The sequence below is a fragment of the Rhineura floridana genome, chromosome 1, assembly GCF_030035675.1.
Source record: "Rhineura floridana isolate rRhiFlo1 chromosome 1, rRhiFlo1.hap2, whole genome shotgun sequence".
Taxonomy (NCBI): domain Eukaryota; kingdom Metazoa; phylum Chordata; class Lepidosauria; order Squamata; family Rhineuridae; genus Rhineura; species Rhineura floridana.
This window is the reverse complement of record NC_084480.1, coordinates 53,783,531-54,360,246: the sequence shown is the minus strand read 5'-3', so window position 1 is coordinate 54,360,246 and position 576,716 is coordinate 53,783,531. Positions and strand designations below refer to the sequence as shown.

Genomic DNA, 576,716 nt, shown 5'->3' with positions numbered 1-576,716 from the left:
TTGCAAAGGCATTCAAGATAGTAGCCGTGTATTTGTACAGGACATGCAGGGGCAGAACAAATTAATATTAGGTGGAACAAACCATCTGTGAGCTGAGTCATGAGCTGTTCCACAAACCATGGTGAAAACTGTGGCTCAGTGGTATGTCTCAACCCATCCCATGTGCTCTTTAGCTCTGAGTCCTTGCTTGGTCCCTCAGCTCTTACTCCTGCCTACAGCTCAGCACTGTTTCCATTGGAAAGGGATTCTCTCAAACACAAATCATCAAGTTGTTTTGGGAGCTCAACCCATTTTTATTTTCATGGACATGCATGTGGAGAAAGTTAACCAAATCTTCAGTATTTTCTTCATTAGGACACATTGTGTCACAAGAAAAACCTGCACATTTATTACAAAAAGAGTATTCTACCACCAGAAAGAGGCAAATATAATGCACCTGATCTATATAATACTTATTGAACAGATACTTGTTTTAACTAAACAATTATGATTTTCTTTTCTTTTCCTTTTTGTATTCACAACAGGCACTGAGCAGGGAGGTTGGAACAGATGGACTACAAGGACTCCTCCAATTATATGAATCTATGGTCTTCCCTTTGTTGAGTCCGGTCCCAAAGCATCACATTTCTACCCCATATTGGAATGTGATCATGCCAGTTTCAAGCTAACCCAGAAGCTTTTAAGGAGTCAAGAGTTGTTTTGATTCAGTTTCAGCAGTTCAATCTGTCCAGTCTTTAAGTAAAGGAGGCTCAATTTATAATATTATTAAAGCTAAAAATAATCCTGTAAGATTTGAGTCCCTGCTGGAACCTTATGCCTGAACCTATGAACCACTGGGTCAGTGAAACGCTCATTGGATTAGGCCATAAATTACTTTAAATCAAAATACTTCAGTTTCAACTTAATTGGATTGTGAATTGGGGTTGTAATGTGCCTAATAACAACAAAAAATGTTATCTGAGAAATTTCAACTTATAGACAAAATTAAAAGTTACCCCAAATGGCCCTGGGCAACCCTGCAAAAATCTATAGTTTGATTAACTAAGGCAGCAGAACAACTTCTAAATAAATAGCATACACACATGGATACAAATTGCATCTGTGAATGTTTAGGTTAAAAGTCTGATGTGAAAGAGGCTCTATACTGATTGGAAAATACACAATCCAGTACTGAAGCTCACCTGTTCCTCAAAATTTAAGGCAGAATCAAATTTGTTTACAGAGGTTTTTTTAGAAATTCAGACTTCACTACAGGTGGGTTGTCTCAAAATGCCAGTCTAGAAACTGCATCATATCCAGGCCACACCTTAAAATAAAATAGTGTCGCTATAGAAACCATAATAGCTGGTATAGCACAGTCGGGAGGAGAGCCTGGCTGGGAGTCCAGAGCAGAGCTTGGAAAAGTTACTTTTTTGGACTACAACTCCCATCAGCCCCAGCCCCAGCCAGCGCATGTAGTTCAAAAAAGTAACTTTTCCAAGCTCTGGTCCAGAGACTGTGAATCAAATCCCCGTTTGTGTCTCCTGGTTGTCAAGGGCCAGCTAAAGATCACCCCCACAGTGAGTGGCTCAGGGGTTATGTGCCCTGCCACCTGTGCAGCCGTGGGCAAGCTGCATAGTCCCAAGGAGCCCAGTTGCCCCCCAGCTGGCAGTTGCAGACAAGGAAGGGGCTGGCGTGTGCAGCTGTGGCAAGCTGAGCAGGCCCTAGCCAGCTGGGGAGGACTGGCTTCAGAGGCAGGCAATGGTAAACCCCCTCTGGATAACGCTTACCATGAAATCCCTATTCATAGGGTCGCCATAAGTCGGGATCAACTTGAAGGCAGTCCATTTCCATTTTCACAGAAACCATAAGTAAAACATACATTTGAGTTTTGTGAAGGACAAGAGGCATGGAATGAAGCTGAAATTAGAAATGCTCAAGGACTTTGTATAGTCTAAATTTGTAACTAAAAAAATGATTCATATTTCCTGGACCAATACATCTGTTGGAGTGTAGTTAGCCTTCAGTCTTTTCACTTTACCAAATTTTGTGATATATTTCTCTGTCCAAAAAAAGTTCCTGAATGAATATTTAAAAATATGCATATTTTCAGATATAATGTGTGTGAAAATGTGTACTTTGTAAAAGGAAAACTGCATTCAAAGTACTGCAGAAATGGGATAGGACAGAATTATGAATGAACATATGTGAAACTGACATGAACTTGAAATAGCCAAATTCATCTGTCCCTAGTTGAAGTAAGGGCTGGAAAGGAATATTTTGACCCAATTTATCTCTGTTTCTGTATGAATTAAATGAAACATTTTCACATATATTGAAATCCCAGTGATACTCGCATTTCAAGTAACAGCTTTTCATTAAAATGTGCATTAAATACATTTCAACTTTGTCTTTCATGTTTTATAGTGGGGCTTAATTTTTGTCTCCCAACCCAGCTTCCAGAGATGGAAGACTGACCCTGGTGGCTGAAATTACATAGGATAGATTTTTTGTAATCTAACAGAATCCCAAATGAGAGACTGGCTCATTATAGAGCAGGGTATGACACATGTCTCAAAAGTGACAGGTCCCTATGCAAAAAGCATACAAGCTACTGTTCTAAAACAAAATGCAGATGAGTAAATCTAGAAAGAAGAGGACCCAATATAAAAAGCAAAGGTAGTTATACTTGTGCTTGGAATAGCTGATGTTTTGTAAAACAGAAGCTACAGAGATTCTGAATTTAGAGAAGATGCTGTGAAAAAAAATTCAGTCCCTGCATGTCTATTATGCCTCTCCTTGCCCACGTTTTTATTTCTAAACTAAAAAGCCTCAAATGTTGTATTTTTTCCTTCATAATAGAATTACTCCAGTTCCTTTCTCGTTTTCATCTTTTTTGGCTCTATTTCAAATTCTACAATATCCTTTTTGAGGTACAGCAACCAGAACTGTACAAACCATGTATAAAGGCATTAGGATGTTGCCACTTCTGTGCTTTGCATGCAGAAGGTCCTAGGTTCAAGCCCTGGCTTTTCCAGTTAAAAGGATCAGGTAGCAGGTCCTGGAAAAGACCTCTGCTGAAGTTCTTGGAGAGATCCGCTATCAGTTAGAGGAAAATAATACTGGTCTAGATGGACAAATCTTGTTACCTGGTATAAGGCAGCTTCCTGTGTTCTACCTGGCTGCCAACACAGGTTTCTAAGCACAAAGTCAAAATCATTTTGTTTGTCTGGCCTTTTAATTGCTTGTAGTCTAATTGCTTTACTGATGCTTTAGCTGTTAATAATAGCAACAACAATAACAACAGTTAACATGTCTATAACCCTTTCACATGCATTATATTGCTGCAATCCATACAACACCATTTTAGATCAAGTCAGCATTGTTATCCCCCATATTGCAGTTGGCAGGGGGGAGGGATGGAGGCTGAGAAAACGCAGCTTGCCTACGGTGACCTCCTGGTAGAAATGAGATCTGAACCAAGGACTTCCTGTTTTGCAGCTCAGTTTCTTATCCACTATGGCGCATCGGATCTTTTACTTACTAGCGAGTGTGCTTTCTTGTATTCATTATTATTTTATTGTTATTTATTATTTGCTTTTATTATGCTATTGTAATGCCCCACCTTAGAGACTGAAAGGTGGGCTACAGGGATGGGGAGAAAGGTTGTGATCAGATTGGTTGGCCTTTCCCCTTGTGCATCTGACCTTTGCATGTCTGCATGATAGCCTATATGGGCATAGATCCCAGTAAGTATAGGTTCCAGTTGCAAGATGCTACATGGAAAAATATAAACTGTGATTGGATGACACAATAAGCCATGCTTTGTAGCGATGGAAATGAGCCTAGCATCCCCTCAGGCTGGCATGTTCCCCTTTCCCTCTGCAGCAGACATGAGGAAGAGTTTGGAAATTTTTGCTTCCAATTTCCGTTAACCACAATTTACCATTATGTCAGGATTCTTAACTACAATTAAACTTTACTATGCTTTGTTGAAACAAGCCAACTTCACAAATCATGCTTTGACGCTGTAGTTTGTTTCAAGCAAACTATAGTTAAGAATAACCGGTTTGTTGCATTAAGCTGTGGTTAACCTAAACAGAAACAGAAGCTTCTAATACCTCACCACTGCACTGCAGGGAGAAGCAGCACACAAACCAAGAACAATGCTAGGCTCATTCCCATAACAATAAAGCAATGATGGTGAACCTAGGGCAGATGGAATCCAACAACAGGTTCCTCACCTATGCAATAGAATGTGGTTCATTACGTCATTCAAATGGACCCATGGTGTACAGATTGCCTGATAGGAGTCAATTACACCAGGAAGTGGAAAGTCTATGCCTGAAGCTGGGTGTGTGTGTTTGGAGGGACTCTGTGTGCTGCTACAGCCGTTGCCATTTACCCACAACTCTGCCATACTTTTTTGTCTTCTGCTCCAAGTATGTGAAGGGGAGGGGCTTCCTGAAGCTGTGTGTGTGTGTGTGTTTTGAAGGACTCTGTGTGCTGCTGCAGCTGTTGCCATTTCCCCACAACTCTGCCATACTTTTTTGTCTTCTGCTGCAGGTATATGAAGGGGAGGGGCTGTCTGAGGCGGTGCCTTGGGGTGCGCCTCGCCGTCACGCAATGTGCAACTCTAAGCGTGCACTTAGTGCTGCACTTGGAGTTGTCTTGGAGAAAGAAGACAATGAAAGACATGTTCATTGCCCCCACACCCAAGAAGACTCGTGACACAAGCTGGAATAATGTTATATTTATTAAATATAACATTCTACATCAAATGCAGATAAGCCAATTCATCAGATTAAATTGCTTCGGGCAGGTGAGGCCTCCTACCTATGTGGGAATACTCCCACGCCTTCTAAAGGCAAATACTCTCTTCAGACCTTAACTCCATAGTCAAGGACATGGGGGAAAACCCCCCTCCTTGCTGCTGAAGTCATCTGTGGTCCCAACCTCCGCACCATGGCCCCGCCGTACAGGCGTTCACCCTGATGCATAAGCAGGTCCCACAAGGACACTCCTCAGTTCACCACCAGGCATTAAGCTTTGATGGTTCCCTGGGGAGTGCCCCTTACCTGTATACCTTAACCGCCTCCACATAACCCAATATACCTCACCTGCCCGAATTCCATGCCACAAGAGGGGATCAGCTCAATCTTGGTCCCCTCAACCCATAGAGGGAAACAAACTCCCTAAACCCAACCTCAAATCCTCTAGGAACAAATCACATCCCAACTCTGACAGGTGGACACCATCGTCCCTAAACAATTGAGGAGAATAAAACCTTATCCTGTCATGAGTTATGCACGCCCCCCCAAGGGATAAAACCAAATCCCTGACCTTCCTACTCACCCATTTGCGCGACCTATCAATCTTATTTGGGTGCAGAGCACCCCTCCATACTCGTCTCATGAGCATCTCTGACCACACCAAAATTAAAGTAGGATAAGAGCGCCTAAGCCACGTGAGATCATGAGTGACCTTGAGCAGCAAGTCCATACCAGGGCACTGCACAAGGTCATTCTTCCCCAAATGAATTAACAAAATATGCGGCTGAGCCGCTGACGCCATGGTTCGGCACACCAGTGGCAACAAAGCGTCCCATAACATGCCCCTCCGCGCCTCCCAGCTAACTATTGCTGATGCAGAAAGCTGCAGTTGTGTCCCGGCAAACGACGAAGAGGCCCTCCGATGTGCCCAGAACAAGATGGAATGGCCGCACAGAACGATCCGCACAGGGACTGGAAGACTTAAAACACCTAAAGAAAAACAAAATAAATACAACATTAATACCGGATATAAGACTGAAAAGCGGAGGAACGCCACCTGCCGATCGCCTGGATGTCACCAACGCTCATGCCCACGAGGGCAGCGGCCATGGCCGCTCCAATCCGAAATGAATGCAGCCCATAGACTCCAGCATTGTGACCAGTGGCCAACAAGGCCCGCCGAACAACGGCCCAAAATTGGAACTGAGTCAGGGCAGAGCCATCCGCATGTATAAAGAGATAATGCAGGCCCGCTGGCCTTAGAAGCACGAATTGATGCATTGCATACACAGGGCATAATTCCAAAACTTGGCAGCTGCGTAAACACACAAGACTGCCACGGCCCTTCTGATCAGTCTTAGAGACTCGCAGGGAAAACCTAACCATATCAGCACCTAACATGCAATCGCCAGAGCATAAGGCCCTATAAGACACATCACGCTTAGAGAGGACTAACACTTCACTAGGGCGAAAAGCACCATAGAACATCGTCAGACTTACTGCGGCGAAAAGGTGCGCCTCATACAGGGATGAGCATAAAGAACGAAACAATGCCAGGATCTGGAGGAGGACATCAGGCGTGATTGGCCTCCTCCGGTCAGCGGGCCTGGGAGCGGAACGTGACCAACCCTCAAGGACCTTTCTGACCCTAAAATCTACACAATGATCCGGCAGTCCCCGTGCCTTAGAGATAAAGGCCAGCGCAGAGAGGTGCCCAGCGATGGTGGAAACAGAAGAGCCTTGCCCTTTCAAATGCAACATATACTGTAACAATTGATCCACAGGAATAGGCCACGCCATAGGTAAATCAGCACTGATTCTGAAGGCCTGGAACTTTGCAAAAGAACACTGATACGCTTTCTGAGTACTGGGAGCAAGAGCAGACGCAATAGCGGCTCCAACTTCTAAGCGCCAAGGTTCCATAAGAAAGGCAGGACTGGGACAGGGTCCAAAGCCGCTCCAGGTGCAAGCTCCCGAAAACGCGCCATCTGTAATCGGGAAAGAGCATCAGCAACGCTGTTTTGTAAACCTGGAACATGCCGAGCAACAAAAAGAATATTAAATCGCAAACATTGCAGTACAAAGATGCGCACTAGATGCATGACACGAGGAGATTTGGAAGTCTGGGCATTGATAACACACACAGTGGACAAATTATCGCACCAAAAATGCATTGTTCGGTTTTTGAATGCCTTTGGCCAAACATGAACTGCCACAACTATTGGGAAAAATTCCAATAAAGTCATATCTCCAGTGGTCCCAGAGGCCTGCCGTGTATTAGGCCATCTATCAGCGCACCATTGAGACCGGAACATTACACCGAAGCCTATTCCCCCAACAGCATCGGAATGTACCTGTAATTCGGCCTCCAAAAGCAATTCTTCGCGCCAGAAAGAAAGACCATTAAAGTCCTCCAAAAATGTAAGCCACATACTTAAATCTGCTCTCATACCAGCAGAAACGCGAATGAAATAGGAACGAGAGCACACACCTTTCATGGCATCGCAAAGACGCCTGAGAAATGCCCGCCCTGGGGAAATGACTTTAGAGGCAAAGACCAGGTGTCCCACAAGTTCCTGCAATTGAGCTAATGTAATCTTTTTAAAGGCAAGTACATCCCGGAGACGTTGCCGCAAAGCAAGCAACTTGTCCTGTGGCAAACAGGATGACTGGGCAATCGTATCTAATTTGATACCCAAAAAGGTAAGTGAAGTAGCAGGGCCCTCAGACTTTTCGGGAGCTAAGGGAACACCTAATTCAGTGGTTAGGGCCTCGAAGGATTGCATCAAATATAGGCAATGTGAAGATCCAGCCGGCCCTATGAACAAAAAATCATCGAGATAATGAACTGAGAGGGAAGAAGAAGTCCTCCATCGCAGCGCCCACTCTAAAAATGTGCTAAATGCTTCAAAAGCAGCACAAGACACGGAACAACCCATGGGCATGGCCCTATCAATATAAAATTGGCCTTGAAATTTGAAACCCAATAAATCAATGTCATCGGGATGCACAGGTAAGAGACGAAACGCAGATTTTATATTGCATTTCGCTAATAAAGCACCCCTACCAGCCCTACGGACTACTCTCACCGCCTCATCAAAGGATGTATACCTAACTGATGCATGACGTGGAGAAATGCCGTCATTAACAGAAGCACCTTTGGGGAATGACAAATTGTGTATAAGGCGATATTCGCCCGGCTGTTTCTTAGGAACAATACCCAAAGGCGAAATTCTCAAATTCTCCAAAAGAGGAGAAATGAATGGGCCTGAAATACGATCGGCACTGATCTCCTTGTGGAGTTTGGCCAACACTACCGATGCCATAGGCGTGAGAGAGGGCTGATTCTTTGACGAAGTAGCAACCCTGGGGCCCTGAAAGGGTATACGAAAACCTTCAGTAAAACCTGCCAACAGGAAACTAGCAGCAGACCTATTAGGGTAACCTGCCAACCAGCGAGCCAAGGGAATTAATTTAACAGGGCTACTGGCCTTGCGACGTACCGCCGCTATTGCCAGACCCGCGTTTAGGCTGCTGGTGTTCCCCTGTACCCTGGCGAGCCTGCCTGGCACGCTGACAGGAAGAACTAGGGTGGTTGCCACCACACAGTCCGCAAGCGTGTCGAAACCTACATGGACGCCTGAGGCAACGGCCACTGCTATTAAACGTCCAACAGACCTGCTGGGATTGAACCCACTGTCCGCCCTGACCAGAGCCAGCGGCGGAAGTCTGTGCTCGCGCTAACAGGTGTCCACTATCAGCCCTATCACCAAACGTAGACCTGGCGGCCGTCATGGAGCAAAGCCACAAACCGGGATGCTCCACGTCCCAACGAAGAGTGGGATCCAATGCCGCCCTTTGCCTAAAATTTTCATCGTACCACAGCCAAGCGGTGCCAGAAAATTCTCGAAAGGCCCGATGAATGATATCCTGATATTTTATCATAGAGAGGGCCCTCGATGGGTAAGCCTGCATCATAACTCCCATATAAATCGTGTAAGCATTCAGCCAGTTAGGCCATACACGATTGACTCTCTTTTTTGTGGCTACCTCACGTTCCTTGCCATTCTGACCCTCCTTCGTTTTAACCTCATTCTTGCGAAAGAGGAGAGTAAATAAAACAATGTACTCTCCCCGCCATATTCTTTCCTTTGTTGTGACCAATAAATGGTCACCCAAAGGAATAGAGGTGTCACCCTGAGGATACACACCCTGAGGGAGAGGCAAAGGGGAAGAAGGAAGGCCCACGGCAGCCGCTGATGGCTGCCAAGGAGTCACAGCAGCGGCAGGCCAAGGAAGCTGTGGTTGCTGCGGAACTAACACCCCCCCCATGAACACAACAGGTTGGGAGCCACTCTGCGGCAGAGGACCAACCAAAGAAGAATCTAGACTAACACCTGCAGGAATATTATGTGTAACAGAAGTCTGTGTTGCGAGTGGCTCACCTGCATAAGCAGCCGGAGAAGCAACAAGTGGAGAAGTCCCCAAAGCAGAGGCCTCAGACGACCCCGGCAAGACGCTGGTCGGAGAAGACTGAATCTGTCCCGGAAACGACCCAACAGCAGGACATGAAGGCACAGAAGAAAAGGACGTAACCGGAACCACAGACGAAGTTAGAGGAGAAGGGAGAACCGCAGACTCCTGTACAGGTGCTGCAGCCTCAAGAACGCCAATCCTAGAAACCAAAGAAACAATAATACCTGACTTAGAGCTCCTCTCAGCAATGCGGGCTGACTTCTTACCTGTAGGAGCGGTACTGGGCCCTGCCCTTGCATCGCAAGGCTGCAAACACTCCCCCTCCAGAGCATCCACCCATGCCACCAAAGCACGAATGGTGCCCATATCCTCCTCTTCGTCAGACGACTGGTGATGCTGAGCTGAAGGGCACTTGGAAGCCTGCTTTACTACACGAACGCCTTTTTTCTGTTGAAACTTCCTAGGTGGCATGTCTCTTACCAATACGAAGAATACAACAGCAGAAACAACAAATAACAATTAATAAGTAAAACCACTAAAAAACAGCCAGCAACTCAAAAACTGTATGAGATTATTATTATTATTATTATTAAAAAGGGGGGGTCAGAATAGATATGAAAGTTAATTAAAAGGGAATATTATATCAACTAATAAAATATTTTTAACTATTGAAATTTTTTTTATTATTTTTAATATATATATTTTAATATATATATTATTATTATTTATAATAATACTTTACATAAATAATACACGAATAAAGTAAAAACAGAACATATGAACCAAGCTAGAAAACTACCACAACAGACTATGTTATTAAATTTAAAACACGAAAAGAATGAAAATAGTAACCTACAGGGAATTCAAATGCAGCACAACTTGATGGGAACAAACCAAAATTAAGGTGGGGGGGTGAACGCTCGCAAGCCAACTGCTTAATGGGAATTCGAGCCAAATTAAATAAAGGGATAGAAGCACAGAACAGGAGCAAACGGCAAGGACAACAAACAAACAAAAAACACAAGAAAAGTAGCAAAAAGCTGCGAGCCGGCTAAAAAGCCGCTGGGCACGTGGGCGGATGCCCGAAGCCCAGCTGATTGGCGGGAATGCGAGCCAAATTAAATAATGGGATAGAAGCACAAGACGGGAACAGGCAGCAAGGACAACAAACGAAAAAAACCAATAAAAGGAGCAGAAAGCCGCTAGCCGACTAAAAAGCCGCTGGGCGAGTGGGCGTACGCCCGAAGCCCAGCTGATCGGCGGAAATTAGAGCCGAAGTAAATAATTAAATAGAAACACAGGACGAGAGGAGGCAGCAGGGACTAACAAACCAGCCAATAAGGAATATAAACGACCACCAAGAGACGCAGACGGAGCCCTTGCAAGCACGACGCGCTAAAGGTGACGCGAGGCAAAAAAGGCAAACGCTGAGGGAAGGAGCAGCTTTAAATACACCGCTCAATCCCAAACCTGATTGGCCCCCTTGATCCCACATGGCACTTAAGAAGCTTCGAGAACATTCCCGAGCCTTCTCCTATATTTCGGGTGGAGGCAAAAGCGCCCCTTTAAAGGAACGACATAATGATACTGTTTACAGAAGATGGTGCTCAGGTGGGGAGAAGCACAATGGGAAATTAGAGAACACTTGACCTGATGACATCCTTATGACGAAGACAAAAGAGGTGATGCCAAGAATAAGATATTGCATATATGCTTTTAGTGTAACATTCATGGAAATTTTTAGATATATTTTTACAATTGTTATATTCTCTCTTTTTGTTTTGTATATGATTCATTTTGTTCTCACGTTATGTATATTGTTTAGAGATTTATTGTTTGGTTATGTTTACTTAAAATGAGAACTGTTTTTTATTATGTAAAATTTATATTGATTTTTTATGTTGTAAACCACCCAAAGAGCTTCGGCTATGGGGCGGTATACAAATATAGTAAATAAATATGCCTGTAGGCCACAATGTAGCTAATTTGTGAGGTCAGGTAGCAGGGCTAATTTGCATAATCACAATCCCCTTTCATACATAAACTCTTAATGTTTGCACAGGACTGTTGTCATTGTTCAGTCAGGGAAATACATTTAACCTAAATCCCAAGAAACAACAGGAAGATAGCTTGTATTCATACTTTTCAAAAAAAATGGGCCTGACAATTTACAGGAAATAAATATTAATTGAGGGTTGGATATATTTGTTTGGAATTAACCCCTCTCAAATATGACAGATGATGCTTAGCCTTGCAAAGCAGTTTTGCAAAGTTGTTAATCCTTAGTGAAGCAGTCTTCAGTAAATAATTGGTATTTAATTAACATGCAGTAATTCTCTTAAATCTGTGCTAATGGCATGCTAGACAGTCTAGCCTGCCATTCAGCAATACCAAAAATAAGGTGTTCTTAAAAACAATACAAACCCCAAACTCTCTTTTGCAACGTTGTGTTGCTATAACAAAGGCATGTCGATACCTTCCAGAGGCAACATTAATTTGATCCTTATTTACTTGAAAATTTCAAAATCCACAGTAACATAATGCCTTTCTTTGGTTGGTACTAATGAAGATATTGCCCTACTGTGGATCTGTTTTTTCCTTACGGGCCAACACAGGTATGTCTTTGCTTTTATGGATAAGGAGATTGTCATACAGTGTGCTTGGCATTAGCCATCTCTTCCCTTTTCATGCTAGCATATATAATTAAAAGAAGAATGGGAAACACAACTTTTTACTTTTTCTTCTTCCCAAGAGATGCTGACAATTTATCTGAAAATCCCAAAAGTAAGGACTACACTCAACACAGAATTCCAAACATGTCACATTTATGGTGTAGTGGTTAGAGTGTTGGACTACAACCTGGGAGACCAGGGTTTGAATCCCCACACAGCCATGAAGCTCACTGGGTGACCTTGGGCCAGTCACTCCCTCTCAGCCTCAGAGGAAGGCAATGGTAAACCCCCTCTGAATACCACTTACCATGAAAACCCTATTTATAGGGTCACCATAAGTCTGATTCGACTTGAAGGCAGTTCATTTCATTTCATGCCATTGCCAGCAAATGATATTACAAGAGGATCCTATGATATACACCTAGCAGACACTTTTCTCAGTTCCTCTCACCCTAACCTGTAGCGACCTGGCTCCATTCCTCAACTCCTTGCACAGCCATTCATCGATGAGCTTCTACAGATCTAACCACAAAGGAAGCAATGCAGTAACAAGCATGTTTTAAGTATAGGTAAGACTTGTGAATGCATGATGAGAGCTTTAGGAACTGGAGAGATGATTTTATTTATTTATTTATTTGTTTCATTTATAGACCGCCCATAGCGAGTGGCTCTCTGGGCGGTGTACAAAAAGGTTAAAATACAAAATATCAACAATAAAATCAGACAACAAACAATAAACACAAGCAGCAACTAAAGAAAAAAATAAAAAATAAAAAATTTAAATTATAACATAAACGCTTAAAATGCCTGGGAGCATAGCCAGGTCTTAACCTGGCGCCGAAAAGATAGAAGCGTAGGCGCCAGGCGTACTTCTTCGGGGAGGCTGTTCCACAGTTCGGGGGCCACTACAGAAAAGGCCCTAGATCGAGTAACTGTCCTCCGGGCTTCTCGATGGGTTGGTACCCGGAGGAGGGCCTTAGATGCTGAGCGAAGTGACCGGGTAGGTTCATAGCGGGAGAGGCGTTCCACAAGATATTGCGGTCCCACGCCGTGTAAGGCTTTATAGGTCAAAACCAGCACCTTGAATCTGGCTCGGAAACAAATAGGTAGCCAGTGCAAACGGGCCAGAACAGGTGTTATATGTGCTGACCGGCTGGTCCTCGTCAGCAGTCTGGCTGCTGCGTTTTGCACTAGCTGAAGCTTCCGAACTGTCTTCAAGGGCAGTCCTACGTAGAGCGCATTACAGTAATCCAGCCTAGAAGTTACCAGAGCATGAACAACTGAGGCGAGGTCATCCCTGTCCAGATAGGGGCATAGCTGGGCTACCAACCGAAGGTGGTAGAATGCATTCCTTGCCACCAAGGCCACTTGCGCCTCAAGAGACAAGGAAGGATTGAAAAGAACTCCCAGACTACGAACCTGTTCCTTCAAGGGGAGTGTGACCCCATCTAGAACAGGGTGAACATCCACCATCTGGGCAGGGGAGGCACTCACCAACAGTGTCTCAGTCTTGTCTGGATTGAGTCTCAGTTTATTAGCTCTCATCCAGTCCATTATCACGGTCAGGCAATGATTCAGCACATCCACAGACTCATCTGTAGAAGATGAAAAGGAGAAATAGAGCTGCATGTCATCAGCGTACTGGTGGCAACACACTCCAAAACTCCTGATGACAGCACCCAGAGGCTGCATGTAGATGTTAAAAAGCATGGGAGACAAAATCGACCCCTGAGGGACTCCACAATGGAGAGTCCAAGGTGTCGAGCAATGTTCCCCAAGTATTACCTTCTGGCGACGATCCGCCAAGTAGGAGCGGAACCACTGCCAAGCAGGGCCTCCAACTCCCAACTCCGCGAGTCTCCCCAGAAGGATACCATGGTCGATGGTATCAAACGCCGCTGAGAGATCAAGGAGAATCAACAGAGTCACACTCCCTCTGTCCCTCTCCCGACAGAGGTCATCGTACAGGGCGACCAAGGCTGTTTCAGTGCCAAAACCAGGCCTAAAACCGGATTGAAACGGATCCAGATAATCGGTCTCATCCAAGCGCACCTGGAGCTGATTGGCAACCACCTGCTCCAGAACCTTGCCCAAAAAGGGGATATTTGCCACTGGTCTATAATTGTTCAAGTTATCTGGGTCTAAGGAAGGTTTCTTCAAAAGAGGTCTCACTACTGCCTCCTTGAGGCTACTAGGGACTACTCCCTCACTCAAGGAGGCATTTATCACTTCCTTGGCCCAGCCGGTGGTACCAGTCCTGCTAGCCTTGACCAGCCAAGATGGACAAGGATCTAGAGCAGGCGTGGTCGCCCACACCATTCCAAGCACCTTGTCCACTTCCTCAAGCTGCACCAACTGAAACTCATCCAATAATGAAAGACAAGACCGTGTTGTGGACACTTCAATGGATTCATCTGTCGTAACATCAGAGTCTAGGTCCCTACGGAAGCATGCGATTTTATTTTGGAAGTGCCCTGCAATGTCGTTACAGCGAGCTTCAGATGTTTCAATGTTATCTTGAGGACCAGAATGTAAGAGTCCTCGTACAACCCTAAAAAGCTCTGCTGGGCGGCAGAGAGATGTCTTGATAGAGGCAGCGAAGTAGGACTCCTTCGCCGCCCTTACCGCTTTTATGTACGACTTAGTAGAGGCACTTACCAAAGCATAATTGCATCTGTCTGGAGTTCGTCTCCATCTGCACTCCAGCCTCCTTCTCTCTTGCTTCATCACTCTCAGCTCCGGGGTATACCACGGAGCTGTATGAGCTCTGCATCGAAGAGGGCGCGCGGGAGCGATCGTGTCGATAGCCCGGGCCATCTCTGTATTCCACAGTTCGACCAAGGCCTCGACAGGAGCGCCAGTACTATCAGCTGGAAAAACTCCCAGAACCCTCTGAAAACCCATAGGATCCATAAGCCTCCGGGAGCGGACCAACTTAATAGGTCCCCCACCCTTGCAGAGGGAAAGAGTCGTCGTAAGTCTAAAACTGAGCAGGCGGTGATCTGTCCATGACAATGGAGTAGATGAAAAATACCCCACCTCCAGATCACCATCTCCATGACCAGTGGCGAAGATCAAATCAAGAGTGTGACCCGACACATGCGTTGGGCCAGTAACAAATTGAGACAGCCCCATGGTTGTCATGGAGGCCATGAAGTCCTGAGCCGCTCCAGATAAGACAGTCTCGGCATGAACGTTGATATCCCCCAACACCACAAGTTTGGGGGACCTCAACAACACCTCCGAGACTATCTCTGTCAGCTCAGCTAGGGAAGCTGTTGGGCAGCAAGGTGGGCGGTACACCAACAAGATTCCCAGTCTGTCTCCTTGGCCCAGTACAAGGTAGAGGCACTCTAGACCAGTCGTCATCTGGACAGGATGCCTGGTGAGAGAGAAAATACTCCTATAGACCACAGCGACCCCGCCTCCCTGGCCCTCAGATCTGCCATAGTGCTGCACCGTATACCCAGGTGGGCAAAGCTGAGAGAGGGCAACTCCTCCCTGCTCACCCACCCAGGTCTCGGTTATACACGCCAGGTCGGCACCCTCATCCACAATTAAATCATGGACAAGGGAGGTTTTATTATATACCGACCTGGCATTCAAAAGCAGCACCTGGAGATCTAAGGGCTGGCTGATAGAACAACCAGCAGTTCTGTGGTCTTGAGGAGAACCGGAACAAGGCACAGACACAACTTGTCTGGGGCGAGTTCCCCTTACCTGGCATGTTCTCCTCCTAACGCCATACCTCCCATTACCCGTCACTACGCTAATTGGGCCCCCCGGAAGCCCCCCCGTTAAATACAAAGCATGCTCTCCAAGGCACATTTTAAAAATATTTAAATACAAACAAACACATTCACACAACAACGCATAAAAATACACATAAATATACACAAACACGTCCACACAATCTCATTCATACACAAAACAGACAAAACAAACAGACAATTAAAATGCACCCAAACAGCAACAATAGCAGCCGACGTTAAAATCCTCCTCCGCATCAAGCTTCATCCATAAGTAATGTCATCAAATAAAGTTGTAAAATATCTGCCCGCGACCCAGTAAACAGCAAGTAAGCAAGCCAGAGGACAAGACACGCCCCAAGCAGCGAACCTGAATGGAGTGGCGGCAAGCAGGCAGAAAGCCACGATGAAACAGCGACAGAGCAGCAGGCAGAAGCAGCGGAACCCAGCAGCATCGATCCAGCGACAGAGCAACAGGCAGAAGCAGCGGAACCTAGCAGCATCAATCCAGGACTCACAGGCGTGTCGCAGCCGGCGACCGACGACAAAGCCGAACACCGACCAACAGGCAGTCCAGAAGACCCGGAGAGCAGCGGCAGCAACAACAAAAGCCAAGGCAGCAGCAGTTGTAAATCCGAAACGGCCAGAGCCACGCCGGAGACCAAACAACGGGCCCAGAAACAAACGGCCCAAAAGCACTCGAGAAGCACCCGGAGGGCAGCGACTCCTTGAGAACCTCAGCAGCCAGGGCAGCAACGCCGCGGCAACAGCGGCCCCCGACACACTCCAGCTGTAGCACGCCAAAGATGGAACTCCACAACGGGTCAGAGCAACCCAAGAGCCGCGGCTCCACCCCGAACCAAAGGCCAAAACAGCAAAACTGGGTCCAGGCAAAGATGTAAAGTCCAGCCACAGTCCAAGATCGTACCAACGCCGGCATAAGCATAAGCATAAGCAAAGACATCGATGATAAGGTAAGATGATAAATACCAGGCGGTAGAAAGGGAAGATTCATTGCATCCTGCCTCTGTCTTTTCTGAAAATTCAATTATCACTCCTATAAAACACTTTTTGTCAGTTAGTATTAGTGATGTTGTTGCATGTGTCTAACTCTAATAATATAAATATATAATGAGATTATTTATCCCACCTTTGTGTGGAGCCAAAACTCCCCTAACACCCCAGCCATTCTGCTTTCTGGGTGGGGTGGAGCTGCAGCACTTGCTTCTAGGAAAGTGTTGCCGGGAGGGTTGAGACAGTAGGGAGGTCTTGCTTGTTCACCTCAGATCTGTCAACTCTTGTGTGTTCTGCACTCATTGAAGCTTCTGAACCATTTCGAAAGGCAACTCCACATAAAGTGCATTGCAAAAATTAAATCTTGAGGTTACCATAGTATAGATTACTGTAGGCAAGTCCAGATAGGGTCATAACTGGGCCACCAGCCTAAGATGTGGAAGGCACTCCATACCACCAAGGCCATCTGTGCCTCATGTGACAGCAGGCACCTTGCCAAAGGCTGCTTAAAGTTAATTGAAACAAATGGACTCAGCTCTGTGTTGAATGTGGCCTTGGACTTTGAGGTGGATTTTTTCTCTCACTCATGCTTGCTCAATTCATGCTGGCCTCCAGCTAGGACATGAACCATCACATGGATCTCACTGTGTGATTACTGGTACTGTCAGTCACCATGCACTGACAGAAAAATTGTCCTTTTACTCCATCCTCAAATGTGATTTTATGCAATATGCTACTGTAGCATCTTTTCCCCATTTTCTCTACATACTCTAAATTTTGAGAGCAAAAAACTAGAAACAAACTCCCACGCTCACATACACACACTACTGTTTCTGCATTGTTTTCTCATGGGATTGACAAAGTACTTTTCTGGTCTCCTGTACAGTTCTTGTATTTCTCTGTTTAAAGCATCTCATGAAGTATTCACAACTATGAGTTTATCTTGGAACAATCGCTCCTGCTATCAAACAGCAAACTCTGAAGCTCACATTACCGTTTATTTAGTAATTATCTTTAAACACTGTAATATCTGTCTCTACTGTCAAAAAAATTACCTGCAGTGTCTCTTGGAATGGCTGCCGCTATCAAGTAGTATACAATTACTTGCACTACTTTTCTTAAAGTACTTTAAACACTTCAATTTAAAAAAAATCTTGCTCTTTTTATTTGACATTATTGCTTTCTGTCACCACCTTTTCTTGGGAAAGAAAAGTGATTTTATATCTTTAGATTTACATGCTGCATATTATCCAGCCCTACACTGTATGTGACTACAATTCTTACTTGGCACCTGCATTATGGTATTTGGGGCGTCAAATTTATTTATTTTATTTATTTATTTATTACATTTATATACCACCCCATAGCCAAAGCTCTCTGGGCAGTTTACAGCACTTAAAAACATTAAAAACAAATATACAAATTTCAAAACACAAAAACAATTTAAAAACACAATTTAAAATAAGACCTCTTCAGTCTTAAATTTAAAACAAAATGACAAACACACATCAATAAACCCTCAACAGAAAAAAAAACCCAACTTCTGACACCATGAGATGACTGGTTCTCAAAGGTTCTATGAAGCAAAGTGAAGGATGCTCAAACTTCCCATACAGAAAACAGGTTTATCCATTAGCTCAAAAACAAGCAAGTACAAACACAGGCATTTACAGAAAGAATAGTAAACCAACTGCACTTGGCTGATTAAATACTTTTCACCTGTGCTGGCAGGCAGTTCATAGATCTTAAAGGGACAATATACCACAAAGTGAGTGGAATCCAAGTTGATGAATTTTGATGCTTTGTTGTCTTATATACTGCATTATTTAAGTTAGTTTTTTTAATTTTTATTTATTTATTCTTGCATGTTTATTCCAAAGAGCTCAAGGTGATATACCTGGTTATTCCCCTTCCTGTTTTATCCTCACAACAACCCTGTGAGGTAGACTAGGCTGAGTGACTGTGACTGGCCCAAGGTCACTCACTGAGCATCATGGCTGAGTGGGAATTTGCACCCTGGTTCCCCAGGTCGTAGTTCAACACTCTAATGTTTCTGGTGAAAAGTGGTATAGAAATACTTTAAATAAATATTTTAAAATACTTTTTCAATCTGTTGTGCAGATTTTATTCTCTGCTGCTGGTTTTATTCTGTTTTATGTTCATGCTACTTTTTTTGTATTTTATGGTTTTAATTTTTACTTGCAAACTGCATTGGGAACTTTTGTATTGGGTGGTATATAAATAGTGAAACTAACTAACTAAATAAATAAAAATGCCTTCACATGCTTCATGGACACCGCTAGGGGAATAGCCATGTGGATTAAATGTCCAGAGAATGAGATACACCTTAGAGAAAGAAATAAATACAGGAAATGCAGATACAAGAAAATGCAGCTGAAGAAGGGTGGCTTATTGAACTGCACACCTCTGTGAGGAACCAGACCCCTTAGCAAGACTATATTAGAGATGTGAAGGAAATAACTACCTGTTCCCATGGGAGAAAAGTAATGTAACATTTGCTGCAGCTAGCATCAAAGATCCAGGCTGCAAAATCACTTGGAAACAGATTCAGAATCTGAACTCCAGTGAATTCTGGTTCAAATTAACATACACTTCTGAGCCTTTTAAGAAGGGAACAAGAAGAAACTGTGTTATAGTCCCCTTAACAAGGATTCTCTATGGAAGACTAAATAAAGCATAGGCAGTTCAAGAAAACTGCTCTGTACTGGGACATTATGAATTAATGGCAAAAAACCCACCCCTATTCTTTAACTAATAAAATGCTTAAAAAATAGAATATTCTGGAAATGAGAGGTCATTTCCAGTGAAGCATTCACAAATGTCAAAATGGAAAAGGCAGCTATCTCTTCTCTCCTCCTCAAAGTAGCATTTTAAATACTGTCAGTCTAGATAGTAGGATAAAGATTACATAGATTACTATGGACTCTCAGTCGACTATGGAGGCTCAAATAGCGGCGGTAAGCCGGTCCGCACTTTATCACCTGTCCCTTATTTGAAAAATCTGTCCATTTCTCCCTAAGCATCTACTACCGACTGTAGTAAGTGCCCTGGTTCTCTCCCGTTTGGACTATTGCAATGCCTTGTATGTAGGTTTACCTTTGAGAACTATGCATAAACTTCAACTTGTTCAGAATGCGGTGGCACATCTTATCAAGGGCTGCCATTGGAGAGATCACATCACTCCAATCCTCCGGGAACTTCATTGGCTCCCGATTGTGTCAAGGGTGAAATTCAAAATATTGGTTATAACTTACAAGTCCTTTTCCAATGCTGGTCCATCTTATTTAAAGAATAGACTTTCTCTTCTTGGAGAAGGTGGTCGCACCAGATCCTCAGCTGTTAGATCTCTTGTTGTTCCTTCAATTAGAGTGGCCAAATTAGCCGGCACTAGGTCTAAAGCCTTTTCTATCGCGGCTCCCTTACTATGGAATACCTTGCCAGTTGCCATTCGCCTAGCACCATCACTTTTGTGTTTTAGGAAGCAGCTGAACACCTGGCTTTTTGATTAGGTAGGAGGAGCAATTTGTCATGCTGTGTAGTTGAAGGTGTGGTTCTGGCCTTTTGTTTTCCTGATTTTTATTGGATTTAATTGACTGTTCTGTATTTTGTGTTTTGACATTTATTATGTATTATACTTTTATTGTACGTTGCCTAGAGTGACAGGATTCTACCTGCCAGATAGGCGTCTAATAAATTTTAGATAATAATAATAATAATAACAGAGGCAACAACAACAAAGAGGCAATAGAAGACCTTTTTTTTTTTAAAGTGCCATTACTCTGGATGTTTCCAATTCATGCTTCACTTTGAGTTATTCCAGTAGTACAAAACCTGTGTGTGGCAGGACCACAATAAACCCCAAGAAGTATTTGCATTACTTCAGAAAATATGTCATTCAAGTGGATTTAACCCAAAAGACTTTTAGTGTTTTCACAATCCCATGCAGAACACAATTATAATGTTTTTAACAGGGTGAAAGTGTGAGCTTTACTGCATAGAGGGCATGCCAAGCCACCTGACAAGATGGGATATGTGTACTGGAGAACATCTCCAACAGTAGGGTTACTCATTTGCAAGGCTGACACTCTTGCATAATTTGGGCAAAATCCAGCCTGGCTCTCTCATATTGCTATGAGTAATCTTTAAGTGCACTGCAGTGATAGGTAAAAACCTGGGAAACCAAGATTAGTCAGAGTCTAACATCAATTTATAAGACATCTGGGGAACTGCTCTTGAGACTTTCCACTCTGATGGTTTTTCGTTGCAGTTTTACTTTATTGACTACATAATGGTTTCTGCTTATCTCTTAGTGCTGATGTGATGATAGATTATTCCTCAATTGACCTTCAAAAGTATCATTTAAAGCACCTTATCTGCTGCAGTGTATTCCATCTCACATGTAGCACTCACAAACACCCTGTGTCTGCAGTACAGCCCACGGAAATGAAAAGAGCCTAAATACTTGTTAACTGGGGTCTAGATATCTGCAGGATGACTTAACAGTAGAGGCCAGATGCAGAGGTCTTGAGCTTCAAAGCTGAAGGTATATGTTCAATGAAGGAAAGATCAAAGGTGGGAAACCTCAGGTCTGGGGGCCAATTGTGGCCCTTTGGGCCTTTCTTTCTGGCTCTCAGGATTCTCCCCAGGCCACATCCCTCACTGGTCCTGTTTCATGTTCTTCTTGAGAGTGTTTCCTGGCTGCAATGTATCCGTGGACTATGATAAAACATCTTGCTTGCCTGGATGAAGAGAGGATGGAATGTGCATGGATGGAATGTAGCCTACTGTACAATGGCATGTCACATCATTGCTCCACTCACTTTTGTATCTATCTCTACCCACTGCTGGCAAAAAGAGGTTGCCCACTAGAGCATGCAGTCCTCAGGCTTAAAAAGATTCCTTGCCATTGTTTTAATCAAACAGCTGTGCAAATTGCCCCTGGCTTAAAAGTGTTTATATGCTTTTCAGTCAAGCCTTAGACATTACATTGCCAGTTTATGGGGGGAAGGGGGGGAGGTATACACAGGAGCTATGTGTAAGCTTTGGCTCAGTCTGATGGGGAGGTTTCCTTGAATTTGCTCAGTAACCGGGGATTGCACAACTCCTTTGCTTCCAAGACTGGGGAACTTTCCTGAGCTGCTCCCTCTAGGCTGGCTGAGAAGATACACATTTCCTTGGAGTCCTATTCCTTCTAGTTTGGAAGAGCACAAGTAACTTGCATGAAGTTACTTGGTGGAGAGATGGTTGACGAGGATCTGGGAGGCATGCACAGATTGGCTGAAAGGGTGGGAAGGGGAGTGATAAACAGAGGTTAGTTGAAGAGCTGAAAAGAGAGTCAAGAGTGCTGAACCACTGCAAGAAAGATGGGATGCTGGTTCAGGGTTACAGAGCATGGTTGGAGCACTGTTGCAGAAAGAATCAAGAGAAAGAATCAGCTGGACCCAGAAGTTGAACTGAAGGATGTAGTTGGCTTGGTTAGGAAACAGTCTAGGCTACATTTAGTTGGATGCATTTTTCTCTGTACTTCTCTTTTCTTTTTATGGGTAATCATTTGAACTATTTCTAAAATAAGGGTGTTTTCTTGAAGAGCCTTTCAAAAATGTTAATTTATTGCTTTCCAAAAGTGTTCAGTAAAGACTGGGTTTGTTTGGTTTTAAACTTGTCTAAGACTTTATTATTCACTCCACACTTAATTGCTTTACCTCTCTTATCCAGTAGAGAGAGTTGCCTGAGCCAGGTAAAGTTCAAAGTTTAGAGGGTTATTTAGTGGAGGCAGCTGTGGGGGATAGATTCATCTTTTGGCAATTGTGAAGTTAATAAGGAGGAGGGGCTGGTGTGACTCATTTGCTTGCCTCCCTTCTCATGGTGCTGGCTATATCCTGTGCCATCACCACATCTGTGCAATGTATGAAAATCCAGTCAAATAGATAATCAAGTTTCTAGCTCTCTGCTGTCAACATTTCAGGCTATAGGTTGGTCTTAAAAATATTAGAAATAATGGAAATCTTAGAAATCTGCACAAATAATGAGTAAGTCTGAATCTATGTGTTCAGAGCCTCCCTCAATGAGGCTCCCTCAATAAATTGCCTCAAAGATGCTACTTTGTTGTAGGAAACAAATGCAAACAATATGCTTACGTATGACTTCCCTTGTTAGGCTCATTTGTCTTTGTGTTGTTTCATAAACTAATTTTGCTGGAAGGGAGCCAATGAATCATATTCAACTTCCTTTCCTAAGATATTCTTTGCAAAGGCCCTCATTTATCCTCAACAAGTGTCTGCCAAATCTTTTCTTTGTTTTGAGTACTTGCTATTTCAGGGCTATGCTGTTTTACAATTGCTCCATCATCCACATGACATAAATCACAACCTAAGGAAACCCATGCGAGATGCTAAACCCAATCTGCTATTGGATAAGATTATGACAGCTTTACCTAATCACTTGGATAAATCAGAAGGTTGTTATAGCCTGACACCTGAAAAAAAAGTCTCTGGGTATATAAATCCAGCTCAACCAATTCAAAATTCCTTGTTTTAGAGGACATACTTGGGAATTATTTTATATTTGAAATGTTGTGTTGGTGTTTTGGCTTGTTTGCCACTTTGAGTTTTCCAGAAAGTAGATGGGGTATATGTTTTCTAAATACAAATAAAAAATATTGAAGGTGACATTTATTAATTTTAAAATCCAAGTAAGTCCATAACATTTTTATGTTCATATACAAAATGATGGAAGCTATTTCCTCTCTGTTATCTGATGGACATATTGGCCATGTTTCCACATAATGCAAAGCCAAACCATGACTTAGTATAAACATGCAAATGTGCTGGCTCCCAAGGAGGAGATTGCAGCTGCTTTGCATCTCTCTAGTCCTTTTAAGTAAGCGTTGTATGGCAGCTAAGCAAAGGATTGCCTTACCCTGTTGTCCAAATGCAGAATCATGGTTAAACTCTCTTTTCCTTAACCACAATCTGTAGACAAGGTTTGTCCTCAGCTGCAGATCATGGTTAAAGAGGAAAAAGCTTAATGACAATCCCATGTTCAGATGGCAAACTAAGCTGCATTGCATTGACCTCAAAAGACCAAAGAGGAGGAAGCCGGGTGTGAGCTCCTCTCCAGGACCTAACATGTTTGCATAGCCCTGGTAAGCCATAGGTTGCCTTACCATGATGTGCGAACCAGACCATCATTACGAGAGGCATATTGCTTTCTATTTCTGGTGTGTTTTAAATGAATTTATTTGTATCCAGCCCTTCTGCCAAGGAACCCAGAACAGTGTTTGTACCTTCACAGACATAAGGAAATGTTCAAGGCTAACCCCTATACTTTATAGCTGCAGTAAGATTTAGAATTTGGGTTTGCTATGTCTAACACCACCATCAAGTTTGCTCTCAAGACCTACAATTTAAAATAGGGTTTGGAAACTTCTGACCTGTGGGCTTAATTCAGCCCACCAGGCCTCCTCATTTGGCCTGTGAGGCAGTTTCAGCAAGCCACAGTCACTCCACATCAGGAGTGGGTTAAGGAAAGACAGGGCTTGGTCTAAAGGGGCTTTGTAGGCACTACCAATTGGCTGATTATCAAGCGTTTGGGAACTGCTGCGTAAAGGGTTTGGAAAGTACTTCGCTCAGTGCTTCCCAAGACCAAGCACGGGGCTTGAAAAACCAGTACTTTTCACGGGGCACAGTACTTTTCAAGCACCTGATAGCTGCTGATGGTCAGGCATTTGGGAGCACTTAGCAAGCTCTGTGCTTGCACTTCTGAAGTGCCTTGCACTTGGAAAGTACTGCACAAGAGACTTTGCAAGTTCTTTTGTTATGATGTCAGATGATTGCCAGGTGGGTGATCCCACCATCTGTCAAAGTTGGTCTGTGGTGGGTGGGGGAAACAAAGATTTGGCCCACCGAGCTAAAATGGTTCCCCACTTCTGCTTTAAACAGCTGGTTGAAACATTTGATTGATGAGTATAACTAGCATAACCTTTTTACAGATTTCAAGAACTGCTAGGAAGAATTAGCAGAGAAGTTTATTAGCCCTTAAACTGAAATAATGACTTTACACTTTGCTTCTCTGATTAATGTACTAGAAATATGCACCTGCTTATACTTCTTCCAGTTGCACCAGTTGCCAGGATACTGCCCAGAAAGAGGCTACAGTTTTATTTAAGAAGCAAACTATTAATATGCTTTCTTCCAAATTATAAACACACAATGAGAATGCATGCTGGCTGCTACTGAACATATCTGGCTTTCTGATACTTCTTTATTACACTACGGATCCAGATTTATATCCGTTCATACCTAAGATGCAAGTAAGCCACCAACAATTCCTGATATCATTCATTGTTCCCATTTTACAGATGGAAAGGAAAGCTGAAAGAGCCAGCTGGTCAAATCAATCCAGAGTGTCTGTTCCCCTTTTAACCTTTGAAACCAGCTCTCTCCTGTCTAACATTCTGTCTACCAAGCTACCCTGACTCTCTGCTATTACTCCAAGGATTATACTGTTCTCCAAATAATTTCCAAGCAGGGTGTCTAACCAAGCAGACTTCACTGAGCATCTTGGTGAACATCTAATCATTTCCTTAAATCATGATACTTTGGTGACACAAGCACAGCACCATAACAACTTGACACAGAGCATCACTGATGAAGGGACAGAATGTATTTAGTATCAGAGTGTTCTTTAAAGGAGGCCTTTACACAACTTTTCCTTTCTCTACAGTGCAGAAGGGTCTTTGTTGTTATAAATGGAAATAGGGTCCTGCAGACAAAGCACTGAATTTTGACTGGGATTCTAATATCTGAGGAGGTCTATTTGTATCAGGAGCTGTCACAGTTAGCATGGGAAGCTGTGCCCAGCTGTGCAATGTAGTGAGCCATAGCACTGCAAGGTGGAGTGTTTGCCTGGGCAGTAAAATACTCCCAGACTCTGGTCTGACCTACTCACCAAAGGTGGCCATTGGACATGAAGGTCTGTAAAAGACTTTCCCTTTCAGCTTTGCCTGAGCAACCAGGTATTCCTCGCTCTGGTGTTCTGCTGTGTTTTCCTTTAATTCTGACTTGTAGCTTACTGGGAAGCTGCCTTATACTGAGTCAGATCCTTGGTTCATCTACTCAGAATTGTCTACAATGACTGGCAGCAGCTCTCCAGGTTTCAGGCAACCTGCCAGCCCTGCCTGGAGATGCTGGGGACTTAATATGAGATTGTGCATGGAAAGCAGATGCTCTACCTCTGAGTAATGGTCCTTACCCTTCTTTAAACAGCATCCATGCTAATTTCTTCCTTTTCTAAATTATAACAATTTTGTTATAAAATGCTACTAAAGTTGTTTCACATAACAGTGTCCTTCTTAGCACATTGTTAAGTATGTAGATCGATGGATATAGAGATAAGGGCAGCCATAATGATTTCAAACCAACAGGTACAATTCTCATTTCTCCATCTTCATTGTCTCTTCTACTAATGGAGCATAGCTCCTTAGATACATTGGACCCATGAGAGTTTTGTTCCATGCTCCCACTTCCTGGGAAAACAGTGGTGTGCTTTTTCTTTAATTCTGGCTTGCTCCTTGGCTCTAAATTCTGCTTTCATCCCATAACTTTGACCTCTGACTTGTCCCTCAGTTCTGACTCTAGTCTGACTCCTGCCTGTTCCTTGGCTCCAACCCTGCCTTGTTGCCAGATTAGGGTTATCCTTGTCTCCTGATTTGATCCTAGTTCAGTTACTGGATCATCCCAAACAGTTGGCTATAGTTCAGCCCTAACAATCTGATGTTACTTTTACATAACATCAGCATTACGTACCTTGTAATGCTTGTATAGGAGATGATTAAGACTAATAATAATAATAACAACAAGAAGTTGTTATTGTTAATGAATATGTGCCATAGAGCATGGTTCTCATACAGGGTTGCATGTTTTTAAAAATGCACATTTTGGGTGACACAGCTATAAAAGAAGAAAGAATTTGAGGGTCAAACAGGTGTGATAGTGGGAGTAGTGATGGAAAAACCTGTTTGTTTCAGTTTCTCTTTAATTCAGTCTTAAGTTTAGTTCACTCTGTTTTTGTCTGCCATTTTTTCTTTTAAAAACCTACATGAAAATTTATATGCTAATTTTATTATTATCATCATTATCATTATTATTATTACATTTCTATCCCAACCTTCCTCCCAGAAGAAGCCCAGGGCAACAAACAAAAACACTAAAAGCACTCTGAAACATGTTAAAAACAAAACATATTTAAAAACATATTAAAACAAAACTTCTTAAAAACATCTTTAAAAAAATATTTTAAAACGTCTTTAAAAGCAAGTCAACAAAGATGCAGACTGGGTTAAGGTTTCTACTTTGTTTATGTATGCACATTCCTCATATATATTTTTGTACACAATTTTACCTAAAATCCACATTGTTGCAAGCCATTTCTCCTAATTCAATGAATTTTTCATTACCAATATACACCTTTTTTGTGCACACTTCCCCCTAATATAAGCATCTTCCTACACATTTTTTGATTGGCAAGTCACCTTGCAAAATTCAGAGAAGTGCGCTGTTTTCAGTTTACATATTGGTTCAAGAAGTGCAAATTAGGTTCTCCCCCATCCTTAGAGGGGCAACCATTCAAATATTCACCCCATTCACATACAAAAAAGGAGGGCTTATGTTAACTGTTGAAGGGCACTAGTCTAGTGGCAAATTCAGAAGTTCAGAGTCCCTTCATGATGGCTATACCTCAACCTGTCACAGCCACACACCCTTTCCCACATTCCCTCATCTGCCTTGCTCTCTGTGTTGTATCGCGAGTCCCCACTCCACTACAACAGATGTCCCTAGGAGCCAATCAGTATGAAAGGGGAGGCTGTGTGTTGGCTACTGAGAAGAATCACTCTGATTGACTCCAATCAGCATGAAAGGACAAGGACTCTTCCCAGGGCTAACACAAGCTCCCTTTCCATGCTGATTGGCTCACACATACCTGGCTGTGACCCTGCTCCCAAAAACCTAACAGGTCTATAATCCCCCTCCCTCCACAGTCCGGGACAACTACATGCCTGTTAAAGAGGCACTGAACTCCTCTCCTTCACATCTTTCTCCCCATCAGTCAGTTGAACCAGACACTTTTTTTTCTCTGAATGGGATAAAAAACGGAGAATAGTGGCTAGACCAAAAGACTGGGGATAAGTAAGGTACAAGGAGATTCAATGCCTCTATCCTACACGCTTTTTTATTGTTATATTGCATGCCCCTGCTTTATATGTCAACAAGGTGGACATGTGGAAAGAAAAATGTGCATCCACCACTGTCATGCTGAGCTTGGTCCTAAAAATCTGGATTGAGTGAAAATGCTGACAGACTATTAGCTGTATGGAACTAATATGAATGTGTAAGTGCTCACTTTCCACAGGTTATCAAAATTCATTTCTTTTCACAGTTGCTGACATTTAGAGTATGTACATATAACAATTGATTTCTTTAGACTTGTACAATTTTAAATTAGAGAAATGTAAATTGATTCTTCCCTGGATTGTCGGTCTATCAATTTAAATTCAATGTATGGTGCTGAATTCCATAAAAGGAAGAGATACTTCAGTGCTAAATTAAAATATATGTTTGCCTTTCACAGATATTACCACAAAAATGTAACATCATTTTGTTTCTGGTCACTATACTGTTTAGGTTTTGACTGCATGCACACGCAACCATGCAAACACAGACGCACACATACCTGACCTTTCCACAATGCAAGTTGTCATTCTGCTCCCTCCATTTTATCTGAGCAGTGTCTTACCAGATTTTCTGTGTCATGGAAGGCTTGAAGCTTAACACAGGGCTTGCCAACCAAAGCAGGACTACAAGCTTATTTAAAAGCTTATAACCATAGGGCTACAGGTGTCACCAACATGGTGCCCGCTGGTGCCAGTGTTACCACCAGTATCTCCTATGGGGCCCACAAAAGGTCTCAGTAAATATCGGCCTGGGCTCCTACTGGGAGGAAGGGTGAGATATAAATCTAATCAAATATCAAATTAAATAAATAAATAGATAGATATCCCCTCAAAAATCCACAAATGCATGAGACATTGTTTGCTCTTGTTCCTGTTTACAATGGCTCATCTTCTCCTATATGCCCTCACAGCAGCCATTTTGTGACTGGTGCCCATGGCACAGAACTTATTTCTGAGTAAACATATATAGGATTGCATGCTAAGGAACATGTATGGTCTACTTTACAATTTTACCATTGAGAGGATATTAGTTCCGTTTTACAGCTAAGAAAACTGAGGTAAATCAATGACTGAGTAGCTGAAGATCACTCTGTAAATCCGTGCCACAGAATTCTTAAGCAGATGCAAGTAACTAATTAAAAAATGGGTCTGAGCTTAAGTAAAATGGGTTTCCCTTACCACTGAGCAACTGCAATCTCCTCTGTCCTCACATACATTGAAGTAAGAACAAGTTACCTTCCAACTATCTGTCACATCCATAGATTCTTTCACAGTTCTCTTCTAGATATAGGCAGACTCTCTGCATCTCTCACCCACCCCACACACCACCCCTAATTTAGTTAGTCCGCAGTTCACCTGGCCTCAATCAAATACTCTATTTTCAGTATCAGCACTGAGTTCTAGAATGTATCAAAGTACTTTCATAAATGCATGTACAGAGGAATGCCTTTGCTTAAACACTGATCAGATCTCTCCTATGCCCCCCCCCCCCACATATGCTGGAGGTTTAATATATGCTTAGCACATCCTTTCCCTCCACGAAAATTCCATTCCTGGCTTCCTCTCTCCTATCCTTCCCTGCATCAGCAGCTTAAACAGTATATATAAAAAGTATATTATTTGTGTCTAAAACAATGCAAAAAAATTCCTTTTCCATTTTTTTGAAATGTTCATTTTTCACTGATGTAGGTTGGAAAGCAAATAAGAAAGTGGGTGGAAGGATAAATTAAGGCCTTTCATTGCCCAAACCATTTCTGCCCTGAACACTCTTGGTGTGGTCCCAGTTTGCTTTTCCATAGTCTCACTGGGCTAGGAGAAGCAAAAGGAACTCAGCTACTAGTAAAATCAGCTAATTTTTAGCATCAAGAGTTTTAGGAGAAACTTTGGACTTAGAAGGAAACACTATTGGCAATATATTTTGTGCCAGTTTCTTTGATTGCCTTGGGAAATTATATAATTTTGTGGATGACAATTACAGTTTGGCACTTTATCATATTGTAAGAGCTATAACGAATGCAGAATTGTTTTGTTTGATGTGCAGCTCCTTTATGATGATTAACTACATCCTCTGCTTCAGGTAAAAGAATCATGTATTTTAAAAAACAAAGCTCCTTTTTTAAAAAATCTGGAGGACAGATGGTGTGACTAGCTACTGAAAATCATATCTGTCAAAGCTGAATCCAGATCCAGCAGGTTGGAAGTAAGGAATGTGAAGATGGACAAAGAGACAGCAGATCAAACAAGCATGCAGGGACCTCACTGTCACCCTAAATAGGCAACCAAACTAAACAGCTGTAAACTGAGTGTGTTGGACATAGGAATGTGCTAGAATTCTGCCCAATTTGGAGATGACACTGAATTTTCTATTAATTTGCTTATTCTCTGTCATTGTGGAACAGATTTTTATGTAGCGATCTTCTCCAGCAATTTTCAAAAACTGTTGTTTTTTTTAAAAAAACCATCTGTCCCTAAAATATCAAGAACAATAATTTTTTCAATATTTCCTTTTACAATATCAATATTAATAACAATATTTTCTGCAAGGGGGAAACATGAACTGGTAAAAGCAGCGGCTGGTAGGCAAAGAATAAACTCAAATTGATACCAGCTTGTTAGGCTGACAGAATGCTTTCGAAGAGGCACGAGCCAATAGATCCCATCCCTAGTTGGAAACTGTGTTGGAAAAACAATAAAACAAAAATAAACCACCACCTTCTACCATGTAGACTGGTGAAGATGGGGCAGAACGATCCACCAGCCCTTTACATTTCCTTTCTGGCTGAGGAGAAAGGTGCTTTCCTTGCTTTGTGGCTAACACAGAAACCATGTAGACTGTCAGATGACATCAGTCCTCTAAATTTTCTGCACAAAATCGCTTGTTGTCTGTGGTTACTAAGGAAGTTGTTAAATAAATTAATTCAAGGCTAAATTACGTTCCGGAACACTTTGGAATCTTTTACCAAATCACACAAATTAGTTCATTCCAGCATGCAGTGTAGTCAGAGAACAACGTGTAAACCTTTCAAACTGTTCACATATTGTATGTCTCTGCAGTATGGAGAGGACTTTCCCACCTTACTTTTAACTGAAAAGATTACATCCAGAATTGTTCTCATTTTACAAGATTTATGCAATTTTTAACAAAACTTATATACCAATATATACTAAGAATTGTTTAAAAATTAAAGTATCAATAAAACAATTTAAAACAATTAATTAAAACATTTAAAATTTTTAAAACAACTAAATAGCAACTAACTAAAAAAGATTAAAACATGTTTTGCATGCAAAGGTCCAAAACTCAATCTCTGGTAGAGACTATTACGTGGAATCCTGGAGAGTCAATGCTAGTCCATGTCATCAGTACTGAGCTGGATGGTATCAAATGCCCTGACTCGGTACAAAAAAGAAAAGAGACCCAAGGGCTACAGTGACTCCAAAATTTATTTATGCATTTTATTTACAACATTTATATACCACTTTATTGTAAAAAAACTCAAAACAGTTTATAGAAAGAATTAAAACAATAAAAATATTGGCAAAAACAGTTAAAGACAGGTATTTAAAACATTCAAAATAATAAAACCAACAATGAGTTAAAAACAGATAAAAACACAGAATCATAGAATCATAGAGTTGGAAGGGGCCTTGTAGGCCATCGAGTCCAACCCCCTGCTCACAGCAGGAAATCCACAGCTAGAGCATCTCCCGCAGATAGCTGTCCAGCCTCTGCTTGAAGACATCCAGCGAAGGGGATCCCACCACCTCCCTAGGCAGTCAGTTCCATTGCCGAACTGCCCTTACTGTCAAGAAGTTCCTTCTAATGTCCAATCTGAATCTACGCTCCTGCAACTTAAAACCATTAAACCTAGTGCTACCCTCTGGGGCAGCAGTGAACAAATCTGTACCCTCCTCTATGTGACAGCCCTTCAGGTACTTAAAGAGTGCAATCATGTCACCCCTCAGCCTTCTCTTCACCAGACTGAACATGCCAAGTTCCTTCAAACTTTCCTCATAAGACTTGTTCTCCATACCGGCTATCATCCTCGTCGCCCTCTTCTGAACCCGCTCCAACTTATCTATATCTTTCTTAAAATGAGGTGCCCAGAACTGAACGCAGTATTCCAGATGAGGCCTGACTAATGCAGAATATAGTGGGACTATTACTTCCCTCGACCTGGAAACTATAGCTCTGTTTATGCAGCCCAAAACCGCGTTTGCCTTTTTTGCCGCAGCATCACACTGCTGGGTCATGTTCAACTTCCGATCCACTACAATTCCAAGGTCCTTCTCACACGCACTACTGCTAAGCCGGGTATTTCCCATCCTGTACCCATGCATTTTGTTTTTGTGGCCTAAATGCAGAATCTTGCATTTGTCTTTATTGAATTTCATTTTATTAATTTCAGCCCAATTTTCTAGTCTATCCAGGTCCCTTTGGATTTTATTCCTGTCTTCCATTGTGTTAGCTATCCCTCCCAGTTTCGTATCATCCGCAAACTTCATAAGGCTTCCCTCCACCCCATCATCTAAGTCATTGATAAAAATGTTGAAGAGTATCGGCCCCAGGACAGAACACTGTGGCACTCCACTCGAAACCTCCTTCCAGTCCGAAGCAGAGCCACCGACGACCACTCTTTGAGTACGGTTTTCCAAGCAGTTGTGAATCCACCTGACAGTATTTCCATCTAGTCCGCATTTGACCAGTTTGCTAATCAAAAGGTCGTGGGGGACTTTGTCAAACGCTTGCTGAAATCTAGATAGATGACATCTACAGCATTTCCACCATCTACTAAGCTAGTGACCCGATCAAAAAAAGAGATGAGATTAGTTTGACAGGATTTTTGCTTGACAAACCCATGCTTGACAAACCCATAATAGCTTCTACATGCCTGGGTAGGTTTGCCTAAACAAAAATGTTTTTAGCAGGTGCCACAATGAGTACAATGAAGGTGCCTGCCTAATGTCAATAGGCAGGGAGTTCCAAAGCATAGGTAATGCCACACTAAAGGATCGATTTCTTACAAGAGCAGAACAGGTACTACGTGGAACCCGTAACATGAAAAGCACATCTTGAACTTGGCCTGGTAGCAAATCGACAACCAATGCAAATTTCAGAGCAGAGGTATTATGTGCTGATAGGGTCTCACTCATGTCAGCAATTGTGCCATAGCATTCTGCACTAACTGCAGCCCCTGGGTCAGGTTGGGCTGTATGGGAATTTCTGTGACCTTGGCTGACTGGCTGCTAGGGTTTTTTTAGTTTGGGTTTTCGGTTAGGAACCCTGACTGGTTGTGGGATGCTGAGTTTTCTGTCTTACTCATAGCAATCTTGTTGTGGTTGGTATGGTATTGCATTTAGGAAATCATCACTGTCTTTTGGTTTTCTGTTTCTATTTACATTTCATATACCTCTGACATTACTCCCTTACATCCATAGAAGCAACAACAGCTCAATCCCCTTAAACCAACTGATGATGAACCTTGTTGGTTTCATGACAGTTTGTTTCTTGCCCAATAGTGGTAAAAGAGAATTCACATATTGGGCAGTGTGGCTTCAATTGCTATTGTTCCCAATCTACTGCCTGTGAAGGTAGACCAAACCATGTGTGTTTTCTCTCTATCAATTATTAGTCGCTGGAATTGGGTTGGCTGTAAAAGTGAGTTTATAGCAGCAGCCCACAGACTAGGCAGGAAAGAGTAGAGAATTTTCTTAACTCTTACTCATTTCTCAAACCTCTCTCTGCAGTGAAGGGTCAAGTTTGTAAAGAAGTTTGGAGCAGCCATGTTAAAAGTCAGGCAAGCCATTCCAGTCAGGGGGTTGTCAACCCTAATTTGGTATGGATATCGTTGCAAAGGATCCCTAGTCAACCTTACCAACAGCACAATCTTAGCCATATCTACCCAGAAGTAAGTCCTGTTGAGTTCTTTGGGGCGTAGTCCTTTAGTAACTGTGTTTAGAATTGCAGCCTTCAGGGGCATCCATCTTTACTCCTGAGTGCTCCCATTTAACATCTCCACAACATTAGCTCCCTTCTTCCTACAATGGCTTTCTGGTGACTGGCCTGGCCTGAGGACACTTAAACCCTTCTTGCCAGAAGCAAGTAGGCTATATTAAGTGTTCCTTATCCAAGTTCTCTAAGCAGGTGAGAAGGAATGGTCCTGTCACTTCATCTGGACCTGGAAACACCCACATTTAGCTAAGATTTCTATCTTAATGTCCGATCAGATAATTTTTTTTATGAATGGTATGCTCCAAGTAACTGTGGGTGATACTTAATGTATCATGTTTAATTACATCACTAGGGCCCGCCCCTGAAATATCAGAGTTTGGTATGCTTCTGACCTGGCATCCCCATGCACATGGGAAGCCCACAAGCAGGATCTGAGCGCAAGAGCCCTCTCCCTTCCTGCAGTTTCCAACAAAGGATATTCAGAAGCATGCTGCCTCTGAATTCAGAACCAAACTGCCTCTTAAGGAAAGAATGCAACAGTGCTAACATTTGAATTCAACCTGTCCGATTAGGATGAAGTAAAGGGAATGTGTTACTGCTGGTGAAGAGCTATAGAGGCATAAAACAGGGCCAGACTGACTTTGTTTGAAAGTCCATTTTGCAGAAGCTTTTAAACCAGGTGGCTTTCAAATGCAAGCAGAAATGTGTAAGGATGATGGGTCTATTAATGGCTGTTAACCATTGTGATAGCCAAAAATGAAACCTCCACATTATGAGACAATATACTGTCTTATTACCAGAACCCAGGGACCAAAAAAAATTGCTTTCCTCTTTATGAGGTCCCTGGAGGCCTCTAGCTAGCCACAATTAGGGACAGATTGCTTGGGTAAAAGGGCTTTTTGTCTGGTTCAGTAAGGCATTCCTCATATTCTTATGAAGTATGGCAAGGCAAATGACACTAATCTGTGGTTATCTGACCTCCTTTACAGTAAAATTTCCCCATTAACTTTAATTGGAGTCTATTTTAATAATGCTATTACAATAAAACCCCTGATTAAAACAAACACAAAGAGGTGTGTATGAAAAACCACAGAACAAGACTTGAAGCCAGCTGCATGGGTCCTGAGATGTGGGAACCCCCTTATGTTGGTACCCCCTTTACTTTAATTATTATACATAAAATTATACATTGTATAAGACACATTATACAATGTATAAGACAACAATGAGATCAGAACAAGTTAATAAGGATCCAAAGACATAGGATGCCACTCTGTGGACTCCTCTGGCAGCTCTCCTAAGTGATAGCTCTTTGAAGCAGAGATATAGTGAGCAGCCAAAGGGTTAAGGACACTACTCCTTTTCCTCCTGTTATTTTGCTCTGGGACTACCATGCATTTCTCTTTTATTATTTGCCATGGAGCCATTGAAAGCCTACATAAAAATATCTTTGTAAGCGAAAGTAGAACATGGTACTAGATATCCTTTGGGTCAAAGTGTTTAATTTGTTTATTAATTAGCATTCAGGCCACTGAGGTTTACATACATTGTACAGAAAGCTAAGCAAAAGAGTCTACTAAGATCTAATATCTGCTTTATGTTCAAAATCCCCCCCCCCTTTTAGAAGATCAGTACTGATGCTCCATTACATGCATTTGAACATGACGGGGTAGCCAACATGGTGCCCTCCAGATGTTTTGAGCTTCAACTTCCATCATTCCTGATGAGGGCCAGCTCCACGCATGTGGGGCCCTTGGGCATCAGCTTGCCCTGGACCCCCAGTGGGTGGGTGTGCGCGTGTGTGTGTACACGTGTGTGCGTGCCCCCCTCCACGGCCCCCCTACCTGTCTAGTCTTTCCCATTGCCCTTAATGAAGATGGCAGCCGCGGTTTCCCTAAGGGGAATGAAGCTTCCACCGCCATCTTTGCTGATGGTACACGTGCGTGCTATGCGCGCACATCTCTGCCATCAACTAAGATGGCGGCAGCAGCTTCAGTACCTTAGAGAAGCTGCGGCCACCATCTTCATTAAGGGCAATGCTAAAAAGCCGGCTGACAGGTAATTGGGGGGCGTGGATCATGGAAGGGGAGCGGAGGGCCCCTCAGGGTCTCCTGTAGCTCTGGGGCCCTCGAGCCAGTGCCCAACCTGGCCGCCCTTTAGAACCGGCCCTGTTCCTGATCACTGTCCATGTTGGCTGGGGTGGATGGGAGTCAAAGTCCAACAACATCTGGAGGGCACCACCTTGGTTACCGCTGGTGATTTATATAATATTTAGTTAGTGGGGAAATGTATGTCTTTTATTTTATGTACGGCACCTAGTTTCTAACTAAAAATCACTGTATAGGAAGAAATGTCCCATTTTAAGACAGCTGAGTGTGTTTTAATTTCTTATGTTTGCAACTCAATATTGATTTACAAACTGCAATTGAAAAGAAATTATATTCTTGGAGAGAACCATCTCCTCTGGGATGTCAAATTGCTTTGACAATAAATCATGTAAGAGGCTCACTCTATTGAAACAAATTTTATAAAGCCTCAGTGATTAAACCTGATTCCTTCTTATTTTGCTCTGGGACTACCACACATTTCTCTTTCATTCTTTGCCATGGAGCCATTGAAAGCCTACATAAAAATATCTTTGTAAGTGAAAGTAGAACATGGTACTAAATTTCCTTTGGGTCAAAGAGTCTAATTTGTTCTATTAATTAGCATTCAGGCTACTGAGGTTTACATACATCTTACAGAAAGCTCAGCAGAAGAGTCTACTAGGATCTAATATCTACTTTGTTAAACACAACAAAAGTGCCACTGGACTTCTTGAAACTACATCCTTTCATACACCCCAGAGCCCCAGTTTCACCTCCATTTGAATTTACTGACTCTTAATGAGGGTCTAGCAACAGGCACTGCTTGAGAATGCCATTTGGTGGTTAATTAACTTGGCAATCTCAAGTGCCAACAGGTGAACCCTAGAAGAAGGTTTGAGGGACATCTACTCATATGAAAAGATGGAGAATTAAAAACACATTGATGTTTAAAAATAAAAATAAAAATAAAAATGCTGCCTTGCAAACAGTTCTCTCCCCTCTCACCCAATTCCCAATCCACCTTTGCTTTATGCTCCTGTTACTGGCTGGGCTGGCGACAGCAACATTGCTCTGGAGGCAATGAGAGGGAATAAGGGAAGTATCTCCCTTCTCTTGATCCATTGGGTGCTGGTGAGTGCTGTGTAAGTCTCAGTGACCTTTGCAAAATGAAGTTATCCCAGGGTAGGGTAGATAGGCTGGGAATTCTTCCCTGGTTTGGATTTTTATGTGAGCTGGAAAATAATTCAAGGGACTCATAATGCTGGCCCTCCAAAGCATTACAGCTCTCCAAAGCTCATGTCCAGTTTAATGAGCTTTGCCAGTATGTCTAAACAAGGGTAAGCAAACAAAGCTGGAATGAAGAGAAACAAAAGGACTATGTGTATATATGTAACCATATGCTCCAGCGGTCTCTGTTTACCAAAGACACACTCTATTTTCTGTTGTCTGTAAATCACAACCTGTGTTTTTGACTTCTGGGAATATTAAACTTTAGTTAGTGTGAGTTGCTAGGTTTTCATTTTTTTGATACCTCCCCAGAATCTCAAGAAGTTAAACCTCTGAGCAAGGAATGAATGTCTATAGTACCCACCCATGCCATTTTGCACACTGCAAATGCAGAGGTATATTTTGAAGTGCTTTAAAACATACTGTATCTTTAACCAAAAGGACAAAAATACCTACCTGGCTTTTAAAGCAGTGGCGGAAATACTGTTGTAGACTAACTAAATAGAGCAACAGCATCCGAAGTATAGCCTTTATCAATGTGCAACAAGGATGGGAGATTCAGGCAGTAATTCTTGGGGTGTGACAAGCACATACAGAAGGGCCCTTTCTATTCACAGACCAGACTGAGATCTAGCAGAGAATCCCACCAGGAGGAGGAGGCAATTATCACCAATTCTACCTTCATAAGAAGAGCCCTGCTGCATCAGGCCAAAGGCCCATCTAATCTAGCACCTTGTTCTCACAGGGGCTAACCAGGTATCGGTAGGAAGCCCACAAGCAGCACTCTCCCCACTTGTAATTCCCAGCAACTGGTATTCAGATGCATACTGCCTCTGCCAAGGGAAGTAGAACATAGCCACATTCCTTTCTGGACAACCATCCCACCACATGCCAGTGGTGGACCGGGACAGAGGCAAAGCAACAAATGTAAATGTTATCTTTATAAAGTAGGCTAGTTTCTACACACACTCAAACACTCTTCTCTATTAACCAGTAGATAAGGAGACCCTTCAAAACTTCCTTGTCAGTTCACCAGCATCGTAACTACAATATCCATTTTGGAGAGAAGAAAGTCTCCACTCTTTTTCTGGCGCTCATCATCCTATACTGTGAATTGCAGATTTCAAAAACTAGTAAGCAGGACTTTGTCATTTTGAATCTTCAGTCTCAAAAGAGTGAACAGACAAACAGGCAGCTTTCTATAGACCAGCCTTTCCCAACCAGTGTGCCTCCAGATGTTGTTGGACCACAGTTCCCATCTTTCCTGGCCATTGGCAATGCTGGCTGAGGCTGATGGGAGTTGTGGTCCAACAGCATCTGGAGGCACACTGGTTGGGAAAGGCTGCTATAGACTGTCAGCTTGTGGTTTCTGCATTCTTAATGATGACACATTTTCAGTGCTCACTTCCCTTTTGATCTGTGAGTCCCTGAAATGCTGAAGTGCAGAGTTGCATATCTGAATGGTTGCTTCAAAATATGCAAAATATTCAATAAGAAAATGCTCTTATTCTTTTTTTTTCAATAATTTTTATTCAAATTTTCATAAAACATACAAGACGAAATCATAAAACATTCAAAGACAAAAAACAAAATCAAAAATAGTTAAACAAAAATAAAAAAAATAAAAATAAAAATAAAAATAAAAAATAAAAAATAAAAAATAAAGAGTAAAATATTGACTTCCCATTTGTCAAAGATCAGATCAGTTATAAGTCTATAATATATAACAATCCTGTCTCTTAAGTCATATTATAAAATCACTTTCCTCCAATAGTTATCTTACTTAATCATCAAATCTCATAAACATTACTTTATTCTTTCCACAAAAAGTCAAAGAGAGGTTTCAATTCTTTAAGAAATATATCTATCAATTTTTTTTCCAGATAAGCATATCGATTAATCCATCTCATTACTAATTATGATAATCTTATTGTCATAACCATAGTAAAAATAAACATTTCAATTAATCCATCACATCAGAATCTGTTAGGTTCAGTAATTTCAATAGCCATTATTCTATTATCCCTATTAGTTCCATTTTCCATCTTCCATCTTCAGTAGTCTTGTTAAGTCCAGTAATTTCGGTATCCAATCTTCCATTATCAGTATTCCATAATAATCTTGCTGTCAAAGCCATAGTCATATAGTAAGAGTCTGATGGGAATTACCTCTATCCCAAATATTTTCTTGCCATCCATTCTGAATAGGTTGCTGAAATACTGCTGTAAAATCATATCTCTGTTCTTTTTTTCAAAATACACTGGGTCATCTCTTGAAAGTTTTTCCATTGTCACATGGCTGCAGTTAATTCCATAGATTTTCTCTATATTGGGCTCCATCACATCATTCCAGTCCAGAAGATTATCCATGCCATTGATAACTTTATCTCTAGAATCTTCATTAATTTCTTCAGAGATAACATTGAGTTCCAAACAATAGATTTTATTTCTAAAGTCCATAGACTCCAAATCTTTTTCCTGTTCCACGTTTGTTCCAATCTCCGGGGTCTCCTCTCTCACAGGGACACCTGTTCCAGTCTCCAGGGTCTCCTCTCTCACAGGGACCCCTGTTCCAGTCTCCAGGGTCTCCTCTCTCACAAGGACCCCTATGTCTTTAATCTCCTGTGTCTCCAAACAATAGATTTTATTTCTAAAGTCCATAGACTCCAAATCTTTTTCCTGTTCCACGTTTGTTCCAATCTCCGGGGTCTCCTCTCTCACAGGGACCCCTTCCAGGGTCACCTCTCTCACAGGGACCCCTATATCTTTAATCTCCTGCGTCATTTTACTCAATTCAATTTTCAGCTCCTTACAACCCTGTCGCAGGTTTTGTTTCGTTATCTCAATCTCATCCATTATTTTCTGAAACATAGTTATTTCCAGATTCTCAGCCACTTTCTTAATTGCCATTTTAAAAGAAAAATATAGGAAAACCACTTCTTATTTCAGCAACAATTGGGTTAATACTCCAAACTTGGTGACATCACAGTATAAACAGAGCAGACAGCCTTATCTCTCCATAGTTAAGTAAACAAAATGCAGTTCCCAGGATCGAAACAATTAATGGCAGTCGTCAGGAAACAGATTTGTCAAAAAAAAATAGACCAAAAAGAGAGTAGTCTCAGACAATATAATATTCTTCAAAATAAAAATCTGGAATAGAAATCCCTCTTCTGTGTATATCTTTAGAATGCAAATCCAGGACAGCTTTTTGCAACAAAAACAGAGATAAGCTATTAATTAGTGCGTAGCAGAGAGAAGTTATGGCTCCCCAGTGAGATGTCAAAAACCGATCAATCTGGCAAATCTCTTTTAAACAGCAACAATTTAAGTCAAATAAAAGAAAAATATAGAAAGAAGGGTGCTTGCCTGTTAGTACGTTCTCTCTTAAAAGATAAGGTGAACGTTCGCTTTATCAGATAGAGCTTGCTGTTGAAAATCCGTCCCACCTTCGTCGGCTGGACCTCGTCCCATAAATTAATGAGATCTGGTCGTCCCAACAAAAATAGGCTTTGAGGTTAATCTCTTCGTTTCTCCCTACCCGGGAGAAGTTTAATCAGTCAAAAAAAAAGAAAAAACTGACTGATATATCTGAATAAGCTTCTTTTGAGGCAGGAGCCCGTCTCAAAAGCAGGCACAGGCTAAGTCACCCTTCCCGGAAGTCCTAAGAAAATGCTCTTATTCTTGAGAGGGATTAGCTATCCCCATATTTGCTTGGGAATTTTTATTTTATTTTCTTGCATTTCATCAAATTCAAATTCTCTTTCGATGTGGGTTATCTCAAGGAAGGTCAGCCTCAGAAATTCAGCTGTTTACACCTGGTTAAAGAGCCTTAATCACAGATGAGAATTCTGCCTGATAGATCTGAAATTGACCCCCTGTTCCTGCAGATTATTGGAACTGTAATGAATACCCAGTTTACCTAATTCAGTATGTTACACACAGAACCAAGCCAGTCCCAGTCTTCTTGATTTATCAGCACTGATGAATGGATTCTCTTCTTTCTCACACACAGTCACACACACTTGTTAGAATGAAGAGAGCTTAACTAATGGTGAATCAAGAGTGGCCCAGTGTTTATGCAGACACAAAGATGCACCACTAGCTCAATGTAAGGATGCTTACAAAATTCTCTGCCTCCAAATTTCACACTGGATAAACATAGAGTTGCCTGGGTTTCCTCATGGGGCAGCACATATAGCTTTGTTTTCTGCCATTCTTTAAGTTTAGTTTTCGAGACTTTGTAAAATCCTCCTGCAAGCACAGTTTGCAGCATTCCTGCCGTTGGTTCATTTGCATTCAAACAGTAAAATGAATGTATTTTCTCCGTTTGGGTTTTGTAGAGGAGAAAATTTTCTTGAATTAGCCTGTTAGAACAGCAGCAGTTGCTCTTCTTGGGTTTAATAAAGAATAACAGCCTTTGTTGTCCAGGGTATCGATTTGTAAAGAGACAAAGCACTTCTTGCTGTAGAGACAAGAAATAGTATCTTTGCCGCAACGTAGAAACATCGCAGCAAGACTCCTATGCAGATGTTCGTGTTTATTATTGTGTGATATTTATCGTTCTCTGCACTAGAGTAGTGGATAAATGGATGATCTGTTAAGACGCTAGAATGTTACGGAGACAATGGACAAAGGGAGCATCAGGGAGTAAGACCAACAAGAGAGGTCCTAAACAGAAACAAAATGCCTTAGGGCACAACCCAACACTTATGTCTGCCCAGCTGGGGGGATTTGGATGCAGTGGGGCCCCCAAGCTAAGCTGGCAGGCTCCTGGTGCTGCCTGGCTAGAAACCCCCCATTGCACCTGAGCTGCGCTGCCACCAGGACCCATCCGGCGCCGCCAGGGGTCTGCCAGGGATGGCCAATCTGGCAGATAGAGAGCTGGTGGAAGCCAGCAATAGCCCATAAAATGGAACATTCTGGGGGCGTGGAGAGAGAAGAGTCGCTAGGGGGCCTTACGCAAGCCCTCCCGTAGGTCCCGATCCAGCCAAAATCTCCTCCAGGCAAAAGGCCGGCAGAGTAAAAAAAAATGTAATGGGGATCTACAGGGAGTCCATACTACCCAGGCGGCTGGTTCATGGCAGCTGGCTTCTTCCTTCCCACTCGTGCGTGCAGCTCCTGATGGAGTTGGCATTCAGCCGGGGCGGTGGCTCCCAAGCGGGAAGTGGATGCTGCGGAGCTTTCCGCTGGCTGCTCCACTTCTCTCTCCTCACCCCCCTCCTGCTTCCTACAGTTTGGATTGCTGTTAGTTAATTTTCAGAAATTAGGCATGTGAGGACTAACATAGAGAAAACTCTTAGAACTGCTGACGAAAACCTTTTGGAAATACTGGGCATGATCCAGATAAAGCTAAACACGTGTAAATTCTTTTAACTACAACATCTACTTGCATGTGAATTCTCTCTTTCATTCACTTAATCCCGCTGCCCCATGAAAGGCAATTTTTTATGGAAGGAGGGAATGGTGGTACTGTCTCTGAGCTAGCTCGCTGGCTGCAGCTCAGGATATCTTTCAAATTCTGGGCACTTTAAATCCTCCCAAACTTTGGAAGCAAGCAAGATATGTAGTCTTTGAGCTTGTTTTCCTGAGACAACTGAGCAAAACCTCAAGCAGAGTTACTGTACCCACTATAGACAAAACCCATTTTAAAAATACTGGGGTCATCAAATGCCAAAAAAAGAAAAGAAAGAATCTGTAATGTGCAAAAACATTCTCACAGCATGTTGCTTTAATGCAGCCGAATCTTTGTGCTCAAGGAAGATAATCAAAGGCTTCTGTTTAGATGAATGCAGAGACTTTTGCGTCTTGGAAAGGATACTTGATAGCAAGATTTTTTTAAAAAAAATACTTGGCACGAACCTTCAAAAGCTAAACACTTGATGGGACAATGCTGCTTAACTTTGGCCAGTTTGCGATCAGTCTAACCGTATTCTTAATAATAGAATAGAACCTTCTAGTGCTTCTTCTCAAAAGCTTAATTGCTAAAATAGCAGCCATATTCAACCTTCCACATCTATATCACCTCATTAGTGTAATGTATTCAATCAGGGATATTCTTTTCCCAGCTATTTTTTTCCCTTTCCCCCACACTCATTGCAGATTTGAGGGATTTTTTTTTTTTTGCATTTAACACTTGCAGCTGTTTTCCTTACTAATCAAAAATCTCTACTCTGCTCTATCTACAGGCTCGCATTCTAAACAAAAATCTGTTTAAGAAAGATTTCTCACAGGAAGTTGATTAAGGAGAGGATTGCTGGGAAGGCAACCAGAGAAATACAAGGACATATCAGTAGGATAAAATTATACTGCTGAGAACGTCCTCATTAACTATATCGAATGTTCTAAAAGGTACAGATGCAGAGGTACAAGTTGGCAAGCTATCTATGCCCGCGAGGGTTCTTTTATGATTTGTGGAGTGAGAAAGCACCATGCTCAATGTAAGAGCACATGAGAGAGCAATTCATATATTTAGGCCTAATCAATCAGGCATCACAATATTATCATAATATATACTAAAAACAAACTCAGATGCTAAGTGATGCTGGTTAAGTAACCAAAAGTTATTAGCATGTTTGGGGGAACCCCAAGGTTTGCAGAGGTACAGTAGAAAAAACTTAAGGGGGAAGTCTAAGGAGGCAACCCCAAAAAAGAGCCCAATGGGAACCAAGCATGCTCAGTAGCCCCTGAACGCTTCGGGGAGGTGTTTTATAGGAACCAGAGCAGGAGGAGGTTTAGCCCTTTTCTTCCACACACAGTACCGACAAAAATTTTCCCCAACCCTGTTCAAGTGAACTTTTTTTCCCTCTAGGCTGGGAACAGTGCAAGGGGAGAAAAGTATTAAACCTCCCCAACCCACATGCTGTGGTCTGATGAAAATCAGCTTCCTTATTCACCCGTTTTTAACATACAAGTTTCGTAATGACATATTTAGAAGCAGCTTGTGTAAACGAGCATGGGAGAAACAACTATGAAAATTGACAAGGTAAAGCAAAGTGCAGTGTCTCATTAACATCAGCATAGATTCTGCAGAAAAATTCATTTCTCCCTGTATTGTTTTCCCTACATTGCCCCTCTCTCAAAACATATAAAAGCGCTCTCTGAGTGCTTAATAATTTATGGAGTTAGCAAAAATAGCAAAAGAGCAGCTACTTATAACACGCAACACCTGGGAAGTTGAATGGTATGCACAATATGACATAACTTAGGGAAATATGATATTTAAATTTGGTATGAGAAGAGCTATGCTGGATCAAAGGAAAGTGCCATCTAGTTCAGCATTTTGTTCCCATGATGGCCAACCAGATACCTCTGGGAAGTCCACAAGCAGAAATGAGCACAAATAGCATTCTCCCACTCATGCTCCCAGCAACTGGCATTCCAAGGCGTCCTGCCTCTGATACTGGAGATAATACGCAGTCATCATGTTTAGGAGTCACTGCTAGCTTGATACTCAATGACTTTGTCTCTATTTTACCACCTTTCAGCCAGCAGGGTCAGTTCATCTTATGGGAGCAAATTCCACAGCTTAACTATGCACTGCATAAAGAAATGACTCCTTTGGTCTGTCCCGAATGTTCCAACATTCAGCTTCACTGAATGGCCACAAGCTCTAAAATAATAAGAGTCTTCCTTTCTGTTTTCTCCACATTGTTCATAATTTTATATACCTCTGAGTTGAATAAAAGGTGATCAAGAAGTGTTTCTGAGATATGCCTAAGAATGTAGGAAACCTACAAACAGGATTCCATTTTCAATTGTTTCCTTAAGCAGATTTATTTTTTAAAATCCATCTGTCTGCTTAAATTTCCTCTGGTTCCATTTCCTCTGTCTCTCCCCCCCCCCAGTATTGTCAACGGGTCACTTCCAATAAGCAGCCCAGAAAGTTTTGCACATCTGTATTTTAATTGGGTTTGCACTACTGCGTAATGGGCTTTGTTGACCTAAGGGTATATATATAAAACTTGTCATGCATCTTTATTTTCCTTGAAAAATTATGTTTTGATGCAATAAGATTATATTGCAATATAATTTGGTACAAAAAATCACAAAAAAAGGTATAGACGGCACTGAATGTATTTATTATGTCATCACATATTGCCTCAGGAATATGTTATATTTAGATGAGTGGGAACTTGTACAACAGCAACAACTGTCAGTTTATAATTTATATGTCCATGACATTTAAATGCAAGTTCTATTTTTCCCCCAGAGACAATTCTACAAAACTGACTTGCCCACATGATCATGCTTCCTGTTGTTAATTCAGTATCTGATGTTAACTTGCAAATTAATTACCAATTTGCTTATTTTATTGGGAGGATGTTTTGTTCTAATTTTACAGCATTGTTGTTGCAAAGTAGTTAACTTTGTCAAGATATTTATTGGAAACATCATGTTGAAGAATTTATTGTGGGCCTAATAAAACATACTTCAGACTAACACTTGGCAAGCAGGTTCTTAATCCATTAGCAAATTTTCTTTTGACATTTTATTGCTATTGCTTTGGTCATTACTTAAACAGCTTCAATAATATGTTTAGGGATGCATTTATTTCTCCCAAAGACAAAAATAGATGTAAATTAATCCGAGAATGTCAAAACCACTTGTAGAAAATGTATCCTTCTCCCAAGGGCAGCAGAAGTTTTATGTTTATATAGGAAAGCTGGATATAATCTCAGTACAAAACTACCCTTTTCTGTAGCAGTTCCCATGTTTTTTGAAACCAATGGAATCCCAAAAAGACTGTTAGTGTAGCAGAGCTCAATGGAAAAATTGAAAGTGGCTAGAATCGCTTATTTATTTATAATAATCTTTTTTAATTACTTCCCATAAAAATGGAGCAGAATTCACAAGTCAGCATTGGAAAGTTTCTCCTTGAGATTATTTATCTCTGGACTTCCGGGAAGGGTGACTTAGCCTGTGCCTGCTTTTGAGACGGGCTCCTGCCTCAAAAGAAGCTTATTCAGATATATCAGTCAGTTTTTTCTTTTTTTTTGACTGATTAAACTTCTCCCGGGTAGGGAGAAACGAAGAGATTAACCTCAAAGCCTATTTTTGTTGGGACGACCAGATCTCATTAATTTATGGGACGAGGTCCAGCCGACGAAGGTGGGACGGATTTTCAACAGCAAGCTCTATCTGTTAAAGCGAACGTTCATCTTATCTTCTAAGAGAGAACGCATTAACAGGCAAGCACCCTTCTTTCTATATTTTTCTTTTACTTGACTTAAATTGTTGCTGTTTAAAAGAGATTTGCCAGATTGATCGGTTTTTGACATCTCACTGGGGAGCCGTAACTTCTCTCTGCTACGCACTAATTAATAGCTTATCTCTGTTTTTGTTGCAAAAAGCTGTCCTGGATTTGCATTCTAAAGATACACACAGAAGAGGGATTTCTATTCCAGATTTTTATTTTGAAAAATATTATACTGTTTTGAGACTACTCTCTTTTTGGTCTATTTTATTTTGACGAATCTGTTTCTTGACGATTGCCATTAATTGTTTCGATCCTGGGAACTGCATTTTGTTTACTTAACTATTGGAGAGATAAGGCTGTCTGCTCTGTTTATACTGTGATGTCACCAAGTTTGGAGTATTAACCCAATTGTTGCTGAAATAAGAAGTGGTTTTCCTATATTTTTCTTTTAAAATGGCAATTAAGAGACTTCCGGGAAGGGTGACTTAGCCTGTGCCTGCTTTTGAGACGGGCTCCTGCCTCAAAAGAAGCTTATTCAGATATATCAGTCAGTTTTTTCTTTTTTTTTTGACTGATTAAACTTCTCCCGGGTAGGGAGAAACGAAGAGATTAACCTCAAAGCCTATTTTTGTTGGGACGACCAGATCTCATTAATTTATGGGACGAGGTCCAGCCGACGAAGGTGGGACGGATTTTCAACAGCAAGCTCTATCTGTTAAAGCGAACGTTCATCTTATCTTCTAAGAGAGAACGCACTAACAGGCAAGCACCCTTCTTTCTATATTTTTCTTTTACTTGACTTAAATTGTTGCTGTTTAAAAGAGATTTGCCAGATTGATCGGTTTTTGACATCTCACTGGGGAGCCGTAACTTCTCTCTGCTACGCACTAATTAATAGCTTATCTCTGTTTTTGTTGCAAAAAGCTGTCCTGGATTTGCATTCTAAAGATACACACAGAAGAGGGATTTCTATTCCAGATTTTTATTTTGAAAAATATTATACTGTTTTGAGACTACTCTCTTTTTGGTCTATTTTATTTTGACGAATCTGTTTCTTGACGATTGCCATTAATTGCTTCGATCCTGGGAACTGCATTTTGTTTACTTAACTATTGGAGAGATAAGGCTGTCTGCTCTGTTTATACTGTGATGTCACCAAGTTTGGAGTATTAACCCAATTGTTGCTGAAATAAGAAGTGGTTTTCCTATATTTTTCTTTTAAAATGGCAATTAAGAAAGTGGCTGAGAATCTGGAAATAACTATGTTTCAGAGAATAATGAATGAGATTGAGATAACGAAAATTGAATTGAGTAAAATGAAGCAGGAGATTAAAGATATAAGGGTCCCTGTGAGAGAGGTGACCCTGGAAGGGGTCCCTGTGAGAGAGGAGACCCCGGAGATTGGAATAGGGGTCCCTGTGAGAGAGGAGACCCTGGAGACTGGAATAGGGGTCCCTGTGAGAGAGGAGATCCCGGAGATTGGAACAAACGTGGAACAGGAACAAGATTTGGAGTCTATGGACTTTAGAAATAAAATCTATTGTTTGGAACTCAATGTTATCTCTGAAGAAATTAATGAAGATTCTAGAGATAAAGTTATCAATGACATGGATTATCTTCTGGACTGGAATGATGTGATGGAGCCCAATATAGAGAAAATCTATGGAATTAACTGCAGCCATGTGACAATGGAAAAACTTTTAAGAGATGACCCAGTGTATTTTGAAAAAAAGAACAGAGATATGATTTTACAGCAGTATTTCAGCAACTTATTCAGAATGGATGGCAAGAAAATATTTGGGATAGAGGTAATTTCCATCAGACTCTTATTATATGACTATGGCTTTGACAGCAAGATTATTATGGAATACTGATAATGGAAGATTGGATATTGAAATTACTGGACTTAACAAGACTACTGAAGATGGAAGATGGAAAATGGAACTAATAGAGATAATAGAACAATGGCTACTGAAATTACTGAACCTAACAGATTCTGATGTGATGGATTAATTGAAATGTTTATTTTGACTATGGTTATGACAATAAGATTATCATAATTAGTAATGAGATGGATTAATCGATATGCTTATCTGGAAAAAAAAATTGATAGATATATTTCTTAAAGAATTGAAACCTCTCTTTGACTTTTTGTGGAAAGAATAAAGTAATGTTTATGAGATTTGATGATTAAGTAAGATAACTACTGGAGGAAAGTGATTTTATAATATGACTTAAGAGACAGGATTGCTATATATTATAGACTTATAACTGATTTGATCTTTGACAAATGGGAAGTCAATATTTTACTCTTTATTTATTTTTATTTTTTTCTTCTTTTCTTTTTTTTCTTTTTGTTTAACTATTTTTGATTTTGTTTTTTGTCTTTGAATGTTTTATGATTTTGTCTTGTATGTTTTATGAAAATCTGAATAAAAATTATTGAAAAAAATAAAAATAAAATGGCAATTAAGAAAGTGGCTGAGAATCTGGAAATAACTATGTTTCAGAAAATAATGGATGAGATTGAGATAACGAAAATTGAATTGCGTAAAATGAAGCAGGAGATTAAAGATATAAGGGTCCCTGTGAGAGAGGTGACCCTGGAAGGGGTCCCTGTGAGAGAGGAGACCCCGGAGATTGGAACAGGGGTCCCTGTGAGAGAGGAGACCCTGGAGACTGGAATAGGGGTCCCTGTGAGAGAGGAGATCCCGGAGATTGGAACAAATGTGGAACAGGAACAAGATTTGGAGTCTATGGACTTTAGAAATAAAATCTATTGTTTGGAACTCAATGTTATCTCTGAAGAAATTAATGAAGATTCTAGAGATAAAGTTATTAATGGCATGGATTATCTTCTGGACTGGAATGATGTGATGGAGCCCAATATAGAGAAAATCTATGGAATTAACTGCAGCCATGTGACAATGGAAAAACTTTTAAGAGATGACCCAGTGTATTTTGAAAAAAAGAACAGAGATATGATTTTACAGCAGTATTTCAGCAACCTATTCAGAATGGATGGCAAGAAAATATTTGGGATAGAGGTAATTCCCATCAGACTCTTACTATATGACTATGGCTTTGACAGCAAGATTATTATGGAATACTGATAATGGAAGATTGGATATTGAAATTACTGGACTTAACAAGACTACTGAAGATGGAAGATGGAAAATGGAACTAATAGAGATAATAGAACAATGGCTACTGAAATTACTGAACCTAACAGATTCTGATGTGATGGATTAATTGAAATGTTTATTTTGACTATGGTTATGACAATAAGATTATCATAATTAGTAATGAGATGGATTAATCGATATGCTTATCTGGAAAAAAAAAATTGATAGATATATTTCTTAAAGAATTGAAATCTCTCTTTGACTTTTTGTGGAAAGAACAAAGTAATGTTTATGAGATTTGATGATTAAGTAAGATAACTACTGGAGGAAAGTGATTTTATAATATGACTTAAGAGACAGGATTGCTATATATTATAGACTTATAACTGATTTGATCTTTGGCAAATGGGAAGTCAATATTTTACTCTTTATTTTTTATTTTTGTTTTTTTTTTTTCTTTTTTTCTTTTTGTTTAACTATTTTTGATTTTGTTTTTTGTCTTTGAATGTTTTATGATTTTGTCTTGTATGTTTTATGAAAATTTGAATAAAAATTATTGAAAAAAAAAAAAAAAGAGATTATTTATCTCTAACAGTGAAATCCTGTACCTGTGGAAATGCCTCTACTCAGGAGTAAGTTCAGTAGGCTTTACTTCTAGGTAAGTGGACAGACTACTGCAATCCAAGTCGTATATAATTGTTTTTAAAATATGTTTTAAATTGTATATTTGTTTTAATGTTTTTGGTTGCTGTAAACCGCCCAGAGAGCTTTGGCTATGGGGCAGTATACAAGTGCAATAAATGAATGAATGAATGAATGCTGGGCTGAGGGGAGGTGGATACCACAGATCCCTGGCTGAGTTGGCTTGGTCCCAGTTCAGCCAGGTTACACCAGCAGAAGCCCCCACTCCAAGGACAGCTATAGTGTAGCCATGGCACAGCCAGCCAAACCGGTCTCAGCCAGGGACCCACCAGAGAAGCCCAGCCTGATGTAGAGAAGCTGGTGGAAGCTAGCACAAGGCCCTCAAAAGGGGCATTCCAGGGCATGTCAGGGGAGGGGCCAAAGGAGGGACTTGCGCTACATCCCACATCCCATTCATTTCCCTCCTGCAGCCCTCTGTCTAGGCAGCTGGTATGCTGGGGAAAGGGGTAGCGGAAGGAAACATATATTTTGTTTCCTTCCACTGCACCCTGCTGATGCAGGCAGCATCCTTCCCTCCCAGAGGCCCCTAAATGGCAGCTGGATGTGGTGGCCCCTTCTGTCAGCAATGTCTCTGCTGGCTCCACTCCCACTGGCCTCCAACAAGATGGATTGGTCTGCCCACCTATAAACCTAATGGTATTTTCCTAATATAGGGAACACAAGCTAGTGTTGTTAGTCATTATTATATCCCATTGAAATCAGTGGGACTAAAATGAAAAAAGTTAAATGTTGATCACAAGCATACTTACTTGGAAGTAATTTTAATTTAAATCAGCAGGGTTTATATCTGAGCAAATATGATTGAGACTAGGCTGCAAGTCCAATTAATTTCAATAGGGCTTAATCACAATGAAGTTTCACTAAATGTTCCCCAAACGTTTTTGTGGTGGATTTTTTAGTTTATATGCATTGAACGTAAGCTAATATCTCAAGCAGCATGTCTGCAGATAAAACCAAAATAACAAATTTAATATCCCATCTTCTTGTAAATGCAATATTCGAGTCAGAACATATGATTAAAAGCTTGCTGACCTTCACTGTCCCCTCCCTATATATAATATATATAATATATATATATGGTAAATAATTCAGAGCATTAATACTTAATCACAAGTTGACTTGGCAAGGATTTTTTTTTTTTTTTGCAATCTCCAAGGAGGTCAGTGAAGAAAAGTGGCTCATAAGTTAATGTCCATCTGATCTTCCAAAATTGTTTAACACAGCAACATAGGATGAAAAAGAGCTCAGTTTGACAGTGCATATAATTTATATTGCAGATCAAGATTTTGCATTATACACCAGGCTTCACTGGAGCATGAACAATGTATCCAAGGTTATTCATTTATCCTTGTCAAGGTATGGTGGAAGTTGCCACCCTGCATCCTTCAGCACAGGATCTTATCCAAAGGTTTCATTTTGGTTTTCCAGTCTATCAACCTATCACTCTTCTGATTTTATTAAACTTGTAGCAGAACAATATGAAAAAGAGTCTTTCAGTGTAATCCTAAACAGCTATATATCTTTAAATATCCAATGGATTTCAGAAACATTCCCTAGTATGAATGTGTAGAATTAGAGCCTTACAAAACAATCCTAAATATGTCAACCCAAAAGTAAGCCTAACTGAGTGCATGGGACATATTCCCAAGTAAGTGAAACTATGATTGCAGCTCTAGTGTGGTTTCATTTGAGCAAATATTGATGTTGGCTATAATTTGCCATGATAATGGTCCCACATCAATCAAATAACTGAATGAGACAGGTACTCTTCATTCTGTAATACAATAGCCCTCTTCAGGTGTTATACTCACAGTCAAGGTGAAGAATACATGAGCAGGGCTGTGGTGAGTATATCCTCTTCCTGGTGTACTGTGCAAATGTGCAAAGGGAGGGAGCCTTCGTGCATATAGGCTTCCACATGTTCTTGAGCCATGAATGACTGCAGTTCCAGATAGTCCAGTGCTGAAAACATGTCTCACATTTTTTCCCTGATTAATGTCCATCAGTTAATGAGAACATAAATTGCACTCAAAAATTATCAAAGAGGAGTTAAAAAGTTTGGTGAAATTCTCAGGAGTGAAGTACAGGGCTTTTGTTACACTTCTCTTACTTCTGATGTAGTTGAGGGATGTTTGCAAGTCTCCTTTCTTTCACTCTGTTTATCATCTCGGCAGTATTCTGCAGTTTTCCTAGGTGCCCCTGTGACAATTAAAGCCCAGAGGAAGACATCAAGATGTATCTCCTTCCATGGGGCTTTTTCAGATCAGAAGGTGCGGGAGGCTGCAGAGCACTGCAGATATGAGTACAGTGCAGAAAAAAGCATACATCACTGTTGGCTACCTTGCAACCTTAAGGTAATCTCAAAATCCCACATCCACCAAAATTCTGATGAATGAGGCAGAAAAATTGAATCTTCTTTTGCAGGAGAAGAACACTTCAAAGAAATTTGAGGTCAGATTTCAGCACAGCACTGGTTCCAGATCACATGAAGCCTGTAAATGTGAAGCCTCCCTCCTTAAGATTTCTAAGCAGTATGCATGGATGCCAGGGGCAGGGGCTACTTGGCACAGCCACACCACCTACTTACATGCTCTCCTTAATTGTAAGTCTTATATGTGTAAGGCAGATTGGCTGTTCTGAATACATTTGTTTCTTGACACAGCAGTAATTAGCAGGCAGCCTCTCAGGTCTTGATTTATTACAGCTGAGTAACTGCAGAAAGCAGGGCCAGTTCTATGGGTTTTGTTATGCAAGATTTCAGAATAAAACGCACAGCCAGATTAGCAAAATGTCATTTTTTACTTGCAGCCTCTGTGCGAGTTGCAGCAATTTTACAAAAGCAAATCAAATCAGAACAAATCAAATTTCTTATTAGGATCATACATTTTGCTAAATGACCAAATTTAAACTACAAGGGTCTCTGGTCAGTTTCTGTGAAGAAGAGTTGATCCAGGGTGGAGGGATCTCAGTGAAATAAAAGTTGGGTGGAGTAAAACATTTTTCAGGTATTCTCTTCAGCTTCTCAGAATCATCCTTTGGCTACTCTTCCTTGGTTCTTCTTGAATAGCATTACACTTTTTAGACAACTAGTACCTCAAAGCAATTTCATATCCCTTTTCTGCAACTTGGGGAAATCACCACCATCCTTTAGCAGTGCAAACCCATCAAGCTAAACAGCCCCATATACTTGTCTTTTATTATTTCCTTTTAAAAAATGTAGTTCACCTACCAACACCAGATTTTTAAAAGAGCAATTACCCAGAACTGAAAGGTTTAGAGGCAGTTTTCAAGCCCCCAATGGTCACAACTATCCATATTCATATTTCACTAAAGTATGTATGCATGTTTTTGTTTGTTTATCTTTCCATTGCTGTACTGCATTTTGTACGTAAAGATCTCAGGGCGGTTCACAACTCTTCATAACAATAAAAAAAATCAGTATCATCATTAAAACATGAACATAGTGTTGCACACCTCCCCCAATCTCCGAGCTGTGAGATTTCTGGGGGTTCCTGCTCTCCTCCAGGGTTTGGTTTTCATTGGGGAAGAAGGTCAGTGGAGACTGCGGTGTCTTTATGAAATATGGTTTATTTATTTACACACATTCCAACCTGAGCTCAAGGATGGAGGGGTTCAATGCATCAGCAGTCCAATATCCAGCTTTTCCATCTGGGTTGCAAGAGGCACCCCAAATGCCATGGTGCAGAGAGCCAGTCTCTCTGCCTGCCTTCAGTCTCCAAGCATTTTCTAGACACACCCAAACTACAAGCCTCTGCTGGGCTCCAGGAAGGGGGGGATGCTCTCCAGAAGAGTTTCAATGACAAAAGGGTCTTCCTGGCCCATTCACCATTGCTGGGCAACTGATAGGCCCATTATCTTACATGGACACTCTATTTGTTTAACAAAGGAAATTCACCTGGCCAGCAGAGCCAGCCCCAAGGCATAGGATTCCAAATCAGAGGCTGGGAAGGGGATCCACAGGAATCATCCATCTCAACCCCCATGCTCATAACAATAATTTAAAACTCTGAAATGTAAGTTCCTAGTTACGTAACAAAAATCTGAGTGAATAAGTCTTGCTGATGAAAATTCCATACTGAGAAGTATGTTAATATGTATAAATGCACATATATGCCTTGAAAAACCTTTCATCGCTAACTGGCAGGGTTTCCTCTTTGTTTTACCTTGTATTGAACTTGTGAGTTGTATCGTGTCACCCCCGCCATACCACAGCTTTCAGCAGGCTAGGATACATTTTTATTTCTCACACACAGTAAAAATAAGCAATGTCTCTGCTTATTACTGTCCCAGCACTAGAAAAGCCTCCTGTGTATCTTTGTGCCCTTAGACGACCACAGCTATGGGCCGACTTCCTGCAGCTGTTACTGTTATTCTCTCACTCTAGGGTAACTTTGTGCCACTGTTAGATACTGTTAACAACCCTTTCTTCTGTATTAATATAAGTGTCCTCAAGACACTGAGGCCAATAAACAGGCGTGTGTTTAACACCAAACAGGTTTATTAAACAAAAATAATAAATATAAACAAGATCACTTTTAACTTTGGTTCTCAAGTGTGTGGTTACTGTTATATGTTCTTAAAAGTTGCACTTAATGGAATTCTCATTAAATAATATAATTAATTAAGACCTGCCTCTCTACACACTACTAAACCTCCATTCCAGCCCCCACTACCCAAGACCCAATTCCTATCTAGCTCATAACCTCAGCCCTATCTGTCTCAAGAACCAAATCCTTTCCTTTCCAGAACTATTCCATATCACTTCCAAGTCTGTACCTTATCAGTCAACTATCATTTTGTCAAATATAAACCACTATTCCCTGTTCTCTTAACCAATCACACAGTGGTATTCACCATTCAACTTTGTACCTGAAGAGGGCTCTAAGGCCTGAGCCTTGAACCTCAATTCCTGGGTCAACTCTACTAACTCTGAGTGCCTCTGTCTTGTCTGGATTAAACTTGTTTGTTTGCCTACAACCAGCCCAGTCTAGTGCCATCTTCAAACATGGTTTAGGACAAGGATGGGGAGATGTTGTTGAACTTCAGCTCCTATCATCTTCAGCCAGCATGGCTAATAGTTGACAATGATGGCAACTGTAGTCCAAAAGCATCTGGAAGGCTACAAATTTTCCATCCTTGTCCTAAATTAATGGGTGGAAGTGACACTGGGCTGGTTGACCCAGGAATTGGAATTCATTCAGTGCTGGAAAACCTGGATTTCCCCTCTCTCAACCATGTATCTCTTTGTCTCCCTGTTTCCTTGTTGGCTTTTTAAGCTCTTTTCATCATTAGTTGTCTAACAATGTGGATTTGTCTCATATTTTAGTTTAATGGGCAATGTTGATCATAATCCCGGCCCCAGTTTTTCATGATCTTGGTTTGTATGTAAATTTGGTATGTTTTGTATTTTCCCTTTCCCTTTCATGTGATTTGTTGAATCATCACCATTCAGTTGCTTGCAAATAAGGTGTATGTTATTCTGTTTATTTCTTCTTGTTTTGTTTTCTTTGCACTGACTGAAACTCAGATCTCTGCTACTGACATTGTTACTTCTGCTGTATTTTTATTCAGCTCTCTGTTATTTTCCTACTTCCTCCATCTATCTGGCAGTGGGGGAGGAGAGGGTTTTTTCTTTCATCACAATATTATTTTTCTCCTATTAATATTTTACCTCCCTGTTCATCTTCATCTATTTTTGAATCCCATGCTATTTGACCATTTTCTCCTGCAAATATTTCTTTAGCTGCTATTTACCACCCTCATGGCTCTTTGTCCACTTTTGAAGTATGGCTTGCATCTTGCTTGGCATTTTATTTTCCTGCCTTTCTAGTTGGTGATTTTTACTCCTGTGATGAACAAATACATGATTCCAATGTCCTTCAGGGCTGTTAGGTTTCCCCCCCTTAATTCCTTTGACCTTTCTGTTTCCTTCTAATGCTACTTATAATGCTGGTCTTACACGTGATTTAGATGTACATCCTCAAGTTTGTAAACTGAGCACACATCTCCCTGCTTTCATCTAATATTTCTGCCTTCATGTTGTCTTTTCCCTCTTGATTGTCTACTCATTTTTTCCAAGCTTGAGTTATCTAAAACTAAATGTCTTATTTTCTCCTCCTCTGTCTTAGTTTTGTTGTTTGTTACCACTATTTCCATGGCCTCCTGCTGCCATCAATATTTATTTTTCTTTCTTTTCATCTCATATTTCTTCCATTGCTAAAGTCTGTTATTCTCAGATTCTTAATATTTCTAAGAAATGTTACCTTTGTGCTATTGCCCGTTTCTTAGTTTGTTCTTTGATTTTACCTGGAATGGTGGTTGTAATTAATTGCTTGTTAGTATGCCCTTAAACCTCTCATTTCTGCCTTAAGATATAGGTTTCCTTTAACCTATAAAGGATGACGGCTAGACCACAAGTGGTGAAAGACGTACTATGAGGCTGATCGGGCATGAGTAAAACATAACTGTGCCTGCTGTGTGGCAGTGAGAGTGGCAAAGAAGGCCCACTTCCCTGCCACCATCGCATCAAGTTCAGTGGAGCTTTTCCATATTGTTAGGGGTCTGTTTTAGACCCTTTGGAGGCCCAAAGGGAGTGCCTGTTTACAAGGCACTTTGAGGATAAAGTTGCTCACCTCCATAGCAATCTTGATGCCCCATCCACATCTACTGTAGTCCCAGTGAGGTGTCCAGTGCAACGTCTGCTGCAACTTTTTGGGAACGGTTTCAGTTGATGCGGCCTGATGATGTAGACAAGGTGCTTGCGTTGATGCGGCCAGCAACGTGTCCTCTTGACCCTTGCCCTTCTTGGCTTATTAAAACTTGCTGAGGGGGTCTGACTGAGTGGATCCAGGGTGTGGTCAAAGCATCATTGCGGGAGTAGTTACAGCCACCCTGAAAGAGATGTTGATCTGACCGCTCCTGAAGAACCCCACCCTGGACCCATTGGTTTGCGACAACTACTGCCCTGCCACAAATACCCCCTTCTTAGGGAAGGTGATTGAGAGGGTTGTGGTGCAGCAATTGCAAGTACTCATGGGTGAAACATATTAGGTTGACCCATTCCAGTCTAATTGCCTTTAATTGCCCTGATGGATGACTTTTTGGGGGAGAAGGACAGGGGGAGTATGACCCTGTTATTCTTACTTGATCTCTTGGTGACTTTTGATACAATTGACCATGGTATCCTTCTGGGCTGACTTGGTGAGATGGGTATTGGAGGCAATGTTTTACAGTGGTTCCGATCTTATCTCCAGGGTTGTTTGCAGAGAATAGCATTGGGCGATTATATTTTGACTCCCTGGCAGTTTATTTATTTATTTATATCCCACTCTTCCTCCCAGCAGCAATAGTGCTGTAGGGTGCCCCATGCTGTTTAACATCTATATGAAGCCCTTGGGAGTGGTCATCACGAGATTTGGGGCAAGGTGTCAGCAGTACGCTGATGATACCCAGCTCTATTTCTCCATAACATCTGAATAAGGAGAGGTCATGCAAGCCCTGGATTGGTGCCTGGAATCCGTGGTGGGCTGACTGAGGGCCAATAAACTGACACTTAATCCTAGCAAGATGGAGACATTGTGGGTTGGTGGTTCCCGAGTTCAGATACTTGGTCAGTTGCCTGCTTTGAATGGGTTGTACTCCCTCTGAAGGAGCAGGTCCATAGTATGGAGGTGCTCCTGGATCCATCTTCATCACTGAAGGCACAACTGACTTCCATGGCTAGGAGTACCTTTCACCAGCTTTTGATGGTAAGACAGCTGCAGCCGTTTCTGGATCAGGATAACCTGACCACTGTTGTCCATGCACTGGTAGATTGGATAACTCTAATGTGCTCTATCTGGGGCTGCCCTTGAAGTTGGTCTGGAAGCTGCAGCTGGTATAAAATGCAGCAGTGAGACTGCTCACTGGAGCACGTTATTGCCAGCATGTCACTCCACTACGGAAAGAATTGCACTGGCTACCAATTAGCTACGAGGCTAAGTTCAAGGTTTTGGTTGCAGCTTGGGACCAGGTTACCTGAAAGACCATCTTATCCCTTATATACCCAGTCAACCACTGAGCTCTGCAGATGAGGGCCTCCTGCAGATAATATCTTATTTATTTATTTATTACATTTATATACCGCCCCATAGCCGAAGCTCTCTGGGTGGTTTACAGCACTTAAAAACATTAAAAACAAATATACAAATTTTAAAATGCAAAAAAATAATAATAATTTAAAAACATATTTTAAAAAAAATTAAAAACACATGCTAAAATGCCTGGGAGAAAAGGAAAGTCTTGACCTGGTGCCAAAAACATAACAGTGTTGGTGCAGGCGCACTTCGTCAGAGAGATCATTCCATAATTTGGGGGCCACCACTTATCAGGAGGTCAGTTCCATACAACATAGGAAACAGACCTTTAGTGTAGCGGCACCTACCCTTTGGAATTCACTCCCCTTAAATCAGGGCCGGCTCCAGGAATGCGGGGGCCCTTGGGCACCTACACGCATGCGCACATCCACCCCGCACATCCCCCGCATGGCCCCCCTACCTGTCTAGTCTTTACCATTGCCCTTAATGAAGATGGCAGCCGTGGTTTCCCTAAGGGGAATGAAGCCTCCACTGCCATCTTTGTTGATGGCACATGTGTATGCTATGTGTGCACATCTCTGCCATCAACTAAGATGGCGGCAGCGGCTTCAGTACCTTAGGGAAGCTGAGGCCGCCATCTTCATTAAGGGCAATGCTAAAAAGCTGGCTGACAGGTAAGTGGGGGGCATGGGGGGCGCAGATCATGGAAGGGGAGCGGAGGGCCCCTCAGAGGCTCCTGTAGCTCCGGGGCCCTCAGGCCAGTGCCCAACCTGACCACCCTTTAGAACCGGCCCTGCCTTAAATATTAGACAGGAACCATCTGTTATCTTTTTGGCACTTATTGAAGGCCTTCTCTTTCAAAAAGCCTTTTAAGTAGAGACCTTATCACAGTCTTCATCTGTGCTAGAATTGCTTTTTAATATATTTTAAAACTTTTTTAATGTTTTAAAGCTTTCTAAACATTTTTTAAAAATGGACTATGACCTGGGAGACCAGGGTTCAAATCCACATACAGCCATGAAGCTCACTGTGTGACATTGGGCCAGTCACTACCTCTCAGCCTCAGAGGAAGGCAATGGTAAACCCCCTCTGAATACCACTTACCATGAAAACCCTATTCATAGGGTCGCCATTTATTTATTTAATTAAACTTATAGACCGCCCCATAGCCGAAGCTCTCTGGGCGGTTCACAAGACAAGAAATAGCAAAGTACAAGACATGTATCAATATAAAACATATAAAAAGTTTAAAATTATTAAAAATTAAAACAATGTCAGCGTATACTAAACATAATTAATTAAAAAGCCTGGGTGAAAAGAAAAGTTTTGACCTGGCGCCGAAAAGATATTAACGATGGCGCCAGGCGTATTTCCTCCAGGAGATCGTTCCACAGTTCAGGGGCCACCACAGAAAAGGCCCTTTTCCGCATTGCCATCCTCCGAGCTTCCCTATGAGTAGGAACTCGGAGGAGGGTCTTTGATGATGAACATAGTGTATGGGCAGGTTCATAATGGGGGAGGCGTTCCAACAGGTATTGTGGTCCTATGCCGTGTAAGGCTTTATAGGTCAAAACCAGCACTTTGAACAGGGCCCGGAAACAAATAGGCAGCCAGTGCAAGCAGGCCAGAGTCCACCAGGGCTTCGACAGGAGCGCCAGCCTTATCAGCCGAAATACTCCCCAGAGCCCTTTGAAAGTCCTCAGGAATCATTAGTCTCTGGGGGCGGACCATCTTAATGGGTCCCCCACCCTTGCAGAGGGACAAGGCCACTGTAAGTCTAAACCTCAGCAAGCGGTGACCTGACCCTGACAAAGGGATTGATGTAAAATTGCCCACATCCAGATCACCATCCCCCTGTCCCGTGGCAAAAATTAGATCTAGAGTGTGTCCTGCTATATGTGTTGGGCCAACAGCATACTGAGACAGCCCCATGGTTGTCATGGAAGCCATGAAGTCCTGAGCCGCCCCAGACAAGGTGGCCTCGGCATGAATGTTGACATCCCCCAACACCAAGAGTCTAGGGGATCTCAGCAGTACCTCCGAGACCACCTCCGTCAGCTCAGTTAGGGAGTCCGTTGGGCAGCTGGGTGGGCGGTACACCAACAGAAGTCCCAATCTGTCACGTTGACCCAACATAAGATGCAAGCACTCCAAACCAGTAACCACATGGACAGGGTGCTTGGTGAGGGAGATGGAACTCCTATAGAGCACAGCGACCCCACCTCCCCGACCCTCAGATCTACCCTGATGCCGAACCAGATACCCTGGTGGGCACAGCTGGGAGAGGCCAACTCCTCCCTGCTCACCCACCCAGGTCTCTGTAATGCACATCAGGTCGGCTCCCTCATCCACAATTAAATCGTGGATGAGGGAGATCTTATTCTGAACTGACCTGGCATTTAAGAGCAGCATCTGTAGATCTGAGAGCTGACTGATAGGGCAACCACAAAACCCTTGGGTGCGAGGAAGACCGGAACAAGGCACAGTCGTTAGCTGCCTGGGCCGAGTTCCCCTAACGTGGCCCGACTTCCTCGCAATGCCATATCTCTCTCTGCCCGTCACCACGTCTATTGGGGCCCCCTCAGATCTCCCCACACAGCCCTGTAACCTCTCACCCAGGCACATAATATAAAACCTTAGACGTACACGCAATTCACATACACACACACTCTCATCACACACCCACACCAACACACTTCCACAGAACAAAATTGTAGACATGTGCTGACAGAGCCCTGTTAATATCTCTTCTCCCAAAGATAAGAGTTGGGGTGATGGTAACAACCAAAGAACGATAGTAGCAGTAACTAGCAACAGTCACAACTCTTCCCCGTCGGATAATAATGATGTCCCTTCCCAGCAAGCAGGTGGAGAAGATTAGTCGCGGCTGGCGGGCAGCCAGGGCTCAGTCCTGCAAAGCACCACACCAGCCAGACTATTGCAGCCCGTCCAGGGAAGATGGTAAACAGTCCAGAGAAAAAAACAGCAGCACAATCTTCGTCCTAGGGGCTCCTCACAGCATGCCTCAAACAGACCAAGGGAAGCGGAACAACCAGCGTGTAAGCGCGAACAACAGCCGCAAGAGATGTAGGAGGCAGTGACGCACACACAGCCACCCTCCTCCCATTACCCGTAGCACCGAGAAAGATGACAAGAGACGACAGAGACGACAACGGGAGCCAGGCGGCAACCCCAGCGGCACACCCAGCAGGCGTCAGAGTCCGAGAAGAAAGACAGTGGCAGCCGCGAAGAGAGCAAGAGGAGCAGAGGCGCAACACAGCCCAACGACTCAGCACAGACCCGTCCACTTGCCCGCTCCATCTGGTCCAGACTGGTCCCAGAGGTATGCCCTCGTCCTCACCCTCTCCCACAACTGGAGTATCAATGCCGTAACTTGTATCCTGCACCGTCATTCGGGAATAGATGAAAAAAGCCAGATATTCCCACTAGTTGTTTAATAGAGAGGAAGATAGAACAAACACTCCTCTCCTCTCGGTGGCCAAGATCTATGAAATTTGCTGCCACTAGTTCTCTTGAACTTGAAGGCAGTCCATTTCCATTTTGTTTTAATATGTTTTAATGGTTGTTGTGTTTTAATATATTTTGAAGTTTGTTTTCATGATGTTTTGAAGTGTTTTTAGTACAGACCTTGCCCCATACTCTGACCTTCATCTTCTGCAGTTTAAAAGTTTAAAAAATGCCTGGCTGATTTTTAATTAAATTAAGAAATTTTGCATTGAACTCAATGATAGTGTCAGGCATGCTCAGTAAGAACCAACTGTCAGTATTCTAAAAACCAGACTCACAGCTGCTAGGCTTGCCTAATCAGGGAGCCACACCCACACCAGACTTTGATTTCACTTGAGACAGTCATGGCTTCCCCCAAAGAATCCTGGGAAGTGTAGTTTGTGAAGGGTGCTGAGAGGAGACTCTTATTCCACTGACAGAGCTCCAGTGGACAGACTGGTTTAACAGTCAGCCACTCTGATTGAAGGTATGTGAGGGGAACAGGGTGTCTCCTAGCAACTCTCAGCACCCTTTACTAGCTACACTTCCCAGGATTCTTCGAGAGAGGCCATGACTTTCCAAAGTGAAACAAAGGCCTGGTGACGATGTGGCCAGGGACAGCTTTGGTTTATATTTGGGTGGGAGCTTACATGTGCCTACTGTAGAATAAAAAGGTGGGGAAAACGCTGAAAAGCAGTGATACTGTTCACAATGTTTTCCTTTTGGAAGGGAAAGGGGCTTCCCCCCTGCCCAGTGCCCACCCTCCCAATCTCCTCCCCTCCCCCTCCTCCTACCCTCCCTGCCCCTCCCCCAGGTCAGTGTTGGACTACGACCTGGGAGACCAGTTTTCGAATCCCCACACAGCCATGAAGCTCACTGGGTGACCTTGGACCAGTCACTGCCTCTCAGACTCAGAGGAAGGCAATGGTAAAACCAGCCCTGAATACCGTTTACCATGAAAACCCTATTCATAGGGTCACCATAAGTGAGGATCGACTTGAAGACTGTCCATTTCCATTTTCAAACATGACTGCACAGAAATAAATCCCATTGAACTCAAAAAGTATTCAATTGATCAAACCCACCCTTCCTTCTCCTCCCTCCTATCCCCTCCCTCTTGCCCCTTCCCTCTCCCTTCCTTTGCCCCTCCATCCCCTTCCAATCCCCCCCTTCTCCTTCTCCCCCTCACTTTCCTCCTCCCCATGGTCAGTTTTACCTATCTTAACCATGATTGCACTGGAGTAAATACCACTGAACTCTATAAGCATGCAAATGACCAAACCTGCCCTCCCCTCCCCCTTCCTTTGCCCCCCTCCAATCCGCTTCTTCCCCCTCCTCCTCCCCGATGGTCAGTTTTACCTATCCTAAGATGACTGCACGGGAGTAAATCCCACTGAACTCAATAAACATGTAAATGATCAAACCTGTCCTCCTCTCCTCCCCTCCCCTCCTCCCCTCTGCCCTCCCTCCCCTCCCTCCTCCTTCTCCTCCCCTCCCCATCCCCTGTGGTCAGTTATACCTATCCTAAGCATGATTGCAGGGTAGTAAATCCCACTGAACTCAATCAGCATGCAAATGACCAATCCATTCTCTGCAAACTTGCACAGGATCCCATTTCTTATCTCCTGGATTAAAAAGCAGAGAAATTCACTAATAGGCAAAAAAACTCATAGTTTAAGAATGTACCTATAGCCCACAGATATTTCTATCAAACTTTAAAAAGCAGGGAAATTGGGCAGCTATAGTGAATGCACCAGGGGAGCAAGGAACCTGACTTCCTCTCTGAGATATTGTACTGCCCTACAGATTTGTTAAAATGCAAACACCATTTGGGTTGGTCTTTCACAGTCCAATCCACTTGCTGTGTAGCTTGGAAGAATTTGGTAACATGTGCCTCTGAGCATATGGTGAGTGGTGGCAACACCTGTAATCAGCCCAAATAATAGAAAGAAGATATGTCCTGTGCTGATCTTGTTTTAGCAGGGAGGAAGCAACATTATTAAGACAGTTGATATAGTTCAGATGGTCCCTTTAAATATGTGATTTACTTTGCAATTTTAGTGAAGTTTCTTATAGGAAATCATTTTCTTTTGTTTCTATTTCTGTGAATATGTGAAGTACAGCAACACTTTGCAAAATTTACACTAAAAAAACTCCAAAAATAATTGTGTAATAATTGCATTGACTATTCTTCAGAAGAGTCTCCAGTGGACATCGGGAGTGTCTCAATTTGCACAAGATAAAACAGTGAGGGGTGAAATATATTCTAGCAAAATTCTAGGTGTGCTCTATGTTTTTAATTGACCATGCCCACCTTGCCTTAAATGAAGTGGTTTAAACATAGCAGGCTGAAAATATGCATCCTCTTTCTTCCAACGGCTAGAGTCATTGCTGAAGTAGTAACATTCTGCGAGGCTGAGGGGACTGCTGGAAAGAGGAATCCTTGCCATTCTTATCTAAGAGGTTCACAAATTCATTTAATCAGCATGTGTCTATGCTCCAGCCCCTTTTGAGAAATGAAAGTGGTGTTTGCAATACTACCCCAAAGCATTCACCAGAACCAGCTTTACCACCTTACTTTTGAGGACTGAAATATGTATATGCTGCAGCCAATTCCCGTGGCGTTGCGGGATGGGTTGGGCCGTTGCTGCCTGCCCGGGGCGTGGACGCTTCTGTTGCTGCCGCTGGGCTGTCCTGGAATGCGAGACTGTAGTGCTGCTGCTGTCTCTTCTGAGGTGTATGCCACCGTTGCTGCTGTCATTGTCATCTGGCTGGGGGTCATTGCTGTCCATCGTTCTTGGGCCCCTATTACATCAGCTACTACGGACTGCCGGTTGCTGAAGCACCTCGGATGCTGCTGTGTTGTCTGAATGTATGAGTGGGTTGTATGAGTGAGTGTGTGATTTTGTGTATATGCCATGAGTTTTATTATTTATTTTATTTTTATTATGTGCCTGGGCGAGAGGACAGTGTTGTGGGAGGGAGGACCAAAAGGGGCCCCTATTAGTGTAGTGACGGGTAATGGGAGGTATGGCGCTGTGAGTAGGACATGCCAGTTAAGGGGAACTCGCCCCAGACAACTGGTGGCTGTGACATGTTCCGGTCCTCCCCACACCCACAGGATTGCTGGTAGTTCTATCAGCCAACCCTCGGATCTCCAGTTGCTGCTTTTCAATGCCAGATCGGTAAATAATAAAACCTCCCTCATCCATGACCTAATTGTGGATGAGGCGGCCGATCTGGCATGTATTACCGAGACCTGGGTGAGCGATCTGGGAGGTATTAATCTCTCCCAGTTGTGCCCACCTGGGTATTCGGTTCAGCATCTGGGTAGATCCGAGGGTCGGGGAGGGGGAACCACTGTGGTCTATAGAAGTTCCATCCCTCTTGTTAGGCACCCTATCCAGGTGGCTAATGGTCTAGAGTGTCTGCACATAACGTTGGGTCAGCGAGACAGACTGGGAATACTGTTGGTGTACCGTCCACCCTGCTGCCCAACAGCCTCCCTAACTGAGCTGACAGAGGTGGTCTCGGATCTATTGTTGCGTTCCCCCAAACTTTTGGTATTGGGGGATCTCAACATTCATGCTGAGGCTGCTTTATCTGGAGCAGCTCAGGACTTCATGACCTCCATGACAGCCATGGGGCTGTCTCAATTTGCTACTGGCCCTACGCATGTGTTCGGGCACACTCTGGACTTGATTTTCGCCACTGGATTAGGGGATGGTGATCTGAGAGTGAGGAATTTTACATCTATTCCTTTGTCATGGTCAGATCACCGCCTATTAAGGTTTAGACTCACATTGTCTTCTTCCCTCTGCAAGGGTGGAGGACCAATTAAGATGGTCCGTCCCCAGAGACTAATGAATCCTGAGGGTTTTCTGATGGCTCTAGGGAATTTTCCAGCTGATAGAATTGACGGTCCTGTCGAAACCCTGGCCACGCTGTGGAATACGGAAATGGCCCGGGCAGTTGACACGATCGCCCCGGTGCGCCCTCTCCGTTGCAGAGCTCAATTGGCTCCCTGGTTTACCCCGGAGCTAAGAGTGATGAAGCAAGAAAGGAGACGGCTTGAGTGCAAATGGAGGCGAACTCCCGACGGCTGTAATCATGCACTTGTGAGGGTCTCTACCAAACTCTATGTGAAGGCAGTGAGAGCAGCAAAGAAGCAATACTTTGCTGTCTCTATTCTGTCATCCCTTAACCGCCCAGCGGAACTTTATAAAGTTGTCCGGGGACTTTTACACCCTGGTCCCCAGGACGCAATAATACCATCAATTGCCCGCTGTAATGAGTTTGCGCGACACTTTCGTGATAAGATCATGAACATCCGCCGGGACCTTGACTCCATTATTGTAGCGGTTGATCCTAATGAGGTGTCCAGAGCACAGTCTTGTCCTGTTTTACTGGATGAGTTTCAGTTGGTACAGCTCGAGGATGTGGACAAGGTGCTTGGACAGGTGCGGGCGACCACTTCTGCTCTGGATCCTTGCCCCTCATGGCTAATAAAAGCTAGCAGGAATGGAACAGCCGGCTGGGCCAAGGAGGTGATTAATGCCTCTTTACGAGAGGGAGTGGTCCCACCCTGCCTGAAACAGGCGGTGGTGAGACCGCTCCTAAAAAAACCCTCCTTGGACCCTGATAATTTGGACAACTATAGGCCAGTAGCAAATGTTCCATTCCTGGGCAAGGTCCTAGAGCGTGTGGTCGCTCGCCAACTCCAGGCTCTCTTGGATGAAACTGATTATCTGGACCCATTTCAATCGGGCTTTCGGCCGGGATTTGGTACAGAAACGGCATTGGTCGCCCTGTATGATGACCTCTGTCGGGAGAAAGACAGAGGGAGTGTAACTCTGTTGGTTCTCCTTGATCTCTCAGCGGCGTTTGATACCATCGACCATGGTATCCTTCTGGAGCGACTTACGAATTTAGGAGTGGGAGGCACTGCTTGGCGGTGGCTCTGCTCCTATCTCGGGAATCGTCTCCAGAAGGTGATGCTGGGAGAATATTACTCGAGTCCCTGGGTACTCCAATATGGGGTCCCGCAGGGTTCAGTTCTGTCCCCCATGCTTTTTAATATCTATATGAAGCCGCTGGGTGAGGTCATAAGGAGTTTTGGAGTGCGTTTCCAGCAATATGCTGATGATACGCAGCTCTACTACTCCTTTTCATCTTCGTCAGGTGAGGCTGTTGATGTACTAGACCGCTGCCTGGCCGCGATAATGGGCTGGATGAGAGCTAATAAACTGAAACTCAATCCTAACAAGACTGAGATGCTGTTGGTGGGAGGGCCCTCTGCCCAGATGGTTGACGTTCGACCTGCCCTAGATGGGGTTACACTCCCCCTAAAGGAGCAGGTACGTAGCTTGGGGGTCTTATTAGATCCGCTCCTGTCACTTGAGGCTCAGGTAGCCTCGGTGGCACGGAATGCATTCTACCAGCTTCGGCTGGTAGCCCAACTACGACCCTATCTGAACAGGGAGAATCTCGCCTCAGTTATCCATGCTATGGTAACCTCTAGATTGGACTACTGTAATGCACTCTACGTGGGGCTACCTGTGAAGACGGTTCGGAAACTTCAGCTAGTGCAAAATGCTTTGGCCAGAGTTCTCACTGGGACAAAGAAATTTGACCATATAACACCTGTCCTGGCCCAGCTGCACTGGCTACCGATATGTTTCCGGGCCAAATTCAAAGTGTTGGTTCTTACCTATAAAGCCCTAAACGGCATCGGACCGCAATACCTGGTGGAACGCCTCTCTCGCTATGTACCTACCCGTTCACTACGCTCCACGTCGAAGGCCCTTCTCCGGGTCCCAACTCATAAAGAGGCCCGGAGATCAACAACTAGATCTAGGGCCTTCTCGGTGGTGGCCCCCGAACTATGGAATTCCCTCCCAGACGAGATACGCCTGGCGCCTTCTTTGTTGTCTTTTCGGCGCCAGGTAAAAACCTACCTTTTCGCCCAGGCATTTTAAACATTTTAAATTTAATATTTTAAACCTAATATGGATCTTAATTTATAAACTCAATGGCAATTCTATTTCAGATTTTTATCATGTTTAATGTTTTTATAATTGTACTATATTTTTCACACTTGCTCATATTTTAATTGTGATTTTATTTGTTGTACACCGCCCTGAGAGCTTTCTGCTATAGGGCGGTCTAGAAATGTAATTAAATAAATAAATAATAAAAATAAACATATTATAATCCGTCTGATTTTACATCAAACTGCATTTTCAAATTCAACTGTTAATGCACCCAAAATAGAAATAGAACATAACCCTCCAATTTGAAACACAAAAGGCTGTCTTCCCCATCACATGACATTGACCAATAAAAAGGCTTTGAAATTAATAAAAATAAATTTGACACAGATTTCTAGTATGAATCATGAGGGAAATAAATTTTTCTAGATTAGATTATCTGTAGAAACAATAGTAACACAGGAAAGAAGCAAAGTAAGAAGTACACCAACAAACATACAAAAATATAATTCTCCATCTTTGGAGATGGCAGGTGTTGCCACCAGTCACCATATCTCAGAGGCATGTTACCAAATTCTTGCAAGCTACACAGCAAGTGGATTGGACTGTGAAAGACTAACCCAAATTGTGTTTGCATTTTGACAAATTTGTAGGGCAGTCCAATATCTCAGAGAGGAGGTCAGGTCTCCTGTTCCCCTGGTGCATTCACTATAGCTGACTGTGATGTTCCTGTATTAATGTATATATGGTAAGTGCTGTTTGTATAGAAGATACATGGTAAGTGGAATGAAAGAGGAGGGGGGAGTAAATGAGCAGTAGAATGCTGGATGATTGGCTGAGTGTTTGGATGGCTGAGAGTATAAATGGAAGGATGACAGTTGAATCTGGGTGGATGTTGGTGGGTTGTTGGGTGGACGTGAGTGGGTTGTTTTGGTGGAGTTGGGAGGTGGGTGTGAGTTGGTGTATGTCAGGAGAGTGTGGAGAAAGAGGGAGGTGGAGTTCGGATTAGTAATAAGTCAAATATCACAGTAATAGATGAAACCATAAGCTTGTAGATCATTATCAAAGTTATCTTGTTATTAATGTTATTTAATAAATACTATTTTGGTTTACCGAAGGCCTGATCCTTGGCTGGGGTTTCACAGACCAGAAGGGAGGGTAAGGTAATAACCAAGGCTGAAGGGAAACAGTAACAAATGGTGGCAGCGGTGAAGAGGAGAAGATAACATTATAAGTATCCAGAGCAACCCCGAGTTATGAGTTATCTGCATTGATACAAGGGGGTTGGGAACAGCATAGGCACGCAGTCATGAATGTAACCGGATAGAGAGACTCAGGCAAGGTCTCTGGGAACATTGGTTGTAGAACGTGACTGGTGGTGCTGCCTAGCAGGGGGATCTATTGAGATCTGTGCTAGAGCGGAGAGAGAAACCATAAAAAAGGACAGTCCGGACTGGTGGAGTCCCTGGTGGTGCCTAGTGAAAGGCAGTAGCCACGAGCAGGTAGGAACCTGACAGGGAGAGCCAGGGAAGGGCATCATACTGACCAATTTCCCTGCTTTTTAAAGTTTGATAGAAATATAGGTACATTCTTAAACCGCAAGGTCTTTTGCCTATTAGTGAATAAAGTTTAAAAACACTATAACACCATCTCTTTCTTTCTTTTTTTGCAATTTGGTTATTTTTGGTTTTTGACAGATGTTATTGTCTAAATGTACCAGGAATCGTAGGTGGACCATTGTTTTCATCTTTGAACCAGGGACAAAAAAAGTAAGCTGCTTTCATTCTGTGGTTCAACAGTAGTTTAGAATGCCATACGTTGAAAGTGGAGATGTGAATTGTAATAATTCCTTGATGGACTTTTTGTTATTTTCTCTTTGTGGCTCATTTTGTTTGGTTTGTCAAGCAAACATTAACACATACAGTATCTGCAGTAAATTTCAGCTACCCATTTCAAAAACACATTTAGAGATATCTTTTCAAGGAATGCAGAAGATCCATGTTCAGCTTTCCCGAATCCTTTTTAGATTTAGAAACAGCCATAGGAGGGGGAAACTAGATCAGGACTATAGAAATGAGCATGCACTTTCCCCCCAACACACACACTGTTTCCCCTAAATTAAATCCCTCTCCTGAAACCTACTAATCATTTCTTATTCTGTGTGAGCTACATGTGAAGGTGCATTTGATTTTCTATACAACCAGGGATATTACACATTTTCTGTATGCTCACCCCACTATGTTCAATCCACACTAGTGGGCTTTAAATAGTGCTGTAGGTGGGGAAGGGGCAATTTTTCTGTAGAGGGCAGCATATCTCTCAACAAAATATGCCACAAGAAAAATCTCAATTTTTCAGGTGAACGAATAACTGCTAGTTGACAGTTCTGCTGCCAGTGGTAGAAAGCTCAACTGTGCAGCAAAATGGTCCCAATAGTGGGCTCTTTTTTTGCTACCTTCAAGTTACCAAACTGGTAATGACAGTATCACCAGTTGTTAGGTTCTGACACATCGTGTTTTCTGTTGTTATTGCTGAAATTACTGCATAAAATTATGACTTACATATCAAGAAGTTCAACACCATTTAACACTTTTTTAACAATCCAGGAGCATGAGTAAATTAATAACTCAATTATTTGACTAGCCTCTGACATACAGTGTCTGAGATATATAGTAATTACACTTTGCTGCAAGCTTTAAGAGATTTTTCCCCTCATTGAAGACTATCTAATCCCCTTGATAATCATCGTTCTCCTGCATAACATAGTTGGACCGGGATGCCCTTGCTGCAGATTCATTTCTTTGCATCTGAAACGTATATAACTATTGGAAATGCTCATTCTTTTGGGGTGGAAGGCAAAAGAAGTCTGTATAAATTCAGCTGTGCCAGCATAAAGAAACAGGCTGGTGAAGGTTATATTAAAAAAAATCACTTGTATCATTTATTTTATTTATGGGGAAAAGCCACTTAAAATATTTATTTTATTTATTTATATAATTTATATCCCCACCCTCATCACACATGATCTTGGGGTGGGTCACAACGCTGTGAATCACAACAAACAATAAAAACAATATATATATAAGACAGTTTTGAAAGCAACAAACAGAACAGAACTTCACTGAAGCTTGCTCTGCATCCCTATAAGGATTCCGTTAATCACCTATACACACACACACACACATGCTTTAAAATACAACCTATCTCCATCTATTCACTCAGTACACAGCCAAATATATCCTGGGCATGTAACAGCCTGTTTAGAAGTCCTGGTAGAATAGGAGAGTCTTCTGCTAGAGCTGAAAAATAACCAAAGTTGACACTAGCTGATGCTGAGGGGAGGGTGTTTCATAACTGTGGTTCTACCGCTAAAAAGGCCTTATGCTTGTTTCATCTCCTAGAGCTCATTTGTATATTACAGGGCTATCCAGAGTCCATAGTACCAAAAAGGGCAAACAGGAGTGACTGTGTCTATGGTCCATTCTACAGTGAGACTACAGCCTCAACACGGTACTAACCTCTAGTTATTTGGAGTAAAAATTAGGTGTTATGTTGTTCTATGTACAACACAGTTGGACCCAGTATATTCCTTCCATGACTGGAAGGACTCCCCCCATTCACTGTACAGAAGGATGAGATCCAGTAGATGAGCTTTCATTGAAGGAAGCAGGGAGACAATTTTTGCCTGCAGCCCCACAAGCCCCGTCCCACACTGATCTGGAGCATCCTCCAATCCTTTGGGGCATCTTTTCAGGGGCCTGCCAGAAGAAGACAGGATCAGTGGCTGACACACACAGACACCTCCAGCAGATGAGTCCCATGAGTAGGGATGTCAGAGAATTCTGATGGAAACAGAAATTGCTGGTGCTTGCATATTCATCTATGTCTGGAACAGAAATCAATCCAATCAGTGCAATTGGCCTTCACTGTTGTTGTTTTTTTCAGTCTGAAAATGATACATAATTGATAATGTTTATTCCCCCATTTTCATTGTGGTTCCTTTGCACTGAAATGAATGTTTAAATGTTCAATGACAATTTTTCTACCTTAGGCCAATTAATGCCCTTTGTTAAGTAAAAAAAAAAGGCAGTGGACTTCATTTAGACTTCTTTCTAACAAATTAAAACAAAGCAGGGAAGTCAATTGAAAGATTTAGGGTTAATGCGAAGTTAAGACTGAATTGAGCACTGAGCACTGGAGAATTCAGACATGAGATGCTTGCAGTATGATGTTAACATGGCCCACTTGTAAATCAATAGCATTTCCTATTCATTTTTTCTTTCTTAACAGCTTATACTCTTCATTCAAACATTATGACTGTTAAATAATCTATACCATTAAAAATGGATGCAGCACAGATAGTTAACACCAGTCCTATTGGAACTGTCTCAATATAGAGTCCTTATAATGAACTCATAGATCATGCCAAGGAGATTGCCACATTTATAGATAAAGCCCAATTCTCTTCAGTGGGACCCTGAAGTTATGCTGCATTCTGCCTGCTTTACTATCAGAAACTTAATTTGCATAATAATTTACATTCATAAGAACAGCAGGAAAATGCATTCAATATGTTACTTGGAATTTACTTATTTATTACACATCTTGTATAGTTCAAGTCATCTAGCTTTATTCCATATGTCTTTGGTTGCAAAAAATATCTCAAGTCATCCTTTTATGGTGGGAAACTACTGTGGATTTATTTTCAGAATTGGCACTTAGGAAATAAAGGGGTGCAATTCCCACCCCCTGCCTGATTCTGCACAATGACTGTTGTTATAAACAATTAAAATGGCTTTTGTATCTGATTTGCACACAAAAAGCATAAAGAGAAAGCCCTTGGCCTTTTTTAAAAAAAGTGTGTTTGCATGACCGCACACTTGCCTACAGCAGTTTTCTCAGCACAGGACAGTTACTTTGAGGTATAACAAAACAATGAGCAATAAACATTCTAAAAACACAAATTCTTTTGGAAGGTAATTAACTTTCATAGTATCCAAGAATGAACTGACCCACTTCTATGAAAATTTCCTCCAAGAATAGTCACAAAATTGGTTCTTCAGTGATTCTCACCATGCATTCCAGATGTCAGCAGAGAAACAAAATGAAGACTGAATAAAATGATTTGATTTTTATTCAGCGTTTTGAAGAAAATAATTAATTACAGGGAGAGCATGCTTGCTTGCTAAGCTGTAGCACAGAAGATGATGGACTAAGGAGCCCTCAAGCCAAGGAACAATTAAAAAAAAAAACAGTATAAGCTTAGGTAGCAAAACAAAACGCGATCAATGAATTATAGCCAATACAAAATTTGGGAAATATTTATATTTTTGGTCTGTAGACCAAAAATGGGGAGCCTCAGGCTCAAGGGCCAAATGTGGCCCTCTAAGGTTCTCTATCTGGCCCTTGGGGCTGTCAGTAAGCCACACCCTTTCTCTCTGGCCCTGCTCTGTGACCCCCTCCAGTGTTTTTGCCTGCTGGATGGTGTCGTCAAACTATGATAATGCCCCTTGCTTGCCTGGATCAAGAGATGTGCAGATTATTTGTGTGCAGAAGCCTCTGATTTTTCCATGTTTTTAAAGCTTTTTAAAAAAGATGTTTTTAAAGATGTTTTGTTTTAATATGTTTTTAAAGATGTTTTATTATATTTTAACATCTGTTTTTAATATGTTTTAGGGTGTTTTTAGTATTTTTGTTTGCCCCCATGGGCTTCTACTGGGAGGAAGGGTGGGATATAAATTAAATAAGTAAGTAAATAATCTCTTTCCACTAGAGATTGCATAGCTCAAAGGCAATCATGCAACACATCTTTTAATGATATCTGCTAGTGAGTAAGCAGACACATTTTCACTCCAGATCTGTTGACTCAACTGGCAAATCCAGGATATGTTGCAGTAATCCAGATGGGAGGTCACTAGAGCATGAACTACTGAGACCAGGCTATCCTAGTCAAGGAACGGTTGTAGCTGGCAAACTAGCCTGAACTAGTCAGGATAAGTGCTCCTGACACAGAAGCCACTAGAACAGGTCATTCATCTAATTCTAAGCCATGGGAGCTGCTCACGCACAACACTCCCACCTTATCAAGATTCAGCCTCCCATCCAGCCTGTTTACTCTTGGAAGCAGTAAGAGTGCTGCCCTAGAACAACTAACAGTGGTCTAAATCAGAGATGGAGGTCTGTGACTCCCATCATTCCTGATCACTGGCCATGCTGACTGGGGCTGGTGGGAGCGAGATTCCAAGAACATCTGGAAGGTACAGATCCCCCAATTCTGCTCTCAATCCTTCTGGAGCTGGCAGATCTCTTAGGACAAACATTCAAACCAAACATGTGACCATCCAAATTGGTAATATTGTGAACAAACTAGAATGGTCTCATGAGACTAGTCCAGTTTGTTACTTATTTTGGTACACTTCAACCATTTTTATTTAACACCCTTAGGCCTGATTTTGAAGATTTTCCTAATCAACCTGATGGAGAAAAGCATCATGCACAAGACTACTCTAAAGCAGAAATTCTTCTTTTTGTGTGTGTCTGCACTGGCCAAAGAAACATTCTCCAAAGTTATGTCTCATTTGATATTAATGTGAATAAAGATCTGACATTTCTTTATCTAAACACATTAAGTCTTTGAAGCCCAAATAATTCTCTCTTGATATGAGCGCCAGGTATTTGGAAACACATGAGATTCAAAAATAAATTATTCAAAGTCAGGATAGCAAAGAACAGATAAAGCTTCATGCAGATAAGGGGAAAGTATGAAAATTTCCCCAAAATTTATCAATAGGCTCTAGGCATTAATTAATTACTATTAAAGCTTCTGTAATCTTTTAATGTATTTTACTGAGTTGCCATAATGATGGTGCTCTTTTGGTGAAAAGTATTTTGACTCTTCTTCTACCCAGCCATTGTAGAAAGGGAAGTTTAAAAGGGTATTAAAGGATCATAGAAAAGTGAGTACCCTTTCAAGGTGATTGATCTTTTCCAGATGTTTACCTTTGATTACATTGTCTTCATAAGAATTAAGAAACAGTAGATACCTCTGTGTGGAAGAAAAATAGTCCTACTCTTCCAATAGTAAAATAAAAGTTTTTTTTAAAAGCCTCCTTCAATTCACTTTAAGACCTTTTTCTTAATGTATAGAAAGTCACAAGGAAGCCTATGGGAAGAAAATATATGGATAATGAAACTAAATGGAGTGAAACCTATTTCTGTACTAAAGGTCTGGAAACAGCACGTTCCAATGCTTTAAATGGTCCACAAGAGCATTCAGAGCTTAACGTTCCAAGAGCATGAGAAGACTTAGGCAACAGCATTATTCATAAACCAATGGGCCTGTTAATAAAAGTTCTATTAAATATTACACTGACTCATCCTGCTGTTTAGGGTGTTCTGGATCCTGAGCAACCAAGCAGCACTAAGATCAGAATGGAAGCAGTGGAACAGCCAAATGTCAGTGGCTGTTAAAAGTGGGGATCATCTTTCTTTTATGTTCATATGCCCAAGATCATTTCAGTTCCAATGAATTTTTCCAGGGCTAATTTTTATCATGCCCACAGAGCAACAATTCCATTTATGTTGAAATTTGCTTGAGTTATGAGTATTGCTCTCATTCCAAAAACCCCTAGCTCTTTTGATTCAAACACATAACTTTTTGTGTTGGAAAATAAAATTTTATCAAACTGAAAAAGAGGTGATGGATTTAGTTCAGATAGACATTTGCAAGCAAATGTGCTTTCTCTTGAATCAGAGATCTGTAACAGCATGATGACTGGTAGTTACATTAAGAGCATTTTTGCACCTCAAATGTGTATCAGCTTTACACCAGTGCAACTGTCATGGCTTCCCCAAAATAATTCTGGGAATTATAGTTTGCGAGGATGCAAGGAATAGTCTGATCCCTTTCCTGCTCTCATGGAAACGTGGACAATGAAATAAGAATGAAATCATAGCTTGGAAAAGTTACTTTTTTGAACTACAACTCCCGTCAGCCCAATCCAGTGGCCATGCTGGCTGGGGCTGATGGGAGTTGTAGTTTTAAAAAGTAACTTTTCCAAGCTTTGCATGAAACAATGCTCTATTGCTTAGTCCTTATTGTGGAATACAACTATTCTTACTGGGTTGTATTCAGGAAAAGTGAACATGTATAGTCCCTTAATATTTCAAAGTACTCTGATCAGCGTAGCACTCACCAAAAAAGTTACTGCAGCCACCACCACACCTCCAGGCCCCAGGCATGTGGCAGGGCTCAGCTCTCCAAGCAGTTTGTCCACACCCTTAGGTTGCACAAGCTGAAATGTATTCATCACATCATGATTAGCCAGTAATCTAGCCCCATCCATCTCAGACTCTGTCATAATTATGGCATCCAAGTTAGCATGGATGTAAGTGTCCTTGTCTGCAAAATGTATAGTAAACTCATCACAACAGATCTTCAAGGGTTAATTTTGTATTGCTGACCCCACCCCAAGGAGAGCTTTCACTACCTGGAACAGCTTTCCTATATGACATTGAGCAAACACAATGGTGGTAGACAAATAAGATTTCTTCACCACCATCACCTCCAAAGAGTAAGATCACAAATGGGCCCCCACCTGTGTTTAGCTATTTTCTTCCATTTCCACTTGAATCATAAACTGTTATTTTATTCTTTTCTGAACCCGAAGTGGCTGACACAGCTTGTCAGGGAACCCCAGGTCCCTCAGCCTCACTTCATGTATACACAGGCTTCCTTAACTCTTCATTGCCACCAATTCACACAGAATTATTTTAACACCCTCACAGTAGCATGTATAGAAAGTGTTAGGCATGGAATGGACAACAACAGTGAGAGACAAGATGTATTGGCATATTATCCAGAAGATGGGGTCTGTATTTTGGGGAGGTTTAGGCTGGTGCACTACACCTGCTCCTTTCATGCCCAGGAATCCTTTTTAGGCCGTGTGGTGCTATATAAATGGATTACACATATGGATTAAATAACATATACAGTGTTCCCTATAGCATACCTAGTTTGGTGTATTCATGGGCTTGAATCCATGCCTATTAAAAGCTGAAAACCAGTTGCCGGAAGCCTCAGGAGGGGAGAGTGTTCTTGCACTCGGGTCCTGCTTGCTGGCTTCCCCCAGGCACCTGGTTGGCCACTATGAGAAAAGGATGCTGGACAAGATGGGCCACTGGCCTGATCCAGCAGGCTCTTCTTATGTTCTTAATTATATGAGGCTTATGCTATTAACTAGAGCTGGTAAATAAAATGCCTCCCTTAAGGAGCTAAATTAGCTTTCTTGCATCTCTTCAGTGTTACACTGTGAGCTTCATGCTAAGCACTCAGTGTAAGAAACTGCACAGGTGTCTTATCAGCCATGTTGTGGCTACTACAAGATTATGAATGGTGGAAAAAGAATAAGTAAACAACTAGGGAGTATCTCCCTTTGATGTAGAACAGCCATCCCTTAGCCATATAAGGCACAAGACTAGGGATGAGTAATAAAGACCAATACTATAAAGGCTCAAGGAGAGTCTGAGACACCTCAGGAGGGTGTCCACACTGACCCACAGAGGCCAGCACCACTGTTATGGATGTCGTATCAGCAACAAAGGGCTGTAACTATGCTGATTCTGTTATTTTTTGTAGAATATCCTCTGACTAGTACATCTCAGGCAGTGTGTGGGAAGATTGACTGGCTGACTCTTTCTCAAGAGATAAGCTGATTATATTCCCATCCCATGACCGCTGCAACTGCTGTTTAGGATTGGGAGAATCACTAGTCAGCTACAGATCTTAGCTACTATCCCTGCTGCCAAGTGCTGTTTAAGCTCTGTGAAAAACATAAACATTGCCCCCACACCAAGGAAGACTCGTGACACAAGACTGGAATAATGTTATATTTATTAAATATAACATACTAGATCAAATGGAATACAGCCAATTATCAAATTAAAATACTTCGGGCAGGTGAGGCTAAGCCTAACTATGAGGGATTATACCCTCACCTTCTAAAGGCAACGACTCTCCTCAGTCTGTAACTCCAGAGTCAAGGACATGGGTGCATTCCTCCCTCCTTGCTCTTAGAGCCAGTTATGTGGTTCCAACCTCCACACCATGGCCCCGCCGTACAAGCGTTCACCATGATGCGCAAGCCAGTTCCACAAGGACACTACCCAGATCCCCACCGGACATGAAGCCCTGATGGTTCCCTAGGCAGTGCCCCTTTTCGAGAATGCTTTAAACACCTCAGTTTAACCCCTGAATACCTCACCTGCCCGAATTCTATGCCACAAGAGTGGATCAGCTAAAGCTTGGTCCACTCAACCCAAAGAATCTAACAAACCCCTTAATCCCAGCATCAAATCCTCTAAAAACAAATCACACCCTTGTTCTGAAAGATGAACCCCATCATCCTGAAACAATTGTGGGACATGGAACCTAATCCTATCATGAGGAATGTATGCCCCTCCAAGAGATAAGACCAAAGCCCTGACTTTCCTGTTCACCCATTTCCTGGATCTGTCGATCCTATTAGGATGAAAAGCACCCCTCCACACCCTCCTAACTAACATATCAGACCAAACCAATAGGAGATTGGGAAATGAACGAATAAGCCACGTGAGATCTCGAGTGACCTTGATAAGCAGGTCCATCCCTGGACGCTGCACCAAGTCATTTTCCCCCAAATGAATCAACAATACATGAGGCCGATCCGCCGAAGACATAATCCGGCAAACTGATGGCAACAGCACATCCCATAACATGCCCCTCCGGGCTTCCCATTGAACCGTAGCTACGGCCGAAAGCTGCAGCTGTGTTCCAGGTATCGACGAAGAGGCACGCCGGTGCGCCCAAAACAAGATAGAGTGGCCACACAGTACGATCCTCACGGGGACTGAGAGGCTCAACAAACCTAATGGAAACAAAAAACACAGTGCATTACAATTAAAACCTGACATAAGACTTGAATGCATCGGAACGCCACCTGCCAATCGCCTGGATATCGCTAACGCTGAAGCCCCCGAGGGCCGCGGCCGTAGCCGCACCAATCTGAAATGAATGTAGCCCATAGACTCCAGCATCGCGACCACTGGCCAACAAGGCCCGCCGAACAACGGCCCAAAATTGAAATTGAGTCAGGGCTGTACCATCCGCATGTATGAACAGATAACGCTGGCCCGCTGGCCGAATAGACAAGAATTGCCGCATTGCAGACACAGGGCATAATTCAGGGACCTGGCAAGTGCGCAAAGACACAATACTGCCACGGCCCTTTTGATCCATCTTAGAGACTCGTAGGGAAAACCTCACAATATCAGCACCTAGCGTGCAATCGCAAAAGCATAAGGCCCTATAGGCAACATCGCGCTTAGAGGGGACCAATACTTCACTAGGGCGAAAAGCACCATAGAACATCGTCAGAGTTACTGCAGCGAAAAGGTGCGACTCATACTGAGATGAGCATAAACAACGAAACATTGCCAGGATCTGAAGAAGGACATCGGGCGTGATTAGCCTCCTCCGGTCAGCGGGCCTGGGAGCGGAACGTGACCAACCCTCAAGGACCTTTCTGACCCTAAAATTTACAGAATGATCCGGCAGTCCCCGCGCCTTAGAGATAAAGGCCAGCACTGAAAGGTGCCCAGCGATAGTGGAAACAGAATTGTTGTGCCCTTTTAAATATATCATAAACTGCAATAAGTGCGAAACAGGAATAGGCCACGCCATAGGCAATGCAGAAATGGTGCAAAAATGCTGGAACTTCGCAAAAGAACGCTCATACGCTTTTTGAGTACTGGGAGCAAGGGCGGCTGCAATAGCGGCCCCGACTTCTAATTGCCAAGGTTCCACAGGAACCGTGGGACTGGGACTGGATCCAGTTCCGCTCCAGGTGCAAGCTCCCGAAAGCGCGCCATCTGTAAGCGGGAAAGAGCATCAGCAACGCAATTCTGTAAACCTGGAACATGCCTGGCTACGAATAAAATATTGAAACGCAAGCATTGCAAGACAAAGGCTCGCACCAAGCACATAACGCGAGGCGACTTGGAAATCTGAGCATTGATAACGCTAACTGTGGACAAATTGTCACACCAGAAACGCACTGTATGATTTTGAAATACTAGCGGCCAGATATAAACCGCTACAAGTATTGGAAAAAATTCCAAAAATGTCAAATCAGAAGTGATCCGGGATACCTGCCACGTGGCAGGCCATCTTGCAACGCACCACTGGGATCTAAAAATTACCCCGAAGCCGAGGCCTCCCGCAGCATCTGAATGCACCTGTAATTCAGCTTCCAATAATAATTCCTCCCGCCAGAAAGAGAGGCCGTTAAATTCCATCAAAAACTGAAGCCACATATTTAAATCAGCTCTCATCCCAGCAGTAATTCTGACAAAGTGGCAGTGAGATCGAACACCCTTCATGGCGTCACAAAGACGCCTAAGGAATGCACGACCAGGTGAAATAACTTTTGATGCAAATACTAAATGACCCACAATTTCCTGCAACTGAGCCAATGTAATCTTTTTTAATCCTAGAACCACGCCAAGCCGTTGCCGAAGGGCAATCAACTTTTCTTGTGGCAAACTCGAAGACTGAGCCACAGTATCCAACTGGATCCCTAAAAAAGTTAAAGAAGTAGTAGGACCCTCAGACTTTTCTGGAGCTAAAGGAACCCCGAATTCTTTCGTTAAAGCTGCAAAGGATTGCATCAGATGGAGGCAATGTGAAGACCCAGCTGGCCCAATAAACAAAAAATCGTCCAGATAATGAGCAGAGAAGGATGAAGAGGCTTTCCTCCTCAATGCCCATTCAAGAAATGTGCTGAATGCTTCAAAAGCAGCACATGACATGGAACAACCCATTGGCATAGCCCTATCTACATAAAACTGACCCCGAAATTTAAAACCAAGCAAATCCACATCCTCGGGGTGAACAGGTAGGAGGCGAAAAGTGGATTTTATGTCGCACTTAGCCATTAAAGCGCCCCTACCGGCTTTGCAAACTACTCTCACTGCCTCATCAAAAGACGTATATCTAACTGATGTGTAGGATTGAGAAATCCCATCAATAACAGAGGCGCCTTTTGGGAATGACAAATTATGGATTAAACGATATTCCCAAGGCTGCTTCTTGGGAATAATACCTATAGGAGATATCCTCAAATTTTTTAAGGGTGGAAAAGAGAAAGGGCCAGATATCCGGTCAGCAATTATTTCCTTATTAATTTTTGCTAACACCACCGAAGCCATGTTGCTAAGAGAGGGCTGATTTGATGAGGAAGTAGCTATCCTGGGACCCTCAAATGGAATACGGAAGCCTTCCTTGAAACCATGAAGCAAAAAACTAGCAGCTTGCCTATTGGGGTAAAACTTCAACCACCCTTCCAAAGGAATTAACTTGATCGGGCTACTGGCCTTGCGACGTACTGCCGCTGTTGCCAGACCCTCGTTTGGGCTGTTGCTGTTCCCCTGTACCCTGTCGAGCTGTACGCGCTCGATGGCACGATGAGCTGGGGTGGTTGCCCCCACATGAACCACAGACGTGTCTGAACTTACATGGCCGTCGGAGGCAACGGCCTGTACTGTTAAATGTCCAGCAGACATGCTGGGATTGAACCCACCACCCGCCTTGGCCTGAGCCGAAGGCAGAAGTTTGCGCAAGCGCTAATATATGTCCACTATCAGCTCTGTCTCCTAAAGTGGGCCTGGCAGGAGTCATAGAGCGGAGCCACAGGCCCGTGTACTCAATATCCCAATGAAGGGTGGGGTCCAACGCTGATCTCTGCCTAAAATTTTCATCGTAATACAACCAAGCGGTTCCAGAAAACTCACGGAAGGCCCGATGTACAATGTCCTGATATTTAATCATGGACAAAGCTCTAGATGGGTAAGCCTGAGTCATAACGCCCATATAGATAGTATAGGCGCTCAACCAATTAGGCCACACGCGATCGACCTTCCTTTTCACGGCCGCCTCACGCTCCTTAAGTTCCTGACCTTCCTTGGGCTTCATCTCATTTTCACGAAACAAAAGAGTGAACAGGTCAATATATTCCCCACGCCAAATTTTTTCTTTTGTAGCTAACAGTAAATGGTCACCCAGGGGAAGGGAGTTATCACCATGTGGATAAACTCCCTGTGGGAGAGGCAAATACGCAGGAGATTGCGCAGAAGAAGCCACAGGCGGCTGCCAAGGAGTCATGGCAGCCGTCGGCCAAGGTAATTGGGGTTGCTGCAGAACCAACACACCACCCATAAACACTAACGGGTGAGTAGTATTACTAGAGAACTGAGAAGCCGCCAATGGAGTGTCACGAGGAGGAGCAATAGAATCCTGAACCTGTGTGTGAAGAGCATGTGACTGTGCAATTTGTTCACCTGCATAAGCAGCCGGAGAGGCAACCACTGGGGGTGCGACACACCCCGAAGCTCCCACAGGCAGAGCCGTGGCCGCCGGTGGCGAAAACGGCAGTGGCGCTTGAAGAGGCCCAACAGCAGGTATGACTGGAACCGCAGGAGAAGAGATGGTATCTGGAACCGCAGGCAAAGCAGCTGGCGACCCAGCTGCTAAGGGCTCTTCAATGGGTACTGCAGCTTCAAGAACACCAATCCTGGAAACCAAATCAGCAAGAATACGATTTTTAGGCACTTTAGAAGCCAACCGTGCAGATTTCTTACTTGCTGGAGCGGTACTTGTACCCGCATCAGCGTCCAGTGGCTGCCTGCGTTCCTTTTCCAGCGCCTCAACTCTAGCTACCAACGCACGGATGGTCCCCAAATCCTCCTCATCATCAGAACACATGTCCTGCTGAATTGGTGGGCGCTTTGTAGTCTGCTTCACAACACGCACCCCTTTTTTCTGCTGAGCTTTCTTGGGTGGCATATTTGTAAAGACCAAATAACAACAATTATACAAACCAAATGCAAGTGTGACCTAATTATGAATTTACCAACTCTTTTTTTTTAACAGTGCACATACAGTGCAATATAACTACAATCCACCAATTAACTTAACCTATTATTATTATTACACGTATTAATTATTATTTATTTATTTTTATTTTCAGGTAAGTATTATAAGCTGGAATTAAGGGGGGTGGAGGATTTAAGGGGAAAGGAAGTGGGGTGTGTTTGATAAAGGGTATTTATTAAACTCAATGAAATGAACAAACAACAACTTTCAAATGAGTTTTAACTAACAATATACTTTAAGAATAAATTACCTAAGCTATAATTATGAATTTATGCAATATTATGCTATAAATATAATTAAGTAACTGCACAAGAAATCCAGAGGATCAACACACCACTTTAAATGCCCAGAAAATGAAAAAGGAGGGGGATTAAAGGAAAAATAAGGGAAGGGAAAATAAAAGGGTGGTGGAAGCTATGAATTAAAGGGTATTAATATACCAAAACTGCCTTCAAATTATAACTGAATATAATACAATAGCAAATAAATAAATATATATATATAAGCAATTGAAATATATATTTATCTAAGAACCAAAGATCACTGAAACTAACTAACAAAGCACCCAAACACAAGCAACTTTAACAATTTAAAAACAAACCGGAAGAGAAGGGGGGGGCAGAACAAACGGAATCAAAATTTATATATATAACCAAGGGAATATAACAACCAGGAACGTCACCACCCACAAACACCGTAAGTAAAAAACAAGCTGGGCTTTTCACAAGCAACAAACGCTGTAAAGCTCAGGCAATACAAGGTAAAACGGCCGGCGAGCCGGCGAGAAGCCGGCGGGCGCGTGGGCGGAGGCCCGCAGCCCAGCTGATCGTCGGGGATCAAAACAACAACAGAGAATGATAAAGAGCAATGAGAAAGGGAGGAAAGAGCAAAGAAAGGCAAACGAGGCACCCAGCAAGGAAACAATCGCCAACGGAACGCTGAAAGAGCCCCTGCAAGCACGAACCAGCAGTAAGTGCCGCAAGGCAAAAAGGCAAGCGCATGGGGAAAGGAGCAGCTTTGTATCCGCTGCTCCAATCCCCTCCAGATTGGATGTGTGATCTCACGTGGCGGCACGCCTTAACTTCGAGAACCTTCCTGTGTCTTCCCTAATTGGGGTGCAGGCAAATCACGCCCCTTTACAGGAACGCCATTGTCACAATAACCAAAACAGCAGGTGTGGTTCCTTAGCATTTAAGAGTATAAAAAGTCCTGCAAAACCATCCAATGATGGGACTCAACATGTATCCAAGATCCTGTGATAAGAACATAAGAAGAGCCTGCTGGATCAGGCCAGTGGCCCATCTAGTCCAGCATCCTGTTCTCACAGTGGCCAACCAGGTGCCTGGGGGAAGCCCGCAAGCAGGACCCGAGTGCAAGAACACTCTCTCCTCCTGAGGCTTCCGGCAACTGGTTTTCAGAAGCATGCTGCCTCTGACTAGGGTGGCAGAGCACAGCCATCATGGCTAGTAGCCATTGATAGCCCTGTCCTCCATGATTTTGTCTAATCTTCTTTTAAAGCCATCCAAGCTGGTGGCCATTACTGCATCTTGTGGGAGCAAATTCCATAGTTTAACTATGCGCTGAGTAAAGAAGTACTTCCTTTTGTCTGTCCTGAATCTTCCAACATTCAGCTTCTTTGAATGTCCACGAGTTCTAGTATTATGAGAGAGGGAGAAGAACTTTTCTCTATCCATTTTCTCAATGCCATGCATAATTTTATACACTTCTATCATGTCTCCTCTGACCCGCCTTTTCTCTAAACTAAAAAGCCCCAAATGCTGCAACCTTTCCTCGTAAGGGAGTCGCTCCATCCCCTTGATCATTCTGGTTGCCCTCTTCTGAACCTTTTCCAACTCTAGAATATCCTTTTTGAGATGAGGCGACCAGAAATGTACACAGTATTCCAAATGCGGCCGCACCATAGATTTATACAACGGCATTATGATATCGGCTGTTTTATTTTCAATACCTTTCCTAATTATCGCTAGCATGGAATTTGCCTTTTTCACAGCTGCCGCACACTGGGTCGACATTTTCATCATGCTGTCCACTACAACCCCGAGGTTTCTCTCCTGGTCGGTCACCGCCAGTTCAGACCCCATGAGCGTATATGTGAAATTCAGATTTTTTGCTCCAATATGCATAATTTTACACTTTATATTGAACTGCATTTGCCATTTTTCCACCCATTCACTCAGTTTGGAGAGGTCTTTTTGGAGCTCTTCGCAATCCCTTTTTGTTTTAACAACCCTGAACAATTTAGTGTCGTCAGCAAACTTGGCCACTTCACTGCTCACTCCTAATTCTAGGTCATTAATGAACAAGTTGAAAAGTACAGGTCCCAATACCGATCCTTGAGGGACTCCACTTTCTACAGCCCTCCATTGGGAGAACTGTCCGTTTATTCCTACTCTCTGCTTTCTGCTTCTTAACCAATTCCTTATCCACAAGAGGACCTCTCCTCTTATTCCATGACTGCTAAGCTTCCTCAGAAGCCTTTGGTGAGGTACCTTGTCAAACGCTTTTTGAAAGTCTAAGTACACTATGTCCACTGGATCACCTCTATCTATATGCTTGTTGACACTCTCAAAGAATTCTAATAGGTTACTGAGACAGGACTTTCCCTTGCAGAAGCCATGCTGGCTCTGCTTCAGCAAGGCTTGTTCTTCTATGTGCTTAGTTAATCTAGCTTTAATCATACTTTCTACCAGTTTTCCAGGGACAGAAGTTAAGCTAACTGGCCTGTAATTTCCGGGATCCCCTCTGGATCCCTTTTTGAAGATTGGCGTTACATTTGCCACTTTCCAGTCCTCAGGCACGGAGGAGGACCCAAGGGACAAGTTACATATTTTAGTTAGCAGATCAGCAATTTCACATTTGAGTTCTTTGAGAACTCTCGGGTGGATGCCATCCGGGCCCGGTGATTTGTCAGTTTTTGATGTTGCGCTGTGTACCAGATCTCTGAAAGGGGTCCATTTGCTATCATTCTGAAGGGTTCCCTGACATTAGCAGGAACGTGAGATTTATAGCTTTGCTTTCTGTTTTTATATACTTTGCTTAGTAGTTAATAAACCTGTGACTTTTCACCCCATCTGTGTTATTATTGTCACCAGATCTGCAAAAAACGTTGCCCTATGGCATTACAAATTGGCAATACACACACAAATCTTAACCTATGTTTTTAGTTTTATTAAAGGGATACTATTTACAAAAGGGAATTCTGATACTTATCTTGGGACTTTAAAGGTGCTTGCTGATGGCAGGGCTGGCTCCACATTTCTGGGGCCCCTTGGGCTCCTTGTTTTCTTCCTCACACCGCACTCCTCCCTATTGTCCCCACACCCCTTTCAAATAAAACAAATCTTGACCAATATGGCAACCCCCTATTGTCAAAGGATAACAATACATTTTGAAGTTTTGAAATAATGAGTGCTATTTCCTTATCATTGAATTGATACACTACTCCCACACATCTAAAATTAACCCTTGGGTCTCTCTACTCTAATCTCTAATTTCACACTTCCTTTTTTGGAGATAAAAGCATAACAATTTTGTACAGGCAATGTACATAAATAAATATTTTGATATTATAGCAACATCTATAAGACCATGAAAAGAGCTCTGCTGGATGAGGCCTAAAGTCCATCTAGTCCAGCATCCTGTTCTCACAGCGGCCAACCAGATTACCAAATGGGAAGTCTGCAAGTAGGATCTGAATGCAACAGCACTCTCCCCAGTTGCAATTCCCAGTTGCAACTGGCATGCAGAGGCATATTGAAGACAGAACATAGTAATCATGGTTAGTAGCCATTGAGAGCTTTATTTTTTTAATGAAAAAAAATGCACAATGCAAGATAAATAATAATAATAATATGCAGTGCAAGCCTTACAATGTAGATATTATTGTAAAGTACATACATACAAATGTCTGCTTAACATAAACACTATGAATATTGTAAATATAGTGTATATTGAACTTGTAATTTTGCTGCTGATCTTTCCCCAATTCCCAGGGGATAATATAAATAAATGAAAAGGTTATGTCTCAGAATAAGGTTACTGAGATTTCAAGATTCTTTCTTTTTCAACCTCCAGTGCAGCTTTTTTTTTGCAGAAAGTAAATTGCTTGTCTTACCTACAGCCAGTCATGAACTATTAGGTAATTAAGAAAACAGGAAAAGCCTTCCTGCCTGCCTTCCAAGCTCCACATCCCTCTGTTAGGCTGCAATGCTAACTACATTTATCCAGGAGTAAGCCCCAGTGAATTCAACAGGACTTATTTCTGAGTAGACATGGTAAGGATTGCACTGTTAGGGTCTTCCGACACCTCTTCACCCCAGTATTTGCCTTGCTTCACTTGCTGCTGCCAGCCAGTTCCACCCCTCCACCCATGCCTGCTTTCATTCCTGGCCAGAGCTCTGCAAAGGGGTTCCAGATCAGGTCCTGTGCTGCACACCCCAGCTAGCTATTGCCCCTCTCCCTCCCCACATGCTGGCCAGGGACGAGAGCCTCAAAGAAGCCCTTAACAAAAGGGCTTGCTTCTAGATCAGGTTCTGCCTGCGCACGCCAGCCAGCTGATGCCTCCTTGCCTCACTCCTCCTCCCATGCTCTGCCATAAAAGGATTTCTGGGCTGAATGGGACCTGGCTAAAACACACAGCGGAGGAGTTAGCTATGCAGTCAGTTCTCAGAGATTGTCTGCTCCTAGGAAACAGCGGGCACACTGAGCCAACTGTGGCTGTTATCACTACAAGGGCTTCCCGAAGTATAAAGCCTGGTAAGGAGAAGGAGGTGAAAAAAGCGGGTAAGAGAAAAATCAACTCATTTGAAATGTGGTGTTGGAGAAGAGCTTTGCGGATACCATGAACTCCGAAAAAGACAAATAATTGGGTGTTAGAACCAATAATTGGGTGTTAGAACAAATTAAACCAGAACTATCACTAGAAGCTAAAATGATGAAACTGATGTTATCACACTTTGGACACATAATTAGAAGACATAATTCATTAGAAATAATGCTGGGAAAAACAGAAGGGAATAGAAAAAGAGGAAGGCCAAACAAGAGATGGATTGATTGAGCCACAGACCTCAACTTACAAGATCTGAACTGGGTGGTTCATGACAGATGCTCTTGGAGGTCACTGATTCATAGGGTCGCCTGAATCTATTGCATAAGTCAGCATTCATTAGCTACTAGACTGACGAACTTATAGACTTGGATCCAAAACACTGAAAGTGGAATTCAAAAACAGAAAAAAAGTTCTTCTAAACCCAAACTCTTAGCTATTATTGGAGTCATCATGACCTAGCAATTCTTCAAAGTCTTTTAGCTTGCACAGAAAGGCCTGCTCTTTTTAATTTGGTTATACCCAGTCCTCCTGTCCTTATTCTTTACATACAGCAAACTTGAACAAGCAAAACCGGGTAAGTGCAGACAATTTTAAATCACTATCCTAATTGCGAGTGAAGGGGCAAAATAAGCCAAGGACGCATCAGCTTGAGTTGAACAAGGGCCACTTTATTAAACTATACAAAAACACCTTTTAAAGTGACCTGCAGAGGGAAACCTAGCTGCGGAACTATCTATAAGCAAGCATCTTGCCATACAGCTCATGGGCGACCAGCCCCTGCTGGGGACAAGGGCAAGCCCCATCTGCTTGCCCCTTCCGCCAGCCACACGCAGTAGGTGAGTAGGGGGGCCTTCTCACGTCACCACCCCCCGGGGCCACACAACCCTCGGGTGGATGAGATAAGTTGGCCCCAAAAGCAGCCTATATCCTGTCCTCAAGCCGCAAAGCTCTGACAGACAGGCCTCTGGAACCACCAATCACCTCCAAAGGTGCCTAAAGGGGCCACCGAGCGGTCCTTACCTATTTCCCTTTCCGCACCTTCCCACCACAAAAAGGGGACAAATCTCTATTTAGTCCCCTTTTACCCACTGCTGAGAAGCACCTCTCGCAGACACCTCTGCAGGTCTGCCAAAAAGACATTACCTGCGTCAGACAGGTGAACGCCATCGGCCCTGTACAGTTCACCCATCCAATGCTGAATGCAGGGTGTGAAATAGCCAACCCCCCCGCCCCAGAATAGCCAACCGAATTTGCCGGTTGGCCTTCTTTCTCGCTTGGTCCATCCCTATCGGGCTCCCAGACACCACGCCAAACCCTTCGCGGGAGTATGTCTGACCAAAGCAGATGCACCCAAGGCCGACGTTGCCTTATTAACTGCATTCCATGCATGTCTGCCAAACTGAGGGCCATGCCCTTTCGTTGCAACTGAGGGCCATGCCCTTAAGTAACCAAGGCCATTGTTGCCTCGCCAACTGCATGTCCACACATGCCTGCGAAACTGAGGCCCATGCCCTTCCATTGCCTCGCCAACTGCATGTCCGCACATGCCTGCCAAACTGAGGGCCATGCCCTTCCATTGCCTCGCCAACTGCATGTCTGCACATGCCTGCCAAACTGAGGACCATGCCCTTCCATTGCCTTGCCAACTGCATGTCTGCACATGCCTGCCAAACTGAGGCCCATGCCCTTCCGTTGCCTTGCCAACTGCATGTCTGCACATGCCTGCCAAACTGAGGCCCATGCCCTTCCGTTGCCTTGCCAACTGCATGTCCGCACATGCCTGCCAAACTGAGGACCATGCCCTTAGGTAACCACGGCCATCGTTGCATCCCGAACTGCATGTCCGCACATGCCCGCCACCTGAGGGCCTTGCCTCAAATACTGAGGTCATTCCCAACTCGGAGAATGACCACCACATGCGGAGATGTCCGCACTGAACCAAGCTGGAACAAAGTGGGGAGGAGCCCATCCCAAAGTATTCCTTGCCAGCCAAGCCACCACACTGCAGCCCATTGACTGAGGCCTAACTGTAAGCCCAGGATAGGGTGCGCAGCTGCTCCATCCCTGTCCAGCAACATTGCCAGTCCATCAATGTTATACAGGTACAACTCCCTTTCATGGAGACATCTGATTGCTGGAGGGCCCATCCAGACAAATCTCCCTTGGATCTGGCCACCACCTCACCTATCCTAAAAGCTCCAAAAACCAGCGTAAGGGCTGCCGCCTGGAATAGTCTGGCTTCATAGCTTGAGGAGCATACTGTTTTTCACTGGCCCACCATACTCAATAAAATGTCCCGTGAGAAAGGGCAACGGGGATCGAGGGTGGCAGGGTGTTCTCTAGCCCACCCAGCTAACATACGGTGGACTCTAAAGTCCCTGGAATAAGTGGGAAAATCATCAGCCTTTATCTCGAAGTGCTTGGACTGAGAGGCCCAGTCTCCAGCCGTTCACTAGGCAATCCCAGCAGGTGACTCACCAAATAGGCCACTCTGGCGCATAGCCCTTGCCGGCCCAGAAGTCCTGGGAAAAACCCCTCCTGCATTCTGAAAGCTGTTGAGCATGCTGGGGTGACAGACCGGCTTATGGCCATCTTTGACTCTGCTCCCCAATCTCCCAATGTGTGGTTGCGCAGCACAGCTGAACCGCTCCACCTGAGTCCATGACAGCACCTCAATAAAACAGTGTCAATATTGTACCTTACCATGCCCCAAAAGAAAACATTAAAATCTGGGCACTAGAGAACAAAGGAACAGACAAGGGCCATAACCCTACCGTTCCGAGATAGAAGCCTGCTCCACGAGCTAGAGGGAGCCCCAGCTGACGAAGCGTCAAGGCCCCAGCTGACGAAGCGTCAAGGCCCCAGCTGACGAAGCGTCAAGGCCCCAGCTGACGAAGCGTCAAGGCCCCAGCTGACGAAGCGTCAAGGCCCCAGCTGACGAAGCGTCAAGGCCCCAGCTGACGAAGCGTCAAGGCCCCAGCTGACGAAGCGTCAAGGCCCCAGCTGACGAAGCGTCAAGGCCCCAGCTGACGAAGCGTCAAGGCCCCAGCTGACAAAGCGTCAAGGCCCCAGCTGACAAAGCGTCAAGGCCCCAGCTGACAAAGCGTCAAGGCCCCAGCTGACGAAGCGTCAAGGCCCCAGCTGACGAAGCGTCAAGGCCCCAGCTGACGAAGCGTCAAGGCCCCAGCTGACGAAGCGTCAAGGCCCCAGCTGACGAAGCGTCAAGGCCCCAGCTGACGAAGCGTCAAGGCCCCAGCTGACGAAGCGTCAAGGCCCCAGCTGACGAAGCGTCAAGGCCCCAGCTGACGAAGCGTCAAGGCCCCAGCTGACAAAGCGTCAAGGCCCCAGCTGACAAAGCGTCAAGGCCCCAGCTGACAAAGCGTCAAGGCCCCAGCTGACAAAGCGTCAAGGCCCCAGCTGACGAAGCGTCAAGGCCCCAGCTGACGAAGCGTCAAGGCCCCAGCTGACGAAGCGTCAAGGCCCCAGCTGACAAAGCGTCAAGGCCCCAGCTGACAAAGCGTCAAGGCGAGTTAAGCAGCAGAGCAAAAAGAGGGTAAGTAGCTCCCATTTATTCCATTATTTAATTGAAGGAAAACAGCTCAGAGCAATAAGTAATAAGGGCAGCCCAAGGTCACCCTGAGCTAGGAGCCAAATCCTGAAAGAACCTATATCTTAGGAGACAGATCCTATGAGAAGGAAGCCTATAGAAAGCTAGTTTTCAACACCACCCTAGCAGGAAAGCTTCAGGGTACACTGTAAACAAGGCTAAATTCCAGTCGGAGAGAAGGGGAAAAAGGAAACTCCACTGATACATACAGGGAGAGAGTCAGCTCAGTCCTTGCTAAAAAGGGCAGCTTTAGCCTTCCTGAAACATAACCACAAGCTCTGTTTCCCTAGGTTAAAGAAAGGTCAGGCTGTTCTAGGTGGGAAAACAACAAACAAAAAAGACTTGCCTGGAAGTCGCAGCCCCTTGCTTAGATTAAAAGCAGCCAAAAGCTTAAACAACTCCGCCCCTCGCTCAGGAAGGAAGCCTGCCTTCCTGCCTTCAAAGGAAGGAAGCCTGAGATAATCCTAAAGAGTTAAGCCCCAGCTGATAGTTGAGCCATCAGACTCAAGTAACACATCATTGGTTGGCAGCAGTAGCTGGGAGGAACCAGCCACACATATAAAGTCAGAGCACCCTAGCGAGGGAGCCTGCTCCACGAGCTAGAGGGAGCCCCAGCTGACAAAGCGTCAAGGCCCCAGCTGACAAAGCGTCAAGGCCCCAGCTGACAAAGCGTCAAGGCCCCAGCTGACAAAGCGTCAAGGCCCCAGCTGACAAAGCGTCAAGGCGAGTTAAGCAGCAGAGCGAGTTTGGCAGCAGGGCGTGGAGGTCAGGGCCCCCCACTCTGCCCGTCCGTTCCGTAACCTCAACTAAACCGCAGTCTCCAACCCATTGACATAATAAACCTTAAACAAAACTATGCAGGTAAGAAGCCAGCAAGGGTGTGGGGGCTTTCCAGTGTTTTGCACCGCCTGCAGCATGTACGACTATCTGCCTGTTGGACAGAAGTCGTGGGTATGCTCTCAGTGCAATGAGCTCCTGGCTCTCCAGAACGACTTCATTTCCTTAAGGCCAAGGTGGCAGACCTGGAAAACCTGAGAGAGGCAGAGAGGTGTGTGGAGGAGGCCTTCAGGGATGTTATAGCTGTGTCCCACTCCAACAATGATAGCTCTCCTGCTATCATGGAGAACGATGGTCTTGGGGAAGGAGAGCATCCAGCTGAGGAAGAGGGAAATGATCCCTTAGAAGGGACCCATTCCTTGGGGGATGAGCAGCTATCCTCTCGTGCCGAGGATATATCTCCAGGGGGGTGGAGGGATCCTTGTAGTGGGTGATTCGATCATTAGGAACATAGACAGTGGGGTGTGTGATGGGCGTGTAGACCGCAAGGTGTTTTGCCTGCCTGGTGCGAAGGTTGCGGATATCGCCCGTCGTTTAGATAGTTTGGTAGACAGTGCTGGGGAGGAGTCAGTGGTCGTGGTGCACGTTGGCACCAACGACATGGGGAAATGCAGCCGTGAGGTCCTGGAAGCAAAATTTAGGTTACTAGGTAGGATGCTGAAAGCCAGGACCTCCAAGGTGGCTTTCTCTGAAATGCTACCTGTTCCACGCGCAGGACCAGCCAGACAGGCCCAGCTTTGCAGTCTCAATGCGTGGATGAGACGATGGTGTCGGGTGGAAGGGTTTGGATTTGTTAGGCACTGGGGAACATTTTGAGACAAGCCGGGCCTGTACAAAAGGGATGGGCTCCACTTGAACCAGAATGGAACCAGACTGCTGGCACTTAAAATTAAAAAGGTAGCAGAGCAGCTTTTAAACTGACTGAGGGGGGAAACCTGACAGGAGCTGAGGAAGGTCCGGTTCGGAATAAACCTCCCCCCTGGGATAAAAACCAAAGAAATGATGAAATTTTAAAAGGGGTAGGCCTAGAAGTAGGCATTGTGAGAGCAGGGGCACAGGATATAAATTCAGAAGAGCAAAATTACCACAGGCCAAACCACAAGTGCCAAAGACACTTGAAGAGAGACACTGCTTACAAGTGCCTGTATGCTAATGCTAGGAGCCTCCGAACCAAGATGGGAGAACTGGAGTGCTTGGTCTTAGAGGAGAGCATTGATATAGTGAGCATAACGGAGACCTGGTGGAATGGAGAAAACCAGTGGGATACGGTTATCCCTGGATATAAACTATATCGGAAGGACAGGGAAGGACGTATTGGTGGTGGAGTCGCTCTATATGTGAAAGAAGGCATTGAATCCAGCAAGCTCGAAACCCCAAAAGAGGCAGACTCCTCCACAGAATCGTTGTGGGTGGTGATACCATGCCCCAGGAGGGACTTAATACTGGGAACAATCTATCGTCCCCCTGATCAAAATGCTCAGGGAGACCTTGAGATGTCATATGAAATTGAGGAAGCATCCAAACTAGGAAATGTGGTAGTAATGGGTGACTTCAATTACCCGGACATAGACTGGCCGCATATGTGTTCCAGTCATGACAAAGAAGCAAAGTTTCTAGATATTCTAAATGACTATTCCCTAGACCAGTTGGTCATGGAACCGACCAGAGGGACAGCAACCCTGGACTAAATCCTCAGTGGGGACAGGGACCTGGTGCGAGATGTAAGTGTTGTTGAACCGATTGGGAGCAGTGACCACAGTGGTATTAAATTAAACATACATGTAAATGGCCAATTGCCAAGAAAATCCAACACGGTCACATTTGACTTCAAAAGAGGAAACTTCACAAAAATGAGGGGATTGGTAAAAAGAAAGCTGAAAAACAAAGTCCAGAGGGTCACATCACTCGAAGATGCTTGGAAGTTGTTTAAAAACACTATATTAGAAGCTCAACTGGAGTGCATACCACAGATCAGAAAAGGTATCGCCAGGGCCAAGAAGATGCCAGCATGGTTAACGAGCAAAGTCAAGGAAGCTCTTAGAGGCAAAAAGTCTTCCTTCAGAAAATGGAAGTTTTGTCCGAACGAAGAAAATAAAAAAGAACACAAACTCTGGCAAAAGAAATGCAAGAAGACAATAAGGGATGCTAAAAAAGAATTTGAGGAGCACATTGCTAAGAACATAAAAACCAACAACAAAAAATTCTATAAATACATTCAAAGCAGGAGACCATCTAGGGAGGCGATTGGACCCTTGGATGATAAGGGAATCAAAGGAGTACTAAAGAATGATAAGGAGATTGCAGAGAAGCTAAATGAATTCTTTGCATCTGTCTTCACAGTGGAAGATATAGGGCAGATCCCTGAACCTGAACTAACATTTGCAGGAAGGGATTCTGAGGAACTGAGACAAATAGTGGTAACGAGAGAGGAAGTTCTAGGCTTAATGAACAATATAAAAACGGACAAATCACCGGGCCCGGATGGCATCCACCCAAGAGTTCTCAAAGAACTCAAATGTGAAATTGCTGATCTGCTAACTAAAATATGTAACTTGTCCCTCGGGTCCTCCTCCGTGCCTGAGGACTGGAAAGTGGCAAATGTAACGCCAATCTTCAAAAAGGGATCCAGAGGGGATCCCGGAAATTACAGGCCAGTTAGCTTAACTTCTGTCCCTGGAAAACTGGTAGAAAGTATGATTAAAGCTAGATTAACTAAGCACATAGAAGAACAAGCCTTGCTGAAGCAGAGCCACCATGGCTTCTGCAAGGGAAAGTCCTGTCTCAGTAACCTATTAGAATTCTTTGAGAGTGTCAACAAGCATATAGATAGAGATGATCCAGTGGACATAGTGTACTTAGACTTTCAAAAAGCGTTTGACAAGGTACCTCACCAAAGACTTCTGAGGAAGCTTAGCAGTCATGGAATAAGAGGAGAGGTCCTCTTGTGGATAAGGAATTGGTTAAGAAGCAGAAAGCAGAGAGTAGGAATAAACGGACAGTTCTCCCAATGGAGGGCTGTAGAAAGTGGAGTCCCTCAAGGATCGGTATTGGGACCTGTACTTTTCAACTTGTTCATTAATGACCTAGAATTAGGAGTGAGCAGTGAAGTGGCCATGTTTGCTGACGACACTAAATTGTTCAGGGTTGTTAAAACAAAGAAGGATTGCGAAGAGCTCCAAAAAGACCTCTCCAAACTGAGTGAATGGGCGGAAAAATGGCAAATGCAATTCAATATAAATAAGTGTAAAATTATGCATATTGGAGCAAAAAATCTGAATTTCACATATACGTTCATGGGGTCTGAACTGGCGGTGACCGACCAGGAGAGAGACCTCGGGGTTGTAGTGGACAGCATGATGAAAATGTCGACCCAGTGTGCGGCAGCTGTGAAAAAGGCAAATTCCATGCTAGCGATAATTAGGAAAGGTATTGAAAATAAAACAGCCGATATCATAATGCCGTTGTATAAATCTATGGTGCGGCCGCATTTGGAATACTGTGTACAGTTCTGGTCGCCTCATCTCAAAAAGGATATTCTAGAGTTGGAAAAGGTTCAGAAGAGGGCAACCAGAATGATCAAGGGGATGGAGCGACTCCCTTACGAGGAAAGGTTGCAGCATTTGGGGCTTTTTAGTTTAGAGAAAAGGCGGGTCAGAGGAGACATGATAGAAGTGTATAAAATTATGCATGGCATTGAGAAAATGGATAGAGAAAAGTTCTTCTCCCTCTCTCATAATACTAGAACTCGTGGACATTCAAAGAAGCTGAATGTTGGAAGATTCAGGACAGACAAAAGGAAGTACTTCTTTACTCAGCGCATAGTTAAACTATGGAATTTGCTCCCACAAGATGCAGTAATGGCCACCAGCTTGGATGGCTTTAAAAGAAGATTAGACAAATTCATGGAGGACAGGGCTATCAATCGCTACTAGCCGTGATGGCTGTGCTCTGCCACCCTAGTCAGAGGCAGCATGCTTCTGAAAACCAGTTGCCGGAAGCCTCAGGAGGGGAGAGTGTTCTTGCACTCGGGTCCTTCTTGCGGGCTTCCCCCAGGCACCTGGTTGGCCACTGTGAGAACAGGATGCTGGACTAGATGGGTCACTGGCCTGATCCAGCAGGCTCTTCTTATGTTCTTAAGGAAGTCACAGACCTGTCCCATGACCATGTTATCCCACTAAAATGGATGGGAGAATTCCCAAGCCTCACTGCCTATAAGTCCAAGCCTGCAGCCAGCACAAAAACCCCGATGCATCCACGGACTTCCAGTTCTACCTCCCAGCCCTACCTAGAGATGCTATGGACCTTCAGCCTGCAGTTCAGATGCTGTAGCCCTGAGCTATGTCACGTAATTCTACAGCAAGTTAGTTAGTTCTTCCCCAGGAGTGTGGGAAAACTAGACCAAATGATTTGGGCCAGAATATAAAATGTAACCTGCGGTTTGGCTCTAATTTCTTGATCAATATTTGATCACAACAAGCATTAAATTATTATACAGCCACAACCCTGAACCTGTAGTAAGGCTGTGAAAGCCCTGCTACGACCTCATAAACCACCGGAAAAGACCTCTAATACCTGGAGGGCAGACAAGAAACACTTTCTTGGCCTAACTGGCATGAAGCTATTACTGACTGACCACATGAGTATGATTGGTGGTGAATTAGGTGGTATGCCCAGGAACGTTAACACCGGGCAGGATGGTCCATTGACACAGCCATTAAGATGAACCAGTTACATAGCCATTCCATAATCTGTGACATCAGGTTTTAACATGCACCCAAATTTTTTACCCTCTTGTCCCGACAGCCCCTTTAAGGAAGGAGCTGAAGTGCTCCGTGCGAGAATAGAGTAGCCCATATGTAATGCTCTACCTCATAGAATTGACTGAAAAGGCAAAAACCCAGCAGCTATAAATCCCCTTGTATCCCCACAGTAGATGAAAAAACAGATTAGATGTCACACTTTCCCATAGGCAGTGCATTAACTAACTGATAGGAAGCCATTACTGATTGCCATTGCGTCTATGCCCAAGACAAATTTAAGAGTGCAGGCCCTTAAGGCAAGCCTTGGGACTACAATATGGGATCCAGAAACTGAAAGAAAACCCCATAACAAAACAAACCTCCCCAGGAACTGGGCAGTCTGCAAGCAAGGTCCCAGTACCTTGAGCTTAACAGGGAAGGGACGCTTTCCTTGAGCAGCTACTGCTGGGTGCTTCTCCTCACCGCTGTGAGGGCCACTGGCCTCATATTTCCCTGTTTCACATAAATAAAGGAAATCATTTATGAGTAAGCACACTTTCCCAGCCACCATTTTAGTGCAGCCAACCCAGTTCCCCAAAGCACAGATACTGGGGATATGGCGCTGCCACCCATATTTGGCCCACTGCAGCGGCCTCCCCCTTGTAGGCTTCCAAACACCTATCATAATAGATGTCCAAAATGCAAAATTAACATCCTATATTCCTTTCTAGTAAATATCATAAATCCAAGAGCAGCAGATGCCGAGGATGTGTTGCTGTCACCAATATGTGGCTGCACTATAGCAGGTTTTCCAACACATATCAAAATAGATGAGCCAATGCAACAGTTGCACACTATATGTAATTCCAGGTAATGATATCAGAAGTCCTAACTAAAATGTAATTTCAGGTAATGATGTTTCGTTGTTGGTGCCACAATCCTCAGTAAAGGGGGGGAAGAGTCTGCCTGGACCTTAAAAGGCAGCCCCATGTCAATAAGAGTCTAAGATCCTGTAATATGAGGGATCTCTATTAGGCAAATCGGGCTTTCCTCTTTATTCCTATTCCCCAATCAATATGATTACCATCTGCTAAACTTTCCATTCCTAACTAAATTCAGGTAAATGCCTCTTCTGTCTCAGAGTGAACAAATAGCCTGAAATTAACACTTGGAATGCAAAAGAATTGCTCACTTAAGATACAGCGATTTAGACATTTTCTAGCAAACTGTTATCTCTGCCCTTATTATTATATATTTTAAAATGACATGATAGATGATTAGATAAAAGAAAATCAACTCACTTCCGAACCATTATACATCAATAATATCATTAACCAAAGCAAATCGATTAAACTGCCAGTCCCCTTTATAGTAATAAACAGAACTTCATCTAACTACAGCTGGAAAAACATATTCTTTTTGTAAGCCTCAACCGGGGTTCTCGATTAACCTAGATTTGATGCTGCAAAGTTAGGAGGAAACATCATTAACTGTAGTTACCAGTGGCTTGATCTGCAGGAATTAGCAAACTACCTTTTTTTATACCTTGAAGGCAAATTGTGTCACCTGCTCATTGCTGGAAATTACACCACAGTTAAAGACATGTTGAAAAGTTTTATTTATTTATTTGGACAATTTCTATACTGCTTATATTCAAACAAAACTCTCAGTGGTTTACAACTAAACAGTAAATAGAAACAAAAAATTCTACATTCTATGAAACACAATTGACAGCGAAAAAGAACACCCTCTTTAGTATAAAAATAACATTTCACATAAACATCAACTATAAAAATACAAGAAAAATGCATAATAACCATAGTAAACAATTGAACAAAATAACTTCTAGATATCAGGAAATAAAATTACTAATAAAAATCAAGTTAAAAAAATATAAATTCAACCTTTTAAAATGACATGATAGATGATTAGATAAAAGAAAATCAACTCACTTCCGAACCATTATACATCAATAATATCATTAACCAAAGCAAATCGATTAAACTGCCAGCCCCCTTTATAGTAATAAACAGAACTTCATCTAACTACAGCTGGAAAAACATATTCCATTCATTCTAGCCCACCTTTACAAGATCAACAGAGCCACATTCATCAAACACACCAACATTCTAAACCAATGAACTCAAACTTAGGGGTAGATGCATACTTACTGTTCTGTCGGTTCTAGTGCATCTCCATCTCTCTTTTCTGAAAATGGGGTCATATGACACTAGTCAAACCCTGCCCCTTTTTACTATAAACATGGTGGGATCAGCTGGAGTGTGTTTTGGTTTAAATTCACCTTCAAACTGATTTTGCAGCTGATCAGCAGATCAACCCATTGCCCCTCCAGGTGTGGTCAATGGAAACATTGCAGGCAACTAGTGTGCTCCTCACAGCCTTACTATTCTAGCACACCTCAAACCACACTTTCCATATCTGCAAGCACTCACATAATTCAATCTCACATTTTCAATCAACAATCCACTCACATGTCCACACCATGAGAACCAGCCAGATATATGTATGTATATGTATGTATATGTATGTATATATATATATATATATACACACACACACACACCAAGCACGCAAGCAAGCAAAACAACACACACATACCCCAGAAAATCCATATGAAGCACTTCCCCTCATCTCTCACTGGGGTGGCAGCATCTATCTGAAGAGGCTCTCACCTTAGAAACCAATATAGGCAATGACACTTCCTCTTTCACCTGAGGAACCAAAAACTATCTGAGTATCAAGCTTTCACTCCCAGTTAAAGACACGGGAGCTCATCCTCTTTCTCTCTCTGTGTGAACTGTAACCCCAATTTAAACCCTGAAAATACACTTCAAGATAGTTGTCTAGCAGCATTTCATCTAGAGAGCACTTCAAAACATGTATATCAGTTTATTCCCCTTGCCTATCAATATTCTCCATCAGCAGCAGACCATCTGTTGAAATGTTGCACAATAAATTACAGGCGGGCCCCGCTTATACGGCAGGTTCTGTTCCGGACTGCCGCCGTAAAGCAGAAATTGCCGTAAAGCGGAGCCCATTGACAATAATAGGGCACATCGTGAGAAAATGACATCAAAATGGTGCGCGACAGAAAAAACTGCCATAAAAGCGGAACAAGCACCTTAATGCGGGGACTTTCCCTAATTGAAAGCTGCCGCATTAGCGAATCGCTGTAAAGCAAAGTGCTGTAAAGTGGGCCCCTACTGTATATTTATTGCAGTTTGTACTGGGAATATTGCTTCCTTTTGGAGCTGGGAAAAGTGATGGGGATTTTCCCAACCACACCGAGGTGGGATTGTTAATTTCTTCACTAATGCTAAAAGCCAGACAGCTAGTCATAGATTTGAAAGGTAGTCATTCAGTAGGGGCGGCATAACTGAATACATTGCTAAAGTGATCAAGTGTTACAGGGGGTTTAGAAGGGAGGTGATTAAGGTTCCTCCTGGTAAAGGAAGGTAACAAAGGGGAAAACAATATGAAAGTCAGTGAGGTTTTGAGGGGGGGAATTAAGAGTGGGACCAACTGTAAAATCCAACTGTACTTTCCCTGCAGGACCTATTAGGGCCAGAAAGGACAGAAAACATAAATGAGTTTGATTAAAGAGTCTGCAACATAAAGGATACATTGTCTAGGAATGCCTGTTCTGTCTAGGGAAAGCACTTTAGAAAGAACTGAGCATCCTAGCCTGAGTCAATTAGTAACACAATTGATTTTTGCAACTCTGACAGAAAGAAAGGGTCTTACTTACTGGAATAGGCCAATAGATTTTCTAAAATGAGAAAACATCTTTGGGTAGGGAGACAAACCAAAACCAGCCCAGGGAGAAGATAGAGTCACCAAAGGCTGCCATAAAGCTTTATTTGCTTAATTTTTGCAAGTGAGGTAGATTCTGCAAAACCTTTGCACAATGCAAGACTTTTGCAAGTGAAGTAGGGAAAGACCATAGCTTGGTGGCAGAACATCTGCTTTTCATGCTGAAGATTCCAGATTAGAGTTGCCAGGCTCAAGGCCTGAGACTGATCCTGTATCTTTAGGAGAAGAGAAAGTCAGCCACGTGCAGGTGTTCTTGCAACACAGTAATGGGAAAAACCACAAGGTGGAATTCTCCCTTCCCCCTGCACAACTTTTAAAGATACAGAAGACCTCTTGGAGGCTGGGCCTGGCAACCAAGAGGTCTTCTGTATCTTTAAAAGTTGTGCAGGGGGAAGGGAGAATTCCACCTTGTGGTTTTTCCCATTACTGTGTTGCAAGAACACCTGCACGTGGCTGACTTTCTCTTCTCCTAAAGATACAGGATCAGTCTCAGGCCTTGAGCCTGGCAACGCTATCCCAGATCCAACCCCTGGCATCTAAAAGTATGGCTGGGAGAGACTCCTGCCTGAAACCCTGCCAAGCCACTGCCGGTCACTATAGACAGCACTGATAGACCAAGGGTGTGACTCAGTATTAGGTAGCTTCCTATGTTCCTATTGACAGCTACTGGTGCTCATTTTAGATTTTGGAAGACCCTTGGGCAATGTGCTTTCAGTGTTCCCACTTCCTTGCAATTGCCTGCTCACTTGTCTCTCCCTCTGGGCCTGATCTGCACTGCCTTGCGGAAGAAGAGAATAAAGAATGTAGAGATTAGTGCTCCATCTCCTTGCTCTCATTGAGCAGTTGCTCAGTGAGGACAAGTGAACAGTTAGCCCTAAGAACCCTGCTGGATGAGGCCAAAGGCCATTTAGTCTACCATCCTGTTCTCACAGTGGTCAACCAGATGCTCATGGGAGCCCACAAGCACAACCTGAGTGCAACAGTGCTCTGCCCAGATGCAATTCCCAGCAACTGGTATTCAGAGACATACTGTCTTTGACAGTGGAGGCAGAGCATAGCTGTGGTGGCTAGTAGCCATTGCTAGCCTTATCCCTCCATAAATGTGTCTAATCCCTTTTTAAATCCATCCAAGTTGGAAGCTACCACTACATCTTGTGGAAACATATTCCACAGTGCAACTATACAGGGTGTGTAGTAGTACTTTGCCACCACACCCACAAAGAAGACTCAGAGACATAATACTGGTGTAATGTTATATTTATTCAAATATAACGAACCTCCTTTGGAGGAACTGCAGTCAAATTGACTGAACTGAGCAATTAAACCAAATCAAACCAAACCAAATTCAAACCGCTAGGGCAGGTGAGGGCTTAACTCCATCTGGTAAGGCAGAATCCCTCCAGTCCCCTGGGCATGTCAGCAGCCATTGGCTGTGGCTCCCCAGTCAATGATGATGTAGCAAATCCATCCCTCCTTGCTGGCTGAGCCTTGGGTGAGCACCCCACCTCTGCATTGTGGCCCCATCGTCCTGACATTCACCCCGATGCGCAAGTCAGGTGATGAGGGCATTCCCCAGGTCCCCCCATGCAGCAAGCAGTGAGGGTTCCCTAAAAGATGTCCTTTGCCCAATAATGCCTTAGTATACCTGTTGTTTACCCCCCGTCTTCCTCACCTGCCTGAACTCCATGCCACAAGAGGCAGTCAACTGCAGCTTGATCACCTCTCACCCCACATAAACAGTTCAGACAGACCCAACTGCAGGTCCTCCAAAAAGAGGGAAGAGATGTATCAGCCTGGGAATAAACTCCCGTTGGCAATGGCAAGGAAGAGGAAGCTGGAAGAGCAGAAGCAAGACCTGGCTGCCAAGGAGCCGCTACTACAGATGGCTAGGGGAGTTGAAGTTGATGGAGAACTACCATCTGCTGCTGGCACAATTCCTGTTGTACTGAGGCCGATTGCATAACATGTGAAGTGTGCATCTCACCTGGGAATGAGGCTGGAGAAACCACCACTGCAGACACAACAGGCTCCACCGAAGCAGGGAGTATGGGCAAGTTGGCAGGCAAAAGTGAAGCACCCGTCTGAACCACCAGCAGAACTAGACTCTGTTGGAAGGTCAGAGAAGAAACCAGAACAGTTGGCGGAGTCACCTGCTCAGCTGGTACACTAACATCTGAATGCGCCTGTGGCTTGGTAACCACTCCTTTCTGCAAAGCAGCTACCCTGACAACCAAAGCACAAAGAGTATTAGCCTTAGATGCCAACCTAGCAGATATTTTAATACGTTTGTGGACACTAGGACCTGCTGCAGGGTCAATATTTCACAAACAACCAGGGGCTCTTTTCCCCATAATTCCTCCTGCAATTATTAACTCTTCACTGTCCTACTACTGTTGCACAAGCGTGAACACAACATGAAATAAAAACTATTAAAATAACCTTTCTAGCCATAATAGTGAAATACAAAAAGCACGAATGAAACCACTCCATGTCTGGTGGGGTAGGATAGGTTAAAAACTTTACACAATTCCGAAGTGCTTATGTTTGAAATATGGGTGCTCTTATTTGAAGTATACTGTAGGAATACTTTACAAGACTCTACTATTCACTGATATTCCATATGTAGGTTGGCAAAACCAGTTCTGATATATACTATGTGCTAAATTTATAAAACTGCAAGATAGAAGACTTTCTAGGAATGATAAAGCCACAAGGGATCTCAGAACTGACTATGATCCTTGCACTTCAGCAGCAACATTGATTTTCTGAAGGGAATTTTGCAACAAGAAGAAAGAAATAGGTATGTTGGAAAAATGGCTTAGAGCACAGGTTTCTTTGATTTTTTTATGGCCTTCTTCGAACAGCAATGAATAATACAGCTTAAAAATATTGTACTGAATTCTGCAACAGAGGGCACTGCTACCACTAAAACCATTTCAATGTCAACCATGAACATAAAAGTTCTTTACATAAATATTGAGTCTCTGGGGAGGGACCTTCTAAAACATTCAATAAGATGTTCATTATTACGGTTTTAATACAAGATTTTAGAGGATATTATCAGAACTTGGAAGATTATTTTTAAAAAGTAATAAATTACAATTACTGTTACATGACCGCCAAAAGTAATAAATTACCATTACAGTTAAAATTGCTCTAAAGGTAACTGATTACTTTACTATTACTCAAAAGAAATCACTACAATTACACTTAAGTTACTTTTTTGAAAAGTGGAGTGCCTACAAGGTGCTGGCCTTGGCTGCTGCACATCTAAGTAGCCTAAAACAACATCAAAAACAAACACACACACACAGAGGGTAGCAGAATATTTTTTTTTATCCATAAGATTAACAGAATGGCATAACAGAATCTTACATGCACTCCACACCCCACACTAGCAATGGTGATACCCCAACACACACATACTTTTTCACTCGAAAACAAATTTTACACTTGAAATGCTGCTTTACAATACATTTCTGTTATGTCTCATCTTTGCTCAAAGAGCATGTCAGACGAGGAATGTCTTTTTACAGTCTTTACGTTGCCACCAGTACTGAACAGGCATTCTATTGCGGCTCTTGAAGGCACGCCTGTGTTGTGCTGCAAAAAACACCGCAGTACCCGTTTCAACTAAAACACATTTATATCAATATGGCAATTCCCTATCATCAAAGAAAAATACAAACTTTAGTACTTTACTAGTTGCCTTTGTAAAAAAAGTTTTGGTCAACAGTATAATTTAGAGGCAACTTAATCCTGTACATACTTATCTGGGAGTAAGTCTCATTGAACTCATTGGGTAGACATTATGCACGACTGAACTGTCAGAAGTAGAATTTTTAAGAGACATAATGTAGGTAAACAGAAAATGCACATATCAATAGTAATCCACCAGAGTTAACATTATTCCTTCTCCTGCAATTAAAAATGTAGTCTTGCACAGCATACAATGAAACTATGGTATTTGCTATCACAAGAGCAGTGATGGGCACAAACTTGGATGGCTTTAAAAGAGGATTAGACAAATTCATGGAGGATAAAGCTATCAGCAGCACCCAGCAATGATGGCTATGTTCTACTTCCACTGTCAGAGACAGTATGCTTCTGTTCTTCTTTCGTTCTTGTATGTATTGCAACAAACACCAAAAGTTACTTGTGGGGCCTTACAGAGATAGCCAACATGGTGCCCTCCAGATGTTGTAGGACAACATTGTCCATCATCCCTGATCATTGGTTATGCTGTCTGAGACTGATGGGAGCTGTAGTCCAACAACATCTGAAGGGCACTATGTTGAAGACCTAGTTAGATTAATCCCACCTACCCATCTGTTTCAAACACATCCAGAAAAGTGTGTCTCTTAAATTCTGTGTCTGACAGTGCATTCCTTTCAGAGGTAAAAATTAATCTGCAATCCTATATACTTATCCATTTTACACAATGAGGCTTAATTTGGAGTAGACATATGTAGGACTGGACTCCACCAGAATACATTTTAGCATTTCAGGGGCTATACTTTATTAATTCTGTACCAACTACAACTACCAACTGCTGCTTGTACATATGTTGTCTCAGCCTAAGCTACCTCACAGGGCTGTTGCACAGTTAAATGGGGGAAGGGAATGGCAATGGTCATGGCATTCAGAAATCAAAAGTAAATCTGGGGAGGGGGGCACACACAAGTAATAAGATGTCTGACAGATAGAATGTTAGCAGGTGAAGCTTTCCCCATAATTGCATTTCCATAGTAGAAAAGGCTTACTCCATTTAATTTTTACCTGCCCCACAGCTCCCCGCTCCGCAAGGTACTTACTGGCTGCGGGGCGAGATTTGTGGCCTGGGGTGAAGCCCTAGCCGCCATTTAGAGGAAGGGCAGGCGCGCCAGGACTGGTATGACGTCATCAAGGCGCGCTGCGGGCGACGAGCAGCCGAGCCTATTTAAGCTCACGCTGGCCCCTCACCCTCCTCTTCTTCTTCGGCACCCTCCCTACCCTCCCTCTGCTGCAGTGTGATTAATTTGGTCGCTTCGGGGCCGACTAGGAATTTTTGGCTTGCCTGCGCTTTAGCCGGCGGGTTTCTTTTGCCTACTCCATACTGTGGTTAGCAGTGAGGGTGCTCAGGGTTAGCACGGGTGCATTTCTGGTTATTAGGTTAATTTGGCTGTTTGATCTTAATATCTTAATTGGTCACTTTATGGCAAGGAAGTGCGGGAAAGTGTAAAGGTGAAGGGCAGCTAGGTGACACCTTTAGGCATCTTTGGAGGTGATTGGCGGTTCCGGAGGCCTGCAGCTCCGGGTTATACGGCCTGAGGGCAGGATACGGGTCACCTTTGGGGCCAACATGTCTCATCCACTCGGAGTTTCAGGGCACCGGGGGCAGGCGGTGACGCAGGTTGGCCTTCCTACACACCCTATGGGTGTGGTCAGGGCAAGGGGTTGGCAGATTGGCAGCCCCTTGCCTGGCAGGGGTTGAATCGCCCCAATAGCTGCAAGCAGGCTTTGCCTGACTCACCAGGAGAATCCCACACTTATGTTCCCTTCTGTAGGTTCTTTATGCAATGTGAATTTGGTTAATAAAGTGGCCCGTTATTTAACCCAAATATATATTGTGTCTGTGTCTTATTTCACCCCTGGGCCACAAGTGTTAAATGCACAAGAGCCTGATCTCCTGCAATGCCAACCCTAAACCATGCAGACTCTTTAATCAAACTCATTTATGTTTTCTGTCCTTTCTGGCCCTAATAGGTCCTGCAGGGAAGGTACAGTTGGATTTTACAGTTGGTCCCACTCTTAATTTCCCCCCTCAAAGCCTCACTGACTTTCATATTGTTTTCCCCTTTGTTACCTTCCTTTACCAGGAGGAACCTTAATCACCTCCCTTCTAAACCCCCTGTAACACTTGATCACTTTAGCAATGTATTCAGTTATGCCGCCCCTACTGAATGACTACCTTCAAATCTATGACTAGCTGTCTGGCTTTTAGCATGAGTGAAGAAATTAACAATCCCACCTCGGTATGGTTGGGAAAATCCCCATCACTTTTCCCAGCTCCAAAAGGAAGCAATATTCCCAGTACAAACTGCAATAAATATACAGTAGGGGCCTGCTTTACAGCACTTTGCTTTACAGCGATTCGCTAATGCAGCGGCTTTCAATTAGGGAAAGTCCCCGCATTAAGGTGCTTGTTCCGCTTTTACGGCAGTTTTTTCTCTCACGCACCATTTTGATGTCATTTTCGCGTGATGCGCCCTATTATCGTCAATGGGTTCCGCTTTACGGCAATTTCTGCTTTACGGCGGCAGTCCGGAACAGAACCTGCCGTATAAGCGGGGCCCGCCTGTAATTTATTGTGCAACATTTCAACAGATGGTCTGCTGCTGATGGAGAATATTGATAGGCAAGGGGAATAAACTGATATACATGTTTTGAAGTGCTCTCTGGATGAAATGCTAGACAACTATCTTGAAGTGTATTTTCAGGGTTTAAATTGGGGTTACAGTTCACACAGAGAGAGAAAGAGGATGAGCTCCCGTGTCTTTAACTGGGAGTGAAAGCTTGATACTCAGATAGTTTTTGGTTCCTCAGGTGAAAGAGGAAGTGTCATTGCCTATATTGGTTTCTAAGGTGAGAGCCTCTTCAGATAGATGCTGCCACCCCAGTGAGAGATGAGGGGAAGTGCTTCATATGGATTTTCTGGGGTATGTGTGTGTTGTTTTGCTTGCTTGCATGCTTGGTGTGTGTGTGTGTATATATATATATATATATATATATATATATACATACATATACATACATATACATACATGTATCTGGCTGGTTCTCATGGTGTGGACATGTGAGTGGATTGTTGATTGAAAATGTGAGATTGAATTATGTGAGTGCTTGCAGATATGGAAAGTGTGGTTTGAGGTGTGCTAGAATAGTAAGGCTGTGAGGAGCACACTAGTTGCCTGCAATGTTTCCATTGACCACACCTGGAGGGGCAATGGGTTGATCTGCTGATCAGCTGCAAAATCAGTTTGAAGGTGAATTTAAACCAAAACACACTCCAGCTGATCCCACCATGTTTATAGTAAAAAGGGGCAGGGTTTGACTAGTGTCATATGACCCCATTTTCAGAAAAGAGAGATGGAGATGCACTAGAACCGACAGAACAGTAAGTATGCATCTACCCCTAAGTTTGAGTTCATTGGTTTAGAATGTTGGTGTGTTTGATGAATGTGGCTCTGTTGATCTTGTAAAGGTGGGCTAGAATGAATGGAATATGTTTTTCCAGCTGTAGTTAGATGAAGTTCTGTTTATTACTATAAAGGGGGCTGGCAGTTTAATCGATTTGCTTTGGTTAATGATATTATTGATGTATAATGGTTCGGAACAGAGTTGATTTTCTTTTATCTAATCATCTATCATGTCATTTTAAAAGGTTGAATTTATATTTTTTTAACTTGATTTTTATTAGTAATTTTATTTCCTGATATCTAGAAGTTATTTTGTTCAATTGTTTACTATGGTTATTATGCATTTTTCTTGTATTTTTGTAGTTGATGTTTATGTGAAATGTTATTTTTATACTAAAGAGGGTGTTCTTTTTCGCTGTCAATTGTGTTTCATAGAATGTAGATTTTTTGTTTCTATTTACTGTTTAGTTGTAAACCACTGAGAGTTTTGTTTGAATATAAGCAGTATAGAAATTGTCCAAATAAATAAATAAAACTTTTTAACATGCCTTTAACTGTGGTGTAATTTCCAGCAATGAGCAGGTGACACAATTTGCCTTCAAGGTATAAAAAAAGGTAGCTTGCTAATTCCTGCAGATCAAGCCACTGGTAACTACAGTTAATGATGTTCCCTCCTAACTTTGCAGCATCAAATCTAGGTTAATCGAGAACCCTGGTTGAGGCTTACAAAAAGAAACTGGAGCCAGAGGATGGGAGCAGAGTGCAGTCCTAAGACTCCCAATCTTCTGTTGTGTGATTTGCTTTTAAAATAGCTGCTTGTTTGTTTTTAGCTGGCATTGGTTTTGCTTTTTAGTTTTTTCTTGCATTTTGTTTTGTTTTTAGGTTATTAGGTATCTTATTCTGTAGTGAGTTAATTTTGTGTAAGCCTATTTGTGTAGTAAGGTGGCGTATTGGTAGTGATGGCAATAGTTCTGTTAAAGACACGGTTATAGCGGGCAATAGAAATGTTAGTAACCCCCCAAGTTGTGCCTGAAATCAAATTGACTAGTCATGTTTAAATGTGAAGCAGGTCTCAAATCTTCACTCACATGGAGTGGGTTAGGGTGGCATTGCTCACCTGACTTCCCAATGTGGAGATTACTGCCGGTAACAGAGAGGGAGAGGTAAGATGGCAAGGAGGATAACACACTGCAGGTGCACCTTCACTGCACTTGTCTCTCTGCTGGTTGGGTTGACCTCCAGGTTGGGAAGCCAGATGAGCAATGCCACAGCACACCACTCTGCTATGCCAGCTGCTACTGAATCAAACTGTAGACTTTGGACAAACCAATATCTCTTAGTCTAATGTGTCTTACAGGATTGCCATGAGGCTAAAATAAGAGTCATCACCCATAGACACAGTTGAAAATTATAGATACCTTTGTGGGCCACACACACACATATCACATCTGAACGCACTCTACAACCTATTATATTGGCTACAATAATATGTCTTCCAACCCTAATTTCAGTGGGCCGAGAGGGCCCTGCAGGAACCAGAGAAGGTCTTTGTGTGCACATATGTTTCTTTGGATGCCACATGGGTGAGCCCTGACCAGAAAGGTTGTTCAAAGATACTTGAAGTAAAGATGGAAAAGATGCAAGTGTGACACACAAAGAAATAAAAAGCAATTCAGCTGTGCAGCTTTTCCTGTCATTGCATCTTCATACTGGGGGAAGCTCTGCTTGTTAAACTGATGATGAAATTTTTATCCCATATTTATTCCCTCCAATTAGCTTAGGGGAGTATAATTATGTGTGTGTTATTTTATTCTCACAATAATTCTGTGAGGTAGATTTTGCCTAAGAGACAGTGACTGCCCCAGGTTTGAGTAACCAAAACTTTGCGGCCAAGTAGATTTTGAACCTGGTTCTCATTGGTCTAAGTTCAACACTCTAACAAGTCTGCACACTAGCTCCTGAAAGCACAGAGTCTTTGTAAGGAAGGAAGGGGACATTCCTACTTATAGCACATTGATGCTTTTTGTGATAGCCTTATCAGTAGATGCAGCAGTTGAGACCAAAAAAAGTACTTGTAAAATACTTGTGAAAAGAGGTGTCAGTGTGTTGCCTAACACCCATTCTCTTCTGCAATAACCTGCCTAAAACAGGAATGAGAATGATGATAGAAACAGTGACCTATCATTTAGTTTTACACCTCTACCTGATAACTTCAATTATCACATGAACAGGAGTGGTTGAACTCTGCCTCAGTCTTTGTAGAATCTAATTCTTAAATAGATTTGAGACTGAAAAGAAACTCTCACTTCTGCTATTTCACACTAAAGATTAAATAGAATCTAGGAAATGTTTAGAAACTTAAAACAGTATTTAAAAGCTTGTTTCTGTGAACTGTGAGGCACAAGCTAAATACATGTTTGTGACAGAGTGGCCCACATATTGGAAGCGTTCAACATACATCCCAATTCCAAAGAAAGGGGATCCCAGGGAATGCAGTAATTATCCCAGGGAATGCAGTAATTATCCCAGGGAATGCAGTAATTATCAAACTATTGCCTTAATATCCCATGCAAGTAAAGTAATGCTCAAAAACAAAGGCTCTTACCATAAATGGAGCGAGAAATGCCAGATGTTCAAGCTGGATTTAGAAAGGGAAGAGGCACCAGAGATCATATTGCAAACATATGTTGGATAATGGAAAGGACCAAGGAATTTCAGAAGAAAATCACCCTGTGCTTTATAGATTACAGCAAAGCCTTTGACTGTGTTGATCATGAAAAACTATAGAATGCTTATTTATTTATTATACTTGTATACCTCCCCATAGCCGAAGCTCACTGGGTGGTTTACAGCTTAAAAAGAAATGGGGGTGCCACAGCATCTGATTATCCTGATGCGCAACCTATACTGTGGACAAGAGGCTACTGTAAGGACAGAATATGGAGAAACCTAATCAGAAAAGGGTGTGAGACAGTGGTGTATTTTATCACCCTACCTGTTTAATCTATATGCAGAACATATCATACGGAAAGTGGGACTGGACCAAGATGAGGGAGGTGTGAAAATTGGAGGGAGAAATATCATTAATTTAAGATATGCAGACGATACTACTAACAGAAACCAGTAATGATATGAAACTGATGAAAGTTAAAGAGGAAAGCACAAAAGCAGGACTACAGCTGAACATCAAAAATACTAAAGTAATGATAACAGAAGATTTATGTAACTTTAAAGTTGACAATGAGGACCTTGAACTTGTCAAGGATTATCAATACCTTGTCACAGTCATTAACCAAAATGGAGACAATAGTCAAGAAATCAGAAGAAGACTAGGACTGGGGAAGGCAGCTGTGAGAGAACGAGAAAAGGTCCTCAAATGCGAAGATGTATCACTGAACACTAAAGTCAGGATCATTCAGACCATGGTATTTCCGATCTCTATGTATGGATGTGAAAGTTGGACAGTGAAAAAAGCAGATAAGAGAAAAATCAACTCGTTTGAAACGTGGTGTTGGAGGAGAGGTTTGTGCATACCATGGACTGCGAAAAAGACAAATAAGTGGGTGTTAGAACAAATTAAACTGGAACTATCACTAGAGGCTAAAATGATGAAACTGAGGTTATCGTACTTTGGACACATCATGAGAAGACATGATTCATTAGAAAAGATAATGATGCTGGGAAAAACAGAAGGAAGTAGAAAAAGAGGAAGGCCAAACAAGAGATGGATTAATTCCATAAAGGAAGCTACAGACCTGAACTTACAAGATCTCAACAGGGTGGTTCATGTCAGATGGTCATCTCGGAGGTCACTGATTCATAGGGTCGCCATAAGTCGTGGTCGACTTGAAGGCACATTACAACCACTAAAAAAGTTAATTGGTACGTATTTGGAATGATTGGCATTAATTACGTCTGAGTTTCACCCAAGATTAAGCAGGGCATACCAATAAAACCATTATACTGCACTACCACACACCATTACATATTTTCTCTGACTAGATCTTTACATTAAAAACTAAAACTAAATCATTTTATGCAACAGCAAGTTAGGGCAAATCTATCAGGAAGTGCTTTTGTGCAGACTGCATTGAAATTAAAACAACATTGGGTTGTGTACAATGGTGGGGGGAATATCTTAGCAGATAACATTTAATTTACACGTCAGGGCAACCATTTTGTGCAAATCATTTAAGCCCCTTGCCACCCACCTCAAAAAAAGGTCTTCCTGAGGTTCCCTCCAGAAGAATGGAATACAGTGTGGAAGGCTATAGTACATAGGGCAGACAAACAGAAATCAAATTTCCCACTTTGCGTGAGCAGATGTACTTTCTGTTAAAGCAAAGTCACCACTAAATCCAACTAGGGTTGCCAGGTCAGAAGCATCCCAAACCCTGAGATTTCAAGGGCAGCCCCTAGTGATGTCAAAATGAGGGCCCTAGTGATGTCATTAAGCATGATACATTAAGCATCAACCACGGTAGCTTGCAGCATACCCCTCAAATAAAAAAAATTCTGTAATTGGAAATGAAGATAGAAATTTTAGCTAAATGAGGATGTTTCCAGGTCCAGCTGAAGTGACAGGATCATTCCTTCTCACCTGCTTAGACAGCCTGGGTAAGGAACATTTAATTTAGCCTACTTGCTTCTGGCAAGAAGGGTTTAAGTGCCCTCAGGCCAGGCCAATCACTAGAAGACCGTTGTAGGAAGAAATCTTAATGTTGTTGAGATGGTAGCTGGGAGCACTCAGGAGTGAAGTTGGATGCCCCTGAAATTCTAAACGCACATACTAAGGGACTAAGCCCCATAGAACTCAACAGGATTTACTTCTGAGTAGATATGGTCAGGACTGTGATGTTGGTAAGGCTTGACTAGGGATCCTCTGCAATGATATCCATATCAAAGCAGGGTTGGCCACCTCCTGCCTGGAATGCTTTTTAACATGGCTGCTCCAAACTTTTTTACTGACTTGACCCTTCATGGCAGAGAGAGGTCTGAGTAAAGAAAATTATCTTCTCTTTCCTGCCTACTCTGTAGGCTGCTATAAACTCACTTTGACAGGCAACCAAATTCCAATGAGTAATAATTGACAAAGAGAAAACACACATGGTTTGGTCTACTTTCACAGGCAGTAGATTTGGAACAACAGCAATTGAAGCCACACTTCCCAATATGTGAATTATCTTTTACCACTAATGGGCAAGAAACAAACCATTGTGCAAATAATAAGGTTCATCATCAGTGGGTTTAAGGGGGTTGATCTGACCACATGGAACCATTGCTGTTGCTTCTATGGATGTAAGGGACTAATGTCAGGGGTATATGGAATGCAAATAGAAAAACAAAAGACAGTGATGATTTTCTGAATGCAATACCATACAAACTACAACAATTCCTATGGTTTGGTTCCTAACCAAAACTAAAAAAACTCCTGTCAGCCAGTCAGCCAACGTCACAGAAATCCTCAAGCAGCACAACCTGACACGAGGGCTACAGTTAGTGCAGAGTGCTATGGCATGATTGCTGACATGGGTGAGACCCTAGCAGCACATAATACCTCTACTCTGAAATCTGCACTGGTTGTTGATTTGCTACCAGGCCAAGTTCAAGGTGTGCTTTCCATGTTACGGGTGCGACATAGTACTTGTTCTGCTCTTGTAAGAAATCGATCCTTACATGTGGCAGTAGCTATGCTTTGGAACTCCCTGCCTATTGACTTTAGCATGTGTCTTCATTGTACTCATTGTGGCACCTGCTAAAAACATTTTGTTTAGGCAAGCCTACCCAGGCATGTATAAGCTATTATGTTTTTAATCTATTTTTAACTCATCTTTTTGAATGTTTTTAAATACCTGTCTTTATTTTTGCCAATAATGTTATTGTTTTAATTCCTTCTGTAAACTCCTTCTTGATGTTTTACAATAAAGAGGTATATAAATGTTGTAAATAAAATACATAAATAAACTTTGGATTCACTGTGGCCCTTGGGTTTCTTTCCTCTTTTAGGAACAAATGGATCTGCCTTACACCAAGTCAGGCCATTTGATACCATCTGGCTCAGTACTGATGACATGGACTAGCATTGGCTCTCCAAGATTCCAGGCAGTAGTATTTTCTAGAAATTGAATTTTGGACCTTTGCATGCAAAGCATATGCCCTGCCACTGAGCTACAGCCCTGTTTTAAAAAGTTTTTTTCTTTTCTTTTCTTTTAAAAGCTGCCCTGGGCTCCTACTGGAAGAAAGGGCAGGGTATAAATCTAATAAACAAATCAATAAAAATTGTTCTTTTCTATTTATTAATGAATGCACAGCATACTATGGCAGATCCACACCATGCATTTAAAGCACATTCAACATAGATTTGAAGCACATGAATCCCACCACAGAATCCTGGGAACTGAAGTTTATTAAGGGTGGTGGGAGCTATAACTGAGGGGGAAACTACACTTCCCAGGATTCTTGGGAGGAAGTCATGTGCTTTAAATGTGAGTTGGATATGCTTTAAATGTATTATGTGGATCTACATTACTTCATAAGCTTTGCCTCCATATAAATCATTTTAATTAAATTTTAAATGGAAATAAGCTACAAAGTTTACTGGCTGACTATGGGCTACTCACCATTTCTCAGCCTAATCTGCTCCTCAGGTGAAAACGGGAGGGGGCATGACCATCGCAAGGAAGAAGGGCACACTTAAAATGTAGAGGACATAATCATTTGTAAATAATTTACAACCATAGTGTGAAATCAGATATATATCAAGACATATTATGAATAAATATTTATATAAGCATGAATGTCAAATATGTTTATTATTTACACCAGCTGTAAAGATATTTATAGTGCAATCCAATGCATGTTTACTCAGAAGCAAGTCCCAATGTATTCAATGGGGCTTACTCAGACAGGGGAGCATGCACAGGACTACAATTCAGTGATAAGGAACTTCACTCACCCAATCCAAAATTCAGAATATGCCACTTAAAGCTGTTTTGCAACTGTTTTATACTTGTTTTATAGTTATTGGATTTTAAATGGCTTTATTTATTCTTGTGAACTGCCTTGGTTTCCAAACCTACCTCACAGGGTTGTTGGAAATATTCCATCTGACACAAACACTGGAGATGTAAAAATACATACACTTCAGATAATAGTTTATTGTCAAAACCAGTTGGCCTTTGCAGATTTTTTTTTTTAAGTATTAGTCTCCTGCCAAATAAAAGCAGTGATACCTAAGTAAGCCCTGCCTAACCACCAGGACCAGAGGGGGAGAGAAAGATTTACAACACAATCCTTTTCTATATTCACTCAAAAGTCCCATTGATTTACAGCACAATCCTAACCATGTCTACTCAAAAGTAAGTCCTACTGCATGCAGTGGGGTTAACTCCCAGGTATGTGGAATTAGCATTTCAGCTTTGCTCTCTGAGAAGCTTCCTATTGGGAAGGTTTTCAAAACAGGTTACGAATAAGGCAGATAAACTTCCCTCTTCAACAGTCCAGTAAAATTTAAACTTGTTTGACTCCTTAATTAGAAAAGTATAACACTGCAGCATGTACACTTTTTAAAACTTCTGTTCAAAAATTTTTTGAAAGATAAAATGTGTAATATGCCATTTTTTCAAGTAATTAAAAAACCCTGTATGTACACTTTTATGCCTACCAGGATCCTGCTGTGATCTTCTGATATAGTGCAATCCTATGCATGTTTACTCAGAAGCATGTCCAATCCTGTACAGAAAAGTATGCTGCTGAAAGCTATACATTTACTGAATTCCTGATGTGAGACAAGCAGGAAAAGGAAACTGTGGGTTTAGCTATTGCCTAGGGGTCACAAATATTGTCAATCATAACCTTGACTTCACTTATTGGCTAAAAACCTAAAAGAGCAAGGATTAGAGCAGCCGGTACTAACAGAAGTTGCAGGGCAGCTGACATTTTTTTATTTATATCTTTTGAACCAGCCTACCGAGAAACTTAATTTTAAAATAAATGAAAGTTAAGAGTCCAGAGATTAAAGTGAGTCACCCTGAGACCCAGAGAGGACCCCCAAAAACTGGAGTCTCTGGGCAAAAGCTGGAGACATGGCAACCCTAAATTGAACCCCATTGAAATTAATGGTGGACCATGGCCTTGAGTTAAGCTCCACAATCAAACCATGCATTTCCATGAAAATCAGTTGAATTAACCATTAAATAAATGTGTTTAGATCTGAACATACCTTCCATTTTTTTTTACCATAATCATTTTATTTGTTTTGCAATATGCCAGTACAAGCATGGATCATTCAAAGCTGAGACACAAATGTAGCTCTTAAATTCCTAGCCAGGTCAAATATGGAAACACGCAATGAGATATATATTTCTTTGTCTGATAACAAAAAACACACAAACTTACTTGGTGAAACAAATTTTTTCCTATGACTAAATTTAGACAGATATTTCTCACAAGAAATAACTTCCAGATAAGCTCTGACACTTTTAAGTACATGCCTACGGTACCAGTTTGGTCACATCCACCTTACATTTTAAGAATTCTTATACCATTTTAAACGACTTGGCTTTCCTCAAAGAATCCTGGGAACTATAGTTTGTTAACTGGGAACTGTAGCTCTGTGAGGGGCCTCCTAACAACAATGAGTATCCTTAACAGACTACAGTTCCCAGGATTCTTCGGAGGAAGCCATGATTGTTAAAGTAGCATAAGACTGCTTAAAATTTTAATCATGGATTCTCCCAAGAAACTGAGATTCTATTAAAGTGGATGAGATTTCTAAGATATTCAAGAAAAGGCAGATCAGGAAAGATTAAGCCCTCCTTTCCACAAGAAGAGTTACACTCTAACTTCTATTTTACAACTTCCAACTCTCTTCCGTTATTGCTTACCAATAAATTTTAGTGAGTGGTAGGATGAGAGGATGGAGCATTCTGGACAGCTGCAAGAGAAACAGAAACTTATGGCACCTTAAAGACTAATCATTTTAATAGCGACATAAGCTTTCATGGACTACAGTCCACTTCATCTGGTGTGTGAAGTATTGTCATGAGTTACAGGGATATTAATTAATTAATTGGATTTCTTAGTCGCCCATCTGGCTGGCCATCCAGCCACTCTGGGCGATGTACAAAATGAACAAAATAACACAAAATGACACACCAATACAATAACATTAAAATCTAAAAGCAATAATGGTAAATTCTAGCCCACCCCAAAGGCCTGCCTGAAGAGCCAGGTCTTCACGGCCCAGCGGAAACTCATTGTAGAGGGTGCCTGGCGGAGATCATTTGGAAGGGAGTTCCATAGGGTAGGGGCCACAATTGAAAAAGCCCTCTCTCTGGTTCTCACCAGTCTAGCTGTTTTGACTGGTAGGATAGAGAGAAGGTCTTTTGAGGCCGATCTTGTTAGGCGGCATAGCTGATGATGCTGGAGGCGCTCCTTCAGATAGACTGGGCCAAAACCGTGTAGGGATTTAAAGGTCAAAACCAACACCTTGAATTGGGCCCGGCAAGCAACTGGTAGCCAGTGGAACTCTTTGAGCACTGGAGTTATGTGATCTCGCTGGCGGCTGCCTTTAATCAGGCTTCCGGACCATTTTCAAGGGTAACCCCATGTAGAGCGCATTACAGTAGTCAAGGCGCGAGGCATATACAGATGCTTATGAGGTGGGGCTATTGTTACAGTATGTAACTGCAGTTTTCTTTCTATTCCCCATCCCCATGTTTACATTGTATTTACATTATTTTAACTTTTTGGTGGCAAGTTTAGAATTCACTGTAAGATCTCTTTAAACATAAGCTATTCTGTTTTCCTGTACCCACTATACACAACCAATATACTTCAAAGAAATCATTAAAAGCAGCTGCAATAAAATAAAATAAAATAAAATAAAATGACTAACTCATAAGATAAAATATGGATTTTAAAAGCATTAGCACGTATAGATCATAAAGCAATCTAACGATCAGTAGTACCTACTCAGAAGTAAGTACTATTGAATTCAATGAAGATTACTCCCAGCTAAGTGGGGTTAGGATTGCAGCCTCAATTCTCTTTCCAGTTTCATTTTTTTTAGACCAAGATTCTGATGGTATACTAAATATTTGCTTTCATTATAAAACTTTGGAGGGCTATGGATTGTAAATGATATCCTAAATAATACCATGAATATCCAAGTAATTATCTGAAATCAATTACCAAAAGAAGAAAGACCTTGACCCTTACTGTTGAAATATTCAGAACAAACAATAAAACCTATGTATGGCCCAGTCCTAAAACCTTCTGTGCCAGCTCATAGGTATTTAAGATGAGGTGTCATCAGTCATAGCAACACATCACAGAAAATGACAATGTGTTGTCATCACAGACTAATGCAGATATTTTATAGACTTTGCAGGAATAGCATAATCTTACATCCAAGTACATTAGTTTAACTACTCTATAGATTGGAATGTATGCATTGTGATTCATAAAGATCCTATGGAAAGAAACTGGACTAGTATTTTTAGTATAAACGGAGGGATTATTTAGAAATGAAATGAAAATTAATAATAACATGTATTTAAAAACAATAGCAGCAGAGGTGACTCTTCAATGAATGAAAAAGAGAGATAGCTGAAAATAAAGTGCTCAAGCAGCAACACTGCATAGTAGCCAACGAAAAATAACAATACTGAAAATGAGCTGCAAATTGAGCACCAAAGCACTTAGAGTTCAGCTAGAATACTAATGACACCATATTGATTTCAGCAAGCCCTAATTATCAGCATTAAAGCATTGTGGAATTCACTGTCTGGATAATAATGCCAAGATGGCAAATGATTTTATTATTGTTTTGCTTATTTTAGGTTTTTTGTTTTTTAACAACAATACTGGTTCAGTACATAAATATACTTCTGACAAGTGATCAAAAGGTTCGTCTTTTGAGCTGCTGAGAGCTCCACCCCCCCACTTCTCCTTTGTCTTTGTGCATCCTGCCAGAGTGAAATGTTTACTGTGTCATTTTACAACCAATAAATCGTGGATGGTTTTCCAATTCCCTAATACATCATGCAAGAAGATAAAAGAAAGCATAATTCATGGAATGTCATAATTCAGATCACAGTTTTCAGCATACTCTCACAAACGCACAATACTATCAGAAGCTTTTTTTTCTTTTAAGCCATAGCAAAATAGCAATAGAGTATAATAAACAAGTGTTTAGGTAGCAATCCTAGTATATTTATGGTGTGTACATCTTGGCTGTTTTTCTGGATTACGTTCCTGACTGTAGCAGAAACAAAACTGATGGTGTGTATTCTTTCCTGTAGGATAAAATGAGGACAAGACATTTACAAAAGCATGAGATTAAATTCACTAATAGGCAAAAACCTTACAGTAAAAATGTACCTATAGCCCACAGATATTTCTCTCAAACTTTAGAAAGCACGGAAATTGGGCAACTATAGTGAATGCACCAGGGGAGCAGGAGACCTGACCACCTCTCTGAGATATTGTACTGCCCTACAAATTTGTCAAAATGCAAACACAATTTGGGTTGGTTTTTCACAGTCCAATCCACTTCCTGTGTAGCTTGGAAGAATTTGGTAACGTGCCTCTGAGCATATGGTGAGTGGTGGCAACACCTGCCATCTCCAAAGATGGAGAATTATATTTTTGTATGTTTGTTGGTGTACTTCTTACTTTGCTTCTTTCCTGTGTTACTAAAGTTTCTACAGAGAATCTAATCTAGAAAATTTTATTTCCCTCATGATTCATCCTAGAAATCTGTGTCAAATTTATTTTTATTAATTTCAAAGCCTTTTTATTGGTCAATGTCATATGATGGTGAAGACAGCGTTTTGTGTTTCAAATTGGAGGTTATGTTCTATTTCTATTTTGGGTGCATTAACAGTTGAATCTGAAACTGCAGTTTAATGTAAAATCAGACTGATTACAATATGTTGCTACTTCAGCAATGACTCCAGCTGTTGGAAAAAAGAGGATGCATGTTTTCAGCCTGCTATGTTTAAACCACTTCATTTAAGGCAAGGTGGGCATGGTCAATTAAAAACATAGAGCACACCTAGAATTTTGCTAGAATATATTTCACCTCCCACTGTTTTATTTGTGCAAATTGAGACACTCCCGATGTCAACTGGAGACTCTTCTGAGGAATAGTCAGTGCCATTATTCCACAATTATTTTTGGAGTTGTTTTAGTGTAAATTTTGCAAAGTGTTGCTGTACTTCACATATTCACAGAAATGGAAACAAAAGAATAGAAATTTCACTAAAATTGCAAAGTAAATCAGACATATTTAAAGTGACCATTGAACTATATCAGCTGTTTTAATAATGTTGATTCCTCCCTGCTAAAACAAAATCAGCACAGCACATGTCTTCTTTCTATTATTTGGGCTGATTGCAGGTGTTGCCACCACTCACCATATGCTCAGAGGCACATGTTACCAAATACTTCCAAGCTACACAGGAAGTGGATTGGACTATGAAAGACCAAGGTTTTTGCTTATTAGTGAATTTCTCTGCTTTTTAATCTGGTAGGTAAGAAATGGGATCCTGTGCAAGTTTGCTGGGAATGGACTGATCATTTGCATGCTTATTGAATTCAGTGGGATTTACTCCCCTGCAATCATGCTTAGGATAGGTCAAACTGACCACAGGAGATGGGAGGGGAGGAGGAGGAGGAGGAGGAGGAGGAGGAGGAGGAGGGAGGGGAGGAAGGGCAGAGGGGAGAAGGGATGGGAGCAGGCAGGAGGGGGGAGGAGCAAGACAGGTTTGCACATTTGCATATTTATTGAGTTCAGTGGGATTTACTCCCATGCAATCATGCTTAGGATAGGTAAAACTGACTGGGGGGGGAAGAGGAAGGGCTGTAGTGGGCCGGGGAGGAGAAAGAAGGAAGTGGGAAGGGGAGGAGAGGGAAAGGAGGGGAAAGGCAGGTCTGTTCATTTCATGCTTATTGAGTTCAGTGGGATTTACTCCTATGCAATCATGATTAGCATAGGTAAAACTGACCATGGGGCAGGGGGAGGGGGAAGTGGAAGGAGTGGATTGGAGGGGGCAAATGAAGGGGGAGGGGAGGGCAGGTTTGATCATTTACATGCTGATAGAATTCAGTGGTATTTACTCCTGTGAAATCATGCTTAAGATAGGTAAAACTGACCATGGGGAGGGGGAGGGGAAGGGAAGGAGGGAATTGGAAGAGGATGGGGATGAGGGGAGGGATGGGATGGGAGAAGGGATGGGCAAAGCAAGGGGCAAGAGGGAGGGGATAGGAGGGAGGAGAAGGGATGATGGGTTTGATCATTTGCATACTTTTTGAGTTCAATGGGATTTATTTCTGTGCAATCATTTGATTTAGTATTTATTTAAAATATTTCTATCCCGCCTTTCTACCCTATAATAGGACACTCAGGGCAGCTTACAAAAATAAAATCAGACATGTACATAATAAAATTGTAAGCAGAAAAATCACAAAAACATTAAAATAAAAAATACATAAAATATAATTAAAATAGATAAAATACAATATCAGCACTAGAGCCTGCGCAGGCACCTGCTTAAGTAGGGAAGGTATTTGCTTGTAAACGACAGCTCCTCCAAAGTTCCACCTTCTCAAGGTCCCTTTTCTTGCACCATCTCACATGGGGTGAGGGGGGTGAGGCTCCAACAGCCCATCTGACAGTGGGGCTGCGCTAGGTGATGGCTTGGCTTCAGGGAGCCGGAAACTTGTTGGCGGGGAAGCGTTTGAAGTGCCAGGTGGGGATTCCTGCAGGAGTGTGGTTGGCATGTGCGAGGGGTCACAGGCAGAGCGGGGACTGCCTCGATGGGGGGTTGGCAGATCAAGTCTTTGGGCTGAGTGCGCTCCCCCTTCCTTCAATGCTCCCAGGGACCTCGTCCTCATCTGACTCCTCTCCCTGAGCTAACTCCTCTTGCACCTGGGTCGCAACATCATCATCCCCTCTATGCACCACACACCCTGGGCTTGGGCTTGCCCAGGTAAGCATCATGGAACTCCCTCACCAAGTCCAGCACATGAACGTCATTGGCAGATTCCCACAAACGCTCCGTCTGTTCCTATCCTTTCCAGTGAATCAAATATTGAAGCCACCCTCAGTGCTTCCGTGAGTCCAAAAACTGCTCCACTTCATATTCCTCTTGCCCATTCACCATCATGGGGGGCGGAGGCACCTCTGACATTCTGTGGGGATCTGGAGGTTGTTCCAGAGTAAGCAGGGAGCAATGAAACACTCGGTGTATCTTGAAGGAAGGAGGCAGCCTCAGACAAAAAGCCACTGGATTGATCTGAGCCTCCACCTCAAAGGGCCCACCTTTCAATCTTCTAACTTATGGCAGTGCCCTCATGTAGCAGGTAACATGTGGACAGCCACACCCTGTCTCCCACATGGATTACGGGCCCCTCCTGTCAGTGCTGATCTGTAGCTCTCTTATAGTCTGCCTTATCCGTCTCTAACTGTTCCTTTAACAGCTGCTGCATTCACTGGAGCTCTTACACAAAGTCCTCGGCTGCCAGAACGGAGGGCCTGCCGTGTGGGACGGCGAACGCTCATGGGTGGTAACATGCAGGTTGGCAAAGAATGGAGTCTGTTGCATGGTAACATGCACTGCGTTGTTGTAAGTGAACTCCGCTAAGGGCAAAAAGGACACCCAGTTGTCCTGCTGGTAGTTGACATAACAGCGGAGATATTGCTCCAATGTGGCATTCACTCTCTCAGTCTGACCATCCGTCTGTGGGTGATGAGATGACGACAGTCTCAGTTTGCTCTACAGCAGTTACCACAAGGCACGCCAAAACCAAGCCATAAACTGTGTTCCTCGGTCCGAAACTAAACTGTCTGGGAGGCCGTGCAACCTGTACACATGCTGCACATAGAGTTGAGACATGTCTTGTGCATTTGGGAGTCCCATACACGGAATGAAATGAGCCATTTTAGTAAAAGCATCCACCAACAACAACACTGTTTTCTTCCCCTGCAAGGAGGGAAGGTCAGTGATGACCCTGGGGGGGTAGGGAGTGGCTCTAAGAGTCCTGCTGGCCGTCGCATGACGTGTTTAGCTCTGGCACAGGTGAGGCAGGACTGGACATAGTGCTCCACCTCCCCCTTCATCCGGGACCACCAAAACTCCCTGGTGACTGATTGCAAAGTTTTGAAGACTCCAAAGTGCCCAGAAGTGGGGGAGTCATGACACTGATGCAGGACCTTGGCTCTCACATTGCCGGGGGGCACATACATAGAGTCATGATGATACAGCACCCCCCTTCAGCATGTAGCCCTCTGCACTCCCAGTAGGCTGCTCCTCTAACTCTGAGCACTTTTGCTGGACGTATGGATCTTGTTCTTGCACCAACCGCAGATCCTCCACTGAGGAGTCCTGGCACACCTATGCCACCATCTTCTCAAGGGATATGATCAGTTGCGGAGGTCTCAGAGTCAAATACTCCAGGTATTCCTGTTTGCGGGACAGGGTGTCTGCCCATTTATTCTGCACCTGAGAAATGTAATGGATCTTGAAGTGGAAGCGAGTGAAGAACTGCACCCAGCACAACTGTCTCTGGTTCAGCTTAGAGGCAGCATGGAGGCTCTTCAGGTTCCGGTGGTCAGTGCGCACCTCAGTCTCATGTTGTGCTCCTTCCAAAAGGTGTTGCCAAGTTTCAAACGCATCCCGGATGGCCAGCAACTCCTTTTCCCACACTGTGTAGTTTCGCTCTGAAATTGTCAATTTCTGCAAAAAGTAAGTGCATGGTCTCAGACCACCATCCCTGCGCTGGTTGTAAAAGCACTGCGCCGATGGCCACATCCATCTCCACCACAAAGGGGTGTGCTGGGTTCACGTGTTGCAGTATGGGGTCTGAGGTGAACCGCACCTTCAGCTCCTCGAAGGCTCCTTGTGTGGCATCAGTCCAGTGAAAGGGACCCAACCCTTTCAGGCAGTCTATGAGGGGCGCAGTCTTGTAAGAGTAGTTAGCAATGAACTAATGGTAGTAGTTGGTGAACCCTAGGAACCACTGAAGGTCTTTCTTTGTTTTGGACGGCTGCCAGGTGGGGACGCAGTGAACCTTTCCTAGGTCCATCTCCACCCCGGTGGGGGAAATGTGCTACCCCAAAGCCGGACTTCTCCAGCTTGGCATAAAGATGATGTTCCTTGAGACATTGTAGCACCTTCCGCACATGTTCTTTGTGTTCTGCTGAGGAGTCCAAAAAGATGAGGATATCATCCAGATACACAATCATGAACTGGTTCAAATAGTCCCTAAATATGTCATTCATGAAGCTCTGGAAGACGCCTGCCGACTAGGATAGTCCAAAAGGCATGACCAACTGTTCATAACATGTCTTGAACACATCTTCCACTCATTCCCCTCCTTGATTCATACCCGATTGTAAATTCCCCTCAAATCCAGCTTGGTATAAATCTTGGCTCCAGCATCTCCAGCAGGGGGTAGCTGTTGGGAATGGTGATCTTATTCAACTCTCGGTAGTTGTTACACAGGCATAGCTCTCCATTCTTCTTCTTAACAAACAGCAAAGGGGCCCTAGCCGGAGACTGGGAGGGTTTAATGAAGCCCCTCTTTAGGTTAGTTTCCAGGAATTCCCTTAGCATCACCAGCTCAGGTTCCGACAAGGAGCAAATCCACCCTGCAGGGAGGCATAGCCCCGGTATCAGATTTATGGTGCAGTCATATGGTCGGTGGGGAGGGGGCAACTGATCAGCTTCCTTTTTGTCAAACACATCCCGGTACTCCTAATACTTGTCCAGCAGGATGACTCCCTCCTGCAGTATGACTCCAGCCACAACATCGGGGGAAGGCTTCTCCCACAGTTGGCAGTGCTGATGGCAATATCCCTAGGTAAACACCATCACCGCTTCATCCCAGAAAATGGTGGGGTTGTGCTGAACCAATCGGGGCATTCCCAACACCACTGGGAAGTGAGGCAGGGAAGCCACATAGAATGACAGTCTGTCCACATGTCCCGGGATTTCCATTTCTAGCATCTCCGTTGCCCTGGTAACAGTTCCTGACTTTATTTATTTATTTATTACATTTATATACCGCCCCATAGCCGAAGCTCTCTGGGCGGTTTACAGCAATTAAAAACAATAAAAACAAATATACAAATTTTAAAACAAAAAAACGATTTAAAAACACAATTTAAAAAAAATTAAGGACTGCCCATCAATGGTCTCAATGGACAAGGGCTGCTCAAGCATTTGGGTGGGCACGCCATGCTCCTCAGTGAAATTCCAGTTCATAAACTTGACAAAGCCGCACTGTCAATCATGGCACTAACCTGAAGACTTCACCCCGAAGGAAGAGTCAGGGGAACCAGCAGGTGAAGGGTGGGCTGCAATGGGAGAGGTTGCTGGCGAGGCCATGGTGTCTGCGTTGCTCCCAACTCTTTGGCCTCTATGAGAGCTGGGATTTGAAATGTTCCTGCACTGGAGTTCTTTCTCACTTGGAGGGGCATCCTTGGGCCAGGTGCCCCCCTTTCCTGCAGTACAGACATAACCCCTCAGTCCTGTGCTTCTCCTTCTCCTCCGACAGACATGGTCTAGCTCCTCCAATTTCCATGGGCTCCACCCTGACGAAGTCGAGGTTCCCATGCTAGGTGGGAAATGGACATGGGGAAGAGGTGTGGGAGCCTGAGAACGTGGAAATTCCATCCTGCGTCCCAAGCGTCGACCTACAATCCGACAGTCTATCTGCAAACGTAACTGAATCAGTCCCACCAGGCTGCTGGGCAGGGAGGTGTGCGCCAATTCATCCAGCACCTCTAGGCTAAGCCCATTCCGGTAGAAGTACATCAAAGTCTGGTCATTGTACTTCATCTCCTGGGCTAAGACACAAAACATGTTAGTATAGGTCGCCACGGAGCCCTTCCCCTGCTTCAAGGTCCCTAGCTGGTGGGCGACTGTCTCTTTACACTGAAGATTATGAAACATCTCAGTCATGGCTGTGACGAAGGTGGTATATTGACCCAGGACAGGGTAATTTCTTACGAGATATGGGGTAGCCCACTTGGCTGCTTCTCCTTCGGAAACTCGGCTTGACGTCCATGTATGTATAGTTCACACTGGGCGATGAACTTGGCAAACTGGTCACTCTGGCCACCATAGCGAGGAGGTAGTCCCACTGTCGCCTTGACTCAGATGGGTGGCGTGGTTGCCGGTGCTGCACCTCCTTGGGCAATCAGGGCTTGAAGGATTTGATTCTCAAGTTGGAGATTCTGGGTTACTGCCTGGAGATTCTGGTCTTCAGCAAAGAAGGCTTGGATGGTTCCTTGAAGTCCCCCTTTGGTGGCAACGCTAGCCTCCATGGTGTCGGTCATGGGAGCATCGGTGAAGGGAGGTGATGGCTAATTGAAGCTGTCCTGTCCAGAGCCTGAGACATGAGATGGAGGCAAGGCTTGGTTCAATCCATGTTTTATTAGGGTGATGGTTACATCCAAAGCAGTGTGCCTCATAAACCTGTCTACTCTAGCTCACTACTTTCCCTAACCAAGCTACCTAAACAGTCTCTGCAGCGTGTGGGGAGAGTTCAATCAGCACTAGAGCCTGGGCAGGCACCTGTTTAAATAGGGAAGGTCTTTGCCTGTAAACGACGGCTCCTCCAAAGTTACACCCTCTCAAGGTCCTTTTTCTTGTGCCATCTCATGTGGGGTGAGGGGGGCGAGCCTCCAACGGCCCATCTGACAGTGGGGCTTTGCTAGGTGATGGCTCGGCTTCAGGGAGTGGGAAGCTTGTTGGCGGGGAAGCGTTTGAAGTGCCAGGTGGGGATTCCTGCAGAAGTATGGTTGGCATGTCCGAGGGGTCGCTTCCCAACAGCTCAGGTGGGGGGCTCGCAGGCAGAGCAGGAACTGCCTCGATGGGGTGTTGGCCAATGGAGTCTGCGGGCTGACTGAACTCCCCCTTCCTTCAATGCTCCCAGGGACCTCGTCCTCATCTGACTCCTCTCCCTGAGCTAACTCCTCTTGTGCCAGGAGCGCAACAGACTGGCCCAAGGTCATCCAGTGAGCTTCATGCCTATGTGGGGATTCAAACCCTGGTCTTCCAGGTCATAATCCAACACTGACCCGGGGGAGGAGCAGGGAGGGGAGGAGGGGAGGAGATTGTGTGGGTGGGCACTGGGCTGAGGGGAAGCCCCTTTCCTTTCCAAAAGGAAAACATTGTGAACAGTATCATTCTTTTTCAGGGTTTCCCCCACCTTTTTATTCTACAGCAGGCACATGTAGTCTCCCACCCAAATTTAAACCAAAGCTGTCCCTGGCCCCCATCAACACCAGGCCTTTATTTCACTTTGGATAGTCATGGCTTCTCTCAAAGAATCCTGGGCAGTATAGTTAATGAAGGGTGCTGAGAGTTGCTAGGAGATGCCCTCTTTCCCTCATAGACTTTCAATCAGAGTGGCTGACTGTTAAACCAGTCTGGCCACTGGAGCTCTGTCAGTTGAATAGGACTCTCCTCTCAGCACCCTTCAAAAGCTACACTTCCCAAGATTCTTTGGGAGAAGCCATGACTGTCTAAAGTGAAATCAAAGTCTGGTGTGGGTGTGGCCCCCTGATTAGGCAAGCCCAGCAGCTCTGAGTCTGGTTTTTGGAACACTGACAGTTGGTCCTTACTGAGCATGCAGTTCAATGCAAAATTTCTTAAATTAATTAAAAATCAGCCAGGCATTTTTTAAACTTTTAAACGCAGAAGATGAAGGTCAGAGTATGGGGCAAGGTAAGTAATAGGATTACAGGTACTCTGTGAACATGGCTGATTTTTATTGTATTTCAACAGATTGTGAGAACTCTGGCAGAAAAAAGTCCAAAAGGGCTCTGAGGTTTTTTTCTCTCTTTTTACACTTTGAACTGTCTATTCTCTCTGACTGTTTTGTGTATCACCATGAAAATTTAGAAGACTGTTAAGCAAGCGTTTCTGAGTTCAGGACCATAAGTTTTGTAAGGTTTTGTTTTGAAATGAGCTTATGGGAAGCATCAGAATGGCATGGGGGTATTTTCAATTTAACATTGCGGAATGTGAAAAATCTACGTTGGCTATAGTATACAGCCACTCTTGTGGCTGTATAATTATGCAGATATTGATGTAAAATTAGACTATTTCCAGTGTTTTGATTTTGCTTTCTCTGCCACTTGAATAAGCTTATTTCACAATTTTTATTTCTTATAGAAACATGCGTTTTAATTATAATTCTGGGTAGACAGAATTGATTCATCACTGGGCTCTATCTAATCAGCGTAATTTGTCACTGGAATCAACACTTGGTGTTGGCTGGTGCTCTTGATTATAGCTTTTCTTTCAGGTTTGGTCATAGAGAAATCAGATGGAGACATTTTGGTGACATTTTGCTCCCTATGATTGGAGCAGAAAATCCGCACACATCATCCAGATGCTTGCATGAGGCAGAATATCCCATAAGGGCCTGATAGTTAAAAATACAGTAATAATATATTAATTAACTTAATAAGTAGTCTGGCCTTTAACTCCCAAAATCAGTTGCCAGAGACAGCTGCCTCACTCTGCCTACCCCACCAAGATCATCATTCCCTCTGCTGTCCATGAGTTCGAGGAACTATGTCTGCAGTGGCTGGCCTTTTCTATTCATGTAAGCTTCCCACATGATTTAGACCCTTGGAAAATGAGGGTTCTATGTTGTGGGGGGAGCTGTGATGAGGAGAAAAGCCTCCTTGCTGCATATGTTATCCCTGAACTCAAAGAGAGTGATGGGTGTATGAGCAGAGCTAGTGGACTCATACTTACTCTTCCCCCGCCCCTCTTGTATTGATTTAACTCCGAAGTAGAATGCCTGAATAAGCTAAAAAGAAACTAACATTCTTGCAATGATCCTCATGATCTGGACATTTTCAATCTATTGAGGGTGCAGGAAAGGGTTGTAATGCTTCAGGAATCTAGGAAAACGTTTAAGGCAGACTATAACTTTATTAAAACAACTTTAGTATTAACAATTACTTAAGTGGGAGATCTACAGAATCTTTTGTGCCTATCTGATCAAGAGTGAACAAGCAAGTAAACATTAGATTGGAGCTGCTGCAGAAAAGCTAACCACCCTCACTATCAAGGTGGGCTAAGTGGGCAGGCTCAGAGGCTTCATGGGCACCAGGTGAAGTCCTCAAGAGCACCGCTGCACCCACAGGCACCACCCTGTGACCCTAGTATTATGGGGAAAAGCTCCACCTATTGACATTCTGTCTGACATCTTATTACTTGCATGTGGCCCCTAACTTATTTTTGTGTCCTCTACCCAACCACAAAATTGCATATGACACAAATGTATGCAAATATTATGCAAATATGTGCCCTCTTTTAAAATGTTCTCCTCAGGGACTGAGGATCCTGTTTGTATAAGTAAAGGAGCAACTCCCAACTTGACATGAACAGTGTGAAATAAAGTATTTACAGGGCCTGCAATTCTCTCTCACACTGCCTCTCTAACAGTCTCTCTGCTAGTCTTCCTGACTCACTTCCTGTTCCTCCTTCCAGCTCCATCCCTTGCTACTGCTGCCTTTAGTTTAAGCTTCACACATATTGCTACAGGGACCACATCAGAAATCTCCCATGTGTTGGAGGGCCAATACTCATTCTAATTTTAATTATAATAAAATTAGTTGTAAGCATTTTTTTCCCATAAATATTGCAAATACCCAACTACAGTTAATGGACATGTGTTGTTGCCTAACTAAGGTGCTTTTCTTACATTCCCATGTAGGCATCAAAAATGGGAGGTTTATCTATCGAGCTACTGGTGAGCTGCAATACATGGATGGTGGCTGGTAAATTAAGCGTATTTAAAATATGACCTCATTGTTAAGCTCATTTCATAACCAAAATTCAAGGATTTGAAAAAGACTTCATTACTTACTGTATTTAAAAATGTTCCCTTGAACATCTACACCAGCTACACTAAAAAAAATCTCAACCATTTTCTTTCCTTCTGAATTTTGGTTTCACCATCCAGAGCAGAAACAATTTCAAGTGACGTGGTTGGTGTTTCTAACACAAGTTTAGCAATTATCAGTTTGGCAAAGCATGGGCAGGTGAAATGAACATGGGGAATGGAACAGCTTCATGGGCAAGAGCAATTAACCCAGCTCTTGATATTTATTTAAGTTATTATGACTTGATTTATGATTTCATATTTACCTCAGTTCCTTGCTTAGGGAAAAATATGGAAGTAGATACCATAATATGGGGGGATTAAAAGAGAGTTGAAATTAAGGGTAGCAAGTTGGGATGCTTCTCTAATTTGCAGGGAATCCCAGCTGTTGAAAGAAAGAAAAATGTTTGAAATAAAGTCACACTTTGGTTTGAAAGCCTTTGTGGTCTGTTTATGTCTGCTCACAGCTTAGGGAAGTGCTTTGAAAATGTGAGCAGTCACTTTATAAATTAAAAAAATATTTAATAGCATTCAAATGCAATTGAGGGGGGAAGAAGAAAAGAAAAAAATTGGACAGCAAACAAAGTTTTAGGCAATGAGGAACTATAGGAGTGGGAAGTAATGAAGCTGAGAAATAATAGACTGATTTTTGTTTTGAGCATTGACTTTTGCAGTCAACTTTTTCAGGAACCACCCAATTTCCACTACCTGTTGACTAAAAAGTAATTCTCATTTGTGGGGTAGAAGGAAATATTCAATCATCCCAAAGAAATGTGGCAAACTGGGATGTCCTCTTTTTTTAAAAAAGAAATGCAGACACAGCTTGTCTATTCTGAGACATACTATTATTTTTGTTAATTGCTTTTCTTTTCTTCTTGTCACCTTGTCTTTCCTGTCCATTGTGCCTTGTCTTTCAGGCTGTGAGTTCTCTAAGGCCATGATTTGTATCAGTCTATGGTGTTGTAGAGTATATAGCTCAGCAACAGCCTGGATAATTCACTAGGACAATGCATATGTTAATTCAGCAGAACTTAAAATATGCAATGGTCTTCCCCTTCCACTGACAGAAGTGGACCAGTGCCATAATACTTTGCAGCCTTTAATTATTTTTGGTTTAAGAACACTTCTCATGAAATAAAATAGCACATTCTCTTTTTTAAAGGAAAGAACAATTTGACAAAATAACATTATTGTAAAACCTGAGTCAGAAGAAGGAAAGACTCTGTAAAGAAGGCACACTTCTGGTACAAAGCAAGGCTAACTATGTTCTGTGATAAAAGTAAGAATCTGCTGCCAAATAGGTATTATTATTAATAATAAATAAAGTAAATTATTCATTATTTGGCACTAGACAGTATGGAAAATAACCAAAATAAATTATTTTTAAAAGCAGGGGTTAGATTGTTTTTCTGTCAGGGGCCACATTCCCTTGGGGGTCATTTGATGAGGTCACATGCTGGTGATGGGCAGAGCTAGAGCCAGTGTTCTGGATTAAGTAAACCAGAATAAAGACCACCCTGCTTCAATTATCACCATATCTACCTCCAATTAGAATTCCCAATCCTATGAGATATATTCAGAAGCAAGGCCACTGGATTTGATGAGGTGGTTCTCAAATAAGTATACAGAGGATTTATTTATTTGTTTGTTTGTTTGTTTGTTTTAGTACAGCAAACCAATACAGCTACAGTTCCAGAAAGCAAAAGAAAGTAATTCCTTTCTGACTTTAGTGTGTTACGCGCATGCGCGCGCGCGCACACACACACACACACGGAGGGTGTGCTGAAATTCTGCCCAATTCAGACTTGATACCAAATTTCCCATTAATTTGCTTATTCGCTTTGAGGATTGGATTTTTTTGCATTGATTTTCACTGCTGTTTTTGGAAACTGATTTTTTTTAAAAGATCAATGTCTAAAATATTAATATTGATATTTTTTATCAATATTTCCTTCAATTTATTGATATTTCCTTAATTTATTAACATTTATTTATTGGTTTTTTTAAAATATTTCTATCCCGCCTTCTACCCTAAAATAGGGCACTCAGGGCGGCTCACAATAAAATCATACACAGTAAAAAACACACACAAAAAACCCTATTAAAGTAGAAGAAATCTAGGGGAGTAATATTAAAATGGGAATAAAGAGGTAAAATAAACAGAGGGGAAATAAAATCATTTTCAGGCTCAGACTTCAGTCCCTCCCAAAGGCTCTCCAGAACAAGATGTTTTTGAATGAATGAATGAATCTTTATTTTTACCATGCCCTTTTTCCAAAGCTGGAACTCAGGGCGGCTTACAGATAAAAACTACATATGGTTAAAAGCATACAAAAATATACAATTAAAATACAATTAAACTATTCACAGCATTAAAACCATTAAAACTGTTTTCAAAAGTCTTTGGAACACCATCAGGGAGAGAGCAGAGTGAGCTTCTTGGGATAGAGTATTCCATAGCTTGGGGACCATGACTGAAATGGCTCTCTCCATTGGGAATCTTTTTTCCAAAGCCAAACAACCACAAAAAGTGGTTTCATTCCAGATATGCAGAGAAGACCAAAGGCAGCTGATCTTAAATAACAGACAGGCATAAGCAGTCCCTTAGGTACGTTGGTCCAAGGTCATTTAGGGGTTTAAAGGTGAAAATCAGAATTTTGAATTGGGCCTAGAAACAAATTGGGAGCCAGTGGTATCAATTAAGCATAGGGGTGACATGATCCCCACTCCATGATCCAGTTAATATTCTGGCTGCTGCATTTTGAACCAACTGCAGTTTCTAAACTATTTTCAAAGGGAGACCCACATAGAGTGCATTACAGTAATAAACCTCAATGTCACCAGTGCATGTGTCACTGTGGCCAAGTCAACTGCTTCTACGTAGTCTCTGTCCCATGACCAGGCCTGAAGCCTGATTGGAAAGAGTCTAGATAATCCAATTCATCCAAGAAAACATGGTGCTGAGCAGCCACTATCTTCTCAATCACCTTGTCCAATGAGACTGGGCAGAAGTTGTTAAGATCTGCAGGGTCTAATGAAAGTTTCTTTAACAAAGGTCTTATCATGGCCTCCTTCAAAAATGTTGGCATAGAAACTTCCTTTGAGGTATTATTTAAATATGTCAACCAGCCAGCCACTTCCACCAGGATGGGCAAGAGTCAATGGAGCAAGTAGTGGTGCTCATTTCTCCCAGAGTCCTATTTTCAGGCTTTACAAGCTGAAACATTTCCATAGAAAAATGACCAGAGGAAGCCTCAGGGACATCTGGCATAAAGTGCCTCGCAAACATGTCACAGCTAGTGATTGAGGACTCAGGATCCAGTGTTGGGCCCTAGCCCAAAAGACCCCAGACCACCCAAAAAAGCATAGCCAGACAACATTGAGCAGATGCAATGGTGGCAGAGAAGAGAGCTTTCTTCGCTGCCCTCACCGCCACATGATGGAAAATGAGCTCTAGCCTGTGTTCAGTCAGAAGCAGATTGAGTTTTCCTCCATCGTTGCTCTAGCCATTGTCCCTGCTGTTTCATCAGGCTCAAGGTTTGAGTAAACCAGCGTGCATTATGAGCCCTCCCTGGTGGGACAGGGTGCTTCGAAGTGATAGTGTTCACTGTCCAGGTGACCTCCGTATTCAAAATATCAGTATTTCCTTTAAAAATATCAAAATTAATTTCAGTTTTTTTTCTAAATGAAAAAAAGGATTTGTAAAAACAGTGGCTTGCAGAAAAACAACAAGGTTGAAATGATACCAGCCTGTGAGGTCGATGGAATGCTTTCAACTGGCACCAGCCAACTGATCCCATCCCTAACACCCAAACAGAGTGAGAACAGAAACCTATGAATTTGTTCTCAAACAGCTGGTGAGGGAAAAATCTTTTTTCCCAAGCCAAACAGCCACAAAAAGTTAATAATAAAAATAACAATAACAATAACACCACATCAATTTATTTTTGTAAAATAAAATACTGCCCCTTCGAAGTGTTCTGAAAATTGTTCTACAGAAAAAGCATTGGGAAGAGCCACTTTTAAAAGCCACAGAAACACATGAAGGAAAAACTGTGATGCTATGAAAGAATGGGACAGTTTCAGGAGATATGGGAAGCCACATAAAAAGATGTCGGGCCACATGTGGCTCCTCAGTTTAAGGTTGGCCACCTGTGCTTTGGCTAGGTCATGAGCCTGCAGCATGCAGTACACTGAAAATCTCTAACTTCCTATTTTGCTTTCACTTTAAACTTAAAAAAATTACTCCTGACATATTTTTAAAAGGGTGATGGCACATTTACTCAGTGCAAATGCTCCTTCTGAAAGTTCACTAGCCCTGATCATTTATTCTCAAAGTTTTGTGGATTTCCATTTGTACTGGCAGACTTCATATATAAGCTAGACAAACACTGAATAGAATTTAAGGTTCTATTATGGCCCAGTTGAGTGACAACCTAGATTTCATCTCATGAAACTTAACAACAATTTTGCTAAACAGTTCAACTGACAGTATTCAACACAAAAGATTTGCTGTCTTAATATTATGTAAACATATATGTTAGTATGTTTAATATTAATATGTTTACATATAATTAAATCTGATAAAAGATCATAGTATCATAAAATCACAAAGTTTGAAGAGATCTTTGAGATCGCTGGAACTGCTGGATGCTGGGGTTGGGGGAGATGCCGGTTTTTGATCTTGTAAATGGACAATCCCCCACACTGGTTTTATGCCAGGGTGGGAAGACTTGCATTAGGAACTCCTATCTCTAGTTACACCTCGGACCATACAGGCGAGAAGCCTATTATTGAAACTGAGTTGCCTCTACTTTGTTGTTTAGTTATCATGTATTGTTACAGTTTTTATTGTTTGCTTTCTGATATTCTGTTGTTTTATATGTTTTGTTATGTACATCGCTCAGAGTGGCTGGTAAATCCAGCCAGATGGGCGATTAATAAATCGAATAAAATAAATAAATAAATAAATCTCTAATTCCTGTTCAATGTAGGATCTGCAACGTGAGATTCACTAGCATCCCTGACAGATGATAATCTGTCCTCTGCTTAAATATCTGAAGTCAAATAGTACAAGCATCTAGTAGTGGCTCAACTTTACTTGTATATTCTGTTTACCCAATATAGTAATGCTTAATGTTCTTTGTCATATTAGATTTTAGAACATAAGTAGTTTTCATTCTCATTATTATGAGATGTTTATATTTGTGCACCAAACTAGCAGCATTAGTGTGATATTTTAACCCATTCGATCTAAACAATCTCATGTAACCTCTCCAAATCCCACAAAATATGTGTGCAAGTATTTATTTATTTTATTTATTTATTTATTAAATTTATTAGTCACCCATCTGACTGGCTGTCCAGCCACTCTGGGCGATGTACAAAATAAAAACATACAAATACATTAAAACATTAAAAATCTCAACAATAATAATAAAATAATAAAACCTAAACCTAAAAGTAAGAGTCTGACAGAGAGTTTATGTAGTCTTAAGACTACAAGCCCCATGATGCATTGAACCCAAGAGTAAACAATACATGTGAAAATGTCAGGAGCCTTTAACTGAAGTGAAAAATGAACAATGACTGGAAAACAGTGGTGATATAAACAGACAAAATAAGCTACTTACTGGGTAAACAGGCCTGTTTGGAGGAACAATTGTCTGTTAATTGTTAATGTTTCCAGTTATATAACAGTAAATGGCCAATACAGTCACATGTTAAAAGGGTTACATTTTGTTTTGCTGTCTTTTAAATGTAGTAGTCATTACAAATTTCATGAAATCTGAAAGGGTTTTGTCAACATGAAAACAGGAGTAAGCATGTAATAAAAGTTACAAAATATTCATACAGTAGTTTTGAAAAACATATTGAAGGATGAAAAATGCATCGTTGAAGGTCCTTTGACTTCCATAATAGTCCTCTTATTTTCAAATCACAAGGTCCTTTAGCTCAGTTAGTAGTAAAATCTCTGAAATACAGATGGCACAGCTCCATTAAATACTTTATTGTAATTTAGTGGGTCCTCCCCTGGGTTCTGAGCTGAGTGTGAATGAGCTGTTAAAAACTAGCGGTGCAATATAACTTCAGGAAAATAAGATTTTTTTAAAAAAAATTACAAAGCGAAGATCCATAATATGAGTGCTTTTGCTGTTTGCTTGTAAATGAAATCCTTACAAGACTCTTTTCAATATCAAACATATAGAGTGACAACAAAGTAGCCATGTAAAAGCTCCTGGATCTGGGAAATTACAAGTTCACAATCTAGCTGGCAAAAACTAAATTTCCTAGCAAGCTGTAGAAGTTCTCAGTCTGAACCAATAACTAAAAATGTCAAACTCTTTTATTTCATTTTTGGGAATCTTGTGTGGCTACATATCTTCCATGATCTTTCTCCTTATGGGAGTGATTTTGTGAGTGCCTCCAGAATAAATATTAGGAAGCATCTCTTCCCCTGCTGTACTCCCACTCTTCAAATTGCAGATTCAGACACTGTATTATGCAAAACAAAAATCATTTATTAAAAGAATTATGGACGTACACATAACTTGTAATTTCACCCTTGCTAATGCGGCACATTTGAAGTACACATATTCTCAACCTTTGTCACATTTGCCATGACCGCCACACAACATTTCATTGATTTCAGTATAGACACATCAAATTAGAAGCAGACAGATCCCATGATGTTTTCCTCCTGGATTTACAGAAAAGTAGATAGCACAGAAAAACAAAGGGTTGTATCAAATAAAGTTTTTCATTTGTGCAAGGATTTCTGTTTGTACAATGGAATTTCCCCTTCCCCTCCTCTCCCCATGTACCCCCCTAAATCTGTTCCAGAGGATTCAAGCAATCCCTATAATGGATTTGGCAGGTGAACAGGGGCAGGAGATGGAGGGAAAGTTCTGTATCACAAATGGAAGTCCTTGTACAAATGGAACGATATCATTAGATACAACCCAGAATGCCAGAAATGTATGAAGCATACTGAGAGTCCTGATCCAACATGGGGCATGTTGTTGACTGTAGTTCCACTTGGGGAGACGTGTACTCACCCTGAATCATTCCAATTTGCCTTATTATTCATACCTAACACAGAATGGTTGTATACTCCTATTTCATACCATATATTTATTTATTTATTTATTCTTTCACACATATAATATGTGGGGCAGAGATCTGGGCCCAAATGCAGCTCCTTACATTGCATTGTCCCCATGGTGGTGGTTGTCCCTCGTATTTGTTACAGGATATATTGGGGGAGGGCCGTTCCCATCATGCATGTGAGGTGTATCTACTAGTTTTGAAGCAGTCTTAAGTTGTCGCACTGCAGACATTTTCCTTCCAATAGCCTCATAACACATCTTACACGCGTAAGTCATAGAAAACCAAGCAACTCTTGGAATGACTGATGAAGGATTCCCACATATGTTGGGTGAATATCAGGTATCTAATACAGAAATAAAATACAAAAAACAAAGGCAAACAAATAGGAATATAATAACTTGGAATCTGAGAACAATCTTGCCTGGGATTACACTGTGTAGGTGTAATTTAGTGTAACAACATAGGATGAATCAATATATTCAGAGGCATAAGTCACCAGCAGAAACACCCTTCACAACTCAAACATTGTAAATAAAGATTTCATATCACCTGACCTCACCTCCCAGATACAATGTTTTTCAACTGAAATAGTTCACACAGTGAGACGCTGGGTAATAAATCTTTGTCTGATAAGATATAAAGTGATGCACATGTATGTACGAATCAGTGTTTCATAAGAAAGTTAGAAACGTAATCACTTCATTCGAGAAGCTTGATACAATTCTGATGTTGGAGTTTATGATAGCATCTGTGCTCTGAACAATAATTGAGATTGCTTCCAGTGTGTGTAGCTTCAAATTCTGATTGAAACTGTTGTGCCAACCCAATAATCTTGCAGTTGATAAACTCCTGTTTGCTAGAAAACATATTGGTCACAATTATTACTTTCAGTTTTGTAGGCTTCAGGAAACCTGGAGCACAGAGGATGTTGCTCTACCATCAGGGAAGCAAAGGGATGAGAAGTGAAGAATAAAAATGCCAATATTGCCAAAGCAACCTAAATAAATGACATACTAAGAAGCAGAGGTGATAAATATTTAATTTACTGCTTATAGACAATAGCAGGTGGGACAGACTCAGACAGAGAGAGGGGGAGAGATCTGTGTTCTATATACTGTGTATTTACTTGCCCATTAGTTGTCAAGCACAGTTTTTTAATCCTTGTGCAAGAATCATTTCTATAAATGTCCCATAAATCTAAAGTCAATTTTCATCTAGACAGAGAATTATTTTAGATGGGCTAAGTCATTACAAAACATAGGTATGAGAACATATGATTTGGTAATTTAAAAAAATGCAATTATTGACTCATTTGTAATTCACTTTCATGGGTATGGACTTCATTTGAGACAAAGGCAGAAAGCAGGATCATACTGTCATAAAGACATTGACATTACTGTCTCCTTTGCTATACAGTGCTGTATAGAGAAATAGTCCTCAGTATGACAGATGCAGCAGGGAAGAAAAATGTCTTATTTCAGCACCAGTGCTATACTGTTGTACTTGATCTGTTATTAACCTTTTATTTTTCCCCCTCTCATGATTCAGAATAATAATTCTACCAAAATAAACCCCACAAGCACATTTTTCAAGGGAATAGCAACCATGATGTACAAGATCCAATGAGCAACTTGCCCTTCCTACCAGTGAGATTTCTTACTTTAGTTTCTTATTGATCATGAACAATAGTTCTTGAAGTTATTTGTATCCTGCCCCATGTTTCTGAAGAAGGTGAGGTCGGATGAATGCAAGCATCTCATTTTCTTCCTTTACATACAAGTGAAAATGGAAGACTTCAGAAACAGTTTTTTCAGGAAATGGAAATAGTGGTGCCCTTTTCATGAAGCTGAAATTGGGGTTCAATACATTCAGGAAAATGAATGAAATGTGTTTTCATTGAGCCAAGTTGTAAGGAGCATTCATAGGGCTATTCATTGGGCTAATAATTGCTTCTCCACATTACTATAACATGAAAAGAGTTGTGGGTATCAGCAGTGTGACTCAGTTGTGTGAATTGGTCCTGGTTTTTTTACTTCATTCTGTTTGCCCTTTATTGTTCACCTTCACTGTTTCCTTTGGAAATAGCTCAGGTAGAGTTGTTGCTTTTATGGGCCTTAATTAAAAAAAGCAACTACTGGGATGGTGGCCCTGTGAGCTGCCACTATCTCTGTCTCAAGCTTTGAGCTCATCTGATTTCACAAGGTAAACAGTCTCAGATCTGTGCAGTGCTTGGATGGGAGACTGTGATAAAGCTAATCTTTAAATTAAAACTGGTCTATACGATAAACCAACTATCAAAGATACTTACTCCAAAGGTGACATCAAGAGTCACCAAGGTGACTCAGAGCTTGTGTGCCTGTTTCCTTGGAAATTTTAAATTAAAGAGGAAAGAAGCTTTGGTGACAGCGACAAACTGTTTACAAATGTTTGGTTAATGGAAATATATAGGTCCCAAGTGAAGCTAAGATCTTTTTGTATTGTAACAATTTTGTGATCTAACGTTTTATTGCTGAAGCAAGCAAGAAGAGATGGTGTTGAATGAGAAGACCCATTTATAAATGCTCCATGAGATTTTCAGTTCCTCAAATATAATGCAAACAGGTACCAAAGACAAGGCACTGGGGGAGAAATTGAGGACCTAGAGCGCAACAAATGAATTGATAGCCCCAACATCACACTACAGATTAGTAGCATAAGAATAAGCATCATCAGGTTCCCAGTCCAGTGTGATACCTCTAGTGTTTGCGTGTTTTACATATTTAAAAAAGTCTTTTAGAATGTTCCTTGAAAATTACAAGTTTTTAATGCAGCCTAATTGGTGTATATCACTGTTGAAGCAAGCTGCATTCAAAGCAGGGGCAGGGTTGGGAACAGGGAAAAAGCATTAGGCTTCCTAATTCCTTTTCCCCAGAAATGTGTACTATAAGGAAACAGCTAACAAAGATAATGAATCCTGCCCAATACATTTGTTATAGGCAGAGTTACTTCTGGAAGCACCACTGGCAAATCAAAGGTTGACAGCATCCACTACAATCAATTACATGGCAATGTGAGGATTAAATACTGTATTATGCCTCAACAGAGAATCTCAACATAAGTAGAGGGTGTGCACACCAGCCAGCCCCCAATGTCACAATGTGCAGTGGCCACTCCACCTCCAATTTTCCCATGTTAAGCAGGAAATCCTGAAGCGGGATTCTAAGTGCAAGTCTATAATTTGACACTGAGCAGAAATACTCTGTATTACCTATCAGTTCCACCCTGCTAGACCCAAGGAACTACTGAATTCGGAAAACATGAGAACAGCCATGTTAAGCTAAAATGGATCACAGCAATGGAAAAGTCCAGCTATGTAGAAGTTGCTTGTTTTGTTTGTTCTTTTTTTGCTGAAGTGAAATAACAGCCAGCATATGACCTTGCCACCTGGGTCAATGATAATGATAAATAAAACACTGTAGTTGATAAAAAGCCAAGGGGAACATTAACAGGTATCACAGCAGGTGCTGGAACCATAACTTGATTGGGTTGTACTGTAGAAGATGATGGTGTGAAATATGCCCATGTAGGTTGTGTGCGGGTGACAACAAATAGCAGGAATGCTTAGAATTATAGAATGGTAGAGTTGGAAGGGGCCTATAAGGCCATCAAGTCCAACCCCCTGCTCAATCCAGGAATCCAAATCAAAGCATTCCCGACAGATGGCTGTCCAGCTGCTTCTTGAAGGCCTCCAGTGTCGGCGAGCCCACTACCTCTCCAGGTGATTGGTTCCATTGTCGTATGGCTCTAACAGTTATGAAGTTTTTCCTGATGTCCAGTCGAAATCTGGCTTCCTGCAACTTGAGCCCATTATTCCGTGTCCTGCACTCTGGGATGATCAAGAAGAGATCCCGGCCCTCTCCTGTGTGACAACATTTCATGTACTTGTTTGTTGAAACATTCTTGTTGCATTCTCTCCTAAAATGATCTTTGGCATGTATAAAACATAGAAAAGTCCTCATGTCCAGCTCCAAAATAATGCACTGTAACTTTTAGTTTGTATCTCTGATGACAAGTTTTTTGAGAGTAGGGGAAGTTGCTCTTCTGCTACCTGCAGCTGTAGATTTTATTGCTTGCTGTTGTTTTATTACTTACCTGCTCATATTTTTGTCATACATATCTTACTAAAAGTACCACTTTTCAATTCTAGATGCGGATACTTGTTTTCTACATAGGCTGAAGGGTACTTGCTTTATGTTTCTGGTAATGAAAAACACTTCTGGGGCTAAGCCTTGGTGAACTTGAACTCAAATGAAGACTAGCTATGACTGCTAGTCTTATAAAGCTGCCTTATAAAGAGTCAGACCATCTGTCTATCTAGGCTAGTATTGTCAAAACTGATTGGCAGCAGCTTTCAAGAGTTTCAGATGGGACATTCCCAGCCCTGTCTAGAGATTCCAGGGACTGAACTTGCAGTCTGTTGCATGCAGATTATATTATCTTCTACTGAACTACAGCCCTTCCCTGACTTTTGGTATATATAATTAATTATTTTGGTATATCACTGAATTATGAAAAGGCATTCAAGGCAATTGTTGGTAACAGTAATGTCAAGCAATTTATTTTTTACAGTATTAGATAGATTGTTACTGCCCCAGTCAGAGTTAGCATTTGCCAGTTTAGCAAATGGCTGCTACCTCTTATGAGTTCCTATTTCACAGCAAAGGATGTAGCACACGTGTGTCTGTGTAATTGTGTGTTTGTGCACATAGAAAGCAGTGAATGTCTCATTGTTAAGACTGCAGAAAATACATTGCTGAAGAGTTAATTCTGTGTGAGTTCCTTTTTGTGTATATCTTAGGAATTTCACATTTTGAAATTCAAGACAGTGGTGAGTTTCTGTACTATCCAAAGCAAAACAAGACACCTGGCAATCTAAGTAATGGTTTATCTAGTTCCATCAAGCCCTACCTATCTTTCATCTTTATGGTGAAAAAACATGAAGAGATTTTATAGGTGCATGATTAAGTGAACAATAAACATTGTGTATGTATGAATGGGTTTGTCCTAAATGCTAATGAAGAATGGACTGATGGACAGATAGATAGATGACAGTGCATGTGTGAGAAACTGCTTGCCTACAGGCTTTGTGTCGCAAATTACTTGGGAACAGACGGACTAATGTTAGCATTTTGGAAGAAGCAAAGACTATCAGTGTTGAAACAATGATCCTTCAACATCAACTTCGCTGGACTGGCCATGTTGTTCAAATGCCTGATCACCGTCTTCCAAAGCAGCTACTTTACTCCCATCTTAAGGATGGAAAACGGAATATCGGTGGACAGCAAAAGAGGTTTAAATATGTTCTTAAAGCAAATCTAAAAAAACGTAACATGAACATTGAGAACTGGGAAGTCTTGGGCCATGGATGTCCTAAATGGAGGTCGGCTATTATCAAACCTGCTGTGGACTTCGAAGAAGCAAGAATACAGGGAGAACAGGACAAATGAGCTAAGCGGAAGGCACGTCAAACAAATCCTCATCACGACCATCTTCCATCTGGAAACCTATGTCCTCACTGTGGGAGGCTGTGTGGATCCAGAATTGGCCTCCATAGTCACTTACGGACCCACTGTTAAAGACCTTATCTTGGAAGACAATCTTACTCGGCCACGAGTGATTGCCAGTGAATGAACAACTGATTCCCATCATTATTCACTTCTGACCCCATATTTCATCATAGTGGAAATGAGATTTACAAATGATACTGTTCTAGCATTCCTGGCCAAACTCTATTACAAGTGACTGCAGTGCATCCACCCTAGCTCTTACATTTATATTCTGAAGTAGTGTTCTTATCTGAAGTCCTTATGTGGGTGTGCACCAGTAGTCCAAGAAGCCCACCAGAGAGGTAGTGGCATTTTAGTGATGAATGGAGTAAATGCTACATAGAGAGAGTGTGTAAAGTGATCTGGGATTCTGGAGAGGAAATGCACTGTATAAATGTAAGTTATTACTTGGGTGGTTTCATCTCTTTTGAGCAGATAAAAAGGACATGGCCCATATTATAAATCTCTCCTCCAACCGGCTAATGGGATAAAATTAAATAAAAAATAAAATGTCAGAGACAAAATATATTCCAGTGGTGAGATAGAAGTACAAAATGGTTTTTGAGTAAAGTAGTCAAAGCTTCTCTGAAGAAGATTTAAACTTTCATAGCATGCAGAGATAGGCTTGATAAGCTAGAAGCAATCATGAACTGTCAAATAAGTAAGTAGATGACTCCAAATAGTCCTTCTCCATCTCTGATTTTGTCTTGATGTCTTTCTACATCAGTTCTGTAATGGCTTCAGCTTGTACATAATTAAACATGTTATGTTAGTACCCATACTACTATTTAAAATGTGCACTGAAATGTAAACAGAAGAAAAATATTAACAACTAAATGTACTTTTTCTTATCAATCTTACATTCTAATGCACCATTCTGTGCTCACACAGCAGAATTATTGAACGTCGCTTCATTGTATGAGGTGATCTGATTCAGATTTAAGAAAAACATTCACAGAGTCAAGCAAACTGCTTCATTATACTTTACCTTTAAATGATCTGTTCATTTATTCTTGAATTGTGGATTCCTTCCAATAGTGCAATTTTAAAAGAAAATTCCCTCACTGCCAATACACTTTTATAGTCCTGGAACATTTTCGGTTTTCTGCAGTTCCTGGAAATCCTCTGCCTAAATCTTGACTCCAGCAACCACATGCATCTCGTATTTAGGTCATAATTAGGGATGGGTCAAACCAATAATACAAATTCTGCTGATGCTGTTATTACAAGTATGCATGGCTTAGGTCTCTGGTTATCACAGAAAACACAGAAACTGATACCATGCCTTCCTTTTTCTGAATTATGCATGTGTTAAGAAGTAACAATATTCATGACCAAAACCAAGATTAATGTTCATGCCCTATCTGCACAAAACATTAAATATGTATGTACACAGTAAAGAATGTAAGATGACAACATCTTGTTGAAAGATTTGTTGTTGTTGTAATTGCTGTTGTTTTAGACAAAACCAGTCAAGCTAAGATTTAGAGGAATTTGGACTGAAATTGCCAGGCAAAGTTTGAGGATTTTGCCCATAGTTTGTTATACTGCTCAAGTCCTCATAAACTGAATTTAGAAATAACTCCACTGAAATCAACAGATAGCAGTGTTATTTGTTTTTATCCATATAGGTAAGAAAATGTCAAAAACATCTGATTAATCACAGGGTCACAAATAGTACTAGGGTGAGTGCTTCTATTCAGGGCTCCAGCCATGCCCTTTTCCAGGATACTTCATCCCAATCTCCACTTTTAATGTTTGTTTTCCCCATTGGTGAGTCACCACTCTGCTCACCAAGAACATGCTGAATCTTTACCCCCCCCTCCCAATTTTCTCTACTTCTGAAAAGGGTTCCCACAAGTTTACTGATAACTCTTCCTTGTTTGTGGATGGTGCCATTTTGACTACATAAGGAGAACTGGCACATACACAAAGGATGGCATTTTCACATAGATACTTGAAAGGATTTTGCACCCAGTAAATTCAGATTAATACAAATTGAATGGGCCTTTTAAATGTTGTGCTAGCTACAGGGATGTGGGCAGTGGCAGACTGACTGGGTTTCAACTGTGGAATCAGTTCCCTACTGGAAGAGAATGATTCTGTGAGAAAGACCCATTGAAAGGCACCCACCTACCCATGTGGTTGGGCCATTTAAGTGTTATTACAGCTGTTCGAGAGGTCAAAAGCGGCTCCCTTGCAGTAATTCTTAGATAATTAAGATTTAGAAACTAAGGCTTCTACCGTAATTCATAATAAATGGTGTGAAGATTGTGGTTTAATCCAAACCACTTGTGATCCTGCCCATTTTGGGGATTATGATGAAAGTAAAAATGTGCATATTTAAAATAATATTTCATTTCTTAAATTTTGGAGATGAATCCCACCACTGAAAACAAATCTGAAGGCTAAGTTACATGGCTCAAACTAAATCCTGCTTCTTAAGAAAATATCCTCTTCAACATCACATGGAAGGTGCTTTTAAAAATGGCACTAACTCCTGTTAATATACTTCAGCTATTTTGTGCTGACTTGCAAGGGGGTAAAAAGGTGATTAGACCATGCCCAGTCTTTATTGAGCTTTTTCCCCCTGATTTGTTTATGGGTCAGTTATATGATAATGTGCATTAACCCTGCATTCATCCTGATTTGCTTACAAGGTGTTTATATGTTTTCCCAGTAATCATTTGTTCATCCCACACTTTTCAGTGTATTTTCCCATCACTTTCAAAACCACAAAAAGTATGTTGTTTTTTTATAGTAGATTTGTTGTCCTAAGGTGACAGAGCCCTTTAATCCACTTTAATTGCACAATCCTAAAGTATTCACTTGAACTCCACAAAATACAGTCTGGAGGGATCCTTGTTAGCCTTTACTATACAGTACAAACTTCTGACTATCATTTTGCTCTTTAGGTACTGAAAGACCTTCCCTTCTAATTTACAAACATAAAGTTCAAGTCAAGAGCATGGGGTCATATGCATTCTTTTCCAAATGGATCTGACCTTCACTTGCAACATACTAACATGGCTATTTGTGGCTAGTAGCAACATACTTTTTAATGTTAAAAGATCCACCCTGTTACTCCACATGTAAAAATGGCATTCACAAAGTGAATTTTAAAAAGGAACCATCTTCTGCCAGGCTTATGAGTGATGTTTATCTTTCTAGTTTGTGTCTTCCCTTTATATGAAGTCTTCCGAAGGGCTCCTGGTGAAAAAAGATGAACCAATCATGTGTCTGTATTAGGAGTAAAATTAAATTTTGCACAAATTTGAAGTGCAGCAAAGTCCCAAAATGCAAAGAACTTTGTTCAATTGTGAAAAGAGGGATAGTGCCCTGATTTAGTTAAAAGCATGAGCTTCAATCCCAGTCAACTTTTTAGCTCAGCTATTAACTGGTTAGATAGCCTGGGGCTACTACCTCTCTCAACATCAACTCCCACTTACAAAATATAAATATCACTGCTGCTGCTACAACTACTTCTAATAGATCTTACTTTTATTTATTTTTTACTTTGAAGCCTACTTCAAACTTAATCTTAAATTCTGATTAATGTCAGGGCAATAATATGCAACAATGCAGAACTTTTATGACTTGGTGTTCACCCACCCCCCTGCCCGAAGACGTCCAAATACAAGAGCATACACAGATGTAAAGTTGGGGGGGGGTCCCAATTCAAGTGTGGAGTGTGCTTGAGAATATTCTCTCTTCCTCAATCCCTCGCGCGCTCATCGACTCTGCTTCGCTCCCCGACCCAGAACGTTAGTCCTCCACGTCCACGTCTATATATTTGCCTGTTACTTCAAGTCATCCGGCTCCCTCCCCCGCCTCGTCGCTCACTGAGACAAAAGATGGGCCAATCAGAGGGCAGGGTGTGTACGTGGTCTTTTCCGCCAGAAGCAGCCGCTTGACTGAAGGGAGGAGAGGGGGGGAAGGACTCAGAATAGAGGAGGAGAGTGTGGTTCTCGCCTCAGACAGACGCACGCCGCCTCTGTTTGTATACAGTGCGCTTTCCAGCCGGCAGAGCGCTCTCGTTCTCGCTCTCTCTTCATTGTTCTCTTCCCTGCAGCAGCAGCGGCAGCAGCAGCCAGCCAAGAGACTGCCACCGACCCGCGATAGACGGAGGGGAAAGAGTCTCTCATCTCTCCCCCCCCCTCACACACACACCTGCCTAGCACATCCCCGGAGCAGGCGCGTCTCTTGCGAGCTATGATTGACTCGTGGCAGCAGCGTTCAGACCGTGAGCTGAGCTCGGGTTTCCTAGGATATCCTTATCATTAGGCGAGACGCAGAAGTCAAGGAGGAGGAAAAAGAGGAGAGCCTCCTTTCCTTCTCGATCTGTAGGAAAGGGACATTTTATTTTTTTGTGAGAAATTGTTATCTGCTGAGTGGCCAGGTAGAGAGATCACTTCTCTTCCTCCTCCCTTTCCCCACACCAAACTCCTCGAGTCTCATCTCTCCACCCTCTTGGGATCGTTCCTCGGGAGATCAAAGGATCATGAGCCGCTGGGTGGCCGCCTGGTTTCTGCTGTGTTTGAGCCACGGACCCCCGTCGTTCGCCAAAGGTGAGGGGACTTGGAGGGCTGATGATCGCGCGATGCAGATCAAAGGGAACAGGATGCTAGACGGCGAGTGAGGGAAAGAGGGGGGCGCCGTAAGGGTCAAGGGAAGATCGGCAGAAAGGTGGATTTCCCAACCTTATGTTTAAAGTCATGGCAAAGTCGGCAAAAAAGTGAATTAATGCGGGCAATCTTGGGGACGGGGGAGAGTGTACGGAGGCCAGAGAGATGTGCTTTGCTGGACATTGTGAATAATCCAGAACTGCCCGAACGTGTTTTCTTGTATGTATTTATTTTCTTTAATTAAATTATATGTCATCCATCCTCAGACATGTTCTGTTTAGCAATGGACGCTTCATAAATGCGGTATGGGGTTCAGTATAATCCTAATAAGTGCACTGGCAAAACTGAATAATAATATGCCCATCACCAACGAGAGAGGGGTGGGAAAAAACCCAACCAAGCAACCCTGTTATCGTTTCCTCACTCGCTCCCCATTTTTTTTACAATGTATTTGTCGGACAGTGACAGAGTGCTGAAGACCCACTAAAACCTTGAACAGTTTGCAAAGGCATTCGCTTCTGCTAACCTTTCCTTCCTCCTGTCTCTAAATAGGACATCCTCCATCTGAAAAGATGCAGTGATGGAGGTTGGTGGCGGCGGGGGGGGGGGAGAGGAAACTTCATAGCGTTCTGTATTTATCGGGTGCACTGAGGGAGGAATATGATATAGAAAGATTAGACAGATGCATGTATTAATTGTGTCTTTAACGGTGGATGGCTGGATGGCGAGACAGATAAAATACCTCAGAGATGCACAGGTTAGATCATTTAAATATATTGAGTTTTTACTCAGATAGAGAGGAAGGACACAGATCAGATCATTTATATATGTATTCATTCTCCGCCTTTGAAAAGATGCCTTCAGGTGTTTGCAAAAAGTTGAGAGTCTTCCCGAGATAAGAGGACCATGAAAGAACGAGGCTTCGTCAGGCTGGGTTTAGGGCGGCGCGCGGGGGGGGGGGCGGCAAGAAACTGGAGAGAAAAGCCCAGCTGGGCTCTAGAGGTTGCCGTTTTCAAGTTTGGTCCAGCCTTGAAATAACTGGCAGTGGGGGGGGGTGGAGTTGTTGGGAAAGCTGCGATTCGCCACCCCCGCCTCCCTTCGGTGCTGTTGTATGACGTTCAAGGGACTGGAAGAGAGGGTAAAAATGCCTCATCACTGCTCGGTTTCCCGGATAGATCTGTGTGTTGACTGACGAAAGATTTTTATCCTCCCTTCCCCTCCTCTCCCGATTTTCCCAAAGGAGCTTCTCATCTTTTATCCTCATCACAGCGATTTGCTCCTGTGAGTTTTCTTGTAGGAGTACCAGGGCTGAGAAGAGAAAGCGAGAAACACCTGGCTTCCGAGCGCCGCTTGGCTCGGAGGATCGATGTCTCTATATATACTTTGAGAGAGAGAGAGAGAGAGAGAGAGATTACAAGCTCCTTCCTCTCTTGTTTTTTTTTTTTAACAGCTTCGTCCTCCAAAATAAAGTGCTTCCCCGCCCAGACCGCCTCCTCCCCTCAGCGGTACTCAGTATGTGTGTGGAGATACATACATACACGCGTGCATGCATGCATGCATACATTCATATAATATCTGAGAGAAGGGTATATTAAAGCAAACAAGGGGCAGGTGTTTCGAAATGAGAGGAACCTAGATGTAAGCAGCATCATGTTGACGGGGCTCAAGTAAGCCCCGCTTTAGTCTAGGAGTCCCCGAGGAGAGGAGAGGCGTTCGCGGAGATTCTCTCCGTCTCCCTGTTTCCTTATTGATAATCATCCCTTCACTTTGATCCTACTCGTCGTGTGCCAAGGGCTAGGCGCGAGTGCGGGGATGACTGAGGTGTCGGTGTGTGCGGAGAGACGGGGGGGACTCTGCCTGCCGCCGCGGCGAAAAATTGCGCGCAGCGTCGCCAGAGCTGAGCTAAGGCGCTCATAAAAGCTCCTGCCCGCCGGCTAAGGGTGATGCAGCCGCTGCAGCCACCGCCCGCTGGCTGTGTCCTATCGTGAGAGAGCTCCCTGCTGCGGCTATTCACCCACATTTCCCTCCCCTGCTACGGCTGCTTCATAAATCACAACCCCAATTTTTACCAATACATACTGAAATCCCAGAAGATTTTTTGGGGGGAGGACTCAGAGATCACACCCTGAATTGCTGACAGTCATTCAAAGGCAATTAGCAGCATTCATTTGTGTGTATCCCAAAAGTGGGGAAACATGAATTTTTGATGCACCCACACATTCTCCTGGGATTACCAGCACTCACATGTGAATCTGCAGTCTGTCTGTACAGCTGGAGTTTCAACAACTTTTGGACATTATTAAACACGCTATGATTGTGTGTAGTTTATGTCTCCCTTAAACAAAGCTAAGAGATTTTAAAAATCTGGAAATAAACTCATTTGAGGGGTGAATGAGTTAATCTCAAAAAGGCAACTGGGTTTTTGGAAATGCTTGCCACAGAATGAATTCTCATTAAGCATTTATCAGTTGGGGAAGAGGGGCTTGTGATGCATATGATACCTACAAAGATTATAAATTGTATTCAATGCTAGTCCTACTTTGAGTAAACCCATTGAAGTTAATGGACTAACATAGGTTTATTCATTTTATTGGTTCTGCTCTGAGTAGGAGTTAGTTGAATACAACCCTATGCATGGCAAGGAAGTTAACACTTGACAGGTGATACCAGAGCACTCTCCAAAATAATTGCAAGTAGGAGTTTCTGGAGTTACAGAAATAGCTGGGTATTACCAAACTGATACCTGTTTGTGGTGGAAATATGTATTGCCCCACAGGTTATTCCTCATCCATGTGTACTTATAAGTGCCCACATTTAATAAATGCAATTATGTCCTATCCTGCAAATACTTTTGACACAATACACCAGAAGGGTTTTTCTATTTTATCTCTTTAGAAAAATTATTAACAGTATAATTAAAAAAGACCTCTAAGCAGTGTGCATAACATATTATTATTATTGTTGTTGTTGTTGTCTTTATTTATACCCTCCCATCCTCCAAAACTGGAACTCGCGGCAAAGATTAAAAGCAAGTATAACAACTAAATTATTTAGAAATCAGCATATGTTTAGAAATTAAAAGCCGTGCTCAACCCTGCCAGCTACTCGGGATGAGACTTATTTAGCATGGGCAGTTGGAGATGTGGTAATCCGGGAGCTGCCATCATTTATTTTATTCTATTCTTATTTATTTATTTAAAATATTTCTATCCCACCCTTTTATCCTACAATAGTGCACTCACGGTGGTTCACAATACACAATAAAATCACAAAAACATTTAAACAGATAAAAATACACAAAAAACAATTAGGAAATATAGGGGAGTGATATTAAAAGGGACTAAAGAGGTAAAAAAACTAAAAAGGGGGTAATAAAAGCATGAGTACATATGTGTCCACAGAGGTCTTCCCCAGTGCCCATAGGTTCCCCTTCTCACTCCCCTTGTCTGCTGAAATTAGGCTTGAAAGAAACAATTTATTGTACCCAACAGAGTAGGTTTTGGTGTGTGTGTGATGTCCACAGCAGTTTTTCTGGTTTGCATATGTGCCCATGGACCCAAAAACTTGGCAGCCACTGGGTTAATTGGTCCCAAATTGTTCCTAATTCTTCAGGGACAAAGAAATGGCAGCCTTACATAGCAAGAAGCACCACTTTTTTCACCTCCCCCTTCCTGCATATCATCCTGACACTTCTTTTGTAATCAAAAGCTTTTTAGTGTAATTATTCCCATGATTTGAACAATGATGTGTGGACTCGACTTACTCTTAACCTTTGCATTAATGAAATTTCAAATAACATTATTTTATTTAATTAAAATAGGTTCGGTTAGAATTAATTATCTTTATTGGAAATCTTGTTATCTAAGTCTTCTTTGGTGTAACAGCATACAGTACATGTTTCCCAAACCTGCATCTGCCTAATATTTCTTTTATATTTGCACAGAATTTTTCTTAAGTTATCTTTTCTTTGAAAATTAAACCAATGTATCAGTTCAATTAGAAATTTTATGTGCTCTCGCATGATTCTTGGATATTCTTCAGAACAGATATTTCCACACACAGATGCAGCTAGCATGTGATACCATTTGCAGTCTATTTTTATACTTGGAGTTTGAACTTTTAGGAAAATGAACTATGGTACGAGAAGTAATAAAGTAAGGGTGCAGTCCAACTCATATTTCCACCAGGCTGGGGGGAGTTGGATGCAGAGGACCCCTGGCTGAGCTAGCAGACTCCCGGCACCACTGGGCTCTGCCAGCAGAAGTCTCCACTGTGGCTGAGCCACGGCGTCACCAGGACCCTGCCGCTGCCACCACCGGGGATCCACCAGGAACAGCCAGCCTGGCAGATGGATTGCTGGTGGAAGCTGATGATAGCCACCAAAATGGGGCATTCTAGGGGCATGGCAGGTGAGCAGCTGCGGGGGGGGGACTTAAGCATCATCCCTTCCTCCTTGAAACACACCCCTGGGTCCCTATTCCAACGAGAATTCCGCTGGCTAATAAGTCAGTCAGTAAATATATTCCCATGGTGGCCTACGGGGACCACTTACTCCCCAGTAGGCCTGTTCATCAGAGCTAGCTCTTCCTGTCAGGCTCCCACAGGGGGCTCCCAATGGAGCCTCTGTTAAGCTGGGCCAGTGGCTCCTGAGTGACAAATGGATGCTGCACAGCTTCCTGCCTGCTCCTCCTCCACCAGCCCACCTCCTGTCCGCTACCCATCAGTTGGATTGTGCTCTAACAAAGCAAAATCTATAGCAGCTTCCTGCTATGTTCAGTGATGCTAGGTTAAGTATACATAGAATTTCAGCCTTAGCTTTAAATGTTGTTTTTAAAGTCACTTTGAGGCAGATTTCCATAGTTAGTGATAATGAACCAACGGTATTTGGGGCTGTATTGGTAGTGCATTGATTACATTTATGCCACCCAAGAAAAGATATCATTTTCATGTTAAGGATTCAGGTAGCATAGTTTGGAATACCAGTACTTGATGCATTGGGCAGCACAGTTCAAGATCTACTGCCAGCCAGGGTTAACAGCAGTACAAAGCAATGTAAGTTGTTGAATTGGTCAAGAACAGCTCTTTATAACTTTAGTGTGCCCAGTAATTCTGTCTGGCACTAATATTCTGAGACTCCATTAGCAAACCATCTGATAACCCAAATCAATAAAAATATACAGTATATTGTAAAATTAAAATAGCACTGTCCTTAGTGAAATTTGGGGAATAAGAAATATTCAAAAGGATTACTCTTTGTTGATAATGGGATTTGGTTGACTTATTGCACCCCTATCATCACCATCAACAGATATTATGCAGACACACATATTGGAAAAAGTCAAAGCCTTGTAGTAGAATATGGTTTAAAGTGTATTATTTACTATTACCCCAGAGTACATGCAAAAGTGACACCAAAAGCCAACTAGTTGGTGATGCCAACTATGCACAGTAGTCCCTAATTTCCAAGCCCTAAATGATGTACTTGGATGAAATACCCAAATTTAAAACCATACTCAATGGACAGGTAATATAGCACTGTAGTATGGGGATTTTTAAAATAACATTATTTACAATATATTTTAATATTTAAAAAAATGACAAGCCAAGTACAGAGGCTTGTGCCAGTAGAATAATTTGAAGGTGTGGTGCTCAATATCTATTGGTACTGTATAAACCAGTTATTGTCAACAATATCTACCAAACCATTTTTGGGTTGACTGAGTTCAAACAATTTTGACATCATCAACCAAACCAAACATAACTTTGGATTTTCAGATATTGAGAAGAAACATTTTTAAATTGTCTTTTCCCCCCACAATGCCACACATCAAGTGTTTGAAAGCTATAAAGTCTGCTGCTACAGTTGAAATAAGTGGAATAGTGTAGATGTACTATAAAATATGAGAAATAATATATCATGATTGTTTAGTTCTTTGAAAAATTGCCAACTGAAAGTGTTAAAGGATCTTTGATATTTCTATTTCTGAGAGCCACTCCCTTGGGAAGGCAATCCTCCATTTCTGCACAAAGCACTAATTATGCACTGTGGAATAATTGTTCCTTATTGCTCTTCAAAATAGTACCTTTATGCTGCATTTAAATTTTTTGGAGTTCTCTCCTCAGGTAGCACATAGGAAGTGCCCTACTAATAACAATACTAATCACAATCCTGCTAATAGTAAATAATTCCAGTTCTGTAATCCAAGGCTCTTAGAAATGTGTGTTTATAGGGGTTCTTTTAAAAAAAAGATATAAATTGATAATTATTATAACTGGTTCAAATGAGCCTATGGGATAGTGCACTGATATTAAACTGATGGTCAGAATTAGTGGTCACAGAATAGACATCACCGCCATTACTTTATTTTTTATTTCGCTTTTAAGAAACCTAGATAGATTATACAGCAGAAACATGGATAAAGAAAGGTGAGAGGAAAAGTAGACAGATACAAAGAGTAAAAACAAAAAGTAGATCTTGTATTGCAGGTTGAGATTAGATATGGGTCCTGTGGCTAAAAAGAATGTGGGCTTTTTAAGGAACAATGCTGGACTTCAAATTTCTCTCTTATTTAGGAACTTCATGGGTGATACTGGCATTTTTTTCCTTAGTTTCTTTTATGTAAGATACACATATTCGTGACTAGTTTCAGATCACAGCTAGTTCTTGAAGTCCAAGATGACGTTAGATTTGTGTTTTTCAAACAGCAGCCTGATTGTCACAAACTACTTTCAACACACTAAGTCTGATCCTATGCATGCTTACTCAGAAATAAGCCCTATTGAATTTAGTGGAATTGATATCATAGTAAGGTTGCAATCCAATACATGTCTATTTAGAAGTAAGCTCCATTGGGTTCAATGGGACTTACTCCCGGATAAGTGTGTATTGGACTGCAGCCTAAGTGTGTTTAGAACTGAAGTTTTAGAAACTTTCAAGTTGGGAGGAGGGGAAGGCTAAAGATTGTGTACATGAAAATCCTTGAATGTTCTTAAAATAACTCTGGAACCTATCCCTACTTTTTCTGGGCTTTTATAAGGTAAATGGACAAGCGTAGCAAAATACATAGAAGAACAATAATACATAAATGGCTAATTATGTATTGTAATCTACATGTAGAAACAGAATTTAAAGATGTTCCCTTTAGAAGCCTTGTGGCAAATAATGTATTAATCAGTCTGTTAAAACACATTGGAATTTGTTTTTAAATCCAGTTCTGAAAATGTTACTGAACTTTACATAGGGTTGGATGCAGATGTTCCCTTCCACGCAGATGGAAATTCTCCTTCTATCAATGGAAGGCTTTGATCCAGATGAGGAATGCCATCATCAGAGTGGGGGGAGGCAAATTTTTATGATACCCCACTCCCCTATCAACCACGAGTACCATTTTTCACACTGTTCCATAGGGTCCTTTAATCCTCTGCAGGAACAGAGGGTAATTGGCAATTACTGCTGCCCTTCCTCCAGTGGAGTGAGTGCAGTCTGGATCCAACCCATAGTATTTCACTAAGCTGAATCTCTGCTGTTGGTGTAAAATGAATAACATTATTTGCAGATAAGTAAAAAAACAGTTTTGTATTTTGTAAGATTCCTATCCTTATCAGCAATTTATCTATAATGACGAAAGAGTGCACTCATATTCCTTGCCATTTGCACAAGAATATATGCATTGGCCTATAGTTGAACAGGAAAGTTACAGTGCAATCATATGCAAGTTTATGCAGAAGTGAATCCCACTGTATTCAGGTCCCATTGTGTACTCAATGAAATTGTGCATCAGAGCCATTAAATGAAATATTAGATGATGATGTTGAATCTGAGTATTACACAGAAAACAACTTTTAGCTTTCTGAAGACAAGTTTGATGCTTGGCTGTATTAGTTAATTTGGTGGTTTCAAAACTGTGTAGGTTGAAGAGCAGAATGGTTCATGTCTCAGTTTGTATATGATTGTTCAGAAATAGGAGAAAACAAAATGTTAAAGAATCAAAACACTGAGCTTTTAAAACCAATATAATGGATCCATCATGTCATAGTTTAAAGGTGATTGACTAGAATGATAAGAAATATTTATTACAGTGTAAAATATTTATCTGTCACATTTTGTTTCATAAAGATGAAGGTTAATAGAGTTATTTTATTATGGGGCTTTTTATTCTGTTAAAAGGAACTACAGGAAGTAGATCAACAAACATTATACTCAAATTTATCAGCCAACAATTTGTGGACTTTTTCTGTTCAAGTTAAGTATAAGTACGTTAGACTTTTCTATATGCATTAAGTCCCAGATTCAGTCCCCAGCATCATCAGGTAAATGATCTCAAGTAGAATACAATCAAGTATTGGATTTGAAATGGAACCTATAGGTTTCAGCACCTTGGACAGCTCCTTGAAAGTTTGGACTAAAACCTGGAGCAGATTCCACTGCCCCACTGATATGGTGTCACCAGCCACCACTGGGTTTGGGAACTTTCATGGGGAGAAATTCATAAATTAAACAAATAAACAAATAATAGAGGCCAGGTCTGGCAAGGACCCCTGCTTGACATCTTGGGGAGATGCTGCCAGTTACTTTACATATTAATGGGGTAGATGGACCAATGGTCTGACTCAGTATAATACAGCCTCTAGTGTTCTTTGTCAGCTAGATGTAAGCTATGGAAGTGTGGAAGAATGAATATGACTATTACTGCACTTCTCACTGCAATCAAGCTATACTGACATCTCACTAATATTGGTAGGTTAAAGGTGTTAATTAACAGGAAGGGAAATTGTCTTAAGCTTGGTGACATCTTTTCCCTTGTTTCCAGAAAACATCCATAGGAATCCAACCTACACCTAAATACAGACTACTAAACTTTGGACAGCTTGCTAAACTAAAAAAAAGTTTACTCAAAAATGTAATTTACTGGAAATATTTCCCTGGCTATACCCACTTTTGTAATATTGCTGCAATGCATCCAGTTCTGTCCTGGATTTAGATCAAAAGTCCACTTAGCCCAACTAGGTTCCTATTCCCACAGTGGATAGCCAGAAGCCTCCAGGAATGTCTTCAAAAAGGACATGAAAGCAACAGCCCTTCCCCAACTCCATGATTCTATGACTTTAGTCCTCCATCAACTTATATTTAATGGCATCAATCCTCTGAACATTGAGGTTCAGTTTAATTATAATGGTTAATAGCTGCTGAATGTTGAATGAATTTGTCGAATCCCCCTTAAAAGCCATGTAAACCAGTAGCCATCACACCACCTCTTATGGTGTATCTTGTGGACATATACAAGTATATACAAGTTGAATATACATTTATAGAGAATATAATCTTCTCACCACTTATATGGAAGAAAATACACAAGTTGGCTTCAGTTCATCTAGTATAGGAGGAATATACTGTTTCCCCCTTTATACATGGATTTTAATAACATCACATCTGGCTTACATTGTCCCTTAGCATCTATACTTCGGTTCATGCATCCTTGCACCAAATGTAGAACATCATGTGTGATGGTCCTGTGTACACATATGTTCTAAATGTCTTTTACATGTGCCTCATATGTGCACTAGGAAGACCAAAATCCCCCCCCCCGATTTAATTAATTAAAATTAAGGAGCTCCTCTTTCTTGGGTGCTTGTACAGTACAGCAATAGATCTCAACCAGTAATAAATTATTATACTCTATAAAACAAAATTTGCATCTCAGTGGGAAGCATACAGCTATTTTAGAATTAAAAAAGAACATTCCTTGTACTAATTCATTTAAAAGTTTTGTGAAAATGGAAATTGTATGTCCATAAAGATCATTCTTCCACCCCAGTTTATCTGGGCACATTTTGCTTTTTCCTTAGATCAGTGGTAGAGTATGTGTTTTGTATGCAGGCATTCCAGATTCAATTTGTGACATCTCCAGTTAGAATAGTCTTAGGTAATACAACTGGAAAATATCTTCGCCTGAGACTTTGGAGATCTGCTATCAGTTAGAGTAGTATTGATCTATATGGACCAGTGCATATACTCATTATTTATTTGTTTATTCTGCCCCACATTCACAAATCTCTGGGCAGGTAACAATAACGTTCTATAGAACCAAACAAATTCATAAAACACAGTCATACAATAAAAGTACAATAGAATAACAACCTGTCAGGTTTTAACCTGGCATCTAAAAGACAGCTGTACAAGTCTCAACTGGATTTCAAGGGGGTGGAGTTACCAAGCTTGGCTGCCACAACAGAAAAGGCTATCCCTGTATCCTAGACAAATGTGCAGTTGGGACACTAAGCAGCCTTCCCTTTCCCTGACTGATATTAACTCCCAGCTAGGAACATACAGAGAAAGACACTCCCTCAGTGTATTTAGTGAATAAGACTGGCGCTCCTGTTGAAGCCCTGACTGAACTGTGGAATGCGGAGATGACCCGGGCTGTTGACACGATTGCTCCTGTGCATCCTCTCCTGTGTAGAGCTCATACAGCTCCATGGTACACTCCAGAGCTGAGAGCGATGAAGCAAGATAGGAGGCGGCTTGAGCGGAGGTGGAGGCGAACTCCCGACGGATGCAATTATGCACTGGTAAGTGCCTCTACTAAGTTGTACTTAGGAGCGGTGAGGGTGGCGAAAAAACAATATTTTGCTGCCACTATTAAGTCATCTCTTTGCCGACCAGCAGAGCTTTTAAGAGTTGTCCGAGGGCTACTTCATTCTGGCCCTAAGGACTTGATAGTGTCATCAGTAGCCCGCTGTAATGAGTTTGCTGGGCACTTCCAGAATAAGATCTTATGCATCCGCCGGGACTTAGACTCCCAGTTTACAGCAGTTGATCCGAATGAGGTGTCCGGAGCACAGTCTTGTCATGTTTTATTGGATGAGTTTCAGTTGGTTCAGCTCGAGGACGTGGACAAGGTGCTTGGACAGGTGCGTGCAACCACTTCTGCTTTAGATCCTTGCCCCTCTTGGCTTATAAAAACTAGCAGGGTTGGAACAGCCGGCTGGGCTAGGGAAGTGATAAATGCCTCTTTACGAGAGGGAGTGGTCCCTGGCCGTCTGAAGGAGGCGGTAGTGAGACCACTTCTGAAAAAATCCACCTTGGACCCTGAAAACCTTAATAGCTATAGACCAGTCGCGAATGTTCCATTCCTGGGCAAGATCTTGGAGCGAGTGGTTGCTGGCCAGCTCCAGGCGCTATTGGATGAAACCGATTATCTAGATCCATTTCAATCGGGTTTTAGGCCTGGTTTCGGCACCGAGACAGCCTTGGTCGCCCTGTATGATGACCTATGTCGGGAGAGGGACAGAGGGAGTGTTACTCTGTTGATTCTCCTTGATCTCTCAGCGGCTTTTGATACCATCGACCATGGTATCCTCCTGGAGAGGCTCGCGGAGTTGGGAGTTGGAGGTACAGCTTGGCAGTGGTTCCGCTCCTACTTGGCGGGTCGTCTCGAGAAGGTAGTGCTGGGGGAACATTACTCGACACCGTGGGCTCTCCGTGTGGAGTCCCGCAGGGGTCGATTTTGTCTCCCATGCATTTTAACATCTACATGAAGCCGCTGGGTGCAGTCATCAGGAGTTTTGGAGTGCGTAGCCATCAGTACACTGATGACACGCAGCTCTACTTCTCCTTTTCATCTTCCTCAGGTGAGGCTGTCAATGTGCTGAACCGTTGCCTGGCTGCGATAATGGACTGGATGAGAGCTAACAAACTGAGGCTCAATCCAGACAAGACTGAGATGCTGTTGGTGGGAGGTTTCTCTGATCAGATGGTGGATGTCCACCCTGTTCTGGATGGGGTTACACTCCCCCTGAAGGAGCGGGTTCGTAGTTTGGGAGTATTTTTAGATCCTTCCCTGTCACTCGAGGCTCAAGTAGCCTCGGTGGCACGGAATGCGTTCTACCAACTCCGGTTGGTGGCCCAGCTACGTCCCTATCTGGACAGGGAGGACCTCACCTCAGTTGTCCATGCTCTGGTAACCTCTCGATTGGATTACTGCAATGCGCTCTACATAGGGCTGCCTTTAAAGACGGTTCGGAAGCTGCAGCTTGTGCAGAATGCGGCGGCCAGACTGATAACGAGGACCAGGCGGTCTGAACATATAACACCTGTTCTGGCCCGCCTGCACTGGCTACCAATATGTTTCCGGGCCAGATTTAAAGTGCTGGTTTTAACCTATAAAGCCTTATACGGCGCAGGACCACAATACCTGCTGGAACGCCTCTCTCGATATGAACCTGCCCGTACACTACGTTCCACATCGAAGGCCCTCCGAGTTCCGACTCACAGGGAAGCTCGGAGGATGATAACAAGAACTAGGGCCTTCTCAGTGGTGGCCCCCGAACTGTGGAATAGTCTTCCCGATGAGGTGTGCTTGGCGCCGACGTTGCTATCTTTTCGGCGCCAAGTTAAAACCTTCCTCAGGCATTTTAGTCTATTTTAGTGTTTTAAATATGTTTAACTGATTTTAGATTTGTGGATGCCTACATACATGTTCCTTGCACTGAATTATTGGATTTTACTGTGTATATTTATATTCCTCTGTTGTACACCGCCCAGAGAGCTATGCTAGTCGGGCGGTATAGAAATTCAACAAATAAATAAATAAATAAAAATTTAGGTTTCAAGCCATTCAGGGATATATGCATTATAAAAACTTGACCTTAGCCCCAAAACATATTGGCAGCCTGTGCGGATTTTTAAGAACCAGAATAACATGGCTCCAGCTGGACGTCTCACACAGTATACAGACTGCTGGATTTTGTACTACCTGCATTTTCCAAGTTTAATTTTCAGCCATAGTCCCATGTACATACAGCATGTTTCAGTAATCCAAATGGAAACTTATTACTGTGACCAAGCTATCCCTGTTCAGGAACAGCTGTGGCAGGTGCATCAGATGTAGCTGTAGCATTCCATATTACTGAGGATACCTGTTTGTCCAGTGACAGATTAATATCCAGGAGTACCCCCAGATTATACACCAGCTCATTCAATAGGAGTGCACACGTAATTCCTCTAATTTCTGGACCCAATGTATTTTACTAACTAAATACACATATGATAAGAGACAGAGACAGGAGTGATGTCCAGTGTTAGTCAAACTCCAAGTAGACTCATGAGAATCAATAGATCTGAGAAATTTAAGTCCATTGTTTTCAGCGATTCTCCTGTGACTTAGATGGCTGTCGCCATTGTATGTGTTTCCCCATGTTGTCACATTATTCTCTTTGATAATTACTGCTATTATTCAATCTCATTAAACATCTGTCTGTTTAATCTATGTTCCCTGTTTGGTCTGTTGGTTATTACTTCTGCAAATCATACTAATTCTGTTTCTTTACCAGGTACTTGTTATAGTTATATTTTGATGGATCTGGCAAAAGTTCTGAGAGCAGCTGATGTCTTGTTATTTCCCTATTAATTTTCCTAGTAAGTCAAATTTAAATCAAATAAGTTTATTGCTTAGTCCCATGACCATTGGAGAATCCTAGTAAGTTTCCCTTTTTCTTTTATAGACCTAAGAAAAGAAATGGAATCAAATAATAAGCATGTATTTAAAATTTCAAATGCCTGTGGGGGAAATTCTACAACTAAAGTAGCTCATAAAGCTAAAGTTAGCTATACTGCAGAAGAAAATCCTCTATTGGGAGGCAGGAGAAGTGAGATGACCTAGCATTTTTTTTCCAATTTAACTTGGGGTGATTCTTTGTAGGTGACAGCTTTTAGCTGTTATTTCTTTAGCTATCTCTTTTATGAGCCGTGTTCTGACCCAGATGTCATTATACAGAATGATGTTCTAGTTATCTTTGTTCCTTCGGGCTAAATGGACAACTGCTTTTCATAATGCCTTTGTGTTTTGCAGGTGTATTCTCATCTAGCCTATTTTAACCTTTCAGTTTTATCCACCAGGCTGCTGTCTAACATGACTGGTTTTTCCCAGGGAATGTATGAATTCTCTGTGTTCAAATTTAGTTTTTTTATATTATACTATCAAGTAAATATTTTATAAATGGATCAAAGTTCATATGCAATATGAGTGTTAAGTAAGATATATAATTGTGGTTCCCATAAAGAAGTATTATCAATCCAGTTTTCCTGTTATATTTTATTACTGACAGAATAAGAGACTTTTCAGTAGTGCAATCAATAAAAAGTCAATAAAATTTGATAACTCCTGAATTAGCAAAACTTTTCTCCAGCAAATTCTTCCCCCCAACTAAATGTAGCTGATTTTAAATAGTGAAGAAAATGTAACTTTATCGGAGAAATAAAACAAACATCTTTGAACATATTTGAACATCTGAAAGGGACTAGATTCATGGCCGCTTTCATTAGTAATCATTTGAACTAACATGAAATGTCACTGAGCCTGAAATCTTAAATCGGAGCAAGTTTAAAAATGTGAAGATTAACATTTGATGTAGGCTTTGATAGCAAAAATGGTATTTTTATTATAGTTTAGTCAAAATGATAATTTAATTGTATATTCAGCATTTCCAGTTTTAGAGAATGAACGAATGGAGGTGGTCAAATAATTAACAGGAGACCTGTGCTGATCATGGTTTCTCTCTGAGTAAGTTAGGCTGATCTGAAGGTGATGGTTTTCCCACCTTATAGAATGACACTGGGATATACCCTTATCCTATGGAGTATGGATCCGCCAAAACTACAGGTTTTGATATGGACATAGAAATGATATGAAATGTAAAGAATGCAAATTGTAAAGAAAATTCAAGACAGGAAGCTTAAGTGAACCTCACTTCAGGATTCTCAATTGCTAAAATGACAAAGAAAGTATTCTGCATTTGGCCCATGTGCTTGTTTATCCTTCTGCCTGTTGTAGTTTTTAGCTATTCTTATACCAATTCAGCATGCATAATAATAATAATAATAATAATAAAATTTAATTTATGTGTCGCCTATCTGGCCGATGGCCACTCTAGGCGACGTACATGCAAACAGTTAAAACACCATACAGTAATATACAATAATACAATATATGAACAGTACAGCGATACAGGAGCTATAACAATACTAGTGCAGGGTAGGAGGCGTTTCAGTTATAAAAGTTAACCCTCCCCGGAAATCCCAAAGGCCTGTTGAAAGAGCCAGGTCTTTAAGGCTTTACGGAATACATTTAGGGAAGGGGCGTGCCTTAGATCTTGTGGGAGGGAGTTCCAAAGGGTGGGGGCCGCCACTGAGAAAGCCCTCTCTCTAGTTCCCGCCAATCTAGCTGTTTTTGTCGGCGGGATTGAGAGAAGGCCCTGTGTGGCTGATCTTGTCGGGCGGCATGATTGGTGGCGTTGAAGGCGCTCCGTTAGATAAACTGGGCCGAGACCGTATAGGGATTTAAAGGTTAATACCAACACCTTGAACAGCACATCTCTTTTTCTTTGGCTGCACAAAAGGAAAAAAGAATCTGAATAGCTCTTGCCTCCTGGATTCATCATCTAATTTAGGAATGAGGAAAGTGACTTGTGGGCAGGCTATATGGCAGGGTGATAGTTCAGTATTATGTCTTAGGGGAGTCATATCCCATCTGACCTTTCAGACACAGTTTATGATGATAAAGAAAAACTACTACCAAGAAGAAAAGATGCATGTTAACGTAAGCACCCACTTTATTATGATCCATTGTCAACATGGCCAGTTATAGAGAACAGTTCAGAAAAGTGGACAATTTTTTAAAAAAACTTGACGAACCAGAACCTCGAGACCCACTTAATTGAAAAACCTTGCAGGAACTCAAAGTCCAGGTTCACAACATTGTTGCACTCATTTTCACTTTACTGTTTATTTGACCTCTAGTGCTTAACCCATACTAGAAAACAAAGAAGAAAATATATGTACATTTTATTCCCTCTGTGCTTTGTGAAATACTCATTCATCCTTGTTGAACTGGCAATAGGAGACAGAAAATTTTAAAAGCTATTTTCATAATACTGACCGTCAGGCACAGTTCACTATTACTGATATGTCTTGGTACACTGGCAGATCCATAGCCCAGCAACACTTACATGGAGATGCCATTTGTATGAACTGTGTGAACTGGTGACTACATGCAGGTTGTTCATTTACTATAATGTGCATTGTACAAGCAGCTTGAAAAGGACTGCTGTGAATGCACAAATCATGGCAGCCACATATTCATGTTCTTTATAGATGCACCACTTCACACAATCCCCCCCCGACTTGCCTGCCACCCCCCCATGCATTCCCAAAGCATTCCTGTGTTGGGGGGGAGATGCCAGCAAATGTGAACGAGGAGGCATTGTCCCTGACTTCCAGTTTATCCAGAGTTTTTTGCTTTATCACTATGGTGCAGAAATAGTGAACTCCCACCTAGCAAAGGGTTCATTCACACCCATTTACTCATCCAGAGGAAATTCCTAGTGTTGAGAAATATGCAAAGTGAAAGCAGGACAACAATATCCAGATATATCATACTTTCTTTACCAGCTTAATTAAAAAAAGTTATATAGGGTTTTTGGTGATTCAAAATACTCTTTTTAAAATACAGCAAATATTATTCATTGTAGAGTGAGAGTCATATGTAATACCATGCTTATGGATAAACTCTTTGTCCCCATCTATATCTTTATGAACAAGAATGGAAATAAATTGTAAAAATATGTGTCTAAAAAAAGAAAAACACATTTTTGTTATTGTGCATTCAATGTCTTATGCAGGCTTTATATCAACCATTTATAGCAGTTCCCTGTGGCAAATAGGGGAGGGCATAGCATACACCAAGGAGCATCTTTAAAGATTTTACAGTAATCAGAGCAAATGGACTGGAGATAGAAAGGAGGTGTGGCAGACAAAAATGTCTCCAAGAAAGGAAAGAATTACATTAAATCACAGCTAATTCATAATATGTATGTAAAATAATTGATCTACTGTCATTGGTTACCTAGGAAGTCTAACCAAATGTAAATAATGTCTTAAACATCTTCTTAAGTAGGGCTGTTGTCAAGGTTGCAGTCAAGGTTACTGTTCTATGCTGTTTATTTGACCTCCAGTCTTTCTGGAATCAATGGCAGTGCTTTTCCCCTACATTTGTTTTATGGAGGAAACAGAAGTACTCTTTATGTTTTGGCTTTGAACAACTTACATTAAAGCAGTCTCCACCCCCACAAATGAAGCAAAAGCTTTCAAAATAGTATTGAAAATTATTAGCATGGTAGTACCTAATGGAGACTTATTAGGATCAGCTGCGACCAGAATACAGTTAGAGTGGGAAGCTTTTGCAAAAAGTGTCCCACTGTGACATTTTTAAAAAAATTATTTTGTGTCATCACAGTTTGTAATATAGATTAAGCTATTGCTTATTCCATCTTGGTTCATTATTTTATACACTTTTAATGACTCACTGACTTTAATCTGACTCTTGCAATTAAGGGACTGCAATTCTTTCTCCAAATACAAAAGTATATTAAAAAGGATTGGTTGCTTTTAGAAGTTGACAGTATAAGGTTAAACTTTTTGGCTGAAAGGTGCCCCCTAAATTTTAGCTACATACCTCTGCCCTGAAATCAGCACTGGTTGTCAATTTGCTATCAGGCCAAGTTTAAGGTGTGCTTTCCATGTTATGGGTGCCACATAGTACTTGTTCTGCCCTTGTAAAAAATTGATCCTTTAGTGCAGCAGCACCTACACTTTGGAACTACCTACCTATTGACATTTGGCAGGCACCTTCATTGTAGTCTTTTGAGCACCTGCTAAAACATTTTTATTAAGGCAAGCCTATCCAGGCATGTAGAAGCTATTATGCTTTTTATCTGTTTTTAACTCATTGTTGGTTTTATTACTTTGAATGTTTTTGCCAATAATTTTATTCTTTCAATTTCTTCTGTAAACCGCTTTGAGGGTTGTTTTTTTTTTACAATAAAGTACTATAGAAATGTTGGAAGTAAAATACTGTTTTGGAGTCACTGTGGCTCTTGGGTCTCTTTCCTCGTTTAGGAACAAAGGGATCTGCCTTATACTGAGTCAGGTCATTTGGTACTGTACTATCTAGCTCAGTACTGATGACATGGACTAGCATTGGCTCTCCAGGCTTCCAGGCAACAGTCTTTTCCAGAGATTTAATTTTGGACCTTTGCATGTGTTGAATAAAAACTCTTCATAATGAATTTAGGAGAAACTGTCGATTGGACCTATATTTATTGCAATAGAAAGAAAATACTTGTGGCCATCAGGAGAGAGAGCCCAGTGCCAGTTACCAGAACACGAAAAGGCCTGAGGCATAGTTACACACAGTTTTATAGGCATGGCATACAAGCATCACAACTGCTATATTTGGAACCAAAGTTTTACATGAGGTAGGGTCTTCATTAGGGTATGAGTCATGTCACAAATATGTTTTCCAGCATAACCTGATGCTGCTTCTTCTTACTTGAAAACTTTCCACTATTGCAAATCTTTCTCTAACCATTTCTGCTTTCTGGGTACACAGTGATTGCTTAATCAGGATGTTCTATCCTTCACCTTCTATGTTCTAATCTGGTGTAACAGCAAGCATTTCAAGCTTCGTAATAACTGCAGACTCTAATTTAAACTTTATTGATCATAAGAGAAAAATCCTACTTCCACACATGCAAAGCATGTGTCCTACCACTGAACTACAGCCCTTCCCCTGTTTTAAAAAAGTATGTTTTAAAATTGTTCTTTTCAATTTACTAATGAATGCACATCACACCTGCATGGTGTGCAGATCCACACCATTCATTTAAAACACATTCAACACACATTTGAAGCACATGAATCACATTATAGGATCATGGGAACTGTCAGCTAAGGTAGCCTGTTTTTGTGCTGCTGCTATTAATTTCAGGAAGTCCCTACATGTTTCTCAACTTTTATAAGATCTATGTATTTATAGAGTGTACATACTCTAAGCTGTAGGAGAAACTATATCTTATACAAATTTTAGGGATACAGTGCACTACTCTCTGTTGATTGCCTAACAGCTTAAGTGTCTGTTTTTTAGATTGATAACAAATTTTAATATTTGTTGGTTTTATCCTTTTTTTTTAATTTGAACTTTTTAGGATCTTTGGATCTTAAGTCGTTTTTTAACAATAATTGATGTTTGTACAGATGTAACATTGTATTTCTGGTCTATGACCATAATAAAGTTGTTGTTGTTCATGGGAACTGTCATTTGCTGAGGGTGGCCGGAACTATAACTATGAGTAGGAAATGGCACTTCTCAGGATTCTTTAGGGGAAGTCATGCACTTTAAATGCAAGTTGGATATACTTTAATTGTACTGTGTGCATCTACTTAATAAAGTTTGCCTGCATGTAAAAAGTTGTGATTAATTTTTTAAAATAGAAATGAACTTTAAGGTTCACTTAGTGACCACGGGCTACTCACCATCTCTCAGCCTAATCTGTCCCTCAGGATGAAAACAACAGAGGGGAACCATGACCACCTCAAGGAAGAAGGACACGCTTAAAATGTAGAGGAAATAATGTAGAGGAAATAATAACTTACAACCATAGTGTGAAACCAGATACATACTGAGACATAGTATGAAGAAATATTTATGTAAGCATGACTGTTAAAGATGTTTATTATTTACACAACCGATAAATATATTTATAGTGCAATCCTATGCATGTTTACTCAGAAGTAAGTCCCAATGTACTCAATGGGGCTTACTCAGACTTGGAAGCATGCACAGGACTGTAGCATCAAGTGATAAGGAACTTCACTCACCCAACCCAAAATTCAGAATTATGCCACTTTAAGCTGTTTTGCAACTATTTTATACTTGTTTTGTGGTTATTCAGTTTTAAATGGATTTATTTCTTGTTGTGAGCTGCCTTAGTTTCCAACCTAACCTCAAAGGGTTGTTGGAAATATCCCATATACACACACACTGGAGATGTAAAAATACATACATCCCATATAATAGTTTATTATCAAAACCAGTTTGTCACTGTAAAACATGTTTTTTAAAGTAAGTATTAGTTGCGAGTGAAGGGGTGAAATAAGACAAGGAAACATCAGCTTGGGTTGAACAAGGGCCACTTTATTAAACTATACAAAAACACCTTTTAAAGTGACCTGCAGAGGGAAACCTAGGTGCTGAACTATCTATAAGCAAGCATCTTGCCATACAGCTCACGGGCGACCAGCCCCTGCTTGGGACAAGGGCAAGCCCCATCTGCTTACCCCTTCCACCAGCCACACGCAGTAGGTGAGTAGGGGGGCCTTCTCAGGTCACCACCACCCGGGGCCGCACAACCCTCGGGTGGATGAGTTAAGTTGGCCCCAAAAGCAGCCCATATCCTGCCCTCAAGCCGCAAAGCTCTGACAGACAGGCCTCTGGAACCGCCAATCACCTCCAAAGGTGCCTAAGGGGGCCACCGAGCAGTCCTTACCTATTTCCCTTTCCGCACCTTCCCACCACAAAAAGGGGACAAATCTCTATTTAGTCCCCTTTTACCCACTGCTGAGAAGCACCTCTCGCAGACACCTCTGCAGGTCTGCCAAAAAGACATTACCTGCGTCAGACAGGTGAACGCCATCGGCCCTGTACAGTTCACCCATCCAATGCTGAATGCAGGGTGTGAAATAGCCAACCCCCCCGCCCCAGAATAGCCAACCGAATTTGCCGGTTGACCTTCTTTCGCACTTGGTCCATCCCTATCGGGCTCCAGACACCATGCCAAACCCTTCGCAGGAGTATGTCTAACCAAAGCAGACGTACCCAAGGCTGACGTTGCCTTATTAACTGCATGCCATGCATGTCTGCCAAACTGCAACTGAGGGCCATGCCCTTAAGTAACCGAGGCCATCATTGCCTCCTGAACTGCATGTCCACACATGCCTGCCAAACTGAGGGCCATGCCCTTCCGTTGCCTCCTGAACTGCATGTCTGCACATGCCTGCCAAACTGAGGGCCATGCCCTTAAGTAACCGAGGCCATCGTTGCCTCCTGAACTGCATGTCCACACATGCCTGCCAAACTGAGGCCCATGCCCTTCCGTTGCCTCCTGAACTGCATGTCCGCACATGCCTGCCAAACTGAGGGCCATGCCCTTCCGTTGCCTCGCCAACTGCATGTCCGCACATGCCTGCCAAACTGAGGACCATGCCCTTCCATTGCCTCGCCAACTGCATGTCCGCACATGCCTGCCAAACTGAGGCCCATGCCCTTCCGTTGCCTCGCCAACTGCATGTCCGCACATGCCTGCCAAACTGAGGACCATGCCCTTAGGTAACCGAGGCCATCGTTGTGTCCCGAACTACATGTCTGCACATGCCCGCCACCTGAGGGCCTTGCCTCAAATGCTGAGGTCATTCCCAACTCGGGGAATGACCACCACATGCGGAGTTGTCCGCACTGAACCAAGCTGGAACAAAGTGGGGAGGAGCCCGTCCCAAAGTATTCCTTGCCAGCCAAGCCACCACACTGCAGCCCATTGACTGAGGCCTAACTGTAAGCCCAGGATAGGGTGCGCAGCTGTTCCATCCCTGTCCAGCAACATTGCCAGTCCATCAATGTTATACAGGTACAACTCCCTTCCATGGAGACATCTGACTGCTGGAGGGCCCATCGAGACAAATCTCCCTTGGATCCAGCCACCAGCTCACCTATCCTAAAAGCTCCAAAAACCAGCATAAGGGCTGCCGCCTGGAATAGTCTGGCTTCATAGCTTGAGGAGCATACTGTTTTTCACTGGCCCACCATACTCAAGAAAATGTCCCGTGAGAAAGGGCAACGGGGATCGAGGGTGGCTGGGTGTTCTCTAGCCCACCCAGCTAACATACGGCGGACTCTAAAGTCCCTGGACTAAGTGGGAAAATCATCAGCCTTTACCTCGAAGTGCTTGGACTGAGAGGCCCAGTCTCCAGCCATTCACTAGGCAATCCCAGCAGGTGACTCACCAAATAGGCCCCTCTGGCGCATAGCCCTTGCCGGCCCAGAAGTCCTGGGGAAACCCCCTCCTGCATTCTGAAAGCTGTTGAGCATGCTGGGGTGACAGACCGGCTTATGGCCATCTTTGACTCTGCTCCCCAATCTCCCAATGTGTGGTTGCACAGCACAGCTGAACCGCTCCACCTGAGTCCATGACAGCACCTCAATAAAACAGTGTCAATATTGTACCTTACCATGCCCCAAAAGAAAACATTAAAATCTGGGCACTAGAGAACAAAGGAACAGACAAGGGCCATAACCCTACCGTTCCGAAATAGAAGGAAGTCACAGACCTGTGCCATGAACATGTTATCCCACTAAAATGGACGGGAGAGTTCCCAAGCCTCACTGCCAGAAGTCCAAGCCTGCAGCCAGCACAAAAACCCCGATGCATCCACGAACTTCCAGTTCTATCTCCCAGCCCTACCTACAGATGCTATGGACCTTCAGCCTGCAGTTCTGATGCTCTAGTCCTGAGCTATGTCACGTAATTCTACAGCAAGTTAGTTAGTTCTTCCCCAGGAGTGTGGGAAAACTAGACCAAATGATTTGGGCCAGAATATAAAATGTACCTGCAGTTTGGCTCTAATTTCTTGATCAATATTTGATCACAACAAGAATTAAATTATTATACAGCCACAAACCTGAACCTGTAGTAAGGCTGTGGAAGCCCTGCTACGACCTCATAAACCACCGGAAAAGACCTCTAATACCTGGAGGGCAGACAAGAAACACTTTCTTGGCCTAACTGGCATGAAGCCCTTACTGACTGACCACATGAGTATGATTGGTGGTGAATTAGGTGGTATGCCCAGGAAGGTTAACACCGGGCAGGATGATCCATTGACACAGCCATTAAGAAGAACCAGTTACATAGCCATTCCATAATCTGTGACATCAGATGTGCATCCAAATTTTTTACCCTCTCGTCCCGACAGCCCCTTCAAGGAAGGAGCTGAAGCGCTCCGTGCGAGAATAGAGCAGCCTATATGTAATACTCTACCTCATAGAATTGACTGAAAAGGCAAAAACCCAGCAGCTATAAATCCCCTTGTATCCCCACAGTAGATGAAAAAACAAATTAGATGTCACACTTTCCCATAGGCAGTGCATTAACTAACTGGTAGGAAGCCATTACTGATTGCCATTGCGTCTATGCCCAAGACAAATTTAAGAGTGCAGGCCCTTAAGGCAAGCCTTGAGACTACAATATGGGGTCCAGAAACTGAAAGAAAACCCCATAACAAAACAAACCTCCCCAGGAACTGGGCAGTCTGCAAGCAAGGTCCCAGTACCTTGAGCTTAACAGGGAAGGGACACTTTCCTTGAGCAGCTACTGCTGGGTGTTTCTCCTCACCGCTGTGAGGGCCACTGGCCTCATATTTCCCTGTTTCACATAAAGAAAGAAATCATTTATGAGTAAGCACACTTTCCCAGCCACCATTTTAGTGCAGCTAACCCAGTTCCCCAAAGCACAGATACTGGAGATATGGCGCTGCCACCCATATTTGGCCCACTGCAGCGGCCTCCCCCTTGTAGGCTTCCAAACACCTATCATAATAGATGTCCAAAATGCAAAATTAACATCCTATATTCCTTTCTAGTAAATATCATAAATCCAAGAGCAGCAGATGCCGAGGATGTGTTGCTGTCACCAATATGTGGCTGCACTATAGCAGGTTTTCCAACACATATCAAAATAGATGAGCCAATGCAACAGTTGCACACTATATGTAATTCCAGGTAATGATATCAGAAGTCCTAACTAAAATGTAATTTCAGGTAATGATGTTTCGTTGTTGGTGCCACAATCCTCAGTAAAGGGGGGAAGAGTCTGCCTGGACCTTAAAAGGCAGCCCCATGTCAATAAGAGTCTAAGATCCTGTAATATGAGGGATCTCTATTAGGCAAATCGGGCTTTCCTCTTTATTCCTATTCCCCAATCAATATGATTACCATCTGCTAAACTTTCCATTTCTAACTAAATTCAGGTAAATGCCTTTTTTGTCTCAGAGTGAACAAATAGCCTGAAATTAACACTTGGAATGCAAAAGGACTGCTCACTTAAGATACAGCGATTTAGACATTTTCCAGCAAACTGTTATCTCCGCCCTTATTATCATATAACTATGAAAGGCCGAAAGGCTAAAAAGTCTCACTAGGCCCCACCAATATACTAGTATGTAGTATAATAATCATATAATTAAGTACTTCAAACCTCATACATGCCGGGGCCTAGCAAGAAGTTGTACCTATGCCTGGGCCTAGCAAGAAGTCATAAGCCTCACGAAAGGGCTCTGCCATCACATCATGCATCCACTCTGTAATACTATAATAAAGAACCAACCTGTGTATATCATCAGGGGGGGCTAAGCTGGATAACCTGCGGGGGTGGGCAATCCTCCCCCTGTGTCTTGGCCAAGCAAGAAGTCATAAGCCTCACAAAAGGGCTCTGCTATCACATCATGCATCCACCCTGTAATAATATAATAAAGAACCAACCTGTGTATATCATCAGGGGGGGCTAAGCTGAACCTGTTGGGTGGAGAGTGCTCAGAGGGAACTTAAACTAGAAGGATTAGATACAATTTCTTTTGTTCATCCCTTTTATTCTGATTTATTCTTAATTTCCCTTTATGTACATGAGTCTGTCTTTAACCAGTGTATTAGCATGACTATATTTAATTTTGTTTGTATATCCAGTATAGTCTCATTTATTTTTAAACTTCCTGTGTCTTTCTTTTAACCAGCAGCAGCACTAACGTCACGCTGCTCAATAAAAAGCCTCCATCAACCCATCCACAACTACTAGGTGGGGGGGGTATTGGACGTGCCGCTGCTAGGCCCCACTACGAGGCCCACTGGTCAGGCCCCTTTATGAGGCCTGCCCCAGTCGCAGCCACGCCGCAATGCTACCACCCACAGCTGTTGGGGCTCCCAAAACCCCCTCTGAGGGTAACCAATTAGGCCTAATAGGCCCAACCTACGCCGACTGTCCTGCAGCTTTCTCTGCTATGTCCCTCATCGTCCTCTCATCGCTCGTTGAAAGAGGAAGTAGGAGGGGGTGGCCTGGCCTTAAATAGGCCCATGGCCCCTCCCCTCCCTGCCGCACGTCATGCACACATAACGCTGCGACACACGACGTTGCCCTTAACGAAGATGGCTGCGGCAGCATCGCTCCCTCCTCACAACTATGCCTCTCTTATCCATGCTGCGCAGGTAAGTGGGGCTTCATTTTCCTGCCAAATAAAAGCAGTGGCATGTAGGTAAGCCCTGCCTAATTGCTTAAAAAAAGGATTAGAGGGGGAGAGAATGATTTACAATACAATCCTTTTCTATGTTCACTCAAAAGTACCACTGATTGCACAATCCTAACCATGTATACTAAAAAGTAAGTCCTGCTGAATTCAATGGGGTTTACGCCAAGGTGTGTGGGATTAGCATTGCAGTTTTACTCCCAGAAAAGTGAGTATAGGATTAAAGCTTCATATTGGGAAGGTTTTAAAAAAGGCTTTGGAATTAGTCATGATGTGTAATGGGTTCTGTTATCTTGTTCTATCTTGAATGCTGTTTTTACCAGACAAACTAATTACTAACAACATAGCATGAAAGCTTTTGAACCACATGGCTTGTTTGGTCATAGAAGAATAAAAATAAAAAGTATTTTGAAGAAGAACATATGAATAGGAACAACACAGAATGGCTAAAAGAATGCAAGGAGTCTTCTGAACAGTCACTCAAATACATTATTACTCTACTTGAAAAGCTTTATGAACTCAGGCAGGAATGATTATGCCTAACGCTTTTTTCCAAAAATGAACATTTTGGAAACTGCCTTTCCTAATAGCCACAGAAGTGCATTATGGTATACCAGAATTCTGCAGTGATTATAATGTATTTAGAGTATAGTGTAGCTCTTCCCCACCACAAAAAGATAACCATAGTTATATTTTGTGAGAATCCTCCCAACTTCACTTAAGGGTTTTTTTTTAAAATGCTTCAGAATTTCCTGAATTTTAACAGCAATGCATTTTATAAATCAGTAGACTAATTGGGGGAGTTAGGAGGTGCAGCTGGTGGATTTCCTCCTTTTCCCCCATAATTTGAGCATTACAGCAAGTGGAACTATAATAATGAAAATGATTATATCTTTCTCTGATTTTCATTCTGGGACCAATACAAGGACCAAAACTTATTTCAGATTTTCAGCCCTTCCATTGTAATTAGAAATAATAAGCTAAATACTGGGGTGGGTGGGGTTGTCACTCATGGCTAAAGATTTTTTTCTGATTATCTTTATACCTTGTTTCCTGTTCTATTTGTAATAGCTATTTTAACCAAGGATTGGCAAAGGTCTGTGTGACGTGCAAAGCCCTCTAAATAAGAAACATTAAAGAGAGAAGTTTCACCCATGAAAATGCTGGCTGTAGGAAATTTTCTGGTGACTCTGATTTTAAAAAAAAATTGTGAGATTTTCTAAAATGGGATTCCTATGCATTTCTTTTTTCTCTCTCATAAAATTTGACTATGGATTAAATAGCTATAAGTGGGTAGGCAAATATCTCCAGAAATTTGTTTTCGTAAAATAAACAATGTGCGTTGTTGGTCAGTCTTAGGTTACAATATATGATCTAGCAATCCAGGGATTTATTAAGAAACATACTTTTACAATATTAATTAGAATGAGATGTGGCAATTTGATAAAGTATCTTTTTGTTCTATATATCACACACACATGGATGGAAAGGTTTCATTTTATTTCTATAAATGGGGCTGCTTAAAAAACCCTAACATTCTTGTGCATATGACAGCAAGACTGCAAACCACATTTTAAAAAGGTTTTTGGTTTTGTAACTGATCTCAGCAAGAAAACTCCTGCTGAGAACATGAGATTTACAGATATGGAATTCAGTGATCAAACAAAGAGTTTAATAGCTCTAGTGAGATGAGTGTTAAGGGAGAAAATTAAAACAAAAGAGTCACTCATTTGGTTGTGCTAAGAAGGCAGACATTTTCTAATAATTAATTAACTAATTTAATGCCTTCCCCTTTCTTTGTTAAACTAATAACGTGGGTACTTGTACAGTAAAGCACTCTAAAACATTAATGTGGAAAATAATTATACTTGGTAGAATAAAACTGCAATTCAGTGGACAACATGTGACCATTTTATGATCAAATGAGCACGTGCATAAAATGAATGTACACAGATTCATTACAACAAAAGTTTGTGAGAGTGGAAATTGTACTTTATATAGCACATCATTTATTTGTGCCTCTTGCATTCTAGTTTATCTTAACATGTTTTGCAAGACCCATAGCTCAACGTCGAGACACATGATTAGCCTATAAATGTTACCAAGTTCAGTTTCTGTCATCTCTGGTTAAAGGGATCTGAGGATATAGAAAGAAGCCTTTGTCTCTTCATGTTGAAGTACTTCTGCTTATTAGAGTGCTGGGCTAAAAGGGAGGATGGCAACATTCACACACACATATATTAGGGTGGCCACTTATTCATTGACGAAAAAGAAGAAATAAATCACCAAAACAAGAGAACACTAATATGCAGAAAATTTGTTTATGCTGATTTATATGTATAGATACACTTATAGAAGTAATTATAATTTAGATAGGAATACACTATATTTCACCATAGTGGGGGATACTGTAACCTGTGCTCCTGTTAACCTACTGTCCAGGTGCTAAATGCTGATGGGCAATTTCAAGAGCTCCTGTTTTTCCTCCTTATGGGTCTTTATGTTTTTTAACTGGACTTGGATTGTTCAGCCCTTCAAATCGATTATTCTCTGTAAAGCAGGACAAATTGCCAACACACACACACACACACCTTTAATGAAATTGGAATAATGGCATCATACGATATGAGTTTTAAATGAGGACCTCAAAAGTTATTAGGGCCTCTACAAAACCCTCCAAGTGTCCTGATCTGCCTAGGATAGCTCCAATTTTCAGAGGACTACTTTATTACATACCCTACTGTTGGTCTTTGTTTTAAAGATTATCTATCTATTTATGTATCTGGATAAAACTGGAGTTCTAGAAATAGGTCTATGAAACCTGTATCTACAACTGTGTGTTGAACAATTTAAGTGCCTTTTCTGTATAGTTTATTAAAATATCTGTGTGAAATTGTGCAAGGTGTTTGCCAAATATATAGAGCAGTAACCTTTCTGTATTGTAAACTACTTGTGTTTCAGTGTTTTTTTTTTTACAATAATTTTTATTCAAATTTTCATAAAACATACAAAACAAAATCATAAAACATTCAAAGACAAAAAACAAAACAAAACAAAAATGATTAAACAAAAAAATAAAATGTTGACTTCCCATTTGTCGCAGATCAGTTATAGGTCTACAATATATAACAATCCTGTCTCTTAAATTATATTATAAAATCACTTTCCTCCAGTAGTTATCTTAATTAATCATCAAATCTCATAAACATTACTTTATTCTTTCCACAAAAAGTCAAAGAGAGGTTTCAATTCTTTAAGAAATATATCTATCAATTTTTCTCCAAATAAACATGTCGATTAATCCATCTCGTTAATAATAATAATAATCTTATTGTCATAACCATAGTCCAAATAAACATATCGATTAATCCATCTCATCAAAATCTGTTAGGTCCAATAATTTCAATAGGCATTATTCCATTATCCATATTAATTCCATCTTCCATCTTCAATAGTCCTGTTAAGTCCAGTAATTTCAGTGTCCAATCTTTATCAGTATTCCATAATAATCTTGCTGTCATAGCCATAGTCATATAATAAGAGTCTGATGGGAATTTCCTCTATCCCAGATATTTTCTTGCCATCGATTCTGAATAAGTTGCTGAAATATTGTTGTAAAGTCATATCTCTGTTCTTCTTTTTTACAAAATGCACTGGCTCATCTCTTGAGAGTTTTTCCATTGTCACATGGCTGCAGTTAATTCCATAGATTTTCTCTATATCAAGCTCCATCACGTCATTCCAGTCCGGAAAATTATCCAAGCCATTGATAACTTTATCTCTAATATCTTCATTAATTTCTTCAGAGATAACGTTAAATTCCAAACAGTAGATTTTATTTCTAATATCCATAAACTCCAGATCTTTTTCCAATTCCACATTTGTTCCAATCTCCAGGGCTTGTATCTTCCCTTTATTTTTTCTTTTCTCATCTCTGATCTCATTCTCCTCTCTCACAGGATCCCCTATTTCTTTAAACTCCTGCGTCATTTTGCTCAGTTCAATTTTCAGCTCCTTACTGCCCTGTCGCAGGGTTTGTTTCGTTATCTCAATCTCATCCATTATTTTCTGAAACATACGTACTTCCAGATTCTCAGCCACTTTCTTGATTGCCATTTTTAAAACCACGAAAACAAAACAAAACAAAAATAAAGAAGAACCACTTCTTATTTCAGCAACAATTGGGTTAATATTCCAGGCTTGATGACATCACAGTATAAACAGAGCAGCCTGCCTTATCTCTCTATGTTCAAGAATACAAAACAAATTTAGTTCCCAGCATCAAAACAGTTAGTGGCGTCGTGAAGAAGCAGATTCGTCAAAATAAAATAGACCAAAAAGAGAATAGTCCCAGACAATATAATGTTCCAAAGTTCATATTTTTTATTTTTTTCTCCTCGGAATAGAAATCCCTCTTCTGTTTATATCTTTAGAATGCACTTCCAGGACAGCTTTTTGCAATAGAAACAGAGATAAGCTGTTAATTTCGTGAATAACAGAGAAGAGTTATAGCTCACCCAGAAGTTCTTTAAAGCTGATTCATTTGACAAATCTCTTTTTGCTGCAACAATTTAAACCAAGTAAAAAAAATAATAGAAAGAAGGGTGCTTGCCTGTTAGTCCGTTTTCTCTTTGAAGAAAAGATAAACGTGTCGCATTAATCAGATAGAGCTTGTTCGGAAGTCCGTCCGGCATTGCTGGCTGGACCTTTTCTCATAAATTAATGAAATCCAGTCCTCCCAACAAAAACAGGCTTTTGAGGTTGATCTCTACGTTTCTCCCTGCCCGGGAGAAATTTCATCCGTCAAAACAAAATGTTCTGACTGATTTATATCTGAATAAGCTTCTTCTGAGGCGGGAGCCCGTCTCAAAAGCAGGCACAAGCGAAGTCACCCTTCCCGGAAGTCGTGTTTCAGTGTTGAGTATAGTAAAATGTTTGTATTTGTGAGATTTATTAGCTGAGGATTGCCCCCTCACACATAAAAGAAATGTAAATGTACTGCCTTCAAGTCGATTCCGACTTATGGCAACCCTATGAATAGGGTTTTCATGAGACTGAAAGGCAGTGACTGGCCCAAGGTCACCCAGTGTGCTTCAGGGCTATTTGGGGATTCAAACTCTGGTCTCCCAGGTTGTAGTCCAACACCTTAACCACTACACCACACATAAAGTTCATTTATTTTATTACTGATTTGCAAATATATGGTGAATAAAATAGATAATGACTTAACGATGAATAAAATAGACAATAAATGAATGGTGAATAAAATAAAAATGAGGCTGTTAAGAAGGTGTGGGAGGTAATAAGTGATTGCATCTAATGAAGAGGCTCTTACCTGTAGATGTTTCACTGTCATTACTGGCTTATGTCTTAATACCTGTTGCTGGACTACAACTCCCATTATTCCTGACCACTGGCCATGTTGACCCAAGCTGATGAGGTAGTCCAATAAGAACTTACAAGATCTGAACAGGGTGGTTCATGACAAATCTATTGGAAGTCACTGATTCATAGGGTCGCCATAAGTCGTAATTGACATGAAGGCACGTAAAAAAAACCCCACATTGGCTACCCCCTGCGCTAGAATACAGAGTCTGCTATTCTGTTGTGCCAAAATTCTCTATGAAAATAGTTAATGGGTAAATATTTATTTTATTTTGTCTCTTCTGTATGTGTACACCTTCTGACCTACTGCATCCCAAGTCCTGAGCCAATATTGTCCACCTTTCACACCCGGGGTCTCACTTAGGTACTTATGCACAGTAGTATTCTTAGTTTCATCTGTGAAATGTTGGAGGGTGATCATGCTATCACTGAAAGTATATTCCTTTCTTCTTTGCAGTACACCATTGAAAGAGAGCATGTGAAGGAGATGAAATAATTTAAATGAGCTTTGGCTTCAGTCTATTTTTTTTAATCTTTTTGGTCTCCTGCTATATTTATATTCAGCTCCTGAGCTTACCTCTACAGTCCTCTGGTTGCCAGGTTATTACAGGTTAATGTGCAGGAAATATATTCTCCCACTGTGGGGGTGAAAGATGACAACGTGTGTGTGTGTGTGTGTGTGAATACTGTGTTTGCATTTGGCACACAAAGTGGCTTCCACCACCCTTTCTGGCTACTGTGCTGCTTTTGCAGTATTTTAACTTCTTTGCATCTCAGAGGAAAATGTTTGCTTGGGTGAGTGTCCCTTGGTGGCAGGGCAGGGTCTGGCCTCTACTTCCCTCCCCACCTCCCTTACCAGCAGAGAGACCACCATTGCTATCTTATGGATAAAAAAGAATTATTCTGCTACCTCTGTATGTGTGTGTTTATTTTTAATGTTGTTTTAGGCTACTTAAATGTACAGCAGCCAAAGCCAGCAACTTGTAGGTGTTTTTTTTTAAAAAAGTAACTGAAATGTAATTGTAGTGATTACTTTTCAGAAAAAGTAAAGTAATCAGTTACTTTCAGAGCAATTGCAATTGTAATGGTAATTACTACTTTTTTTGGGCCATATAATTGTAACTGTAATTTATTACATCTTAAAAGTAATCTTCCAAGCTCTGCTCTCCCTCCATCTCCCCATCTCCCCTCCACCTTCCGCCCTACCCCTACCCTTCCTACCCTCCTCCACCCCTTCCTACTCCTCTCCCTCCCTGCCCCTCCCCCAGGTCAGTTTCACCTTTCCTAAGCATGATTGTACAGAAGTAAATCCCATTGAACTCAAAAAGCATGGAAATGATCAAATCTGCCCACCTCCCTCCTATCCCCTCCCTTTCCCCCCTTCCCTCCCCCTTCCTTCACCCCTCCATCCCCTCCCAATCCCTTCCCCCTCCTTCCCTTTCCTTTCCTGTCCCCTCCCTCTCCTCCTCCTACATGGTCAATTTTACTATTTTAAGCATGATTTATGTGAGTAAATCCCATTGAACTCAATAAGCATACAAATGATCAAACCTGCCCTCCTCATCCCCACCCCTCCCACCTGCGCTTATCCCCCTCCTCCCCTCTGCCCTTCCTTTTCCTCCCCTACTCCTGCCCTTCCTCTTCCTACCCTCTCCATCTCCCTGTGGTCAGTTTCACCTATCCTAAGCATGATTGCAGGGGACTAAATCCCATTGAACTCAATAAGTGTGCAAATGATCATTCCATTCTCAGCAAACTTGCACAGGATCCCATTTCTTACCTCCTGGATTAGAAAGCAGAGAAATTCACTGATAGGCAAAAAAAAACCCTTGCAGATTACGAACATATCTATAGCCCACAGATATTTCTATCAAACTTTTAAAAGCAGGGAAATTGGGCAGCTATAGTGAATGCACAAATTTGTCAAAATGCAAACACAATTTGGTATTGCCACCACTCACCATATGCTCAGAGGCACATGTTACCAAATTCTTCCAAGCTACACAGGAAGTGAATTGGACTGTGAAAGACCAACCCAAATTGTGTTTGCATTTTGACAAATTTGTAGGGCAGTCCAATATCTCAGAGAGGAGTTCAGGTCTCCTGCTCCCCTGGTGCATTCACTATAGCTGCCCAATTTCCTTGCTTTTTAAAGTTTGATAGAAATATCTGTGGGCTATAGGTACATTCTTAAACCGCAAGGGTTTTTTTTGCCTATTAGTGAATATATATAATGTTTCATAGAAGATTGATATGAACATGAGTTGCATTCTGTTCCATATACATATATTCTTACTGACTTCAGTATGTTAACTATTGTTTTTACAAAAAAACACATAAGGAGGTTACTGTAAAGATTCCATTTTGGAGGAGTCAATTGTGTTCTTTACATGTTCCCTTTGATTCCAGTTCAGTGCAAGTCAGAATAATAGAGCAGAAGTGAGAATACATTTGCTGTTACAATCCAATGCCAGGACAAAATGTCCAAGTGGGCCCCCTCCAGCTTCTGACTCCACTGCCATTTATTTTCTCTCTCCCTCTGGTCACAGTCCATGCTATCATCAAGAGAGAGAGTGCAAGGCAAATGAAAGAAACTGCTCTATTGCCTCACTCTGACCATTGCTTGCATGCTCAGACAGGTTTGGTGCATAGGCAGTAAGAGCAAGGAGGAGGAACAGCAGGGCCAGGAGGCTCCAGGGCTTGGCAGTGGGCTTGCAGGGGCAAGGCTGGGCTTTGTTGGTGCTCAACAATCCATGATGCCAGCCCTATTACAATCTATAGAGGAAGGGCCATAGCTCAGCAGGAAAGGGGCGTAGTTCAGTGCCTTGCAAGCAGAAGGTCCCATCGCTTCCTGGTAGGGCTGGGAAATACTTGGAATCATGAAATGCTGCTGCTAGTAAATGTAGAGAATATTAAGCTAGATAGACCAATGGTCTGACTGATTCTAGAGTGGATTCTAAAAGTGCAAGAACTATATATGCTAATATATGTCAACACAAATAAAAATCTCATGAAGGATTCTATAAAATATTAACATTCAGACTTGGGAGAACATCTAAGGCATAGTTGTTCCAAGGGAGCTTATAATGGGACTCCTCAGTGAAAAGATTAGTAGTGACAAATAAGCTTCCCTAAAAAAAATAATGACTGTTCTTCACTTGCAGTGTGTAGCCATCAGGGAATGCTGTGTGCTTATCAGGGTTCACTTATAGAACAATCCTAACCATGTCTACTTAGAGTAAGTCCTACTGGATTCAGCAGCACTAACCCCGAGGTAGGGGGGGTTAGGCTTGCAGCCTTAATTGAGACATTTATGCAGGTCAACAATGAGTTTCAATAGGCCTGGCTTAAATTCTTGAGTGTGGATCTTATACCATGCCCCAGAATCCTGTAAAAGGCATGGTAATTCTGTAACAGACATGCAGTTATTTTTTGGAAGATGTGGGAAGGTTCCCTCAAGTTATTAAGTCGGACTATTGCTGTAAGGCAGGGGTAGGGAACCTGTGCCCTTTGGATGTTGTCGGACTTCAATTTCCATTAGCCCCAGTCAGCATGGCTAATATTTAGGGATGATGGGAATTGTAGTGCATCAACATCTGAAGGGCTGAAGGTTTCCTAGCCCTGCTCTAAGTCTAAAGGAAGAGAGCTCTGCCAAACAAAACAAAACAAAAACACTACAACAGATAGTGACGAAACAGAAGAGCAAACACACTTTGACAATCTAAAGTTTCAAGAACATGAAACTGGAGCACTGCTTAAAAGTTATTTTTATTTTATTTTTATCAGGTACTAACGTGTCAAGGCACCACAGTAAATGATCCTGAGAAGTCTTATTGCACCTTTGGTGTTTGATATAGTAAAGTGAGAAGATTTCATCACACCCAGGAAAATGTGCTTTGTGTTCTTTCTTTTTTTAATGTGGCACACGTTTACTTTTTCTCTAAGAAATTCTACTAAAATGGTATGTAAACCAGTTGCCAAGATAGGCATCTCTTCATGTACAGTATATGCCTTCTGTATGTTTAAACTAATATAAAGGAAGCGCTAGATGTCTTTGATGCAGAAACTGTAGAATGCCATCAATTTATTTAATATATTCTTGTTCAGGAGACCGCTATTTGATGACAAACAGTTTATTAGTTTGAGAACCAAGACATTGGCTTTTGTCTTCACTTTAGATGAATTGCCTTATATCATGAAATGGCAGCATTTTTATCTCTGCTTCTCACATCTTCTGGGTGTATTAGCTGATTACAGAGTAATCAATATTTTGTTGTATGAGATACTATAAGAGAAGTGATTGATAGAATAAGTGCAACCCAATATACTGCTCTCACATAACATTAATAATGTTAATTGTCCAATCCTTAGCATATCACACAACCTGCCACTTCGTGTCTCAACAGTCCTGAACCTCTTTGTTCCAATAATTAGTATCTTCGGGCAGTTCTGATATCTCTTTCTTGTGTATATCCAGCAAGGAAAAAACACATGTGCATGCAAATACTCTTATGTGAACAAATTCCAATATGGCAGTATAGTATAGTTCAGTAAATACAGCCCACCTGTAGAACAGCAGGTGTGATCTTGCACATCTGGGTCTTTTTCTGCATATTCACACAGTGAGAAGCCTGCGCAATTGTCAGGTGTGTGCAATTTTTAGTACGTGATGTTATACAAACAAGTTGCATTTATTTCGTTAAAGGAAGTAAAGATTTTGAATGTGCAAACAGGTCTCAGTAGCTGAAAATATCCACAAATCTGAAATTATCCACACTTAGTAGCAACACTGAAGAGCATACATCTTTTAGTTAATTTAGGAAGGGTTTGACCTTGCCAACCGTAGCCGTACTTAATAGTATCCTCCTCTCGCTGATATGCAGGAGAGTCTGCCGCTTTATAAGTTCAGTTTTCATTGCAGTTAATATCAAGATCAGTGTATGTTTTCTTCATGAAAGATAATCTAATTGCTTCTAGAGTCCTTCCAATATTGGCTCAAGACATCTTGCTGCCTGAAACATAGCCCAAATGGCACCCTTCCCACACCTGCTAAGCTCAGTACTAAAAAGTCATGCTGCATCCTCACCATTCAGCAGCACTGTAGCGAGCCTTCTTTGTTATGTGGAGCAGCCACATGTCTAGGTGGGACATTATTTGGGGAAGGGAGGTGCATAGCACCAGCCAATCCCCTCCCTACTCACTGGTGGGGAGTGTGTGAGGGCCAGGCCAGAGGAAGAGAAAGGCAGTGACCTTCCCCCTTATTTCTCCTCCATGGAGAGTGTATTAACTTACATAATGGGCTATGTAAAGGTTAAGTTAACAGAAAATTAATATGAACATCAGGAATTAAATGATTGGCATATTTGTTGTTTCATAAGAAAAAAGACAGAGTGAACAAGGTGATACCAAAAGGCATAAAATGAGTCTTTTTAGTTTTTGCTATAAGTAAAAGGTCAAAAACTAGTGTGGAGCTTGTTTTCTCAAAAATCCAGTTTGAATCTTGTATCACAACAGCACTAATATAAAAAAGGAAAGGAAAAGGTGTTTTTTTTAGAAACAGAGTAAGAGCACATTATAATGCAACCATAGTCAAGATTTTGGGAGAGCGGTGCTGAGAACAATATGCATAGCTTTCTTGTTGAAGTCAGTATCGATACTGTCCTTAACTTTGTAAAATATTTGCTGCATAAATATTTATAAAACTTATAAAAATGTTTGATAAACATGCAAGAAAATTTCTGAATGGTAGGTTCGCAATGCACCTTTTCAGAGAGAAAACAAATTCTTTAGGGTGTGTTTGTTAACTCTTCCTTCCTTCCTCATTCTAGTCTTTCCTGATGTTTAGACTTTCCTTCCTGTTGGACAATCAAGGGAAAACTTTTTAATTGGTTGCTCAGAGGCCCATGTTACCAAATTCTTCCAAGCTACTCAGCAAGTGGATTGGACTGTGAAAGACCTACCCAAATTGTGTTTGCATTTTGACAAATTTGTAGGGCAGTACAATATCTCAGAGAGGAGGTCAGGTCTCCTGCTCCTCTGGTGCATTCACTATAGTTGCCCAATTTCCCTGCTTTTTAAAGTTTGATAGAAATATCTGTGGGCTATAGGTACATTCTTAAACTGCAAGATTTTTTACTAATTAGTGAATCTCAGCTCATTTACCTGCATTTGACAAATAAGACCTCCTTAACAATTCGCCACAGAGAATATTGTTAACAGGGAAGAGGAAGGATGAAATAAATGGAATATTAGAATTTTCTATTCCGCTCCAGGAGAGGAAAATGAAGCTGTGTTGATATTTGTAATAAAGTAAGGAGATACCCCAGTCGGAATGAATCAAGTTTAAGTCCTATTTTTTTCAAATATAAAAATTAAGCATGTGCTGAATTTTCTCACGTAGAACTCAATGTGTTCAACTTTGTCTGCCTTGTCATCTGCAAGAACATCTACTTTATGACCCTAATGAGTGCTTTGACTGACTGCATGTATTGTAGAGAATCTCCCTGAGATGTAGGCTCTCTAAAGCTGCAATCCAATACAGACTTACCTGGGAGTAAGTCCCATTGAACACAATGGAGCTTACTTCTGAATATACATGTATTGGATTGCACTGTAAATGTCAAATATACCCTGTGAATATTCTGCATTGAGCCATGTGCATAGCACAGCCCTTGCTGACCTCCTCATGCTCCCCAGAGGAGTGTGCCAGTGAGAGAAGAGGAGCAGCACACATACTATACCCAGGGGATAGAATGTCCTAATGCAGTGTGTCTAGGCCTCAGATAAGCTCCTATGGCAGGAAAGCTAATTAATCAGAGGCATCTTTTTGCTCTGTGAGTTTGTATCATTTTGCTTGCTAATTGAAATTGCTGTGGTTACTACCCCCACCCCCTCAATTTAAACAATGAATTAAGTAATATTTCAAGGGTGGGAGACAGAAAATGATATCGTGATTCATTGGCGATCACTCATGGCTGAGTAAGATTGTCTTCAAAGATAAGGTCTAGTGGAGCCGTAAGTGACTGTGGAGGCCAATTCTGGATCCACACCTGGGAATAAATGTGTTAAATTGTCGTTTGCCAGATATCTGGAAACAGTGAATCACAGAGCACACTTTCATAAAGGGATCACCAGATTGTTTCAAGTTTATGAAAATCAGACATGCTTGTCAGGTTATTGAACAGCAAAGCTGTTTTCAGATAAGGTTCCCATATTTCATGAATGAAATTCCCAGCCCATCCTTCTGTGCTGCCAGCATGTAACAGTTAATTCTGCATTTGAAATCTGTGCTACAGGTTCATTTGTTGTGAGATCACTATTTGCTATATTTATTTTTACTATTCAAGCATAGATTTCTCATCATTTGCCTATTTGCAGATGCCTGAATTTAGCTTTGTCAATTTGCATTTTAATTAAGCCCTTGCTAAATGTAAGATACTTTTGAAACATAGGACTGATGGGACCATTTGTAAGAGTATATCTAAATTTTTATGTGTTATTTTTTGTGGATGGACCCTTCCATGTGATAATTAACACATACAATCAATACACAGCTGTTGTCCTTTTTCTTCATGGGATCCAGATATTTTTCTTCAAGCTTGGGCTTCCGTTGTAGGAACCAGATCACATTTCTGCAGCAGTTTAACAATACTTTGATGCTAGTAAAATGTAATTCCTTGTTCTGTGAAAATATTCACTGTTTTTGTGAGTGCTGCTCAGAATGTGGTTGTGTGTGACAGGCCCCTCCTGCATAGTGGTTTACTGTGGCATCACTACTGATAATAAGTGTGATTTTCTGGTCCAAAGCTGGATCGATCTCAGAGAGAAAGTGGCATGGCAAGAGGTGAGGCAAGGCAGTCGGTGGGTTGGTGATTCGCACGTTCGGATAATTTGTCAGTTGCCTGCTTTGGATGGGGACGTACTCTCTCTGAAAGAGCAGGTTTGTAGTGTGGGGGTGCTCCTGGATCCATCTTTGTTGCTGGAGGCCCAGGTGACCTCAGTGGCTAGGAGTACCTTTTACCAGCTTTGGCTGGTAAGACAGCTGCAGCCATTTTTGGACCGGGATAGCCTGACCACTGTTGTCCATGCACTGGTAACCTCCAGGCTGGACTACTGTAATGCGCACTTTGTGGGGCTGCCCTTGAGCTTGGTCTGGAAATTGCAGATGGTGCAAAATGCGGCATCAAGAGTACTCACTGGGGCAGGGTATTGCCAACATTTCACCCTGCTGCTGAAAGAATTGCATTGGCTGCCCATTTGCAACCATACCAAGTTCAAGGTTCTAGTTTGGTGTACAAAGTCCTATACAGCTCGGGACCAGGATACCTGAAAGACCGTCTTACCCCTTATATACCCAGTTGATCATTGCGCTCTGCAGGTGAGGGCCTCCTGCAGAAACCATCTTATCAGGAGGTCCATTCTGCACAACATAGGAAATGGACCTTTAGTATGGCAGCACCTACCCTGTGGAATTCCCTCCCCTTAAATATTAGGCAGGTGCCATCTCTGTAATTTTTTTGGCACCTATTGAAGACTTTCCTCTTTCAACAAGCCTTGTAAGTTGAAACCTATTCCAGTCTGCATCTGTGTTGGAATTGCATTTTAATATGTTCTTAAACTTTCTTTTTAAAAATGTTTTTAATCTTAGAAGATGTTGTTTTGATAGCATTTAAGTAACAATTTTGAAGATGTTTTCTTTTAATGTGTTTTAAAGTTTGTTTTTATGATGTTTTAATGTTTTTAGTGCTTTTGTTTGCTGCCCTGGGCTCCTGCTAGGAAGAAGGGCAGGATATAAATCAAATAATAACAACAACAATAACAATAATAATAGTGAGAAGTGATGTAGCAAGAGCAATTAGGAGCTACAATGCAAGGTCTGAGTGAGTTATATCAATGAGATTAAACGGGAAACCTATCAACATAACCATCATCCAAGTCTATGCTCCAACAGCAAATGCAGAAGAAGAGGAATTGGAGAGATTTTACACAGAAGTACAGGAAGAAATTGATCACACACCAAAACAAGATGTGCTGATGATCATGGGGGACTGGAATGCAAAAGTAGGGAACAGAGAAGAACTAGGAATTGTGGGGAAATGGGGCTTAGGAGACAGAAATGAAGGAGGAGAAAGGTTGGTGTTGACCTTTAAAACCCTATACGGTTTCGGCCCAGTCTATCTGAAGGAATGCCTCCAGCATCACCAATTATACCGCCTGACAAGATCAGCCACACAGGACCTCCTCTTGGTCACACCAGCCAAAACAGCTAGGCTGGTGCGGACCAGAGAGAGGGCATTCTCGGTTGTGGCCCCCACCCTCTGGAACTCTCTCCCTTTTGATCTTCGACATGCCTCCTCCCTGATGGGTTTTCGCCGAGCCTTAAAGACCTGGCTATTCAGGCAGGCCTACGGGATCCTTGGGATGGAGTAGTTTATGATGTATTAACTGATGTTTTAGATTAATTGATGATTGTGTTTTGTTTGTATAGTGTATTTTAATCTGTTGTTGTAAGTCGCCTAGCGTGTCCGTTAATTTGGACAGATAGGCGACTAACAAAATTTTATTATTTATTTATTTATTTATTTATTATTATTATTATTATTATAAGACTATTGAATTCTGTGAAGCCAGTAATTTGATTCTTGCGAACACATTTTTTGAGCAACCAAAAAGACGACTGTACACGTGGACATCACCAAATGGTCAATATAGGAATCAAATTGATTATATAATTGGTAACAGAAGATGGAGAAATTCCATACTTTCTGCAAAAACAAGACCAGGAGCAGACTGTGGTACAGATCATGAACTGGTTGTATCAAAAATCAGAGTAAAGCTAAAGAAACAAAGCAATCATATTGCCAAAATACAATTTAAATAACATCCCAGAAGCATATAAACATCAAATAAGGAGCAGGTTTGAGGCTTTAAACTTAGTTGACAGAGAACCAGAACTATGGACTGGAGTCAGAGACATTATCAGGGAACAATGCAAAAAGACAATACCTCTAGTTAAAAAGAGAGAAAGACCTCAATGGATTACTGAAGAAACTCTTCAAATGGTTAAAGAGAGAAGGAAAGCAAAAGCAAAAGGAGATAGAAACACAGTTAGAACCCTAAATGGAACAATACAGTGACTAGTACGTAGGGACAAAGAGAACTATTACAATAGTTACTGTATAGAAATAGAAGAGGACAACAAAAAGGGAAGAACAAAAGCCCTGTTCCAAAAGATTTAAAAAATGAAAGGGAAATTTAAACCCTGACTAGGGATGTTGAATAATCAACAGGGGAACACACTGATTGACCGAGATGAAATAAAAGGAAGATGGAAGCAATACACTGAAGAACTCTATAAAAGAGATGCAAGGATGACAGATTCATTCACGGAGGAACCGTATGATGAAGAACCAGAAATTGTAGAATGCGAGGTGAAAGCTGCTCTTAAAATACTGGGAAGAAACAAATCACCAGGAATAGATGGCATAGCAATAGAGTTGCTACAAGCTACTGAGACTGAATATGTCCAAATTTTGACAAAAATCTGTCAAGAAATATGGAAAACTAAACAATGGCCCGCAGACTGGAAGTGTTCCATATACATCCCAATTCCAAAAAAAGGGGATCCCAGGGAATGCAGTAATTATCGGTTGCCATAATATCCCATGCAAGTAAAGTAATGCTCAAGATTCTACAACAAAGGTTCTTACCATATATGGAGCAAGAAATGCCAGACGTCTAAGCTGGATTTAGAAAGGGAAGGGGCACCAGAGATCATATCGCAAACATACGTTGGATAATGGAATGGACCAAGGATTTTCAGAAGAAAATCACCCTCAGCTTTATAGATTACAGCAAAGCCTTTGACTCTGAAGATCATGAAAAAGTATGGAATGCTTTAAAAGAAATGGGGGTGCCACAGCATCTGATTGTCCTGATGCACAATCTATACTCTGGAGAAGAGGCTACTGTAAGGACAGAATATGGAGAAGCCGATTGGTTCCCAATCGGAAAGGGTGCGAGACAGGGGTGTATTTTATCACCCTATTTATTTAATCTATACGCAGAACATATCATACGGAAAGCAGGATTGGACCAAGATGAAGGTGTGAAAATTGGAGGGAGAAATATCAATAATTTAAGATATGCAGACGATACCATACTACTAGCAGAAACGAGTAATGATTTGAAATGAATGCTGATGAAAGTCAAAGAGGAAAGCACAAAAGCAGAACTACAGCTGAATGTCAAAAAGACTAAAGTAATGACGGCAGAAGATTTATGTAACTTTAAAGTTGACAATGAGGACGTTGAACTTGTCAAGGATTATCAATACCTTGGCACAGTCATTAACCAAAATGGAGACTATAGTCAAGAAATCAGAAGAAAGCTAGGACTGGGGAGGGCAGCTGTGAGAGAACTAAAAAAGGTCCTCAGATGCAAAGATGTATCACTGAAAACTAAAGTCAGGATCATTCAGACCATGGTGTTTCCGATCTCTATGTATGGATGTGAAAGTTGGACAGTGATAAAAGCGGATAAGAGAAAAATCAACTCATTTGAAATGTGGTGTTGGAGAAGAGCTTTGCAGATACCATGGACTGCGAAAAAGACAAATAATTGGGTGTTAGAACAAATTAAACCAGAACTATCACTAGAAGCTAAAATGATGAAACTGAGGTTATCATACTTTGGACACATAATGAGAAGACATGATTCATTAGAAAAGATAATAATGCTGGGGAAAACAGAAGGGAATAGAAAAAGAGGAAGGCCAAACAAGAGATGGATTGATTCCATAAAGGAAGCCACAGACCTGAACTTACAAGATTTGAACAGGGTGGTTCATGTCAGATGCTCTTGGAGGTTGCTGATTCATTGGATCACCATAAGTCGTAGTCAACTTGGAGGCACATAATGACGACGACGACGATGACAACAACAACAGCAACAATAAAAGGCAGAACAAAGTTGGGGTCAAGGCAAGGCTGGGTCAGAAGTTACAGGACCACGGATAACTCCAGGTGAGCAACTTGTTCCAACAAGGGTTGTGAGCAGAGTAAGCCCTTTTAAACCTTTGTCACTAGACTACTTCCTACAAGCCTCACCTCCTCATGGAGCCAATCCTCTGACCTGAAGATGGGCACTTAAAGGACCAACCCTCTGGCATGAATATGGGCACTCCTTTTCCATTCCATAGTCTCCCTCCTGGTGGATTCTGTGTGCTGCTGGACTGGTGTATGGTGGGAGGCATCTGGGGGGAGGCTTAAGGGAAGGCACATGTGAGAGTCTGGGCTCTGGCCCTGGTGGTCTGGGAAATTGCTCTGGGGGCTTCTGTGTGTCAGGCTTGGTCACAGTTGTCCCTTGATTTCCAGCAGCCAGCTCAGAGCCCTGAACTTGATTTGGCTCTTTAGGTGGTGTCTCTGCAGCCTCCTAGTCTGTGTCTGGATTGCTGCTGGATTCAGGGTCATGACAACAAGTGAAACAGCTTTCTTCCTCATCACACCCATGCCACTTTGCAAGCTTTAGTTTCATATAGTACATAGATATGAATTGTACATTATTACTGGCTGTGCCCCACAAAGTGCTCTAGTGCTGAAGCACTGCAGCATATAACTAGCTGGTACTAATTTCCTACAGGGTTGGAACATACAACTAGTGCTACTTTGGGGAGAAGGGAATGAAAGTTTCAAAAATCAGCAAGGCTATTTCAGTCCTTTGCAATTCCCTACATTTCAGGATCTTTATTTGATTCAAGTTGTGTGCTTCCTTTGTAAGATAAGCTAGTGTGGTTGAAGCATGCACCCGATACCATTCACACAACATACCCTCAATGTAAATAGTAACATGGGTGCAGCCATGTAGCCAGCCTTCCTTGTTAGGTGGAGCAACCACATTTCTAGGTGGGGCATTTTTTTTTGAGGGAGGATGCACATAGCACTAGCCAATCCCCCCACATATACTCATGGTGGAGAGGATATGAAGGCCAGGCCAGGAGCAGGGAAAAGCAGTGACCTTCCCCCTCACTCCCCCTCCATGTAGAGAGACTTGCATGAATGAAGTTTAGTCTGTTGAATTGTCTCATCCTTTTTTTGAGAGATGCCCCGGAATACCAGACTCAAAAGCTTGACTTTGCCAATAGTTACAGTCCTCATTCACCTGTGTTCTGTCCCTCTATTCTGATTCTTCGTGAACTGAACTACTTTGGTAATGACAATGAGCTCCTGAGCTTGGCTTTCATACTGAATTAGGTATCTCAATCTTAGATTCCACCCAAAAAACAAATTTGTCCATATCACAAAGTTAGGGAAGGACAGAGAAAAAATAATTATGTTAGAGTGTGTTTGTTAACTCCTTCTTGGACCCCTTCTTCTAGTTATCATTCCTGACCATTAGATTTTCCTTCCAGTTGGACAAACAAAGGAAAATGTTTTAACTGGTTGCTATATAAAGAATTAACAAAGCAATTGGAAACTAATTGTGGAAAGCAATTGGATGTATTTTTTTTACTGTTTGCTGGGTTGAATGTTCTGTCCCCAAACCCTGAAAAGGTCTCATGCTGAGCTGCAACATTGGGAAACCCAGAAGTTAGGCCCGAGTTATAACTTACGTGTACAGCCAGCCAGTTAACTGTAGTGTGCATAGCGGTGTTTCTATTCCTTTAGGGCTGTTTTCATCATTTGCCATCAAGTACTCAAGAAAAAGAAATAAAAATATCCCCCATGATTGTGGGTATAGTGAGTGCTTTAAAAGAATAAAGGGTAATTTAGGGTAGATATTTTTTCAGATCACTTTAAGTTATCTCTTTATTTCCACCCTTTAGCAATAAGCACCCAATCCTGCTCTGCTCATTATAATAACTGCAAAATAAACAAACTGTTATGTCTTACAGCAGGCAAACATGCTTTATTGATGTCTGGATAGAGAACTGAACCCCAAAACTGAAAAGCAGAGCAAAGGCAAGTCCAAGGGGTGGACTGGAGTCTAACTCTAGCCCATAATACAAAGTTCTATTATTTAACTCTTGAAAGGTCATGTGATTATACAGGCTGCTTTTTTTCAGTATCACTTGTTAGGGGGATTGTGATCATGAAAAATCCACCGTCAGTCAGGGAAGCTCTTGAGTGAACAGACTTCTGAGGTTTCTTCCACATGAGGATTTTGTTGTGCACTTGTCTTGCTTTATTCACTGATTTTTTTTCAGAAGAGCCTATTCTTAAATCACTCCTGTTCTTAAAACCAGCTGTCATTCTTTAAATGGAGGCTGTCATTGTTTGTCATGTGACAAATTAAAAAGACAATTTAAAAAAAAAATCCTAGGGGTGCGAAGCATAGCTCAAGGGGGGCAGTGCACCCATTTGCACCACCCTGGCTACAAGGCTGCATGAGCATCTTGTCCACCCCCATCTAGGGAGATGGGAAACCTGTGGCCTTTTAGGGGTTGTTGGACCACAACTCCCATCATTCCTGATCATTAGCCATGCTGGCTGGAGCTGATGAGAACTGGAGTCCAACAAAGTCTGGAGCACCACAGGTTTCCCATCTCTGATGTAAAGCCAGGATATTGGACTACTGATGATAAATCATTGCTGGTGCATTTATATTACTCAGAATAAAATTTCTGGAAATTCTTTGTATCTATTGAGGTTTGAGTGGACCTTTAATTCTACCTGTGCACTCCCTTTTATATTTAGGTAGTGCTTGAGCATGCATCCAGCAATACACCCCCCACACACACTGCAAACAGAAGCAAAGCCATCTTTCTCACCATCATCCATCCCCAACCTTCCAGCCCAAGAAACCCACGTACCATATTATACGTGGTCCAGTTAACACACCACTGGTGCTGGATTACAGCTAGTGCATCTACACTGCTAAGAAATAAAATATTTTTTATCATCTGGAAATGCTCTGTGTTTATTGAGGGTTGAGATGTTAAAGAACGAGGAAAAATAGTAAATAATGTTTCTCAAGGAGTGTTCTATTTTCACAAGACAATACTGCAAATGAATAAAACAAACATTCCATGAATATCTTTTTCCACATCCAAAGACTTGGAGTTTTCTTCTTTTAATGAATGTATATCCATGGATGGATTACAGAAGGCAAACTGCTTACTTTTGGAGTGAAAATAATACACTTTGTTTTCAATATTATGTTGTGATTTAGTTACATTAGAAAATAATTTCTTTTGTATTCAGAGATTAAAAGCCCAACGTTATGCATACATGCTCGGAAGTACGTAGAACAGAATTCTCTCTCAAGCAAGTGTGTGCAGTTATTACAAGCAAATAATATATCTAGCCACCTTATATATTTTTATTTGATTTATATCCTGCCCTTCCTCCCAGCAGGAGCCCAGGGCAGCGAGTATGTTTAGAAAGGTGGGATCATAAAAATACAGTATAGCGAAAGATAAAATCTAGATAATTGGGTTTATACCTTGTCTTTGGGCTAGACATTTTACAATTTGTGTGTGACTGGCCAAAGGTGTCCCAATGGATTTCTAGTCCAAATCTAATGGTGTCCTCTATACTCTACCAGTTCTATATTGAAAGCTAGTAGTCAAATGAGCATGAAACTGGAAATTTAGTGGAAAAAACTATGGGTAGAATCTAGAGTTCTGTGAGTGTCTTCCTCTTGCACTGGGACTTTTCCATGGACCTCTCCCCACTAAGACTTCTACACCACATTCTAGTCCTTTTTTGAGCCTTTTTTTTTTGTACTTACAAGAGCCTTGGGGGAGAGCAAAGCAAACTTCAGTAAGATAAGGAGACAAGAAATCCCACTGCACAAGCAGACTGAGTTGTGCAGTTGTAGTTTCAAACCTATAAAAATGTACATACAAGTGATTTGCACAGGATTTCCACATCATGATGATACACTTATCAGCATATTAAAATACGCTGCTAGTTTTTTTCTCTTGAAGCAGCATTCAACTTGTTTATTTATTTATTTATTTAATTAAGCTTATATACCGCCCGACTAGCAACAGCTCTCTGGGTGGTGAACATTAAAAGTACAATAAAAATAACACAATACAGTATATCACAATACAAAACTGTACAAAAAACTGTACAGTCTAAAATCAAAATATAATAATTTAGAATTAACAGGAATTAAAATGCCTCAGAGAAGAGAAAGGTTTTAACCTGGCACCGAAAAGATGATAGTGTCGGCGCCAGGCGCACCTCCTCAGAGAGACCATTCCATAGTTCGGGGGCCCAGCACCCACAACTGTTATGTTTGTGAGTTAGAGGAGGTTGCACCTCCTTCAGAGGACACCCCATATCGTTTGGCTACATAGCAGCTGTACATTGTGTTCTGCCAGCACCATCCCACTTTTGAGAGTTACTCGTTTCCTTTTTTGCTGCTTGTGAGCTCAAATCATTTTCTGTGCTTTTCATTAGGTTTTTTCCCCCTACCAGGTAGATGTTACTATACTTAGTCAAATAAATATGAAGTTCCCTTTAGAATAATTTATATAGTAGTATGACAACTGCCAACAATTATCCCTTGCTAATAAAGAATTATTGATTAGTTATTGATAAAGGCCTTGTTATATGTCAAATGGAGTGGCAGAGTTGCCACTATCTCCTTTACTGATCTTACAAAGTCTTCATTTTTTGCCCACCTGGTTTGGGCAGATTACATAATTATTAAGTGCCAGCCTTCGCTTAATGGGTAGGATCACCAGCATGGTATGTGACCACATGATCTTCTGTAACCACTTGCAAAAAAGAGGCTGACAATACCAATGACTGCGAGAAAGTGATCATGGAGGCAACAAGTCTCACAGCACTTCATTTAAAGTGAAAATGGAGCCAAAGAAAACTTAATATTTATTGGTGGTGGTTTTGTTGTGTGTATGTACAGTATGTGCTTGTAGTGTTTTTGTTTGCTGCCCTGGACTCCTTCTGGGAGGAAGGGTGGGATATAAATAAATTAAATAATTAATAAACGGAGCCACTGAAAGTTGCTTACCAGTCAATATTTTACTGGTCCAACTAGTGTTCTGTTACATGAGCAGTGATGGAGTCTAAAAATCTATAAGCTCCAGATTCTATTAGGTCAAACCTCAACCATGACATATCAGATTCCTTCAGGGTCTTCTATACCAGAGGGATCATAATTTTTTGAACTCAGGAATTATTATCAACCCTAACAGTGCGCATTGTAATAAAGTAAGCTATGGGTGATATCCAATGTTATTATAATACTTAGAACAGACACAGAATAATGGGCTCAAGTTACAGAAAGCCAGGTTTCGACTGAACAGCAGGAAAAATGTCCTAAATGTTAGAAATGGACCTTTAGTGTGGCGGTACCTACCCTGTGGATTTCCTTCCCCTTAAATATTAGACAGGGGCCATCTCTGTTATCTTTTCAGTGCCTATTGAAGACTTTCCTCTTTCAACTAGCCTTTAAAGTAGAGATCTTATCCCGGTATGCATTTGTGTTGGGATTGCTTTTTATTATGTTCTTAAAACTTCTTTTAAAAATGTTTTTAATCTGAGATGTTTTGAGAGCTTTTTTAAGTAATGTTTTTGGTTTTAATGTTTGGTTTTAATGTTTTAATGTGTTTTAAAGTTTGTTTTTATGGTGTTTTAATGTTTTTGGTGCTTTTGTTTGCTACCCAGAGCTCCTGCTGGGAGGAAGGGTGGGATATAAATCAAATAATAATAATAATAATAATAATAATGATGATGATAGAGCAGTATGACAATGGAACCAATTACCTAGGAGGTGGTGGCATAGCCCCTCCTTAGGGTTGGAGGATAGCACTCCCGTTCAGTGATCAGCAGCAGCTTCAGCTTCTGACCCTGCTGCGTATCACAGAGAGGGAGCTCCCAGGCACACACACACCAATACAGTCAGTGCAGGCTTCAATAAGCCTGCATACACGCCCCACCTACTTCTCCCATCTCTGTGAATAATGTGCACGCTGCACACACGTTGCTGTCATCAACCAAGGGATGGTAGGCATGTGCGCACAGCACACATGTCATTCACAGGGATGGGAGAGGTACGTGGGATGCGTGGGTGGGCTTAGCCCTGCACCACCTGTATGGGGAGGTTGGGCTACGGCACCACAGGCCTGGGCCAGCCTGATGACCAAGGGTCTAGTCATGCCTGGCGCCAGCCCTGGGTGGTGGGCTCTGCAACACTGGAGACATCCAAGAGGCAGCTGGACAGCCACCTGTTGGGTATGCTTTAAGTTGGATTGAGCAGGTGGTTGGACTCAACAGCCTTATAGGCCCCTTCCAACTCTATTATTCTATGATTCTAGACCCACTGAAATCAATGAACAACTTTCAATTAGTCATATCGCCCTATGTCTTTAATTCAAGCACATATTTTGCCACTTCACTTTTTATATGAACAATCCACAGGAAGAAATGATTGAGTGTAATAACAATGAGTATACACTTTAAAGTATCAGTGCTAAAAACATCTTTTTTGTTTTTCTATGCAGAGCACCACTGCATGTGCCTCTGATCCACAGAACAAATAAGATAGCAACACTTTTGGTAATTTAAAAAATTGCTCTTACTGGCACTTCCTACATGCTTATAACTGCTGAAAGTGATGAAAAACACGTTTATGTAATTAGCAGGATAGTATTAAAGGATTTTAAGGATTCTTGAGATTAGGGAATTTATCTCTAGGCCTTTGGAATGTCTAAGTGCAATCAAGTTTAATTAGTAATTTGATGCCTCTTCAAGAATTTCACAATTGTTTTAAGCGCTGGCATCTCCTATCTCCCTTGATTTGCTTCCTGTAATAAGTAAGTTATTTACTATGTGTTTTTCATATTCTCAGTGAGACAAGTAGAGGTTTTGATGGTATTGTATAAGATATTTTACATATTTATTTCTGGCTGCAAACAAGAGCTGGGTCTCTGGTCTGCATTTTTCCATGGCTTTTCTTCAGCAAGAAGAGTCTGGGCACCATCCATGGTGTATTGGTTTCACGCAAGCTCTTTTTCAGATGAATGAATCAATGGGGTTTGCCTTCAATTTACTATTCACATGTTTCAGTATTTACAGTCAAGCAATATATTAACACAGACATCAATATACACTGTTTTTCTTCCTGTTTAGGCATTCTGGTATAGCTTATGTTTATAAAATCCCTTTAGAATATGTATAATGGATGCAAGTCCCTCTTTGATATGTAGCTTCTCATTGAACATTCATTTGGATGAAATATACTAACGTACTTGGTTATGTCTGATCAGGATCCTCACTAGTCCTATGTAGTTTATGTACCTTTTCTAGCCCAGTTAAAATTTGATAGCCGCAAGATGTATGAATAAATTACAATATTAATTAGTTCTATATGGCTGTGTCAGGTGGAATAGGGGCTCAGCTGCAGTGATTACAAGGGTGTGTTCAAATGTACAGTATTATTATTATTATTAATTACATTTATACCCCATATTTCTTTCATCATAGAAACCCAAGGTGGCATGCATGTGGTTCACAGGTGGTCTCCCATCCAGGCACTGACCAGACCCAGACCTGCTTAGCCTCAGCAAGGTAGTGGCCTCATGTGCCTTCAGACCATGCCTGGGACCAACAGTTCCTATAGTTACTATAAACAGTCAAGTTACTATAAAAGCATGCTTTATTGCATATAGATGTAGAAATTCCCTTTCAGGGTTGACATTAGGGCAAAACTATTCTACCAGTTAGCAGCTGAAGCCAGATGTGCACAGTGCTGATTGGTTTCTGCTTATGCTGTCACACACATCCCTTTACCTCATCTCTGGAGCAGTTTGTATAGTGACACTGCCAACATTCATAATTATCTGGCACAGAATAAAAAAAATGTCCAGCTGGTGATGTTTGGATATGTTATGAATAATCATTTCCTTAAGAGGTTCATATGCAGTTCAGAACATAAAACAAGATTCTGCACATGTGCAGCATAACTTTTAGTTTAACTCTGAGGTTTTTGTGTCCAAGTCACAGCTCACACAGAGATGAGCAAATGCTCCAGAAAGGTGTTTTTAAAAGACTCCATGGGACAGTGGGCAAGCCCAAGGCAACTCCTAAGCTTTGGGGAAGAAAAGCTGTGCAATCTCTTATCTATCTGAACAAACACAGGGATGTCCTTTGACTCAAATGGCCTTTTTATACAGAAGCTCTTTATATAGCTTACAGATACATTCATGAACATCAGTGGGTGTTCGATCTGGATGAGAGTCAACAGTTATATAAAGCGTTTGCTGAAAAGAATTGAGAGCTGACTCAACTAGAGGAGATATCAAACAAATGGCTACTTGATTAAGTGGTCTTGTCATGTAGTTTCATAGTAATCTACAAGAGCATGGGCTAACTTTAAAGAATATCTGTGCATTCTCCATCAAAGCATCTGGCTTTGTAATCCAAATAGTTTCATAACAATCACTGAGTTTCATTGAGAATAAGCTGGCTTTGGGTACCCAGTCTGTGCAAAATCTTCTTTAACATTCTAAATTGAGAAAAACTTCTGTGGGAAACAATACACAATGCATAACAAAGCTGATTGCTCCCACACCCAAGGAGTACTCAAGACACAGAAATACATTATATTAAAATATAACACATTTTTGGAGAACCTGCATTCCAATTCCACCGAGTTAAGCCAAAATCCAACTGTCCAGGCAGGTGAACTTAACTCTAACTCTGGGGGAACACCCGTCTCAACTCCTGGGCATGTTAGCAGCCATAGGCTGTGGCTCCCCAACCAAGGATGAAAAGGAATTACCCCCTCCTTGTTAAGCAAGCCTAGGGTGTGCATCCCACCCATGCACCTGCCCCCACCATTCTGGTGTTCACCCAAAATGCACAAGCAAGGCTACCAAGGGCACTCCCCAGTTCACCCTGAGGCATAAAGCCCCAGGAGATTCCTGGAGGGTGCCCCTGTCCCCGAAATGCCTCAGTATACCTAATTTAAGCCCCAACCTGTTCACCTGCCTGGACTCCACACCAACATGTGAGCAACACCACCACTCCTATAGCCAAATGAATTAAGCCCCACAGTATGGAGTAGGCAAAACAAGAGGGATGCCAAACACAAATCCCCCCCAATTCCTACTAAGCCCCATTGGTGAGTGGACAAGCCCATACTGGGTGGGTGGGTGAAGCGAAAACGTGCAAAGGAAGAATTGAGCTTGCAGTCGGTTTTTAAGCGCAGATCCTGCCCAACCCTGATTGGCCATTGATGGCCATGTGTTCTACTTCCCTCCCCTGGACCAAACCACCTCTCATCTTCCTAACAAAGGGGGGGAAGGAGGAAGGAAATCTGCTCCCGCTAAAAGCGGGCATGGCGGTGTTATGAACTGAGCAAACCTGTGCACAAAATCAAGGCAATTACAATTACAACATCAGTTTCCAAATTACTCATCTGCATCATCATCATTAATATCAACAAAAGACAGTCTAACTTTGCAGGTGTTTACATAGACAAGGAGCTGTTAAACATGTTATTAGCTTGTTGGTGAAATAATTTCCAGATAGAGACTTGACCAGTTTTTTGGGCCATTCTGGAATCCTTACTGTCACTGCAATAAAATGTTAGAAGTATAACTGGAGAGTTCTCTTTCTCACTCACCGTGCTGGACATTTACAATTGGCCTTCTTAAAAACTGTGTATATGGCTCAGAATCACCCTTTAAATAGGAGCAGTCTGAACAAAATGCACTAGCACATGATTTTTCTGATTTATCCCAGCAATCTAGCAATAGCAATAAACACATGCATTAAGCTCCTCTTACAGTGAGATATTCTAAGAAATGACAGTGTGGTTGCCTGGCTCCCATTTTTAGTATCCTTATGAGACTGACAGCAACTCCACATTACCTAGCCACTTGCTTGCTTATCTGTCACATTTATATTCTACCCTTCCTCCTCAGGGCAACAAAACTTACATTTCACCATTTGCTGAGACAAATCTAAACTAATGTAATGGAGCATTTTATGAAAAGATTGCAATTAAACAGTGCAATTCTACACATCTACTGAGAATCAAAACAAACAATAAAAGACAACAAAAAGCCTTGCACAAGAGACAGCATAGACAGTTTACAGTCAGAATTAAAATGCAGTAGTGACAACAATCCACAGTAGGGTTGCAAGGTGTCCAGTTTTTGCCCAGAGATTCTGGATTTTGGGAGTTTTCTCTGGGTCTCCAGGTGAGTCACCTTTCCAGACTCTGTGCTTTCATTAAAAAAAATAATTAAATTTCTAGGTGGTCTGGTTCCCATGATATACACCAAAATGTCAGCTCCTCCTCTGCAACTTCAGTTAAACGAGCTCGTAGCTGGCTGCTCTAATCTCTCCCTCTCAGGTTTGTAGCCAATAAGCAAAGTCAGGGTTGTGATTGACAAGGCAGTAACTAGAGCCTTTTGCAAGACAGTATCTAGAGCCCTTTGTTTTTTCCTGCTTTTCTGAAAATCTCATCAATTGAGTAATTATAGCTTTTAGTCTTTTTCTCTCTTGTGTGCAGGAGTCAAACAAGTTTAAAATTTCCTGGGCTGTCGAAAACCTTCCCAATTTGAAGCTTAATCCAGTACTTGCTTTTCTGGGAGTAAAGCTGCAGTGCTAATCCCACATACCTGGAGTAAACCCCATAGAATTCAATAGGATTTACTTTTAAGTAGACATGGTTAGGATTGTGTTGTAAATTGACAGGACTTTGGAGAGAACATAGCAAAGAATTGTGTTTGTGTTGTAAATCTTTCTCTCCCTCTCCAATCCTATTTTTTAAAGCAATTAGGCAGGGCTTACATAAGTATCGCTGCTTTTACTATGTAGGAAACTAATACTGATTTTATTTTTTTAAATGTTCTGCAATGACCAACTGGCTTTGACAATATGGGGTGTATGCATTTTTATATCTCCGTTGTGTCTGTGCATACAACAATCCTGTGAGGCAGGGTTACAGACTGGAAACCAAGGCAGCTCACAATAAGGAATAAATCTCTTTAAAATAAAATAAGCATAAAAAACAAGTATAAACAGTTGCAAAACAGCTTAAAGTGGCATGATTCTGAATTTTGGATTGGGAGAATGAAGTTTCTTATCACTTAAGGCTGCAGTTCTCTGCACGCTTTCCTGTTTGAGTAAGCCCCACTGAATACATTGGGACTTGCTTCTGAGTAAACAAGCATAGGACTACACTATAAATATATTTACAAGTTGTGTAAACAATAGACGTATTTGGTAGTCATGCTTATACAAATATTTCTTCATACAATCTCCTGATATGTATCTGATTTCACACTATGGTTGTACAGTATTACTTCATCTGCATTTTCAGTGTGCCTTTCTTCCTTGGGGTGTTCATGATTCCACTCTGTTGTTTTCATCCTGAGGGGCAGATTAGGCTGAGAGATGGTAAGTAGCCCATGTAAACTTTATAGCTCATATCCATTTAAAAAAAATAATTAAAGCAATTTACATGCAGGCAAAGCTTATTAAATAGATCTACACAATATGTTTAAAGCACATGACTTCCCCTAAAGAATCCTGGGAAGTGTAGTTATAACCCTCACAGTTATAGTTCCCACCACCCTTAACAAACTACAGTTCCCATGATTCTGTGGTGTGATTCATGTACTTCAAATATGTGTTGAATGTGCTTTAAATGAATGGTGTGGATCTGCACTAGATATGATGTGCATTCATTAGTGATTGAAAATAACAATTCTAAAGAATATTTTTTAAAACAGGCGAACAGTTGTAGCTCAGTGGTAGGGCACATGCTTTGCATGCAAAGGTCCAAAATGCAATTTCTGGAAAAGACTATTGCCTGGAATTCTGGAGAGCCAATGCTAGTCCATGTGATCAGTACTCAGCTAGATGGCACCAAATGTCCTGAGTAGGTATAAGGTAGATTTCTTTGTTCCTAAAAATGGAAACAGACCCAAGGGCCACAGTGACTCTACAATTTATTTATATATATTTAATTACAACATTTATATACCACTTTATTGTAGAAAAAATCTCAAAGCAGTTTACAGAAAGAATTAAAACAATAACATTATTGGCAAAAATAGTTAACGACTGGTATTTAATAATATTCAAAATAATAAAACCAGCAACAAGTTAAAGATAGATTTAAAAATAGCTTCTACATGCCTAGGGAGGCTTGCCTAAACAAAAAATGTTTTAGCAGGTGCCAAAAAGAGTACAATGAAGGCACCTGCTAATGTCAATAGGCAGGGAGTTCCAAAGTGTAGGTGCTGCTACACTAAAGGATTAATTTCTTACAAGAGCAGAACAAGTACTATGTGGAACCCGTAATATGGAACACACACTTTGAACTTTGCCTGGCAGCAAATCAGCAACCATTGCAGATTTCAGAGCAGAGGTATTATGTGCTGACAGGGTCTCACTCATGTCAGCAATCATGCCACAGCATTCTGCACTAACTGCAGCCCCCGGATCAGGTTGTGCTGCACGGGGATTTCTGTGACCTTGGCTGACTGTCTGCCAGGATTTTTTAAGTTTTAGTTTTTGGTTAGGAATCCTGACTGGTTATGGGATGCTGAGTTGTCTGCCTTACTCATAGGAATCTTGTTGTGTTTGGTATGGTATTTCATTTAGGAAATCATCACTTTATATGTTTTTCGTTTGTATTTCATTTACCTTTATCCTCACTCTCTTTCATCCATAGAAGCAACAACAGTGGTTCCATGTGGTCAGCTCAATCCCCTTAAACCCACTGATGAAGCACCTTGTTGGTTGCATGACAGTTTGTTTCTTCATACCCAGAATTCATATACTGGGTAGTGTGGCTGCCATTGTTGTTATTCCCAAGCTGCTGCCTATGAAGGTAGACCAAACCATTTGTGTTTTCTCTCTGTCAGTTATTATTCACTGGAATTGGGTTGGCTGTCAAAGTGAGTTTATAGCAGCCCACAGGGGAGACAGAAAAGGGTAGAGAAATTTGGAGCAGCCATGTTAAAATGTAGGGGTAGGGCATTCCAGGCAGGGGATTGCCAACACTACTTGGATATGGATATCTTTGCAGAGGATCTCTAGTCAAGATTTACCAACAACACAATCCAAACCGTAACTACTGAGAAGTAAGTCCTATTAAGTTCTATGGGACTTAGTCCCTTAGTACATTTGTTTAGAACTGCAGCCTTTGGGGGCATCCATCTTTACTCCTGAGTGCTCCCATCTAACATCTCCACAACACTAGGCTCCTTTCTTCCTACTGTGGCCTTCTGGTGACTGAGCTGGCCAGAGGGCACTTAAACCCTTTTTGCCAGAAGCAAGTAGGCTTGATTAAATGTTTCCTGTCCAGGCTCCATCTTTTAACAAAAATTTCTATGTTAATTTTCAATCAGATAAATGTTTTTGTTTGAATTGTATGTGTCATGCAACTGTGATTGATACTTAATGTAATGACATCGCTCAGGGACACCCCTATGACATCATTAGGGCCCACCGCCAAAATCTCAGGGTTTGGGATGCTTTTGACTTTACAACCCTAATCCACAGTTAGCTTAAAATCATTATTAAAAAGTCTGGATGAATAAAAAGATTTTCAACTACACCGCACACTATAGAGAAAGTCAGACAAGCCTCTCTAGGGAGAATGTGTAATAACCAGGTAGCCGCTATAATCATGGGGGACTGGAATACAAAAGCAGGGAACAGAGAAGAACTAGAAATTGTGGGGAAATTGTGCTTAGGAGACAGAAATGAAGGAGGAGAAATACTTATTGAATTCTGTGATGCCAATCATTTGTTTCTTGCGAACACATTTTTTGAGCAACCAAAGAGACAACTATACACATGGACATCACCAAATGGTCAATATAGGAATCAAATTGATTATATAATTAGTAACAGAAGAGAGAAGTTCCATACTTTCTGCAAAAATAAGACCAGGAGCAGACTGCGGTACAGATCATGAACTGGTTGTATCGAAAATCAGAATAAAGCTAAAGAAGAACAATAAAGCAATTATAATGCCAAAATACAATTTAAATAACATCGCAGAAGAATATAAAGATCAAATAAGGAAGATATTTGAGGCTTTAAACTTAGTTGACAGAGAATCAGAAGAACTATGGAGTGAAGGCAAGAGACATTATCAGGGGACAATGCAAAAAGACAATACCTCTAGTTAAAAAGAGAGAAAGAACTCAATGGTTGATTGAAGAAACTCTTAAAATGATTAAAGACAGAAGGAAAACAAAAGCAAAGGGTGATAGAAACATGGTCAAAACCCTAAATGCAACAATACAGCGACTAGTATGTAGGGACAAAGAGAACTATTGCAATAGTTACTGTATAGAAGTAGAAGAGGACAACAAAAAGGGAAGAACAAGAGCCCTATTCCAAAAGATTAGAGAAATGAAAGGGAAATTTAAACCCTGACTAGTGATGTTGAATAATCAACAGGGGAACACACTGATTGACCGAGAAGAAATAAAAGGAAGATGGAAGCAATACACTGAAGAACTCTGTAAAAGAGATGATAGGATGACAGATTCATTCACGGAGGAACCATATGATGAAGAACCAGACATTTTAGAATGTGAGGTAAAAGCTGCTCTTAAAATACTGGGAAGAAACAAATCACCAGAAACAGATGGCATACCAATAGAGTTGCTACAAGCTACTGAGACTGAATCTGTCCAAATTTTGACAAAAATTTGTCAACAAATATGGAAGACTAAACAATGGCCCACAGACTAGAAGCATTCAATATATATCCCAATTCCCAAGAAAGGGGATCCCAGAGAATGCAGTTATTATCAAACTATTGCCTCAATATCCCATGCAAGTAATGTAATGCTCAAGATTCTACAACAAAGGCTCTTACTATATTTGGAGCAAGAAATGGCAGACGTTCAAGCTGGATTTAGAAAGGGAAGAGGCACCAGAGATCATATGGCAAACATACATTGGATAATAGAACGGACCAAGGAATTTCAGAAGAAAATCACCCTCAGCTTTATAGATTACAGCAAAGCCTTTGACTCTGAAGATCATGACAAACTATGGAATGCTTTGAAAGAAATGGGGTTGCCACAGCATCTGATTGTCCTGATATGCAACCTATACTCTGCACAAGAGGCTACTGTAAGGACAGAATATGGAGAAACCGATTAGTTCCCAATCGGAAAGGGTGTGAGACAGGGTTGTATTTTATCACCCTATTTATTTAATCTATACGAAGAACATATCATACGGAAAGCGGGATTGGACCAAGATGAAGGAGGTGTGAAAATTGGAGGGAGAAATATCAATAGTTTAAGATATGCAGATGATACCATACTACTAGCAGAAACCAGTAATGATTTGAAATGAATGCTGATGAAAGTTAAAGAGGAAAGCACAAAAGCAGAACTACAGCTGAATGTCAAAAAGACTAAATGACAACAGATGATTTATGTAACTTTAAAGTTGACAATGAGGACATTGAACTTGTTAAGGATTATCAATACCTTGGCACAGTCATTAACCAAAATGGAGACCATAGTCAATAAATCAGAAGAAGGCTAGGACTGGGTAGGGCAGCTGTGAGAGAACTAGAAAAGGTCCTCAATTGCAAAGATGTATCACTGAACCCAAAGTCAGGATCATTCAGACCATGGTATTCCCGATCTCTATGTATGGATGTGAAAGTTGGACAGTGAAAAAAGCGGATAAGAGAAGAATCAACTCATTTGAAATGTGGTGTTGGAGGAGAGCTTTGCAGATACCATGGACTGTGAAAAAGACAAATAATTGGGTGTTAGAACAAATTAATCCAGAACTATCACTAGAAGCTAAAATGATGAAACTGAGGTTATCTTACTTTGGACACATAATGAGAAGACATGATTCACTAGAAAAGATAATAATGCTGGGAAAAACAGAAGGGAGTAGAAAAAGAGGAAGGACAAACAAGAGATGGACTGATTCAATAAAGGAAGCCACAGACCTGAACTTATATGATCTGAACAGGGTTTTTCATGACAGATGCTCTTGGAGGTCGCTGATTCATAGGGTCACCATAAGTCGTAGTCGACATGGAGACACATAACAACAGGGTTTAGAAATCATGTGCTAGAATCTTTGGCGAATACTGACCAGAAGAGCCAGCAAGTGGTATATGCTTCTGAAGTCAACATAAATTCAAATAATTTGCAGTGATTGCACTGCTGTAATTGAGGTGTGGCTAGGAGAGTATAAATGAATTCTGTTTGAAATATTTTTATGTCTATTCCTTTCTCTGTTGGCTGCTTCCTCATTGTTAAGTTTATTTACATGCTTTCTAGAAGGGAATACATATTATGATTTCGGAGTATGTATGTTCAAGCATTTTCTTAATATTCAGATTGTATTCTAGTAAATTTCTACAGTTTCTAATAATTTATTCTGCAATGTGTTGAATAAAAATCTAACTTTAGCTAAAATCTAGGCAACCCATCTGAAATCATGCAGAGTTATAAACCTATATATGTTTATAAGCCATATAAGCTTATGCTGCCTGATCTTCTATATGTTTAGTTAGAAGTAAGCCCCTTTGAGTTTAATTGGGCTTGTCCAAAGTAAGAGCACATTAACACTTCAACTTTAATGAAGGAAAGGAATGTATCCCAGATTTTGTCTACAAAGGAATTTCATAGGTAAAACTCTGTTAGCTGTTCAACCAAATAGTGAAGGCACAACAAAGAAGTTATGATTTCAAACTTTTCAAAGAGTATTTTTTCTGTTAGGTTATGTGAGCCAGCATTGAAATAACATACACTGCAGTGCCATGAGTAATGAATGCAAAATCCCCGGGTCTTGAGCAAAAATCTCCTAAAAATCAGCCTAAACTGCTTCACAGTAGCAATGTGTGAACTCGTCCCCCCATCTCATTATTCATTTGTACTTTTTGAATGTCCAGCTCTAGTGCAGTAATCTTATACATGTTCAGCTTATCTTGTTCCAAATTTAGACATCTAATTTCTAAATTTAGACATTCTGCATTGTGGGGTCTAGCTGTAGGGAAGCAAACAAGATGCCAGAGAGGAAATATATCTCTGCAGTCTACCCCACCCAACGCTTATTGGTGTTTGGGAAGCTGGGTTGAGAAGAAGTTGTGGGCCAGCTCCAAAGGCATTATAGGTTGTATTTGGTTTAGGGGTCAGTGTTTCCAAATACCCACTGTAGACAATGAACATTGGTTTCTTTTGATTGAGAAAAAGGGGTTTAAAACCAAAGGTGGATAAATATTTAGTTTCAATTCATGAATTTGATCAGTGCCATTTCTCATAAGATTGTCAGTTGCTAGATCAGACTTTTGTGATGAGCAAAGGTAATGCTGTGATTTACCTTCCTGTCCCTCCCCAGCATGCTTAACATGCTACTAGTGCAAAACTCTTTAGTGCCCCATCATATTATAAGGACTTGTTAGCAGTCTGGAAACAGCTTATTTTAAAATCCAATGAATATGTGAATAATGGTATTCTTAGCCCTTCAGGCAATATTTAGAAACTGGAGGATTTATTATAAAAGCTTCAGCATAGGTTGCCTCTTGGACACAGAAGTCACCAGAAACACTACTTTTGAATGGAGGATTGAATCAAGTTAGTGACTCACTTTTTAAAAGTAATTCAAAATGTATTTTACAGAACAAACAAAAAAGCTAAGAATAATAAACAGAGATGACTATCGATTACTGTTTGGGATAACGTCTCTGTAAAACAGAGCTAAGCAATTCCATCTAATTTCAGTGCAAGTTGCTTCCTTTCTGCAAATAAACAGAAGCATCTGATTAGCTGGCAGTGAATTACTGGCCTGAGGGTTTAGTTTATCTAAACACCAAGTTAATTAGGTTCTGTTGTCAGAAGTGAAAAGAATCTCATTACGCTTAAAATTAAGGAAACAAGCAAAAATAAAATTCCAGTTTGAACAGAATAGATAGCTTATCATAAATGTGTTTCAGATGCTAAAACTTGATTCTTTCCCACTTGACTCCATACAATATTCACTAATAAGCAAAAAACCTATTTTTTGTACCTATAGCCAACAAATATTTCTATCAAACTAAAGTGAAATAAAGGTCTGGCATGGGTGTGGCCACCTGATTAGCCAAGCCCAGCAGCTGTGAGTCTGGCTTTTAGAACACTGACAGTTGGTTCTTACTGAGTATGCCTGACGTTATCATTGAGTTCAATGCTAAATTTCTTAAATTAATTAAAAATCAGGCAGGCAATTTTTAAACTGCAGAAGATGAAGGTCAGATTATGGGGCAAGGTCAGTAATAGGATTACAGGTACTCTGTGAACATGGCTGATTTTTAATTAATTTCAACAAATTATGAGAACTCTGATAGAAAAAGTCCAAAAGGGGTCTGGTTTTTCTCTCCCTCTTTTTACACTTTGAACTCTCTGTTCTCTCTGACTGTTTTGTGTATCACCATGACAATTTAGAGGGCTATTAAGCAAGAGTTTCTGAGTTCAGGACTATAAGTTTTGTAAGGTTTAGTTTTGAAATGAACTTATGGGAAGCATCAGAATGGCATGGGGGTATTTTCAATTTAACATTGTGGAATGCGAAAAATCCATGCTGACAATAGTATACAGCCACTTGTAGGAGAATTCTTTCTCCATTGGGATCTTTTGCTGGGGGTCCTTAAAGAGAAATATTTGAGGACACAGGCTTGAAGCAAAAATGTAGGCCTTTATTCTTTACAAGCATATGCAGGGCCATATGCAGGGTCAGTCCCTCAGAAACATCCAGGAGTGACTGCCCTTCGGCACTGTGTGCAAGCTTTTTTACAGAGTACAGTTACAGCATGTGACAATGATTTCACCAATCTCATGAGTCCTTGCCCACACAACATTGTTCCAAACCAATCAGAAAGCATTAGCTAACTCCAGTGGTGATTCCAAGATTCTGTCTATCTTGTTAATATTTCCATTGTCCTACTGTCTTTTCAAGACTAATGAATTTTGGGACTAGTTGGAACAGTTACTATTGTGAATATGCTTTCAAGCATACTTGGTACATTCCATATGCCATTGTTCTTGATCAGTCAAGCTGACCTAGGTACAACTGAAAATATTTGGAAAAGTTCCCTGAGTTAAGTTTACCTCAACTCAGGGTGTTTGGGAATGTATGTGCACCCCCAGTTCTATTCCTTTGCCATAGGAGTTCTTATGAACTTATACTTTCTCAGAAATCCCATTTCATTACTTATAAAATACACAACTCATGAAAGAGGATTTTATTTAAACCCCTGAGCTACATTGTGAAACCACACAGACTAAGGAAAACTGGGTGACTCTGGCTAACTAGTAATCTTTCAGCCTCAGAAATATAGAGGCAGGCAAGCAGGCCGCCCCAGATGTAACCTTTTTTTTTATGGACACACACTTATAAAGTTGTAAATTTAATACACTGCATTGTTCTTAAATCATTATTAAAATCTCCCTATTTCTCTTCATTAAAACATTTGATTCTGCTATAAAACTTTTCTCCTTTAGATGGCATTCAAGAATCAAACATTGACAATTCCTACTAATCACAGCTTCTTCTCACAATTGAAACGCTCCTTGATTCCAAACAATAAAGTAATTAATCTTCTGCATTGGGTCTTGGCAAAGAAATAGAAGGTCTCTTTGACCACTGCTGTTTTGCAACAGGTCTTCTTTTGAATTAAATTAAAAGATTCAGGGTTCCCTATACACATGAATCTCAGGGCCCCACTAGGCCTGCAATTCAATACTTAATTCTTTATGATTATAAAACACATACCTTCTTAATAGTTATGATCATACATGTATGGATATATAAAATTCCCCATTACACTCTCTTGGCTGTATGAAAAGCTACCAGCACCACATAATTCAGGTGAAGATTGACATACTGGGAGACCCAGTGCCTGCAGGAGGAAGAGACCATCGCCCAAGGGAAGGAGAGGCTGCTGCTGCTGCTGCTGCTGCTGCTGCTGCTGCTGCTGCTGCTGTGGGACCACCACCTCCACCACCCTTCCCTGAGGGACTTCTGCCTGGCAGGACCAGGCCCCAGGTACCCAGCCAGCTAGGACTGATTCTCACCATCTGTCCCTCTTTGGAGGGATACATAAGCCGGCTGGCTGAGGTGGCCTGGGAGACCCAGTGCCTGCAGGAGGAAGAGACCATCGCCCCAAGGGAAGGAGAGGCGGCGGCGGCGGCGGCGGCGGCGGCGGCGGCGGCGGCGGCGGCGGCTGCGGCTGCTGCGGCTGCTGCGGCTGCTGCTGCTGCTGCTGCTGCTGCTGTGGGACCACCACCTCCACCACCCTTCCCTGAGGGACTTCTGCCTGGCAGGACCAGGCCCCAGGTACCCAGCCAGCTAGGACTGATTCTCACCATCTGTCCCTCTTTGGAGGGATACATAAGCCGGCTGGCTGAGGTGGCCTGGGAGACCCAGTGCCTGCAGGAGGAAGAGACCATCGCCCCAAGGGAAGGAGAGGCTGCTGCTCTTGCTGCTTTCTTTCTGGGTGCTTATATGAATGCATGTTGTGAGAGTGTGTATTTTATGTATTTGAGTTTTTTGTATTTTTCTTTTTGTATTTATAGTTTATAATGTGCCTGGGGAAGAGATCTTTCCATCTAGCGGGGAGACATGAGGGGGTCCCAATTGCCATAGTGACGGGCAGAGGGAGGTATGGTGTTATGAGAAGGACGTGCCAGCTAAGGGGAACGCGGCCCAGACATGTTGTGGCTGTGCCTTGTTCCGGTCCTTCTCATACCCGCAGGGTTGTTGGTTGTCCTCTCAGCCAACTCTCAGATCTCCAGCTGCTGCTTTTTAATGCCAGATCGGTTCATAATAAAAAAACCCTCGTCCATGATTTGATTATGGACGAGGCAGCCGATCTGGCATGCATAACGAGACCTGGGTGGGCGAACAGGGAGGAGTTAGTCTCTCCCAGATCTGCCCACCGGGGTATTTGGTTCAGCATCATGGTAGATCTGAGGGTCGGGCAGGTGGGGTTGCTGTGGTCTATAAGAGTTCCATCTCACTCACCAAGCACCATGTCCATACAACTACTGGTCTGGAATGTTTGCACCTTGTGTTGGGCCAGAGGGACAGACTAGGAATCCTTCTGGTGTACCGCCCACCTTGCTGCCCAGTGGCTTTCTTAACTGAGTTGACGGAAGTGGTCTCGGAGGTATTGTTGAGATCCCCTAGACTATTAGTACTGGGGGATGTCAACATTCATGCCAAGGCTACTTTGTCTGGGGCGGCTCAGGACTTCATGGACTCCATGACAACCATGGGGCTGTCCCAATATGTTAGTGGCCCAACACATATATCGGGGCATACACTCGACCTTATTCTTGTTACTGGACATGGGGATAGTGATCTGGATGTGGGGAGTTTTACATCTCTCCCTTTGTCATGGACAGATCACTGCTTGCTGAAGTTTAGACTTTCAGCGACCTTTTCCCTCCGCAAGGGTGGGGGAGACTAATGAATCCTGAAGGTTTTCAAAGGGCTCTGGGGGATTTTCCGGCTGATAGGACCGGCGCTCCTGTTGAAGCCCTGGTTAATCTGTGGAATGCGGAGATGGCCCGGGCTGTCGACACAATCGCTCCTGCGCGCCCTCTCCTTTGCAGAGCTCATTCAGCTCCTTGGTATACTCCAGAGTTGAGGGCGATGAAGCAAGATAGGAGGCGGCTTGAGCGGAGATGGAGACGAACTCCTGATGAATGCAACTATACGCTGGTTTGTACTTTCACCAAGCGGTATATAGGAGTGGTGAGGGCGGCGAAAAAACAATATTTCGCCGCCACTATTAAGGCATCTCTCTCCCGCCCAGTGGAGCTTTTTAGAGTTGTCCGAGGGCTACTCCATCTAGGCCTTCAGGACACTGTAGATACTTCGGTGACCCGCTGCAATGAGTTTGCTGACCACTTCCAGCATAAGATCTTACGCATTCGTCGGGACCTAGACTCTCATTTTATAGCAGTTAACCCTAGTGAGGTGTCTGGTGCACAGTCTTATCATGTTTTGTTGGATGAGTTTCAGTCGGTTCAGTTCGAGGACGTGGACAAGGTGCTTGGACAGGTACGTGCAACCACTTTGGTACTAGATCCTTGCCCCTCTTGGCTAATAAAAACTGGCAAGGAGGGAGCAGTTGGCTGGGCCAGGGAAGTGATAAATGCCTCCTTGCGAGAGGGAGTGGTCCCTGGCTGTCTGAAGGAGGCAGCAGTGAGACCACTCCTGAAAAAGCCTTCCCTGGACCCAGAGGATTTCAGCAGCTACAGACCAGTGGCAAATGTTCCATATCTCGGCAAGATCTTGGAACGAGTGGTTGCTGACCAGCTCCAGGCGCTATTGGATGAAACCGATTATCGAGATCCATTTCAATTGGGTTTCAGGCCTGGTTTCGGCACTGAGACGGCCTTGGTCGCCCTGTTTGATGATCTATGTCGGGAGAGAGACAGAGGGAGTGTAACTCTGTTGATTCTCCTTGATCTCTCAGCGGCTTTTGATACCATCGACCATGGTATCCTTCTGGAGAGGCTTGCGGAGTTGGGAGTTGGAGGCATTGCGTGGCAGTGGTTCCGCTCCTACTTGGCAGGCCGTCTCCAGAAGATAGTGCTTGGGGAACATTGCTCGACACCGTGGGTACTCCAATGTGGGGTCCCGCAGGGTTCGGTTTTGTCTCCCATGCTTTTTAACATCTATATGAAGCCGTTGGGTGCGGTCATCAGGAGTTTTGGAGTGCGTTGTCACCAGTACGCTGATGACACGCAGCTCTACTTCTCCTTTTCATCTTCCTCAGGTGAGGCGGTCAATGTGCTGAACCGTTGCCTGGATGCGACAATGGACTGGATGAGAACTAACAAACTGAGACTCAATCCTGATAAGACTGAGATGCTGTTGGTGGATGGTTTTTCCAATCAGATGGTGGATACATATCCTGTCCTGGATGGGGTTACACTCCCCCTAAAGGAACAGGTTCGTAGTCTGGGAGTCATTCTAGACTCTTCCCTGTCACTTGAGGCTCATGTAGCCTCGGTGGCACGGAATGCGTTCTACCAACTTCGATTGGTAGCCCAGCTACGTCCCTACCTGAGTAAGGAGGATCTTACATCAGTAGTACATGCTCTGGTAACCTCACGTTTGGATTACTGTAATGCGCTCTACGTAGGGCTACCTCTGAAGATGGTTCAGAAGCTACAGCTGGTGCAAAATGCGGCGGCCAGACTGCTAACAAGAACGAAGCGGTCTGACCATATAACACCTGTTTTGGCCCGCTTGCACTGGCTTCCAATACGCTTCCGGGCCAAATTCAAAGTGTTGGTATTAACCTATAAAGCCTTATACGGCATGGGACCTCGATATCTGTCAGAACGCCTCTCCCGCTATGAACCGGCTCGTACACTACGGTCTGCTACGAAGGCCCTCCTCCGGGTCCCGACTCATAGGGAGGCCCGGAGGGCAGTGACAAGATCAAGGGCCTTCTCAGTGGTGGCCCCCAAACTATGGAATAGTCTCTCCGAGGAGGTTCGCCTGGCGCCGACACTATCATCCTTTCGGCGCCAGGTTAAAACCTTTCTCTACTCCGAGGCATTTTAATTTTTTGTTAATGATTGTAATGTTTGTAATTTGATTTTAGCCTTTGCTGTTTTTAGATTGTGAAATTTGATTTTAGACTGATGTTTTTGTATTATATTGTATTTTATTGTATCTATGTTCACCGCCCAGAGAGCTATTGCTAGTCGGGCGGTATATAAGTTTTAAAAATAAATAAATAAATTAATACATTTTACATGTGGTGGATGTGATCTGAACTACGGCTGTGGAAGAAATCTGTCAAACTTGGATTCCAAAGCAGATCCACCTGGTTCAATCCAGGCGAATCATGACCCAGATTAAATCATAGGCGCACTCAGAATGTGCTGTCCGGCAGTGCTGCTTCTGCTCTTCTAAACGAGTTTCCTTGTCTTTAAACTGGTAAACAATGACCAATCCAACTTTTCACATCAAGAGGCAAATAAATGAGTAGGTTGCAATGGTGAGGAGGAAGAGCAGGTCCACAGGGTTCTTGTCACTGGGACCCATCTTGGCAGATGCCCAGCCATGCTGACACCTGAACGTATGACTGTTTTCACCCTGCTTATCTATGATGCCTCCTTATAGTGAGAGATGGTGGAAGGGAGAAGAAAACCAAGCAAGCAAGTGAAAGAGCGCTGGAGCACCTAGGGAAACCAGTTATTTGTATGAAGTTAACATATTTTTGTACAGCCAAAACTGCGGTTTGACTACTATAAAAACAGAAAACTAGAAGAGCTAAAACTCTGTAAAACTGTAGAATGTCTTCGTGAAATGAATTAGAACTGTGTGTTAGAATTGCTTAATACGTTTTTTAATAATGTTTTTAACTTTTTAAAACTTTTTTAAAAATGTTTTTAACACTGTTTTGTTTTAATGTATTTTGAGATCTGTTTTTATGATGTTTTAAAGTGTTTTTAGCGCTTTGTTTGCTGCCCTGGGCTCCTGCTGGGAGGAAGGGCGGGATACAAATTAAATAATAAATAAATAATAATAAATAAATGAAAAATGATTAAAGACATAAAAAAGCAAAAAGGCTATTTGACACATATATAGATCTACTTTCCCTTGAAAAAATTGCCAGCCACCAAATGAATGAACTGTGATAGGAGTTTATCAACTCTTGACTTGGAACACCTTGAAAATGTCTGATACAAATCCAAGTTAAGTATCATAAATATAAATATACCTGGGTCTCAGTGACTCACAATTATATTAAAATGATTAGATACTTCCGTGACAGTTAAAAAGACGTAATCCAAGATATTCATCATGTTAGAAAATGGGACATTTTTACATCTAGTCATTAAAACCTGAGACAGGCATTCCACCTCATAATAGTACCAGCACTTCAGATGAGAGCCATGCTTAGCTAATGATGGAAAGCTGGTAAAGAGAGTTCCTGCTCAATGAATTGCTTTAGGGCCTAACTGCATGTGCTGCTCAATTTTCATTTATTAAGTGTAGGGGGTGATTTTCATCAGGACCACAACATGTGGGTAGGGGAAGTTTTACCCTCCCCTCTTCAGCTGCAATTTCTGTAAAAATTGACCATATCCCACAATTAGTAATAGGAGAAAAACTCAAATTGGCACCAGTGAGAGCATTGTTCTATTACTAATGGTTGTCTGGGGGCAATTTTCATGGAGAGTGCAGCTGGAGATAGAAAGGTAACATTTCACCACCCCTCATGTTGTGAGCCTGATAAAAATCACCCTCTGCACTTAGTATTAAATTAAAAAAATGCCTGAATGGATGAAAACCAATAAACTGAAGCTCAATTCAGAATAGAAAGAGACTAGATGAGTTCCACTGACTGGATGATTTGGATGCATCCTGTTTTGGACCTGAAGGAGCAGGTGCATAGCTTGGGGGTAATATTGAATCCAACATTGTCACTGGAGGCCTCTGTGGCATGGAATTCCTTTTACCAGCTTCATCTGGTAGCCCAGCTATAATCTCATCAGGACAGGGATAACTTTGCTTCAGTTGTCTATGCTCTGATAACAGGTTGGATTACTGCAATGTGTTGTGCATGGGGATACCTTTGAAGGCTGTTCAGAAACTTTAGTTAGTGCATAATGTGGCAGACTGTTAATGAAAATAGGAAGGTGTGACATATAACACTAGTTCTGGCCTGACTGTATTGGCTTGCTAATTAGTATCTGGATTCTACTCAAGGTGACAGTTTTGACCTTTAAATCACTAAATGGCTCATGACCCCCATACCCGAAGGACTGCCTCTTCCTGTATGAACCTGCCCAAACACTGTGATCATAATCTAAGGCCCTTCTCTGTGCCCTACGTCCAAAAGAAGTATGGAGGGTGATGACTAGAGAACATAACTTCTCTGTAATAGACTCCTATCTTTGGAAAGCCCTCCTCAGGAAGGCATGACTGAGATCAACTTTGCTATCATTTCTGGGCCAAATAAAAACATTTTTGTTTTACCAGGCTTATGGGAAACTTTAATGATAGGGTTGTTACAGTATAGTGTCTTGTTGCTGATATTATGTATTATTTTAATACAATTTATCATGTTTTATTTTGAGATATAAAACCATATGTGTATCCTGTGACTTCTGGAAAACCAATTTTAATAACTTCAGAACAATAAATAAGGTTCCATGGCAAGTGATCCTAATGAGAAAAGGAGTTCAAGATGGGTGGGAGTTTCTAAAAAAGGAAATTCTAAAGGCACAATTGCAAACAATTCCAACAAGGGAAAAAAGGTGGAACACAGCAGAAAAAGCCAATGTGGCTTCACAAAAAGCTTTAGAGATGACCAGAAAACAAAAAAAAAGAACACATATAGGAAGTGGAAGGAAGGCCATGCACAAAGGAAGAGTACAGACAGGTAGAACAGAATTGTAGGGATGGCATCAGGAAGGCTAAAGTTGAGAATGAGCTGGGGTTAGTGAGGGATGCGAAGAGCAGCAAAAAAACATTTCTTCAGATACATGCATGGTAAAAGACAGAGAAAAGAAATGGTGATTCAGCTACTCGAGGATGACAAAATGATAACAGATGACAAAGAAAAGGCAGACGTGCTCAATTCCTGCTTTGGCTCAGTCTTCCAAAAGAGGGTCTATGACCCACCTGGGAAATGTGAAGTATAAGTAACCATACAAGTACAAGACTGCAGCTTGAGATTGATAGGCAAATGATCAAGGAATGCCTAATTATTTTAAATGAGTTCAAATCTTCAGGTCCCGATGAACTACATCCTATAGTAATGCAGGAGCTGGCTGAAGAACTCTTGGAATCACTGTCTATTATCTTTGCGAAATCATGGAGGATGGATGAAGTGCCAGATCACTGGAGGAGGGCTAATATTGTCCCTATCTTCAAAAAGGGCAAAAAGGAGGAACCTGGAAACTACAGACCAGTCAGCCTGACATCAATCCCTGGGAAAATTCTGAAGCAGATTATAAAGCGGCCAATCTGTAAGCACCATAAAAACGGTACAGTGATTAGTAGAAGCCAACACGGATTTGTCAGGAACAAATCCTGCCAGTCTAATCTTATCTGTTTTTGATCAGGCAACTTCCCTGGTAGACCGTGGGAGTGCTGTGGACATAATATATATCAACCTTAGCAAAGCTTTTGACAAAGTGCCCCATGATATTCTCATTAGCAAGCTAGCTAAATGTGGGCTGGATGGAACAACCACCGGGTGGATCCACAGTTGGCTCCAGAATTGTACTCAAAGAGTGCTTACCAATGGTTCCTTCTCAAACTGGGTGGAGGTAACTAGTGGGGTACTGCAAGGCTGGGTCCTAAGCCCAGCACTCTTCAACATTTTTATTAACAACTTGAATGAGAAGATTATTTTATTATTTTTATTATTATTTATTAAATTTATTAGTCGCCCATCTGGCTGGTTGTCCAGCTACTCTGGGCGACGTACAAGATAAAAAACAATACATTAAAACGTTAAAATTTAAAACCATAACAGTAAAAACCTAACCCACCCCAAAAGCCTGCCTGAAGAGCCAGGTCTTCAAGGCCCGGCGGAAGCTCATCATAGAAGGGGCATGGCGGAGATCATTTGGGAGAGAGTTCCACAGGGTGGGGGCCACTATTGAAAAAGCCCTCTCTCTAGTCCTCACCAGTCTAGCTGTTTTAACCGGTGGGATCGAGAGAAGGTCTTCTGAGGCTGATCTTGTTGAGCAGCATCCCTGATGATGCTGGAGGCGCTCCTTCAGATAGACTGGGCTAAAACCGTGTAGGGTTTTAAAGGTCAAAACAGCCAAGACTTGAGCCTCCATGGACAGCTGGGAGTCAAGAATGACCCCCAGGCTGCGGACTTGGTCTTTCAGTGGCATTCGTACCCCATTGAGCACCAGGTCCACATCCCCCAGCCTTCCCTTGTCTCCCACAAACAGCACCTCGGTTTTGTCAGGGTTCAGATGCAGGGAATGATTTGCAAATGACACAAAATTGAGACACATGGTAGTAGGTGTCTACTACAGACCCCCTGGCCAAGAAGAGGTGGTAGATGAGGCCTTTCTCAAACAAATCTCTGAAATCTCAAGGAGGCAAGAAGTAGTAGTGATGGGGGACTTCAACTACCCAGATATCTGCTGGGAGACAAACTCTGCGAAGCACAAAGCCTCCAACAAATTCCTGATGGGCCTTGCTGATAATTTCCTCTTTCAAAACGTAGAAGAAGGAACAAGGGGATCGGCAATCCTGGACCTGATCTTAACTAACACGGACAAATTGGTCACGGGAATTAAAGCGGTCGGTACCTTGGGGGAAAGTGACCACGTAATGCTGGAATTTGTGATTCTGGGGAAAGCCAAAGAAGAATATAGTCAAACATGGACCTTGGATTTCAGGAAAGCCGATTTTAGCAAGCTCAGGGAAATGATGGGTAGGATCCCGTGGCTAGATAGACTAAAGGAAAAAGGAGCCCAAGAAGCGTGGGAGTTCATGAAGAACATATTACAAAAAGCGCAATCGCAAACAATTCCAAAGAGAAAGAAAAACGGAAGACATCGGAAAAAGCCAATGTGGCTACACGGAAGACTGGTGGAGGAGGTAAAAGTAAAAAAGAGCATGTATAAAGAATGGAAGGAAGGACACATCACCAAGGAAGAGTACCGACGAGCGGCTCGGGCTTGCAGGAATAGCGTAAGGAAAGCTAAAACCCAGAATGAGCTGAGGCTGGCGAGGGAAGCGAGGAATGACAAAAAGGGGTTTTTCAGATATGTTCGAAGCAAGAGAAAGACCAAGGAAATGGTGGGACTGCTGCTCAATGAGGATGGCAAAATGTTGACAGATAACAAAGAAAAGGCAGAACTGCTCAACACCTATTTTGCCTCCGTTTTCTCCCAAAAAGGGAACAGTGTGCAACCTTGCATCAGTAGCAATCTCAGTAAGGGGTCGGGATTGCAGTTCGAGTTTGATAAGGAGATAGTCAGGAAATACCTAGTTAACCTAAATGAGTTCAAATCTCCAGGGCCTGATGAACTGCATCCCAGAGTATTGAAGGAACTTGCGGATGTACTCTCAGAACCTCTTGCCATCATCTTTGAGAAATCCTGGAGAACGGGAGAGGTGCCGGAGGATTGGAGACGGGCAAACGTCGTCCCGCTCTTTAAAAAGGGTAAAAAAGAAGATCCGGGGAATTACAGGCCGGTCAGTCTGACTTCAATACCGGGAAAGATATTAGAACAGATAATAAAAGAGTCCATTGGCGACTATCTAGATGACAATGCTGTGATTAGTAGGAGCCAGCATGGGTTTGTCAAGCAAAAATCCTGTCAAACTAATCTCATCTCTTTTTTTGATCGGGTCACTAGCCTAGTAGATGGTGGAAATGCTGTAGATGTCATCTATCTAGATTTCAGCAAAGGGTTTGACAAAGTCCCCCACGACCTTTTGATTAGCAAACTAGTCAAATGCGGACTACATGGAAATACTGTCAGGTGGATTCACAACTGGTTGGAAAACCGTACTCAAAGAGTGGTCGTCGGTGGCTCTGCTTCGGACTGGAAGGAGGTCTCGAGTGGAGTGCCACAGGGTTCTGTCCTGGGGCCGATACTCTTCAACATTTTTATCAATGACTTAGATGATGGGGTGGAGGGAAGCCTTATGAAGTTTGCGGATGATACGAAACTGGGAGGGATAGCTAACACAATGGAAGACAGGAATAAAATCCAAAGGGACCTGGATAGACTAGAAAATTGGGCTGAAATTAATAAAATGACATTCAATAAAGACAAATGCAGGATTCTGCATTTAGGCCACAAAAACAAAATGCACGGGTACAGGATGGGAAATACCCGGCTTAGCAGTAGTGCGTGTGAGAAGGACCTTGGAATTGTAGTAGATCGCAAGTTGAACATGACCCAGCAGGGTGATGCTGCGGCAAAAAAGGCAAACTCGGTTTTGGGCTGCATAAACAGAGCTATAGTTTCCAGGTCGAGGGAAGTAATAGTCCCACTATATTCTGCATTAGTCAGGCCTCATCTGGAATACTGCGTTCAGTTCTGGGCGCCTCATTTTAAGAAAGGTATAGATAAGTTAGAGCGGGTTCAGAAGAGGGCGACAAGGATGATAGCCAGTATGGAGAACAAGTCTTATGAGGAAAGGTTGAAGGAACTTGGCATGTTCAGTCTGGTGAAGAGAAGGCTGAGGGGCGACATGATTACACTCTTTAAGGCCATACCAGTTTAGGGGAACAAGGGATAGATGTTTAATATCCATCCCCTGTTCTGGGCCTGTCCAGAACCAGAAGATAACTGGGGGACACAGGACTCCATCCGACCTTCGACTGCTGTTGTGTAACGCCAGGTCTGTGGCCCATAAGACAGCACTCATCCATGATATGATCCTGGATGAGGGCGCAGACCTGGTATGTATTATGGAGACCTGGCTGGATAAGGCCTCAGCGCCTATGCTTGAGGCCATGTGTCCAGCCGGTTTCCAATACGCACAGCAGCCGAGGGTGGGTAGGCGGGGAGGGGGAGTGGCAGTCATCTATCGAGGGTCTCTGGTCTTCGCCAGACCCCCTCTCCACGAGACCAAGTTTGTTGACTGCATGTACTGGAGGTTGGGCCCAAAGGGCAGTTTAGGGATTCTACTTGTGTACCACCCACCCCGCTGCACGACAGAATCCCTGACCGAGGTGCTTGAGCTGGTCGCGGCTGTACGAATGCTCTCCCCCAACCTATTGGTTTTGGGGGACTTCAACGTGCATGCCGAGACCGTCCTCACTGGAGCCCCTCGGGATCTCATGGAAACCATGACTTCATGGGAACTGCACCTTAGTAATGTAGGGCCCACCCATGTAGCTGGTCATGCTCTTGACCTTGTGTTTGTCTCGGGAGGGGAGGGAAGTACTCTGAAAATGGGGGCTGTTCTTTCTAACCCCGTGTCATGGTCAGATCACTGTCTGGTGAATATGGACCTCTCAATGCCACACACCCTCCGCAGGGAACATGGACCTATTAGGATGGTCCGCCCCAGACGCCTGATGGAGCCTATAGGATTCCTGAATGCGCTGGGAGATTTGGAGCCTGCTGAAGGCTGCCCGGTCGAAGCCCTGGTGATGGAGTGGAATGGGGAGATCACTAGGGCAGTAGACCAGTGGCTCCGAAACGTTCTCTCCCCCTGAATAGAACTCAGATAGCTCCCTGGTATACACCACGGTTGCGAGGTCTGAGACAGGAGGTGAGACGACTAGAGCGCCGGTGGCGGAAATCTCGCTCTGAAGATGATCGGACACTGGTTAGAGCAGCAATAGCTGCCTACCAAGTGGCAACAAAGGCAACAAAGAGGGAATTCTTTGCTGCCTCTATTGCGTCTGCAGAGTGTTGTCCCAGGAGGTTGTTCCAAGTGGTCTGAAGCCTGGTCGGTCCAGTTGCCCAGGAACCCATGGAGCATTCTAAAGCCTCCTGTGACGTATTTGCGAAACACTTTGCCGATAAAATCGAGCTTCTGAAGAACATGATTCCATGCGCCGTGGATACAGGGAGTGAGCCAAAGTCGGCCAGTTGCATTCCGGTTCAATGGGATCGGTTTCAGCCTCTTCCTTCTGAGGAAGTGGACAAGGTGCTCTCTACTGTGAAGCCAACCACCTGTCTACTGGATCCTTGCCCATCATGGCTCATTATGAGCTGTAAAGAGAGGCTGAACGAAAGGATCAAGGCAGTGGTAAATGCATCCTTGGAAGAGGGTGCATTGCCATTAGCCCTCAAGGAGGCAGTAATAAAGCCTATTCTGAAAAAGCCCTCCTTGGATCCGCAAGAACTAAATAATTTTTGTCCAGTCTCTAATTTACCATTCTTGGGCAAGGTGATCGACCGAGTGGTGGCCAAACAGTTACAGACACACTTGGAGGAAGCAGATTATCTAGACCCATTCCAATCGGGCTTCAGGACTGGACATGGAACTGAAACAGCCTTGGTCGCCCTGGTGGATGATATGAGGAGGGCGTTGGATAGGGGAGAATACACCTTCCTTGTCCTCCTGGATCTCTTAGCAGCTTTTGATACCGTCGACCACGGTATCCTTTTAGATCGCCTGGAGGGATTAGGAATAGGGGGCACTGTTTTACGGTGGCTCCGTTCCTATCTCTCAGACAGGCACCAACGGGTGGCATTGGGAGATGAGGTTTCAGACCCTTGGCCTCTCAATTGTGGAGAACCATAGGGTTCTATCCTATGTAAAGCCACTGGGGGCTATCATCAGGAGGTTTGGGCTGCAGTGTCACCAATATGCAGATGATACTCAGCTCTACCTCTCATTTAAATCTTCACCAGAGTTGGCTGTAGATACCGTGTCCAAGTGCCTGGAGGCCATTAGTGTATGGATGGGACGGAATAGGCTGAAACTGAACCCTGATAAGACCGAGGTGTTGCTCGTGGGAGATAAGAGAAGGCTGGGAGATATAAACCTGGTCTTTAATGGGGTAAGATTGCCCCTGAAGGACCAGGTCCGCAGCCTCGGGGTCATTCTTGACTCACAGCTGTCTATGGAGGCTCAAGTATCAGCAGTGAGCCGGGCAGCTTGGTATCAACTCCATCTGATACGGAGGCTGCAACCCTACCTTCTTGTCCATCTTCTCCCACGAGTGATACATGCCCTGGTCTTCTGTCGCTTAGACTACTGTAATGTGCTCTACGTGGGGCTGCCCTTGAAAACGGTCCGGAAACTACAGCTGGTACAGAGTGCGGCGGCACGTTTGATAAAGAACAGCCGTCGCCATGATCACATCACTCCAGTATTAGTAGATCTTCACTGGTTACCAGTTGTTTACCGGGCCCAATTCAAATGCTGGTATTAACCTTTAAAGCCCTATACGATTTCGGCCCAGTTTATCTGAAGGAGCGCCTCCAGCATCACCAATTATGCCGCCTGACAAGATCAGCCACACAAGACCTTCTCTCAGTCCCACCAGTTAAAACAGCTAGGCTGGTGCGGACCAGAGAGAGGTCATTTTCGATTGTGGCCCCCACCCTCTGGAATTCCCTTCCTTTAGATCTCCACCATGCCCCCTCCTTGATGGCTTTCCGCCGATCTTTGAAGACCTGGCTATTCAGGCAGGCCTATGGGGTTTCTGGGGTGGGTTAGTTTTTAATGCTGCTTATTATATTTAAGAGTGGGCAGTTTAATTATTGAATGTTGTTGCTGTGGTTTTATATTGTATTTTATTGTGCTGTTGTACGTCGCCTAGAGTGGCCGTTAATTCAGCCAGATAGGCGACTCAAAAATAAAATTTTATTATTATTATTATTACTGAAGGGCTGTCACATACAGGAGGGTACAGATTTGTTCTCTGCTGCCCCAGAGGGTAGGACTAGGTCTGATGGTTTTAAGTTGCAGGAGCGTAGATTCAGATTGGACATTAGAAGGAACTTCTTGACAGTAAGGGCAGTTCGGCAATGGAACCGACTGCCTAGGGAGGTGGTAGGATCCCCTTCGCTGGATGTCTTCAAGCAGAGGCTGGACAGCTATCTGCGGGAGATGCTCTAGCTGTGGATTTCCTGCTGTGAGCAGGGGGTTGGACTCGATGGCCTACAAGGCCCCTTCCAACTCTATGATTCTATGATTCTATGAGAGGGATGTCTAATACCCTGGAAGACAGAAGCAAATTCATTGGCTGCAGCACTGGGCTGAAAACAACAGAACGGAATTTAACAGGGATAAGTGCAAAGTTCTACAGTTAGGAAAAAGAAACCAAATGCACAATTATTAGATGGGGGTTACTTGAGGGGATGGTACATGAGAGAAGGATCTTGGGATTGTTGTTGATCACAAGCTGAATATGACCCAACAGTGTGATATGGCTGCTAAAAAGGCAAATGCTATTTTAGGCTGTATTAACAGAAGTATAGTTTTCAAATTGGTTGCAGTACTAGTTCCACTCTATTCGGCACTAGTTATACTTCATCTTGAGTACTGTGTCCAGGTCAGGACACTGCTGGAAGGGCGGGATACAAATTAAATAAATAATAATAATAATAAAAAAGGATGCAGACAAACTGGAACAGATTCACATGCGGGTAACAAGGATGATCAAAGGGCTGGAAACAAAGCCCTGTGAGGAAAGACTGAAAGAACTGGGCATGTTTAGCCTTGAGAAGTGAAGACTGAGGGAAATATGATAGCACTCTTCAAGTACTTGAAATGTTGTCACACAGAGGAGGGCCAGGATCTCTTCTCGATCATCCCAGAGTGCAGGACACGGAATAATGGGCTCAAGTTAGAGGAAGCCAGATTTCAGCTGAACATCAGGAAAAACTTCCTAAGTGTTAGGGAGGTGGTGGGCTCTCCAACACTGGAGGCATTCAAGTGGCCGCTGAACAGCCATCTGTCGGGTACACTTTAACTTGGATTCCTACATTGAGCAGAGGGTCAGAATAGATGGCCTTATAGGCCCTTCCAACTCTACTGTTCTATGATTCTATCCTATGACTTTTTTCAGAATAACATCCTATATAAGTCTAATAAATTAAATCAAGTTCTATGTGGAATTGAATCGGGTTTCAGGACTGGTCACGGAACTGAAACAGCCTTGGTCGCTCTGGTAGATGATTTGAGGAGGGCATTAGATAGGGGAGAATTCTCCTTTCTTGTCCTCCTGGATCTCTCAGCGGCTTTTGATACTGTCGACCGCAGTATCCTTTTACATCGCCTGGAGGGATTGGGAATTGGAGGTACTGTATTACAGTGGTTCCATTCCTTTCTCTCCGATAGGTATCAACAAGTAGCATTGGGGGAGGAGGTTTCAGACCCTTGGCCTCTCAATTGTGGTGTGCCACAGGGCTCTATCCTCTCTCCCATGCTGTTTAACATTTATATGAAGCCGCTACAGACAATCATTAGGAGATTTGGGCTGCAGTGTCACCAATATGCGGATGACACTCAGCTCTATCTCTCGTTTAAATCTTCACCAGAGTCGGCTGTGGAGACCTTGTCCAAGTACCTGGAATCCGTGAGTGGATGGATGGGAAGGAACAAGCTGAAGCTGAACCCCGATAAGACTGAGGTGCTGCTTGTGGGAGACAAAGGAAGGTTGGGAGATATTGACTTGAAGTTCAGTGGGGTGAGTTTACCCCTGAAGGACCAGGTCCGCAGCCTTGGGGTTGTACTTGATTCCAGGCTGTCCATGGAGGGTCAGATTTCGGCAGTGAGCTGGGCAGCCTGGTATCAACTACACCTCATACGAAGGCTGCAACCCTACCTTCCTGTTCATCAGCTCCCACTGGTAGTACACGCCCTGGTCACCTCTCATTTGGATTACTGTAATGCGCTCTACGTGGGGTTACCCTTGAAAACGGTGCGGAAACTACAACTTATACAAAATGCGGCGGCTCGACTACTTATGAACAGTCGCTGCCGGGATCACATCACACCAGTGTTGTTCGATCTACACTGGCTTCCAGTTGTTTTCCAGGCCCAATTCAAGGTGTTGGTATTAACCTTTAAATCCCTATACGGTCTCGGCCCAGTTTATCTTACGGACCGCCTTCAATGCCACCAATTATGCCGCCCGACAAGATCAGCCACACAGGGCCTTCTCTCAATCCCGCTGACAAAAACAGCTAGATTGGCGGGTACTAGAGATAGGGCATTCTCAGTGGCGGCCCCCACCCTCTGGAACTCCCTCCCACAAGATCTCCGGCATGCCTCTTCCCTAAATACATTTCGTACAGCCTTAAAGACCTGGCTCTTTCAACAGGCCTTCGGGATTTCCGGGAAGGGTTAATTACTAAGATTGGAATGCCTCCTACCCTGTTTTAATATTATTGTCTGCTGCTGTATTGTTCTTATATTGTTTTTATATTGTATCATTGTATTGTATTTTATTATATTATGTTTTAACTGTTGTACGTCGCCTAGAGTGGCCATTGGCCAGATAGGTGACACAGAAATTAAATTTATATTATTATTATTATTATTATTCAGTGGATAAAGCATTGTAAGCATTGTGAGCAACTGTCAGGGTTTGGGAAAGGGAGGGAAATGAAAAAAAAGTTGAAATCCATAGTTTAAAGGGAAGAGAAGAATCTGAATAAATGCGAAGAACAGGAAGCAGAATAAACAGAAAGCAAAGAAGAAAGATCAAGGGGAGCCAAAGAATGAGTCCACATTAAAGCAATAAGCTTGAATCCAGAAATAGTACAGTGCTTCACTTGGTGCTTCACTGTGAGGTTTGGGATCAGGATACAGACTCAGTTTGGATGTAACTGGAAACTATGGTTTCCTGCTATGTGAATCAACCTGCTTGAACCTCAGCCACAAACACTCTGCCTTTTTCTGGCTACAGTATCATTGTCACTTGCACTACCAAACTAAGCATTTAAAATGTTTGCAAAGAATATAATATCTGACAAAACCAATCAAATCAAAACTTACAGAGTGCTAATCACTGGTAAATTCAGTACTTACAGAGCACTTGCTAATCACTGTTGCATATATTCTGTAAATGTAAATATTTACAAAACACTGATGTTTACTCCAGAAGTGAACATACTGCAAGGTAGAATTCTCCTTCTGCCATTACAAAGTTAGCTAGTCTAGTCAGATGGGCTAGTGCGCTAGTCTATGGTTTACCAAAAAGATGCAAGACTCAAGTTATTTTATCCTAGTGGAATTCCAGGGCATTCCAACATGTAAAAAGACAACTGTAACATCTGAGGTGGCTGATCTTTTCACGTTCAACATGAACATCAAGATATGTATTCAAATCTTTCATTTTTTAACCTTTCAAATCTGTTTAAAGGTTGAAGGAAACACATATTGAATAATCTCACTTTCATTATGTTTAGTTGATGTTAAATGTGAAAGAGTCATTGGTGTCAGAAACATGATGGCCCTTTTGTTGGCTTGGTTATAGTACAATCTCATAATGAGAAGCAAGGAGCCTTTTACCTAAGTGGCAGGCTTTTACCCTGCATTGAGATCACTGAGACTTAAGACTTAGTAAAATAAGAAAAGATACTTTATTTATAGAAATACATAGTAGATAGGAAGGCATACCTAGTTTTAACTAGGCACTTCCAAGATAAAATCTTTACCATCCGCCAGGACTTAAGACTCCAGTGTTATAGCAGGTGAATCAAGTAGGGTATCCAGAGTACAGCCTTGTCCCAATTTCTTGGATGAGTTTCAGTTGGTACAGCTTGAGGACATTGACAAGGTGCTTGGACGGATTTGTGCAACCACTTCTGTGCTGGATCCTTGCCCTTCTTGGCTAATAAAAGCTAGCAGGGATGGAACAGCTGGCTGGGCCAGGGAAGTGATTAATGCCTCTCTTTGAGAGGGGGTGGTCCCTGGCTGCCTGAAAGAGGCGGTAGTGAGGCCACTCTTGAAGAGACCCTCCCTGGACCCAGAAAATCTTAATAACTATAGGCCGGTAGCAAATGTTCCATTCCTGGGCAAGGTCCTTGAACGAGTGGTTGCAGGCCAGCTCCAGACACTCTTGGATGAGACTGAGTATCTGGATCCATTTCAGTTGGGTTACAGGCCTGGTTTTGGCATGGAAACAGCCTTGGTCGCCCTGCATGATGACCTCTGTTGGGAGAGAGACAGGGGGAGTGTGACTCTGTTGATTCTCCTTGATCTCTCAGCGGCTTTCGATACCATCAACCATGGTATCCTTCTGGGAGGACTGGGTGAATTGGGAGTGGGAGGGACTGCATGGCAGTGGTTCCACTCCTACGTGGTGGGTCGGCTCCAGAAGGTGTGCTTGGGGAACATTCCTCGGCACCCTGGACTCTCCAGTATGGGGTTCCACAGGGGTCAGTTCTGTCCCCCATGCTGTTCAACATCTACATGAAACCGTTGGGTGCAGTCATCTGGAGCTTTGGAGTGTGTTGCCATCAGTATGCTGATGGCACACAGCTCTATTTCTCCTTTTTATCTTCTTCAGGTGAGGCTGTCAATGTGCTGAACCAGTGCCTGGCTGCCACAATGGACTGGATGAGGACTAATAAACTGAGGCTCAATCCAGACAAGACTGAGATGCTGCTAGTGGGTGGTTCTTCTGACCAGATGGTGGATGTCCAACCTGTCCTGGATGGGGTTGCACTGCCCCTGAAGGAGCAGGTTCGTAGCTTGGGGGTTCTCCTAGAACCATCTCTGTCACTTGAGGCTCAGGTAGACTCGGTGGCACGGAGTGTCTTCTACCACCTTTGGTTGGTGGCCCAGCTACGCCCCTATCTGGACAGGGATAACCTGACTTCAGCTGTCCATGCTCTGGTAACCTCTAAGCTAGATTACTGCAATGTGCTCTACATGGGGCTACCTTTGAAGATGGTTCGGAAGCTGCAGCTTGTGCAAAATGCAGTGGCCAGATTGGTAACAGGGACCAGACAGTTCGAACTTATAAAACCGATTCTGGCCCGCTTGCATTGGCTGCCTGTATGTTTCCGAGCTTGATTCAAGGTGCTGGTTTTGACCTATAAAGCCTTACATGGCTCAGGACCACAATACCTGATGGACCGCCTTTCCCGACATGAACCCACCCATACACTATGCTCGAAATCCAAGGCCCTTCTCCAGGTGCCTACTCGGAGGAAAGCTAGGAGTCTGGCAACAAGGGAGAAAGCCTTCTCAGTGGTGGCCCCCAAATTATGGAATGATTTGTATGACGAGATGCACCTGGCGCCCACACTGTTATCTTTTCGGCACCAGGTCAAGACTTTCCTCTTCTCCCAGGCATTTTAGCATGTGTTTTTAAGTTGCTTTTTAAAAATGTGTTTTTAAATTTGTATATTTGTTTTTAATGTTCTTAATTGTTGTAAACCGTCCAGATAGCTTCAGCTATGGGCCTAGTGTTGTGGAGATGTTAGATGGGAGCACTCAGGAGTATAGATGGATGCCTGAAGAGCTGCAATTCTAAACACACTTACTAATGGACTAAGCCCCATAGAACTCAATAGGACTTACTTCTGAGTAGATATGGTTTGGATTGTATTGTTGATAAAGCAAAGATATCCATATCCAAGTAGGGTTGGCAACCCCCTACCTGGAATGCCCTGCCCTTACCTTTTAACATCCAAATTTCTTTACAGATTTGACCCTTCACTTCAGAAAGAGGTCTGAGTAGTGAGTAAGAAGATTCTCTACCCTTTTCTGTCTCGCCTGTGGGCTGCTATAAACTCACTTTATCAGCCAACCCAATTCCAGTGAATATAATTGACAGAGAGAAAGCACACATGATTTGGTCTACCTTCATAGGCAGCAGCTTGGGAACAACAATTGCAGCCACACTTCCAAATATGTGAATTCTCTTTTACCACTATTGGGCAAGAAACAAACAACAACATGCATCATCAGTGGGTTTAAGAAGGTTGAGCGGAGCACATGGAACCACTGTTATTGCTTCTATGGATAAAAAGAAGTGAAGATAAAGGCAAATGAAATGCAAATAGAAAAAGAAGAACAAAAGACAGTGATTTCTTAAATGCAATACCTTACCGACAAGATTCCTATAAGGCAGAAAACTAAGCATCTCACATCCAGTCAGGATTCCTAACCAAAAACCAAAAATATGAAAAATGAAGAAATATTTGTATAAGCATGACTATCAAATATATTTATTATTTATACAACCAGTAGAGATATTTATAGTGTAATCCTACGTTTATTTATTCAGAATCAAGTCCCAATGTATTCAGTGGGGCTTACTCAAACAGGGACAGAACTGCAACCTCAAGTGATAAGCAACTTCATTCACGCAACCCAAAATTAAGAATCATGGCACTTACAACTGTTTATACTTGTTTTTATGGTTATTGGATTTTAAAGGGATTTATTTCTTATTGTGAGCTGCCTTGGTTTCCAGACTGCAACCCTACCTCACAGGGTTGTTGGAAAAATTCTCATACACACACTGGAGATATAAAAATACATACACCCCATATAATTGTTTATTGTCAAAATCAGTTGATCATTGCAGAACATTAAAAAAAATCAGTATTAGTTTCTTACATAATAAAAACAGTGATACCTAAGTAAGCCCTGCCTAATTGCTTTAAAAATAGGATTGGAGGGGGAGAGAAAGATATACAACATAAGCACAATTCTTTCCTATGTTCACTCAAAAGTCCCATCAATTCACAGCACAATCCTAACCATGTCTACTTAAAAGGAAGTCCTATTGAATTCTATGGGGTTTACTCTGGGTATGTTTACTCTGGAAAAGCAAGCACTGGATTATTATTATTATTACTATTATTTATTGCATTTATATACCGCCCCATAGCTGAAGCTCTCACAGCAGTTTACAGCAATTAAAAATATTAAAAACAAGTATACAAATTTAAATCATTAAAACCCATAAAAACAGATAAGCAAGTTAAAAACATGTTATTAAAATTCTGTTAACATGCCTGAGAGAAGAGGAAAGATTAAAGCTTCAATTTGGGAAGTTTGTAAAACACTAAAACACTGCCCTCTTCAAAATTTAAACCTGTCTGACTCCTACACACAAGAGAGAAAAAGACTGAAAGCTTACTTATTCAGTCTGTAAGATGTTCAGAAAAGCAGGGAAAAAGCATGTTTCTGAGTGTTGGGCCAGTCACTGCCTCTCAGCCTCAGAGGGAGGCAATGGTAAACCCCTTCTGAATATTGATTGCCATGAAAACGCTATTCATAGGGTCTCCATTAGTTAGAATTGACTTGAAGGCAGACAATTCAATTTGATTCTACACTTGGCTCTATAATTCCTTGTCAGTCACAACCCTAACTTCTTATTGGCTAAAAACCTGAAAGGGCAGGGCTTAGAGCAGAACTTAGAGCAACTAATTAAGTGCATGGGGTTGCTGATGTTTTGGTGTATATCTCTGGAACCAGACCACCTAGAAACTTAATTGTTTTTAAAATGAAAGCTGAAAGTCCGGAGATTAAGGTGACTCACCCAGAGACCCAGAGGGGACCCCAAAAAACTGGAGTCTCCGGCTGAAAAATGGAGGTCCGGTAACCCTAGTCTGGACGGAAGTCAGTCAGTCAGAGCATCACAGGTAAAGGTAGTCAAGCCTAGCCATCTGGTGCCCCTAACTCTATCTCCCTTCTGGAACATAAACAAAAGAACAAGACAGGAGTTGCTCTTGCCCCACTTCCAACAGAAAGGGATATCTTTCTAAAAGGATTTCAGCAGGGACAACCAAATGTGATTTCCTTGAAGTCAATAGCAAACTCCCAGTTGTATTTTGAAGGTCAAAATTTCACAGTCTGGTGGGTTTCAGTACAATCTTCTTTGAAATCTGCAGAGAAATCATGCCTCTAGCTAACACTTGCTGCATATATTTTAAAAGGCTGTTGGGGACAGAACACAACATCAGTAATAGAACCCTTTGAGAGTGATTAAGTAAGGAAATGGCAACAGCTAAAATTAATAGAACAAATGAGGAAGTAGAAGCTGAAAATTGTGGCAACACAGGCCATTGAGACAAAGTACAGGGGTGACAGAGGGTATTGTCTTACCTAATTATTCACAAGGTACATGTGAATTACTTTGAAATTAAATTAATGTGATCCTTTATACTTTCTGTTCTGTCCACTGGGGACAATGTGGAATCATTAAAAGCAGAGAACTATTCAAGCTTGACATTATAGGAATAGATTAGGGTCGGGTGGGGGGATCTGGTCACTTGGATTGATGCGAAAATGTTGATTCTGGTGATATGAGTTGGTGCTGGGATATGTAGATTTAATTCTTTCTAGTTCAATCCATTCAGCCAGGAAGAATGAAAACTATAGGTCCCAGCATTCCAAATGGCATAATGGAATCATCAGTACATTCTTGAAAACCTCCATTTTGTTGCTGGGAACACAACTGGAATGTAAAGATAGACCCTGCTGTCTCCAGCCTTCCATGCTTTGGATTTCTTCCCTGTCAAGGTAATTTTGGGAAAGGAGGGGGTAAGGTGGCTATTTATGGATTGTCAAAAAAAAGGATATGCATCACCAAAAAAGAGCACACAGGCTTGCAGAACATTTGCATACACAATTCAGGTGCTAACTGTTGATGAACTACTTCCAAGTTTGTGTGTTCCCTTCAGTTGATTTTGAAGCTGGACTTAGAGCCCTTCAAATATAGGACTCCTGCAAACAGAGGACTGTCCTGTGTAACAGACCTTTAAACAGAGGAATGTGCAGTGTAAAGCAGGTCTAATGGCAGGGAAAGCTGGGGATGGTGGAGAGATGGTGGCAGGGGTGGTACTAAAGGGGGGCAATGGGGACAAATGCCTCCCCAAACAAGGGCCTCATTCCCACCTAGTATATTTCACCCACCTAGAAATATACTTTGCCCCTTCTGCCCCCCCCATTTTTTTCTGATGCCGTTGCTGGATAGTGGGGAGCGCCTCAATGGCTTTATTTATTTATTTATTGTATTTATATACCGCTCCATAGCTGAAGCTCTCTGGGCAGTTTACAACAACCAAAAACATTAAAAACAAATATACAAATATAAAAACACATGCTAAAATGCCTGGGAGAAGAGGAAAGTATTGACCTGGCACCAAAAAGATAACAGTGTGGGCGCCAGGCGCACCTTGTCAAACTTGTCCTTTCTAAGTTTTCAAATAGCTCTCAGGAAAGAGAATTGGAAAGACTAGGCCCATTCTGACTGAAAATTGGGAGACTTGGTTCATCTCAATTTAAAATGTTATTCCAGCTATGTAGTGTACATTATCAGTGACTAGATGAAGACTTGAAAAAGAAACTGTCTCAGACCACTGAGAGCATCTTTTCCACGGTAGGAAACATACATGTTTGCACATACAAACATATGCATGATTTACTCGGTGTCTGCAATCTCTGCACACACACCAAAGGGGAATAAAAAAAATCAAAGACACAGTGTAAAGATGATGTCAAAGACAGTGCTATGTGCATGATATTGTGTATGTTTGTAACAAAGTCCCAGAGATTCTCCTCACTGTACAAAGAATATTGCTATCAAGCCAGATTTCTGTATGGCCGACAGTGATAGAGCTTTTTTGATCAGGGTTTCCAAAACTTTCTTGCTAAACTCTCCTCCAAGAGTAAGGACAGATCTTTCTAAGTTTAAAGAATGGAATGTCTGAGCCCAGATAATAGCATTTCTAGAATCTACAGTATACTTAGCCAGGATCTGCTCTCAAGATTATCACATCCTAATCCATTCATATACTTTCTTTTCAGATGCTACCAAAAATTTATATTGGCCTATAAAATCCTAAAGAGACCAGGGAATTTGTAGCATTCCTTTCTGCCATATGAAGCTGCCCCTCTGTTGAGATTTTCATTGGAAGCTGTTCCCCAAATACCTCACCTTTCTCAGGAGGGTATAGGGACTATTCTGCAGATGCATCTTGCTTGTAACTTTCCCCTGATATTTGTTCATCTGGTGCAATCTTTGGCATCTTGCAGTTATAGGAAAATGGGATTCTGCTTTACGAAGAAGTCAGGGGTCCAACCATATTTTAAAGACCACTGGTTCTCCATCCCTGGCTTACACTGTGAGCCAATAATTCTTCAGATTTCAAAAGGGATCATTCCATGCCCCATCATGACATGATATACATTAAACTGCATGCAAAGTATGTGTTCTACTATGGAGCTCAGTCTGTCCTGTTTCCTGAACTTTTGGTGTTTAATGAGCATTTGATGCCTGATTTGACTACAGTGATGCATGCCTTAGTTACATCCTGTTTAGATTACTGTAACGCGCTCTACGTGGGGCTGCCTTTGAAGACTGTTCGGAAACTTAAACTGGTACAAAGAGCTGCAGCCAGAGTACTAACTGGGGCTGGTTACAGGGACCATACAACCCCCTTGTTACGACAGCTCCACTGGCTGCCAGTTTGTTTCTGGTCACAATTCAAAGTGCTGGTTTTGACCTATAAAGCTCTATACGGCCTAGGTCCAGGCTATTTGTCCGACCGTATCTCCCCATATGAGCCTGCCCGGGTGTTGAGATCCTCAGGAGAGGCCCTTCTCTCAGTCCCAACACCTTCGCAAGCGCGATTGGTGGGGATGCGAGATAGGGCCTTCTTGGTGGCTGCCCCCAGGTTCTGGAACTCTCTTCCTAGGGAAGCACAAATGGCCCCTTCCTTGCTATCCTTCCGTCGGCAGGCAAAGACTTTTTTATTCCGACAGGCTTTTGGACTAGAAGATGTTTAAGATAAGGCCTCATCAGGTCTGTTGTATTCTTAAAGTTTTAAATTATCTTAGTATTTTAAGTGTATGTTTTATGTTTTTAATGTTATGAATAGTTTAATTCTATTTTAATTGTATATTTTTGTATGTTTTTTACCTATATGTAGTTTTTATTTGTAAGCAGCCCTGAGTTCTAGTTTTGGAAAAAGGGCGGGGTAAAAATAAAGATTGATTGATTGATTGATTGATAATTTTATTTATTTTTGTGGTTAACTGCAGTTACTAATATTGTTTCAGCTGGATTAATTAGAATTGAGTTGTATGTTTTGTTTTTGTTTGATTAATAAAGCTGACTTTTTGTTTTAAAAGTTAGCAAATCTGTAACAGATTTTATTGCTGTATTTTAGGGTTTCTGTAAATCACTGTCCTGTACCCCAAGGGAAGAGGCCCATCAAAAGAGGGGTGATCCATATCTCCTAGGGTCTCACAGCTGATTAAGGGATCAAAGAAGGCACAGACTCACAATTGGTCTGTGCCAAGGGTGGCTTTATTTTAGGTATGTTGCTTCAGAGGCCAGCCTTCACCATGTACCAGGTTACTTTTGCCAGTAAGTACAGTCCTTCTGTAGATCTCCTTTCCTGGGGTACCAGGCTTCTGTGCTGTTGGCCTTGGCAATCTCAGTTCCAGAATTGCAGGGTTTTCCTGTGGTGCAAGGTGACTGGGCAAACCTGAAATGCTACTTCCCTCTTTGACCACACCCAATGGGGCTTAGTGAGAGAGTCTGCAGATGGCCCTTGGCAGGGGAGCAAGGACCAAGCCTCACTTCTTTTGGTGGAGGGTCCTCCCTTAGAGATCTACCTACTCCAGCCTCTCCTCTGGACTTCCACTGCCCCTCTTTCCCCTTTCTGAGGCACTTTATATCCTCCAGATGTCCCCATCCTTCATTCAGGCTGAGACTCTGCAACGGTAGTTCTTCCCTTCCCTCAGAAAGGTGAATGAGAAAGCCCCACACAGCTCCTTGTAGCACAGGCAGAGCCTCCAGGCGGTGTCCACATATGGTCTTCTCAGAAGCCATTGACTGGTTGATGCTTGGGAGCATAGATCAGGGCCTACTTAAAGGGCAAGGTGCTGGAAAAGGACCAGCAAGCCCCTGAAGTCCATCACAGTCACTCTGAAGACAAGTTTTGGATTATACTACACTGCAGGTGTGGGTGTACAAAGTACTTGATAGACCCCATTTGGAAAATAAATTTATCATATATTCCACAATCAAGCCATTTGGTAGAATTGCATAGGTGATCATACTTCCTCTGGGTGAGAGTTTACTTCAGAGTAATTTGGCAATTTTATATATGAGTGTTCAGAAAGTATAGTATGATGGCCTTTCAGAGTTAATTCTCTAAACTTTCTGCATGTTCCACCAGCTTTCTCTGAACATTATAGTGAAAAACAATAGATTGGGGAAATTGACAGAGCTGCTAGGAAGTTCTGTTCCATTATTTTCCCCATAGACCAATGATTTTTCCTCCCCAGTCCTGCTTTCCTCTTGACTATAATATTTAAAATTAAGATTGTTGCTCTAAATCCAGACTTTGCTGAGATAACAACTGTCTTATGTGCCACATTTTCCACAGGTCTTCCACATGACCTGCAAAGTCAATACTGTAAAACATTTTATTTATTTGTTGTTAGCAAATTATTTATTATACAGCAGACAAAACTACAGTACTAGGATGTATTCTGGTTTGTTACTGCTTACTGCTCTTATTTATAAATCTTGTGGAAGCAGAGGTAGTTTATCTTACAGCAAGATATCTTACAATCATCAATTGTATATAGATGTGATATCAGCCTTATTTATTTCACCAGTGTTCCATGAAATCTTCTATGATCACTGGAAAGCCATATTTTCTTCCAAAGCCTAATGTTTGTCAAACAGAATAGTTTTGCTTATTTAATAACGTAATAAGGTTATGAGGTATGAGTTACGGCTTAATTTAAAAAATCTAGTAGAAATGTTGCTTTGGATATTTCAGTGATCCATACAGACATCTCTAAGGACATCCCTACTGACTATACATCACTCATATTAAAGTTGCATTATAGACAAAAAGCTAACTTCTGCATAAGAACAGTTTCACTTGAGAGATAATGACTGTATCCAGAGGTAATGCTAAACCATGGTGAGACTGATATTAACCATGGTTAATAAAAACTAGTCTGCTTCAGAAACTATGGTTTGAAGTTGGCTTCTTTCAGCAAACCATAGTTAAGATTAACCTCAGCCTGCCTGGGTTCAGATGTGTCATGACTAGCTTCAGTTATCTAAAATTGAAGAAAAAGCTTCTTAAGTCCTCATGTCCGTGCTGAAGAAGGAAAGGAGAGGAGAGGGGAGGGGAGGGGAAGTGTGGCAGGTAAGGCTCAATGCACCTGAACAAGGCTAATGACTAATCATCTCAGGACAACAGAATTTATTATTTTTTTAAAAAATAATAATTATAAATCATTATAAACATTTAGCTGGAAATAAAATATAAATGGCCACAATTATTATTATTATCAAAATATAATTACTTTCCAGATAATATTATTACTTTCCAGATACTTTCGAAATATAATTATCTTTCCAAAATGGTGTAATCCCCCCCGCCATTTTTCTCATGAATATTTACTAGGAATAGCATGCAGGCTTTCTATAATATCCAGACTTCTATGGAAACAGAAATAAATGCCTAATGGCAGACTCACATACTTATGTCTGTGCCATCACAGCACTACTAAGAGTTGCTGTGTGCTGCCTTGGGACTTCACAACATGCTACAGAATGGGGTGATAGCATGTCAGCCAGGGACAGCAATCACCATCAACCAAAGTCTCGAGGTGAAGATAGGGTGCAGTAGTGGCACAGGAATCAGTTAAAAGGCCTATTGGAATAACAATAAAAGTTCAGTAGGCATCTCATAATTAATATACTAGTCAATCTGCGGCCACAGCACGCTAACATAGGAAGGAACCCCTCCACCAAGAATACTTTGCTGAGTAGGGTTGTCAGATCCAAAGCATCCCAAACCATGAGATTTCAGAAACGGGCCCTAATGAAGTCATAGGGTGGACCCTAGTGATGTCACAGGGTGGGCCTTAGTGATGTCATTAAGCATGATACATTAAGCATCAACCACAGGTGCTTGGAGCACACCACTCAAACAAAATATTTTCTGACTGGAAATTAAGATAGAAATCTTAGCTAAATGAGGATGTTTCCAGGTCCAGCTGGAGGATCATTCCTTCTCACCTGCTTAGGAAGCCTGGCCAGGAACATTTGACCTAGCCTTCTTGCTTCTGGCAAGAAGGGTTTACGTGCTCTCTGGCAAGGCCAGTCACCACAAGGCCATTGTAGGAAGAAGGGAACCTAATGTTGTGGAGATGCTAGATGGAAGCACCCAGGAGTAAACATGGATGCCCCTGAAGGCTGCAATTCTGAATGCACTTACTAATGGACTACGCCTCATAGAACTCAACAGGACTTACTTCTGAGAAGATGTGATTAGGATTGTGCTGTTGGTAAGGCTTGACTAGGGTTCCTCTGCAAAGATATCCATATCCAAGAAGGGTTGGCACACTGCCTGGAATGCACTGCATGCCTTTTAACATGGCTGCTCCAAACTTCTTTACAGACTTGACCCTCCACTGCAGAGAGAGGTTTGAAAAATGAGTAAGAGTTAAGAAGATTCTCTACCCTTTCCTGCCTACCCTGTGGGCTGCTATAAACTCAGTTTGACGGTCAACTCAGTTCCACTGAGTAATAACTGACAGAGAGAAAACACACATGGATTGGTCTACTTTCACAGACAGTAGCTTGGGAACAGCAGCAATTGAAGCCACGCTTCCCAGTGTGTGAATTCTCTTTTACCACTATTGGGCAAGAAACAAACCATCATACAAACAACAAGGTGTGTCATCAGTGGGTTTAAGGAGATTGAGCTGAGCACATGGAACTACCTTTATTGCTTCTATGGATGTAAGGGAGTGAGGTCAGATGTAAATGAAATTCAAATAGAAAAAGAAAAGGCAGTGGTGATTTCCTAAATGAAATACCAAACCAACCGCCACAAGATTCCTATGAGTAAGGCAGAAGAGTCATCATCCCTCAACCAGTCAGGGTTTCTAACCAAAACTAAAAAAAATCCTGGCAGCCAGACAGCCAAAGTCACACAAATCCCCACGCAGCACAACCTGACCTGGGGGCTGCAGTTAGTGTAGAATGCTGCAGCATGATTGCTGACATGAGTGAGACCCTGTCAGCACATAATACCTCTGTCTGAAATCGGCACTGGTAGTCACTTTGCTAGTTCAAGGTGTGCTTTCCATGTTACAGGTACCACATAGTACTTGTTCTGCTCTTGTAAGAAATCAATCCTTTAGTGTGGCAGCACCTACACTTTGGAACTCCCTGCCTATTAACATTAGGCAGGCGCCTTCATTGTACTGTTTTCAGCACCTGCTAAAAACATTTTCTTTGTTTAGGCAAGCCTACCCAGGCATGTAGAAGCTATTATGCTTTTAATCTGTTTTTAACTCATTGTTGGTTTTATTATTTTGAATGTTTTAAAATACCTGTCTTTAACCATTTTTGCCAATAATTTCATGAAAAAAGCGGATAAGAGAAAAATCAACTCATTTGAAATGTGGTGTTGGAGGAGAGTTTTGTGGATACCATGGACTGCGAAAAAGACAAATAATTGGGTGTTAGAACAAATTAAACCAAAACTATCACTTGAAGCTAAAATGATGAAACTGAGGTCATCATACTTTGGACACCTAATGAGAAGACATGATTCACTAGAAAAGACAATAATGCTGGGAAAAACAGAAGGGAGTAGAAAAAGAGGAAGACCAAACAACAGATGGATTGATTCCATAAAGGAAGCCACAGACCTGAACTTACAAGATCTAAACAGGGTGGTTCATGACAGATGCTCTTGGAGGTCACTGATTCATAGGGTCACCATAAGTCGTAGTCGACTTGGAGGCACATAACAACAAATATATACGTAAATTTCAGGGTCACAGTGGCCCTGGGGTCTCTTTCCTCTTTTAGGAACAAAGGAATTTGTGTTATACTAATTCAGGCCACTTGATACTATTATTTATTTATTTATTATTTGATTTATATCCCGCCCTTCCTACCAGTAGGAACCCAGGGCAGCAAGATACTATCTAACACAGCACTGATGACATGGACTAGAATTGGCTCTCCAGGCTTCCAGGCAATTGTCTTTTCCACAGATTGAATTTTGCACCTTTGCAAGCAAAGTATTTGCCCTACCACTGAGCTACAACCCTTCCCTTTGTTTAAAAAAGTATCTTTTAAAATTGTCTTTTTCAATTCACTAATGAATGCACAGCATACCTAGGGCAGTTCCATGCATTTAAAGCACATTCAGCATAGATTTGAACCACATGAATCCCACCGCAGAATCATGGGAAGTGTAATTTGTTAAGGATGGTGGGAACTATAATTGTGAGGGGGAAACTGCACTTCCCCAGATTCTTTGGCGGAAATAAAACGCTTTAAATGCGAGTTGGATGTGCTTTAAATGTATTTTTAAATTGTATATTTGTTTTAATGTTTTTAATTGCTGTAAACCGCCCAGACAGCTTCAGCTATGGGTCGGTATACAAGTGCAATAAAAAAATAAATATTATGTGGATCTGCATTATTTAATGAATTTTTCATTTAAATCATTTAAATTAATTTTTAAAATGGAAATCAGCTACAAAGTTTACTTGGTGACCATGGGCTACTCACCATCTCTCAGCCTAATCTGCCACTCAGGATGAAAACGACAGAGGGGGACCATGTCCTCCTCAAGGAAGAAGGGCAAACTTAAAATGTACAGGGGGGAAAAAAGTACAACCACAGTGTGAAATCAGATACATATTAGGACATAATATGAAGTATTTATATAAGCGTGAATGTCAAAGATGTTTATTATTTCCACAACCTGTAAAGATATTTATAGTGGAATCCTGTGCCTGTTTACTCAGAAGCAAGTCCCAATGGGGCTTCCTCAAACAGGGAAGTGTGTGTAGAACCTCAACCTCAAGTGGAACTTCACTCACCCAACCCATGCCACTTTAAGCTGTTTTGTAACTGTTTTATATTTGATTTATGGTTATTGGATTTTAAATGGCTTTATTTCTTGTGTTGAACTGCCTTGGTTTCCAGCTGTACCTCACAGGGTTGTTGGAATTATTCCATATACATGTACTGCTTACATGTAAAAATACATACATCCCATATAATCATCTATTGTCAAAACTAGTTGGTCATTGAAGAACATTTTTTTTAAAAAATTAAATCAGTATTAGTTTCCTACCAAATAAATACATGAAAACCCCTTTAGGATGCACACCTTAACATGGTGAGGGGTTTTGAGAGTGTTTGAGAAGCTGAGAGCAATTCTGTCAGGAGTCTAGATCAAGAGGCTAGACTCCTAGCAGGTGCACCCAAGGTGGAAGGGTCAAAGCTATGATACCAAACTAAGATGCATCCAAACACAGAGGAAGGCAATGGTAAACCACATGCTTTTCACTCTTACCATGAAAACCCTATGAACAGAGTATCAAAAATGCAACATGAAATAGTGCTGAAAGATGAGACCCCCAGGTCAGAAGGCACTCACCGAGCTACTGGGGAAGAACAAAGGACAAGCACAAGTAGCGCTGTGACTAATGAGGCAGCTGGGTCAAAGCCAAAAGGAAGCCCAGAGGCTGATGCACACACTTGCAAAAGGAGAGTCCAGAGTTGTATGACGCACACAATAGGAACATGGAATGTGAGAAGCATGAACCAGGGAAAGTTAGACATTGTCAAGCAAGAAATGGAACCTATCAACATTACAATACTTGGTGTGAGTGAATTAAAATGGACAGGAACGGGACATTTTCAATCAGGCAACTACAAAATATTTTATGCAGGAAATGAGAAATTAAGAAGAAACGGGGTTGCTTTAATAGTGAGAAGTGATGTAGCAAAAGCAATTAGGAACTACAACGCAAGGTCTGAGCGAGTGATATCAATGAGATTAAACAGGAAACCTATGAACATAACCATCATCCAAGTCTATGCTCCAACAGCAAATGCAGAAGAAGAGGAATTGGAGAAATTTTACGCAGAAGTACAGGAAGAAATTGATCACACACCAAAACAAGATGTGCTGATGATCATGGGGGACTGGAATGCAAAAGTAGGGAACAGAGAAGAATTAGGAATTGTGGGGAAATGGGGCTTAGGAGACAGAAATGAAGCAGGAGAAAGACTTATCAAATTCTGTGAAGACAATAATTTGTTTCTTGCAAACACATTTTGAGCAGCCGAAAAGATGACTGTACACATGGACATCACCAAATCGTCAACATAGGAATCAAGCTGATTATATAATTGGTAGCAGAAGATGAAGACATTCCATACGTTCTGCAAGAACAAGACCAGGAGCAGACTGCGGTACAGATCATGAACTGGTCGTATCGAAAATAAGAGTAAAGCTAAAGAAGACCAACAAAGCAATCATAATGCCAAAATACAATTTAAATAATATTGCAGAAGAATATAAAGATCAAATAAGGAAGAAATTTGAGGCTTTAAACTTAGTTGAAAGAAAACCAGAAGAACTATGGAGTGAAGTCAGAGACATTATCAGGGAAGAATGCAAAAAGACAATACCTCCAGTTAAAAAGAGAGAAAGACTTCAATGGATGACTGAAGAAACTCTTAAAATGGTTAAAGAGAGAAGGAAAGCAAAAGCAAGACGATAGAAACACAGTCAGAACCCTAAATGCAACAATACAGCGACTAGTATGTAGGGACAAAGAGAACCATTACAATAGTTACTGTATAGAAATAGAAGAGGACAACAAAAAGGATAGAACAAGACCCTATTCCAAAAGATTAGAGAAATGAAAGGGAAATTTAAACCAAGAGTAGGATCAACAGGAGAACACACTGACTGACCGAGATGAAATAAAAGGAAGATGGAAGCAATGTACTAAAGAACCTTATAAAAGAGATGTCGGAATGACAGATTCATTCACGGAGGAACTGTATGATGAAGAACCAGAAATTTCATAATGTGAGGTGACAGCTGCTCTTAAAATACTTGGAAGAAACAAATCACCAGGAACAGATGGCATACCAATACAATTGCTACAAGCTACTGAGACTGAATCTGTCCAAATTTGACAAAAAGTTGTCAAGAAATATGGAAAACTAAACAATGGCCCACAGACTGGAAGCATTCCATATATATCCCAATTCCAAAGAAAGGAGATCCCAGGGAATGCAGTAATTATCGAACTATTGCCTTAATATCCCATGCAAGTAAAGTAATGCTCAAGATTCTACAACAAAGGTTCTTACCATATATGGAGCAAGAAACGGCAGACGTCCAAGCTGGATTTGGGAAAGGAAGAGGCATCAGAGATCATGTCACAAACATACATTGGATAATGGAACGGACCAAGGAATTTCAGAAGAAAATCACCCTGTGCTTGATAGATTACAGCAAAATCTTTGACTGTGTAGATCTTGAAAAACTATGGAATACTTTAAAAGAAATGGGAGTACCACAGCATCTGATTGTACTGTTGCGCAACCTATACTCTGGACAAGAGGCTACTGTAAGGACAGAATATGGAGAAACTGGAACCCAATAGGAAAGGGTGTGAGACAGGGGTATATTTTATCACCCTATTTGTTTAATCTATACGCAGAACATTTCATATGGAAACCAGGATTGGACCAAGATGAAGGAGGTGTGAAATTGGAGGGAGAAATATCAATAATTTGGGATATGCAGATAATACCATACTACTAGCAGGAATGATTTGAAATGAATGCTGATGAAAGTTAAAGAGGAAAGCACAAAAGCAGAACTACAGCTGAATGTCAAAAAGACTAAAGTAATGACAATAGAAAATTTATGTAACTTTAAAGTTGACAAAGAAGACATTGAACTTGTCAAGGATTATCAATACCTTGGCACAATCATTAACCAAAATGGAGATAATAGTCAAGAAATCAAAAGAAGGCTAGGACTGTGGTGGGCAGCTATGGGAGAACTAGAAAAGGCCCTCAAATGCAAAGATGTATCACTGAACACTAAAGTCAGGATCATCGGACCATGATATTCCCGATCTCTATGTATGGATGTAAAAGTTGGACAGTGAAAAAAGCGGATAAGAGAAAAATCAACTCATTTGAAATGTGTTGGAGGAGCGCATACCAGTAACTGCGAAAAAGACAAATAAGTGGGTGTTAGAACAAATTGAACCGACACTGTCACTAGAAGCTAAAATGATGAAACTGAGGTTATCATACTCTGGACACATAATGAGAAGACATGATTCACTAGAAAAGACAATAATGTTGGGAAAAGAGAAGGGAGTAGAAAAAGAGGAAGGCCAAACAAGAGATGGATTGATTCCATAAAGGAAGCCACAGATCTGAACTTACAAGATCTGAACAGGGCGGTTCATGACAGATGCTGTTGGAGGTCACTGATTCATAGGGTCGCCGTAAGTCATAATCGACTTGAAGGCACATAACAAGAACAACCACCGCTGCCACCAAATACAGGCAGTGACACCTAAGTATGCCCTGCCTAATTGCTTAAAAAACTGATGCGATGGGGAGAGAAAGATTTACCCTACAATCCTTTGCTATGTTCACTGAAAAGTACAATTGATTTACAGCACAATCCTAACCATGTCTACTCAAAAGTGAGCCCAACTGAAATCACCGGAGTTTACTCCCAGATTGATGGCAGGCATGCACCTGCAGCACGCACAGCATTCTCATGAGGCAACGGGAGAGTTTGTTGGGTCATACATGCTTGCAGGTGTTGTGGGCCCGGGGCAGGCTGGTGCCCAAGGTCTCAGTTATGCCTGGTGCTGTCCCTGGATCTTCAGATTTCCTGCTATATTATTCTTGCTGCTGAAAGTCATATACTCATTCAATTTCTGATGTGCAGACAAGCAAGAAAAGGAAGCTTCTTTTCAGGATTTGCAATGGCTTCTAGCTATTGCCTGGAACTCAGCAAATTTCTCGTCAGTAAGAACCCTGATTTCACTTATTGACTACAAACCTAAAAGGGCGGGGATCAGAGCAGCTGACTTCTAACAGAACTTGCAGGGGGGGGTGACATTTTGGTGTATATCTCTTGAACCACCTAGAAAGTTATTTTTTTAAAAAAAAAATGAAAGCTAAGAGTCCAGAGCTAGGGGTGACTCACCTAGAGACCCAGAGAGGGATCCCAAAAATCAGAGTCTAAAGGCAAAACCTGAGACCGGGCAACCCTACTGCTGAAAGCTTATCAGACTTGGAGCTGGACCTAAGGTAAAATGGTGTAGCAAGCAATCAGAATTTAGCTTGCTCATTTTTGGAATTTACATTACAAAACTAGGTTACATAAAATCTTTTCTAAAAGGGAAACATTGGAAATATGTCACAAGAAGGAGTAATTGTCAGAAGATTGTCCCGATTATTTCAAAAGTATTTTGATAATACCTTTTTTGAAAGTTGTACAAATACCAATCATGTGTTACTAATGCATGAAATGAGGTCACATTTCTTATCCAGTGATTTCCTGTAAACTCTTTTAGCAGATTTCATCTGAATATGGCTTGGTTCCCAGTTCAGTATATATAACTGTATCTAGGAAGAAAAATAGATCCAGTCCTGACTATTACTCAGTTAAGCCATAGTGTTGCTCCTTTGGTCAATGCAGAGCGTTTAGTATTATGAGGCAAAATTTATTACAAATAGTAACAATATAATATTAAACAAAAATATTTTGAATTAACCTCACTTGTGGATTGAACAGTAAGTCTTTGAAGCCTCAGACTTAATTTTAAGAAAAACAGATCTATTGATTTCAATTGCAGTTATTATTAAATGCTCCCCTCCATGTGCATTGGGAACCAGGTCCAAAACAGTGCAGTGCATTAGGCAATTACATTTGCCTTTTCTACACAATTTCATACATACACAATGTGTGCAGGGGGGAACTTGGAGTGAGACCGTGCCTGCTGGCGTGGCTCCCACTTCCATGCATTTGATCTTGTCTTCCAAATAAGGCCTTTGCATGTACAAGCCATTCACATGTTAGTTTTGTTCACAAAACAAGGTCAACACCTAGAGGTAGACTTCTCAGGAACAGAGGATAAAATCTTGCTATCCTTATCTACATATTGATTGTAAATGGACCTGCATCCTAAATACTGTTTCCTCATATCTGAACTTGCCTTCTTGGCCTTTCTGGTGCCATGGTTATTGAAGTCCTTCCTACCTCCCCAAAGGTGCATATAGACCTCGCATTGGAAGCTCTATAGTTGTTTTAGTATCTCCATCATTTATGGCCTTCTAAGCTCTGCTTTTAATCAAGATAGGTGGGAGGAGTTTACCCATGGAGAGTCACTGCATGAAGGTGGTGTATGCCAATGCAGCCTCTCTGAGAACCAGGCTGTCAATGTGCTCATTCTATACAGCACTACTAAAATGAAAAGGAATTACATATTCTGGCTTCAGTTGAGTTATTAAATAATAAAAGTAATGTCAAAAAGCCAGGTGGAAAATAAGCAAAAAAATAATAATCAATTTTAGGATTCTGCAAATGAAAAGGCTAAGTTGAACTCTAACAGAAATTATCTGATACTATGTGGCTCGGATATTCCATTGGACCAGAATATGTCCTTTAATTTATAATAATACCAATTCCAACATGTAATTTACACAATTTTCTAGTTTTAAAATGCCAGATGTAGGAAGATCATGGCTTCTCACAGTTACAGAGCCATTTGACACTCTCTTTTCTTTGCCTGAAAAGTGAAAAGTAACAGCATCTCTACCACTGTTCCCCTGCCTCTTATGATTACTGACTTGACAGTCAATAGAATAAGATGCATGCATGGCCCTAAAATAAAAGTGGATGGTGTAAAGAGTATTTTTGATTGGCATTTATCATAAAGGCAGTTGAGCACTGCCATAATTTTCAGAAGCAGTCATGTAGAAGTTTTACTATTAACTTGGTCTTCAGGATTAGTCTACATCTCAACTTGCCATGGAGATGTTGCTGAAAATAACTTCCCTGTGGCAAGTGACTTCTCCCCTTGCTGTAACTTTTAGGAGTGTGTACTGCTGTGAGAGGTTATGAAAGGCAACTGGCTAGACATGGCACATTCAATATTATGAGAACAATTCATGTGGAACTGAAAGTATGTCTTAACATTGTGGTCCGAGTGGAGATCAGTTGCCACAAACAGCCTCATTTTCAGCATAATTCTCCATGGTGAGAGAAACATTCTGAATATCTGTTAGAGATGCCAATGTAAAGAAGCTATTATGTACAGGTGGGCCCCGCTTATACGGCAGGTTCCGTTCCGGACTGCCGCCGTAAAGCGGAAATCGCTATAAAGTGAAACCCATTGAGTATAATGGGGCGCATCGTGCGAAAATGCCGCAAAAGTGCAAAATCAGCTTTAAAATGGGAAATTTCCCCTAATTGAAAGCCGCCGCATTAGCGGAACGCCGGAAAGCGAAGCGCCGGTAAGCGGGGCCCTACTGTATATGGGAAACAGCCATGTAGCTGTACTCCCCCCCCGAATTTCTTTGGGAAATTGGCCTCTTTAATTTGTGACGTGTCAGACAATGATAACATCCATCTGAAGAATGATAGCTTGTTTTAAAAACAGGAACTATTTAAGAATAGGGTGCTCTGAAAAATTCATGGAATAAGGCAGGGTGAGTGCTTACCAAAAGCCACTTCTGGAAGAGACCCAAAAAATCTGCTTGCTCAAAACTTCCCCTGACTATGGGTGGATTTTTCATGATCACCATCACCCTATAATTACTTAAGTGATCCTGAAAAAATAGTCTGCATCTGTGTTAGAATTGCTTTTTAATATGGTTTTTAAATGTTTTTAACCCTTTTTAAAATATGTTTTTAAAGCTTTTTTAAAAATGTTTTTAATGTTTTGTTTTTATGTATTTTAAGCTCTTGTTTTTATGATGTTTTAAAGTGTTTTTGGCATTTTTGTTTGCCGCCCTGGACTCCTGCTGGGAGGAAGGGTGGGATATAAATCAAATAATAAATAATAAATAAATAAAAAACAGCCTATATAGGAACATGAACCATGGAAAGTTAAATACTAGAACTTTGTATTATGAGCTAGAGTTAGACTCCATCCCTTGGACTTTCCTTTGCTCTGCTTTTCAGTTTCAGTTTCAGTTGTGTTTTCTACCCAGCCAGCAATAAATCATCAAGTTTATTTGCCTGCAATAAGAAGTAAGAGTTTGTTTATTATTGTAATGAGTAGAGCAGGACCAGGTGCTTAATGCTAAAGGGTGGAATAAAGAGATAATTTAAAGTGATCTGAAAAAATGGCTACACTAGTTTACCCTCTACTGTTTTAAAGGACTCACTACACTTACAATCATAGAGGCTATTTTTTTCTTTTTCTTGAATTCTCGATGACAAAGGATAAAAACAGCCCTAGAGGAATATAAATATTGCTATGTACACTATAGCTGACTGGCCACCTATGCTGCAACTGAGGCCTAATTTCTGATTTTCCCAATATGTGCAGCTCAACATGAGGTCTTTTCAGGATTTCTAGGCAGAAAAATTAACCCAGCAACCAGTAAAAAAATCCTAACTGCTTTCCTCAGTTAATTTCCAATTCCTTTGTTAGTTCTTTATATAGCAACCAGTTAAAAATGTTACTCTTGATTGTCCTGCAGGAATGAAGATCTAAAGAACAAGACTAGGAGGAGGACTCGACAAACACACCATAAAATATTTATTTTCTATCTGCCCGTTCCTAAACTTGTAATATGGACAAGTTTGTTTTTTGGGTGGAATCCAAAATCGAGATACTTAATGCAGCAAAACCAACCTCAGGCGCTCACTGTCATTACCAACGTACAGTAATACCTCAGTTAACAAATCCTCCAGGAAGGAAGCTCTGTCTTTTTTGGATATGGGGGTGCAGGGGGATGCACAGTCTGACAGTCAGAATGTGGCTCCTTGTCTACTGGGTTGTAGCTGCTCCATGCAGTTTTCTCACGCGTGGCTGGAACAGAGCTCCTTGCCTGGTGGCACAGGCTCCTCCACAGTAAACAGTGCTACTGGTGTCCTGGAAGCACTTTTTATTGCAGATGCATCTGCTCAAGTTTAGAGGAGGATGGCACAGACAGAGAGAGAGAGAGAGAGAGCAAGCACATGTGATTGTGGTGGTGGCTGCATGCTTGAGTGTACGGAAAGGAGAACTATCCTCAAAGCTTTAGATTGTTATAGCAAGATGCTACATGATAAAAGAAAAAAGGCAAGACAGGCATCTTTGGATGCATTTTGGAAGGAGCGTTCAGGTGGTCTGTATGCAAGGCTTGCCTGACATGGTTGTTTCATTTCAAACATGCATATTGTTAGTTTTGAACAAAAGGTTTGCTGAAATATGTTGAACTGCTCTTAATTTCTGGTGGTATAGGAACCTATCTCTATTCTTTCCATGTCATTCCTACCTCTGGTACTAAAGTTTCTGTTAAAGAAGTAATGTCCAGGAATGCATGTGCTTTGTTAACTGAGGTATTACTGTAGTTCACTTCATGAAGAATCAGAACACAGGGACACAGGTGAAAGGACTGTAGCTATAGGCAAAGTCAAGCTTTTGAGCCTGGTATTCCTGGGGATCTCTCAAGAAGGGCGAGACAATTCAGCAGATTAAACTTCATTCATGTAAATTAACACACTCTCTGGATGAAGGAGAAGTGAGGGGGAAAGTCACTGCCTTTCCTTTCAACTGGCCTGGCCCTCTAATCCTCTCCACCAGTGCGTGTGTGTGAATGTGGGGAGATTGGCTGATGCTACGTGCCTCCCACCCCAAATGTCCCCTTAGAAATGTGGCTGCCCACCTTAACAAGGAAGGCTGCTACAGGACTGATGGGAAAGTCAACAAACTCTGAACCCCATTGCCTCTAGTGTCCCATTGCATTTTTCAAATGAAATTTAATTCAATCAATATTTATTGTACGGTCAATGACCCGTTATACATAAAATTGCATAGTAAAAATTAAAATTAAAATTACAGACATATAAAATTGAAATAAGAAGGTGTGAAAGCGTGAGATCTGTCATCGCCAGGGGTTTGTGACATTTTCACCATGTATGGATTGAGCCAGATGTAGAAACTTGGCGACCCTAAGCGAAATGAGTTTGTCAGTACCAGCTAGGAGAAGTTGTAATTGGTCGGGAATTGTTCTGTATTGTGGGAAATTTGCAATCAGAGGTTTTAAAAGCTTGTCTCGTGGAATAGAATATAAGGGGCAGGTAAAAAGGACATGTGAAAGGGATTCAATTTCGTTAAAGGGGCAAGAGCAGAGGCGCTGAGCGTGGGGAATGCCCCGATAGCGGCCTTCAAGAATGGCTGATGTTAGGCAATTAATTGTGTTTCACTGCTTTATGGTAAACATTTTTAGTAGATAAACAGAGTAAAAATACTGAAAACAAACAAATGTATTTACATAATACACAATAAAATGTTGACTGGGTATCCCCACGAATGATTTATTTAAAAAAACTCAAAACTGATTCAAAACTTATAGAAGAATGGCCATGTGATTTAGCAGCTCATAATTTTTCCTCTAGGTTCTGCAAATTAAACAAAGATAAGCCCACCTACTTTGGACCTCTGGTCCAAGGTAACTAGACTTATCATAACAGGCTTTACTGGAACCAGAAGGGTATAAAAATTACAACCAAATGCAGTTTGGAAATCATGATTTGTGTCTCAACACTCCCTTTTAAAAATGTTTGTCCTATCTCGCTCAGAAAGGATGAAAGAAGCTTGTTAAACATATGTTTTAGCCTTTAATTCATTTTGAAGCCAAATAATGATTTATCTTGCTTTTCTATAATAACAAGATGGAGCCACAGTGAATATATGTAAATGTGGCAGAAAAATAAAAATAATAGCACATGGAATGTCTGTCAGTTTTAGAATTTACCTGTGTTGCAAAGCAAATTACATGCTTTTAGTTTAGAAGTTCAATTTCATTTAATATGGAAAACAGCAGCAGAAATAACATAAAATAAATCCCATTTGAAAACATTTTGGATATTCTTCAGTATATGTGGGAGGGGGAGCTTTATGTTATCTTAAAACATTTTAACATTTAATACATAAAATGCAAATATCTCTAATCCAGTGTTTTATTTGTGAACAATTAAGAGGACTTCATGCAGTCCATAATAGTAAACATGTGGTTCTTTATAATCCAAAGGTTTAGATCTTTTGTTAGATATCTGTCAGTCCTGATAAGAGGCAATAATCTGTGTTGCCCATTGACATAACTGAGAGTTAACAAGTCTACATTATCGTGATAATGGCAAATACACTAGGCACTAGGGTTGCCAGGTCTCCGGTTTTCTGCCGGAGTCTCCAGCAAAAGTGGTCCGTCTCCGGCCTCCGGCCATATTTGGTGTGAAGAGGCTGATCTCCGGCTTTTGGACGTCCCCCTCAGGCACGCATGCGTGATTGACATGCATGGCTGCTGGGTGGGAGGAGCGGCCGCGATGGGCGTTTCTGGCTGCGGTTTGCATCGTGGCCGATAGAGCAGTTTGGAATCTCGTTTGGAAGCAGAAGGCTGCTGGGTTGCAGGAGCTGGAGCAGGTTGGACTGTGGCTGATTGCACAGAGAGAGAGAGAGAGGCCTGAGAGAGAGAGAGAGAGAGAGAGAGAGAGAGAGGCCTGAGAGAGAGAGAGAGAGAGAGAGGCCTGAGACAGAGAGAGAGAGGCCTGAGACAGAGAGAGAGAGGCCTGAGAGAGAGGGGGGGCTGAGAGAGAGAGAGGGGCCTGAGAGGGAGAGGCCTGAGAGAGAGAGAGGCCTGAGAGAGAGAGGCCTGAGAGAGAGAGAGAGAGGCCTGAGAGAAGAGAGGCCTGAGAGAGAGAGAGAGGCTTGAAAGGCCAGAGAGAGAGGCCAGAGAGAGAGAAAGAGAGTCCTGAGAGGCCAGAGAGAGTGAGAGTCCTGAGAGGCCAGAGAGAGAGAGAGAGAGAGAGAGGCCAGAGAGAGAGAGAGAGAGAGAGGCCTGAGAGATGAGGCTCAGTAGTCTCTGGCCATCACCACACCTTGGGGGAGGAAATTCCATCACACACACTCTCACACCCTGGGGCCCCCCTCTTCCTTTTCTGATTGTGGAAAGCTGGTGGTTCCATGTCTGCCACTGCTCCTTGGATTGTTGAAAACCAAATGTTTAAATAAGCAAAATGTATAGCAGGATGAGGTTGCCATGTGATTTTTCCAGCTGGGTTTGTGTGTGTATGGAACTTCAGCAGGTGAACAGGCCCGTCCCCTCATCTCTGTGACAATGAAAGTTCTACGTCTTGAATTTCTGGCTGCCACCCAAAGAAAGCTGGCAGCCCCGGGAACAGGTGGGTGCAGAGTGGGTCTTAAAATAAAGAAAGAATCTTGCAGATGGAAGGCAGGGAAAACCAGGCCAGGTTCCCCAGGAACAATGTCTGTTTCCTAATCCCTGTCCCTGATAAATCACAGTTTCCATTTTAAGCATCACTTGTGTTGGAATTGTGGAAATGCAACTCGATTTGGGTGTTTCCACGTCTGCAGGGAGACAGAGAGGAGACCTCCAGGTTGCTAGGCTGTGCCTTTCCTTTGGTCATATGCTCATCTTCCTTCCTGAAAACTGATACCTCTTAGGAATGCTGACCACACCTTCCAACTCTCTCCTTCCTGCTTCTTCTCTGTCTCTTGAAGAGATGTCTTTGCTTTGTCTCTCTCACCTGCAGCATGAGGGCAAAGGCCATGTCAGGTCCATGAACCTCCAATGCAGGTAGTTTACTAGAACTAGAATCCCTTTCCTATCTATTGTGTATTTCCTTCAATGAAGCAAGCTGTTCCATATTTTACTAAGTCTGAATCCTCAGTTATTGCTGCAGCGTAAAAGTCTGCTACTTCACAGGAAAAGTCTTTCTCTCTCTCTCTCTCTCACACACACACACACACATATACACACACACACACATCAGCGCTGGGTCTGCTCTTGATCCCAAACCTAACTCTGCTAACAAGTTTCTAGTCTTTTTTCAGCATTGAGTTGCCTCCACTCAAGACTCTGGAAGTTAAACCTCTCAGTGTGCGTGCAAAGCCCCCCACAGCAGAGTAGGAAGCCTCTTTTTGTCTGTCAAGAGCCATTGACCACCAGCAGCCAAATCAACCTGAGGCCCCAGCTGGCTTTGTCTGTGGGTCAGTGGCCTGAGGAGATGCCTTGGGTCAGCTGCCAGCCTGCCCAATGTGCACTTTCAAAATTCTCCTCAAGCAGAGACTGCCCAGTGCTGAACACCCTCCCGCCTGAGAAGAGCCTGTGGAGCAGGTGATATTGGGGGACCTGCAGGCCAGAGCCCGTTCCCCCCTTTTAAATCAAGGGAAGATGGCCGTAACTCAGTGGTAGAGAACATGGACAGTCGCTGCCAGTCGCTGTAGACAGTGCTGATGCTGAACCAGATGGACCAATGGCCTAACTCAGTATAAAGCAGCTCCCTGTTTAAATCACCCTTCATTCAGAACCATAAGGACTAGAAACTTTATTTTTAGGGAAACTGTTGCGCATGCAGAAGGGCCCAGGTTCAGTCCTCAGTGGCATCTCCAGGTAGGGCTGAGAGACACCCCTGCCTGAAGCCCTGAGAACCGCTGCCAGTGCAGACAGCACTGGGCTAGAGAGCACCCATGGGTCTGCATCCAACATTCCTGGGTAAATGAAGCGGATCCTCGCATCTGGTCCAATCCTGCCTCAGGCCAGGGCTCGGAGTCTTAGTTTGCCTTGGCCACCCTGCTTCATCCGCCCGTGCTGGGAGCTGCACAGCAGGAGTTGGGCCCATCTATTCTCCTGGTACCTTTCAGTAGTTTTCAGGTTCCCTTAAGGACATAAGAACATCTAGTTCCTCACCCCAACCGTAATAGGAAGCCTGCAAGCAGGACCCTTCTGGGAGGAAGGGCGGGATATCAGTTTAATAGATAAATAAAATAAATAAGCGCAACTGGCCTTCAGAGGCATATTGCCTCCAAATGTTAATGCAGCTTCAAATAGCATTTGCCTTTTTTGCAGCCACATCACACTGTTGGCTCATATTCAGTTTGTGATCAACAACAATCCCAAGATCCTTCTTGCATGTAGTATTGCTGAGCCAAGTATCCCCCATCTTAATAACTGCATTTGGTTTCTTTTTCCTAGGTGTAGAACTTTACACTTATCCCTGTTAAATTTCATTCTGCTGTTTTTAGCCCAATGCTCCAGCCTATTAAGATCCCTTTGAATTTTGTTTCTGTCTTCCAGGGAATTAGGTATTCCTCCCAATTTTGCATCATCTACAAGTTTGATAAGCATTCCCTGCCCCTCCTCATCCAAGTCATTAATAAAAATGTTGAAGAGCACTGGGTCCAAGACCAAGCCCTATAGTAGCCCGCTAGTTACCCCCCCCAGGTTGAGAAGAAACCATTGATTGGCACTCTGAATATGATTGTGTAGCCAACTGTGGATCCACCCAATAGCTGTTCCATCCAGTCCACATTCAGCTAGCTTGCTAATCAGAATATCATGTGGCATTTTGTCAACAGCTTTGCTAAAGTTGAAATATATTGTGTCCACAGCATTCCCACAGTCTATCAGGGAGGTTTGTTGTTGTTGTTATGTGCCTTCAAGTCGATTATAACTTATAGTGACCCTATGAATCAGTGACCTCCAAGAGCATCTGTCATGAACCACCCTGTTCACATCATGTAAGTTCAGGTGTGTGGCTTCCTGTATGGAATCAATCCATCTCTTGTTTGGCCTTCCTCTTTTTCTATTCCCTTCTGTTTTTCGCAGCATTATTGTCTTTTCTAGTGAATCATGTCTTCTCATGATGTGTCCAAAGTATGATAACCTCAGTTTCATCATTTTAGCTTCTAGTGATAGTTCTGGTTTAATTTGTTCTGACACCCAATTATTTGTCTGTTTTGCCTAGAATGCCCTCCCTTGTCCTTAACATGGCTGCAACCATATCTACTCAGAAGTAAGTCCTATTGAGTTCTATGGGGCTTAGTTCCTTAATAAGCATGCTTACAGTTGCTGCCTTCAGGGGCATCTATCTGTGCTCCCATCTAACGTCTCTGCAACACTAAGCTCCTTTCTTCCAATAATGGCCTGGCCTGAGGGCACGTAAACCCTTCTTGCCAGAAGCAAGTAAGCTAGATTAAATGTTCCCTAAAGGCATTGAACTGTGACTTGGCAGACCAGGGTTTGAATCCCACACAGCCATGAAGCTCCCTGGGTGACCTTGGGCCAGTCACTGCCTCTCAGACTCAGAGGAAGGTAATAGTAAACCACCTCTGTCTGAGTACTGCTTACCATGAAGACCCTATCTGGGATCAACTTGAAGGCAGTCCATTTCCATTTTGCATCACCCTAAGCTTGTGAGAAAGAATGACCTTGTCACTTCAGATGGACCTAGGAACACCCTATTTTAGGTAAGATTTCTATTTTAATCTCCAGAGAATTTTTTTTGAATGGTATGCTCCAAGCAACTGTGGTTGATACAATGTATCATGTTTAATGATATCACTAGGGCCTGCCCTGTGATGTCACTAGGGCCCGCCCTGTGACATCACTAGGGCCCGCCCCCTGACGTCACTAGGGCCCGCCCCCATTTTCTCAAGTTTTTGGATGGTTCCGACCTGGCAACCCTACTAGGCACAATTCAACCCAAATAAAGCACTTTTAGATTCCATGGACTTTCCACTGCTTGATGGAAAGACTAATTAAAATGGGGATAGAGACCATTTTCAGTGATTCCCCCTCCTTACAGCAACCCCTCCACATCTGCTCTGGAGAGTTGGGGGATCCCGAGAGCTGCTGCCTTGCTCCCTGTTCCAGCAGATGGAAAGCCCATTGATTTTAATGGGGAAGAGTGAAACATGTACTACTTCCCATCCACAAATAAATACATGCTTAACTCTTCCATTAAAATCAGTCAGTAGACTTGCTTATTTTTAATGTATTTTATCCCGATGGACATGAATAGTATAATATATAAATTATATCAAATTGAAATATTGTCAGAATCTCCTATTTTGAGATATTAAAACATTTTCTGCAACAGCATCATCAGAATAATTGAAGTAGGTGGAGTTGGCAAGCATTTAGTTTCAAGCTGAAATTGTGAAGGTTCAGCATATCAGTAAAGAAAGCATGTCAAAAAATTCTGCCTGCATGCTTCTTATAAATGCCTGGTATTAAAGAAGAATGGTGCCTGAAGAAGAATAGTGCAACTGATCTTGCATCACTTGACTAAATTTACCAAGTGACATACATCATTTATGATAAAGGGAGATCCAAAGGGCCTCAAGAAGAACTTTTGACTCTCTTCTTCCTGCCACCATAGCCCACCTACACAGGCTTACACAGAATTCATTGGGTGTGCACAGATGAATCTTTGGATTCTAGCAAAACAAAGCAATAGTCCTCTGGCACCTTAAAAAATAGCTAGTTTATCATGACATGAGCCATTTAACATGAAATACATGTTGTGACAGCTATAATTGTCTCTTCCCTACAAAAATACATGCCTCAACCAACAAGATACTGTGACTGCAATGCTATCCCCCCACCACCACTGATGGCTGGGTGGTGGTGGCTAGGATGCAGTGCAGGCCCCTCTCTGCCAATGGAGAGAAGCATCACCATGGAGAAGTGTTCTGCTGTGACATAGGTCGGACCTCTACCTAAGCAGGCAGTAAGCCAATGCCAGCAGTCATCCCATCAGTGGTAGCCAGCAGGAAGCCCAAAAGTTGGTGTTTGGGGGAGGGGCGCCATAGGGTTTGGATGCGAGGGATCCTAAACCCTTGTGGCTCCCCCAAGGGCCCTGATCCTTGGGCCCGTCAGCTGTGTCAGCTCTGGATCTAGTACAGGGAAAATGGACAAAAACCTGAGCCTATCTTCTGCTTTGACTGGCGGAGCTGGCAAGCTTCAGATTGTGGTTTATGATTATGACCATTCATTCATTCATTCATTCATTAATATATTAATTGTCTTTTACATATGTGCAAGGCAATTTATAAACATGTAATAAAAACAGCTAAAACAGTTTTAAAAACAGTATCAAAATAACTGAAAATAGGTTTTAAAACTATATAAAATGAACAGCTAAGGCAGATACCTTTTCATCCAGCTGGTTGTTTGTTATATGCCTTCAAGTCGATAACGACTTAATGGCGACTTTATGAATCAGTGACCTCCAATAGCATCTGTTGTAAACGACCCTGTTCAGATCTTATAAATTCAGGTGTGTGGCTTCCTTTATGGAATCAATCCATCTCTTGTTTGGCCTTCCTCTTCTTCTACTCCCTTCTGTTTTTCCCAGCATTATTGTCTTTTCTAGTGAAATGTCTTCTCATTATGTGTCCAAAGTATGATAACCTCAGCTTCATCATTTTAGCTTCTAATTATAGTTCTGGATTAATTTGTGCTATGACCCAATTATTTGTCTTTTTCACAGTCCATGGTATCTGCAAAGCTCTCCTCCAACACCACATTTCAAATGAGTTGATTTTTTTCTTATCCGCTTTTTTCACCGTCCAACTTTCACATCCATACATAGAGTTCGGAAATACCATGGTCTGAATGATCCTGACTTCAGTGTTCAGTGATACATCTTTGCATTTGAGGACCTTTTCTAGTTCTCCCATAGCTGCCCTCTCCAGTCCTAGCCTTCTTCTGATTTCTTGACTATTGTCTCCGTTTTGGTCAAGGACTGTGCCAAGGTATTGACAGTCCCCGACAAGTACAATGTCCTCGCTGTCAACTGTAGCCCGCTGTGATGAGTTCGCGAGGCACTTCCAGGATAAGATCGCATGCATTCGCCGGGACTTAGACTCCAATGTTATGACAGTGAGTTCCAATGAAGCATCCAGAACGCGGTCTTGTCCTTATTTATTGGATGAGTTTCAGTCTGTACAGCTTGAGGATGTTGACAAGATCCTTGGACTGGTGTGGGTGACCACATCTGTTCTGGACCCTTGCCCCTCTTGGCTGGTGAAAGCTGACAGGACCGGAACCGCCGGCTGGGCCAAGGAGATAATAAACGCCTCTTTGAGAGAGGGAGTGGTCCCTGACTGCCTAAAAGAGGCGGTAGTGAGACCACTCCTGAAGAAATCCTCTTTGGACCCAGATAACCTGAACAACTATAGACCTGTGGCGAATGTTCCGTTCTTGGGCAAGGTACTGGAACGGGTGGTTGCCGGCCAGCTCCAGGGGCTCTTGGATGACACTGATTATCTTGATCCATTTCAATCCGGTTTTAGGCCCGGTTTTGGCACTGAAACAGCCTTGGTCGCCCTGTACGATGACCTTTGTCAGGAGAGGGACAGGGGGAGTGTGACTCTGTTGATTCTCCTTGATCTCTCAGCTGCTTTTGATACCATCGACCATGGTATCCTTCTGGGAAGACTCACGGAGTTGGGAGTTGGGGGTACTGCTTGGCAGTGGCTCCGCTCCTACTTGGTGGGTCGCCACCAGAAGGTAGTGCTTGGGGAACATTGCTCGATACCCTGGACTCTCCATTGTGGAGTCCCGCAGGGATCGGTACTGTCCCCCATGCTTTTCAACATCTACATGAAGCCGCTGGGTGCGGTCATCAGGAGTTTTGGGCTGCATTGTCATCAGTACGCTGATGACACGCAGCTCTATTTCTCCTTTTCATCCTCCTCAGGTGAGGCTGTTAACATGCTAAACCGTTGCCTGACCGCGATAATGGACTGGATGGGAGCTAACAGACTGAAGCTCAATCCAGACAAGACTGAGACGCTGTTGGTGAGTGCCTTCTCTGCTCAGATGGTGGATGTTCATCCTGTTCTTGATGGGGTTACACTCCCCTTGAAGGAACAGGTTCGTAGCTTGGGAGTTCTTTTCGATCCTTCCCTGTCTCTTGAGGCCCAGGTGGCCTCGGTGGCACGGAATGCTTTTTACCATCTTCGATTGGTAGCCCAGCTACGTCCCTATCTGGACAGTGATGACCTCACTTCAGTTGTTCATGCTCTGGTAACTTCTAGATTGGACTACTGCAACGCGCTCTACGTGGGGCTGCCCTTGAAGACTGTTCGGAAACTACAGCTAGTCCAGAATGCAGCGGCCAGATTGTTGACGCGGACCAGAAGGTCCACTCATATAACACCTGTTCTGGCCCGTCTGCACTGGCTTCCTATTTGTTTCCGGGCTAGATTCAAAGTGCTGGTTTTGACCTATAAAGCCCTACACGGCATGGGACCGCAATACCTGGTGGAACGCCTCTCCCAATATGAACCTACCCGTATACTACGCCAACATCTAAGGCCCTCCTCCGAGTACCATCACATCGAGAGGCTCGGAGGGTGATGACTAGATCTAGGGCCTTTTCAGTAGTGGCCCCCGAACTGTGGAACAGTCTCCCTGATGAGGTGCGCCTGGCGCCGACGCTACTATCTTTTCGGCGCCAGGTGAAAACCTTTTTATACTCCCAGGCATTTTAAAGTGTATTTTAAACAGCATTTCCATATTTTGGATGTTGTTTGGTTCGTTGTTTTTTTATTATTATTATTATTATTTATTGTATTTATTGTATTTATATATTGTGCTTGTTTTTATCTTTTTGTACACCGCCCAGAGAGCCTTCGGGCTTAGGGCGGTATATAAATTAAACTAAATAAATAAATAAATAAATAAACTTCAAAGTTACATAAATCCTGTGTTATCACCACTCCAGTCTTCTTGACGTTCAGCTGTAGTCCCGCCCCTGTGCTTTATCCTTCATCTGTATTCACCTCAGATCACCACTGGTCTCCGCTAGTAGCATGGCATAGTCTGCATATCCCAAATTATTGATATTTTTCCCTCCAATCCCCACACCTCTTTCATCTAGGTCCAATCCTGCTTTCCGTATGATATGTTCTGCGTATAGATTAAACAAATAAAATACACCTCTGTCTCACACTCTTTCCGACTGGGAACCAATCAGTTTCCCCATATTCTGTCCCTACAGTAGCCTCCTGTCCAGAGTATAGGCTGCTGGTAAATCCAGCTGGTAAAGCCTGACAAAAGAAAATTGTCTTCAACTGTTTCCAGAAAATGCAGAGAGTGGGCACCTGTCATCTCTCAACAGGGATGCTGTTCCATGGAAGTGGGGCAGTCACACTGAAGGCCTGTTCCAATGTACATGGCTGGCTTCTGATATTCTGGGGACTTGAAGGAGAAATTCTTCTGCAGTAGTCACTCCACCACTCCAATTGTCCCTGGCCCCAGGTCAGATTGCTCTGTCCAGCAGTCTTGTCCTTCTTTTGCTGCGCCACTCTAACCTATCTACTCAGCTCTGACACTTTTACTTTCAAATATATCCTTATATCTATGTCTTTCTTCTACTTTGGATGTAAGTTTAGAAGTACGAAAAAAACCCTTATCTTTTAGAAAGGAAGCCAATTTCATTAGGAATAAAATAGTCATAAAATTTGGTTTACTGGTGTTTCATTTATTTATAGGTCACTGCATGATGTCAGGGCAGTAGGGGCTTTCTTTGATCTTGTTTCATTGAGCACAGTGTTGTCCATTCCTCTTTTTAATAAATAAAATATGTAGAGTGTTTAATACACTTTTAATAAATAAAAACACCGGTGTTCTGGTTTGTGTGGGGCCTGGTTGTTCCTTTCAAACTATTTTTCTTCTATTTTTCACTATAATTCTGATTTCTGGACACAGTTCCCTATCTGATTCAGGCACATTATAGAAACTGTGTTGTAAAATATTGAGCACATACAGCTGTTTTGTTTAAAGTGAGAATTCTCAACCACCTACAGCTCTTTTGAAATTAAAATTACTCTGTTTAGTTAGCGTGCTCATTTTTTTTACTTATGGAATAGGAAAAAATGTGTTGTATTGTAACTGGAATAGATAGATCCTGAGATGGAAATTATAATACAATGCCGTCCTTGTAAACGGAGATTAGGCCAGGACTCAGGGCCAACTCCTCTGTGCATGCAAGCCTTGGTTATTTTTTTCATGTAGAGCTGAGTATGAGAAATGTTAAGAGTGTGAACCTGGTGATACAAGACACATGGATAATTTTTTTCGTGATGACACTTTTCTAGTTCTGTGTTCATGGGAATGACAACTAGCAATGGGCAGGGCAATCACACTTACCTGACTTCCTGTCGTGTGCATTGCTGTGATGTACCAGGAGGGAGAGAGGAAGGGACGAGGTAGTGGAGAGGTCAGCGCAGTGCAGGAGCAGTGGTGGAGCCATTTGATTCCCACGGGTGCATTTGCACTCTGCCAGGTTTACCACTGTGTCACCCCTTCCCCTCTCCCTCTTGGTACTTTGCAATTGTGCAAATGACAGGAGGTCAGAGAAGCACCACTACCCTGCTGACCACTGCTGGTGGTTGTTCCCATGACTGCAGAAACTAGGAAAGAGTTCAGCATAAATGGAACTGAACCCACCCCCTTGCAAATTCTGAAATTCTATATAAATTTCAGGGGTGGGGGGTTACCAGCAGCAGTAACCTTTCATTTCCATTTCTTTCCTTTCCTAAAATTGTTTTGTGCTGCTGCTTGTAGCAGAGCTCCTATCAGTGGCCACCTCCTGGCTGCCACCCCCCCCCATAATGTCTCCATCAGAATGATCATGTGATGCAGTCTCCCAATGGGGGCACTGTGGAGAAAAAAGGGCAACCACCGGGAAGCAGCCACTAATAGGAGACCCAACACTGCCACATCTTGTGGTAGCATTAGCCAAAAAGGGTTTGTTTGTTTGTTAAAAAGGTGCTGCTGTCATTACTAATAGTCTCCCTTCCCCAAAACGCATGTACTATTTCACTCCTTTAAAAAGTCACTGAACTGGACTGGTTGCCCCAAATTTGATGCTCCTGCATGGGGTGTTGAATTGGGAGGGGCATTTCACTTAGGAATTTGGACCTGTGGTAACTATGATTCTCCAATCTGTTCTTCTTCCTCACATTCCTTTTTTACACCTTCTCTTATGCCTCTGCAGCTGACATAGGCAGCAACAGCATGTAGACAGGGCTAGGTAAAAGGACTGGGAAGGAGAAAAGGTCAGGTGAAGCTGCAGTTACCTGGTTTCCCAGTTCAGCAATATACTCTAACTGTAGAGCGAGAATCTCTGAGTGGCATCCAGGCAGTCTTATCATTCATTATTTGTCATTCTTTCTTTCTCCTTGTCCTGCACTCTTTGCAATTTTATTTTCTAAGGTAAGGCCTGAATTTTAAAATGAGAGGATAAGGTTGGCCTGCTCACATGATGGGGAGCAAGAGCGTACCTTCCCTTCCTGTTCTCCCACTAAAATCTTCAGAAGCATGTAACATTCTAATAAGGTGTATGCATTAAGACCCAGATCAGATAGATGATTCCACAGATGAAATTGTCTTATCTGGTCCTGTGAAGGAATTGCACTCTCAATTCTAGGTAATGGGTTATAATGGTTTTAGGTTTGCTTGTTTTAAAAAGGAATTAACAATGACAAATGAATAATTGTCTGGTACCTGCAGACCCTGCTATAAGTTTGGAGAAGCCCCTATTAAAAAAAAGATTGTTCCAGCAGAAAGACTAATAAAAAAGGCCACATACACAAAACACAATACAAAACAAAAGAAAAAGAAAGATTTCCCACAATCTGCTCAGGAAACATGATGGGGAAGGAAAGAACACAGACGTGAGTTTCCATAATGAGCCTCTAGGCTGTTATTAATAGCTCAGTTTAAGAAGAAATATGTTAAAACCCTGGATTTACTTTATATCTCTTCCGTATCCCATATTTACTTTAGCCCTTTTGTTTGTCAAACTGGCATGCTGCTCCTTTTTAGGGCCTAAACTAATTCATTTGCCTAGGTGCAATAACTCTTTTATATTTCCAGTCAGTGAATGATGGTACATCTCTAATCACCTGTTTGCTGTATAACTACTATATTCTATTAGCCCCAGCTGACTTTGCTAAACGGTGGCAGTAAACACCTAAAACTTTAACTCTGTGAAAAAAGGGATGGTGAAAATGGTCCCAAATTCAGAAAGAGGCCACAAAAATGGATAGAGTGAAGATAACATTTGAACATGGAGCAGCAAAGTAGAGCCTTCTTGGATTTCCCTTCCTTTGGACAGAATGGCAGATGAGGCAGACCTGCCTCGGATGGACACAACAAGGAAAACCCCAAGAGCCAAGGTGAGAGAGTAAACTGTATTAGAGAGTGACAACAGTTCTAATGCAGTATTATTGCTAATGCAACTTATACAGTTGATACCAATGAGATCAGCTGAATCCCAAACCATGAGACTTAAGCTAGAGTAGAGGGTGGCTGAAGGCCTATTGCATCATGGACCAGGGTCATGAAAAGAAGGAAAGGGAATAATAGATCATATGCAAATATATATATATATATGTTGCTAAGGAAAGAGGGAGATGAAGGGAAACTGGTGGGTGTCCTCTGCCTTTGCAATTGTCACCATATATATTTCTTATGCAGACACCCAAAGTGTGGAGTGACATGGCAAGATAAGTAATCGGGTCATTTGCATTGGTAAAAAATTAAAATGGACTCATGCTGAACCATGTTCTAGTGATCTGGGCATCTCTGACCAGTGTGAGTTGGTGATACGCAGAGGCAATCAGATACAGGCTTGAAAATGTTGACCAAGGGCTAGTAAAAGACATATAATAAATGGATGCATACATTCATGATTCAGTTTAACCCTCTTTTCTGCCTGCCATCTCTCATCAAAGCAGAACTAGTTTGCTTCATGCCAAGAACACAGTATGATAATAATGTCCTCTTATTTTGACTGCTAGCAATGAGGGTACATTTATGTATTCCACTGCACAACAAGATTTCAATGCAATTTACAAAAATTAAAACTAGTTGTAAGCCGCTCTGAGTCCTATTGGGAAAAAGGCGGGGTAGAAATAAAGTTTATTATTTATTATTATTTATTACGAGCAGGATCTTACAAGCTCCAGTCACATGCACACACAGCATGGTTCAAATAAAGCAGTCGCTCCTGTAATAAGCAGGATGAAGAAAAAGGTGGTATCTCTAATGAGACAAACACTCTTTACCAGTGGCTGCCGGTGGTATAAACCAAGAAGGAATACAAATAAGAAACAACAGGGTCATGTATGCTTTCCATGCTGCCATTATGTGCCCAAAGGCCATATCTAATGTATTTACATTTATATGAGTACCAGGAGTATGCGGCTTCAGATAATGGAACTAATATATAGACATAATGACTGGCAGCCATTGATACCCTTATCCTGTGCGAAATTGTATAATTCCCTTTTGAAACTCTCCAAGCTGGCAACCATCACTACATCTTTTAGATGCTGATTCCATAGTTTAACTATGTACTGTGCTTCACACACCATAGGAGCGGAATTTATTTAACCTACAGCCTCTGTCTTGAAATTAGTCTACAATCTGACCTCATGGCTACATCGTTAGTCTAATTTTTGCACACACCCTCACAATCCCCCTGCTTTGTGTAGCAATTTACGTGATGAAGACTCTGGATAACGCAAAAGCCAGCTATAATTTTGTGACATTGTGGTTGGTTCCAATTGTGAATTATGGAGGGGTGTTTTTTTCTTATGGGCCACTTACCTTTGCTTTCTATGTTCTTTTTGGTCCTGATTCATTGAATGACCTCAGGTTCTAGTATTTTCAGAAAAGGAGTAAAACTTCTCTCTATGCACTTTCTCCACAGCCTGCATAATTTTATACACCCCTATCATATCCCCCACCTACTTCCTTACCTTTTTTCTAAGCTAAAAAGCCACAAATGCAATATTTTCTTATAGCAGAGCTGCTCCAGTCCCTTTGTAATTTTAATTGCCTGTTTCTGCACCTTTTCCAGCTCTACAATATTCTTTTTGAAGTTTTATTTATTTATTAATTATGTTATTTAAACATTATATGCCATCTCTATTGAAGACTTCAATGCAATTTACAAAAATTAAAACTAATTAGCAACAATAACAATACAGAAATCTACAAAAACCAACAGATATAAGCACAGTTTTACTGATTTTTAAAAACAGTCCTGAAACTTGGAGTTTAAAATATTGTTCATGTTAATTAAATATTTTAAGATTTTTCTTTTTTAAAAATTGTCTGGTACATGAGGATCACAGGCACTAAGCATACACCCCACCCCTAAGCATTCTGCAGCTGGGATACCACTGCTGAAAAAGCTCTCTTACTGAGACCAGACTCATATGTGATGGAAGTGGTGTATGAAGAAGGACATTGACTAGTAATCTGAACATATGGGTAGTTGGACCAATACGAGCATGGCAAATGACACCAATATGGTGAGAATGGGAAGGTACTGGCAGGTCCATCTTGGATGAGAATAGGGATAACAGGAAACTCTCAAGCCTGGAGCAGTTCTTGGACTAAGGCTAAGGCAGGATACACACATCAGAGCTGTATGTGGTTAATATTGGTAGCTCTTTCACAAGGGAGAAAATGTCACTACCCATCAGATGTAGCTCAGATTTGCCAGGCAGGGGGACATTGCAGTGGACTGTCCCTGCCAGTTTTCCTGAGTACCTCCTGAAAGGGATTACAAGCAGCTCAATGGCCTTAGCTAGGGATGGAAAGATCTGTCAGTTTCAGTTCTCTTAATTTCTCATTTTTCCAGTCTTAAATCCAGTCCTTCACATTCCTGCAGCAATTTGTGATTTTTGTTTTTTAAATTGCACTGCAAAATTCAAATCAGTGTGAATTTCAAAGGATGGCTGTTTTGGTTCTCATATTGTTTTGGAAAGCCCATAGCAATACCAGCGCATGAAGTGCATTGGCTCTGTTCCACTGTTGAGCATCTGCAAACAGGTACGAGGTGCATCCTTGGGCATACACAAGGGACATTTGGGTAGGATAAAATGCCACTTCATGTAGCTGCCCCACTCAGTGCACCAAACACACACACACCACCCGGCTGTACCTGCACTCCTACGGCTTTAGCTGAGCTGCTACCGCCCAGGCTTTACCTGGGCTGCTACTGCCCAGGCTTTACCTATGTTACCACCACCCCAGCTTTACCTGTTCTACTATTCTGCTAAAGTCGGCAGTGGGGGCCTGAGACCCGCTTGATCGTCCCTTAGCGCTAGCCTCCCCCCCAGCAAGAGCTCACAAAAACAAATTTAAATGTCCTGGCCTGAGTGCCTGCTGCGCCACTCCCTGGGTTGCCGCCGTGCCTCGCTGCCGCCGCTACTGCACCTCTCCTGAGAAGATGAGGGATTGCCACCGCTGCACGCAAAGGCCTGGCCGCCCAATGGGGTCCCACGCCGCTTCCGCTAGCCAGGATCGCGGCTGCTTCTGCTGTCGCCGCCCGGCCTCAGTGAGCCACCGGCTTCCCCCCGAAGCCTCGGAGTCGCTTCTCCCACCTGTGCCGCGGGCCTCGCATCCACTGCTGGCCCAGAAAGGCCCTGCCACCCTAGGGCTCCTCAGCCAGGCCTCGCGCAAGGCCTCCTGTTACTACTGCTGCCGCCGCCGCAAGACCAGCGCATGAAAGGCCTCGCCGCGGCTGGAAGGCCACCCGTGCCTCGCCGCGGCTGGAAGTCCTCCCGCACCTCGCCGCCTCTGGAAGTCCTCATGTGTCTCGTCGCAGCCGCAAGGCCGGCCCATCAAAGGCCTCGCCGCCGCTGGAAGGCCTCCCGCGCCTTGCTGCTGCCGCTGCCCCCACAAGGCCGGCACACCAAAGGCCTCGCCATGGCTGGAAGGCCTCGCCGCGGCTGGAAGGCCTCCCGCGCCTCGCTCGCACTGGAAGGCTCCCCGCTCCACGCCGCCGTCGCCGCCACAAGGCCTCACTCGCCGCCAAAATTCAAAGGAGGGCGGGAGGCTGGTTGAGTGGCCTTAAATGGCCTTCAGCCACCCCGCCTCCTTCCTGTGTGTCACGATGGCATGCCGGCGCGCTGCGTGCACACACGCCCACCCGATGGCAGCCTGGGCTTCGGCTGTGGCCGCAAACTCGCCCCTTTGCCCGGCAAGTACCGGGCACGGAACGGGAATCAGTGTGAATTTCAAAGGATGGCTGTTTTGGTTCTCATATTGTTTTGGAAAGCCTGTTTTTGATAGATTTGGCTTGAAATGCGAACTGAATCAAATTTCCCATCCACCCCTAGTCTTGGCCAGTGCTCCCATAAAGTTGTGGCCTGTTTAATCCCATTTGTTGTTTGCTTCCTTCTTCCACCCACTGCAAAGGTGTTCATGCTTAAAATCCAGTGTATGTTGGCTTAGTTTGTCAAGTCACTTTCCAGATGCTATCTGGAATATTGACTATTCTGGTTAGGCGTGCTTTCATTGGATACTATACTTTATGCCTTTCTGAATGTTAGCCCCTATGCATACTGCTGTAGTAGCACCAAAAGTAAGACAAGTGTGCACTCACTTCTGTTACACATAGGGGAGTGATCCATGAAACTTTATCAACCAATAAGACATATACATTTTAATGTTGCACTAATACTGTTATATTGTTATGGAATAGTCTGCAGTGCTACAAGTGAAGACCACTGCAGAAATGCTTAGAAATCATGAGATATGGGAAGTTGTGTTGTTGTTACTGTTTGAACAAATACTTTAGTGCATAATGCCTAGTGATGTGATCCGCATTTCGGTGCCGGTTTGATTTTCTCTCCATCAAACTTCCTCCTGGTACTGCTTTGTGAGGGATCAATGTTCGCCATTTGCGATAAATACTGATTTGGTTTTCCCCCCATAAAAATATCAATATTAATATCAATATTTTAAAAATATATTTTTCATATATTTTAATATATATATATTAAAAATGATATTTTCCTCAAATATTGATATTTTAAGGAAAAACTATATTAATATCGATACTTTTGAGGTGATTTTTTTTTTAAAAAATCAGCTTCAGCCATGGAAGACTGGGAGGCTGGCAACAAGGGAGAAGGCCTTCTCAGTGGTTGCCCCCAAATTATGGAATAATCTTCTTGACGAGGTGCACCTGGCGCCCACACTGTTATCTTTTCAGTGCCAGCTCAAGACTTTCCTCTTTTCCCAGGCATTTTAGCATGTGTTTTTAAATTGTGTTTTTTTATTTAAATTGTGTTTTTAAATTGTTTTTTGTGTTTTAAAATTTGTATATTTGTCTTTATTGTTTGTAATTGCTGTAAACCGCCCAGAGAGCTTTGGCTATGGGGCAGTATATAAATGTAATAAATAAATAAATAAACTAGAAATATATAAAGCTTGGTACCTTAAGCACCTATGGGCCTCATAAAGGCATTTTTGAACATTTAAATTGTCTAACATCGAGGCAATGGAAAAGAGGAATCTCAACATCATAAGTTTACCTCCTGCTTTCCAGTATATGACAACTGGAAAATGCATAACAGTAAGTGTGTATATTAAAACAAAGCAGTCTCTTTGCCCAGTCCATCAATAATCTCTGTGAGCTGTTGGCATGGGAACCATTAAAAACTAAAATAGCATCACTGAATTCTTAAATGGCTTTGATAAATGGACTTGTTATTCAAACTCCTTCTTTGCCTGACCTCATTACATGCTTACATTTAAAACAGATACTGGCCTAGAGGGATCATTGATCTAACTGTTATCATTCTAGTACATTCAAAAGAAATGGTTTTAAATGTCATTCTGTTTTCTTTTAAGGGAAAGTGTTACCTGTGGAGGTAAAATCATTGTATGAAATACAGATATACTATTTCCCAGTAAGTATATGTGTGAACAAGTGAAGAGGCTATCTACGTCTCTCTTTATAGCAATTGTCCTGCTCCTGCTGCTACTACTACAGTACCATTAGTGAACTTGGCAATATATGTAACATAGCTGTGGTGCAGTGACTGCTTCCATTAGATGTACAAAAATGATCTGAAGAGAGGTGTTTTAGTGCGGGGCTGGGGGAACCTGTTGCTCCACTGCTTCCCCACCACTCATTTTGTATCCAATCAGATAGATCGAGGAGGGTCAAATGGTAAAGGAGTGCAGGTAAGATAAGTCTTGAATGAATCCAGAAATATTCTTTTGAGTATGGATTTTTAAGAGAGAGAGAGACAAGCTTGAAACATGCACTTGTCTTACTACTACAACCAGGGCTGTGGAGTCGGAGTCGTGGAGTCGGAAGCAATTTTGGGTGGAGTCGGAGTCGGTAGAAATGTACTGACTCCTACTCCGGCTTCAAAATAAATTTCGATTGACAATTTTTAAAAAATATAAATTCAAAATGTCAAAGAAGCTTCCCATGAAGTCAGCTGTATTTGAGCATTTCACCATAACTCAAGATGGAAAACATTTTGTGTGTCACTGTATGACACAGGACCCAGATGAAGACAAATGCTGTGATGCCAAGATCAGCGCATATTCAGGCAGCGATAAAAATGCTCCTATGAGAGCTTCCAATTTAAAAAGACATTTACAGCACTTTCCAGGGCTGTGGAGTTGGAAGCAATTTTGGGTGGAGTCAGAGTCGGACAGTAGAAAAATAGAGGAGTCGGCATCATTTGCCATGCTTTTTATTCCTTCCCCTTTCTCAAATCTTTTTTTTTTTTTGCCTTGGAGAAAGATGACTTGTGGCAGGAGACACTGTAGAGTCTGAGTACAATTTAAATTGGCCCATCTCAAAGATTGATGGGTCTAACTCAAATGAGGCTGGCCTATTTGAACAAGAGATATTTGCATTTCAAGCACCTCCCTCCCCTCAAATGCTTACTCCATCTCTAAGCTAGATGATGAGATTGTCCAAATAATGATAATGAGACTGTCCAAATTAGCAATGGACAAAGGTGGTACAGGAGACAGGCCATAATGCATTTAGATACTTTGACTCTAACAAAAAAAAGTATGAACAGAATACAATTATTTGTAGGGCAAGAATGCAATAAGATGAAAAAGATTGGTGCAAAAACTGTAGGAGGTGCACTTTGAAAATAGGACAAATCACTCAGATTGAAACTGGATGTGGCATACAGTTGCATGTATCTTTTCCCCAACTGCAACATGGAACCTGTGAAGTTTAAATGGATAAACAGCATGTAGAGTGAATTGCCCAACCCTTCCTCCTGTGATCATTTTTCCATTCATGACTGACCCCAGCTGTGTTTCCTCCCTCATGGAAAAAGATACATGTATTCCATTGCACTCTATTCATATAGACACAGCCTTTAGGAGTTAGTAGCACTAACTCACTTGAATTAAGGTTCAACCTACACATAACACTAAACATGCCTTAAGGAATCATTCTGAAATCCTTACCCAGGAGAACAGGGAAGGAGTAACCAGCAGTGGAGGTGAAGCTTAACCAGGAACCATCAGTGGGGTGTTCTGTGGAGCTAGCCTTCCAACAGCAGCATAATTGCCATTTACTACGATGTGCAGCAGCAGGGCAGGGTTGCAGTGATGTCAGGGTGGTGTGGGCATACCAGCAGAGCCAATCTGACACTGTCAACAGTGTGCCTGTGCTACCATGATTGCACCACTAGACTGACCCACCCCTGCATAGTAATGTGAAGGCCTTGGAAAATAATTGAAACATTACAGGAAAAACCCTGGGTTCCCACCCACCCCATTTTTTCCTGTTTCCTTTTCTGATCTTTTTATTTTTTCAGAAAACACACACAAAACAATGGAAAATTGGAACCCTGTTATCCCCCAATTTTTCCCATTCCCCCCCAAGTCTTCACATCTTTACCCCTGCACCATTCCAATAAGTGACTGTGATGCTGCTGTTGAGGGACCATCTCCATGACATCCAGCCATAACTCTTGCTCCCCAGCTATGGTTTTGATGAAAATTGCCTGTCCCTTAAACTGTGATTAGCCCCCCTGGGGGGGGGAGCAGTACTATTTGGTGCCAATGGGAATTTGTATTTCAGGGCTAATTACAACATGGTAAACAATTTTCATCCAGACTGCTGTTGAATGCAGAAATGGTTTGACTTCATCTCCCTGCATATGGCGATCTTAATAAATCTTAAGGAAAATAGGCCCCTATCACTTTTTTTAAAAAGCTGACCGGTCTAACTACATATGTAGTCTGATCCTAATAATTCTGCAGTAACCAACATACATACTTGCCTGCAATGAATGATCATTACAATGAATTTATGGTTGCAAAACCACTGAAAGACTTATCACCACAGAAGCAAAAGTTCAGAATTTCTGTCATTTTTTGTAAGACCCTAATGTATCTGTCATAGGCCAACATGACAACTTTATGTTTTTTGTTAAGAAAACAAGGCTGCATTTTAATCACAACTTTTCAAAGAATTTTGTTCCTGATAGAACTAATTTTATTAGAGCAACTGCTTTTCACCTACAGCTATATGGTTTAGGTGATGGAAGAAATCAGACAGTAATTGAAATGAGCCAAGTCCAAATATGGAAGAAAGACTGCACTGTATTGTTACTTGAATTAACCTATGGCTCTAACAACTCAGGGCACTGATTCACAGGGTACTTATCATTTTACTTAGGTCACATCCACACCATACATTTAATACCACTTTAACAGTCATGGTTCCCCCCCCCCCGGAAGGAGATCACCCATGAACATAGTATTGAATGTTAGTGTGGGAGGAGCAGAAACTTGTGTGGAGGACTATATTTATAAGTATCACTGACCAATGAGTGCAGCATCTATTCAGGTGCAATGCAACACAGAAAGAGCAAAACATTAACAAAAAACAGTATAATAAAAGAACAGAGTCAGGACCCTTGCTAGTGGAAAAAAGAATCTTTTTCAGGTGCTCATTTGGGTACAGACTGAGGAAGCTATGCAGGATCATGCCCGCTGGCCTCAGCTAGACCTTACTGCATTCAGTGGTCATGATTGTATTGCCATAAATACAGCTGGAACACCTGAAAATGAATGGTTCTAGATTAGTAAATCCGGGAGCCTATGAACATTTGTGTGTTTGCACATAGACTCTGAGCAACCATCTTCCATCAACACATGAAAGTTGCATCGGTGGAGGGAACCACCAGGTATGGCCATGATCATTTTTTACCCCAGTGGCACTGAATGTATGAAAAGGACTAGAGTTTTGCTGAAATGGGAGCCTGAGACATACATTGTGATCAAAATCTCTTTTCCTAATCTCAAATCTGCAAAGGAGCTAAAATAAAAATGGTTGAAGGTAATGCATCACAATTTATTGAAACCTTCTCAAAAAGAAATGCAGAACTTTGTGTAAGATAGGACTGAGACAGGCATTCTGCCTCTCCTCATGTCCATAATCCTGCACATTATTGAGGAGCGAATGTAATCACAGGGAGGAAGGGGTGTGTGTTGAAGGTAATTCACTAATAGCTTACCTTCCAGCTTCCATTGCCACATAAATTTTTCAACTATCTGTCCAACTTGCAGGGTCTTTTGCATTTTGAAGCAAAACAGCCATTAGCTTGAACAACTGTTTATTTGCTCGTTAAAAGAACTACAAATCTCATTTGTTCTCGTATTTTTCAGTTGGTGTCACTAGGTGTCTTTGGCAAGATTTATGGCTCTGCTTCTGCTTCAGTTGTGGTACCGTTTCAATTGTGGATAAACAGATTTGAACTTTGACAGTTTACAAATTGCTCTCTGCATCAGAAAATTATTAAAGTGCTTTGAAGAGAGTCACCGTTTGTTGTCAAACTGCGACTACCATGTTATATTTTCCAATATTATCCAAGAGAAGTTTAAAAAAAAATTATTATCCTTCACCCTCAGGTCCCAGTTTACAACAGTTTGAAATTCAATATTTAAAACAATTAAAACAAATTACAATCACAGGAATATGGTAAATGGCAATATTTGGTGGCATTGCCTTTTAAATAATAGCACTACTGGGGGGATGAGGGGTACTAGTAATTTGTTATTTCATTCTTCTGGTTAATATTTCTGGGATTTATTTTTTGATGCCATAATCATTATACTAATAGGGAATGATATCACTAAGTGCCAATCCTGCTATAGACAAAATGTCATGATCCACATACAAGAGGAAGAAGGTATCAAGAGATTTAGAGGAACTCCAAGATTTGCAGAAGCACAAAAAACTTTTAGAAAAATATTGTTGTGCGCCTCCCCAATCTCCGAGTGGTGAGATTTCCGGGGTCCCTGAGCTTCTCCAGGGTTTGGCTTCCTTTGGGAAGAAGGTCAGCAGAGACTGTGGTGTTTTTATGAAATAGGGTGTATTTATTTACACACATTCCAGCCTGAGCTTCAGAATGGAGGGGTTCAATGCATCAGCAGTCTAATATCCACCTTTTCCATCTGGGTTGCAGGAGGCGCCCCAGATGCCATGGTGCAGAGAGCCAGTCTCTCTGCCTGCCTTTGGTTACCAGCCTTTCTCTAGACACACTCAACTACAAGCCTCTGCTGGGCTCCAGGAAGGGGGGGATCCTCTCCTGAAGAGTTTCAATGACAAAAGGGTCTTCCTGGCCCATTCGCCATTGCTAGGCAACTGATAGACCCATTATCCTACCTGGCCAATCTATTTGGTTAACAAAGGGAATTCATCTGGCCAGCAGAACCAGCCCCAAGGCATAGGATTCTAAATCAGAGGGTGGGAAGGGGACCCACAGGAATCATCCATCCCAACCCCCATGCTCATAACAATATGCTAAGGTGAGGCCAAGACAGCCCAATGAGGAGGACTAAACATGCTCAGTAGCCACAAAACACTGTCTGTTGTGTGTGGGTGGGGAAACTGGGTGATGGTGGAATGGAGTATTCTTGAAGAAGCAATGGCTGGCTGCTGATCAGAAACACTCCACACTGCAACATTTTGTTGCAAATTCATCTTGCATACACCAGTGTCAGTTTATTAGGATGTGCTGGGCTGCTAGTGAGGCTCACCCTCCTCTCTTGTAGGCTGCATTGATGTTTCTTGTTCCTTAAAAGTGCATGGATCCCACTGAAGCACAAATCAGAGAAAATGTTAAGAGGCATAATATGATCCTCTCCTATGACACTGTAGTTAGCCAATGTGGGGCGATGGTTGGAGTGTCAGACCAGGACTGGAAGTCCTGGGTTTCATATCCCAACTCAGCCATGTAGTTTACTGGCCCAGCCAATATACCGCAGTGCAACCAACCTCATAGAATTATTGTGAAGATAAAATGGGGGAGTGCATATATGTATGCTGACCTGAGTTTTTTGGAGGATGGATCAAAAAGTAATGAGTAAAAATTTTGTTTCTCTGATTGCTATCTTTTAACTGTTTTGTATTGAAATGATCGGGTGTTACTCATTTCTGAAGGAGAAATTATACATTACATAAATAAAAGAACCACTTATATACAGATAGAAGAATTTTCTTGGAACTATATTTTGCTTTGTTTCATGTTGAGTCCATGTCTAGTTGTAAGTATGAAATGCATCTTGATTGGCTAAGGAAGACTTAGAACTGCCTAGTCACGACTGTATATATATTTCTTAGGAGCAAATGTTTGCAGATATAACTGAATTAGAGCAGCTCCTTTTGTACCAATGTTGTGATGTAAGAAAATACCATACATTTCTGGGCTTCAATCAGACCTGCTTAAAAAAAACTGTGCATCTTTATTGGAATACACTGTGAAGAGAGTGTTCATAAACCTTTTTGTTAGCTATTGTTATGAAATAAATTGTTTCCTAAATCAATGGCAAAAGACAGAGCATTAACAAACCTTTTTAGATGGTTGAACTTACATCAAACAAACTCAGAAAGATGGGAACATATGGCATTTTGGACTGTAGCAATTAAAACTGGAATCTAGCATGTTGTAATATCCATTCTTAATTTTTCCAACTGCTTATTCAGACATGAGTGCAATAACTCTTCTTAAGATGAGAGATAAAGTTCATTTAAATTTGCATACTCAAATTAGTGAAGCTCTCTTAAAACGGTAGTGCCCATATGACTTATTGCCAGTGAAATTGTGCAGAACAAAATGAATGTCACTTTTGAATCAACAATATGCCTCTCAATTTACATTAGGGGCCTCATGTGAGCCCATTTATTTTGAAATATTGAAGCCTAATTTGTTATGCATTCTACTCGGTTTGATACATCGACTTTCATTTTTAAAGGCTTCACTCTCAAGAAGCATTTACATGTGCAACTAGTTTGTGCCGACATTGCTGATGATGGGACTTCTTACCATAAAAGAGCCAAGTATGTTGCATTTTATATAACCCTTAATATATGCCGTCTGGATAGCGTTGAAAGAAAACTAAGACTTATACAAAGAACTATAAATATAATTCTTTTCTGATTTTTGTGGTGATCTAATATCTGCATACAATTTCACATGCACGTAACCTCTAAGCACTTTTCCTACAAAGCTGATTACTATATCCAAAAGACATATGGTTCTTTCTGCTGGTTCACACATGCACATTCAATTTTGATGGATGCAGCATCAAGTAGTGAACTTCAGAGTGTGATTGCCCACCTATAGAATTTTCATAACATCACATAACATTTGAGGTATTTTTAGTGGTGTCTGTGTTCATACCAAGGCTGGGCTGAAATTCTCCAACCTAATTTTCCAAAAATACTGTCTGAATGTGACAATATATGGCCCAATTTTCTGCTGCTTCCTCTGAAATTTTTGGGATTGGGTTGCTATTAATCTTACTGGTTCTTGCCCAGAAGTGTGGGCGGTAGGAAGAAGTAGAGAGACCCTTGTGTTCCTTTCTGATGGTGACACTTCCGAGCATGCCCTGGGGAGCTACATGATGTGACTTGTCATTGTTCCCAAGGCTTTCTAGGAAGTGCAGCCAATGGGAAGCTAAGGAAAGGGCTTCACACCACTATGAGTGGCAGCATGGGGTATTTTTAAAAGTTAAATAAACAAGAAAAAATTACTACCTCGTAAGGTTAAACAAGGAAAGTGCTAGCTGCCTCCTGAAAGTCTTCTCCCCGTGATTTTTTTTGTGTTGCCCTCACCCACCCATAGAATGGCTGAAAAAGAAAAATGGAAAATGTTTGATACCATTCACATATTCACCTGTGAGTCATCAAACACTGAGTAATCTTAATGAGAAGCCAAGGGTGCTTTTAGACAGGAGACTTAGGCATGAGTTCTGCTGATTTTAACAATTTTTAATTCATTTTTTAACAATAGTTTTACAGTGCCTGACTGATATCATATATTCACTAACAGGCAAAAAAACCCAAAAAACCTTGCAGTTTAAGAATATTATCTAATAGGCAAAAAACCTTGCAGTTTAAGAACATACCTATAACCCACAGATATTTCTATCAAACTTTAAAAAGCAGGGAAATTGGGCAACTATAGTGAATGCACCCAGGGGAGCAGGACACCTGACTTCCTCTCTGAGATATTGTACTGCCCTACAAATTTGTCAAAATACAAACACAATTTGGGTTGGTCTTTCACAGTCCAATCCATTTGCTGTGTAGCTTGGAAGAATTTGCTTTTTAATCCGAGAAGTAAGAAATGGGATCCTGTGCAAGTTTGCTGAGAATGGATTGATCATTTGCATGCTTATTGAGTTCAGTGGGATTTACTCCCATGCAATCATGCTTAGGATAGGTAAAACTGACCGGGGGGGGGATGGAGGGCTAAAGTGGGCAGGGGAGGAGGAAGAAGGAAGAGGGGACGGGAGGAGAAGGGAGGGAGAGAAAAGGGGAAGGAGGGGAAAGGTAGGTCTGATCATTTACATGATTGAGGTCAATCGGATTTACTCCTATGCAACACACAAACTCTGGCAAAAGAAATGCAAGAAGACAATAAGGGATGCTAAAAAAGAATTTGAGGAGCACATTGCTAAGAACATAAAAACCAACAACAAAAAATTCTATAAATACATTCAAAGCAGGAGACCATCTAGGGAGGCGATTGGACCCTTGGATGATAAGGGAGTCAAAGGTGTACTAAAGAACAATAAGGAGATTGCAGAGAAGCTAAATGAATTCTTTGCATCTGTCTTCACAGTGGAAGATATAGGGCAAGTCCCTGAACCTGAACTAACATTTGCAGGAAGGGATTCTGAGGAACTGAGACAAATAGTGGTAAAGAGAGAGGAAGTTCTAGGCTTAATGGACAATATAAAAACGGACAAATCACCGGGCCCGGATGGCATCCACCCGAGAGTTCTCAAAGAACTCAAATGTGAAATTGCTGATCTGCTAACTAAAATATGTAACTTGTCCCTCGGGTCCTCCTCCGTGCCTGAGGACTGGAAAGTGGCAAATGTAACACCAATCTTCAAAAAGGGATCCAGAGGGGATCCCGGAAATTACAGGCCAGTTAGCTTAACTTCTGTCCCTGGAAAACTGGTAGAAAGTATTATTAAAGCTAGATTAACTAAGCACATAGAAGAACAAGCCTTGCTGAAGCAGAGCCAGCATGGCTTCTGCAAGGGAAAGTCCTGTCTCAGTAACCTATTAGAATTCTTTGAGAGTGTCAACAAGCATATAGATAGAGGTGATCCAGTGGACATAGTGTACTTAGACTTTCAAAAAGCGTTTGACAAGGTACCTCACCAAAGACTTCTGAGGAAGCTTAGCAGTCATGGAATAAGAGGAGAGGTCCTCTTGTGGATAAGGAATTGGTTAAGAAGCAGAAAGCAGAGAGTAGGAATAAACGGACAGTTCTCCCAATGGAGGGCTGTAGAAAGTGGAGTCCCTCAAGGATCGGTATTGGGACCTGTACTTTTCAACTTGTTCATTAATGACCTAGAATTAGGAGTGAGCAGTGAAGTGGCCAAGTTTGCTGATGACACTAAATTGTTCAGGGTTGTTAAAACAAAAAGGGATTGTGAAGAGCTCCAAAAAGATCTCTCCAAACTGAGTGAATGGGCGGAAAAATGGCAAATGCAATTCAATATAAACAAGTGTAAAATTATGCATATTGGAGCAAAAAATCTTAATTTCACATATACGCTCATGGGGTCTGAACTGGCGGTGACCGACCAGGAGAGAGACCTCGGGGTTGGAGTGGACAGCACGATGAAAATGTCGACCCAGTGTGCGGCAGCTGTGAAAAAGGCAAATTCCATGCTAGCGATAATTAGGAAAGGTATTGAAAATAAAACAGCCGATATCATAATGCCGTTGTATAAATCTATGGTGCGGCCACATTTGGAATACTGTGTACAGTTCTGGTCACCTCATCTCAAAAAGGATATTATAGAGTTGGAAAAGGTTCAGAAGAGGGCAACCAGAATGATCAAGGGGATGGAGCGACTCCCTTACGAGGAAAGGTTGCAGCATTTGGGGCTTTTTAGTTTAGAGAAAAGGCGGGTCAGAGGAGACATGATAGAAGTGTATAAAATTATGCATGGCATTGAGAAAGTGGATACAGAAAACTGCTTCTCCCACTCTCATAATACTAGAACTCGTGGACATTCAAAGAAGCTGAATGTTGGAAGATTCAGGACAGACAAAAGGAAGTACTTCTTTACTCAGCGCATAGTTAAACTATGGAATTTGCTCCCACAAGATGCAGTAATGGCCACCAGCTTGGACGGCTTTAAAAGAAGATTAGACAAATTCATGGAGGACAGGGCTATCAATGGCTACTAGCCGTGATGGCTGTGCTGTGCCACCCTAGTCAGAGGCAGCATGCTTCTGAAAACCAGTTGCTGGAAGCCTCAGGAGGGGAGAGTGTTCTTGCACTCGGGTCCTGCTTGCGGGCTTCCCCCAGGCACCTGGTTGGCCACTGTGAGAACAGGATGCTGGACTAGATGGGCCACTGGCCTGATCCAGCAGGCTCTTCTTATGTTCTTATGATTAGGATAGGTAAAACTAACCATGGGGGATAGGGAGGGGGAAGGAGCATATTGGAGGGGGGCAAAGGAAGAGGGAGGGGAGGGCAGGATTTATCATTTGCATGCTCCAAGAGGTCTTCTGTATCTTTAAAAGTTGTGCAGGGGGAAGGGAAAATTACACCTTGTGTATTTTCCCATTACAATGTTGCAAGAACACCTGCACTTGGCTCACTTTCTCTTCTCCTAAAGATACATGATCAGTCTCAGGCCCTGAAACTGGCAACCCTACCTCCCACCCAAATTTAAAACAAAGCTATCCCTGGCCACATCCACACCAGGCCTCTATTACACTTTGGACAATCATTTATTTATTTATTTATTGTATTTATATACCGCCCCATAGCTGAAGCTCTCTGGACGGTTTACAATAACTAAAAACATTAAAAACAAATATACAAATTTAAAAACACATCTTTTAAAAACAATTTAAAACAATTTGTCATGGCTTCTCTCAAAGGCATGGCTCAAAGGCAATCATGGCTTCTCTCAAAGAATCCTGGGAAGTGTAGTTAGTGAAGGGTGCTGAGAGTTGCTAGGAGTCAAACTCTGGCAAAAGAAATGCAAGAAGACAATAAGGGATGCTAAAAAAGAATTTGAGGAGCACATTGCTAAGAACATAAAAACCAACAACAAAAATTTCTATAAATTCAAAGCAGGAGACCATCTAGGGAGGCGATTGGACCCTTGGATGATAAGGGAGTCAAAGGTGTACTAAAGAACAATAAGGAGATTGCAGAGAAGTCTCCTCTCAGCACCCTTCACAAACTACACTTCCCAGGATTATTTGAGGGAAGCGATGACTGTCTCAAGTGAAATCAAGTCTGGTTTGGGTGTGGCCACCTAATTAGCTAAGCTCAGCAGCTGTGAGGCTTTTAGAACACTGACAGTTGGTTCCTACTGAGCGTGCCCCACGTTATCATTGGTTTCAAGCCAAAATTTCTTAAATTAATTAAAAATCAGCCAGGCATTTTTTAAACTTTTAAACTGCAGAAGATGAAGGTCGGAGTATGGGGCAAGGTCAGTATCAGAATTGCAGGTACTCTGTGAACATGGCTGATTTTTAATGAATTTCAACAGATTATGAGAACTCGCAGAGAAAAAAGTCCAAAAGGTGTCTGGGTTTTTTCTCTCTCTTTTTAGACTTTGAACTCTCTGTTCTGACTGTTTTGTGTATCAACATGAAAATTGAGAGGGTTTTTAAGCAAGGGTTTTTAAGCAAGTTCAGGACTGTAAGTTTGGTAAGGTTTTATTTTGAAATGAGCTTATGGGAAGCATCAGAATGTCATGGGGGCTATTTTCAATTTAACATTGCGGAATGTGAAAAATCCATGCTGGCTATAGTATGCAGCCACTCTCGTGGCTGTGTAATACCTATAGTCCACAGATATTTCTATCAAACTTTAAAAAGCAGGGAAATTGGGCAGCTATAGTGAATACACCAGAGGAGCATGAGACTTGACCTCTCTGAGATACTGTACTGCACTACAAATTTGTCAAAATGCAAACACAATTTGGGTTGGTCTTTCACAGTCCAATCCACTTCCTGTGTAGCTTGGAAGAATTTGGTAACATGTGCCTATGAGGTCAGGTCTCATGCTCCCCTGGTGCATTCACTACAGCTGCCCAATTTTCCTGCTTCTAGTTTGATAGAAATATTTGTTGGCTATAGGTACATTCTTAAACCACAAGATTTTTTGCCTATTAGTGAATTTCTCTGCTTTTTAATCTGGGAGCTAAGAAATGGGATCCTGTGCAAGCTTGCTGAAAATGGATTGATCATTTGCATGCTCATTGAGTTCAGTGGGATTTACTCCCCTGCAATCATGCTTAGGTTAGGTGAAACCACAGGGGATAGGGAGGGGAGGAGGGGGAGGGGAGCAGGCAGGAGGGGGAGGAGGGGAGAAGGGCAGGTTTGATCATTTGCATGTTTATTAAGTTCAGTGGGATTTACTCCCATGCAGTCATGCTTAGGATAGGTAAAATTGACCAGGAGAGGGTGGGTGGAGTGGGCCGGAGAGGAGGAAGAAGGAAGAGGGGAGAGGAGGATTAAGGGAGAGGGGAAGCAGGGGAAAGCCAGGTCTGACAATTGGCATGTTGTTTGAGTTCAATGGTATTTACTCCCATGCAATCTTGGTTTGTTGTTATGTGCCTTCAAGTCGATGACTTATGTCGACCTAATGAATCAATGACCTCCAATAGCATCTGTCATGAACCACCCTGTTCAGATCTTGTAAGTTCAGGTCTGTGGCTTCCTTTATGGATCAGTCCATCTCTTGTTTGTCCTTCCCCTTTTTCTACTCCCTTCTGTTTTTTTCCTAGCATTATTGTCTTCTCTAGTGAATCATGTCTTCTCATGATGTGTCCAAAGTATGATAACCATGGTTTCACCATTTTAGCTTCTAGTGATAGTTCAGGTTTAATTTGTTCGAATACCCAATTATTTGTCTTTTTCGCAGTCCATGATGTGTGCAAAAGTCTTCTCCAACACCATATTTCAAATGAGTTTATTTTTCTCTTATCTGCTTTTTTCACTGTCCAACTTTCACATCCATATGGGGGAGGAGGAGGGGGAGGGGAGAGGAGAGGGAAGGAGAAAGGGAGGGTATAGGGGACTGAAAGGAGGGGGAAGGACGGGATGGGAAGGGTAGGGGCGAAGGAAGGGGGAGGACAGGGGCAAAAGGAAGATGATGGGAGGAAAGAGGAGGGGAGGGCAGGTTTGATCATTTGCATGCTTATTGAGTTCAATGGGATTTACTCCCATGCAATCATGCTTAACATAGGTAAAACTGAGGAGAGGAGGAGAGGGGGAGGAGGGGGAAAGAGGGGATCGGAAGGAGAGGGAAAGGGGATGGGAGGGAGGAGCAAAGGAAGGTGGAGGGAAGGAGCAAGACGAGCAGATAGGAGGGAGGAGAAGGGAGGGTGGGTTTGATCATTTGCATACATTTTGAGTTCAGTGGGATTTATTTCTGTACAGTCATGTTTTGGATAGGTGAAACTGACCTGGGGGAGGGGCAGGAAAGGGAGGGAGAGGGAGAGGGGAGGAGATTGGATGGGTGGGCACTGGACAGAAGGGAAGCGCCTTTCCTTTCCAAAAGGAAAACATTGTGAACAGTATCATTCTTTTTCAGTGTTTCCCCCGCCTTTTTATTTTAGAGCAGGCACATGTAGCCTCCCACTCAAATTTAAACCAAAGCTGCCCCTGGCCACATCCACACCAGGCCTCTATATCACTTTGGACAATCATGGCTCCTCTCAAAGAATCCTGGGAAGTGTAGTTAATGAAGGGTGCTGAGAGTTGCTAGGAGACGCCTTGTTCCCCTTACAGACCTTCAATCAGAGTGGCTGACTGTTAAACCACTCTGGCCACAGGAGCTTTGTCAGGGGAGTAGAGTCTCCTCTCAGTACCCTTCACAAAGTACACTTCCCAGGATTCTTTGGGGGAAGCCATGACTGTCTCAAGTGAAATCAAAGTCTGTTGTGTGCCTGGCCCCCTGATTAGGCCAAGCACCTGTGAGTCTGGCTTTTGGAACACTGACAGTTGATTCTTACTGAGCATGCCTGACATTAACATTGAGTTCCATGAAAAGTTCTTAAACTAATTAAAAATCAGCCAGGCATTTTTTAAATGTTTAAACTGCAGAAGATGAAGGTTAGTATGAGGCAAGGTCAGTAATAAGATTACAGGTACTCAATGAACACGGCTGATTTTTAATTAATTTCAACAAATTATGAGAGCTCTGACAGAAAAAAGTCCAAAAGCGGGTCTGGGTTTTTCTCTCTCTTTTTACACTTTGAACTCATGGGAAGCATCAGAATGGCATTGGGGGGGGGTATTTTGAATTTAACATTGGGCAATGTGAAAAATCCACACTGGCTATAGTATAATGGCTGTATAATCTTTGTGATGTTTGTTCGTTTGTTCAAACTAATGGGAGGGGTATGACAGAACCACCTCTTTCCCACTTTTGGATGTCTTTTCTCTCACCCACTCCGTCCCCCCTTACAACAGCATCCCTTCCAATACACCCCAGCAGATCAGCCCTTTTCAGTGAGTGGAGTGAATATGCAGTATACTGAAAAAGTAAGAAAGATGGCATAAAGTGTTGACTAGAAGTACCCCAAGTGAATGTGCTGGCTTTATTTCTGTGAATCAGACCATGGTGAATGCATTTCAGACTGTCACAACGTGCAATGTGCATTTTCTGTTATGACAATTTGCCCTCGGTTACAAATACTGTCATTTCATTGTTTGGTTACATCGTTCATTCTGATCCAATATTTAAATTTCACTACTGATATCACATTGATATCCACCAGCAATCTAGGAAGTAGGTATGAAAAATGGAAATGGACTGCCCTCAAGTCGATCCCGACTTATGGCTACCCTATGAATAGGAATTTCATGATAAGTGGTATTCAGAGGGGGTTTACCATTGCCTCCCTCTGAGGCCAGTCCTCCCCAGCTGGCTAGGGCCTGCTCAGCTTGCCAGAGCTGCACAAGCCAGCTCCTTCCTTGTTCTCAACTGCCAGCTGGGGGTCAACTGGGCTCCTTGGGACTATGCAGCTTGCCCACAGCTGCACAGGTGGCAGGGCACGTAACCCCTGAGCCACTCACTGTGGGGGTGATCTTTAGCTGGCCCTTTACACCCAGGAGACACGAGTGGGGATTTGAACTCACAGTCTCTGGACTCCCAGACAGGCTCTCCACCCCACTGTGCTATTCCAGCTGAATGGAAGCAGGTATAGTTACATTTTATTTAAGACGGATAAGATCTTTTCACTCAATAGGGCTGTATTGGTTTGAATACAGGTACTATATCCTAACTGGGTTTTGGATTAAGATGAATAACAGAACGTTGTTCTTTCTGTAATCACAAAGACTATTTTTACAAAATACTTTTTATATAATTTTTAATTCCTCCAAATCACTATATTAATTATTCTTGCACTATAATGCTGTCCTCTGCCTGACAGCAAAGGGCAACCTGAAAAAAATGCAATCCAGCTATTCTACATAAATAATGCAGGATATCTTGATGGTAAAAATCCATCAATCCATGTCCAGAATACAAACTTGCATTAAGATTATAAGAACACTCTAGTGATAGAAAGGCAACTCAGGATGTATTGTTCAAACAGAAAAGCAGAAGAATAATGTTTCTAATGATTATATTACCATACCCTAATTACAAAACCTATATGGGGATGGAAGACTATAACAGTAGACTGCAGTTCCTGCACTGTAATCCTATGCATGTTTACTCAGATGTAAGCCCCATTCTGTTCATGTGTGTTTAAGACTGCAACCTTATACCACAATCCTCTGCTTGTTTACAGAGAAGTACGTTCTACTGTGTTCAGTGTGGCTTACTCACTGAACAGTGTGCAAGCAGTGGCGTACCAAGGGCAGAGCAGTGGGAGCAGTCTGCCCCGGGTGCAGGCAATAAGGGGGTGCAAGAAAAAAGGGATTGCCCGGAGAATGACTGGGCGGGGGGAGGGGGAGCTGGGACGAGAAAGGGTAGAATGGCAGCAGAAGGGAGCGGGCAGGGAGGTGCTCCCTTTGGGCGGACCCCCTCCTCGGCAGAGCTGCCAGGGAGCTGCAAAAAAGTGCCTCCAGCCAGGAGAGAGAGCCCTACCAGCTCCCGCTAAGACTGGATCGCCAGCCTCCGCCTCCTCAGCAGCATCAGGGCTTCCTCCATCCCTGCTTCTGCTGCACTTGGGAAAGTGGGGGGTGCGGGAGGGGCAGAGAGAGGAGATCCCAATGTCCTTCAGAGTGCCAAAGGTTAATTAAGTGTGGCGGGGGGGAGGGGTTGCGGAGAGCTAGAGCGATCCTAAGCGAAGGAGGAGGGAGTGGAGCAGGTGCGAGGGAAGGGGAGAAGTTTTCTGTCACACACCCGTGACAAAGCTCGTGGGGGGTAAACTTATTGCGGGGGGGGAGAGAGAGAAAGACTTTCGCTTTCCCTGAGGAAACGCAGGCACTGCAAGGAGGCAGGCCCCCTTGTGATGCGTCCTTCCCTGGCTCTCCCTGTCAGGTTCCTACCTGCTTGTGGTTACTGCCTGTCTCTAGGCACCACCAGGGACTCCACCAGTCCGGACCGCACTCTCTTATGGTTTACCTATCTGCTCTAGCACAGATCTCAACAGATCCCCCTGCTAGGCAACCGCCAGTAACATCCCAATACTAGTATTCCCAGAGACTCTGAATACTGGTATTGTTATTCTCTTCACCGCTGCCACCATTTGTTACAGTTCCCCTTCAGCCTTGGTCATTACCTTACCCTCCCTTCTGGTCTGTGAAACCCCAGCCAAGGATCAGGCCTTTGGTAAACCAAATTAAGTATTTATTAAAGATAACAAAGCTAACAAGATTAACAAGATTTCTTCTTAAGGCACATAAGCATATGGTTTTACTCAATACTAATCTGAACTCCACCTCCCTCCTTCTTCACTCTCTCCTGGCAAACAACTCTCTCAAACCCCACCAAGCAATCCACTCTTTCTCTTCTCCCCCCCAGATTCCACTCTCACTCTTCCTTTTATACATTCAGCCATTTTAAACACTCAGCCAATCATCTCGCATTCTACTGCCCATTCACTCCCCCTCTTTCACTCCACTTACCATGTATCTTCTAAAACAACAACACTTACCATATATACATTAATATAGGAACATCACATTTCCCCCCCCTTAAACAACAGCAGAGTATTATTCCTGTTCCAGGATTTATACGCCGCGTTAACAAATAAAAGTCTCTATGGGGAAAATGTCTTTCTTTGTTCCTCTGTCTGGTCACGTCACTGCAGTCCCAGCCACTTGCCTGGAAAGTCCATCGGCCAGTACATTGTCCTTGCCTTTTATGAACTGGAAGTCCACTTGATAGTCCTGTAGGGCCCAGGACCACCTCTGCAGCATAGTGTTATGGTTTTTCATAGTCTGCAACCATAACAAGGCCCGATGATCCGTAGTCACTGTGAATCTTCGTCCCCACACGTATGGGTGCAACTTGTTCAGTCCCCACACGACCGCTAGGCACTCCTTTTGGACCGACGAATAGTTTTTCTCCCTCGGCGTCAGCTTGCGACTCAGGTACGCCACTGGATGTCTGGTGCCTTCTCTCTCCTGCAGCAAGACGACTCCCAGTGCGAGGTCCGACGCATCTGTAGCCACGATGAATGGTTTCTCATAGTCTGGTGCTATTAATATGGGTCCTTGGCACAAGGCTTGCTTCAGTAGATCAAAAGCCTTCTGACATTCATCCGTCCATACCACACGCTCAGAACACTTCTTCTTTGTTAATTCATGCAAGGGGGTTGCTATTTCCCCAAAATTTCTCACAAACTTCCTATAAAATCCAGCCACACCCAGAAATGCCCTTACTTGTTTTTTGGTTAAGGGGATAGGCCACGCTTGTATTGCCTCCACCTTGCTCCATAAGGGGGTGATTTTCCCACTCCCCACCTTATGTCCTAAATAGATTACTTCCTTTAGTCCAAACTGGCATTTCTTAGCTTTTATTGTGAGGCCTGCTTTTCTTAAGGCCTCCAATACTGTTGTCAGGTGTTGGACATGCTCAGGCACCGACTTGCTAAAAATGGCCACGTCATCGATATAGGCCACTGCAAAATCTGACATGCCTCGCAACACAGTATTGATTAGCCTCTGAAATGAACTTGGTGAGTTCCTTAGTCCCATGGGTAAGGTCACAAACTCATATAACCCATCTGGTGTACTGAAGGCAGTTTTGGCTCTGGATTGCTCGTCTAGTTCCATTTGCCAAAATCCTTTACAGAGATCTAGTGTAGAGATAATGTTTGCTGCCCCCAATAACTCTAACATAGCGTCTACCCTAGGCATAGGATACGCATCTGGGACAGTAATTTTATTGATTAGCCGATAATCAATGCAAAACCTGGTCGTTCCATCTTTTTTCGGAACCAGGACAATACTTGAGGCCCAGGGACTGATGGATTCCCTGATCACTCCTAATTCCAGCATCTCTTCCACCTCCTTTTTGATCTCATTCAAAACTTTCCCATTCACACGGTACGGAACAGATCTGATTGGGGCATGATCTCCAGTATCAATGGAATGTATAACTATACTGGTTCAGCCAGGTTTGTTGCTAAAGAGATTCCTATAGGTTTTCAAAACTCTCAGAATCTCCTCTTTTACTTCCTCCTTCACCTCCTCTGACCATTCCACTTGATCTACCCCTCCTTTGTCTTTGCTTTCCTGTACCAAATCTGGAAGTTCAGGCCCACTTCCCTCAGGGAATAAGGTAGCTTGCAACACCTTTGCATCCCTGGTATGGTAAGGCTTTAACATATTTACATGAACCACTTTGCTTTTGTTTAATTGGTCTGTGGTGATTACATATGTCACTGTGTCAAGCCTTTCTCTGATGGTATATGGTCCTTCCCAGTTAGCCTGTAATTTGTCATGTTTCCTGGGTATGAACGCCATAACCATATCTCCCACATCATACACACGTTCTCTGGCTGTTCTGTCATACCAGTAACTTTGCTTCTCCTGTGCATGACTCAAATTCTCTTTCACTACTTCCATCATTGATGTTAATTTATTGCGGAATTCCAATACAAAATCTACTACAGAAGTTTTGTACTCTCCCAGAGTTCCTTCCCATGAATTTTTTAGCAGTTCCAAAGGTCCCCTCACTTTTCTAGTGAACATGAGTTCAAAGGGTGAGAAGCCTGTTGACTCCTGAGGGACTTCTCTGTATGCAAATAAGAAGCATCCCAACCGTTCATCCCAGTCTTGTGGGTGATCTTGAACATAGCTTCTTATCATGCCCTTCAAAACTCCATTGAATCTCTCAGTTAGCCCATTAGTGGTGGGATGGTAAGTAGTGGTCTTTAGATGTTTTAGACCACAACATTTCCACATACATTGCATCACTTCTCCCATGAATACACTGCCTTGATCTGTCAGCACTTCATGAGGGAAACCCAGCCTCATAAAGATTTTTAATAAAGCCTCTGCCACTACAGGGGCTTCTACAGATCTCAGTGCTTCTGCGTCTGGGTACCTGGTGGCAAAATCCACCACCACCACTAGATATTTCTTGCCATGCCTTGTGGGTTTGGAAAAAGGGCCCACCAAATCTATTCCCACTCTATAAAAGGGTTGTCCAATTATAGGAAGGGGCTTTAAGGGTGCCTTGGTCTTTACTCCACTCTTTCCCACCTTTTGGCATATTCCACAAGATAGACAATGTTGTTTTACATCCTTGGAGATATTTGGCCAATAATAATGTGCAGCCAATCTCCTCTTGGTCTTTTTTATTCCCAGATGTCCTGCACATGGGACATCGTGGGCTACCTCTAGCAATCTGGTTCTGTATTTGCTAGGTACTATCAATTGCTTCACTGGTTCACATTCATCCTTTCTCTCAGCAGGCATCCACAGTCTATATAAAATCCCATTCTCACACACAACTTGATTCCTCAGTTTGTCAGTGAAAGGAATCTGTTGGGTCAGCGCTTGTTCCTTTATCTGCTTCAGACTTATATCTTGATGCAGCTCTTCCCTGAATTGATCTGCTTCTTCCCCAGAGACCACTTGATACAGTTTGTCTTCTTCAGCAGGCCTGCTAGTGGTTGCTATGGTGACCTGAGGCTGGTTAACAGATTCCACCCTGTTTGTTTCAGCCCCCCTTAATATGGCTTCTTTTTCTCTGCCAATTTGCTGTCTGGTCACTACATATATTTTCCCCTGTGCCCCCATAACATCTCTTCCCAGTATTACTGGTTCTTGTTGCTGGGCATTAATACCAACTTTATATTGGCCCTTTCGGCCTCTCCATTCCATTTTCACTAGGGCCACAGGCAAACTCTCTGGTTGACCCCTCACTCCTTGGATAGTCACTGTTTCCTGAGGTAATATTTCTTCAGATTTTATTAAATCTGGCCTCAGTAACGTCTGAGCGGCACCAGTGTCAAGCAATGCCCAATAAGTTGCCCCTTGTACACTCACTTCCTCTCTCAGACTTGAATCAAGGTCTGTTACTTCTGTCCAGTTTATCTGGCAAAACTGAACCTTTTTCGCTGCTTCTAAAGCCTTGGGCTCTGTTTTCACTGCCCTTGTCTGAGCAGGATTACTAATGGGGTTGGCAACCTCACATTGAAAACGTAGGAGCCCCGGTCTACCACATTTGTAGCATAATTTCTCCTCACTTTTAGGGTACACAGATCCACTCTGGGGTGTCCTGTGCCCTTCAGATTTTAATGGAGGACTCACTCGCTGTGGTACCACATCCCTTCTGCCAGCACTATATGGTCTGGGTTTAAACTCTCTTGATGTTTTCCCCACCCAGCCAGTTCTATTGGAGGCGAAGTGATCCGCCATCTCTGCGGCCTCCTGCACAGATGTAGGGGAACGGTCTTTGACCAGGAGCCTTATTTCTGGTGGTAACTGATGGTATAATTGATCCAGTATCATGAGGCTTTTCACCTCTTCCACTGACTGAGCTTTGGCACTACTCATCCACTTTCCAAATATATCCATCAACTTTGCTCCCAGTTCCACAAAAGACCTCCCTGTCTGTATCTGGCAGTTTCTGAAAAGCTTTCTAAAATAATCAGGCCCCAGTCTGAATCTTTTAAACACTGCTTCTTTGAATTCAGCATAGGTGACGGGCCTGTCTGAGGGGAAATATTGGTATACCTCAGCCAATTCCCCTTTAATCAGGTTTGATAAATACTGTATGTATTTATCTTCAGGTAGCCCCCACAACTGAGCTGCTTTTTCAAAGGTGCCGAGGTAAATTTGAGGATCTTGACCAGGCTCATAGACAGCAAAGTCCTTTGGAGTAATTTTTATTTTTGCTCCATCTCTGTCTTTCCTTGACTCCTCAGAGTGAAATTTCTCTCTATCAAATTTTAACTTTTCTACTTGTAATTCAGCATCCAATGCTCGTTGCTTCTCCCTCTCCTCAAACCCAATCTCATTCTCTCAATTTCCAACTCCCTCTGTTTTTCCTTCTCTGCACCTTCCATCCTCAATCTCTCAGCTTCCATCTTCAATCTCTCAGCTTCCATCTTCAATCTCTCAGCTTCCAACTCCCTCTGCTTGTCTTTTTCCTCAGCCTCCCATCTTAACTTCTCTCTCAAGTACTCTCTATAAGCGGGATTGCTTAAATATCCTTCTGGGGTCTCTTCCCTGACAGGTTGTTTTTGCTGGGCAGTAGCAAATCCTATAAGTGCTACCCTCAATTCATCTACCCCTTTACCCTCGTGAGGTAAATTGAATGTTATGCACTTCTCCACCAGCTCCTCTCTTTTCATTTTTATGTATTCAGCCATGGTGTTTGAGTTCACTCACTCTTTGCCACACACTCTTCACAAGAAATCTTGTTTTGTTATTTCTGTTTGCCACACCACTGGTAGGTGTATTCGTATCTGGATTCTCTGTTGTTCGTATCCCACCGCTACTGACACCACATGTGATGCGTCCTTCCCTGGCTCTCCCTGTCAGGTTCCTACCTGCTTGTGGTTACTGCCTGTCTCTAGGCACCACCAGGGACTCCACCAGTCCGGACCGCACTCTCTTATGGTTTACCTATCCGCTCTAGCACAGATCTCAACAGATCCCCCTGCTAGGCAACCACCAGTAACGTCCCAATACTAGTATTCCCAGAGACTCTGAATACTGGTATTGTTATTCTCTTCACCGCTGCCACCATTTGTTACAGTTCCCCTTCAGCCTTGGTCATTACCTTACCCTCCCTTCTGGTCTGTGAAACCCCAGCCAAGGATCAGGCCTTTGGTAAACCAAATTAAGTATTTATTAAAGATAACAAAGCTAACAAGATTAACAAGATTTCTTCTTAAGGCACATAAGCATATGGTTTTACTCAATACTAATCTGAACTCCACCTCCCTCCTTCTTCACTCTCTCCTGGCAAACAACTCTCTCAAACCCCACCAAGCAATCCACTCTTTCTCTTCTCCCCCCCAGATTCCACTCTCACTCTTCCTTTTATACATTCAGCCATTTTAAACACTCAGCCAATCATCTCGCATTCTACTGCCCATTCACTCCCCCTCTTTCACTCCACTTACCATGTATCTTCTAAAACAACACTTACCATATATACATTAATATAGGAACATCACACCCCTCCCCATAGAAAGGGGTCTTTTGCCTTTGGGGGGTGGAGGTGGGGGGCTTCTATCTATAGGTTTGCTGCTATCTATCCACTTTCTCCATGCGCCAGACATCACTTTATACAAGTCTATCATGTCACCTCTAGTCCAGCATCCTGTTCTCATAGTGGAGAACCAGATGCCCATTATGGGAAGCCCAGGAGCTGGACCTGAGTGCAAGAACACTCTCTCCTCCTGCAGTTGCCAGAAACTGGTATTCGGAAGCATGCTGCCTCTGACCATGGAAGCAGAGCACAGCCACCATGACTAGTAGCCAATTATAGCCTTATGATCCTCCATCAATTTGTCTAATCCTCTGTTGAAGCCATCCAAGTTGGTAGCCATCACTGCCTCCAGTGAGAATGAGTTCCACAGTTTAACTATGCGCTGCATGACGAAGTACTTACTACTGTCAGTCCTGAGTCTTCCAACATGCAGCTTCATTGGATTCTAGCGTTATGCAAGAGGGAGAACCACCTTTCTGTATCAACATGGAGAGAAATGTTCATCATAATAAAATTTAGGGCCACCCAACAAGGTGGAATGTAAGAAGATTTAGGACAGACAAAAGGTAGAACTTTTTCACATGGCATGTAACTCATTTACGATAGCTGCTGTGGTTGCTTTTAAATGGATTTTTTTAAATGTGATGTCACTTATGTGTTTTTATTCTTGCATTCATTGTATTATAATATATTTATTGTTTTGTGATTTCAAATTGTGGTAAGTTGCTCTGAGAGGTTCTTCATGGGCAGTATAAGGGTGGGCTTGACCTTTTCATAAGGATTAAAATAATTCATGTAGCCTGCTTCCCAAGATGTGATGAGGACTACTCACTCAAATGGCTTTTAAAAAGAGTCAGGCAAATGCCTTGAGGAGGGCGGCTTTATGGAACCTCCAGTTTTAGAGGTAGTCTACCACTAAATACCAACTGTAGCGATGGGGAGGGGGCTGTTGCCTTCCTGTCCTCCTTGTGGGTCTTCTTGCTTTCCAGTGTGGAAGGCAGAATGCCAGACTTTGGCCAGCCAGTTCTGGTCAGACTCCAGACAACAGAGGTGAAAGGCAAATGGTTCTTTGCAGAACATCTCCTAAAGAAATCCATCATGCTTTGGGCAACCAGTTTTTTATATTAATCCATTACTTTTTTCCTTTTTTTGTACTGTAATATTTATTATATTTTTTATTTTTTTTACTGGCATGATTAAATATACGAAGTTCAATAAAAGAAAATTTTCACTGTTTGCATTTCTTTTTTGACCATTATTATTATTCGTTTCATTTCATGATTATTACTGAAAATAATTTTGTCATATAGAGGAGGGGGGTGTTAAAAAATTATCTGCTCCGGATGTCAAATATGCTATGTACGCCACTGGTGCACAGCATTACAGACATGGTTCATTTTTTAAAAATGTGAATTGGTATTAATGGATTGACCTGCAGATTGAGTAACTGGCTTGTCAAGAGGATTTAAATAATGAGATTTAAATATGAGATATAAAACTAATAACATTCTAAACTTAATCTTAAAATTAGATAAGACTGCAATCCTATTCCTGTTTATCAATGCGAAAGTCCTATTGAACTTACTTCTGAGTAGGTGAAACTTAGTTGTGACTAGATATGTAAAGGATTGTACTATAAATTGATCAGCATTTAAGAACCAATATAAAGGAACCTTAAAACCAGATATAATGCTAAGAATTAGGATGGCCATTTACTCTTCACCAAGAAAGGAGAAATGCATCATGAAAGGGCAAGACACCAATTTTCATAACATTTGTATATGCTAATTTATATGTATATGCTAATTTAGAAATAATCAGTATAATTTAAATACAATACAGCTCATCATATGGGGAAGACTGATGAGGTGACTTGTGTGCCTGCTCAGCCTGCTGTCTAAGTGTAACTGTTGATGGGCATTGGGCAACTTCAAGGTCCCTCTTCTCTCTTGTTCAGGTTCTTTATCTTTAAACTGGACTTGAACTGGACAGCCTTTCAAATAAGACTCCTTTAAATAGTATCCATTGACAGCCCTTCAAATTGAGGTTTTGAAAGTATGATACATAGTCACCTACTGGGAATATTAATTGCCTAGAGTTGCCTAGGTTTGAAAAACAGCATTTCTTAGATGATGGAGAAAATTTTCAAAAATGGGAGAATAAAAATATAGTCCATTCTGGATTATGAAGAGTAAACCATGTCTGTTTACGCCTGTATGTACCTACCTGGGATTTAAGATCATCTGCCTCTGCTTTCCTCTGTGTGCCTGGAGTGAAAGTCGTTAGACTGACAGGCACACGGGAGAGAGCTTTTTCAGCTGTGGCCCCCAAGCTTTGGAACACCCTACCCCAAGAAGTTTGCTCTGCTCCCTCCCTGATGGTTTTCCAGAGACTTCTGAAAACGATCTTGTTCCAGAGAGCCTTTGGGAGGGACTGAAGGTAGAGCCTGACACTGATTTTATGATTTTATGCCTGCTATGTTAAATCTTACCCTTGTAGTCCCCTTTAGTACCACTCCCTATATATATATGTATGTATGTGTATCATATATACATATATATTGTATTTTATGTATTTTAATTGTATTTTATGTTTTTTAATTTATTTTAATGTTTTTGTGATTTTATTGTTTACGATTTTATTATATATGTGTTTGATTTTATCTTTGTAAGCCGGTCTGAGTGCCCTATTATAGGGTAGAAGGGCAGGATAGAAATATTTTAAATAAATAAATAAAATTTTCAAAAATCCACTAACTTGTGCTCAGTTCAGTGAAGATCATAATTTACTATGATAGAATAAAAACAATGAAATCTTAAATTTGCTCAGCAAGAACATTTTCAACTTCTGTTTTCCTCTGTTTGGAATGCTGGATGTCCTTGGTGCCTGACAGCCAAAACATCAGGGCAAATTTTGTCTCCATCTAGTCTGTGATAAAGTGAGTCTGTTGAATATTGTTTATCCTTCACCTTTTGCTCTTCTTGTTCTGTTTGAAATGGGTGTCCTGTATTCATTACATTGCTGCAGTCTACTATTTTTGCTGGTGACAAATGTACCTCTGTGACTGATATCCAAGGAGAAAAAAACCAAGGCTATGCTGGGTTTTTCCTTGTTATTGGCAACAGCTCATGCTTAGTGAGGAAAGGCCTTAATCACGAGCCCAGGTTCAGCTGACACACTAAGCTTAGTTCCACTTGGTATGGGAGCAAAAAGGACCAGGGAGAAGCCAAGCAGCTGCAAGCTCTTATCTGACTGCCCACATTTGTGTGGTCTCAGTCAGCCATAGTTTGGCTTAACCATATTGTGTGAAACAAACGATGTTAGCTCCTCTGGAACTATTTTGGATGGATTCTAAGGGTGTTCCTCTGACCACTGCCACCACTTCTAAAAAACATTAATTCAATGCATGGCAAGGAAGCACACTTCACCTCCTAGCCCCATTCTCAATGCTGATGCGGCTGCTGGCTGTGTAAACTCCAGCACCAACATGTACAGTGTTAATAATACACATGTAATTCATGGACCCTTTCTTGTTATTGCTGGATGTACAATGCTAGAATGCCATGGCCAGAGGACACGTCAGCATTGAGGTCCATGGTCAGTGGGTATTCAGTTTATGCAAGGAGTGAAACACATTGTGATGTCTGGAGGACATCCTACGTGATTAATATGCAGTTTCCTTGTATGGTCTTGTATGGTTTGGGCAGTCATTCTAGAAAAATATGGAACAGTTGCTCAGAAATGTTAAAGCCACAGACTGGCTTCATGTTTAACTATGAAAGTACATTAATACCCATTAATTTTGGAATTTGTGTAGGCTGTGTCAGTTACTGTCATATCTAAAAGCCCTATGCTGACATAAACCATTGAGCATGTGCATATATGCATGCCTACCCACCCACACAATAATAATTGTCTAAAATATGTTTACTACCTTTTCATCAATAGTGCAATTAGTATTGAGCAAGGGGACATGTGACCTGCGTGATCTAGATAGTACAAAATGGTAAGCAAAAATAATATGATGTATTGTTATTAAATTATGGTTATTTATTTGTTTATACATTTCTTGTTATCATTATTAGAACAGAATAATTAAGCATGCTTTTGAGATACAGTTTTTTTTAAAAAAATGTATCGGCTTTCCCAGGCTGAAATTCTATGTACACTTACCTGGAAGTAAGTTCCACTGAACACAGTGAGACTTCCCACTGAACATGCATTGGAGTGTGCTGTAAAATACTTAGTGAAAAGTGGCTTTGTTGCTGTGTCCAATTGCCCCTATGCCTGAAGCTTAACATAATAAAGCACATTTATTGCTGTTTTGTAGGAAGGGAAAAATAGTGTTTTTTTTTATTTTGGAGAGCAACAATTGTTTCTTTGCACAGTAGCTTCTAAATTGGAGTAGTGTATTTGTGCAGTGATAACTTGAATTTTAGGAGCCACAACCATTCTCAACTCATCTTGCTGTAATTTTGGGGAGGCTGAGAGCGGATATAGACTTAAGAACTAGTTATGACACTGCTTCTCTTAAGTGCTATGGGTTATTCATATTTCAGGAACTCTGTATTATCACCTAGTTATTCGGGACAGAATTTGAACTTTTATTTGTGTATGTAGAGAGGGGGGCTGTTTGTCAGGTTTTTTTTAAAAAAAGTGTCTAAGGGAGGGAAAATGCCTTCTGAAAGCAACTGAGCAGTAGCAAGCATAGTATGCAATAGAAAATAAAGACTCCAACCTAATAAAGATCAGTTGATTTGTTTTCTCAGAATAGTGTTATCTTATTTTTCATGCAGACTCTGAAAAGTGAAATTATTTGTAGAGTTTTCATTGCCATTGGGTATTACTGACCAGCTTTCCAATTCCATCTTTAATGATTAAAATGATGGGACTAGATATAAAACTAATTATACTGCAGTTACAATAAGGTCTTTTGTGTCCTGCTCCTATTGCCTCAAATTGGCTGTGTTTGCACATAATGCTAGTCCAAAAAGTCTGGATAAGGCAGGATATGCACAGGTGGCATGCACTACAAATCTTCCCCTGGGATAACAACATAAAAAATTATGAAAGTTTAAATGGGGTAGGCCCAGAATTAGGCATTGTGAGTTCAGAGGCACAGGATAGTAATTTAGAGAGGCCAAAATACCACAGGCAAAATCAAAAGTGCCAAAGACACTTGAAGAGAGACACTTTATATAAGTGTTTGTATGCTAATGCTAGAAACCTTTGAGCCAAGATGGGAGAACTGGAGTGCTTCGTCTTACAGGACAGAATTGATATAGTGAACATAACTGAAACCTGGTGGAATGAAGAAAACCAGTGGGACACAGTTATCCCTGAATATAAACTCCACCAGAAGAACAGGGAAGAACGTATTGGAGGTGGTGTCGCTCTATACGTGAAAGAAGGCATTGAATCCAGCAAGCTAGAAACACCCAAAGAGGCAGATTCTTCCACAGAATCATTGAGGGTGGTGATACCGAGCTCCAAGAGTAATTTAGTCCTGGGGATGTTCTGTTGTCCCCCTGGCCAAAATACTGAGGGAGATCTTCAAATGAGAAATGAAATTGAGGAAGTATCCAAAGTAGGGAATGTTGTACTAATGGGTGTCTTCAACTATCCTGACATAGACTGGCTATATATGTGTTCCAGTCATGACAAAGAGGAAAAATGTCTAGATATTAATGACTGTGTCCTAGAACAGTTGGTCATGAAACCAACCAGTGGGACGGCAACCCTGGACTTAATCTTAAGTGGCACCCTGGACCTGGTGCAAGGTGTAAGTGTTGTCGAACCAATTGGGAACAGTGACCATAGTGCTATTAAATTGAACATACATGGAAATGGCCAAGAAAATCCAACATGGTCACACTTGACTTAAAAAGAGGAAACTTCCCCCAAATGAGGGGATTAGTAAAAAGAAAGATGAAAAGTAAAGTTCAGAGGGTCAAATAACTCCAAAATGCTGGAAAGTTGCTTAAAAACACAATATTGGAATCTCAACTTGAGTGTATATACCACAGATCAGGAAAGGTATCACCAGGACCAAGAACATGCCATTGTAGTAGATTACAGAGAAGCTAAATGAATTATTTGCATCTGTCTTCACAGTGGAGGATATAGGGCAGATCTCTGCCTGAACTGACTTTTGCAGGAAGCGAGTCTGAAAAACTGAGCCAAATAGTGGAGATGAGAGATGAAGCTCTAGGTTTAAAAGACAAAATGAAAAGTGACAAATTTCTGGATTCAGATGGCATCCACCTGAGAGTTCTTGAGGAACTCAAATGTGAGATTGCTGATCTTCTAACAGAATGTGTAACTCGACCCTCAGATTCACTTCCATACCCGAGGACTTGAAGCCAATGTAACACCAATCTTTTAAAAGGGATCCAAGGGGAATCCCAGAAATTACAGGTCAGTTAGCTTAACATCTGTCCCAGGAAATCTGGTAGAAAGTATTATTAAAGATAAAATAGAAAAAATAAAATCTAGAAAAGTGAGCCTTGCTGAAGCAGAGCCAGAATGGATACTGCAAGGGTATGCCCTGTCTCACTAACCTATTACAGTTCTTTGAGAGTGTCAACAAGCATATAGATAGAGGTGATCCAGTTGACATAATATATTTGGATTTTCAAAAAGCTTTGGGCAAGGTACCTCACCAAAGACTCAAGTAAGCTTAGCAGCCATGGAATAAGAGGAGAGGTCCTCTTCTAGATCAGGAATTGGTTAAGTAGCAGGAAGACTACAAATAAATGGACAGTTCTCCCAATGGAGGGCTGCAGAAAGTGGAGTCCCCCAAGGATCAGTATTGGGACCTGTGCTTTTTAACTTGTTCATAAACGATCTAGAGTTAGCGGTGAGCAGTGTGGTGGCTAATGTTTCTAAATTGCTCAGGATTGTTAAAGCAAAAAAGGATTTTGAAGAGCTCCAAAAGGACCTCTCCAAACTGAGTGAATGGGCGGTGAAATGGCAAATGTAATCCAATATAAACAAGTGTAAAGTTATGCATGTCGGGGCAAAATGTCTTAATTTCAAATATACACTCATGGGGTCTGAACTGATGGTGGCTGACCAGGAATGAGACCTTGGGGTCATAGTGGATGGCTCAATGAAGATGTCAACACAGAGTGATGCAGCTGTGAAAAAGACAAATTCCATGCTAGGGATCCTTAGGAAAGTTACTGAAAATAAAATTTCCAATATCATAATGCTGTTATATAATTCTAGGGTGTATCCACATCTGGAATATTGTGTACAGTTCTGGCTGCTTCACCTCAGAAAGGATATTGTAGACCTGGAACAGATTCAGAAAAGGGCAACCAAAACGATTAAGGGGGTGGAGCAATTTCCCTATGAGGAAAGGTTGCAGCATTTGGAGCTTTTTAGTGTAGAAAAAAGGCAAGTAAGAAGTAATATGATAGAAGTGTTGGATTCCTGGACTAAGCAGGGGGTTGAACTCTATGACCTTATAGGCCCCTTCCAACTCTACTGTTCTATGATTCTAATGTGTAAAATTATGCACAACATGGAGAAAGTAGATAGAGAAAAGTTTTTCACTCATAACTCTGGAACTCGTAGACATCCAATGAAGCTGAATGTTGGAAGATTCAGGACAGGCAAAAGAAAGTATTTCTTCACACAGCACATAGCTAATCTGTGGCATTTGCTCCCACAAGAGACAGTGATGGCCACCAACTTGGATGGCTTTAAAAGAGGACATATTCATGGAGGAGAAGGCTCTCTGTGGCTACTAGCCATTATGGCTATGTTCTGCCTCCATAGGTGAAGGCAGTATGCTTCTAAATACAAGTTGCTGGAAAATGCAGAAGAGGGTTGCTCTTTGCAGTCAGGTCCTGCTTGTGGGCTTCTCACGTGCAACTAGTTGGCCACTGTGAGAACAGGATGCTGGACTAGATGGGTCGTTGGCCTGATCCAGCAGGCTCTTCTTGCATTCTTATTTTCTTTTCAGCACACAGCCCCTTTAAAGCAATTCCACTCTTTTCCTTCCTGCAAGCAGCAAAACAAGCAAGGATTCAGCACTTAACCATAGCACCCCATTACTTATGAAGAACCCAGTTATGGTTAATGGCTTCAGATCAAGCCAGGATACAAAGCCATTGTTTAAAATTGGTTTAGGGTGCTTCCAGATGACTTGTTCATTGAACATTCACTGTGATTTGTTGGCAAGAAGAATAAACAATTTGGCTATTTAATGAGCATTCACTCTATTTTGTTTATGGGAAGGTGAGACAGCATTGCGTCAAAGCAAGTGTTATCCCACACTTTCCAGTGCATTTTCTCATCATTTTCTTTATCACAAAAAGTCTGATATCTTGGAGAAGCAATTATGTTGCATAAGATCTTGCAATCATGTATAATTGTGCAACCTGAATTTGCTGGTACGTAATTGAATCCCACCCAAAACAGTGAGTCTGGAAGTGCCCTTAATATCCTGACTTGTTTTGAAGGCATTAGCTACAGTTTTTGCGTTTTCATGTAACATGAAGCTAAAGTTAAATTCTGAATGCTGGCTTGTTCACCTACTCGTGCTAAGGGAGGCACAAAGCAGCTGTACCTGCACAAAGCTCTTGCATATCTTGGCTTATTAAACCAGGAATTGTAGTTTAGCATTGCATGTGAATGCAGGCAGCGTACTAAAGAACAGGATTTTCAGTCTGCCAGGTTACAATGTGGCCATGTAAGCCTGAGGTCCTGGCCTCAAGCCAACAGTGCCACACATTACTGTGTACAGTATGGTCTCTACACTGTGCAGGGTATGGTCTTGACAGAAGGCCTCCGTACCAGAAATCTTGGTCCACACAATGTAGTCTATTGGTCAAATTATAGACAGTTAGTTAGGCAACTAGTTAAACTCTCTGTGCCAGTTTTTGACACGTTCAAAGAGCCTAGCCAGAAATAATTCAAATAGCTGTGTGTAACGTAATCCCAGCATAAAATGAGACAAGGTTTCCAGAAACAGAACTCTGGCGCTCATTCATCCTCAAACCCACGAAGACTGCTTGGCTCCTGACACAGAGTGACTGTGTAATTCAACAACATGAACTCAGGAACATTATCTTATGCCCAAGATTCCCATTTAATTTTAATCAAATTTTCCATATGTGTTTCCACAAGCAGTTTTTTTGTTTGTTTGCCAAATCAATTATTAACATTGCTGGGAGTAGAATTCCCTGAGCATCTTCCACGTAATAATTGGGTCCACAACATCTTTTTTTTCTCCCTAAAGACGTATGAAATTGATATCTCTAAGGTTGACCTCTAGCCACCTTTTCCCCCCAAAGAATGCTGTGAACAGCATGAAACATACACAAAGAACACTGAGGAAGAGTGGAAAAACAGATGATATGGAAAGGCAGGCCATTGGTTCTCTGCTTGAACCAACATGCAGCTCCCTCAGATGCTTAATTGGCAGGACAGGATACACAACAAACGTGAAGCAGGCACGTGGATGCCAATTTCAAAATGACCTACTTCCATAACACCTGGCAAACTTAACTCAACCTTTTCCCTTCTTCCTCTTCATTTGAAAAAGAGACAGACTATCTTAGTACTGAAATCATGGCTCTAAAATTAAAACAGCAGACATGGCTTTGTGAATCTTCATGCTGTAGGAGGTTGATGGTGCTTGGATGACTGTAATCTATTTGCCCTCCACCCATAGAGCTTCATAACATACCTCTGCAGAATTGAGCAGATGTGATTAATAATTTATTTTTTAAATTCCCACGTTATAGTGAGTGCTCATTAACCTAGGGGCGGGTTAGGTTTTAGTGTTATTGTTGGAATTTTAAGGTTTTAATGTGAATTATATGTTTTTATGTTGTACGTCGCCCAGAGTGGCTGGTAAACCAGCCAGATGGGTGACTAATAAATTTAATATTTTATTATATTGTTTTAAATATTTTATATTGTTTTTAATTTTAAAATTGTGTTTTAAATTGTTTTTAAAATATGTGTTTTAAATTGTATATTTGTTTTAATGTTTTTGCTTGCTGTAAACCGCCCAGAGAGCTTCTGCTATGGGGCGGTATACAAGTGCAATCAATCAATCAATCAATCAATCAAATAGCTGAACATGCTTCCCCTGGTACTCCTTATAGATGTGGGATACAAAAGATTTAAAAATATAGACAGAAAATCCAATTTGAGACGCACCCAGCAAGAATGAACCATGTGCATAAACATGTTTTGGCCTAAGTGTCATGTTTCTGGATGCAGTCCCATTCATGTTAAAGGTTGAAGAGCTGTTGCCTGACTGATGAAATTTCTGCTGATTGATCAGATGAGCTTTAATTTGTTGGTTGATTAATTTATTCAAATGTTGCATAAATCTGCACATGAATTGCTGTGAAGAAAAAGCACACTTTTTTACATTATGCAGGCATGTGTGAGAGAGGGAAATGCTATTTCTATAGTACTTGTGTTATTACAATACTTGCTTTAAAATAGTGCAATTAACTACACTCTGAAACTCTGTAAAGCTTTCTGTAAAGCCAAGATGGGGAACCTGTGGCCAAATTTCATCTGGCACCTGGTGTCATCCAGCCCTGTCTGTGCTTTCTGGACGCCAGTGTCCTCTGGCTCTAGTGGAAATAATTCTGTCTTATTATTTTTAAAAAAGCGTTATGCTCCACTTGAAGCAGTGCAAGGAATGAAGGGAGACATCTCCATCATACGTGTCCCCCCCCCAAAAAAAATCCAGGCTGCCACCTGCCTGTAAATTTTGGTTTCCAGCCCACCTGCTCTCACCTTCAAAACACATGCAAAGCACTCCACCCTCAGCAAGAAAATGGCCATCTTCTTATCATCTGAGGAATAGTGCATCCAGGTCAGGGGTAGGGACTCTTAGAAGAGAATGACCTAAAAAGTCCCACAGAAAGAGGGAGTGGAAGAGAGGATGGTTCCATCCACTTGCTCTGACCCTGCCCAATATCAGTTCCATGCCCTGATTGATCTTTCCTGTCAGGGCCGGCTCCAAAGGGCAGCCAAGTGGGGCCCTGGCCAAGGGCCCCTGGGGCTACAGGGGCCCCTGAAGGGCCCCTCCACTCCCTTTCCGTGATTCGTGGCAGGATTGCTGCCACGGATTGCACACTGAGAGCTCCAGAGCCCTCGCCATTCCCTTGCTGCAACCTACCTTTCTCAGCTGTTGTGCAGTTGCGCACAGAGTGCTGCCCTTAACCAAGATGGTGGCTGAGGTTTCCCTAAGGGGTTGAAGCCTCTGCCGCCATATTGGCTCATGGCAGGGATGCGCACGCATAGCCTAAGGGCCCCAGTATGTCAGGGGCCAGCCCTGTTTCCTGTGGTCAATGAATCTTCACTGAAAAGGGGTTCTAAATCCCTCCTGTAAAGAATTCTATGAGAAAAGCCCATTTTGAGCAATTGGCCGGGGTTGGGGGACATAGTGATCTTCTGTGTCTGCATCACCATTTGCTCTGTTGGATTCTAGCCTTCCTTAACTTTGTTGTTAGTTTTGTTAAAGATGACAGCACGAGTCATCTGCATGCTGCACAAAGCAATCTCTTGGGCTGTGGGCACACTAGTTGCTTCAAAAGCAGCAAGAATGGAGTTTTTTTGGCTACATTTTGAAACAACTTTGCCCTCAGCTGGACACACCTCCCTTCCCTGCTGCTGACTTCAGGCCTTTCAGGACTGCCCACAGTAAAGTGTTGGGCCAATCAGGGCCAGCGCCAGACATGCCAGGGCCCTTGAGCACCAGATTGTCCTGGGATACCGGCACACGCACACACGCACACATACACGCATGTCTCTTGCAGGGAGGGATCTTCTGCCTGCCTGTTCATTGGTTCCATCTCTCCTGTCTTTTGCGGCTGTGTGGGCTACTACGTGCACGTGTCGCTGCCATCAACCAAGATGGTGCCAGAGGCTTCAGCCCCTTGGCTGCCATCTTGGTTAATGGCAGTCCTACATGCACAGCCCACACAGCCACAAAAGAGAGGAGAGATGGGTCGGAGCCAGCGAACGGGGGGGGGAAAGGAAAAAGCTTCCTCCCTATGATCTATGGCAGCTACTCTGCTGCGGATCATGGAAAAGGAGCGCTACTCCTCACCCACCTTATTAAGAGGACCCTCAGGGGCCTCTGTGGCTCCAGGGGCCCTTCACCAGGGCCCGACCTGGCTGCCCTTTGGGACCAGCCCTGGGGCCAATCACTGTCTCTGTCTGAGCCTTCAGCAAAGCATTTCCATTGGCCACACCTGGAGGGACAATGGGTTGATCTACCAATCAGTTGTGAAATCTGTCTGAAGCTGAATTTTTTTAAAAATACACTGGAGCTGATCAACCAGGTTTTTGAGTAAAAAGGTGTGGAGTTTGACTAGCATCGTGTGCCCCCATTTTCAGAAAACAGAGGTGGTGATGCACTAGAACCAGCACAACAGTGGTGTGTTTCTACCCTTAATCAGGAACACTTGATGCAACAGATGACTTTTAGCATCATGTAGATTCAAACTGTGCTGAAATGAACAGAGACTGTGTGGCGACAGTGCTTGGTAAATTGCGCCAAACATGCATAATATATACATTAACAGTGCTTTAAAATGTGTTAAAAGCCTGCTATTAGCATGCAAAGTATTATATTTATTGCATTAGTTACCTGTTAATGAACAGTGGTGTAATTACAGATGCATATTTGGGTGGGTGTATTAAGTAATACAAAACAAACATTCCCTTTTTTTGGTAAATATATATGCATCAGTAGTTACTGCATATATTGATGGTGTTGTAGTGACTGGGTGGCTATCCATTGTTAAGCTGATTGCTTGCTAATAGTCAGGGATGATAGGTTGATGGAAGCTAATGAGGGGAGATATTTTCCTAAATGGGCAATTTCCCTACAGGAATCAGGTTTGAGACCAGTGCTTGGCAAAGGGTGGGCAGGATGGAGTTGCACTTTGGAGACAGAAACAGAATGTAAAACCTCTGTGAGTTTAGCTGCACTGAAAATAGGCTGGGAAATTGCAGAGGTTTATGCTACTGATTTGGGGGACTTGAAGCATGATTAGAGGTTATGCTGCTTGATGCAGGATACTATTAGCTTTCCTTGTATATTTGGAAATCAAACTGACATGTACAAGACAACATAAGTCTCCTATGCTTCCTTATCCAGAGGAAACTAAACCCTGAAGTCTTACCATTGGTATTCTTACCACAGCCAGTGTGTAGTGGTTAAGGTGCTGGACTACGACCTGGGAGACCAGGGTTCGAATCCTCACACAGCCATGAAGTTCACTGGGTGACCTTGGGCCAGTCCCTGCCTCTCAGCCTCAGAGGGAGGCAATGGTAAACCCCCTCTGAACATCCCTTACCATGAAAACCCTGTTCACAGGGTCTCTCATAAGTTGGAATCAACTTGAAGGCAGTCCATTTTTTCATATTAGAGTGCTTATCACTAGTTTTAGGAGGACTGTGTGGGATAATGTTTCTTTGAAGGGAAATGTGAGCTGGTGTGTCTGAACAGAGAAGCATTCCTGAAATAAGAAATCAGCAGTGCAGCAGCCAAATGCAGAAGAAATAACAGCAGCCTTGAAGGAAAGAATAGAAATGAGATTAGTACATGTTTGTGCAGCAGTTAAAAGGTATCAGTCATCTCTGAAGCCCAACTGTGGAGACTCCCTTCATGCCCCTGTCCATAAGGTCCATAAGCAGCTGGCAAGGCTGGACTGTGGATTATTGGAGCCAGCTGCTGAAAATCAAGAGGTTTTGTCTGTCCAAAAGCATACCAGTGGTGATGAAACCAAAAGGTGGAGAAAACAGCTTCATGAACTAGAAAAGCTACTGGGAAAAGAAACTGCAGGAAGTGACCATGGGGGAAGAAGAAAGGTCCTTGTAAACTTTCTTTAAAAAACTCTCCCATTATCCCCCATTAAAGCCTTAGAATGAGGGGTTCAGGCCCCAACTGGTGCCCATATTCATATTCCAAAGGCAGCCTATTACAATGGGAACAACTTTAGAGGATGTACGTTACAGAGACTGGAAAACCTAACTACATCTGTTTGCAATTAATGCCTATATAAGTGATTGAGACATGGAAAGAAAGGGGAATTACTGGCAGCCGGCTTGAATGGATTAGCCCTGTTGGTCTGGCAGCAAGGCTATGGAACTACAGTTTGGTCCCCGGCATGAATTAGAGTGGGATAGGAACTAAGCCAGGAATGGCAAGGCGAGACGAAGAAAGGAAGACACTTTGCAGAACTGGCAGCCATCCTGAATCAAACTACATTGATAGTCCTGTGAAATTTATCTCCTGATAACAACAGTTTTTGAGACTTAGTGAAGGCTTTAGCTCTGCAGTTTGCACGTGGCAGAAGTCGTGATGGGTCAGAAGCAATTTCAGGAGTGGTAAGAGCAAAAACATGGCCCTATGCAGAACTGCCAGCAGCTATTAGAGGTCTGTGGGTATAGTATAATGGGAGGCATGCAATGCAAGGCAGGAGGAAAGCTTGGGTCTTTGTTGTCATTATGTGCCTTCAAGTCAGTTCAACTCATATCGACCCTATGAATCAGTGACCTACATTAGCATCTGTTATAAAGCACCCTGTTCAGATCTTGTAAGTTCAGGTCTGTGGCTTCCTTTATGGAATCAATCCATCTCTTGTTTGGCCTTCCTCTTTTTCTACTCCCTTCTGTTTTTCCCAGCATTATTGACTTTTCTAGTCATGTCTTCTCATTATGTGTCCAAAGTATGATAACCTCAGATTCATCATTTTAGCTTCTAGTGATAGTTCTGGTTTAATTTATTCTAACACCCAATTATTCGTCTTCGCAGTCCATGGTATCTGCAGATCTCTCCTCCAACACCACTTCTTCTAATTTCTTCACTATTGCCTCTGTTTTGGTTAATGACTGTGCCAATACCGATAAAGTATTGATAATCCTTGACAAGTTCAATGTCCTCATTGTCAACTTTAAAGTTACATAAATCTTCTGTTGTCATTACCTTAGTCTTCTTGACGTTCAGCTGTAGTCCTGCTTTTGTGCTTTCCTCTTTAACTTTAATCAGCATTTGTTTCAAATCATTATTGGTTTCTGCTAGTAGTATGGTATTGTCTGCATATCTGAAATTATTCATATTTCTCCCTCCCATTTTCACACCATCTTGGTCCCATCCTGCTTTCTGTGTGATATGTTCTGTGTATAGATTAAACAAATAGGGTGATAAAATACACCCCTGTCTCACATCCTTTTCAATTGGGAACCAATCGGTTTCTCCATATTCTGTCCTTACAGTAGCCTCTTGTCCAGAGTATAGGTTGTGCATCAGGACAATCAGATGCTATGGCACTCCCATTTCTTTTAAAGCATTCCATAGTTTTTCATGATCTACACCAGCCTTTCCCAACCAGTGTGCCTCCAGATGTTGTTGGACAAGCTGAGGCTGAGGCTGATGGGAGTTGTGGTCCAACAAAATCTGGAGGCACACTGGTTGGGAAAGGCTGATCTACACAATCAAAGGCTTTGCTGTAATCTATAAAGCACAGGGTGATTTTCTTCTGAAATTCCTTGGTCTGTTCCATTATTCAACGTTTGTTTGCGCTATAATCTCTGGTACCTCTCCCCTTTCTAAACTCAGCTTGGACATCTGGTATTTCTCACTCCATATATGGTAAGAGCCTTTGTTGTAGAATCTTGAGCATTACTTCACTTGCATGAAATATTAAGGCAATAGTTCAATAATTACTGCATTCCCTGGGATCCCCTTTCTTTGGAATAGTATGATATTGAACGCTTCCAGTATGTGAGCTAATGTTTTATTTTCCATATTCGTTGACAAATTTGTCATAATTTGGACAGATTCAGTCTCTGTAACTTGTAGCAACTCTATTGGTATACCATCTGTTCCTTGTGATTTGTTTCTTCCAAGTATTTTAAAAGCAGCTTTCACCTCACATTCTAAAATGTCTGGACCTTCATCATATGGTTCCTCCGTGAATGAATCTTTTATATAGTTCTTCAGTGTATTGATTCCATCTTCCTTTTATTTTATCTTAGTCAGTCACTGTGTTCCCTTCCCCTTTTGATTATTCAACATCCCTACTCGTGATTTAAATTTCCCTTTAATTTCTCTAATATATTGGGATAAGGCTCTTGTCCTACCTTTTTTACTATCCTCTGCAATTTCTATTCAATAGAATAACTAATAGTTCTCTTTGTCCCTACGTACTAGTCGCTGTATCATTGCATTAGGGTTCTGACTATGTTTCTGACTCCATTTGCTTCTCTCTTTAACCATTTAAAGAGTTTCATCAGTCATTGCAATCTTTCTCTCTTTTTAACTAGAGGTATTGTCTTTTTGCATTCTTTCCTGATAATGTCTCTGACTTCAATCCATAGTTCTTCTGGTTCTCTATCAACTAAGTTTAAAACGTTCCTTATTTTATCTTTATATTCTTCTGGGATGTTATTTAAATTGTATTTTGGCATTATGATTGCTTTGTTCTGCTTTAGCTTTACTCTGATTTTCGATATTACCAGTTCATGATCTGTACCTCAGTCTGCTCCTGGTCTTGTTTTTGCAGAAAGTATGGAACTTCTCCATCTTCTGCTACCAGTTATATAATCAATTTGATTCCTATATTGACCGTTTGGTGATGTCCATGTGTACAGTCATCTTTTTGGTTGCTCAACAAATGTGTTTGCAAGAAACAAATTATTGGCTTCACAGAATTCAGTAAGTCTTTCTCATGCTTCATTTCTATCTGCTAAGTCCTATTTCCCCACAATTTTGAGTTCTTCTCTGTTCCCTACTTTTGCATGCCAGTCCCCCATGATTATCAGCACATCTTGTTTTGGTGTGTGATCAATTACTTCCTGTACTTCTGCGTAAAATCTTTTCAATTCCTCTTCTTCTGTATTTGCCATTGGAGCATAGACTTGGAAGATAGTTATATTAATAGGTTTCCTTTTAAATCTCATTGATATCACTCGCTCAGACCTTGCATTATAGCTCCTAGTTACTTTTGCTACATCACTTCTCACTATTAAATAACCCCGTTTCTTCTTAGTTTCTCATTTTATGCATAGCTTGATTCTTTACTGAGAGACAATTTGATTGGCGCTCTCATGTGATCTTCATGGAAACAAATGTATACCTGAGCCTGGAACAATGGTGTTATGTGCCTGTTAACACTGCAACTTTTTTTTTTTGGTTAATGTATGAAATGATTTCTATAAGGATTATGTACTAGGGTGGCCAAGTGAAACGGGGGCAGGGCTCCTGCCTGTTTAATGTATATATAAAAGATGGAATTTCAGCGGGAATAGCTTGCATGACTGTACTATTTTCCCCTGATCTTGACAAGGATCCCAAAGGACATGATGGTGAAAAACGTGCTCCTACAATGTCTAAGAGTAGACTGAAGGCTTTGGTGCTTCCAGGGTCCTCTAAGCCTCTACTGCTTCCTTGAAGAGTAGGAGGACTTCTAGGGGCAGGCCTGTAGCTTCCAAGCCTAGCACACCTCTTCCTTTCTGACAGTTCCCTCCAGGAGGATTACTGGTTTAACATGGACACGTGGGTCTCTAGCATCGAGGGGTTGGGTCCCTAGGTGGAATGAGAGGATAGATTCTGAGAGTATGGACTCTAGATATCCAGTCTCGGTGGTCCCTGGTCCAAGAGCCCATGATTTGATGGGCTTGGGCTGCAATTCAGGTCTGTTCATGATGCTGGAGCCTGGGTTGGTTTCTAGTACCTCTGCCTCTGGTGCTGCTGATGTGATGGAACCAAGCAGTTGCTCCTGAAACTAGACAAATGCTTGGGGGTCAGAGTCCTGACAGGTCTTTTTGTACAGCAGAGGGGGAGTGGGGAGATGGGTGATATGGATAATGATGACTCATTCTGTGGAAAGGGAAATAACTTTCTAAACTTGGAAACAGCCAAGGCTGAATGACCTTGTATGGTTTTAACCACACATTTTATTTAAAAAAGTTTTACCAAGCAACCTAAAAACATGTTTGTAATTTTCTTCTTAACCTGTTGAGTTGTCTTTATTCAGCAAGGCTCATAGCCATAAACAGTTTGATTCAACACAGACATCTTTCTGGCAGGAATTTCCAGCATTGTAGGTGATGTTGTGGAGCCACCCTCCCCATCATGGCATCACTATATCTTACCTAGATGGGGTAGGGTCGGGACAGGGTGGTGGCAAGATTGGAGTGGCACGGGCTCACTGGTGGGGGCACCAAATTGTCTCTACTGGTGCACCTGTGTAGCCCTGCTATCACTGCAACCCTACCCTGACTCCACACTGTCTAGGTAAGAAGTAACAATGATGTTGTCAGGAGGGTGACTTCACAGCACCCTACCACATCACCTTCTCATGCTTTCTAGGCAAGGGGAGGTGGTATGATTGCTCAGTGACCATCCTTTGCTAACCTTATTGCTTGCTAATACCCAGAGATGGTTGGTTTATTCCTGTGATAAAATCGTCCTTCAGCTTCTCAAAAATTCTCTTCTACTGTGAAAGAGACCTCAATTTTTCTGCCTCATTCTCTAGGCATTTTAGAATATCAGTGGGCTCAGGGCTGAGCTTACATGATTGTTGCAAGGTGTTTGTGGGCATTTTTCTTTTTACTAAGCATTTCTCCATTGCTCTACAGCAGCCTTTCCCAACCAGTGTGCCTCCAGATGTTGTTGGACCACAATTCCCATCTTCCTGACCATTGGCAATGCTGGCTGAGGCTGATGAGAGTTGTGGTCCAACAACATCTGAAGGCACACGGGTTGGGAAAGGCTGCTCTACAGCCTCTCAGGCTGCCTGCTCTTCCTGATCTGAAAAAGCCCTATGACATAAGTTACCACTTGACATGTTCCTCTGAGTTTTAATTGAAGCATGGGTGGAATGTTAAGACCATGCCCTGCCCGCTTTGTGTTGTGAGAAACAAAAGCAATTAGGACATTGAATTTGGACATGGAGAGAGTCTAATAACTGCAAATATAGCTGGATAGGAAACAACCTGCCTTGGAGGCTATGGAGATTCATATTGTTGCATTAAGAATATAATCCAGGATCAACCTTTTTGCTGCTTTCTGTAGAAGTAATTTTGCTTTTATTACTGTGCTTTGCTTTTGCATGTATGCATGTATGTATTTAAGTTCATTCACATTTCTAAGCAGTATTTGTAAATAAAATGTAAATGACACCATAAGTCTCCAGTGCTCTCTCATCCAAAGGAACTGAAAACTCTGTAGTATTACCCCTGGACTTCTCACCACACAAACAAGTTGAAAACCGTTACGCATGTGTATAACTCTGTTCCTAGTAAGAGGAAGTTACTCTTTAAAATGTCAAATTAGGAACACATGACACATGAATACATGAAGAAAGGAAATTCAGCTGCCAAAATGTATGAGCTATTGTCATCTATCTTTAATATTATAAAATATAAAAGTAGGATAGATAACGGCATTTGAAATGTGCAACTCAGCATGTAATTTAAAACCAGTGACACCTGACATCCAAATGCTTAATAAAACTCCCGTGAAGATAAAGTGATGCTGTTCAGATAGATGCTTTCTTAGTAATATGGAGCTCTGCATGACAGCTGTCCAATCTGAAATGTTTTCACTGAGATTCTGCCACAATTTATGGACACAAAGTTTCCTTTATAGAGCAAAATTAATTTTAAAAAAATTCTGCCACTGTGGATGACTAGGGTTGTCAGGTCTCTGATTTTTGCCTGGAGACTCCAGTCTTTGGGGGTCCTCTCCAGGTCTCTGGGTGAGTCAACCTAATCTCCAGACTCTTAGCTTTCATTTAAAAAAGAAATTAAGTTTCTAGGTGCTCTGGTTCAAAAGATATAAACCATAATGTCAGCCCTCCTGCAACTTCTGTTACTATCTGCTGCTCTAATCCCCACCCTTTCCGGTTTTTAGCCAATAAGTGAAATCAGGATTGTGATTGACAAGATTTGTCGACCAAGCAATAGCTAAACACCACTTCAAGATCTGAGAACAGTTTCCTTTTCCTGCTTATCTCACATCAGGAATTCAATAAATATATAGCTTTCAGCAGTAGGGTTGCCGGGTTGATGGCCTGATCCTGATCCTGTATCTTTAGGAGAAGACAAAGTCAGCCAAGTGCAGGTGTTCTTGCAACTCTGTAATGGGAAAAACCACAAGGTGGAATTCTCCTTTCCCCCTGCACAACTTTTAAAGATACAGAATCTTGGAGGCCTGGCCTGGCAACCAACAGGTCTTCCATGCCATCAGCAAAGATGGCAGCAGAGGCTTCAGCCCCTTAAGGAAACGTCGGCTGCCATCTTAATTGATGGCAAATCTGCGCGCTGCAAAAAACAAGGTAGGTAAAGTGGGGGGATAGCAGTGGGATGGCAGTCCGCGGATGCTTCCGCAAATCATGGAAGGAGAGTGGAGGGCCTCTTGTAGCTCCAGGGGCCCTCGGGCCAGTGCCCCACCTGGCCGCCCTTTAGAACCAGCCCTGCCTGTAACATGGAAAGCACACCTTGAACTTGGCCTGGTAGCAAATCAGCAACTAGTGCAGATTTCAGAGCAGAGGTATTATGTGCTGATAGAGTCTCACTCATGTCAGCAATCGTGCTGCAGAATTCTGCACTAACTGCAGCTCCCGAGTCAAGTTGTGCTGCATGGGGATTTTTGCGACCTTGATGGACTGGCTGCCAGGATTTTTTTTAGTTTTGGTTAGGAATCCTGATTGGTGGTGGGATGCTGAGTTTTCTGTCTTACTCATAGAAATCTTGTTGTGGTTAGTATGGTATTGCATTTAGGAAATCATCACTGTCTTTTGGTTTTCTTTTTCTATTTGCATTTCATTTACCTGACCTTACTCAGTGGTTCTATGTGCTTCATGGTTTTAAACTTTGTATGGTTTTTTTTTAAATTGTATATTTGTTTTTAATGTTCAATGTTTTTAATTTTTGTAAACCACCCAGAGAACTTTGGCTATGGGGCGGTATATAAATGTAATGTAAATAAATAAATAAATGTGGTCAGCTCAACTTTCTTAAACCCACTGATGATGCACCTTGTTATTTGCATGCTGGTTTGTTTTTTGCCCAATAGCGGTAAAAGAAAATTCACATACTGGGAAGTTTGGCTTCAATTGCTGTTCTCAATCTACTGCCTGTGATGGTAAACAAAACCATGTGTGTTTTCTCTCTGTCAATTATTACTCACTGGAATTGGGTTGGCTGGCAAAGTGAGTTTATAGCAGACCACAGAGTAGACAGGAAAGAGTAGAGGATCTTCTTAACTCTTACTCATTTCTCAACTCTCTCTGCAGTGAAGGGTCACGCCTGTAAAGAGGTTTGGAGCAGCCATGTTTAAAGGTAGGCAGGGCATTCCAGGAAGGGGGTTGCCAACCCTGCTTTAATAAGCATATTGTTGCAGAGGATCCCTAGTCAAGCCTTACCAACAGTACAATCCTAACAATATCTACTCAGAAGTAAGTCCTGTTGAGTTCTATGGGGTGTATTCCCTTAGGAAGTGTGTTTAGAATTGCAGCCTTCAGGGGCATCCACCTTTACTCCTGAGTGCTCCTATTTAACATCTCCACAACACTAGGCTCCCTTTTTACTAAATGGATTTCTGGTGACTGGCCTGGCCTGAGGGCACTTATATCCTTCTTGCCAGAAGCAAGCAAGCTAGATTACATGTTTATTTATTTTTATTTATTTATTATTTGATTTATATCCCGTCCTTCCTCCCAGCAGGAGCCCAGGGCGGCACCAGCAGGATGTTCCCTACCCAGGCTCCCTAAGCAGGTGAGAAGGAATGATCCTGTCACTTCAGCTAGACCTGGAAGTACCCTCATTTAGCTAAGATTTCTATCTTAATTTCCAATCAGAGAATTTTTTTGTTTGAGTTTTATGCTTAATATTTCATGCTTAATGACATCACCAGGGCCCACCCCCTATGACATCACTAGGGCCCACCCCATGACATCACTAGGGCCCGTCCCTAAAATCTCAGGGTTAGGGATGCTTCTGACCTGGCAACCCTAGGATGCACCACTGGATGTCTCTCCCCCCCCATCTCACCCAAGGCCTGCTTAAGTATCAGGCACCAGACTCCCTTATCACAAGTAGCAGAATTTTTTACACATGGAAATCTTTGTCTTGTGTTTTGGGGAATGTTCAGCAGAAGAAAGTTGTATAATTGTAAAAGTAGCAACAGGAAGGTGTCTCTCTACCCCCATGTCATACAGCAGGTTTCAGTTTGGGTAAAGTATGGTAGAAGAAGTGATACATCTAAGCATACTAATTTTTAAGGTATTGATTGTTGAATGGAACATGTTTTTTCATTCCAGCACTTTTTCATATGACATAAATTAGAGAATATTCAGGATTTTAAGGGGCTGCTTAAGGGGCTGGTTCTGCAAGGCTGTTATTGTGCTGTGCTATGCTGCCTGTGACTGAGGCTGATATCGTCCAGAACATAACTGGAAAGAACCAGGTTGGGGAAGGCTGCCTTAAGGTTTTGTCAGTGGTATTTCCAGTTCTTTTATCTGAGATCTTTCAAAACAAATGCCAGATTTAACCTGGAATCCTTTACATGTGTGCTTCTATTGAGCTAGGTAGCTCAGACCACGTTGGCAACTTTCCAATATGTAAGTTCATTATAAGTTGTAATGGTGAATAGGCCAACAACTGACTTACTGAAATCTGAATTATCCTTTTTTTAAAACTGGGCATTTGTCCATAATGCTCTTCTCAGTAGTGGCACCCCAGTTATGGAATTTCCTCCCACTGGAGATCCACTCCCCCTCCAGTTTATTTTCAAGTGAAAACTTAAAACATAGCTGTTTGTTCCAGCCTATGGCACATAGCTGAAGGGGAAACTTACAGTTCATTTATTGCTTCTGCTGTGCCGTTAATATTATTCTCTGTTTTTATTATATGCTCTTTTAGCAACAATCCAAGTAAGCAAAAATGTTATCAGTGGCTATTAGCCATGATGGCTGTGCTCTGCCTCCATAGGCAGAGGCAGTGTGCTTCCAAATACCACTTGCTGAAAACCACAGGAGGGGAGAGTACTCTTGCATTCAGGTCCTGCTTGCGGGCTTCGCATGGGCATCTGCTTGGCCACTGTGAGAACAGGATGCTGGACTAGATGGCCACTGGCCTGATCCAACAGGCTCTTCTTATGTTCTTATGATCTTAAATATTGTAGCTGAGGTGGAAAGGGGTAAGTGAAATTATCTTTTTGGCCCTAGACAATTCTGTCCAATGGAGCTTCCTCTGTTGGAGGACGTGCCTCTAGATACAACCTATGGGTGGTATTCAATGCTAGTCCTACTCAGAGTAGACACATTAAAGTGAATAGACATGACTAACTTAGGCTCATTAATTTCAGTGGGTCTACTCTGAGTAGGACTTAGCTTAATACAACACTATAATTCTAAGAGTCAGTTATATAGGTGTGAAGAGCATGGGACTGTAGAATTATGCACATATTTTCTTTTAAAACTTGAACATGGTTGTTAGAAAAAAGAGACTCTGACACATTTGTGTGTGTTTGTAAGGGAATGTCCCTTAATTGTTCACTTATACTACCTTTACATCTAACAAGGTACATGTGAATTTTATTCTGGAATGTGTTACTCAAGTACAAGAAAAAATTAAGAATCCATCCTACTAGTCAAAGGAAAGGTACTAGAAGAGGCTGATAACTTGTACAAAAATCCAAAGGAGATAAATGTAAGAAAAAGATTTTTTAAAAAACAAACAAACAAACAAACACCAAACACATTTAGAAGGAACCTCACAGCAACAAGAATAGAATTCAGGATATTCTCCCTCTCCATCTCTAAAATCTCATACTTTGAGTTTGAAGGTATTCCTTTTTTGCTTTATGTTAGTTTTGAAAAAAATGTTAGGATACTTTGCTGTTTCTTTAGAAATCCATATTTTTTCTCCATTTAGGAATCCTTATGTAACTCCCAGGGTAAATATTAGATTATGCTCTCCCTTTTTCCTATTCCATAATAATCTTCTATCTGTCCTCCTTATCCTAAGCCAGGTGCCATGCAGATGTTTTGACTACAGTTCCCCTCCCTGTTGGCCAAACCGGCTAGGGCTGGATACTGGAGTCCAGCATCATCTGGAGAGCACCATGTTGGGAAAGTCTACCACAAGCTATTAGGATTTTTATTTTTCAGCATTAGTTTCCAATGGCTGATTTTTGGTTAGTGGGACAGAGGTCAAAAACCGCCATTTGCTCTAACTCCTTTAAAATTGTCTTCATCAGAGTACATCTCTTTAGGCCATAATAACTGAAGGGAGGATGAGTTTTTATGAAGATTGTTTCCATAAAAGTCTTATCAGAAACCCATCAACAGACTACATTTCACAGTTAGATTTTGTTGTTAGATAATAAGCCTGCCCTTGACTGGAAATTGAGCGTTGTTATTTACAGCATCATTCATCATGGTTTTTGAATTATATGTTCAAAAGATTGTGAGATACCCTTTCTTTGATTCACAGGGGATGTATGTGACTCTAACCCCTGTGAAAATGGAGGCATCTGCTTGTCAGGGTTGGACGATGACTTCTATTCTTGCGAGTGTCCTGATGGCTTCACAGATCCCAACTGTTCTAGTGTTGTGGAGGTTGGTAAGTGCAAACTAAACAAAAAAAAGTAATAATTTATGAAGTGCACAATGCTGAATATACAAAGCACAATGTGTCCTATGCATTTTTGCAATGCTCAAGCCACTACTTAGTTTTAGTTCTTCTTCATCTACACTGAACTCTTATTTTCTTACACATCTGCAAGAACCTACTCACTTAGAATTAGGACTCATCCACTGTACTTTAGGCACCTGGAAGAAAGCTAAAATAACCTTTGTGTGATAGCTCTTCCGCTCTATGGATAGAATATGTTGTATGGTTGGCCATGCAGATCATGCACATTGCATGGCGAATTTCTACAAGAGTGACTGACAGGAATCTCCAGTTGTTGTATTGAGAATGTCGACATAATGCAGGAAATACACCTGGTAAGGTGTGCTATGATGTATAACTACAACATGGAGAAACTGTGGAAGTTATTTCTGTTGCTCTTTGGAAGTTATTTCTGTTGCGCTCTCTAGATGGCATAGTGTCCAAAGAGGACTGTAGAAACTGTTGATGCCAGACCTATAGGCCCAAATGGACTTTTGATGCCAGAGATAACAACTCAATAATACTGATAATGGACTCAATTCACTAACAGGCAAAAAACCTTGCAGTTTAAGAACGTACCTATAGCCCACAGATACTTCTATCAAACTTTAAAAAGCAGGGAAATTGGGCAGCTATAGTGAATGCACCAGGGGATCAGGAGACCTGACCTCCTCTCTGAGATATTGGACTGCCCTACAAATTTGTCAAAATGCAAACACAATTTGGGTTGTTCTTTCACAGTCCAATCCACTTGCTGTGTAGCTTGGAAGAATTTGGTAACATATGCCTCTGAGCATATGGGGAGTGGTGGCAACACCTGCCATCTCCAAAGATTATATTTTTGTATGTTGGTGTTCTTCTTACTTTGCTTCTTTCCTGTGCTACTAATGTTTCTACAGAAGATCTAATCTAGAAAATTTTATTTCCCTCATTCATCCTAGAAGTCTGTGTCAAATTTATTTTTATTAATTTCAAAGCCTTTTTATTGGTCAATGTCATACGACGGTAAAGACAGCCTTTTGTGTTTCAAATTGGAGGTTATGTTCTATGTCTGTTTTGGGTGCATTAACAGTTGAATCTGAAATTGCAGTTTGATGTAAAATCACACTGATTACAATATGTTGCTACTTCAGCCATGTCTCTAGCTGTTGGAAAAAAGAGGATGCATGTTTTCAGCCTGCTATGTTTAAACCACTTCATTTAAGGCAAGGTGGGCATGGTCAATTAAAAACATAGAGCACACCTAGAATTTTGCTAGAACATATTTCACCTCCCACTGTTTTAGCATGTGCAAACTGAGACACTCCTGATGTCCACTGGAGACTATTCTGCAGAATAGTCAGGACCATTATTCCACAAGTGTTGCTGTACTTCACATATTCACAGAAATAGAAACAAAAGAAAATTATTTCCTATAGGAAACGTCAATAAAATTGCAAAGTAAATCAGCCATATTTAAAGTGACCATCTGAACTGTATCAACTCTCTTAATAATGTTGCTTCCTCCCTGATAAAACAAGTTCAGCACAGCACATGTCTTCTTTCTATTATTTGGGCTGATTGCAGGTGTTGCCACCACTCTCCATATGCTCAGAGGCACATGTTGCCAAATTCGTCCAAGCTACACAGGAAGTGGATTGGACTGTGAAAGACCAACCCAAATTGTGTTTGCATTTTGACAAATTTGGAGGGCAGTGCAATATCTCACGGAAAAGGTCAGGTCTGCTGCTCCCCTGGTGCATTCACTATAGCTGCCCAATTTCCCTGCTTTTTAAAGTTTGATAGAAATATCTGTGGGATACAGGTACATTCTCAGGGCCGGTTCTAAAGGGTGGCCAGGTGGGGTACTGACCTGAGGGCCCTGGAGCTACAGCAGCCCCTAAGGGGCTCTCCGCTCCCCTTCTGCGATCCACGGCAGAAGCCGCAGATCACAGGACAGGGGGAGCTTCCGAGCCACCTGCCATCCCCCCACTTCACCTACCTTTCTCTCTGCTGTTTTTTGCAGTGTGCACAGGGTTGCCATCAATCAAGATGGTGGCCAAGGTTTCGCTAATGGGCTGAAGCCTCTGCCGCCATCTTGGTTGATGGCAGCAATGCACGCATTGCATGCCATCAACCAAGATGGCGGCAGAGGCTCAGTCCCTTATGGAAACATCGGCCACCATCTTGATTGATGGCAACCCTGCGTGCACAGTGCGTGCAGCAGCAAAAAACAGCAGAGAAAGGTAGGTGAAGGCGGGGGAGTGGCAGGCGGCTCGGAAGCTCCTGTCCTGCAATCCTCAGTGTGGCTCCTGCCGCAGATCGCAGAAGGGAAATGGAGGGGCCCGGGGCAGGCTGATGCCCAAGGGCCCCGGCATGCCTGGAGCCAGCCCTGTACGTTCTTAAACAGCAAGGTTTTTTTGCCTATTAGTGAATTTCTCTGCTTTTTAATCCGGGAGGTAAGAAACGGGATCCTGTGCATATTTGCTGAGAATGAATTGATCATTTGCATGCTTATTGAGCTCAGTGGGATTTACTCCCCTGCAATCATGCTTAGGATAGGTGAAATTGACCACAGGGATGGGGAAGGGAGGAGGAGGAGGAGGAGGAGCAGGTAGGGGAGGACAGAGGGGAGGAGGGGGATGGGAGCAGGCAGGAGGGGGAGGGAAGGAGTAGGACAGGCTTGGTCATTTTCATGTTTACTGAGTTCAGTGGGATTTACTCCCATGCAATCATGCTTAGGATAGGTAAAACTGACCCGGGGGGGAGGGAGGGAGGGCTGGAGTGGGCAGGGAAGGAGGAACAAAGAAGAGGGGATGGGATGAGGAAGGGAGAGGAGAGGGGAAGGAGGGGAAAGGCAGGTCTGATCATGCTTATTGAGTTCAGTGGGATTTACTCTTATGCAGTCATGGTTAGGATAGGTAAAACTGACCATGGGGAAGGAGGAGGGGGAAGGGGAAGGGGTGAATTGGAGGGAGGCAAAGGAAGGGGGAGGGGAGGGCAGGTTTGATCATTTGCATGCTTATAGAGTTCAGTGGTATTTACTCCAGTGCAATCATGCTTAAGAGAGGTAAAACTGACCATTGGGAGGAAGAAGGGGAGGCAGAGAAGGGGGAAATAGGGCATTGGAAGGGGGTGGGGTGGGGGAGGGGCAAAGGAAGGGGGAGGGAGGGGATAAGAGGGAGGAGAAGGGATGGTTGGTTTGATAAGTTGCATACTTTTTGAGTTCAGTGGGATTTACTTTTGTGCAATCATGTTTGAAAAGGGAAATGGACTGCCTTCAAGTTGATGCCAAATTACGGTGAGTATGTGAATAGGGTTTTCATGGTAAATGGTGTTCAGAGGTGGTTTTACCATTTCCTTCCTCTGAGGCTGAGAGACAGTGACTGGCCCAAGGTCACCCAGGGAGCTTCATGGCTGTGTGGGGATTCAAACTCTGGTCTCCCAGGTCTTAGTCCAACACTGACCCAGGGAAGAGGCAGGGAGGGTAGGAGGAGAGGGGAGGAGATTGGGTTGGTGGGCACTGGGCAGAGGGGAAGCCCCTTTCCAAAAGGAAAACACTGTGAACAGTATCATTGCTTTTCAGCTTTCCCCCCACCTTTTTATTCTACAGCAGGCACATGTAGCCTCCCACCCAAATTTAAACCAGAGCTGTCCCTGGCTACATCCACACCTGGCCTCTGTATCACTTTGGACAATCATGGCTTCTCTCAAAGAATCCTGGGAAGTTTAGTTAGTGAAGGGTGTTGAGAGTTGCTAGGAGACGCCCTGTTCCCGTCATGGAGCTTCAGTCAGAGTGGCTGACTGTTAAACCTGTCTGGCCACTGGAGCTCTGTCAGGGGAGTAGAAGTCTCCTCTCAGCACCTTCCACAAACTACACTTCCCAGGATTCTTTGCGGAATGTGAAAAATCCATGCTGGCTATAGTATACAGCCATTTTTGTGGCTGTATAGTAAAGTATGGGTAGAGTATTAGCACTTAAAAGATGCAAATGATTTCACAGATTGCATATATATCAGTTGTAAGGCAACATCACATTACTTCAATTATTTTAATGCTACTTTCTATCTATGTCCAGTGGGTGGAAAGAAGCTTTTATGGAATAACAAAGTTAATGCAGTCAGTTTGTTAGGCAAATGAAGCATTGCAACCTACTCAGAGTAGGAGAGAAAGAAAGGCCAAGGGAAATGAAAGCTTTGAAGTTGGTTAAACTTGGCCAAGATAGTTCCATGCTGTTCATTATATTTCAGTGGTTTTCAGATAAGTTCTCTCACTTAATTAAGAAAAAAAAGACTTGCAAAGTTAGCCTGGAATTCATGAGTCAGTTCTTGCCTTCCCTTTCATGAATCATCTTCAGTAATGAAAGTTCAGTGGGCTATGGACAACCTACAGTGACATTCCCTTTGCATTCTGTCTCCACCGTTACAGAATCAGGGTATAGTGGGTGTGGGTCTTGTCAAGAAAACTTGTTTTCTTAATGGTTTCAAGAGTAAAAAAAAAAAAACACAGGAAAAGAACCTGTTTCCTTTGCCTGAAAACATGGTCTTGTCATAAGGGACTGTTGATATCATCCTACTGTTAGAATACAGACTCGTGTGTAGTAACTTTTTGCTGAGATGCTGTCTGCTCTCACTAGCTGAGACATGATCTCATGGGCTCTTGATAGAAGGCACCTGGGTTATCTGGTGCAAGCTGGTACTCAAGGTCACCAGCCTGAGATAGCTATGGGAGCGCACATACTCCAAAAGCCACGCCAAAGTCCCTGGAATATTCCATCTTTCAGGAGCCTCTTGATTGGCTATTGGATTTCCTTGGCCATTGCTACACCTTTCTCTATAAAAGTTAGAATTTTCGTTGTCTTTTTGCCCCGCATCCTACCCTGAAATTGCATCTTGAGTGATATGTTCTGCTGTTCCAGGTGGAGTCAAGTACCATTGTTTTCTTAGCCTAAGCTGGCATGTCTTAGAGTTAGTGATAGTTTTGTTATTTCTATCCTGTGGTTTAATTGTCAAAGGTTCTTTGATATTTCTGGGTGATCTCTTCATATGTTGTATGGGTGCTTCTTGGTTTAGGGATTTTTAACCTGCCGTTTTATGCACTTATATTTTTTAAAATAAAACTACCACTTTTATTTATTTATTTAAGCCATTTCTATACTGCTTAATATATATAAAAATCTCTAAGCGGTGTACAGAAGATAAAACAGCAAATATTATAAAAATATACAATAAAGCCACAATACAAATGCATACGTAATACAAATTAACAAATAAATATTAAATAATTGCCTTGCACTTCTCCACTCAACACCTCTCAAGACCTTTTTTAAAACATAAAAAGAACCTGCTCCTGTGTTATACTCCTGTGTGTAGTTAAATTATCTCTGCACTACCCGTGGTGAATGGACTCTAGAGGAAGCATAAGCAGAGTCCTGCTGGATTAGGTCAAAGGCTCATCTGGTCCCGCATCCTCTTCTCACTGCGGCCAACCAGATGCCCATGGGAAGCATGAAAGCAGGACCTGAGTCCAAAGAGCACTCTCCAAACTTGTGGTTCCCAGCAAATGGCATTCAGAGGCATGCTGCCTCTGACAGTGGAGACAGTATATAGCCATCATGACTACTAGCCATTGATAGCCTTATCCTCCATGAATTTGTTTAATCCTCTTTTAAAGCCATCCAAGTTAAGTTGGAGACAGTCCTTAAGATATCCTGGTGCTGAGCTATTTACAGCTCTAAACATCAGGCCCAGCACTAGCACTTGGGGCAAATTCCAGTCGCATTATTAACATCATCATGCAGCCGTTCACACTAAAGTCCCAGGGCGGGTCACAATAGTTTAAAATAATCATACAATGTAAAAATAACTTAAAATCACATCACAAAAATAGGATGGGTCCTTAAAACATACAGCTCAGGTGTCAAAGGCTAGGATATAAATCCCACTGCTGGTTTTCCTGGCCTCCTTTTTTAAACTTTTTGGTTTTAAAAATACTTTAAAAAACAAACAGCCTGGCACTTTGAAGACAACTGAAGTAGTTGCGACTGTTGCCACCATCTTAATTTACCCCAAATGCCTCTGGGTCCCAACATAAGGCTGATGCAGCTACTTCCCTCAGTACTTTGCTTTTCAGTAATGGGCTCCTGCCACCACCACTACCACCTGTCTCTGCTACTCTGCTGCTCATGTGCGGTTCACCATGAAGGCACTGGGGGTCTTTGGAGGACAGCACAGGGAAGGGGTGCAGAGGACACTTTTCTCTTGGCCCCTAAAACTTGAAGCTGGCACCTCTAAGGTAAAAAAAAAACTAGTACTTTGAATTTAGCCTAAAAACAAAATGACTAGTTAAATAACTAGTTAAACAAAATGACTAGCTAGTTATGATGAAGTAATGTGGGGGCTATGTGCTGCAAACTGCAAGCTTCAGTTAAAAAGCTGGTAGCTGCTTATAGTCTCTGAACTGTCTTCACAATGACAATCCCACACAGAGCTTGTTATAACAGTCTAATATGGATGTAGCTAGCTAATGATAGTGATGGAGTGTGAAAACTTAGCAAGAAGATTGATGGAAATTTTGGTGTGGTTTGGGAGGGCAAGAGGTTGGGGTTCTGTAAGAGAATCCAGAGGGATCAGTGACACTCTAAGCATTGTCCTTGTACATTATTTGTGGGGATTCTCATATGACAGACTGCAATCGACATTTTACAGCTCTCAAATATAGATGGATCATATATATATAGTATATATTTAAAGCAATGCATTATTTGGCCCAGATAGCGATCGTGTGGTGTAAGAAGTAATGGGACACACACACCCCAAGGAAAAAACAGTTTGATTTTCTGTGGAAGGTTGCACAAGCATAAAGAAGCCTGAACTTCCCTTTTCCCAAAATGGGGCTTCCTGAGAAGCAGTTGACTAGAGCAGGAGCGGGTGTGGTGAACTAATAGGGCTAGAAGAAGGAATGGGAGCTAAAGCTGGGGGAAAGGTTAAGATATGGGGTGGAGTGGAGTTACTAACATTAAAAGCGAAGGTGCAACAAGGAAAAGGAAAGAGAAAGGGGAGGAGATAAACATGAAAACAAATGTGAAGGAAAGGTCTGGGGAAAGCAGAGCTTGGAAGTAACTAGTTACAAGTAACGAATTACTTGTGATTCATTACTTTTTTGAGTAACGAGTGGGTAATTCCTTTACATTTTGATTGTAATAGAACTAGGAGTAATTTTACTACTTTTGTGGAGTAATTGTAACGTTTCCAGAATTACTTTTGGGCATTACTTGGGGGGGAGCAGGGGAAGTCTTCTGCTCCTCTGATTTGTGGATGAAAATCATGTGCCTCAAACTGGGCTTCTGTGCAGTGTCGCTTTTTCCTCATGCTCTGTGGATGGGTAGGAGGCGACAAGTGAGGAGGCGGAGAGTGAGACGGGGTGGAGTGGAGAAAACAATTATTTTAAAATATGGATAGTGGTGGTGAAGAATGGAGTGAAGGGAAAAAGGATCCGGAAGTCAAGAACATGGATAAAGGAGGAGAAGGAGGCAGCAGCAGAATGGAGATAAAGAACTGTGGAGGTAAAAGATGACAACGTGTGTGTGTGTGTGAGAGAGAGAGAGAGAGAGAGAGAGAGAATACTGTGCTTTCACTTGGCACACAAAGTGGCCTCCACCATCCTCTCTGGCTACTGTGCTTGTTTGCATCTCTGGGGAAAATGTTTGCTTGAGTGAGTGTCCCTTAGTTGGTGGCAGAGCAGGGTCTGGGAGGTGGTTAAGTAAGAGAGATTATGCTGGCTGGCTGAGTGGGGGTGGTTACACTTGGTTTGACATGCAAAGATCTGAGCTGTAGCTTCTGCCCCCCTCCCCACCACCCTTACCAGCAGAGAGACCACCATTGCTATCTTATGAATAAAAATAATTATTCTACTACCTCTGTATGTGTTTGCTTATTTTTAATGTTGTTTTAGGCTACTTGGATGTGCAGCAGCCAAGGCCAGCACCTTGTAGGCGTTTTTTTAAAAAAGGAACTGAAATGTAACTGTAGTGATTACTTTTGAGAAAAAGCAAAGTAATCAGTTACTTTCAGAGCAATTGTAATTGTAACGGTAATTACTACTTCTGGGGGGCCATGTAACTGTAACTGTAATTTATTACTTTTTAAAAGTAATCTTCCAAGCTCTGGGGGAAAGGAAAGAGATAGTCCAAGAGCAGGAGAGTGAGAGAGCCTCAGGATGTACCCTGAGATGGAGGCCAGTCAGGCCCACATATGCAGTATAAATTGGAGAAGCTGAAGCAAGGGGCCAGAAGCTGTGAAGGAGGACTCCTTGTTAGAGAAATAAGAAAGTGGTTTCCACAGCGACTCATGGAGATGAGGAATTCTGAATAATGAGGAATGTCTGCTCAGGATACTAGGGTGAAATGACCACTGCTGTAGCCAATGCCAAATAACATTTATAAGATTTTGCAAAGACCAGACTCTGCAGCCTTCTTTGGGTGAGGGGAATGAGCCCTATGATGTCAAGTTATTCTCTGAGAGCCCTTTGGCAGCAGTAACTTTCCCCTTCTTTATGTTATGACTTTGCGCAAATGGGAAAAGGTACGAAGTCAAACTGCTCTCAGATGCTGAAGATCAGTTCTGACTAATTATCTCCACTGTTTATTATCTCTTCCATCCTCCACAGAAAAAAACCCCATCCATCAACCCACTGGTTTTTCTTATTTTGTTATGCATACTTCAACCACTACTCCCGTCTTTTTTCCCCTTTTGCTTTCTTTAAAAGCATGTTAGGCCAAAATCTGTGCTTTCTTAAAGAATTCATGTTTCTGTTTTCCACATAAGATTTCCTGTGTGTCTTCACAAGAGATTTTTATATTTTTTTTAAAAAATGTGGCAAATAAGTTAATAGTTTTGAATCCTGGTAGATATTTTGAATGATGTTACCTTGATCCTGTTTGCAAACAGTCCAATGACTATTTATAGGAAGAGAACATACAATTGAAACCCACTTGTATCTTAGAACAAAAGAGACAGCACTCTCTTTATTGAGCCTTAGCTAGATCATCTCTTGAACCTAGCAGCAAAAGAAAAACAAATGCATTTAAATGAAGAAGCACTTCTGGGAAAATTTTGGGCATCTGGGATTCATTCCCATTACTGCATAAATCATGAAAGAATACTGGTATTGTTGTATACTATGACATCCATGTTTCTTTGAATATTCACATTCACTCCCACCCCCCACTTTCTACGTTCCTTCCCTTCCTCTTTGTATGTGTGCATGACTGAATGACTACAGTCATCTTATACAGTTCTGTGAAGATGAGTGAGGGGACAAGAAGGAGGGAGGGCTATGGAGTTGGTTACTATTCGGCTGAAAAACCTGATGAACAGATACCCCCGTCAGAAAGCTCACAGTTTACACGTAAGATGAAAGCTAGCAGGGCATTACAATGAACAGATGACAGGAAGTGATTATGATCTAGTATAAAATCATAATGAAAACACATTTCAGTTACACCCGCCAACTTGCCAGTGTCAGCTGTCAGGATGATTGCTGGCATCCCTTCATTCTTCAGCAGAGTCAATGAGAAAGCATTAGCTTTCAGTTTTCTTCATACCTTCATTTCCCAGAGACTTGACTAAAACCAGTGCAATTTCAGATAATCCTGGTACTTGCTTCATTTACAACTTACCTTCATTTAAAAACTCACTTTTAATCCTCTAACATAGTTATGACATGTGCTTCACCCCTTCTTGGTTTTTCCATTTCAATGAGGTGGTTGATGACAAGGCTTGCTCCTTAAATCCCTTGCCACATTTTCTGACCTAACATCTTTATAACCACAACTAGTTTTGCTGGATACTCCCTTTGGTTAGGAGGCCAAAGCCTCAAGCTGTACCTTTCCAGTTGCCCTGCCAGAGAGCCCCATTGCTGCAACTGATAACCTTCTTTTGTAACTAAATTGGCAGCGCCTATGTTCCTACAGCCCAGGTACTAACTGTTAATGGGCAACTTCAGTCTTTCCTATGGTTCTTTATCTTTAAACTGGATTCCTGCTATACAGCTGCTGAAATCAGTATGACTTCATCTAGACTGAAGATTGTCTTCTAAGAGTTCTTCAAATAGAGGAAAATCTCTATAAAGTAGGTCACATAACCACTTTTCTTCCATGTGAACTAGGGGCCCTATGAGAATAGCCAGATATATACTAGCCTTGTTCATGTGATAGAGTCCTCTAAAAGGGGATATGGTGGGAAACCTGGAGCTTCTATGCCAGCCTTTTCCAACCGGTGTGCCTCCAGATGTTGTTGGACCACAACTCCCATCAGCCTCAGCCATTGGCAATGCTGGCTGAGGCTGATGGGAGTTGTGGTCCAACAACATCTGGAGGCACAGTGGTTGGGAAAGGCTGTTCTATGCAATTAGAAAACTTTTTAACTTTTTTTTCAAGCTACTTATAATTCACATTTTAATGTTCCATAGTTAAGTGTGGCCATTTTTAATTTTTGATTCTTTGCTACTAGTTTTTTTAATATTTATACTCTTCTGCTGATATTGTTTGACTGTTTCTCTCATAGTATTTTTTGTGATATTTTTACATTGTGGCTTCACAGACTGATATGCTGTAATGAAGTTTTGCCTTTTTAATATACTCTGAGTTGCCTTGAGAGTGTTAACCCTGAACGGTGTCCTATAAATACCAAAAGACATACATACATAAGTATGAATAAATTAGCTGTTCATGTGAAAGTCTTGGTCCACATGGTTTGCTGCCTGTGGGGTGAAGAGGAAAGGCTTATACCACTGCTCCACTTGTTATTTCAGGGCTGGTTCCAGTGCATATATGAACCAGCACTACTTAAACATCCAGCACAGGCCCCTGGTGCCTCTGTTCTGAGGCAGAAGTAGGGATGGTCAGTTTCAGTTTATTTGTTTCTCACTTTTCCACTCTTAAATTTAGCTCTCCACATATCCCTGTCAGTTTGCATATTTTTTAAAAAAAGTACTCATGAAAATTCATCAGCATTTTAGTGTGAATTTCGCATACACACACTTATATGCAATTTTGCCTAATATACACATTTTTGCAAAGCAATTTTCTGTAATACAACACATTTTTGCATGTTACTTTCACAGACATATGCATTTTTGTAAACATTACATGGCTAAAGAATTGTACTGCAAAAATCTGGAGAAGTACAAATTCCAAAGGATGACTGTTTTGGCTTGTGTATTGTTTAGGAAAGTGTGAATGAGGTAGGTTGATTTTAAAATGAGAACTGAACAGAATGTCTTTCCCATTCCTCGCCACAAGCCAACCACCATAGCAAAGATATAGAAGCTAAGGTCCCAAAAGACTCACCCAGGCTTTTTAAATAACTTATGTTTTATGGTCTGGGCTTCTCAGTTTTAAATTGAGTTTTATTTGTGTTTTAATTGTGTTTCAGTTCTATAATTAATTTGTTATAGACTTTTATTGTTCTGTCTTGTAGTTCAATGTGTTTTTTATGGTTTGAGGGTTTATTTGTCTTCATTTTAGAGCAACCCAGAAAACTCTTGTTGTGGGGCAGAGATATAAATGCAGAAACCAAATAAACTGGATATATAATTCCTTTGAAGGGCATAGCTTGAATTGGGCAGTGCAGTTATTTCAAACTATAAAATTTGCTGTCTAAATGACAGCTCTCTTCATGCTAAGATTTTATTTTATTTTATTGATATTTTTCTCCATATATTTTACATTATTCAATGTAAACTGTTTAGGGATTTTCCTTTTTTTAGTAAGCTATCTATACATTTTGTAAAATGAAGCTGTATATTTATATCTGTTTTTTTGCATAAAATTTATAGGCAGCTTAATCAAGAAAGAAAAACCCCTACATAGTTTACACTGAATAATGTAAAATATATAGAGAAAATAATCAAGAAAATCAAGAAAATTTTAAAACAGACATAGTAAAATCATCAGAAATATCAGTAAAATTAGCAAAATTTAGAAACAAGTATACCTAAGAAAATTACATTTCTGGATAGGCTAGCTGAAACAAAAACTTTTTTTAGCAGAAGTCTAAAACACTACATTGAAGGTGCCAACCTGAAATTAATAGGCAGGGAGTTCCAGTACAGGATGTGCATGAAAGGGAAACCTGTTTAAGTGGGTGGAGACAGGGAAGAGATGCTGAGTCAACGTCTGTAACTGTAGAGTAGGTTTGTCAGTGTCAGGCAGGGAAATAGTTCCTAGAAAGCATAGTTAGATGAATGAGTCGTAAGGCTTTTAAGGTTGATGTAACTTTAATAAAATGAGAAAGCTTTACTGAAACTTGTGTGCCTGCGTTCCTCCGCTCCGAACAGGACAAGGAACTGCCGACTTTTCTAACTAAACTGGCCCCAATGTGAACCTGAGCAGGAAGATGTGAATGTGACAGATAAGAACAATGAAAGGGTTTAGGAATACTGGTCAAAGAATCTGTTTTTTTCCAAAAACCATTCCCTGATAATATGCCAGATAATAGCTGTGATCTCCCTGCTGTAAATTCCTGATGTTTCAAATAATCATTATCCTGTCTTCTCCTAAAGGTTAAGATTATCATAAACCTTATGCAAACTGTTCCTTTGTTTGAAAGGAGCACCTGATTCTTACTGGGTGACATTCCCCAAATTTTCATAGGAGTCAGGAAGTCTATACCTTCAGGCTTTCAAGATATGTAGCTACTCAAAGGTCACAGAGAGGCTGTTTCCCAGGAATCTTTGCTGTTGCAGGTTTTCCAAACTCTGGTTCACTGAGGTGAATCAAAGATTTAAAATCTCTGATATTTGATTCCTTATTACAGAGGCATGGGGGGGAGGGGGGAAGTCCCATTGCTCAAGTGGAAATCTTTGTGCTGATGGGACTGTGAGATACAACCTAAAGAACCATAAGAAGGGAGAGTAGGGACCTTGAAGTTGCCCATCAATAGTGAGACCCTGAAGATGGATCAGTTTAATATGTGTCTCGGTTCATTCATATGTTTTTTTCTATCCCATTTTCACATGTATCTGTGTGTGTTTTTAAAAAAAATGCACAAAAGTTCATGTTTAATTATGTATTTAACTTACTACTAAATTGCATATTTTGTAGTTTAATATGTATTTTATTTCAATTTGTGGTTTTCTAAATTTGTTTTATACTGAAATATGCATGTAGGTTGCATTTTTCCACTTTTTTAAAGTCAGGAATCATAGAATTTTGGTGAAGTACAAAATCCAAAAGATAATTGTGTTCTCATCTGCCCATTAGTTCAGGAGATGTGGATCAGGTTAGTTCATGCTAGAATTCATGGAAACTGAATTCCCCAAGCATCCCTATTGGCATCTGGTTTCATTAGCACCTGATCAGCAGAGTGTGCAAATACACAGATCACCTGATTACATCTTTCAACCACAGTGGTGAGTTGACCTGTATTTCTATTTAAATTATGGCACCTATTAGAATCTAGATAGCAGTCTGTGAAGGCACACAAGTCACCTGGTCACAGTCTTCCACCACTGTGGTGAGCTGCATTGTATTTTTACTTAAATAATGGTAATAATTTCTAAATTTGCATATATACATATAAATTTGGATATGCAACTTTTATGCAAATTTATCTTTTTTTGGTGATATGTTCCCTCTCTCTTTTGGAAAAACATTAGACACCATCCTAATCGTTACTCTTGGTTTTCATAAGGTTCAATTTTTGCTGCTAAAGTTTTGTTTCTGTTTACACAATGTATTCTGCACCTTCAGTATGAAACCATGTACCCAGGGTAGCTAACAAATTTAATAAAATAATAAGTACAAAACACGTGTCATTTGACACCCCCTCCCACCTTCAACTCTTCCATGCATGAGTTTTGTTCACAGCCATTCCCCCTCTACTTGTTGCTGAGATCCCCAGTGGTCTGCTTTCTTGCACTGGGATGTGCATTCAAATGCACCTTCTATTGAAATAATGTTGTGAAGAGAAACACCCATGTTCAGATAGTTATTTATTTATTTATTTTTAATTTAAATATTAAATTTATATCTCACCCTTCCTCCCAGTGGGAGCCCAGGGCAACAAACAAAAACACGTTTGAATGCACATCTGAATGTGGATTTCTTTCCTCTGCAGTGCATTATCCTGCATGGTTTGCTTTGTATATCTTTGTATAAGCACTGGCATAGTAGTCTCAGCAACAGAGATGCATTCCCAATCCCTCCCCCCAACACCCACTCTACCCCAAGCAATTTCACTACAGTATGCAAAAAAAAAAAAAGTCTGAAACTGGAGGAAAGGGCATTCCCTAGGGGGGAAAGATGCTTGCAAATTACATCCCTCTTTTTGACTGAGCACTATGACACATGGACTTCCTGGCCACATTCCAGTCCTACATTAGGTCATCAAAATGTTATGAGTGATATTTCATCCTCGCAACAACCCAGTAAGGCAGCCTTTGCTAGTCTATTGCTCACCAAATGTTTTTGACTGCAACTCCCATCAGTCTTAGCCAGCACAGCCATGGTTGCTGGGACTGATGGGAATTGTATTCCAAAACATTTGGCAGGCAGCAGGTTGGTGAAAACAATGAGGTATGTTAAACTGAGGAAAAGTGACTTACTCAGCCACCCAGCTAATTCACAGCAGACTGGGGATCTGAACCTGAGTTTCCTACATCTAAACAATAATGGTGTGTGTGTGATGGGGCAGGGCCACCCTCCTAACACCAGCATTTCTACTGCTCACTCCACTGTCTCTTGTACAAGTAAACTGAGCAATTCATATTTATGCACCTCTTGCTGGATCAGGCTCAGTAACTTCAACATAATCTCCCAGCCAAATAAAGTCAAGATCAATCAATGAAGGACATCTCAGTAGGCAGAGGAAATGCAATCACTACAGGAAATGGTAATTATTCCCCATCCAGTTTTGATCCTGATTCCGGAGAGGCAAATAATAATCATCAACATTTGTTAAAGCAGAATTTTGTTATTGAAGCTCTGTGCACAGCAGATTTTAAAAATACAACAGTGCAGATGTACTTTTGGGGAAGAGAAGTACTTTGAAGAGGCATTGCTCATGCTTCTCTTTATTTTAGAGCATTTGACATTTTTATCATCTGTTCAACACAGGCACTCTAATTAGGAAAACATTTGGCAGAGCAAGATTGGTTTTGCAGATAAAGAAATTGCATTGTCAGTGTCACTTGATTTATTCAAAAATATGGCTAAATGGACTATAATTTAACATGAGAGCCCTAATGCCTTCAAAAACAAGGCATTTAATTTTAGCTCCTGCATTTGCTGGCATGAAAGAAGAAACATCTGCAGCTGTTTGTTACAGAACCCACTCAGTGACACACTGATTTAGGTCAGTAGCAAATGAAAAGTATTCGATTAATCTTGTCCTAAAGACCGGCATCTTTTAGGTCAATATGAGTGATATGAAAATTTTCCTCCTGCTAAAGAAGTGATGATTAACTAATACAATTTGTAAATAAATATTGTATTGCAGTCACTGGGCTTATCCAAATGGAGCGGGATAATTCACTGTTTCCTATTTGGGTTGTCAGCTGATAGTCCTCACTTTGCCTTTCCCACCCCCCGCTGTTTCCCATTGGAAAAAGCGCTTTTTTGGTGGCACAGCAAGATTCCCGATTTCAAACAGCAAATCGCATTTTTGCCGGTATTGGAAGGAGCGGATTTAACCTGCGAAAATGCGTAACACCGCGCGACGACATTTGGACGACCAAAAAATAATAAACACACATAGCGTGAGTGTCACACATTTTGCGGTCGTCTGGATGAGCCCACTGTCTTGCAGCTTACTTCAATTGTGTGCTATTAAGTTTTCTCTAAAGTTTGTCTTGCTTCACGGAGCTGTTGGATAAAATGGGGGCAGGCTAACACCATTTTGAGCTCCTTGGAGGAACGGCGGGATAGGAGGAAATACGTATATGGAAATACGTGAATGTAACCAATTCACATGCAACATCTTGTGTTATGACACATTTTTGATTCCAGTTTATCAGATGACAGCAAAACACTCAAAGAGAGATTTATTTTGCTTTCCGACAGCATACATGCTGCAGTCAGTGTTGAGGTCCTCCTCTTCTGCCTCCTTCAAAAGGTCTCAGACAGTTTTAATTCTGGAGTAGTCATGACAGGAAGGTGGCAAAACATGCTAAATTTGTACTGGAGAAATACTATGAAAAAGATCCAGGACATTATAGATATCAATTATCATTAATCCCCTGGGTATATAGGAAGCTGCCTTATCATGAACCATATCACTGGTACATCTGGCTTAAAATTGTCTACACCAACTGGAAGCACCTCTCCAGGGCTTAAGGCAGGAGTCCCCCTCAGCCATACCTGGAGATACCAGGGACTGAGTCTGGGACTTTTGCATGTAAGGCATGTGCTATATCACTGAGCGCTGGGTCCTTCTCCCAAAAGTTATCTAAAGTGAAGAGTTATCTAGAACCATTTCAAATAAAAAAGACAATGGTGTGCTATCAAGTTTTCCCTAAAGGCAATTGTGGTACAGATTTGGAGGCTCTTGAGGTAAAAAAATGTCAGAGGAATTTTGAAAGAAATTTTTTAAGATTACCTAAATTTCTAAAGGGTTTCCTTATATATCCTGTTTGCTAACAGGTGTTGCTTGAGAATTTGGGATACACCTTTGGCAACTGTGGCTTGTACAAAACATCCAATTTTGGGGGGGGGGGAAGGAGCTGAAATGTTCAGGGAGATACAGCCTATTTCCAATTCATAAGTATTTGGATTACATAAGGCTGGATTACTGTAATGCACTCTATGTGGTGCTGCCCTTGATGTTGGTCCGGAAGCTGCAGCTGTTGCAAAATGCGGCAGTGAGACTGCTCACTGGGGCAGGGTATCGCCAACATGTCACCCCACTGCTGAAAGAATTGCACTGGCTGCCCATTTGCTACTGGGCCAAGTTCATGGTTCTAGTTTTGATGTACAAAGCTCTATATAGCTTGGGACCAGGATACCTGAAAGACTGTCTTATCCCTTATATACCCAGTCGATAACTGTACTCTGTGGGTGAGGGCCTTCTACAGATACCATCTTATCATCTTACCACACAACATAGGAAACAGACCTTTAGTGTGGCGGTACCTACCCTGTGGAATTCCCTCCCCTTAAATATTAGACACGCGCCATGTCTTTTCAGCACCTATTGCAGACCTTCCTCTTTCAACAAGCCTTTTAAGTTGATGTTTTGTTTTAATGTATTTTAAAGTCTGTTTTTATGATGTTTTAAAGTGTTTTTAGTGCTTTTGTTTGCCGCCCTGGGCTCCTGCTAGGAGGAAGGGCAGGATATGAATCAAATAAATAATTATTATTATTATAAATAAGTATTTCCAAAGAGCTCTTGCATGTAAATAAAAATAGATTGCTAACTCTTTGACTTGGTATCAAGCTTGCCAATTATTAGCTTTCTTCCTTTCTTCCTAGTACCTCTTTCGTTTTCTGTGCCAGCTCTTTGTAGTTCTGCTTCTAGGGTCCCATTAAGAATGATGTTCACAACTGCTTCTAATGTACCTTATCTGATGAGCAGGCCATGACCATAAGTACAGTCCTAAAGATATGTTCACAAATGAAAATGGTTAATAAATAGGGAGTAAAGCCAGAATCCCTCAGTTACACAGGTGTGTGTGTGTGTGTAAGTACAAGATAATTACTATATTGTGGCCATCCTCCCCCCTTCCTTGGTATAAATCAATGTTGGGGATTTAAAATTGACCCACAAGATCCTGATCTTTAGAGACTTTTTCCCCCATCAGGAGCAAATACATTATTTCACCCAGAAAATCTCACTAATTGGCCTCCCTGGGATCTATTTTAAAATATTTAGTTGAGTGACCAAAAATAGAAGTCCTCATTAAGTTGAGCCACATGGGGAACCCAGCTGCGGCCTGTCTGACCCCTTTTCTCTTTCTGCCTCACACTCTGATCCTGCAGACTAAAGATGGTGACTTATTACAGATCAGCAAGACCTCACATGGTGTGGAAGGCTGAGGATTAACACACACTACTAGCATGTTTTGGAAAGTAGGTTAGTGTTTCATTAAGTCTCTTTGAGCATATGGTCTCCAGTTGTCATGGCTAAATGCTGATACAATTTATATGATTGCTTAGTGCCGGGAAATCTTTGACCCACTTACGGAGGAGTTAAAATCGTTAGTCCAAATACCAAAATAGGAAAAGCAGCTGCAGTTGCCTATTATACTTCCTAACATACTGTGACCTCACCAGACTTTTGACCTCACCAGACTATTTTACAAACAAGCCAGACAAAACCTGTTGCTGAAGTTTAATGCAAGAACAGAAATCTCATCAAGACAAAGCAATCTAGAAATATACTAGCATTGATTTATTGCAGATTCCTATGAGGTGATAGTCGGTCCTGTCAGTCACTTCTGCATTTTGTGGGCAGTGACCAGCAAAAAAACAATGAAGATTTTAAAAAAATCAAAGCAATTATTTTTATTATACCCTAAATTAACAATTTCCAGACTGTCATAGGAGTCATTCAGTCAGCAATTCAATTTCAGGAAATATGCATCCAAGTGCACTGACAAAAGAATGGGCAGATACCTTAGGGCAGGCAGGCTGTGAGCAGGTGGTAATAAGTGATACAGTCAGGGCAGGATTTTGGGGCAGAGGTCTATGGTCCACTCAGCAGAATGAGATGGGCCTTTAAATGCAGCAGGACTGACTCGCAACATGACAGTGAAGTAACACACATTACTACTATTTAAAATAGGTATGGTGAATCTGTTTCCCTACAGATATTGCTGAACTACAACTGCTATCATCCCTGGCCACTGACCGTGCTCGCTGGGGCTGATGGGAACTGTAGTTTAGCAACATCTGGAGGTCCAATGGTTCCCTACCCTGATTTAAATAATGCCCCCCATGAGACTATACAATCTAGAGTCCAGAATTACTCAGCTGCACCACTGGTGGCAATTATGTAGAAATCAGGTAGACAGCATGGAGGGACCATTATATCAGATATTAGCATAACATTGGCCTTGTGCTATCAGCTGATTCCCCAGGATGCAGGATGCAGGATTATTATGCAATTGTTCCATCTTGAACTATCTGCAGCATTCTCCTCCAGCCCACAGTCCCAGTGGTCCAGAGATCAAGGAATATGTACAAGGAGCTACAAGGTTCCTACCCCCAGTTCAAGCCCCATTGTGTCTGACAAATGATATTAGAGTAATATCTCTTCACATATTTGCCAGATGCTAATAAAGGTCATAGAAAAGCAGAAGATTACTGTGTCAGCCAAGTCATTCAGCACCAATTCTTTATCCTTTTTTGGAAACTTGTGATGCAAACACACCCTAGCTAGGATCACAATAACTTCCTATTAGTACACTCTGTGGTTACAATATGATTGATTGATTGATTGATTGATTGATTGATTGGATGCTTATCTCACCTTTCATTATAAATTGTCTCAGGACAGGTAACACAAGTTTAAAATACAATAAGATCAACCCTGGAATTAACAAATTAAAATTGCCGGTATATCTCTCGGCTGCCCCGCATAGGCCCAGTAAACTTCAAATGCCTGGTGAAAGAGAAAGGTCTTCAGCCGTCGCTGTCAATATTAGGCACATGCATAGGAATAAGGATGCAATTAGACATGTTCTTTTTGTTTCATTTCAAAGTTCTTATCAAGAACCTGGGATCACAAAAAGGCAGATGCCTACTAGTGTGTGGAATGTACACATTTGTCTCGTATTACATATCTCATTGGATATATGTTATATATACATGTATGAATTCTGATTGTTATGCCATCATCACATGGGTTGTACAGACTAGTTTATACCTTGTACATATGATGAAGTTGCTCTTTTTATTAAAGAGGGAATTTAAAGCCTACTGGTTTAAAGCATGGGATATTTGTAAGATGAAAGAATGTACCAACCTGATTAATATATCATAATCTCACTTTTTCATTTCAGTTTCTTGAATGTATTTCATATTTAGTCACATTTTTGAAGTATTATGCTTTTCTTGAAGTTTGCAAGTATAAAGTAATTAACCGGGACTCTTCAAATGGGGTCAAATCAAAATTTAATATTTAACAAAATCCCTTCACAAGAATGTTTTTCACTGGTAAAGGTACTTAAAAGCTTGAGCAAGTAGTCTTGAAATTTAAATTCTTGTTGCAATGCAATTGTAGTGAAGGACACTCAAATTATTAATTGGTTTCTCATGCAGCGGGTCTAAAACTATCTTTTTTCTGAACTGTCTTTGGGCATGAGAAGTCTTGGCTTATTTTTACATATTGCTTTTTTGACATTTTGGACTAGTCAAATTCATATTTATTTATTGACTTGATTTAAACATTTATACAGGACATAGGAAGCTGCCCTATCCAGCTATCAGAAAGAATACCTCCTTCCTTATAGATCACCTCAGGTGTTGAGATGAGCAGAAGGAGTCCTTGGTAGTTCTGCTACCCTCAGAGGTTCAGGGAGGTGGTGGCCCAGGAGAGGGCATTCTCTGTGGCAGTCCCTAGCTTGTGGAATTCCCTCTCCACAGAGGTGCGTATGGCACCTTCATTATACAGCTTCCTTCATTATCATTATATATGGACTCTAGTTGTGAATATAATTTGATTTAATATTGTTGTGACCTGCCCTGAGACCTTGTGGTGAAGGGCAGGTAATTAATTTAATCCTCCTCCTCCTCCAAGTCAGACTACTTGTGCATCTAACTCAGTATTGTAGCCATTCTCCAGGATTTCAGACAGGACTCTTTCTCCTATCTGGAGATACCAATAACTGAACTGGGGACCTTCAACATGCAAAGCCCAGTGCCTGCAGGAGGAAGGGGACCACCACCACTACCCAGGGAAGAAGGAGAGCCGTTTGCTGCTGCTGCTGCCTGCCTGCCTGCCTGCCTGCTTGCTTGCTTGCTGCTGCTGCTACTTGGCTGCCACCACCGCCCTCTGCCTGTTGGACTTCTGCTCTGCAGGTTGTCACGCCTTGCAGGACCAGGCCCCCAGGTACTCAGCCAGCTGTTGCTGATTTCATCCACCTGTCCCTTTGGAGGGGATAGATAAGCTGGCTGGCTGAGGTGGCTTGGGAGACCCAGTGCCTGCAGGAGGAAGGGGAACACCACCACTGCCCAGGGAAGAAGGAGAGCTGCTCGCTTGCTCGCTTGCTCGCTTGCTCGCTTGCTCGCTTGCTCGCTTGCTCGCTTGCTCGCTTGCTCGCTTGCTCGCTTGCTCGCTTGCTCGCTTGCTCGCTTGCTCGGCTACCACCACCACTCTCTCTCTGTTGGACTTCTGCACTGCAGGTTGTCACACCTTGCAGGACCAGGCCCCCAGGTACTCAGTCAGCTGTTGCTGATTTTGTCCACCTGTCCCTTCCCTGGAGGGGATACATAAGCTGGCTGACTGAGGTGGCTCCTGCTTTGCAGATTGCCTGGCTTTTTGTGGGACTTCTGGGTCTTGAATCATGTGCCTGGGAGAGAGGACTCGGAGCCAAGTGGGGATATTTGAGGGGGCCCCAATTAGTGTAGTGACAGGTAGAGGAAGATATGGCATTGTGAGGAGAACTTGCCAGGTGAGGGGAATGTGGCCCAGGCAGTTAACGACTGTGCCTTGTTCTGGTCCTCCCCACACCTGCAGGTTTGTTGGTTGCCCTATCAGCCAGCTCTCAGACCTCTAGATGCTGCTCCTAAATGCCAGATTGGTGCATAATAAGATCTCCCTCATTCATGATTTAATTGTGGATGAGGCAGCCGATCTGGCATGTATAACCGAGAACTGGGTGGGTGAGCAGGGAGGAGTCAGTCGCTCCCAGCTATGCCCGCCAGGGTACCTGGTTCAGCATCAGGGTAGACCTGAGGGTTGGGGAAAGGGGGTTGCTATGGTCTGTAAGAGCTCCATCTCCCTCTGCAAGCACCCTGTCCATGTGACTACTGGTCTGGAGTGTTTGCACCTTATGTTGGGTCAGCGGGACAGACTGGGTATTCTGTTGGTGTACCACCCACCCTGCTGCCCAACAGACTCCCTAGCTGAGCTGACGGAGGTGGTCTTGGGTGTACTGTTGAGATCCCCCAAACTGTTGGTTCTGGGGGATGCCAACATCCATGCCGAGGCCACCTTATCCGGGGCGGCTCAGGATTTCATGGTCTCCATGACAACCATGGGACTGCCCCAATATGCCATTGGCCCAACACATGTAGCAGGGCATACGCTAGACTTGGTTTTTGCAACTGGACATGGAGATGGTGATCTGAATGTGAGGGGCCTTACATCAGTCCCTCTGTCATGGACAGATCACAGCTTGCTGAAGTTTAGACTTACAGTGGCTTTTCCCCTGCAAGGGTGGGGGACCTATTAAGTTGGTCTGCCCGCAGAGACTAACGGATCCGGATGGTTTCCAAAGGGCTCTGGGGAGTTTTCCGGCTGATAGGGCTGGTGCTACTGTTGAAACCCTGGTTGAACTGTGGAATACAGAAATGACCCGGGCGGTTGACATGATTGCTCCTGAGCGCCCTCTCCTGTGTAGAGCTCGTACGGCTCCATGGTATACCCACAACTGAGAGCGATGAAACAATATAGAAGACGGCTTGAGGGCAGATGGAGACGAACTCCTAGTGGATGCAATTATATACTAGTAAACGCCTATGGTAAGCTGTATTTAGGGGCAATGAGGGCAGCAAAAAAAAATATTTTGCTGCCACTATCAAATCATCAATCTGCCACCCAGCACAGCTCTTCAGAATTGTCCAGGGACTATTACACACTGGCCCCAAGGACACAGTAGAACCATCTGAGACCCACTGTGATAAATTTGCTAGGCACTTCCAGGATAAAATCTTTAGCATCCGCCAGGGCTTAGACTCCAGTGTTATAGCAGGTGAATCAAGCAAGGTATCCACAGCATAGCCTTGTCCTGATTTCTTGGATGAGTTTCAATTGGTACAGCTTGAGGATGTCGACTGGACAGGTTTGTGCAACCACTTCTGTGTTGGATCCTTGCCTTGTCAGTGGTGGCCCCCAAATTATGGAATGATCTCCTTTACGAGGTGTGCCTGGTGCCAACACAGTTATCTTTTCAGTGCCAGGTCAAGACTTTCCTCTTCTCCCAGGCATTTTAGCATGTGTTTTTAATTTTTTTAAAAAAAATGTGTTTTTAAATTTGTGTATTTGTTTTTAATGTTTTTAATTGCTGTAAACTGCCCAGAGAGCTTCAGCTATGGGGCGGTATATAAATGTAATAAATAAATAAATAATAAAGCTCAAACTCTGGTCTATGTAGCATGAGTGCTCTACAAGCTTTATTCAGGTGGTCCATAGAGTGCACGTAAAAATACAATTAAAAATCCTATAGCATCTAACACAGCACGTTATGGTTGCTACAATGGGCAGAAAAATCAATACGTTGCCCTCAGCAATTTTCAAGTGGTCTGTGGGACAACATGTTTGGGAGCCACTGCTCTATCACAAACCACAGGTCTTCTCCAACACATGACTCTTTCCCAGCATGGGTTCAAAGTGGCTTACCAGCAGCAAAGAACAATAAAACTATAGACATATAAAATCTGTAGAAATAAGACAAAAGCATAGCAAAACAACTTAAAAGGAGAGATTTTTTTTAAAAAAATCCCTGCAATAGGAAATCCTGAAAGGTCCTCAGCTTATGGAAACATGTCTGTGTGAATTCTCCATACTTGACTATCTATGAACAGATTCCAGAATGCGCAAAATTGTGTTTTGTTTGCTACAAGTTTAAGGTCGCCATCAGGTGTTTGTGAATCAGTTTTCAGTTATGATGTGACACAACTCAGCTTTTCCCTCTGTTCAACATAACACTTTCTACAGTTTTCAGAGATTTGGCAGAAGGCTTGCATATTCTGAACTACGTATTCTGAACTTGCTATTCCTAAGAAAATAAAGGCTTTCATTACCTCAAGCTGCAGCTATGGGTACAGAAAGCAGATGGATGACTATGTCAGGCATTAGGTTCTGTCATTAAGGCTTTGATCAGTTTCAGGGGGAAAGCTCCAAGCAACCACTCTGTCAAAATTATCAGTCAAAAGATTGGTATATAATCTTTTTTCAACTCAGACATGTTGTTGAACAAATAATAACTAAATATGGACCACTGTGCCAGTATACTACCTTTAAAAACTTAATGGTCAGCACTAATCCAAGGAAGCTAAATCAGCAGAATATATCTACCATCTGATATCATTGGACCAATTACACCCACATATAAAAGGAAGTGGGGAAAGACTTGAAAAATTACCAACTTACTATATCACAAACAGAATAGACATGGATTTCCAGGACAATCCCCCCAAATTAACAAGCACTAATCCAAAAGGGTACCTCACTCATATTTTAAGCAAGATATATGAACTGCTAGTTTTGCTGGAAAGGTAGGAGGTCAAGAGCAAATTGCCTTCATATTTTTTGGAGTTGTGTAAAAAGAAAGAAAGAAAGAAAGAAAGAAAGAAAGAAAGAAAGAAAGAAAGAAAGAAAGAAAGAAAGAAAGAAATGAAACCTGGTCTTCTATACAGTACAAGAAATTATGGGATATATCTTTTTTTAAAAAGGTCATCTTTCTATGCAAAAAAACCAACAACAGACATGGACAATACAGATTTATAAGTAGTTGCTAGTCTTGTAACAAGAGCAAGGTTATGTGTCGCTCAGCTTTGGAGAAAGAAAAAGACTTCCAACATTGAAGGAATGGCTGCAGATGATATGGGAAATTGCCCTAATGACTCAACTGACAAGAAAATGAAGTAATCAACAGCAAGGTGGATTCATAGAGAAATGGGCATTTTTAACATAAGAGGAGCCTGCTGGATCAGGCCAATGGCCAATCTAGTCCAGCATCCTGTTCTCACAGTGGCCAACCAGATGCCTGTGGGAAGCCTGCACCCGGGACCTGAGCCCAACAGCATTCCCTACACCTGTGATTTGCAGCCATTGGTATTCAAAGGCATACTGCCTCTGACCCTGGAGGAGAGCATAGCCGTCATGGCTATTGATAGTCTTATCCTCCATGAATTTGTCTAATCTTCTTTTAAAGCCATCCAAATTGGTGGCCATCATTGCCTCTTGTAGGTGTGAATTCCATAGTTTAATTATGTACAGCATAAAGAAGTACTTTCTTTTGCCGGTTTAAGTCTTGCAACATTCAGCTTCATTGGATGTCTAATAATATAGCCTCATATAACTCTTTTCCATTCATATGACTTTATGTTCTCCTCTCTTCCTTAATCCCTTAACTTTAGTATATCTGCTGCCCTAATTTCTTATTTTCCATCTGTCTAAATCAAAGCAAACAAAGGGGAGTGGAAAGCCGGTGAGAAAACGTTTATACTCTCTGAAACTGCTTAAGCAGAAAATTAGATGTGTTTTCTGAGCTTAAAAAAAGATTTATATATAAAGCATCAAAGATTTAACAGTCTATTATCATTATATGATCATCCATGCAAGTGCACAAGCATGCATCTAGTTTCTAAATCTGAGACCATCCGTATGTTGTTACAGTAAGTGGAAAAAACCAGAATGTCTAATCCACCCTGAATGTAATTAAGGAAAACAAAAACAAAGAGTTTCCCATAAACCAAACTACTAAGCTGTGCCTCAGTAAAATACTGTTCATATATACTTTATATGTAGGTCAACTCTTCCACCTTTTTTATACAATGTAATCTAGTAAATTATGGAAACTTCGGCCATGCACCGCATCAGTAAGGCAAAACAAGTAAGAAGTTACAAAAACACAGCAAGTTGGTGGTGAAATATATCACTGAATTATGTCTACTATCTTGGGTAACTCTGAAAACTTTGTGTAATTGGTCTAAAGACTTGATACATGCAATAGAAGTGACTGAACTTGCTTACTTTCCTTAAACCTCTGCAATGCAAAAAGTATCCTAGAAAGACAAGACTCAATTCCCCCCCCCCCGTGATAGAGGTTGTTCTCCTAGAAAAATTGCTTATTAAATCTTCGAACAGTTTTATACTCAAATCTTGTTGCATGGAAGGAAATTTCCCTGTCTGCCAACAGTGCATCAATGTGATGCCTCCTGACTATAATCTTTGCAGCTGCCACACATTATACTCTTCATATTGGGGTCAAAGCACAGGACCGCCCTACATGTGGCAGTGCTTTCCCCCTTCATGGCACATCATAGGAAAACTCTGTGATGAAATGCAAAACTGTCAGTTTTGCTTCTTAACAAATGAGTCAGATGACCCATTTCCCATCAAAAGGAATCTACTCGGATTGAGGTGAAAAAAGAAGCCATCTCAAGCATATGCGTTAGCTGTCATACCCTTATGTAAAAGTGGTCCCTGTCTTCCCAGTGTATTATAGAAGTGCTACTCTTCGTTATGACACATTTAACCCTGCTGCTAGCTTTACAGTAAAAGGAGGTGATCATTTTATATTCTTTTAGAGTTGGGAAAGATGGGCTTAGTGGTAGATGGCTTGGTGGGGAGGCGGCACTCACCTGACCTCTGGTCAGTTGCATTGCTGCTGCTTGCCAAGAGGCAGAGGGTGCGGTTGCTGTGGTGCAAATATTGCATGCAATGCCCTTCACACATGAGGGGTACATGCATGAATGTTATATTTGAACATACGAATGTGAGTTACACATTTGGGTATGAATCAGCCCCAAGTTTTATATAATTATGAAATATCCATTAAGTAAATAAAGATTGTTCAATTAAGCAAGAATTATACTCTTCCTCTGTTCTGGGTTGGTCAAGCATAGGATTTAGTGGAAATTGCACCAACTTTGTTGTTGTTATGTGCCTTCAAGTCGACTACGACTTATGGCAACCCTATGAATCTGTGACCTCCAAGAGCATCTGTCATGAACCACCCTGTTCAGATCTTGTAAGTTCAGATCTGTGGCTTCCTTTATGAAATCAATCCATCTCTTGTTTGGCCTTCCTCTTTTTCTACTCCTGTTTTTCCCAGCATTATTGTCTTTTCTAGTGAATCAGGTCTTCTCATGATGTTTCCAAAGTATGATAAGTAAGATTTTTCTCTTATCCACCTTTTTCACTGTCCAACTTTCACATCCATACATAGAGATCGGGAATACCATGGTCTGAATGATCCTGACTTTGGTGTTCAGTGATATATCTTTGCATTTGAGGACCTTTTCTAGTTCTCTCATAGCTGCCCTCCCAAGTCCTAGCCTTCTTCTGATTTCTTGACTATGGTCTCCATTTTGGTTAAGGACTGTGCTGAGGTATTGATAATCCTTAACAAATTCAATATCCCCATTGTCAACTTTAAAGTTACATAAATCTTCTGTTGTCATTATTGTAGTCTTTTTGAAGTTCAGATGTAGTCCTGCTTTTCTGCTTTCCTCTTTAACTTTCATCAGTATTCGTTTCAAATCATTACTGGTTTCTTCTAGTAGTATGGTATCGTCTGCATATCTTAAATTATAGATATTTCTCCCTCCAATTTTCACACCTTCATCTTGGTCCAATCCTGCTTTCCGTATGATATGTTCTGCAAACATATTATACAAATAGGGTGATAAAATACACCACTGCCCCATACCCTTTTCTATTGGGAACCAATCGGTTTCTCCATATTCTGTCCTTACAGTAGCCTCTTGTCCAGAGTATAGGTTGCGCATCAGGACAATCAGATGCTGCTGCACCCTCATTTCTTTTAAAGCATTCCATAGTTTTTCATGATCTACAGAGTCAAAGGCTTTGCTGTAATATATACAACACAAGGTGATTTTCTTCTGAAATTCCTTGGTCCGTTCCATTATCCAACGTATGTTTGCGATATGATCTCTGGTGCCTCTTCCCTTACTAAATCCAGCTTGAACGTCTGGCATTTTTCGCTCCATATATTGTAAGAGCCTTTGTTGTAGAATCTTGAGCATTACTTTACTTGCATGGGATATTAAGGCAATAGTTCGATAATTACTGCATTCCCTGGGATCCCCTCTCTTTGGAATTGGGATATATATTGAATGCTTCCAGTCTGTGGGCCATTGTTTAGTTTTCCATATTTGTTGACAATTTTTTGTCAAAATTTGGACAGATTCAGTCTCAGTAGCTTGTAGCAACTCTATTGGTATGCCATCTGTTCCTGGTGATTTGTTTCTTCCAAGTATTTTAAGAGCAGCTTTCACCTCACATTCTAAAATTTCTGGTTCTTCATCATACAGTTCCTCCATGAATGAATCTGTCATCCTGGCATCTCTTTTATAGAGTTCTTCAGTGTATTGCTTCCATCTTCCTTTTATTTCATCTCAGTCAGTCAGTGTGTTCCCCTGTTGATTATTCAACATCCCTAGTCAGGGTTTAAATTTCCCTTTCATTTCTCTAATCTTTTGGAATAGGGCTCTTGTTCTTCCCTTTTTGTTGTCCTCTTCTATTTCTATACAGTAACTATTGTATTAGTTCTCTTTGTCCCTACGTATTAGTCAGTGTATTGTTGCATTTAGAGTTCTGACTGTGTTTCTATCTCCTTTTGCTTTCCTTCTCTCTTTAACCATTTTAAGAGTTTCTTCAGTCATCCATTTTTAACTAGAGGTATTGCCTTTTTTCATTCTTCCCTGATAATGGCTCTGACTTCAATCCATAGTTCTTCTGGTTCTCTGTCAACTAATTTTAAAGTCTCAAATCTGTTCCTTATTTGATCTTTATATTTTTCTGGGATGTTATTTAAATTGTATTTTGGCATTACAATTGCTTTGTTCTTCTTCTTTAGCTTTACTTTGATTTTCGATACGACCAGTTCATGATGTGTACCGCAGTCTGCTCCTGGTCTTGTTTTTGCAGAAAGTATGGAATTGTTAATTTTCTGTTGCCAATTATATCAGTTGGATTCCTATATTGGCCATCTGGTGATGTCAACGCGTACAGTCGTCTTTTCGGTTGCTCAAAAAACAGAGGTGTATGTATCATCTTTGTTGTACAGCTTTCGCCACATGCTTAAGACAGACATGACTCTTTACTAGGGATGGGTGAGAAATGTGATTCAGTTCACATTTCAAGTTGAATCTATCAAATTCACACTTTCCAAAACAATATGAGAACCAAAACACAGCCATCCTTCAAATCTCACACTTATTTGAACTTTGCAATGCAGTTTGCCAACCAAGCAATGTTTACAAAAATGCATATATTAGGGGAAAGTGTGCATAAAAATGAATATATGAGCGAAAGTAGCATACAAAAATGCATGTGATGAGAAATTGCTTGCAAAAATGTGTACGTTTGTGACAACTGCCTACAAAAATGTGTTTATTAGGAGAAATTCACTCTAAAATGCTTGAGAATTTTCATGAGATTTTTTTTAAAAAAATGGCAAATTACTGCAGAAAAGTGGAGAACTGAATTTAAGACTGGAAAAATGGGAAACCAAGAGAATTGAAATGGACAGATCTTTCAATCCCTGCTCTTTATCCTGACTTTTAAAGTTGAGATATTTTATTTTGTGGAACCCACCACTTTTGCTGAATCTGCTCTTCTGTTCTGGTTGGAATGACTTTACTTGTACTCTTTTGTTCATAATTACAAGTGTTTGATGTGTTTTTATAACTTTATATTATATTGTTGTAACCTGCCATGGGGCATTTTAGGTAAGGCATCTTATAAATGAATAAAATACAATAAATAATAAATTAGTGGAAGGGTCAGACCAAAAATAAAACTGAGTGGTTAAACTCGCAGAAGAATTTGGTCAGCACCGAACTGTTGTAATATTCATATGCCTTAGGCACATAAAAAAGTGAATAAAACAACTTAAAATCCAAATTAGAGAACAGTAGAGTTGAATTTCAAGGAGTCTTATTTTTAAAAGCAACTCTAATAAAACACCTTATAAAATCAATAGGTCTGACTCCTTTACTAATGAAAATTGAAAGTTGGAGAGAAGTACTGGAATGCTGACTGACAGTTTTGTTCAAAGTGTTTTTGTACAAAGGTTAAGTCACAGGGGGCTGATTAACTTTTTATTTCTAGCAATTTATTTCATTAAGATAAAGAAAGATCAATGAAAATTGTCTTCACTCAACCTACTCATGAGTAATTTGCCAAGTAATTTATGAACCTCCTTTTAAGAGCCATACATATATTAATGGTTTCTTTCTAATTCCTAAAGCATATTTTAGAAGCCAAATCTTTTTTAGTAGCTTTGCTAACTGCATATTAGTCACTGCTTAGAAGGTACTCATCACCTTTCAGGGTCAGCCTCTTAATTACTCATCATTTTCCTTTGTGCTTTTAGAATATTTTATGCAGTCAATTAATGAGGAAAGCATTTTTCTTACTTAAGATTTCTACATTTGTATTTTTCATTGGGTAATTTAATAGTACCATGATAAATTAGACATGAAGGAGCTTAATCTAACTTCCTTTCTAAAATACAGTTGTTCATGAAACATCTCATTATAACCTTCCACTTTTAGACTCTCTTTAAATGTTCTTTACTCCAGCGTGATTGCTACTGGTGGGGCCCACACTGGTCCCAGTACATGAGAACACTTCCATCCACATGATTAAGCTTCTGGGTATGTTTGCCTAGCTCCTTTCAAGATTATCTTCTGAGTATATTCTCCATCATACTGACTGTCCATTTAGCCCAGTATTGCATACTACAATATTTCTAAATAAGGTCGTATTCATTCAGATATTTTGAGTTTCTTCAGTGCATTTATAACTTTCCTTTCCTTTTTTCTGTTCACAGTACTAGAGGAAGAAGAGCCAACATCAGCAGGTGAGAATCTTACATTTTAATCATTGTTGCCTATTCTGGAAGAAGTTCTTCACTTTAATCTTAAACCCACTTTCTTCATAAGGAAATTCAGGCTGTAGTCCTATAATCCTTGCGTGGGAGTAAATCCCATTAAGCTCAGTTTTGAGTAAGCATGCATAGGATTGGGCTGAAAGTGGATCTGTCCTAATGCATACTTAGACCCTAACTTCCACACCTCTATGGCCAGGAAGGAATTTTTTCCAACCTCAGATTGGTTGGGGATTTTGCATTTTGGTATGTGTGAGGGATTGCCTTGCCTTGCAGCAATCACATGTCATTATGTGTAGGGTGTTGACTTATTGTGTTATTTGTATATATGGAGGAGTAACCTTGGTGATTGCTTGCCATTATAGAAGGTGCTGAGAACTGGGTTAGTTATGCATCCAGCAAAATCAAGGGACAAATATTTTTGCTGAATTTAGGATCCGTCAGGCTTTATTTCTGACACTGATATTGTTTTCCATGGGTGAGGACAAAGCTGAATTCACAAATTCTTTGCAAGTTGGTTGGGTTGAGGGTGGTGGTGGGGAATGGCAGCAGGATGCAAACTCTTGCATGTGCTGTCCAGAGGGGGGGGAACTACTGGATGTGAATCACATTGAACAAGCCCATATAACTTCATCCAAGGCTACAAAGAGCAGCAGTCCAGAGGAGCCCCTTCACTTTAAAAGTGAAATTGACAATAGCTTCAGAAGTTCAGGCTGAAAATTGGGGTGTGAGAAACCAGAGATATTATGCATGTATTTGAGCACGTAAAATGCTGTAACCTACGTGCCACGCTCTGCTATAATGAACACTGATTGATACAGCTGTTCTTATAGAACAGACAGACGGATAGACAGACAGACAGATAGACAGATAGACAGACAGACGGACAGATGGACAGATGGATAGATAGATAGACAGATAGATGGATAGACAGATAGATGGATGACAGGTAAGGAAACACTGTTCAAAATAGCAAGCATATGGATGCCTGGTGTTGCCTTATTGACCAGTGGTCCATCTTGCCTAGTACTGTCCATCAGGCAGCAACTCAATAGCAATGGTATTTGTTACCCAAGACCCTTGTAGCTAGAGGTGCTGGGGTCTGAATCCTGGGCCTTCTTTATTCAAAGCATATGCTCTAGAACTGAGCTCTGACCCTTCCCCTAAATTCTGATGTATGTGAGCTGAGATTTTGGTTATAGGGATTCTTAATTGCTTTTGTCATTTGTATTGCATCATAGTTATTGCTTTTATTTTTGTTGTTTGTGCCACATCTTTCTTCCATGGTGGTGTACATATTGTTCCCAGGTGATCAAACTCAGACCTGCTTAGCTTCAGCAGATTGTGGCCTCCTGTGCCTTCAGACCAACCCTTTAAAGTAAGTTAGGCTGAAAGCTTGAGATTGTACATGGTCACTCAGTGAGCGCTGTGACCTATTAGGAATTTTAACCCAATCTCTCCATTCTAAGTCCAGTCTACAAACCACTTGAGCACATTGGTCTAATATTGGTGGGCTGCCCCTGGAAGTTTCTCTCAGATGTTGCCTCCACCTAATTTTCAGGGATACTCCCTTCTCTCTCAGCCCCCTGTGTCACAACCCATCCCATTCAGCAGGGTTCCTTGAACCCCCAGGATAGACTTTTTTGAGGACTGGGAAACCACCAGGGAGGGGAAGGCAACTTCTGCCAGACCCCTTCCAGAAGCTTTTCGCTGAATCCAATCCAATGGGCATAATCTGAAAGCCCATGATACATCTAGGACTGGGAAGTGGCTGGCTGGGTGGGAAACCACCAGTTAATCCTATATACACTGCCTTCCATGGTAGAAGTTCTATGATAGAAGAAAGATGGCATATAAATAGAATATATAAAATAAAAAAGAAATAAACACAAGATGTTTTCATGGTGGATGCTTATGCTATGTACTCTTTCCATCATCTTACCCTGCCCCCCTCCAATTAAATCCAATTACGCCAGGAGAAGAAGATTCTTTCAGTAATTAATTTTCAGAATGCGGATTCAGCATGTGAATATTGATCACCAGTTTCTTAATTGACTAAATAAAGAAAAACGTAAACATGAAAGGCATCAGCCAATAAACAAACACAGGTGCTCTTTCCTTCATATTAAAAAGAAATGAAGACAAATGATCAGATCATGAATTGTAATGCAACACTGAAATATTCTTCCTTCATCTATGCTCTTATATTGGAAGTTAGAAACACATTCATAAGTATAAGGCTACATAAGCAATTTCTCACATAAGTAATCTTATTATATACAATGGGATTGTTCCCATGAACTGCTGCTCTCCCAATGAGAGCCTCTGGCATCAAAAGTATAAGGACATTTCTTACTGTTGCAGAAGTGATATAGCAGGATGACAAATCTGCTAGAAGCTTCATCTTTGCTACCAATTTGATTATTAAGTGCTAACATGTGTTTTCTTTAAGAGGTGTATGCGAAGTCCACTTGGTACAGCTCTTGTGTTAGTAGATTTATTTTTAGCTGGAAAAAAAACACTAACATGCTTATGAATTGAAGGGGAACTCTTTTAATATGGTATTTTGTTGGTTTGTGAGGAAGGCCAGGCAGATACCATTCGCAGTGCAGTTAGACGAAACTTCATGAAATTGTTATATGCCACCCTAGGATGTACTGAAATTCAGAACTCTGGTCTATGCAATAATTTAATGTAGCTATTTGCAATTTAAAACCTCAGGAAATGGAATGTGTCTATCTGAATAGTGCCTATTGAATATTTCTCTTAACCTACCTGAAACACTATCTGTGGAATTAGTTTTTGGTGATACAAGGGTAACTGTAATCCCATGAAACATTACACATAGAAATTATCAGATCCCATTATCAGAGAAGCCCATCCTTTCTCCATCTAACCATCATCTAACAATGAAATAAATGAAATGCTACTCTAATATGCTGTTCCTAATCTTCAGAGTTCAACCCTGGGATGCTCACCTAGCACCAACATTGTCATATTTTCAATGCCAGACAAAGTCAAAGACAGCACTGATGATTCACTTGGTCCAGCACTAGTAATGGGGGAAAGTATCCACTACTTCTTTTAGACTTAATCGTCTTCCATGCCTCCCACTAATCTGTAAGGTCTCTGATACAAACAGAGATTTAGCTTCAATAATGATAATGACCACCTCAGTAATATCCCTATCATTGCACATGCCTAGTGTGTACAAGTGTTTGTGAAAGGCAGGCTCAGCACCAGCATCCATCCCCTTGGGGGCCCACTAGCACTGATGCCTGCCCTGATCCTCTTAGATAGTGACAGGCTACATGTCTCTATTTTAAATATCTCGCAGTACTCCAGAGCACCTGATATAGCATCACTCTGGGGCATTTATGAGGGATTAAAAGGCCACCTTAAATGACCACCATTTAAATTTCCCACAATGACCAAGAGTGATGCTATGATGAGTGCTCTGGGAACCATGGTAGATTTTAAGTGGGAGTTTGTAGCTGCCCACTGCTGCAAAGTTATACCCTGTCAGGAGTCAGGGGGAGGGGAAGTCAGCCAAGACTGGAGGCTCACAAAGAATGTTTTGCTGATGGCTTCCTAAAGCTGGAGCTAGTCCTGGTAAGAAGATAAGAAATACTTTGTGGCAGACTAGCAACCACCTCACATGTGTTCCCAGTACTTCACAACTGAGCGTGTGACTTTTCTTCCCTTCTTCCCAGCAAGGTGGCTTTGGGTTCATGGTATCAGGTAAAGTACAACAATGGAGACTGTATAAATGCAGACTTGGTTGCTTCCAGGCTCTCACTATCTTGCAGGTAGGATTCTGTCATGTACTGGCAATTAAAGTGGATTTTGCACTCTTGCACAACAAACTCACTTTTGTGGTAAGGAAAGTGATAGGAAAATGCACTGGAAAGTGTGGGATTGCTTAACATGATGTTTTATAATCTCAGCGGAAGCAAATCAGAATGAATGCTCAGTAATCAGCAGACATTGCATAACCTCCAACTAAAAGGGAAACAAATCAAGATGAATGTTTAATAAACAGGTCATCTAGAGATCCTCCAGTTTGTATCAACAGAAGGGAACTGGCCCAGGATCTAGACATTTGCAATGTATCACATGTTCTGCTACGACAACAATATTTCCTCTTATGCTTCTCAGAATATCTTCTTTAAAATCTCATTTATTTATATTAATTGATCACATTGTAATGCTATCTGCTATAGATTCCTCCACAATAAGTTTGGGTTCTAAACTATAGAATGTGTGATTTGCTCTATATAGACAGCTGTTAATTATGGAGAGGGGAAGTAAGAAGTTCCATTTATTATAGACATGAAATGTAAACTATAAACAAGCCCTTAGTTCCACTTATTGAATGAATGAAGGGTGCAAAGAATCAGTGGTTTTTGGATTGCATCCATAAATGTGCTTCTGTTTGTTCTCAAAGACATTTTTTGCAAGCCTCTATTGGGGATGGCATTAGCTCCAGTGTTTTAAACTGTCTTATTGAAATGTTGCTATGTGAAAATAAAATAAAATTAGCAATCAAATCCTATTTGTGTTTTCTTTTCAAAGCAATTACTGTAGAGTTTCTCGTGCTCTGCATAAATTGCAACCATCCTTTACCAAAATGTTAATTTACGTTGCAGAATGACATCAGTATTTTAGATATTTGAATTTTTAGAAAATGTTTATCACTATTTCTTTTTGCTTTAAGATATGACCAGATGTCATTGTTTTGACAGTATTTTTTTTATACTTATTTGCCAGATTGTATTGACATTTAAAACCTTTTCAGCTTCCATAGAGCGGATAATCTCTTTCTATAATAATTGCTTGGAGAATGAAAAAGCTCAATTGTTGAACAAAAATGCCATTTCTTTAAGAGTTTGCAATTAACTTAAAAGTCAGAAGATAATGCTAAGACTTGGTTGCTTTCCTTGTTGTTGTTATGTGCCTTCAAGTTGATTATGACTTATGGTGACCCTATGAATCAGTGACCTCCAGTAGCATCTATCATGAACCACCTTGTTCAGATCTTGTAAGTTCAGGTCTGTGGCTTCCTTTATGGAATCAAGCCATCTCTTGTTTGGTCATCCACTTTTTCTACTCCCTTCTGTTTTTCCCAGCATTATTGTCTTTTCTGGTGAATCATGTCTTCTCATTAGGTGTCCAAAGTATGATAACCCCACTTTCATCATTTTAGCTTCTAGTGACAGTTCTGGTTTAATTTGTTCCGACACCCAATTATTTGATTTTTCTCTTATCCACTTTTTTCACTGTCCAACTTTCACATCCATACATAGAGATTGGAAATACCATGGTCTGAATGACCCTGACTTTAGTTTTCAGTGATACATCTTTGCATTTGAAGACCTTTTCAAGTTCTTTCATAGCTGCGCTCCCTAGTCCTAGCCTTCTTCTGATTTCTTGACCATTGTCTCCATTTTGGTTAATGACTGTACCGAGGTATTGATAATCCTTGACAAGTTCAATGTCCTCATTGTCAACTTTAAAGTTACATAAATCTTCTGTTGCCATTACTTTAGTCTTCTTGACATTCAGCTGAAGTCCTGCTTTGTGCTTCCTCTGTCACTCCCATCAGCATTTGTTTCAAATCATTACTGGTTTCTGCTAGTAGTATGGTATTGTCTGCATATCTTGAATTATTGATATTTCTCCCTCCAATTTTCACACCTCCATCTTGGTCCAATCCTGCTTTCTGTATGATATGTTCTGCGTATAGATTAAATAAATAGGGTGATAAAATACAGTCCTGTCTCACACCCTTTCTGATGGGGAACCAATCAGTTTCTCCATATTCTGTCCTTACAGTAGCCTCTTGTCCAGTGTATAGATTGCACATCAGGACAATCAGATGCTGTGGCACCTCCATTTCCTTTAAAGCATTCCATAGTTTTTCATGGTATACACAGTCAAAGGCTTTGCTGTAACCTATAAAGCACAGGGTGATTTTCTTCTGAAATTCCTTGGTCTGTTCCATTATCCAATGTATGTTTGCGATATATCTGGTGCCTCTTCCCTTTCTAAATCCAGCTGGCATTTCTCACCCCATATATGGTAAGAGCCTTTGTTGCAGAATCTTGAACATTACTTTACTTGCATGAGATATTAAGGCAGTAGTTCAATAATTACTGCATTCCCTGGGATCCCCTTTCTTTGGAATTGGGATGCATATTGAACGCTTCCAGTCTGTGGGCCATTGTGTCGTTTTCTATATTTCTTGACAAATTTTTGTCAAAATTTGGACAGATTCAGTCTCAGTAGCTTGTAGCAACTCTATCGCTATGCCATCTGTGCCTGGTGATTTGTTTCTTCCAAGTATTTTAAGAGCAGCTGTCACCTCACATTCTAAAATTTCTGGTTCTTCATCATACAGTTCCTCCATGAATGAATCTGTCATCCTGGCATCTCTTTTATAGAGTTCTTCAGTGTATTGCTTCCATCTTCCTTTTATTTCATCTCAGTCAGTCAGTGTGTTCCCCTGTTGATTTATTCAACATCCCTACTCTTGGTTTAAATTTCCCTTTTATTTCTCTAATCTTTTGGAATAGGGCTCTTGCTCTTCCCTTTTTGTTGTCCTATTCTATTTCTATACAATAACTACTGTAATAGTTTTCTTTGTCCCTACGTACTAGTCACTGTATTGTTGCATTTAGAGTTCTGACCATGTTTCTATCTCCTTTTGTTTTCGCTTTCCTTTTTTCTTTACTCATTTTAAGAGTTTTGTCAGTCATCCATTGTTTTTCTTTTTACCTTTGTAGTCCCTTTTAGTACCACTCCCTCTGTGTGTGTGTGTGTGTGTGTGTGTGTGTGTGTGTGTGTGTGTGTGTACGGTATTTTATGTATGTTAATTGTATTTTATGTATTTTAATTTATTTTAATGTTTTTGTGATATTACTGAGTGCTCTATTACAGGGTAGAAGGGTGGGATAGAAATATTTTAAAATAATAAATAAATAACTGGAGGTATTGTCTTTTTGCATTCTTCCCTGATAATGTCTCTGACTTCACTCCATAGTTCTTCTGGTTCTCTGCCAACTATGTTTAAAGCCTGAAATCTGTTCCTGATTTGATCTTTATATTCTTCTGGGATGTTATTTAAATTGCATTTTGGCATTATGATTGCTTTGTTCTTCTTTAGCGATACGACCAGTTCATGATCCGTACCGCACTCTGCTCCTGGTCTTGTTTTTGCAGAAAGTATGGAACTTCATCTTCTGTTACCAATTATATAATTGATTTGATTCCTATATTTACTATTTGGTGATGTCCATGTATACAGTCGTCTTTTCGGCTGCTCAAAAAATGTGTTCACGAGAAACAAATTATTGACTTCACAGAGTTCAATAAGTCTTTCTCCTGCTTCATTTCTGTATCTTAAGTCCCATCTCCCCACAATTCCTAGTTCTTCTCCATTCCCTACTTTTGCATTCCAGTGCTTCATGATTATCATCATATCTTGTTTTGGTGTGTGATCAATTTCCTCCTGTACTTCTGCATAAAATCTCTCCAATTCCTCTTCTTCTGCGTTTGCTGTTGGAACATAGACTTGGATGATGGTTGTGTTCATAGGTTTCCCGTTTAATCTCATTGATATCACTTGCTTAGACCTTGCGTTGTAGCTCCTAATTGCTTTTGCTACATCACTTCTCACTATTAAAGCAACACAGTTTCTTCTTAATTTTTCATTTCCTGCGTAAAATATTTTGTAGTTGCCTGATTGAAAATGTCCCATTCCTGTCCATTTTCATTCACTCACACCAAGTGTTGTAATGTTGATATGTTCCATTTCTTGCTTGACAATTTTTACTTTTCGGGTTCATGCTTTTCACATTCCATGTTCCTATTGTATGTGTCGTACAACTCCAGACTTTCCTTTCGCATCTGTGCGCATCAGCCTCTGGTCTTCCTCTCGGCTTTGACCCAGCTGTGTCCTTAGTCACAGCGCTACTCGTACTTGTCCTTTGTTTTCCCCAGTAGCTCGGTGAGTGCCTTCTGACCTGGGGGTCTCATCTTCCAACTATCCTGTGTTGCATTTTGGATACTCTGCTCATAGGGTTTTCGTGGTAAGAGGTGTTCAGAGGTGGTTTACCATTGCCTTCCTCTGTGTTTGGATGCATCTCAGTTTGGTATCTCAGCTTTGACCCTTCCACCTTTGGTGCCCCTGCTAGCAGTCTTGCCTCTTGGTCTAGACTCCTGACGGCATTGCTCTCAGCTTCTTCAACACTCTCAAACCCCCTCACCACATTATGGTGTGCATCCTAAAGTGTGTGAGTCAGAGCCACAGATTGTATGTTTATTGATATCTAACATCTTTGCAGATTTTAATTAGGATAAAGTCCATCAGTTTGGGAGAGCCATTTCATTCACTTGTATACTACAAGCCAGGAATGACCAGCTTCTGTATTCTTGGGCACCACTTTATTGTACAAAAAGCAGAATTCACTTTTCAACTTAAAATTCAGAAATTCTGGAACACATTTTTTAATATTAAGTTTTAATATTAAGGCCACAATCCTAAAGTTGGCAAAATGCCAGCTAAGAGGAAGTGCCTTAAGTGCTACTTCACTGCCAGGGAAGTGCTTCACTAGCATCCTCAGAGGACCCTGGGATGCCTGCAGTAAGCTCTATGGCTGCATATGTGCTGACACTGATGTGTTGCCAGCTGTAGCACTTGAAAGAGAGCATGTCAAAGCACATTGCAGGAGGCAGCCAACATCCTCTCCCCTCCCAAAAAAAGGGAACACTTTTAATGTTTATTAAACAGTTTATTAAAAAGGGAAGGCGTGGCAAAATAAGATTAACTGATAAAAGGAGGTGTTTTATTTATTTATTTTTCTTATTATATACCATTTGATACTAAGACAGTCTCTAAGTGGCTTACAAAAATAATACAGTAGATAGATAGATTACAAACAATGAAACTGAACAACTGCAATAGCAAATAAAACAATAAATCCCTCCAAAAAACTAAAACATTGGAGAACATTTAATGTTTTTGAGTTAAGAATCCCTGACATATACGTGAAATAGCAATTACATGCTTGTTTGTTTGTTTGTTTAAAAAAACTCATTGGGAAAGAAGCACAATTCCATGCAATGGGCAGTGTCCAACTAATTCATTCTGTCACCTCAAGGATTTATGCTTGTGCAATGGAACATTCCCCTCTCTCTTCCCCTGTGGGTCCCCTAAATCTGCTCTGGAGGTTTCCTCAGTCTTCCAGACCAGACGTGAAGAGAGGACATGGGGGTTGGGGGAGTTCCATTGTGCAAGCAAAAAAATGAGTTAGTTGGATAGCATCCCCGTCTAGTTTGATCTTTACTACTACTTTTTGAACTATAGCAGGATATTATTTTACACTCCTATAATCTCTAACATTATGAGGCTGATTTTAGTACTGTATTATTAATGCAAAGCAAGCAAACAGACAAAAATATCTATCTGCATATTGAAAAGAAGCAGTACCAAGAGATTTCTTAAAGTTAACCATAGAAAAAATAATAGAATATTGTGATGCAATCTATGTTAAAGAAGCATATTATGGACATTTATGAATGGCCCTGCAAGTATGATTAGCCACACATTCCTCTGTTATGACTTAGAATTTTTTCAATTAACCAAGATGTTTTGGGAGCAGATGACATCACTTCTTCATCTGGCAAATGCAGTAGCAAAACAATATTAGTGCAATATGCAAAAAACAAAAACAAAACTCTGCATGTTGAAAAGATAAAGGGTCTTCCTGCATTATTTTCTAATAGGCAAAACACTATTTTTCGTTCAGATTTCCTATTGCCACCAGCATCAGCAGTAAAGTCTCATTCATGAAATCAGCTTCGTTTTAACACTTGCTGCGAATTTTCTTTTTCTTCCTTTCTTTTAAAACAGCGTATTCTATCCTTATGGGCCTAGAGCAATTTTGCTAAATGTTGCTCTGCATATTTTAAGCAAACAGAAGTGAAGTACACTTCTGTATCTCAGGCTTTAATGAGCATTGGTGCTTAGAGGAAATTGTGCTAGTGTAATAAAAATAACATTGGCTGCCAGGTGGCAGAGCAAGTTCGTGTATAAGCCTCTAAAAGCTGCACATTTTACTTAGGACAAGAAGACATATTAATTAGTGTCCCCTCCCCTGTCTCATTGCTTTAGCAATTGTTGCTACATATTTTTTTTGCAATTACTCTGCGGCGTTGATAACTTCTTTTCAGGATTCATTAATACGTAGGAATAAGGAAGTTTCAATTAGACTAATCCTCCAGTAACTATACAGAGATGATTGCAAACACCGTTTTCAGCACTATTCATTTTCATTCAGAATATGAATATTTTCTTTTCAAATACAAATAATGTTTCAGAAGTGCCTCTTTTCACTTCTGATCATATGGATACAATGATACATTTAGCCCACAGTTCATCTCCAAACTAGTTTCTCCTCACATTCCAGAGTTTGCCTTGCATTTAGATAATACAACATTTCCTATCTGTTAAAACCTAGCTATTTATATCTATATTTTAAAATTTATGATTTTTGTTCATAAATTGAACAAACATAAATGCATAGTTTAGTTTACAAACTTTAAAAAAGCTAGGGGCTCCACTCTTGCTCACTTTGCTTTCCAACCCCACCAACCATTGACAAAAAACCCTTCCATCTGCTTCGCCAAAGTCTCCTTTACTCCCGTGAGTCACCAAAGCTGTCCCCCCTTTCCTTCCATCTGTTGCTCAAATTGCCAAAGCTCTCCCCCCTTTCCCTCACAGATCGCTGAAGCTGTATGTATCCCCTTTCCCATGGGTCACCAAAGCTCTCACCCTTCCCCATGGTTTGCCAAAGTTCTCCCCACTTCCCCCATGTGTCACTGAAGGTCTTCCCTATGCCCCCCAGGTCAACCAAAGCTCTGTCCCTTTCTTCCCATGGGCACCAAATTTGCCATCCGGCCTCCACACTGCTGCTGCCGCCACTGCCGCCAGTCTCCCACATGGTCTGTTTGCCAGGGTATAGCTGCAGCTGCCAAAACTTTCTAACACCCAATTATTTGTCTTTTTCGCAGTCCATGGTATGCACAAAGCTCTCCTCTAACACCACATTTCAAAAGAGTTGATTTTTCTTTTATCTGCTTTTTTCACTGTCCAGCTTTCACATCCCTACATAGAGATCGGAAATACCATGGTCTGAATGAGTGTTCAGTGATACATCTTTGCATTTGAGGACCTTCTAGTTCTCTCACAGCTGCCCACCCCAGTCCTAGCCTTCTTCTGATTCTTGACTATTGTCTCCATTTTGGTTAATGACTGTTCCGAGGTAGGGGGTGGGCTGCTAAGATGGTGACTTAGGAGGACGTTAATTCGAACTCTCTCCAGATAACTGAACTAAACTCCTTATTAATGCCTAAAACTGCCTAATTACTTCAAGGTCTACACAGTATTATTATCTGCTTCAGATGTTTGCTTTTATCTGCTGATTACTCCCTGTTCTCTGGCTACTCCCTGCACTATGCACGCTCTATAATCAACCGAGAAACAACAGACCCCATGCTTGGAGCTTATTTCCTAACTGTAAGTAAGCAAAAACATGAAGCTTATCTATGAGACTATTTAAATTTAATTTATCCATTCTACAGTGATCAAGCCAACAAAATAATATACTAATTCAAACTAAACTGTGATGGTTCTCACTAGAAATGCCTGCAAAATGCTGGGTATCTCCCCCACACCGGAAGCTTTATCAACTAATTTTTGAAAAACTTCTCACAATCACAAGCAGATGGAGATTACACAGTATTATAAAGTAAAAAGCAGCAAAGTGGGAAGGAAAGAAAGTGATGAAATATTAACATCAAACTTACATGCTTCCCCCAGAGGTGGGACGAATGGGAACATCCTTGATATTTCTTTAAGCAACACAGAAATATTAGCCTCCAAGTGGGAGGACTCATCCTGTCCTAACTTAGCCGAAGAGCTAAAATGGGCTGAGCAAAATGACTCCTTTATCCCTTTCTCGGACCAATATCTGACAGACTTTCCAATCAACTTATCTACATCCAGCTCTATGCCCCCACTTGAATCATCTTACAGTGAGGTAACACCTGAATGACAATCTATTAAAAGCATAAGAACTTTAACACCATCTTTGCCATTGTGATGTTCCTATATTAATGTATATATGGTAAGTGTTGGTTGTTTAGAAGATATACGGTAAGTAGTGAAAGAGGAGGGGGAGTGAATGGGCAGTAGAATGCTAGATGATTAGCTGAGTGTTTAAAATGGCTGAACATATAAAAGGAAGAGTGAGAGTGGAATCAGGGGGGAAGAAGAGAACTGAGTGGGTTGCTTGGTGGGGTTTAGAGAGTTGTTTGACAGGAGAGAGTGGAGAAGCAGGGAGGTGGAGTTCGGATTAATATTGAGTAAAACCATATGCTTATGTGCCTTAAGAAGAAATCTTGTTAATCTTGTTAGCTTTGTTATCTGTAATAAATACTTAATTTGGTTTACCAAAGGCCTGATCCTTGGCTGGGGTTTCACAGACCAGAAGGGAGGGTAAGGTAATGACCAAGGCTGAAGGGGAACTGTAACAAATGGTGGCAGCGGTGAAGAGAATAACATACCAGTATTCAGAGTCTCTGGGAATACTAGTATTGGGACGTTACTGGTGGTTGCCTAGCAGGGGGATCTGTTGAGATCTGTGCTAGAGCGGGGAGAGAAACCATAAGAGAGAGCGGTCCGGACTGGTGGAGTCCGTGGTGGTGCCTAGAGACAGGCAGTAACCACGAGCAGGTAGGAACTTGACAGGGAGAGCCAGGGAAGGACGCATCACAGCCATCTTCATCAAAAACAAACTCAAATTCACATACAGATTACAACTTTCATGACCTTATCAAACTTAACGATGTTTCACATAATGAGCAAAGAGAACCTGATATTCCTGAACTGCCTAAATTTCAAGAAGGACCTAAATCTCACACGACACATGATAACAATGAGACGAACACAACAATGACCAAATGGATCTCAGCATCTACGCAATATTTCTCTCAAATTGTTACTTATGTTACCCAATTAAGTCCTCTGTTAACAACATTAATTGAGCTCACTAAAAAAATAGATTCTCAAACCAGCTCATTAAATTTTGACTCTATAAACAGCTCACTAAAAGCTGATTTTATAAATAGATTGGAAGCTACTCAAACTAGGACAAAAGACTGGAAACTGTCTTTAAAGAACAAGACTAATATGAATTCTCAAATAACCCAACAAAAGAAAAAAAGCAAGAACACAAAAAACTACAAATTAACAAGGAAGTCCCACATGAACTTCAAGAAATTATACAAACTACTAGATCCACCACGACGAGTTTCAAAAAAGAAGGAAAAGAAAAAGAAAAACAAAAAGAAAAAGAAAAAAGAAAAAGGAACTGCCGGAAAGGAGCTCTACCAGGAAGTACGAGAACTTGAACTCCCTCGAGAGCCAAACACTGCTTCACTAATCCAAAACTCATTCCAAGAGATCACAACCCAGAAGACATCAAAGTTGACTTATAATGAACCTTATAAGGAACTTCACCATATCCAAACCCAACATAAAAATAATAAGACAATGACATCAAACCAAACTCAGAATCGATACTGGGAACTAGTTCTAAACCCAAGAAAGTTAGTACTTCTGAACTTCCCTAAAGCCAAGGGATGGCTTTCTCAGAGGGAACGCAAATGCCACCTGTGTGAACTTCTTGAGGAAATAATCCCCGGCATCATTAATATAAACTCAATCTCATCGGTACAATACCTTTTTTATAACTATGTTACAGCCAGAGCAATTATTACCTTTCATGATACAAGGAATGCATATCTTCTTTATACTTTTTAAGAGATACTTGCCTCCAGCCACCTATGGGTTACACGATACTTCGAAAATTACGCGACACCACAAAGTCTTCTTAAAACTGCTCCGTCTTATCCGAATTTATCTAGCCATTTACAATCAATGACAAACTCTCGACGAAAGGAGAAGGACTCCAATTCCCTTATGGATCAAGAAAATCAACACCCAATATTGAAACTTCCGGAAGAACAGCTGCTTCTTGACCTATATCCTGACCTCAACCCTAATGAACAACTTGAGACTATTAACAGACTGAAAGATCTACTACAGTCTTTGGAGAATACAAAGAAGCTAACTACACCACTTGAAACACAGAAAACCTTAACACCGTTAAACATATTGGATAAATCATCTTTAACACAAGACTCGACTGAATCACAACTAATACATAATGAGCTTTCCAACTTATCTCTATCAACTAATACCTTAAAACTTACACCGAGATCTCTAAAGGACTCCACAACTTCCCGACTCCACTCTTCCAAAGTCATTGAAAACAAGCAAGGAGGGAATACGACACGCCAATTCCCAACTACTCATTTTTCATCTAATTGACTGGAATACAACCCAAGAGCAAAAGAACTAAACTTATTTCATGGAATATTGCTGGATGGAATAATAACTCTATTAATCAGGACACGATAGATTATCTCTCCTCTCATGATATAATATCACTTCAGGAAACCTGGTCCTTGAGTGAACCAATCCTTGATGGTTTTACATCTTATCATCTCCAAGCAACTCCTAGTGACAGGGGCGGCAGACCCAAAGGAGGAATCTGTACTTTTATTTCAATTTCTTTAAAAGTTGAAACTACAATTGCTGGGACTTTTAAAGACTTAGCCATTGCTCTTATTTTAAAATTTCCTAAAACTTCACTGATACTAATTAATGTATATTTATCCCCCACACGTAGTAATAATATAATCACCAAAAGGATTTCTTTATTTGAAGCTTTTATTACTAAGTTAACGACTGAAAATCCGGAAAAAAAACTGATTCTACATGGGGATTTTAATGCCCGAATTGGTAACTCAGATGCAGCACTATTCCAAAAATATCATCAATTACCTCTGCTTTCAATTGAGATTATTAAGATACCCCCTCGCTCCTCTAAGGACAATGTTACAAACTATGCAGGACTGTTATTAATGAAAATGTGTATAGAAGCTAATTTAATATTGCTAAATGGTCGAACCAAGGGAGATACTCCAGGGTAACTTACTTATTATTCATTCAATGGTTCATCCCAAATTGATTTTGTTTTTGTCTCAATAGATTACTCCTCCTTGATAAACAAATTCTACATCGAAAACCGTCGAGAAAGTGATCATCTACCAACCATTACTAAATTTAACCCTAATGTAACGGACTTCCACTTCTCTAATAGAACATTTGCTAGTAATGAGATAGAAATCTGTACAACTAGGGTTAAATGGCTACCAAGGTTGTGTGATGAGATATCTAACCTATTAACTTCCCCGACCATTAATAAAATTAAAGATGAACTATTAGAACCCAATTCTACAACTGATACACTTTGTATTTTCCAACTACTTATGACAAAATTACAAACGACTATCATAAACACATCACGCCCTTATCCCATTAACCATCACTTAAGATCTAAGATATGGTTTGACAGCGAATGCGTAACAGTCAACCGTCAAATGAGAGATACTTACCAGAAAGCTAGTGCCACAGGGACTCATGAAGATTTACATGCATACTGTAAAATAAAGAAAAATATAAATTATTAATTAAGAATAAAAAACAGCAAGACAGAAATAATGCTTGGAAAAAACTATTTGAAGCTGCTAATCAAAATAACACCAGTATTTTTTGGCGTTTAGTTACGTCTTATTGGCCAAAATCTCAAAATCGCAATTCCATAAATATACCAGCATCTGTCTGGGAATCATATTTCTACAATTTATACTTGGACCAAATTGACCTAAATCCATCACTTTATCCAGCAAATGAGTCCTTACAGAAGTGGCCCCCAGTTTCCAAACAGGAAATAGTTTATTTAATCTCTAAACTGAGGTCTAACAAAGCCCCTGGACCAGACAACATCCCCCCAGAGGTTTTTAAAATGAATGTAAACTGGTGGGCTCCCGTTCTGGCTTCATTGTTCACATATATTGATTCTACATTAATGGATTGGCTACAATTGTACCTATCTATAAAAAAGGTTCGGTAAATGATCCATCTAACTATAGACCGATTAGCTTACTTAACATAATCAGTAAACTATATGCAGCCCATCTCCATATTAAATTACATGATTGGATCGAACAGAATGATATTTTAGTGGATGAACAAGCTGGGTTTCGACCGAAAAGATCAATATTTGATCATATACTTGTGCTCCAACACTTAATTGATAAATATGCAGCTAGAAAAGGAGGAACCCTTTATGCAGCATTCATAGACCTGAAGGCAGCATTTGATTCAATATCCCGCCCTCGTCTCTGGTCAAAGCTAAACCACTTAGGCATGGATAATCGCCTTATTACCTTAATACAGGGCCTCTATAACAATACTTTTATGCAAATAAGATGCAATACTAAAGGACATTTAACCAACCCTGTTCCAACATTTAAAGGGGTCAAACAGGGTTGTGTGTTAGCTCCAGTATTGTTTAATATATATATTAATGATATTGTACATAATCTTTCAACAGCAGCTACACACCCTCCCATATTAGCTAAGAAACAGAGAAACATCCTTCTATATGCAGACAACATTGCTCTAATATCAAGAACCCCAATCGATCTGAAGTGACTTCTTGCTAAATTAGCAACCTATTGTCAGATGGAGTCACTGACGATAAATTACCAAAAGACTAAAATAATAGCTTTCACCAGGAAAAAAACCAAACACCATTGGCAAATACAAGGAAATGAAATCGAACAAGTCAACTCCTTTAAATACTTGGGATATGTCATACAAATGTCAGGTAACTGTCACATGCATAACAAACTTATGATTTCCAATGCTAAGAGAACGATGAAAGCATTACTTGCTTTCTATTTCTCCACTGGCGGACAATCCTTTTTACCGGCCATTAAAATTTTTAATGCTAAAATAATAGCACAATTAATTTATGGCTCTCAGGTAAATAAGAATCTCAACTTTAAAGAGTTTGAAACGATTCAGACCACTTTCTTGAGATCGATAATGGCAATTCCAACATGTGTTTCCAACAATATTCTCAGATTGGAAGCTGGAGCACAATCAATTGAAACCAGAATATGGCTTTCAAGAATCAATGTTTGGCTAAAGCTTAACTTTAATCCCACTGGTTTTGCTCCAGATATTCTAAACGATAATTTTAAATCCTTATGGGCGGATCTCATGGTAAATAAACTTACAACGATAGGCTTTTCACCCCAACTTATCTTCACCATGGGATTTCAATCAGCAATAAGTAACATACGCCAACGCTTGAAAAATATTGATCACCAACAACATTTGCTATTAATCAAAAACCAAAGACACAACTCCGCATTTTTTACCCCAATGCCATATCTATTAAAATTAGAAATACCCAAATACCGTAAAGCTTTCTCCCAGATTAGATTGGATGTTTTACCTTCGGCTGTCATGGAGGGCAGGTTCACTAAAACTCCATATAAAAATCGAGTATGTCCTTGTGGGGAAGATGTACCTGAAAATAATATACATGTACTTTTTTATTGCCCCTTTTATAACTCTTTAAGGCATCAACTGATTATTCCCCTTCTATCTGCATCTCAACAAAAATCTGAATACCTTTGGTTGCAATATCTTCTAGATGACACATCTTCCACTATAACAACTCAAGTTGCAAAATATAGTGCTGCTGTTCAAAAACTTAGATCCAATATTTTAAAAAGCTCTCCTAGCTGAATATATGTTTTAACAGGATGAATAATACTATGAAATACAATCTATCTGCATTATTTTAACTGATTTGTATTTAAAAAAAACTTTACTCCACGGGTTTTACTAAAATTGTTATCAATGTATAACTATTACGTTTAACTTTCAATATGTCTTACTGACCACATGGTCGAATAAATTGTTTGATTTGATTTGTTCCGAGGTATTGATAATCCTTGACACGTTATATGTCCTCGTTGTCAACTTTAAAGTTGCATAAATCTTCTATTGTCATTGCTTTAGTCTTTTTGATGTTGAGCTGTAGTCCTGCTTTTGTGCGTTCCTCTTTAACTTCCCACTATCTACTGAACTTTCCACTATCTATAGATAGATACATACTAGAAAACAAGCATGTTTCTCCCTCTCATCATCCCCCCCTTGGCAAAATAAAAATCAGTATTCAGAAGGCTATAAGGTGCTGTGCTGAAGTATAGGGTGCAAAATAAGCCAGAGGCCATACACAAGTCATTTGTTTTAAACTGTTTTCAATATTGTATTTTATATTGTGACCTGGGACCTTTTGGTGGAGGTTGTGTAATTAAGTTAACAACAACAATTCTGTCAGACAGAAAATCAGCAGGTGAAGCTTTCATCATAATTTCATTTCTGTACTAAGAATGGCTTTGATTTTTATTTTGTGCCAGCCAGACAGGTGTTAAAGGCACAAGGCATCATTCACTTTGTTCCTGTACTTGTACTTCTGACTGCAAGCTGCTCCTGTTGGAAGAGACTGCAAAGAAGCAAAGATACTTGAACTGCCTCACATTTCTTCCCTAGCTTGGCAACAGTGATTAAATGACTAAGTATCCTTAGCAACAGCAACAGCAGCTCCTCTGTATCTGCCTAATAAACCTTAGAACACTGGTTGCATGTTTTGCTTTTCTTGATGTCTGATTGACTTACTTTCATTCAAAGTTCTACCTCAAAATGAACTTAATTTACCTATAGTTTACCTGGCAATTATGAGAACAATTTTCAGGTGTAGTTTAGAGATTTTTGAACTAGTTCACATAACCTCAGATGAACTAGTTCATTCCAAACACCACCTAAAGATAATGTTGCATTTTTTCTTCTTATTGTTGTTAAGAACTTTTTCTTTTATACTCTGTTCATGCTCAGAGGCAAGCCTAAGCCACTCTTTCAGAAATGTTCAGATAGCATTTCAACAAGATTGGAGACAAAGAATATTGATATGTAAACAGCTCCAGCCTTTTGTCATTCCAGTAGGTCTGTCTGAGAGATTTCTGGACGTTCACAGTGAACAACAGAGATAAGCTTGGGTAATAGATAGACCATTGGTCTTCAACTGGTGGCTTGAGACTTATTACTAGACCACAGCTTGACACAAGATGGGTCATAACAGGTGGCTCCCCCAAATGCATGTTTTAGCTAAAAGTGGTTCCCAGATCTGAAAAGATTGAAGATTACTAAATTAGGTGGTAGAAGATAATCCTGTGTTAAAATATTTTGGTACACTCAGGAAGGGCTTAAAGTATCCTGACAGAGAAAAATGTTGGTAGTTGGCTAGGGTCTTTGTTTAGCGAATCGAACTATACCACCCTGGACACTGCTCTATTTTAAAACTCTCAGATAAAGTCTACATCTTTCTGCCTTTGCATCTAGCATGTTCAGTCTATGGGTAGGAGTCACACAACTAAGACTTCTGCTTGAGGCCATGGAGAGCCACTGCCACTTCCAATATTGGTACCAATGACCTGAGTTTCATGTGTGATGAACACCATACAGTGTTTTATTTTAGTCATGTAATAGTACAAAGAACTCAAATTGAAATGCCCTTAAAAACTTTCTTTTAATTTTAGCAGGAGCTGGATAGAGCCCTAAATCAGGGATAAGAAACTTTGGGCCCACTAGATGTTTTTGAACATCAGTTCCTTCTTATCCTTGACTATTGGGTATGCTTGCTGAGCTTGACAGAAGCTGGAGTCCAACATAATCTGGAGGGCCAGAGGCTCCCTGTCCCTGCCCTAAACCTGTCTGTGATATACTTTTGTGATTTGTGTGTGTGTGTGTGTGTCAGTGTCACTGCCTAGCTGGAATGAACCAGTAGGAATTGATTTAGACTTTCAGTGACAAATGAGATGGTAAAATGGAAAGATAGGAAACCTTGAATTGCAAGGGGAAATGTTAAAATAGAACCAAATGGATTTCTTTCCCTTGTGCTTCTAGTTATTAAACTCTGTCTCTTTCATTACTGATTGGATGTCCACTCTGATCCAAGTGTGTTTCTCCCTGTGTTATGGTCACAGTGTTCCCTTCTTACAACTAATCCTCTATGTTGTGGGGAAATAGCTGTTAAACTCTCTGATGTCCCAAACATTCTACTCTCTGGCCTTAGCCAGAAGGATATGCCTGATCCCTATAATTGATCAGGTGATTGGATTGTCTGAGTAGCTGATTCTGTGATTTTTGTCTGTAACCTAAAAGTGTTACTTTGCAAAATATAGCTAAAGGATAAAGAAATAAGCGACATGTTCAGTAAAGGAGAGAATTAGGCTGGAAGTCATAAGCATAGCAGAAGTTAAAATGTAAATGTACTGCCTTCAAGTTGATTCCGACTTATGGTGACCCTATGAATAGGGTTTTCATGAGGCTGAGAGGCAGTGACTGGCCCCAGGTCACCTAGTGAGTTTCATGGCTATGTGGAGATTCGAACTCTGGTCTCCCAGGTCGTAGCCCAACACCTTAACCACTATACCACAATGTCTCTCTAGCAGAGGATAGCTAACCCGTTTTCTCAATGTCATGGAAATGACTGGTGTTTTTCTTTTAGCTTGCCTGAAGGCATATTTTGTACTCACATTTAGGAAGGCTAACAGGTTGACTCTCATGCAACTGAAGTCCAAATATTCAAGGAATCAGCACTAGCTATTCAAATATGGCTGTGACATAGCATTAAACAAAACTCATATTTCCATGTTGTAAAAACTCATATTTTCATGTTGTAAAAAATACTGTATATTTATTACAATGAACCCTGTGCTTGAGTTGGTTTATAGCCACCTAGGAGTAAGCCCCATTGAATCCAATAGGACTTACTTCTAAGTAGACATGGCTAGAATTGTACTGTTTGTTGTTAAGTCCTCATGACAGGTTGTTCACCGAGCAATCAGGCTGGGTATTGCTAACCAACATAGCTAGAATCTATTCTGAAGATAGCTAGACCAAAGAATTAGATTTCTCTGTCTTTCCAGTAAAGTGTGGCTTTATTTCAGAATGATTTTAACTGGAGAGAGAAAAATCCAGAAACAAAATTAAACCCTCTAAGTCCCATTCATTTTGATGGCAGAGATTTGTGTGCTTGCTTAGTTATTTCACTGAAATTGATGTGACAGGAATGTTATTAACTCTGGATTGTGCTCAATGTTGTAGCTGGAGCAGCAAATTAACAGCATGGATTGTGATCCATTGTCTTCAGTTTTCTGTGGTGGTTCCAAAGTCCTGTATTCATGAGGAGCACCATTTATTTCACCATTCTCTTCAGTAAAAAGATAAATGTTCCACGGATTAAATGGGGAGTCTCCATGACATGGAGGACACATTGGGCTGTATCCTTTGTTCATAAGCATAAATCCAGGACAAGATGTTCATATGCATGATTATTACGTCTCTCATTAGAACTAAATTCATTCAACTTATCAAAGTACTCATACCATTACATTTACAATTATACTTTGAAAAGTTCCTGTGTTAAAAGGCAAAGATACAAATGTCCTGAATCAGGGGAAATGAACCATAAAAATGTGAGTGGGGAAAGAAAGGAAAATCAAAAGTGGTTTAGAGGAATGTAGGCTCTTATCAACATGCAGCTAATATGTTTACTATGTAAATTAGTTCACAGTTGGAGTTCCAATAAAGCAGTTAACACTGGAGCACCCCTGTGTTGTGTTTCATACTGAAATTCCCTGAGACTGGATTAGGAAATAAGATGTAAACAAGGATGGTGAAAGAGGATTTGTTGGTTATTTGGGAAGAAAACATAATTGCAAGCCTGAAGGTCACTAACTGCAATTTGGAAGAAGAAACTAAAAAAATCTAAAGCACTGCATTTTCCAGTTTAAAAAGAGAGAGAGAAAATGTCAGTGATTAGAAAGAAGACAAGGATAAGAGGTTCATACAATAAAAATAAAATAACTACATTGACAATAGGAGCTTGGTGCTTTCCCATAATGATGCCTGCTGAGAGGTGAGGAGCATCAGGGTCAAGTGGGTTCAGGTTCTTCACCTCAGGGAGCTGCATTGTGAAGGATCCATACACAGTCATGCTGAGTCCTGCCACTGGATCTCTGGAAAGCTCTGGACAGCCAGTGACAGATTTGGAGAGGATGGGGAAGTCTTCAAATAAATCAAGAGTCTTCTAATAAATCATGAGTCTTCTTTAATATATGTTGTCCATTTGGATTGGTTTCTCACAAACATTTTCTTCTACATATGGAGTGATTTAAAAAAAATATCTTGTACTAAGGGCCTTTTGAAGCTCATTTTCATGAAAGAGGCCAACACATACTTGTTCCTTAAGCTCCAAGCAAATGTCTTCAATCAAAAGTTGTATTAGATATATTTGAATCTGATCCTACTGCAGGACCAAATACTAATTGCATGTTTGCAAAAATCACCTCTTTATAGGAGGAAGTAGTCTTGTAGGTCTGCAACATCAACAGTCACAGCTCTTCAAGATGGTTAACTTCTTGTCCATGAGATTTGCCAGGGTTAATTAAATTCATAAATATGAGCTCTGGGTAAAACCCAGTCTAGTAGCAATCTGGTAGAAACTCAATTTGCTAGAAACTGAAGTGCTAGCATATCAGGGGAAGACTTTTCTGGAACATTTTGTTACTTATAGATGTGTCTGGTCCACCCACCTCAGCTTAAAATGTAGTGGAAATGAGACAAAGATTAGGTAAAGAAGATATTGAGCATGCTTCAGAATTTCCACTATACAAATCCTGAATTTCAGAGGAAGTACATGAATTTAGCTCCAGAAGCCACTATGGAGACATTGCAGAGGGGGGTAAATGAGAAAAACAAAGTATACATTAATGACACCTTGAAATAGCAGGCAACAGAAAGTAAAAGGTGGGTACAACTTGATGATTTGAAGGAAACTCAGCAGGACATTTGAAAGCAGAGATGGTAGAAAGAAAAAGAGTGACCAAATTTGCAGAAAGATGTAGAAAACAACTAAGAGCTGCAAGTCTCCTTAAACTCTAGTGGTGGTATGCTCAATGTTCTTTTAAAAACTAAAATGAAGATTACACTCTCTCAGACAACATCTTTTAGAATCTGGAGCATTTTGAAACCAAATTGTATAGAATATCAGTTACAAAATGTCACAAAGAAGGTCAGGCTTAACTGTGAATTTAATCTGCCATTTTCAGTAAAAGGGAGGCTAACAAGAAAGTCTTTATCAAGCTCAGCTTTTTAAATTACAGAGTGACAGTACATGACCACAAGCTTTAAACAGCTTGTCATCAGTAATTACTCCCCCAGTTATTTAGCTGAAAAGCAAAGTCATTGGCTGAGCAGTTCTTTGCTGCTTTCAATTTCTCTGTAATCACAATTCACTCAAATAGAAGAGGCAAGTAAGAGCTAGAAAGGAAAAATCACCCCAGCATTTTATAAAGGTGAGGCCTTTTGCTTTTGGCCTAGCCCAACGCAGACACTTTGATCACGGGTAATCCATGCTTCACTGGTTGGAGAAAACATGATAAATATATAACTGCAACAGCCAAATCTGGAATGATGTCATTCCTTTGTATGAATATATGGGATGTTGCATTCATACAGCCACAATCTTGGAGGACAGGTTGATGTAACAAAAATGGGATCTTCCTTGGATACATATTATTTCATTAGGCAGAAGATATAGTGCCTTCTTACTGGTCCCTCCCTCAGCTTCGCTATGGGGGGGGGTCGCTTTTTAAAAAAAATTATTATTTTATTTATACCCCACCCTTCCTAACAGCAGGAGCCCAGGGCGGCAAACAGAAACACCAGAAACACTTTAAAACATTATTAAAAGACCTTAAAATACATTAAAACAAAACAACGTTAAAAACATTAAAAAAAACCTTTAAAAACATATTTTTTTAAAAAGGGTTAAAGATATTAAAAGACATGTTAAAAGCAATTCTAACACAGATGGAGTCTGGGATAGGTCTCAACTTAAAAGGCTTGTTGGAAGAGGAAAGTCTTCAAAAGGCGCCTAAAAGATAGCAGAGGCCTAATATTTAAGGGGAGGGAATTCCACAGGGTAGGTGCTGCCACACTGAAGGTCCATTTCCTATGTTGTGCAGAACAACTCCTGATAAGATGGTATCTGCAGGAGGCTCTCACCTGCAGAGCACAGTGATCGGCTGGGTATATAAGGGGTAAGACCAGGTATCCTGGTCCCGAGCTATATATGGCTTTGTACACCAAAACTAGAACCTTGAACTTGGCCCGGTAGCAAATGGGCAGTCAGTGCAGTTCTTTCAGCAGCGGGATGACATGTTGGTGATACCCTGCCCCAGTGAGCAGTCTTGACGCTGCATTTTGCACCAGCTGCAGCTTCTGGACCAAACTCAAGGGCAGCCCCACATAGAGCGCATTACAGTAATCCAGCCTAGAGGTTACCAGTGTGTGGACAAGAGTGGTCAGGCTATCCCGGTCCAGAAACAGCTGCAGCTGTCTTATCATCTGAAGCTGGTAAAAGGCACTCCTAGCCACAGAGGTCACCTGGGCCTCTAGAGACAAAGATGGATCCAGGAGCACCCCCAGACTACGGACCTGCTCTTTCAGAGGGAGTACAACCCCATCCAAAGCAGGCAACTGACCAATTATCTGAACTCAGGAACCACCAAGCCACAGCGCCCCCGTCTTGCTAGGATTCAGACTCAGTTTATTGGCCCTCATCCAGCCCACCACCAAATCCAAGTACTGGTCCAGGGCTTGCACGGCCTCTCCGGATTCAGATCTTACGGAGAAATAGCTGGGTGTCGTCAGCATACTGCTGACACCTCACCCCAAGCTCCTGATGACTGCTCCCAAGGGCTTCACATAGATGTTAAACAGCATGGGGGACATGATGGTACCCTGTGGCACCCCACAGCACAAATGCCAAGGGGCCAAAAGACAATCACCCAATGCTATTCTCTGGGAGTGACCTTGGAGATAGGATCGGAACTACTGTAAAACAGTTCCTCCAATACCCAGCTCACCAAGTCGGCCCAGAAGGATACCATGGTCAATGGTATCAAAAGCCGCTGAGAGATCAAGTAAGAATAACAGGGTTGCACTCCCTCTGTCCTTGTCCCGATAAAGGTCATCCATCAGGGCAACCAAGGACTATTCAGTCCCATAACCAGGCCTGAACCCAGACTGGGTTGGGTCAAGATAATCTGTTTCATCCAAGAGTACTTGCAATTGCTGCGCCACAACCCTCTCAATCACCTTCCCTAAAAAGGGGGTATTTGCAACCAGTCGGTAGTTGTCATAAACCAATGGGTCCAGGGTGGGCTTTTTCAGGAGTGGTCAGATCACCGCCTCCTTCAAAGCACCCGAAACCACTCCCTCCCGCAATGATGCATTGACCACACCCTGGATCCACTCGGTCAAACCCCCCTGGCAAGCTTTTTGCACCTGGCCCAGTTCTGATGGGGCACAACCCCTGATGCCAGGTGCAGATGTTTAGTCTGCCTGGGGGCAGTGCGCAAAGCCACCTGATTGGCTGGCTTTCGTGTCTTCCCTTTTCTTCCACTCATTATGGGCTTGGCATCACCCAACCACTCACCCATTGGTTTTTTAGTGGGCTTTGCTCAGGGCCGGCCCCAGGCATGCCGGGACCCTTGGGCACCAGCCTGCCCTGGGCCCTGGCACTCACACACATGCCCCAACAAACTACCAGGTGTGCGGAGGAGCAGGAGGTCAGGCAGGTGAGGGGGCAGGAGGTGGGCGAGCGAGCGGGGGAGGGCAAACAAGCAGGGGGAGGGCAAGCAAGTGACCAAGCAGGGGAGGGTGAGCATTCCAGGGGGAGAGTGAGTGAGGGAGCGGGCGGGAGGGCAAGATGGCAAGTGAGAGAGCGAGGGCAGGACAGCAGGCAAGCGAGTGAGCGGGGGCAGGGGGAGGACAAGCAAGGAGGGAGAGAGGGAGTGTGAGTGAGCAGGCAGGCAGGCGGGAGAGGGTGAGTGGGTGGGGGAGGGCAAGCAAATGAGCAGGCAGGGGCAGAGGGTGAGGAACAGGGTGTGGGTAGAGGGCGAGTGGGCAGGCATGGGGGAGAGCAAGTGAACAGGTGTGGGCGGACTGGCAAGCAGGCGGGCAGCTCCCTCCCTGTGATCTGTAGCAGGGAGCATGCCATGGAAGGAGAGTGCTACTCCACCACCATAATGAGGGGCCCTTCATGGGCCCATGTGGGCCATGGGGCCCTCAGCCAGGGCCTCACCTGGCCTCCCTTCGGAGCCGGCCATGGCTTTGCTGGTTGCCATTTGGGGGCCACACAGGAATTTTTCCTTCAAGACATCCTTTTGACAGGGAGGTTGTTTTTCCTGTGTCACACTGGGGGAGAATGATAGGTTGGAGTGATTTTAAAAAGGCTTGGCAGGGTCAGTGTGGGGTTAGGGGAAAAGAGGGTAAGTGGGAAAAATTTGGTGAGAACCTTCAGGCATCTTCTAGATGGTGAAAAGGGGATTCCCTAGATCTATCCTCTTTGAGGACTGTCCAGATTACAGACTCAATGCCTCCAGGCTGGAGTCGAGGGTGAGATGGACATGATTCCCTCAGCACAGTTAATGTGCCAGCAATGAAAGGCTAGGTTACTACTCTGCAGCCTATATCCAAGGTTTCTCGTTCAAAACTGAGCTGCTGAGATTGAGTTTCATAGCACTCAGATTTATAGGAGCCCACACTGATCTTTTAAAATTATCTAGGTTCCCTCCAGTGATCCCAATTTGGACGATTGGCTTAATTCGGTTTTCAATTTCTATCCAGCTTAATTGGCTTACTCCTTGAGAGGTTATTTGCTTTAATTGGTTTAATTTGGTTCAATTGGTTTGACATTAATAAAATGTTGCCTCTTTTTAATGTATACTCTTGATGGCTGCCTCATCATTTTGGGTGGGTCTGGGTGCAACATCTCAGTGTGCAGCCATGACCAATAATCAGAGCTTGGAAAAGTTACTTTTTTGAACTACAACTCCCATCAGCCCAATCCAGTGGCCATGCTGGCTGGGGCTGATGGGAGTTGTAGTTTAAAAAAGTAACTTTTCTAAGCTCTGCCAATAATACATTTTTTTAAATTGCAAATATAACAAAGAACAAAATAATAAGCAGATAATAAATAATAATAATTAAAAAACATCAGAACCACTGCCAGCTGACACTAACAATAATAATATTATATCAGTCCTGATTTAAAGGTATATGTATAAATTAATATGGACAGTCCAAATGTCCAAATTGAAAATTGTCCAAAGGAGGAGCAGGAGGAAAGCGCTGCCTCAGGACCCCTGAGAGCGAGACAGGACCACCTTGCCCCCCCGACCCCTCCCTCTCCCCATGCCATCTTGCCCTTCTTCATGAGGAAAGCCTTGTTTTACAGCCTGCGTCGCTTGTCGGGGCCGAGTTTGAACTGCCCGCATGGCAGGAGGGGTGGCACAGGAGGTGGAAGAGGAGTAGCCAGAGCCTTGTTGCACTCACAGACTCCAGTGCAAGTATGGCCATGGCAGTGGCGAGACCCTCGGTGCGGTGCCTGGCTGGTGTTTTGGTGGCTGTTGGCCAGAACTGGCTGCAACCTCGCCATGTAGAGGAGCCCCTGGAGACCAGAGACCTGATGGCTTACCTCCAGAACATCATTGTGCCGCCAGACGGTCTCTTTCTCAAGGAGGTGGAGTATTACAAAGTCATCTTGGAGACTGAAACAACAGAGGCGGAAGGGTAGCCTCGTTGAATGCACCATGGCTTATGACAGGACTCTCTTCCAAGTTGTTGGAACAGAGCAGGGCAGGGGATAAGTGGGAAAGTGTGATGGAATTTGCTGTGTTGGTATATTTATTTGTTAATAATTTGTATTAAGTATGAGGTTATTTGTATTATGGCTTCACTGTGTAATTTTTGTAATACTTCTTGTGTTCTTTTTTTCTTGTACACCGCTGAGAGATATTTTTATATATTAAGCAGTATAGAAATAGTCTAAATAAATAAATAATAAATGAAATTCACTATAATAATGTAGAAAGGGCAATGAGATCTTCAAACCACCGGGTGACAGATGATGGATGTTGCCTCTCCACGTCACCTGCCGGAGCCCCCCTCCTTTTTGTTAAGTAATAGACCAGCAAACTCTGCCCCTGCCAACACTACTGGAAGCTGAACAAAATCACCATCCCCAACAGCTACTCACTCCCCCTCATCAACAAGGTGCTATAGAAAATGTGAACAGGAAGAATCTACACCACACTGATCCTGCATGGGGCATACAATCTCATCAGGATCCAGGAAGGGGATGAGTGGAACACTGTATTCAACACCTGGTACAGCCACTTTGAATACCTGGTCATGCCATTCAGATTATCAAATGTCCCAGCAGTCTTCCAGCATTTCATGAATGACATTTTTTCAGAACTGCATGGATTGCTTTGTGATTGTTCATTTAGACAACATCCTTATGCAGCAGCACGAGGAGCATGTGAGAACAGTACTGCAGAAACTGAGGGAGTACCACCTGTATGCCAAGCTGGAGAAGTGCGGGTTTGACCTAACCACACTGGATTTTCTGGGCTACCAGATCACCCCGACCAGGGTAGAGATGGGCCCAGAAAAGGTATGCTGCGAGCTCTCCAGGCCAAAAAGGGCCTACATCATTTCCTGGGGTTCACCAATTACTATAGGTGGTTCATTGCTGCTTTCTCCAACATGACAGCCCCACTAAAAGACTGTCTAAAGGGAGCCAGCCCATTCCAGTGGACTGAAGCAGCCTAGCAGATGTTTGAGTGCCTTAAAGAACTGTTTTCATCTGAGCCCATACTACAACATGCCAACCCCCGCCAGCCTTTCATAATGGAAATGGATGCCTCTAACATTGCCCCTTCACTAGAAAAGACCATAATGCTGGGAAAAACAGAAGGGGTAGAAAAAGAGGAAGACCAAACAAGAGATGGATTGATTCCATAAAGGAAGCCACAGACCTAAACTTACAAGATCTGAACAGGGTGGTTCATGACAGATGCTCTTGGAGGTCACTGATTCATAGGGTCGCCATAAGTCATAATCGACTTGAAGGCACATAACAATAACAACATTGCCCCCTTTACAGAAGGGGGGCGCCCTACATCCCTATGCATACTTCTCCCATAAGCTAGCTGATTGATCAATGTGGAAGAAGAAACTACTGGATATACATGATGCTTTTGACACCTGGTGGCACCTCCTAGAGGGGTGTAGCACATGGATATCCACACCAATCACCAGAACCTACAGCCACCTACAAATGGGTGACTGACCAGCACTGATAGCTAGGCCCCAAAATCCAGGTGGGGGACAAAGTGTGGCTAGCCACATGCTACTTGCCAACTACATCTCCCTATCACAAGCTGGAAGCTCACAGAGTGGGGCCCTTTGAAATGGAAGCACAGATTAACCCTGTGGCATACCTGTTGTGGTTACCTGCCTCCAAGAAAATGCACCCAGGTTTTCATTATTTGCTGCTGACCCCTGAGGTTCAACCACACCAGTACCGGATCACCGTACTGCTGCCTGTTCCCATCATTGTCGATGGCCAGGAGGAATATGGGGTGGAACAGATTCTCAGCTCTCAGTGACAACAGGGCAAACTGCACTCCTTGATTCACTGGAAGGGGTTCGAGCCAGAAGAAAGATTCTGGGAGGCGGTTACAGATGTGCACATGCTGGACTTGGTGAGAGAATTCCATGAATGCTCCCAGACAAACCCAAGCCTTCAGGTTTGGAGGGGAATTGGCATGGGGAGGAGGAGGATGTAAGCTAATGCATGAAGTACTCTGAACATACTTCCATTAAAGCTACTAAAGAAAAGCTCATCTACATGTCCAAGTCTGTCTCCGTTGGTTTCTGACAGGACAGTAATGCCTGGTTAGCACTGTTGTGGCAACTCCTTGCTGTCGCTTCCATGCATTGTTCCTGAAATAAGGTTATACTGTTTGGTATCCTGAAATATGTTCCACTACAGTAGGGCCCCACTCATACGGCGGGTTACGTTCCGGACCCCCACTGAAAAGCGGAACTTATTTAATAGAATGGTGTGACACCCGAAAACTGCCATAAAAGCGGAACAAGCTCTGTATGAGTGGGGCTTTAGTCTAATTGTGTCTAATTGAGACCGCTGCATTAGTGAAGCACCATAAAGCAAAGCGCTGTAAAGCAGGGCCTTACTGTATTCTGATTTATGCCTAGAATGTGATGCTGTGTTCCTGTACTGATTTCCTGAAAAAAGCTTCATGCAGAAAAGTCCAGTCATTGAGTCCTGAATCTGCTTCTTTGGTTAGGAGCCAGGACACTGACAGATACTGTATTATTTATTATTGTATTTTTATTTCCTCTTTTGTTACTTGTATTTTATTGTACAGTTTTGAAATACAATAAAATACAATGTAGGAAATAAAAGAAGCAATAAAATACCATTCAAAATCAATTTGAATATCTAATGCAGACATGTTGCAGACCATCTGAATGAATCTCATGGATGCATCCTCACATGATCAGTGCTGTTGGCTCCCAAAGAGAAGCAGTGCTTGTGTCGGAAGTAACCAGGAACGTAGGAAACTGCCTCCTTCCAAGTCAGCCCAGTGATCCATCTAGTTCTAGTACTTCACTGAGTGGCAGTGGCTCTCCAGTGTTTCAAAGACGGGTCTTTCCTAGACCTAGATGCCTGCAGCATAGAAAGTATGTGCTCTGCCTTGAGGTATAGTCTTCCCATCATGCCTCTGCCATGTATCATCAGATATGTGTCGAAAGTTAGCACTGTGTCGTAGATATTTAGTTAGTTATTTCAGGATGTATATAATGCTTAATGATAGACAAATGTCAAAAGTTAAAAAAACAGGCTGACCTAAAAATATTTATCTATCTATCTGTCTGTTTGTCTGTCTGTCATCTGTCTGCATTCAGCACACTTTATCCATTGGCATTCTTGGAAAAAGTAGAAAATATCTACTAACCTTATTTTAAGAAAAAATGAGGGTGGTATATATGGTGAATTGGTCCGTGAAGTTATTTTCAGTATGACATGCAGGAGTAGATGTGTGAAGAAATATAAAAGAAAGCAAGTTGTCAACAAATGACCAGCACTCTGAAGCATGAAGATATGTGCAGATATTTGCTTTGTGTTTGCCCCAGTTCAGTTTCTCAAACCCCAAGCTATACCACAGATCCTTCTCAACACTGTTTCTGATTTATTCCTATTATTTCCTTTGTCAGCATTTACTCTTTACCTGGGGAAAAATGACTTTCTGCACTGTATCTGACAGCCTCTGTATTTTAAATCCAAACTGCCTGTCACATTTGGAAATATTTAATCTGCATTTCAGAGTTGGGTCCTCCCTAATGTGTACATATTATTGAAACCAAATTGACCGTATTTGTCACCAAGGCCAAGGAGTAACACTGTTTCTACCTTAAAGACCTTTTTGCTACCCCATAGAGAAAACACTCATTTGATTCTTTTGTACAGAAACCCCAGATATTTCAGTCACAGCTTCTGAAAAATGCAGCAACTCCTGTTCTTTTATATTGACAATTATACTATTAGTATCTTTTCAATACAGAATGGGATTCCAAGTAAATATCTGAGTCACACACATCTGAGGACTCCTAGCACTTATTACTCTGGCTGTGGGGTTGTACTGAGAGCTGCAAAGTGTATAGATCTATTACTGTTAGTGTGCAATTAATCTTGTTGACATTACTTATATGAATGTGGATTAAAATGCCTGGAAAGCATAATGTTGAATTCTGTTGCTCATTAATATTGATCAAAGGTCGTTGTTTTCTTTGTGTTAGAAGCTACTTAAAGATCACCTACAAAAGTATTACTATAATACTGATTTTAAAAAATCCCTGAAGCCCATTATGCTTTAAAGCAAGACTACAACAATTTGCTATAAAGATTTTTTTTACTATTAAAGAAAAAAGTTGTCTGTATCTAATGAATAATATGAATCATAAGCAAAGTTTGGTAGCATGCTCCCTATAGTATGGCAAACATTTGCCACCTCTATTTATGTGCAACACCTAGGATGGCTACTTATACGTTGCCAAAAAGATGAGAAAAGAGGGATTGCGGTCTACCAAATCTCTTGAAGTCATTGATCGGACTAGCAGTATACAGCCGAAAGAAAGTGATATTTGCTGGATGTCAAAGTTCAGGGACTTGTTAACTGAGCCATTCATTATCATTATACAGGAGAGGTGTTGACTTAAAAGATTCCAGACTGGGTTTCTTGATGGGGAGCCCCCAAATGTCTTGCTCTTCTTCTGAGCTTCTGTGAGGAAAAGAATAGCAATTCTAAATCTTGGACCAGTACCTTTAAAAATTTTACAAAAGGCCTTTAAACATATAAATGTGAATAAGAATTCTTTGATGCTATAAAAATGCGGTGTAGTGTGCCTTAAAGCTAGAAGACAGTAATTTAGGGTATCTAGAAATGTTACCTTTTTGCCACGACTGGAACACGTATGTATCCAGTCCCTATAAGGGTAGCTGAAGTCACCTCTTACTACAGCATTTCCTCTTTTAGATGCCTCCTTGATCTCATTCTCCATCTCAAGATTTCCCAGAGCATTTTGATCAGGGGGACAATAGAATGTCCCCGGTACTAAATTACTCTTGGGGCCCAGTATCACCACCCACAATGATTCTGTAGAGGAGTCTGCCCCTTTGGGACTTTTTAGCGTGTTGGACTCTTATGTCCTCTTTGATGTAGAGAGTGACAACACCTCCAGTACATCCTTCCTTGTTCTTCTTAAAGGGCTTGTATCTAGAAAGAAGTGTCCCGGTAGTTCTCTCCATTACACCATGTTTCTCTTATGCCCACTATATCTGTGCTCTTCCCTAAGACCAGGCACTCCAGCTAACCCATCTTGGCTTAGAAGTTGCTAACATTACCATATAAAGGCCCATACACAGTGTCTCTTTCTAAATGTCTATGGCTCCAAATGGGGTTGGTTTTTTGTTTTGTTTTAACTGGGAGAGTTTGCATTTTAAGTTCCTCTAACTGTGAATTTACTTCCAGTCCTGCATATTACCAGCCTCAGATCCTATTGATGGTGTGTGTGTTTCCGTAAATTTAAATAATAAATAAATTAAATATCACTCTTGCTTTGTCCAAGTTGGAGCAGCACTGCAAGAAGTTGTTTGCAAACGTTCCTAACTGAGCTCTACATTGTGCTAGTAACCCTCAACATAAAAAAGGGATCTATCATCCCAGCATGCTCCTAAAGCCAAGGCTGAAAGACTAGAGTGCTAGTGACTTCCTCTGCTTTCTTTTTTGGTCTGGCCTAATGTAAAGAGTCAAATGAAGTCTTCTGTCCACTTGTCTTGATTTCCCAATTAAAAATTCAGAGCAGAGCATTAAAAAAAACCTTCACAGCACTATGAGCATCACAGATAGAAAGCAAGTCATACATTTCTTCTTGTTTCTGAAATAAACATATTATTAAACATTGTTAATATTTCTATATTAAACTCAACATTTGTTATATGAGAAATTCCTCATTAGGGGTTTGACAAACTTTTACAGAAGCCTTGATTTATCGTGGCTTCTTGCTCACCCTTCTGCATATGGTCTATTGTTCTTTGTTATTTCCCTGAAAATGCATTTAGAACAAAATTGAATGCTGAATAAATGCCACATGATGTAAAGAGTCAACAGTCCTTTTATAAGGAAGAGAAAGCTAGAAATTGTTATACAGAGTGTGACAGATATGGAAATGTATAGTTCTTGAAATGTTAGATAATTCAGTCTCTATTCTTTATTTATCACTAAATTACATGGCAGGAAATAAAAACTATAACAAAATGTGATTTTAAAAAAACCTCTTTCTTTTTTTAAAAAAAGCATTGTATTCCAAGGAATGAAGTAGAATAGCTAGGTCTCCGGTTTTCACCTGGAGACTCTGGAGTTTTGGGGTCTTCTCTGGGTCTCCAGGTGAGTCACCCCAATCTCCAGATTCTCAGCTTTCATTTTTTTAAAAATTAAGTTATAGATGGTGTGGTTCTAGAGGTATACACCAAAACATCAGCCGCCACCCCCGCAACTTCTGTTAAATGAGCTTGTAGCTGGCTGCTTTCAGGTTTGTAGTCAATAAGTGAAGTCAGGGTTGTGATTGACAAGGGATTTGTTAACCTCCAGGCAATAGCTAGAACCCATTCCAAGAATGGAAAACTGTTGTCTTTTCCTGGTTTATAGCTTTCAGCAGTAGCAAAAAGTTATACCGACTGTTTTTGACAATAAACTATTATATGGGGAATATATATTTTTACATCTCCAGTTGTATGTGTATATGTGGAGTCTTCCCAACATCCCTGTGAGGTAGGGTGGGTGACTGGAAACCAGGCAGCTCACAACAAGAAATAAATCCCTTTAAAATCCAAAAAGAATAAAAACAAGTATAAACAGTTGCAAAACAGCTTAAAGTGGCATGATTCTGAATTTTGGGTTGGGTGAGTGAAGTTCCTTATCAGTTGAGGCTGCAGTTCTGTGCATGCTTCCCTGTTTGAGTAAGCCCCATTGAATACATTGGGACTTGCTTCTATGTAAATAAACATAGGATTGCATTATAAATATCTTTACAGGTTGAGTACATAATAAGCATCTTTGAAAGTCACGCTTATATAAATGTTTCTTCATACTATGTTCCAATAAGTATCTGATTTCACACTGTGGTTGTACATTATTATTTTCTTTACTTTTAAGTGTGCACTTCTTCCTTCGGGTGGTCATGGTTCCCCTCTGTTGTTTTCATCCTGAAGGGCAGATTAGGCTGAGAGATGTTGAGTAGCCCATGGTCACCCAGTAAACTTTGTAGTTGATTTCCATTTTAAAAAATTAATTAAAACGATTTACATGCAGGCAAAGTTTATAAAGTAGATCCACACAATACATTTAAAGCACATCCAACTCGCATTTAAAGGGCATGGCTTTCCCCAAAGAATCTTGGGAAGTGTAGTTTCCTCCTCACATTTACAGTTATCCCCCAGGGGAAGGGTTGTAGCTCAGTGGTAGGGCATATGCTTTGCATGCAAAGGTCCAAAATCCAATATCTGGAAAAGACTGTTGCCTGGAATCCTGGACAGCCAATGCTAGTCCATATCATCAGTATTGAGTTAGATGGTATCAAATGGCCTGAGTTGGCATTGAGCAGGGGGTTGGACTTGATGGCCTTATAGGCCCCTTCCAACTCTACTGTTCTGTGATTCTATGTGTAAGGCAGATTCCTTTGTTCCTAAAAGAGGAAAGAGACTCAAGGGCCACAGTGACTCCAAAATTTATTTATGTGTTTTATTTACATTTATATACCACTTTATTGTAAAAAATCTCTAAGCGGTTTACAGAAGGAATTGAAATTATTGGCAAAAACATTTAAAGACAGGTATTTGAAAACATTCAAATTAATAAAACCACCAATGAGTTAAAAACAGATAAAAAAACATAACAGCTTCTACATGCTTGCCTAAAAAAAAGTTTTTAGCAGGTACCAAAAAGAATACAATGAAGGCACCTGCCTAATGTCAATAGACAGGAAGTTCCAAAGTGTAGGTGCTGCCACACTAAAGGATCGATTTCTTCCAAGAGCAGAACAAGTACTATGTGGAACCCGTAACATGGAAAACACACCTTGAACTTGGCCTGGTAGCAAATTAGCAACCGGTGCAGATTTCAGAGCAAAGGTATTATGTGCTGATAGAGCCTCATTCATGTCAGCAATTATGCCACAGCATTCTGCACTAACTGCAGCCCCCAGGTCAGGCTGTGCTGCATGGGGATTTCTGTGAGCTTGGCTGACTGGCTGCCAGGATTTTTTTTAGTTTTGGTTAGGAATTCTGGCTGGTTGTGGGATGCTGAGTTTTCTGTCTTACTCAACAGAATCTTCTTGTGGTTGGTATGGTATTGCATTTAGGAAATCATCACTGTCTATTACTTTTTCTATTTGCATTTCATTTACCTCTACCTCTACATCCATAGAAGCAATAACAGTGGTTCCATGCAATCAGCTCAACCCCCTTAAACCTACTGATGATGCACCTTGTTAGTTGAATGATGGTTTGTTTCTTGCCCAATAGTGGTAAATGAGAATTCACATACTGGGAAGTGTGGCTTCAATTGCTATTGTTCCCAAAAGGGATGGGGGAGAATATTTGCCAAATCGGACCTGGAACCGGATTCCAACTAAATTCAATAATTTGCCATTCTTTCAGACTGGCACCTATTTAATCAGCACAGATTTTACGGCTGTGGCTGCAAATCAGCAAGAATGTATTATTTTGAACTTTCCTATTTTATGTTATTTTCGTAGTGCTCCATAAATGGTGCATTTCCATTATGAAGCCAGCATTTCATGCCTTTATGGCTTCTGTCACTTGTCAATCAACTGCTCACCAAGCCCCAGGTGTTGCTAACAAAGAAAAGCAGCTTCAATTAGCCAATTTAAAACTGTGTTTCATCATACTTGCAAATACCCGTGCCATGAAGCCGCTGTCCTTCACAGAGCTGAACGACTCAGACTGAGACGAAGTGGTGTCTTTTTCTCTTTTTATTAGTGTTATTGTTACATCCAAAGCTGTGCGCCTCAGATACCTGTCTGCTCTGGCTCACTACTTTGCTACCTAATCTAACTAAGCAGTCTCAGCAGCGTTTGGGGAAAGCTGACTCAGCACTTGTGCCTCGAAAGACACTGGCTTAAGTAGGGAAGGTTTTCTCGCATAGGCGACGTCTCCGCCTCAGTTCTTCTTTTTGAAAGTCTCTTTTCTCGCACCTCCTTGCGTGGGGTGAGGGGGGTGAGTCTCAGCTGATACATCAGTAAGGGGTACTTCACTAGGTGACAACCCAGGCTCTAGGTCCTAAATGCTGATTGGCTGGGAAGCGTTTGAAGTGTCTGGTGGGGATTCTTGCACAGGCATGGGGAGGACTGAGATCTGTTAGGACCCTCCCTGCTAAACTTTCCTTCCCCTACATCCCAAGTAACATCCTCATCCAACTCCTTTTCCTGATCTAGCCCTCTCCCTGTCTAGGTCACAACATCATCCCCCTCTCCATGCCCAATCTCTCCCCACTCCACAGGATTGGGCTTATTCGGGTAGGCGTCATGAAACTCTCTGACCAAACGTGGCGCATGGACGTTGGTGGCTGCTTCCCAAGAGTGTTGTTCCTGGTCATACCCCTTCCAATGAATCAAGTATTGCAATTGCCCACAGCACTTCTGTGAGTCCAAGGTCCGCTCCACCTTGTACACCTCCTGCCCTTCCACCTCTATAGGCGGTGGCAGTATCTCTTGCACCCTAAGAGGGTCTGGTAGTCTCTCCGGGGTAAACAGGGAGCTATGGAACACCAGGTGTGTCTTGAAGGAGGGGGGCAAGTGCAAACGAAAGGTGACTTGGTTGATCTGAGCTTCAACTTCAAAGGGTCCCAGTCTTCTGGCTTCCAACTTATGATAGTGCACCCGAGTTAGCAAATAACAGGTAAATAGTCATACCTTGTCTCCCACTTGAATCTCTGGACCCTCCTGCCGATGTTGGTCAGCTGTTCTCTGGAGACCCGCTTCTGTGCCACCCCTTGCTTCCATGCTTTCTGTCATGGGAGCACCAGTGAAGGGAAGTGGTGGTTGAGTCAAGCTGTCCTGCGCAGAGCTCAGCAACTCAGACTGACACAATGTGGTGTTTTTTCTCTTTTTATTAGTGTTATTGTTACATCCAAAGCTGTGCCCCTCAGATATCTGTCTACTCTGGCTCACTACTTTGCTACCTAATGTAACTAAGCAGTCTCAGCAGCGTTTGGGGAAAGTTGACTCAGCACTTGTGCCTCGAAAGACACTGGCTTAAGTAGGGAAGGTTTTCTCGCATAGGCGACATCTCCGCTTCAGTTCTCCTTTTTGAAAGTCTCTTTTCTCGTGCCTCCCCATGCAGGGTGAGGGGGGGTGAGTTTCATCTGATACATCAGTAAGGGGTACTTCGCTAGGTGACAATCCAGGCTCTGGCCCCTGAATGCTGATTGGCTGGGAAGCGTTTGAAGTGTCTGGCAGGGATTCTTGTGCTTGTGTGGATGGTGTGGTCCAGTGGCAGACTGGTGGGAGAGGCAGGAGCTGCCTCCCCTGATGTGTTGGGCTTGGGGGGACTGAGATCTGTCAGGACCCTCCCCGCTAAACTCTCCTTCCCTGCTATCCCAAGTAACATCGTCCTCATCTGACCCTCTCCCTGATCTAGCCCCCCGCTCCATCTGGGTCACAACAGCCTCCTGGGTTCATTCTTTAGCCTCATTTTTCTCTGCTCTCACACCCCCTCACTTCCTCAAATTTTAGGAACCTTAGTATTTTACAGCAATGTTCCCAATAAAGCCAATTTTGAATCTAGATTGTCCTAAGGGTAAAGTGTAACCCGTTCATAATCCTGACACCATTTGGCTCCAATTAGGTAACCTCTAAGGCTTTTGCCTTGGAATCCAGAAAGCACTTGTTCAAATTACCAGAGCCCTTTAGAGGTAACTGACTAGATTGAACAGTCTAAATTCAGTCTGTACAATTGTCATTGGGATGGCACTAGCTGTCCAGCACTACCTCAAGTGGGTTCATTTTGCTTTCCTTGTTTGCTTGGAGCGTGCTCCTGTTGGCCGATACAGGACTCTGATTGACCTCCTCTTTACTATCAAATATGGACAGCACATTGATTGGAGTTTTCACAAGGCTGATATAAGCAAAGATGTTTCCGCTATGTCAGAAGTGCCTTCTGGGTTTTGTGGCTTGCCTTTTGTATCAGTTGCTAATGGTGACCTGTGCGTGAGAAGAATGGGAATGGTGACCTATGTGTGATAGGAATGTTCCTCTCTTCCCAGAGGGTCCTTCAGGATCCACCCTTCTTTGATTAAAAATAGATGAACAAACAACACATATACAGACATTTAACATACATTATAATACCTTGAGACTTCCTGATGCTGATAACTATGACATTTTCATCACTGAAAAAAAAAATAAACCGTGGATCGAATCACCCCAAAATGCAAGTGCGGGAGCAAGAGGGAACAAAAAAAATGGCAGATCAGGATTAAACAACGGATTATTGGAATGCAAGCTAATTGGAACCATGCAGTGAACCCCATCCCTAGTTCCCACGCTACTGCCTGTGAAGGTAGACCAAACCATGGGTATTTTCTCTGTCATTTATTACTTTCTGGAATTTGTTTTGCTATCACAGTGAATTTGTAACAGCACGCTGGGTAGGCAGAAACGGGTAGAGAATCTTCTTAATTCTTACTCATTTCTCAAATCTCTCTCTGCAGTGAAGGGCCAAGTGTGTAAAGAAGTTCAGAGCTTGGAAAAGTTACTTTTTTGAACTACAACTCCCATCAGCCCAATCCAGTGGCCATGCTGGCTGGGGCTGATGGGAGTTGTAGTTCAAAAAAGTAACTTTTCCAAGCTCTGAAGAAGTTTGGAGCAGCCATGTTAAAAGACAAGTAGGGCATTCCAGGGAGGGGTTGCCAACCCTGCTTTGATATGGATATCTTTGCAGAGGATCCCTGGTCAAGCCTTACCAACAGCACAATCCTAACCACATCTGCTCAGAACTAAGTCCTATAGGGTTTAGTCCCTTAATAAGTGTGCTTAGAATTGCAGCCTTCAGGGGCATCCATCTTTACTCTTGAGTGCTCCCATCTAATATCTCCACAACACTAGCCTCCCTTTTTCTTTCAATGGCCTTCTGGTGACTGGGCTGGCATGAGGGCACTTAAACCCTTCTTGCAAGAAGCAAGAAGGCTAGATTAAATATTCCCTACCCAGGCTCCCTAAGCAGGTGAGAAGGAATGATCCCATCACTTCAGCTGGCCTGCCTCCATGACATCACTATTACCTACCCCATGACATCACTAGGGCCTGTCCCTGAAATCTCAGGGTTTGAGATGCTTCTGACCTGGCAACCCTAGAATGAAGATTAGTTCTTTATTGTGAAGAGGAATTTATAAGCAGTTGTGAAGAACTCCAGATGTTTTCAAGCATGTAATCACTTTTTATACAGGCATGAGAATAGCTGTATACTATAGCCAGCATGGATTTTTTTGTGTTCTGCAATGTTACTGAAAATACCCCCATGCCATTCTGCTGCTTCCCATAAGCACATTTCAAAACAAAACCTTACAAAACCTATAGACCTGAACTCAGAAATGCTTGCTTAACAATATTCTAAGTTTTCATGGTGATGCACAAAACACTCAGAGAGAATCAAGAGTTCAAAGTGTAAAACAAAAGAAAAAAAGATCCACGTCCCTGTTGGACTTTTTTCTGTCAATGGTCTCATAATTTGTTGAAATTAATTAAAAATCAGCCATGTTCACAGAGTACCTGTAATCCTATTACTGACCTTGCCCCATACTCTGCCCTTCATCTTCTGCTGTTTCAAAGATAAAAAAAATGCATGGGCAATTTTTAATTAATTTTTTTTACATTGAAGTCTATTATAATGTTGGTCATGCTCAGTAAGAACCAGCTGTCAATGTTCTAAAAGTCACACTCACAGCTGTATGGCTTGGCTAATCAGGTGGCCACATCCATGCCAGACCTTTATTTCACTTTAGATAGTCATGGCTTCCCCTAAAGAATCCTGGGAGGTGTAGCTGGTGAAGGGTGCTAAGAGTTGTTAGGAGATTCCTGTTTCCCTGACAGCTCTAGTGGCCAGAGTGGTTTAACAGTCAGTCCCTCTTCTGGGAATTGAACTGAAATTGACAGATCTTTCCATCCTTAATGGCCACTTATGGAAGGAGTCCATTTTGTTGATTCTTGTTCCGCACTGCATCCCCCTATGCCACCTATGATAGAGTAGATGGGAGAGTAAAGAGACCTGTAGCGGACAAGCATGGTGTAGTGTTGGCACTCACCTGTGTCCCTAACAGGTGAGTCGCTGCTGTTGATCGGGAAGGAGAGAGGGAGGGGGAGGCAGTAGGGAGGTCATTGTGGTGCATGTGCATTGGCAGGAGTACTGAATTGGCTCTGCTTTTGCATTTGCACCATGATGATATCCCTGCTGCCTTGCCCCTCCCTCTCTCCTTCACAGTGAGGAGCAATGACTTGGTTGTCAGGTGAATGCCATCCCAGCACCATGACATCCACTACTGCAAGGAAGTGCAGGAGAAGGATGAAGTTGGTGAAAAATGGATTACCCGCTTTCCGTAAGTGAGTGCCTGGAGCATCCTTTCAATGAAGAGAATTCTGTTCAAAGGATTATAAGATCCAATACCATGACTTTTTAAAATAAAGTGTTATTTATGCATTTTATATAATTATTTTCTTTTTTCCCTTTATTAAAATATTTGTACAGTAGGGCCCCACTTCTTGGCACCCTGCTTTTCAGCGTTCCGCTAATACGGCGCCAGTGGGGCAATCAGCTGGAGGGGGGCTGGAGCTCCCCACACTCCAGCTGATCGCAAGGGAGGAGGGGAACATCAGCTGTAGCACACTACAGCTGATCTCCTCTTCTGGTGCAATCAGATTCCCCCGCTCGAGCTGATCACACTAGAGGAGGGGAAGATCAGCTGTAGCATGCTACAGCTGATCTTCTCCTCTTCTGGCATGTTCAGACTCCCACTTGAGCTGATAACGCCCGAGGAGGGGAAGATTTGATCTTCTTCTCCTCTGGTGTGATTAGCGGGTTTGGTTCCAGACCCCCACACTACAGCTGATCTGCTTTTTAGCAGTTTTTGCTTTCCGGCGAGGGTCTGGAACCTAACCTGCCATATGAGTGGGGCCCTACTGTAATAAAAGTAAAAATTGAAAAGACTACTTTAAAATATCATTTGTGGAACTGTACTGTTGAGCTGTGCAAAGTTTTTTTTTTGAAAGTAAAATGCTAAACTTTTGGCTTAGATTTATTACAAGTGGTTATTTCAAGGGAGATGTGATCAGTATAGAAATAGTATCTATTATATTTATAAAAACTATTCAAATTACCTATTGGGAATGTCAAAATTAATAGAATTAGACATCACAGTAGTGTGCGGAAATTATAATTTGCTGCAACATCACGTTACGATAATTTTTCTTTTTTAAAACCAAACAGTTAAAATGCTATTTCAAAAGAGACATTGAAGTCCTTGGAATGCCTTCCTTGTGCTATATTCTTTTGCAAGTCAAGACCATGGCTCTTGGCAGTGCTGCTACAGTATGCAAAAATGCCATGCTTATTTCAAGGGTATCCATGACCTCCTGCAGCTCTTGCTCTGAACTGGAGTTTGTAAGGAAATTGGCATTTCTCATATGACAGAATTGACAATGGAAGAATCATCTTTGATAGCACAGAAGTTGCAAATTGCCTTTGAACATGTCTCTTTCAGAAAGGCATCACTAGGGCGGTGCGGCAGGTGTGGGCCGCACTGGGTGACACCACGAAATGGGGTGACACCCAGAGCCGCCCCCCCAGGCACCGCCAGGAAGCGGGGCAGGCAGGCGGAGAGCTGCCCTGCCCGCGCTAACACGTGGAAGGCGGTGGCCACGGCCATGGCACACGGGAGAAGAGAGGAAGCCCGTGCAGCCATGGAAGGTGCGGGGAAGAGCAGGAAGCTAATAGGGCATCTTCCCCTGCCCCTCCCTCCCTTGGCCAGAGAAATAGGGCACTGCAGAGCCGCAGTCATCTATTACCTCCCCGCAGCCTCTTGCCATGGATCTCTTACCCTGGGATCCACACATACACGGTGTTACCCCTCCCCTGCAATTCCCACGCCGGCAGCCAGATCTTCCTCCCTGGACCAGCACCACCCCGCCCTCTTCCTCCTCCTCCTTCTGTCCCAAGGAAATGGCTGTACCCGCGGCCAGATCCATGCAGGACAGCGCCTTCGAGGTGCCTTGCAGTCCTTGCTGCTGCGCCGCTGCTGCTGTGACTACTCCCATGCTGAGCACTGCAATCAAGCTGAGCGAGCGGCTCGCTCTGGCTCTCTGCCCCTGCCCTGCACACCCAACTCCCGCACACTCCTGCGTGAGAGCAGAAGTGCGGAGCTCTTCACCCTGCTGCTCGGCCTCACCATTGCTCTCCGACCAGCCAAGATGCGGAGGGGGGTGGGAGAGAAAGCCTTCCTCCTTCCCACTGCCACCATCCAGATCCCCAGCTGACTAGATCCACCGGTGATCCTTAAGGACACTTGCCTTTTGCCAAGGTGACAAATTCATAGTACTGACATTAAATGATGTTGGATAGGCTGATGATGGGGGCTGAGGATACAGTCTTTAGTACTCTAATGGCTGACTAGCATCACTTGGAAGTGAACCTGATCAAATTTATGGTGTGTGCCTCTTTTATATAAGTTCTATACATCAGAGTTTGGAAGTAACTCGTTAAAAATAGCGAGTTACTTGTAATTCGTTTCTTTTTTGCGTAACGAATGGGTAACTTTGTTACATTTTGCTTGTAAGAGAACGAGTGGTAATTTTATTACTTTTTAGCTGTAACTATAATGTTTCCTGCGTTACATTTGGACGTTACGCAGGGGGGGAAACAGTCCTGTGATTGGTGGAAAAAAGACATGTGCCTCGCACTAGGCTTCTGCGCAGTGTTGCTCTTCCCTCGTGCTCTGTATTAGGAGGCACGCGGGAGGAAGTGGAGAGCCAGATCGTGCCGGAGGGCAAGAAAGGAGAAGGCAGAAGCAGAAGAGCTGAGGTTAGTGATGATGGTGTGTGTGTGTGCGCTCCCACCGCTCGTCCTGCCGCCCCCTTTCTGTCTGTTGCTGCCTCCGCCACCGCCTGTCGCTGGCTCTCCCTCCCCGCCGCCGCCTGTCGCTGGCTCTCCCCCCCGCCGCTGCCTGTCGCTGGCTCTCTCCCCCCACCGCTGCCTGTCGCTGGCTCTCCCTCGTCTGTCGCTGCCTCCCCTGATGTGTGGATCAGCTTTCACTGCTACCTTCAGTTTTTAAGGCTACATACTGTCTTTGGAAGTAAGTCCTAAACTAGTTTACCACCTCAGGAAACCTGGTCATGACTGAGCTACAAGCCTTGCAAGCTCCTTTCATGTGTAAAGCACAGATAATTTCTCTGTCCCAGACGTATTGTACGGGTTCCTGTTTGAGAAGCACTATGTAAGGGTTGCATCTAGAAGTGGTTTCCTTCTTGTGTAAAATGAAGCTCAGCCTATGGAAAGCAGACTTAAAATACCTGGACAGCAGCCCAAACCTAAATGGTGTTCCCCCCTCCCCCAGGACTGGCCTTCTGTTCCCTCCTGGTAGTCTGTTTGAATATTGCACAAGATTCACTTCTTACGATGCAGCATGTGCTGTCTTTGTCCTTTCCAGAAAAATAAGAAAGTGTAATGGTGCCATTAATAGACTTTTCTCACTCTTAAAAGAGCCTCTTCCAATTCCTTTAAATCTACCACATACATTTCATTGTCAACTTGAGGTTGTTGTGCAAAAGAAGTGATTCATAAGGGAGGGGGGAGAAATAAAGTTGGTATGAAACTACAACTCTCCATTTTTATTAATTCATGCAATGCCAGTTTTCCTGGGAAGTGATTCAACTGCCTTGCAAGGCAGCCTCTCTGTTATCAATATTCCCCTGCAACGTGCTGCTGCAGAACAGAGCTGGACACATCTGAGGTCCTGTTCTCTGTTCACAGTTGTGACAGCAAACCCCTATAGATTATCCCCAAAAATAAGCAATTAAAAGGTGCAAGCTTGAAGAAAACATTAACCACAGTCTTTAGTCAGTTTACAGAGATCTCTTTCAGGATAAGTTGTTGCAGACACATTCCCCTGTGGGGCACTTTATTCCTGATTGAAACCTCCTGAAAACTATCAACACAACACTGCAGCATCACTATTTGGCTGAATAAAATCTTTGAACAGCATTTCCAAGAAGCTCAACATTTTGCAAAAATACAAACTACTGGAGCAGTGTTCAGCTTTTTTTTGTTACATCTACAAAGCTTAGAATATTGCACTAACAGTGCAATCCTCTGTGTGCTTATTCAGATGGAATAAATTCAGTGGAACTCCCTGGCTGTTATTATTTATTTAATTAAATGTATTAGTCGCTCTTCTTCACAATAGTGAATCCTAAACAACTTACAATCAACAAATTATATCGAGATTGGAATGCTGCCTGAAAGAGCACAGCTCTTGTGACTGGGAAAGGGTTGTAGCTCAATGGCAAGAGCGTTTGGTTTGCATGTAAAATATGTCAGGTTCAGTCCCTGAATTTTTAGATAGGGCTAGGAAACACCCATATCTGAGATCCTGGAGATCCACTTCGAGTCAGGATGCATAATACTGAGCTAGATGGACCAGTGGCCTGACTCAGTTTAAAGCAGCTTTGCTATGTACCCAAGACTAAAACAAGTTCTGCGGGCAGAAAATACAAATTCTGCATTTGGAATCTGTTAAAAAACTGGAAAATGATCATACATACATGGAGAGGGGTAGGCAGAATATAGACTTTTGGGTTTGTTATCTGAGGTGGGGGGCTGTTTGCCAGTTGGGTGGAATATATTTCTTAAGGTATTGTGCCAATCCAGAATTCCCCAGACTTGATTATAATAATCTGATGCATGTGCAGGTAATACAGCATGTACACCAAATGTCAAATAAGGGGCCAGACACACCCATTGCTGCTGGGGTTATCAGGAGGCTTCAGCCATCTTTTCTAGTATGAAATGAATACCTCTTGGCTCATCATGGTAAACTAGAAGTGGGCAGACATTGCACCCACTTCTCACTTGAGGATCTGTCACCAAAGGAAACCAGTGCAGCAGCCTTCTTAGTTCTCTCACAAAGCCAATCTGGTCCTCCAGCTGGTGCCCATTCCTGTCAGAAAACAGCTTCTCCTCATGCTCAGATAGTAACTGACCAGGTCTGCAGACATTCCTTTTATTCCTTGAGGCAATGCCTGCAGCTATATTCTCCACCATACTGTATGGGTTGACCGTCAGCCATCCTTGAGGACCATAAAGGTACCATCTTGTCCCCCATACTGTTTAGCATCTATATGAAGCCCTTGGGAGCGGTCATCAGGAGTCTTGGGGCAAGGTGTCAGCAGTACGCTGATGATACCCAGCTCTATTTCTCTTTAACATCTGAATCAGGAGAGGCTGTGCAAGGCCTGGACTAGTTCCTGGACTCTGTGGTGGGCTGGTTGAGGCAAATCAACTACGTCTGAACCCTAGCAAGACAGAGACGCTGTGGATTTATGGTTCCCAAGTTTGGATAATTGGTCAGTTGCCTGCTTTGGATGGGGTTGTACTCCCTATGAAAGAGCAGGTCATAGTCTGGGGGTACTCCTGGATCCATCTTTGTCACTAGAGGCCCAGGTGACCTCCATGGCTAGCAGTGCCTTTTACCAGCTTTGGATGGTAAGACAGCTGTGGCAGTTTCTGGACAGGGATAGCCTGACCACTGTTGTCCATGCACTGATAACCTCCAGATTGGATTACCATAATGCACTCTATGTGGGGCTACCCTTGACGTTGGTTCGGAAGCTGCACCTGGTGCAAAATGCAGCAGCGAGACTGCTCACTGGAGCAGGGTGTCACCAACATGTCACTCCACTACTGAAAGAATTGCACTGGCTGCCTATTTGCTACTGGGCTAAGGTTAAGGTTCTAGTTGTGGTGTACAAAGCCCTGTACAGCTTAGGACCAGGATACCTGACAGACCGTCTTATCCCTTATATACCCAGTCGATCACTGCACTTTGCAGGTGAGGGCCTCCTTGCAGATACCATCTTATGAGGAGATCAGTTCCACACAACATAGGAAATGGATCTTAAGTGTAGTGGCGCCTACCCTTTGGAATTCCCTCCCCTTAAATATTTTTGTTGTTATGTGCCTTTGTTGATTACAACTTATGGCAACCCTATGAATCAGTGACCTCCAAGAGCATGTCATGCACCACCCTGTTCAGATCATGTAAGTTCAGGTCTCTGTGGCTTTTTTTATGGAATCAATCCATCTCTTGTTTGGCTTTCCTCTTTTTCTGCTCCCTTCTGTTTTCCCCAGCATTATTGTCTTTTCTACTGAATCCTGTCTTCTCAGTATGTGTCCAAAGTATGATAACCTCAGTTTCATCATTTTAGCTTCTAGTGATAGTTCTGGTTTAATATATTCTAACACCCAATTATTTGACTTTTTTGCAGTCCATGGTATGCACAAAGCTCTCCTCCAACACCACATTTCAAATGAGTTGATTTTTCTCTTATCCTCTTTTTTCACTGTCCAACTTTCACATCCATATGTAGAGATCGGGAATACCATGGTCTGAATGATCCTGACTTTGGTGTTCTGTGATATATCTTTGCATTTGAGAACCTTTTCTAGTTCTCTCATAGCTGCGCTCCCCAGTCCTAGCCTTCTTCTAATTTCTTGACTATTGTCTCCATTTTGGTTAATGACTGTGCCGAGGTATTGATAATCCTTGACAAGTTCAAAGTCCTCATTGTCAACTTTAAAATTACATAAATCTTTTGTTGTCATTATTTTAGTCTTCTTGACGTTCAGCTGTAGTTCTGCTTTTGTGCTTTCCTCTTTAACTTTTATTATTGTCATGATCTGTGGGTGGGTAGGAGGGGACAAGGGAGGAGGTGGAGAGTGAGACGGGGTGGAGTGGAGAAAACAACTGTTTTAAAAAATGGAGTGGAGGGAAAAAGGAGCCAGAGGGCAAGAACATGGATAAAGGAGGAGAAGGAGGAAGAAGCAGAATGGAGATAAAGAACTATGGAGGTGAAAGATGACGACATGTCTCTGGCTACTGTGCTGCGTTTGCAGTATTTTAACTTTTTTGCATCTCAGGGAAAATGTTTGCTTGGGTAAGTGTCCCTTAGTTGGTGGCAGGGCAGGACCGGAAGGTGGTTAAGTGAGAGAGATTATGCTGGCTGGCTGAGGGGGGGGGGTGTTGCACTTGATCTGATATGCAAAGATCTGAGTTGTGGCCTCTGCCTCCCTCCCCACCTCCCTTACCAGTGGAGAGCCAACCATTGCTATCTTATGGATAAAAATAATTATTCTACTACGTCTGTATGTGTGTGTTTATTTTTAATGTTGTTTTAGGCTACTTAGATGTGCAGCAGCCAAGGCCAGCACCTTGTAGGCATTTTTTAAAAAAGTAACTGAAATGTAACTGTAGTGATTACTTTTGAGAAAAAGTAAAGTAATCAGTTACTTTCAGAGCAATTGTAATTGTAATGGTAATTACTACTTTTTGGGCCATGTAACTGTAACTGTAATTTATTACTTTTTAAAAGTAATCTTCCAAGCTCTGCTATACATTTAAAAACAGTTTAAATAACAGTAAAGTCCATATGAATTCTTGAAAGGGGTGACTGACTTCATTTCTTCCATTTCTTTGCAGTGTGACACTTTTAATGTAGACCTACTTTGGATCTAATGTATTTTTTTACACTCCTGGAAACAGGCATTTCCATTTTTGATACTGTTTAAGTGGCACTAATGCCATGGGTTTGATTTACACCTGTGTATTATTACGATTACGATTACGATTACTATTATTAATTAGATTTATATCCCACACCTTCCTCCAAAGGAGCCCAGGGCAACATGTATGACCAGTTGCTCTGAATTCTCTGACAGATTGATAAACTGAATCCCCAAATCCTCCAGGAGATATTCTCACAGAGTTTGCTTGTGGATAGCTTAGTCACATTGTTAATCAGAAGGGTGATTTTACCACTGACTTGTTGATGCTCAGCTAGACATCCTCACCCATTGCCAGGGGCGTCACTAGGGCGGTGCGGCAGGTGCGGGTCACACCGGGTGACACCAACCCTAGTGATGCCACTGCTCTTTCAAGTTTTGTTCTGGTCTTTTTGGAATAAATGAGTTGAGGCATTCATAGATGCATAGGAAGATCAATAGTCCATCTAGTTCAGTATTGTCTATATTGACTTGCAGCAGCTCTGAAATGACAGAGGCTGAACCTGAAACCTTTTCCTTGAAAAGCATGTGCTCTACTACTCAGTGATAGTCTTCCTCCTAGATATTTTGAATTGGGGAATTTAACATATCTTTATGGTTGAGTCACCTTGTATTCTATTGTAAGTATTTGTGTAAGCATGATTGCCCGACAGTATTGTTGTAATGTTATAATTTGTTATTTTGGACCAACAAAAACTACATTCTATCCCAGCATAATTCCTTGGGCCATCAAATTTTCAAAAAACACATGCCATTTCAAGGCCTATCAACTTTTCTATAAAGAGGGTTAACAAAAACTCAAATTTCCTGTAGTCAATCAACTGTGCTTTTTTCAGTCAATGAGTAAATAAATTTTTAGTTTTATGAAATTACAGTGGGGGAAAAACCCTATCTAAACATTAGGAGCTTGCTATTTTCTTCTTTATCTAATTCTGGAGAGGTGTTTTTTTTCTTAGTCAATGGACCCATCTGTGTTTCGTAGCATGGGGTCTATACTCCATAGCGTAGTCTCTTTCAGTGGCAAGGAACTTTAGAAACTGTGATGTTCTTGCACTCTGCTGTGAAGACAGATGCTTTGCCAGAATAAAGGTTTATTTGTAACATAAATGGTAAACCAAAAACATTTCCACTGAGCCTTTTGACACAGGCTTTCTTTGTCTGTCAGTGTGCCCCCCCACCTCCTTAGACCAGTGAGTTTTCCTTTCAAATCTAGCAATAAACCTTAAAGAAATATCACCATAGGAAGGGGTTTGTGCTCATAAACAAACTATGGAGGAGGTACTTTGGATTCAGTGGTATCAGTATCAATGCACGTTTATTTGATACTATGGCCTTTTGATAACACAACCAGACTTTTTATTGGTAACAACAGCAGCAAAGGAAGAATTATAGAATCATAGAGTTGGAAGGGGCCTGTCGTATCCAGGTTGGGACTCAGGAACCAGACCAGTTGGTGAAAGCAATTCAGTTTTTATTAACGTAATATCCAGACAAAGACTATGCCTTCTCATGAAGTTTCACTACGAAACATAACCTGTGACTTTAAAGAGAGTTGACAGAACAAGGAATCACTATTCCCCCTGTTCCTTAAGAAGGGGGCAATCGGGCATGAATTCTCTCACTCCGCCTCAACGTGCTCTCATCCACTCCCCTCCTTTCCCTCTTCTTTTGTTGTCTCTTTTGCTGTCTCCTGGTACGTGGTGAAGGAGGTGCCCCCTCCCTTTCTGAGGGCTCTGATTCAGGTATTGGGGAAAGCGGTGGGGCCAGGCCTGAATCGTTGGGCGGTTTCTCTTTTTTTTCCCCTGAGTCAGGAGGAGTCTGGATTCCCCCTTGCCCTCCCTCTTTCTCTAACTGCTCTGAGCTCAAAGGGGGGGGTGTGTGGGAAGCTCCTGGGAAGGATATGTGTCTGTGGGAACTTCAAGGTCTTCTCTGCCAGACAGTTCTATCTCTGAGACTCCCTCCCCCTCCTCTTTGTTTTCTTCACACGGCCCTGGCCAAATGACCCCCTCCCTCTCTTCGTCCTCAGAAACATCAGGGTCCCAATCCTGCATCCCGACACCATCCCCCCTCCCATGCTGTGCTTCCCCCCAGCTTGTCGGCTTGGGACACAGAGGGAACCATTGATGAAAGTTTTTTATGAAGTCCGGGACATGGACATCGCTCTCATTTTCCCATGACCTGTCTGCTGGTCCATAACCCTTCCAGTGAATCAAATATTGTAGTTTATTCTGCCTTCTCCTGGTGTCCAGGATTTCTGCTACTTCAAACTCAGATTGTTCATTCACTATTAACGGCACTCCTGGAGGTTCCACTGGCCTTAACTCACTGGGAGGGGCTGCTTTCATTAACAAGGAGCGATGGAACACAGGTTGTATTTTAAAAGTATCTGGCAATTTCAGATGATAAGCTACTGGATTGATTTGCGCCTCTATTTCAAAGGGCCCCACTCTCTTGTCCTGTAGCTTCCTGCATTTGCCCGGCATCTGGAGGAAGCGGGTAGACAACCATACTTTTCCTCCTATTTGAAGGGGGGCCTTCCCGTCGATGTTGATCAGCAATTCGTTTATACTCCGTTTTGGCCTCATTTAGTTGTTTTTTCAGGACTTGCTGCACCGCCTGAAGTTCCTGCAGAAATTCCCCTGCAGCCGGTACAGGCATGCTCCCTGTACTGCTAGGGAAAGCTTTGGGGTGGAATCCATAATTAGCAAAAAAAGGTGTCTGCCCAGTACTGGTATGCAAAGAGTTATTATAAGCAAATTCTGCAAAATGCAAATATGAGACCCAATCAGTCTGTTGGTAAGACACATAACAATGTAAATACCTTTCCAGAACCGCATTAAGTCTCTCAGTCTGTCCGTCTGTCTGGGGGTGATGCGCTGAAGAAAGTTTTAACTCCGTCTGCAGCTGTTTCCAAACAGCTCTCCAAAATTTAGCTGTAAACTGAGTTCCCCGATCCGAGACTAGGCTATTTGGCAATCCATGCAATCGATAGATTTCCTTTATAAACAGCTTTGCTGTTTCTCTAGCTTCTAAGGCCCCTGAGCAAGGAAGGACTTGCGACTTTAAAGAGAGTTGACAGAACAAGGAATCACTATTCCCCCTGTTCCTTAAGAAGGGGGCAATCGGGCGTGAATTCTCTCACTCTGCCTCAACGTGCTCTCATCCACTCCCCTCCTTTCCCTCTTCTTTTGTTGTCTCTTTTGCTGTCTCCTGGTACGTGGTGAAGGAGGTGCCCCCTCCCTTTCTGAGGGCTCTGATTCAGGTATTGGGGAAAGCGGTGGGGCCAGGCCTGAATCGTCGGGCTGTTTCTTTTTGCTTTTCCCTGAGTCAGGAGGAGGCTGGATTCCCCCTTGCCCTCCCTCTTTCTCTAACTGCTCTGAGCTTGAAGGGGGAGGGGGTGTGGGAAGCTCCTGGGAAGGATATGTGTCTGTGGGAACTTCAAGGTCTTCTCTGCCAGACAGTTCTATCTCTGAGACTCCCTCCCCCTCCTCTTTGTTTTCTTCACATGGCCCTGGCCAAATGACCCCCTCCCTCTCTTCGTCCTCAGAAACATCAGGGTCCCAATCCTGCATCCCGACAGGGCCTATAAAGCCATCGAGTCAAACCCCCTGCTCAATGCAGGAATCCAAATTAAAGCATTCCCGACAGGTGGGTGTCCAGCTGCCTCTTGAATGCTTCCAGTGCTGGAGAGCCCACCACATCCCTAAGTAATTGGTTCCATTGTTGCACCACTCTAACAGTTAGGAACTTAGGAAGCAATTTGGTGATGAAGTATGTGCGGTGGTGGTAATGGTGATCAAACCCATTTTTCTCAATCTTTTCCTTTTTTTCCAGGAAGGGTGTCAGAGGGGACATCACCATTTGGTCCTATTATTATTATTATTATTATTATTATTCCATCATCACTCTCCAACAGGTAACAGCTGATGCACAAAATCTTGCCACACTATAGGGCCTTCTCTGTGGTGGCCCCCGAACTGTGGAACAGTCTCCCCGATGAGGTGCGCCTGGCGCCGATGCTGCTGTCTTTTCGGCGCCAGGTTAAAACCTTCCTCTTTTCTAGGGCTTTTAATTTAACTTAATTTAGTTTTAAAGTGTGTTGTAATTGTTTTTAGGTCTTTCATTCTCTGTACTTTGCTGTATGTTTTATTGGATTTTATTGTATATACTTGTATTGCTTTGTTGTTCACCGCCCAGAGAGCTATACTAGTGGGGCGGTATAAAAATTTAATAAATAAATAAATAAATGTGACCTGCTGGTTCCAATTGGAGAGTAAAAATTCTAAATAAAATGCATCAGACCTCCCTGGAATTTTTTGAAGAATTGGGGTGATAAGATCAAGTCAAGAGTCCCTATAAAAAGGACAATACAGCAGCACACGAGCAACGATTTCTACATCTCCTGTGGCACAGGGGCATAAGCACTCTTGAACTGGAACCTTGTTAAATCTGCCTTCTAAAAGTGTAGAAGGTAAAACATTGAGCCTATTTATTTATTTATTTGATTTATTAGTCGCCCATCTGGCTGGATTAACCAGCCACTCTGAGCAACGTACAAAGCAAAAACATATAAAGCATCAAAACATCAGAAAACCTCAAAAACTTAACAGTAAAAGGAAAATATAATTTTTAAACAAAATCTATGAAAAATTAGTTTTAAAAATATCAGTAATATTTTTGTGGAAAAAACTCTGAATCAGTATTTATCACAAATTACGAACACCAATCCCTTACGAAGCAGTACAGGAAGGAAGTTTGATGGAGCAAAACTTGAACCGACACTAAAATGCAGATCCCATCCCTAATTGGCAAGAGATCTTAATGCAATTAAGTGTTCAGAGATGCCTTACATACAGAGGAGACTACGAATTTTGAAACCATGCTGCATACCTCCAGATAGCCCCTTATCGTTTGCAGCCTCTGGTTTCCAATCAGACACTGTTGCTTTTGAGGTATTAATGGATTCCAGCAGCAAGACAAATTCCAGGAAATTATTCATTTGGCATCTGTCCTTCTTTAGCTTCCAGGTCAGATTTAGAGGTTGGGAAAAGCTTCTGTTTATCACTGACGGTCTCTGTGGAATTCTTACTTAAAAAAAAATCTGTCCCACTGTCCACACTGAGGACATGAACATGCCTCTTTTCATGAGCTGTTTTATAAGAGGGCACACCCAAATTCTGTTGTCGCTCTTTGGAATATAAAGTTGTGACTTCTACAGTCTCAGAAGCATTTTCTGGACAAGTACTTACTTCTTCACAATTATTTGTTGGAGTGTCACTGTTTTCTTTTGCTATATTGTCTTGTTCACCAGATTTGTAGCCGGAGCACTGGTTCGATGACGCCTCTATATTTACATTGTCCGGCGTTCTCAAACTTTCACTTATTTCTTGAAAAGCATGGCCTCCATTGTCATCAGATAGTTCAAAAGTAATGACAGGGATTCTCATCTGTTCATACTTTTGTATACTGCACTGATCTGCTGAAGCAACACCGGACTCTAGATCCGAGCTGGATTTTTCAGCACCCAACACTTGCAAATGGTGTAAGCCATCTAAATCAGTAGTCGAGTTAGGGGTACTACTCAGAGTAATCACTATTTTAATTGGTTCATGTAGTGTAAGTGGGTCTCCAGGGAGGGAACTGTCAATGACAGCAACAGCTACCTCACTATCTGATCATCAAGGTACACTTTCATGTCGTCAAGGTAAGAACTTTCCAGAGGTCCATCAGTTCCCTTGATTGCCATAGTATTGAACTGTGGGCAGCTAGTAATACTGCCGTCTTGAGCCAAAGCATCCAGCAATTTCTAGCATAGCAAGCATGAAACCTTTTCTATACTTGGGAATTGACAAATTTGTCATATAATTGCATTTATTCAACACCATTAGAGTCATATTATCTTTTATTGTTTGTTTCTCTCTCTGTATAATGTTGATAGGTTTTTATAGTTTTAATATTTTATAGTGCTGGTCTTTGACCATAATAAATGATTGATTGATCCTCTTGTAAACAGTGATGATTACTAGAGCTGCACAACTGCTCCAGCCAAATCCCAGATCCTGAGCTGAATCAGGTTGATCCGGGATTTGTACAGAGTGGGTTGAGGCAGCCCCCAGTTGGATTGAGCCCACCCAGAGTTATCTGGGGTAGTCAAAAGGGAAGCAGCCAGGCAGTGAGGAGGGCAGGAAAAGGAGACGCAGGCAGCCTGCCTACATCTTCTTGTCCCCCCAACTGCATGTTTAATTAAGGTTTAAAGCCCCAGTTAAACACTGTGCAAGGCTACTGATTTGGTTCAGGTTCCTGATCTGGGTTTATTGTATTTATTTATAAAAATATTTATATACCACCCTCTTGCAAAATATTCAGGAGTATAGAACATAAACATTTCAAGCAATACAAAATACTCATTAAAATGACTGGCTACTCATTTTTTTAAAAAAATTAAGCTGCATAGGCCTGTTGGCCAAAAATGTCTTCAAGAGATGCCTGAAAGTCAGAAATGAGGATACCTCCACAGTCTTTGCCAGAAGAGAGATCCATAGCATGGATTCTGGTGGACCAGATCAGGCCCTGAATCAGATCAGGGTGCCATGAACAGGCCTAATGATTACTAATCTACTATATATTTTGGAAAGCTGTTGATATTGTAACCAAATGAAATGATGATTCCTGAAATCAAGGAGCAGATTTTTGTCTATGTTTGGTTTTAATTGGACACAATTTTGAATCAAGATGGCAGACTGAACGTTTCAAACGATATTGATTTTTTTGTTTCTAAGAATTCCTGAGCAATGCCAGGTACAAGGCTTCTAGTTAATTAATATTTTCAGAGCAGGTCTATCTTCATTGTACCTGTATTGTTTGGAGTCTGAGTGAAATGAAGTTAGTAGTGTGTATGTTCTGCATCCAAATATTTGATTTGACATTTTTGTTTCCTTTTTTATCTTTCAGGGCCATGCATTCCTAATCCTTGCCATAATGGTGGAATATGTGAAATTAGTGAAGCATACAGAGGTGACACATTCATAGGCTATGTCTGTAAATGCCCAGAAGGATTTAATGGGATCCATTGCCAGCATAGTAAGTTTCAATGTAATACTTTACTCTTCCGCCCCTTAGGACTGTACAGTAACTCAGAGGTCACCAAGCTTTGGGAACTTGTTGGCACCTTTGCAAACCAGAGGAATTGTTGTGGGCACCACACACACACACAACAAAGACACATTGCCCTGTATTATGTTGGCTTCAGTAAACTGCTTCTTTCAAGCGTAATTCCATTGGGGGGATCCTGGGTGCCAGCGGGCACTACCTTAACAACTGCTACTATAACTGCTATATTACACACAGATGTGCTTCTAACATTGTATTGACTTCAATCAACAGCTTTGGAAAATTGTTGCTATTTTGTTTTAATCTTCTCCAAATATTGTGGTAAGGTTTGCTCTCAGTTTGAGGAGCCATAGGAAAAGTGACTTTGGTGGACCCTTTCTGTTCATGTGCCAAGTGATGACAAGCCAAAGTGTTCTGAGCAGCACTGCAGGGGTTGAGTCTAGCCACAATGCACTAGTCAGGGAAAATTGAGAAATTAATATAGCAGATAGACCCAATCACCCAGTGCTGCTCAAAGCACCAAGCTGTAACTTTTTCTTAAATGGGGGCCCCAGAGAAGGCATCAGCAGTGCACTGGTAGGGCCCACTGGGATCCCGACATCTGCCCAAAGATGCCAGGAGGTTATTCTGGCCCTACTCTTGCATCCGAGTGCTTTGGTAGGGCTGAATTCTGAAGGGGGAGAACCTTTCATTCTGTTCACCACTTTGAGGGCCTGAGCTAAAAAGCAGTATAGAAATAAACAAATGATTATGTTGATATTTTTCCTTATTTTTTGTGATTTATAAAAAACACAGTTAGAAGAACTTAATTCCTTGTCAAAAAATAGAGCTGAATTCTTCTTTCCTGTACCCTTTAAGGGGCATTAAAAATGGAATGTGGCCGGATTTGCTGTAGGGCTCAGGATTGCATCTTGATATTGTTGGCAGTTCATTTGGTTAATGGCACTTGAAGATGAAAAGGGTTGTAAAAAGGTGATATTTATGCAAATAAGTTTCCCCTATATCTTCTTTTTCAGCCCATTTTAATACTAACCTGAGACAGGTGCTCTTGAGTAGTATTATTTAATTCGATGGGAAAACTTTCCTGAGAGTTTTTTTTAATGGACACACTGGGTTTAAAAGTGATGGGCTTCTAGCATTTAGGTTAAAAGCACAGCATTAATTTTACCTGAACACTGTTATAAGTCATTGGGAAAATATCTATTAAATTATGAGTTACACTCTCCCTCCCCCACATTCTCTCGTGACTTTAGGATTGAACAAATGAAGGGCTTCTTCACAAAATGCTTATTTTCTCCACGTGAACAAGGCCAACCTTTCTTCATCATGTGTGCCATGGATGGCTAAGAACAGGGATGGAGAACCTATGTCCCTCCAGATGTTGTTGTGCTACAACTCCCATCAGCCCCAGCCAACATACCAACGGTCAGGGGAAATGGGGGTTGTACTCCAACAGCATCTAGGGCATGATAGGTTTCCTGTCCCAGGTTTACAGTGGTCAAGAAGCTCAACAAGAACTTAATTTTGTCTCTCAGCAAGAACAGACATGAAATTCCTGACTCCACCAGGATAAATCAAGTCCAATGCCATCTGGTGACTAAACCATATAATGACATGATCCACACATACACATTTTTTTATTTAAAATCTTTATATCTCACTAGTCCCCTCTACAAAGGAGTGTCTCAAAGACACTTACAAGTAAAAAGCAAATATAAAAGCAATAATAATCCAGTCATGAAAAGGTAAATTAACAATTATGTATTTGGAAGCATGAAAAACTATACTTGAAGTGTATATGATTTTTATTGTTCATTTTGTTTATGATTGTTTATTTTGCCAGCTTCAGGGTTCTCCCTCTCCTGAAATGGATGGCCCTTTTAGAAGATGGGTGTGTGTGAACCAACCCAGTCAGTTTAGGGAGCACTTGCTGTAGCACCAGATCAGCTTCTTCGCTGTAAACAATTGACAAGCTGTCTTACCCCTTATACACCCAGTCGATCACTGCACTCTGCTGGTGAGGGCCTCCTGAAGATACCATCTTATCAGGAGACCCGTTCCACACAACATAGGAAGCAGACCTTTAGTATAGTGTCACCTACCCTTTGGGATTCCCTCCTCTTAGATATTAGACAGGCGCCATCTCTGTTATCTTTTCGGTGCTATTGAAGTCCTTCCTCTTTCAACAAGCCTTCTAAGTGGAGGCCTTGTCCCAGTCTGTGTTTGTGCTCAAATTACTTTTTAAGATATTTTTAAGTTGTTTTTTAAAGATGTTTTTAAGATGCTTTGTTTCAATATGTGCTTTTAGAGCTTTCGTTTGCTGCCTTGGTCTTCTGGGAGGAAGGGCAGGATATAAATTTAATAAATAAATAAATAAAAATAAAATAATCATACAGTAGGGCTCTAGACCCTCCAGATTTCAGAAGGGCTCTAGACCCACCAAAGAGGGAGGGGCTGTGCAGGTGACTCTCAAATATAGGTGGTGCATTTGCAGCAGGGCCGGTTCTAAAGGGCGGCCAGGTGGGGCACTGGCCCGACAGCCCCTGGAGCTACAGGGAGCCCCTCAGCTGCCCCTCCACTCCCCTTCCGTGATCCGTGCCCCCCACACACCCCACCTACCTGTCTGCTGTCTTTTACCATTGCCCTTAATGAAGATGGCGGCCGCGGTTTCCATAAGGTACTGAAGCCCCTGCCGCCATCTTAGTTGATGGCAGAGATGCTCGTGTGTAGCACGCATGTGTGCCATCAACAAAGATGGTGGCGGAGGCGTCATCCCCTTACAGAAACCACGGTCGCCATCTTCGTCAAGGGCAATGGTAAAAGACAGCAGACAGGTAGGTGGGGGCATGGGGGGCTGCGTGCAAACACAAACATGCCGGGGCCCAGGGCAAGCTGATGCCCAAGGGCCCCGGCATTCCTGGAGCTGGCCCTGATTTGCAGGCTGGTAAATTACTGCACATGCTAAGGTGTAGCACCATGGAAGAGTGGCTGGCCCCCTCTCAAGGCAAGTTATATACATTTGCATGTATACAAAGTATGAAAAAGCTTGCAAACAACTTGGAGGGAGGGCTTGTTAACATGGCATCTTGACATAAAAGACAGTGTCCTGGATGTTATACAGAACCAATGTGCACCTCTAGGTACTATAGTATACAAATGTAAGCATATTTTGTTTACCTAATATAAATGTATCAAAAATGTAAGTAAATGATCTACTGGTTATAATTGTAACATTTTAGAAAGCTGGACTCTTTTGCTAAAGGCATCAGCTGTGTATAATCTAGTTGATCAAACCCAGTCACAAAAGTTGTAGCTATTTTAGGCCTGTTATTTGCTAACACATTTATATAGATTAAATTTATATCCTTTCTGCTTCCTTGTCTATGAATTCAGACTCATTAGAATTCAGATATGTGCTCTCTTAACTTACACACAGTTCAAAAACTGAATGACCTCATTCCAAAGCATGTGGCATTTTCTGAAATCAAGATTGCTAGATGCCCAAACTGTAATTTAGCTTATCTCAACCTCTTTTATCTAATATTATCTCACCAAATCAATTAATCTATATAATTACAAAACCTATCAAACAAAACTGACAGAGTCATGCCAACGAATCCCAAATGAATATTTCTGTGATTCCATGACCCTTTGTTCATGTACTGGATCATGTACACAATTAATATGTAAATTGCAGAGCATATCACTATTAATTTTTACTGATTTCATATGGTAAGCTTGACAGCTGTGCCGTATTATTTTTCAAAATGCCTCCAAAACTCCTGATGTTTCAGTGGCAATACCAATAGGTACATACTCTATGTCACTATAGGGCTTATAAATTGAACTGCAATTAGTGTGAGTGGGAAAGAAATCCCAATGCAGTTGCTAATAACATGACATAATTTAGCACTGAACTCTGTAACAAAGTGTGCCGAAGAGAGCCCATGCTGATTACTACTATTACCAGACCTTGTGTATTGTTCTAGATGCTCCCTGGGGTAAGGGCTTTTCAAACCAAGACTATATACCCGCCTCATTAAAGGCTATGTTGCACCTGTGCAGTTCTCCCCTTCCTTAAATTTTGTTTCTCTACCCCATCATTCCTTTATGGATCTCAAGGTGAAATATATGGGACAAATCCATTTTATGTTCACAACAACCCTGTAAGGTAACTGGCCCAGCATCACCCAGTCAGCTTCATGGCTGAGAGGGAATGTTATATCCAGGTCTCCCCCAGGACAAGTCAAACACACTAGCTCTGTGTTTCTCAACCTTTTTTAACCCATGCTCCCTTTTAGCTAACATAAAAATCCCCCCCGCACACACACAAGCTTTAAACCTGGCTCCCCTAATTATTTTATCTGAATTTCCAAAAGGATTAAAATATCATGATATTTAATTATAAATAAAATTTTGGGCTTAATAATAATCAAAGTACTTATGTCTTTTTGCATTTTGGGATAATCCAATACCCTGAAATAAAAAGAAACTTTTATTTATGTTCTTGTTCACACCACAATTTAGTGTTGTGTAAACATGGTAGCTCGCAAGATAATGCCGAGCTACAATGTACCCATGAAGATGTGCAGATCACATAATAAGCTGTGTATGATTTTCTCATCTTCTGAACATGACATTTCATTTTTTATATTTTAATATTGTTGGTTTTTTGTCTATATTATACATATTTTTTAAAACATTCCCCCCCCGCTTAGATCTTCATATGCCCCCATTGGGGGTGCCCCCCTGTTGAGAAACACTGTTTCAGCCTTATTAGCAAACTGCCTTTGCTGTTTAAGTGGCACCGGATACAGGAGCTCCTAGTTGATGTGTCTTCAATGAGCTACAGCCAATCTGGAACAATGATACTTCCTTTTCACAGGCTGTTGTAGGTAGGCCTCTTGTTGTTAACATACGGCTCCTAACCTAAATCAGCTAGTCACCAGCAACAAGAGACCACATAACAATTAAATCCCAGATACAGGACCAGAACTGCAACAAGTCCAGATGCCAGCTCTGTGATAACCACATTGGCAACACTATTGCATACCTAATCACAGTAGCCACAACTATAGAAACCCATTCATCTTCCAACTTGCTAAGTGCTATCATACATAGCAATGCCTCTCTGCTTCCTACATAGCACAAACATTTCAGTTTCTACACAGCAGAATAAATGAATACAACTCTATCAGAAAGGCAAACATTCAGAAAACATTCTGAGAACATTACATTCGCCCTGGACATTCTGTTGTTTACCTGCAAGTTGCCATGTAACCAGACAACTTTGCTGGGCCCTGTTGGCCTCCCACCAGCTGCTGCCGGTAGAACTGTTTATTCCATCTGCCCTGCAGGTGAAAGGCCTTAAACTGGCCTGATTGTTGGCACAGCATCTCCATCTTATGCCCCGGGCACATTTCATAGCAGTGCTGTGGATGTGGTGGTAGCCCACTGCTTCATAAAGCCTTGCTGGGCTGGAGGGGCCGTTATTATTGCTCCCTAAGGATACTGTTTTTTTTGTGTGTGGAAAATATATTTATGGATTCTAACCTTCACCCAAGTAGAACTCATTTTCATAATAGGATTCATCTTAGGGTCAAACGAAAACAGGACAGTTTTCGTTTGGGTATGAGACAGATATATTGTCAAAGTGGTGATGGATGGCTTCTCACTCCAGCCATATTCTTAATGCAATTTATTTATTTATTTATTCATTATTTGATTTATATCCCGCCCTTCCTCCCAGCAGGAGCCCAGGACGGCAATATGTTGAATTGCAATATTGCAATTCAATATGTATATATTAATCAACTTTGAAAAATGGTGTAGAAATCAGCAGTGAGTTAAGTCACGTAACATTATGCTATATGGTTTTTTCATTCCTTATTGGATCAACTAGTTACGTGGTTTTGTCATTCAGTTCTGCTTTCTTCTATCATCAAACTTGGATAGTAGCTATAGGCAAAAGCCCCTAAAGCTCACCAAATGTAATAAGGCTGTGAAAAGCCTTTGTTTTGATATTGCAACAGGGTAAGGACACTTCGTCACTGAGGTGAGAAATAAATCAAAGTTTCTAATGCTTCATTTTGAAGTTTTCATGTAAATATGTCATTAACAGTGATTTTATCAGACACCAGATCTATCACAGTTTATTATACTTCATACTGATTTCTGCAAATGAGAAGTGAAATATCTTAGACAATATCAGTGTTTTATTTTAATAAAAGTAGTTGTAGACTCTGTTGCCTCACCATTCAGAGAGAGAAAAGTATTGCAAGGCTTCAAAAATGGAATGTATTTAGGGGTAGTAAGTCTTGTTTCTGTATTAATATGGACATTTATAAAACATTTTCATGAAAATTCAAATTTAAATATATATGTAATATAGTTTTGAATGTTGTTGTTCATTATTTATAAAAAGTAAGATATTTTCATTGAATCAAAATAACATATTGCCAAATCATTTCAGATAATTAATATCAAACATATCATTTTGACAAAAATTCTACATTATTATTTGTTCACACTATCCACATACATTATTGAGATAATATGCCAAATTTATTTATTTACTTATTTATTTATTAAAATATTTATAAACTGCACTTTTAATAAAAGTGTATTAAGGCAGCATTATAACATACTGTACAAACCATGATAGAATTAAAAAACAATAAAAACATCATTAAAGAAAATAATGAAAGCATCCATAAGTACAGCATTGGTTAGAAAAGAAAATTCATATTAAAAGGCCTGTTTAAAGTTTCTTCAGGAGATGCCCGAAAGAAAAAAGGGATGGTTCCTGCTGAACCTCTATTGATAGGGAGTTCCACAGGGCAGGGCCTGCCATGCTAAAGCTCGGTCTCTGGTGGAAGCCAAATGAATCTCAGGGGTGTGAGGAACCACTAAGAGTGATCCATCAGAAGATCTCAGTGATCGAGATGGAACATAGAGAGGCAGGCAATCCTTAAGTACTTTGGGCCCAAGTTGTTTAGGGCTTTGTGAATTAACACAAGTACCTTGAACCTGACCCAGTAGCAAATTTTTCAACAGCAGGATAACATGTTGCCAGTAATCTGCTCCTGTAAGCAGTCTGGCTGAGGCATTCTGCATTAGTTGCAGCTTCTGGACCAGATACATGGGCAGCCTCACATAAAGTGTGTGACAGTAATCAAGTCTTAAGGTTACCAATGCATGGACCACTGTGGTCAGGCTATCACAGTCCAGGAATGGTCACATTTGGCATACCAGTTGAAGCTCTCAGAAAGCACTCCTGACCACAGAACTCACTTGAGCCTCTAGTGAAAAGGGTGGATAAAGGAGTACCCCCCAACTGCATACCTGATCCTTCAGAGGGAGTGCAGCCCCATCCAGGGCAGGCAATTGACCTATCTCCTAGACACAGGAACCACCCATCCATAAGGCTCTGTTTATCCAAGATTCAGGCTCAGTTTATTGACCCTCATCCAGTCCACCACTACATCCGGGCACTGGCCCAGGGCTTTCATAGCCTTTTATGATTCATTTGTAATTGAGAAATAGAGCTGGGTATCATCGGGGTACTAATGGCACCTTGCTTCAAAGCTCCTGATGACTGCTCCCAATAGCTTCATGTAGATGTTGAAAAGTACTGGGGACAAGATAATATCTGTGGCACTCCATATTGTAAACACCGGGGTACAGAGGAGTACTCTCCCAATACTACTCTCTGGATATGACCCTTTGAAGCCACCCCAACACAGTGCCACGATGTCCATCCCATAGAGCCAGTCCAGAAGGATACTATGGTCAATGGAATTGAAAGCCACTGATTGAGCAGGAGGAGCAGGGTATCATAAACCTGATGTTTATATTTGGATCATATGTGGTTGTTTTTGCATTCCATTCTTATATATTTCTATTGCATTTATTTATTTATTTAAATTATATAGCATTTGATAGTAAAAAACCTGTAAGTGGTTTACAAAAAACATTAAAATTATCAATAAAACGGTTAAAAGCAAATAATTAAAACATTTAAAAACTATTGAAACAGCAACAGACTAAAAAGATTTAAAACACATCAACATCTATGTGTCTGGAAAGCCTTGCCTAAATAAAAAAGTGTTAAGCAGGCATCGAAAGGAATATAACGAAGGTGCCTGCCTGGTAGCAATAGACAGGAAGTTCCAAAGCATAGGTGCCACATTAAAAAAAAATTCTTACAAGTGCAGAACAAGTATTATGTGACACCTGTAACAGGGCCAGTTCTGCAGACTGAGGCACTCAACCGGGCACATACAGGGTAAGGTGATCCTGCAAGTAAACTATTCCCAAGCTATTGAGGGCTTTATATACCAGTGGTAACACCTTGAACTTGGTCTGGTAACAGATTAGCAAACTGTGCAGATCTCTGAGCAGAGATGTTATATGCTGACAGGGTCTCCTCCTGACAGCAATCTGGCTGCAGCATTCTGCACTAGTTTCAGTTTCTGGGTCAAGCACAAGGAAGTGCCACACAGAGTGCATTGTAGTAACCTAGTCTTGAAGTCACCAGTGTCTGAACTACTGTGGCCAAGCTCTCCCAATCCAGGAACAGTCATAGTTGTCTCACCACATGCAGCTGTTAAAAGGAACTTTTAGCCAATGAGGCTTCCTGGGTGGAGGCTGGGTCCAGAAACACCCCCAGACTGCATGCCTGCTCCTTCAGGGGGATTGCAATCACATCCAAAGCGGGCAATTGACCAATTTCTCAGACATGGGAATCACTCACCTACAGATCTCCAACTTTCCAGGATTCAACCTCAGCTTATTTTCCTTCAACTATTCCACCATCGTCTTCAGGCACCAATCCAGGTCTCACACAGCCTCTCCTGATAGGGCTGTTACAGAAAAGTAGAGCTGAGGGGCTTCATATGGATATTAAATGGCATTGGGGATAAGATAGTACCCTGCAGCATATCACGGCATAACTGCCAGGGGGCCAAAAGACAGTTACTCAGTGCTACTCTCTGGACCCATTCGTATAGGTAGGACTGCAATCACTGCAACATGGTGCCCTCAATTACCATTCCATAGAGCTGGTCCATAGAGGATACCATGGTTAATTGTATTGAAGGCCGCAGAAAGATCAAGAAGCAGGAGCAAGACCACACTCCTCCTGTCCCACTCTCTGGAAAGAACATCCATCAGGGCAACCAAGGTTTACTCAAGGCTTATCCACATGGGAGCATTTCTTTGTAGCAATTACACAGCTTTTACCATCATAACAGATTTGCAAGGTCCACACTTCATGCTCAATGATAGCTTCAAATCTGTTGTCTTCCATTCACAAGTTCCTCTAGGAAGGATTTGTGTCCCTGTTTCCTTGTGTCCCCGCCCTCTAATTTTACATTTTTACTCCCTCCAGTTGCTCAGTTACTGGACATATGCAAATATGTTTGACCTGAGCAGTATTTCCACTCCCTCCTGTCCCTGCTTCCTAAAGTTTGGTGGTTGAAAAGAAGTGAGGTCATCTGCCCCCGCTTCTCGGCTGCCCCTTGCTTTTTCTGTTAATTTTTCCCTGCTGGAAAAACAAATCAAAATAATATTTATTTATTTATTTATTTATTTATTTAAAAAATCAATATTAATATCTTTGGAAAATATCAATACCAATATTGATATTTTCTGAAAATATCAGTATCTGTATTTTCTGAAAATATCAATATTGATATTTTTGAGGTGACTTTTGTTTTAAAATCCACTTTAGATTTTTTAGGAAACAAAAGGAGTGAAGGAAGTTTGCTCGGGAAGAAAGAGAGGAAAGAAGGGAGGGCTGCAGCAAACTGTGAACAGGGGAGGACAGAGCAGTCAAAAGTTGCTAGATAAACCACTGGAAACAAAATGAAATTCATGGGAGAGTTAGAGCTGAAAGTGACGATTTACCCACCCACTAAAAACCATTGAAACAAACCATCTTCAAAGTCGTGTGGAGCAGAGTAGAGCCGTATTGTTCTAAACTTTTCATATTATGAGCAGATTGGGTTAGTATGGATTTACAGGGGGGGAACTGCGTTATAGCTTCTGTTTACCAGTAATGTCATATGAATCATGCAAATTAAAAGGGGATGCAGGTAGCACCAAATACACACTAAACCACTGCAAAGATGAGCCTTCAGTCTCATGGCCAGGCCTGAACCCAGATTGGAACAGATCTAAATAATGTATATCATCCAAGAATGCTTGCAACTGCCCCTCCACTACTTTCTCCACCATCTTCCCCAAGAAGGGTGTATTTGTAACTGGTCAATACTTATTCCAATCCAAGGAATCCAGGGCCAGTTTCCTTAGGAGTGGTATCACCACTGCCTCTTTCAAGGCTGCAGGGACCACTCCCTCACAAAGTGAAGCATTAACCACACTCTGGACCCAACCAGTCAAACCCCTCTGTTGATTTAATAAGCCAGGAGCGACAGGAAAGAACATATGGCTGGACATGTAGCCACCAGAACCTTGTCTGCATCAGCTGAGTGCATAAGCTGAAATTGATCCCACAATGCATCACCAACTCCAGCACTGGGTACTTCATCTGAAACCGCAACAACAGCAGAGTCAAAGTCACTCTGAAGTGGGGTGACTTTATCCTCAAAGTGTGTAGCCAGATGGTCACAGTGGGTCCTTGAATTCTCCAGAGGCTCCTCCCCCACAGTGGATATCAGTAACCTCTAGACCACTTGAAATAACTCCACTGACTGGCTACTGTAGGATGCAGTGGATGCTATGAAATTAGCCTTCACAGCCAACACTGCCACATGATAGGCACAATTATGTGCACTAACCAGTGTCTGGTCAGCTGTGGAGTGAGACATGCACCACTTGCACTCTAATTTTTGCTTCATAGCCCAAAGCTCCCCAGAATACCAAGGAGCCACTCAGTCTCCACAACACTGGAGAGGATGCTCATAAACTATTGTCAGCCACCAATTTCATCTCTCCATTCCATAGTGAGACCAGGGCTTTGACAGGATCATCAGCTTTATCTGCTGGTAAATCACCCAGAGCATTCAGGAACACATCAGGTTCCATCAGTCTCTGAGGCACAATGGAATGAATCCACCACCCTTACAGGGGGGAATTGCCACTTGTGACGCCCTTCCCTGGCTCTCCCTGTCAGGTTCCTACCTGCTCGTGGCTACTGCCTGTCACTAGGCACCACCAGGGACTCCACCAGTCCGGACTGTCCTTTTTTATGGTTTCTCTCTCCGCTCCAGCACAGACCTCACCAGATCCCTCTGCTAGGCAGCAGTCACGTCCTATAACCAGTATTCCCAGAGACTCTGCCTGAGTCTCTCTCAATCAGGTTACCTCTGTGACTGCGTGCTTAAGCTGTCCCCAATCCCTTTGATCTTTATATGAAAAGCATACAACTCTGGGTTGCTCTGGATACTTGTGGTGTTATATTCTTCCCTTCACCGCTGCCACCAATTGTTACAGTTTCCCTTCAGCCTTGGTAAGCACCTTGCCCTCTCTTCTGGTCTGTATATTCCCCAACCAAGGATCAGGCCTCCGGTAAACCAAAATAGTGTTTATTAAATATTAGAAATAACAAGATTACTTTATAAAGGCACATAAGCATATGGTTTCATCTATTCCTGTGGTACTTGTCTTAGTATTAATCCGAACTCCACACTTTCCTCACATCCACCAACTCTCCACACAATCTCCTCTCAAAAACCCCACCAAACACCTCTCAAACAACCCACCAACGTCCACCCAGATTCAACTGTCATCCTTCCATTTATACTCTCAGCCATTCAAACACTCAGCCAATCATCCAGCATTCTACTGCTCATTTACTCCCCCCTCCTCTTTCACTCCACTTACCACATATCTTCTATACAAACAGTACTTACCATATATACATTAATACAGGAACATCACACCACTACCTGTCCAAACTCCACTAGGTAATGATCTGACCATGACAAGGCATTGCATGCCCCCTACCTTCGGTCCATCCCTCATATCATTTGGGGTAAAGATTACATCAAGGGTATGCCTTGCCTGATGTGTGCATCCAATGACCATTTCAGACAGCTCCATGGTTGTCATGGAGGCCACGAAGTACTGTGCCAGCCCAACGACAGCCTCCGCATGGATATTGAAGTTACCCAAAACTATTGTCTGCCAGAGACCACTTCAGACAGCTCAGTCAGGGATGCCACTGGACAACAGGGTGGTGGGTAGACCAACAGAACACCCAGTCTGTCTCTCTGGCCCAACACCAGGTGCAGACCCTCTAAGCCCATCCCAAGTTTAAGAGGTGAAGGAGATGGTGCTTTTGTGGACAACAGCAACACCCCAACCTTCTTCCCAACCACTCAGGGAAATGTGCATAAGGTTAATTCATTCCCCCCTCCTCACAATAATCTTTTAAAAGAGGTAAGTCTGAGAAACAGACAGTGGCTTACTTGCCCAAGGCTACCCAGAGTAGCTGTGCAGAAATTTGAACTCAGATTAGTCACGTCCAATTCCAGTACTCTGTCCACTACACCACTAACAATGAAGCACTAAATATCTTCAGTTACTTTGCATTTTTATACACTGGGCATTCTTAGGGTGAGTCCTTTAAATGCATCAAGCTTAAATAATTCTTCCAAATCAGCATTATATAGCAGTCCTCAGTTAAAGGAGGAATAATGTTATTTCCACCAATAGGAATTTTGCCTGGAATAAAGGCTCACACAATGGACCAAATGCTGGTTTATATGCTAATTCTCATTTTTATCACTCAGTACAGAACACTTATCATAAAGAGTGTAACTTATGCAAATATTTTCAGTTATTCTCCAGATTATGCATTCAAACAAGCAAAAGCTATTATCTGAACCTTGAGTGTATTTTATTTTTCTCTGTTATCCTTTATCCCCAGTTTTTAGAAAGTATAAGTTTATTTCAAAAGTCTCTTTCAAAAAGTGGTTTGTTTTCTTCCTTTGAAAGAGTAAAAAAAGTAATTGTATATTGGATGAGCATAATATCTCCCTTTCCTCTCCAGAACTTTAGAAAGAAGGAAATATTTATTTCTCTTTTTTGTCTCGCCGGGGTATCCTCCATGTTTCAGCAGCTTTTTGAAAATGACCTATTGGGCATTTGAGTCTTGTAAAATATCTTGACTTCTCAATTTGAAGTTTTCTGGTAACCTGAATGTCTGTGTCATGATACAACTCTCCACACAATGCTTGTACAGGAAAACATTGAATAGAAAAACAGAGTCTAATTTAAAACAAAATAAAAGAGAAACTGGACCTAGTTTATCTGATGAAAAAAAAAGCGGATTATGCTGGCCATAACTGGCAAAACTATTATATTTGAATATGCAAAAAGTATTTCAACGTTGTAATTTCTATTACTGATAGTTGGCCCATTTTGCATTTAAGCAGGATTCTTATATGTAACATGTCAGCCACCCAAGTATTGTTGAAAGGGCAGTGCAAGCTGGGTGCCAGTCCTACATTATACAGCCACAAGAGTGGCTGTATACTATAGCCAGCATGGATTTTTCACATTCCGCAATGTTAAATTGAAAATACCCCCATGCCATTCTAATGCTTCCCATAAGCTCATTTCAAAACAAAACCTTACAAAACTTAGAGTCCTGAACTCAGAAACGCTTGCTTAACAACACTCTCAAATTTCATAGCGATATACAAAACAGTCAGAGAGAATCGAGAGTTCAAAGTCTAAAAAGAGAGGGAAAAAACCCAGAGCCCTTTTTGACTTTTTTCTGTCAGAGTTCTCATAATCTGTTGAAATTCATTAAAAATCAGCCATGTTCACAGAGTACCTGTAATCCTAATACTGACCTTGCCCCATACTCTGACCTTCATCTTCTGCAGTTTAAAAGTTAAAAAAATGCCTGGCTGATTTTTAATTAATTTCAGAAATTTTGGCTCGAAGCCAATGATAATGCGGGGCGTGCTCAGTAAGGATCGACAGTCAGTGTTCTAAAAGCCTCACAGCTGCTGGGCTTGGCTAATCAGGGGGCCACACCCACACCAGACTTTGATTTCACTTGAGACAGTCATGGCTTCCCTCAGAGAATCCTGGGAAGTGTAGTTTGTGAAGGGTGCTGAGAGGAGACTCCTGTTCCACTGAGAGAGCTCCAGCTGCCAGACTGGTTTAATAGTCAGCCACTCTGATTGAAGGTCTGTGAGGGGAACAGGGTATCTCCTAGCAACTCTCAGCACCCTTCACTAACTACACTTCCCAGGATTCTTTGAGAGAAGCCATGACTGTCCAAAGTGAAATAAAGCCTGGTGTGGATGTGGTAAGGGACAGCTTTGGTTTAAATTTGGGTGGGAGGCTACATGTGCCTGCTGTAGAATAAAAAGGTGGGGAAAACACTGAAAAGCAATGATACTGTTCACAGTTTTACCTATCCTAAGCATGATTGCAGGGGAGTAAATCCCACTGAATTCAATAAGCATACAAATGATTAAGACATTCTCAGCAAACTTCCACAGGATCCCATTCCTTACCTCCCGGATTAAAAAGCAGGGAAATTCACTAATAGGCAAAAAACCTTGCGGTTTAAGAACGTACCTATAGCCCACAAATATTTCTATCAAACTTGAAAAAGCAGGGAAATTGGGCAGCTAGAGGGAATGCACCAGGGGAGCAGGAGACCTGACCTCCTCTCTGAGATATTGTACTGCCCTACAAATTTGTCAAAATGCAAACACAATTTGGGTTGTTCTTTCACAGTCCAATCCACTTCCTGTGTAGCTTGGAAGAATTTGGTAACGTGTGCCTCTGAGCATATGGTGAGTGGTGGCAACACCTGCAATCAGCCCAAATAATAGAAAAGACATGTGCTGTGCTTGTTTTAGCCAGGAGGAAGCAGCATTATTAAGACAGGTGATATAGTTCAGATGGTCACTTTAAATATGTCTGATTTACTTTGCAATTTTAGTGAAATCATTTTCTTTTGTTTCTATTTCTGTGAGTATGTGAAGTACAGCTACACTGCAAAATTTACACTAAAAAAAATCCAAACATAATTGTGGAATAATGGCACTGACCTCTGCAGAATAGTCTCCAGTGGACCTCAGGAGTGTCTCAATTTGCACAAGGTAAAACAGTGGGAGGTGAAATATATTCTAGCAAAATTCTAGGTGTGTTCTATGTTTTTAATTGACTGTGCCCACCTTGCCTTAAATAAAGTGGTTTAAACATAGCAGGCTGAAAACATGCATCCTCTTTTTTCCAACAGCTAAGAGTCATTGCTGAAGTAGCAACATATTGTAATCAGTCTGATTTTACATCAAACTGCAGTTTCAGATTCCACTGTTAATGCACCCAAAATAGAAATAGAACATAACCTCCACTTTGACACACAATATTTATTTATTTTATTTATTATCTTTATTTTTACCCCGCCCTATTTTCCAAAGTGGAACTCAAGGCGACTTCCAGATAAAAATACATGTAATTAAGAACATACAATAGTCCAAATTAAATAGAATTAAACTATTTGCAATATTAAAACCATTCAGACATACACTTAATAAATCACCTCAGTTTAAAATAGTACAATTAAACAATAATACAGCACCCTCTTCAAGCCCTGACCTTAGCAACCTTCAGCTCCAAAGGTCTGTTGGAATAGAAGTCTTTACCTGCCAATGGAAGGATTGCAAAGAGGAGGCCATTCTTGCCTCCCTAGGAAGGGAATTCCAGAGCCTAGGGGCAGCCACCGAAAGATCCCTATCTCGCGTCCCCACTAAATGTGCTTGTGTAGATGTGGGGATTGAGAGAAGGGCCTCTCCTGAGGATATCAGGGCCCAGGCAGGCTCATACAGGGAGATACGGTCTGATAAATAGCCTGGACCTAAGCCGTATAGGGCTTTAAAGGTCATAACCAGCACTTTGAATTGTGTCCGGAAACAAACTGGCAGCCAGTGAAGTTGTTGTAACAGGAGAGTTGTATGATCCCTGTATCCAGCCCCAGTTAGCATTCTGGCCGCAGCTTGTTGCACCAGCTGAAGTTTTCGAACAGTCTTCAGAGGCAGCCCCAAGTAGAGCGCGTTACAGTAATCTAAATGGGATGTAACCAAGGCATGTGCCACTGTGGCCAGATCAGACGGCTCAAGGAACGGGTGCAGTTGGCGCACTAATCTTAACTGTGCAAAAGCACTCCTGGCTACCGTAGAAACCTGGGCCTCCAAGTTTAAACCTGAGTCCAGGAGCACACTCAAACTGCGAACCTGCATCTTCAGGGGGAGTGTAACCCCATCTAGCACAGGCTGAATCCCTGTTCCCTGATTCACCTTTCGACTGACTAGGAGCACCTCTGTCTTGTCTGGATTAAGCTTCAATTTGTTCACCCTCATCCAGTCCACCACTGATGCCAGACACCAGTTTAGAACCAAGACAGCTTCCTTGGAGTTAGGTGGAAAGGGGAGATAGAGTTGGGTGTCATCAGCATACTGATGGCACTGAACCCCAAATCCCCAGACAACCTCTCCAAGCAGTTTCATGTAGATGTTAAATAGCATGGGGGACAAAACTGAACCCTGAGGGACCCCACAGGCCAATGGCCAAGGAGTCGAACAGGAATCCCCCAGCACCGCCTTCTGGGTTTACCCCTCCAGGAAGGAGCAGAACCACCGTAAAACAGTGCCACCAAGTCTCATCCCCGCAAGGCGGCCCAGAAGGATACCATGGTTGATGGTATCGAAAGCCGCTGAGAGGTCCAACAGAACCAACAGGGACACACTCCCCCTGTCAAGTTCTCTGTGTAGGTAATCCACCAAGGCGACCAAAGCCGTCTCCGTCCCATAGCCAGGCCTGAAACCAGACTGAAATGGATACAGATATTCCATTTCATCCAGGAATCCCTGGACCTGGGAGGCCACCACAAGTTCTATTACCTTGCCCAGAAATGGAATATTGGACACTGGTTTACCATAGCCCCTGATGAAGGCCTGTAGATAACAGGCTGAAACGCATTGGGTTTTATCAAAAATAAAAGTTCCCACTTTCCAGCATCATGGTCTTTGACCTTCTCTTTTTGATTGTCCAGTTGAAACAATGGCATGGTACATTCACCCACACCATCACATAAATTGTCCGTGTGATGCAAACCATCTAGCTGGTGAATTGTAATACATCACACTTACCGGGTGGAGAAGCTGCCATGTAGAATTCATTTTAACCAATTCCCACGTAGCTAGTATAAATAACAGTCTTTAAAATAAGAGCATTTGAAAACATACTGCAAACTACTAATTGGGAATTAGAAACAGCATGATAGAAGAAATTCATGTCCATCAACTTATGCCAATCAATCATACTTGTCAGTGGTGCTAAATAAAAATATGTAAATTACCTCATGATATGTTTTTAATGCAGCCCTTGGGGCTGAGCAAATTGCTTGTTCTAAATTGTATGGTTGGCAGCTACTAACCCCCCCCCCGCAAAAAAAAAGCCTTAATTTTCCATTGTTGGACTTAGCCTATCAGATGTTTTGTGAAGTTATTATGGTAAATTGCCATTTTCAAAAGGTTATCAGAATAAAAGGCCCACCTCATTCAACATTGTGCTTTCAACAGAAGGTAGTGAGATGCTTCCAGAAAGCTTACAAGCAGAATATGAAAACAGAACTCCCCCGCTGTTTATCTCTGTACTGTGTTGTAGTAGGAATGGTCAACCGGAGAAATCTGGTGCTCAGAAGTATATTTCCTCTGAACGTAGCTTAACAGCTGCAGCAATCTTATTTCCCACAAGACTTTATGGAACAGACTGGTTACCTTAATTCACATTAGCATCTGGGGACAGTTCTAGATAAACATGAGGCCTTTCAGAAGGAGACATTCTTATATAGGTTCTTCTGCAGAAAGAACAGTCCATTGGAGGTAAAAGATGAGTGAACAAGGTTTGAAAAGAATGCTGAACTTTAAGCTTTCCCCTTTCTTTTAAATAAAAGGTTGGTCAGAGGGGTTTGCTGGTCTGAAAGGTAGTTAAGCATCTATTACACACAAGGGGATTTAAATTGATATTTGCCAAAGGATGATGGCTTTATAGTCTTGCTGGAACTGCGTTTACCTTCGGCATTAAGGAATCTCCAAATGTATTCTGTCTGAATCTTCTTTGTACGTACAGGACAGTTAGTGCACAATAAATTAATGATTAACAACTTCCATGTAGTTTTCAGAGCTAATTTTGTTTCTTTTAAAACCCCGTATGCTCTTGCAGAACAATTAGCAGAAAACTGTAGCACCAGCCTATGCATGTCTACTTGGAAGCAAGTCCCACAGTATGCAACATAGCTTACTCTCAGGTAACTGTGCAGCTTAAGGCTGCAACCCTATGTCCACTTAGCTGGGAGTAAGCCTCATTGAACCAAACAGGATTTACTTCCAAGCAGACATGTTTAGGATTGTGCTGTACTATTTTGAATGGTAGCATTTGTTTCTATTCTATTCCATCTTGTTGTCAAAGAAAAACTGAAAAGAAATGGTCTGAGCAAGTGCGGAAGAAGGCCATTTACGCCAGTGCTGCAACATCTTCTCCCTGTTGTTCCCCATGCATAATTTAAGATGTTGGTTTTACTATTCATTTATTTCATTTCTACCCCACTCTTCATCTAGAAAACGTCAGAACACCATATATATAGTTCCCAGACAGCTTCCATTTAGGCCGGGAATGGAGAAGTTGTGGTCCTGTAGTGTTTTTGGACTACAACTCCCATCATCCCTGACAACTGACCAGGCTGGCTGATACTAGTGAGAATCAGAGTTCAACAACATCCAGAGAGCCACATCCCTGATTTAGGCAGTTTACAGGCTAGGCAGCCTTAGCTTCAGTTCAGCAATGGGATTGTGTCATGGGTCTCCCAATGACTTATAGACCTCCTTTCCAGTTTCTCATAATGATAGCTGACCAACAGGGCACATGTCTCCAAGAGGCAATCCATGAGTTATATTCCATCTGGCCTGCATGAAATGAATCCCTACCTGCTACTGACAGTTACATTCACTGCTGTCTAGCAGCATACTTCCAGGCAGTTTTATTTCCCCAGGGCTTATTCTAAGACCCACAAGGGCAGCAACGGTAGCAGAAGAACATCTGTAAGCAGAGGAAAGCCTTTAACATCAAGTGTCCCTCCTCCCTTCTGCATTTCTCTTGGATGCAGTGGCGTCACTAGGGTTGGTGTCACCTGGTGCGGTAACTCATGGTGTCACCCCCATGGACCTCCTCCCGTACCAGACCTAGGGTGCCTAGGGGCGGGGCAGATCTGGGTTAGGGTTGCCATATTCCAGTTCCACAAATCCGGCAGGCTAATTTGCATATTATGCAAATTATTTGCATGTTATTTGCATATTAATATTTGGATTGTCCAGTTGTTTTGTTTTTGTGCCTAGGAATTACCACCAAAAACTGGGGAAAGATGTGAGAAATCTTTTTTTAAAAAAACTTAATATTTTCAGCCTTAAATGCCTAGACTCTAGTTTCCAACACTATGGAATGTTGATTGATTGATTAAGAGGATTTATATCCTGCCCTTCTGCTGTTAAAAACAGAGCTCAGGACAGCTTACAAATATAATAAAAACAATAAAGATGCACAATCAATATAAAAACATAATAAAAACACAAAATAGCAACACACATAAAGTCAGGGCAGCAGTACGGTTAACCATTACATATATGATATATTTCAGAGATGTGGTGGGTGGAGAAAAACAAGCCAAAATGTTAGGAAAAGGAGTCTTTCACGCCACATGCTCATTTCTAAATACTATTGCAGCAAGTTTTACAAGTTCCTCCAGTATTCCACTGGTGCAGGCACTCAGACATTCAAAGTATCTGTATGTTTCTTAGGTTTTATAAAAGCAGAGTTTTGCTTAACTCAACATTTCTTCTCCTTTTGATCAACCACATCTACACAGGTTCAACCTCCATACTCAAAATGAAACTGGGCCTGGAAGTGTACAACAACCCCACACATACCTTGCTAATTAGATTACCAATGCCAGGATGTCTGTCTTATCGACTACTCTCCTGCTCCCCCCCCCGGGCATCATGAAAGACCCAGTCCTGGGCTCAGAAAGAAAATAAATATCTGGTCCTCTTCAAAGTACTCATAAGCCTCTTGTTTTAATTAAAATAATAATTATAAGTTCTTGCTCTTATCACTAATGGGAGTTAATTATCTTGCATATGCTGCTGTTGCTTCTATGGCTGTAACGGAGTGAGGTTAAAGATAAGTGAAATGCAAATAGGAAAAAAAAACACAGAAGGCAGAAACACTTTCCTAAATGTAATACCATACCAACCACAACAAGATTCCTACGAGTAAGGCAGAAAACTTAGCATCTCACAACCAGTCAGGATTCCTAACCAAAAACCAAAAATATGATAAATGAAGAAATATTTATATAAGCATGACTATAAAATATATTTATTATTTACACAAACTGTAAAGATATTTATAGTGCAATCCTAGGTTTATTTATTCAGAAGCAAGTCCCAGTGTATTCAGTGGAACTTACTCAAACAGGGACAGAACTGCAACCTCAAGTGATAAGCAATTTCATTCACACAACCCAAAATTCTGAATCATGCCACTTTATACTGTTTTGCAACTGTTTATACTTGTTTTTCTGGTTATTAGATTTTAAATGGCTTTATTTCTTGTTGTGAGCTGCCTTGGTTTCCAACCCTACCTCACAGGGTTGTTGGAAAGACTACACACACACACACACACACACTGCAGATGTATAAATACATACAGCCCATATAATAGTTTATTGTCAAACCAGTTGGTCATTGCAGAAAAATCAGTATTAGTTTTTAAAAAATCAGTATTAGTTTCCTACAGAATAAAAACTGTAATACCTAAGCAAGCCCTGCCTACTTGCTTTAAAATAGGACTGGGGGAGGGCAGAAACAGTTAGAACACAAACACAATTCTTTTTACATTCACTCCAAAGTCCCATTGATTTTCAGCACATTCATAACCATGTCTACTCAAAAGTTAATCCTATTGAATTCAATGGGATTTACTCTGGACATATGGGATTAGCAATGCTTTTACCCCCACAAAAGCAAGTATTGGGAAGGTTTTCAAAACACTGCCCAGGATCTGACTCCTACACGCAAGAGGGGAAAAACTGAAATGTATATACTTACCCAATTTATGAGATTTTCAGATAAACGGGGGGGGGGAACCACCATTTTCTGGCCTTGCAATGAGGTTTACTAGACACTGCCACAGGTCAACCAAACACTTCACTGATTGGCTGCAATCCTGAACGGGCGGGGTTAAAGCTATGAAGTGCTATACAGTAGTTTAAAAAAAGATTTAAGGGGGGGCTGACGTTTTTATGTATATCTAGAGAACTGGACCACCTAGAAACTTAATTTTTTAAAAAATTAAAGCTGAGAATCTGGGCCACCTAAGGGGCTAAACGGGTGCTGGGTGGCATGCAAAGAATCCAGATAAAACCCGGCTAACCGGGCAATATGGCAACCCTACTCTGGGTGACACCCCCCTCTCATGCCCACACCCGGCTAGTGACGCCGCTGCTTGGATGTCCCAACATTGTTACATTAATTGTTTTTCATTGTACTGTTACAGACTTGAAAAGTGCCCTGAGAATTACTTGACAATGTTGGTGTGTACATCTTTAAATAAGGTGTGATCCCTGCATTAAGTCAGGATGACATGCCAAAGAGCATTATCAGTGACTGCTCCAGAATAATAAAACTCTGTTTTTATAAAGCAGAGATGGGGAATCTACAACTTTAGACCAGCATGGCCAGTGGTCAGGGATGATGGAAGCTGTAGTCCAGCAACATCTGGAGGATCACAGTTTCCCCATCCCTGCCAAAAAGAACATCCCAAACCAAAGCCTGCTATTTTGGGACTAATTTGGAGAAGTGGGACTGAGATAGATGGACTGTTGGATAAGGTTGAGAGTTATCAGAGCTTAGAAAAGTTACTTTTTTGAACCACAACTCCCATTAGCCCACTCCAGTGGCCATGCTGGCTGGGGCTGATGGGAGTTATAGTTCAAAAAAGTAACTTTTCCAAGTTCTAATATTTATGGCGAGTAACACATTGATCAGGGTGAGAAGCTTGGCATTTTCACTGCTCAAGCTGCCCTTAGGCACATAGTGTGTTCCTGTGGGCTGACTTTTTACTTCAAAATAATTTCAGCAGGATAGTTTTGATTTAAGGTCTGTTGGTGAGGCTTTATTCAGGATGCAAGGTTAGCATCACTAGGAGCAATATCTGTTCATTTATTGCCCCTAAACCTTTGGAGAATATTTTTTCATTTCCCACCATCCTCCACCCGCCCCGTCCCCGAGGCAGTGAGGCCTCTATTTACTGATTGTATGAGGGAACTGATTCTGCTGGTGGTGATTTTATTTTTTTGCTTCACTTTTAATGAATTGCCCTGTGTTTTTAATGTTTTGTGCTGCTTTGTAAATTAGATAATTGAAAGGCATGGTAATTTTAAAAAAATCATATGCTGCATCAGCTTCTTCACACAGTTATTTAATGGTAGCAGGTAATATTTTCCCACTCCTTCTGAATTTGGTATTTGGAGCTGTGGCAAGAGGTTTGGCCCATGCTGGAGTGGAAAAAATCATTGCATGAGAGGTACTGCTATCAAAACAGGTTGGGATCTGTTACATATTACTCCATTACTACCTGACAAATGTGACCAGGATGTTACGAGAACACCATAAGCCTGGGTCACCTACTCTTTGGACCTGTGGGCACATTTGCAAACTGGAGAAATTGTCGTAGGCACCACACACATTCAAAGTGCAGCCTAGTCTATTGCTTGCACAAGAATGCTTCTTCTAAGCTGAATTTCAGTGTGGTGCAGCAAAGACCCTATGGGCATCAGGGAAGGACTCATGTGTGCCACATGTGACCACTGCCCTAAGCAATTGACAGAACTGTGGCCAAGACCTGACAGCACATTTTACATCTACCAGAAAGTTGTGTCCTCTTACTCTGTCTGTAGACTGAAATGCTCTTACATTTTTGAATTGTACCTCTAATAACTTTTGACTTTCTTCAATGTGCTTTTTGAATCATTTTTCAACAAAAGTAATAATAATTTTTAAAAAATCATTTGTCAAAGTAACGGTTATATAAACAGTCAATTATGGTAATAAGGTTCAAGGGAGATGATGGAAATTGTTTCCCTAGAGGCATACTTTTAAAGTGTGAAATTACATGGGAAATACGTTAATGGAATTACTAAAATGCTTATCCCAGTATATATCAAAGGCAATTAAAATGGGCAAAATTATTAACTCTCCATATCATTTCCAACAAATATTCACCTTCTTTGGGAAAGATCCACTTCTAGTAGACTTGGGGTCTTCTGACAATGTTTCATTTGTAGGAATGTGTCCACTTGTTACTCCCAGGATGAAAGCTGTAACCTTTGAAGGACATAATACTATGTCTGCTACAGTAACCCACTTCTGGGATTTTTAGTATAGCTACCAAAATCAGTCTTGAGAGAGACATCAGTTTCCATAGAGTCAGAACCTAAAGTGGAAGCAGAATTGATTCAATTGGGGCTCTTCTAGAGCAGACAATGAAGAAATAGCTATACTTTTCAAAGGTATATGTGGTACAAAGGATCAGTTTCTATCAGTGTTAAGTGAAGTACAGAGGGAATAATGGTTCCCTTCCTAATGGTTCCCTTCCTAATGGAATCTACTGTACATTTCTTCTCCAAAATGCTGCTGTCTTCATTCTGGACATAACAATAAAAATTTCAACCAATGGGCTAAAACACCTAGTGGCGAAGCCAGAGGCATCTACTGCAGCATCTTGATACTGTGGGGCAACGTGTAGTGTCCGAGCTTTTGAAATAATCAATAATGCAGTATCCTGTTCCAGTTATGGCTTCTGTAAAAATCACAATTATTCAGCCAACATTAAGCCCTTTTAAGACACATGAGATTCGGTGAGAGTGATTTGAGGATATAGCTGTCTCTCCTTGAAGTTAACGGAGATATATTGCACCTTATTTTTTAATTGGTACATTATTGCACGGTCCTTTATTGCATATTTGAGGGGGAGTGAAGGGTCTAAGATTTTCAACATTGTTAAAACTACTCATGCTTTAGTGCATCCTTTACATAAAACATGTTTGTCATAAGCAGAGTTTGTCATATCAGTCTCACAAAGTGTCTGTTTTTTTTTATTCTGGAAAATGCATTTTCTTGATTAATGGTCTAACACTGTCACTGGGCGTTCTCCACAGATGTGAATGAATGTGAAGCTGAACCCTGCAAGAACGGTGGCATTTGTACGGATCTTGTAGCTAACTATTCCTGTGAGTGTCCAGGTGAATTTATGGGAAGGAACTGCCAGTACAGTAAGTACAGTTTACTATGCATACATATAAACTCCAATCTTTGTATTGGAAAACAACTGTAAGCTAGCATAAAAGATCTGCTAAGGAATAATAAGATGCAAAGTATTTAAATGAAGGTAGTATAAAAACAGCTAAAGCATGTGCTTCAGCCAGAGCTTTGCTTGATGCCTATATTGGGTCATGCTTTGTTCAAAGCTTCTCTCATCCTGAAACACATGCCATCATGCAATTCAGCCAAGCTAGCATCAGAGGAGTTCTCCATGCCATTCTTCATTGCTCTCCCTATTTACTCTGCCCTGCATTTATACTCCTTCTGAATTCTAGTGTAAGTAGGAGATTTTTTTATATATAAGCAATTCCAGAACTAGAGCTTTTTGTGTAGTTTGCTGCAGCTTTCAGTTTATGCCCTGCTTTGGGAATGTGTGTTGGCTACAGCCATCTACAGTGGCTTCCATTTGCTTACCTTTTGGTGGGTGAAGGAGGGATCTCTATGGTGGTAGAGGCCTTTGCCAGGAGAGCTCAGAGGAGCAGAGTGGAGCCTGCACAGTGAAATCGTCTGGCCTCCCCCTCCAGAGCAACGAAGTGGAGGTTAGGACTGTTCTGTAAATCCAAACTGTAACTGTCTTATTATTTCCTACCTTCTCACCCCGGGAGATGTGGCCATATGGGAAAGGTCCTCCCCATTTTTAAGGGGATGCATACATATTGTTTTCTGTTCTTCTTTATTGCCAGTAATTAACACTAGGCTCTGTATAGTGTGTAAGATTATGCATAGAGAGATGGACCCAAACTTAGCCTTCTGAAAATAGCAGAAGGGAGGCTTTCTGAGCCATGGGAGGCTTTTGAGTTAGTGGATGGATCTTGCTTGTGGAAAGGGGGGGGTATTTTAACCAATCCCCCTTCCCTTGCAGCTCCCCCACTGTTCCTGAGGGTCCCCCAACCATTCCATAGTCAGGGAGACCCTCTGGTACACTTGGAGGCTTCACAGGGAAAACGGAACTGGCAACAAATGCCACTCTTTTTTCTTCTGGCAGGAAGAAAGTCTGGATTCAAGCCAATCTGTATAATGTAATAGAAAGTCTTTCATGGAGAGTTCTTTCATTTATCACGCTACCCTTAGCTGCTCTTCACTCTTAAAGTATGTTATGGTGTGTAAATAATATGCTGGACAGGTGGTTTAATATCTGTACAAACTGCAGAACACTGAAATACCCCTGTTTAGGGAGCCAACCACATTCCTTCTAAGCATTTCGCCACAAGTATCTTGAGTTTTAACATTCACTTGTGAGCTATAAACATAAACTAGTGTAGCAGAGTTCATACTAAAATATGAGCTCCTACTCATAGCACAACATTATTCTTACAAAATATAGCCCTAATGTAAGAAGGGCTCCCACTTTCTTTCACAAGGTTGTACCGTGTCATAACACCTAATTATGTACTTGCACATTGTAATTAGAAATCCTAATTGCACCATTGCACATATTTACAATAATTATGTAATTGAAAGCTGTCACACTAATTATGCAAATCTATGATTACTGATTACACCTACCTCAGTTTAACCAAGATTTTCTCAATATAGTCTAAGAATCCTTAAAATATGGGCATTAAGTATGATAAAAGATCTATACAAATTATGAGCATTCAATTCAGGTTTGGGTCATGATGGATTTTTGTTGAAATTTGCCGGCTTGCTTGTTTTTCTTTCTTTTGCTTTGAAGTTAACTTTGAACATCTTCAGTCCAAGATATTTTTGAACTTCCCTGGAGAGACTTTTCACAGCTTGATTGTAGCTCACTTCCCAGAAGGCTTTTTAGAATAGTCATTTCATTAATTCCAGCTGATAACTCTTAACCACATTATCTTGCTAGAGTTTGGCCTTTATTTATTTATTTGTTACCTTTTTTTTTTACCGTTGGCATCCATATTAAAGCTTCACTAAAGCAATAAAATCTATATAAGAAACATCAATATCGAATATAAGCAAGCAACTATACAAAGGATGGTATTCAATGTTGTCTGTTCGCTGCTAGAAGGAATCTGTCAAGTGGGGCAAAATAATTTTCAATGATTCTTTCTGCAGCCTCACCCCCTAAATATTCTCTCAGAAGTTGGGGACACTCTGGAGCATATTTAGGGTGCCACATGGGAATTACTTGAATAGAGTGAACTCTTGAATAGGTTTTAAGTGTTGCATGAATTAGGACTAAGTGTTGCAATTTGGCAGTTTAAGTGAACAAGCTTTATTGTTGTAGGATATTGTGGGAATAGATTGCAATCCTATACTGGAAGTAACTCCCACTGAATGCAGTGAGACATACTTCTGAGTAGACATTTTTTAGGATTACATTATTACTGTGGATTATATGACTTCAGGCAGCAGGTTTGAAGATTTCATTTTTGAATACTCTCCCATCATTCCTACAAATATAAAACTTACACATAGGAAAAAAAGATTCTAGATCTCAACCCACTTTCACTTGTGCTAATTTTATACTTGCAGAGGACTATTTTCTTCAATTATATAACACAGTGTTCAAAAATGTGATCATGCAGTCTGAAATGGGACAGCCCATTCATTCTACCCATTTATTCTGTTGCATGTATAGATAGGACCTTAGGATAAAGCCTGCCTAAGTTGGTCTATTGATTTTAATATTTCAGCAATAGCAACTATAAATTACAAGGGTATTCTATTGTTCTATGAGAGATAAATGTATTTAGGGATGTTTAGCAGTTCTTGTTAGGCCTGATTTAAATTAATGATGCAATTCCCAAATTACACTGCCAACACAAGTCTTACTACAGTGATCTTCACTGTACTCAAAACAATGATGTTATTTTCTGCTGTCTTTAGTCATACTAAATATTAGAAAATAATCTTATCTCATCAGAAATTCCTGAAATAATGCCAATTTAATTGTGCACTGCATTCAAAGATCAAGACTTTAATTTATCTAAGTCATATATGGTCTTTTCTCTTGTTTTTCTCTCTGCGTAATGCTCTGTGTTTTTCCTTTCTTTCACAATATAGCCTAAAAACCTAATACAATTATGCACCCTTTAACAAAAAAATTGCCTTAGCCATATAGCATATATAGAGAGAACTGAGCCTCACTCATTTACTTATGAGAATATCAAAACTGGTTTGTTTGTTGTTATTTAGTTATCAACAAGTTTTCCAGATTAACAAAAACAAAAGCAAAAAGCAACTGTTTCATGAACAAAACACAACAACTCTCCAGATCAGAAAAATGCATTACTTTGGCCTGGTTTGCATGTCATACTGAGCCACACACATTCATGTGGGCTGATTTGGATACTGTGAATTGGGACCTGTGATTAAGCTCTCTCCAGACTAACTATGACCCCTTAATGTGGAGAGAATTTAACAATGAGCCGTAATTCAGATCACATGCTAAGCTAAACCATGACTTAGGGTCCATCCAGACCTAACCACATAATCCACATTTTCCGTATTTGGTTGGTGGCCTCGAGATCCATACATATCCTGTTTGTGGTCAGATTATTGTGAAAACCCGATTATCAAGCATCCATTTGTGTGAGTTCTTCCTTTTTTGTCTAAATTGCGTTACCATTGGCCACTCCCCTAAGTCCACCCCTTTTCAGTGATTGGTTCATAATGCTCGTTTGCTTTTCACGTGCTTTTTTGGAAGAACGCAGAAGCATATATCTTTTTATTATTCTTCCCACGCATATGCAGGTTTGTAGATGTGCTACTGGGTGGGAAGGAGACAAGGGGCTTGGCATATAATGGAGGAACATCCATGGACTGCCTATTGAAGGAAAGTCTGCAGCATTGCGTCCAAGCACACGGATGTTAATACATATCAGTTTAGGAAAGCATATCAGATTTTCGGTGGTGTTTCTAATGTGAATTCATGAATGCAAAAATCCATACTAGCTTGCAATGTCATATGGACGATGGTGAATTAATGAGGACACAAAGCTATAACATTGCAGGTTATACAGTCTCATGGAAGGAACCAGTGCAGCAGTGAAAAGAACCAGGGAGGAGCAAAGCAGTTGTGAACTCCTTCCAGGAGCCTGCACACTTGCACATTCACACTAAACCATGGTTTGGCTTAGTGTGATCTGAAAAATAAGTGTTTGTCTCAATGCAATGTGCAATCACCATCTAGGTTACAGAAAAACAAACTACACATTTGGATGCTGTGATGTACATCAGAATAAAACATCCCTATTTATGAGAGTATCAAAACTGTTTGAGATCTACAACTGACAAAAAATGGTGTACACATATTGAAGACATCCTCATTATGGAAAAGTCTGAAAATGGATATTGTTTGATATCTAATATTGAAAAATATTTTTATATCTCACTGTCAAAATCTGGGACTTGCAATTATTAAAGAAGTAAAGATGGCGGCATAGGAGGCTGACGCTTTAGTCAGAGCTCCGGAAGCCGTATTTTAACATCTAAATTCGCCACTTTAAAACACTTTAGGGCACTTTAAAACCTTTTGGGGGACTCGTACGAGAGCTGCCCTGCCTCCCCCTTTTACTACAGCGGTGGGAGAACGCTGTGGGGGGCCGTCTGAACGCTGGACGCGACCTGCCTTCCTGCCTCCTCTCTTCTGTCTCCTGCCTCCGGCGCCGAGAACCCGGTGGTGAGAGCGCCGAGTTTTTGGGGTGCTAGGGTGAGCGGTTGGGCGCCCTGGTGGTGGTGGCAGTGCCACACGAGACACCCTGAAGAAGTGAGGAGTGAGAGAACGTTGTGGAGGCTGGCTCTTTTCTTACCTTTCTGCCTCCCCCTCTGGCGCCGAGAATATCAGCTCCGACGGTGGTGAGAGCGCCGAGCTTGAGGCGCGCAGGAGAGTGGCCGGGTGTGAGGGGATCACGGAGGATCTTGGCCGGGCCTGGCGGCGGTGGCAGCGCCGCAAGAAACTCCGGAGGCACCTGGCGGTGGTGAGAGCATCTTGGAGGGAGCGCCCGACGATGAGAGAGCATTGTGAAGCAGCGGTGAGAGCGCTGCAGAGGAGTGCCTGGTGGCGGTAAGAGCGTTGGGGGGGAGCGCCCGACGGCGAGAGCGACGGCGAGAGCGGCGGCAAGAGAGCGCTGTGAAGAAGTTGTGTTCCATCTCCGGCCTCTGGCGCCGTGGCCTCGAGTTGTTTTGAGCACCGTGCAGCAGCGGTGAGAGCGCTGCAGAGGTGTGCCCGGCGGTGGTGAGAGCGCCGCGGGGGGAGCGCCCGACGACAAGAGCTGTGGCGAGAGAGTACTGTGAAGGAGCGACTTGGCGGCGGTGAGAGCGCTGCAGAGTTGGGTTCCATCTCCGGCCCCTGGAGCCACGGCCTCGAGTTGGGTTTGGACTCGGCGTTGTTTTCTGGGTCGGCTCCATCCATCCATCTAGCGCTTCTAGGACTATTTATTGTTCTTGGCCCCTGTTGTGACAGCTACCATTACTACTGTTTGTCAATCGCCGTCGCTGCCGCTGTTACTGTCTAGTTGTATGAGTGGTTGTATGAGTGAGGGTGTGATTGTATGAGTGAGGGTGTGACTGTGTAAAGATTATGAGTTTTGTTGTTTATTTTATTTTTATTTTTATCATGTGCCTGGGCGGGAGGATAGGGTACAGGGAGGGAGGACCAGAGGGGGCCCCTATTAGCGTAGTGACGGGTAATGGGAGGTATGGCGTTGTGAGTAGGACATGCCAGTTTAGGGGAACTCGGCCCAGACAACTGGTGGCTGTGCCGTGTTCCGGTCCTCCCCACACCCACAGGATTGCTGGTAGTTCTATCAGCCAACTCTCGGATCTCCAGTTGCTGCTTCTTAATGCCAGATCGGTAAATAATAAAACCTCCCTCATCCATGATTTAATTGTGGATGAGGCGGCTGATCTGGTGTTTATTACTGAGACCTGGGTGAGCGATCTGGGAGGCATTAATCTCTCCCAGCTGTGCCCACCTGGGTACTCGGTTCAGCATCTGGGTAGATCCGAGGGTCGGGGAGGGGGAATCGCTGTGGTCTATAGAAGTTTGATCCCTCTTGTTAGGCACCCTATCCAGGTGACTAATGGTCTGGAGTGTCTTCATATTGCGTTGGGTCAGCGAGACAGACTGGGAATACTGTTGGTGTACCGTCCTCCCTGCTGCCCAACAGCTTCCCTAACTGAGCTGATGGAGGTGGTCGCGGGTTTGGTGTTGCGATCCCCCAAATTTTTGCTATTGGGGGATCTCAACTTTCATGCCGAGACCGCTTTGTCTGGGGCGGCTCAGGACTTCATGGCCTCCATGACAGCCATGGGGCTGTCTCAATTTGCTACTGGCCCTACGCACATTTTGGGGCACACTCTAGACTTGATTTTTGCCACTGGATTGGGGGATGGTGATCAGGGAGTGAGGGATTTTACATTTATTCCTTTGTCATAGACAGATCACTGCCTCTTGAGGTTTAGACACAATATTTTCTTCCCTCTGCAAGGGTGGAGGACCAATTAAGATGGTCCGCCCCCGGAGACTAATGAATCCTGAGGGTTTTCAGAAGGCTCTGGAGAGTTTTCCGGCTGATAAAACTGACGCTCCTGTCGAAACCCTGGTCAATCTGTGGAATACAGAAATGACCCGGGCAGCTGACACGATCGCCCCAGTGCACCCTCTCCTTTGCAGAGCTCAAGTGGCTCCGTGGTTTACCCCGGAGCTAAGAGTGATGAAGCAAGAAAGAAGACGGCTTGAGTGCAAATGGAGACGAACTCCTGACGGATGTAATCTTGCACTTGTGAGGGCCTCTACCAAGCTCTATGTGAAAGCGGTGAGGGCAGCGAAGAAGCAGTACTTTGCTGCCTCCATTCAGTCATCTTCTAACCACCCAGCGGAACTTTATAAAGTTGTTTGGGGACTTTTACACTCTGGTCCTCAGAACGCAATAATACCATCAATAGCCCGCTGTAATGAGTTTGCGAGACATTTCCAAGACAAGATCATGAACATCCGCCGGGACCTTGACTCCAATATTGTAACAGTTGAACCTAATGAGGTGTCCAGAGCACAGTCTTGTCCTGTTTTATTGGATGAATTTCAGTTGGTACAGCTCGAGGATGTGGACAAGGTGCTTGGACAGGTGCGGGCGACCACTTCTGCTCTGGACTCTTGCCCCTCGTGGCTAATAAAAGCTAGGAGGAATGGAACAGCCAGATGGGCCAAGGAGGTGATCAATGCCTCTTTACGAGAGGGAGTGGTACCACCCTGCCTGAAACAGGCGGTGGTGAGACCGCTCCTAAAAAATCCTCGTTGGACCCTGAAAACCTTGACAACTATAGACCGGTAGCAAATGTTCCATTCCTGGGCAAGGTTTTAGAGCGTGTGGTCGCTCACCAGCTCCAGGCTGTCTTGAATGAAACTGATTATCTAGATCCATTTCAATCGGGCTTTCGGACGGGATTTGGTACAGAAACAGCCTTGGTCGCCCTGTATGATGACCTGTGCCGGGAGAAAGACAGAGGGAGTGTAACTCTGTTGGTTCTCCTGGATCTCTCAGCGGCTTTTGATACCATCGACCATGGTATCCTTCTGGGGCGTCTTGCGGATTTGGGAGTTGGAGGCACTGCTTGGCAGTGGCTGCGCTCCTATCTCGAGAATCGTCTCCAGAAGTTGGTGCTTGGGGAGCATTACTCGAATCCCTGGGTACTCCAATATGGGGTCCCGCAGAGTTCAGTTCTGTCCCCCATGCTCTTTAATATCTATATGAAGCCGCTGGGTGAGGTCATAAGGAGATTTGGAGTGCGTTTCCAGCAATATGCTGATGATACGCAACTCTACTTCTCCTTTTCATCTTCTTCAGGTGAGGCTGTTGATGTACTAAACCGCTGCCTGGCCGCGATAATGGACTGGATGAGAGCTAACAAACTGAGACTCAATCCTGACAAGACTGAGATGCTGTTGGTGGAGGGGCTCTCTGCCCAGATGGTTGATGTCCGACCTGCCCTAGACGGGGTTACACTCCCCCTAAAGGAGCAGGTCCGTAGTTTGGGGGTCTTATTAGATCCGCTCCTGTCACTGGAGGCTCAGGTAGCCTCGGTGGCACGGAATGCGTTCTACCAGCTTCGGCTGGTGGCCCAACTACGACCCTACCTGGACAGGGAGAACCTCGCCACAGTTATCCATGCTCTGGTAACCTCTAGATTGGATTACTGTAATGCACTCTACGTAGGGCTACCTTTGAAGACGGTTCGGAAACTTCAGCTGGTGCAGAATGCTGCGGCCAAAGTTCTTACTGGGACAAAGAAATTTGACCATATAACACCTATTCTGGCCCAACTGCACTGGCTACCAATATGTTTCCGGGCCAGATTCAAAGTGTTGGTTCTTACTTATAAAGCCCTTAACGGCATCGGACTGCAATACCTGGCAGAACGCCTCTCCCGCTATGTATCTACCCGCTCGCTGCGCTTGACGTCGAAGGCCCTTCTCCGGGTTCCAACGCATAGCGAGGCCCGGAGAGCAATAACTAGAACTAGGGCCTTCTCAGTAGTGGCCCCCGAATTATGGAACGACCTCCCTGATGAGATATGCCTGGCGCCTTCTTTGTTATCTTTTCGGCGCCAGGTAAAGACCTACCTCTTTGCCCAGGCTTTTTAAATTTAAATTTTAAATTTCAAATGTTAATTTTAATTTTTTTTGTTGCAATCTTGTTTTCACATATGTTTTATAGTGCATTTTATTTATACTCACTTGTATTTTAACCTGTTTTTATTGTTGTACACTGCCCTGAGAGCTTATTGCTAAAGGGCGGTATAAAAGCACAATAAATAAATAAATAAATAAATATTCTAAAACTTGCCAGCCCTCCGGTACAGATCAAACAAAGCCGTTTGGGAAGAATACAGGCATATAGGTGTTTCCCTTTCATATACATGAATTGTTTTTTTTTTTTTTTTTCAATAATTTTTATTCAGATTTTCATAAAACATACAAGACAAAATCATAAAACATTCAAAGACAAAAAACAAAATCAAAAATAGTTAAACAAAAAGAAAAAAAGAAAAGAAGAAAAAAAAAAAACAAAAATAAAAAATAAAGAGTAAAATATTGACTTCCCATTTGTCAAAGATCAAATCAGTTATAAGTCTATAATATATAGCAATCCTGTCTCTTAAGTCATATTATAAAATCACTTTCCTCCAGTAGTTATCTTACTTAATCATCAAATCTCATAAACATTACTTTATTCTTTCCACAAAAAGTCAAAGAGAGGTTTCAATTCTTTAAGAAATATATCTATCAATTTTTTTTTTCCAGATAAGCATATCGATTAATCCATCTCATTACTAATTATGATAATCTTATTGTCATAACCATAGTCAAAATAAACATTTCAATTAATCCATCACATCAGAATCTGTTAGGTTCAGTAATTTCAGTAGCCATTGTTCTATTATCTCTATTAGTTCCATTTTCCATCTTCCATCTTCAGTAGTCTTGTTAAGTCCAGTAATTTCAATATCCAATCTTCCATTATCAGTATTCCATAATAATCTTGCTGTCAAAGCCATAGTCATATAATAAGAGTCTGATGGGAATTACCTCTATCCCAAATATTTTCTTGCCATCCATTCTGAATAAGTTGCTGAAATACTGCTGTAAAATCATATCTCTGTTCTTTTTTTCAAAATACACTGGGTCATCTCTTAAAAGTTTTTCCATTGTCACATGGCTGCAGTTAATTCCATAGATTTTCTCTATATTGGGCTCCATCACATCATTCCAGTCCAGAAGATAATCCATGCCATTGATAACTTTATCTCTAGAATCTTCATTAATTTCTTCAGAGATAACATTGAGTTCCAAACAATAGATTTTATTTCTAAAGTCCATAGACTCCAAATCTTGTTCCTGTTCCACGTTTGTTCCAATCTCCGGGATCTCCTCTCTCACAGGGACCCCTATTCCAGTCTCCAGGGTCTCCTCTCTCACAGGGACCCCTATTCCAATCTCCGGGGTCTCCTCTCTCACAGGGACCCCTTCCAGGGTCACCTCTCTCACAGGGACCCTTATATCTTTAATCTCCTGCTTCATTTTACTCAATTCAATTTTCGTTATCTCAATCTCATTCATTATTCTCTGAAACATAGTTATTTCCAGATTCTCAGCCACTTTCTTAATTGCCATTTTAAAAGAAAAATATAGGAAAACCACTTCTTATTTCAGCAACAATTGGGTTAATACTCCAAACTTGGTGACATCACAGTATAAACAGAGCAGACAGCCTTATCTCTCCAATAGTTAAGTAAACAAAATGCAGTTCCCAGGATCGAAGCAATTAATGGCAATCGTCAAGAAACAGATTCGTCAAAATAAAATAGACCAAAAAGAGAGTAGTCTCAAAACAGTATAATATTTTTCAAAATAAAAATCTGGAATAGAAATCCCTCTTCTGTGTGTATCTTTAGAATGCAAATCCAGGACAGCTTTTTGCAACAAAAACAGAGATAAGCTATTAATTAGTGCGTAGCAGAGAGAAGTTACGGCTCCCCAGTGAGATGTCAAAAACCGATCAATCTGGCAAATCTCTTTTAAACAGCAACAATTTAAGTCAAGTAAAAGAAAAATATAGAAAGAAGGGTGCTTGCCTGTTAGTGCGTTCTCTCTTAGAAGATAAGATGAACGTTCGCTTTAACAGATAGAGCTTGCTGTTGAAAATCCGTCCCACCTTCGTCGGCTGGACCTCGTCCCATAAATTAATGAGATCTGGTCGTCCCAACAAAAATAGGCTTTGAGGTTAATCTCTTCGTTTCTCCCTACCCGGGAGAAGTTTAATCAGTCAAAAAAAAAAGAAAAAACTGACTGATATATCTGAATAAGCTTCTTTTGAGGCAGGAGCCCGTCTCAAAAGCAGGCACAGGCTAAGTCACCCTTCCCGGAAGTCCCCATATACATGAATTGTATATGAATTTGTAGAAGGCCTGTAGCAGAAGCCAAGAAGATAACTATGCTTGTCTCAGGCATGGCATGTCATCAGAGGGAAGAATATTTGAGCTCTCCTGACACTTATGTAGCAATCCACAAAGACATTTTCAATGGTAGCCAATAATAATATATCCATCTATTATTGTAGAACGCAAACTACAGTTTATTACTATATTTCTATTTTGCAGTAACTCCATGGCTATTTCACCTATTGATTTGGATTTGGCTAGTATTTAGAATTTCCTCCTCCTCCTGTTTGATGTTCAACTTGTCCCCATTGTAACAGGGTGGCCCTACCATTAGGCAGAGTGAGGCAGTTGCCTCAGGTGGCAGATGCTGAGGGGAATACTGGTGGTAAGGTGTTGGAAAAGAGAGTTGTGTGTGCCTCATATGCCCTGTCCTGCGCTCCCTAAACAAGCCTGCTATCCTGAAGTGTGGTGGAGGATGTTGAGCCACTACCACCAGTGTTGAAATAGTATTCAGCTGTTAGTCCAGCCAGTTTCTGTCCATGGAATGAAGGGGTGTCATCTATGCCTCAGGCAACAAATTGCCTCGGGCCAGCCCTGTGTACTAGTCATTATTCTTTTCAAATGCTTGCCACTCTCTCTGTCACTATCACTTCAATTCACATTGTTGTTGCATATTCATTGCTGACTTTTCAGAAAGACTAACTATAAGAACACTCCTAGAAGAAATGGTCAAAATATGTTGTTGTTGTTGTTAAGTGCCTTCAAGTCGATTATGACTTATGGCAACCTTATGAATCGGTGACCTCCAATAGCATCTGTTATAAACCACCCTGTACAGTTCTTGTAAGTTCAGGTCTGTGGCTTCCTTTATGGAATCAATCCATCTCTTGTTTGATCTTCCTCTTTTTCTACTCCCTTCTGTTTTTCTCAGCATTATTGGCTTTTCTAGTGAATCATTATGTGTCCAAAGTATGATAACCTCAGTTTCATCATTCTAGCTTCTAGTGATAGTTCTGCTTTAATTTGTTCTGACATCCAACTATTTGTATTTTTCGAGGTCCATGGTATCTGCAAAGCTCTCCTTCAGCACCACATTTCAAAGGAGTTTATTTTTCTCTTATCCGCTTTTTTCACTGTCCAACTTTCACATCCATACATAGAGACGGGAATACCATAGTCTGAATGATCCTGACTTCAGTGTTCAGTGATACATCTTTGCATTTGAGGACCTTTTCTAGTTCTCTCATAGCTGCCCTCCCCAGTCCTAGCCTTCTTCTGATTTCTTGACTATTGTCTCCATTTTGGTGAATGACTGTGCCAAGGTATTGATAATCCTTGACAAGTTCAGTGTCATTGTCAACTTTAAAGTTACATAAATCTTCTCCTGACATCACTTTGGTCTTTTTGACGTTCAGCTGTAGTCCTGCTTTTGTGCTTTCCTCTTTAACTTTCATCAGCATTCTTTTCAAATCATTACTGGTTTCTGCTAGTAGTATGGTATTGTCTGCATATCTTGAATTATTGATATTTCTCCCTCCAATTTTCACACCTCCTTCATTTTGGTTCAATCCCGCTTTCCGTATGATATGTTCTGCATATAGATTAAACAAATAGGGTGATAAAATACACCCGTCTCACACCGTTTCCGATAGGGAACCAGTTGGTTTCTCCATATTCTGTCCTTACAGTAGCCTCTTGTCCAGAGTATAGGTTGCACATCAGGACAATCAGATGCTGTGGCACCTCCATTTCTTTTAAAGCATCCCATCATTTTCCATGATCTACACAGTTAAAGGCTTTGCTGTAATCTATAAAGCACAGGGTGATTTTCTTCTGAAATTCCTTGGTCTGTTCCATTATCCAACATACGTTTGCGATATGATCTCTGGTGCCTCTTTCCTTTCTAAATCCAGCTTGGACATCTCGTATTTCTCGCTCCATATATGGTAAGAGCCTTTGTTGTAGAATATTGAGCATTACTTTACTTGCATGGGATATTAAGGCAATAGTTTGATCATTACTGCATTCCCTGGGATCCCCTTTCTTTGGAATTGGGATGTATATCTAACACTTCCAGTCTGTGGGCCATTGTTTAGTTTTCCATATTTTTTGACAAAATTTTAGTCAAAATTTGGACAGATTCAGTCTCAGTAGCTTGTAGCAAATTTATTGGTATGTCATCTGTTCCTGGTGATTTGTTTCGTCCAAGTATTTTAAGAGCAGCTTTCACCTCACATTCTAAAATTTCTGGTTCTTCATCATACAGTTTCTCCATGAATGAATCTGGCATCCTGGCATCCCTCATAGAATCATAGAATAGTAGAGTTAGATGGGGCCCATAAGGCCATCAAGTCCGACCCCCTGCTCAATACAAGAATCCAAATCAAAGCATTCCCAACAGATGGCTGTCCAGCTGCCTCTTGAATGCCTCCAGAGTCGGAAAGCCCACTACCTCTCTAGGTAATTGGTTCCATTGTCGTATGGCTCTTCCAGTTAGGAAGTTTTTTCCTGATGTCCAGTCAAAATCTGGCTTCCTGCAATTTGAGTCCTTTATTCCTTGTCCTGCACTCTGGGGTGATTGAGAAGAGATCCTGGCCCTCCTCTGCGTGACAACCTTTCATGTATTTGAAGATTGCTATCATATCTCCCCTCAGTCTTCTCTTCTCCAGGCTAAACATGCCCAGCTCTTTCAGTCTCTCCTCATCATCCTTGTTGCCCTCCTCTGAACCTGTTCTAGTTTGTCTGCATCCTTCTTGAAGTGCGGAGACCAGAACTGGACGCAGTATTCAAGATGAGGCCTAACCAGTGCTGAATAGAGGGGAACTAATACTTCACACGATTTGGAAACTATACTTCTGTTAATGCAGCCTAATATAGCATTTGCCTTTTTTGCAGCCACATCACACTGTTGGCTCATATTCAGCTTGTGATCAACGACAATTCGAAGATCCTTCTCACATGTCGTATGGCTGAGCCAAGTATCCCCCATCTTATAACTCTGCATTTGGTTTCTTTTTCCTAAGTGTAGAACTTTGCATTTATCCCTGTTGAATTTCATTCTGTTGTTTTCAGCCCAATGCTGCAGCCTATCAAGGTTCCTTTGAATTTTCTTTCTGTCTTCCACAGTATTAGCTATGCCCCCCAATTTTGTATCATATGCAAATCTGATAAGCATGCTCTGTTTTTATAGAGTTTTATAGAGTTCTTCAGTGTATTGCTTCCATCTTCCTTTTATTTCATCTCGGTCAGTCAGTGTGTTCCCCTGTGGATTATTCAACATCCCTACTCTTGGTGTAAATTTCCCTTTCAATTCTCTAATCTTTTGGAATAGGGCTCTTGTTCTTCCCTTTCTGTTGTCCTCTTCTATTTCTACACAGTAACTATTGTAATAGTTCTCTTTGTCCCTACGTACTAGTTACTGTATTGTTGCATTTAGGGTTCTGACTGTGTTTCTATTTCCTTTTGCTTTCCTTCTCTCTTTAACCATTTTAAGAGTTTCTTCAGTCATCCATTGAAGTCTTTCTCTCTTTTTAACTAGAGGTATTATCTTTTTGCATTCTTCCCTGATAATGTCTCTGACTTCACTCCATAGTCCTTCTGTTTCTCTCTCAACTAAGTTTAAAGCCTCAAACCTGTTCCTTATTTGATCTTTATATTCTTCTGAGATGTTATTTAAATTGTATTTTGGCATTATGATTGCTTTGTTCTGCTTTAGCTTTACTCTGATTTTCGATATTACCAGTTCATGATCTGTACCTCAGTCTGCTCCTGGTCTTGTTTTTGCAGAAAGTATAGAACTTCTCCATCTTCTGCTACCAGTTATATAATCAATTTGATTCCTATATTGACCATTTGGTGATGTCTATGTGTACAGTCGTCTTTTCAGTTGCTCAAAAATGTGTTCTGAAGAAACAAATGATTGGCTTCACAGAATTCAATAAGTCTTTCTCCTCCTAAGCCCCCTTTCCCCACAATTCCTAGTTCTTCTCTATTCCCTAGTTTTGCATTCCAGTCCCCCATGATTATCAGCACATGTTGTTTTGGTGTGTGGTCAATCTCTTCCTGTACTTCTACATAAAATCTCTTCAATTCCTCTTCTTCTGCATTTGCCGTGGAGCATAGACTTGGATGATGGTTGTTAATAGGTTTCCCATTTAATCTCATTGATATCACTCTCTCAGACCTTGCGTTGTAGCTCCTAACTGCTTTTGCTACATCACTTTTCACTATTAAAGCAACCCCATTTCTTCTTAATTTCTCATTTCCTGCATAAAATATTTTGTAGTTGCCTGACTGAAAATGTCCCATTCCTGTCCATTTTAATTCACTCATGCCAAGTATTGTAATGTTGATACGTTCCAATTCTTTCTTGACAATTTCTAACTTTTCCTGGTTCATTTTTTTCATGTTCCATATTCCTATTGTGTGTGTTGTACAACTCTGGACTCTCCTTTCACATCTGTGCATATCAGCCTCTGGGCTTCCTTTATGCTTTGACCCAGCTGTGTCATTAGTCACAGCACTACTCATACTTGTCCTTTTGTTCTTCCCCAGTAGCTCGGTGAGTGCCTTCTGACCTGGGGGTCTCATCTTCCAGCACTATCCTGTGTTGCATTTTGGATACTCTGTTCATAGGGTTTGCATGGTAAGAGGTATTCAGAGGTGGTTTACCACTGTCTTCCTCTGAGTTTGGATGCATCTTAGTCTGGTGTCTCAGCTTTGACCATTCCACCTTGGGTGCCCCTGCTAGGAGCCTACCCTCTTGGTCTAGAGCCCTGACGGCATTGCTGTCAGCTTCTGCAACACTCTGAAACCCCCTCACCATGTTAAGGTGTGCATCCTAGAGTGGAGATCAAAATATAGGATTGAATTTCCAACTCAATGCATCTGTGAAGCTCATCACCAGGGTGAGAACTATTGACTTCTTGTCATCAGGGCGGGCTTCCCAGAAGTATCTGGCTAGCACTATGGGAAACAGCACCCATCCATTCATGAAGAAATCCCATAGGGCATTTGAGAGGTATGTAGAGATCTCCCATTCCCTTCAATGCCCTCTTGCCCTGCCACACATGTGCCTTCACATCATATTAGTTTATGATGGGAAACCTGTGGGACTTCTACATGTGCAGGTGCAGCAGCTGCACTCAACTAGATCTAGCATATAATGTTCAGTAAATGGCAGTGTGGATATTTTCCCTCTATAAGGAAAGGCAATTTAAATTTGCATAATTTATTGCAAAACAGTTCTGGATTCTGGATCTTCTGTCACTTACCTGAGATCTATCAGGTTATGGCTCTAATCCTACAAACAAATTTATGCAGGCTTCCATAGTCCACATTCATGGGGCACCTTAAATGACTGACATCTGGCACAATTACTAGCTGATGCAGATCTTTAAAAAAATTAATAACAGACTTTGTGGCTTTTCAAAATGTCTTTAAATTAGAGCCGTTTTCATGCAGTTGTTCTTTGTACAGTAGCAATATCTCATTTTTAGCATTTTACATTAGCAATACATTGTTGATGGTTTCCAAAGAACGTGTGTTATATGCTCAGTCTTGATTGAAGAATTAGTCCATCTGGACTGTTTTAAACTGTCTTGGTAAATGTGCTTTGTAAAGTTGTTGTCATCACTTAGGAGTAGCCTTTTGCTGCTCTTATATTTTAGAAAAGAAAGAATGCAATTTAAAGTATATATGAAAGACCAAAATTTCACACTTGGAAGAAAATATACTCCCTTTCAGTCACATAGCTAAAGCAAGGTATTATCTGCAGAGAGTGCCTTCAAGCAATGTTAAGTGCATTATATTTGATGATGCCTTTGTGTGGGCTGGCCACAATAATGCAGATGACCTTTTAGTTGACAATTTAACTGGAAAGATGTGACAAGACAAAGCAATATAACTCAGCATTAATGAACCAAAATGCATTGTCTGAAAGGAGTAAAAGTTCATTACTGATTGATATATTCCAATAACATATAGAAACACTAGCATACTTGTAGGCTTATCCATATTAGAGTGAGAGGAGCGGGAATAATGTGTCATCTATATACTTTGACAGAGAGCATAATTATATTCAGTATTGCTTCCTGAGCAATAAAGAGGATAATAAAAAGTAGTTTCTGTTTGTCCTGTATCCATTGACATTTGAAATTCTAAATTTTCAGACGCATTGACTATCCATGGACAACTATAGTATCAACTTTTTTTATCTATAGAATAACTAGCAGGATATAACTTCTTGGAAGGCTGCAATTCTTCAACAAACCTATAGGGAGCAAGCCCCAGTGAGAACCATGGGACTTTTTTGGAGTAAATATGCACAAGACTGCACTGTAAATCAGATTTCTTTACAATACAATCCTAAACACACTCACGTGGAAGTAATTTCCACTGAAGTCAATGGGGGTGCGTCCAATTAAATCTGCTAAGGATTGGGATGTAAAATAAATCTTTTGGATAAGAGTAATATCATACTCATTAATATTCCACAGGTAAAAACATGAACACTCTGGTCTCTGGGGCTAGGGGTGGAATCTGGCTGGCAACCTAGCATTGTGGCTGTGGGAGAAAGAACGTAGGAAGCTGCGTTATACTGAGTCAGACAGTCCATCTAGTTCAGTATTCTCTACGCTGACTGGCAGAGCCCTCCATGATTTCAGACAGGGGTTTCTCCCAGCCCTACCAGGAGATGCTGGGGATTGGACCTGGTAACTTCTGCATGCAAAGCAGATGCTCTACCACTGAGCTACAGGTGGGGTGTGTGATGCCCCTGTATTTTGATAACTGTAAATATGGTAAGTGCAGGTTTATTAAAGTATACATGGTAAGTGGATTGAGTGAGAGGGCGGAGTACATGGGCTAGAATGCTGGAGAATGCTGTATGATGATTGGCTGAGTGTTTGAGTGGCTGAAGGTATAAATGAGAGGATGACAGTTGAGAGAGGGTCAGTTGGTTGTGGAGTGTGGATTGGAGTTGGTTGTGGGTTGGATTATATTTGGCTGGTATTAAGGCAGATTATATATGACTGGAAACATAAAGAGTGACACAATATGAAACCATACGCTTGTTAAATATACCTAAAGTAATCTTGTTATTTCCTGGTGTTTATAAATAAATATTTTCTTGGTTTACCAAAAGCCTGATCCTTGGCTGGGGCTTTCACAGACCAGAAGGGTGGGCAGGATAATTACCAAGGTTGGGAAACAGTATCAATGGTGGCAGTGGTGAAGAGATAGTGTATCATCAAGTATCCAGGGCAACCCAGGGCTGTATGCTTTATAGGCACAAAGATACAAGGGGGTTGTGGCCTGCAAGTGCACCCAGACACAAAGTAACAATAAGCCAGAAGGGGACTAAGGCAAAGTCCTAAGGCAATATTGTGAAACAGGGAGTGGCTGGTGGTGCTGCCTAGCAGTGGGATCTTGCGAGATCTGTGCTAGAGCCGGTGAGAGAGCAAATAAAACCCAGGATCCTGACTGGTGGGACCTGACAGGTGGTGGTCTGGGGAGGGATCCTCACAGGGTGCCTCAAAGAGAAAGAAGAAATGTGCATGCCACTAGATGGCTACTGATGACAGAAGCGTGAACACTTAGGGCTGAGTGAAACTAGCCCTACTGTCCTATGTGAGGGTAGCACATCTGAGGTGTGACATGTTTAGCAATTGGGGAGAAGTATTTTTTTTAGAACTGGGGGGGTTGCCTTTGGTACACAGTGGTTCTTTTTTCTTTATTTTAGCACCAAAGATTTGATATTATTCTTATGAAAAATGTATGTGGATTTTATCTGAATTCACTTTATTTTGGATTGTAACCTGCTTCAAAGACCATGCATTGGAGAGACAGGGTCTTGGATCCAGAATTGCCGTTCTGTCCTCCATTTATAAAAGGGGTTGAGAGCCAGCACAGGACTCTGTAAATGGAAGGAAAGAGGCACTTTCTCCTGCAACACCTCTCATGTTGTGCCCTTCCACCTGCAGCAGATTTTTGGAAGGGGGAAGAACTGGTGAAAATGGAAAAAGAAAAAAAAAGTGCTGAAACAACCCTGATGAACAGGATCATTCTGTAAATTGAACCCTTTGTGCAGACTTCTAGATTTAGCCCAGGTTATAAATATTTTTTAAATAAATAAATGTCTTAATGAAGTCCTGGGCCTTTCCCATCAATAGGAAAGAAACAAAGTGACACATAAAGTTTGCACTCATGGTGTGCACCAGTGCTGCCTTTAACTGTGGTGGATGAGTGTGGCACTCAGGCCTGGAGCTGTCCTTGCCCTTGAAGAAGACATTGTATGCCCTTCTTATTTATTTTGGAGAAGCCTCAATAGCCAGCTCATAATTCATCCCACCGATCTGTATTTTAACCTTACAAAAATTTGTGCTGAGTAAATTTGCTACAAGTACCACTAAATTCTTCAACTTCCTTGATACTGGAGCTATGCTCTGTATTTGTTCAAATCACAAATAACCAAATAGTGCTTGTATCATCTCCAAATTGGGTTGAAACACCTACAAATCCGTATGGAGCGGATTCGCTAGTCCCAAATCGATTTGTAGAGATTTGTACAGATCTGTAGCTCAAAACAGCCTTCAATTAACCCAGACAAGGTGTCTCTGAAATGGAGCAATTACAATATCACAAAGGAGAACACCAGGGTGGGGGGAGAGGGAAGAAGGCTAGAATGCTATCACCCCACCCAGCACTCCAATCACAGTGCTTGGAAGGGGCGAAGTCTTAAGTAAGTTCTGTCTCTTAGAAATGTTTGGTGGGGATTGGGTGGCATTTGTTCACCTTGTGTATGTTTACAGTTCTTTCCAAATCAATACCAGTCCCATCCTTAATTACTTATTTTTTTTAAAAAAAGTTTATGTTTTTTATTTGATTCTGTTCTGATTGCTAAGAATTATTAGTCCTTGTGGGCATATTTAACCTCAGCTGTCCAAATTTTTTAAATTCTCATTTTCCAGTTGCTACCTACAAACAATAATAAGCAGCCAATTTGCGTAGTTTTTATCATCATCATCATTATTATTATTATTTCCAATTGCTAACCACAGTGAACATTATTAATGTTAAATAGTATTTTTATTTTTCTCTCACTCAGTGCTCTGTTGGCAATCTGCCCCATGTGACAGGATCTTATTAAAAATATGTAGTAGCAGTTTATATTGTACCAATGAAGTCTAAAGTATATCAAAGCAGTAGCATTAGAACAAGACAGCAGAAAAGAGATTCATCAATCACATTAATCAACACCAGTAATTCTTTACATGGCTTGCACTGAGTGGGGTGGTGATAGTTTATATCAACCTAGATGTTTAACTTAAGATGGATGTACTGATGGTTATTGTATCCGTGATATGAACTGATGGTGTATCATCACCATCATCTTCTTTCTTTTCTTTGTTAAATCTAGGGTTATGAATATGCCCCCCCAATCCAGTTTGCGGCTCCGATTTGTAAATTCTGATCAGGTCCAATCCAGTTCAGATCTCAATCTAGATCACAATCTGGATATTACAAAACTCTGGAAATCCTATTGATTTACATTACAAAACAGAAACAGCCATAACTTTCTTGTGTTTTGTTCTAGAGAAATGAAATTTGGAGACATGGTAGCTGTTATAAAGGGGATTAGGGATTATAATTAATAATAATACAAAATTCAGAAAGCTGTGGCTAAATGCCACCCAATCCCCACCAAAGATTTCCAAGGGACAGTACTTAAACTTCGCCCCTTCCAAGCACTGTGATTGGAGTGTTGGGTGGGGTGATAGCATTCTAGCCTTCCTCCCTCTCTCCCCACCCTGGTGTTCTCCTTTATGGTGTTGTAATTGCTCCATTTCAGAGACACCCTGCCTGGGTTCATTAATGGCTGTTTTGAGCTACAGATCTGTACAAATCTCTGCAAATCGATTTGAGACTAGCCAATCTGCTCAGTATAAATTTGTAGATGCTTCAACTTGATTTGGACAAGATACAAGCCCTACTTTGTTTGTTTTTTGTGATTTGTACAACTACAGAGCACAGCCCGAGTTAAATCTGCAAATTGTTGTTGTTGTTGTTGTTGTTCATCATCATTATCATCACCTGAGAAAATGTAACCCTCTGTTTTGTAATCAATATGTGTAGCAGAACAGATGAGGGGGATAACGTCAAGGCTGCATTCAGAGAGCACTTCAGAGAGCACTTCATTCCATTTTCGCAGTGATTTCTTACTTGTTAATTTTTGCATTTTATGTGATATTTCACAGGATAGAAAAGCCACTTCTGGAAATCTACTGGAATCAAGTGCAGGTTTAGTGCTCATTTCTGTGTTAATTACTTCCAGAAAAAAATCCATCTGCAACCCTTTAACCTTACAAATTTCAGGAGTTTGGCATTTTATTTTCCCCATGGTTTGCATGGGATCATCCACTGCCAGTCACATAACAAAATTTGGAGCCATATTCTGGCATACAGAAGCATGCATACACATAAAGGGTAGAGAGGATGACATGTCCAATGACGTCCACTGGTATGAATGAAATCTAGTGCAACATGGCGGTATATTGAGGGGGGGGACACAGTTCCATAGTGCAACAGGCACTGCAATGTGAAAGAAACATTCGAAATTAGGACAGAAGTGCCAGCATTATAATGAAGAAAAATAACACAATAAAACAAGGTTTATTCTAATGTGCACCTAGACACATTTCGTGCAATACCAAAAAAAAAAGTGCAGTGTGAAACAAGTTTTTGTCTAGTTGATCATATTGGATTTAATAAGGAGCTAGGTAGCTTCTAAAAAAGAAACAGTAAATGAAGATAAATACTGGTTCCTTTTGAATTTCATAACCTTATACTACTAGTCAGTACTTTTTCGGTAAAAAAAAATGAGGTGGCAGTACTCATAATATTGATAAAAGTATTGTGGGTGCCAGCACAAAATGGTTGGCATAGACAGCATAAAAGAGGTGCAGGTACTCCATACTGCTGAGTACTGTCACACACAAAAAAGCTATGCTAATAGTATATCATGGGATAAATTACTTGACTAGTTTGGGGGTGGACAGTGTGCTGGCTGCTTGTGCAGTAGGAAAAAAAGCTTAGAATATACCCTACAATAAAACCCATGTGCAGTGGTGTAGTGGCAAATTCAGAAGTGCAGGGTCCCTTCATGATAGTCACAGCCACGCCCCTCCATCATTTTGCTGCTGGTTGAGAATGTGATCCTTGTTAATGCCTTCTCCCATAACAACAGACGCCCCTAGGAGCCAATAAGCATGAAGGAGGAGAGTGTTAGCTACTAAAAGAGTCTTCTCACTTGTCTGACTCACCTTCTTTCACTCTGATTTGCTTGAATCAGCAGGAAAGGACAAGAAAGCATGCTAGAAGACCCTTTTCAGTGGTTCACACACTACCTTTTCATGCTGATTGGCTTGTAGGATGCTAGAGATGTAGGTACCCTGCTCCCAAAAAAGTAAGGTATCTAAGACCCCCTGAGACCCTGGACGACTACACCACTGCCCATGTGTGAATGCAGCCCAAGAGTTCCAAATGAGTGCAGTGCTTCCAGTCCTCACAAGCTTCCACAGCTCCAGGATGATCTATGCATTTGTATCTGGTCCACGCTGTAGTCCAGATGTGTGCTTAGATAATTTGCTGCTTGCATAGATTATAATATTTGCTGCTGCAAATTTGATAACATATTACAAGACTGAAGTATGGAATAAATAAATTGAAAGCTGCACACATACATTCAAAATGTTCTGACTATTCTGATAGTTTCCCCCCCCCATTTTCACCCCTTCTTTTCCCACAGAATGTTCTGGGCCATTGGGAATTGAAGGTGGAATTATTTCAAACCAACAGATTACTGCATCATCCACCCACCGGGCTCTTTTTGGGCTCCAGAAATGGTACCCCTACTATGCACGACTTAACAAGAAGGGTCTTGTAAATGCTTGGACTGCAGCAGAGAATGACAGATGGCCATGGATTCAGGTAACAGATGGAGCTGTGAGAGGGTAGGTGGGTGGAAGGAAAACTCCTAGCTTCTGTTGCCAAAACCATTTGAGTAACCGAGGAACACAAATGGCAAACCATTATCAGGATCCTTATTTACAACCTTAATTGAGGCCTAGACTTATGAGGAGTCATTTTTATTACAATCACTGCTCGCCTTTTATGTGTTCCAGGCCTTACCACAAAGCATGAACCTGTCACCACAGAAATCTTTTGAGCATACCTTCCAGTTTGCAAAAATGTCTTTGTTCATTATTGATATAGTAGCACCGTCTGCTGAAGGACATATTTTTACTCAGCAACATGCTCTCCCTTAAAAACAAAAAATTAATAGGTCACTGTCTACCTCAGTGGGAGCTGTACAGGATGGTATTTATAAGAGCCCCAGCCACCACAGACAGCAAGATCAAAGAAAGATTGCCTTTGATGCTTCTCATGGTAATGAGGCATTACCAGAGGAGGATGAGATCTGGACATGTATTTATTATTTTTGTTTATCTAGGAATTTATGTGCTGCCATTCAAAAGGGTTTTCTAATGATGCCATTAATATTATAAGAACATTTCTTACTATGCGATGAAGAGAGGCATAAAAATTGAATAAATGGGTAATATCCAATTATACTCAGAGTAAACCCATTGAAATTAGTGGGTGAAATCCAATTGTGGCAGCCTGCTTAAGCAATGAAAATCTGTTTGTTCAGTGCTTCCTCTTCTCTCCAAGTGCTCTCTCTCCCCCTGAAAGAAAACTGCTCTGAGAGTTCCTCAACCCTCAAGGGCAGAGTTTAGGGGATATACCGGGGGGGGGGGGAAGAGAGGAAGAAGCAGTCCCATTGTGCTAGCTGACACCTGCACACACTACATTGGATCTCACCCAATGGACTTAAGCCCATTGATTTCAATGGCTCTGCTGTGAATGGGAAATCACGCAATATCCTAAAAAACACTAGACTTAAAAAGCAGCAGCATGAGGAAGTGGCAGTCTTTGCATTCTGTTAACAGCATCGAGCTCTCCCTGTTTGAGAAATTCAGGAGAACTGTTCAGGCATTAGTTTCTTTTTGTGGAACAGCAAGCACTGGAGATTTATGGTGTCCTTGCAATGTCTATTGATTTACAAATAAACAAGTATAGCATATTGGGAGCAAACTGATTTCTAAGCACTCAGCCCAGCTGTTATTCTGCATCAGGTTCCCAGAGAACCACTGTTGCAGCCCCCAAAGCTGTACCCCAATTTTAACTAGCTCTTAATTAAAACTCTTAGTTCTATATCTGACTCTTTGTCTCCTATTCAGACTGCTACAATTTCTCTTTCCCTCTCACTAGCTGAAGAATGTCATTGCACAGCCTACAGGCAGGGGGAAAAGATTTCAAGTCCTGAGCTCCCATTCAGTCAATTAACAGCCAATCATCTTTGGCAGTCAGCAGGCTATGAACTCAATAAAGGATGGTTTCCCAGCACCCTAGGGAGAGGCTCGGGTATTCCATTCTTTCCTCTCGCATCCTAGGCATAAGAGTGCAGCATCTTCCTTTTCAGTAGTCCCTCCAAACTACTACTACTACTAGTGGCACTGGCACATGATGGGATGGTGGCACAGTTGGAAACACACACAACATCAGCGCCCAACCCTGGCTTATGTCAGTGACTGATGCCAGTTGCCACAAAGTTCTTTAAAAAAAGGCATGCATGCTGCACAGCAAAGCACCAGCCAAAGCTCCAGCCATAGCTCCAGCCATGTCTACCATCTTAATTTCGCCAGGGTGCCTCTGGACCTGATGGACTAGAATTTGGTGCCCAGACACACACTCTGGGCAAATTGAGATGGTGGGTAAAATAACCTCTTCTAGCTTCCTGCTATATTTCCTGGTACATAATCGTACTCAAAGAGTGCTTATCAATGATTGCTTCTCAAACTGGGGGGAGCTAATGAGTGGGGTACTGCAGGGCTCGGTGCTGGGCCCAGTGCTCTTCAACATTTTTATTAATGACATGGATGAGGAGGTGCAGGGAATGCTTATCAAATTTGCAGATGATACAAAATGGGGAGAGATAGCTAATACCTTGGAAGACAGAAACAAAATTCAAAGGGATCTTAATAGGCTGGAGCATTGGGCTGAAAACAACAACGAAATTTAACAGGGATACATGCAAAGTTCTACTCCTAGGAAAAAGAAACCTAATATACAGTTATAAGATGGGGGATACTTGGCTCAGCAATACTACAAGCGAGAAGAATCTTGGGATTGTTGTTGATCACAAGCTGAATATGATCCAACAGTGTGATGTGGCTGCAAAAAAGGCAAATGCTACTTTAGGCTGAATTAACAGAAGTATAGTTTCCAAATTGCGTTAAGTATTAGTTCCCCTCTATTCAGCACTGATTAGGCCTCATCTTGAGTACTGAATCCAGTTCTGGACACCACACTTTAAGAAGGATGCAGACAAACTGGAATAGGTTCAGAGGAGGGCAACAAAGATGATCAGGGGACTGGAAACAAAGCCCTATAAGGAGAGACTGAAAGAACTGGGCATATTTAGCCTTGAGAAGAGAAGACTCAGAGTAGATATTATAGCAATCTTCAAGTACTTGCAAGGTTGCCACACAGAGGAGGGCCAGGATATCTTCTCAATTGTTCCAAAGTGCAGGACACAAAATAATGGTCTCCATTTACAGGAAGCCAGATTTCAACTGATCATCAGGAAAAATTTGCCAACTATTAGAGCTGTACAACAATGGAACCAATTGCCTAGAGAGGTAGTGGGCTCTCCAACACTGGAGGCATTCAAGAGTCAACTGGGCAGCCACCTGCCAGGTATGCTTTAATTTTGATTCCTGCATTGGGCAGGAGGTTGGACTCAATGGTCTTATAGGCCCCTTCCAACTCTATGATTCTGTGATAAGCTTAAGGAGAGGAAGCTTATGGAGAAAGGAGACTAGGATGGTGGAGGAGCAAGAAAAGGTGGTGGAGCATCAGGTTGGTGTGGGCATAGGGAGAAACAAGGGAGGTAGGGCAGCAAAGGTGGCATATAGGGTGTGGGTAGGAGAGTAGCCAGGGTGGCACAAAAGTCCCTCAAAGGAAGCTTTGCCCAGGGTCCTGGGAAGCACTCCTGTCCCTATGCCAAGAAAAAAAATCCTAGGTTGATAAGAAATAGCCTTATTTAAATGGGGATGTGGTTCAGTAATTGTTGTTGCACTTGCAAATTTCAAATCTATTCTTAACATCCTTTACTTTAAGCTCTGATACTCCACATGAAGTCAAAAGAGGAACACGGGAAGCAGTAAGACAGTCTGTTCCCTGAGATAAGTTTTGTCTATGCTGATTGGCAGCATCTCTCCAAGATTTCAGACAAGGAGTCAGTGATGGGATCATTCCTTCTCACCTGCTTAGGGAGCCTGGATAGCGAACATTTCATCTAGTCTACTTGCTTCTGGCAAGAAGGGTTTTAAGTGCCCTCAGGCCAGGCCAGTCACTAGAAGGCCATTGTAGGAAGAAGGGCACCTAGTGTTGTGGAGATGGTAGATGGGAGCACCCAGGAGTAAAGATGGATGCCCCTGAAGGCTGCAGTTCTAAACACACTTACTAAGGGACTAAGCCCCATAGAACTCAATAGGACTTCTGAGTAGACTGGATTGTGCTGTTGGTAAAGCTTGACTAGGAATCCGCTGTAAAAATATCCATATCAAAGCAGGGTTGGCAACTCCCTCAATGCCCTACCCTTGCCTTTTAACATGGATGCTCCAAACTTCTTTACACACTTGACCCTTCACTTCAGAAAGTGGTTTGAGAAATGAGTTAGAGTTAAGAAGATTCTCTACCCTTTTCTGCCTACCCTGTGTGCTGCTATAAACTCACTTTAACAGCCAACCCAATTCCAGTGAGTAATAATTGATAGAGAGAAACACACATAGTTTCACAGGCAGCAGCTTAGGAACAATAGCAATTGCAGCCACACTTCCCAGTGTGTAAATTGTTTTTCACCACTATTGGGCAAGAAACAAACTGTCATGCAACCAGCAAGGTGCATCCTCAGTGGGTTTAAGGAGGTTGAGCTAAATGCATGGAACCACTGTTGTTGTTTCTATGGATGTAAGGGAGCGTGGTCACAGGCAAATGAAATGCAAATAGAAAAAGAAAAACAAACAACAGTGATTATTTCCTAAATGCAATACCATACCAACCACAACAAGATTCCTATGAGTAAGGCAGAACATTCAGCATCCCACAGACAGTCGGGGTTCCTAACCAAAAACCAAAACTAAAAAAACCTGGCAGCTAATTATCCAAGGTCACAGAAATACCCATGCAGCAGAACCTGACCTGGGGGCTTCAATTAGTGTAGCAGCCCCATGGTTGCTGACATGAGTGAGGTCCTATCAGCACATAATACCTCTGCTCTGAAATTTGCATTGGTTGTTGATTTGCTACCAGGCCAAGTTCAAGGTGTGCTTTCTGTGTTACGGGTGCCACATAGTACTTGTTCTGCTGTTGTAAGAGATTGATTGGAACTCCCTGCCTGTTGACATTAGGCACACACCTTCATTGTAGTCTTTTGAGTACCTACTAAAAACTTTTTTGTTAAGGCAAGCCTGTCCAGGCATGTAGAAGCTATTATGCTTTTTACCTGTTTTTAATTCATTTTTAGTTTTATTTTGAATGTTTTTTGCCAATAATGTTATTGTTTTAATTCCTTCTGTAAACCGCTTTGAGTTTTTTTACAACAAAGTGCTATATAAATGTTGTAAGTAAAATCCACAAATAAATTTCGGAGTCCCTGTGGCCCTTGGGTCTCTTTCCTCTTTTAGGAACAAAGGTATCTGCCTTATACTGACTCAGGACATTTGGTACTATCAAGCTGATTACTGATAACATGGACTAGCATTGGCTCTCCAGCCTTCCAGGCAACAGTCTTTTCCAGAGATTGAATTTTGGACTGTTGCATGCAAAGTGTGTGCCCTACTACTGAGCTATAGTCCTGTTTTTAAAAAAATATCTTTTAGAATTCTTTTTTCAATTCACTAATGAATTCACAGCATACCTAGGGCAGATCCACACCATGCATTTAAAGCACATTTGAGACATATTTGAAGCACATGAATCCCACCACAGAATCATGGGGATTGTATTTTGTTAAGGGTAACTATGACTGTGACGGGGGAAATGACACTTTCCAGGATTCTTTGGGAGAAGTCAAGTGCTTTAAATACAAATTGGATGTGCTTTAAATGTATTGTGTGGATCTATGTTATAAACTTTGCCCATGTAAATCATTTTAATTATTATTTTTTAAATGGAAATAGCTACAAAGATTACTGGGTGACCAAGAGCTACTCATCATCTCTAAGCCTAATCTGCGCCTCAGGATGAAAACAGCAGAGGGAAACCATGACCACCCCAAGGAAGAACACACAAAAATGTAGTGAAAATAATAATATACAACCATAATGTAAAATCAGATATTTATTGAGACATAGTGTGAAGAAATATTTATATAGGCATGGATGTCAAAGATGTGTATTATTTACACAGCCTGTAAAGATATTTATAGTGCAATCTTATGCATATTTACTCAGAAGCAAGTCCCAATGTATTCAGTGGGGCTTACTCTAACAGAGAAGCGTGCACAGAACTGCAACCTCAAGTGATAGGGAACTTTACTCATCAAACCCAGAATTCAGAATCACGCCACTTTAAGCTGTTTTGTAATTGTTTTATACTTCTTTTCATGGTTATTTGATTTTAAATGGATTTATTTCTTGTTTTGAGATGCCTTGGTTTCCAACCAGCAGCCCTACCTCACAGAGATGTTGGAAAGACGCCACACACACACACTGGAGATGTAAAATACATATACCCCATACAAATACATATACCCCATACAACAGTTTATTGTCAAAACCAGTTGGTCATTGCAGAACATTTTTTTTAAAAAAAAAATCAGTATTAGTTTCCTACATAATAAAAGCAGTGACACCTAAGGAAGCTCTGTCTCATTGTTTTAAAAATAGGATTGGAGGGAGAGAATCCTAACCATGTCTACTCAAATATAAGTCCTATTCAGTTCAATAGGGTTTACTCCCAGTGTGTGGGATTATCATTGCAGCTTTATTCCCAGAAAAGCGAGGTTTTCAAAACAGGCTATGAATTAGACAAATGAACTGCCCTCTTCAACAGCCCAGGAAAATGTAAACTTCTTTATAGTTTATGCATCCTCATAATTAGAAAAGCATAACACATTGTAATAGCATTTAGTTTTTCAGCACACAAGAGAGAGACTTTTGCAATTGCTATACACTTACCCAGTTTATGAGATTTTCAGACAAGCAGGAAAAAACAAATGTTTTCTGGCCTTGCAAAGGGTTCTAATTATTGCCTGGAGGTCAACAAATCCCTTGTCAGTCACAACCCTGACTTCACTTATTGGCTACAAACCTGAAAGGGCAGGGTTAGAGCAGCCAGCCACGAGCTCATTTAACAGAAGTTGCAGGGGCAGCGGCTGATGTTTTGGCGTATATCTCTTGAACCAGAGCACCTAGGAGCTTTTTTTTTTTAATGAAAACTAAGAGTCTGGAGATTGAGGTGACTCACCTAGACACCAGAGAGGATCCCAAGAATTTGGAGTCTCCAGGCAAAAACTGGAGATGATGGGAGTTATAGTTCAGCAACATCTAGAAGGCCAAAAGTTTGCCACAACTGCTTTGAGTGTTGCTTCTTGACACTAACAGTACATGAGCATCTTTGATTTACCCTGCACCACAGAAACAAAATGAAGCACTAAAACACTTATGGGCAGCCATAAGTCCAAAGTCAGAAACACTATTTTGGACTGGGGGGGGGGGAGAGATTATATATAATACAGAAGAGCACTTGGCATAAGATATTTCATTAGCAAGACTTTTAAATTATTTATTAATTATTAAGAGATTTAAACCATCTTTCAGAGTAAGTTGCCCTTACAAGGTGGTGTACAGGAAATTCCATCACAGGATGTAATAATATATATATGTAATATATAAAAGCATAACATTAAACCCTCAATTGCACCCCACAGTTTTTACATTAGGGTTGCAGTCCTGTACCCAGTTAACTGAAAGTAAGTGCCATGAATTCTGAGGGATTTACTTCTGAATAGACATGAGCTATAAGTAATAAAGGTTGTTCAGCATGCATAGGGAGCAGGTCCTTGGGGTCAGTGGGAATAAGTACAGCAAAACAGATCCATGGGTTAAAAGTAGACCACAGTTTTATTTGTTTACAGCAGGTAAGCAGGGTTGGCATGGCAGTAGGGCAAAGGATCTGATCTTTATTCTAACAGCCTCTGCTGTTAGAATACTTGGTCCAGCCAGCCAGCTGGGAACACTCTTTAGAGTTGGCCAGTGCATAAGCCCCTTATGTCACAGACCAGGCATCTGGGATTCCCCTGGACAACCTGATGGGAATGGTGTCAGACCCACCCATTTCCTGAGTTAGGGGAAGGACTTGAATGCTACCCCTCCATAAGATCCCATATGGGGGTCTCCACTATGTTTGAGATCCTACCCAGTGGTGTTTCCACCTTAAGCTGTGAGAGAACAACTAACAGAACAATGAAGCGCTCACTGAGGGAAAGGCAAAAACCTGGTACCAATTAAGGTTGAGAGTAAATTTCTTCTCTGGCTCTGTTAACCAGCAATCCAAACTTCCTGTGAAAGCCTTAAAAATGAGGGAGGGTGGATGGGAAATTATGCTGAAAATGGCCCCATCTGCTGGGTGGGCAGCTGTGTTTATGCCATGTGCCCCCCTGGGAGGTCTCGTGACACCACAAGGTCTTCCTGCAGCACCTCACAAGATGCAACATTAGGCCCCAGAGGACACTCCCACAGCCTAGTACTGCCATGCAAAGAAGTCCCGGCACACATAGACACGCAGAATGGAGATAATATGATTTTAGAAAGCAGATCCTGTTGGAAGTAAATATTTTAGAGTGGATGTTTACAATATAATCTTTTTTATTTGAGTGGGGGAGTTGTGGAATACAAACACTACTTTTTGAAGAATGCCTTCAGTGAACCTTTAAAATGTAACATTTTAGTATTATGGTTTCAGATACTATTTCTAAAAGAAAATGAGTTTTAGTAGGCACTGTTTCCTTAACGTAATTGTATGTGAACTGATAGATATTATACCTATATGACCCATTAATATTAGCCATTATTATGTTGTTGTTTTCATCTGTTACACATCAAATTAAAGTTTCAGAATGCAATCCTGTGGACATACCTGGAGGTAAATCCTATTAAACTCTATGTAACTTACTTCTAAGTAAACATTATAGGATTACTTTGTCAGGTAGTCTGTGTATCTCTCTTCTGTAGTAAATGCAGTTTCTCCCCTAATCTTCTAGGTACATGACACACACCAACCAACAAATACATAGTTTATTTTTCTAGTATTCTCCTAATGAACTGAATATTAAAATTATTGTTCTAAATTTACACTCCCCGCTTGCAATTAGTATTGGAACTACAATGCTTGTGATCAGCTTGCGATTTAAAGGGTCAGTGGAATTTGCGTTAAAAGCAAATTAAGGGAGACCCAGTTGTATCTAACTTTGAATAACTCCTTATAGATTTACAGAATTAATCAGATAACATCCACATTAAGCACTTACTGCTTCATTAGGAAGACAGAGAAATGCTGCTTTAATTCAGATGTGAGACATATCTTTTTTAATTTTAATAATAAGTCATTAGATATGAACAAATGTGTTTCTCAACTTATTGTAGTAAACACTAGGAGCCAGTCTCTGCCATTTATGTTGGCTAATGTGACCTATAGAGAGCCAGTGTGGTGTAGTGGTTAGAGTGTTGGACTATGACCTGAGAGACCAGGGTTCAAATCCCCACACAGCCACGAAGCACACTCGGTGACCTTGGGCCAGTCACTGTCTCTCAGCCTCAGAGGAAGGCAATGGTAAACCATTGCTGAATACCACTTACCACGAAAACACTATTCATAGGGTCACCATAAGTCAGAATCGACTTGAAGGCAGTACATTTACATTTTTAATGTGACCTTTACCTTTTTTTAAAATCACTGTTTCCTGGAAGGCAAGAAGAACGCAAACAAAGGGAGAAGTTGGGGAGAATGTCTGGCAAGTTCACACGTAACGTTAAGCCATGGTTAACTCAAACCATGGTTTATAAACCATCAGTGAACTATAACTTATGAGGATGTTTTGTCTGCACTAGGTTTGGACACTCAGATCAAAGCATGGTTTGTGAACTATGGCTTAGTGTTGCATGTGAAGCAGTGCTCTGTGTAAAAAAATGAGGAGAGATAGGAAAGGGAAAAACCTTCTCTAGCCTCTTTCTGTAAGTCGCCGCTGCTACTCTTGCCAAGGAAGAAGGGAAATGTGCTTAGGAAATTAGTGTGGAGGTATTCAGGGGTGGGAAAAGTTGGGTGATCAATCAGAGACAAGTGAGGGAAATTTTCTTTAGGTCTTTTCTTGATGAAGAAGAATTTGGAGGCTTTAATATCACACCTCTCATTTGAGAGAGCACCCTTTTTTTTTTTTATCTCCAAGCATCTCTTTGCATTTACCAGCATTTTTACTGAGTTTAGCCCATTTTTGCTATGTGCGTAGGAACTTTGTCGCTTACAAATCACTTTTCACCCTACTGGAGTAGGGAGACCTCCATTGGCTGTTACAGAAAAACAGAAATGGGATTTCTTTCAACTGGTAGGATGCAAAATAAGCTTCCTTGCTGAACGTGCCTGCAGACATTGATCTGTAGGCCAGGTGCAGAAATCCATTGATCCCTGAGGCTTCCATGTGAGAAAGCATACATTGATCCCATAATGTCCTTCCTTTTTTTCCATCTAAGCTATTAATTTATCTATTGCTTGTTGTTGTTTCATGAGCACTAGCACTTCAATATCCTGAATGCAGGGAATCAGAGCAGAACAGTGGCATATATTACATGGTCTATGGGAAGAAGATATTTTTGCATTGGCCTTCGCTGAAGAGAATATCCTACTCTCAGCACTTCCCCATTCTGATTAAAGCTTATATCCCTAAGGATATATTATACAGAGTACATTAATTTATTGCTTGCCCTAATGATCCCGTTTAAGTTATCCCTGATGGAAAATTACAAATTTCATTTAGAAAGAAATTTTAAAAGTAATCTTATACGTAGCTATAGATAAAGGTCCTGAAAAGACGAAACATTAAGTTACAGTGCCTCTTTATTTCAATAGCATTCTGTAGCTTGCTTGATCTATACTTATTTGGCTGTTTATCCTAATTACAACAAAGCTTGAGTAGATTTGCTTCCTTATTAGTTGTAAAAGATAGACCCTACATATTATGCAAACAGCTTCAAGTAGTTTTGTTAAAGAAAATTAAATAAAGAGACCAATTCAAGTAAGCTCACTTATTCCTATTGTATATATTCCTAGAAGTAAGTAAGTATTGATGGGGGGTTAAGATAAGCAAGTCTTTTAAGTAGAGACTTTATCCCTGTCTGTGTCTCTTTTGGAATTGCTTTTTAAGATTTTTTAAATATTATTTTTTTAAAAAAATATATGCTTTTAAGATGTTTTATTTTTAAGATTTTTTATGATGTTTTGTTTTTGAGGTGTCTTAAGATGTTTTTAGTGTTTTCTCCCTTGTTTTTCACCCTGGGTTCCTTCTGAGAGGAAGGGAGAGGTACAAATTTAATTAATAATAACAATAATAATAATCTGCATTATGATTGAGACAGGAAGCCAGTGGAAAGGAATTCACATACCATTCTACCCCAGCAAAAAAAAATTGGGTGTGTGATGTGTGTGTGTTGGATTGCCCTGTAAATAACTAATTTGCTCCAGAAGCAACAGAAGATAGTCTAGGTGTGACTCCTCAGTTGCATAGGAAAGGACCATAAATTCATTTTAAAAAAACTCGGGGGAAATACCCCCATTCTTTATAAATCTATGAAATGAAGGAAGGGCATTGGGTATGATCTAGCTATTGCTTGTTTGTTTGTTTTTAGGGGTCCCCGACCTTTTTGGACCCAGGGGCACATTTGAAAACTTATAAAATGTGAGCATCAAAACAAATACCTATTTTACAGTGAGGAAGAAACTGATGATGCCCACAGAAACACACAACAAGTAATCCACACGTGCCACAAAACAATAACAAAACCCCCACAGAGAAAAACACAGCCCCTCCAATAAAGAAGCAAAAGAAGCAGGCAAAACACACACACGTACACAATCAAATAAGCAAATGAAGTGTACAGAACCTCCAGCCAGCCAGCTAAACAGACCAAACTGAACAAAAAAGCAAGCAAAACAAACAACTTGAACAGAACAGGACAAAATGGGCAAAACAGGAAAAAGCAGGCAAAACACACATCTCCAAACTAGGGATGGGGTTCTCTGCCTAGTTCTGATCTGCATGTATTCCGATAGTCCATTGTTTGTTTCCAGTCTGCCCTTTTTTTGTTCCCACTTGCTTTTGCATTTGCCAGTTCAATCCGCTATTTTTTTGTTGCTGGCAGAAAAAGATTATGTAATTTTTAACTAAAATGCTTATGATAATTACGGTGTTAAAAGTGAGTTTTTCCCTATTTACATATCAATCAGACAGATAATCGCGTTTGAGTCTGTCTCTTGCCTCAGACTAACTGATGTGCTGCTTAATGATTCCACACACCCTTTCGCTATTCGTTAGTTTTGCAGTACTTTTGATTTTTACTGTGGAAAAGTCAACCATCACAGGTGTGGTAGCCTGCAGGATTTCTGAACTGGAAGCAGCTCAGCCTAGAGGATTCCGTCTGATGATGATAATGTGGGTGCGCATGCACTTATGCCATATAGCAATGAGACGGACAATGCCAATGGCAGACAGATGCACACACACCATGCGCTTCCATACAAATAAGCATCATCATCCCCCCTCTGGCAGTAGCACTCAGGGGCTTATTTATATAACGTAGAAGAGAAAGCCAAAGCCAAACAAATTTGCTTGCTCAGTAGTAGCTCCTGTTGCATTCAAAAAAAGAGGAAATACAATTACAAAGATAATTACATAAAATTAGGGGGGAAATTGGGGAAAAAACCATACCGATGACATCCACAGAAATCAGCCACAAGAAATCAGTGCCAGTCTGAAAAAACAGTAGACTGTCGCATTGAGTCAAAATCTGGTATTAAGTCCAGATTTCATGAATTTTGTCCCCATCCCTACCCCAAACATACAAGACAGGCAAAACACTCCCTAACAAAACAAAAAATATGTGCGAAAGCAGGCAAGAGACATCCACACATCCAACAAACAGAAGAAGGCGATACACAATCACTGAACAAAACAGGTTAAACAAAATAGTAGGCAAAGCACACACTTGCAAACAAACAGGGGAGACAACCCCTCTGCCCCTCCCTAAAAATACCACAAAAACAAAAAAAGCAGGCAAGACAGACATTCTCTCTCTCTCTTCCCAAAATGAGCAAACCAAAACAGAGCACAAAAGAAAAGCAGGTAACACCCCCCCACACACACAAGAAAGAAAAAGAAAACAAGCAGGCAAAGCAAACACCCTCCCCCGCCCATCATTTCCATCCATCAAATCTGCCAGGCAACATCAGCTTTCTGGAGAGTGTCAGCAGAAGAGTATCTGCAAGGCAAAGCATTGGCCTCCAGCTGCTGTTCCCTCTTCATTGCCTGTAAAGTCTGCCTTTGGGCCAATGTTGAGCTCAGACGCTTCTTGGGAAAGAGAGGGAATTGGGCAAGGTGAGGGTGGCCAACACTGCTCTTCTCACCCAGCCCAGCTGCCACTCAAGGTAAATACCTATCTCTATGTAATGGAAGTGGCTTTGGTGGATGCCAAGGGTGGGTCAGGGGGTGCTGTGGCACCTCCAGGTACCAGGTTGAGGACTCCAGCTTTACTACATTTTTGGTCTTGTTGATTTCAGTTGAAGAGTCTTAAGCCAGTTTCATTCATCCTCATGGTAAAAATCTGTACCCCGGTATTTGCTGAGAAATTGAAATTCTCATCTTAGCTGAGTAAGTTTGAATAATTATTTCGCTTTGCTTTGTCTGTTCTGAACATCATGTGAGGATCATATTATAAAATGATGTCAATTACATTTATTTTCCCCCTTGACTATTTATGTCTTTTTAATATAAAGCAGTCTCAGGTGGGTAATCTCAGATAAGACATCTGCATACATTGGTGGACATTAATCAACCCTTTCTTTTTTTCACCTATTTTATCCCTCCAAATGGACCTATCAAGCTGCTTTCAGCTCCACTGAGAAAAAGAAATGGGCACACGCATCCCCCCCCCACTCCACAAAGTCAAAAACAAATGAATGGAGCAACAATGTGAAGGTGCAAAACTTATGGAGAAGAAAGGGTCAAGAAGCTTCTTCCTTCCCATACTGATTTTTCACTGGAGATTGATGCAATCACTTTGGATTTAACACAAGTGCGAGCATGCACACACACACACACATGCACACATCAGGGAAGAAAACTACACATGATTAGCTTAATGTTCTTTGAGCCAGAGCGTTGAATAATGTTGATCAGGGCATCTGCGCTGTGATATTTTTACTCAGTAGGTGTTGGAAGATTGAAAAAATATCCTAATTACAATGCCAGGCTTCCTCTTGAGACTCATCAAGTTTTCTTTTTCCCTCTATTTTACTCTACATAAGATGTTCGCAAACAAAGTGCTTTCAATTTTTAATGAGATGCATTGTCTTACATTCTTTACTGAGCAAAGGAATAATGCAGATTTTTAAATGTTTGTAATTCACTTTGGATAAGGCCCATAAATTGTCAAAAGTGTACATTACTTTGTGGGTTTTTTTTTCTTTTCTTTTTTTTTAACAGAAGCCTGAAAATTCTTAACTTTTCCTTTGACAATGTTCTGTGGTAACAAGTGGTTAAAAGAGAGGCTGTATGTGGAGTATGCTTTTCATTTGTGTGAAAGTTTTTGTCTTGTATAAAAAAAATGGAAAAATGAAGGGTTCTTCCTGCTATACTTGTCTCACCAGCACTGGATTAAAAAAGCTACAAGAGTACAAAACTAAGAAGTGTATTGAAGAATAAAGCCATCATGAGCTGGGAGAAATGATAACAGAGGTGTCATCTTGCTTGCAGGGGTGGGAAAATAGCTGCAGCCTATCCATTCATTGCTCCAGCCATATTTTGTGTCTTATTATTTGTTAAGGATTGAAAGCATGCTTGCTATCTTTATTCATTTATTTCAAGTACCCCAAGAAGCTGTCAAAGCAATTTGCAAAAGAGGCTAACTATAAAATCATATTCAAGGAACATAAATAAGATGCTGTTCATATGATGCTAGGATTTTTCAGGCAGCATTTCTTGCCCTCATCCTTGGTCTTCCCTGACACCACCATCTCCCACTGATGTCCTCCGAGGGAAAGGAGTGGACTGAGCAGATTCAACGTGCTCATTTCATGAGGGAGGGATGATTTCGAAGCTGCTCTCTGGAACAGCTGATCAGCTGAGCTGCAGTGACAGAAAGCCACTTAGAAGGTGCACTCCCGGCACCAATGGCAACTTCAAAAGAGGTTGCTGTAGCCACTGATCAATCATTATGGTGGCCTCCATTGAGCTTTGATGGTGGGTGGTCCTGTCACAGTTGGCCCACAGAGCTGTGGAAATTAGGGATCTGGCTCACTGTTCCCCACTCCTGCCCTACACTATTAGAAGTTCTCTGATGATGATGACGTACTGCCTTCAAGTCAATCCTGACTTATGGAGACCCTATGAATAGGGTTTTCATGGTAAGCAGTATTCAGAGGGGTTTTACCATTGCCTTCCTCTGAGGCTGAGAGGCAGTGACTGGCCCAAGGTCACCCAGTGAACTTCATGTCTGTGTGGGGATTCGAACCCAGGTCTCCCAGGTTGCAGTCCAACACCTTAACCACTATACCACACTGGCTCGAGAAGTTCTCTAAGAGATCATATGTTAGAAGCCAATACATACTGTTTTTGTCTGTCCTTTAGTCTAGAAATCTTCAAGGCAAAATATATTTGGTGACTCATACAAAATGCTGTGTATGTTTAGTGCTTCCAAAACCCTGACAGCAGATAGACTCTCCCTCTGCCCCATACATTTGGAAGCACTCTTACACCAGAAAAAGTTTGTTTTTTTAGTCTTGTGAAAAGTATGAACCAGAGAAGTCAACCCATTGTGTTTCTGTGTATTACTGTTCTGAGTATGTCTCTCCACACTAGAATGAAGCGACCCTCTTTAACTGTTTAATCTTAATACACTATTTCAGGTTAAAGTAAGCATAAACCTTTCCTCCTGATCAGAGCTTGGGAAAGTTACTTTTTTGAACTACGACTCCCATCAGCCCAATCCAGTGGCCATGCTGGCTGGGGCTGATGGGAGTTGTAGTTTAAAAAAGAAACTTTTCCAAGCTCTGGTTGTATTTCATTTGTGTATGTTTCCCAACAACATTCTTAGCATGCAAATAATTTATTTTATTTATTTATTTATTGAATTTTTATACCACCCCACTAGCATAGCTCTCTGGGCGGTGTACAACAAATATGAATGAAATCACATAAACACATAAACAATACAAAACAGATATATATAGAAATCCACAGTCTAAAACCAGATTAAAAACATATATAGAAAAAATTAAAATGCCTGATAAAATAGGAAGGTTTTAACTTGGCGCCGGAAAGATAGCAGCGTCGGCGCCATTCGTATCTCTTTGGGAAGACTGTTCCACAGTTCAGGGGCCACCAATGAGAAGGCTCTAGTTCTTGTTACCATCCTCCAAGCTTCCCTATGGGTCGGAGCCCGGAGGAGGGCCTTCGATGTTGAGCGCAGTGTACGAGCAGGTTCATATCGGGAGAGGCGTTCCAATAGGTATTGTGGTCCCGCGCCGTATAAGGCTTTATAAGTTAAAACCAGCACTTTGAATCTGGCCCGGAAGCATATAGGTAGCCAGTGCAAGCGGGCCAGAACAGGTGTTATGTGTACGGACCGCCTGGTCCTCGTTATTAGTCTGGCCGCTGCATTTTGCACCAGCTGTAGCTTCTGGACCGTCTTCAAAGGCAGCCCCATGTAGAGCGCATTGCAGTAGTCCAATGGGGGAGATGGTACAGAGGGTCTTATTCATGTAAAGTATATGCTGAGGTAATTATTCAGAATAAAGTAATTAATATTATCCTTTCTCTAAATGTAGTTAAGCTCATAATCAATACTTTGTAAATTAAATGAAATTTAAATGACTGCAGAATTCTGTAAAACAGGAGACTGATTGTGGGCTTTGTACAGAGACTGCCGTTTAAATATGCCAGTAACTGAATAATTCATATATTTCTGTTAATAGCATTCATAACAACTACCTTTGGGACTAAAATAATAACTTAATAAGAAGAAACAAACCAAGCAAGTTTTCAGTCTGTGTGATTCTCTAAACTCTATGAAGCATAAAGTGATGTTTCCAACAAAAACCAAATGGATTGAGTCCTTGGGAGAAAGAAAAACAATAACAACAAAACAGAATTTTGTGATAATTTCATTCGTGTGCAGAATAAAACATATAGGCATTCATCCAACTTTAGTTACTTCCAACTTGTTGCACATAGCAATTAGTGAGTCTTGCACAGAGAAGAACATTTCTATCTGTGTTTTTTTAAAAGCCTGTTCAATGTGTACTGACTGAATACCCTAACACAGATGTAAATGTGTCCCCAACTGTGCATTTGCATTCACATTTACTGTGAGCACTGCAGCCTGCTTCTGCCCACAGATATTCCTTGCTGGATCAGTGTGATTACAAAGGACAGCATTTTTGAGGTCCAAGAAGTGATAATACTGCTCTGCCTAGTACCAGTACAGCTATGCTCAATTGTGAATATCAGACCCAGCATCAGCCTGTGGCATCCTCAGGCAGCTGCAGGAGCCCCATCAGGGCTGGAACCTGACATGAAGCCCCATGATGGGAAGCTGGTAGCTCAATTTGAATTTCTCCCTGATGTAACATCATTCCATGACATTGTGGGAAGTGAAAATGGAGGCTCCCAAACTGCTTGCTACTGGTTTCCATGTTGCTGCACTTGGGTCCTGTGGCAGGATTGATACCTTCTCAGCATGGTGCCCTCTTTCCCTTACCTTGATAGCATAGGATGGGCACAGTAAAATTAGTACAATTTAAAAAGAAATATAATGCATCTTATTATAGTAGGAAAGACTACATGACCTGCGTACCTTCTCAGTGTAATACCTAAGTGCTAACTGTTAATGGGCAACTTCAAGGTCCTGCTGTCCCTTAAGAACATAAGAAGAGCCTGCTGGATCAGGCCAATGGCCCATCTAGTACAGCATCCTGTTCTCACAGTGGCCAACCAGATGCCTATGGGAAACCTGAAACAGGACCTGAGTGCAAGAACACTCTCCCCTCCTGCTGTTCAGGTGGTCAGGATATGCTCTGACCACGAAGGCAGAGTATATCCATAACAGCTGATAGCCACTGATAGCCTTATTCTTCATGTATTTGTCTAATCCTCTTGTAAAGCCAACGTTCTTATCGTTCTTCAAATTTGGACCAGAGAGTCCTTCAGATAGAGGATGGCTTCAAACAGAGGCTTGTTCTCTGACAGCCCTTTAAATAGAAGAGAAGGACACATGGCTTCTCTTTATTAAACACTGCTGAAGGTTCATCACTGACTTCTGTATGCTGCATGCATTTACTGTACAGTAGGACCTCGCTTTGCGGCGCTCTGCTTTGCAGCGTTCCACCGATACAGCAGTTGTCAATTGCAGAAAGGCCCTGCTCCAATGGTGCTTGTTCCACTTTTACAGTGTTTTTCGGGCATCGGGCACCATTTTAGACAATGTTAGTCAATGCGTTCTGCTTTATGGCAGATTTCGCTTTATGGTGGCGGTCCAGAACAGAACCTGCTGTATGAGCGGGGCCCTACTGTATTGTCTGTCTTCCACATATTTAGAATATGTCCCTGTGATGCGTCCTTCCCTGGCTCTCCCTGTCAGGTTCCTACCTGCTCGTGGTTACTGCCTGTCTCTAGGCACCACCAGGGACTCCACCAGTCCGGACCGCACTCTCTTATGGTTTACCTATCCGCTCTAGCACAGATCTCAACAGATCCCCCTGCTAGGCAACCACCAGTAACGTCCTAATACTAGTATTCCCAGAGAGTCTGAATACTGGTATTGTTATTCTCTTCACCGCTGCCACCATTTGTTACAGTTCCCCTTCAGCCTTGGTCATTACCTTACCCTCCCTTCTGGTCTGTGAAACCCCAGCCAAGGATCAGGCCTTTGGTAAACCAAATTAAGTATTTATTACAGATAACAAAGCTAACAAGATTAACAAGATTTCTTCTTAAGGCACATAAGCATATGGTTTTACTCAATACTAATCCGAACTCTACCCCCCTCCTTCTCCACTCTCTCCTGGCAAACAACTCTCTCAAACCCCACCAAGCAATCCACTCTTTCTCTTCTCCCCTCCCAGATTCCACAATTCACCACCTCACATTCACCCAGATTTACCTGTCATCCTTTCATTTATACTGTCAGCCATTTTAAACATTCAGCCAATCATCAAGCATTCTATTGCCTATTCACTCCCCCTCCTCTTTCACTACTTACCATACTGTAAGTATACTCTGAACAACCAGCACTTACCATATATACACTAATATATAGGAACATCACAGTCCCCCCCCAAGACTCCTGGAGGGTGATGAGGTGGAGCTAGTGCACTTGTCCTCACTCTCCCCCTTGCATGTTCATGAACACAGAAGATGAATGCCGAAGTGTGCGTTTCCTGCGTCCATACAGTGGTGGAGAGTATTAGTAAAAATATTTTTTCAAAGCTGATCAGGTTAATTGAAACAAAATGATAATGTACAGAGAGCCATAGCAATCTTAATTTCATTTCTAAGGTGGAAGGGAAGGTGATGCACACTTTTACTCTTTTGGCACCATCCATAAAAGGTAAAAGTGAGACATAATACCTGGAGAGAATGAATTCCATGCTTAGGGTTCCATATGAATGTTTAACTCCAACATTTTATATATCTGGCACTGGTTGTTGGAATAAATTTTCCTCAGACTAACAAGTCTCCTGTGATTCCCAAATCCCAGGGCCAAAATTACAAGTCAGATCTTAATAGTCTGGCTGGCAGCCAGCTTTTACCTCAAGTACTAAATTCAGCATTTGTAGATAAGAAGATAACCTCTCTTTTTTAAAAAAAAAAACCCAACACTTTAAATATTACTGTTATAGTGTTAGTGCCGCGCTTCCCACTCTTGAGATAATCAGGGTAAATTGGCAAATTTACCACATTTCAGATATTTGTAAATATTTGTTTCAACCCTAATATGTTAACCATTCCAGTTTTGCTCATTCCATTTTTGCAAGCATGGGGTAAAAGATTTAATTACTTAAATGTTCTGCAGAGGCCAGGGCCATTCTGCTTAATCCGTTTTATTCCTCAGATAGTGCCGTTAAAGCCTGTAAAGTGATAGGGTAGCAGAATACAATCTGTTAAGTAAACACATTTCTTTCACATGCTGCACTAAGTCTCATCCTATAGTGCCACTGAAGTATATGATTCCTTTTATTGATAATGAGTGAAGCAAAATATTCCCTCCCTTTTATACTTTGCCTGTTTGTGTGTGTGTGTATGTGTGTGCAACCAAGGATCAACATTTCACTACTATAATATTCTTTCTGAGAGGTTCTTAGTTCAGATATGTTGTTCCATTCTTCAGGTTATTGTTGTCTTTCTACTTTCCTGTCTGATAGATTTTTGCAATAACAATGTTATACTGTCACATTGTAAGCAATTCAGATTTCAGTGTGATTCACAAATAGCAGAGCGCCATATTTGTATATAAAAGGGAAGGCCTATAACTCAGTGGTAGAACATCAGCTTTGCATATGTCCAGGTTCAATTCCTGGCATCTCCAGCTAGGGCTGGGAGATATCCCTGTCAGAAACCTTGGAAAGCCACTGCCAGTCAGTGTAGACACTGAGCTAGGTGGACCAACTCAGTAGAAGGCAGCTCCCTATGTTCCTTTAAGTTCTTCTGTGTGTGCTGTCCTTGTTTGCTGCTGTAGCTGCAGCTTCTTGTGCCTTACCAGTGGCTGCTCCAGAGGTTCATTCACCTCACAAACAGACTTTTAGTAGGACTTGGAAGTATAATTTGAAGAAGGGCCTCAGGAGATTTGGTGAGTACACAACAGTTCTGTATGTAGCCATTGGGATTCACAATTGTTGGTTCATGACTTCCATTATCCTATTTCTCCTCCTTTCATATTGCAAGTAGTCAGGCCCTCCCTTAGCATGTGCGGGCCCCGGGGCAAAAGCATAGTTGGGGGCCCCCCATGAGCACCACTTTCGTATTTTCTGTTTTTATCTCTATGTCGACTTGCATTCATTATAAATATCTAAAATAATAATAATAAATTATAGATAGATCTACAAAATTAGAATGAAATTATCACAACATAAACAAAAATGAATTAAGAAAAAGGGAGATGCAGTGGTACTTACGTTTTAGTTGTCGACACTCAAATGAACTAGCAGCACAATTATTTATAATCAAATTCATGCCTCTGTTGTCTTGGCACTGTTTTTTTTCTCAATGCGAACAGTACTAGTCTAGTCATCTAGATACACTATTTTCATGCTACACTACAATTTTAAAATTGATGTATGACTGAGCCAGCTACCACCACCCAGGTTCATCTGTATTAGGGCTCCATTTATTGATGTGAAGAAATCTTGTGTTTTCTAAAATCATAACAAACATTGAATTTACTTTAAAAACTGATACACTACTTACCAGATTACTGATAAATGCTGCTTACCAGATTCTCAAAACATCTAAGTATTTTGAAATGCTATGAGTATTTACATGAAACACTGAAGTCAGTGGGGATGAGCAAGAAATTCTGAGAACCAAGATTATCTTTAAAAGCTTGCTAAGTGCATAGGCTTCCAAAATAAAAGTGGCAATAAACCAAAAATACTAAATTTGTATTGCATGCAGTGGATAATAACTACTTTCAACAACTCCCTGCATAACAGAATGGCATCTCTAGATGCATGTGCATTCTGTGGCTGTTACCTCCTAGGGGGTATATGTGATGTTCCTATATTAATGTATATATGGTAAGTGTTGTTGTTTTAGAAGATACATGGTAAGTGGAGTGAAAGAGGAGGGGGAGTGAATGGGCAGTAGAATGCGAGATGATTGGCTGAGTGTTTAAAATGGCTGAATGTATAAAAGGAAGAGTGAGAGTGGAATCGGGGGGGGGGGAGAAGAGAACTGAGTGGGTTGGTTGGTGGGGTTTAGAGAGTTGTTTGCCAGGAGGGAGGTGGAGTTCGGATTAGTATTGAGTAAAACCATATGCTTATGTGCCTTAAGAAGAAATCTTGTTAATCTTGTTAGCTTTGTTATCTGTAATAAATACTTAATTTGGTTTACCAAAGGCCTGATCCTTGGCTGGGGTTTCACAGACCAGAAGGGAGGGTAAGGTAATGACCAAGGCTGAAGGGGAACTGTAACAAATGGTGGCAGCGGTGAAGAGAATAACAATACCAGTATTCAGAGTCTCTGGGAATACTAGTATTGGGACGTTACTGGTGGTTGCCTAGCAGGGGGATCTGTTGAGATCTGTGCTAGAGCGGGGAGAGAAACCATAAGAGAGAGCGGTCCAGACTGGTGGAGTCCCTGGTGGTGCCTAGAGACAGGCAGTAACCACGAGCAGGTAGGAACCTGACAGGGAGAGCCAGGGAAGGACGCATCACAGTATACCATATATGAACAAGAAAAATAAAATAGACTTCAGGCTTGTGAGTTGAGTTCTACTAGGTTTTTTATGAGAAGGAAGGGCTCATTTTAAAACACTAAATATAGGGGAGCAGTGTATAGTTTAGAGCTATACACACTTTTTATAGGCAAGGTTTTCCCACTCCATTTTCTAATGCAAAACAGGCTTTCAGCATAGAGCTGCGAAAAACGCTAGAGTGGCAGATGTCAGTTTAAGCGTCCACAGAGAACCACAGCCAAGAGTGACTTCCGATTGAATACGGGAAGTTCAGGCTGTGCGGCTCATAGAGACAAGGATCAGAAAGCGCCGCTCACGATTTGACGCCCAAGGACCGTGACGCCACCTCCCCGGCCTCCTCTTTTGCAGTACCTCACAGGATTCCCGTGCTCGCCCGCCTGCTTGCTCGCTCGCCCGCCTGCACACCCACTCGCACATGCGCCCCCCGAAAGCGCGGGGCCCAGGGCAACTGCCCCACTTCCCGGTGTGTATGGGAGGTACTGCAAGTAGTTTCCCAGACCCACATTCACCATAGTAATTTCTTAAATGCACTTCTTATATTTTGTTTTTTTATTAGATTTCTTACCCACCCTTTCCTATAAGTAAAGTTACAACAATAAAATATACAATCATAGAACAAATCAAAGTTACAACTATAAAACAAGAAAAGTGTAAAAATAATTTAAACCATTCTATATATAAAAGAATACAAACGTTTGAAAACAGTTCCATATATATCAAGAGTTAACAAATATCTTACAGTGCAAAACTCAAAAGTAAATCTCACTTATTTCTGAGATGCTTACTCCTAAGTAAGAAGCTGCAGGATGACAACCATAACAAAGCTTGAATTACTGTTTTTGTAAGTCCATTAACATTTGAAATCAAGCTCTATTAAGGCAGCCATCCTACGCCCATTTATCTGAGAGTAAGGGTGCGATCCAATTCATATTTAAACCGGGCTGAGGGGAGTTAGGCATGGTGGACCCCCAGCTGAGCTGGCAGGGTCCTGGCTCCACCACCAGAAACCCCTCTGCTATGGCAGAGCTGGGACTCTGCTGGGTCAGCTGAGAGTCCACTGGGGAAGCCCAGCCTGGCAGAAGGGGTGCCAGTGGAACCTAGCATAAGGCCTGAAAGAAAGGTGTTCACAGAATCATAGGGGACATGTCAGAGGAGGGGCTGAGGGGGGACTTATGCAACATCCATCTCCCATTCAGAGCACTCCTGCAGGTCCTGATCTAGGCCAAGGTATGCCAAGGGAAAGGTCAGTCTAAGAAAATAATTCTAATGGAAGTCAGTGGGGAGTGCTTACTTGCCAGTAGGGGTATTTGTGAGAGCTGGCTTTTTCTTTTTCATTCGTGTGTGCAGCTCTCAGCGGAGCCGACATTCTGCAGGCCCGGCAGCTCCCAAATGGGAAATGGATGTCGCAGAGCTTCCTGACGGCTCCTCCTCCACCGGCACCCCTTCCGCCGGCTTTCCATAAGTTGAATTGCTCTGTAAGCCTCATTGGAATCAATGCAACTTATCTCTGAGTAAACATGTCTAACAATGTGTTGTTGTATGCCTGTTCTCATTGGGAACTTCACATCTTAGATTGGAAAAAAGGGGGGAAACAGTAAATGTAGCTATGGCCAAAAAAAAATTAAATTGCCTACCAAGTTCAAAAGTAATTGGGATGGACACCAGAGAGTTAATTCTCCTGGAACTGTGTGCTTCTGTAAGCCATATTCATTTCAACAGGGCTAGACTAGGAAATGTTCCAAGTGAAATTGAGGTACCTCCAGTGCCCAAGAGGTGGGCTAGGAACACTTGTCTTTTTGAAGGCACTGTTGCAGTGCAATCCCATACCTTTACCTGGAAATGTCCTATTGAACTCAGTGTGGCATACTTCCAAGTTGGGGGAGAAATTTGATTTCTTTTGCATGTATAGGCAAACTGACCTAATTTGCACTTTCCAAAACAATGTTGCTGTTATATGCCTTCAAGTCAATTACAACTTATGGTGATCCTATGAATCAGCGACCTCCAAAAGCATCTGTTATAAACCACCCTGTTCAGACCTTATAAGTCCAAAACAATATGTGGTTCAAAATACAGCCATCCTGTATCGGGGATTATGGGGGTTGTTTTGTTTTTATGGCATATATTTTGTGTGTTTTTAATAGTGTTGTAAGTTGCTTGGAAACCTTCAGGTAACAAGTGACTAACAAATCTAAATAATAATAATAATAACAATTTCTTTGAAATTCGCACGGCTCTGAATTTTGCAGTGCAGTTCTCCAGCCAAGCAATATCTAAAAATGCATATACTTGGATAAAGTGTGCATTGAAATGCATGTATTAATGAAAATAACTTGCAAAATGCATTATAAAAGGAAACATTTATTTGCAAAGATATGCAGATTAGGCAAAAAGGACATACAAAAATGTTTGTATTAAAGTGCTGCTGAATTTTCATAATGTGGAAATGTGGAGAACTGAATTTAAGTTTGGAAAAATGAGAAACTAAGAAAAACCAAAATTGGCAGTCACTCATCCCTATTCTGAGTAGACATCTATAGAAATGCATAGTTACTGGTTTTCGAGGTCTACAGGGGTATTTTTGTATGTGTGGTTATTTTGGCTAAAACAAAGAGATGAGGTGTGAGGATTTCATTAAGTGCATCTCCTAACTTTCTATCCACTAACTGGGCTCTGGTTTCCTCTCATATTTTTGGCAAGAAGAAGAAGAAGAAGAGTTCTAAAGTGACACTATTTTTCCTATGAATGTTGTTCACAAATCATTGCTGCAATAAGGCTATGGTGAGGCCTCATCTTGGGTACTGCATCCAGTTCTGAACACCGCACTTTAAGAAGGATGCGGACAAACTGGAACAGGTTCAGAGGAGGGCAATAAGGATGATCAGGGGACTAGAAACAAAGCCCTATGAGGTGAGGTGTTTAGCTTTGAGAAGACTGAACTGAGATATGAGAGCACTCTTCAAGTACTTGAAAGATTGTCATGCAGAGGATCTCTTGATTGTTGCTGAGGGCAGGACACAAAATAATGGGCTCAAGTTGCAGGAAGCCAGATTTTCGACTGAACGTCAGGAAAAACTTCCTAAGTGTTAGAGTGGTACAACAATGGAACCAATTACTTAGGGAGCTGGTGGGCTCTCCAACACTGCATTCAAGAGGCAACTGGACAGCCGTCTGTCATGTATGCTTTAATTTGGATTCCTGCATTGAGCAAGGGGTTGGACTCGATGCCCTTATAGGCCCCCTTCAACTCTACAATTCTATGATTCTATGAAATACTTATACGGCTCTGTTACCATGTAATTGTGACAGGATTGTTAAAAATTGCACTAAAACAGGAATAAAAATATGCTATCTAAATTGCACTGAATTATAAACAGTCCTTCAGAAATCAATGTGGAAAAAGACATGACTAAAATGTTCTTTATTTTCCTTCATAAAGTTGTAAATTTAGGTTAATTTATTCCTGGAAGTCAAAAGAGCTGGAAGGGAATTTAGGAATAATTATGCTTTGTTTATATAAGCAATCATCTAATGTATTCTTTCTTAGGGGTCATAAATCAAACAACCTTTGTGTATTGGTGAATATGAAACATACACCATCTAGGTTCTTTTCACCTGCAGAGAAAAAGAAGGCAATTCACGGAAATAGCGAAACAGAGACTTAAACAATGCATGTGCTGTAGTGTTTTTTGCCCTTGAAGATGACTTACTTTTTTACTTGATTGGTTGCTCCAAACTATAGTGCAGAACAATCCAATGATCAGAAAAAATGAATAGGGAATCCTAATTCCTGGCCATAATCAATAACTTTGTACTCCAGAAATAAAATTAAAAACCTGGAAGGAGTGTCCAATGTTTATTTCAGAGAAATTATGAAGAATAATTATTTTCTCCCCATCAGTCAGTGAGGTAGTGAGAGCCAAGTATATTTATATAGATATATGTATGTAAGGGGAATAACCCATTGTGCTCTTGACATAGCTGGAAAACATGGCTACCTTTCTTATGTGAGCAACATGGAGGCTTACACACATCAGCCAAAGATGGACTACTAACAGATATTTTACTTATAAAGTATTTTCCTCTGTGAATAACATGAAAATAAATACTATTTTCTGTATTTCCAAAGTTCGGAGGTGACTGTGGATCATTAAGCAGCAAAAACAACAGCATCCACACATCCCTGTGATCCTGGGAGAACCCCACATTTTGCACATGACATAAACCTTTATGGTGAAAGCCTGACCCCTACCCAGCTCCAACCCTTAAAACAGCCCAATGAGGATTGAGCACACTTAGGGCCCATGGAATATAATATTTGCTCCCAATGCAGAGAATAACAACCACCACCAGTTAAAATATATTATTGTGGAGGAGGACAGTGGTGCCATTGGGGCTGGGGCATAAAGGTTCCAAATAATTGCCAGAGACAGTAGCAGCTGGTGTAGGCTAGATGGGCAACCCAAAGGCACTCTCGGACAATGAAATGGTAAGATTGGCTGCCACTTCTCTGAGGAGTGCACCAGGCTGCCTGACCCTGACAATGTATGTTTAAAAGGGAGGGGGAGAGTGTCCCATTGCTGCTACTGCTTGGAGGTATCAGAGTGCCCAGGGCAGTGGCAGGGGCAGGGAGAAGCTGGCAGCACAGGGTAGAGGGAAGTCAGGGTATTATGGCACCTTACCTAGGGCCCCCTAAAACCTAGTGGTACTTCAGGAGGAGGGCATAGCTGATTGACTGAAACACTGAATAGGAGAGGTCCAAATTTTGTTACAGGTCACACTTATGTGTACTAATTCGTACAGAAACTCACTTTTCTCTAGCCATCCTGCATCATGTAGAAAAAATACATTTGTGCATGCTATATTATGCAGCCACGAGAGTGGCTGATTTTTAATTAATTTAAGAAATTTTACATGGAACTCAATGATAACATCGGGCATGCTCAGTAAGAACCAACTGTCAGTGTTCTAAAAGCCAAATTCACAGCTGCTTGGCTAATCAGGGGACCATGCCCAGGCCATACCTTTCACTTTAGACAGCCATGGCTTCCCCCAAAGAATCCTGGGAAGTGTAGTTTGTGAAGGGTGCTGAAAGGAGATTCCTATTCCCCTGACAGAGCTCCAGTGGCCAGAGTGGTTTAACAGTCAGCTGCTCTGATTGAAGTTCTGTGATGGAAAAGGGCATCTCCTATCTCCCTTCACTAACTGGTCAGAGGCACATGTTACCAAATTCTTCCAAGCTACACAGCAAGTGGATTGGACTGTGAAAGACCAACCCAAATTGTGTTTGCATTTTGACAACTTTGTAGGGCAGTACAATATCTCAGAGAGGAGTTCAGGTCTCCTGCTCCCCTGATCCATTCACTATAGCTGCCAAATTTCCCTGCTTTTAAAAGTTTGATAGAAATATCTGTGGGCTATAGGTACGTTCTTAAACTGCAAGGTTTTTTGCCTATTAGTGAATTTGTTTTGTGTTTCTCAGCTTGAAACTAGATTATAACACAAATCCCCGGGCTAATACCAGCAAGCACAACATGAACCTGTGTCATATAGCTTTTGCAATGGAAGCTATCACATAATCCAGCCTCAGGCGATGGTGCATACTCCTAGAGTAGAAGCCAACCTGTAAAAGTGGTTCTATTTTGTAGTCTTTGCTGTACCTGCATGAATGTGCTCATGCCTGAAGAACATTGTAGGAGAGATTGTTATCTTTTAGCACAGGAGTGTGGAACCTGTGACTCTTCAGACTACAACTCCCATATTTCCTGACTGTTGGCCATGCTGGCTGGGGCTGATAGGAACTATAGTGCAAAACATCTGGAGGTCATCATATTGGCTATCCATGGTCAGGGATGATGGGAGTTGTAGTTCAACAACATCTGGAGGGTGACAGGTTTTCCATTCCTTCATTAGCATCTGATCTCAAATGAATCTGTCCTTTAGGGCTGATCTCTAGCCCAAATGAAGCCTCAGACACAAAGAAATACAATATACTAGAGGAGTGAAGCCATGACATGCATTTTATATAAAAAACACCCCCTACGAAGCATCATAATACCAATCATCCCATCTTTGGTGGATACTGATAACCCATTATTATAATTTCAGATAAACCTACAAAGGAAGATGAGAATCACAGGTGTTATAACTCAAGGTGCTAAGAGAATTGGAAGCCCAGAATATATAAAATCATACAAAATTGCATATAGCAATGATGGGAAATTATGGGCAACGTACAAAGTAAAAGGGACAACTGAAGATATGGTAAGTCAAAGTCATCAGTATAAAGGCATTTTAAGTAGCAATTCACTAGAGGGGTTGTATTGCCTTATAAGAGAAAGTGGTTTGATTGACACTGTTTTCCTTAATAGATTTTATTCTGGAAGATACTTTAATGTATCATTTTATAAATATAGCATCACATGGCTATAATAATTCTGTTTATTATATTTAAATGATCATTTTAATTAGTCTCCCAGGAATTACTTCTCTGTTTTCAATTTAGTTTTGTTATGCTGGCAAAAGGTTAACCCTTGAAAGAACCATATTTATTCAGCATAGTACTTCACTGTCTGTTGCAAGATACTACACACGTCAGCTGTTGAGGAAGCCAGCAAAACAAGTGTTTGACAGGGAGAAACACAAGAAGCTTCCTATGGGTCAGATCTTTCTAGCTTAGTATTGTCCACACTGACTGACATCAGCTGTCTAGGGTTTCAGATAGGAATCTTTTCCAGCCCTGTCTGGAGATGCTAGGGACTGAACCTGGTACTTCTGCATGCAAAGCAGATGTTCTACCACTGAGGTATGGCTCCACCACAGGGCAATTTTCTGAATTTCTGGCAGTGGTCTTACACTCATTGCTGCCTATAATGTGGAAGAGAAAAGGCCCATTGGAAAGTTACATTGGATTTCTCCACGTACTTTTCTTCTTATAAAAGTAGCTGGGGTAGTTGGATTGGGGTGTAGCAAGGAGAGGGAAGAAGCTGTAACTCTCCTGCCCCCAGCAGGGATACCTGGTCCAAATAATCCGCTGTTAGCACCCACATTGTGCCTATATGTCTTCCCCTTTATAGCTAATAGCAGCTCTGGGGAAGGGAGCAGAGGGGTGATTTGAATCAGGGCCACAGTGCAGGGGAAAATGTTTTTTTCTCCACCTGCACCACTGCTCTCATCCAAATTTCTTCCCCAACCTGAGGTGAGCCAGTAAATAAAGATGTAAACTGAGGTATCCATTCTCAAATGCCACATATTTGGGTCCACTGGGGCAGACAAATTTTTATGCCTGTAAGGGCTTCTTATCCTTCATTTACCAAATGATTCCCTTTTCAAGATCTACTTAATGTCCTTATCTGAACTAAAGTACTTTAAAATTAGCTATTATTTCACTGTCAAACATTCTCCCGCCTCCATTTCTACTATTTACCACACAACTGTTTACCAAGTGGCTTACCAAGGTATGTATCTAAATATGTATGAAACTACATCCATGATGTTCCACCAATCAGAAATCCAGAGAAATGGGGGGAGTGGTAAAATTCTCATCACTATCAGGATGTTACAGATGACCAGCTTTCTGCATGGCTGCCTAAAAGTTAGCACTTGATAATTAGTTGCCAGTATTCACCCATTTTCAGTTGCCTTTTGCTTTACCCCTGCCTCATCCATCAAATGAGAACAGCAGACCTTCTGTTGATACTAATTGTCAGTAATAATGACCTTTATTAGTCCATATAGCTATTCAAATGTATTTTGCAATGTATTTTGTTTTGTTGTAGGTATTCCGTGGAAATGTGGACAATAATACACCTTATGCAAATTCTTTCACCCCACCAATAAAATCTCAGTACATACGATTATATCCTCAGGTTTGTAGAAGGCATTGTACTTTGCGAATGGAACTCCTTGGCTGTGAATTGTCAGGTAATTTCCTGCAATACTTATCATAACAGTAAAAGTGACATTTAGTGATGCCAAAAACATCATGAATGTATCTATGTCTATGTAAACATTTTAAATGGCAAATGTATTTATTTATTTACTGAAATTAGCAGGCTATCAAGATCTTTGCAAACATTTTTTCTAAAACAGTGTCTTATGTCTACACAGAGAGAGAGAGAGAGAGACACTTTGGACTATCCCATGCCTTCTTTTTCTCCTACACTTCCTATCCATATACATTTAAATTTAGGTACTATCTAAATGCTTTTATCCCATTCCATTACTTTTAAGGAGGCCAAACAGCTTTTGAAATTCACAATACTGAAAACAATAAAATAGTAAAACAGACTCAGTGCAGAGCTAGCAATAAATCAGAAAAAGGAGCAAAGATATTTACAAGCTGGGAAAAATAAAAATGTTTTTATCTGTTGCCTAACCACAGTGAAGGTGGCTGCATGATGAATATAATTCCACTTCCTACACTTATAAGTGTGACGAGCCAACCTGAGCCTTCCTCTTCAGTTTGAAGATGAGGATTGACATGGAGATTGTCCCTGCAGTTGCACTGCATTTCAGAACATCTTGGCAGCCCCTTACCAAACAAAGCTCCAGTCTGGAGCTAGAGAGGTGGACAGAGATTGTCTTTGCAGTTGCACTAGGACACCGAGGCCCTTTAAGTACTCCTGAAGGCCAGTACGTCTGCTGATTCTTGTCTCCTGTCTAGCTACAGAATAGGAACTGGGAGAGGGATTGTCCCGGAACCCACATAAAAGTTCAGCATGAAGGTAGTGACAACATACTGTCTATCTTCCAGTGACAGGGGCATGGTCCCGTACATCACAATGATTGTGGATTCCTTTCCCTAGCCCTCATGTCCACTTGCCACACTTCAGATGGCAGGAGGACAGAGAAAAGGGCCTCAGGGGGTGAACAAGAGTAAACAGAGTGAAATGGTTGAAGGTGGTTCTTAACATACTCTGGTTGCCATTTAGGGCTTTATCTGTCAGTTTTAAAAGTTTAAATTCAGCTGTAAATGAATGGACAAACAGTGTGGTTGGTACAATAGCGGAGTCCTATGCTTTAATATGCCAGATTCAGTCAGCATTCTGGAAGCCACATTCTGCAGCATTGGAAGTTTGGGAACATCTCTGGAAAAAGGGACAGTGTTTCTCACTTAATATGGACATTTGAGAGAACAGTAATCAAAGTAGTCAAGAAATTCCATATATTTTGAACAAAATAAACAATAACTATAGCCCTGGTTGCTAGAAATGTAATCAGAAGGCAGAATTGTTTTCTTCTTTGGTGGTTATTGCCCTTTGACAAAGAGCTGTTGGAGAAAAGTACAACAACATAATGAACAAGTATTGCGTTATAGTATTAAAATTGTCCACTATTGTGTCTTCTGACTTACCTGTTCTGCATCCTCAGAACAGAGAACCAGTAACAAATATTGGCAGATGCAGCTAGAGTGACATGTGCCATATACTGGGGATAAGGAGAAAATCCATCAGTTAATGACTGGTTTGAGAAGATATGGAGGTACACCCAAATAGCATTTTTGACACGTTGTATAAGAGAGAAAGAAAAAAGTGAGAGATCTGAGACTTTTTATTACAACCTGGACACCTTTCATAGGCGATTGCAGTAGAAATTAGCTGTATTCAATTTTTTTTGGGGGGGGGGAATAAATTGCTGGTTTAGAAGAGAAAAAATAAATATTGCTGGTAGGGTCAAGAGGCAATCATGAGCTTCCAGGAGTTTATACAACAACGTGGCCTTGGTTTTTGTGTGTTTTAATGCCTCTAGCAGCTGGGTAGCAGACAAAAGTTCAGCAGGTGCATCTTCTGTTACTGTCAGCTTTCAGAACTAAGAGGATTGAAACTTGCAAGAGTTTTGTAACTGCATTTCCAGAACTTTCCAGGTGAAATTAGGTCTGCTGCTGAGCCTGGTTGCATTTGATGAGATTTGATTTGTTTTTGTTTTGTGGCTTTCAAAAAGAATCCTTCATTGTGCCTTGTAGCAAAAGTAAATGAACTGGTGGAGCCAATATCAGCCCTTTCAAAGTTTTTTGTGTAGAAGGGTCACAGCACAAAAATGTAAAGCCTAACCTAGCTCCCTTTTGCACAAAAGCTTCATTCCTTTGCAGATTCAATGAAACACAAAATTCTCCGTTTCTGTCACACTACCAGTATTATTTTCATATGGCAACTGCTACAGTAAATTTGTTTGGAGATTATTTTTATATGACTGCCTTCTTACTGTACAAACAGCCAGCCAGGGCCCTAGTAATATATCAAAGCAGGCTGTGTTACATAATTCTTGGTCCTCGAGTGACAACAAAACCAGGTTCCAAAATGAAAAGTTAATGCATTAATCTCACTGTGGCCCTCTTCCAATACAGATAGATTTGAAAGTAAATAGAAAATCGTGTCCGGGTGCTGTGGTGTATTAGATTTTCTTCTTTTGGCATCTCCCATCTATAGAAGCACAATTTAGAATAAGTCCTTGCCAGAATGACTAGGAATTGCTTTGCTCAAAGAACTGTGAAAGCTTCCAAGTGAATCTATTTTAGGGGTCTCATCTTGTTTCAAGGTCATTATACTTCTGAACTGTCATGGCGCTCAGGCTCTCTAGAACAATTGCATTCTCCACTGAAACATAACTACAATTATTCTTAAGGATAAATGAATGCTTTTAGTGCCTTGTGATCTAACTTTGTTTGAGGTGAAAGGCAATAGAAAGGCCAGAGAGCTTCGGCTATAGGGCGGTATACAAATGTAATTAATAATAATAATAATAATAATAATAATAGCGTTTCAGTTCATAATAGGGCCTGTTTATTTCCTTACTAAAGCTATATCCTGCCTAAATTTATATACTGCAAAAGTGCTCAACACAGCTAACAAAAATAAGATCAATGGGCGTGAGCCAGCAAATTTTAACAAACTTTGACATCCTATTGATTTGAATGGAATCAATATTAAATGGCAGTTAGAATGTAGTTTCCATTGTGAATATGTGTAGCAAGGAGCTGTGGCCATTGCTGGCTTCTAGAACGTTTATCCCCTTGTCACTATATTTGTTTTTTGAAAGCACAATGAAAAACTTACTTTGATAAAAACACAAACAAAATTCAGTGATCTTGATAGGCTGGAGAATTGGGCTGAAAACAACAGAAATTGAACAGGGATAAGTGTAAAGTTCTACACCTAGGAAAAAGAAAGATGGGGGATACTTGGCTCAGCAATAGTACATGTGAGAAGGATCTTGGGATTGTTGTTGATCACAAGCTGAATATGATCCAACAGTGCAATGTAGCTGCAAAAAAGGCAAATGCTATTTTAGGCTGCATTAACAGAAGTATAGTTTCCAAATCACATGAAGTATTAGTTCCCCTCTGTTCAGCACTGGTTAGGCCTCATCTTGAGTACTGCATCCAGTTCTGGACACCTCACTTTAAGAAGGATGCAGACAAACTAGAACAGGCTCAGAGGAGGGCAAAAGGGATGATCAGGAGGAAACAAAGCCCTATGAGGGGGGACTGAAAGAACTGGGCATGTTTAGCATTGAGAAGAGAAGACTGAGGGGAGATATGATAGCATTCTTCAAGTACTTGAAAGGTTGCCACACAGAGGAGGGCCAAGATCTTTTCTTGATCATTCCTGAGTGCAGGACATGGAATAATAGGCTCAAGTTTCAGGAAGCCAGATTTCAAGTGAACATCAGGAAAAACCTCCTAACTGTTAGAGCGGTACAACGATGGAACCAATGACCTAGGGAGGTGGTGGGCTCTCCGACATTGGAGGCATTTAAGAGGCAGCTGGACAGCCACCTGTCAGGTATGTTTTAATTTGGATTCTCGTATTAAGCAGGGGGTTGGCATTACAGGCCCCTTCCAACTGTATGATTCTATGATTCTAAATGCATACTGATTAAGAGGATTAACTAGTGATTAACAGGAGCAAAGTCACAAAACAGGAAGGCTAATAACGCAGAGGGTTTATTAAGGGACTTTTTCACATCTTTTCAAAGTCAGAGACAGAGGAGGATTTCACTGATTCCACATTTTAAAGTGGATGAACCTAATCTGCAGCTCCAGAGTTTTATATGAATCAGAATGTATTTATCAAGCAGATGACACACTGAATTTTGTGAAGCAATTTTCAGCTTTAAAAAATGCATATATGCATATATTATGGAAAATAGGTTTACAAAACACATATTTCAAGGGAAGTGTGTACAAAATGCATATATGTTGCATACAAAATGTATATTTTGGGGGATATGTACAATTTAAATGTTAATTTGTGTGCATATTTTTAAAAATCCACATAAATGGGATTTTTTTCAGTGGAACACAACAGCCTTATTACTGAATGCATGCAAAGCAAACACAGAATGTAAAAGGGCTGATCTATCCACACTTATCAAAGCACAGTTTTTACATCAAAAATTCTGGGAAACCAGAAATATGGATGGCTAGACTAGATTCAATTCTGTCTACCTACAGCATCCAGAGCCAGTACTAAAAGGTCCTGTGACAATTCCAATAAAATACTTTTGAAACTTCACATTCAATTGTAAGCTAGATAACTGGATTCAGTACTCAAGATGAGGCCTAACCAGTGCTGAACAGAGGGGAACTAGTACTTCACACAATTTGGAAACTATGCTTTTGTTAATGCAGCCTAAAATAGCATTTGCCTTTTTTGCAGCCACATCGCACTGTTGGCTCATATTCAGCATGAGATCAACAGCAATCCCAAGATTCTTCTCGCATGTAGTATTGCCGAGCCAAGTATCACCCATCTTATAATTGTGCATTTGGTTTCTTTTTCCTAGGTGTAGAACATTACACTTATCCCTATTAAATTTCATTTTGTTGTTGATCCACCTGATTGTTGTTCCATCCAGCCCACGTTTAGTTGGCTTGCTAATCAGAATATCATGGGCACTTTGTTAAAAGCTTTGCTGATATATTATATCAAGATATATTATTTTTATTTATTTGTTTGTTTGTTTATTATTTGATTTATATCCTGCCCTTCCTCCCAGCAGGAGCCCAGGGCGGCAAACAAAAGCACTAAAAACACTTTCAAACATCATAATAACAGAGTTTAAAACAAAACATCTTTAAAAACATTTTTTTAAAAAACCTTTCAAAACATCTCTTTTTAAAAAAAGGTTAAAAACAAATTTAAAAAGGGGTTAAAAACATATTAAAAAGCAATTCTAACACAGACGCAGACTGGGATAAGGTCTCAACTTAAAAGGCTTGTTGAAAGAGAAAGGTCTTCAATAAGCCCCAAAAAGATAACAGAGATGGCGCTTGTCTAATATTTAAGGGGAGGAAATTCCACAGGATAGGTTCCCCCACACTAAAGGTCTGTTTCCTATGTTGTGCAGAATGGACCTCCTGATAAGACGGTATCTGCAGGAGGCCCTCACCTGCAGAGTGCAGTGATCGACTGGGTGTATCAGGGATAAGGGTACTTCAGGTATCCTGGTCCCAAGCTGTATAGGGCTTTGTACACCAAAACTAGAACCTTGAACTTGGTCCAGTATTATTATGGCCATAGAATTCTCATAGTCTGCCAGGGAGGTTACCCAATCAAAACATGAGATGAGACTAATCTGGCAGGATTTGTTCTTGATAAATCCATGTTGGCTTCTAGTAATCACTGCATTGTTTTCAAGGTGCTTAACAGATTGACTGATTTATAATCTGTTCCAGAATTTTCCCAGGAATTGATGTCAGGCTGACTGGTCTGTAGTTCCCAGGTTCCTCCTTTTTGCCTGTTTGAAGATAAGGAGAACATTAGCCTTCCTCCAGTCATCGGGCACTTTACCCATCCTCCACAATTTTGCCAAGATAATAAGACAGTTTTCTGAGAGTTCTTCAGCCAGTTCCTTTAATACTCTAGGATGCAGTTCATCAGGCCCTGGAGATTCGAACTCATTTAAAGTGATTAGGTATTCCTTAACCATTTCTCTATCAATTTGCAGCAGCAATCCTGCCCCTTCGACTATACGTTTCCCAGAAGGGTCATAGACCCTCTTTTAGGAGAAGACGGAGATAAAGTAGGAATTGAGCACTTCTGGCTTTTCTTTGTCATTTGTTATTATTTTACCATCCTCATTGAGTAGCTGTACCACCATTTCTTTTCTCTGTTTTTTTTTACTATGGATGTACCTGAAGAAAGCTTTTTTGTTGCTTTTAGCATCTCTCACTCACCCCAACTCATTCTCAGCTGTAGACGTCCTGCTGCCATCCCTGCAATTTCCTGCCACTTGTCTGTACTCTTCCTTTGTGGCCTGGCCTTCCTTCCACTTCCTGTATGTGTCCTTTTTGTTTTCAGGAAATCTCTAAGCTTTTTGTGGAGCCACATTGGCTTAATCTGCTGTCTTCCCCCTTTTTTCCTTGATGTAATTGTTTGCTGTTGTGCCTTTAGAATTTCCTTTTTTTAAAAACTCCCACCCATCTTGGACTCCTTTTCTCACTAGGATTGCTCGCCATGGAACCTTACTTACCATTGTTCTGAGTTTTTCAAACTCAACTTTCCTGAAGTCCAGGTTATGCGTATGCCTACTCTCAGCTTTTGCTTCCTATAAAATCAAGAACTCAAGTATAGTGTGGTCACTTTCTCCCAGAGTTCCCATAACTGCCACTTCATTCACCAAGTCATCTGTGTTGGTTAGAATTAAGTCAAGGATTGCTTCTAGTTACTTTCTCCACTTTCTGTAGGAGAAAGTTATCTCCAACATGAGTCAGGAATTTCTTGGAGGGGCCTTGTTTGGCAGAATTTGTCTTCCAACAGATATCAGGATAATTGAAGTCCCCCATTACTACTACATCATGCCTCCTCAAAACATTGGCAATTTGCTTTTCAAAAGTTTCATCCTTGTCTTATCCTTGATTGGGTGATTGGTAGTAGACTCCAACCACCATGTTCCTTTTATTCCTTGACCCATTAATTTTAATTCAGATAGTCTCAGTTGAGCAACCAAGCTCTTCCTCCCGTATTTCTGTGCAGGGATATATATTTTTAACATATAGCATAACACTTCCTCCCTTTCTATTCCTTCTGTTCTTTTTGAACAGGTTATATTCTTCAATTGATGTATTCCATTCATGGGAGTCATCCCACCAAGTTTCACTTACAGCTATGAAGTCATATTTACACTCCTGTATTAAGAGTTCAAGTTTGTCCTGTTTGTTTTCCATACTCTTGGCATTAGTATACAGAGATGAAAATCATGTGATTTACAGCCTGGCTTCCTTCCTACATTTTTATGAAGACTATTACTGGGCCCCATTAGAGCCATTCTCTTAGTTCTTCTTACTGTGCCCAAGACTTTGTTAGTCCCAAGTTTACGTCTCTGTCGAGACTTTGGATCGGGATCCTGAAAACGATGTGGGAGAGAGTGGGGAGGGGGATTTGGAATTCCAGGAGTTGCAGCTGGGGAGTGAAGAGGAGGGGGGAGAGAGAGAGATGTCTACAGTAAGAGACATTGGGATTCCAACAGCCGGGGACTCATCTCTGCCCGTTCTCATGCTTCCCTTCGAGCAGCAGGGAGGGGAGATGGAGGAGGAGTCAGAGGGAAGAGGATACGTAACCCCTCCTCAGCCCAGCAGCTCCGTAAAGAAGCCGGTGTCCAGTTTCCACTCACCCGCCCCCCCGCACGGGATAGAGACATCAGTACCTCAGACGGAGAGGGACCCAAGGATCCCCCCTCCCCTCGAGCTTGAAGACAGCAGAGGAGGGAAGAGCAGAAAAAGGCGGAGGGAGGGGGATCTCTCTGAAGGAGCGCGAGGCTGCGCAACTGCCTCCCTCCTTCATAAGTGATGGGGAGGCGGGAAAACTTTGCTCTGTCAACTTTCTTTCAACGCTGCAGGATTAGATAGTTAGGGAATCTAGTGAGTTAGATTAGAGGTTTGCATGAAGCGCAGTAAATTCAATGTTGTAATTTCCTTAATAAAGAAAGAATTAAACACACCCACGAGTTCGGTCATTGCCCCCCATCCTGGGCCCGACAGCTTGACAGAGCCATCTTCTGATCCCTCAAGTCCCCAGCAACATGCCGAGTACAAGATGAATCTGGGAGCTGCAGGAGGGGTCACCCTTGAGTCGCTGCAAGCGGATTTACAGACGCTGCAGATGAACTTCCTAGCTCTGCAAACCGAGAATCAGAACCTGCGGGCCACTACACAGACCCTGCAGGCTGACAACCAAGCCCTGAGGGCGGCGGTCGCCCAGCTCCAGGCAGCGCCTCCCGGTGCCGCTGCAGCTCCAGTCAAGACTCCTGTAGGATTGCCCGCGAGGTATGCAGGGCAGAGTGATCAGTTTGCCACGTTCCTGGCCCAGTGTGAACTTTACATGCAGGTTCAATGGGCGGACTTTCCGACGGACGACGTGAAGGTGGCCTTTGTCATCAGCCTCTTGGAAGGAGAAGCCGCAAAGTGGGCAACCCCATACCTGATCCGGGCTGACCCGGTACTGGGGGTGTATGCCAGTTTCAAGACCACCATGGGAGAGATGTTCCAAGACCCCCAGAGGAAGGAGACAGCTGCGAGAAAACTAGGCGCGCTTCAACAGGGGAGGGGATCAGTGGTGAGCTACACCAATACGTTCAAACTCCTGGCCCAAGAGACTGACTATAATGATCCCGCGCACATGTATTTGTACCGAAGTGGATTGAGTCCTGAGATCCTAGATGAACTGGCCCGAATGTCACCCCCAGGCAATCTGAGAGACTTGATCCGTGTGTGCCTGCAGATAGACCACCGGCTAGAGGGGCGCCGGCTGGAGAAAAGATGAGGCGCCCCGATACCCTGTTCCCATACCAGCGCCCCGAAGCCGCATCCCGCCAAGCTCGACACCCCCGTCCACCAGTGGTGAGGAACCCATGCAGCTGGGGGGAGTTCAGCCACGCCTGACGGAGGAGGAGAAGGAGAGGTGGAGGCAAGAGAATCTCTGTCTGTATTGCGCTAATCCTGGGCATCTAGCGCGGAATTGTGGGGTGAAGATGGGGAAGCCCGAGCCGTCGGGAAACTAAACAACCCAGCTCTCGATGAGACCGGAGGGCTGGGGGCCGCCATTAACAAAGGGCCTGCAGTGACACAACCCCCCTCGCGGGGGGTCCTGATACTGCCTGTTCGGATTACGACGCCCAAGGGGCAAAGTTTTAAGACAGAAGCTATGATAGACAGCGGGGCATCCACTTGTTTTATGGATGCAGAGCTAGTGGCCCGCTATGCGATTCCCACCTAGGAGCTGGAAAAGCCTTTAGCTGTGGAGACCATTGACGGAAGACCTTTGAAATCGGGGGGGTGACACAGGCGACTCAAGAATTGGAGATGGAAATCCCAGGGCATTCAGAGACTATTTCCTTTTATGTGTCTCATCTCTCAAGTTTCTCAGTGATCCTGGGGATGCCGTGATTGGCGAAACATGGACCTCAGATCCATTGGGAGGAAGCGGTGGTGGTGTTTACCTCCCAGTATTGCCACGAGAATTGCCAGCCCTCAACAACAGAAGCCATTCTGGCCGGGACCGGACAAGGTCCAGAGGAGGTTGTGTTGCCGGACAAGTATAAAGAATTCCAAGATGTGTTCGATGAGAAGGAAGCGGAGATTCAACCCCTGCATCGCCCGTATGACTGCGCCATAGATCTGGTCCCGGGTGCTAGCATCCCAGCAGGGAGAATTTACTCGCTCATGGAGCCAGAGAGGGAGGCGCAGCGGGAGTTCCCGGAGAAGAACCTGAAGCGAGGGTTCAGTCGACCCTCACAGTCACCTGCAGCAGTGCCCTTGCTGTTTGTCAAGAAAAAAGGAGGAGAGCTCCGACCGTGCCATGACTACCGTGCATTAAATCAAATCACCATACCGAACAGCTACCCCCTGCCCCTCATTCCTGAGCTGTTGGATCGGTTACGTTCGCCCAAGATTTTTACCAAGCTAGATCTGAGAGGGGCATACAACCTGGTGCGAATGAAACGGGGACGAGTGGAAACCGCATTTCTTACATTGCAGGGTCAGTTTGAATACCTAGTGATGCCTTTGGGCCTATCTGTCTCTCCTGGAGTGTTTCAGAAATTCATGAACCAGGTGTTCCGGGACCTCCTAGACTCCTACGTTATCATTTATCTGGACGACATTTTGATCTTTTCAAAAGACCCATAGGATCACGACCGACATGTAAGAACAGTGTTGCAGAGACTGAGGGAGAACAGACTGTATGCAAAGCTCGAGAAGTGTGGCTTTGACCTGACTGCCTTGGATTTCTTAGGATACCAAATCTCCCCGGAGAGGATAGAGATGGACCCAGGGAAAGTGAGCTGTGTGTTGGAATGGAGTCAGCCTAAAACCAAGAAAGATGTCCAACGCTTTTTGGGGTTCGCTAACTATTACCGGAAGTTCATCCCGGGCTTCTCCAAGCTGACGGCCCCCTTGATGGACTGCCTAAGGGGAAAGGGGATGTTCAGGTGGACGGAGGAGGCCAAGAAGGCTTTTGAGGAATTAAAGAAGTGTTTCTCTGTCGAGCCGATCCTGAAGTTCACAGACCCCATGCAACCCTATATAGTGGAGAGCGATGCCTCAGACTTTGCCATCGGAGGAATTCTGTTACAACAGGGAGATGAAGGAGGGGGACTGCACCCCTGCGCATACTTTTCAAGGAAGCTAACGGACCCCGAGCAAATTTACATGGTCCTGGAGAAAGAGCTCCTTGCGATTAAAGAAGCATTCGCCCACTGGAGACAGTACCTGGCAGGGGCTCAACACCAGATTGAGGTTAGATCGGACCATAAGAACCTCGAGAGCTTGCAGACGACTAGGAAGTTGAACCAGCGACAAATATGGTGGGCACAGTTCTTCTCTAGGTTTAACTTCCAAATTACTTACTACCCCCAAGCCAAGAACCAGAGAGCGGACACCCTCTCCCGACTGCCGGGATATTTGGAAGGGAAAGGCCCAACTACTCACCAATACATCATCCCTCCAGAGAGAGTGGTCGCGGGTGCATGTCAAGAATCCTGGGAAAAGGAACTTAAGGAGGCTCAAGCAAAAGACCCTTACGCGCTACAATGTCTGGCTGACTTGGATCTACCTGCCAAAAAGGAGAGCGGATTACATGAAAGCAATGGACTCTTGTGCTACCGATCAGCGATGTATGTGCTTCCTGGAGAGATAAGGACCCGGGTGTTGAGGCAGTGCGACGACTCCCCGGCGGCAGGCCACTTTGGCATTTTCAAAACCATCCAAACGGTCGCCAGGGATTTTTGGTGGCCGCAAATGAGGAGAGGGATAGAGAACTACGTCCAGACCTGCCCAGTCTGTTTGAGGACAAAGCACGCGCCTGGGAAACCAGCTGGATTACTTGAACCTTTGCCCACGCTGCGGGCCCCCTGAAAAGCACTTTCGATGGACTTTATAACAGACCTCCCTGACTCCCAAGGGGTGTCGACCATCCTGGTGGTGGTAGACACTCTAACTAAGATGGCTCATTTCCTGCCGTGCTCAGGAATACCAAACGCAGAAGAGACGGCTAAACTGTTCGTGAGAGAGGTATACCGCTTGCACGGATTGCCCGACAGCATAGTTTCGGATCGAGGAACTCAGTTTAGTGCCAAGTTCTGGAGAGCTCTGTGGAAGCAGCTAGGCACAGAGCTAAAGATGTTGTCCTCACATCACCCCCAGACCGATGGACAGACGGAGCGCCTCAATTTGGTCTTGGAAGGGTATTTACGCTGCTATATCTCGTATCAGCAAAATGACTGGAAGTCTTACTTGCACCTAGTGGAGTTCGCCTATAACAATGCCTTGCACACCAGCACACGCCAAACACCCTTCTTCGCAAACTATGGGCTTCACCCCAAGGCCTTCCCTAGCTCCCGCGATACGCTGATGGTGCCGGCGGCCGAGGATTTCGTCCAGAAATTACAGGCCATGCAACAGCTACTGCGCGCCCAGTTAGACGAGGTCAAGGAGAATTACAAACGTGTAGCGGACCAGCACCGCCAGGAGGGAGCCCCGATCCAAGTAGAAGACCAGGTCTGGCTATCAACTCGGTTCTTGCCCATGCCGGGTAAATACAGGAAATTACAGGATAGGAGGGTGGGTCCTTTTGAGGTGGAGGCGCAAATCAACCCCGTAGCCTACTGGTTGAAACTGCCACCTACGTTCAAGGTGCACCCAGTCTTTCATCGCTCCCTACTCACTAAAGAACACCCCCCGAGCTCCTCAGGCCAGAGGTGCAACCAGGTGCCCCTCTAGCGATAGACGGACAGACGGAATTCGAAGTGGAAAGTATCTTGGATTCCAGAAAGAGAAGAAATTGGCTGCAGTATCTCATACATTGGGTGGGCTACGGCCCAGCGGAAAGGTCGTGGGAGAATGCGGAGGACGTCCACGCCCCAGACTTGGTCCGGGACTTTCACCAGCAGTACCCCCAAAGACCCAGACCTGAGGGGTGGAGGGAGGAAAGCCTTGGGAAGGGGGATACTGTCGAGACTTTGGATCGGGATCCTGAAAACGATGTGGGAGAGAGGGGAGAGGGGGATTTGGAATTCCAGGAGTTGCAGCTGGGGAGTGAAGAGGTGGGGGGAGAGAGAGAGATGTTTACAGTAAGAGACATTGGGATTCCAACAGCCGGGGACTCATCTCTGCCCGTTCTCATGCCTCCCTTCGAGCAGCGGGGAGGGGAGATGGAGGAGGAGTCAGAGGGAAGAGGATACGTAACCCCTCCTCAGCCCAGCAGCCCCATAAAGAAGCCGGTATCCAGTTTCCACTCACCCGCCCCCCCCGCACGGGATAGAGACATCAGTACCTCGGACGGAGAAGGACCCAAGGATCCCCCCTCCCCTCGAGCTTGAAGACGGCAGAGAAGGGAAGAGCAGAAAAAGGCGGAGGGAGGGGGATCTCTCCGAAGGAGCGCGAGGCTGTGCAACTGCCTCCCTCCTTCATAAGTGATGGGGAGGCGGGAAAACTTTGCTCTGTCAACTTTCTTTCAACGCTGCAGGATTAGATAGTTAGGGAATCTAGTGAGTTAGATTAGAGGTTTGCATGAAGCGCAGTAAATTCAATGTTGTAATTTCCTTAATAAAGAAAGAATTAAACACACCCACGAGTTCGGTCATTGCCCCCCATCCTGGGCCCGACAGTCTCCCTCCCCCTTAGGATTCAGTTTAAAGTTCTCCTGATGAAGTTCTCCATGCTGTGGCTAAACACATTCTTCCCAGTCTTTGTGAGGTGCAACCCATCACTTGCCAGCAGTCCATCTTTCAGGAAGAGTAGCCCATACTCCCAGAATCCAAATATCTTGCATTTATCACCAAATATCACCACTTTCGTAGTCTGTCATTCACCCAGAGTATTTTTCTTTCCCTTTCTACCCCTCTTCTAACAGAAGGATGGATGAGAAAACTATCTGGGCTCCAAAGTCCTTGAGTTTCCTTCCCAGAGCGAAAAAGTCTGATGTGATTTCTTTGTAGCTCCACTTGGCAGTACCATTTGTTTCCACGTGGATGAGAAGAAAGGGATATCTGTCAGTGGGCTTTATGAGTGATGGTAACCCTTCAGTCACATCTCTAATCCATCCTCCAGGGAGGCAGCATCCCTGGTGAGCCCATGGAACTTCTTGGCATACTTGGGTTTCAATCCCATGCAGTGGGAAGTCTTCCACTGCTACTACTCTTCTTCTTGTCATGGGGTGTGGTTTCATTGTCTCTGCTTGATTGAGCTTCAGCCTCTCACTCGTAGTTGCATGGGGTCTGCTGTAATTCCCCTGCAGACTGTCCTCCAGTCTCATCCTCAAGTGCCTGAAAGCAGTTCCATCGTTCCATCTGTGAAGGGTGTTTTCTAGCTCTTCTGCTACTGTCACCCTTTTCCATGGAGTTTCCTCCACTTCATTGTTCCTCTCCACAACAGTCTCCTCTTTTGCTTCAACATGCTCTTGTTCTTCCACCTCCTGTACTTCTCTTTGCTGAAAGTCATTCCAGGCTTCTCACTTTTTCTTCCAACAGTGCCGCCAGCTTGCACTTGTTGCACATGTACACCATGTTGTTCTCAGGCAAGAAAACAAACACTGCACACACCTTGCAGGTCACCACCACTGGAGTGTCCTTCCTGTCCATAGTCTCTACTGCCTTTTGTTTCTTTCTTTCTACTTGAATTGGAATGACCTGTGCTTTGTCCTGTCCTTTAGGGGAAAGAGGAGAATCCCACTGGTATGTGGTGTGCCGTAGAAGGAAAAATTAGGGACCTCTTCTTTGACCTCCCCTACTGAACTCCTCTGCCAAACTCCTGTTAGCTCTCCCTGTTCGCTCGTTCTGTTTGCTCACTGTGTGAGAACTGGCTTCCTTACATATATCCTCTAGACCAGCTGACACAGCTCCCTCTGCTTTATTCAGTTAGGAGTCAGGAAACAGCATTTCTGCCCTCAGACCTTTGATGATGGGCAGAATACAAATATTTTAAATAGATTGGAGGCTGATGCATTAAGGCAGATTGGGCACTAACCCACCATCCTAAGTCTGTCATCAGCCCACCCCAGCTGCCTACCTTCTCACTTACAACCACTGCCTGTCAGCTTCTTCCTCCTTTGTCTCATTGTTGCACTTGTAAAACTTAGCATGGAGGAAGATGAGGAGGAATTAGAATTAGTTGGCTCTGCCTGTCCTCGGCTCTGGCTCTTCCTACTGTTGGTCTTCCTGCCTTCTATCCCACCAGTCCCAATGGGCGCCAGCCGCCACTTAATTAAATAATAGCTACAGGCTGTTTCTTTTCTTATCACCATAGCATGCATTATCATCATTGTCATCATCATCATCGTCATCATCATCATCATCTTTATATCCTGCCCTTCCTCCCAAAGGGAGTCCAGTATTTTTACAGCATTTTAGAATTGCATTTATTTATTTATATTAATCATTTGCATTTGTCAATCATCTCGTAGCACAAGCTATTTCGGTGACATACTTAAAACACAAATACAAACAAACACATAAAACATAGAATACAACCAAATTCAATGAAAAAATTCCAACATCCCTGGTTCCCAACTAAGTATGGCTATGTGCAAAGAAACAGGACAGAGCACTCTGAACTTACATACTTTTATTATTGATGCATATTGCTTTGTAGCAAGACTGAATTTCAGATTTAAAAAAGAGAAGCATCAAGAGATGAAAATTCAGAAGCAAAGTCTTGGCTTCCATGTGAATGTTTTCTAAAGGCATCAAATGGAATAGGCTCTGTGGTGATGATCACACTGTGCTTATCATTCCACTAGAGATCCCCAAACTAAGGAGGGCAAGGTCAGGTCAACACCAAGAGGCAAAAATCTTCAAAAAAACAAAAACAAAACCCTGCTTGGCCGAGGAAGAAGTGATAGTGAGTCAGCAAGACTGCTTTAATGAATGACCCCTATGACTTTCTCTCTTTTGGTATAACATCTATCATCCTCACACTGGTGTCGAAAAATACCATTTCTAACAAAATATATCTGAACAAAAGTTCAGATACTTTGAGGGAAGTAAAGACATGAGACTCTTGAAAGAATGCAGAGTGGTATAAATACATTTGAAAATAACTTTTCCTTAATGGGTAGGTACCACAGTGAAAGAGTGCCATGGTGACAAATATGTACGCTAAATGACTCTACAGGAGACAAATATAATTCACTTCATTTTCTGGATTTTGGTATCAGAATGGTGAGGCTGTAAATCATTTAAATCATTCACTGACAGTTACTAATGTCTTCAATCAATTAACGAATTAACGGAAAATTAAATATAGTACTGCAGTATAGGCTATGACTACTGGCTGACAATTCGGAATTGCCTTGGCTAAGTGGTTTAGACAAGCTGTTTGCTATATATATAATCTGAAATTAATTCTTCATATCCAGTCATTTCCAGGGATATTACCTTGGATTGCCACCAAATTCTGCCTAAAGCAGAAAGCTAAACATACAACTACATTGCTGTTTTTTTAAAAAAAAAAGTTTTAAAATGTTGTTTATTTTTCCCTGATTACTTTAAGTGGGGTTTTTTTTTCATGCTTTGTTGAACTGCAGTTTTAAATAATTGCTTAGGGTTCCAGATTGCCTTAGGTGAGCGGAAACGGGAAAGAAATCCAGACACTTACAGGCTGCAATCTTATATCCACTTGAAGTAACTGAAAGATGGAAAAGAAATACAGAAATGCCAAAAAGTAAATCTCTATTTCAATGTTAGAGTTTAAAATCCATGATGTAGCATGGCTTTGATTGAAGTGGACATGTGAAAAAACCATCTGGGGCCTTCACAAATGGGACCAGTCAAAAACTCTGGAATTTTTGCACAGCCGTACATATATGTAGATTTGTTTATAAAAATGCTGCAAAAACTCATCACAGGATGTTTATTATAAAAAAGAGATGGCTGAATATGAATACCACCTTTCTTGACTCACAAACCCCACAGAGTTGTGTAATAATGCCCTTTAGCCAGAAAACCTGAGTTTTGTGGTGCTTGACAGGCATGTTTGTGAACCATGCAGTTTGCTGCCAATTCCCCTCTCACAAGTAACTAGTAGTGGAAGAGAGTATGGGTCCCTTCCCTGCTACCCACTCCCTTAACAAGGATGGGCAAAAAAGTATCTCCTTGTGAAAGTGGGAAAGGTAAACAAGTGGAAGAAGGCTCCATTAAGGTGAAGGTGACCAGTAGACCAAACATAGGGTAGCAAATGGCACAAATAATATTTTTTCCTGCCATGGGCTAATCAACTGCCATGATTCCCTGGCTGAAAATGAAATACACCATGTGATTTGCAGTCATCGAGATGATCATGGTCTTCTCAATGGCTGTAAAGAACATGAGACTTTTGCTCTAGGCCATAATCCCTGAATGGGAAATATGCTCTTTCAGCCATTTGTTACCCATCAGCAGCTTTCAGTGAAGACCTCCTTCATGTGCATTTTTTCCCCTTTACACAAAGTGAGTTGTTTTTGTCATCCTTGGCGAAAGTTTAACAGCAGAAGGAGAGGGTAGGGTGCAAATAATGTGAGCCCAGTCGACGAATCCCTACAGCACAATACATAATAATTTGAGTCCTTTTTCCCTCAATGAAATTTGTGCACTTTGGGTCAATACGTACAAGAGAAGCAACTTCTTGCTTTTTGGACTGCCTAATAGAAATATATTTTTTTCAAATGTCTTCTTTAAATTCTTTAGGTTGCTCTGAACCTCTGGGGATGAAATCAGGACATATACAGGATTATCAGATTACTGCTTCTAGTATCTTCAGAACACTCAATATGGATATGTTTACATGGGAACCTAGAAAAGCTCGACTAGACAAACAAGGCAAAGTGAATGCCTGGACATCGGGACACAGTGACCAGTCGCAGTGGCTGCAGGTGATAATTTGTAATAATCTTTGGGTTCCACTTTTCTAAAGAATCTTTTTATAGAAGAGCATCTGATGTAATGTTAAACTCATGTATGTATTAATGAGTTGGCAGTTCTGGATGAATAAGACTACAGAGACATATCTGAGTGTATGGACCTCTTATTCATCACATTTTAATTTGACTGATCTTAGTTCAATATATGCAAATAGGCAAGTGAAAATATAGGAGACACGGCACCTGAGAAACCATGATATGTGGAAAGCTGTCTCTAGCTTTCCTATAGAAGAGTGGCAGGATCAAGCTAGAAATTACTGAAATATAGTTTGTCAGATGGAAAACCAACAAACATGAGCCCAACATCTCCAAAAATCTATCAGGAATAATTCATTTTCTTTTATTAAAATCACAGAAGCCCTTTGGATATAAAAATACAGTGTGAACATTTGTCATAGAGACATGACCAGTGCTTTTACATGTTTGAAGACTAAACCCCAAGCTTCAAATATGGCTCACAGAGATTAAATGGCATATGATGCTGATATGGAGTTTACACAATATTTTTTTATTTGAGTAACTGCACATTTGCAACCCAAATTGAGGTACTAGTGGGAGCAAATATTTTTAAATCCAAGTACTTATACTTAACTTCATTATAGTTCATGCTGTTAGAGGAATCTTTGAAGTGAACTGAATCTTTGAACAGACAATCTTGATTCACTGTTGGGAAGTTTTTATATGTGATTGGTTAGCTGTGTCGTGTGTGCTACAAAAAGAGAAAAAGTGTCTGATTTTAATTGAACATTTTGTATCACATTTACAAAATCAAATTTACTGAAGCAAACTAAATTATTCAGATGGAATTCAGATAGAATTCTCAAGAGGCATAGAATTGTAATGGATTATTTGTCAACATGAATGAACATTTGAATTTTATTAATGAATTCTGAAAAGCATTATTTATTCTATTTTCTGGTGTTTGGGGTTTGGATGGTTTTGGGGGAGGAGGGTGGCTGCAAATACTGCATTAGACTGCTTAAGAAACAATTCAAGATCTGCTTTCCTTTAACGTCTTTAGCTCTAGTAAGCTTGATTTAGCACCGTAGATTCATTAAGAGGCTGTTCACATTGCATGTTTCAGTGTTAGGATGATTTACAAAAGTTCCTGGGTAGACTAATATGTAAAAGAGCAACCAATCAACAAACAGAAGACTATTTGACCGGTCACTGCTCAGTTTACACATTAGAAACATTGTATATTGCATCATTGTTTTGAATCTGCTGTCTGGAGAATGGAATTCTCAGCATGAAGCCTTAACTGCACCAGAAGTGTGCTTCTAGCTCCCTGCAATCTTTTCACATATGAATTATAACTTATTAGCTCTTTTTCTTTTTTTGCTGCTGTTGCTAAGCAATTCAACAATGTATTACTACCCTTGCTCTGAACTTACATGTGGAGAGGGAGGCAGGGGGAGAACTAGCAACAGCCGTGTCTATTTATTATCTCAATAATTAAAGATGGGCAGATTCAGTCATGTCATTAACAGACTTGTGATGCCCCAATCCATGGTGAAGAGCAATATGAATCTGCTGCCTGGAACACACTGCCTGATTAGCTACATAAGCAAGCCAGAGAGGGAAGCAGTAAGCCACTAGGAATGGGAAGATGTCAGAGTCACCAAGCTGCTACTGAAATCACCAGGAGGTGTCCACACTCTGAACAACTTACTCACCTTTAAAAGGCCTTTGTTGTTTGGGATGGCACCCTATAGAGCACATCTGGGGAACTTTTTTTTCAGCCCATGGGCCATGTTCCATTCTGGGCAAACCTCTGAGGTCCACATGGCAGAGGTGGGTGGAAGCAGAAGCAAAAGCGGGTAGAACAATGGATGTAAATTTTACTTTTGTACAGTAGGCTAGTTTCTACACACACACACACACACACACACCTCTGTCCTCCTTCAGACAAGCAAGAGAGGTTCCCAGAGTTCAAATATACATTTCAACCAGGCAAAAACACTTGAGGTGCAAATCAGGGCCAATGAGAGGTGTGGCTTGGGAGAGGGAGAGGGCCAGATAGAGAGGCATGGAGGGCCATATTTAGCACCCAATCCTATGGTTTCCCACCCCTGCAATAGAGGCAGGAGAGAGAGGAAAATAAGTAAGGAGAAACATTGTTCCTAGCTGGCTGGCTTCCGTCCCACCAACCAACACATCTAGCTATACCACTGTATAATATAGGAGATCTAGGCTGTCATAAGAAGGTGATGTTTAGTCAACTTACCTTCCCACTTTACCAACTTTTGACTTGAAATTGATTGACTTAGGAACAAGCTGGATGTGAAGTTATTCACGTCACTGTCTCCCTTGAATGCTTGTTTTTCTTCTACTAAATATATAGTTGAACCCACCCACCGACCCCCAGTATGCAGCTGCGGCATGGAGAACAATCATGGCAGAAGCAAAGGGTTACAGTCCTCCATCCTACAGTCCCAGTCCGGATCTATCTAGCTCAACTGCAGGTGCTACCTAATAAAGGAAAAAAGCATCCCAGGGTCAATCACATGATTAACATAATGTCTAGTTTGGCTTAAGTTCCTAGCCCCTAGGGGCTCTAGATAAAATTTAAGGATCTGATTATCCTCTTGTAACATGTATTCCATAAAGGAGCCTTGTAAACCCCTTGAGAGCTTGGGAGAGCATTTATGCCAAACCCAAGGTCTTTTTTCAGTATATAGAGTAACATCTATTCACAGACTAAAGCCACATTCACACCATACATTTATTCCACTATTTTTCCACTTTGAAGAGTTATGGCTTTCCCCCCAGAATCCTGGGAAGTGTAGTTTGAGAAGGGTGCTAAGAGTTGTTAGGAGACTCCTATTCTGCTCTTAGAGCTACAATTGCCAGAATGGTTTAACAGTCAGCTCCCCTGACAGCCCTTATTATTTTCTCTAACAAAACTCTGGAAATTGTAGCTCTGTGAGTGGAATAAGGGTCTCCTAACAGCTCTCAGCACCAGGGCTGGCCCCAGACATGCTGGGGCCTTGGGCACCAGTCTGCCCTGGGCCCTGGCACCCGCATGCATGCATGCTGCACCTATCTACCTAGCTAGTGGGCAGGCAGGCAGAGGGTTGAGAGGTCAGGTAACTGAGCAAGCGGGCAGGGGGCAAGCAAGCAGGCAGCGGGTGGGCAAGTGAGCAGGAGGGGCGAGCGAGACACAAGGCAAGCGAGCAGGCAGGGGGGTGAGTGGGCAGGGGCAAGTGAGACAACAGACAAGCAAGCAGGCGGGAGAGTGTGCGGGCAGGGGGGCAAACGAGAGAGCAGACAAGCAAGCGGGGGAAGGCCAGCAGGTGGGGGGAGGGTGAGCGAACTGGTGCGAGCAGGCCAGCGAGCAGGCAGGCAGCTCCCTCACTGCAATCCACGGGAAGGGAGCGCTACTCACCCTAATGAGGGGCCCCTGTGGGCCACAGGACTCTTGGCCAGGGCCCCACCTGGCCACCCTTTGGCACCTGCCATGCTCAGCACCCTTCACAAACTACACTTCCCAGGATTCTTTGAGAGAAGCCATGACAGTATAAAGTGGAATAAAAGTAGAATAAACATGTGGTGTGAATGTGGCCTAAGGTAGCAGAAAAGGGACACAGCATGGATTATCCTCCCTTTGCTTTGCATAGACTCCTCTCTCTCTCTCTCTCTCTCTCTCTCTCTCTCTCTCTCTCTCTCTCTCTCTCTCTCTCTCACTCACTCACTCACTCACTCACTCACTCATATATATAGAGAGAGAGAGAGACAGAGAGAGGACATGAAATTTGATGGCAAAGGAGAAACAAACTGATAATATATTGCAGTAGAAAATTATTATTATTATTATTATTGTTGTTGTTGTTGTTATTATTATTATTATTATACCCCGCCTTTTGGCCAAAGGCCCTCAAGGCAGGTTACAAAACACACAAATATAAAATACAATATAAAAATGCATCAATAAAACAATACAAAATACAACCTGCAAAAATCAAATAACAATACACATAATAGCTCTTAATGGTGGCTTTATCCGTGGTACAAGTAACTGCATTTTGTGTGTTAAATTCCAGTCTCCTCAAAGCCAACTGAATTGCATTTGCAACCAGGTCTATAGTTTCCTATGTTTGTTGTTGGGACGGGAATGTCCTGATTTTCTTGGGCATCCAGCTGCCCTGGCAACATGCCTCATTTCTATCTCATGCTACTCCCAAGAAGCAAATTTATATCTGGGCCAATATGGTTTTACTTTGAGGTGTATTATACTATTCTGACAACCATGGGTCTGTGGTTGTATGCAGATGGGAAGGGAATCAGGGAAGTAAGGAGAGACAGTGACAGCCCTTACTATTTTCTCTAACAATTTATGTTGTGTTCCAAACACTTTCTTCTGTTGTACCTGATTGAGAATACAAATTGATTCATTCTGCATCCAGGTGGCTGCTGGCAGATTTTCTGTCATTCTGAGAAGAGTAATGCCCATTTCCCCCCCTCTTAAATTATACAAAACCCCTGTAAGGCAAGTTATGGTTTCTGAAAAGAAATTATTACCATTTACTATCGGTATTGGTGAATGAATTCACAAAATTCTTTGACAACGCGGCTTTTATTTTTAACATCAGAAGTTGGAGGTGATAGCTATAACAAATGTGTGCCTACAACAAATGCTACGGAATGCAAATATATCTGTCACATGAAAGTGTGAAATGGACCTTATGAAATGTCTGAAGAAAGACCATTCTTGTAATATTAGTTACATTGTATCTGTGTTTTGCTTTTTTGAATACATTCACTTCAGCATTTATGGGTGACATGCGATGATGTCTGCCCACTTGTGTAATAGAAATCCACTTGAGCAGTGGGACTTCCAGTTTCTCATTTCCCCCCTGCAGTAGCTCATGTGCATGTTTTGGAAATTTGCATCCAAAATTATCCTCAGATGTCTCCCATTTTGATTGGGCTAATAGCATAATCCTATTCATGTCTATTCAGAAGTATATCTCACTGTGTTTTATGGGACTTACTCCCAGGTAAGTGCGTATACACTTTCTGAATGCAATCTTACATCCACTTACCTGGGAGTAAGCTCCACTGTACTCAATGAGACATACACCTCAGTAGACATGTATAGGGTTGCCCTCTAAAAAACATAAATATAAATATATAAATTTAATAAATAATAATAATGTCACTTGGAGCAGAATTTTAGCCATGTTGACTGACATTTCAATACGTTTTCAAGGCAACTCACCATGCAATAAGAAATAAAAACAATATTAAAACAATCTCCCAAATATAAATTAGAAACTAGTAAATTTGTGAACAATATTGCAGGCAAATTTTCTGAGCTCAACAAGAAGCAGCATCAGATTATTTAAAAAAAAAAAAACCCTGGGCAAAAGAAAAGATTTTCATAGAGCACCTAAAACTCAGAAAATCAGACACCAGGCAAGCTGCTTTAGGAGAGCATTCATAGGAATGTAGAAACATTCCAAAGGCAGGGTGTTACAACCAAAAAGGTCCTTTCTCTTATAGAATCATAGAATCATAGAGTTGGAAGGGGCCTTGTAGGCCATCGAGTCCAACCCCCTGCTCACAGCAGGAAATCCACAGCTAGAGCATCTCCCGCAGATAGCTGTCCAGCCTCTGCTTGAAGACATCCAGCGAAGGGGATCCCACCACCTCCCTAGGCAGTCGGTTCCATTGCCGAACTGCCCTTACTGTCAAGAAGTTCCTTCTAATGTCCAATCTGAATCTACGCTCCTGCAACTTAAAACCATTAGACCTAATCCTACCCTCTGGGGCAGCAGAGAACAAATCTGTACCCTCCTCTATGTGACAGCCCTTCAGGTACTTAAAGAGTGCAATCATGTCACCCCTCAGCCTTCTCTTCACCAGACTGAACATGCCAAGTTCCTTCAACCTTTCCTCATAAGACTTGTTCTCCATACCGGCTATCATCCTCTTTGCCCTCTTCTGAACCCGCTCTAACTTGTCTATATCTTTCTTAAAATGAGGCGCCCAGAACTGAACGCAGTATTCCAGGTGAGGCCTGACCAATGCAGAATATAGTGGGACTATTACTTCCCTCGACCTGGAAACTATAGCTCTGTTTATGCAGCCCAAAACCGTGTTTGCCTTTTTTGCCGCAGCATCACACTGCTGGGTCATGTTCAACTTACGATCCACTACAATTCCAAGGTCCTTCTCACACGCACTACTGCTAAGCTGTGTATTTCCCATCCTGTACCCGTGCATTTTGTTTTTGTGGCCTAAATGCAGAATCCTGCATTTGTCTTTATTGAATGTCATTTTATTAATTTCAGCCCAATTTTCTAGTCTATCCAGGTCCCTTTGGATTTTATTCCTGTCTTCCATTGTGTTAGCTATCCCTCCCAGTTTCGTATCATCCGCAAACTTCATAAGGCTTCCCTCCACCCCATCATCTAAGTCATTGATAAAGATGTTGAAGAGTATCGGCCCCAGGACAGAACCCTGTGGCACTCCACTCGAGACCTCCTTCCAGTCCGAAGCAGAGCCACCGACGACCACTCTTTGAGTACGGTTTTCCAACCAGTTGTGAATCCACCTGACAGTATTTCCATGTAGTCCGCATTTGACTAGTTTGCTAATCAAAAGGTCATGGAGGACTTTGTCAAACGCCTTGCTGAAATCTAGATACATGAGTTGCCTGCCTAACCTCCAGTGGTGTGGACAACTGGAGAAGGGTCTCAGATGAATTCCTAATTAATTTCCTATAATTTTATAATATATAGATTTCCCAAGAATGCATCATCATCTAAACACTGGCCTCACAATAATAGTGTGTGATTAAAAATACAAAGATATACTTGAGAGTCCTGTTATGCAACACATCAGTGTTTTGAAATACTTGTGACTCTGTTCAACAACACCAATTTAATGTATCTCTTTCTCAAATGCTGGTAAACATATGCTTTTATTTCCTGGCTGCAGTCACCTGTGTAGGGAATTACAAAAGGGTAATGGACAAGGTCACACGACCAAAGCACATGATTTAATCTGCAAAAGCTTTCAAAAAAGAGGGGAAATAAAAAGTACCAATTCAAAAAGCCATTTGTTATTAACTCCCTGTCCCTTGGCATATAGCCTCCCTCTGACTTTGTCTTTGCCCCTACTTGTCATCCCTGAAAAACATTAAACTTTGCCTCCCTTACATAATATTAATTTCCATTAATTGTGCTGATAATGACAAAACAGACTTCACAGCATCCAAGGGCATTACCTGAGCAATGCACTTGACACAAATTCCATAGGTCATCGCCTCACCCACTTTGCCCTGCATGTGATTTCAGGCAGAATCCATTATTCATATTAATAGTGTTGTTAAAGTATATACTGTGGCATTGCCCTTTTGAAAATTGCTTTTAACTTTGCAAAGCGTTCATTCACCATTCATTTTATGAAAATATTTGTGGTGGCAAAAGAATTTAGGCATTCTCTTTCAATAAAAGAAAATAAAGGCTTAGTTTATTTTATTATTTTTAGTGTTGTTTTTTTATAAAATGCAGCATTTAAGCTATAAAACGTAGAACCTCTGACAAGTAATTGAATTTATTCTGTCTAGCCACCTATAATGAGATTATTAGCAAGGCAGGGCAAGAAATGTCTTAGAAAAGTTTATTTTACAAGTGGTGTCTCCAGGAGTCTGTGAAATAAACAGCAGTAAGGGGTATGATTGTTTGTGGGTGTTGTTGTTTTACCTTCTTAGGTTCCATTTTCATTTAAAGACATGCTAAACAGATACAAAAAGAAGATGGTATATTCAGGGCCGGTGCTATCATTAGGCCAACTATGCAGCCGCCTAGGGCGTAGACCTCAGAGGGGCACAGTACTGACCATTGAGGGGCACAGTTTTGTACAGATTAGTTTTTTAACCCTTGTAAAAATGCAACTGATAATTTATATTTTTTATTTTAAGATAAATACCACAACAGTGTTATGGAATATAATTAATTATAAAGTCTTATGAAAAATTTCTATATTCTGTTTTTTATTTATCCTTTTTATACTCGAGTGAGTAAGAGCATGTTTGAGCAATTTTAGGAATACTGACCATTTAGAAAACTATCAGACCTGGAGAAAACTTGAATTGCGCTTATCGAAAGGAAAAACAATTGATGATATTAACCAGCAGAAAATTAGGCAAGAAGAACAATGTTAGCGATAAATCTTGGAACTCTTGATTGCTTTGGTCAGAGTTCTTGGCATGCAAAACTTGTCATTCCGTGGTACAACTGAAAAGTTGTACAGTGCTAGCAATGGCAATTTTTTGAAGTTTGTAGAATATCTAGCCCTTTTTGATCCTATCATGAATGAACATTTGTGCAGAGTTAAAGAGCAAGAAACAATGGTTCACTACCTAGGAAAGATATCCAAAATGAGTTTATACAGCTTCTAGCAGGTGCTATAAAGCAGAAAATTTTAGCACATGCAAACTCAGCCAAATACTACTCAATTATTCTGGACTGCACACCTGATGTTAGTCATATTGAACAAATGACAATGATTGTATGTTATGTTGATGTAATCAAACCATCAGATAATGAGATGTCTGAGCCTGAGGTTATATAAGAGAACATTTCTTGGGATTTGTTCCAATAAAGGAGACTACAGGTGCCTTTATGACAGAAACACTTCTTGGACACCTTGAGCAAATGGGATTACCAATTGAGAATCTGCGTGGTCAAGGTTATGATAACGGGAGTAACATGAAAGGCAAAGAACATGGCATACAAAAGAGAGTCCTGGACATAAACCCATGTGCCTTTTTTGGGCCTGCAATGCACACTCTTTAAACTTAGTAGTCAATGATGCCGCTAAGTGTTGTCTGGAAGCAACTAGTTTCTTCAGTTTGGTTCAACAGATCTATAATTATTTCTCTGCATCGACTCAGGGTTGGCAAATTCTAACTAGCCATGTATCAGACTTAGGCATAACTTAAGAACATAAGAAGAGCCTGCTGGATCAGGCCGGGGGCCCATCTAGTCAGCATCCTGTTCTCACAGTGGCCAACCAGGTGCCTGGGGGAAGCCCGCAAGCAGGACCCGAGTGCAAGAACACTCTCCCCTCCTGAGGCTTCCGGCAACTGGTTTTCAAAAACATACTGCCTCTGACTAGGGTGGCAGAGCACAGCCATCATGGCTAGTAGCCATTGATAGCCCTGTCCTCCATGAATTTGTCTAATCTTCTTTTAAAGCCATCCAAGCTGGTGGCCATTACTGTGTCTTGTGGGAGCAAATTCCATAGTTTAACTATGCGCTGAGTAAAGAAGTACTTCCTTTTGTCTGTCCTGAATCTTCCAACATTCAGCTTCCTTGAATGTCCACGAGTTCTAGTATTATGAGAGAGGGAGAAAAACTTTTCTCTAGCCACTTTCTCAATGCCATACATAATTTTATACACTTCTGTCATGTCTCCTCTGACCCGCCTTTCCTCTCAACTAAAAAGCCCCAAATGCTGCAACCTTTCCTCATAAGGGAGTCGCTCCATCCCCCTGATCATTCTGGTTGCCCTCTTCTGAACCTTTTCCAACTTTATAATATCCTTTTTGAGATGAGGCAACCAGAACTGTACACAGTATTCCAAATGCAGCTGCACCATAGATTTATACAACGGCATTATGATATCAGCTGTTTTATTTTCAATACCTTTCCTAATTATCGCTAGCATGGAATTTGCCTTTTTCACAGCTGCCGCACACTGGGTCGACATTTTCCTCGTGCTGTCCACTACAACCCCGAGGTCTCTCTCCTGGTCGGTCACCGCCAGTTCAGACCCCATGAGCGTATATGTGAAATTAAGATTTTTTGCTCCAATATGCATAATTTTACACTTGTTTATATTGAATTGCATTTGCCATTTTTCCACCCATTCACTCAGTTTGGAGAGGTCTTTTTGGAGCTCTTCGCAATCCCTTTTTGTTTTAATAACGCTGAACAATTTAGTATCGTCAGCAAACTTGGCCACTTCACTGCTCACTCCTAATTCTAGGTCATTAATGAACAAGTTTAAAAGTACAGGTCCCAATACCGATCCTTGAGGGACTCCAGTTTCTACAGCCCTCCATTGGGAGAACTGTCCATTTATTCCTACTCTCTGCTTTCTGCTTCTTAACCAATTCCTTATCCACAACAGGACCTCTCCTCTTATTCCATGACTGCTAAGCTTCCTCAGAAGTCTTTGGTGAGGTACCTTGTCAAAAGCTTTTTGAAAGTCTAAGTACTAGCTGTTAAACCATTGAGCGAAACAAGATGGGAGAGTCGGATTGATGCTTTGAAACCACCGAGATATCATCTTGGTAGTATATATGATGCTTTAATAGAGATCTTGGATGACACAAGCCTAAAAGGTTTATCTGGAAATACTTCCCAAATTGAAGCTAAGGCCCTTGCTGACGCAATTTGTAAGTTCAAGTTTGTGGTATCCCTTGTTACATGGTACAACATCCTTTTTGAAGTCAATCTTACAAGCAGCTACTACAAAATAAGGAAGGTGATTTAAATTCAGCTACAAGCCAATTGCAAGTGACCAAGAATTACCTTGTGGGCTGCAGGTGTGATGAGGGTTTTCAACAAGTTTTGATAGATGCTACTGAGATTGCAAAGGAGCTAGAAATACTACCAAACTTTGAGACAGAACAGGTTAGAAAAAGGAGAAAGAAACGGCAGTTTGAGTATGAGGTCCAAGAAGAGGCACCGTAAGATCCAAAGCAGAAACTCAAAGTAGGTTTCTACTATGCTGTCTTAGATATGGCCATACAATCTGTTGAAGAGAGATTCCAACAGCTACAACAATATAATTCCCTATTTGGCTTCCTGTATGATATATACAGTATCAACAAAAAACCTACTGAAGTTGTGCAAGAATTTGGATAAAGGGCCTCTCCTTAGGGTGGGAGGGTAGTGGTCCCATTCCATGTTCTGTGGCAGCATCAGGTCCTGCAACCTGACCCTACCACGGATCGCGGAGAGGGAGGTTCCAGGTGCCCTCCCAATACAGACAGTGCAGGCTTCAGTAAGCTGCCCACACGCCCCACCTACCTGTCCCATCAGTGTGAATGCCATTCATGCTGTGCCTGCATGCCTGCCATCACCCAAGATGGTAGAAGGGGCTTCCGTAAGGTGCTGACACCCCTGCCACCATCTTGGTTGATGGCAGGCATCCGTGCTATTGTGTGCATGGCATTCATACAACACAAGAGGTAAATGGGGCATGTAGACAGACTATTAGCTCCACAGCACCTGTATCAGGGTTGTGTTGGGCTACTGTGCTGGACAGGCTGGGGCCCAAGGGCCCAGTCATGCCTGGAGCTGGCCCTGATTGTGATTTGGTTGTGAGGAGGTTATACAGCAATGAGCTTTCAACCTGAATTTATCCAGATTTGCTTACACAGTGGTGATATATCTTCCCAGTAATCATTCATTCATTCATCCCACACTTTTCAGTGCATTTCCTATAACTTTCCAAAACATAAAAAGTCTGGAGGTGGTTTTTTTTCTCAAGCAGATTTGTTGCACCAGGGTGACAGAGAACTTTAGTCCACTTTAAACTAATTTTTTGGTATATGCTTGAATCCCTCTTGCAAAACATGGTGTCAAGGTGACCTATAAGCCTATTTTGTATGCTTTGCATACTTTTTAAAGTGAGAGAAGCAAAACAAAATAAAATTTGAATATGTACTACCAGAGTTACTTACAGGAAACTTGTAAGTAACTCTGGCAATCCCCTGCCCCCTTTTTCTATGAAGGCATTGCCTATGACTCTCCCATAGGACCCCACAGAATGTCCTGGCACTTGAATGTTCCAATAATGTTCTCCCTCTGAAAGCTCACATCATGCTTAATATGAGCACAGTTTATTCATATCAATATTATGTATTTTTAAATAACAAATTCACTGTGATTTTTACACTTTGAACTCTCGATTCTCTCTGACTTTTATGTATCACCAGGAAAATTTAGAGGGTTGTTAAGCAAGCATTTCTGAGTTCAGGACTATAAGTTTTGTAAAGATTTTGTTTTGAAATGAGCTTATGGGAAGGATCAGAATGGCAGGGGGGTATTTTCAATTTAACATTGTGGAATGCGAAAAATCCATGCTGACTATAGTATACAGCCACTCTCATGGCTGTATAATCAAGCATTGATCCCATTTACATTGGCCATATTCGATGAGCTTCTTAAACACTCTCACAACTTACAAGAATTTCTGACATTAGCAGGTGGAGTTGAATTTACCACACATACGCCCATCCTGCATTGTGTTTTGATTTGGAAACTCTCATTAGATCCAGGGGGGGAGAGAATACACTTTGACAAAATCAATGCTCAGGTAAATACATAATAAGTTATGCATTTCCCTGTGCCAAGCGTTTCGATTTGAGGGCCTAGTCTAGCAGGCACTGCTACTGTGCAGATCTATCTATCTATCTATCTATCTATCTATCTATCTATCTATCTATCTATCTATCTATCTATCTATCTATCTATCTATCTATCTATCTATCTATCTATCTGTCAGTATTTCTATTTTTAAAAAAATCTAAGTGGTGTAAAACATGCAAAACAACATAAAACCAGTAAAACAAGATAATAAAAACAGAGATTTAAAACAAAAATCCAGTGGTAGAGGGTTTAGTCTTATGGCTCAGGAAAACCTCCTCCAAAAGATATGTCTTTCCACGATGTCTGAAGCGTCATCTATGATAGAAGGAAGGGCATTTCAAAGTGCCATTTGTTTTAACAGGCTTGTTCAGAATTCGCATGCAAGCCTTAGTGACATGAAATGGAATTGTCCAGCAACAGTGGATAGTCTTGTAAATAAATTATAATTGATTATGATCAGGTAGTTAAATTTTTTTAGGAAGAAATAAGGACAAGTTGAGAACCTCAATACGGTTCAGTTTGGAGGTGTGCATGTTTTCTTTCAAGGTGTTTCTTTGAAAGGTCACCACATATACTTTTATTTGTAACCTTGATGTCAGATTTGTAAACTTCTCAAATTTCATTATCGAGCAACTTCAGATTGTAAATTATAACTATATTATAGAATTATTATATCTTGGAGGTCAAACAGAAATGGGTATAGAAAGTACTATATTTAAGCAGCAACCTTGATTATTTCCCCCACTTTAAATTATCCTCCCAAAATGCTTAGCACAAAAAGTATTAAATTATATTTACCCCACTTTCCAAACTTTTCTTCTGTAGTACATGGCTACATTTAAGTATATCTTTAAATGTCAACGCATTCTGCTTATCTTTTGCCAAGGTATCATTAAAGTGTTTACTTTATTTATCTTATAGCTAGACTTCAGAGATTATAGTCAATTATATAGCCAGAAGATTCCGTCACTGTTATAAATAGCCGAGGGACTGGGTTTGAGTGATATGAAATATAATTTTTAAAACTTGCACAGAAAAGGACAATGATGGCAGCCACTCTTTTTCATACCAGGCTTTTATACTGGCAGCAAATGTTAACACTGAAAATGGCGAAGAGGAGACTAACTGAAAGACTTTCTGGCCAACTGAACAGGTCTGGTCTTGTCAGTGTGGCCACCTCTATATTTTAACAGCCAGTAGTCACTGAAGGAAAAATATGTATGTGAGAGAGGGCAGGAGGATTGGCGGGGGGGGAGAGATGTAAACCTCATCAAGAATACTGGCTTATGGAGGAATTCAGCACTCTCTCCTATAGGCTAGCATATGCTCCAGCAACACCATAGAACATGTTTCTATACTAAGCAGCTCTTTGTCTTAATGAAGAAATATGGTCGATCTTTACTTTGGTAGAAGAATCGCTTTTCTGTCCCCATACAATCTGGAACCGAGTGGATTTGTTGCCTAAGACTCTAAAACCTCCTATGCAATCAGTTGCCATATTTGATCCCTGTTCTCTATAGTCTTCAAGTTGAACATTTGAACCTTTTTTCCCTTTTTCAAAAATTGAGAGTAGGGGCAGAAAATCAGCACAGAATCACAATATTTCAGAGTGTGCAATATTCATTAGTTTACTTCCACAAAGAGAAGGGTTATCACTCAAAGCTGCCTGGTAGTGCCTTTGCCAGCATGGTAGTTGGGTTGTGGAAGAAGCGTGGATGGTAGCCATAGCTGGCAAAGAATGGGGTCTGCTGCGTGGAGGAGTGCATGGAATTGTTGTAAGTGAATTCAGCTAGGGGTAACAGCCACACAATTGTCCTGTTGGTAATTGATGTAACAATGGAGATACTGTACCAGGGTGGCATTAACTTTCTCTGTTTGCCCATCTGTTTGTGGATGGTGTGAAGAGGATAGCCATAATTCAATTTGCAGCAACTGCAGCAAGGCACACCAAAACCTGACAGTAAATTGAGGGCCCTGATCCAAGACTATACTGTTTGGGAGGCCATGCATCCAAAAAATGTGTTTAATAAACAAATGACCAGTCTCTTGGCGGTGGGGAAGCCTAAGCACGAAATAACATGGGCCATTTTACTGAAGGTGTTAACCACTACCAGAATGTAGTATTCTCCTGTGAGGGGGGTAGGTCTGTGATAAAGTCCATAGTCACCAATCTCCACAGCCCTTCAGGTGTGGGTAAGGGCTCTAATAGGTCTGCAGGCCACCCCGGTGCGTGCTTTGCTCTCATACTTGTAGGGCATGATTGTACATATCACTCTACATCATGCTTTACTTTGGGCCACCAAAATTCCCCTGTGACTGCCTCCAGTGTTTTGAACCCCCCAAAATGCCCAGCTGTGGGGGTGTCATGGCACTGTTAGAACCTTAGCCTGAAGTTCCTTGGCAGGACAGGAACTTGCAAGAAGCCCCTCCTTTTCTCGATCTAGGCACAGCCCCTCATGACGATGTATCTCTGTTCCCTGCTCAATCAAGCATGGCCACGCCCATCCACTCTGCATGGGTTCCACCTCCAACTGCTCTGAGGTTTCCACACTGGAAGGGAAGCAAGCACAGGCAGGGCCGGATTATCCATTAGGCTTAGTAGGCTGAAGCCTAGGGGCCCAGAGCTCTTGGGGCCTGTGGGGAACTGGCTCAAGGGCCCCTGGAGCTACAGGGGACCCTCCGCTATCCTTCCACGATCCGTGGAAGCATCCGCAGACCATCATCTCCCCGCTATCCCCCCGCTTTACCTACCTTTCCGTTGTTTTTTGCAGCGCACAAATTTACCATCAATAAAGATGGAGGCCAAGGTTTCCTTAAGGGGCTGAAGCCTCTGCCGCCATCTTGGCTGACGGCACGCATGCATGCTACACGCGCGTGTTGCTGCCATCAACAAAGATGGCGGCTGAGGCTTCAGCTCCTTAAGGAAACCTGTGCTGCCATCTTGATTGATGGCAAACCCGCGCACGCCACAAAAAACAATGGAAAGGTAGGTGAAGCGTGGGGATGGGGGGCCCAAACACCAATCAGGCTAGGGGCACTCCTCAGCTTAATCCAGCCCTGGGCACAGGGGAATGGTGTTGGAGACAATGGCCAAGTTGAGGAAGCCTCAAGCCCCTGGTGACAACCTTCAAGCCTACTGTCTATCTGCAGACACAGCTAGATGAGCTCAGTTAAGGTGTTGGCTCTCACCAATTCATTCAGTATCTCATCACTGAGGCACAAATGATACTGGTACAATGATACGTTCCAATCCACTTCCTGCACCAGGATTCAAAAAGCATTGCTATAAGTCCTGACTAAGTCCGTGCCTTGGCACAGTTTCCTAGCTGGGAGGCCACCGTGCCTTCTCTCTGAGGATCTCAGAAGATTTCTGCCATGGCAGCAATAAAATTGTCATATAGTCCCAACACAGGATCATTCCACAACAAAAGAGGGGTAGACCACTGAAACGCCTCTCCCTTGAGTAGAGCCACTTACAAGGAGTCATTAGGAAAGTCCACTTGACGCACTCTGATAAACAACTCACACTGTGCAATGAAGGTTGCAAACTGCTCACACCTCCCATTGTACTTGGTGGGAAGTCCCACAGATGTCTTGACACAGGGTGCAGGGGCTGGCGGGGCTGGTGTGACCTTCTGTTGCAGAGCCATCACGTTGGTTCCAAACTGGGTCAACTGGTGATGCAGGTCCTGATTCTCCATTCAAAGATTCTGGGTCTCAGCTTGGGAGGTGTGGATGTCATCTTGAAGTTGCTGGAGCTCTGCTAACATGGTTTCCAAAGCGCTCTGTAAGTTCTCCGTGCTCCTCCAACTGCTTCCATCTTGTTCATAGTATCACCGGGTAGAGGAGGTGTGGGCTGCAACATATGGTCCTGCCCAAACTCCCTGAATTCTGACTCAAATGCAGAGATGCGCTTTTATTTTATAAGTTTAATAAAAAGTTTCATCTCAGAGCGCTTCATGAGCACTTTGGAGACTCACCTGGAAAAGAAGAACGAGCTACAGGGCCTGCAGAGAGGCCTGCACATTGCCAAAGATCATCGGCTGATCTGGCCTCCACATAACGGCATTGTTGGCAACCTTCATGCCTGTCCAGAAGCCCCTGCCAAGCTTTGTGATGTGACTTTGCAAGGGGAGATCCTGTCCGATGACAGCCTGGCAGAGTCCGTGACCTCCCAGCACTTTGCAGTGTGTAGCTCCCTGACATGGACTCTGGACAGTGGCATTGGCACCTTCCCGCCACCTGACTACTGCAGCGGGATGCCCTGTAAGAGTGTGCCTAAACTGAGACCCCGACTTGATCCTCCACCAGCTGGCCCTTTCCAGACTAGGGGGCCACCACATGTCACCAGGGTACCCCATAAAGCCCGAATGCTGGAGAGGGAGGTGCCCAGCACAGAGGATCTGCTGGGTCACAGCAAGCACCAAAGCATGCCAGCTTTCCATGTCATCTTAGCCAGCGCTGAGCCACCCGTCAGACATTAGGATTGCAGGGGCTGCCTGGAAGGAGGCACTGAAACAAAATGACTAGAACACCAGACTGCCCAATCAGAATCATTTAGGCAAATTTTATCAATTTTATCAACATGCCAAGTTCTCTGGAAGATGATGGGACTTGTCTGAGCTACTGTGCATAAAATCATGAGCGTGGTGTTTCCAGCTACCCCACTACCTCCGGCCTTTGGAGAACTTGCAAGAAGTGGCTGCAGGAGTGAGACTGCGAGTAATATCATGGGTGGGGTGTTTCTAGGAGCAAAGCTGAAACTGTCTTAATTTACTTTTATTTTTGCCATATTGCCAAGAGGTGTAATGTGGCCTGCTAAAGAATGTAATGTTATGCATATAGTATTGAAAAGGTTTTTGTGTTTGCTGTGACATTTGTTATTGTTTTATTACTGCTGTTGTATTATTTTATTATGAAATGGTTTTTGTAATTGTTGTTTGCTTTTGTTGTAAGCCTCTTTGAGCACAATTTTTTTTGAAAGTCGCTTTGAGTTCCATTTTGGGAAAACAGTGAATGATGATGATAATGATGATGGTGATGATGAAGAAGAAGAATCAGCTTACAGGTTACACAGGAATCAGCATCTCTACGGTACTTAACTAGACATTACTGACACCAAGAACACCCCTAAACTATGTCCATGTTCCTTCAGAGGGAGTCATACTGCTTATAGCTTGACATTTTTCATCATCCAACATCCTTTCTAGCCAGTGATGTGGAGTGGAGAGTGGGGAAATACACAGGGTGATAGTGAGTGCTAGCCCTGCTCAGAATAAACCCACTGAAGTTAATAGACATGGATAAGCTATTTTTATTAATTTTAATGGTTCAGTGTGGTGTAGTGGTTAAGGTGTTGGACTATGACCTGGGAGACCAGGGTTCGAATCCCCACACAGCCTTGAAGCTCACTGGGTGACCTTGGGCCAGTCACTTCCTCTCAGCCTCATGAAAACCCTATTCAGAGGGTTGCCATAAGTCGGAATCGACTTGAAGGCAGTACACACACACACACACTATCGTTACATGTCATTTCATCCTGAGAAGCCCAAATATCCTTACAGATGGCTCAGTTTCCCTGGCATAGCCATAGTTATGTTAACACAGGATCCAGACATTACAAGAAAAAGCAAAATTCTTTGATATGGGAGTGTGGGGAAAAATCAGATGGTTTGATAGACTACAAGTTTAGAAAAAATCTAGGAAATAAGCTCCAACCAGTAATGACATATAGTCCCATGGACAGCGCTGCCTCATGGAAGACTGCCTGCACTTAATGCAATAGAAGGCATATCCAGGGTTTATTTTTAAAATGTAACATGGCAACTAAGGATATCAGAGAATTTCAGTGGAAATGAGAGCAGAACTTGCTGGTGTTCACTTACTCGTCCCATGCCTTGAACAGAAATCAGTCCATAAATCAGTCCAATAAGTAGAATCAATATTCGCTGTTGTTGCTTTCAGTTCACAAATGATACATAATTGATTATGGCTTTTTCCCCATTTGCAATGTGTTTCCTTTGCGTTGAAATGAATGTGTGTGTGTATTGCCTTCAAGTCGATTCCGACTTATAGCGACCCTATGAATAGGGTTTTCATGAGGCTGAGAGGCAGTGACTGGCCCAAGGTCACCCAGTGAGCTTCATGGCTATGTGGGGATTTGAACCCTGGTCTCCCAGGTTGTAGTCCAACACCTTAACCACTATAATGTAATTTCAATGTAATTGATTATGATTACATAAATTACATAAATTATGTATTTTTTATTATTATTATTTTAGATATAAGAAAACAACCAAACCAATGGGGTACAAAAACAGGAAATTAAAGCATCTACAAAAGTATATCAAACAATACAAAGATACAAAGAAAAAGGATATAGTACCAAATAAAATTCACCTTTACAAAATCCACAGATTGCATAAAACCTTGGGAACCTTTATACTGTTATCTGCCTCATTAGTGTAAGAAATAAAACCCCACCATTCTGCAACATATATGTCCTTTTGTTTTCTGCCTTTTGCAATCTTTATCTTTTGTGTTTTTCTATTAATACTAACTACCAAATTTTATTGTACCACAAGAGGATGGAGATTTCCTTCAAGTCCTTCCAAAATCAAGCTATAAGAGACTGGGTTGCAACTAAAACTAAGTAACTGCTTATCCTTTACAGCCAAATGTTCAGTCAGAAACAAATTTTGTAGAGCCAATTCGGGAGTTCTATATATATTTTTGATTCATAAACTTTTCCATTTCTGAAACCCCTAAGTCCCAGTGTTTTCATATTTCACTACAGTCAGTGCCAGTGCCAGGCCATTTTGCGCCCTAGGCAAGGCTAACTACTTGTACCCCTCAAAAAAAAATTGCTAACTTCAATTTTCAAAAACAGATGTCTTGTAGGAAAAAATGAAAAGCACAAAACTTGAAACTGCTAAATTTATTTTAAATTGCAATAATAAGTAATATACCAATATTTGATTATCTTTCTCAAATACATAAGAAAATGTTTTAGCACACAAATCATTTTGAATAAACTTGTGAATTGTGATGTTAAAATTTAAGTCTCTTAAAACTTTCAATTTCAGGCACATCAAAATCTCACTTTGCAGGCCTTTTCCTTTGCAAATTTTGTCACCAATTCCTTCAGGTCAAGTGCTGATGTTTGGGCATGTTCAATTGATATAGTTGCCAAGCCAACTAGTCTCTTTTGCAACATTGTTGAGCGTATGTAAGTTTTTATAAGTTTGAGCTTTGGGAAACTGCGTTCACCTCTTGCCACTGACACTGGAAATGTGAGAAAGATCCTTAGAGCAACAGAAACATTAGGCACATTATCCAAGAGTTTTTGTTGTAGTATGAAGAGAAGTACTCCTTGTGGTGGCATAGACTTTGGAAGTCTTCAAGCTATTGCTATAAGTTCACAGCACAGATCTTCCGCATCAATATCTTTGTTTCCATTGTGCATCAATGATTTTTCCAAATTCTTGCAGGCCTTAAGTACATCTTCAGTAGATTTTTTGTTGATACTGTATATATCATACAGGAAGCCAAATAGGGAATAATATTGTTGTAGCTGTTGGAATCTCTCTTCAACAGATTGTATGGCCATATCTAAGACAGCATAGTAGAAACCTACTTTGAATTTCTGCTTTGAATCTTGCGGTGCCTCTTCTTGGGCCTCATACTCAAACTGCCGTTTCTCCTTTTTCTAACCTGTTCTGTCTCAAAGTTTGGTAGTATTTCTAGCTCCTTTGCAATCTCAGTAGCATCTATCAAAACTTGTTGAAAACCCTCATCACACCTGCAGCCCACAAGGTAATTCTTGGTCACTTGCAATTGGCTTGTAGCTGAATTTAAATCAGCTTCCTTATTTTGTAGTAGCTGCTTGTAAGATTGACTTCAAAAAGGATGTTGTACCATGTAACAAGGGATACCACAAACTTGAACTTACAAATTGCGTCAGCAAGGGCCTTAGCTTCAATTTGGGAAGTATTTCCAGATAAACCTTTTAGGCTTGTATCATCCAAGATCTCTATTAAAGCATCATATATACTACCAAGATGATATCTCAGTGGTTTCAAAGCATCGATCCGATTCTCCCATCTTGTTTCACTCAATGGTTTAACAGTTATGTGTAAGTCTGATACATTGCTAGTTAGAGTTTGCCACCCCTGAGTCGATGCAGAGAAATAATTATAGATCTGTTGAACCAAACTGAAGAAACTAGTTGCTTCCAGACAACACTTAGCGGCATCATTGACTACTAAGTTTAAAGAGTGTGCATTGCAGGCCCAAAAAAGGCACATGGGTTTATGTCCAGGACTCTCTTTTGTATGCCATGTTCTTTGCCTTTCATGTTACTCCCGTTATCATAACCTTGACCACGCAGATTCTCAATTGGTAATCCCATTTGCTCAAGGTGTCCAAGAAGAGTTTCTGTCATAAAGGCACCTGTAGTCTCCTTTAGTGGAACAAATCCCAAGAAATTTTCTCTTATATAACCTCAGGCTCAGACATCTCATTATCTGATGGTTTGATTACATCAACATAACATACAATCATTGTCATTTGTTCAATATGACTAACATCAGGTGTGCAGTCCAGAATAATTGAGTAATATTTGGCTGAGTTTGCATGTGCTAAAATTTTCTGCTTTATAGCACCTGCTAGAAGCTGTATAAACTCATTTTGAATATCTTTCCTAGGTAGTGAACCATTGTTTCTTGATCTTTAACTCTGCGCAAATGTTCATTCATGATAGGATCAAAAAGGGCTAGATATTCTACAAACTTCAAAAAATTTCCATTGCTAGCACTGTACAACTTTTCAGTTGTACCACGGAATGACAAGTTTTGCATGCCAAGAACTCTGACCAAAGCAATCAAGAGTTCCAAGATTTATCGCTAACATTGTTCTTCTTGCCTAATTTTCTGCTGGTTAATATCATCAATTGTTTTTCCTTTCGATAAGCCCAATTCAAGTTATCTCCAGGTCTGATAGTTTTCTAAACGGTCAGTATTCCTCTCATGTGAAGAGAGAATTGCTCCAATGTTCTTCCAGTCTTTTGAACCTGTTTCTTGTAGGGTTAATGCACCATTTAAAAAAACTAATCTGTATAAAACTGTGCCCCTCAAAGATCAGTACTGCACCCCTCTGAGGTCTGCGCCCTAGGTGGCTGCCTAGTTGGCCTAATGATAGCACCGGCCTGTCTATAGTGGACAGTGAGATAAATAGCATAGTTTTTGCTGGAAGATGAACTGCAGTGGAACAGAAAAGGTGTTGTATGTGACTAATACAGGGCAGAATGGAAAACAATGCCTTCTAATATCCCTTATGGCAACCCAAGTTACTCCTTAATGTTGACTGTGCTTTAGCTTTCCACTGTACAACTAAGCATAATGAAGTGCAAAAGAAACATGTGAGTTACTTTCCTTGGGGATGACTTCTGCATTTCTGTGCTAGGTCTCATGCATTTATTCATACCACCATTCTATTATGAATCTTTAACCAGCACCTGGCTCATTTTAGAACTCCCCCACCCCCGCGCACACACAAGCACTCACAGTTTTCACGTTGCTTTTCTCCCAGTATGGTTCCTTACACTGCGTAGATAAAGTGCATGTAGACAGATTCTTTGCCAAACTGGCAAATTATAAATAGGAGGTTTTTTTCCTTCTTGCATTACCAATAAAATCAAGAGAGACATATTGGGAAGAGGTAAGAAATGACAAACCTCCCTCCAATTAATCTTAATTAAAGGACTAGCATATCAGAGCCTTCCTCAGAAGCCAATAAACAAGGGAAAATATAAATTATATTGATCTTATAATCTGATAAAAAGGTGTTGTTGGGAAACAAGACCACCACGTCTTAGTATATTAAAAGAAATATTGGTGTTACATGAACCTTTTATTTTATCTTCATTTCATATTGGTTTGACTGGTAGTTTTAGTGAGCTGCCTAGTGTCTGCAGGATAGGAATGTGTTAAATAAGCATGATGGTTGTTTCCCCCCTGAATCTGGAGTATCATTTATTTTATTTCTTTTTCATTTCATTTCCATTTATAGACCTCTTACTAGCTGAAAGATCTCAAAGCAGTTTACAGTAGAGTACACATTTATAAACACAATAAGTACAATAGAACCCATGTCAACTTATTTGCATAACAAAATACATGAATAACAATACAATATCAATGAAATCAGAGAGCATTACAAGGCAGTATATAAAATTACAACCAACTAGGGTTGCCAGGCTCAGGGCCTGAGAATGATTCTGTATCTTTAAGTGAAGAGAAAATTCAGCCAAGTGCAGGTTTTCCTGCAACACTGTAATGGGAAAAACCACAAGGTGAAATTCTTCCTTCCCCCTGAACAACTTTTAAAGATACAGAAGACCTCTTGGAGGCTGGGCCTGGCAACCAAGTGGTCTTCTGTATCTTTAAAAGTTGTGCAGTGGGAAGGAAGAATTTCACCTTGTAGTTTTTCCCATTACAGTGTTGCAAGAAAACCTGCACTTGGCTGAATTTTCTCTTCGCTTAAAGATACAGAATCATTCTCAGGCCCTGAGCCTGACACACCTACAACCAACATAACACATCATTCATTGGCGATCACTCATAGCCGAGTAAGATTGTCTTCCAAGATAAGGTCTTTAGCGGTGGGTCCGTAAGTGACTGTGGAGGCCAATTCTGGATCCACACAGCCTCCCACAGTGAGGACATAGGTTATCATACAACCACTCACCCAATCTCACTTGCCATCCATTCCATACAACCACTACAGTCATTCACTACTTCAAACATTATCAAACAACTGCTCATACATAAACTACTCACACTCAACAATGTTACAACCCATATACAAAAAAAAAAAATCACTGCCAAGCATAAACATGCAAAATACTCTGTGCATCTCTGAAGCACTAACGGGCTCATGCCTTACACCCACAGAACTATGTAATGCTCCTCTCCCATATCTCATCCCTTTATGTTGATAATTTGTATTTTCTTATATTTGTTTTGGAGTTGTCTTCTGTTGTGTAAAACTAACAGTGCAATCCAATACATGTCTGCTCAGAAGTAAGCTGTATTGGGTTCAGCGGGACTTACTCCAGGGTAAGTCATTAAGCTTGCAATCCTATACCCATTTGCCTGAGACAAGTAAGCAATGGGAGTGATTTCTGAGCAGACAGAATTGTGCTGTAAGTTATTCTTAGATAAGGATCGGGAATCTGGAATGAATCCGGGGCTGTGATCACACTAGTTGCCTACAGCCAAGTGTTTACATTGAGCACACCAATGTAAACATGTTGATCTGATCAGCTGTGAAATCTGTTTGAAATGGAATTTTTAAAAAACAGACTGGAGCTGCTCCCACCAGGTTTTACAATAAAAAGGGGCGGGGTTTGACTAGTGTCATGTGCCCCTGGGTACAGAACAGAGGTGGAGACGCACTAGAACCAGCAGAATAGTGTGTGTCTCTACCCCTGGATAATTCACAAAGGCCTGGTTGCATCTGCCTGAAATTGGGCAGGCTTAATCCATTCTGGAGTGACTTACTGCCTGCAGATTTCATCTGCTTATATGGAAAGGGAGAAAAAGTTATAGCTATTTTTAGATTCACCATTACAGTCAGGGGGAAAAGGTGAACATCCGATTTAACAGATCAGATTTGGACCCAAATAACTAATCAGATTGGAATGACACAGAGCAGCTCCCAAAACGGATCAGGCTTCTTACAAATGATACAAATACAAGGTGAATCTTGTGATCACTACACACCCTTAGCAACAAGTTCTTTGGGGGCATTGTGTTTGTTGAATACCACTCCTACATGACATTGTGGTAAACAGTTTTTGAAGCCGAAGAGCATATTCAGGGTGGAAACACTCACTTTTCTGCCAGTTCCAGTGCAACTCCTCCTCTCTTTGCTGAAAATGGGCACACGGCGCTAGACAAACCCCACCCCCCTTTTATCATAAAACCTGGTTGGAGCAGCTTGAGTGTGTTTTTTTTATATCAGCTTCAAAGACATTTCACAACTGATCAGCAGATCAACCCATTCCCCTTCCAGGTGTGGCTAATGGAAACGCTTTGATCTAGCAATTAGTATGTTTACAGCCTCAGAGGCAGATTGTGATATGTCATGTGAGTCTGTTGTTCAGCACTTGGGCCTGGATAAGATAATTTCTTTGGCTCCTGGCCATTGATAGGTATCAACATAATATCAATGACATGTTATCCTGATCCCATTCATTTCACACACCAATAACTTACGTATTTCACCTTCATGAGAATATTTTATAGTATTTAGCCCATCATTTTAGTCTCTGCTACTGTAGCCATCCTGTGTTCCATAATGACTCCTTAAGAAATAATGGAGATTCTGATAGTTGGCAATAGCCAGAACTGGAACAAGAGGGGGAGGCAGTATTAGGCAAGAGATAGCAGAAGATGAAAAGGCCCCTCCATTCAAATTACTATCTGAGCCTACAAATGAAATGCAGCCATTAGACAGCAGCATTCTTACTCTTTTTCAAATGACTCTGTGTTATTCCTCCTTCCCAAGGGACAATCCTACCCCTTGTTTTCCATTTTCCATACACAGTATCTAAGTAGCTTTCTTCATTCACATGTGAGCAATATTTTCTGTACTGTTTAAAAAAAACCGATTGTCTTGTAACTAAGCACATATTGTGCTGTTGTTTATGCACTGGTACCATGAAGCAGAGGGCAACTAAATCATTTTTGTTTTAGACAACCAAGCCTGCTTTCTGGTCATATTCTGTCTCTTCCTGATGGTCCCTTCTTTTGAAATCCCTGAGCAGCTTTAAAACAGCTGCTTGTCATTTTTACTGTCAGTATGTGGTTTTCCAAAGGCATCTGTCACAAAACAATGCCAACAAAGGACCCCGTTTTTTATAAACTTGCCACTCACCTACATGTATAGGGTTTGAAAACAGGCTAGAATCATTAAAACCATTATTTTGATGAATTTTGTAGGAATAAGTTCCTATATATTTATTTTAGGTTTGTACCCCACATGAATCCCAAATTCTCAATTTGCTATGAATGACTGAGAGATCAGGGCCAATTCAACATTGGTGATGAATTGTGTAGAATTGGTACTAAATCAGTGAATCTGAGAGACCTGCTGTATCTGATATACATATCTGGTTCCATAGCAAGTTTTCTGTCCAGATAACAGAGATATGCTGAAGATGCTTGGAAGCTGCACTTATGCCCAGCATATTCCAAAATACACAGTGGGGATGTGGCTCGTTGGTTCCCTTTGCTCATTTTATGCTCGTGGTTCCCATCAACCCACTCACTTCATGATAGCATTTGGTTCGCTGCTGCAGTATGGGGTCAGCCAGTAGTGAGTTTGTCAACCTTGAAATTGGCTCTGGTGCCAAGCTATCTCTCTCAAGCAAAAGGTCTCAAGCTGTAGCTTGAAAACATCATGACTGATGTTCACTCTAGTGCAAATCATCTGCCCCCAGGGTATCCAACAGTGACACAAAGAAGAGGGTTTTTTTAACATCCAGCTGTTTCTTTGCCTGCAGGGCACCTGGCTGGCCACTGTGAGAACAGGATGCTGGACTAGATGGGCCACTGGCCTGATCCAGCAGGCTCTTCTTATGTTCTTATGTTCCTGCTGTGATGTTTTGGGAGAGGGGATGTTTTGGTATACCTTGTGGGTGAGCCACAACTCTTCGTGAGAGCTGGGAAATGGGCAGCTGAAGACTACTAACTGCCAGTTTATCAACCAGTAGCATGATCCCAGCAGCCTAAGCCACATGTGAGATTAACCAGCCCTTGAGTATGTTCAGAAACTAGTACTGCCCAAAAATCCAGTCAGAGGCTCTTGTCAGTATGAGGAAGGATGGCAGGGGGAAGTTGGTGTGGACCACAATCCTAACCATGTGTGCTCTGAAGTAAGTCCCATTGAATTCAGTAAGTAGGATCAGGATTCCAGCTCCATAGAGGAAACAGCTCTTGTCAGTCTGAGGGGAAGATGGGAGGGAGTTGTGAGCCGCAGTCCTAAATATATCTACTTTGAAATAAATCCCACTGTATTCATAGAATCATAGAATCAGAATAGTAGAGTTGGAAGGGGCCTATAAGGCAATCAAGTCCAACCCCCTGTGCATCCTTCTTGAAGTGCGGAGACCAGAACTGGATGCAGTATTCAAGATGAGGCCTAACCAGTGCTGAAAAGAGGGAAACTAATACTTCACACGATTTGGAAACTATACTTCTGTTAATGCAGCCTAATATAGCATTTGCCTTTTTTGCAGCCACATCACACTGTTGGCTCATATTCAGCTTGTGATCAACAGCAATTCCAAGATCCTTCTCACATGTCGTATTGCTGAGCCAAGTATCCCCCATCTTATAACTGTGCATTTGGTTTCTTTTTCCTAAGTGTAGAACTTTGCATTTATCCCTGTTGAATTTCATTCTGTCATTTTCAGCCCAATGCTCCAGCCTATCAAGGTCCCTTTGAATTTTGTTATTGTCTTCCATGGCATTAGCTATGCCCCCCAATTTTGTATCATCTGCAAATTTGATAAGCATGCTCTGTACCTCCTCATCCAAGTCGTTAATAAAAATGTTGAAGGGCACTGGGCCCAGGACCGAGTCCTGTGGTACCCCTCTTGTTACTTCTGCCCAATTTGAGAAGGAACCATTGATAAGCACTCTTTGAGTACAATTCTCGAGCCCACTCTTGATCCACCTGATAGTTGTTCCATCCAGCCCACATTTAGCTAGCTTGCTAATCAGAATATCATGGGGCACTTTATCAAAAGCTTTGCTGAAGTCAAGGTATATTATTTTTTATTATTTTTTTATTATTTTTTATTATTAAACTTATATACCGCCCGACTAGCAAGCAGCTCTCTGGGCGGTGAACATAAAAACATATATACAATAAAATTACAGAATCTGATATAACAAATACATAAAAAACCATCTAAAATGAAATTACAACATTTACTTAATTAACTTAAATTAAAATGCCTCAGAGAAGAGAAAGGTCTTAACTTGGCGCCGAAAGGATAATAGTGTCGGCACCAAGCATACCTCCTCGGGGAGACTGTTCCACAATTCGGGGGCCACCACTGAGAAGGCCTCCCTGTGGGTTGGGACCCGGAGGAGGGCCTTTGTAGTAGACCGTAGTGTACGAGCCGGTTCATATCGGGAGAGGCGTTCCAGCAGATATCGTGGTCCTGCGCCGTATAAGGCTTTATAGGTTAGTACCAACACTTTGAATCTAGCCCGGAAGCATATTGGAAGCCAGTGCAGGCGGGCCAGAACAGGTGTTATCTGCTCAGACCACTTGGTTCTTGTTAGCAGTCTGGCCGCCGCATTTTGCACTAGCTGTAGCTTCCGAACCGTCTTCAGAGGTAGCCCTACGTAGAGCGTGTTACAGTAGTCCAAACGTGAGGTTACCAGAGCATGTACCACTAATGTAAGGTCCTCCTTACTCAGATGTCCACAGCATTCCCACAGTCTACAAGGGAGGTTACTCAGTCAAAAAATTAGATAAGATTAGTTTGGCAGGATTTGTTCTTCATAAATCCATGTTGGCTTCTAGTAATCACTGCATTGCTTTCAAGGTGCTTACAGACTGACTGCTTTATAATCTGCTCCAGAGTTTTTCCAGGGATTGATTTTAGGCTGACTGGTCTGTAGTTCCCCTGTTCCTCCTTTTTGCCTTTTTTGAAGATAGGGACAACATTAGCTCTCCTTCAGTCATCTGGCACTTCACCAGTCCTCCATGATTTCGCAAAGATAATAGACAGCGGTTCTGAGAATTCTTCAGCCAGTTCCTTCAATATTCTAGGATGTAGTTTATCAGGCCGTGTCGATTTGAACTTGTTCAAACTGATTAGGTATTCCTTGACCATTTGTCTATCAGTCTCAAGCTGCCCCTTCTACTTCGTTTCCTGGGAGGGTCACAGATCCTATTCAACAGGACTTCCAGGTAAATAGTTAGGATTCTAGCTCCATAAAAGAAACAGCTCGTCAGTTTGAGGGGAAGATGGGGAGGAGGGAAATTTGTCTGAGCTGCATTCCTAACCATGTCTACTCTGAAGTATGTCCCACTGAGTTCACTTACTCCCAGGAAAATGTGCTTAGGATTTCAGCCCATAGAGGGATCACAGAAGCTACAACTCCTCAGGTACAATGTGTCATACCACCAGCAGTCACTACAACCTGATAATCAGTTATCCCAAGCACTTTTGGTGAAAGTATAAAGAAATTTGTACATGGAAGGAGCAATTGAGATCATGCTTGCTGGCTCTGCACTCAACTACATGAATTGGTTGCAACTTCTGAACAGGGGCCTGTGCATGTACACCCCAAAGTCCTAAAGAAGAATAAATAAACTCTATAATCTGAGCCCTTCCAGGTATGAATAACAGAGATATACAAGAGCAATCACAGTAATGCTAAAGATGTCCCACAGTTGTGTCACTATTATCAGTGCTATCAAAGACTGCAGAATGTTCAGTTACAACTTCCTCACTCCAAAAGCCACATTCCCCTGTGGGCAACTTTCTAGAATATGGTCAACATTCCAGCCATGCAAACACCAGTGGTTTCTATATTCCCACTTCTCTCTATCCTCCATATAGGCAAGAAACATTATTACTATTTCAAGACACATTCCAGATAGGTAAGGAGTAGTGCTGGTGAGAGGCATGGTCTGGAAGGGAGGAGGGCCTGTCTCAACGGTGAGACAAAGAGGCCTAGAGGACCACATTTGACCCCTGGGCTTGAGATTCCTCACTCCTAATCTATGGTCAGCAGGCTGCAATAGCTCCTTTCTAGATAAGATAAACAATTAACTAAATCCTTTAGGGTGAGGGCTTGTTATTAGTCCCAGCATTAAGTTTTTTTGTAATGGTATTTTTTGAAGTTAATAATCAGGCTATAAAAGTGCCCCTTTCCCCATATGTATCCATTGTGCCCTGAAATCTTATACACTGCAATCCCATGCATCTGGGAGTAAATCCTACTGATCTTGGTATGGTTTGCTTCTGTGTAAACATGTATAGGCTAAGGCTTGCATTGTGAGAGAACTTAAGGACATCCCTGTGTGCCCCTACCAAATGTGGTGTGATAGGAGGTTATTAGAGAGTGGGTCTTTTCTATAGTGGTTCTAGTGTTGCCAGGCTCAGGGCCTGAGAATGATTCTGTATCTTTAAGAGAAGATAAAATTCTATAGAAGACCTCTGGGAGGCTGGGCCTGGCAACCAAGAGGACTTCTGTATCTTAAAAGTTGTGCAGGGGGAAGGGAGAATTTCACCTTGTGGTTTTTCCCATTGCAGTATTGCAAGAAAACCTGCACTTGGCTGAATTTTCTGTTCTTTTAAAGATACAGAATCATTCTCAGGCCCTGAGCCTGGCAACCCTAGGTGGTTCCCTAGTTATGGAGTGCCCTCCCCAGAGAAGCTCCCTTAGTGTCCACATTATGGCACCAGATGAAGATCTTTTTATTTCCCCCGGCTTTTTAAATGCTGAAGTTCTTTCAGAGCTTTCTTATGCTGTTTGCTGGACATTTTATCTCCTCTATTTTTTTTAATTGATCTCTTTTATGCCTTTAAAAAATATGGCTTTAAAATTTATTATTCACCACCCCTTGGGTGGTATTCAGATGTTGTTAATAACATAAATAACAAAGAAATATATGCCAAGTGGCAATAATGTGAATGAACAAGGCATATTGCAAAAGGGCAGGACAGGAAATGGAGGTGGCTTCTATGATTTAAGAACTCTTCTGTACAATTTTCCTTTAAACTCTTTATTCTGCAAACTATATTCTTTCCCCTGCATTAAAGTATATAAGCAAATTAAATTTTAATGCTGCAGGACACTACCCAAAACATTAAAATTAATTATTCAAATTCAATCTGTAGTCCAATTTTACAGAAAGATTCCACAGCATTGCACTTTCACCATCAAAGCAATGTGGGTTTTTTAAAAATGAAACTTAGCCCTAAGGTCAGTATTTGATGGGCATGGGTATTTGATGTTAATGTGTTTTTATGTGGCTCCATATTGTGTAACAGACTCAAGAAGCAAAACTTCGTAAGACAGGCTAATAAATTTGTTGTTTTGAGCACAACAGTGTATTATATTAATTGGAACATGGAAAAGGATATAAATGGCTGACTTACATTCCTGTTATCTGAATATTAATTATTTTATAGCTTAAAATTTAGTGCTACATAGCCTGAAAAACTTAGCCATAACTGTTTGCTGGGATTTTACAGCTCACAAATGGCCATTAACTATCCCCATTAAACTAATTTAAATGTTTTTGACAGGATGGTTAGTATTCAAGATAAACAATAAGTACTTGAACACTTTCATATTATGTAAATAACACAAACTGGAACTCAAAGAAACCTAGTGGCTTATACAGTCTGGTGTAAAGAATAAAAGGTAACTATTGACATTTTGGGGATAAAGAAAAGGTAGGCTAAACTAAATTATTCTGAATGAATTTTTCTTCATCAGGAGAGGTTGCATGCAGTTTGTATTGACTAGATGAAATTATAGATATTACCAATATAATTCCACATAACATACTGAACAGCAGCAGTCCCATGACTGTTTTTTTAAATAATGTGGCAAATTAAAACATATTGGCAAAAATAGTGATAGCTACAGATGAGAATATTTCTTGCTATTGTCAGAATCAGATGGAACTTGAAACTGTGCCTCTTATAGAGTGCCACTCATACCTATAGAGTTGAGAGGATAGGGGCATAATTGTCCTCCCAGATCCCAGTGTGGCACCACTAACCTAAGCAGTCCATTGATTCCTACTGACCTGGCCTGTCCATAAGTGCTTCCAGGTATGGAGCAAGAACCAGATTCTGCACTAGACCTGTTGACCAGTGTTATACAGCCACAAGAGTGGCTGTATACTATAGCCAGAAAGGATATTTCACATTCCACAATGTTAAATTGAAAATACGCCCATGCTGTTCTGATGCTTCCCTTAAACTCATTTCAAAACAAACCCTTACAAAACTTATAGTTCTGAACTCAGAAATGCTTGCTTAACAACCATCTAAGTTTTCATGGCGATACACAAAACAGTCAGAGAGAATAAAGAGTTCAACGTGTAAAAAGAGAGAAGAAAACCAGACCCCTGTTGGACTTTTTTTGTGTCAGAATTCTCATAATTTGTTGAAAATGATTAAAAAGCAGCTATGATCACAGAGTGCCTGTAATCCTATTACCAGCCTTGTCCCATACTCTGACTTTCACCCTCTGCAGTTTAAAAGTTAAAGAACTGCCTAGCTGATTTTTAATTAATTTAAGAAATTTAACATTAATGTGAATGATAAGCCCAGGCATGCTTATAAGAACCAACTGTCAGTTTTCTAAAAGCCAGACTCACAGATGCTTGGCTTGCCTAATCAGGGGGGGCACACCCACACCAGATCTTTATTTCACCTTAGGCAGTCATGGCTCCCCCAAATAATCCTGGGAAATGTAGTTTGTTAAGGGTGCTGAGAGGAGACTCCTAGTCCCCTGACAGCTCCAGTGGCCAGGCAAAAACCCTTGCGGTTTAAGAACGTACCTATAGCCAACAGATATTTCTATCAAACTTTAAAAAGCTGGGAAATTGGGCAGCTATAGTGAATGGTGAGTCGTGGCAACACCTGCAATCAGCCCAAATAACAGAAACAAGAGATCTTGTTTTAGCAGGGAGGAAGCAACAATATTAACACAGATGATATAGTTCAGATAGTCACTTTAAATATATTTGATTTACTTTGCAATTTTAGTTGTTTCCTGTAGTAAATCATTTTCTTTCGCTTCTGTTCTGTGAATATGTGAAGTACAGCAACACTTTGCAACACTAAAAAAACTCCAAAAACAATTGTGGAATAATGGCACTGACAATTCTGCAGAATAGTTTCCAATTGACACGAAGAGTGTCTCAGTTTGCACAAGATAAAAACAGTGGGAGGTGAAATATATTCTAGCAAAATTCTAGGTGTACTCTATGTTTTTAATTGACCGTGCCCACCTTTCCTTAAGTGGAGTGGTTTAAGCATAGTAGGCTGAAAACATCCATCTTGGGCAGGCTGTCTTCACCATCATATGACACTGACCAATAAAAAGGCTTTGAAATTAATAAAAATAAATTTGACACAGGTTTCTAGGGAAATCATTAGGGAAATAAAGGTTTCTAGATTAGATTCTCTGTAGAAACAATAGTAACACAGCAAAGAAGCAAAGTAAGAACACTAACAAACATACAAAAATGTCATTCTCCATCTTTGGAGATGGCAGGTGTTGCCACCACTCACCATAAACTCAGAGGCAGTTACCAAATTCTTCCAAGCTACACAGCAAGTGGATTGGACTGTGAAAGACCAACTCAAATTGTGTTTGCATTTTTACAGATGTGTAGAGCAGTCCAATATCTCAGAGGAGGTCAGTTCTCCTGCTCCCCTGGTTCACTCACTATAGCTGCCCAATTTCCCTGCTTTTTAAAGTTTGATAGAAATATCTGTTGGCTATAGGTACATTCTTAAACTGCAAGGGTTTTTTGCCTATGAGTGAACAGAGCTGTCCATAATCAGGTAGCTGCAGTGGGCCTGGAAACTTAGAAGGCTGATTGCCAACCCTTCCAACTCATCAGAACTACTGCCCAGAGCTGATTGCCCCTGCCATCCATAGCAAGGCACTGTTGCTGCTTCTTGCAACAACCACCAGTCATTCCCCTCACACACACTGGACATGGTTTCCTTTTGGGTGGTGACAATGCTTTATAATGAGAGCTGAACCTGTGCTCAGCTCTGATCCATGGTAGTAGCCCAAAATGCAGCACCTGACTCAACGTCAGCCCTGTTACTCTCCATTCTTGATCAGCCCTACCACAGCCTAGGAATGCATAATTCCCCTTTCAACAAGCCTTTTAAGCAGAAACCTCATTCCAGTCTTGGAATGTTTTAAAATATGTTTTTAAAATGTTTTGTTTTTTTATGATTTTTCCAAGAACTATAGATGCTTCTAGTGTTTTATCGCCTGTTTGCTACTCTGGGCTACTTCTGGAAGGGTAAGATTAATAATAATAATAATAACAACAACAACAACAACAATTAATAATAATAATAATAATAATAATAATAATAATAATAATAATAATAATAATAATAATAATAAAATTTCCCCTGTTACGGATTTACGCAACTGCCAGGGATCTCCCTTTCTCTCTTTATCCCAGCAGATTAAAGACAGGCAATCTGTGGTCTTTTCCTCTTCTTTGTCCTTTGGCTCATCATTTCCCCCCACCATCATTCTCTCCACCCCTTCCCCTTTTGAAATAGATTTCACACTCAAAGCTTGTAACAAAGTGATTATATCTAGACCAGAAATCCTAAATAACTATCTATTATGACTGAGGGTATTAGTTTTCTGAGCTAGCACTACCAGATGGTTAGTGGTCTGTCCTCTGGCTAGAATACTGCCAAGAATTGCAGAGAAAAGTGGTTCCACTATAACCATCCATACTTCTCCTATAGTCCCTAATTATCTATTGCTCCTGAATAAACAACTCACGTAACAAAGAATCAGGTTCAGAATGTCAGATATCCATCTGCCTTTGCTAATGTATAAGAAGTTGCCTTATATGCAGTCGGACTGTTTGTCCATCTAGAGCAGTGTTCGGTCATAGTCAGAAGCCTTCCCCCATCATCTACTACTTCATCATTTTTGCTGAGGATGGCAGGCAGTGAACTTGGAACAATTTGTGTGCAAAGCATGTGCTCTACCACTGAGCTATGGCTACATTCCCTATAAAAATACATCCATCTTCTCCATTTCATGTGAGCTCATCCTGGATTCAAACCTGGTCCTCTCTCTCTGAAAACAAGAATCATGTCCCTCAATCAGTAAGCCTTAAATCGTAGACCTTAGTCAATATTAAAGAACAAGGTGCCTGAACATAGCCTGAGCCTAGGAATTTGTTTTCAGTACCAGGAATGAATTTAGCTCACAGACTTTTTACACAAAAACCCTAAGCTTTCTTCATTTTAGCACAGAAAAAGTCATTTTCATGTTGCAATTGTTGAACAACTGGGAATCAGAAATCCTTGCCAATCTACTGCAAGATCCCAATCTACCTTCTGCCCCACCCCAGTATACAGTGTGAACGTATTGATAAATTAGTCATGAACTGAGCTTGGAAAAGTTACTTTTTTGAACTACAACTCCCATCAGCCCAATCTAGTGACCATGCTGGCTGGGGCTGATGGGAGTTGTAGTTCAAAAAAGTAACTTTTCCAAGCTCTGGTCATGAAGATATATCCAACTAGCAGACAGTCCCCGAGGAGAGATCATTTCAGTTAAGTGGATGAACAAAATCACCACCACAGGATATCTAACTATTTTGATGGCGGCAAAGATGGAACTGAGAGTACAGAGTTGGATGCTATTGTGAACATAAACACAGACATAATACTATATTTGTGATATATATATTTGTGTGCCTAATAGCTTTTTTCTTTTTTTAGTTTCAGAATGAGCATAGTCTTGCATTTATAGACTAGCCTTGCCAAGTAACTATTGTCCATTTCACGTCTCCCAACCAGCAAAAGTAGTCAAATATTTTAATTCATGTCCCAGATCACTGACCTTGCCAAAATATGCTTGCACCATCATATTTGTAGTGGGTGATGTCCATTTTCCTGTACTTCCACAGGTAGTTCTTGTTAGTGATTCAATATGTTGATTGGAATATCCATTATTCAAAGTATGTCTAGGACAGGGGTAGCCAACATGATGCTCTCCAGATGTTTTGGACTATAAATCCCATCATCCCTTACCATTAGCCAAACTGGCTGTGACTGATGGAAGTTGTAGCCCGCATGTCTGGAGGGCACCACATTGGCTGTCACTGGTCATGCTTTTTATGATGATTCTGGCCTGAAGTGACCATATGCTTTGTCTTCCTCTAACTCTCTCTCTGCATTCACCTAATGGTTTTGTGGCACTGTTAGCCTTCCAATTGGACTTAACAGCTTTAACAATATAAAGATATTATAGCAACATAATAGCACAATCAAAGAATTAACTACAGTCACAGAAAAAAGGAAAGTTATTGTCTCTTCTCCATTATTGGAATTGTATCTCCATGTTAAAAACCATCGCTGTTGCCTATCTACAATGTGTGAACCATATTTGCCTAGAAATAGCATGCCATGACTATGAGTCATTCATTGCTAATCACTATTTATCACTGCAATTAGCAAAGCAATCTTCAATGTGCCAGCAACATAAGGTTCATTCAGAATTTATAGAGTACAGACCAGCCAGAAGCCTTGCATTCAATTCCAAAGCACATTTGGCTGAAAATAAGACCCAATGAGTTCAGTACAACATATTTCAAAGTAAAGGCCAACTCACATTGCAGTTTCCTAGCATTTTGTATGTTTGCTTTTTTGTCCTTGGTAACATAACCATTTTACAGCATGTGGATGGTTGCAGATGACCATTTTGTAATGTATGTGAACATGTATAGGAAAATTCACCCCACAATGTTCTTGTTGTTGTTGTTCAATTTATATCCCGCCCTTCCTCCCAGTAGGAGCCCAGGGCTGCAAACAAAAACACCAAAACACTCTAAAACATCATAAAAACAGACATTAAAATTTATTAAAACATCTTTAAAAACATATTAAAACAAAACATCTTTAAAAATGTCTTCTTTAAAAAGCTTCAAAAACATCTTAAAAAGTAATTCCAACACAGATGCAGACTGGGATAAGGTCTCTTCTTAAAAGACTTGTTGAAAGAGGAAGGTATTCAATAGGTGCCGAAAGGATAACAGACATGGTGCCTGTCTAATATTTAAGGAGAGGGAATTCCACAGGGTAGGTGCCGCTACACTAAAGGTCTGCTTCCTATGTTGTGCAGAATGGACCTCCTGATAAGATGGTATCTGCAAGGAGGCCCTCACCTGCAGAGTGCAGTGATCGACTGGGTATATAAGGGGTAAGATAATCTTTCAGGTATCCTGGTCCCAAGCTGTATAGGCCTTTGCACACCAGAACCTTGAACTTAGCCCAGTAGCTAATAGGCAGCCAGTGGAATTCTTTCATCAGCAGGGTGACTTGTTGGTGATACCCTGCCCCAATGTGCAGTCACGCTGCTGCATTTTGCACCAGCTGCAGCTTCGGGACCAACCTCGAGGGCAGCCACACATAGAGCGCATTACAGTAATCCAACCTGGAGGTTACCAGTGCATGGACAACAATGGTCCAGCTAACCACTGCAGCTGTCTTACAAGCTGGTAAAACACACTCCTAGCCACTGAGGTCACCTGGGCCTCAAGTGACAAAGATGGATCCAGGAGCATTCCCAGACTACAGAGGGGGATGACACCATCCAAAACAGGCAACTGACCAATTATCCAAACTAGGGAACCACTAACCCACAGTGCCTCCATCTTGCTAGGATTCAGACTCAGTATATCTTGCTAAAATGATTCTGGAAAGCAATTCTAAGCATAGTTAAGACCGCAGCATTAGAAATGTAGATAACTATCACTAGTTATGGCTAGTGTTGCTTGTCACTGTAATTTGTTTTAACTGTTTTTAATATTGAATTTTGAATGGTTGTAATCCACCCTGGTAAAACATTGAAATAACAACAACAACAACAACAATAAATAGCTGCAATTCCATGTATTTGAACATGGAATTTCCCCAGGCACGAAACGGATGCAAGGGATATGATCTTAAAAGCAAAAAGAGAGGCAAAGGGGAACTCCCCTCCTTTGCCTCTGGTTTACCTTCCTGCAGTCACTTGCCCCAACCAATTTCTGATAGCCAGGGTGATGTCTGATTTTGGATCTTCAGCTGATAGGGAAATGCCTGAAGGGAGACGCTATAGGGAGGTAAGCCACAGGCAACGGGTGTTCTGTACTGCTTACCAATATACCCCTTTTATTTTAAAACTGGATCCACCCTTCTCTTTTTGTGTTACTGGAGGACAGGGGGAAGGGAAGATATTGTGGTCTTGAGGATAAACTAGGCAAGTAGGTGGGAGATATTGTGGTCCTGGAGTTAGAAACTCTGGGGAAGGGGAACTGAGACAGGGAGAGGAGGTTGGTAAGCAGAACAAGCAGTATGTGACAAATAGACATAGCAGGCATTTAAAATGTGTGTTTTCATGAGGGGAGAAGGTCTGTACTAGTCTAGAGTGACAAAATTTGGGGGGGAAACAAGACAAGACAGCATTTCAGAACTCATCTTAGAGTAATAGCTAAGAGAACTAGACAAATGCTAAGAATTGCTATTATTAAGGGTTAAAAATATATTGATTTTTTAAAAAGTGAAGTATCCCAAGCACAGTACACAAGTTATTATCCTAGTGTATTCTTTTCCTCCAGTTAAAGATTCTGTCAGTTGCACTTTTTTCAAAAGGATCAAGATTAAGCCGTGAGGTGGCAATTCCAAAATGGCTCATAAAGAGGACTAGAGAATTGTATTACACAACCTCAAAAAAAGAAGCACCTGTTAGACAGACAGCTTGTTGGGTAAAAGTGTGTTGCAATACCTCCTGGAGCTTCCCCTTGGGCTGATGTGACATGAGACAACTCACCTGTTTTAGGAAGGATCTGCAGGAGATATTTTTATTCTGATCCAATGGCACCACAATGAATTCATAATATGTAACTGAGGCATCAGCTACTGTAAATACATTTAAAGTGCATAACATGAACATAATTTATGGAAATATTGTCTGAGTTGGTGATGTTTGTAGGAGTGTAACTGTCAACTTGCAAGGGAGCCAACATTTTACCTTGCATTCCTCACTTTAATTTTTCTTTCATAGCACATGTTGATGTATCTGCAACTCATAAAATAGATTGCATAACATTATACTAAGGAAAGGACATAACTAAACTCACTAAGTTTTCATTTCAATATGCCAAGAGTCTTCCGCTATAGACCTCAAGGATCACTGCACTTCAACTGCATTATTAAACTGTTCAGAGGTTTGGAAATGTGTCCAGCAAATTATTTGTAAAGTGAGGTTCTAACTACGGGTGCTTTAAATTAATGTAGTGTAAGTTACATTATGGGTAACGCTGAGCCAATCATCAACATAAATGTCTTTTCAGTCCTTGAGTTTAGGTTTATATTGCCTTTTGAATGGGTCCTTATGTTGCATGCAGGCTTATTTAAACTTTTTATTTATCTTCAAAGCAATCTCAATGGTTTAAATGCTGTAATGAGCTCTTTCTAGAACAATCTAGTTTTGAAAGCTGGTGCTGTATGTATATATGATGACAGGGCTAAGTCAACAACAGCATATTTGAGAGTTCCCAGATCTGCAGGGAGTGATACTCCAAGACATTGTGCTGCCTGTGGTGAAAGAACAAGGTGGCACCTCCCCACTGTCAATTCTGTGTACAGAATTGATTGGCACGTGAGTCTTACACCAACACCAGTAATGGGACAGCAACCACACCTGAGACCAGCAGACTAGCTTACGGGGTGCAGGGCAGGCCATGTGGCAGACACAGCTCTCTCCTCCAATACCTTGCCATTGCTGCCCTCTGCCCCACCCCTGCATCTGCCACCTCACTCTGCTTAATGGTAGGGCTGACCCTGGCTTTCTAATATGGTAATACCTCAGTCAAAGTAGATGTGTTCCTGGACATTACATCTTTAACAGAAACTTCAGTACCAGAGGCAGGAATAACATGGAAAGAATAGGGATAGGTTCCTACACCCTATAGGTTCATAGATGGTGGGGGCAGCTTAAACAGGGGCTTTAAACCCACTCCCCTTCTTCTCCTTCACTCCCCAGCCCTGGGAGAAAGCAAAGCAAAGCAAACACACAGGCTTGTCAGTTGCGGCCCAGGGGTGAAATAAGACGCAGACACAATATATATTTGGGTTAAATAACGGGCCACTTTATTAACCAAATTCACATTGCATAACGAACCTACAGAGGGGAACATAAGTGCGGGATTCTCCTGGTGAGTCAGGCAAAGCCTGCTTGCAGCTATTGGGGCGATTCAACCCCTGCCAGGCAAGGGGTTGCCAATCTGCCAACCCCTTGCCCTGACCACACCCATAGGGTGTGTAGGAAGGCCAACCTGTGTCACCGCCTGCCCCCGGTGCCCTGAAACTCCGAGTGGATGAGACATGTTGGCCCCAAAGGCGACCCGTATCCTGCCCTTGGGCCGTATAACCCGGAGCTGCAGGCCTCCGGAACCGCCAATCACCTCCAAAGATGCCTAAAGGTGTCACCTAGCTGCCCTTCACCTTTACACTTTCCCGCACTTCCTTGCCACCAAAGAGGGGACAAACCTCTGTTTAGTCCCCACTTGCCCCACCTCCAAACAACAACTCACGCAGACCCCTCTGCAGGTCCCCTAGAAGGATGTCATTACCCATATCTGTCATATGGACTCCATCTGACCTATATAGCTCTATCCTACTGCGTCTTATCTCTGGATGGTGAATAACCGACCCACCAGAGCCCAAAAGAGCCAGCCTGAGTTGCCTATTGACTTTCTTGCAGGTCCTATTTATGCCCCTAGGGTCCCCCTCGCAATTCCAATGCCTACGGGGTAAAACATCAGACCACACCAAGTGCACTCCCGGCCAGCATCCTTTGATGGCCCGGAAGTCAGCACACGCCTGCTCGATAAGTGCCCTGTCTTTCAGCATACCCAGGTCATTACCGCCCAGGTGAATAACCAAAAACTGTGGCACATGACGAACCACTGCTGACTGGGAAAGCGTAGGAAGGAGCCCGTCCCAGCGCATCCCTCGGCGGCCCAACCACTGTACTGTGGCCCACTGGCGAAGCCCCAGCTGTGTGCCAACACGTGGGAGTATGTCTGACCAAAGCAGACGTACCCAAGGCAGATGTTGCCTTATTAACTGCATGCCACACATGCCTGCCAAACTGAGGGCCATGCCCTTTTGTTGCAACTGAGGGCCATGCCCTTAAGTAATCAAGACCATCGTTGCCTCCTGAACAGCATGTCTGCACATGCCTGCCAAACTGAGGCCATGGCCTTCCGTTGCCTCGCCAACTGTATGTCCACACATGCCTGCCAAACTGAGGGCCATGCCCTTTCGTTGCAACTGAGGGCCATGCCCTTTAGAAACCAAGGCCATCGTTGCCTCCTGAACTGCATGTCCGCACATGCCTGCCAAACTGAGGGCCATGCCCTTCTGTTGCCTCGCAAACTGCATGTCTGCACATGCCTGCCAAACTGAGGGCTATACCCTTCCGTTACATTGCCAACTGCATGTCCGCACATGCCTGCCAAGCTGAGGCCCATGCCCTTCCGTTGCCTCCTGAACTGCATGTCCGCACATGCCTGCCAAACTGAGGCCCATGCCCTTCCGTTGCCTCGCCAACTGCATGTCCGCACATGCCTGCCAAACTGAGGACCATGCCCTTAGGTAACCGAGGCCATCGTTGTGTCCCGAACTGCATGTCTGCACATGCCCGCCACCTGAGGGCCTTGCCTCAAATACTGAGGTCATTCCCAACTCGGGGAATGACCACCACATGTGGAGATGCCCGCACTGAACCAAGCTGGAACAAAGTGGGTAGGAGCCCGTCCCAAAGTATTCCTTGCCAGCCAAGCCACCACACTGCAGCCCATTGACTGAGGCCTAACTGTAAGCCCAGGATAGGGTGCGCAGCTGCTCCATCCCTGTCCAGCAACATTGCCGGTCCATCAATGTTATACAGGTACAACTCCCTTCCCTGGAGACATCTGATTGCTGGAGGGCCCATCCAGACAAATCTCCCTTGGATCCGGCCACCACCTCACCTATCCTAAAAGCTCCAAAAACCAGCATAAGGGCTGCCGCCTGGAATAGTCTGGCTTCATAGCTTGAGGAGCATACTGTTTTTCACTGGCCCACCATACTCAATAAAATGTCCCGTGAGAAAGGGCAACGTGGATTGAGAGTGGCAGAGTGTTCTCTAGCCCACCCAGCTAACATACGGCAGACTCTAAAGTCCCTGGAATAAGTGGGGAAATCATCAGCCTTTACCTCGAAGTGCTTGGACTGAGAGGCCCAGTCTCCAGCCATTCACTAGGCAATCCCAGCAGGTGACTCACCGAATAGGCCACTCTGGCACATAGCCCTTGCCGGCCCAGAAATCCTGGGGAAACCCCCTCCTGCATTCTGATAGCTGTTGAGCATGCTGGGGTGACAGACCGGCTTATGGCCATCTTTGACTCCGCTCCCCAATCTCCCAATGTGCGGTTGCACAGCACAGCTGAACCACTCCACCTGAGTCCATGACAACACCTCAATAAAACAGTGTCAATACTCTACCTTACCATGCCCCAAAAGAAAACATTAAAATCTGGGCACTAGAGAACAAAGGAACAGACAAGGGCCATAACCCTACCGTTCTGAAATAGAAGAAAGTCACAGACCTGTCCCATGACTGCAATGGGAAAAACCACAAAGTGGAATTCTCCCTTCCCCCTGCACAACTTTTAAAGATACAGAAGACCTCTGGGAGGCTGGGCCTGGCAACTAAGAGGTCTTCTGTATCTTTAAAAGTTGTGCAGGAGGAAGGGAGAATTCCACTTTGTGGTTTTTCCCATTGCAGTGTTGCAAGAACACCTGCACTTGGCTGACTTTCTCTTCTCCTAAAGATACAGGCAGCCCTAATCCACACACATGGATGTTTTAACAATGAAAGAGGGAATGAGCCTCTCTCTCTTTCTCTCTAGCTGTGATTCTGTCTGTGGATGCTTAATGAGAGTGGGGGTTTGACGGTCTTTGGTCAACACTGCAGTAGCCTGAGGCAATAGGCAGAATTGGCAGGCAATGATCTGCCTAATTTAAATAGAAATTCCAAGAGACCATCGGTAGAAAGATCACCAACAGCATTAGCAATTTTGTTAGCCATTACAAGCAGATCGGAAATAGCAAAAAAAATAATTATGGGAAAATATGTTGCGGATTGGCACCACAAGGCAGTTGCAAGAACCAAAACACAGACTAGAACCAAAGAGACAACCCCCATCCCTGCTCAGAAGTAAGCTCCTTTGGGTTCAATGGAACTTACTCCCAGGTAAGTGTGTATTGGATTGCAGCCTAAGTTGGTTAGCTAAATAGAGAGAGAGAGAAAGAAAGACCAATTTTGTCTGGGCAGAGTTTGACAGAGAAGGGAAGACATTGCTTTGAATAATCTGTCGTCCATATAACAAACCGAGGCAACCATTTTCCTCTGCATTTGCAAATTATAATGCTTTGCATCAGGAATACTTTCAGACACATGGGGGGGAAGCGAATCGGAGGAGGGAGAAGGTGGAAAGATCTCACAAACTTCTAAAGCCTCTTTTTTTAAAAGGGAGAAAAAGGGCACCGTTCTTCATCTCTTTGAATGAGCTTTGCAACTGATGTGACCCTCCTCGTCTTCTGACACATGAATTGATCCATCACCTCTGAGAGGGGGGAAAACCCCAAGAAACAAGCACAACGTCCAATTCCTTCCTACGCTGGGTGATTTGAAGTCAAAGTAGTCATTTCTGAGGCTGCAACTGCTTTCCACCCTCCCCCTGTGTAAACTCCTTCTCTCACCCACCTTTTTTTCTAACCTCAGGAAAATTGTGCCGGTATTCCAGCATAGGTGTAGGTAGCAGTTCCCACCCACCCCACAAAAATGTCAGAAGTGAAAGGAAGAGGGGTCGCATGGAGACTTGGGGGAACTACATATGCATGTGTATAATGGGTGAGTGATGGAAATAAGTCGTTCATTGCATCAGTGTGAAGGACATTTAATGCAACATGGCGGTACATTGGTTGACAAGCCATGATTCCTGATACTACAGTGTGAAAGGAATTTTAGAAATCAAGATAGAAGTGATAGCATTATAATATATAAAACTAATGCAATAAGTCCCATTTCTGAATGCAGCCTTAGATTCCTTGTTGATATAAAACACAGGTAGAGATTAATGTTTTGCCTTTTCCTGTGTGATTTGGACAATGTTTGTACCAGTGTTCAGTGGTATACTGATAAATTTTGAAATGCAGAAACAAATCATGATAGCCCCCATAGCCATACCCCAATGGTAGCTGTGTTGATCTATATATAAAAATAATAAACATTCATCAATAAGCAGCAGTACCATAAGGACAGTATCCAATTTATGATGGGTATCAACTCACAGTCAGAGAATAGTGAGCTAGTAAAGTATGGTATAGTGGCTAGCATGTTGAATTTTGGCTGGGAACCCCCTCAGTTCACATCTTTCATCAGTCATGTGACATGACTGCAATCTTATGCATAGTTACCTGGGAGTAAGCTTTGAGACCTAGATGATGAAAAGCAGGATATTTTTTTAAAAAAATATTGCCACGACATTGAGTGCTTCTCGTTTGAATTCAGATCAAGGGGGCATTTTCTTAATATTCAAAGGATTTAAAATGTAGAAGCAAAATAAACTCAGATCCAAAGTTAACAAATATATATTTATTTATTTATTTAATTCAATTTTTATACCGCCCATAGCAAAGCTCTCTGGGCGGTGTACAACCAATATACTAATAGCAAGTTGTTATCCTTTAAAAAAATGAGTCCAATGGCTTTGTGAGCTTGTCCCATGCATTACATAAAGGTTGACAAAGTATTGAAAATAAAATAAAAGTTGAATATGCTATCTATGCAGAATGTCCCAGGGTCAGTCTCTGACACTGCCAGTTTAAAAGATAACAGGATCAGATAGACCTGGAGAGCTGCTGCCCGTCAAAGTAGACAATATTGGACCAGATACACCAACGGTGTGGTCAATATAAGACAGCTTCCTATATAATGTGTTTTCTTACAACTCAATTGGTCTGCAATCATAACCCCATTTACCTGGGAGCAAGCCCCATTGAATTAACTGAAATGTACCTCTGCGTAGACATGGTTAGGCCTGCAGTCCAATTTTTCAAATTCATCCTAAAAAACTAACATCATTATTTTCATATTGATACCAATGTGAAAGGAAGCTGCCATCTAGAAACAGTTGTGATGTCAATCCATCAAGGATGTGTTGTTTGCTCTGGGCTATGGCAACAACAACAAAACCAGAAAATCTTAATGAATTGTCCAGATTCAATTCTAAAACAAACATAAAAAAATCTAAAAGTAAAAATAATTGCAAAGTAGCTTAAATAGGAAATCCATTTTTATTAGTATTATTTAGCAAGGAATCAAGCATCCAGAGATAATGCTATGATTACTTTATCGTTATTTTGTGTGTATGTGTTATATGCCTTCAAGTCGATTACCACTTACGGTGACTCTATGAATCAGCAACCTCCAGTAGCATCTGTTGTAAACCACCCTGTTCAGATCATATAAGTTCAGGTCTGTGGCTTCCTTTATGGAATCAATCCATCTCTTGTTTGTCCTTCCTCTTTTTCTACTCCCTTCTGTTTTTCCCAGCATTATTGTCTTTTCTAGTGAATCATGTGTTCTCATGATGTGTCCAAAGTATGATAACCTCAGTTTCATCGTTTTAGCTTCTAGTGATAGTTCTGGTTTAATTTGTTCTAACACCCATTTATTTGTCTTCTTCGTGGTCCATGGTATCTGCAAAGCTCTCCTCCAATACCACATTTCAAATGAGTAAATTTTTCTTTTATCCACTTTTTCACTGTCCAACTTTCACATCCATACACAGAGATCAGGAATACCATGATCTGAATGATCCTGACTTTGGTGTTCAGTGATATATATTTGCATTTGAGGATCTTTTCTAGTTCTTTCATAGCTGCTCTCGCCAGTCCTAGACTTCTTCTGATTTCTTGACTATTGTCTCCATCTTGATTAAGGACTGCGCCAAGGTATTGGTAAGCCTTGACAAGTTCAATGTCCTCATTATCAACTCTGAAGTTATATACATCTTCTGTTGTCATTACTTTAGTCTTCTTGATGTTCAGCTGTAGTCCTGCTTTTGTGCTTTCCTCTTTAACTTTCATCAGCATTCGTTTCAAATCATTACTGGTTTCTGCTAGTAGTATGGTATCGTCTGCATATCTTAAATTATTGATATTTCTCCCTCCAATTTTCACACCTCCTTCATCTTGGTATAATCCTACTTTCCGTATGATATGTTCTGTATATAGATTAAACAAATAGGGTGATAAAATACACCCCTGTCTCACACCCTTTCCAATGGGGAACCAGTCAGATTCTTGCAATAAACAAATAAATGTTCTTCAACTCCAGTGTGGGACAATTCTCATACTGCAGAGCATTGATAATAAACCAAAGCAGGCATCATTTGGGGAGTTAAATGAATATGTGAGGGGGAGGGAGCATGCATGAACACACTAGTTCTGCCTTCCCATCTCCATCATTCTCAGCTTATTCAAGGTGACTGCTGCAAGGAAGCCTTCTGTACTCGTGGAAGCTCCCACACACTTTGGAACCTTGACTTTCCATAGTGAACACTGGAATAAGGCTCAAGGCAGTTCCCAAATTGAAGGCAAAACTGGCTAGGCAAGGGTTCAGTGAATTCACCAGTCATTATGGCCATGCAAGTATCATTGAAGTGCATTCCTGTCGGTAGCGTAGTGCCAAATTCAGAAGTGCACAGTCCCTTTGTAACAGTTACACCATGTTGCTTCACAGCCATGCCCCCAGGATTCACTGGCGCTTCTGCCATTACAGAACTATAGAACCAGAATAAATCTGCTGTGTGTATAGACTCTCCCCACCCCGTTCTCAATCTCTTTCTCTGGGGGCTAAAAGTTGCCAGAAATGTTTTGATTTTAAGAATTCTGAAATAAAGGCTAGTGTGGGACTAGGATTTGGGAGACCAAGCTACTTTGCCTTGAAGCTTACTTCTTGTTTACCCCAGGAGCCAATATGAAAGGGGAGGTGTGTGTTAGCTACTGATGAGTTTTCTCGTGACTTATTCACTTCCTTTTGCTCTGATTGTCTTCAATCAGCAGGGAAGGACAAGGAAGCATGTTGTTAGCCAAGTGAGAAGACTGTTCTCAGTGGGTAACACACTCCCCTTTCATATGGATGTGCTTGTACATAGGGACCCTGCTCCCAAAAAATAAGGGGTCTGTGACACACACCTCCTCCACCCCCAGATGACTACCCTCCTGCTTGCAGTTATATGGGAATATTGTTTACAGGAATGTGCCTTTAGTAACTGCTAGCTATTCACAAGATTGCCAGGATGTCGGATTTCTTGTGCCAGCTGTGAGCACACAAGGGACATTTGCTTTACGAACATTTGTAGCCAACAGTGGGAACTGTGTGTGGCTTTGCTTTTACTATATCCCTGCAACAAATCCATGCAATCAAATGGAAATAGTAATTCATCTTGTCAGAATGAAATACATAAATATTGTAAAACATTTTATGCATCAGAAAGCATGGCTGAAAATAACATTATGTCAAGTCAGTAAAGTAATCTGGAGTTCATAGAGGTCCTCATTTAGGATAAAGAAAAAATGTTTGGGGTGGGGATTGTTTTTGTTTTTGGTAAATTCAATCCAAGCTATTTTTTTCAGTATGCCCTATAAAATGACTAGATATCAGAACATGTGAGGAAACCAACTTGATTGACAATAATACAAATAAAAACTGCATTCATCCACTATATCAAAGGGACCAATAACTTTCTCATATTACTTTCAGTATTATTTTGCTCTTTTTTATCAAATCTTCTGTGACCTGATCAACAAGGCAACTCTAAACCTTTAAAACACACACACACACACACACACAGAATTTGAGAACTCAAAATGTTTTAACTTTGTCATTTTGTTTTTGCTTTTCTTTTGTAGATTGATCTTCTTGTTCCTACAAAGGTGACGGGGATTATTACTCAAGGAGCTAAAGATTTTGGTCATGTACAATTTGTGGGCTCTTATAAACTTGCCTACAGCAATGATGGAGAGCACTGGACCATATATCAGGATGAAAAGCAAAAAAAGGATAAGGTAAGGTAATGAAGCAATTGATATTTGGAAAGCATTTTTTATAGACAGCTGCTACATCCCTGGTAATCGCAGCGCTAGTTGCCTGCAGGTTAATGTCTGCTTTATGGGATTATCATGCCGAAAGTTCCATGGCTAAAAGTCAAGGTGAATAGAAAGAAACCATGTCATCATTATACACCAGCATTTACTGATAAATTAGTTGTGAAAATGTAAAGTGCTCAATGTAAAGCTTTTAAATGGAGTATAATCTGCTTAAAAGAAAACTTTTTTTTTTTTGCATTTTAAAATTCACTTTTATACATGGTAAAATGGTTGATAAAATTTGCAGGGATCACCAACCTTTCTGGACCCATGGGGACATTTACAAAATGGAGATACTGTTGTGGGCACCACACCTCCTCAGTCACAAACATACCACAGCTGCAATAAAAGGCCTATTTCAAGCCTAATCTTTTTTCGGGGAGAGGGTGATCCTGTGGGCACCAGAGAAGGCCATTGTGAGCATATATGTGCTTGCAAGTACCACATTGGCAATTCCTGTATCACAGCAATGCATGTATAAAGGTGTACAAAATTATAATTTTTCAAACTTGTCAATAGACCTGATAAAAACAATCCTCTCACCACAAAACCACACACTGGTGACAAGTGTAATTAAGTGAGAAATTACATGACACTTTGTTCAATGAGTCTTTCTCCTAAGTGAGTATAGGATTATAGTCTGACTGATTTAATCAGGAATATTAGTATGTGGCATATAATAGATTTCAGATAACTGCTGAAATCCCTGAATTCATCTATTTGGATTTCTGAATTCAGTTTCAAAGGATTAATCATGTTGTTTGTATCATTTAGAGCAGAGGGGTGCCCTTTCTTTCCAGCCCTGAGGAATCTGCCTAAGCCACACTCCATCTCTGCAGGCCACACCCCTCACTAGTCCTGCTCTGCACCATCCTCCAGTGATTTTGCCTGGCTGGAATGTTGCCTTTGAACTGCCATTTGTTTGCCTGGATGGAGGAGAGAGAAAGGGGTGTGTGTAAAAACCTCTTTAAATTTGTGGGGCTGGAATGTAGACTGTCATACAAAAGTCAGATTCTTTGCTCCACCTTCTTTTATCTCTGTCCCACCCACTGCTGCATATGGCGCCACTCAACACTGGCATGTGGCCCCCAGAAGATTGCCCATGAGGGCATTGGCCCTCAGGCTGAAAAAGGGTCCTCACCCCTGATTTAAAGAAAAAGTAAAATATATATGACAATGAATGTAAATACACCTTTACAGCATGGCATGACAGTGCTCACTAGCTCCTTGCCCTTTAGTCTCAATCCTCTATTATAAGGCACAAGCAAAGTCATGTTCTTATTTCATATAATCTATACAATACTCGGCCTTCAAGTCATATTATGTAGTTCCCACATAGCCTCTTCATACTTCAAACAGTATAGCAGGAAATGTACCAAGCTCTGAAACCTGTGGGATATAGGAGCTACAAATATAACAGAAATCCCAACACACCGTTGGAATTATATCCAATTAGATATTTACATGTTATATAAACTTCATAACCGCTATATTGTTTCAATAGCATTCGATACAGACTAGAAAAGCAATCCAACTTGAGTTTATATTGGGCTATGGGGAGTTGGATGTGGCAAACTCCCAGCTGAGCTGGCAGGCTCCCAGCGCCACCGGGCTCCACCAGCAGAAAACTCCCATCTCAGCTGAGCCACGGTGGCACCGGGAGCCTACTGCCACCATCAGGGGTCCACCGGGGACAGCCAGTCAGGTAGACATAGAGCTTGTGGAAGGTGGCAGTAGCCCCAAAAAGGGGACGTTCCAGGGGCATGGCGGGGGAAGAGCTGCAGGGGGGACTTGCGTAGTATCCAACACTGAACAATCACTGAAGCACAGAAATATTCTGGTGGTCAATACGTCCCTGGAAGAGGGAGTAATGCCATCAGCCCTCAAGGAGGCAATAATAAAACCAATTCTAAAGAAGCCCTCCTTGGATCCCCAAGATTTGAACAACTTTCGCCCAGTCTCTAATCTACCATTTCTGGGCAAGGTGGTGGAGCGGGTGATGGCGAAGCAGTTGCAAGCTCATTTGGAGGAAGCGGATTATCTGGATCCATTTCATTCAGGCTTCAGGCCTGAACCTGCCTTGGTCACCTCAGTGAACGATATGAGGAGGGCGCTGGATAGGGGCGAATATACCTTCCTTGTCCTCCTGGATCTCTCAGCAGCTTTTGATACCGTTGACCACGGTATCCTTCTGGACCGCCTGGAGAGGTTAGGTATAGGGGGCACTGTATTGCAGTGGTTCCATTCCTTCCTCTCTGGTAGGTACCAGAGAGTGGCGTTGGGGGATGAGGTTTCAGATTCTTGGCCTCTCATCTGTGGGATGCCACAGGGCTCCATCCTCTCCAAAATGCTGTTTAACATCTATATAAAGCTGCTGGGGGCTATCATCAGGAGATTTGGGCTGCAATGTCACCAGTATGTGGATGACACACAGCTCTGTCTCTCATTTAAATCTTCACCGAGGTTGGCTGTAGAAACCCTGTCCAAGTGCCTGGAGTCGGTGAGTGGCTGGATGGGAAGGAATAAGCTGAAGCTGAACCCTGACAAAACCGAGGTACTGTTTGTGGGAGACAAGAGAAGGCTAGGGGATGTTGACCTGGTGCTCAATGGGGTACAATTGTCCCTGAAAGACCAGGTCTGCAGCCTGAGGGTCATTCTTGACTCCCAGCTGTCCATGGAGGCTCAGGTCTTGGCTGTGAGCCGGGCGGCACTGTATCAACTCCATCTGATACGAAGGCTGTGCCCCTACCTTCCCAACCATCTGCTCCCATTGGTGGTACATGCCCTGGTCTCCTCTTGCCTAGACTACTGTAATGCACAGGGTTACCCTTGAAAACGGTCCGGAAGCTGCAACTGGTACAGAATGTGACAGCTCGCCTGATTAAAGGCAGCCTCCAGTGAGATCACATTACTCCAGTGCTGAAGGAGTTGCACTGGTTACCGGTTGTTTTCCGGGCCCAATTCAAGGTGTTGGTTTTGACCTTTAAAACCCTGCACGGTTTCGGCCCAGTCTATCTGAAAGAGCGCCTCCAGCATCATCAGTGATGCCGCTCAACAAGATCAGCCTCAAAAGACCTTCTTTCCATCCCACCAGTTAAAACAGCTAGACTGGTGAGAACTAGAGAGAGGGCTTATTCAATCGTGGCCCCCACTCTGTGGAATTCCCTCCCAAATGATCTCCGCCATGCCCCCTCTACGATGAGCTTCCATCAGGCCTTGAAGACCTGGCTCTTCAGGCAGGCTTTTGGGGTGGGTTAGGTTTTATTATTGTTGTTTGAGATTTTAATGCTCTAATGTAATTTGTATGTTTTTATGTTGTACGTCGCCCAGAGTAGCTGGATAACCAGCCAGATGGGCCACTAATAAATTTAATAAATAAATTAAATAATAAATAAATAATCACCTCTACGAAAAATTTCAGAGAGGCTAGGATAAAGTGGAGATGGAAAAATTGACAGCAAGAAAGGCAAGTTTATTGCAGACTTCTGTTTGAATATTTACATTCACTTTTTTGAGTGAATACCAGATTATGTAATAGTTCTGCTATAGTCCATGTTATTTCTATTTGATATAACCAATAAAATATTAGGGGGAAATGGTGACTATTTGTAAACATGCCTGAAGACTGTTCAGTTTCCCAGTTAACCTGATGCGTAACTGTCAAGTGCTGTCATATCACAGCCAGTTAGCCATTCTCCTCAAATAGTTCTCAGTTGGAACAAGCTGTGTAGTACAGTTGACCTTCAAACAGTCTGTCCCCTGTTGTTTTGCAGAGCAACACTCAAGTACAGTTGTCATCTTTCTATATCTTCTGAGAAAGCTAATATGCTATAGTGTTTCAGACACTACAGCCAACTTTACCAACATAACCCCAGTATGGACCCTGGAATGACTCCTTATCATGAATTAATTCCATGTGTGTCCTGGCTTTTTTCCAAGATGCTCATAGCAACGTTTACTCTCACCATCCTGCAAACTAGGTATCAACCTGAGCAGGGATTTGAACACGGATTGAAGCTTCGCATTCTAGCAATGGGCCTGCAGTTTAAAACCCCAGTATAAATAGTGGTAGTATCATGTATACACTTAGGATTACTTGCAGTTAGAGATGCCAGAGAACCTTGCTATATCCATATACAACCTTTTGGGGGAAAGCTTGTAACGGAGGCAAGCATTATATGGCCTGGAATTATTATCTAGCTTGAATTAAACTCTAAACCAAAGGGAATTCCCAGTTTTCCTCCCTCCCTGCTAGCACTTCCAGTCCCCAAACCACTCTTCCTGTCACATGGAGAGAGGGAAAGAGGGAGGTCAGTCCCTTCCCTCTACCCTCTCCACTGTCTGGCAATGAGCGTAGACTGGGGATGGGGAACCAGTGGCCCTCTGGATGCTATTGGATTCCAGCTCCCATCAGCCCCAGCCAGTATGGCCAATGGTTCAAGGTTCTTGTGTTAATTCACAAAGCTCCAAATTACCTGGTCTCAAAGTACCTTAAAGACCACCTGATTCATTATGCTCTGCCTCAGTCGCTAAGGTCTTCTGATGAGGCACTGTTTATGGTCCCACATGCCCCTGAGATTTGACTGGCCTTTACCAGGGGCCAAGCCTTGAGTGTGGCAGGCCCTGCCCTGTCGAACTCCTTGCCAGTAGAGGTTCCGCTGGAGTCACCCCTGCTTGTTTTTAGATATCTTCTAAACATCATACTACTCAGACAAGCCTTTCAAATATGAGATTCTTTGCCAACCAGCTTTTACTGATGTGCTTGATGTTTTTTTAATTGTAATACTGTGTATTTAGTTTGTATACCAGCTTGTGTATGAACGCGTGGTTTATAAATATTTTTTAAAAATAAATAAAAATAGTAAGGGGGATGGGAGTTGTAGTCCAGCAACACAAGTACCTCATCCCTGGAGTAGATTGTGGGAGAACCACATATTTCATGGGCCAGAAGGCCTCTTGTTCTGGCATGCTACAATGTGTGCTGGAACACCAGATAACACTCTTTCCCTTTCCCTGTGCACCACCATCGCTGTTCCCACACAAGATGGAAGATGGTGGAGGTAGTGGGGGGTGGGGGGTCTGGTGGAGAGGGTGTTCGGGGTATTAGGGAGGCTGGGGGGGAGGAGTGGCATCCCCAAATGCCAGATTTGACTCAGAAAATAAATTGACTTATTTCCACTATTTTTTGGAAATCACTCAGTTCATTTCCAAGCCAATCTGCCACAAACAAGAGGACAGCGAACTCTGCCATCTCTGTTTGTCATCTAAATCTGACTATGCAAGTTGGAATGAAAATACAGCCATTCCAACTCCGAGTAAACCCAACCTCATTTCAATAGAAACATATTCTTGCTTTTAACAGTATTGTTTCTATTATTAATTCTAGTTTACAGACTTTTCAAGGCATTGCTGTTAATTTTCTCTTCTTCCCCAAGTGGATGGTTGATTGCAGTGTTGATAGACCTTGGGGAACAATGAAAACCACTGCTTTAAAACATCCTGTATTTGCAGTACAATAGATATATCTTCATTGTGATTCTAAGCACAAGTATTCATTTGAAAAGGGAGCTGATGCCCTACCGCTGGGAGGCAACTTTAGAAGACGCTCTAGAGTTGGGGGGGGGGGATCCTTATTACAACTTTGATCAAATCTGCAGGAACTATCTGATCCATAGTTAATTCATTGGCTTGGAATACAAACATCAGTGGTGCATAATGGTCACCTTAGAAACAATGCAAGCATTGCAAACATCAATCTATTCTTTGGCTTGGATTTTAATCTGTGCTGGTAAAGAACTCCTCCTTCCTTTCATTCACAAATCCACCACTTACCCACTTTCTACTCTGTTGTTTGCTGCTACTCACATAGCAAAAGGTTCAAGCACTGGTATCTCCACCCAGCCTTGTAGCCAACCTTCCTTGTTAGGTGGGCCAGGCACATTTCTAGGTGGGACATTTTAGGGGGAGATGCACATAGCACTAGCCAATCCCTCCCCCCCTCATTGGTGGAGAGGCTGTGAGGGCCAGGCCACGGGAAAGGCAGTGGCCCTCCCCGTCACCCCTCCTCCATCCAGAGAGTGTGTTAACTTACATTAATGAAGTTGAATCTGTTGAATTGTCTCGCCTTTTTTAAAGAGATCCCCAGGAGTACCAGACCCAAAGCTTGACTAGGTCTATAACTATAGTACTCTTTCACCTGTTGTCTGTCCTGTGTTCTGATTCTTCATGAACTTAATTACTTTGGTAATGACAGTGAGCTCCTAGACTTGGCTTTGATACTGCATTAGGTATCTCAGTTTTAGATTCAACCCAAAAAGCAAATTGTCCATACTACACATTTAGGGAAGGGCAGAGAGAGAGAAAATACTTCAATGTGTGTTTGTTAACTCCTTCTTGAGAGCCTCTCCTTCTAGTCTTGTTCCTGACATTTAGATTTCCATTCCTGTTGGACAATCAAAGGAAAACTTTTTAACTGGCTGCTATATAAAGGACTCACTAAACAATTGAAAACTAATAGTGCAGCGATTCCAAATGTGGGTGGTAGCGCCCCCCTGGGGGGCATTACAGCCTTTCAGGGGGGCATTGGTGTGACTATAAACTCTAGGGGGGCATTTGGGTTCATTAGGGGGCATTGACATTTGGCGGTCTGATGCGACAGTTGAAGCATTTTAATTTTATTTAATACACAAATCATTAATTTTTAAACTGTTTTGTCCCCAGTTAGAATGTATTTAATAGGCTCAATTCATGGAAATAGCACTATAAATAGTGTGTGCTCTTTAGTAAAGAAATTCTGAATAGCGGCCAGTGTCATATCAAGGAATGGGGATATTAGCCACGCCCCGGCACTAGGTAATGTTCTGATGCTGTCTTGAGGGATGTTGGAACCAATCACAAGAGAGTGTTTGATAAGCTGGGTGTATTGGTGGAGGGCGCATTCTTCCAACGGATGAGTGCCATGTGCAAACGGGTGACACAGATAGTCAGTTATTCGCTGGTTTTCTTCAGGAATGGGACACACTCGCTACCTGTTGTTTCTGTGATGTTTAAATGAACTTGTTTAATGAAACAATGCCAGTAAACTGAATGAGTTTGTTGTTAAGTAACACAGTGTATTCTATTGGTTCATACTGTGTGGACTTAATTAGTTTTTGCTTATGTATGTATATTAATAAATCATACTAAGAATTCAATGTGTAATCTAAGTGCAATAAAAAGTCATGATAAAAACAATAAGTAATAATAATTGAAAATACCTTTTATGCATTACTCATATTTTAAGGGAAGAATAGGAAGCATTGGCATATACTTAATCTGAGGGGGGTGTTGGGCACAAAAAGATTTTGCAAAGGGGCATTGGGTCGAAAAAGATTGGGTAACGCTGTAATAGTGGAAAGCAAGTGGAATTTATTTTTTCTGGTTGCTTTTTCTGTCCAGAAACCCTGAAAAGGTCTCATGTTGAGCTACATACACTGGGAAAATCATAAATTAGGCCTGAATTACAACCTAAGTGGCCAACCAACCAGCTGACTGTTAGGGTACACAGCAATATTTCTATTTCTCTAGGGCTGTCTTCATCCTTTGCCATCAAGAATTCACAAGAAAGAAGGAAAAATTGGCACTATGATTGTGAGCATGAGTGGTTTTAAAAAGTAAAAGGTAAACTTTCAGATCACTTTAAGTTATCTCATTATTTCACTCTTTAGCAATAAGCACCCAATCCTGGTCTACCCAGTATAATAACTGCCAACAAACTCTTACTTCTTACTGCAGGCAAACAAACATGTTTCTTTATTACTGCTTGGATAGAGAACACAACTGAAACTGAAAAGCAGAGCAAAGGAAAGTCCAAGGGGTGGCTATCTCTAGCCCATAATCAGGGCTGGTTCCAAAGGGCGGCCAGGTTGGGCACTGGCCTGAGTGCCCTGCAGCTACAGGAGTCCCTGGGGGGCCCCTGAGAGGCCCTCTGCTTCCCTTCCACGATCCGTGGCATGAGCCGCACCGCGGATAGCAAGACAAGAGCTTCCGAGCCACCCTCCCCCCCCGCTTCACCTACCTTTCTCTGCTGTTCTTTGTGGCTGCGCACACTGTGCACGCAGGGTTGACGGCAGCAATGCATGCACTGCATGCCATGAACCAAGATGGTGGCAGAGACTTCAGTCCCATATGGAAACCTCGGCTGCCATCTTGATTGATGGCAACCCTGCACGTGCAGTGTGCACAGCCGCAAAGAACAGCAGAGAAAGGTAGGTGAAGTGGGGGGATGGTGGCGGGGGGATGGTGGCGGGGGGATGGTGGCGGGGGGATGGTGGCGGGTGGCGGTGGTGGCGGCGAGTGGCTCGGAAGCTCTAGTCTTGCTATCCATGGTGCAGCTCGTGCCACGGATCGCGGAAGGGGAGCGGAGGGGCCCAAGGCAGGCTGATGCCCAAGGGCCCCGGCATTCCAGGAGCCAGCCCTGCCCATAATACAAGGTTCTGATATTTAACTTTTCAAGGGACATGTAACTATACCCCAAGGATCCCTTAAGTAATTTTTCCCAGGATCCCCTAAGTAATTAATAATGAAAATGAAAAATCCATCCTCAGTCACAGAAAGTGTTGAGTGGGCAGACTTTTGGGGACTCTTCCAGATGAGGCTTTTGTTGTGCATCTGTCCTGCCTAGGGTTGCCAGGCTCAGGGCCTGAGACTGATCCTGTATCTTTAGGAGAAGAGAAAGTCAGCCAAATGCAGGTGTTCTTGCAACCCTGTAATGGGAAAAACCACAAGGTGGAATTCTCCCTCCCCCCTGCACAACTTTTAAAGATACAGAAGACCTCTGGGAGGGTGGGCCTGGCAACTAAGAGCTCTTTTGTATCTTTAAAAGTTGTGCAGGGGGGAGGGAGAATTCCACCTTGTGGTTTTTCCCATTACAGGGTTGCAAGAACACATGCACTTGGCTGACTTTCTCTTCTCCTAAAGATACAGGATGTCTCAGGGATTGAACCTGGCAACCCTAGTCCTGCCCTATTCACTAAATTTTTCAGTGGGTTCTATTCTTAAATTCCTCCTCTTCTTAAAACAAGCTATCATTCTTTAATGAGGTTGTCATTGCCTAATGTCACAAATTAAAAAGACAATCCCCCCCCCAAAAAAAATCCTAGAGGGGTGAAGCACAGCTCTAGTGGGGCAGTGTCCTCATCCACCCCCAGCTACAGGGCTGCCTCCACCTAGTGGGTTGTAACCCACTTTTGTGGTGTGAGTGTGTGTGAGAGTGAAGTAATTTGTGTATATATGCTGCCAACACTCTATTAGTTGTATATTCACAGCTCTACAAAGCAAGCCCATGTTTGAGTGGCTCCAGTCTTGGAACTGGATTGCATTCCCACATCTGACCCAAGATGGATATCTTGGGCACCTTTCCACTCTCACAATTGGTGGTATATTCCAGATATTCCCTCCCTCCCTCCCTCCCTCCCTGTGTGTGTGTGTGTGTGTGTGTGTGTGTGTGTGCGTGCGTGCGTGCGTGCGTGCGTGCACCACAAGCTGGGGGCTAAATTCCAAGACTCATGAGACTCCTAGTGATTTATGCCCAAAACCTCACAGAGTGAGAATGAAGAGAGCAACTTCTGCCCCCAGCGATCTTCCCCCTTGCAGGCTTCATTGTGGAGAAGTGGGGAAATTGCCAATATCCTAAATGCACCTATGGACCAAGCTTAGTTGGCCTCTGTGGGAAGGTCTGTAATGCATTATGCATGGGGTTGCTTTTGAAGACTGCCCAGAAGCTCCAGTTGGTACAAAATATGGCTACAAGAATTTTAACTAATACCAGGTGTTATGTACAGAATACATTGGTTCTTTCTTGCCTTCACTGGCTTTGCAGGCCCATCTCAAAGTGCTGGTTCTGACCTGTAAAGCTCCACACAGCTTGGGGCCTCAGTGTCTGATGAAACACTTCCTCCCGTATGTATCTAGCTGTACACTGAGGTCATCTGCAGAGACCTTTCTCCAAGTGTCACCTCAATCTGAGGGTTGGAGGCTGGCTATGAAAGACAGGGAGCCTTTTTGATGGAATGCCCTATGGAATGCCCTGTTAGCGGAGAACCGTCAGAACCAGGTAGGAAAGAAATGATAGATGCCTTCCAGGAACTGGATATAGGAAGAACTTTATTTGTTGCACACAAATAAGTCCTAGGCATAAGCTGATACTCAAACGACCATAACAGTACCACATCAACATAGACTCCTTCACCCCCACACATACTGCTGCCTGTTTCCCACATTTATAGGCCCTTGTTTGTTACAGACAATCTCCTGCAGCTGTGTGATTTATTTCACCTGAGCCTCTACTGAAGGCTCTGGTTTTTTTTAACCCTTGCTTCCCCTGCATTCCTTGGGGATTGAAACTGCAAGTCATCCTACTGGTAACATGCCCTGCCTAGTTAAGCTCACCTGGTACCCATGTTCTTATCCTTTCAGCACTAGCTGAATACTTTTTTGTCTTATCAGGCTTTTAATGCTCATGTGATTTTAGTTCCTGTGGTATATAGTTGTGGTTGTAGCCATGTGGCACAGACAGCTTTGCCCTCCAACACTTTGCTGCCACTTCCTCCACCACCAAGGTGGCCATCTCACTCTGCCTATTGGAAGGGCTGTTCCTGCTGCCCCCCTTCAGACAGTTCTCTGTCTTCAGCACACATAGCCAACCTATGCTTACTTAGTAAAGGTGTTTGGGATTGCAGCCTAAATTTGAAATTTAAAAAGGTGAAAAGAAGAGTATTTTTAAAACAATAACCTTGTGTGTGTGTGTGCGCGTGCGTGCCACCTATCCAACTGAAACATTTTTTTTTAAAAATGACAAGATTTGCACGTTGATCAGGGAGAACCTTTAGCGGAACCCATAAGCAATTGACATGAAAATCTCTCTCTCTCTCTCTCTCTCTCTCTCTCTCTCTCTCTCTCTCACACACACACACACACACACACACACACACACACACACTCACTCACTCACACACTCACTCACTCACTCACTCACTCACTCACTCACTCACTCACTCACTCACTCTCTCTCTCTCTCTCTCTCTCTCTCTCTCTCTCTCTCTCTCTCTCTCACACACACACACACACACACACACACACTCACTCACTCACTCACTCACTCACTCTCTCACACACAGAGGTTCTTTTTTAACACTAATGAAAGCAACAACAAAATGAAAAGACTGTTTTGGCTCAATTTCAGTTGTGCTTTCAAATGGAGATAATATGAAAAAGACCAGTTGCTCCTGCTGCTACTCTCTGGTGGCTGCCACTTTAACTGCCAGTTATTAGAGTTTAAATCGACACCAAGCTCTTCTAGGGATGCAGCCCAGGGAAGCTGCAAAACTACACCTTTAGAATGCTGCTTCTCTTTCTGTCTTTTCCCCCTCCATTTTAAATGGTTTGAAAGGAAGATATACATGAACACCTTCTCTGTGTTTGGACTGTGCTGGAAATCACTGGAATTGAGACATGTTGGGAAATATAAATTTCAGGAAAAAATATCTCTGGACTAAATGGTGATCTTGTTTTCCTCAACTAGAGGTCAGTAGATCACTGTCCTTTCAGGATTAGAAGAATTAATATGATACTTGGTAAAAGTTCTTTTTTTTTTTTAACTGTTGCAGCCTGTGATTCAGGGAGGGGAATAACTGTGGGTCACATGAAATGAATTACCATGGCATGCTAGAAATCCATGCCATGATCTACAAAATCCTTTCCCATGTATACTCAGGATGTTGCATGCATGGAACAGATGTGCTGCATGAGAAACACCCTATCCCACAGGATCCTACTAGGTGCATGAAAGAAGAATGGTTCCACTTTTCTGCCTTCTTTGCAAATGGAAATGAGAGCATGGAGGAGAAATTTGTTTCAGTTCACAATTCACTGTCAGTACACCAAATTCTCTCTTCTCAAACAATATGTGAACAAAAACACAGCTATTCTTCAAAATACACACTTCTCCAAATTTAGCAGAGCAGTTCTCCAACAAAAAAAGTACAACCATTTCTATGCAGACATTAGTGAAAATAACATTAAAAACGAAATATAGTATGGAAAATTACTTGGGAAAGTATTTATTTATTACATTTATACCCACCTTTCTTTCATTGTAGAACCCAAGATGGCATACATGTGGTTCCCAGGTAGTCTCTGTCAGGATCCCTCCTGCTGCCACCACCTGTCAGGTCCCACCAGTCAGGATCCTGGTTTTTATTTGTTCTCTCACCGGGTCTAGCACAGATCTCTCAAGATCCCACTGCTAGGCAACACCACCAGCCACTCCCTATTTCACAATATTGCCTTGGGACTTTGCCTTAGTCTCCTTCTGGCTTATTGTTACTTTGTGTCTGGGTGCACTTGCAGGCCACAACCCCGCGTATCTTTGTGTCTATAAAGCATATAGCCCTGGGTTGCTCTGGATACTTGATGATGTTACACTATATCTTCACTGCTGCCACCATTTGATACTGTTTCTCCACCTTGGTAAATACCCTGCCCACCCTTCTGATCTGTGAAAGCCCCAGCCAAGGATCAGGCTTTTGGTAAACCAAGAAAATATTTATTTATAAACACCAGGAAATAACAAGATTACTTAAGGTATATTTAACAAGCATATGGTTTCATATATTGTGTTACTCTTTATGTTTCTAGTCATATATAATCTGCCTCAATACTAGCCTAATACAATCCAACCCACAACCAACTCCAACCCACAACAACCGACCACCAACCAACAGAACCCCCTTCTCAACTGTCATCCTCTCATTTATACCTTCAGCCACTCAAACGCTCAGCCAATCATCATACAGCATTCTCCAGCATTCTAACCCATGTACTCCCCCTCTCACTCAGTCCACTTACCATATATACTTTAATAAACCTGCACTTACCATATTTACAGTAATATCTATATACAGGGACATTGCAGTCTCCCATCCAGGCACTGACCGGACCCAGACCTGCTTAGCTTCACCAAGGTGGCACCCCCCTGTGCCATCTGACCATAGCCTAGCCATTTGGGAGAAAAGCACACTAAATGCCAATGAATTTTCATGAGAACTTTTTTTAAAAAAAATAAAACTGATGTGGAAATGTGATGAACTGAATTTAAGATTGGAAAAGTGAGAAAATGAGAGAAACCAAAATTGACAGATTCATCAATCCCTAATGGAAACTACTGCATTCCTTTAAAAGGAATTCCTTGCAAATTGGCAGAGAAGATCTGCAGATCCACAAGACGTGTATTCCAAAAAATAGAACTGTGGCAATGCTGTGCAGATGTGAATTTATGCTCCTAAACTGACTCTCCTCATCGTCATGCAAATTCATATCCTCATAATGTAGTGCATCCATAGCACCACTTGCATGTATGTATGACTGGATTGTAACAACGGGGGGGGGGGTTGTAACAGCACCAGTATAGTTCATACATCTGTATGAGATGATGAGCTTTGCAGCCCATGCAATCCTACTAATTAAGCTTACAGGTATGGATCTATAAACTGCCTGGATGGAATACTACATGCTTTCAGTTCTTCAGACGAAAAGTGGGACATAAGTTTTAGAAATTCTGGTGCATGAAAAATTATATTATTAACTATTTTTAGGGATGAAAGATGATTTCATTCATTCTGCATTAGTAGTGCACATGGAGCCACTCTCCTAACTTACCTGGACAGGGCTGGAGTGATAAGATTGGAGCTGCAATGTTGCGCCATTGGGAGTGCCACCACCAAACCAGTTCTCCCAATGGTGCAACCATTCTCCCGTGGTGCAACCATGCAGCCTTATCTTGACTCCACCCTGCCCCATCTCCACCCAGGTAAGCAGCAATGTCAGGAGGGTAGTTGTGTTAAGTGAATGTAATGTTTGCACTTCCTGGACTAACAGACAGATTGGAAAGTAATTATTCTTCAGATTTCAAACTTCTCTGAATTTTGTGGTACAGTTCTCTGCTGCATACCAAACTGCACAAGAAATGGGTATTTGGGGATACAATAAATTTATAAATGTGTACATTAATATTATACAGCCACAAGAGTGGCTGTATACTATAGTCAGCATGGATTTTTTGCATTCCGCAATGTTAAATTGAAAATACCCCCAAGTCATTCTGATGCTTCCCATAAGCTCATTTCAAAAAAAACCTTACAAAACCTAGAGTCCTGAACTCAGAAACGCTTGCTTAACAATCCTTTACGTTTTCATGGTGATACGCAAAACACCCAGAGAGAATCCAGAGCTCAAAGTGTAAAATAAGAGAAAATTCCAGATCCCTGCTGGACTTTTTTCTGTCAGTGGTCTCATAATTTGTTGAAATTCATTAAAAATCAGCCATGTTCACAGAATACCTGTAATCCTATTACTAACCCTGCCCCATTCTCTGACCTTCATCTTCTGCAGTTTAAAAGTTTAAAAAATGTCTGGCTGATTTTTAATTAATTTAACATTGAAGTCTATTATAATGTTGATCATGCTCAGTGAGAACCAACTGTCAGTGTTCTAAAAGCCAGACTCACAGCTGCTTGGCTTGGCTAATCAGGGGGCCACACCAACACCAGGCATTTATTCCACTTTAAACACTCATGGCTTCCCCCAAAGAATCCTGGGAAGTGTAATTTATTTATTATATTATTTATATCCCATCCTTCCTCCCAGCAGAAGCCCAGGGCGGCAAACAAAAGCACTAAAAACACTTGAAAACATCATAAAAACAGACCTTAAAATACATTAAAAAAATTACTTTAAAAACATTTTTAAAAGAAAAAAGCTTTAAACACATCTTTTAAAAAAGGTTAAAAACATATTGCTTTAAAAAAAGGTTTTAAAGAAAACATGTGAAAAAGCAATTCCAACACAGATGCGGACTGGGGTAGGTCTCAGCTTAAAAGGCTTGTTGGAAAGCCTTGAAGAGGAAAGTCTTCAAAAGGTGCCGAAAAGATAGCAGAGATGGCGCCTGCCTAATATTTAAGGGGAGGGAATTCCACAGGGTAGGTGCCGCCACACTAAAGGTCCATTTCCTATATTGTACAGAACGAACCTCCTGATAAGATGGTATCTGCAGGAGGCCCTCACCTGCAGAGCGCAGTGATTGGATGGGTATATAAGGGGTAAGACGGTCTTTCAGGTATCCTGGTCCCGAGCTGTATAGGGCTTTGTACACCAAAACTAGAACCTTGAACTTGGCACAGTAGCAAATGGGCAGCCAGTGCAGTTCTTTCAGCAGTGGGGTGACATGTTGGTTATACCCTGCCCCAGTGAGCAGTCTCGCCACTGCATTTTGCACTAGCTGCAGCTTCCAGACCAATCTCAAGGGCAGCCCCACATAGAGCGCATTACAGTAATCCAGCCTAGAGGTTACCAGTGCATGGACAGCAGTGGTCAGGCTATCCTGGTCCAGAAATGGCCGCAGCTGTCTTATCAGCCAAAGCTGGTAAAAGGCACTCCTAGCCACTGAGGTTACCTGAGCCTCTAGTGGCAAAGATGGATCCAGGAGCACCCCCAGACTATGAACCTGCTCTTTCAGAGGAAGTACAACCCCATCCAAAGCAGGCAGCTGACTAATTATCCAAACTTGGGAACCACCAAGCCACAGCGCCTCCGTCTTGCTAGGATTCAGGCTCAGTTTATTGGCCCTCAGCCAGCCTACCACTGAGTCCATGCAGCAGTCAAGGGCTAGCACGGCCTCTCCCGATTCAGATGTTATGGAGAAATAGAGCTGGGTATCATCAGCATACTGCTGACACCTCACCCCAAATCTCCTGATGACTGCTCCCAAGGACTTCATATAGATGTTAAACAGCATGGTGGACAAGATGGTACCCTGTAGCACCCCACAAGCACAACTGCCAGGGGGCCGAAAGACAGTCACCCAATGCTATTCTCTGAGTGCGACTTTGGAGATAGGATCGGAACCACTTACCGTATGCTCAGAGGCACGTTACCAAATTCTTCCAAGCTACAGAGGAAGTGGATTGGACTGTGAAAGAACAACCCTAATTGTGTTTGTATTTTTACAAATTTATAGGGCAGTCAGGGCTCCTGCTCTCCTGGTGCATCCACTATAGCTTCCAAATTTCCCTGCTTTTTAAAGTTTGATAGAAATATCTGTTGGTTATTGGTACATTCTTAAACCACAAGGGTTTTTTGCCTTCTAGTGAATAAAATGTATATTTAAATATGAATTTTCCTATGGGTATTTTTCTTGGGAAGAAATCAGTTTACCGTAGAAACATGATGGAATGGGTCTATGAATTAACATGTGAAATTGAAGCAGGATAGAAACAGACTGATCTGTCTATTCCTAAATATCATATTAAATACGGTTACAAATATTGCTGAACACAAAAGCAGGCTTATGATAAGCCTGTACCAGCATTGTCTGTAGTTTACCACACTTCCAGGAATGGGAGGATGGGAGAAACAGTGGCCCAATCTTGTACTATCCAGTTGCCAAGGAGAAGTTATTTACCTTGAGGATATTAATAATGTCATATTTTCAGGATTTTTTAAATTTGCTGTTTGGGGGGAAAGTATTTGCTCTGTCGGAATTCTTGGTAAATACTGCAAAGAAGTCAGCTTAATTGCATCCCACAGCTATTGTTCAAAGATAAACTATGCATTTCAAAAATCTAATGCCAGGGGATTAATCAGACTTGAGTTCCCTAAGATCTTGTCATTTTAAGAGACTCTGACCATAAAAAAAGTTATTTTTATAATACAGCTTAGGGTCCCCCCCTTCTTCCTAGCTGTTCCTTACCCCAGCTTTAAATGGGAAAGACAAAATATAATTCTAACATAAATGTACACATTAGAACTATTAAGATGTTGCACCAGTGACACAGTGACCAGAAGTGGGGAGAGTGCTGTTGTCCTCAGGTCTTGCGTGTAGACTTCCAAGAGGTGTCTGGATGGCTACTGTGAGAACAGATGGGCCTTTGTTCTGATCCTTCTTATGTTCTTATGTTCCATACTGTTAGAGCTGTGCTGTGTCAAATTAAATACAATACTTCAGATTTCGATATTGCATTTTTGTTTTTAATCCAGTCCCGCATGAAACAGCCTTTGTACCTCCAGCCTGAGTTTGAGTCAGAATTGTACAGACAGATGGTATGGTTGCCCTGCGGGAGGATCCACAAATAGCACTTTCTACTTAATATTATCTAAATCCTGTTCCCTATATTAAAAAAAAATCAGTGCTATTAGACATCAGATCCTGTTGCAATGCTTATATGCTGATAGCTTCCTATAATATGGCTCAAGCAATCAAATAACAAGGCTACAAGGTGCAATGTAAAGCTTATGACATTATAACATTACTTTACCACCTGAAGTACAGGGTTGTAGCTTATTGTAGATGTGTTGTAACAGTCACTCTCATAGAATCTCACGACAATCTTTAAAAGCCTGTCCTAATTAGATCTTTCAACATGGGATGAGAAGGAATCATAAACATTTTTATAGCACTGTTTCTTATAGTTGTATGTGCCCCTCTTTAAAACACCCCTCTATGCTATGGAGAAGAAATGGTAAGGAGCAGGATCTATTCCATGGAAGGGAGAATTGCTGTGCTGCAGAGAGCCATGCCCAACAGGGATGGGGAATGTGTAACCCCCCCAATGTTGTGGACTAAAAATCCCATGATCCCTTACCATTGGCCATGCTGACTGGAGCTGATGGGAGTTGGTTCCCCATCCGTGTTCTAAAAGATTGAATAGATTCATTATCATTTTAACACCTTTTTAAAAAATAGTGCAAGCACGGGATGGGTGAAGGAGTGTTACTGGTTCCCAGTGATGTCCCAGGCATAAGAAATGGATGTGCACACTAGACATGGAAACATTTCACATGCAATTCCAAATCACAGTGGAAGTGTTAGCAGCCAGGATGGAATGGAAGGAGAGAATTTGTTTTTTTGGTGACACAGCCTGATGAGAATACTATTTGCCAGCAGCAGATACACTATATCATTATGGTATATTACCTTACACATTATACCCCTCTCCTACTGAGGAATCCCTGAGGACAGTGCTTTCCAAGCACCAACAATCAGCTGATAGTCGGCACTTGGGAAGTGCACAAGTGACTTTGCAGGAACCAAAGCACGTTTCGTCCAAGCCTTGCCTTCACCCACCCCACAAATGACATCAAATATGATATCAGATATAGAGCAAGTTGGCCGAAACAGCCTCACATAATGTGTGCATATACACATTGGCTTATCCTATCTGAACAAATGAGTCCTAAAACAAATATACCTTACTAAATGTCTTACATTACATCAGGCTTATTTAGAACTATTACCATAGTAGCTGGCATTGGTTTGGGATAGGTGTCATTTCATTCATTAGCAATTTAAACAAAAATGATATATCTCCAAGCTGCATGTCAGTGATAAAAAAATCTGCATTCTAAATAATCCCAGCATCCTAAAAGTAAATGAGACAATCATTTTCTGTTTAATGTCTGGTCTGCCAAACTATGCCCACATGGTAATATATTCTGCATAAGAGAGGTGCACACTGTGCAATTAAAATGTTTTCTGGTTTTCCGTGTGGGTGTTTTGCTCCCCCCTCTCACCCCTCCCCTATTCTCGTCCTCCTCCCCCACCCTTGCATTGCCTGGATTGAAGGGTGATGGCAATTTCTATAATATCCAAGAAGAGCAGGGCTTGATGATTCGTAAGAGTAAAATATGTTACCCTTTGCTTACATCCTGTTACTTGTTAGTGAATATTTTGACCACCATGATGGGAAGACCATTGTTATGAATGAAATAAATGTCATTGTTAAAATAATGATAGCTTATATTGTAGCTTGTTTGTAACCTAAAGCATACTGAGAAGTAAGTATCCCTGAGTTCAATGGGGCTTACTCCCTAGTAATTGGATTTTGGAATTGTAGCCATTGATGAGCTTTTGTGGGCACACAAAAACTTCCAATAATATCCATCTATGGAAAATGATTCTTTGTTAAGTTGGGCAACTTGACTCTGAAGATAGCACATGCCCATCCATCTATCTTTGCTGTTTTTTGATGTGCTTTCCATCTCACCACTCTACCTATCACTGGTTCTTTTTTGGTCACCTTCCAGGTTTTCCAGGGAAACTTTGATAACGACACCCACAGAAAGAACGTCATTGACCCTCCAATCTATGCACGGCACATAAGGATCCTCCCTTGGTCATGGTATGGCAGGATCACTTTACGGTCAGAGCTCTTGGGTTGTACAGAGGAGGACTGACGAGGATCATCACTTTTCCGCACAACACTTGATATTCCTAAAAAAAAAAATCTCCATAGAAGAAACTGTGCAAAACCTGTAGGAAGTTAAATGGGTTTTTCATGAACAAGTGCTCACTTTCTGGTAGGCCGCTAACTGTCTTTTGTAAGGAGGTCTAAGCCTGCCCTTAAAATGGTCCAAATCTGAGTTTGGGGTTTTGTTTTGTTTTTGGTTCTTTTAAATCTTAGTTCCAGTTATGACTCTGTTTTGATGTGGAATTTTCCTTTCAAGTTTCCTTCTCAGTTGTTCACGCTGGCTGAAATATGGTTAGAGGTGAAAAGCAGCATCCTTTTTACAATGAAGATGAAAGTGGTATGACAGAGTTCACTTGTGACTTGAGAAAAAGCAGTTTGCAAACCCACATGGGTCATCTTACTTGCAAAAAGTGATACTGCAGCTTTAGCAATAAGTTTTTTCTCGGGGATGACTGCATTTGATTGTTTCCGTTGTGCCTATCAAGCATTGTCAAGATTAATGACACTTTTCGGAAGAATCTGTGTGGTCTGCAGTCCTCCTGGTGTTACAAACTACCTTTTGTAATTTCCGTTCCAAAAAGCTGAGTCCACACACCCTGGGTTTCATTCCTTCTTGTTTGGCTTCCCATTAAGCACATTGTCACTGTCTTCTATGTTTAAATCACATTAACTGCTGCTGTTTACTTTCAATGAGCCAACCTGAATTTTACAGAACAATATCTGCTATAACAATATTCTGAAGTTAATGATTTTGTCAGTGAATTCAGCTTGCGGTTTTCTTCCTAAGAGATGATGAGATGAAAGACCAAGGACCAAATTCAAGGCTTTTATAACTGTAGCAGGGAGGGAGGCACATGTGTATGCTGCAAAAATGGCATCCATGTGATCCTGTATATTCATGCATGGGATTTGCCTTGTGAAGCTGCCTAGGAGATGGCTTCAGTGAGATGCCTCCTTTGACTCAATGGGTAAGGGTGATTGTGAGATCTAGGGCTGAATGCCAAAACATATGGACAGTGTATCCTTGCCCTGTGGAACAACCCAACAACAGCACTGTCCCTGAGCAGCTCTTCAGAAATATGGGTAGAAGAATGAAGCCTGGGGCTGGCTGTCGTATAATACAGTATTATCTCTTAACATTATTTTAACAACTAGCTCTATAAACCTTCTTCAGGCACTCACATTGGAGAATATATTTCCTGTAGGACGCAGTGTTGTAAAATCAGAAAGAGAGAGAGAAAGGAAGTAAGGGAAAAGATTCAGATATCGGGTATGCTCCAAACATCAAAGAAAATAAGCAGAGCTGGGTGAATGCTGTGATTCTTCAGAAGGAAAGGCAGGAGAATTTTCTTGGATTATTGGATGCAGAATTCAGCTTCCTAGCTTTCATTTCAAAATAAGGAAGTTTCTATCTCTTAAGACTGCAAAGATATGTTTGAAAGTGTACTGGCAAGGACTCCTGAAATCTCCAGAGTTTGGGATTTAGGTTCCAACACCCTCCATAGCTCCATTGCCTCCCCATGACTAGAGAGAGTATAGAGTTTGGATTGGCTGGGTTGTTGAATTTTAATATATGTGAATCACACAGAAAATTGAATACACACTGCCCTGGTGCCTCAAGCAGTGTGCAGGCATACAAAGAGATAAGCCACATGCAGTACTATAAGGCAGCCAAACACCACAGTATTCCTACTTCAGACATTCAGTTTTCTTATCCACAGCCCCAATGCTGTCACTATGCAGGAGATGGAATGACTGAAGGGGGCAGGAGAAAGGTTTCTCAGTGTTTTTTCCACTTAACTCCATGAGGTCACGTGGCAATTGCATCTGCTACATCATGGTTCACTTATGTGGACTGTTTATCACAGGTTAGCTGTCACTAATGGACCTTGCTTATATATCTGAGCAGATCTCTTCAGGGAAAGCAAGTATCTCAAGAGATGAGCTCATTACTCACCATTAGTTATTAGCCTATTACCTAATAACAACCTTTTCAATTACTAATCTGACTTAGCCATAAATCCAGTTCTCTTGCATATTGACCTCTGTGCCTCAGATCTTTCAATTGAAAATGTTAAGCTGATCATAGGTTTATGTGAATGGACATAGGATGCAGTGCACACCAGTCAATGCTAGTCAACCATGTATACAGTTATCCCAGTGCATAAATTTACTGTTCCCCAGGGCAATATTAGCCCATGCCCATCTTTGGCCAATCAAGATGTGAGATGCTGTTGTCATTGGAATTAGTGCACAAAGATGCTGGCAAAGCCCTGTGTAAATGGCTCCCCATTTTTGACTCTGCCCAGCCACCGTCTGGGTCAGTTCAACCCAACTTTGTGGCAAACGTGAAAACACTGCCATAGCTTAATAGATGGAATTTCTTTTATGTGAAATTCCTGCTTGTACAGAAGGCGTTCCTGATAAATTGTGGTCCTAGCCAATATTGCAAAGCACTTTCATTTTAGTAAGGTACTGCCATTCTGTCTATTTCTTTTATTATTCTTGGACGTCTTCTCATTATAAATTGTTATTATTTTCATTATTAATTTCATAACATGCTGTGGTCAATTTTGTTATTGTTGTGTCTCATTATCACATCATGCTAAGTATTTTTATGACACTCCATTATCATTAAAAGAAAAAAAACTGAGACATAAACATAGGCTCTATGACCTTAATAAACACCTAGTCATCCTATAATTTTACAGTGAAGAATCTATACTCTTGCAAAAAAAAAAAGTCTGAATTTCAAAAAAGAGTCACTCACAATCTATATAATCTCCTATTCTCCATGTAAAGACAATGACCACATTCACACATCATACTATAATGTGTTTTGGCATAAGATACATGAGCAGGAATGAGCCGCAGCAAGCCTTGGGCTCACATGTTCCTCCCCTTCTCTCTCCTCCACTCACATGGCCAGGAGGAAGAGTTTAGAAGCTTACACATCCATTTTTGCTTAACCATGGTTTGTCATGTCATCTGGACCAACAGTCTGTGTTAACATTAACTGTGACTAGGGGTGTGCTGGAATTCTGTCCAATTTGGATATGGTACCAAATTTTCAATTAATTCCCTTATTCACTATTGTTGTGGATCGGATTTTTATGTACTGTAGTGATTTTCCATGGCTATTTCAGAAATGAATTTTTTTTAAAAAGAAATCTGTGTCTAAATTATTGATATTAATATTGATATTTATATCGCTATTTCCTTCATCAATCCTTTCAAGATATCAATATTTCCTTTCAAACTAGCAACTTTTATATCAATATTTTTTCCAACTGGAAAAAAATGGATCAGTAAAAGCACAGCTTGCATACAAAGAACAAACTCGAATCAATACCAGCCTGTTATGTTAATGGAATGCTTTCAGACTGGTACCAGCCAACAGATCCCATAGCTAAACTTGACTAGTTGTAAAACAAACCCACAGATCTGGATGACACAGCAAGCTGTGGTTAACCAAAAATGGAAGCATAAGTTCCAGATTCCTCCTCCTAACCATGTGGTAAGAGGAGAAAGATAAACCCAAAGCTCACTGCAGCTCGTTCCTGTTTCTGCACATCATGCTAAACAGTGATTTGGCATGGCATGTGAACATGGTCATTGACACCTGCTTTGCTTCAGACAAAATCTTTAATGATCAGGGGGTGCTGTCTTGAAAGCATCTTTCAAAAAATTTGAACCAGTAGAAAAAAGAGATTTGTCTATAAAGATCACCTTATTCTTAAGGTGTATTTATTCACATGTTTATTTTATAAGGCTTAGACAGGGATATTCAGATATCCTTAGTTTGAGAATCTGATCAAGGTAAAGCAAGTATGTGTAAGAAATGTTAAGGTCCTGTGCTACACTGTTAACTTTAAGGGGGGGGGTATTTTTGTTTTTTAGTTGGACTTGTGCTGCATTACAAAAGCCACTAGACTGTTACTGTCTTGTCTGTAATTGTGTTAACATTTCTTAACAATGTTATCTATGGAGTGGTCTTCAATTGTAGTGATTAATTTTAAAGAGAAAGTCAATCATAATTGTGTTTTAAGGTGCAAAAGGCTAATGGAATAAAGTTAGTAATGGAAATGGCATTTAACTACATTTGGCCCATATCCTGCACTTTTAGGCTCCTATAAAGATCCTGCACTTCACAGCCCACTTACTCGAGAGTAATTCTGCTTAATTGTATAGACCTACTCTAGAGTAAAAAAAGTGTGGATTGTTGTTCCTATTTGACTTTTTAAAAAATCGGGTCTAGATTTTAAAGGGGCCTAATTTTTAACTCCTATTGTATGGAGCAAAATTTTGCACCTCAAGTCCTTTGCTGTTATAACACATCACAAGCAAAATCCTCTGGGGCTTGGCACCCTCAACAAACACAGGCTCCAATCCCAAGGTTGAGATGTGATCCACCCAAAAAGAGTAGTGGCAGTGTTTGGTACAAGGATGGGGGCAGTTGAAGCTTGGATTCAACCCTTCACATCCCAAACAGGTGGTTGATGCTGTCAAAGCTGCACATCTAACTCTGCCTGGCATTGTTTGCACATTCACTCTCAAGAAAGAAAAACTGCATACACAGCACCTTTTTGCACATGCGGGCCCCAATCCCAAAAGAATTGGGCCCACTTTTGATGGATCAGGGTAATAATTTGCAACATGTACTCTGCAGAAGGTCTCACTGAAAGAAAAGCACTGGGGACTGTAGCTTCCCCTAAATAAGAGGTGATTTCTACAAATAAGATACTCTGGGTCTGTAGTGTTTGGGCTCCATCATGAAAGACATCTGCTACTGCTAACACTACATCAGTAAATAAAGCTTGAACTAATGAAGCACTTTGAGCTATTAGTCAGAATGTTCTGCTAAAATGTTTTTGTGCTTGTTAGTATTTTCTCTTAAAATGCATTTAAATGAATCTTTCTTGGATTTGCAATTAATTTATATGTATTATAGTTTATAGTACAAAAAAAGCATCAGGTTGAAAAAGTGGTCATTTATTCTGTTAGAAAGGGTTGCATTTTGTCCTTCTGCTGTTCATTCCTGTCAGCCTTTACCAGGTCATTTAGAGGAGCCTGAAAGTCTCTTTCTTTCTTTCTTTCTTTCTTTCTTTCTTTCTTTCTTTCTTTTTCTTTCTTTCTTTCTTTCTTTTATCTTTTTTTTTTACAATAATTTTTATTCAAATTTTCATAAAACATACAAAACAAAATCATAAAACATTCAAAGACAAAAAACAAAACAAAACAAAAATGATTAAACAAAAAAATAAAATGTTGACTTCCCATTTGTCGCAGATCAAATCAGTTATAGGTCTACAATATATAACAATCCTGTCTCTCAAATTATATTATAAAATCACTTTCCTCCAGTAGTTATCTTAATTAATCATCAAATCTCATAAACATTACTTTATTCTTTCCACAAAAAGTCAAAGAGAGGTTTCAATTCTTTAAGAAATATATCTATCAATTTTTCTCCAAATAAACATGTCGATTAATCCATCTCGTTAATAATAATAATAATCTTATTGTCATAACCATAGTCCAAATAAACATATTGATTAATCCATCTCATCAAAATCTGTTAGGTCCAATAATTTCAATAGCCATTATTCCATTATCCATATTAATTCCATCTTCCATCTTCAATAGTCCTGTTAAGTCCAGTAATTTCACTTTCCAATCTTTATCAGTATTCCATAATAATCTTGCTGTCATAGCCATAGTCATATAATAAGAGTCTGATGGGAATTTCCTCTATCCCAGATATTTTCTTGCCATCGATTCTGAATAAGTTGCTGAAATATTGTTGTAAAGTCATATCTCTGTTCTTCTTTTTTACAAAATGCACTGGCTCATCTCTTGAGAGTTTTTCCATTGTCACATGGCTGCAGTTAATTCCATAGATTTTCTCTATATCAAGCTCCATCACATCATTCCAGTCCAGAAAATTATCCAAGCCATTGATAACTTTATCTCTAATATCTTCATTAATTTCTTCAGAGATAACGTTAAATTCCAAACAGTAGATTTTATTTCTAATATCCATAAACTCCAGATCTTTTTCCAATTCCACATTTGTTCCAATCTCCAGGGCTTGTATCTTCCCTTTATTTTTTCTTTTCTCATCTCTGATCTCATTCTCCTCTCTCACAGGATCCCCTATTTCTTTAAACTCCTGCGTCATTTTGCTCAGTTCAATTTTCAGCTCCTTACTGCCCTGTCGCAGGGTTTGTTTCGTTATCTCAATCTCATCCATTATTTTCTGAAACATACTTACTTCCAGATTCTCAGCCACTTTCTTGATTGCCATTTTTAAAACCACGAAAACAAAACAAAACAAAAATAAAGAAGAACCACTTCTTATTTCAGCAACAATTGGGTTAATATTCCAGGCTTGATGACATCACAGTATAAACAGAGCAGCCTGCCTTATCTCTCTATGTTCAAGAATACAAAACAAATTTAGTTCCCAGCATCAAAACAGTTAGTGGCGTCGTGAAGAAGCAGATTCGTCAAAATAAAATAGACCAAAAAGAGAATAGTCCCAGACAATATAATGTTCCTCGGAATAGAAATCCCTCTTCTGTTTATATCTTTAGAATGCACTTCCAGGACAGCTTTTTGCAATAGAAACAGAGATAAGCTGTTAATTTCGTGAATAACAGAGAAGAGTTATAGCTCACCCAGAAGTTCTTTAAAGCTGATTAATTTGACAAATCTCTTTTTGCTGCAACAATTTAAACCAAGTAAAAAAAATAATAGAAAGAAGGGTGCTTGCCTGTTAGTCCGTTTTCTCTTTGAAGAAAAGATAAACGTGTCGCATTAATCAGATAGAGCTTGTTCGGAAGTCCGTCCGGCATTGCTGGCTGGACCTTTTCTCATAAATTAATGAAATCCAGTCCTCCCAACAAAAACAGGCTTTTGAGGTTGATCTCTATGTTTCTCCCTGCCCGGGAGAAATTTCATCAGTCAAAAAAAAAATGTTCTGACTGATTTATATCTGAATAAGCTTCTTTTGAGGCGGGAGCCCGTCTCAAAAGCAGGCACAAGCGAAGTCACCCTTCCCGGAAGTCCTTTCTTTCTTTTATCTTGAGGCTTTTTGCCACATTTTGCATCTGTTACATCATTACATTAAACTAAAGAAATGCCATTGACATCTATTTTAGTAACTGTGGACACAATTCACTGAGAAGTTATTTGCTGTAGCATGAACAGGACCTGCATAATAGCACTACTACCCTGTATTTCATTTCATGGCGGCCGAATGAGTTTGCCCTCAGCCAGTTCCCATCTGCCTGCCTTCCTGCTTACAACCAGCCCGGGGGTGGCAGTGCCTATCAGCTTCCTCCTCCTTAGACTCAGTGCTGCCTTTGTAGAACTCAGCATGGAAGGGAATGTGGAAAAAACTATAATTAGTTGGCTTTGCCTGTCATTGCGTCTGGCTCCACCTACTGTTGGTTTCCCCAGTCACTGCTAGATGTGACATTAATTGAGTGAATACGATTACTGCATTTTTCTTAGGTAAATAACAGCTCTACTCTGGGGAAGCCTGAGCAACCTCAGGACCAAGGAGATGAAGAGAGAGACACTTTCTCTCTGTCGCAGCCCTGACAAACATTTCCTCTCAAAAAGTGTTATGTGTATTTCAAGGGAAGCCTCTGTTGGTGCCAATGGAAGCTTCCCTTGAAATGCAAATGGCAGCTTGCGAAAGGTGATTTTTGTCCAAACCAGGAGAGAAAGAGTTACATTCCCCCTCCTCACACACTTCATGACCCTGAGGTTGTTTTGGCTTCCCCATAGCTGCTATTTACATGACAAACACTATGCATGTGAATTGTATTCATTCATGCAATTAATGTCAGATCTAGTGTTGCCCTCAGTGCAGCTTGCAAATGAAGAACTTCCCAGTGGAATGTGTCCTTTGGATTAAACATAACAGTTGACCTCTAAATATGCCCCATATCCTACAGAACACTTTCTTTTTAGTTTGTTTGTCACTATGTGCAATGTTTTAGTTCTGCAGGATGTGTTCCATAGTAAGAATGAAGTCACACATTCATATTCATGATCACTCAGTGACTGGCAAGTGTGAAAGCCGTCACTGATCAAACAGAACTCAAGCAGAGCTTTCCAGATTACCTGCCCTCCTCAAACACAGTACTTTTCAAGGCAGGAAGTTCATGCATTCAACTGTGAGTCATCAACTGTCTGATAACTGTGTACTAAAACATTGTATATTGTACGTACACGTTTAGGTCAGTCCTAAGCCTACGTATTACATCTTATTAAAGAAAATGGAATGGCATCACACAGTTGCTATATATATTAGATGTGGTTGTGATTTACAAATTGCCTAAGAGAAAGGTTTGGACTTCTGTGGTACTAACCTCCAGAGGTGGTGCTCCAGGCTAAGTGGTTTGTGAATCATAACTGTAGATTTCAATCTTAAAATAAATGGGACAGGTTCACAAAGTACCCCAACATGTGTTCCTCACCCGGGGGGGGATCAGAAGTAAACCATGGGCTTGCAGACACCCCTCATTTGCATGTTAAATGTTTTGTATGAACATGTATCTTTGAGTATGGGTTTACTCTGTCCATGTTATCTGTACACCCCTTTTGTATGGGTATTTTATATGAACACGTGGCTTATAAGTCTTTCCAGACATTCAGTGATACATGGAAGGAAACAGGATCATACTTACTGTCCTCTCCTAACCTCTATGACATGGAGTCTGTGTGTTCTTCTAAAAGTTTGAACACATATATAATGGCACATAGGCTCTGTACATGCAGTAGGGGACCTTGCTTTTTGCAGAGCTTTTTGCAGTGTAGGGAACTTTCACGCACTTACACTCATAAAACATGTGCATATTCAGACTTTTGGATAAATGTGTGGAGGTTGGGGGTAGGGCCAGCAAGTGCAATAGTGATTCTCCCCCTCCATATGTTCACTGAATGTCTAAAAGGGCTATAGACAACGTTCTATGAGTTAGGTGGGTATGTGCAAGTCTGACTGCACCACACACAGCCTTTTCCAACCATTGGGTCTCTGGATGTTTTTGGACTACAACTCTTACCAGCCCCAGCCAGCATGGTCAATGGTCAGGAATGATGGGAATTGTAGTCCAGTAGTGTCTGGGGACCCAAGGGTTGGGAAAGGCTGTTCTAGTGCATATGTGCTAAGGCCATGTTTGAATTTACCCAACGTTAAGAAGAAATCTTCCGTATGCTTAATCTGAAATAGTAATGTTGAAGCCAATAGAATTTTTCCAGAAGTAGGTGCTTTGAAGTTTACTACTTCAGTGTATTTAGGATCAGCATGTTGGTTTCTTTAAAAATCACCTGAAGCTTGAATGATCTATTGAGCTGAAATTAAAAGATTTGAGAGGTGCGGCCTTTGAACTTGATGAGAAAACATGATGAAACTGCCCTTAACTTTTGTATTAATTCTAACAGAGAAACTGAAGGAGTAAGAAAATGTTCATCTGTGTTTACCCCAGAGTTGTTAGTTATTTCTAGGAAGATTTCACATTTCTATAGCCCCCTAATTCACTACTTTTATAGCTGGAAAGTAAAACGTAATGCACAAGGCTTAGAATAATCTATGTTCTATTAAGGGCTTCATGCACGCACGCACACACATACACACAAACCCCGCCCAAACTAGTTCTGATTTTTAGGTTGACTTTCTCTTTCAGAATGAACACATACAAATTTATGTGAGTTTTGAAGACTAAGGATACTAATGAGTGTATCTGTGCTATACAACATCATATGACGTACAATATTCAAAGCTGGCTTCAGTTGTATCAGTAAGTACAGAAGTATCTCAGACACAATGATCTTTGCAACCTTGGCGACCTGTGTAAAATTCCAATGTTTTTGTATATATTTAAATTATGTAGAATGATGTTAAAACGGTATGACCTCGTCTAGTCTTCAAACTTAACAATAAAACTTTTGAAAAATTAGGATGTTCTTGGATTTCAATTGTATCTTCCTTCCTTCATTATTTGAGAGGAGAAAGGGGGATCTTCGCTGTGCATGTGTACATTGCTGCAGTTTTAGCTCTTTGGAAACTGATGCACACTGTGGCTTGCCAATGCTTATCGTCATGAAAAAATAGGCAATCAAATAATTTTCACACACGACAGTGAATCTAGGCATGCACTTTGTTTCTTGCATAGAGTGGCCCTGAAACATTTTGGATGGATGGATGTGCTTATTCCTTTGGTTTGTTTCCTGTCCTGAATTTCAGTACTTGAGAGAATTGCTATCTTGTCACAGACTAGCAAGCCGTAGTGTAGTTTGATTGATAACTAGGAATCTAAAAGAGACCTTCTGGGAAATTGCAGGCTTCTTATCAACAAGCATGCACACACTCTATAGAGGCCACATTCCTATTCCTTCTCAAGGTCTTGTATTACTCTTGTCTTGTTCTGCTTCTACTGCCTCTGTATAACCTAACCTCCTTGTGTGGCCCAGTCCTAAGTTAAACCTGTAGAAGCTCAGAGCTCCCCTCATAGTGATAAACCACGAATCTCTCTTGGAGTTCAGGTTCTGCTTCCTCTCCAGTTCTCTGTATTGTGTATGGCCTTTGCTCTGTTGCTACAATTTCTCTTGTTCTATCTTTCTGTTCCATCACTGCATCCCGTTCATGTCTATCTGCAGGTATGACTCTACTGTTGGTTCTGCCCATTAATGTATTGCCACAGTTTAATTTAGATTCCAGATGAGAGACAAAAGCATATAACACAAGTTCAGAAGTTCACATATTATTTTGGTTTATTTAATTAAGTACAGTAGCACAACATATTTAGCAATAAGCCGTTAATAAAACATATATAAAGCAAACTGTACATCCCCTGTGTAGATTATGTGTGGACTTTCTGTATAGGTCAGTTCTTATATCACAGTAGCAGGGAACAATGATGCATCAGGTCTCCTCAGACACCCAAGGTCATGTCTGCTTTTGAGTTTTGCAGCAATGCTGAGGAGCCTCCAGCCAAGTATACATGGATAGACTTGGACTTCATGGACTACGATTTCTTTCTGACCTTGCTCACTTCTCTGGCTCTCTGACCTGGCTTCATACCAGGCTGATTCCTATAAGCAAAACATTCCATACAACCCAGAGGAAGTGTGTACAAAGGTCAGTAGCAATGTCCCCTCACAACACCTTTCACAAGTAGGGTAAGCATGGTGTCTGGGCAGGTCGAGCCATCCTGGTCACTTCAGGAATCACTCTTGGAACACATCTTTGCATTTTCAGTATGTTGCACCAAGCATAGTCATTATTTCGTGCATTAGCCAGATCATCAAAAAGGTGCTTAGTTCCCTATTTCCCAAGGTATTTCATGCAGAGGGCCCCCAGAATTGTGTCCTTGACCAATTTAACCAGTTTAGCAACTCTATTGCTTCCTTGTCTTACATTTTGTACAGCACATAAGCTATCTTACACATTGTTAAAAGTTTTCCATCCCCATTATCCCTCTGATATGGCTTTTTCATTTACCTCATTTGCCATTTTCTCATATCTTAGGGATGGTTCCAGTCTCAATGTTTTCGGGTTACACCCCTACATACACACCCACACCCAGAACTTGGAAAAGTTACTTTTTTGAACTACAACTCCCATCAGCCCCAGCCAGCATGGCCACTGAATTGGGCTGATTGGAGTTGTAGTTCAAAAAAGTAACTTTTCCAAGCTCTGCCCAGACCCTTTAATGTTTGAGAATGGTCATACTCTGCTGCTAGTAACCTTTTTGAAACTACTGAAAGAGATTCCAGTATTGGCACCTGTTCCCCCAAACAAATGAAAGATAGAATGTAATCAGAATGTTCTTTAAAACTTAAGGGGTTTATGGGGAGACACTCATCAACCTATATTTACATTGAGCATGTCTAGGCCTAACCCAGGTATTATGACTGTAAGCCTTTTCTTACTGATGTCAACCTGAGTGCCTGTGAGCAGCAATAGGGTTCATTATCCTGAAAGCTGGATATTGCCCTGGCAATTATAGCAGTGCAGTCCAGCTTTGCCCTGGCTATCTTTTTATAGCTATAAAACAAGCTTGCTGTGATAAATCATTGACACAGTGTTGTAACAGAACGAGAGGTATACAGAAATTGCAGCCTTTTATAGCATGAAGCATTGCAGTCTGCCTGTCCCGTTCTTTTGAAGGGCACACTGTGAAACGTAAGTTTCTAGAGCTCTAGCACAGCAACACCAATAACTGTTTCAGATCCTAGCACGAGTGAGGTTGGATCACAGCACCAACCTAGGGATGAATGGCAACTCTGAAATTCTTCTGTGGCTCAGATTAAAATCTGAGTCAGAGAAGAATTTGTTTCTATCTATCTCGCACACACACATACACCTATCTCAACCAGCCCTCATTCGTCCAAAAGCCATCTACTGCAATTGCAAGACAAACTACATCTCCCATTATGCTCTGGGCTTTTCAGAGCATCAGGAAGAAGGAGAAGGAAAGTGAAAAACATACCTCTGGTCTTCTCCTGCAGCTCCTGCACCTCAGTTGCATTGAAGGTAAGGAATGAAAGGGAGGGGTGTGTGTTTTAGGGATGAGGGACTGCATGGAAGGGCTTTCTGGAAGTCAAGGACAAATAGGAATAGGCCAGGGACATTTTATCAAGCTTTCAGATTGGCTCAAAGAAATGATCCAAGATTCTTAAAAAAAATTTAAAAAAAACTATCTTGGGTTATTTCTGAGTAAAACTGAAGTGAATGTGGGACAGCTCACTTAACTCTAATGTTTTTATACCTTTGTAGTTGAGTTGATTCACAGCTGTTGTCTTCTACTGTGCCACCAACTATTGGAAATATGAACAGTGCTTGTGTTGCCAGTTCAAACACATGCCCATGGGAATACCTTCCTGGCCTCATAAATTTAAGTTAATAAAATAAACATAATAACAAAATATATTGTGTCATGCAGGTATCAAAATGCTCCATTTTTATCAATTGGTAATAAAGAGAGAGAGAAAGAGAGTGCCAGAAGTAGCCTGGGGTATAAGCAAATTCAGGAGGTTTTCCATGTCTTTTGCGGCCCTAAAAACTGATACATCATGATTATCAGGGGCTGCACATCAGGGAATAGGTCAGTGGCTGCAATTCTTTATCTCTGCATGGCTTGATAAAGAAAATCAGCATCTACAAGAAAGTAAAAAATGGTATATAAAGTCACTAAACATTTTTATGACAAAAGGGGAATAAATAAAAGAACAAGGTCTTTGAACCACACTGATACAATGAAACAAAATAGTAGGTCAATACAGAGAAACTCAAATTTCAGTTAGTAGGAAAGATATAATAGCTTTCTTGAACCACAGTTTCATCTCCTTCTTCTGAGGAGCAATTTGTTCCCAAGATGGGTAGGCGTATATGGGGACTGGAAACTCAGGGTGGATGAGCTGTGTGCTGCAGAGAAAAAACTTCATGCTTCCAGTCATAAGATTTCAGGTCCAGGTGCTAAAGGGGCACATTCTTTCCTGCCTTCACAGCTCTTCATTTTCAGACAATGCAATACATTTATTTATTGTATTTGTATACCGCCCCATAGCCGAAGCTCTCTGGGCAGTTTACAACAATTAAAAACATTAAAAACAAATATACAAATTTAAAAACACATTTTTAAAATGCATGTTTAATACAAGTCATCATGGAAGACTGCCTTCAAGTAACTGTGTATGAAAATGAAAGAACTGCCTTCAAGTCGATTCCGACTTATGGTGATAGGGTTTTCGTGGTAAGTGGTATTCAGAGGGGGTTTACCATTGCCTCCCTCTGAGGCCGAGAGGCAGTGGCTGGCCCAAGGTCACCCAGTGAGCTTCATGGCTGTGTGGGGATTCAAACCCTGGTCTCCCAGGTCGTAGTCCAGCACTCTAACCACTGCGCCACACTGGCTCTCAGGTGTGTATAGGACTGCAGTTTTAACATGTCATCTGGTCCTGTGATTGTTCTGAAAGCATGTTATGCATGACTATTTGTGAGGCTAAGAAGATCTGACCCCTTAAGTTAACTAGCTGTGATATCAGCTGGAAACTTTTATGTAAGCCATTTTGAGCTCTTTAGAGAAATACTAGATTATACATATAATAATGAAAATATTTTTGAAATGTGTGATCTGAATGGGAGGGAGAGGGACACATCTTATTAATGTGTAGATTACATGAATAAGATGTAACTAAAATGTGCAGATTAACTGCTGTTCTTGTCATATATTTCCATGCAATCTTCTAGTAAAGTTATCTACTCTTATATGTTCTAGTATTTATCCATCAATAATGCTAGAATTCAAAAAAAAAAGAGGAAAAAAGAGGAAACCTGGCACTAGTCCTCCCTATGCCATGAATTTGTCTGTAGCTGTTGTGATAGATGAAATCACCCATGTAAATATAACATGCAGAAAAGTTCCATTATGAGAGTAGATCTTGTTTCTGCACATACTTCAAACCTGTTCCCTGTCTGTGCTTCTTAAAACAGCGAGCTTTTGTTTTTCTAGTACAAGAGACTTTTCTTTCTGCTGGAGGTTCTTTAGTGTTCACAAGA

At 41.8% G+C, this 576,716-nt stretch overlaps 3 protein-coding genes across 3 annotated transcripts; 1 reads left to right on the top strand and 2 right to left on the bottom strand.

The window, feature by feature from the left end:
* Window positions 1-4,837: 4,837 nt before the first annotated feature.
* On the bottom strand, window positions 4,838-9,698 carry LOC133376496 (uncharacterized). Its single transcript, XM_061608742.1, has 2 exons — window positions 9,197-9,698; window positions 4,838-5,741 (listed from the first exon to the last, which is right to left on the bottom strand). The coding sequence occupies exons 1-2, from the start codon at window positions 9,696-9,698 to the stop codon at window positions 5,149-5,151; spliced, it is 1,095 nt and encodes a 364-aa protein (XP_061464726.1). The 3' UTR covers window positions 4,838-5,148.
* Window positions 9,699-77,757: 68,059 nt separating this feature from the next.
* On the bottom strand, window positions 77,758-82,649 carry LOC133379952 (uncharacterized). Its single transcript, XM_061616644.1, has 2 exons — window positions 82,172-82,649; window positions 77,758-78,702 (listed from the first exon to the last, which is right to left on the bottom strand). The coding sequence occupies exons 1-2, from the start codon at window positions 82,593-82,595 to the stop codon at window positions 78,110-78,112; spliced, it is 1,017 nt and encodes a 338-aa protein (XP_061472628.1). The 5' UTR covers window positions 82,596-82,649; the 3' UTR covers window positions 77,758-78,109.
* A 63,785-nt stretch (window positions 82,650-146,434) lies between these two features.
* Window positions 146,435-568,096, top strand: EDIL3 (EGF like repeats and discoidin domains 3). The gene is made up of 11 exons (XM_061622006.1): window positions 146,435-146,991; window positions 314,305-314,433; window positions 345,214-345,243; window positions 400,677-400,805; window positions 425,104-425,217; window positions 447,939-448,120; window positions 476,104-476,259; window positions 477,774-477,918; window positions 495,154-495,338; window positions 542,628-542,783; window positions 561,981-568,096. Exons 1-11 carry the CDS (start codon window positions 146,925-146,927, stop codon window positions 562,128-562,130), a joined length of 1,443 nt encoding a protein of 480 aa, XP_061477990.1. The 5' UTR covers window positions 146,435-146,924; the 3' UTR covers window positions 562,131-568,096.
* The last annotated feature ends 8,620 nt before the right edge of the window (window positions 568,097-576,716 follow it).

Excerpts from the sequence above, each read along its gene's own strand:
- LOC133379952 (XM_061616644.1), bottom strand. The coding sequence starts at position 82,595 with ATGTGTTCTGATGATGAGGAGGATTTGGGGACCATCCGTGCGTTGGTA. Across the intron at positions 78,703-82,171 it reads CTCTCCGGCTGCTTATGCAG|GTTTGTTGAGCCTCTCAGTC; the intron begins GTGAACAAATTG and ends TGTTTCCATTAG.
- LOC133376496 (XM_061608742.1), bottom strand. The coding sequence starts at position 9,698 with ATGCCACCTAGGAAGTTTCAACAGAAAAAAGGCGTTCGTGTAGTAAAG. Across the intron at positions 5,742-9,196 it reads TTCTCCGGCTGCTTATGCAG|GTGTTTTAAGTCTTCCAGTC; the intron begins GTGAGCCACTCG and ends GTTTTTCTTTAG.
- EDIL3 (XM_061622006.1), top strand. The coding sequence starts at position 146,925 with ATGAGCCGCTGGGTGGCCGCCTGGTTTCTGCTGTGTTTGAGCCACGGA. Across the intron at positions 314,434-345,213 it reads TTCTAGTGTTGTGGAGGTTG|TACTAGAGGAAGAAGAGCCA; the intron begins GTAAGTGCAAAC and ends TTCTGTTCACAG. Across the intron at positions 345,244-400,676 it reads AGAAGAGCCAACATCAGCAG|GGCCATGCATTCCTAATCCT; the intron begins GTGAGAATCTTA and ends TTTATCTTTCAG.